The sequence below is a fragment of the Typha latifolia genome, chromosome 3, assembly GCF_019914945.1.
Source record: "Typha latifolia isolate L0001 chromosome 3, TyphaL0001v2, whole genome shotgun sequence".
In the NCBI taxonomy this organism is placed as follows: Eukaryota; Viridiplantae; Streptophyta; class Magnoliopsida; order Poales; family Typhaceae; genus Typha; species Typha latifolia.
In genome coordinates, this window is record NC_133088.1 from 15,884,308 (window position 1) to 16,431,816 (window position 547,509).

The 547,509-nt window shown below is 37.5% G+C and overlaps 83 protein-coding genes, 5 long non-coding RNA genes, 4 other non-coding genes and 1 pseudogene across 178 annotated transcripts in view; 47 read left to right on the plus strand and 46 right to left on the minus strand.

Annotated features, from left to right (window-relative positions):
• LOC140783656 (BTB/POZ domain-containing protein At1g63850) overlaps positions 1-2,258 on the plus strand; it is a 2,564-nt gene extending 306 nt beyond the window's left edge. The window contains exons 1-2 of the mRNA XM_073130605.1: positions 1-916; positions 1,001-2,258. The exon at positions 1-916 is cut by the window's left edge and continues 306 nt beyond it. Coding sequence (XP_072986706.1) covers positions 35-916; positions 1,001-2,011 — 1,893 coding nt within the window. The 5' untranslated portion in view covers positions 1-34 and the 3' untranslated portion in view covers positions 2,012-2,258. The remainder of the gene's footprint in view (positions 917-1,000) is intronic.
• Positions 2,259-4,840: 2,582 nt separating this feature from the next.
• LOC140784850 (homeobox protein BEL1 homolog) lies at positions 4,841-9,690 on the minus strand. The gene is made up of 5 exons (XM_073132439.1): positions 8,945-9,690; positions 7,928-8,789; positions 6,939-7,318; positions 6,480-6,540; positions 4,841-6,259 (listed from the first exon to the last, which is right to left on the minus strand). Exons 2-5 carry the CDS (start codon positions 8,660-8,662, stop codon positions 5,603-5,605), a joined length of 1,833 nt encoding a protein of 610 aa, XP_072988540.1. The 5' UTR covers positions 8,663-8,789; positions 8,945-9,690; the 3' UTR covers positions 4,841-5,602.
• Positions 9,691-11,510: 1,820 nt separating this feature from the next.
• LOC140784851 (uncharacterized) lies at positions 11,511-12,993 on the minus strand. The gene is made up of 3 exons (XM_073132440.1): positions 12,538-12,993; positions 12,181-12,458; positions 11,511-11,692 (listed from the first exon to the last, which is right to left on the minus strand). Exons 1-3 carry the CDS (start codon positions 12,836-12,838, stop codon positions 11,642-11,644), a joined length of 630 nt encoding a protein of 209 aa, XP_072988541.1. The 5' UTR covers positions 12,839-12,993; the 3' UTR covers positions 11,511-11,641.
• Positions 12,994-15,677: 2,684 nt separating this feature from the next.
• Positions 15,678-17,799, plus strand: LOC140784032 (putative expansin-A30). Its single transcript, XM_073131209.1, has 3 exons — positions 15,678-15,771; positions 15,930-16,245; positions 17,433-17,799. Exons 1-3 carry the CDS (start codon positions 15,678-15,680, stop codon positions 17,743-17,745), a joined length of 723 nt encoding a protein of 240 aa, XP_072987310.1. The 3' UTR covers positions 17,746-17,799.
• Positions 17,800-17,913: 114 nt separating this feature from the next.
• LOC140783901 (homeobox protein knotted-1-like 3) lies at positions 17,914-20,293 on the minus strand. The gene is made up of 6 exons (XM_073131030.1): positions 19,589-20,293; positions 19,363-19,483; positions 18,736-18,920; positions 18,487-18,618; positions 18,256-18,389; positions 17,914-18,140 (listed from the first exon to the last, which is right to left on the minus strand). Exons 1-6 carry the CDS (start codon positions 19,901-19,903, stop codon positions 18,137-18,139), a joined length of 891 nt encoding a protein of 296 aa, XP_072987131.1. The 5' UTR covers positions 19,904-20,293; the 3' UTR covers positions 17,914-18,136.
• A 4,576-nt stretch (positions 20,294-24,869) lies between these two features.
• LOC140783194 (B-type cell cycle switch protein ccs52A-like) lies at positions 24,870-32,088 on the minus strand. Its single transcript, XM_073129973.1, has 10 exons — positions 30,928-32,088; positions 30,729-30,851; positions 30,537-30,641; positions 29,812-29,991; positions 29,406-29,468; positions 29,088-29,282; positions 25,898-25,999; positions 25,722-25,784; positions 25,572-25,640; positions 24,870-25,329 (listed from the first exon to the last, which is right to left on the minus strand). The coding sequence occupies exons 1-10, from the start codon at positions 31,489-31,491 to the stop codon at positions 25,270-25,272; spliced, it is 1,524 nt and encodes a 507-aa protein (XP_072986074.1). The 5' UTR covers positions 31,492-32,088; the 3' UTR covers positions 24,870-25,269.
• A 133-nt stretch (positions 32,089-32,221) lies between these two features.
• On the minus strand, positions 32,222-34,220 carry LOC140783195 (scarecrow-like protein 8). Its single transcript, XM_073129974.1, has 2 exons — positions 34,033-34,220; positions 32,222-33,936 (listed from the first exon to the last, which is right to left on the minus strand). Exon 2 carries the CDS (start codon positions 33,872-33,874, stop codon positions 32,396-32,398), a length of 1,479 nt encoding a protein of 492 aa, XP_072986075.1. The 5' UTR covers positions 33,875-33,936; positions 34,033-34,220; the 3' UTR covers positions 32,222-32,395.
• Positions 34,018-34,737, plus strand: LOC140783198 (uncharacterized). Its single transcript, XR_012108113.1, has 2 exons — positions 34,018-34,137; positions 34,213-34,737. It is a non-coding gene; the product is annotated as an uncharacterized lncRNA (long non-coding RNA).
• Positions 34,738-35,293: 556 nt separating this feature from the next.
• On the minus strand, positions 35,294-36,661 carry LOC140783196 (uncharacterized). The gene has a single exon (XM_073129975.1). The coding sequence runs from the start codon at positions 36,349-36,351 to the stop codon at positions 35,467-35,469; it is 885 nt and encodes a 294-aa protein (XP_072986076.1). The 5' UTR covers positions 36,352-36,661; the 3' UTR covers positions 35,294-35,466.
• Positions 36,662-39,597: 2,936 nt separating this feature from the next.
• LOC140783197 (MADS-box transcription factor 6-like) lies at positions 39,598-45,944 on the plus strand. 3 transcript variants are annotated; one of them, XM_073129979.1, is made up of 9 exons: positions 39,996-40,182; positions 41,543-41,645; positions 42,334-42,412; positions 43,850-43,911; positions 44,086-44,185; positions 44,773-44,814; positions 45,180-45,221; positions 45,304-45,437; positions 45,533-45,944. In XM_073129979.1, the coding sequence occupies exons 1-9, from the start codon at positions 40,155-40,157 to the stop codon at positions 45,615-45,617; spliced, it is 675 nt and encodes a 224-aa protein (XP_072986080.1). In that variant the 5' UTR covers positions 39,996-40,154; the 3' UTR covers positions 45,618-45,944. The 3 variants fall into 3 exon arrangements, with proteins under 3 accessions (XP_072986077.1, XP_072986080.1, XP_072986078.1); XM_073129976.1 differs by lacking the exons at positions 39,996-40,182; positions 41,543-41,645 and adding an exon at positions 39,598-39,946; XM_073129977.1 differs by lacking the exons at positions 39,996-40,182; positions 44,773-44,814 and having other exon boundaries at positions 40,208-41,645.
• Positions 45,945-48,243: 2,299 nt separating this feature from the next.
• LOC140784033 (brassinosteroid-responsive RING protein 1-like) lies at positions 48,244-48,729 on the minus strand. Its single transcript, XM_073131210.1, has one exon. It carries the CDS (start codon positions 48,727-48,729, stop codon positions 48,244-48,246), a length of 486 nt encoding a protein of 161 aa, XP_072987311.1.
• Positions 48,730-50,391: 1,662 nt separating this feature from the next.
• LOC140784034 (brassinosteroid-responsive RING protein 1-like) lies at positions 50,392-50,892 on the minus strand. Its single transcript, XM_073131211.1, has one exon. The coding sequence runs from the start codon at positions 50,890-50,892 to the stop codon at positions 50,392-50,394; it is 501 nt and encodes a 166-aa protein (XP_072987312.1).
• A 2,076-nt stretch (positions 50,893-52,968) lies between these two features.
• Positions 52,969-57,620, minus strand: LOC140784175 (protein TRANSPARENT TESTA GLABRA 1). The gene is made up of 2 exons (XM_073131419.1): positions 56,353-57,620; positions 52,969-53,265 (listed from the first exon to the last, which is right to left on the minus strand). Exon 1 carries the CDS (start codon positions 57,410-57,412, stop codon positions 56,360-56,362), a length of 1,053 nt encoding a protein of 350 aa, XP_072987520.1. The 5' UTR covers positions 57,413-57,620; the 3' UTR covers positions 52,969-53,265; positions 56,353-56,359.
• A 3,000-nt stretch (positions 57,621-60,620) lies between these two features.
• Positions 60,621-67,700, plus strand: LOC140784410 (uncharacterized). Of its 2 annotated transcripts, none has more exons than XM_073131809.1 (6): positions 60,621-60,908; positions 65,123-65,233; positions 65,698-65,783; positions 65,878-65,939; positions 66,819-66,904; positions 67,352-67,700. In XM_073131809.1, exons 2-6 carry the CDS (start codon positions 65,153-65,155, stop codon positions 67,442-67,444), a joined length of 408 nt encoding a protein of 135 aa, XP_072987910.1. In that variant the 5' UTR covers positions 60,621-60,908; positions 65,123-65,152; the 3' UTR covers positions 67,445-67,700. The 2 variants fall into 2 exon arrangements, with proteins under 2 accessions (XP_072987910.1, XP_072987911.1); XM_073131810.1 differs by lacking the exon at positions 67,352-67,700 and adding an exon at positions 66,981-67,170 and having other exon boundaries at positions 60,692-60,908; positions 65,878-65,938; positions 66,818-66,904.
• Positions 67,701-68,011: 311 nt separating this feature from the next.
• LOC140784409 (protein DMR6-LIKE OXYGENASE 1-like) lies at positions 68,012-69,610 on the minus strand. Its single transcript, XM_073131807.1, has 4 exons — positions 69,324-69,610; positions 68,975-69,222; positions 68,517-68,838; positions 68,012-68,324 (listed from the first exon to the last, which is right to left on the minus strand). The coding sequence occupies exons 1-4, from the start codon at positions 69,594-69,596 to the stop codon at positions 68,076-68,078; spliced, it is 1,092 nt and encodes a 363-aa protein (XP_072987908.1). The 5' UTR covers positions 69,597-69,610; the 3' UTR covers positions 68,012-68,075.
• A 1,925-nt stretch (positions 69,611-71,535) lies between these two features.
• Positions 71,536-73,875, plus strand: LOC140784069 (protein CURVATURE THYLAKOID 1B, chloroplastic-like). The gene is made up of 6 exons (XM_073131251.1): positions 71,536-71,919; positions 72,439-72,539; positions 72,639-72,725; positions 72,808-72,870; positions 73,383-73,420; positions 73,658-73,875. The coding sequence occupies exons 1-6, from the start codon at positions 71,748-71,750 to the stop codon at positions 73,713-73,715; spliced, it is 519 nt and encodes a 172-aa protein (XP_072987352.1). The 5' UTR covers positions 71,536-71,747; the 3' UTR covers positions 73,716-73,875.
• A 123-nt stretch (positions 73,876-73,998) lies between these two features.
• LOC140784065 (probably inactive receptor-like protein kinase At2g46850) lies at positions 73,999-77,359 on the plus strand. Of its 3 annotated transcripts, none has more exons than XM_073131246.1 (3): positions 73,999-75,351; positions 75,474-75,557; positions 75,917-77,359. In XM_073131246.1, the coding sequence occupies exons 1-3, from the start codon at positions 74,574-74,576 to the stop codon at positions 76,981-76,983; spliced, it is 1,929 nt and encodes a 642-aa protein (XP_072987347.1). In that variant the 5' UTR covers positions 73,999-74,573; the 3' UTR covers positions 76,984-77,359. The 3 variants fall into 3 exon arrangements, with proteins under 3 accessions (XP_072987347.1, XP_072987348.1, XP_072987349.1); XM_073131247.1 differs by having other exon boundaries at positions 75,920-77,359; XM_073131248.1 differs by having other exon boundaries at positions 75,935-77,359.
• Positions 77,360-77,775: 416 nt separating this feature from the next.
• LOC140784068 (nascent polypeptide-associated complex subunit alpha-like protein 2) lies at positions 77,776-79,354 on the minus strand. Its single transcript, XM_073131250.1, has 4 exons — positions 79,221-79,354; positions 79,037-79,133; positions 78,580-78,713; positions 77,776-78,304 (listed from the first exon to the last, which is right to left on the minus strand). The coding sequence occupies exons 1-4, from the start codon at positions 79,290-79,292 to the stop codon at positions 77,960-77,962; spliced, it is 648 nt and encodes a 215-aa protein (XP_072987351.1). The 5' UTR covers positions 79,293-79,354; the 3' UTR covers positions 77,776-77,959.
• A 3,166-nt stretch (positions 79,355-82,520) lies between these two features.
• On the plus strand, positions 82,521-84,339 carry LOC140784066 (peroxidase 5-like). The gene is made up of 4 exons (XM_073131249.1): positions 82,521-82,742; positions 82,877-83,065; positions 83,537-83,702; positions 83,801-84,339. Exons 1-4 carry the CDS (start codon positions 82,521-82,523, stop codon positions 84,208-84,210), a joined length of 987 nt encoding a protein of 328 aa, XP_072987350.1. The 3' UTR covers positions 84,211-84,339.
• Positions 83,061-83,948, minus strand: LOC140784070 (uncharacterized). Its single transcript, XR_012108212.1, has 3 exons — positions 83,811-83,948; positions 83,555-83,727; positions 83,061-83,343 (listed from the first exon to the last, which is right to left on the minus strand). It is a non-coding gene; the product is annotated as an uncharacterized lncRNA (long non-coding RNA).
• Positions 84,340-89,599: 5,260 nt separating the features above from the next.
• Positions 89,600-91,492, minus strand: LOC140783226 (B3 domain-containing protein Os02g0683500-like). The gene has a single exon (XM_073130021.1). The coding sequence runs from the start codon at positions 90,993-90,995 to the stop codon at positions 89,895-89,897; it is 1,101 nt and encodes a 366-aa protein (XP_072986122.1). The 5' UTR covers positions 90,996-91,492; the 3' UTR covers positions 89,600-89,894.
• An 8,693-nt stretch (positions 91,493-100,185) lies between these two features.
• On the minus strand, positions 100,186-105,186 carry LOC140784812 (uncharacterized). Of its 3 annotated transcripts, none has more exons than XM_073132374.1 (3): positions 104,875-105,186; positions 104,068-104,770; positions 100,186-101,906 (listed from the first exon to the last, which is right to left on the minus strand). In XM_073132374.1, exons 2-3 carry the CDS (start codon positions 104,129-104,131, stop codon positions 100,951-100,953), a joined length of 1,020 nt encoding a protein of 339 aa, XP_072988475.1. In that variant the 5' UTR covers positions 104,132-104,770; positions 104,875-105,186; the 3' UTR covers positions 100,186-100,950. The 3 variants fall into 3 exon arrangements, with proteins under 3 accessions (XP_072988475.1, XP_072988476.1, XP_072988477.1); XM_073132375.1 differs by adding an exon at positions 102,131-102,295 and having other exon boundaries at positions 104,068-105,186; XM_073132376.1 differs by adding an exon at positions 102,131-102,295 and having other exon boundaries at positions 100,186-102,003; positions 104,068-105,186.
• Positions 105,187-105,279: 93 nt separating this feature from the next.
• Positions 105,280-105,929, plus strand: LOC140784813 (uncharacterized). Its single transcript, XM_073132377.1, has one exon. The coding sequence runs from the start codon at positions 105,492-105,494 to the stop codon at positions 105,684-105,686; it is 195 nt and encodes a 64-aa protein (XP_072988478.1). The 5' UTR covers positions 105,280-105,491; the 3' UTR covers positions 105,687-105,929.
• Positions 105,930-107,601: 1,672 nt separating this feature from the next.
• Positions 107,602-108,809, plus strand: LOC140784596 (heavy metal-associated isoprenylated plant protein 44-like). Its single transcript, XM_073132090.1, has 3 exons — positions 107,602-107,974; positions 108,103-108,178; positions 108,268-108,809. The coding sequence occupies exons 1-3, from the start codon at positions 107,810-107,812 to the stop codon at positions 108,582-108,584; spliced, it is 558 nt and encodes a 185-aa protein (XP_072988191.1). The 5' UTR covers positions 107,602-107,809; the 3' UTR covers positions 108,585-108,809.
• An 849-nt stretch (positions 108,810-109,658) lies between these two features.
• On the minus strand, positions 109,659-110,800 carry LOC140784881 (copper transport protein ATX1). Its single transcript, XM_073132481.1, has 2 exons — positions 110,531-110,800; positions 109,659-110,022 (listed from the first exon to the last, which is right to left on the minus strand). The coding sequence occupies exons 1-2, from the start codon at positions 110,652-110,654 to the stop codon at positions 109,763-109,765; spliced, it is 384 nt and encodes a 127-aa protein (XP_072988582.1). The 5' UTR covers positions 110,655-110,800; the 3' UTR covers positions 109,659-109,762.
• A 1,147-nt stretch (positions 110,801-111,947) lies between these two features.
• LOC140784595 (heavy metal-associated isoprenylated plant protein 45-like) lies at positions 111,948-112,754 on the plus strand. 2 transcript variants are annotated; one of them, XM_073132087.1, is made up of 3 exons: positions 111,948-112,006; positions 112,105-112,180; positions 112,272-112,754. In XM_073132087.1, exons 1-3 carry the CDS (start codon positions 111,959-111,961, stop codon positions 112,592-112,594), a joined length of 447 nt encoding a protein of 148 aa, XP_072988188.1. In that variant the 5' UTR covers positions 111,948-111,958; the 3' UTR covers positions 112,595-112,754. The 2 variants fall into 2 exon arrangements, with proteins under 2 accessions (XP_072988188.1, XP_072988190.1); XM_073132089.1 differs by having other exon boundaries at positions 111,950-112,006; positions 112,287-112,754.
• A 4,352-nt stretch (positions 112,755-117,106) lies between these two features.
• LOC140784917 (auxin response factor 12-like) lies at positions 117,107-125,958 on the plus strand. Of its 4 annotated transcripts, none has more exons than XM_073132535.1 (15): positions 117,107-117,501; positions 117,582-117,697; positions 117,790-117,888; positions 117,973-118,029; positions 118,120-118,272; positions 118,378-118,462; positions 119,439-119,529; positions 119,625-119,789; positions 119,867-119,989; positions 120,185-120,260; positions 120,827-120,974; positions 122,606-123,582; positions 123,653-123,843; positions 125,041-125,153; positions 125,697-125,958. In XM_073132535.1, the coding sequence occupies exons 1-14, from the start codon at positions 117,459-117,461 to the stop codon at positions 125,129-125,131; spliced, it is 2,415 nt and encodes an 804-aa protein (XP_072988636.1). In that variant the 5' UTR covers positions 117,107-117,458; the 3' UTR covers positions 125,132-125,153; positions 125,697-125,958. The 4 variants fall into 4 exon arrangements, with proteins under 4 accessions (XP_072988636.1, XP_072988635.1, XP_072988638.1 ...); XM_073132534.1 differs by having other exon boundaries at positions 117,108-117,501; positions 118,117-118,272; XM_073132537.1 differs by lacking the exons at positions 117,107-117,501; positions 117,582-117,697 and having other exon boundaries at positions 117,813-117,888; positions 117,959-118,029; positions 118,117-118,272.
• Positions 125,959-126,216: 258 nt separating this feature from the next.
• On the plus strand, positions 126,217-127,861 carry LOC140784920 (protein SLOW GREEN 1, chloroplastic). The gene has a single exon (XM_073132550.1). It carries the CDS (start codon positions 126,490-126,492, stop codon positions 127,498-127,500), a length of 1,011 nt encoding a protein of 336 aa, XP_072988651.1. The 5' UTR covers positions 126,217-126,489; the 3' UTR covers positions 127,501-127,861.
• Positions 127,862-128,099: 238 nt separating this feature from the next.
• LOC140784916 (uncharacterized) lies at positions 128,100-141,147 on the minus strand. 2 transcript variants are annotated; one of them, XM_073132533.1, is made up of 15 exons: positions 140,991-141,147; positions 139,602-140,162; positions 138,318-139,478; positions 137,785-138,109; positions 137,288-137,543; positions 136,970-137,186; positions 135,885-136,231; positions 134,557-135,090; positions 133,894-134,312; positions 133,106-133,500; positions 132,621-132,968; positions 132,287-132,524; positions 129,406-131,993; positions 129,112-129,251; positions 128,100-128,549 (listed from the first exon to the last, which is right to left on the minus strand). In XM_073132533.1, the coding sequence occupies exons 1-15, from the start codon at positions 141,102-141,104 to the stop codon at positions 128,264-128,266; spliced, it is 7,929 nt and encodes a 2,642-aa protein (XP_072988634.1). In that variant the 5' UTR covers positions 141,105-141,147; the 3' UTR covers positions 128,100-128,263. The 2 variants fall into 2 exon arrangements, with proteins under 2 accessions (XP_072988634.1, XP_072988633.1); XM_073132532.1 differs by having other exon boundaries at positions 133,106-134,312.
• A 443-nt stretch (positions 141,148-141,590) lies between these two features.
• LOC140784921 (uncharacterized) lies at positions 141,591-143,923 on the plus strand. Its single transcript, XR_012108336.1, has 2 exons — positions 141,591-141,764; positions 141,957-143,923. It is a non-coding gene; the product is annotated as an uncharacterized lncRNA (long non-coding RNA).
• On the minus strand, positions 142,890-146,402 carry LOC140784918 (uncharacterized). Of its 11 annotated transcripts, none has more exons than XM_073132543.1 (4): positions 145,914-146,402; positions 145,272-145,379; positions 143,944-144,290; positions 142,890-143,865 (listed from the first exon to the last, which is right to left on the minus strand). In XM_073132543.1, the coding sequence occupies exons 2-4, from the start codon at positions 145,369-145,371 to the stop codon at positions 143,209-143,211; spliced, it is 1,104 nt and encodes a 367-aa protein (XP_072988644.1). In that variant the 5' UTR covers positions 145,372-145,379; positions 145,914-146,402; the 3' UTR covers positions 142,890-143,208. The 11 variants fall into 11 exon arrangements, with proteins under 11 accessions (XP_072988644.1, XP_072988645.1, XP_072988649.1 ...); XM_073132544.1 differs by having other exon boundaries at positions 145,272-145,401; XM_073132548.1 differs by having other exon boundaries at positions 145,272-145,352; positions 145,914-146,401.
• Positions 146,403-147,438: 1,036 nt separating this feature from the next.
• On the plus strand, positions 147,439-147,520 carry TRNAS-AGA (transfer RNA serine (anticodon AGA)). Its single transcript has one exon. It is a non-coding gene; the product is annotated as a tRNA-Ser (tRNA).
• A 565-nt stretch (positions 147,521-148,085) lies between these two features.
• On the minus strand, positions 148,086-158,185 carry LOC140784896 (uncharacterized). 2 transcript variants are annotated; one of them, XM_073132500.1, is made up of 13 exons: positions 157,885-158,185; positions 155,991-156,530; positions 154,674-155,840; positions 154,144-154,471; positions 153,121-153,376; positions 152,830-153,046; positions 152,290-152,381; positions 151,710-151,760; positions 149,343-149,453; positions 149,080-149,196; positions 148,668-148,769; positions 148,514-148,558; positions 148,086-148,351 (listed from the first exon to the last, which is right to left on the minus strand). In XM_073132500.1, exons 1-13 carry the CDS (start codon positions 157,996-157,998, stop codon positions 148,276-148,278), a joined length of 3,216 nt encoding a protein of 1,071 aa, XP_072988601.1. In that variant the 5' UTR covers positions 157,999-158,185; the 3' UTR covers positions 148,086-148,275. The 2 variants fall into 2 exon arrangements, with proteins under 2 accessions (XP_072988601.1, XP_072988602.1); XM_073132501.1 differs by lacking the exon at positions 157,885-158,185 and adding an exon at positions 156,710-156,822.
• A 2,551-nt stretch (positions 158,186-160,736) lies between these two features.
• LOC140784504 (uncharacterized) lies at positions 160,737-166,726 on the plus strand. The gene is made up of 4 exons (XM_073131969.1): positions 160,737-161,393; positions 162,285-162,509; positions 162,629-163,012; positions 166,015-166,726. The coding sequence occupies exons 1-4, from the start codon at positions 160,848-160,850 to the stop codon at positions 166,486-166,488; spliced, it is 1,629 nt and encodes a 542-aa protein (XP_072988070.1). The 5' UTR covers positions 160,737-160,847; the 3' UTR covers positions 166,489-166,726.
• A 328-nt stretch (positions 166,727-167,054) lies between these two features.
• On the minus strand, positions 167,055-168,327 carry LOC140784505 (uncharacterized). Its single transcript, XM_073131970.1, has 2 exons — positions 167,771-168,327; positions 167,055-167,647 (listed from the first exon to the last, which is right to left on the minus strand). Exons 1-2 carry the CDS (start codon positions 168,055-168,057, stop codon positions 167,332-167,334), a joined length of 603 nt encoding a protein of 200 aa, XP_072988071.1. The 5' UTR covers positions 168,058-168,327; the 3' UTR covers positions 167,055-167,331.
• Positions 168,328-171,190: 2,863 nt separating this feature from the next.
• Positions 171,191-174,773, minus strand: LOC140783221 (uncharacterized). Of its 3 annotated transcripts, none has more exons than XM_073130014.1 (11): positions 174,430-174,771; positions 174,199-174,301; positions 173,910-173,923; positions 173,455-173,673; positions 173,240-173,311; positions 172,999-173,088; positions 172,816-172,854; positions 172,612-172,716; positions 172,098-172,263; positions 171,475-171,584; positions 171,191-171,383 (listed from the first exon to the last, which is right to left on the minus strand). In XM_073130014.1, exons 1-11 carry the CDS (start codon positions 174,673-174,675, stop codon positions 171,297-171,299), a joined length of 1,251 nt encoding a protein of 416 aa, XP_072986115.1. In that variant the 5' UTR covers positions 174,676-174,771; the 3' UTR covers positions 171,191-171,296. The 3 variants fall into 3 exon arrangements, with proteins under 3 accessions (XP_072986115.1, XP_072986117.1, XP_072986116.1); XM_073130016.1 differs by having other exon boundaries at positions 174,199-174,290; positions 174,430-174,769; XM_073130015.1 differs by lacking the exon at positions 173,240-173,311 and having other exon boundaries at positions 174,430-174,773.
• A 1,320-nt stretch (positions 174,774-176,093) lies between these two features.
• LOC140783220 (NAC domain-containing protein 54-like) lies at positions 176,094-179,757 on the minus strand. Of its 2 annotated transcripts, none has more exons than XM_073130012.1 (6): positions 179,556-179,757; positions 178,383-178,660; positions 177,938-178,273; positions 177,213-177,668; positions 177,029-177,110; positions 176,094-176,909 (listed from the first exon to the last, which is right to left on the minus strand). In XM_073130012.1, exons 1-6 carry the CDS (start codon positions 179,710-179,712, stop codon positions 176,245-176,247), a joined length of 1,974 nt encoding a protein of 657 aa, XP_072986113.1. In that variant the 5' UTR covers positions 179,713-179,757; the 3' UTR covers positions 176,094-176,244. The 2 variants fall into 2 exon arrangements, with proteins under 2 accessions (XP_072986113.1, XP_072986114.1); XM_073130013.1 differs by having other exon boundaries at positions 176,757-176,916.
• Positions 179,758-181,252: 1,495 nt separating this feature from the next.
• Positions 181,253-183,570, plus strand: LOC140784533 (expansin-A10). The gene is made up of 3 exons (XM_073132010.1): positions 181,253-181,787; positions 181,861-182,176; positions 183,063-183,570. Exons 1-3 carry the CDS (start codon positions 181,613-181,615, stop codon positions 183,370-183,372), a joined length of 801 nt encoding a protein of 266 aa, XP_072988111.1. The 5' UTR covers positions 181,253-181,612; the 3' UTR covers positions 183,373-183,570.
• Positions 183,571-183,820: 250 nt separating this feature from the next.
• On the minus strand, positions 183,821-184,405 carry LOC140784534 (histone H4). Its single transcript, XM_073132011.1, has one exon. It carries the CDS (start codon positions 184,283-184,285, stop codon positions 183,974-183,976), a length of 312 nt encoding a protein of 103 aa, XP_072988112.1. The 5' UTR covers positions 184,286-184,405; the 3' UTR covers positions 183,821-183,973.
• Positions 184,406-184,579: 174 nt separating this feature from the next.
• On the plus strand, positions 184,580-187,738 carry LOC140784532 (uncharacterized). The gene is made up of 7 exons (XM_073132009.1): positions 184,580-184,939; positions 185,032-185,130; positions 185,223-185,589; positions 185,847-185,981; positions 186,778-186,860; positions 187,108-187,213; positions 187,302-187,738. Exons 1-7 carry the CDS (start codon positions 184,797-184,799, stop codon positions 187,407-187,409), a joined length of 1,041 nt encoding a protein of 346 aa, XP_072988110.1. The 5' UTR covers positions 184,580-184,796; the 3' UTR covers positions 187,410-187,738.
• A 514-nt stretch (positions 187,739-188,252) lies between these two features.
• On the plus strand, positions 188,253-189,026 carry LOC140783231 (probable glutathione S-transferase parC). The gene is made up of 2 exons (XM_073130029.1): positions 188,253-188,602; positions 188,682-189,026. Exons 1-2 carry the CDS (start codon positions 188,282-188,284, stop codon positions 189,024-189,026), a joined length of 666 nt encoding a protein of 221 aa, XP_072986130.1. The 5' UTR covers positions 188,253-188,281.
• Positions 188,856-192,948, minus strand: LOC140783230 (putative disease resistance protein RGA3). 2 transcript variants are annotated; one of them, XR_012108121.1, is made up of 2 exons: positions 189,290-192,948; positions 188,856-189,203 (listed from the first exon to the last, which is right to left on the minus strand). XR_012108121.1 is itself a non-coding variant. In XM_073130027.1 (1 exon), the coding sequence occupies exon 1, from the start codon at positions 192,901-192,903 to the stop codon at positions 189,361-189,363; it is 3,543 nt and encodes a 1,180-aa protein (XP_072986128.1). In that variant the 5' UTR covers positions 192,904-192,948; the 3' UTR covers positions 189,214-189,360. The 2 variants fall into 2 exon arrangements, 1 of the variants encoding a protein (XP_072986128.1); XM_073130027.1 differs by lacking the exon at positions 188,856-189,203 and having other exon boundaries at positions 189,214-192,948.
• Positions 192,949-195,754: 2,806 nt separating this feature from the next.
• Positions 195,755-203,325, plus strand: LOC140784313 (PH, RCC1 and FYVE domains-containing protein 1). 3 transcript variants are annotated; one of them, XR_012108247.1, is made up of 9 exons: positions 195,755-196,187; positions 197,071-197,157; positions 197,713-197,802; positions 197,884-197,970; positions 198,098-198,292; positions 198,476-200,548; positions 201,067-201,250; positions 202,360-202,769; positions 202,874-203,325. XR_012108247.1 is itself a non-coding variant. In XM_073131634.1 (9 exons), exons 1-9 carry the CDS (start codon positions 196,137-196,139, stop codon positions 202,992-202,994), a joined length of 3,261 nt encoding a protein of 1,086 aa, XP_072987735.1. In that variant the 5' UTR covers positions 195,755-196,136; the 3' UTR covers positions 202,995-203,325. The 3 variants fall into 3 exon arrangements, 2 of the variants coding, with proteins under 2 accessions (XP_072987735.1, XP_072987736.1); XM_073131634.1 differs by having other exon boundaries at positions 201,104-201,250; XM_073131635.1 differs by lacking the exons at positions 195,755-196,187; positions 197,071-197,157; positions 197,713-197,802; positions 197,884-197,970 and having other exon boundaries at positions 198,154-198,292; positions 198,484-200,548; positions 201,104-201,250.
• A 485-nt stretch (positions 203,326-203,810) lies between these two features.
• LOC140784314 (protein REVEILLE 1-like) lies at positions 203,811-207,100 on the minus strand. 2 transcript variants are annotated; one of them, XM_073131637.1, is made up of 7 exons: positions 206,966-207,100; positions 206,393-206,632; positions 205,658-205,792; positions 205,451-205,562; positions 205,306-205,367; positions 204,713-205,129; positions 203,811-204,621 (listed from the first exon to the last, which is right to left on the minus strand). In XM_073131637.1, the coding sequence occupies exons 2-7, from the start codon at positions 206,417-206,419 to the stop codon at positions 203,920-203,922; spliced, it is 1,455 nt and encodes a 484-aa protein (XP_072987738.1). In that variant the 5' UTR covers positions 206,420-206,632; positions 206,966-207,100; the 3' UTR covers positions 203,811-203,919. The 2 variants fall into 2 exon arrangements, with proteins under 2 accessions (XP_072987738.1, XP_072987737.1); XM_073131636.1 differs by having other exon boundaries at positions 206,750-207,091.
• Positions 207,101-213,668: 6,568 nt separating this feature from the next.
• On the plus strand, positions 213,669-214,358 carry LOC140784035 (protein VACUOLELESS GAMETOPHYTES-like). The gene has a single exon (XM_073131212.1). It carries the CDS (start codon positions 213,669-213,671, stop codon positions 214,356-214,358), a length of 690 nt encoding a protein of 229 aa, XP_072987313.1.
• A 1,117-nt stretch (positions 214,359-215,475) lies between these two features.
• Positions 215,476-217,699, plus strand: LOC140785313 (probable L-type lectin-domain containing receptor kinase S.5). 2 transcript variants are annotated; one of them, XM_073133149.1, is made up of 2 exons: positions 215,476-216,101; positions 216,255-217,699. In XM_073133149.1, the coding sequence occupies exons 1-2, from the start codon at positions 215,493-215,495 to the stop codon at positions 217,587-217,589; spliced, it is 1,944 nt and encodes a 647-aa protein (XP_072989250.1). In that variant the 5' UTR covers positions 215,476-215,492; the 3' UTR covers positions 217,590-217,699. The 2 variants fall into 2 exon arrangements, with proteins under 2 accessions (XP_072989250.1, XP_072989249.1); XM_073133148.1 differs by having other exon boundaries at positions 215,476-217,699.
• On the minus strand, positions 217,692-221,028 carry LOC140785314 (uncharacterized). 2 transcript variants are annotated; one of them, XM_073133151.1, is made up of 6 exons: positions 220,650-221,028; positions 219,904-219,996; positions 219,209-219,338; positions 218,675-218,957; positions 218,463-218,517; positions 217,692-218,084 (listed from the first exon to the last, which is right to left on the minus strand). In XM_073133151.1, exons 1-6 carry the CDS (start codon positions 220,770-220,772, stop codon positions 218,010-218,012), a joined length of 759 nt encoding a protein of 252 aa, XP_072989252.1. In that variant the 5' UTR covers positions 220,773-221,028; the 3' UTR covers positions 217,692-218,009. The 2 variants fall into 2 exon arrangements, with proteins under 2 accessions (XP_072989252.1, XP_072989251.1); XM_073133150.1 differs by having other exon boundaries at positions 219,904-219,999; positions 220,650-221,010.
• Positions 221,029-221,785: 757 nt separating this feature from the next.
• On the plus strand, positions 221,786-224,106 carry LOC140784802 (ferredoxin--NADP reductase, leaf isozyme, chloroplastic-like). The gene is made up of 9 exons (XM_073132366.1): positions 221,786-222,022; positions 222,112-222,352; positions 222,463-222,596; positions 222,685-222,763; positions 222,892-222,983; positions 223,071-223,148; positions 223,352-223,414; positions 223,521-223,755; positions 223,847-224,106. Exons 1-9 carry the CDS (start codon positions 221,906-221,908, stop codon positions 223,912-223,914), a joined length of 1,107 nt encoding a protein of 368 aa, XP_072988467.1. The 5' UTR covers positions 221,786-221,905; the 3' UTR covers positions 223,915-224,106.
• Positions 224,107-224,498: 392 nt separating this feature from the next.
• LOC140784801 (probable protein phosphatase 2C 25) lies at positions 224,499-227,880 on the minus strand. Its single transcript, XM_073132365.1, has 4 exons — positions 227,288-227,880; positions 226,153-226,517; positions 225,053-225,289; positions 224,499-224,944 (listed from the first exon to the last, which is right to left on the minus strand). Exons 1-4 carry the CDS (start codon positions 227,580-227,582, stop codon positions 224,693-224,695), a joined length of 1,149 nt encoding a protein of 382 aa, XP_072988466.1. The 5' UTR covers positions 227,583-227,880; the 3' UTR covers positions 224,499-224,692.
• Positions 227,881-229,989: 2,109 nt separating this feature from the next.
• On the minus strand, positions 229,990-259,208 carry LOC140783561 (callose synthase 3-like). The gene is made up of 43 exons (XM_073130471.1): positions 258,999-259,208; positions 258,666-258,889; positions 257,330-257,430; positions 255,931-256,055; positions 255,736-255,829; positions 255,528-255,638; positions 255,320-255,436; positions 255,101-255,193; positions 254,907-254,998; positions 254,531-254,657; positions 253,364-253,501; positions 253,200-253,276; positions 253,032-253,122; positions 248,780-248,899; positions 248,580-248,694; positions 245,493-245,827; positions 245,298-245,350; positions 245,160-245,220; positions 241,747-241,828; positions 241,622-241,671; positions 241,442-241,528; positions 240,600-240,737; positions 240,375-240,472; positions 240,174-240,258; positions 239,942-240,102; positions 239,650-239,773; positions 239,464-239,561; positions 238,399-238,534; positions 238,168-238,319; positions 236,052-236,161; positions 235,831-235,956; positions 235,653-235,721; positions 235,350-235,539; positions 234,622-234,769; positions 233,734-233,853; positions 233,546-233,664; positions 233,357-233,440; positions 232,569-232,681; positions 231,976-232,205; positions 231,087-231,884; positions 230,953-231,003; positions 230,506-230,691; positions 229,990-230,409 (listed from the first exon to the last, which is right to left on the minus strand). The coding sequence occupies exons 2-43, from the start codon at positions 258,853-258,855 to the stop codon at positions 230,164-230,166; spliced, it is 5,841 nt and encodes a 1,946-aa protein (XP_072986572.1). The 5' UTR covers positions 258,856-258,889; positions 258,999-259,208; the 3' UTR covers positions 229,990-230,163.
• A 2,769-nt stretch (positions 259,209-261,977) lies between these two features.
• LOC140784825 (uncharacterized) lies at positions 261,978-268,556 on the plus strand. Its single transcript, XM_073132407.1, has 6 exons — positions 261,978-263,631; positions 264,464-265,038; positions 265,601-265,745; positions 267,180-267,428; positions 267,739-268,048; positions 268,233-268,556. Exons 1-6 carry the CDS (start codon positions 262,093-262,095, stop codon positions 268,340-268,342), a joined length of 2,928 nt encoding a protein of 975 aa, XP_072988508.1. The 5' UTR covers positions 261,978-262,092; the 3' UTR covers positions 268,343-268,556.
• Positions 268,557-269,321: 765 nt separating this feature from the next.
• LOC140783696 (calcium-dependent protein kinase 26-like) lies at positions 269,322-274,924 on the plus strand. Its single transcript, XM_073130668.1, has 7 exons — positions 269,322-270,520; positions 270,936-271,079; positions 271,164-271,316; positions 271,808-271,923; positions 272,551-272,718; positions 273,518-273,742; positions 274,639-274,924. The coding sequence occupies exons 1-7, from the start codon at positions 269,794-269,796 to the stop codon at positions 274,756-274,758; spliced, it is 1,653 nt and encodes a 550-aa protein (XP_072986769.1). The 5' UTR covers positions 269,322-269,793; the 3' UTR covers positions 274,759-274,924.
• Positions 274,925-275,737: 813 nt separating this feature from the next.
• On the minus strand, positions 275,738-278,759 carry LOC140783694 (pentatricopeptide repeat-containing protein At3g26782, mitochondrial-like). Its single transcript, XM_073130667.1, has one exon. It carries the CDS (start codon positions 278,624-278,626, stop codon positions 275,903-275,905), a length of 2,724 nt encoding a protein of 907 aa, XP_072986768.1. The 5' UTR covers positions 278,627-278,759; the 3' UTR covers positions 275,738-275,902.
• A 1,653-nt stretch (positions 278,760-280,412) lies between these two features.
• LOC140784683 (monosaccharide-sensing protein 2-like) lies at positions 280,413-283,991 on the plus strand. 2 transcript variants are annotated; one of them, XM_073132206.1, is made up of 5 exons: positions 280,413-280,491; positions 280,659-281,225; positions 281,463-282,394; positions 282,674-282,861; positions 283,016-283,991. In XM_073132206.1, the coding sequence occupies exons 1-5, from the start codon at positions 280,413-280,415 to the stop codon at positions 283,437-283,439; spliced, it is 2,190 nt and encodes a 729-aa protein (XP_072988307.1). In that variant the 3' UTR covers positions 283,440-283,991. The 2 variants fall into 2 exon arrangements, with proteins under 2 accessions (XP_072988307.1, XP_072988308.1); XM_073132207.1 differs by having other exon boundaries at positions 282,674-282,824; positions 282,979-283,991.
• Positions 283,992-284,560: 569 nt separating this feature from the next.
• LOC140784654 (RING-H2 finger protein ATL8-like) lies at positions 284,561-285,319 on the minus strand. The gene has a single exon (XM_073132174.1). The coding sequence runs from the start codon at positions 285,263-285,265 to the stop codon at positions 284,708-284,710; it is 558 nt and encodes a 185-aa protein (XP_072988275.1). The 5' UTR covers positions 285,266-285,319; the 3' UTR covers positions 284,561-284,707.
• Positions 285,320-286,646: 1,327 nt separating this feature from the next.
• On the minus strand, positions 286,647-293,361 carry LOC140783273 (MLO-like protein 9). Of its 2 annotated transcripts, XM_073130092.1 has the most exons (15): positions 293,098-293,361; positions 292,056-292,113; positions 291,630-291,856; positions 291,238-291,354; positions 291,106-291,166; positions 290,833-290,921; positions 289,964-290,038; positions 289,793-289,881; positions 289,443-289,492; positions 289,305-289,345; positions 289,055-289,228; positions 288,673-288,708; positions 288,494-288,561; positions 288,018-288,078; positions 286,647-287,222 (listed from the first exon to the last, which is right to left on the minus strand). In XM_073130092.1, the coding sequence occupies exons 1-15, from the start codon at positions 293,224-293,226 to the stop codon at positions 286,824-286,826; spliced, it is 1,674 nt and encodes a 557-aa protein (XP_072986193.1). In that variant the 5' UTR covers positions 293,227-293,361; the 3' UTR covers positions 286,647-286,823. The 2 variants fall into 2 exon arrangements, with proteins under 2 accessions (XP_072986193.1, XP_072986192.1); XM_073130091.1 differs by lacking the exon at positions 289,443-289,492 and having other exon boundaries at positions 289,305-289,416.
• A 1,558-nt stretch (positions 293,362-294,919) lies between these two features.
• On the minus strand, positions 294,920-299,522 carry LOC140785348 (protein S-acyltransferase 21-like). Its single transcript, XM_073133216.1, has 10 exons — positions 299,165-299,522; positions 298,570-298,683; positions 298,362-298,470; positions 298,068-298,267; positions 297,357-297,425; positions 297,208-297,279; positions 296,970-297,098; positions 296,399-296,479; positions 296,107-296,301; positions 294,920-296,016 (listed from the first exon to the last, which is right to left on the minus strand). The coding sequence occupies exons 1-10, from the start codon at positions 299,207-299,209 to the stop codon at positions 295,150-295,152; spliced, it is 1,881 nt and encodes a 626-aa protein (XP_072989317.1). The 5' UTR covers positions 299,210-299,522; the 3' UTR covers positions 294,920-295,149.
• A 997-nt stretch (positions 299,523-300,519) lies between these two features.
• Positions 300,520-303,762, plus strand: LOC140784985 (uncharacterized). 4 transcript variants are annotated; one of them, XM_073132659.1, is made up of 5 exons: positions 300,520-300,823; positions 301,549-301,681; positions 302,327-302,423; positions 302,749-302,835; positions 303,367-303,762. In XM_073132659.1, exons 1-5 carry the CDS (start codon positions 300,763-300,765, stop codon positions 303,499-303,501), a joined length of 513 nt encoding a protein of 170 aa, XP_072988760.1. In that variant the 5' UTR covers positions 300,520-300,762; the 3' UTR covers positions 303,502-303,762. The 4 variants fall into 4 exon arrangements, with proteins under 4 accessions (XP_072988760.1, XP_072988761.1, XP_072988762.1 ...); XM_073132660.1 differs by having other exon boundaries at positions 300,579-300,823; positions 302,324-302,423; positions 303,370-303,762; XM_073132661.1 differs by having other exon boundaries at positions 300,588-300,823; positions 303,370-303,762.
• Positions 303,763-304,459: 697 nt separating this feature from the next.
• Positions 304,460-304,864, plus strand: LOC140784986 (uncharacterized). Its single transcript, XR_012108356.1, has 3 exons — positions 304,460-304,471; positions 304,616-304,733; positions 304,821-304,864. It is a non-coding gene; the product is annotated as an uncharacterized lncRNA (long non-coding RNA).
• Positions 304,865-306,949: 2,085 nt separating this feature from the next.
• On the plus strand, positions 306,950-309,475 carry LOC140784472 (protein PIN-LIKES 7-like). Of its 2 annotated transcripts, none has more exons than XM_073131898.1 (10): positions 306,950-307,202; positions 307,305-307,384; positions 307,462-307,586; positions 307,664-307,785; positions 307,868-308,065; positions 308,259-308,390; positions 308,470-308,570; positions 308,670-308,722; positions 308,791-308,976; positions 309,063-309,475. In XM_073131898.1, exons 1-10 carry the CDS (start codon positions 307,068-307,070, stop codon positions 309,185-309,187), a joined length of 1,257 nt encoding a protein of 418 aa, XP_072987999.1. In that variant the 5' UTR covers positions 306,950-307,067; the 3' UTR covers positions 309,188-309,475. The 2 variants fall into 2 exon arrangements, with proteins under 2 accessions (XP_072987999.1, XP_072988000.1); XM_073131899.1 differs by having other exon boundaries at positions 307,664-307,740.
• Positions 309,476-310,065: 590 nt separating this feature from the next.
• LOC140784475 (uncharacterized) lies at positions 310,066-313,868 on the plus strand. 8 transcript variants are annotated; one of them, XM_073131905.1, is made up of 9 exons: positions 310,066-310,333; positions 310,504-311,111; positions 311,204-311,287; positions 311,387-311,755; positions 311,843-311,935; positions 312,472-312,561; positions 312,638-312,765; positions 312,974-313,097; positions 313,622-313,868. In XM_073131905.1, exons 2-5 carry the CDS (start codon positions 310,508-310,510, stop codon positions 311,881-311,883), a joined length of 1,098 nt encoding a protein of 365 aa, XP_072988006.1. In that variant the 5' UTR covers positions 310,066-310,333; positions 310,504-310,507; the 3' UTR covers positions 311,884-311,935; positions 312,472-312,561; positions 312,638-312,765; positions 312,974-313,097; positions 313,622-313,868. The 8 variants fall into 8 exon arrangements, with proteins under 8 accessions (XP_072988006.1, XP_072988008.1, XP_072988011.1 ...); XM_073131907.1 differs by having other exon boundaries at positions 312,984-313,097; XM_073131910.1 differs by having other exon boundaries at positions 312,641-312,765.
• A 404-nt stretch (positions 313,869-314,272) lies between these two features.
• On the plus strand, positions 314,273-316,975 carry LOC140784473 (probable protein phosphatase 2C 47). Of its 3 annotated transcripts, none has more exons than XM_073131902.1 (5): positions 314,329-314,691; positions 314,795-315,238; positions 315,324-315,518; positions 315,611-315,816; positions 316,249-316,975. In XM_073131902.1, the coding sequence occupies exons 2-5, from the start codon at positions 315,038-315,040 to the stop codon at positions 316,805-316,807; spliced, it is 1,161 nt and encodes a 386-aa protein (XP_072988003.1). In that variant the 5' UTR covers positions 314,329-314,691; positions 314,795-315,037; the 3' UTR covers positions 316,808-316,975. The 3 variants fall into 3 exon arrangements, with proteins under 3 accessions (XP_072988001.1, XP_072988003.1, XP_072988004.1); XM_073131903.1 differs by having other exon boundaries at positions 314,340-315,238; positions 315,611-315,629; positions 315,756-315,816; XM_073131900.1 differs by having other exon boundaries at positions 314,273-315,238.
• Positions 316,976-318,493: 1,518 nt separating this feature from the next.
• LOC140785383 (small nucleolar RNA Z103) lies at positions 318,494-318,597 on the minus strand. The gene has a single exon (XR_012108440.1). It is a non-coding gene; the product is annotated as a small nucleolar RNA Z103 (small nucleolar RNA).
• An 83-nt stretch (positions 318,598-318,680) lies between these two features.
• LOC140785382 (small nucleolar RNA Z103) lies at positions 318,681-318,778 on the minus strand. Its single transcript, XR_012108439.1, has one exon. It is a non-coding gene; the product is annotated as a small nucleolar RNA Z103 (small nucleolar RNA).
• Positions 318,779-318,848: 70 nt separating this feature from the next.
• LOC140785385 (small nucleolar RNA Z103) lies at positions 318,849-318,958 on the minus strand. The gene has a single exon (XR_012108442.1). It is a non-coding gene; the product is annotated as a small nucleolar RNA Z103 (small nucleolar RNA).
• Positions 318,959-320,468: 1,510 nt separating this feature from the next.
• On the minus strand, positions 320,469-321,652 carry LOC140784836 (bHLH transcription factor RHL1-like). Its single transcript, XM_073132421.1, has 2 exons — positions 320,943-321,652; positions 320,469-320,852 (listed from the first exon to the last, which is right to left on the minus strand). The coding sequence occupies exons 1-2, from the start codon at positions 321,555-321,557 to the stop codon at positions 320,652-320,654; spliced, it is 816 nt and encodes a 271-aa protein (XP_072988522.1). The 5' UTR covers positions 321,558-321,652; the 3' UTR covers positions 320,469-320,651.
• Positions 321,653-323,995: 2,343 nt separating this feature from the next.
• Positions 323,996-333,655, plus strand: LOC140784079 (protein argonaute 1B-like). Of its 3 annotated transcripts, none has more exons than XM_073131265.1 (23): positions 323,996-324,152; positions 327,341-328,032; positions 328,143-328,351; positions 328,427-328,576; positions 328,657-328,790; positions 328,910-329,019; positions 329,166-329,272; positions 329,413-329,551; positions 329,721-329,837; positions 330,296-330,403; positions 330,505-330,576; positions 330,991-331,113; positions 331,192-331,357; positions 331,453-331,574; positions 331,691-331,828; positions 331,923-332,065; positions 332,178-332,240; positions 332,310-332,373; positions 332,467-332,602; positions 332,681-332,754; positions 332,845-332,939; positions 333,023-333,054; positions 333,156-333,655. In XM_073131265.1, the coding sequence occupies exons 1-23, from the start codon at positions 324,116-324,118 to the stop codon at positions 333,368-333,370; spliced, it is 3,246 nt and encodes a 1,081-aa protein (XP_072987366.1). In that variant the 5' UTR covers positions 323,996-324,115; the 3' UTR covers positions 333,371-333,655. The 3 variants fall into 3 exon arrangements, 2 of the variants coding, with proteins under 2 accessions (XP_072987366.1, XP_072987367.1); XM_073131266.1 differs by lacking the exon at positions 323,996-324,152 and adding an exon at positions 325,813-325,955; XR_012108215.1 differs by lacking the exons at positions 332,467-332,602; positions 332,681-332,754; positions 332,845-332,939; positions 333,023-333,054; positions 333,156-333,655 and having other exon boundaries at positions 331,923-332,104.
• Positions 333,656-334,004: 349 nt separating this feature from the next.
• LOC140783328 (pentatricopeptide repeat-containing protein At3g16610) lies at positions 334,005-337,945 on the minus strand. 5 transcript variants are annotated; one of them, XM_073130188.1, is made up of 5 exons: positions 335,351-337,945; positions 335,195-335,252; positions 334,722-334,832; positions 334,556-334,604; positions 334,005-334,071 (listed from the first exon to the last, which is right to left on the minus strand). In XM_073130188.1, exon 1 carries the CDS (start codon positions 337,919-337,921, stop codon positions 335,420-335,422), a length of 2,502 nt encoding a protein of 833 aa, XP_072986289.1. In that variant the 5' UTR covers positions 337,922-337,945; the 3' UTR covers positions 334,005-334,071; positions 334,556-334,604; positions 334,722-334,832; positions 335,195-335,252; positions 335,351-335,419. The 5 variants fall into 5 exon arrangements, with proteins under 5 accessions (XP_072986289.1, XP_072986290.1, XP_072986288.1 ...); XM_073130187.1 differs by lacking the exon at positions 334,005-334,071 and adding an exon at positions 334,137-334,441; XM_073130185.1 differs by lacking the exon at positions 334,005-334,071 and having other exon boundaries at positions 334,137-334,604.
• A 763-nt stretch (positions 337,946-338,708) lies between these two features.
• Positions 338,709-342,330, minus strand: LOC140783738 (protein indeterminate-domain 4, chloroplastic-like). 9 transcript variants are annotated; one of them, XM_073130753.1, is made up of 5 exons: positions 342,044-342,251; positions 341,880-341,935; positions 341,598-341,709; positions 341,072-341,471; positions 338,709-339,944 (listed from the first exon to the last, which is right to left on the minus strand). In XM_073130753.1, exons 3-5 carry the CDS (start codon positions 341,671-341,673, stop codon positions 338,987-338,989), a joined length of 1,434 nt encoding a protein of 477 aa, XP_072986854.1. In that variant the 5' UTR covers positions 341,674-341,709; positions 341,880-341,935; positions 342,044-342,251; the 3' UTR covers positions 338,709-338,986. The 9 variants fall into 9 exon arrangements, with proteins under 9 accessions (XP_072986854.1, XP_072986858.1, XP_072986855.1 ...); XM_073130757.1 differs by having other exon boundaries at positions 341,594-341,709; positions 342,044-342,239; XM_073130754.1 differs by having other exon boundaries at positions 341,880-341,938; positions 342,044-342,239.
• Positions 342,331-346,043: 3,713 nt separating this feature from the next.
• LOC140783219 (uncharacterized) lies at positions 346,044-349,481 on the plus strand. Of its 2 annotated transcripts, none has more exons than XM_073130011.1 (2): positions 346,044-346,457; positions 349,207-349,481. In XM_073130011.1, exon 1 carries the CDS (start codon positions 346,086-346,088, stop codon positions 346,440-346,442), a length of 357 nt encoding a protein of 118 aa, XP_072986112.1. In that variant the 5' UTR covers positions 346,044-346,085; the 3' UTR covers positions 346,443-346,457; positions 349,207-349,481. The 2 variants fall into 2 exon arrangements, with proteins under 2 accessions (XP_072986112.1, XP_072986111.1); XM_073130010.1 differs by having other exon boundaries at positions 346,044-346,452.
• Positions 349,482-353,770: 4,289 nt separating this feature from the next.
• LOC140784979 (uncharacterized) lies at positions 353,771-356,500 on the plus strand. Its single transcript, XM_073132647.1, has 7 exons — positions 353,771-354,336; positions 354,472-355,120; positions 355,244-355,369; positions 355,495-355,566; positions 355,677-355,742; positions 355,934-355,972; positions 356,090-356,500. Exons 1-7 carry the CDS (start codon positions 354,089-354,091, stop codon positions 356,252-356,254), a joined length of 1,365 nt encoding a protein of 454 aa, XP_072988748.1. The 5' UTR covers positions 353,771-354,088; the 3' UTR covers positions 356,255-356,500.
• Positions 356,501-357,008: 508 nt separating this feature from the next.
• On the minus strand, positions 357,009-358,373 carry LOC140784980 (uncharacterized). The gene is made up of 3 exons (XR_012108353.1): positions 358,107-358,373; positions 357,359-357,519; positions 357,009-357,283 (listed from the first exon to the last, which is right to left on the minus strand). It is a non-coding gene; the product is annotated as an uncharacterized lncRNA (long non-coding RNA).
• Positions 358,374-359,393: 1,020 nt separating this feature from the next.
• Positions 359,394-361,763, plus strand: LOC140783349 (ras-related protein RHN1-like; annotated as a pseudogene).
• Positions 361,764-364,577: 2,814 nt separating this feature from the next.
• On the plus strand, positions 364,578-365,404 carry LOC140783778 (defensin-like protein 2). The gene is made up of 2 exons (XM_073130817.1): positions 364,578-364,733; positions 365,035-365,404. Exons 1-2 carry the CDS (start codon positions 364,673-364,675, stop codon positions 365,202-365,204), a joined length of 231 nt encoding a protein of 76 aa, XP_072986918.1. The 5' UTR covers positions 364,578-364,672; the 3' UTR covers positions 365,205-365,404.
• A 42-nt stretch (positions 365,405-365,446) lies between these two features.
• LOC140783776 (organic cation/carnitine transporter 1) lies at positions 365,447-367,720 on the minus strand. The gene is made up of 2 exons (XM_073130816.1): positions 367,301-367,720; positions 365,447-366,759 (listed from the first exon to the last, which is right to left on the minus strand). The coding sequence occupies exons 1-2, from the start codon at positions 367,692-367,694 to the stop codon at positions 365,585-365,587; spliced, it is 1,569 nt and encodes a 522-aa protein (XP_072986917.1). The 5' UTR covers positions 367,695-367,720; the 3' UTR covers positions 365,447-365,584.
• A 1,506-nt stretch (positions 367,721-369,226) lies between these two features.
• Positions 369,227-375,468, minus strand: LOC140784860 (U-box domain-containing protein 44-like). The gene is made up of 5 exons (XM_073132450.1): positions 375,285-375,468; positions 374,690-375,145; positions 372,811-373,396; positions 372,413-372,722; positions 369,227-371,195 (listed from the first exon to the last, which is right to left on the minus strand). Exons 3-5 carry the CDS (start codon positions 373,360-373,362, stop codon positions 369,616-369,618), a joined length of 2,442 nt encoding a protein of 813 aa, XP_072988551.1. The 5' UTR covers positions 373,363-373,396; positions 374,690-375,145; positions 375,285-375,468; the 3' UTR covers positions 369,227-369,615.
• Positions 375,469-377,148: 1,680 nt separating this feature from the next.
• On the plus strand, positions 377,149-380,049 carry LOC140784761 (uncharacterized). Its single transcript, XM_073132302.1, has 4 exons — positions 377,149-377,390; positions 377,926-378,705; positions 379,423-379,470; positions 379,548-380,049. The coding sequence occupies exons 1-4, from the start codon at positions 377,208-377,210 to the stop codon at positions 379,866-379,868; spliced, it is 1,332 nt and encodes a 443-aa protein (XP_072988403.1). The 5' UTR covers positions 377,149-377,207; the 3' UTR covers positions 379,869-380,049.
• A 5,566-nt stretch (positions 380,050-385,615) lies between these two features.
• Positions 385,616-386,961, plus strand: LOC140783813 (protein EXORDIUM-like 5). The gene has a single exon (XM_073130878.1). The coding sequence runs from the start codon at positions 385,808-385,810 to the stop codon at positions 386,840-386,842; it is 1,035 nt and encodes a 344-aa protein (XP_072986979.1). The 5' UTR covers positions 385,616-385,807; the 3' UTR covers positions 386,843-386,961.
• A 1,634-nt stretch (positions 386,962-388,595) lies between these two features.
• LOC140783815 (uncharacterized) lies at positions 388,596-405,842 on the plus strand. 6 transcript variants are annotated; one of them, XM_073130879.1, is made up of 24 exons: positions 388,596-388,779; positions 389,431-389,567; positions 389,693-389,777; positions 390,589-390,642; positions 391,658-391,749; positions 391,823-391,926; positions 394,446-394,518; positions 395,088-395,493; positions 396,362-396,685; positions 396,781-396,984; positions 397,121-397,216; positions 397,317-397,380; positions 398,068-398,180; positions 399,386-399,632; positions 399,772-399,917; positions 399,998-400,122; positions 401,138-401,261; positions 401,348-401,406; positions 402,544-402,637; positions 402,704-402,896; positions 402,981-403,079; positions 403,696-403,814; positions 404,320-404,379; positions 405,509-405,842. In XM_073130879.1, the coding sequence occupies exons 1-24, from the start codon at positions 388,741-388,743 to the stop codon at positions 405,605-405,607; spliced, it is 3,156 nt and encodes a 1,051-aa protein (XP_072986980.1). In that variant the 5' UTR covers positions 388,596-388,740; the 3' UTR covers positions 405,608-405,842. The 6 variants fall into 6 exon arrangements, with proteins under 6 accessions (XP_072986980.1, XP_072986982.1, XP_072986981.1 ...); XM_073130880.1 differs by having other exon boundaries at positions 388,611-388,779; positions 389,434-389,567; XM_073130881.1 differs by lacking the exons at positions 403,696-403,814; positions 404,320-404,379; positions 405,509-405,842 and having other exon boundaries at positions 402,965-403,079.
• A 725-nt stretch (positions 405,843-406,567) lies between these two features.
• On the minus strand, positions 406,568-408,255 carry LOC140784570 (high mobility group B protein 2-like). 2 transcript variants are annotated; one of them, XM_073132054.1, is made up of 8 exons: positions 408,039-408,255; positions 407,906-407,948; positions 407,679-407,798; positions 407,522-407,579; positions 407,398-407,442; positions 407,221-407,301; positions 407,047-407,142; positions 406,568-406,938 (listed from the first exon to the last, which is right to left on the minus strand). In XM_073132054.1, exons 2-8 carry the CDS (start codon positions 407,938-407,940, stop codon positions 406,918-406,920), a joined length of 456 nt encoding a protein of 151 aa, XP_072988155.1. In that variant the 5' UTR covers positions 407,941-407,948; positions 408,039-408,255; the 3' UTR covers positions 406,568-406,917. The 2 variants fall into 2 exon arrangements, with proteins under 2 accessions (XP_072988155.1, XP_072988156.1); XM_073132055.1 differs by having other exon boundaries at positions 407,906-408,202.
• Positions 408,256-408,406: 151 nt separating this feature from the next.
• Positions 408,407-412,890, minus strand: LOC140784568 (uncharacterized). Its single transcript, XM_073132053.1, has 5 exons — positions 412,730-412,890; positions 412,343-412,532; positions 410,269-410,472; positions 408,748-408,942; positions 408,407-408,657 (listed from the first exon to the last, which is right to left on the minus strand). The coding sequence occupies exons 1-5, from the start codon at positions 412,810-412,812 to the stop codon at positions 408,523-408,525; spliced, it is 807 nt and encodes a 268-aa protein (XP_072988154.1). The 5' UTR covers positions 412,813-412,890; the 3' UTR covers positions 408,407-408,522.
• A 1,128-nt stretch (positions 412,891-414,018) lies between these two features.
• On the plus strand, positions 414,019-420,481 carry LOC140784411 (uncharacterized). The gene is made up of 9 exons (XM_073131811.1): positions 414,019-414,544; positions 415,146-415,188; positions 415,277-415,355; positions 415,481-415,526; positions 415,663-415,761; positions 417,672-417,740; positions 417,855-418,212; positions 418,338-418,495; positions 419,311-420,481. Exons 1-9 carry the CDS (start codon positions 414,110-414,112, stop codon positions 420,214-420,216), a joined length of 2,193 nt encoding a protein of 730 aa, XP_072987912.1. The 5' UTR covers positions 414,019-414,109; the 3' UTR covers positions 420,217-420,481.
• Positions 420,482-425,923: 5,442 nt separating this feature from the next.
• Positions 425,924-429,580, plus strand: LOC140785332 (probable serine/threonine-protein kinase PIX13). 2 transcript variants are annotated; one of them, XM_073133181.1, is made up of 6 exons: positions 425,924-426,279; positions 426,712-427,061; positions 427,990-428,125; positions 428,422-428,564; positions 428,674-428,797; positions 428,902-429,580. In XM_073133181.1, the coding sequence occupies exons 1-6, from the start codon at positions 426,207-426,209 to the stop codon at positions 429,297-429,299; spliced, it is 1,224 nt and encodes a 407-aa protein (XP_072989282.1). In that variant the 5' UTR covers positions 425,924-426,206; the 3' UTR covers positions 429,300-429,580. The 2 variants fall into 2 exon arrangements, with proteins under 2 accessions (XP_072989282.1, XP_072989281.1); XM_073133180.1 differs by having other exon boundaries at positions 425,926-426,279; positions 428,404-428,564.
• A 955-nt stretch (positions 429,581-430,535) lies between these two features.
• LOC140785331 (probable galacturonosyltransferase 3) lies at positions 430,536-436,955 on the plus strand. 2 transcript variants are annotated; one of them, XM_073133177.1, is made up of 8 exons: positions 430,536-430,658; positions 430,761-430,862; positions 431,640-431,719; positions 432,381-432,441; positions 433,980-434,054; positions 434,126-434,460; positions 434,549-435,494; positions 436,308-436,955. In XM_073133177.1, exons 1-8 carry the CDS (start codon positions 430,596-430,598, stop codon positions 436,581-436,583), a joined length of 1,938 nt encoding a protein of 645 aa, XP_072989278.1. In that variant the 5' UTR covers positions 430,536-430,595; the 3' UTR covers positions 436,584-436,955. The 2 variants fall into 2 exon arrangements, with proteins under 2 accessions (XP_072989278.1, XP_072989279.1); XM_073133178.1 differs by lacking the exons at positions 430,536-430,658; positions 431,640-431,719 and having other exon boundaries at positions 430,766-430,862.
• Positions 436,956-445,076: 8,121 nt separating this feature from the next.
• On the plus strand, positions 445,077-478,176 carry LOC140784433 (uncharacterized). Of its 2 annotated transcripts, XM_073131847.1 has the most exons (39): positions 445,077-445,234; positions 447,121-447,173; positions 448,833-448,929; positions 449,254-449,361; positions 450,430-450,546; positions 450,845-450,995; positions 451,530-451,777; positions 454,121-454,312; positions 454,401-454,474; positions 454,557-454,674; positions 455,083-455,166; positions 455,612-455,707; positions 455,801-455,902; positions 456,647-456,715; positions 458,214-458,309; positions 458,398-458,505; positions 460,401-460,514; positions 460,647-460,730; positions 463,053-463,181; positions 464,282-464,480; positions 464,564-464,701; positions 464,822-464,865; positions 465,359-465,442; positions 466,186-466,254; positions 466,347-466,423; positions 467,050-467,119; positions 467,312-467,461; positions 469,156-469,221; positions 469,516-469,660; positions 469,775-469,839; positions 469,928-469,993; positions 470,268-470,361; positions 471,552-471,588; positions 471,700-471,757; positions 472,523-472,633; positions 476,912-476,979; positions 477,647-477,713; positions 477,805-477,873; positions 477,952-478,176. In XM_073131847.1, exons 1-39 carry the CDS (start codon positions 445,157-445,159, stop codon positions 478,054-478,056), a joined length of 3,900 nt encoding a protein of 1,299 aa, XP_072987948.1. In that variant the 5' UTR covers positions 445,077-445,156; the 3' UTR covers positions 478,057-478,176. The 2 variants fall into 2 exon arrangements, with proteins under 2 accessions (XP_072987948.1, XP_072987949.1); XM_073131848.1 differs by lacking the exons at positions 445,077-445,234; positions 447,121-447,173 and having other exon boundaries at positions 448,899-448,929; positions 449,258-449,361; positions 450,876-450,995.
• Positions 478,177-478,749: 573 nt separating this feature from the next.
• On the minus strand, positions 478,750-497,512 carry LOC140783963 (phosphoinositide phosphatase SAC7-like). 7 transcript variants are annotated; one of them, XM_073131133.1, is made up of 22 exons: positions 497,287-497,424; positions 496,971-497,042; positions 496,685-496,840; positions 496,454-496,537; positions 494,267-494,394; positions 494,092-494,183; positions 492,446-492,503; positions 491,074-491,130; positions 490,949-490,982; positions 490,700-490,780; positions 490,417-490,523; positions 489,442-489,528; positions 489,240-489,317; positions 488,587-488,657; positions 488,416-488,514; positions 487,191-487,290; positions 484,966-485,074; positions 484,803-484,875; positions 481,928-482,021; positions 481,609-481,701; positions 479,827-479,893; positions 478,750-479,192 (listed from the first exon to the last, which is right to left on the minus strand). In XM_073131133.1, exons 3-22 carry the CDS (start codon positions 496,836-496,838, stop codon positions 479,062-479,064), a joined length of 1,797 nt encoding a protein of 598 aa, XP_072987234.1. In that variant the 5' UTR covers positions 496,839-496,840; positions 496,971-497,042; positions 497,287-497,424; the 3' UTR covers positions 478,750-479,061. The 7 variants fall into 7 exon arrangements, with proteins under 7 accessions (XP_072987234.1, XP_072987233.1, XP_072987231.1 ...); XM_073131132.1 differs by having other exon boundaries at positions 496,685-496,843; XM_073131130.1 differs by having other exon boundaries at positions 496,685-496,852.
• Positions 497,513-498,963: 1,451 nt separating this feature from the next.
• On the minus strand, positions 498,964-503,548 carry LOC140783726 (catalase isozyme C). Its single transcript, XM_073130731.1, has 8 exons — positions 503,442-503,548; positions 502,788-502,884; positions 501,327-501,604; positions 500,378-501,154; positions 500,200-500,289; positions 499,831-499,898; positions 499,656-499,749; positions 498,964-499,269 (listed from the first exon to the last, which is right to left on the minus strand). The coding sequence occupies exons 1-8, from the start codon at positions 503,454-503,456 to the stop codon at positions 499,210-499,212; spliced, it is 1,479 nt and encodes a 492-aa protein (XP_072986832.1). The 5' UTR covers positions 503,457-503,548; the 3' UTR covers positions 498,964-499,209.
• A 2,388-nt stretch (positions 503,549-505,936) lies between these two features.
• Positions 505,937-510,080, minus strand: LOC140783301 (ubiquitin domain-containing protein DSK2b-like). Of its 3 annotated transcripts, none has more exons than XM_073130136.1 (8): positions 509,647-510,080; positions 507,623-508,363; positions 507,321-507,532; positions 507,134-507,247; positions 507,004-507,062; positions 506,665-506,693; positions 506,462-506,551; positions 505,937-506,366 (listed from the first exon to the last, which is right to left on the minus strand). In XM_073130136.1, the coding sequence occupies exons 1-8, from the start codon at positions 509,867-509,869 to the stop codon at positions 506,218-506,220; spliced, it is 1,617 nt and encodes a 538-aa protein (XP_072986237.1). In that variant the 5' UTR covers positions 509,870-510,080; the 3' UTR covers positions 505,937-506,217. The 3 variants fall into 3 exon arrangements, with proteins under 3 accessions (XP_072986237.1, XP_072986236.1, XP_072986238.1); XM_073130135.1 differs by having other exon boundaries at positions 506,665-506,708; XM_073130137.1 differs by lacking the exons at positions 505,937-506,366; positions 506,462-506,551 and having other exon boundaries at positions 506,669-506,742.
• A 184-nt stretch (positions 510,081-510,264) lies between these two features.
• LOC140783330 (uncharacterized) lies at positions 510,265-515,592 on the plus strand. The gene is made up of 14 exons (XM_073130193.1): positions 510,265-510,398; positions 510,524-510,602; positions 511,216-511,326; positions 511,543-511,640; positions 511,731-511,814; positions 511,915-512,051; positions 512,191-512,263; positions 512,375-512,420; positions 512,510-512,619; positions 512,820-512,927; positions 513,028-513,087; positions 513,507-513,568; positions 514,424-514,739; positions 514,952-515,592. Exons 1-14 carry the CDS (start codon positions 510,318-510,320, stop codon positions 515,210-515,212), a joined length of 1,626 nt encoding a protein of 541 aa, XP_072986294.1. The 5' UTR covers positions 510,265-510,317; the 3' UTR covers positions 515,213-515,592.
• A 1,621-nt stretch (positions 515,593-517,213) lies between these two features.
• LOC140783251 (cyclin-B2-1-like) lies at positions 517,214-521,304 on the plus strand. 3 transcript variants are annotated; one of them, XM_073130063.1, is made up of 12 exons: positions 517,214-517,530; positions 517,656-517,720; positions 517,825-517,918; positions 518,021-518,074; positions 518,156-518,201; positions 518,327-518,479; positions 518,604-518,744; positions 519,706-519,795; positions 519,900-520,121; positions 520,338-520,436; positions 520,535-520,713; positions 520,819-521,304. In XM_073130063.1, exons 2-12 carry the CDS (start codon positions 517,666-517,668, stop codon positions 520,964-520,966), a joined length of 1,281 nt encoding a protein of 426 aa, XP_072986164.1. In that variant the 5' UTR covers positions 517,214-517,530; positions 517,656-517,665; the 3' UTR covers positions 520,967-521,304. The 3 variants fall into 3 exon arrangements, with proteins under 3 accessions (XP_072986164.1, XP_072986166.1, XP_072986165.1); XM_073130064.1 differs by having other exon boundaries at positions 517,252-517,530; positions 517,664-517,720; XM_073130065.1 differs by lacking the exon at positions 520,535-520,713 and having other exon boundaries at positions 520,819-520,956.
• Positions 521,305-522,887: 1,583 nt separating this feature from the next.
• On the minus strand, positions 522,888-528,750 carry LOC140783937 (ATP phosphoribosyltransferase, chloroplastic-like). 2 transcript variants are annotated; one of them, XM_073131083.1, is made up of 12 exons: positions 528,360-528,750; positions 528,217-528,276; positions 527,846-527,959; positions 527,433-527,498; positions 527,217-527,324; positions 527,046-527,129; positions 525,561-525,662; positions 525,270-525,383; positions 525,110-525,190; positions 523,964-524,083; positions 523,452-523,581; positions 522,888-523,211 (listed from the first exon to the last, which is right to left on the minus strand). In XM_073131083.1, the coding sequence occupies exons 1-11, from the start codon at positions 528,609-528,611 to the stop codon at positions 523,486-523,488; spliced, it is 1,197 nt and encodes a 398-aa protein (XP_072987184.1). In that variant the 5' UTR covers positions 528,612-528,750; the 3' UTR covers positions 522,888-523,211; positions 523,452-523,485. The 2 variants fall into 2 exon arrangements, with proteins under 2 accessions (XP_072987184.1, XP_072987185.1); XM_073131084.1 differs by lacking the exon at positions 523,964-524,083 and having other exon boundaries at positions 528,360-528,739.
• Positions 528,751-530,658: 1,908 nt separating this feature from the next.
• Positions 530,659-537,793, plus strand: LOC140784905 (probable serine acetyltransferase 2). The gene is made up of 10 exons (XM_073132512.1): positions 530,659-531,091; positions 531,660-531,857; positions 531,983-532,042; positions 532,309-532,404; positions 532,517-532,541; positions 533,981-534,075; positions 535,286-535,452; positions 536,133-536,206; positions 536,315-536,374; positions 537,380-537,793. Exons 1-10 carry the CDS (start codon positions 530,840-530,842, stop codon positions 537,406-537,408), a joined length of 1,056 nt encoding a protein of 351 aa, XP_072988613.1. The 5' UTR covers positions 530,659-530,839; the 3' UTR covers positions 537,409-537,793.
• A 1,297-nt stretch (positions 537,794-539,090) lies between these two features.
• LOC140784117 (protein GRIP) overlaps positions 539,091-547,509 on the plus strand; it is an 18,769-nt gene continuing 10,350 nt past the window's right edge. For 2 of the 5 annotated variants that reach the window (XR_012108219.1, XM_073131327.1), the window contains exons 1-8: positions 539,091-539,236; positions 539,906-540,419; positions 541,175-541,290; positions 541,989-542,158; positions 543,660-543,753; positions 545,974-546,060; positions 546,179-546,259; positions 547,499-547,509. The exon at positions 547,499-547,509 is cut by the window's right edge and continues 115 nt beyond it. Coding sequence is in view for 4 of the 5 variants with exons in the window: in XM_073131327.1 (XP_072987428.1) it covers positions 539,927-540,419; positions 541,175-541,290; positions 541,989-542,158; positions 543,660-543,753; positions 545,974-546,060; positions 546,179-546,259; positions 547,499-547,509 (1,052 nt within the window). In the remaining variant the exon portion in view is untranslated. Of the gene's footprint in view, positions 539,237-539,311; positions 539,497-539,869; positions 540,420-541,160; positions 541,291-541,988; positions 542,159-543,659; positions 543,754-545,973; positions 546,061-546,178; positions 546,260-547,498 lie in introns of all 5 variants that reach the window. The other 3 variants (XM_073131328.1, XM_073131330.1, XM_073131329.1) reach the window with 3 other exon arrangements.

The following is a 547,509-nucleotide window of genomic DNA, read 5'->3' on the forward strand; positions in this document are numbered from 1 at the left end:
GCGAGGGGTGGGAGTTACTAAGCCCCTCTGTCCCATGGCAGCGCCCGTTCACCACAAAACCCAAATCCAAACCCATACCCAGAACCAGACCCAAACCCACTCCTCCAAATCCAAGCGCCGCGAGACCACCATCACCACCGCCTCCCCTTCCCCCACTCACGTCGTCGTCTCCGACGCTGCCTGGTGCTGCGCCCCGACTCTCGCCTCCTCCTCTTCCTCTTCCTCTTCCTCCTCCTCCTCCTCTCCTTCTACTCATCCATTTCCTCCTCCTCCATTACCTCCTCCCCACATTCCCGACCTCGAGCCTTGGGTTCCACCAGCCATGGACGCGAACCCGAATGCTTCTTTCCCAGCTTACCCAGCTTACCCCTCGAGCTATACCAAGTTCAACTCGGCACTCAATGCCGGGCTCCTCAACCCAATGTCCCCGCCTCCCCTACCCCTCGATAAGACTCGCTCTAGCCCGACGCTCTTCGACATGATGGCGAACGAGCAAGACTACCACCCTCGTGGGAACCACCCTGTTCCACCTATGCCTCCTCCACCTCCAGCTCGAACCCAAGACCGGCAACTCCTCCTCCAAGAAAGAGTCGCCGAGATCCTTGGGAGTTGTAGCCCTGGGAACCAGTTTAACGATCCGGATTCCAGCGATGTGCGCCTGACTCTCACATCCAAGGATGGGTTGACTGTTTCGCTCAACGTTCACCGCCACATCTTGGTCGCTCATAGCCGCTTCTTTGCCGCTAAGCTTTCGGATCGGTGGTCAAAGCAGCAGAGATCTCTCCCCCACCTTGTCGAGATCTCCGATTGCGATGACGTTGACGTGTATATCGAGACCCTTCGGCTCATGTATTGCAAGGATCTCCGGCGGAGACTCATGAGGGAGGATGTGTCCAAGGTTCTTGGGATCCTAAAGGTACTACCTTTACTCCGAGTCTTTTGTTGCAAAATTGACTTGTTGGGTTGTATAATGTGGACCGATTTGATCGATTTTGAGTAGGTCTCGGCCGCGATTGTGTTCGACGCTGGGGTATTGTCCTGCTTGGAGTACCTGGAGGCGGCGCCGTGGGCTGAGGACGAGGAGGAGAAGGTGGCGTCTCTTCTGACCCAGCTCCATCTCGAGAGCTCCGGAGCTGGAGAAGTGTTAAAAAGGGTCTCTCTCGAGGCCGCCCCTTCCTCCTCCATCGATGACCCAAATGAGGACCGAAATGGGAACAATGGTGGTGGAGAGGAGGTCTTGGTCCGGCTTCTTCAGGTAGTCTTGGAAGGGAAAGACGAGAAAGCACGAAGAGAAATGAAGGGCCTTGTCTCCAAGATGCTAAGAGAGAACAACGCCTCGCATTGCAGCACCGGAGGAAAGGGTGGCGGCGCCGCCGGTGGTGACCTCAGCAAAGAATCCCTCTACTCCGCCTGCGACGGCTGCCTCCGCCTCCTCCGTCACCACTTTGCCCGAGCCGCCGCATCCGACTTATCAGAAGCTGCCCAGATCGCTAGACAAGCCGACAACCTCCATTGGATTCTCGACATCCTCATCGACCGTCAAGCCGCTGACGACTTCTTAAGGACATGGGCAGCGCAGGCGGAGCTCTCGGAGCTGCACCCCAGAGTCCCGGCGATCCACCGATACGAAGTGAGCCGCGTCACCGCCCGGCTCTTCGTTGGGGTGGGCAAGGGGCAAATCCTCGTCTCCAAGGAGGCGCGCTGCCTACTTCTCCGGAATTGGCTGGAGCCGTTCTACGAAGACTTCGGGTGGATGAGAAGGGCATGTAAAGGTCTCGACCGCCATCTCATAGAGGACGGTCTCGCAAACACCATCTTGACGCTGCCATTAGCAACCCAGCAGGAGATCTTGCTGGAGTGGTTCAATAGGTTCCTCAACTCCGGCGACGATTGCCCAAACATCCAGAGGGGCTTTGAGGTCTGGTGGCGCAGGGCGTTCTGGAAGCGGAACGGCGAGCCGGAGCAGCCGCCGCAGCTCCGGATCACCGCCGTCTGCGAGAATTCATGCTAAATTGCAGTTTTTACCATTTGGGTTTTTACTAGTTACTCTTGTAACTACTGTGCTTTATCGTTCTTTTGGTTATAATGATGTTAGCTTTGTACTACTACTAGTTGTTGGTTGTTTTCTCTCTTAGTTTCTTTCATAGATTTTTGCTTGGTTAGTTTACTGGATAGACTAATTAGTGCTAGAATTTCTCCATCATCCTTAGCTGTACACAGCTATATAGTTTTAATACAAGCCGTTCTGGATTGGATTCTCTCTTCTTGCCTTCTTTGCTTTGGAATTTAAGATGATTTCTTTGTCCTGCTGCTCCAGTGCGCTTCAAATTTATTAATATATCGAGACTGCACTTGCTTCTTCTTTATCGATTACCATGCCATAGCTTGCCATGTGAAAGTGGCTAACTTTTATTAAAAGTTGGACGCTTGGAACTTTGGAAGGTTTTATGGTGGATCCGTAGAGGTTTCTTATGATTGAAGAGGCCGTGTTTAATGTAATTGGAGTTGCCTTCTGCTTGCAGTAAATTACTCAGAGGGCCTAAAAGTGTAAGTATCTAAAGAGATACCTACCTCTGCATCTCTATACACCAAACTATGAAGCTCCGGAAGGGATAGAGAGTCAAAATTACTATCCCCTTTTTAGGTTAGCTAACCAGTTAGCAATGTGGCTGGCCTCCTTGCAACAATGATCGAGTTATATGGGATCAAAAAAGAAAACAAGAGTTAAAATGTCTAATACAATATATTTGATTTGCTAAGATATTGAAATTTGCTGATGCAAGACCTTGATCAAAATTTCAAATTTAATTTCTAGTATAATGTTCTTCAAGCTTCTCATTAGCAGTGGTGAGAGTCCTTCTAACTGCCTTTGCTTAGGCCCAGAGAGGGCTTGTTGCCAAAATGTTAATAGGACTAGTTAAGAGAATGTCTTCTTCGCTAATCCTAACAACAAACTCTGCTCTTGCAAAACTAAAATGCTGTTGAAAAAAAATCCATCTGAGTTGATTTTGATAGTGTTCCCAGTTGGGACTGTCCACCTGCATTATCTTCGTTTTCTTGATTGCTCTATTGATCTTGAACACTATCTATCTATTTTTTAGAATATAAAATATAAAAATTATAATACTCTAACAGATTAAGATTTTAGAGTAATTGACGAGTTAACATAGCAAAAGAATATTTTTACTTGAACACCTCTTTATTTTATATTGGAATCTAAAAAGGTGATTGATAATTACATATTGGAATCTAAAAAGCTTTTTCCTTTGTTGGTTCACGAGTTCATGAATTTATTTTCAAACCAACTACACTGATTTCTTACAAATTAATCAGAATTCTACTTTTGATTAGGTATCCTTTTTTTTTTTTTTTTTTTTTTTTGTTGCAAGGATGCCATACTCAAAAGCATATCGGGTTAAAACTGATGATTTGGAGATTGGAAGTTTCCAATGATTGTTGTATAAAACTTTCTGTACAAGATGTACTCTTGTAATTCACATTCATATCAAAACAAGGTAATGGCAATTATGGGCCTAATTCACTACTGTATTCTACAATCCACCGGCGTCCCATTTAGCATCGTCACGGGACTCAATAGAAGTTCAAGTGAAAGCTCGCATCCCTCGTAGTCTAAACTCAATAAAAGTTCGATACTTGTACTGCCGTACTGGCCCAGGAAGATGTTGGACTTTGGCTAGACCTACATGAATAAATAGTTGTATGTTTTTCTATCCCAATCATGCTTCGGCCCACCTCATCTTCTGCTAGAGATTTCTTTTGCGTTATTAGTTATTGCAAAGGGTTTGATTCAGTACCGTTTTGATAACTAGAAAGCAAAATCATTTTTATTTATACTCTTTTTTAAAAGGGAATTGAATGTTTTCCTTTTATTGTTTTTAATAATTCCATAGATTGTAGAGTTTGCTCGTAGAGTCTAACTTTCTTAAGTGATCTATAATCTTTTAGATAAATAGATTGGATAACTTGATTTTAAAAAAAAAAAATTTATATTGATGCAATATAAATTTTTTACTAGTGGTCCGATAAGTTTTGCTATTTGTACTAGTGGTCCGATAAGTTTTGCTACTTAACATGCGCTTATATTGATGCAACGAGAAAATTTTATACACAGTTTAGTTAAGACAATTTCATGCTTGCTGCTAAGAGTTTCTTGAAAGACGTCTTAGAACACAATTCTCCTATATATATGCAGGATCTCGGAAGGAATGATATAAGCCCCTCGTGACCTTTATATATATATATATATATATATATATATATATATATTGTTATGCAAAACTCGCAGTGGAAGGAATCCAAAACACCCACACTGATCCTATGAATAGTAATGGACAAATACAATCTAATTTAGGAAAAATCGCAAATACAATACTACATAGAAAACAAATATTTTAACCACGAATATGAATCCCTGCTGCAAGTAATTATAAAGAATAAAGAAAAATATATAAGATTTACATAGTTTAGCAATATGCCGACATATATGGGTGATGCAAAGTTTCAATCCACTAATTAAATCCAATTACAAATGATTTTTCTAACTCCGATCCTGCTTAGTACAATGATGGTTATATTTCTTAGATTTTCTTGCTTAATAACCTTAAAATTCCAACTTAATTATTTATAGGAGTAACTTGATAGAGAAAAAAAAATTCTCAGGGTGGTCCCTTTGACTGGATCCAGCCCCATCGGATCTTCAATATATATATATATATATATTCGAATATCTCTTTGAAGGTGCTTTAGTCCAAGAGAGGCTCCCGTCAATACAAAAGTTGAGAGAAAATAAATAAACATAGCCCTTACGTACCCTCAAAGAGACTTTCAAATTTCAAAGAATAGCATTTAAACGTAAGGGATAAATTTTATCATGTATAGCACCAAGTAATTAACTTGCAGAGCTTCCTCAGTCACCTAATCAATTTACTATCATACAACATTACAAGTTCCTGGTGTAAGTTTCCACATGGAATAAGATTTAAAAGGATAAGAACATGACAACGGATAACTCTGTTTGCTGGATCTCGTAGCTTTTTGAAGGCAAAAAAACTGCAACTTTTAATGTGCGAAGCCAAATCCCAGCACGACAGTAACTTGGCAGTCAAGTCCCTTTCACCAAAGCCACAAGATCAACAAGCCGTAGTGGTAGTGTTACAATGCTGAGAACTGCTAGTAATTAGATCTGGGATTACGTACCCCACCCATCAAAAGAAATATGCTTGGTGTCGCTACGTATCATATGCTAGGGACGGAGAGAGAGAGAGAGAGAGAAAGAGAGTTCAAATACCTTGACAAGTATATATGGCCAGCTTGTTACTATGTATCAATCAACTTCATCAAAGCAGCTCATTTGTACGTTCCTGCACCAAACGGTGACACCACATCCGCCTATTGCATGCCACAACATTCTCTAACAAAGCACCACCTAACAGCAAAGGATCCACTACATGCAATGATATGTATACATATAAACCCTACCTTCGGCCAAAATATTATACAAAAGCCAATAGACTATACCCACCAATGTTTCTGCTCTCACGTCTCTATCCTCCTCAACCTCCGAGTTGAACCCTACCTGCTTCTACCCGGCTAAGTCATGCAGCAACTGGGCTCCCATTAGGTTTCGGTAAGGAAGGTTCTGCGCCTCCCCGTCTATAATGGAGAATTGGGCTGATGGGTTTTCTTCTATCGGCTCGCCGGAGAAGAAGAGAGAATTCTGGGTGGCGGGCGAGAACGATAGGTTCATACTTCCACCATTGTGCTGCTGCAAGCCTAGGGTTAGCGACACGCCGCCACTGCCCCCTCCGAAATTCTGGTTGCTGCATTGATTGTAAGAAGCGAAATCCATATCTACGACGCCGAAGTTGTCGGTCGACCTTGGAGTCTGTTGGTAGTGGCGAGCTCCGTGTTCGGAGGCTTTGCTGCTTATGGCGTCCCTTAAGCTTGAATGGTGGTGGCTGCTGTTTATGATGGAGGAGAGGGACCCGGATTCGTGGAGAAGATCGGCCGGCGTCGGCTTATGCTCGACGGCGTGGAGCTTGGAGGAGTTAGGGTTAGGGTTAGGGTTTTGATTTGATTCGAGTTGGCCCGGCCGGCTGGTGTTGTTGTAACTGTTGTCTTCATGGATAGTGGTTTTGTGCGAGGAATGGTTGTCCTGCTCCTTTGTCTCTTCCAAGTACATCTCTTCCACCATTGGCTTCCATAGCCTGACCCTGGCGTTTATGAACCAATTGGAGACCTACAGGTGAATTCAGGGCAGCAATTATTGAAACATTCTTTAAGATGCCTTAGGACAGTACGCATAGGATCTAGATTCCAAAATATTGCAACTATTAAAAGACGTAAGCAGATCGGATCTTGTAAGATATATACCTATAAGAAAATTAATTAGTGGGACACTTCTACGGAAAAAAAGGATTAATCAATTACTTAAGAATCTATAATACTAGGTTGCTTACTTGGCTTCTGGAGAGTCCTGTTTGCCGTGCTAATATATGCTTATCGACATCGCTAGGGTACCTGCAGTCAAAATCGTGATGTATAAGTTGAAAAAATAAAATAGTAAACTTTGAACAAAAAAAATAGTAAACTAACCGACACGTTCTAGGCTACTCTTTGTTCATTAGCATCCACATCAACAGGGTAAAATATTGGTGGTAGAAGCGTAATGAATGAATTACTATGACCAAGATAGAGCGATATAACCTATGTGACATTAAATATGGCAACGCAAGAAAACTTTTATTCCACAGCTCATCATGGCAACATCATGCATTGATGTGCACTTCTAAGCTAAAATATATTGTAAATCGTGGACAGTAATTTCACCAAGTATTGACTGTTAATTAACTAAGTGATTGATAGATCTAATTTTACATCTAGGGTAAGTGGTAAGTGAAAGAGGAGGAGGGAGTTACGGATGGAGGAAATGTTCGAACAGCCATGCGCGAAGGATCGACACCGAGCGCTCGGGAAGTCCCCTCTGCGGCCGCCATGGATGGCTCTCCAATCCACCCTGTTGAAATGCTTTCTGCTGTCGAAGACACTGGTCGAGTAGCTTCAACCTTGGAGTCTCACCTCTAGTACTCCCTGGTGCAACTGGATCCTTCTCTCCCATTGCCTTCTTTGCTGCTTGGATCTGCCCTACAATTCCATCCCTCAGACACCGGAAGTGCCTCGACATAGTCTTCGACGCCAGTGCCGAGTAGACTGCGGCGGATCCTTCGCCTGCGACCGCCTCAAATGACGACACCACAACCTTCATTTGCTCACAGTATCTTCTGTATCTCCTATCCACCTATTTCGTTCACAAAAAGAGAGGCAGTAAAATTAGATTGGCTTCTTATTTAATAAGCATGAATGTGATCCTTTGAACAAAATGATTATCCCATTTTGTTTTTGTAGCATTGCAGCTTTAATTAGTATATGATAGTTTAGTACTTGGAACTTTTCGCATAGCTACAACTTTGCTACACAAATAATGATGAATCCTTGTGTTTTAAAAGTGAACACATAAATGGAACTGGGAGTACAAAAGAGAAAGTATCCCCGTGGGTTCCATCAAGTAAGGGCCTACGGGATGGAGGGGTGATAGGCCTAGACACCTATTTAAGGGAAGGGGAATAGAGGTTTCTAAAAGTGAGTGGAATGCCCTAAAATAACTACCTGCCGCTGCCGCGTCGCAGCACCAGGTTAATGGTAAATGCCGCAGCCCGGCATAATTGAACCCAAAAAAACTCAAAGTTTCCATCCCTATCAATTCACCACTGCTCCCGTTTGCACCAAAAATAATAAATAAATAAATAAATAATAATAAAGACGAAATATTTGGACTTCTTTCTCACTCTTCTGGTAACCAAGATGCATGATGAGATAACAGTAATTAGCAAGGAAGTAGCTAGCTGACCTCCTCTAGCATGGAATAGAGCTTAGATTTTCTCTTTTGAAGCTCGAGGATGTCCAAAGAGTTGAGAGATGGATTCAAAGAAGAGGAGGAAGAAGAAGAACCGCCTTCTCCCCACTGCTTTGGTTTAGGTTGGTTGCGCTTCGAGGGACCGCTGTTTCCTCCGAGGCAACAGAACTCATTTAGTAGCTCTCGTGCTGGAATTAAGTACTTGGAACTCCTCATCTGGCGAGGTTCTTGATATATGGTTTGAATTGGAGAGAGGTTGTGATGGAAAGATGGATTAAAGGCGGCGTTGGAGGACTCGGGGTTGCACAGCGACAACGATAAGCCATGGCTGTGCTGCTGATCGCCGTCGGGAGGGAATAGACACCTCAAGGAGGAGTCGTCAACTATCATCTTATTCGAACTTTGCCATGAAATATTCATTGATGTTTGCTCGGGTGCAACCATGAGGCTGTCGTTGGAGTTTGACGTCTGCGAGTAGGCGCTCGTACCGGAGGAGTTGCCGCCTCTGGGGAAGAAGCCTCTCCACGATTCGATGCTGTTTTGTTGGGGCTTGGAGGGGATCCCGAGCATCTCCATCCCGGCTTGGAGGTTGTAAAGCTCATGGTTGGAATCGAATCCCTGCAACGTTGCGTTGCTCGTGATGAGGAAATCTGGGTAGCCGAGACCTGCCGAGATCATGGTCCCATGATGCTTCTCTTGGTGATGATGGTGAGGCGACTCATGGGCCATCCCTCTATAATAATCTAAAAATATTTAATAAAACAACTATGGATCGATGGAGGTTTCTTTGATGATGATGAGCCTTTCGAAACGAAAGAAAAAAGAAAAAACTGGATCTTGCAGCACAAATAGGAATCTGCAAAGAGAAATCCCACATCAAAAGTAAACCAAAAGGAGATAGATTAGAAAAAAGAAGAAGAAAAAAACAACTTCATCGATCTCAGACAACGTGTGATAATTACAGGAAGGCAGTGGAGACCATAAGGGAAATCTAGGTAGGCCATGGCTTACCGATTTCGGAAGAGAAGGAGAAGACTGGTTGTATCCACAGTCAGAGAGAAGAAGCGGAGTGAGACCCACTAAGCCAGCTGTGGCTTCTCTAAAGAAGATAGAACGATATCCTCAGCGCAACCACCAAAGTTGAGGAGGATATAAGTTGCAGTCCCCACCCACATAGCGAACAAAGCACCATAACAAACTAAAAGTAAGAAAAGAGGCACTCTTTTCTAATCGACCGCTCGTCCTTCCAGTGGAACAAATCAACCAACATGGCGCCGCATGGGCTTAATTGTCCCAGATCCTTCCTTGTACTCCTTTTGTTATATGGATATGGGCACATCAATATGGCTTCTCTCTTCTCTCTCTCTCTCTCTCTCTCTCTCTCTCAATTAATAGCTGCAGCACTTTAATTATTGCCTCTTTTCCTCGGCAGAAAGAGTGGCTGATCTCGGATTGGCACGAATCCCAATTGCTCCAAAGTGGCCTTCTTTTCCAGATGGCCTTCTATTGGTCCTGACCAGACCTTCTCACCAGAACATGACAGATACTTATTAAGCCTTTTGCCCTCTCTCTCCTACTACTCCCATCAAAGCAACCAAAGCAAGAGAGAAAGGAAGAAGAACAAGAAGAAGAAGTGAGAGAGAGAGAGAGGTAGAAAGGTGAGAGAAGGGAAGGATGTGTAAGAGGAGAGTAGCAGTGGAATAGATGCGCCTGGAAAATATTCCCGAAATAGGGCTGGCGCCGACCCAAAGGAGGGTGTGGTCCTCCGTTTCCAACTAATTCCCATTAAAACGCATAATTAAATTCGGGACCAGACAACTTGTGGGCCCGCATCTCCTCCCTTCTCTCTCCCCCTTTCTTCTTCCTCCCTTATACCATTCTTTAATCTTCTCCTCCCCTCGCTATTCACATTATTTTAACCCCTTGGTGGTCCTTTCATGCCTTCAGCACCTCACATCGATCATCCTCTATCTTCTCTTAATCCCACCATCTTTTTTCTTTTTCTTTTATTTTTTTATAATCTAACCTAAGATGCTAATCCTATCAATGTTGCCACGGCCTCCCTTTCATCGGCTTGACATCATTCTCGCATCGCCTTCCTTGTCATTTAGCACGTACGTACACTACACACAACATTAGAGCGTAGCTAACCCAAGTTAACAAGCATGAGCGTGGTCTCGTTTAAAGTGCATGCCACGGTGTTAGCTCTTGTTACGTTGTGATTGTAAGCTTATGGATGAGTGGCATATTGCTCTGCTGCGTGACAAGCACGTCTCTTTTGTATGCCTAGGTGGACCCACGTAGTACTGCAATGCAATTATTAGGTTAGGCTAATGTAAAGCAGCAGTAAATGTTCTAAAGATATGCGCACGGTTTGTGTTTAAGAACGTGCCAGAGAAGATTATATTAGTTAATATTACAGGGGAAGAATTAATTAACGGCCAGGTCAAATTATGACCTTTCCTGAAGCGTCATATGGGCTAGAAAAGCTAACTGCTAGAGCAGGAGAAGAGTTTGAACTGCTGATTGTTACAGCTGCTATGTGATTCCCAATGTAGCCAAGTAAATATCCACCTCCATGCTTAGCTCATCCCAACAGTCAAACTAGCTTTACTGCTTGTTATTAACTTCCATATTAAAGATGACATCCTTCGCCAGAAATGGAGGTACAGTTCACAGAAAAATGATGTTTTTATTATTAGCATTATGTCTCTAATGCGTTCATTAGGTGATGAATTAGGAAGATAAGAGACAATGCCAGCATCGTAAGAGCTTGAGAAGACGTCTTAGCTACTGCAGTACTGCTGTTATTTGGAAGCTCCACAAAGGATGGACGTTAATTGTAAGACCGTTGGCATAGGCTTATCAGGGTGGATGAAACGTCAGCCACCAACAGGACACCAAACCACCATTTTTATACCTACACGCCCTTGTACTTATACACGTGGGACCCAGATTGAATAGCAAGTGACGTGCTCCTCGGCCAACATGCTAACCATGCAATCTGTTTCATGTTTCGAACTCTCGTATATACTTCGCCCGTTATATATATTATCCACATTAATCTATGTGCAGGTGAATCTTGACGCTTTGACGTCTAATATTCAACTCACATGTTAATATTGTAAAGGGATGCGAGAGAATGCACTTCAGAAACTGTAAGAAGGAAAGGGAAGTCCCATGCAGTGGGGCAGGGCTACAGGGGGCTTGCAGCTTTTGCACACCACTGAGACCTCCATGAATGCCTTTCGCACGCATTTCATCAAGAAACGATGCCCTGAACCCGATTTTGCTCATCCGGATGCAGCCTGGCCCAAATTTAGTCCCATGGGCCTACAACTGTATCACTTTTTTATGCTTTCTTTATTGGGCCGAGTGGGCTGCTATATATATAGTTTCTTTTTAGGATGCGATAGCACTTTGGCACATCTAGAATAAATCTATATACGCATCTTATGCCAGCTATGCCTTAAAAAAGCATCATCTGATTTCAAACGACTAATGAAGGACAACTGTAAACTGGCAACAGATGCAAAGCTTTCTTGCTTGGCATATGTACAGCAAAAATTGGAGAAGATTTGTTTACAATTGAACGCTACATTTATAATTCTTTTTCCTTTTTCCCTCTTTACATTGAATGGCACGAGAAATGTTACGCCTAAGTATCATCAAGTATGTAAAGTTTAATCTACCCTTTGCCCGGGAGGCCTAACTCGCTATTTGCTTTCCTCCTTTCGCCTGCCCGCTTTTTAATTTTACCTACAAAAATGAAATGAGTTCAGTTGAAATATAAAATCACAAAATTAGAGATTGGTTATTAGGTTCCCCACTAATTTCTACAGAGCAATACTAATGATAAAAAGAGGAATGAGAGTTTATGGGATCAGCTAAGAAGAGAATAAAAAGATCCTAAATTCCATTATCGATAGTCAAAAGCAGCATAATTTTTCCAAGGCACCTTTCTCACAAAAAAAAAAGAAAGACTCTTTAAGTATCAGAAGAAAACCCTATTTGTTTTAAAATCTGGATATGATCCCGAGCTGACCTAACGTACGGATATAAATATCAAGCAAATTGAAAATTTTATTCAAGCCCACTTGTCAAAGGGCATCACGATTGATACCGATATTTTCTTTTCATAATGCGGCTTAATTTTAGGTGGCTTTAAGACATGTTTAGACTAATTATTGTGAATAAAAGATGTTCGATGATAAGCCGCAGAGAGAGGAAAGTTGAGAAATACGTACTGCTTCTATATCGATTCTGTAGATGAGCAACTTCCTTCGCTCCCTGCAACTGGTTCGATAAGCCACCACAACATGGGCCACGGCGAGAGCCACCGAGATCAAAAACAACGCTTCGATGACCACCACCACGCCGTCCTTCCCCTCGGCTAGAATTCGTCGAACACCTTCCGTCCCAGACATACTAACACCCTTCACGGAGACGTATCCAACCGACGCCAAACTGCAGATCACCGTGATCCCCAAGTACGCGCCTCGCCCATCACATACGACATAAGCACCTGCAATTAAATGGGCACCAAGAATTAAAAAAAATGACTCAAATCCACATCGATCTATGAGTGGTAAATTGGCACTCACATAGAATGAGGAGTGATCTCGCTACGGAGATGAGGGGCAAGTCGATAAGAGAAGACCGGAAGTCGAAGTTATGGAGTTGGTCACAGAGAGATGGAACAGGGGAGGTGGGGCTGTGGCGAAGAAAAGTGGAGAGGAGAGCAGGAGGGAGGAGGAGGTCGAGGACTACGATTAGTAGCGGAGGAGCGCAAACAAGGAGGAGGGAAGCTAACATAGTGAGGAGGAAGAAGAGGGTCTTGAGCCATCGCCATAACCGCGTAGATAACCGCTCCTTGTGGGAGGCTAAAAGAGGTTTCTTTTCCATTGGATTGGATGGTTATGCTCTAGATTAATGAGTTTGGATATTAAGAGATTAAGAGAGAGGGAGAGAGTGGGGACGGCTGTTGGAATGGCTGCCGCGTAAATTTTGCAAAGACGTTGCGAGGTAAGAGCCATGGTGGTGGACTCTTCAACCGCGTCGCTTCCGTGTCATGCCACGGCACCCACCATATGGAGAAGCTTCGAATGTCCAATCTAAAGAATATATATATATATATATTCACAATACTTTCTTTGGCTCTCTCAAATTATCATAAAGTTAATTTCTGATTGAACTCGAGTTGCCCATTAATCTCTTCTTCTTTTTTTTCTTTCCTTTTTATTTGTTCAAGATTTTTCTAAACAAAGGTGGCTCGTTGAATAAGGATTCCAGTTAAGCACATAGTGATCCTCAATATTCCATCACATGGTGGGGGCGGCAGCCAGCATGCATCGTGATTAACGGTAAACGGCAAATTTAATGTAATATTTTTGCCAGAAATTCCTCTCAAGTCTTCCAGAAGGACAGGAGTTTTCTTGCTGCCGTTCCTATTTTGTTAATTGTTTTCTTGCCAAATGTCCACTTGTCAAGTAGGTGGGCAGGTTGGATACGTTAAAGCCTTCTTTCTGGTCAGAAACTTAGCATGTGAACGATGCGTGTTTCTAGAAAGGATTACTCGATTCCTTCTCCAAGGCAGGAGATAATTTAATAGTGCAAACCAATTTAGTGTGGTCAATAATTGGGTGAAGAAATTTCAACTTTTCAAGTCTACTGATTTGGAGTAAGATTTTTTTGTAAAATGCTCAAAAGTTTGAAGTTTAGGGCATGAATTTTTAACAGAGAACGTATGATGATGAGAACATATTAAATGGTTTTCTAAGTCATAGAAATAGTCTCGATAGCTACTGCTTAGTAATTGGGATATGTCTATGTAACAAAAATTATTGTGGCATTTAAATTTAACCCGTACTTTTTCGTCAAGCAAGCATAACCAGTAAGTAGAGAGATCAAAATCGTCATGTTGGTTAAATTTTTCTTGAGGAAATTGATGGTCAGCAACTACATGAAAATCATGTGTATAGTTTGATAATTCACCATGAGATCATGCATGACCAGAGATGAGGATTTTTTTAAGATTGAATTTGAGCCAGGGAGGGTTATGATGATTTTATCGTTTGGAAATTGTGAGCCATAATAATCATAAGGCATTTGACATCATCAATTGCAAATTTTAGGCTCGTCACTACGTAGGTATGTGCTTTTTTTTAAATAGAGAAAGTCAAAAGAAGGATTGAAACGTCAATCAATAACTTTTAGATACATTTCACAAATCTTATACTTGACCGAACACAGAATATATTATAATAATAAGTATAGAACGATGACCCTAAAAATAAGCATCTACTTACAATGGAAGCACTGTAGAAATAGAACGCAAGAGACTCAACACAAGTCCAAAGGTTAGAAAAGTATGGACCTCCTAATTATATGGATTTAAGATTAATTGGGCCAACCTAAGTTCGAGCCCACTCGACCCACAACTCCACTGTAGGTAAGGTCCAGTCTAAAGCGAATAAAGTGTACCAAAAGTAATTAGGCGAGCTACTTATCATGATCGCTCTACCAATTACATCTTCCACTTGGGTTCCCTAATTTTAATTGCACTACGGACGAAATCTATAGGTAAATGCTAAAAATTGTTTCATGGTTTGAGGAAATCGTTTGTGGAAAACTTATATATGATCCACTAAATTCTCAGCTTGAGGTTTTAAGCTTTAACTCAAACACATAGACTGTCTGCAAATGTCTCGACTTGGTGCCGACATTCTTGTTTCAATTGTCCATAAATTAAATTAACGTTATCGTGGGAGCAGACACTTAACCAAATTAGCAGTTGGCTCTGATTGACATGCTTGATTCTGACCGACAAGTGTTGGAGAATGTTAGGCTTTTAGGATTTTTGTCGCGGCTATTCCCTTACCATTTTTCAGCAATGGCTTATGACCTTGCCTTCTTCCCTCCCGTCGTTTGCTGATAGTCGGAGCATATCTAAAATTTGTTTTAAAAAAAATTCAATGCATGTTGTCTGAGTCAACGGATGCCACGATAGAGCTGCTGAACTTTAGATCATTTGGCACCAATATTTCGACCAAGGTCGAGCATTATGGAGCTTAATGTCATGTTATTATGTGTTGTAATGTGTGTCTCCCTCTCAAGTAGCGGAAAAGTTTTATGTGTCTCCTCTGTTTTGTTTTATTATTAGGTATTAATTATGCTTGTATCTTTGAGTTTTTAGAGCTTGATATTCTTTCTTTATTATGTTGATTGTTGTTTATTAGTTTCTCTCAATATTTCTCAGTCTCCAACTTTTTGATGGTTATAAGAAACTTTTATTTCCGGCTTTCTCAAAATTAGAATAACAAAACAAAAGGACAAAAAAGAAAGCTTGCAAGGGGAGAAGCATATAAACAAACAAAGTACAGCTTAGTTTCCTGCACGACTCATTAGATTCCAACGAATTCAAAGCATTTACAAACATGCAAGCACGTTGCCGACCGTATCCCAAATGTTTTAATTGTCTGAGCTTATCGACCTCGATCTATTAGGTCAACGATTTCAATAATACTTGCTCTCCGCCCAAAAAGAAATGTTCATTAATTATTCTTTAAACGTTTACATATCATAAGACTTAGTCACGTCTCTAAATTCCCATCACTATATAGATGTATATATATGAGACTCGTGGGGCATATCGACTCATGATCATCTGAGGTTCGAGCAATAAGAAGAAATAACTATGGCTTCTTCCTTGCGGCTGTTGGTTCTCTCCATTTTCCTCACGACGATGGCGGCGAGATCTAGTGCAAGGTTCCAACCAAGCCAATGGTCTCGGGCCCATGCTACATTCTACGGCGATGAGAGTGCATCTGCCACCATGGGTAACTCACCAACGTTATTTTGTTGCGATCGATCGCCTTTGCTTCTTCTTAGTTAATTAATTTCTTAACTTTTCTCATTTGGTTGTCATCTCTTTTATATGTATGTATATATATATATATATATATATATATATATATATATATATATGTATATATAGGTGGAGCTTGTGGGTATGGGAACTTGTTCAGCAATGGCTATGGAACAGATACAGTAGCATTGAGCACCACCTTGTTCAAGAATGGCTACTCTTGCGGAGCTTGCTACCAGATCCGGTGTACTGCATCCACTGCGTGTTACGCAGGCTCGCCCATAGCCACTGTTACGGCCACCAACTTTTGCCCACCAAACTGGGCTCAGGATTCCAACAACGGTGGGTGGTGCAACCCCCCAAGAACGCATTTCGACATGGCGAAGCCTGCTTTCATGAAGATTGCTAATTGGAAGGCTGGCATCGTCCCTATCATGTACCGAAGGTATATCGCATTTCACACCCTACATTGTGTTTATTTCATTTTTTTTTCATACCCGGTCCTTTTTTCTCTCTCTCTTTTTAATTCGATCCTCCATTTTTATTTATTAAATCATAAAATGAAAAAGAAAAACATTACTAAGGGTGGTTCAGAGTGTTTCTTTTATTCGTGTGTATTTTATGAAAGATACAGTGTTCAAATTAAAACTGGTACGACCAAATGAAGTATAATTTCTTAATATTTTAGAAAAAAAAGAGAGGTTTTTAACGGATACAATCATTCTATAATAGGGTTAATTACATCTACACCTCCTAAATAATATCCAATTTTTATGGGACCCTCTAAATTTTTTTATGTTACAGTATCATTCCTAAATTTTGGAGAAATTTTAATGTCAATCTTCTGTTAGTGTACCGTTAGAAAATTTGGATGAGTTAGCTTACGTTACAGTTATATTAAAAATAATTAATTTTAAATTACCTAAATGTCATCATAATCTTTATAGTACCCATTAATTAGGATAAAAAATATTCCAATAAAAATTTAAAAATTTTATTATTATATTCAATAGTCTTCGTCCTCTCTCCTTCATCGACCGCCCTCCCTTCCTTTTCTTCTATTATCTCCCTCTCTCCCCTCTTCTCTCCCTTTTATTCTCTCCCTCCTTGAGTGAGAGCAATGATATGTTTCCACGGTGGGTGAGCTTGCTGTTGCGCGTGGGATGGAGAGGCCACGGCAAGCTTGTAGTCGTGCCACTTGGGATGGGAAGCCTCAGCGAGCTCCATTGTCGTCACCCTCCCTCTCATGCGCCGCCATCATTGTCGTCGCTCTCTCGTTCACGGGAGAGAGAAGAGTAAATTATTTACTATTTATTTAAAAATTAATAATATTGTGATATATTAATTAGGGGTATAGTTAGTCATTACATATTTTTCATCACCACCGTTATCCGTTTTATTTTGCTCTAAAAATTATAAGCGACATTGTAACATAAAAAAATTTAGAAGATCTTTGTGAAAATTAAATATAATATAGGAGTGTCAGCATAATTAACCAAACATAATAACCTTTCTAGCTTCCATACACCAATCCCAGCAAAGAAGATTGGAGTATAAATCGATCTAGTGAGCTAGTAGTCTAAAGGCTGAGTAATAATGGCCATGCGTTTTGTTTTCTGTTACGTTTGTCAGGGTGCCATGCATCAAGCGCGGTGGGCTTCGGTTCTACTTCCAAGGGAATGGATACTGGCTGCTGGTGTACGTGATGAACGTGGGAGGTGGAGGTGACATCGGCAGCATGTGGGTGAAAGGAAGCCAGACGAATTGGATCAGCATGAGCCACAACTGGGGCATCTCCTACCAAGCCTTCGCCACGCTCAGAGGCCAATCCCTCTCCTTCAAGCTCACCTCCTACACCACCCGTCAGACCATCATCGCCCTCAACGTCGCCCCGTCCAATTGGAACACCGGCTTGACGTATGGAACCAACCTTAACTTCTCTTGAATCGCATGACAACTTCTATATGTAAAAATACCTTGAAAAGTTTCTTTGTTTTAAGTTGGGAGTTGCTTCTTGCGTACGTTGTTGCTCCTTCCTAAATGGAAAGTGGGTTCGACATATGTAAATAACAAGAGCATTACTTTATGACAAATTAGATGCTCTGTTATGCCCTTTTGATGAAAATTAATTGCTTCATATATTGTCGGTCTTCACAAATCATTAAACATGTTTAAGAAATACGTAAACCTTTTACAAACTTTACACACTGACTAGTTATCAGAGTATATCAAATAGTAAATGTGAACAAGTGGTCAGACAGATCGATATCTACTTTAAGAAACTACACATGAATGTTTGATATAATTCATCCTTGCCCCCTGTTTGATTAGACGAGTCACCTGCACCGACCGAGAGATTCCATAACTCAATAACCAACAAATCTAAGAGAATCATATAGTGTACCCACACACACACACACACACACATATATATATATATATATATAATACTTACCTTTTACGCTTTGATTTCAGAGTGGTTGACTGAGAGTTATTGTGCCAGTTGCGCTTCCTTTGATTAATAAACCAGTTGTTAATTTGCTTTAGTTGCAAACCAGTCTCTTCAACAAGCTTTGCTTTATCATCTTCCTATAATTAAAACGACATAACCAATAATTTAAGTTGGACTTTTTAGTCCAAATAACTTGAGGAGGGGGTTTTTCGTTTCTTTTTTTGAAAAAGGTACCGTTGGGTATGGCCATTTCGAATGCTGTTGCCACCATTGCTTCAGCACCGAGGTCGTATCCCCAGGCAACTTTCCAGCCCTTCTCTTCCTAAGAATCTCCTCTCTGACATCCTCGATTCTTGATTTAAAACCCTAGCATATATTAATTATCAGACAAAACTATACTTAGATCTAGGAGCAATTGAAGTAATTGTCCAATAGAATATATAGACATTAATATAAATTTAGGCAGGAGAAGTGATTAATCACCTGTTTCAATTCGATCTTTAGTTCTTGCCTCACTCTCTCCATCAGGGATCGCTCAGACTCCGTTGGAAGGAGAGGCCCAAATCCCATCATGTCATGTCCATCCACGCTCATCTCTAAGGGATCCATTTGGAGCTCGTCTTCATCATCTGACATTGTTGCTCCACTGCCTTCTTCAAGAGTTGCACCTGAAACGTAAGGTTTAACTTAAATGGTGAATTTGTGTACATAATTAAATTTAATTACTATTATACTGTCGGTTTTATCTTATATAGTGCTCAAAAGAAATCCACCCGAAGCTTGTGAGTAACTCCAACAAACGAACGAAGCAAATTGGTTAAAAAGAAATTAAGATGCCGAGAAATCTGTCGTGCATTGAATGGGGACCAGAACAAGGTGACGATGCCTTCTTTTGTCGCCATCATCTCACCTAACTTAACTAACACTGTACTGTGGGCCCCACCATTCCTATCCACCACCCGATCTTTGAACTCCGATGATGCAGAAGAAGATATAAACTTACAAAAAAATTAATAAAAAAAATGCAACACGTATAAAATTATTACAACTTGATTGAAAGTTCCACGAACTAATTCTAGACACAATTAAATTGGAATCAAATTTAATTACCAGTTAAATCTTGGAGCGATTGCTCGATCTCGCGGCACGCCATGACGGCCTCCACGGCGTGGACTCGAACGTGCTGTTGGAGCTGCTCGCGGAACGAGCAAAGCAACAGCAAGTACTGGGCCTGCATGCTCGATTCAAATTAAATTTTACGAACAAATTAATTAAGATAGATAGAAGTATATATCCATTCAATTTTAATCAGAGGGAGAGAATTAAATAAGCTCACGAGGAAGGAGTCGAGGTCGTGCTTTTCGTGAGGGGAGAGGAAGGGACGGTGGCGCGCGGCGTAGGAGCGGAGGAGATGGTGGGATTGAGACAGCTGGGCGTCGATGAGGGGGAGGTGATCGATTGGAGTTGCGACGCGAAGACAGCCGATGTGAGCCCCGACGAGCTGCTCGCAGAGCGGGTGCACCGCGATCTCCGCCTTGAGGAGTTGGTTTTGCTCTTCCTCGACCAACGCCGCCGATGCCGAAGAGCAATCTCCTCCTCCTCCTCCTCCCAATCCCATCCCCATCCCTCCTTGTTGATCTCCTTGCATCATATTATCTTTTGTTACCTCCTCCTAGTGCTACTTGATAACTTCTCTATATACTTTCTTCGTTGGATAATTTTGGGAGAATGATGAACGTGTCTAAGAGGAGTTGGTGAGGAGTCTTTTCGAGGAATGATACAAAGGAGAGGAAGAGAGAGAGAGAGAGAGAGAGAGAGAGAGAGAGAGAGAGAGAGAGAGAGAGAGAATCTAATCTCGTTTCAAAGTAAAGGAGGAGATGGATGGGTCATGATAAGCTTGGTGGCTTCTTTCTTTGAAGGAGACGAGCACCGCTGGGCTAATTAATTAATTAGCTGATTAATTAGTCGTTACGGGGTCTAATTAATAGAGTTTGGTTGTATTGGTGCTACCCGTAAGCTAGTGTCCCAAGTGAGGTTGCTTGTATCGTTGTCTTGTCCTTTTCTATTTAAGTAGGGAGATTGTGATCTACTAAGTTTCACTAAAATAATACTGCGTTTACCTAATCCTTCATTCTAACTAGAAATTCTTAACGTATAATTAACGCCATCGGAATTTATTAATATGCTACTAGAGATACATGTGTAGATTAATATCTATCTTTCCATGTTTTGGGCCTTTCAGAAGAAAAGGAATAACTAGTAAGCAATCTATATATCATATCACAAGGAGGTTATGAGTTCCAATTAATTCTCTCAAACTTTGGGGATACTATGCGGTAGATTTCTCACCAAATTAACTACTATAAGCACATATTTTGAATTTATTATAATTTGTTTTCTAGAGGGTTAGCCTAATTGTTATGGCTAACCCTATTGTTTACCCTATGATTAATCTATAATATATTAAAATAATAACATCGGAGGACATCACGTATAAAGAATGTTGTAAATGGTGGAGCCTGCCATATCATCACCACTATTCACATATTACGACCCCTCAATCTTCTCTGGATAACTTAAAATTTCTGACTGATGTCATCTGTAGGTTAACACAGCATTTCATGGGATGCAACTATGCAAAGTTACACACACACACACACACACACACACATATATATATATATATATATATTAATGTCGGACCTCAAAGGTTATCCATATGTAATGTTCGATGGAATCTCGGATCTATATGAGGCATTCCGATAATTATTTAGATATAATAAATAGGAAAATTGATAAAAAAATAATATATATATATATATATATATTCATATTTTATTATTATTATTATTTATATCATATCTTAAATTGACCTTTACAATAGATTTATTCATAAAAGTATCTCTAGTTATACTTAACATGACAATAACTAACGAGAATATTATTTTTAAAAATAAAAACTATAAATATTTAAATTATCTCTTTCTTGTTTAACCCCACGCATCTTCTTCTTATCTAACCCCATTTTTTTTCTTAGCTTTTTGACTGAAGTGAGGAGAACGTAAGATAAGAATAAATATTAATAAAACCTTAGCCTTCTGAGAAAGTTTATCAATAATTAACTAATTTTTGATGAGGAGATGAGAGGTTTGAAATAGTGAGTTTTTAATATTTTTGGAGAGAAATTATTTTCGAAGAGTGCTTTACAGAAAAAAAAAAGTTATTAAAGGACATTTTAGACCTTCTACGCTTGTAGTTAAGTTAACTAATATATATAAATATATTCGTTTAAGAAAACTAACATTATAATATAGAGATCGATTGATAAATATTAATTAGGTAAGATGTCAATCATAATAAAAGTAAAAGATATGGCATTTTTTTTCTCAACTTCCCTAATGAATCAAGGACAGACCCATTGGAACAATAAAATAACATTAAAATTTAGAAGAAATGGTCGTCCAAATTTAACAAAAAGCCAAATTCTCTTATATATATATATTTTTAAAAGCAATTCTTTTATATTATGGGGAGGGTGAAAAGGTGTGTTACATTTTCCATAAAACAACACAGGTACTTTGGGATATTTGCAGCTTAAACAAGAAGAAATTAAGGGGTCATCCAATTCCATAAGGTATAAAATTAAGGACATCTCTATTTCCTAATTAATTTTGTAGGTTATTGTTCATCATTTGATATTATTTATGGGAAATTTGCACATCCTATCTTTTGACCTCATCCTCCATTTTATATATTTACAATTTATTATCAGTTATACATAGAAAAAGCTATACCCAACTTTACTCAAGCTAATTTATTTTGCTTCTCTTGCTTTGCCGGTCTTTTGCTTAAGAAAAAAAGAAACAACCTCGTACCATAAAAATAAATAAGAAGAATAAGAAAATAATAGTAATTTGTTTTCCTTTTCTTGTCTAAGAAAATATTGCAATCAATTGAACGTGTCGTCAGCCAAACTCTTGAGAGCGAATTCGGATCGGGTTGTCGGGTTAGACCGGTGGGTGGAGGAGACGAGTCAGCGACTCGTGGATCGCCCAACGCCAAGCAATGCACTAGCTGTCACTTGTCGGTAAGCTTTCATGGTCCCTCCCGAGACTTAGACCTTTTATTCATTTACTTATTTATTTGTTTTGGTCTCGTCCTTATCGGATAATTGGCTCTTTGACACGTTTATTTATTATAGTTTTTCTTTTTAACTTGTGGAGATTAGACTTTAGAGAGTATGAATGTGTTAATAACTACTGGGACAAAATAAAATAATGGCAAAGGACGAGGGAGGAGAGTTTAAAAGTCAATCAACAACCTAATCGGCTTTCTTGATAAGACGCAACGAGACGCAGAATTATATCGCTGTTTGACTTCTTCTTCTTTTTTTTCAATGTGAAAGCTTGGCATAAGAACAAAAGTGGTTCCACAAAATTAACATTGTTGGCTAATTAGTTGTGTAAATTTATATAGAAATTGGGAGTAGAATAATTTAGTTAACTTAGTATTATTAAGGAAATGTGAATGATTGACCTAATTGGACAAAAGATGAGAAAGAATTACTGGTCGGGGGGCGTCGGTGACCGAAGAAGAAGAATAAAGACGAGTTATATTAATTAAGTGAATTAGTAAGAGGGAGGGGTTAAAGTAAAGTAAAGAGGAAACTAAAAATAAGAACTAAAAAAAGAATGGAAAAGGACCAGAACGTGAGAGATGTGACTCATCAAAGTTAAAATCAAAGGGGGGGTTGTAGTTGTCGGTGGTCCCAGTCGTTTGGTCCACCTACAGGGTGTTAATATCTCCCATTTTGCTGAGTTTTAACGCCACTGCAACCAGCTTTTTCTTTTTCAACTAATCCCAATTTAAAAACATATCATTGCACATATCTTGCATAGTAATTTTAATATATATATATATATATATAGAGAGAGAGAGAGAGAGAGAGAGAGATTAATTATAATTTAACACCAATCGAATTTGAGATAATAAAAATATATCAAAAATAAATTTTTTATTTAATATATTAGTCATATTTTTATTATTCAAAATTCGATCGATATTATTTTTAGATGTATTAAAAAACTAAAAAAGTATTACGTGGAATTGAACCAACTAAAATCTAAGTTGGGATTAGACTATATTTAAGCAATTGATGTCCCCATTAATAGGCATAATTTTCTCTTAATATACTATACGGGGGCACATGTGGACCTCATTCTATATTTTTGTTTTGGGTTGGGTAGGCATTGTGTAGACGAAGCCGATCCCTTTCTTTGTTGACCAGAATTGACACCGACTCCAACCATCCTCATCTGCCCATCACTAATGGGCAGGAAAGCAACTTTTTTGCTTATTTAGAACTAATGAGGGTTTGAAAAGCATAATTTGAGTCGTAGAAGAATAATGTTTGGCAATTATAGGAGGCCTAAAAAGTAATTGGGAAAGGATCGTCCTAAATCTCGTGAAGAAGAAAGGGGATGAGTAAGCATCATGAGATTATTTAGCACTGTCCAACGAGGGTTAATAATGGGAAGTTTTTAAGGTCCTAGTGGCAAAGAAGAGGATCGCGGAATCTTGGAGCCAAAACTTTCCGAGATCTTCAAGTGGTGGGAAGGACCGAATTAAATTTTTTTAATACTTTAGCCGCCGTTTGGTCGCTGATTAGGACTTTATTATTATTTTAGATTAAGAAATATTATTCTAGATTTGTTAGTAAACATTATATTATTTATACTCTTTTAAGTTAGAAATGTTATTCCACGTATAAATCTAATTATAATATTATTCTTAATAGGACTAAACTTATTTGATCTGAATGGAATATGAAACGTGCTTCTCATGAACACTTCAAAGTTTAAAAAAAAAAAAATCCCTACTAGAGAAAGCTCTGCTACTCGCCATCAATGGCAATCTCTCATTCCTTCCTCATCTAACCAGATGGTTAGTAGAATGGAAAGACATTTTTCCTCTCTTTTCCATCTCCAAGCTACCTTCCTTTTCTATTAGCAATAGACGATAATTTCCTTGCCACTACGATCTTCGTCTCGTGCCACTACAATACAATCTTCGTCTTGTTCTCCTCCATATCTTCCAAATCTATTCCTTGTTCCATTACCCACTCCCTCTCCATTCATCTCCACCGCCTCGTCGTCGTCACTGTCGCCCTCGCCTTGGTGTACACTACATTTTGCTGCCACCCGTCGGCTATTGTCTATCATTGCCTTCTTCATCACTGTTTACTCCTGCCATTTATCCTCGTTGTCCACCACTGCTATCCAATCGATTGTTCATCGCCAGCCACCACACTGAACCACCTCTACCTCAACCGGGCCTTTTTTTTCCTTTTTGTTTTCCTTTGTTTAGTTTCTTTCTAACCTTATATAGGGATTCTAGTAGCTACACTACTTCGAAATACATGACGGTCATGACGAAGCTTCAAATAGCTCACCCGTGGGTTTAAGTGCTTGCTTTCTTTATTGTGCTAGTAGTGAGACTATTTCAACATATCTTCTATTTTCTTTGTATATCGAGCTTATACTAGTTAATTAAAATTAATACAATTATTAAATACACACTTCAAAAACCCAGAAAGCCCATTGAGAACGGTAAGCAAATTTAGACGACAATATTTAGATATCATATATATTGACAAAAAGCGTATCGTGACAAACATGACGTGCTGATTTATCGTGTTACAAGAGTGTGATAAAAGAATCCCACTCATCTCCACCATGGGATATTTACAATTATCAGCAGAAAAGAAAGATATGAGCATATGACATTCCAACAAATAAGAGATTCACAGCATCTCAGCAATGGCAACTTTGCTTCCTTTCTGGTGTCCGGTAACTCAGGTTGGTGGATCGGAAATGGGAGCAAAACCAGAATTGTGTATTGCATCTTGTTGGTGACGGTTCACAACCTTGTGCACCCACAACAGTGGATTTATAGTGTAAAAATCGATTGCTTCTCTTTACAAATAGAGCTCCGTGGTGTAGCAATCACCAAATGGATTCATCGGATATGACTTCTAACAAATGAAGTGGCTCCAATATCACTCAGTCTGTCACAATTCTGCAATCACGAAAAGTAAGTTCAGCACATTTCTTTTGCATACAACATATACTAGGTAATGACAATGAAATTAAGACGAAATGCCAATCAGTGTGCGTACTGCTGATATCAAAGTGAAACGCTAATTATGATCATATTGCAAGTTATTTTGATGCTCCTATGTTGAAAAGGAAAAAGGAAAACCTCCCAATAATAACAATGTCTACAATGACAAGTGTTGCTTCAGTTGAAAAACCAATCACCTGAAATTTAGGACTTGGAAACACATTCCAGAATCTGAGTGTTTCGTCGCCTGCACCTGTGACGATCGTCTGTTGAAATGAGATGGTAAATTTTTTAGCATGATCATAAGCTGTACATTCTATAATATTACGGAAGAACAGAGAGAGTACCTGTCCATCAGGAGAGATGGCTAGATACAAAACCCTAAATGTATGACCGGTCAGCGTTGCAAGCTGCAACAAAGCATAAATCGGAACAGAGTCAGCTTTAAGTGATGACAGTTTACTCAGATGGAAAAAAGAAAATCATAATATTAATCAACTTTTCACATTAGAAAGTGAAGTACCTTCGCCATTGTTGGGTATCGCCACACAATTATCTGGTTTTGGGAGTACCCATGGGTGCTGACAAGTTCGTTAACATTCTTTGACCAGACAAGATTGCACACCTGTATAGAAGTTGATTTAGGATAGTAAATATCTTCAATTCATAATTGATATTTCTTTAAAAAATCATATTCTTGTATTAACTACTAATTTGTTTTCAATGAGTTTGTGCATTCAATAACAAAATCTCAGTTAGTTCTAAGTTCTAACATATGGAATCTCCACTTACCCACAAAACTTATATGAGTTGTCTTTCTCAAGTACTTGAAACACAGGCCGGCACATACAGTAGCAAATAAACCAGACAACAGGAATCTCATGCTACTGCTTCTCTAATAGTGACAGGCAAATGTTCAGACAAAGAAGCAGACATCTAACTTGAATGATAGTTAGCTATCTCTGGACACACTAACCACATGCTCCAAGTCATCATTATATTACCAGTATACTGTAGTTAGCACCTAATAAGTTCTGCTTAATTCAATGAGACCAATCACAAACAATTGTCAGAGCTCAAAATCATATAATTCCACATGGAAGGTGATTATCATATACGTTCTTCTGTCAGCAGTGAAAAGCACACAAACATTAAGAGAAAACTGGAGAGTTGTTGTTATTGAGAAGATGGGACTATAACCCAATATAAATGGGTATATGAGATGGTTCCGTTGTGAGGAATGTACATGATGGAATGGTACAGGCACGATATATAAATAATGTCTCAATCATGTTGTGTATAACAGACAAAGTACAGGTACCACTGGCATTGCATACAGAAGTACTCTTATAAAAACCTAAGATTCTACGGGTATAAGCCACATGTTTCTTTTCCTTGAATTTTGATGAAAGCCTAGTTGGCTGTTCTTGATGTGATGAAAGCAGTCAGTATCTACTGGTAATCAGGGTTGTTTCACAAGTTCTTGCTGTCAGATGACCTCCAGCAAATTTTGAGTTAAGACCAAGCTTTGTCTTGGCCGTGCATTTATAGAAGGTAAACAAAAGGTCAGTAACCAGTAACATCCTTCTAGGACCTCACTTTGTCTCCGAGCAAGGACAGCATAAGCATGGAGGAAGAATTAGAGAGGTGACAGTAAGTATATAACTATATATTCCTTGTGAGCAATCTTTCGTTTTATCATTTTCAGAAGTGAAGCTAAAATTTATGTTCCTAGGTAACAGGGAGACATCAATTTCCAGATTTAGGAAATAGAATTAAAGTTCCTTTTATCTGGCCCATTTCCAAAGCCTTTATCTCCTCCAAATGTAACTACTTTCCAACTAAGTTGATACATTTCAGACAAATGTCACGGCCTATCCAAATTTTCACTCAAATCCAAATGTCTAGGGTGCACCAAGGCCTAAACTTGGTTGTGACCAAATTGCTCTTAATGGATGTCAAGTTTGGCTTGATGGGCAGCAAGGTTGGTTTGTTGGCACTCCAGTTTTGTGGGCTTGACTGTTGCTGACTTGCTGCTGCTGACCTGCACATTTCTGGACAACCCACCTTCTCTTGGGTGGTGCACAACTTATTACACATCCCTGCTTTTGTATAACTTGTAGTTCACTCAAGTCCCTTGTCTTCTAGTATAGGAATAGATTTATTTTACCTCTATACAAGGAGATGCCTGATACAACTAGAGCTGGATCAAGTTATATCGGAAGAAATAAATTTGTTTTGGAAGAAAATAAGACTTTTTGTCAGGAGGTGTTCGAACGCCTGGGACCGTGTTCGAATGCACTATGCGAACGCCTGCAAGCATTCACAAAAACAGAAAACGAGATTTGTGCATCCGAACGGCCATTCAAACGACCTCGGGTCCGTTCGAACGCCTGCACGTGTTCGCAAAGACAGAGAACGGAAATTTCGCGTTCGAATGCCCCATAGCGAGAACACTTTATTTTTAGGGCTTTATTTCTATTATTTGAGTCCAAGGGATAACCTCTAAGTATTGTGGAGTGCACCCTAGTTGGGTTATATTATGAAATCTATCTTCTTCTCTTATATCTCTCTCTCTCTCTCTCTAGCCTACCTTGGTTAGATCATTCTCCTCGTCTGTCGCGACCCTACTTCTCCTAGGAGCGACCTCTTCTTTCCCTTCGTCCTATTCCCTTCGTCCTATTCCCTTATCTAATTGCAAATATCTCTATCCACATATCATCTTCTTCCAACTTCCATCACCATCAAGAATTCCCTTCGATCCAAATACCCTACCTATCCCTCATTAGTCTAGTTCGTAACAATGTCCCTCTTATTGTAAAATCAATCTTTGTATACTATAATCTAAATAATACAAGAGAGCTTTCATTCAGTTCCTACTATTCTCTTCCCTCTTATTTACTGCTGCTGTGCTCTAGTTGTGAGGAAGGCTCGACCAATCTTGCAAATAAGGTTGAGTACCTAGTTGTGAGGAAGGCTTGCTCAACATTGCAAAGTAGGTTTGCTGCCTAGGAAAGGAATAAGCCCATGACACTAAGCTAACTTCAGTGAAATTATGCAAAACAAGCTCAGACGACCAAGAGTCATGTTGAGTTTATATTATCTTATCTAGATTCTCAAGGAAATATGCAGTCATAGACAACTAAAACATACAACGGTATCTAACTAAACACAGTGAGGATAACCTTGAGAAGATGTTGCATTTAATAACCATTGAAAATTAGGTAAGCTGAAATGAGATATGAAAATGGGATTTGAGATGAATGAGACTAAGTTTCAACCACGGAAAGCAGCAATAGATTAAATTCAAACATGGAAGGTGTGCAAAGACTAGATAGTCAGAAACTCAGAGTATATAGGCATTTATCAGAAAAGATAATAAAAATGAGGGAAAAGAAATCAAACATAATTCGCAGCCAGATGATATAGCTGGGAGGTAAATGTCATGTGCAGGCTGATAAGATCAAGTCTGATAATTAACACTAATAGTATCCTCCTTTACTTTTCAAATCAGAACTAATTCAAATCCTACTCCAATATTATATAGTTGTTAAAGCTTTAGGATCTGTAAGAATAAAGTGAGAAATGAGAAATGCACCGTCTCATTTTAACTTTGCATTGCTGAAATGTCACAGTGATGGACCTCACAATTTGTACAATGAACTAATGCAGAAAGACAAGATAAATTAGTAGATAAATCATGAGCATGATACCTGACTTCCAGTGTCCATGCAGCTCAAGTGAGTGTTAGTTGTTGTATTCCAAAAACGGATGCATCTATCTGCAGTCCCTCCACCAGATGCGAGGAGTCCATGAAGATGTGGTGACCAAGCAATAGCTTTTACAGCTGCTGTGTGCTCACAGTATTTCAGTACAGGTTGTGTTGAATGTTGATTCCACACAAAGAGCTGATCAGGAACATAACCCAAAGGGCCATGAAAGTTGGAAAGAGAATATAAGTTTCACATGAGATAGCTAACTCATGAACAAACAAAACATAAAGTAACAAAAGGGCAAGAGAGGCAACTTACTCTATTATCATTGCCACCAGATGCAAGTTCACGGTTGTCAAAAGACCATTTTAATCCACAGACCTGCATATAACTTTGAGTGTCAAGGCAAGAAAATGAAGATAACCTACAGCAAGACAACAATAAAACCTATGAGTTCTTACAGTTGCTATGGACTATATAAATAAAGCTACAGGTAGGACTAAGAAACTTAATTGGAGAGCATGGGTAGGTGTCAGTATAAAGTTTAGGTAATGTCTTTCTCAATATCTATACAAAACGCACACTAATAAAATTCACTTTAGCCGATGTTCACCTAATGGTTACAGAAGAATATCAGACAGAAAATCACTGTATAACTCAGAGAGGTATGGCACAGATTTGGCTTCCCCTATTTTATCATTCATGACTGAGTAGTAAACCTTACCTCCGACTTGTGCCCTGTGAGCTTGCTAACGAAATCTTCCTGAGCACGGATGTCACGTTGAAGAATAGTTTTGTCCCGACTCCCTGAAGATAATAGAGAAGAACTCCAAGCTAGGGCCCCAACCCGTAGGCGATGGCTCTCCATGGTTCTTATCCTTCGACATCGAGCTGCATCCCATATCTACATTAAAACATGTACAAACTTATGCTTGCATTTCACAGAGACATCTAGCAAAATATCTTTAGGAATGTGATGTTGCAGCAGAGATATTATATTACTCCATAGTGTTTTAGTACACTTATGAAACTACGAGTTAAGACAAACTCTAGGATATATGAGATTAAATTTATCAATACAACCATGAAACTGGAGTCTACTTGATGGAAGGAATAAAATCATCAAATTTGAACAATGAAAGCATATGACAGCTTAAATTTGTAGCACTCAACAGAAAAAGTACCGTCCAGGACTAAACATTACAATCTAATGTCTCTATAAAAGTGAAGAAATTAGCATCAATGAATACATTGTATGTGCATGCAAAAACAATCATGCCCCTTCATTGCCCTGTCTGATTCTTCAAGAAATTAGCATCAATTATCTCACTTAGCAGGAATCACATACCATCTAATTTCTTTATTAAAATCATTGTGTGTGATGTAGTCATGAAATCCTTCACTAGATAATTAAAATGTCATCGGTAAATACTACTACAAAAATCTTACCTGAACTTTCCCTTGGTTTGTCCCAACAGCCAGGTGAGTCCCTCGTTGCGCCCATCCAACAGAGCAAACACTATCATCCACACCCAAGTCGCAGAGCTTTGTAACCTACAGAAATTACAACCACCAAAATTATTATTTCAGTCACTTATACATCGCAGCTGCTGAAAGATCAGATTTTTATCAAAATCCCACCTTGCTACTGCAGGCATTCCAGAGATAAACGCAATTGCCCAAACCCACCGCTAGCACGTTATGAGAAGACCAATCCACAAGATTCAGATAGAAATCATCCTGCAACGCCGGCGCATCCAACACCTAGAATTACCAAATAGTCGGATATCAAAATCAAACAGCAAATTAACAATAATTACAGCAAAGTGACAACGCCGACCTTATAAGGAGATCGAGGAACCTTTCTCGGGCACTTGACCTGGCCGGGGAGGGCACCAGGAAAGGAATGCTCGACCACGACCCCACTCCTAAGCCTTGGCACCTCCGCCTTGAATCGAAAAATATTCCTGCTAGGGGTAGAAAAGGGAGAGGGCAACGAAAACGACGAGCCGGAAGAAGACGAAATCCTCCCGTCCAAAGACTGCAAGCGATCGAAATTGTCAAAGAGAACCGACCGGAGGATGATGGAGTAAGCGCCGGATCCGTCCTCCTTCCCCAAATCCGAGGACGGGGAAGACGAGGAGGAGGAAGAAGAGGGCGGGGGCGGAGGGGTGAGGTCGAAGAGAGCAAAGTTGGATCCGGTGCGGCTGGGAATGAAGCGATCGCTATAGATTATTCTCGAAGAAGAGGAGGAAGACGAGGAGGGCAAGGGGCGAGTTGGGGTTTCGAATAGGGAAGGGGATTTGGGTATGAAGGAAGGGGGTTTGGGCTTCGAGGTCGATCTAGGATTTTCGATGGAAGAAGAAGAAGACGAAGGAGGAGAAGAGAAAGAGGAGGAATCCATGGTTGTGGGTTACTGCTTCTCTTGGCCTCCTTCGATGGAGTTGGATTTACTTACCCGCCCCCGCCATCATCTCTCCTACGTCGGGGGAAGAAACATGATGATGGTAGGTATTTTGATCGGACGGCATAGATGCCTCATGCGTGAGCAGTAAGTAGGTGGGCCAGGCTGTGCTGGATCTTAGCTTGATCTGGAGATTTATTATCTATTGGAGCTAGGCCTAGGCGTCAGACAAATGACCCCAGACCCGCGCCGAGATCTATTCCTAGTCCAACCAAGAAACTTACTAGTTAGTCAACTCAACTCGATTAGTTTGGGCAGCAACATAAGCCGCTCACATATGACATATACAAGCCTATTTGGTCTTTCTGGTTCAGGTGGGGACCATGACATTTGGTCTTTCTTTGACGTCCATTAATAAAATTTGGCCCAATCTATAAGACCAAGTAACTATCCTCGTAAGACACCACCGGCTAATTTTTAGGGAATATGAACTGTGTGTGTTACATCCTCGTCCAGGAATAGGCTCTTCTTATACGTTCGCTCCCTTGCTTCTGACGCAATCTTAGCTTCATCATCTACCATTAGCATTATCATGACGATTACTCCAGGTCCACTGCCGACAAACTAAACTCGATTAGTTTTGCTGTAACAATCCTCCTTTTATAACTTCTGGCACACGAAATCAATCCATTTCTTTAACGCTCAAGAGAAATGGAAACAAGTACCATAATTACTTGAAACGCTGACAACAATAACAATAATGATTTGGATCATGATACAATTACTTCCATATGTCAATTGTTAACGATATCAACATCGCTGTGATAGCTACTGAAGGTATTGCTACCAGCTATCACTAGAAATAACTAAAAGGAAGCAAAAAAAATTAAAGATTGACCACATCCTAACGCCACGCGGAGACGTAGGTGAGGATTCGACCCATATACCCGAATCCGAGCCCACCATTCTCCTCCTTCGCCATAAACCCAGGATTGGGTCGGATCGAGTCGAGCCTAACTCGAACCGGGTCAACAACCGCTGATCCAAGAGGAACGGGTCGCAAACCAGCCATGCCCATCCGTGCCCGCCACTTACCGAACACCTCGCACCGCTCGACCCGATCCGCGCCCTCACAGGCCACCACGTTCACCGCTTTCCAGGCGAGCGCGGTCTCAATCCGGATCCGCTCCGAGCTTACCCGACCCGCTATTGCCGCCAGGGAATCCATTATTGAGCCATAGTGGCCGCACGCCTCCGCAAAGCGCAACGAGAAGGGCGAGGTGTTCACATTCATATCCTGCTCGACCAGCGCCACCACGTGCGGCGAGAGTGAGCGGACGCGGCGAAGGAGCTCGTCGCGTGGGTTCGCGGGCGAGACGGACTCATCCGCAACCCGGGAGAGCACGAAGGGTAGGTTGACCGCAAGGGCCTCGTCAGGTTCGCATCCTAGAGAGGCTCGGTCCAGCTTCACTTCCTTGCGGCTCACCATGCTGAACCGGAGACTGACCCCTACCCTGTCCGCGAGAATCTTCAGCCGCTCGCCCACCGAATTGAACGAATTGATAATGAAAGAGGAGGTGGGGTCGGCGACGGCGGTGATCTTTAGGGAGGGCACGTGGCGGTCGGCAAGGGCGTGGATTAAAGCGGCGAGCTGCGCGCCGCCGCCGAGGTCGAAGTCGATGACGTGGAGCTTCGTATGATCCCGAGCAGCTTCGAGGATGGAGAAATTGGCGGCGAGGAGGGCGAGTTTAAAACATGGGGAGATTTCGTGGAGGAGACAAGTGGCAGCGCGGTGGTCAGCACTGTAGAGATCGGCGGCTATTAATTTGCGGGTCGGCGGCTGATCAAGGCAGTAGTTCAACGCAGCGACCATTATCGCGGTCAGCCTCTGCTCCGGGTCGCCGCGTGGGTCGGCGGCGCGCTTTAGGAGGGTCAGATTAGCCTGGGCCGCCTCAAGAATCCCGTCCCCGATGGCGGCAGCGGTGTCGAGGAGGAGTTGTCTCGAAGTTTTCGTAGAAGAGGAGGAGGACGAGATCGTCTCGCCCCACTCGTTATTGGTCACAACCGAGTCGGACGCGCTGGCCTCGTCCTCCTCGTCGTCGTCGCACAGAAGTCGGCGCTCCAGCTCCAGCAGTTGGTTTCTCATGGATGAATCCTTCAAGGACGAAGGCGAGGGAGAGGAGAGATCGTTGGGCGAGAGAGGCGACATAGGAGAAGCCACGTGAGTCTTCTGCTTCACCGAACGCAGGAAGATCTCGTGCTGCCGCTCCATCTCCGCCACCAATCGCTTCGAAACCTCTCCTTCGCCTTCCGCTTGGCTCTTGATCGGGTTTTGGACTGCTGATCTGCGTCCAAAACCGTAGCCCCCGCTTGGGTCTCCCATAAACTAAAGCCGAGAAGAGAAGTGGATGCAACCGCACATCTCTCGCTACAGGTAAACCTTCTCTGGTAAAAGTATATATAAAAAATCTCTGTTTCAGAATATATTATTCGTTCTTTATTTGATTGTTGCAATAATAAACAGAGACTTCCTTGACGCACCGATTCCAGCGACAGCAGTCGGTAATCACGATTGCCTTCCTCCTCTCGTTCCTATTGATTCCAAAACTAACTTTTGCCTCGCCCGCCACTCGGGAAAATGTCCAGGTACTCCCTGCCTAAACCTCCGAGAGGACGAAAATGCCCTCCTAGAGCGCGTTAAAGCTATTTTATGTTGTGCAGATGATTGTGGGCAATCTGGTCAGATTAGGAGACGTTTCGGTGAGGTGCGTAAGCTGCCTAGGTTGCGTGTCGGGGTGCGGCGGAATCCGTTGGGAAACGGAACAAATCTAACCACAAATCCACCGCTCTTGGGAGAATCTGAGAGAAGTCTCCTCGTGCCACGCGTGAGCCCAGATGAAGCGAATGTTCTCATATATCGTCGATCACAGGCGGTAGAAAGATAAAGTGTGGACCATGGAGACTATGGAGTCGAGTTACTTGAGAGTTACGGAGTATCCAAATCCGAAGGAAGTGCTACATTCCATGTGGCGGAGAAGCGGTGCTCTGGGTGACGTGGAGCCCACGACTCCTACACCAAGTGCGGTTTCCTGGTAAGTTTTGTTACGCAAGTAGGTGGCGTTGGACGTGTCATAGAGGATTCCGTTTGGTTTAACGAGGTATTAGATTGCGGTGGGCGGCGGTCCTTTTCAGGATCGAATCCGGAACGTTTGGGTTAGACCCGCTCTGAATCGTTAATCGTAGCAAGATAGCGTCCACATAATATCCCGGGCATGATAGATCCGATTCATCTTCCCAGAAATAACGGTGTATAGCAAACTGCACGTTATGCAAACCCACAAATGCAACAATCCAACAAGGATAACGCCGAACCCGTACTCCTATCAGCAATCTGATCCGGTGCCCAGTGAAGTGATCGCGATGTTCTAAGCATCTCAGTTGTTAAAGAATCCCTTTCGTCTTGTTGGGCTGTCCCACTTTTGAGTACTTTACATAGTCGTATTTAATTCGCGTAGTAGTCAATGCATGGCAGTCAACAGAGTAACAGTCCTATACTAGACCAATGAAGAAAGAGAAGCAGCAAACTGAACAACCGAGTCTAGTTTGGGCTCGGCCCTAGTCGGACCCGTTATGGAACAGGTCTAAACTCCAATTCGGCCGGAAGGCCGAAAGATTGCCCCGAATCCAGCAAAAGGTGAAAGGCCTACTCGATAGTTCAAGTAAAGTCTTGGTATGTTTTTAACTCATATTTAGCTCCTTTATTTGAGTGGGAAAAAAAAAAAAAAAGTCTAGAACGAACGGATGAACGGAAGACCGGACAAAGCTGATTTGAATCCTTTCTCGCAACATTGCTTCAAAAGCGATCTCTTTTAAAACCAAAAAGAATGCATCAAATCTAAATCGATTCAAGAATCTAACGACTGAAAAAGAATCTAACGACACCACCTTCCCCTGTTCCATACCACCACTAGTTTGTTACAGAGCATACTCATCCTCCAGAGCCGGCGAAGTCCTCGCCGCCGCCGCCACGGGCGCCCTCAGGTGCCCGACCATCGACACCTGCAACGCCTCCTCCTCGTACGCCTTCCTCTCCATCGCCGCCATTCGAGTCCTCCTCCTCTTCACCCCCACCATCGCCACAAGCATCAGACCAAGCAGCACTGCGCCAAATGCACCGCCCACCACTTCAACCAATACGATCTTCCATCGACTAATCTTCTCCTTCTCCTCATAATTGCCTTGGAGCACAAGCGCAATGTGGCCTTGTCGCCGCGTAACGCAGACATTGCCTTGGGTTTGGTTCGTTAGGCTCACGTTGCCATCGAAGTCAAATAGCATACAGAGCGGCTTTTCTACTTCTCGAACACTTGCGGAGAAGTTTACAGTAATGGGTTTCTTGCTGACCAAGATTTGAAGGCTGGGAGATGAGGAGTAGAATAGAAGGGCTAGCACTGGAGAGACGAGCTTAAACCCAGTTACATTTCTATAGCTAAAGTATGCGGAAGAGAGATTGCCCAAGTTTTGGTACACGATCAGTAGCCTCTTGGCATGTGGGTGAGCAACAACTCCAGGTGGAACCGAGAACTCCTTGATCACAACTCCGTGCCTTCTTAGGCTTCCTCCTCTGTAACGCACTGTCTCAGCTATTACCCCAGAAAGAGTTGGCGGCAGCGTGAGGTTGTAAGCCACTGCTGTCTTCCGATGCTTCGCGTGGTAAGCTTGCATTGCGTAGTCTCTCACGATGGGGTCAATTGGAAGAGGGTCTTCCTGTGCTTGCTTCGAAGAAGTTGGAGATGTGATTAGAAAGACAAGGAGGAGGAGAAGGAGGAGGGAGAGATGATCTCTGCAAAGGAGAGGCATTGGAGTGGTAGAATTCAGACGAAGCGTTGGTAGTTGTCAAGACCCATTAAGTAAATAATTTGAGACTTGAGGATTTCCTTCTTAATTAGAAAACACCCAATAAAGTAAACAATTGATTTGGGTTCCAATTCTACAGAAATGGCTTCTAAGCAAATTAAGTATGATGGGTGTTCATCTAATCGGGTCGGTGGTGAAGAAGGGGAAGAAAGAATTGAAGATAGAAAGCATATGATGATTGGGGGGGATGGGCTCATGGGGGATCACTTTACTAAAAGGGGACGCGGGGTGTGGTGGGACACGTGATTAGGTTCTTTGGTAATTGATTAGTGTGAGGGAGAGGGGAGCATAAAAGTTGGTTAAGACAAGGGATTGTCTGATGGAAATGATGGTGGAAGAGGCATGCTTGCGAGTATATTTGAGTGTGTTGAATTAAATGGCTTAAAAAGGAGTAATGTTGTAGTTTGGTGGTCCTCTTTGCCTTCAATGTCGGGTCGGGTATGTCTTCTAATGTCTTGCAGCCATTGTTCAAAACAAAGCTACGATCATCCTCTTCCTTAGACAAATTCTGGCCAACCGTAGCTTTTCAACTCACCTCAGCAAATGAAGTTAATTCTATGTTGGGCTGGGCCACTTTTGTCGAACATTTAAAGATTTAATCAAAGTCTGGCCGGTCTAGGTCTTTTTTTTTTTTCCTTTTCTTTTTGTAGATGATATAACTATATTAAGACAATATAGTAAGCTAATAAAATGATGGGGAAATTTACATACAAATTAGTGGCTTTATAGATTTTTAGATCTTTCCCATGATATGGCCCTTTCGCAGCTCATTTACTCCTTTCTTTTTCCACTCTCTGCTCTATCCAATCGTTCCAGTAGGTGGTAGGTTTTTACGTCATATTAACTCACCCAAATTCTTTTGCTGCTTGTCTTTTGACTACCTTTTTCTCTCACTTTTTATCTTTCTCCCCTCCCCCCTTTTTGATTCCTCTTTTCTTAACTTTTTTGTTCATTTGGAAAAGTTAATTTCTTCTCTTCCACTCCATCAATTGCCCCACCACTAGCTCCTGTACCAATTTACCTCTAAGGATTGAAAATAAAGATGGATGTAACTTATGATTATAAACCGACGAATAAAAAAATAAAAAACTTATGCTTCTAATAAAAAAGTTGAAAGCTGATCGATTAGACTCATCTATAAATAAAAAACTGGGATCATATGTTTATATTAGACTCATCTATAAATAAAAAACTAGGATTATATGTTTATATTCGAAGCTAAAGAGCATGGTCGCATGCAGCTAATGTGAGAAATATGTGGCAGTGAAGGCATTGCTGCCTGAGTCTATCCTTCATTTAGGATGGTCGCTGTCTCAATAATGGAACCAACTCGAACTTTCACATCACAAGGACATGCAAAGCTTGGCCTCAACCGGTACACTACGCTTTCCAGTAGTATTAAATGAGGAGATCGAAACAATTTGGTCTATTATTTGGTACGAATTTCGATGTACGAATGGTGAAACTAACAGTAACATATGCCCAACAATAAACTATGCATTGGATCTCTACGGGTTTTGAATGATTTTTTTTAATATTTTATTTTATTTATAAAATGTCCGTCGACATATTATTCTATTATATTGATTCAAGATATAATTATAAATTTAATACATAAATAAAATGAGAGAGAGAAACTATAACAACCTCACCATCAACACACAATAGATAATAACCTCTGACCACTCAAATCAATTGAGCTTGATGCTATTGACAAGAGGTACCCCGAGCTGGGAGGAGTTACAACTCCAACCGATCGAGGCCCACGTTGCCTTACCAAGAGAGTGAATTAAAGGGATCTTGCGTCACCATATCTTACAAACCAATGAGTAAAAGAGGGGAGGAGAGGAGGAGAGAAGCTCATAGCTACTAGCTTCAACTATCAACATCGAAGGACGGGTAGCGGCGAACAAGACTAGAAAAGGGGAAGAAGGAAAATTCTAGTAAAACTGAGAGGTTAGGCCAACAAGTACCTAGGTTGAATGATACTCGACAATTTAAGGGCTTTCAGAGAATTTGTATTTAGTGCATATCAAGCATATGTAAGCTAATGTTTATATCCTGTTATCGAGTTTGCCGTGGAGATTAAATAGCCTAGTCGTAAGTTCTCTACTAGACAAGAATATAGTACGTATACACCTTATTAAAGACATTTCGACATTATAGAGTTTGATATTTTAAAACAGGTCTAATTAATTACAGTTATAAGGAGCAATTAAGCCATTTTGGTATAGAGTGTGGCCAAAGTCCTCCATTTATGACATCCCTCATATTACAAATAGTGTCTGTACCAAATCTATAGTGAAATTAAATCCAAGTTTCTGGTATGCAAATAGATTCCTCGTACTCAAAAGCCTAAGCTGGTTCTTATGCATGTCACTGTATTACATATCCAGTGTGGTCCTTCAAAGAGAAAAGGACAGGAATTGAGTGGGGGGGAAAAACGTTACCACAGGCGAGTAATTGTTGGCGCAGACTGGTGATTCCTTATATCAGCAACCATATCAATTTATACCATAATTTTATTTACACCCTCTAAATTATTATTTATTATAACCACAATCATCCTTTGTTCCTCTATATATTGAACACGATCTCTATGAAATCCTCACCAAAGCAGAGCCTATTTACTCACAAATTATACTGAAAAGAGGGGGAAACAAAGTTTGTTTACTAGGGAATGTAGTTAAAGAAGTCGTCCCCATGAGGGAATCTAAGAGGTGGTAGAGGAAAAGCTTTTTATTATTATTATTATTATTATTTTTTGACTTGGGGGCACGACAAGAACCCAACATAGGTGGGTGGGCCCATCCTGCACAGTGCTGTAGGTGTCACGATGGAGAGGTGATATAAATCGGTGCGGCCTCGTAAATGTATGTCAGGATGCGCACCGACACGTGTCAGGAGAACCAGTTTATACTGTGGCTTGAAACCATCTCACGAGTGAAATGATCCACGGATACGTGATCCTACGGCTAGGATAACCTTATCCGAGTTAACCAAGGAAAAAGGAGCAGGAAAAAGAAAAAACTCCTGCCGTTGGATGTGTCTTTTAGACATTGGATGCGGTGTTGAGCTGCCGACACGTAGCAGCGTCCCAGTCTCATCGAGGGATAGGACAGTGCGTCCTAGTTACTAGAACCTAGTAATAGCAGAAGGGCAATTCCCAGATTTTGTGGCCTGTCTTATCCATCATTTGTTCGTTTATTCCCCGTATAAGCTAAACTTATTCTTCTTTTTCAAGAATAGGGGTGGTGGTGTTCTATTCGCTCGTTTATAGTTCTCCCACCTCAACCCGTCGAAAGCAAAGAAGAGCGAGAGAAAGAGGGAAATTAAGGGGAGAGAGAGAGAGAGAGATGGGCAGAGGGCGAGTGGAGGTCAAGCGGATAGAGAACAAGATCAATCGGCAAGTAACCTTCTCGAAGCGTAGAAATGGGCTTCTCAAGAAAGCCTACGAGCTATCCATACTCTGCGACGCCGAGATCGCTCTCATCGTCTTCTCCAGCCGAGGCAAACTCTACGAGTTTGGAAGCGTTGGGTAAAACCCTATGATCCGTCTAGCTTTCGCTTTCAAGATTTGAAAAGTTTTTATTGCTTCTTTTGTCTAAACTTCTTTGATCTTTTCTTTTAGCATTCATAGCCTTGTCTAGTGTTCACTGACTCAAATTTATTCTGCTGTTCTGATGAAAAGATAGCAGCTCTCTTGCTAGCTTTTTACTCGTTTTTCTTGAGAAAGAGGAGCTAAGATGAGTTATGGAGTAGCTTTGCCTCCTTGTGCGTTCCTATTTCAGATATAGTATCATCTAGCTTCGATTTATTTACTCACAGCATCTAGGATTAGCTGCTTGTGTTGTCATTGCTAGATCGGGAATCTTTCCTTCTCCGATCGGTAAATACCAAACTTGTATTTTCTTTTATCTTCTTTGTGTACTAAAAACGAGTGGCTAGCAGCAAGCAGCTCATCTTCTATTATCTTGTGGTGGTAAGTGGTAACAAATGTGAAAGGCCCTGTAAGAAAAGAAAAAAAAAGCAGCAGATGTTCTTGCTATTCTTATATATTTTAGTGTCTTGAGTGTTCTCAGGTCATTTATGATCTCAAGGAATTTATTGACTCTTATAACGTAGATCTTGGCTTCACTTTCTTTAGTAGCCATTTTAAATATTTAAGTCAGTCTCCATAGATGGTTTGATTTGTTTACACACGCATACTTTTAGATGAGTTCTTTGTTCTTAGTTATCACTATAAGCTAGGGATATCCCACGAGTGGAAGATCAATCCTCCCTATAATTTTTCATCCGACAACAATTTCATTATTTGTTTCTTGAAGTTCATCTTTATGCCTTTTGTTTCTCCCATGTTTATTACTGAGAAAAAAGTCAACTACTATATTTGCATTTGGTTACTACATTGATTGTACTACATTGTGCCATGTATCAAATTTGCTCATTATTCTCATTTTTGTAGATGCAGTATAGATAAGATAGTTATCTGCATTACATATTATTGTCATCTCAGTTATCTATCCAGTTTTCCTTTTAATAGGATGATATTGATGCTAAAGGATCAAACTGTCTTGAAGCCTTTCACTCTTTCATTAAAATTCTTGTCAAACTGTATATTCCTGGCGAAAGTCATTTAGTATATAAAAGTGATTAAAGAGTCATTTTTATTGATAGATTCTCTGTTAAATGATAGTTAATTAGCTCATTTGTGATAGGAAGAACTAGTTGATTGATAAAATAAAAGTTCTTTGTTATTGTGCTAATTTCGCTGGTGAGGAATATTATAATGCACATATGTAATGAATCCCATATCACTGGTTTATAAAGTTCTTTTATGCAAATAATATTTCAATCTCAGAAGTAACTTTATCCTTTTCTTGGCTTCACTTTTGATCATACAGATCATAGTAACGAAATTATATTTTTCTTGTTAGATACAGTAGGAAATTTAAGTTCAAACCTAATAAAATAAATGCCTGCTTTGGTTGTTAAATTTACTCAGCATTTGTCATGCATATTTCTTTTACACTCTTAACATATAGGAGCAGATACTTTTATCTATTTGCCTTTAAAAAAGCATTTATTACCATTGGTTCTACTGCCTTACACTGGCAAGGCTTACATATTGTAGGTTCCAATGATAATCAACCTAGAATCATCATTCAAGCAATTTCTGTAAACAAATATGAAATGTTCTTAGATGGAGATCTGACATACTCAATGACAAGCTATATGTAAGCCTTGCCAGTTTAATCATTTTAAATTTCCTTTCCTTTTCACACTAATAATTTATGTAAACTCCATATGTTAGAAGGTCTTGCATTCTTCAAGGAACGTAGAAATTACTTCATATGATCTTAAAAGTTTAAAACGAGTTTTGTGGTATAAGTAGTTTTATTTGAGTTTTACCTAAATTTATTCCTTTGAAGGCACAGTATTCGAGTCATGCATTGATACACTGAAGAATTGTCTAGAACAGAAACCAGGTGAAGCTAAAAATGCTTCATTTTCATCCCTGCTTACTAATATAGTTCCTTGATTGTTGCCAATGAGATTATAGTCATATGGTTAAAACAGCTAATGTTATATGAGTATTTCTAGGTTTGAATCCCAACAGCGACACTGGTTTATTTAAGAAACTCTTAAGTTTTCACTTCACTTGAAAAAAGAAAGCGAACTTCTTTGATTGGATTATATATTTGGAGGATCAAATCATACTGTTGTGTTAGAATACACATATGGAATTACTACCTACTATGTTTAGATTAGAGTAGTAGATTAAGCAAAGCATATGTTCTAATCGTGGAGACTGAAGAATAAAATCATATGTTCTAAGAATTACTGGGGTTCTTACTTAAAGTAGTTTTGCTAAGTTTCTTATCTATGTAGGAAATCTGAAATTCACCTTAAGCTCTTTTGCAGTACAAGAAAGACATTAGAACGATACATGCGTTGCTGTTACAACTCTCAAGATTCTAGTGGTGTTGATCGTGAGTCTCAGGTTTACACACGTGACTTATTTACTGCAGTCCCATTTAACTATTTCATAATTTTCATTAAGAATGAATAACGAAGTCAAAAGATGTATGGTGCTTATTTTCATTTAAGATGTAATTCTTAAATATGTAATAAGAAGAAAAAGTAAAAGCCATCGAAATTATTGATGCCTCATGTGTAATAGTTAGTCAATAATTAGTACATTCATAATTTTTCTATCGATGCATTATTAGATTAAAACTGTTTGATCATGAAAATAAGGTAAAATCTCCAAATTTACTTTAGAGTTGACTTTATTTTTCTTCCATTCTGCAAGAAGGAAAAGTTGTCAATCTAGGAGATTTATTCTGCAGGTAGACTATCTTGTAGTCCAGTTTCGATTTTCTTGAAGACTACCATTATACCAAGTGTTATGAGTAAAATATATACAGAATTGTCGAGAATCTTGAGATGATGTACAAAGGACTAGTCATTCGACATGGAATTAGTTCTAATTGAAGTGTTAGAGGTACTTTTTATTCTCAATATTGTATCTTATACTGTTTAGACCATGATTTTAGCCCTGTGAACTGAAACTTAAGTTGCATCAAGAACCTACGGGCTTTCTCTCTCTCAAGAAAACAAAAAAAGTCGCATCAAGAGGCAAATAATTTGTTTATTGGATCTTTTATTGTTTCAATGTCTATATTTGCCTTCGTGTCTCATTCAACAGAAGGAGCCTCGGTGTCTCCTATAGCTTTTCAAGCATCTTATCTTGTTGTATGAGTTCTCTTGCAAAAGTTGTTATTAGAAATAAGCGTTAGGAGATTGCTTCTTATAATTCGGTCATATGATAATAGCAAATATTTACAACTCCATGGATTTGTCGAACAAGCTATATGACCAAAGATAATATAAATGCTTTCGAATAATCAGTTATAGTATTTATGGTTATTTTTTTCAAGAAACTAACTAGCTATATTCTAATTTAGGTATCATGATGGAGCACTAAACTGGAGTTTACTGCGAATATAAATAAAACCTTAAGTCCTTTGTAGTAGAGTAGTTTAAGAGTCGGATGATTCCTATATAATTACTCGTTCCATTATAGAATACATAGAATGCAACTGAAAAAAAAATGTCTCATAAAGGAATTGATTTCTTGTATGGCTAAATAAATCAGGATATCGTGAATTTATGAATCGGACCTTGGTTCAATCAGGTTCTCATGTTGGCTCCGTCCTCTGAAAAAGAGACTCAATTGGGTTTTCTGTTTAAGAGTTGGATGACTCCTATATAATTGCTCGTTCATCATAGAATACGTAGAATGCAACTTTAAAAAAGAAGTCTCATAAAGAAATTGATTTCTTGTATGCCTAAATAAATTAGAATATCATGAATTTCCAAATCGGACCTTGAATTGCTCTTATTTAACTTCAGTGTTATTGCTTTGATTATGCAGAGCTTGTATCAGGAAATGTGCAGGTTGAAGGCAAAGTTTGAGACCCTACAGTGCACTCAGAGGTTTTAATTCCTCAAGAAATAGATTCACTAGATATACGAAAGTATTGGCCTTTTAAGTTTACTTGAATATATAATGCATCTGGATAGACATACCACAACTCATTGACAGTTTCCTAATAGTTCAAGATTAACGCCTGTCATTTACACGACACTCACTTGCGATTAAATTTTAAGGCATTTACTTGGTGAGGACCTTGGACCGTTGAGTGTGAAGGAATTACAACAGCTGGAGCGGCAACTTGAATCTGCTCTCATACAAGCCAGACAGAGAAAGGTGCTTTCTCTCACTTCTTTGCTTCATGCCTTTCTCTTGATCTATTTAAAATTCGGAAAATACTACTTCACTGTAAGAACATGTATCGAAGAACGTAGTAATTTACTTTACTGCATATTCTTTCCTCTCGTAGAATTACCAAGATGGTTGTTTTTCAGTAATCTTTTTGCTATTTTTGGAGAACAAAATTTCAGTCAAGTTAGTGCGCTGCTGAAGTAGTTATCATCTTCCTGTTTTAAATGATACAAACTAATTGTACTCACCAGTAGCTTGGACTTAACATATATTCTGTTAATCTGATAGACATGCTGTAGAAGAGATACTGGGCGGTAGTTATAGAAAATATTAGTTTGCTCAGAAACTTTTGGACAAGATGGATATCCTCAATGTCAAGGTAGTTTAAACTTTATATGGTAGTTATTGGCCTTCTCTGAGAATATCTTAAAGGAAACATTGTTTTGTCAAAAAAAAAAAAAAAGAAAGATAAAAGGAAACAATTTGTGAACCTACAACTTTATGCAATATTTTTGCATATTTGGTACGTCTGTACTCTTCTGCTCACCTTAATGACTTGGTACTAAGTGCAGACACAGATAATGATGAACCAGATGGAGGAACTTCGCAAACAAGTAAGCAATTAATGCAACTACGTGAGCTTTGTTAAGTAGATCATGATTTGCACTACCTACGAGTTAAATCATCTTTATTATGGTGCTTGATAAAGTTGTCGTTTTGTAAATTTATCGCATTAAATAGATCCTCTTTGGTCAGTAAGGTCTGTATATACAGATATTATCCATACTTGAAGTGTTCTTCAGATGGATATATAGCAGTAATTGTATTCGTTTGGCCTTCTAAACCGAGGTTGAAGGTAAACTCTAGTGGCCTACGACTTAAAGAGAAGGTGGAAAGTACAAGATTATTGGTGGTTTTGTATACTATTTTGAACGGGTCAGTGTATACACTTAATTTCAATCTTGTGCAACACATGCAGGAACGTGAACTTGAAGAAATAAATAAGCAGCTTAAAAATAAGGTCATTTCGACAACTATTCTAGTCTTTAACGTTACTTGTTTATCCTCTTTGTGAAATTTATCTTGTTACTTTCTCAATACAGCTTGAGTTACTAGGCGGCAATTTTAGAGCCATTCAAGTTCCATGGCCTTCTGATGCCAATCTAAATAACAGTGCATTCCCTGCACAACCTTCTCACTCCAAGGCCGCGGACTGCGAACCCACTCTGCAGATAGGGTAACAATTCAGCCAACTAGTTGAGAATTATACAATATATAAGTGCCATAATTCTGAGGATTCTTTTTTCTTTTGTTTTGTTTTTTTCAATAAAGGTACCACCAATTTGTTCCTCCTGATGCATCCATTCCAAGGGACACCGGAGGGGAGAATAATTTTATGCAAGGCTGGGTTCTTTGACCCATTGGACAAACCATAAACTTATTTCTTGGAATGTTTCTGGAGAATGGCTTACCTGTACCCATGCATCCGTATTTCGTGGTGTTAAAGACTCTATTTAGACTTATCTGTGAAAAGATTATTGCTCCATGAAACTACACCTGTGATTTTATGGAACTTTCTGGGATTAGTAGATCACCATAAAACAGAATAAATGCACCCATGGATCTCCTTGAACATAACTTGATAATAACCACACTTTATGTATTCTATTATGAGAAACTTATCTCTCAAGCACTTGAAATGAGATTGGCTATTATGAAGTATCTGGTAATTTTTAATTTGTAAGTTTACCCTTTCTTTATTATCATACTATTCTCTCCGCTATGAATGGCTCTTCCAATGCCAAATAAGACAAAATTATAGACAGGTCGGTCCGGCTTCCAACTTGCAACATATACTCTGAACAATTGGATAATTGACAGATCTTTCGGCGTCTTTATTCTTTATATTTGTATTTTAGAAAAATAATTTTGAGATCGAGACAAACCTGTGGCTATAATATATTATCTTACAAATATTCTGCAGTTAACTTCGTAAATATATATTTGTGGGTGCCTCTTTATGGCTGCATTATAGATACGTGATCTAGATCAACATTGTTGCCCATTAACGGGATTAACTTTATAAGTTTAGTAATATTTGATGCGTTTTTTTATTCACATAAAAAATATTTGGTAAGCATAGCATTACACTTGAAGAGTATGTTAGTATGTTACCACATCAAAAATGTTTATAAACTATTTGTAAAGTGTCTGTAAGCATAGCATTAGTGATAAGTAATTAATCCACTTTCCACATTTTTGGTATAAGTATTTTTATATTATTATATTATCATAATAAGTAAATAATCATTTAGATATATACCAATATAGTATAATACTTATCTCTTTCTTTCACTCCTCTTTTATTTAATATATTTATATTTATCAATTACTAATTTACTTTTTAAATATATCACTTTAATCAATTTTCATTTTAATCATTCTCTTCCGGTTTCCTCTTCCTCTTCTTTCTCTTCTTCTCATTCATTATAAATATTATTTTGGTTATTTTAATTTTATAGTATTTTAAGTGTAATTATTATATATTATATTATTATACAACTAAACAGTAGAATAGTTTACACCCATATAAACTCTCTCATACTAATATAAAAAAAAAAGAATAATTATACTAGTATTACTGTTATTCTACAAACGAAATGAAACTACTAGTAAAAGAGACCGCAGATAACTCATTCAAGATTGATCATAAACTTAATTTTTTTTTTCACAACAAATGAATGGAGTAACTAAGTATTCGTGAAAACAAATAGGCAATAAATGAGTTTTGTTACGAATAAAAAATGGACTGATATAGACATAAAAAAAAAAATATGAGAATTTTATAGTGGTAACCTCATGAGTTAAGGTGTAATAATTAGTTTCACGTTAATCCGACGTCAGAATGAAAAGTTAAAAATAAAAGAGTGGAGCAAGGTCATAATGAGACAGAACGGTAAATATTCGATGTTGCGGCCGTTGGAGAGAGCTGGTGGCTAGGGTTTGAAAGATAAGAACGCTTCTACATTACGATCTATTTCTAAGAAGATAATGACGATCTAATGTGTATGAAAAGATAAAAGACGAGATAAATAAAATAACTAAACTCAATTCTCATTCCACAATTATTATCAACACATGACCACTCCTATTTATAGTAATATAATTCTAGTGGATCGAATCCACATACAAATAATATAATTTATTTAAAATTTAAATAATAAAATAAAGCTAAACTATAACTATACTTATCTTAATTATCGGATAGTAATAGATTTACACCATCAATATCTTTCGATCGACATGGTGGGCCCCATAGAAAACACATGTACATGCATGGGCCTACTTGTCTCAACTCTAATCCAAATTGATGACGCACAAATTAGGATACGTTACGTAAACGATTACTTTAACTCAGAAACTTTACATTGTATTGCTTGCTATATAAACTTTTGACTAGTTTTAATTGTTCAGTTTTTCAATCAAAGTTAACAAAACTTATGCCTTTTAATTTAAAATTTATTTACCAGTTTGATTAAAATTATTTTATCTCTTATACTTTTATTTTATATTAGTAAGCCATTATGAAATTTCTATTTAATTGAATATATATATATATATATATATTTAATATAAATTCAATTTTAATTGCCATTCATTATATTTAACTAACAAAAGGATATTTTTTTCGAAAGAGTACAATATTTCGATAGTAATTATAATGTTTTTTTTTTCAATAGCAATGTTGAGAAACGCATAATTAAAGCCCAATTTGGTAACGTTTACACAAGTCGACGGTGCGTTGCGCACCACCATCTCGTCAAAAATATTTAACGAATAGAAAAAGGAACATCTCCACCGAAAAAAATTCTATAACCAAATCATCACCTCCAGTAAAGGAAGTCCACAAACAGAAGGTTTAAAAGATCCAATTAAATGAAGCTGAAGTCAATCCTTTATCCAAACAAATTTAAAAGTACACTAAAAAAAATCACAAGGTGCTGTTAGTGTTCTCATTAAGTCATACTACCAACTAGAATTCTTCACCAAAATCTCGCCACAAAGTTTGCAATCCGACCCCTCTCCTTCTTGATCCCCTTCAATGGCAACAACTGTGATCTACAAATCGGACATCTCACCTGACCCACATCAATCCAGTGGTCGATGCAACCTCTGTGGAATGCATGCATACAGTTGCCGAGCTCTCTAACCTCGTCTCTTCTCTCCAATTCCTCCAGGCAAAACACACACGTGCCGGCATCTCCGGCGACGCTCGCGAATTCGCGTATCCGAAGCTGCTCTTTTATGGCGGAAGGCGAGGGTGGCTGCTCTTCTCCTTTAGCGACATCGTATAATTGAGCTTCGAATGATCCATAGGGCGGAGGTAGATAAGATTCCGGGAAACGGTAGAGGCCGAGGCATGCGAGGAGTATTAAGATGGAGAACCAGAGGAGGTTGAGAATTTTGAAGAAGGAAAGGAGAGGTCTCGTAGCTGCGCCGACGCAGTAGCCAAACAAAAGAAAACCCATGGGAAGGAATGGAGAGGTATAGTTTGATGGATAGATTTTTAAGAGGGAGAGAGAGAGAGAGAGTTGTTATGATGCCAACGAAAACCAGTCTTTTATCCGGCATTAATGCATTTTTATCATGAAATGGGCCAAGGGATCCATGTGTATCTGAGTCATGCTTCTAATGTCCGCTATCATCTCGAGGATAAGAACGTTCATAGGAGACTCTGGATAAGAACGGTCATAGGATCGAATGGCGACGGGGCTGGGGATGGGCCTGGGCTGAGGAATAGAGGTTCCAGGCCCAATTATAATGAATACTCGACTATATATATATATATATATATATATATATATGGAAGGGAGCGTAGGGAGCAACGTTTGTTTGGAAAATTCCGATTATTTATCTGACATAACGGGGTCTAAGGTCTTACCAAGTAGCTAGGACAGGGATAAGCTAATTCCACCGACCCAACTGGTTCAGATACACTTGGTTGAGATGGAGATGGACATTTATTACTTACAAATTAGAACTCAAAGTCTAGGTGCGATCTATTCGATGACGGCGTGGATTTCTTTAGTTAAATATCTTGTAATTTAAGGGAGAGATATATGGATCTAAAAAAAATGGCCCTAGGAGACTGCTCTACTAGGATAGGGTTTTCCTCCTCTCCTCCACCGAGAATTTTCCTCGTCAGTGACTGTCGTTGGCGTCTTTCTCCCTCTACCCTCCTCTCAATTGAGGCCGGGAGGAGGGGAGGGTTTTTTTTCCCTTCACGGCAAAGTATTTCACCCCTTATCTTTCCCTTTCTTTCTCCCCCTCCTTATTTCATTCTCTTTTTCTTCTTCCTCCCTCCTCTTCTCTATTTCTTCTTCTTTCTCCCTCCCCTCTTTATTTTGCTTGATTGGGATCATCTCTGTTAAGGCCACCGCAACTATAGTCGTCGAGGCTATAGTCATGGCGAACGAGGTCACTGCGACCATGGCCATTTAGGTCATGGTCCCTCCCTCATCCTCTTCCCCTCTTTTTCTCTCATTTTTGTTCTCTTTTTCTCCATTTTTGTACCACCTCTTCGTCATGCCGCCCCTAGCCAGTGACTCCCCTCCGTCACCTCTATCTCTGCCATCTCCAAATTTGTCACTGTTCATCGTTACAGTCGCTTTGTTGCTGCCCACTGCCTATCTTTCTCCTCCTTCGCCAGCGAGGGTGACGACCACAGTTGGTGGCCACATAGTTTCCTTGGTGATGGTTATGTGATCTATTTGCAGCTTAAAGCTATGTCGCTTTAGGTCCGTTCAATATAACAAAAAAAAGTTTAAATTAGCTTATTTGTTATGATTGAATGAGTTGAGTGTATTTTATTCAGATCTTGTGTGCCCTTAGGGCTTGATACTTATTTTTTTTCTTATAGGGTCGATAGAGGAGCTCTTCAAAAAAATCTCCCCTTTCTTTCATGTATCAAATTTGTAAAAGATGATTGATTTAAAATAGCTTAGATAGAAACACAGAAGCAACGTTCTTGTTCTTCTACTTAAAATTTTATTCTCACTGACGTGATGGTTCGTGAATTCCGCACTACCACATAGTACCATAGTTCGTACGACAAGATTAACCATTACAAGTATTAATTAGTTACAAGCTCGTTCGTTCATACTTTTTAAAGTAATGGCAATCACAGGTATTTAATTCTCCCAGAACCTTTTGAAGCCAAACAACCCCATTAACTTGCCATCCTCCCTCGCCAGCGGCAAGAGCTGCGACCGACACAGGGGGCATGTGACATGTCCCATGTCCACCCACTTGTCGATGCACACGGCATGGAAGACATGCCCGCAGTTGCCAAGCTCCCTAACCTTATCCTTCTCCTCCAATTCCCCCATGCAAACCACGCACGTCGGCTCTTCGCCGCCCGTCGAGAAGCGCTTAAACTCCACGACGGGAAGCTGAGTCTTTATCGATGTCGATATGACAGCACGGGACGTAACCGGCGGAGGCAGTTGATCCAAGGCACGTAGGTAGGCGACGTATTCTTCCCAAGGGAGCGCTAATGCGTCTGAGGATAGCTCAAAGCCGAGGAGATGGAGGACCATGGAGAAGATAAACCTTAAGCAGTCTAAGAGAAGTAGGAATATGACTAGTGGCTTAGGGAGCACCAAAGTGTAGCTCACACTAGGGAAGGCCATGGAAGAGAAAGCTAGCAGGAGATGGCTTTACAATGATCTAAATTCTTTAGGAAAAGGTAAAGGGAAGCGTTACTTCTGGGGCCTTTAAGTAGAGGAGGTTGGTACTCTAGTTAAGAAATAAAGCTAGCAGGCGACTTGCTCTAAACTGTTCCTGGAGGTTGGTGTGTAGATTTAATGCATCTTGTCACCTGCTAGCTTTAGTTGATTCTTTGACAATTCTTGTATGTATTTATAATTGAATTGCAACTGTTAGGTGCTACGTCTAAAATTGTCATCATCCCGTCTTTTTTTCCCAATTATTAGAAAACATTTATTATTTTGAATCTAACTTTATTTTGTTTCTCTATAGCTTTTGTTTGTCGTGCAATATTTTAAAAGGTTAGAAGGTACTGGAAGCAATCACCAATAGCCTCTGACACACAATACAATAGATATTCTCCTAAGATTTTTCGCGTGCTTACATGCCTTCCTTAAAAACCCAATTAATCTAGTGGACTTGAAAGAATAAAAACTAACGGCGCCCGCGTTGACTCATCGTAAACTCTCGAGTTATCGAATACCCACAAGTTATTCAAAAGAAGGTGAGCTCGTTTGAATGCCAGAACATGAATTTGAAGTGCTAGAGGTCTGCAGTAGACCCCTTCAAACGGATCTAGTTCGAATTGCTTTTCTAATAAGTCACCATAAACTTTCTCTCTCAAATCATATAGCTTTTCAACGGAATGACAATTATTTAAACAGCGATTGTAATTACAATCCCATCAAGAACTCGAAAAAGTACATAAACGCATCCATATAGTCAAGAAATTTTCGTCTATATTACGACAGGATATAGATATATATAAGGAAAAGTGGTAGTTTGTTCATTACCCGGCGGCTTAGTTCTTCTCAACTACCGCATTCTTCGCCTGCCACTCACCTGTCTATCTTTGATCACCAAACAGATACCAGCATATGTCCACAAATGTCTTGGCGTACAGGGAAGAGGTGTGCAGTTCGCGTTCGTTAGGACAAGAGCATTCCTATTCTTTTTATATTGATCTGGATCTTCTAGTCCCTTGACAAAGAACATATATATTCCTAAGCATTGCAGAGATTGGCGTTTCCTCAATCAATCAAACATCAGCTATGTCATCAGACTATTTCCTTTCTCTTGGAGACAAAATGGTTGAAGGTTAGGGACGTACTCGTGGGACCATGGTTATTGACTGACAGATGCAACCGACCCAGTTTGACATTGAGTAGGGGGGGGGGGGAAGCAAACACTAATATGTTCACTAATTAAAGACATATTTCTGCTTTACTATATGATTTTATTACGATAGATCTTAATTTACTTTTCCTTGTTCTTGATTTCGGGAGAAGGTTCCCGAAATATTAAATACTAAAGCAATCAATGTGTGCTTTTTTCATGCGATGTGCTTGAATTCATCTGCATGTGAGATAGTCATGAAGACACAATGTGATGTACGTTCCAATGATTGTGCCGTTCAATCATGGAATCCTCCTCCCTCGTCAGCGACTCGTATTTATGAAGCTGGTACTTTTAATTCTTTAATGCAACCCTAGCCCTAGGTCACTAGGGCATCCTGATTCTGTTCGGCTAAATTTTTGGATGTCTCATGTATTTTGGGGGTGACACGAGTCAAAAGTACGAAAGCCCTCCATTGGGTTTACTGGCTTGAGTTTTAACTTAGATTGGCTTAGACTTTTGGGTTGATTCAAACTCTTGGATGAAGTTAGGAGTTGAAATTTGATACGAACGTGAGCTATGCTCTTCGTGAGAGATGGGTGAGGATTTAGATAAGCTTTAAGCTTTGATTTGTGAATCAAGGCGTAATGAGTGAAAACCCTGACTGATCCATGGATAAATGGTGATTATGAGATAGAGAGAAAAATTATCAAAAGCTAATAAATTGATGCCTCATCTTGTTTGTAGAATATATAGTGTTTCTAAGCATAGCATCAAAATTCCAAATGTCCCTTTTAAGATGTAACTACAAGGCAACCTATTCTTGCATAACAATAGGAGTGTTCGAAACTAACCTCCAAGGTAAGAAAACAAATAACATAAAATTAGGCAATTATACAAATTATCTCATTATCAGTAAATGGAAGTCCTTAACATCTACACCACAAAAAGGTGAATCTTGCTTTTGACAGCTGAAAGGAATAGTGCTTTCTTTTCGAAGTTTGATAAATTAAGAAAGGAAATTATCCACATAAATAAGCAGCTTCCCCAGCTTTCACTTTGCTGCTTCTTGCTGTCTATTACATCACAACACCCTTATACCACTGGGTTATCCTAATTACAGAACGAGCCACCACACTCGTCCATTTGCCGTTGACAATCTATCAGTGGATCGAGAACACCTGAAATGAGAGAGATTCCTTCAATCAGTATTCGAAAGAATGATATGAGTACTGCGTGTAACAAGTCATACACTGGACAACTATATGGCTGTAGTAATTCACAACAATTTGATAAGAAAAGGTGGCCCTCCACCAAACATCAAGATACTGCATAAATGGTAAAAGGGGGAAACAAGGATATTTTCAGCATAGTGGGAAGTTGTGTGTAGCCCTAGAACGAACATTCAGGTGGAAAGGCACACCAAACAGGGTAAGCAATTCAGATAAAGGATTAATGGTTCAACTCAACCTGCATATTTTGGCTTTAAATAGTTAAAAGTATGAACACAGTTTATATCATACAGATGTTGCTGGTGCTTTTTGAGCAGATACAAATGCATGAACCAGTACATGACATGCAAGTACCAGAGATACTCGTATTGCATCATGTAAATTTACATCTGTTTCCTCTCTTCCAATGTGCTACTTGACCTAGAAACTTCCAGAGAAGGCTTGGTTCCACTTTAAACATGAGAATTTATGGTACAAATGCCAGAATGAAAAAGAACGTCAGGCTATTCCTTCATCCAGCTCTACTATTACTAAATTCCTAAACGTTACCCAAATTTTGAAGATATGAGTCACTTTGTCAGCCTGCTGCTGATTAAGGATCAATTCGTCAAAAGCTCAATATATAAATGTAAGACCTTTTCCAAATAGTCTAGCAAAAATAACGTCAAACTCTACAATTAAACATCAAGATGAAGAGCTTACGAAAACTACAACAAGCAGAAGCTTAGAAAGTTTGCACATGAATAACTAAGGCAATAGATTGAAATCCAATTGGCCGAGAGCCCGAGACGATAGCAAGTTACCAAGTAATCAACCACTCCCTCAGATTTGTCATTTGCAGCTGATCAAGGATAATAGTATAAACATAACACTCTTAAATACAACCTAGTTAGCTACTGACAGAAACCACTTGAATCAAACCAAACCATGGTAAGGCTCTGGCTCACAAAATGGATTATTGAAAGATGTGGAGACTCGTCTGATTCTAAAGATCTCCAAACCAGAAATCAGTTGACAATGTTGCAAATCTATGGCATTTGCTATTGCCTTGAGTTCACTAATAAGACCCAAGCAAGGTATGCATAGAACTCATAACATCGTATCAATTTCAGAATGCTGGCTATTTGTCCATCACATTGTCTTCATATATCCAATCAATGAGCAAAAAGACACTGAAAAGCTATCACAAGCACCACCATAGAACCTATATATCCATAAATAATGAACTGAGAACAGCAGATGATCAAAAAATCTATATCTCTAACAATATGCTAACCAGAAAGAATAGAAAATCTCTTGAAAGAGATTATGGAAACATAGTAGTCTCAGGATTTGTCAAGGCTCTCATAATTATGACCATTAAGACAGATCAGAAAGTTGGATAAAAAATTGAGTTTTGTCTGAGGCATTATTATCAAGCCCCATTTGTTATCCTTAATACTACTACACCAGAGATCAACAATCAAGGACCAGTTGTGGGTTATTTCAAAAGAAGAAATTGCATAAGAATAATTACAGTAGAATGATTTCCTTAATTTATTTAGTTGAGAATGAATTTCTAGGAGACCTAAAAGGAGCAGCAAGACCAACAGGTCCAACAGAAATTGGTTGGCCATTTGCGATTAGCTATTTCTCTTGGAAAGAAGAGTTACATCAGAAGAAGATTGACAAACAAAACCAGCTCTACCATTTGAACTTATTGCATTCCCACATTGTGTCGATAGTTAGTTATTCACCATGCATCTGAACAACTGCTATAGATACATATATTGCAGGAAGAAAATGTGGAAAAGGTGAATATAGTCGTTTTGGGCAAAGTGATCATTGAATATGATGGCCGACAACGTCAGCGGATATGGTCAGAGAATTATGGTTGACTTTTGGATTTTATGTTATGTAAGTTGAGAAACTTAAGAAACATTTGGCATATGATAAATGAGATTAATAGTAAAACAACCAGACAGAAACAACTTTTAACTCATAAAAGAAAAGAAAATAGCAAGAAGCATAGAATTTACAGAGCTGAGCTAGTATCTTGGCATAGAAATCAACAATCTAATGTTTCTAAAAAAAACAAATATAACACCACTACTTGATTATCCAGACAATATATCGCAGCAATCCGATAGTAGGTTTCTCTCTACCAAGTACCATTCTTGATATGTGTCCACAGCCATTATTTTGCTTATTGTTTGTCTAAAGCTGATTACACTTTCTCTGGTAAAATACTTACATGGATGGCCATCCAAAAAATAAAAACCTACCCACATAAGATATAAGATTACCTATGACTTGTATGTTTAGTCAAAGCTATTTTTCACTACATGATATGATCCATGCCTTTATCGACTCTCGGAAAGGCCTAATTTGGGGACAATTATCACTCAAGTTCAAGTAAAAGTTCTTGGTTCAGGTAGACCCACATCATAAGTCCTGCACAAAGCAAAGCTGCTAAATTGCACACAAGGAGTCAAGTCTCGTAAGCAAAATATTTCTCGGCAAGATAACCAAAGAGAATGAGGGGTAAAGTTTTTGGTTAAGGCCTCCCAAGAAAACACGTGATCAACTCTTTTGGAAATAATTGTAGATCAGGCCGTTTTTTTGTTTAGTGAGACACTGACATGGAACATAGATAAGGTGTCAATCAAAGTAGTAAAACTCCACATATTATTACAAATAACCAAAGGAACCATCAGCACTTGTAATTGATGCATCTAAAATAGCAATCTAACAGAGTCAAGCAAAAGTACCTATTAAAGAAAATACAAAGGATAATAGAGCTTATCACCAAATACCCACCGCACATATAAAAGTATATTCAAGAGACCAGTGAACAATTTCCGGAAAAGAACAATTCCCAAAAGTCCTATCTTTTGGAAAAAAAAATAATAACCTTGTGCTCGAATCTTCCAACCCTAACATTTAGTTATCTTCTTTCAACAATTAACTCCATTTCACAGAGTTAATCTTTTCCAATATCATCCTTTTTGGAGGTAACTCATAGAAAGAAGAGAAAAAGGAGATTGCAAAGCCTACCTCCTCCTCAGACCCTCAAAAGCTGGACCTTGTTGGCAAAGGCAATGCCGATCCAGTCAGGATGCACGGCAGACCACTGCAGCTGGTTGACCTCCGCCGTGACAGTATACTCAAGCACTGGATCAATCCCCTCAGACGGCACAGCAGCTCCCGCTGCAGCGGTTGCCGGCAATTCCCAAATAAGTGTCTGACCGTCATCCCCTGCTGAACATAAGTGCCGCGAAGCCTGCGGCGCCCAAGAAATTGCATTGACACAAGCCCGATGCCGCTGCAACTCCGCAACGGGCACCGCAGGCGATCGGATGTCAAGCACGACGACGCGGCTACTATCCATGAGGATCGTAGCCATGTACCTCGGATCAGCCTTGTTCCACGCGAGCCGGAGCAGAGGCGTATCGGGCCGGGGGCTTTCATATATGATGTTCGAGTGCTCCTTATCTCTGAGGTCAAAGACACGCACGGACCCATCTGCGGAGACGGAAGCGAACACGCCGGCCTCGCCCCACGCGATGTCATAGACCTCCTTGTCGTGCGCGATAAGCTGCGTCTCGACGACGCCGCGCTCGATGTCCCAGACCGTGCACGTGGTGTCGATCGACGACGTGCCGATGCGGCGGGGCTCGGCGTCGTTCCAGTCGAACGAGGTGAGCGGCGCGGAGAAGTCGCCGGACTTGGAGTTGTTGAGCACGGATCTGAGCTCGGTGGTGTTGGAATTGGGATCGCCGTGGTTTAACTGCCAAAGGCGGAGGTAGTCGCAGGAGGAGGCGAGGAGAGAGGTGGAGGAGTTGGGGAGGGGGCGGGGGTGGAACATCAGCTTGGTTGCGGGGTAGGGATGGTCGAAGGAGAGGGAGGGCTCGGGCCGGAAGGAGAGGGACTCGTCGTCGAAGGATACGATGTCGACGCGGTTAGCGTATTCCTCGAGGAAGGAGCCGAGGGCGAGGCGGGGGGAGGAAGAGGATGACGGGGAGGTGGAGAAGGCCATGGCGTAGATTGGGTGCGCGGAATCGAAGGTGAAGGCGTTGGGGTTGAGGGGGGATTCCTGGGTGGAGCTCTGCTCCATGGCGGCGGCCGCGGCGGCGATGAGGTCTTGGCGCTTTGGTTTGGGGAAGAAAGGTTTGGGGATTTAGAGATTAATAGAGAAGGGTAGATAGGAGACTGGTCCGACGGTCAAGGAGGGAGTGCCGTTCAACGCGCACGTGCGAAGGGAAAGAAGAAGAAGAAGAAGAAGAAGAAGAAATTGGGCAACGGCCAACGGGCCGGGTCGCAGTGGAGTGGGCTGTAGGGTTGAATTTTAAATTTTAATCTTCTGGACTTATTCCAAGGTTGGCAGAATGTGATTTTTTTTTTAATTTTTTTTTTGAGCGTTTAACACCAAGAACCTAGGTTAACTTTTGTTCGTCGAATAAATTCTAAAGTAATCTAAATATATTTATTTCTTAATTTTGTATAAGAAAGTTTAACTAATTTAAATTATTAAAATGTTCGGTTGTTATAAGACTCAATATAAATGAGCAAATCATGCTTGTTCCAGCTGACTCGATTTGATTTGAACTAAGCTTAAATTAAAAATATATAACTTTTTTATGTAAATAAACTGATTCTGAGCTGGAGCTGGCTTTTCTAAGCTTCACTAATTTACACCCCCTTAATTAGTAATTATATTTTATATAATATAAAAAATAAATAAATTTTAGATATATTTGGGCAAGTGACTAGAATAGTAGTTATAGTGGATGTTACAAGAAAATGATCTATGTGAGAGGAGAGAATGATTAAAGTGATGAATGCTCAATGATAAATAATAATTAGATTTTATTCGTAACTATAAGTTATTTCAGAATAAATTTTGTATTTTAAAAAACTATGTCATATCCCGAAATCCAAAATTAAATTCTGAAATAGAAAATAAAATAAATTATTTTATTTCGAATATCTTATTTCAGATTTTAGCTGTGATAAAATTTTAAAATATCTCACCAACTTATTTTTAATATAATAACTAATTTACCCTCTCCCACTTCGGTTAAATAGGGGTGTAAACGAGCCGAGCTTGAGCGAGCTGGGCCCAGCTCGGCTCGGCTCGACTGCTGGATTTTTTCAGCTCGAGCTCGATTCGAGCTGAAAAGGCTTAGCTCGACTCCACTCATCTCCAGCTCGATGGGAGGGTTTGGGGCCGGCCAAGTAGTATCCGCGCCAACCTCAGCTCAGTCTTCGCCTTCTTGTCCAACGACCTCGGAGTCCTTGATTCTTAACTTCAGGAGGGTCATCAACAAATGCCCAAGGCTTCTTACTTCGAGTGTCCCAGACTAGCTTAAGCCTGCTCTGTTCTACCTCCAAAAGCTAGGATTCAAGGACTTGTGAACTCGTTGGCGTATCATGATCCAGTGCTGCTTGTGCCCAGTGTGGAGAAGACTTTGATGCCAAAGTTGGGTTCTTGATGGGTCTTGGGCTGTCAAGAGAGGGAGGCTGTGGAAATGGTGCTGAGATGCCCTTTACTTTCAGCATTGAGAAAAACTTTAAGCCCAAGTACGACTACTTTGTACAAGAGATGTGGGGGAGCTTGGTGGAGATCAAGGAATTCAATTGCTTTCAGCTTGGAGAAGAGGATGAAGCCAAGGCATAGAGGTCGTGGAGATAAGGACGCCTCTCTCTGTGATGTTTTTTTTAAAAAAAAAAAAAAATCTCTCTGATGCTTAAGACAATAGAGGAAGAGTTTAGGGAGTTTTTTTTTAAAAAGAGTTTAGGGAGTTGATAGAGAGGTAAAGATAGGATTTTGATTTATTAATAGAAGAGCAACGGTTTTTGGGGAGGCATCATGACGTGGGTTGCAGTGGTAGTGGTGGTGGGTCACAGGCTGTCTTATATGGATTAATGTGTATATATTTATACATTGCTACGGTATTGAGCTCGGCTCTATAATATATTCAAGCCCAAAAAAGTCGGCTATGCTAGCCTTATTTAGAGCTTGAGCCGAGTCCACTAGTCTCACGAATTTACGGGCTTTTTTGATAGCCCTACTTCGGTACTATAATTAGGGCTCTCAGAAAAGCTCGTGATCTCGTGAAGCTCGTGAGCTTTACTCGAGCTCTAAATGAGCTAAGCCAAGCTAATATATTTAAGCTCAAATGTATTATCAAGTTGAGCTGAGTTGGACTTGATTAGGCTTGACACACACACACACACACAATATATATATAATAGCAGATGAATTCTAGTGACTCACATGACCTCGTCCTCTCATTTTCTCTCACCCTTTTCTCTTTTCGCTCAATTCTTCCCTATATCTATGACACTCAGTCATTGTCTTTGTCCACCTCCACGACCCCTCCCACTCACTCCTTTGTCGAGTCCTTGCCGACGGGACGCCCGTCGCCGTCCTCATCCTCGAAGCCGCTTTGTTGGTGAGATATCCCCTTCCCTTGTTGCCTCCTTTTAAGGTTAACGCTCAAAATGATGAATCGAAGCCCGAGCGAAGCCATACAGACGAGCAGCCGACGAGTAAGTCTCTTCACCTTCCTTTGGTCTCGTCTCCACCCTAAGTTCACCAACATCACCTTCGCCGCCATGTAAGGCATTGCCGACGCCACCGCCGAGGCCCTCTCCCTCAAGCTCTTTGCTTGATTCGTTTGACGAGGCCAAAATGAAGATGGGGAAGACGCTGAGGCCCTCTGTCGCTTTGCTTTTCGGCAAGCTCCCCCCTCACCACTGGCCAACTCAAACCTAGGGTTACATGGCAACATTTGCCTCGCCGACGCCGTAAGGAAGATAGGGTTCGAAAGCTACTCTGACAAAAGAGTTTTCTCCTACGACGAGGTATTGCATCAGACTTATAGTGGTGAGACGTGAGGGAAACTAATAACAACAAAAGGAGTTGAGCTGAGCCACGCTCGAGCCTCGTCAAGCTGGAGATAAGCTAAATTGAGCTAGGCTTTTCCAGCTCGAAACTAAGCTTGAGCTTGAGTAGAGCTGAATTTTTTCACCTCTTTAGCTGAGCCAAGTTGGGCCCAACTCCAACTCTTTTACAACTATAATCTAGAGAGTTTTTTTGTTGAAAATTTTAAAATGACGCCCAAATATTTTTAGTATTTTCTAATTAATATCCCATCTTTGTCGGATTTTATAATTTAATTCGTCATTTTTTTCTTCTTAATAATTTTATATAATATTTTGAGTTAACTTGATCTAACTATTTTCAAACGAAAGATTATTAACAAATAAATATTCTATTAAGATATTTTAAAATACCTAGATGACCATAGCGGTAGAGTATTATATAAAAATTATAGGGAAAAATTATGGTCGAGTTACTAAATCCTCAAACACGACACGCGTGTTAATCAGAAAACAATGAAAATGTAGGGTGTTATTTACAAATTTATTTATTTCTTTTAACCCTTCGTCCCCTGACCATCTCTACCGCCGACAACCATAACCTTCACCGATCCGGCGATCCATCGAGTTCTCCGCACGACCGACAACCCAAACCCTCCACCGATCCTATTATCTGTCAAGTTTTGCGCATTACTGATCCATCAATTTGAACGGAAATCACCACGGTACGCTTGCAATTTTAAGTGTTTGTGAACTGAAATATTTTTGTTCTTTTGTGATGAAATTGTTTTGAGCTCCGCGTCTCCCTCCCTTGTACTACTCACCTGGGGCAAGCAAACTTCCGAGATTAATATTTCCCCTTTTTTTTCTGACTTAGTTTCTTCGTGCTGCCTTTATTAACCATGGTGCTCTTGGTAAGTGATCAAAATGGTTTTTTTTAAGGCTTTCCTAGGCGAGCATTGCTTGCGGCAAATTTGATCATGAGGGTCTGCGTGATCTCAATTGGGTTTTGTTGTGTTTGACATGAATTGGAATTTTTGTGGGAAAGCTTGGATCTTGGTGGATTCTGATGGGCACTGGTAAATTGGGTCTTTAGTTTTCAGTTGTTCTGTTATTTAGAGATGTGTTTATGGATTTGAATTGAGAAGGAATAGGATATAGTCAGAGGATACCATGTCGGGATTATTTAAGAAATCAAAGCCCATAAGATGTTCGATGATTGGCCTCAGAGGCGAGTCCCTGGTATTCAAAAGTTGGTCCTAGAGATAATTGCCACTGGGGTTTGACGGAAATTTTGGGCTCAGGATGGTGAGAATACACATGCATGAGACATCATTAGTCTTCCCTCCAAGGTCCAAAATTTCCATTGCGACAGATTGAAATATTGAAATTCAGATGCCGTATGAAAAAGTTTTACTTTCACAATATTTAGATTTTCAGTTCTACTTATATGTGATTGATCTTGCTTTTGAACCCTATTCAAGTCCACAATGATCTTAGATTCTCTTGTTTAGTGCTTTGGGGCTTTCAGCTTGTGTATTCTATTTGAAAGCAATCTGATCAGCTTTTCATGTGAAATATTGAAATTCAGATGCCGTATGAGCGTTTTACTTTCAGAAAATTTAGATTTTCAGTTCAACTTAGATGTGATTGATCTTGCTTTTGAACCGTATCCAAGTCCACAATGATACTAGATTCTCTTGTTTAGTGCTTTGGGGGTTTTCCTTTCAGCTTATTGTAGTAAGTCTATTTGAAAGCAATCTGATCGTTTCCTTCTTTAATTTATTTCCTTAAGTTAAAAGTCTTCAGCTTTTCATATGGGTAGTTCAGATTTGCAGGCTCTTTTTGTCTATTAGACGTGGTGATCTGCTTGGGCTTGTAAATATTGTGGATTTAGCTGTTGTTGATCAGCACTTAGACATGGGTTTCTCATGGCATCTGCTATTTTCCTTCCTATATTTTTCTGGAACTTGTTGGTTTTTTGATAAAGTTGCCACTACTGATAGGGCTTTGTTATATACAAGTGATTGCGCAGGACTTGCAAAGAAGGGCCACGTTGGGGGTTATAATTGGTGCTTGCTTATTTCTGCCAAATGCAATTTTTAATTGTTTGCTTAATATGGTTTTTCTTGATATTATTTTTTTGTTAAAATGTTATTATCATAATCCAAGTCACAACAATGACATAATGTATATTGCCAGTAATGTATTTCTCTTCGTAATGTATTTTTTTTGTTTTTTTTGTATCATTTAAGGATTGGGTCTGTGGGGTTGTATAAGATAGGATAGGAGGAATGAAGGTGCATGCCAAGGATGAAGACGCGTGCAAATAAAACTAGTTCTTCAACAAGAAATCAAAAGTGGAATGACCAAATGGATTCATGCACGCTATAGCTCTTTAAGCTTCAAGATAATAGCGGTTATCAGAAAGGGAGGATGTTCAATGGACCAAGGTGGAAAGAAATCGTTGATGTCTTTTAAAGATAAACTGGCATTAAAGAAAAGCAGACATTTCTCTCTCACTTAAAAATAAAGCAAGGGCACTTTAGTCTAAGAATAGTATGTTTTTGTGATTCTGGAATGGAAAAAAGTACTATGTGACTATTAGATAGTTTAGCAAACATGTCATCCAGCGAGTTTGAAATTATAAGTTTTTAATATCTATACAAAGATAGACCCCCCCGCCCCACAAAGAAAAAAAAAAACTTGAATTAGTCAGAGATCCCAACACACCCAAAGATCTTCCTAGTGTATGAAAACCGAGACTCGAAGAAGAGAGATCAAAAGATCTAATAATATGTCCATTAATTGCAATTCAGTAAGATGGATTACAATTAAAAACAACACAACAATTAAACATGAACAATAAAGTGATGATCAATGAGGGTTACTTGTGAGATCGACAGTGTTCCATAAAGTTTTCTTGGATAATAGAGGTCAATTTCGGCGATGGATAGAAAGAGAAGAATCGGATCTCGGTGGTGGTAGATGCCGAAGGTGGGGTTCCTAAGGAGGAGATGGAGGATAGATGAGAGATAATAGATCTAGGGTAAAAGACACATGCATTCTTGTAAGAACGAATTTAGTGCATCTGCTTACTTGGAATCCCTTGACCTGTGGAAATTTGTTGGATGATTTGTTGCACGGTTGAAGTTGCCAAGTAAGCGACTGCAGCAAATTTCTACATCCAGGTCTGTAGATGATCTTCCTTCCATGTAAGAGGGAAGCACATTACGAACCTTAAACTGTCCGTCAAAAACAATAAACGGTTAGATTATCCTTTTTACACATACCCTTGATGAATCTCTTAATTTGCTTGAGTACCTCTCCAAGCCCGATATTTGTGTATAACGGCAGCAAGAAACAGGCGAACCGGAAGTTCATAATTAGCCCATCTCACCTTCTCTCTTCGTTGTGCCTAATAAGAAGCCGCATTATAGTCGGCTCTTTGCGTCGATTCTTCTTTGCGAGTCCAGATCTAAATCTTCACTTCATTGCTGCCTTTTATATGTAGGATCGTGATTAAGTTGGCATGCTTTTACTCTTTTCTTCGATTCAATGCAAGAACTGTTGATGGATTTGTCAATTCCAAGCTTCAGGAGAAAGATCCGATTAAATATGGACTCTACAGGATATCATTATGTTTCTTGCTTTTAATCAAGAAATCTGTTTGTTTAGTTCGTAGACTGATGTTTCCTTGTCCAAATGTTGATGTTTGTAATGCCCATTCGAGCTTAGATGGGATCATGGGTAAGAGAGAATAGAATATCAAGTGGGTTTTCTTTGAAATCATAGTTCCTCAGATGTTTGTAATTGCTGTTTCCAGTGCATGGATATCTTTGGCGCTATTGTTTCTTGAGGGTTTCCAGCTGAGGATAAAGTTTAGGGCTATTACTAATGGTCAAGGAAGAAACTTTTGGGGTGTTTGGCATTTGAAGCTGAGGTGAAAGTAGGAGGGTGAAAACAGAGTGGAAATTTAAGTGAACGGAGAGCAGGATTTTTTGTTAATACAGTCTGAAGTTATAGGTGTTTACATAGTTACCAAATTGGGATTTGCCAGAAACCAAGAATTAGGATTACTTAGCAATCTATAAATTATCTTATTTAGTTTCCTTGGTGCATTGATTTAGTTGTCCATAAGAATTTGTGATCTGATATAAAAATGAAAATGGTGAAGAAATTCAAGTTTGACTTCCTTTTCCCTTCAATTCTGACTAGATACTGCGATCTTCCAGTCCTCTAATGCAAATCATATCAAATATCCAGATGTGGACCAGAGTTCTCACCCTTGGGGGTAAAAAAGGAAACAAGGATAAGAAGAGTCCTGTATCTTGCAACTTAATTCTTCTATATCTAGGATCTTCAGTGCTTATGAACAGGAAACTGGAATGAACCAGGATTTCTAGCTACTGAAACAGCACGAGTATAGAGATTGTTTTTGTTCCTCATTTTCTGAATTATGGGCTTCCCACTTGTGTGCTTGCAGAGGAGATCTTCCTAGTGTATGAGAAACACTTTGGGGGTATGGAAACAACGTGGCTATGAAACCCCTTACTCTTGGTTTAGTATGACATAATTGGCGTAACCTCTTGGCTTACTTTGACATGTTACTTGGCAATTGGGAAAAGAGGAACTTTGTAATACATCATCAAATAGAAATGCTTCTGCGGGTTGGCAAACTTTAAACACTGTTGAGGTGTAGGCGTAGTAGTATGGTTTCGTGGGATGAGATAAGTGCTCCATTTAGTGTATTTTCTTGTGATCTAAATGATGCTTTATGGTTTAAACTGTTATGTATGTGTGAATTAGATTTGAAATCCTTAAGGAAATGCAAAGAGAGACAATGGCAATGACTAGAATTCACGAGCTAGTTTGATACTCTTATCTGATGTATCAGGTCAGCAATCGCCATGTATTGATTCTCTTCTGTGATGTTCAGGTCGGCAATTGCCAGCTTGCCTTTTAGGTCATGGCAACCACCGCATGCTTCATTATAGTCAGTAGGAATGACATTCCCATATATGAAGCTGAAGTGGCCTCTACAGTTAAGGTAGTTGTTATCTCCATATATCACACTAAGTTATTATGGTTTTGTGATTCTTTTTTCAGTCCAGCTATAGCATTTTAAGTTTTTAACATGTGAAGCATTCTCTTTTTATAATTTTTGATAAATTATCATGTAACAGACTTTGAAAGTTTGTTGAATTAATTTCAGTAACTTATCTTGCCCTGAAACAATTGAAAGTCTGTCTGATTATGCATTATCATGAAATGGTCTAATTCGTTGAATGAACTATTTGTTTGTTTTCAAAACCAAATATTTTTCTTAGGTGAACCGTACTGTTAGATGACTATATCCAAGCATCCTCTTTGCACTGTCATGAATGTAGATACTTATGCAAATGTGCTATGCGAATGAAAATATGATTGTGGTATTGTCTTAGCTATAATTGCAAGTTTGAATTTGCAGACGGTGGTTGAAGAACTTTTAGATTTTTTTTTCCCTTATGGCAGAAAGAAGAAGCTGCTCATCAACACCAATTTATTCTACATGCAGCACTGGATATTGTTCAAGACCTTGCATGGAATACAAATGCTATGTGCGGTTTTACATTTAGCTGGATTAATGCTTATGTGTTTCTTCTCCAGGCTTCATAATCTTCAAATAGTTTCTTCTAATCATAGCTCGTGCAGGTTTTTGAAATCAGTAGACCGGTTCAATGACTTGGTGGTCTCTGTTTATGTCACTGCTGGTCATATCCTCTCCAAAATACATTGATTAAAAATTCTGTGCACAGTGGTTGAATACCTGATAGTTTAGCTGCAACATTAACTATACATTTTTAGTTTCAATTTTAAGCACATAAATGGAGCATTTCAGAATTGTAGTTTTGTTTACTTGTCAGACATCTTCTAGAGCTTCTTGCTCTTAAAATTTCCTTGGCAACAACTAGTTTATATTATCTTAGATTCAAGAACATAACTTTCTTCATATTAGAAGTCAAGCAATGTATATAAGAAAACAACTCATTTATGTAGAGCATATCTTTCTTTATCATAGAAATCAAGCAAGCAATATAAGAAAAACATATCCTTGCTGTCTATGAAGATTGTTTCATTTATTATATTTGTATTAGGGATAGTTATATTTAAACTTTATGAGCTATTGCATATTTTCATAGATACTGTTTGAACTTTTAAACTTCATGAGCTATTGCATATTTTTATAGATACCCTTTGAACTTTTTTTTTATAGTATACATAGATCCTCCTAAGCTATTGGAAACCTCGGACTCCCCTGATGAATAAGTTCAAAAGACAAAAATTGCCCCTTTATTTATAATGGTATTTTGGTGTATTAATATTTTTTCTCTTCCCTCGAAAAATAAGGGTATGAAGATCACAAATTTAATTATGTGAGTCACATGATAATTTATAGATGGAAATTATAATGAAAAACTAATGGATGAGGGATTTGAGATGTTTTCAATAGTTTAGGAGATCTATATATCAAAAATGAAAAAGTTTAGGGATCTAAGTGGAATTATCCCTTTGTGTTGTTACTTCTGTTAATCGCATTAACCTTTGTGACCTCTTAAGGCTCTATTTAATTTCTTTAACTGTCCAAATCATACACACTAGATTGATGTTGCTACATGATTCTCGCAATGAGGATGGAATAAAAAGCTTTTTTCAAGAAGTCCATGAATTATATATCAAGGTAATACTGCTACTCCCCCCATTTGTCCTTTACCAGTTCAAATATTACATAATTGTTTGGTGCATAATTTTTCCAGGAATTTCTTACGCATCACTGTATAAAGATGATTTCAGATTATGGATGAAGGATACGATTTAACAAAATTGATTACTGTGTAACACTTTCAATATGGTGCAGATATTACTTTGTTTTCTGAACTCCAAGTCATTTTTAAATATGTTGCTTTGTGACAATCATCGCACTTATCCATTGTGATTCTTCCTATCGTTCTTGATTTTCACTGACTTTTGTCCGCCATACAGTTGTAACGTTCGTAAATGATGCTATTTTATTGTGAATTACATAATCCATTTACTGTGATTAGTGCCACAAGTAGCCACTCAGAAGTGGAGATGCTTCATACTAGCTTTTCCTGATCAGGGTTCATTTCTTTGTTTATTTGAACAGATTTTGATGAATCCGCTCTATTTACCTGGGTCAAGAATTACATCGTCGCACTTTGATACCAAAGTTCGAGCACTTGCAAGGAAGTACCTTTAGTCCCTATTTAAAAAGGGTTTTGTTGATACTGGATGTCTAATGCTCTTTATTTTGTGCCATTTATCACTTTATTCCCTGTCGGATTTATATTTGCCATCACAGGCATCGAATGTTCTCTCCAGTTATTTTAGATGGTAGCGTTGTATTGCTTGAGAATGGATTCCTCCAATTTTATCTTGAGAAAATTTCTCCTAGACGATATGTAATAAGGAAATCAATTTGTTTTGGAGAATTACTCTGCCAATTTTGGCTGTCAGAGCTCTACCCTGTTTTTGTGCAATCTCAAAATATATAATATTTAATAGGATAATTACACTTTGATCCCTTCACTTATAAGTGAGGATGTTCACTCCCTCAACTATTCAAAATCATCAATAAAACAATTATGCTCGGTATAATGGTGAAAGTGAAAATCCTCACTTATAAGTGAAGGGATCAAAGTGTAATCTTTCTATTAAATATTATGTACTAAATATGTGAAGTAAATGACCTACTTGATGATTTTAAATAATTAGAAAGTTAAGTTGTTGAACAAAAAAAAAAAAAAAAGGAATGAGGAGGTGAAAATAGATAATCCCCTAGAGTTGAGGGGATCAAAATATTTAATCCTAATTATATATAAGGACTCGATTTAATCATTAACTTTGAACAAATCAAGGCAGCTCGCAGATAGGAGCCCTCGGTTCCAAAACCTCTCATAGTACTCCTCATATGTGAAGCTTTTATATGCTGCAGGGTGCTCTTCATCTATGAGGGCTTCTGCTGGTTTTATTAACGCATCCGGAGATGGACAGTAGAAAGTGGGCACAGAGATCCTCTCCCTCTGGCTGTTTACTACTACTCGGTGAAGTACACTTTTATAACGACCGTTGCTAAGTACCTGTACAATTAACAATATATAAATAAGACTCAAAAAGACTTTAGCGTTTTCGTCATTTTTTATGCTACTTATTTCGAATCTAATAGATAAAATAAAGAACAAATGTCAGGACAAGTTGGTTTAGTTTTATTATTTCAAGTACTAGGTAGGCTAAGTAAATAATTAAAGATTCAGTCTTTCATAGCTAGCTACCTGCAGTTGATCACCGATGTTGATCACCAAGGAGTTTGGTACGGGGTTTATTGCCACCCATTCGTCGTCTCGGAGAACTTGCAAGCCAGAGACGCCATCTTGGAGGAGTATGGTGATGGCATTGGGATCTTTGTGACCAGGGAGTCCATACGTGAGCTCAGGTTGTGGGCATGGCGGGTAGTAGTTGATAGCCATGTGCTGTGCCTGTTTCCCTAAGGCTTTCACCATGTTATCCTTTTCCAATCCCAGGCTCTCTGCAATGGCCTCTAATAGTCTGAGTGCCAGTTCTCTTGCATGCTTAGAGTACTCTCCTACTACTTCCCTGTAAGCTCAACTCACATATCTCAGCATTGCCCACAACTTAGTTAGTTCACCTAGCTAACTAGCTCTCTCTCTCTCTCTCTCTCTCTATATATATATACACATATCGATGGTTCCTTCTGCAAAGAAGTACGTACCTGAAGTCTTGAGGATTAGCAGGCCACTCGTGGATGAAGTCCTCGAGAGGGTGGCAATGGAGTCTGAGGAAGTCCCTCCAATTGCTAACCTTCTCCGCGCGCACGTTGAAGCTCGTCGACAACCTCGTCGTCTTTTTCGGGTCGTCGGAGTAGCACTTCAGCCTCTCCGGGGCCGGCAAGTGAAAGAACTCTCTCGACACACGTAGCATGCCGTCGACGACGGTGTCGGGGATGCAGTGATTCTTCACCTGATCATAAAAAGAGAACTCATCATTCATGCATGGACGAACAGCAAAGACCTGTACATATAAAAGTTGTTAGTTTGAGATTGAGAAAAAGTTTGCCATACCATGAAAAATCCATCGTTTTGGCATGCCAAACAGATCTCTTTAACCACACGATGTCGACCAGGGCCATCAAATTCCTGAAAGTCTATGAGAGGAATATTTAAATTGGGAGATGACTCCAGATAGAGTAGGTTTGGCCGATCGCCCAGGGGCCTGATGTAGCTCGAGGGGACTTGCTTGCCGTGGGAGACGAGGTCTGTTAGGAGGAGAGACGCCATGGATAACAAGTACATGAAACCTCGGTAGGTAGTCTTCGTATTTATAGAGCAATACATGTGAAAATAAAAATGACGACGATTAGTAATGTGTGCACAGGACGGCGCCTACTAATTAAGTGTCCGTCGGCAAACGTGCGCCGTTGATTGTGATTGACTTTCTCGAAGTAAATTTGGAAGTCAATCTTTATTATGATTTCTGGGCTCGTTTATGCCATTTTTTCTTTACTTGTGCCGACGACGTTAGCTGGATGACTCAGACATCGGTTACGCATTCTCCTAAGTCAATTTCATCCATCCATGGGTTTGCCGGATGATGACGCACATCTGATGACGCGAGAACGATGACTTCATGCTATGCGTATCGCGGTGGATTCCAATATTCAAGATCAACAGGATTGCCACCAAAGGAGGAGATTTTACCAAACTATCCATTTTATATCTTATTTATCCAACTAGACACTCACCTCAAATTTAATACTAAAATATATTTGTCGCACAGTAACTAGAGATAAAATATTAATAAGTATAGTATTTTAAACGCTCAACTGTTCAGTATTTTCTGTTTAGAAAATGTTGAATTTTTATTAGAAAGAACCGAGAAAAAAAATTAAATAAAATTTGGAGAACGATCTTTTTTTTTTTTAAATCACACCTTATATTTTATCTATTTTATGATTCACACATCGTCTTTAAGAATTATATAACCTAACCATTTCTTTTTCCTTTGTAATTCTTATTTAACACTCTAAGTTAATTTAGACAATATTAAAAAATTAATATTTTATTATAATATATAAAATAATGTATAAATAACTAAATTTCTCATATCTTCTTCGTTCTATTTCTCTCTTCCCAAAAATGTAGAAGAAAAGGAGGGGGGAGGGGGGATGAGGAAGATGGTGGAGTGATAGAAAATGAGAGGAAATGGTAGAGATATTTTAGTAATTTAATCAATATTAGTTAGTCAAAATAATGTCATAGTATTAAATGAGAATTATATGAGAAAAATGAGGGGTTGGCTTTGAAAAATTACTATGTCATTTCATTTTATAGTTCTTCGTATCTCTACAACGATATATTTTTATGACTAAAATAAATAACGGAGCACAAAGTTACGACATTCTAAATCATTTTTTTATATTCTTACCTATATTATTCTTGCATAGTATTTTTTTTTAACAATAAAATATTTAATTTTTTTATCGTTTTATGTGTATCATATTTTTTTTAGTAAAACGTTAAAATAATCAGTATTTTTCTCGATAAAATACTGATTTGATCGGTGTTTTACTTTTGATCGAGTAAAACACTTTACAATTAAACATTTTATTTAGGGGTACGATCAAATAGACCATTTTTCTGTATAAAATTTTGAGGTGTAAGTTATTTGGATTAAAAAAAATTAAAAACATGTAAACTCCCAAGGGAGGCAGCTGCAGCCGAGTTTAACGTTAATTGCGTGCATGGAATCGAGTTGTACACATGGATGACTGGGTGTTAACCCTTTTTTCTGGACTCTAGTGACATAGAGTGCTACTGTGAGGGTAAGGGGACATATTAGTCGACATGCATTTGGTGAAACCTGTATGTATATTATTCTATTATTCGGTGGTTGGTTCTTTCAAGACACGTGAAATAAATAAAATAATCTTTGATTTGGAATCGAACATTACGTCGGTGAGGGGTGGAACAAGGTGCTGCCGGACTCATGCATGCCATGATAAATGGCCAAATCGTGCCATGTATATTAAAAGTTAATGTCGAAAAGAATTTTTGCACTCATGCTGTCACCGTCAAACAGGAAGACGATCATCTTATTATTACGAGGGTACAGTAGTGAGTAGTGCTCGTAGTGGGAGATGAGATGGGCCGAGCGAAAGCTCCACGTTTGTATAAAAGGGCCGTATTTTGGGCCCAATAAATTAGATAAAGCCTCGATAAGTTGAGGACCGGGCTAAATTTTGGATCAGAATATCGAACTATATTATCGATCAGAACTCCGAAGGGGATAACAAAAGAAAGGCTCCTGAGTCCTGACGCAGCTCCACCTCCTAACTACGACCTCAGCCCATCCATCCTCCCCACCACCACTAACTCCCGAGTGGTGGGCGTCTCGGCGGTTCACAATATCTGGGCATCAAGAAACATCTGCGCTATTTCTTCCAAACAGACCACCCAACAACTAAAAGGAGGAGTTGTGGAGAAGCAATGGCCTCAATCACCACAAACGCCACCTGCGGCCTCACCTCCCCCGCCATTGCCGATGGGAAGGCCCCGGCGCGTATGCAGACCCCGCATGGCGTCGGACTTCCGCCGCTGCCGCTGCCGCTGCCGCCGCCTCACGTCGCGTCACCGAGCCGACCCCAGAACGCTTCCTACTGTAGGTTCTCATTCTTTGGTTTCCTTTGCATTAGGATTTCTTAACTTGAGATATATTCGACATGGTGCTGCATAAAATTGCAATTTTTATTTGTTTTTTGTTTGTTGGTTATATATTCTATAAATGTTGTTATAAATGGTGATTGCATGCCGTGGATGGAAGCTATGAATACTTATAAATTTCCCAAATAGGTTACCAGTCGCAGATTCTGCAGTCATCTATGCTCTTGCTAAAATTTGGAACATGCCACCTATAAGGTAGTTTGAATGGTAAATGAAACACTGCGTGTATCAATTGAATCATGATTATAAAATATTACTTACCACAAGTTGAATCCCAATCTTCTGAAACTCTTTAAGGAACCTGCCTAGGAAATCTTTTTAACACCACAGCCATTAGTTGATTTAGTTATGAAGTGCCGCAATGGCCATCTGAACTTTATGGATAGTTATATGAATACACTAATTCGAGGAAAAAGTATGGACAGTTGATTCCTGCTTCTCAATTTTTCTGATTTAGGTCGTCGAATTGCAAGAAATGTTATTTCTATGGCTACTGGAGAAACACCATCTGAGGCTCAAACCGAGCTTCCAGAAATTGTGAAAACTGTACAAGCTGCGGTCAGTTTTTTCATTGATGTTTTATTTCTCTACTAGAAAAGGTAATGAGATTCTCTTAACATTCTAGCCTTATCATCTATAACTCTTCACTGTAGACAGTGGGACAAACTTGAGGATAAGTATGCCGTGACCTCCCTGGCATTCGCTGGTGTTGTTGCACTCTGGAGTACCAGTGGAATGATCTCAGTATGAACAGCATAATTTTAACACCATCTCAGCTATTATGCAGATATAAAAAGAAAATCTAACAGCCTCTTTACTTATGCAGGCAATTGATAGGCTTCCCGTAGTGCCTGGCGTTCTTGAACTCGTAGGAATTGGTTACACAGGGGTAAGTTCTTAGTTGTTACACATTGCAGCTTCTTAAAGACGCAGACTCTTAATATGATAAACAATGTTCGTCTTCTTAGTCATTTGTTCTTCACAGAATAATTAAGTTTAGCTTGTATTGGATATGTCCTACACATATGACTGCATCAAGTTATACATCTATGTATCTGTCGAAGAATATATCTTTCCTGTTAGATTTGTCTGGCAAGAGTATAATTACCTTATATTAAATAAGAAAGTCAGAAAGATTACTATATAATAGCGGTTCGCGCATAAAGAGCTTGGTGTATATTCTTTTCTGGACAATGTGGAAACATCTTTCTTTTCTGCTTCTGATACTGCATTATCAAATTTATTATTTGCTTCTATCTCATTGTGGGCGGCTAATTTCTTTGGAATTCTGATTCTTTTTTTCTGAGAGATCACTTTAAAACTCTGAACTTGACTGTTCTGTTGCTTCTTTTTTTTTCTGCCGATGTTGCATTGATTAACTGCTCCTTTCTATTGTTACAGTGGTTTGCTTATCGTAACATTATCTACAAGCCTGAAAGGTGAGCTCCAAGTCTATGTTTTCTTCTTCTTTTTTTCGAAAAAAGAAAAAGAAAATTATGTCCTGTACTATCACTGCCATTTGAGAAGAAGCATGACAACATTAATAAATCCTCACCATTGTGAGGGAAGGAAAAAATTGTGATTCTTTTATACAGTACTAACTTTGAAATTTTTCTTGACGAAAACTCTTATCGAAAATAGTTCTAATCATGGATTACGCTGTCAATGAATTGTAGAGAGGCTTTGATAGCAAAAATCAAGGGCATCTACGATGACATAATTGGGAGTAGCTAATTCATCATCCATGCGCTATGGCAACTGCACTTCACTCTCAAGCACCGGAGGAAAATACTTTTTGCAGTCTTCCCATGTTTGCAGTCCAAAATTATGGAATATAAAGTACAATCTTACCCATTATACTCTAACAGATAAATAATGCGTTCATTTGGATTTACCTTTCTCGTTATTTTTAAATGGTTTGATTTGCCCTGTAGACTGTAGATGATCTCTATTTAAAGAGACTTATTTATCCAAAGTCCATATTATAGCACTTGGGGCCTAGCAGGCCTTCACTCCAAGACTGTATGTTAACCTTCTTCTTTTTTATTGTTCAAAATAAGATCATTAGTGAGTAACAAAAAAATTTGGATGATTTCCATCGCCTAAAAAGTACGATGCCCCTCACAAGAAGGTTAGTAAATCGTGTTAAGATATCTATAAAAAATTTCCACAGCTGACATAAAATCTCGCCACTAACCCACTAGCACGTACGATCAAGTCTACTTAATCAACCTTCACGCCATACGAAGCTCCACGTGTCGACATCTTAAGACCCAAAGCTCTCCCCGCTACAATCACAACACAGCCCTCCCGCGTCTCGGCGCACCCAGCGTACGAGAAGCGCCCCCTCGTTATCACTTATCACCCCCATCGCCCGCTCCTAGAAATCTCTTCCAATTCAAAATTCGGAAAAAAAGGACCTCCCCCCCCTCCCCTACTCTTCTCTCCCAACTCCGACATGCCCCCTTCACCTCGCTCGCGCGCATCCACGCCATTACGCATCTCCATGCCTCCCAATTACAATAACACCCCTCCCCTTCCCTCAAATCTCATCATCTCATCCTTCTCCTCCTCCTCCTCCTCATCATCATCATGTCTCCTTCTCTACGCTCCCTCCTCTCCCTTCTCAGCCCTTATGTCCTCTTCTTCCTTGTTTCTCCTCAGCCCCTATTCCCCAACCGCTGCGGCGAGCGGTGCGGGCACATCCTCCTCCCATTTCCCTTCCACCTCAACTCCTCCTGCGGCCCGGAGATCGACGCCTTCCGCCTCACGTGCGCGGTCGGTTCCTCCGCTCTCTACCTCTCGATGGGATCCGCCTCTCACCGCGTCGTCGACTTCCTCTCCTCCGGATCTCTCCTCCTCGACTACTCCCCTAACTCGTCCTCCTCCTGCGATCGATGGTACGCTGACGTCACCCGGTCTCCGGTTCTTGACGGCGGCCGCTATTTCGCGGTGACGGCGGATAACGTCCTCCGGTTGTACGACTGCGAGGACTCGTCGATTTGCCGCGAGGGGTGCGATGGGATAAGGGAGGCGGCAGAGGGTTGCGATGTGGACAACCGCACAGATCTCGGATGCTGCTACCCGCTCTCGGATGGGAGCGTGTGGAAGGCGGGGGATGCGTTTGGGGTGTTTAAGGAATTCGGATGCAGGGGGTTTTCGAGTTGGGTGTTGGATAAGTCGGTGGCGAGGAGAGGGATCGAAGTGGAATGGGCGGTGCCAACGAAGGAGAATGGAGGTGGGGCTGGGGTAGGATGCGCGGAGGGGGCAATGGTGGTGAACGCCACGGCGTTGAAGGGTGGGGTGAGGTGCGCATGCGTGGCTGGGTTTGTAGGAGATGGATTCGAAGAAGGAGCTGGATGCTTTAAAGGCGGGATTTTGTTAAATAACTCTCTTTTTTATTTATGATAACGCTTACATTTTGGTCTTATTACAAAAAAAGAAGAAGAAAAAAATACCAATGTCGAGCTGACATCTTCCTTCATTCTATAGCTTGTAGCAATGATGGGCAAACAGCTGATGGTAGAGACTGCTGCAAGGGGAAATTTTGCACAAAGAGAGCAGTTGCTCTTGCCGGTATGTGGTTTTATTACGATTAACTTGAATCTTATCGTTTGTAAGTATAAAGTGTTCTCTTTTGTCCATCTAGATGTTTCAGTACTTTTCAACTTGCAATTTATTTTCCTGCGACTTCAATTTCTGAATGAATATCGACATTTTCGCAGCCATATGCAAATGCTTTATACATAGGTGCCTTATCTGAGATTTATTATTGATCAGCGTTTGTATAAATTGAGATGAATCATGATTTAGACCATTATCTATGTTCTTGCACTCATGCTTATGTGAAATTCATTTTGTTGTTCATATTTTCCCAAGAATTTTCAGTGTCAAGTTATCTTTGATATGCTATGCTTTCTTGATTCATTTTCAAGCAGGAGTATTTGTTTCAGCGTTCTTCCTGGTTGCTGCTCTTGTATTCTGCTTTCTACTGAGGCAGCCTGTCAAGCAAAACAATTGGGATCTTGACCCAGCATGCCTTCCAAAGATACTTGGAAAGGCATGTGTCGCACGGCAATTTACTTACGAAGAGCTAAATGAAGCCACAAAAGGATTTGAAGATCAGAAAGTAGTCAGCTTTGTTGATGGAGCAGTCCACACTGGAGTACTTGATGATGGGTCAGTAGTTGCTATACAGAAAGTAAACTGCGAGAGTCAAGATCACCTCAGTCAGGTTCTGCAGAGAGTGGAACTTCTCTCCCAAATTTCACACAGAAACATTGCCCGAATAATTGGATTCTGTTTCGACTCAGGTAATTCACTACTTCTAGTACATGAATACTTCTCAACCGGGACGCTGGATGAACATTTGCAGCAAAAAAGAGGCCATGGTCTTGCCTGGTACCTTAGACTCAACATTGCTACTGAAGTTGCATGTGCTCTTGCTTATCTGCAGTCTCAGGTCTCTACTCCGATCTATCTGAATGACCTCAAGTCCAGTGAAATCCTTATTGACTCTGACTATTCTGCTAAAATTGCTGGGTATAAGCTCATAAGGTCTGGATTATTGGATGTCTCCTGTTCATATGTTGTCTCCAATGATTCAGATGTTATCTCCAATGATTCAGATGTTGTCTACAACTTTGGATGTCTTTTAATGGAACTGACAACCGGCTCAAAACACGAGCATCTTCCTGAGCTATTCTTGTCTAAAGTGAAAGATAGAAGGTTTTATGAGATAGTTGACTCGTTCATCGTCTCTGGTAAGCAACTCCCGGCTCAACGCGAAGTAGAGAGGGTTGTAAAACTTGCCATCCAATGCTTATCAAGAACAGGGAACGGTGGACCATGTATGATTGGAGTTGTGAAGGAGCTTATGCATATCGTTGAAGAGAACGTAGGCAGCAGCAGTAGGATAGAGATTTCACTGGACGAGACATTTTCAAGTTCGAGCCTCCTTCAGATGATATCTATGTCTCCTGAATCTCTACGTATCCCTTAAAGTGGGTTGTGGGTTCAGTGCAGTTTGCTGCCTTTCTGACCATGATGAAGGACGACAGTGGCTATCTTTGTGAAACTATAGTAACTATCTGTTTGACTGAAATTGAAAGGAATTACCATGTTGCGTGTCTAAAATGTGTGCTTAGCTAATAAACACGAAGACTGGTGTATGCATTTGCAGTTGTATTTATTTATGGGTAAGAATTTGTTTCAGTAGTAGGGCGCCCTGGATCGGTTGAAGCTCGAGCTCAGTTTGAGCTGAATAGCTTTTTTTGTTTTTCAGTTTGATTTGAATTCCTGAGTCAGAGTCGTCTAGTTTAGACTCTGCTTGATAAACTCAGCTCAAATATAATATTTTAAATATTATATATATTAAATAGTTTTTGGCTCAGTTTAAATAATTATTAGCTCAGTTGTAGACTTGAATACGTGGACTTCGCCTCGCTTTGGCTTGAATAGTAGACTTGTGACTTAAAAATAGTCTATTTTATGTTTGGACTCAACTTTGATACGTAGCCGGCTTGCTCAGGTTCGTTGGTTTAAACTCCTCTAAGTCATGTGTATTAGTCATCGAATCGTTTGGTTTTTCTTGCAAATCAGTTTCCTCAGATGAATTCTCAACAACATGCATGATGCCCCAGATATTTGAGTTCCCAGCATTAATATCCATGTGGTATGATGCTACTACTGCAGGTAAGGCCCACTCATTCCAACGTACAAGCCTGGACTGCCATGAGCCTCAAATTTTCAACTTAAGGCACGGTTCACGAGCAAGCAATACAATCAAGAAAGATATAATAACATCGAGATGAAATTGAGAATGGCAAACCAAAAGGTCCAATACATTACTGGACTACAAACTGCTAGATAAGGTAATAACTAATAAGCATCAACGAAATGCTCACAAAAGTGTAGTGGTTTTTACCAAAGATTCAATGAGACAAAAATGACGACAAGCTTAGACAATGTTGCTCTAACTAGGCAGTGAGCTCCATGATTGCGCTGACTATGTCACCATTGTGAGTTTTGAGAGCATTGACAGCCTTAGCTCTAGACACACCAGCCTGAGTCATAACGAGGTCAATGTCTCGGGGCTCCACTCCACTGTCATCAATCTCCTCCTCATCTTCATCAGGTGGTACTGCGGTGCCAGATGCGACAGGCTTAGCCATCGCATTGCTAAGGTCTGGCATCCTGAACTGTTGAGCAGCTTGGGTCTGCAACTGAGAGCTCAAGTCCTCTATTTTTGCCTCACCAAATATGATGTATGTCTCAGAGTTTGGGCTCTTGAAAACATCAGGCTTTGAAATGAAGAACAAAATCTACAAATCGACCATCGACATATGATTTACTTTAGCAGATAAAATTCATCTATGAGATTTGCCAATGAAGAAAGTTGTTAGCTTTTGTTATCTCATTTACTTCCACACTGTTGAAATTGAAGGGGTATTTCCCCCCACCCATTGCTTCTATCCTCATTCTTTTTAGAAGATTTAAGAGCATAAATACAATGTGATCTATAGTTTAATCTTCTCGTTAAGGATACCAGTATACAGACAAACTTTTGATAATCTCAAATGCATAGAGATATACTTACATTCTTTGTCCTCTTTATGGTAACCCTACTGACTCCAGTGACAGGTTTCATTCCAAGCTTCAACATAGCCTTGCGGCTCTTCTTCTCACTCCTGCTCTGCTTAGAGATCTCGTTTGCACCTCCTCCTTGTTCACCTATATCAAAATTATAGGAAAGATTCTACATTTGAATGAGTGGAATTTAATTATGAGTAACTGCCCAATTTTGATAAGATGATTCCGTAAACTTATAATCAGAATGATATCCATAAGGTTCCAATTCACTTTCTATGGTATGGAGATATTGTTTACTATCTCCAACCTCAATGCCAAAATTAAAACTGTTAGCAATTTATTAAAGTTCAAATTCTCGCATATAACGCCCGATAGAGGGAAAACTAGATTCACATAATAGCATAGTGCATTTATCCTAAAAGCCATCAAGAACATAAATAAATCAATAAATAAATACGGAGAACCTTCGGCCTCATCGTCGTCGTCGTCGTCGTCGTCGTCGTCGTTGTCGTCATCGTTGTCGTCCTCATCCCTCACGTCTTCAACTACAGGGGCGTCGTCCTGAAGAGCAAAGAGATGAGAAGACGAAGGGAAGAAGAAAACGATGGCGAAAGAGAGAAAAGAATCGTAGTAAGAGGAGATGGCAACTTGGTGTTTCTCCTCCTTGAGGAGGGAGGAGAGCTTCTCTTCTTCTTCCCCTTGGACTACTGGAGTCGGCATCCTTTTCTCCTCGCACGCGCCGTCTGCAATGCTATTCTCCACACGGATAACGTTTTATGACTTTATCTGGTAGTAGGGATAATGATGGAGCGGATAGTATTCTCAATAACCCTATAACCGGATAACCCCGATAACCCGTTTTGTATTATTCGGCGCTGGATTCGGCTTGTTGGATCTGAGAATGAAAGGGGTAAATGGGTAATTACAGTTGGGCCAAAGAAGACCCGGCCATTCAAGTGGACGTTTCCGCTGCTCTGTAATTATTTTGTGGTTTAGTTGAGAGTGGTTGCATAAACTCTTGCCTCGTAACCTAGTAAATAATAATAAAATTATTATTATTTATACTCTATTTTATTAATATTTATCATTCTACATCTCTATTATGAATTTAATCATAAAAAATTCTATGAGTTAAATCTGATAGCACCTGGCAGAATAAAAAATATTCTGTTAATTTTAAAAATATAAAAAATATATAAATTACTTTATATCAAAACACATCATCTAGTAGAGTTGATAAATACCTTCCTCACGATTAAGAAGGTCATTATGGGTTCGACTCCAACCCCTAATAATATTGGTGGTTTGGTGATTTGGCTCGATTCAGTTGATCGGCAATGCGGTTAGCTTGGAGGACCAACTTGACAACACAACGATTTAGAGCAGATTTCGGCGGTGTTTGGTTCGAAGCATATAGTTTGAAGCCTAGACTAGACAGTTAAAAACTTGGTGGGACTTAGATGCCTCTATATATAGGGAGAGTTAGTCTTTTGGTTAGTCCATATCTAACTTTCACACTCATGAATGATATAAAAAAACACACGAGTCATGCCGTTTTTTTTTTTTTGACTCATAACAAGGGGACTTTAGTTATTTTATAATCATAATTAAATTAATAAAATATATGACTACCTTCGGTTAAACAATTTAAGGTTAGTGTGTTTTTTAATAATTAAACCCAAAATACAGAGATATGAATAATACATATCCTAAGATAGAGTGTAAATAATAATATATTTATCAATTTTCTTAATTATAAGATTTGTATTAAAACCTCTTTCACTTTGATCATTACTCTTGCATCTCTCAAACAAACAATTAGTATCAGAATTAATAATTTTATCCTCTTTATTGCCTCACCAACAATAAACAGGATTGCTTCCCGTATCGAACTAAAAAATTTTATAATTTTAAAATGTACAAAGAATAAAAATGTAATTTAGTCTTATAATTATTGCAAGTGCGTGTATATTATGATTTCATAAATGATAAACTAAAGATCACACAAGTACGAAGATATTCCCGTTATTACTTATTATAATTTGAAATCATGGCTCTTGGTCCAATAATAAATATTTGTCTGCATTCCTATTCTTATGTAAGGTGAGCTCTACTCCAAAACCGACACGAATCAAAATCAATTGGAAGGATCCATTGACACAACTAGACCACCTCCATGTCTTCTTGGTCGGCAACTTTAAGTAAATGATAAGCTTTGAGTAAAAGGCATATAAAAAGTGGGACGCTAAAAAAGAATCGCCCTTTTGTGCTTTCTGCTTTATGAACCTTTGCACCCACAATTCTCAAGTAAAAAAATTGCAAATATTCCTACAAAATTCTTTTGTTTTACATAAGTGGATCACAAAGGTCTCGCATTGTGGAAATCAAGAGACTCAATTGGCTTTTTTTATCGGCTACTCTAAAAGCTTAATATAGTAGATAATAATATTTTTTTGTACTTTATATACTTCGAAGTTAAGACATTTTAATAAATTCAAAAAGTTGACTTAATTTAAATTAGTATAAATTTTTATATTTAACACTCTCTTTGACATCTGCTCTAAAGGTTTACACTATTAAAGAATGATAATTTTTATATTTTATATTTTATACTTTTTCTCATTTCTTCTGTAGGGTTCGAAATCTTTTCTTTTTATTCCCTCTACCCTAAGAACATTCGATATTATCCGATCATGGGATTTAGGGGATTCTTCCATTCTATTCTTATCTTAGAGACAGATGCCCATTTTTGAGGCTTGATTTCTCTCTTTTGGTTTGCTCCATGAGTGACCTTGAATTCTTTTACTAACCATAAAGAAGGAAAGATCTCACTAGTTGAAACTATTTGAGTAGGTTTCTCCTTAATTATTTTATTAACTCATTAATTACTCTAACAACTTAACTTTTTGATACATTTTATAGTATCAGAGCGCAGTCTTGAGTTTAAATACCGTCACACTCATCTATCATCTAAAATATAAAACCCCGATCCATTTAAGTTAAAGTACATATTTTTGAGCCCATCAAAATATTTCAACTTAAAAGTGGGAGAGAATGTTGGAATATGAAGTATAAAAATTATTATTTTCTAACAAGTTAAAATTTTAGATTAATTAGTGAATTACACCGATTTTTACTCTGACTTATCTGGCGTTGCACCATATTTCATTTCCCTCTTCTGTTTGGTTTTCTTTGTGACACTGTTGGTTATTTGCAGACTGTTCATGACTCACCGTAGGCTTCTCATCTTGTTGAGAGATAGAGAGCTTCGTTTTACTGAAATGTCAATGAGTTTTTATATATTTTTCAACAATCCCAAGTATCATCCTCTCTCTCTCCCGTTAATTTTATCACTAGTATTTTTTGAGGGAAGGCCAACAACTCTCTTGCCTGTTGCAGATGGGTGTAAGAAAAATTGGAGCCTTCGTCGCTAAGGATTGAAGTGATCATCGTTGGATGGAGCTTGGCTGTGGACACTTGTTTTAATCGCATATTTTATGATCCATGGTTAGCCTTTTCGCGTTTGATAGTTGCTTTGGGCGGAGGTCTGTAATAGAGATTTTTGTATCAAATCTATAATTTATTTGCGCTTAAATGAATCCATAATTTTCCATAAAAAAATTAAATCACGGTCTCAAATAAACAAAAAGAATATTACGACTGTTCCAAGTCTAAACTCGTCAAGAAAAAAGAGATTAAATTTACATAGAGAGAGATAGGGAGTTATGTGCATTAGAGTAAGAAAATAATTTCCAAGTCAATGGTAGTTTATTATAAGCCGCGTCTTGTTTGTCCTAATTGCATTGCAGTGGGCAGTGGCCAGTGGGCAGTGCACATGCTTCTCTCTCTATCATATAGCTTAGCTGTCTCTTTTCTTTCCTCTGCATGCTATAAATGGGTCGCTAGGGCCGAGCAATTAATCAAGACATTGCTGAGCGAAGAGAGAAGATGGCATCTGCAAGAAGAGAGATGGTACTAATGATTACTATCACCATTGGGTTGTACTTGAGCTGTTCTAGTTCAGAAGCCCAGCTCCAGGTGGGATTCTATGACACCATTTGCCCTGCAGCTGAGATCATAGTGCGAGAGGAGGTGAACAAAGCTATGAATTCCGACCCCGGCATCGCCGCCGGCCTTCTGAGGCTTCACTTCCACGACTGCTTTGTTAGGGTCTGTTAATTCTCACTCTTCTACCCTTCAATTTATATAATATTCTTCTCAATTCTCTTCCTAATTTTTGCTATATTTCTTGATTAAACGATTTGATCGATGTGGGTGTTGTTGTTGTTGTTGTTGTTATCTAGGGGTGTGATGCATCGGTTCTCCTTGACTCGACGCCGAGCAACACGGCGGAGAAGGATGCGCCGCCGAACTTGAGCCTCCGTGGATTCGAGGTCATCGACAATGCCAAGACGAGGTTGGAGGAGGCTTGCTGGGGGATAGTTTCATGTGCAGATATACTAGCATTTGCAGCAAGAGACAGCGTTGAGCTGGTAACGAATATATTCATTCATCCGTATGCTGCCAATTAATTAATCATTTTGTTTACCTCCACGCTAAGAATCAATGCAATATGTCATAGAAGTTTCCTACTGCTACACATGACGGCCATTAAACGCTTACTTTTAGAGTCACTCTGCTTATATGTTTATAAGAAATTAAGCACGAGATTATGAGCTACTTACTTGGGGGCCAGCTGGATGTCATCTCGATGATAGGATGAATTTGCCACATGCATCCCATGCATCGTTCCCACCCATGTGAGATGTACCTGCAGAGTGATCCACATGTCATGGCATTCTGTCCCTACCATGTGATCTACTATTTTTTTTATATAGAAGATTGGATTGGTATCGTAAAGTTACTCTAATTAAATAAGTTGCCAAAGGTTAGATATATATGTTAAAATATTATTAGTAGTAATAAGATAGAGAAAATTAACCGTCTCTCTCTCATGCACTCAGGCTGGAGGTCTATCATACCCAATCCCAGGAGGAAGAAGAGATGGAAGGGTCTCAATTGCCCCGGAAACAATGGGAAATCTCCCTCCCCCATCGTTCGACGTCGACCAACTCACCCAGATCTTCGCCACCAAAGGTTTCACCCAATCTGAGATGGTCACGCTCTCAGGTAGGTACTCAAAATTAACGTACACCTAAACATTAATTTACAGTTTACAACCCTTGTTGTTATTGAATTCGTATATATATATATATATATATATATAGGAGCACATACCATTGGCGTATCCCACTGCAGCTCCTTCAGTAGCAGGCTCTATAGTTTTAGTCCCACAGCGAGTAAAGACCCGAGCATGGATCCGAGTTACGTGAGTCAGCTAATGCAGCTATGCCCACAAGGGAGTAATAACTCGGGCTCGCTTGCTCCCATGGATGCTGATACCCCAAACGTATTCGATACTCGTTATTACACCAACTTATTGGAGAATCGTGGGCTGTTCACTTCGGATCAATCGCTTCTGTCCTCAGATGTCACCGCGGGGCAAGTCGTTGAATACTCCAACAATTCGGATATCTTTATGAATGATTTTGGAGCAGCGATGCAGAAGATGGGGGAGATCGAAGTGCTCACGGGTAGCATTGGGGAGATTAGATTTAATTGTAGAGTGATCAATTAAGGATGGTCTATTTTACTATTTATCAACATTTTTTGTATCTTTTTTTAAATTCTTTTGTAACGGTTCTGCTGTAATGTGACAACAGGCCCCAATATTTTATAAAATAAATTTTAGTTATTCAGTTGATCATTCGGACCTTTCAATTCTTATCCACAATACTCACAAAGAAAAGGAAGTGACTTGGACAAATATATATATATTTTTAGATAGATTTATCAAATTATTTTTTAAAAAATATTGGACATTAGTTTTCTTAGACTTTAGTTTTGCATATTTTTCATATAAGATTTTGCTATATAAGATCGTAGTTACATTTCACATATTTTTCATGTAAGATTTTGGTATAAAAAATATTGGACATTAGTTTTGCTATATAGTCGTTATATGATTTTAGAGAGAGAGAGAGAGAGAGAGAGAGAGAGAGAGAGAGAGAGAGAGAGAGTATCCCGTAGCTACTAAGGCCCAGTCCAAGCCTTTATAGTAGGAAGATACCATTAAACCCATAATGAGGCCCACTGAAGGCCTTTATTGATATAGGCCTGAGAATAAGAAAGATTAAGCCCTTAATCTCTTGATAAATAAGGCCCACTTGAGCCCATAAACCAAATTAAACAAAATTATCAAAGCGTACTACTTCTGCAACTCTTTTATGCTTTTCTCGGTTACATTGAGATTTGAAACATCACCAAATTGATATGAAAGCTCTTGAAAGTGGGCCACTGAGACTTTCTTCCACTGGTAACTTTTGACGAACCGGAGTAGATTATTTTATCCTCACAGGACTCGGATAACCTACATGGGAGGTCATTGTAGCTTAAGCTAGATATTTCCAACTCCAAATAGCACATCGCTGTACCTTTTTCTAAGATGAGAGTGCTTTTACTATAGAAATTTGGTTGTAATTCTCACTGGTCATTCCAAATTGCTAGCACAAAGGCTTTTCCACCTAACAGAGAAAGAAAGCTACAAGGCAATCGTATGTATGGATGAAATTAGAGGTAGCAAAACTCATATATCTCCCACAATACTCCCTATTTTGGTTCCCTACAAAAGGCATTCGATGTTGAGTTGTAGATGGATGGGACTGGGACCACACCACCTCCATGAGTAGCTTTTTGGAGGTGGGATTCGAATTACAACTTTCCACTCGTATCTGCGAATCCGCCTCCTTCTCGCTGTGCTCTCGCTTTCAAATGAGAGCTAGGAGGAAAGTTTCTTATTCTCCAAAGTTAGTTATCGACATCTTTCATTAAAGCCCACCTTTAGCTTTCCACTTTACATCTCTGGCGTGGAAGCCACCATCCTGCATGAGAAGTTGCTCTCATCCGATGCCTTTCATATGGGTTTATGGGATCGGCTGCTAATTAATTTAATTCGAAATATCTACTAAAATGGCCCCTATGTTTGAGTTACTGCAGTCCAAGCAGTAAAAGCAAAAGTAGTAGTGACACAAACCACGCCAAATGCTAGTCGACAAGCGACTCATCTCTGAGATCGAGATAAGAAGGCAGTCATTTTCAATTACCCCCCGGCTAAGCCCTAGTTTCTAGCATCAGGGTCATTCTCACAAACAGGTGGTGGGCTCAAAGGAAAGGGAGATAATTAACATCTGGGGCGTGCTTGATGAAACGCCCAGGTCACATGGACTACAGCGACGTCTCCTTGGGATGGACGGCATGGGCGTGAGATATATATAATACAAACAAAGACATGTTATAGCATCTAGACTAACCCATTCCTATGTAGTACCAAAACATGGACCACCATGGCGGACATAGAAGAAGCTCTCATGCACTCTAATTCCTTCCCGTCTCTTGTTGGAGTAGAAAAATCCAATTAGTGCGTTGTTTTTGTCAACAGTGGGCGGTGTATGGAATCAACGACTTATTTATGCCACACAAAAATATTACGTGATATGACTACATGTGTGATGTCTACTCACATGGATTTTGAAAGAAAATATTTGACTCCTTGCGTTCCGTTATGCATCCTAAATAATCGCATCCATCCTACTTCTTTCTGAATGACCTAACTATTTGTCATGTGACAAAAGTATTGTCAGTTATTTTATTTTATTTTTTTCAAGATATTTTTTTATCTTGTTCTTTTAATTGAATGCTGCAATCCTTGGCCGTATTGCCATTTTGCTCCTCTATTTTCCGTATTTAATTTACATCATGGTCTTAATGCCTCCTCTATCACAACTCCCTCTTTTTTACTTTGTTTCCTGTACGCGTACTTGAAGTTTTGTATCACTTTCTATCTCCACAGTGGTCCAATTTAAGTCATTCGTACGCCACTGTCCAACGACCTCCTAAATTATGTTCATGATGCATATAGAATTATATAAAGACAAAATGGACAGTGTTAACGAAGATCCTTCACCAGACTTGCCCATTGAAATGAGATCATATGTGAAATGGTAATAAAACAATCATATCGAAGGCAGTTCTTGAGATTTAAAAAAAAAAAAAAAAAAAGAGTGAAAAAGAGAAGGAAATGTCTTTCCATCAGTCTGACATATATGACAGTCAAAAACATAGGAACGCTGCTTCCTAACAACATGAACGATTCCAACATTTTTAAAAGTTTTTGTCTCATAAAATTTCTAAATGTCTCCTTGTTAAGTGGTAGCACCTGAGTCTGAGAAAACACCTGTTGATCTCTCTAAAGATGATCATCACCCATCAATCATCATCTTTCGGATGATTAAAGCCATGGGATCCAATGCCTAACTGTTATAATTTTAGGATGCCATTGGGGTTCAGCAATAACTAAAAAGAACAACAACTAAGCCTTTTTGTCTCGAAGATTTGGGGCTAATCATATAAATAAAAATAAAAAATAAAACCTAAAACAACGGGCAAACATTCTTCTGCACAATCTGCATTATGGATAGATGAGTAAAATTTTATGCTTGAAGAACAATTACGAGCTAATCATTAGAAATGGCAGGATAAACACTTGTATCACCTTTCCATTGCCCGATGTCCAGTTAAATGCACTTGGTCATCAGACAATGAAAACAATATGGTAGTCATATTCAGCAAAATAAGTTAATGAATATCTTTGGTTGCTTCATCAATGTTGTCAGCTTTTTTAAAAAAAAGAAAGAAAGAAAGAAAGAAAGATAGTAAATAGATAAAGTTGCTAGTGATCAGTACTGATATCTTAGATGCCATAGCTAGCTTCAAGATTCAAAATTGTAAATAAGAAATGGTAAAAACTTGTTAGTCAACAAATCAGATGGATGCAAAAATGGTAAGTATATACTTGTAGCATTGCCCAACCGAACAAGCACACTTTTTTTTTATGCATGCTTCTATGTTTTACAAAATTCAGTCATTCAGAAACAAAATATGAATGAGTTAGTCAATATGAACTTGACTTCAACTTGCTTTCATCCATTGAGTTGGGTTTTCATCTGAACTCAATATAGATGTGTGTGTGTGTGTGTGTGTGTGTGTGTGTATACATGAACATGAACCTATTATATGTTTATCACTTAAAAGTTTTGTTCTCACATATTTCACAAATAAATGTAGTTTGAATAAAGTTATCAGAATGAGGAGCATGCACCTTTCGATTACCTCCCTAACTTTTCTGAATAAACTGAGACAACATGAAGCATGTTTAAGCAGCATAATTAGAGTAAGCCATGTCGGAAAGTGTAGAAAAGATGATCTCAATTGTATAGAATATATTCATGAAAAACAACTTAATATATTCTCGGCACTCCTATGTCCTACATGAAAATTGCAAAAATTGTTCATAGTCTTGCTCGTTCATGAGGCAAAGTAAGCATAAGTTATATCCTATCAAGCTTATAATGCTAACTATATATATATAAAGGAACTTCAAAGATATGTGTTGTAGGGTTCAGCCCTGCAGTCCTCTTGACAGCACTCCTCCCGAACCTTCAGTTCTTATAGTACCACTTTTCAAACCTCTCTCCTACTTTATATCTAAAGCAAGACAACATAAAGAATGGCAACCTGCAACTCTTAGTCCCACAATGGAGGAAACCAAGTGTTTGTCACCCTCTTAACACGAAGTTAAGCTCTATCATTTTCCTTTTTCTAGGCAAAAGTGGAATTAGTTTGAAAAGAAGAGAGACACTTTTACTTTTTGGTGCTACCATGCATCTTGAAAGAAGTTTAGAGTCAGACGAAAAAGAACATCGATCGTTAAATTCACATGATGGGGTCGTTGATTGATGGAGGTATTCCAACAATGGTGGAAAAATATATATTTGAGAAGAATATATAGCCCATGTCTATACTGCCAATCAAATAGGAGAAAATTTTGAACTCCAAAAGCTGGCACAATTAGATGAGCCAGCATTGGTAGAGCTTAAACATACTATTTGAGACAAGGGGCACAGAAGGGGAAAGATAATTAAAGTGCGACAAAATAAAGAAAAATAATCACCATTAGGTTCGGCTAAGGAAGAGTGACAGAGAGATTGGGGAAAAAAGCCTAGCTATTTCCTGTTCCTCTCTTTAATTCCTTTATTTCAAGCCCATTTTGAGGAACTTTGTACTAACTCCTTGAGTTACCAAGACACCCCTATAAATGAAAAATTCTCTCCTCCACATTTCTAGTTATGGAAACATATATAACTCAGACTGTGCCTGCCGCCAATGCTTCCAACCACTTAACTCAGTGTCATATATAGCTCAGTACACAGCTAAAGAACACTCAAAACCCACTCCACCACTTAAATTCTTCTACCACGTACATGAACATATGGATGGATACCTATGCTCTCTAGAAAACTCCTGGATGGTATACCATAGAGAACCCAGACAATTCGTATGACATACATACATAGGCCCACTAGAAAAGATGAATGTGGTTAATGTTCATCAGTATAGATGTAGTAATGAAGCTACCTAGCTAGCCATAAGCTATAATATTTCCTTTTTGTTTGTTTGTTAGTTAGTTAGTTTTTTTTTTTTTTTCTTTGTTGTTGTTGTTGTTGATTTGTATCCTCCTAGCTACTTCAGAAAAGCTACAACTCTACTCAGTCCTGCATGGTTGATGCCATACAAGGTGCTGGCACAGCAGGCAAAGATAACAGTACTAATAAATGAGAGATAAAAAAAATGGACGGAGAAGGATTAAGATCTGACCTTTACTGCTCCATAACTGTCTGTCCTCCATTTGAAGACTTGTCCACTGCTTTGGAGCTTTGCGGGGAGGATGAAGCTGACTCGACCTAGCAGCACAACATGAGTAGTAGTACTACAACTGATGAAAAGCCAAAGAGTAATAAACCCATGAGAGCTGCTGGCTAGCGAGCTCCATTTTGGATGCAATTAACACAGCCGCAAGGATATATGAGCAGATCTTATTGTAGGTTCTACAGATTAATTGGGGATGTACGTTATCATATGTAGCTGGCGAGGTATGTGTTATCTGAAACAATATTTACAATTGGAAATAGGAGACCTTGAAGAAGAAAAGCAGGAAGAGAAAAGGGAGAAGCCACTGGATAATTCCTTCTTTCTCCTTCTCTATCCCTTTGGAAAACCATCACAAGAAAAAAAGAAGAAGAAGAAGAAAAAAAACTTAAATCATATCTGTTGCTCCAATCAAGTAAGGATGCACAAAAGAAAAGAAATGAAAAGAATCAATCTTTGAACCTTCCTCTCACTCTTAGTAGTCAGTAGCTGCGTCTCTCACAAATCGAGATCCAATGATGAATGCCGCTCTATCCTTGGCGTCGACGATGGAGGCGAAGGCGAAGAGCGGGAGGACTCCGCTCCCCCTTGCGGCGATAAGTGGAGGAGGGGGAGCGGCGGCCTTGGCTGCCAGCTGTTGCTCATCCGGAGCGAAAGCTCACCTCCGCCGTAGGCATCGCCATCTGAATCCGGGGAGTCGAGATCGACGCCGAACAACCTGACCCGCTTCGCGGCAGCCTGGCTATCGACAACCGGCACCGAGTCCAAAGCCATCGGCAAACCCCCCACTCCCATCCCGGGTTGCACCGTGAATTGTGGCGGCGAAGCAGCCGCCGACGTTCTAAACAGCATCAACTGTCTGTTGCCAACACTCATATTCGCAGGATTGTACTCGTAAGCCTGCCGCCTCTGGTAATGCTCGTAGAGCGTCGCCGCGGGAGCAGGCGGCGGCACGAACAACCCACCTCCGCCGCCCCAGGGGTTAACTCCACGCGAGAAGGACAAATTCGGCAACGGGAGGCGAGGGAAGCGAGGGGCTTCAACGGCCTCGGGGCGTCGCTTCCAGTCTATAAAGAGGCGGTCACGTGCGCTCTCACCGACGCCTCGGCCGAAGGAGACGGTGTCGCCGGCGTCGAGTCGCTTCTCTTTCACGAATCGGCTCCACCCCTTGGTCATGACGTAGCTCTGGCTGCTGTTCCAGTAGGAGTAGCGAAACCTCCACGGCTTCCCCGTCCGGTCCTCGAAGCTTAGCAATAGACCCTTCTCGTTCGACGACGCGTCCAAGGGGAAGTACTTCTCCGCGTGCTGCTTCGGGATCACGAGCCGGTTTAGTTTCCCCACGTCACTCGGCGTCACAACCTTGTCGAACATGTGCTCTTTCTCTACATACTCCCCACCTCCTCCTTCTCCTCCTCCTCCTCCTCCTCCTCCTCCACTCCCCGATGCCGCATCGAGCCGTTGAAAAGATGAAGAAGTAGAAGGCAAAGCCGACGTCGAGGGTATGAAAGGAATCGGACGCTTGCTTGCTTCCTCATGCTCCTGAAGATGATCTTGCTCGATGTAAATTTCATCCCTTCTTGTTTCCGGCGTGACCTCCATCTTCCCTACCTGTTGACTTCAAAGTCTCCCTCCCTTGGACAGATCTTCTATGCGAGTATATCTTCCCAGATCTGTACTATGTTGTGCAGAAAAGATCGAACACGAAGTCGGTGCGTTTTTCAGCTATGACCAGAGAAAAGGAAGAGGAAGAGGAGAAAGATTAGACGGGTTCCCATTGACCCGCCCCTTCTTTGGACTTGCGTGTGGTTCTTTTTTTTCTCGTGGCTTTTCCTTGTTTCCTCCCACTGCTAACCGAGAAGATCTCAAGGAGAAGGCTGGAGGTCCTTTCGATCTTCAGCTCCTCACAATTCGAAATGGGAAGATGTCAAGAAGCTTAGTTTGAGAGAGAGAGAGATAGAGGGAGAGAGAGGGAGAGGGAGAGGGAGAGGAAAGGTGAGATGGTTGTTTTATAGAGTGAGAGAAAGAAAGGGAAGAGACGAGAGAGGAGGAGGGGGGGACCCATGAATTATCTGGTTGGGCTCATGTGAGATCGTCCTTGTCATAATATGGAGATTGGAGTTTCACATATCTATATACTTACATATATATATATATATATATATATATATATATATATATATATATATATTTATTTATATTTATATATATCATCTATGACTAGAGATAAGATCTCAAAAAGCAAGTGGTTAAATGAGCCAATGATTTGCCACCGGAAGATAATTTTTTATTCTATACACACACACACACACACACACACACACACACACACACACATGTAGCTAAGTATACGCGCATGGTACAATTATGTCGCTAATTTTCTCTCTTATTTGCTTGGATGCTTCCGTTAGCTCGATAGTATGATATCTCATCGCTGTGGTTGAGCAGTAACACAACAGTTTGGTAGGAAGGAGGGGAAGGGGGTTTAGTTTGGTAGGGGATGCTTTGACTTTTTGAAGAGCACGGGAGGGGGGGTTAGTATTAGTGCGCACCGGGCCTACGTTAGCCCAAGAGTGGAGGTGAAAATAAAACATATTCGAGATTAAATAATACTACTACTAATACTACTAATAATAATAAAAGGTAAGTAGAAGAAGCCGAAGCCAGGACCGGATCTGTCACAAATTAGGTCATCCGGTTATTAGTTTACCCCGTGATTCACCTTTAAAATATCTAAATTATATATAGTTCTAACTAATTTTTTTTTTAAAAACAACTATAAAAGCAGTAGAATTGTATGCCTTTTATTACTTTCTATTTTTAAATAATTTTTATATTTAACAGCATCAAATTTTAAAACATTGTGATTTTGCATACCAGCAACATATTAATTAAAATTTTCGAATTAAAATACTCTTAGGATAAATAATAAAATATTAAAGAGTAATTTTGTAAAAATAAGAGACTCAACTGAGTCAATCCAATAATAAAATGGAACTAACTTATTAGTGATCTGTTGATCAGTCTAACCATCGGGTCGGTGTAACTATGGAAGAAAGAGGAGATAAGATAATGTTATCTGACTATCTGAGTGCAAAAAGAGAGGAAAAGATTCCGCAAAGTTTTGTGACATGCATAATATGGACATGTGATCATTTTAGATGCTACCTCTCCAAGCCAAGAATTTATAAATACCCGTACTAAGATAAATAGAGGAGAGAGGAGCAGAGAGGAGAGGATATATAGGCACCATTGTCCAATCATGTGTACTTACTTACACACTTATCTCTTACTACTGGATTCGATTGGATTTGGAGTAGATAGTGAGGATTTCGATCTTCTCCCCGAGTCCATAACACCTTGATGAGGCCGTCTCTATCTGCCTGCTCACCTGGTAGAGGTCTTGTCATATACATGACATTGACCTAATGGAATAGGTAAAAAGTTAGGTTCTTAATTAAGACAAACGGAAGTACTTCCAAATCTATAAATTTATTATACTCATTAATTAGTATATTGTGATAATAAAAAGAATGAGTATATTGTGATAATATAAAGAATTTATTTTCATTCGCTCTCTTCCTTTTGCTAGCTAGGGTTTCATCATTTTCACTTTTATCTTATGCGCATCATCGGCATTCCTCTCTTATCTTTCGCTAGTCTCCTCGAATAGGAGGGTGTCTCTTTTATTATTTGAGTATTTTTTTTATATATATTTTGCTCTTTTTACTCCTTTTTTTTCCTAGCACTATGAATATATTCGATTTTGTCTTGAGATCCTCTCTCCTCTTTCTGTGACATTTCTTATTTAGTTATCTCTAAAATAGTATCACCGTTTTTGGTGAGGCATGGTAGTGCTCGACTGCCCCAAGCGTGACTGATTAAGATTGTGCGATGTTAGTGAGTGGTATTGAAATTTTTGTGGCTATTATGCTTGCTAAGAACATGTTTCATAGGGAGAGAGTAGTTTCAGTCGACGTCAAACCATCGTATTCTTTTATTTATCTTCTCTTTAGTTTTGTTTGGTTTGAGACTAAGTTCTGAACTCGATTAGTTAGTCTTATTTTTAGTCTTAATTTTTTTAAAATAAACTTAATTAGATATAAAAAAGATAAAAAAAAAATTTAGTTAACAAACAAGTTTAGGAACCCATAAATCAATTCAAATAAAGTCTTTAAACTCAAAGCAAACAAGGCCTTTAGTTTTATGAGCGTGCCAAAATTAGCTAAGGGCCAACTAGCTGGCCAGTTATACTCGTGTGATTTAGGTATTGTTTCATTGAGATCTTAAACACTCTAGGAACTCAATTCTGTACTTCTTCTTATCGTGTCGGTAGTGCAGCTATTTCAACCTATCTTCCATTTAATCTGTGCATCGAGCTTGTCAAATTTAATTGATATCAATAGATTTGTATGCCTACAAAAAGAGAAAAAGAAAAGGAATGTATTCTCCTGTGCTGAAAGGGACCTTAAAAGAGGATGAGCAAACTGTAAAGCAAAGAAGGTTCGACTAAGTAAGAGAGCTCATCTCACATCTTTTCTATAGGATCTATGCACTGATGGTTTGCAGAGTAAGTATTTAGTAATGCCTTGGCTGAGAGCTTGCAGAAGCTTTGATGGGGTCATCTTTTCAGGGATTGGGAAAGTATTAAAGCAGGACAAGAGCAACCAATGGAAAAGCTGCAGCTGTTAAAAGGAAACCGTACTTAAAGGTACTTAATAAAACATTTTTAAACATTGTTGCAGTAACTAAGGCGGGTAAATTAATAAGCTCACCATTATATTTTAGGATTATTTTCTTTTCCTATTTTAGATTAGAAATTTAGTATTCAAAATTAAACGAAAGAAAAAAAAAGAGGAAATATCAAGTTATCTTACTCTAAATTATAAACATTATTTATATTATTACACACAACCCAAAAAAGTTTTCCTTCAATTTCTTTATTTATTTATTCTCTCTTGCTATCTACTTTACCTTATTACATACTTACAAATATGTATTGTATACCTATAAATATGCATTGCATATTTATAATAAATAAGAACACTTTAATTTAAATTTCTATGTCAAATCAATGATAGTTGAGTCAATTTTGCACTAGTATTTTATATTTTATCTTAATTTTATATCACATCAAAAAAATAATTATCATATCACTATTCTAAATCATAAGTAAAGATTAAAATATATTTTTTTAATCTCAAAGCAAACGAGGCATGAAGTAATACACAGAACTTTTGGACCAAGATTATAATATATATATATATATATATATATATATATTATGTGACTGGAATGATAATCTAATTTGTCAGTATATATCATCATCACTAGTAGACATATTTATGGAGAAAGATGGAAAATAGGAATATCTATTAATTCTAATTAAGAATGTGATGAATTGTCCAAGGACAAAAAATTCCGTACGTGCGAACTTTGAAAATCCTTACTAAAATATTAACAAATCATGTTAGGAAATTAGAGATTCAACTCCTTGCTAATCATGTGCTTTGATTGTAATAAATTTTGATTAAAATCACAACTTCTTTTCCTGCCTAGCAAAATATGATGTTGATAGAAGAACGCATGCTAGCTAATACAATCGAGAAAAAAAAAAAGAAGAGAGTTTATCATGGCACAAATGATGAAATTGAAAAGTTCGTAAACATTTGTTTGTTTCAAATTTAATTGATTGGGATTCAAATTCAAATTCATAAATCAGCACAAAAACACACAATTAAAAATCTTTAACTAGGGCTAGCTCATCATGATGGACTACTTAACTAACAAAATAATTATTTGAAAAGCTTTTCTCAAGAAGAAAAAAGAAAAAAAGAAGTATAAGAAAAGTTTGTGCACCAAAAGAATGTGCAATTTATAAGCAGCATATGACCTTTTGTCCCTGCAATTAATCCCGGGATTTTTTAATAATAATAATTTATATTTGTGGTAATAATGAGGTGTCTCTATCAGCCAATAAGATTCAACTGGCGAGTGCTGACCTAGCTGGCTATAGATCTCAGGAACATAACTAACTCCTCTTGTCGGATTCCATTCCCCAGAATCTAAAGCCAACCCAAGTGCAAGTTTTCACCTTTCCAACAAATCGGGGTTGCAGCAAATCTTGTACGCAAACTTGAAGCTCTAATTTAGCCGCATCATTCTATTAATTATATATCCCATCTCTTCTTCCTAAATTAAATTATTCACCTTTTTTTTAAAATAAATATATATATTTTTTCTCTCCAAACTAAAGTTCATGCAGTGATATAAATTTGTTTGTCTCTTTCTGACGTTAGAGCTGGACGTTAGGGTTTATGGGATTAATCAAAGGTTGGGTAGTTTGGTTAGTTGGAAACTAGAGAAAAAGCACATGGTATTATAGAAACCACTTAGGTCCTTGATGTTTGATTAGTTTAACCCTGACTCGATTAGGAGTATACGGATTAATGCTAATCTTTGCCAAACACAAGAGCACGTGGAGGAGAAGAGGATGAGTAATGACCCCAATTAGGTAGCATTAAGAGGGGCCCTAAATGGTAGGGCTTGTTAAGCACTAAGCCACTATGCCGAGATTCTTATCTTTTCTTTTTATTATTATTTTTTTACTTCATTTAGCATGTACTACTTCTAATTGTATATTAAACGATCGACATCGTGACACGTCATGTGATATAGCTATTCATATACATAAAAAAGGCAGGGCAAGAATTAATCTCAGGAGACTTTTCGTGTTTAAAACAAAGATTTGTGACAAATATATAATTCTATTTTTTTTTTTTGAAAAAAAAAAATAGCACGTGAGAATAGTTGATGCCATGTCATTTGAAGCTACACCATAACATACATCTACGACTTAATCCACAACCATTAATTGTTAACAGAAGAGGATATATTTAAATACTATAACAATTGCAACTTGGATGATAACCATGTGAAACTTATTCCTGACGCAAAGACACGTAGGGAAAGAGGATTTCTCATATAATTAACCAATTAAAGGTGTCATTAAAGGGAGATTAAAAAATTGAAGGGTTTGCTAGGTCTCTTTTAGCGCATACTCGAATTTTGTCTATTAATCGATTTAAAAATACATAGAGAGGCAAGGTATGAGTGGACGAATTAATTATAAGCTTAAGCATGATATAAAATTCTCTATTCCAAATATATGGCCAAAGTTGAGAGAGAGAAAGAGAGTCCGAAGAAGACTCTCCAAACAAAAAGGATCAATTGGTTGCAAACTGAGCTGTACGCACTCATCTCAAGAAAGTTTTCTCGAATCATATATATGCAAGCAAAAAGTTGGTTGATAAAATAGAGTGTTCTATGTCTTCTAAACTACGTTTTAAGGAGATCATATGTCTGCTACTTTTCTCACGTTTAATTATACAAATCATATGGGAGATGCTAAACTTTGTTATTCTCAAGACGACAACAACAATCATCAATTACTTCTCATTAATGAGCTACCCCAATTGTGTTCTTTATGTGCATACATCCATATGGATTTATTTTTCATATGGGATGGTAAGTAGAGACCTTGAGACAGGTGCAATTCTAGATCTGACAAATGCCATCATGTTGCTTTACCACAAATGTTCATATATATAGTAGGATAGATATATAGATGGTGCTAAAATTTGGTTGCATATAGTTGGAAGCTGATTGAATTGAATTGAATTGAAAGCAGCAGCAGCAGCAGCAGCAATAGCTTTTTCTTTAAAAAAAAATTATATCATAGAAGCTGCAAGCAAAAGGCCACTTCCTATATATCAGAAGAATAGAATAAGAGCTTTCCATTTCCATGAATCCCAAAAGAAACATCACTTGCCCCCTCCCCCTCCCTTATGTGGTCCTTTTGAATTCCTTTCTTAAATAATCCTCATTTTGATCAAAGTCGCAGAGGCCACAGAAGCAGCCCCAGATCTCCTAAGCCATAGACAACAAATGGGAAGCTAAGGAGCTGCACCCACTGCTGCTAGATTGTGACCGGCCCTGCACCAATATGAACCGTTGGATCACGAGATGGGCATCTGATTCCTTTTGCTCCAGAGTCATCCCCGTGATGTGTGCCTCTTGAGATAGGTTGAGGATAAATTAATGGAGGGGGACCCTTGATGGAAGGTGACAAGTTGAGTGAGTTGAGCGTGAGTGAGAGAGATAAGATGTAGCAATGCATATATGGTACAGTGCACATGTTGTGTAAATAAAACGACGACATCGATTAGTGTTTACCCAATCGATGATTAATCCCTTCTATGTGAGTCCTATATACATCTCAAAAAGAGTGGGTATTACTGATCATTTAATTTGGAAGAGAGAGAGAGGATGGACCACATGTAAACTATGATCGATCAATCGATCGAGCAAAATAGGGTATGAACTCTCCACATCAATATAAGTATTAAGGTCAGTACACACAAGTGGGCATGATAAATTTGAAGTAGCTAGCTAGCTGGCTGGAGATGCTTGTATGAGATAGTGTTTAGGCATTGAAAGGGTCATGTCATGTGGGTGTGTTACCCATTGACATGAACATCTAAACGGCAGGTGTTTAAAGGTTCATGTATGTAACATCTAATCCCATTGGATGTGGCATGAGGGGGGGTGCCACTTGGAATTGCCCTAAGCTCTCCTGTAATATAAATATATAGATATATAGATATATATTTTGTGTGTGTGTGTGTGTGTGTGTGTGTGTGGTTTCCTATGCTGTAAAACTTCAGAGCCCAAGCCAGTGAAGGGCCGGGGGTTTGTTAGAAAGTGGACCTACGAAACCAGGTGGGATTGATAGCTTTTAAAGATAAAGCTGGCTAACTGGGGGACCTCTGCCTTGCTATATGTAATATATTTCCATCCCCTCCTCTCTTCACTCGCTCACTCACTCGCTCACTCTCTCTTGCATGTGTTCTGTCATCATTTATTCAGATGAGAGGGCATTGTCTTGTGTACTAGTACTACAGAGCATTATGGTGTGCTATTACGTCCATTAACTGTAAATTAATAGTCTTTGGAGTCTGGACCACCCAAAAGAAAAGAAAGAAGAAAACATAAGTTTCTATGTATATTGCACTTAATTCCCATATATAAAAGAGTAAGGTTACTATGGAATCAATTAAGATGGGTAGGAGCGGCAAAGTGGTGAGGCGTGTAGTAGTAGTAGTAGTAGTAGTAGTAGTAGTAGTAGTAGTAGTAGTAGTAGTAGTAGGAGAAGGAGGAGGAGGAGGAGGAGGAGGAGGAGTAGTAGTATGGTGTGTGGACTATGGGGGGAGGGAGGGGTTTGCAGGAGAAGGGACCAAAGCTGGCTTTGGCGGGAAACCCCAAATAATTCCTGCCCGCCTTCCCTATCCGGGCAATCCGGGCAGCTGTCCCCCCACCCCTCCCACCCTCCCTGAGAAAGCCGTTGAGCCTTCGCTGTTGGGTCGCTTTCTCCTCTCATCCCCTCCTTCTCATAGAATCTCCCCTACCTCTCTCTCTCTCTCTCTCTCTCTCTCTCTCTCTCTCTCTCTATATATATATATATATATATAAATCTCTCTCTCTCTCTCTCTCTCTCTCTCTCTCTCTCTCTCTTCTCTTAGATAGAGAAATGGGTGGTTGTGGGGACATAGAGGGAACTTTTTTACTGTTACTACAAAGAGGGAGAGGGGGAGGGGAGGAGAGGAGTATTGGGTAGAGCACAAGTCTCTTTCGAGTGGATATAGCTAAAAGGATGGTGTTAAAGTATGGAAGCGAAGCACAAAAAAAAGGAACTGGAGCAGGCGGCTGCTGCTGCTGCTGCTGCTGCTGCATGCTGTTATTGCTTGGGCTGCTACGTGCTAAGAGAAGTACTACGATCACCAGCTGTCACCATGCCACTGCCAACGCGCTTCATTTATTACTAGTAACAGTCTTTCAACTGTTTGGAGCAATATATCTGTATATTGTGCATATGTTCAAATAGCTTTATACTTTAAAACGCAAATTAAATAGCCAATAATATACTTTTTAACCCAATTATATATATATATATATATACTAAAAACGAAGTAATATATGCAACATCTTTTAGAAATAGCCCGGGGAGTTGGTTGCAAATTCCTCGGTTTAAGGCTGTCTCTTGTGGGATGAACTTTATATATGGGTGGATGTCTCACGAGTGGTGGCACCTGTGCTAAGGGCGTGGTGTGACATCTATATGGGAGGTACTGTTAAGGCCCAGAGAGTAATACAATTATCTAAGTTTTGGTTGGTTGTAAAAAGAGTTCTGACGCTGGGCGTGCACGGACTGATATGATCATGCTAATATTACTGCATCTATGACCATATATATATATATATATATATATATATATATATATGCTTATGAGCTGTGCCTTGAGGCAAAGTACATGTTGGGCCGATCCCATTTTCTCATGGGCCTCCTCCTTCGCCTAGCAGATATCATCACTTTATCCAAACGTGATTGCCCTGTGACAAAATCCAATCAAGATAACCGCTTGGTCACCCTACCGGAATTTAAATCAGCATGTTAATGCTTAAGAAGTATCAAGATAATTTTAGATGTAAATGTGGAACATTTTCCACCCGGATACAAAATTTCAACTATAATTAGAGATATCCCTGTATCAACCAATTAACTGGATATAGAGCCAATTCTGTCATGATCTCCTATCTAGCCAACTGACTAACAAAATCAACTACCCGAGCTTATTTAGAAAGTATAAAGTTATCCCTGTATCAACCAGTCTTCACACAAAGTGAGCAAAAGAACTCACCATTTAAAGTAACCTACAACTGCAAGATCCATATGTAGGGTTACGAACAAAGATTATCATTCATTTGTTGACTGACAAAGTTCTAAAATATTGTCACCTGAGAGGACATGAAAATGAAGGAAATGATTCTCAAAAGCTTATATAAACAACACTTCCGAAACGAAGTAATTATGAATTCTGTCAATGATCTCCCAGACATTTTCTTTCTACTCATGACTCAACATTTTGTGCATATTCCGGAAAGGTAGCTTGCAGGCATTCACATTGCTCATCATGGACGTTATGCATGTTCACAATATAGCATAACACATACCTGTAATAGTTTTATTTACAGGTGAATCTCCACTGAAACAAAGGCTGGACATATTTTCCAGTTACTAGCTGTTGAATGAAAAAAAGCTCCTTCTTTAGCACATACTCCCATTCCTATGACAGATTGCCAGTGATTATTGAAAACTTGTCTCCCCTGTCATATGGAAAAGTATGGTGGACCAGCTGCTGTTCATACAAGAGTTTCTCTGGCTGTTACAAATCCTGCATAGTTTGGTCAAAGTCCAGTCTTCTCTGCTGAGCCTTGTACTGAATGCTGCTCATCAGATTTCTAATTTGTAACTATTTTTTCATAATTATCATCAGCATGTGTCTGCTGGCTCTGCTGCATAATACCTAGGTCGGCAAGCTTTGGTGTACCTTAGACCATTATCATTTTTACTGCCTGAATAAAGGCTGGACTCAATTTTCTTTTGACCTCAAATGGCCTCCAACATGTGAAAATTTCAGAAGCTCTGGTTGCTCTCTGCTTAACCAGATTTTGAATAATCTCTTCTTTCCTTAAGAACTTCTAATCTAGCCATAGTAGAAGCATCAACATCATGTTCCCCATTCATGTTCACTTCATGCCGTTGTTTGTGGCTGCAATCGGCCAAATAATTTGTAGCATCTAGCTGTCTTTTCAGAGCAGTGAACCCAGCTATGGTAATATCATCTATAACATCTACCATCATTGTGTTTCCTTCAACATATTGCCTATTACTGCTGTCACCTCCAACATCTGAAAAATGCACAAGCTCTGGTTGCCCTGCATAACCAGAATTTGAATAATCTCTTCTTCCTTTAAGGACTTCTAATTTAGCCATGGTAAAAGCATCAACCTCATCTTTCTGGTTCATGTTCACTTCATGTCGTTGCTTGTGGCTGCACTCACCCAAATAATTTGTAGTATCAAGCCGTCTTTTCAGAATATTGTAACTAGCCATGGTAATATCAACTGTAGCATCCACCATCCTTGCGTTTCCTTCATCATATTGCTTATTACTGCTGTCACCTCCACCAACACACATTTGCTGGTTCTGCCACATAATACCCAAGTCAGCAAGCTCTACTGGCTCGTACTTCTGTCCCACATCATTTCTGCTACCTGGAAGACAGCTGCATACTGTCTCATTTGTCCCTGAGTGACCTCCAACTTCTGCCAAATGCAAATGCTCTGGATATTCCTTTGCACTATCAGAATCTAAATTCTCAATTCGCCCTTTAAGAACTCTTAATCTAGCCATTACAGAGGCATCAATCTCATGTGGCCTAATTATTTTCACTTCATAAGGGTGCTCATAGCTGCTGTTACCCAAATGATCTATAGTATCAAGCCGCTCCTTTAAAACTCTGAATCTAGCCATGACAGAAGGATCTACCACATCTCCCTTATTTGTCTTTCCATCACGAGGTTGCTTGCTACTGCTTTCACCTCCATCAGATCCTAGTTTTGGAAGTAAAGCATAAGCTTTTATTAACCTTGTTTGAAGAGAGGAAGCATCAAGTGGCTTTTATAATTTACAGAAATTAGTCTCGTTAACCTAAGAAAATAACATCATCTTATGAGTTACTAGGATTTGCTGTAATTGACAAGCAAGATCTCAAAATGATGGAACCAATTCCAATATTCAAAAGTAACAAAAGAAGCCTTAATACAAAGTTACAAACCTTTCTTCCGACGCTCATGGTTTTCCATATTGAGCTTCAATTGACACATTGATGTTCACATTCATGGAACATAATGCAACTTCTACCTAAACCAATGCACTCTTGTACTTTATTGTGACTATCACCTCCTAATAAAAGAGCTACCTTTGGAAGCTTTTTAAGGGCCTGCAGATGGGTAAATAGAAGGAATAATTTCTGAAAATAAAGAAGTTGCATGGTTTACAGAAGCTAACTGAAAAATCTGAGCACTACTTAGACAATAATATGCTGAGAATCAAATGCACTACCAGCATTGCGTTTCCTAAAAATTGTATCAACAACCTTGGGAACAACAAAATAAGGCTCATCATCATTCATCAGTATCCAAGTATAATTCATTTTTCATCTTCATCTTAACTCCGTAATACGGATATCACTGACACATCACACATGCACATGTACCAGTGCTATCTCTCCTTCAGGGATTTAATCTTGAGTCATTTTTTTATTATATATTTGCTTATTTTTAGTGTTTATGATAGTATTTATTTTTTACAGTTGTTTAGAATGTTATTTACTTATTATCATTATAAGGTCTATATGTAAACCAACTTTTTACTCAGTTAGGATTAATAAAGATTTTAGAGACTTGTTTCTATCCTGAGTTTTGGGTGTGAAAATCTAATTTGAGAATAAAGGTGTAAAATCTCATTCTTTTTTTCTTCTTAGCCATCATCTTTCCTAGAACCCTAATGATTCTGTTGTTTTCCATCAGTCCCTTAGAGTTTCTATAACTCTATTTGTTGCTTGCTTTCCTCAAGTCTTCATTCTTCAATCTTAGTTTAGAAATGAAACATGATAAGAGGAGCAGGAAGATAAAATCAGTCAGATTATGTATAAGGGTTAGACACTAGGACACCACATTCAAGGACCATAATTTATCCTCACCACATGTAAACAGTGCGCAGAGCTACGGTACGCAACATCAAGGAAAAAATCATTTTCTTGGCAGCAAGAAATTTCACTTGTAAATTGATTATAAAAATACTGACAAGACGGATCATATAACAATGTACATATATAAAAAATTCTTCTGAAACAACATCAGATTGGCTATTTCCTTTTACAACTTAAGTCAATTTAAGATTATCCTTATAGTATGAAGGGCTCCATTCAATTCTAACAAATAACTCTTGCAGGCCAATATAACAAGGTCTTATATTGATCCATAATCATGAAGTTTCATGATATATATTTATTAAATCATGGCCCTAGTAACAAACATTTACTTAAATAGAACCCTGTCTGACAGTAAATACTACCTCTATGACTATGTAGATTGCACATTCCTTTTTTCTTACTCTTGCAAAAACTGTATTATGAATACTTGACTGATTTATAAGCTAGCACCAGTACAGTAAGGTTGTTGCATGTTTTTACCTTGCGTCTAGCTAAGAAACCCCATAACTAACAACTTAATTCTTAATCTGCTAACCCATATTAACACAAGCACTTGTGAACTACGCCAGTTGTTCTGGCATTTTATTACCCACCAAAAGTGCTAATATGTACTTGGCAAAGCGATCGTTTAAGTCCATTTTTAGAAGGTTTTTCATATTTCTCTCTCACTAGCACCCTAAAGAATACCCTGGTGGCCAAGCTCAGAAGATGAGAGAAAAGAATCAATTATTAAACTTATAAGACCACGGCCATTCTCATGGAGTAGAAGCTGAAATAGATTTCTGTGATAGTAATCGAAGCAAAACTATTATCTTGTTGAATCACATGATGTTCTCAATGTTGAGTTTTAAGCTTTTAGTTTTGGCCGAGAATTCATACGCAAGAGTTTCAAGCTTTGAACCACATGATGTTCTCATGGAGTAGAAGCTTTCTTGTCGACAAAACTACAAATCCGAACAAGAATTCGCATCAAAGAATGGTGAACGGAATGCCTTTACCTGATGGAGAAACCTCGCAGCTCAAAGAGGGGTCCATCCGAGAAAAGATCTCACCCACATCCATCTTCTGGAAGAGGCTGTGGAGTCGATCGTGGCGTCTAAGCAGATGATGGCGACGAGAATACGAGGGTTTTTATCAAACAGCAAGATCCCGGGTCAACTAGGATTCGGTCCAAACTCCGGTTACCTGAAAATAGAGGACTAGCCCAAGATCGGCCCACTAAAATTGGGCTCCAGCTTGGGATAGCATGGGCCTAAATTAACAGGTTTAAATCTTTTATTTTATTTTTTCTTAATTCTTTTTCAAATTTTATGGAGACAAAAAGAAAATTGGATAAAATATCTTTTTTTTTTCATGAATTGTGGAGATGTTACTGGAAAGAAAGCTTCATATGCAGTTCGGTGACAGAGACAAGTGACCTAATCCATAATAGCCAGTAAGCTTCTGCTTCAATTAAAGTACTACTACCGATTAGAAATTAAAGAGGAAGAGACACACCCTGGCCATCTCCGGATGCATCTTCTTGGATAGAGGCAATAAAAGCTTAAGAAGAAGACCCCACGAGAACCTACCTTTGTTGCAAGTGTGCTAAATGATTCAAAGATGCTTCCAGAGAGAGAGAAGCACATATCACCATCACTTGTTATTGTTCACGAAGCTTTCGGGATGGAATAATTTGGTGCTAATTCTACCTCTCACTGTCTGCATTTAAATCTAACGCACTTTTAGTTAATATAAAAGAGATTTAAATTTACTTCCTAATCTACCCTTCCAACGAAGTTAAAACGATAAACAAAGACGCAAACCATTTCTCCAACCCACGGCCGTCAGTGGGAACATAAAACCACAGACCCCGAACTCCAATAATAGAAAACCGCGGCCCCCTCACTGCCGACTCTCTTTTTAAAAAAAAACTTTTGGAAATTTGCATACCACGCCCTACCTTTAAGATTAATTTTATTAAGGCTTTATATGAAAATTTCCTCAAAAAATTCTAAACTTATCCCCACCCAGTGCTGGCGTCACCGATCACGGACCTCAGTAGCAACTCGTGAACTCCATTTGCTTTCTAAAACCCAGGTACAGGGTCAGAGGGTAAGGGGACCCGCATCGAGCGGATAAGGCTCAACCTGCCGACACGTGTTCAAAGCTTCCAATAATCCAAACGCCGCTTTTGGCTTCTACCGTCTCCTCGCCATCGCCCAAACCGCTCCGAAACCCCCCCAATCCCAGCAGCAGAGCACACCGGACCGAACAATAACTACCCCCACCCCATACCATCTATCCCTTCCTTGTTAATCGTACCCCTCTCTTTTTATTATTTATATCCCGACAGGCGATTGATCTAACTTCAAGTCAAACGTTTACGATCAATCGAATCCAAGCTTGGAGAAAGAAGAAGAAAAAAAAAAGGCGAGTAGAGATGATACTGGTGGCGATCGTGGCGGAGCTATTGGAGGAGTACACGGTGCTGGTGGCGCGAGTCTTGGAGCAGCTGCTCAACGACGCGCCGTTCCCACGGCGGATGCGGTTCTTGATGCTGCGGAGCTTGCCGTTCGCTTCGCCGCCGCGGCCGCTCCCGCCGCCGCCGTACGCCCTCCGCGTCATCACGCGTTGAGTTCGGAGCGGTTCTCCGAGTACTACCACTCCTCCTCCTCCTCCTCGTCCTCCCTAGGGTTTAGGTTTTGCTTGATCCTCTTACTGCGGTGTTAGATTCGGTGTACAGGAGCAGTCGATCGCTTCTCATGTTAGTTTTCGGTTTCTTGGTTTCTTATCTTCAGGTTTTTTTTGGTAAAGTGGAAGTGTTGTTGTACAATCTTCTTAATTTGTTGATGGATTGAAGAAGAATTTTTTTTAGGAATTGGGAAATTTGTGCAGCAATTAGCAATTGGAGGTAAAGTCGGGGTTGGAATTGCGTACATATTCTAAAAATCCTTGAAATTACTACATTGCCGCTTACCCAGAATAGTAGAGACTATGGAAGACGGGTTAAAAAATAAAATAAAATAAAAATTCGAACTCACTAATAACGACATTCTAGTTGGATGGAAGCCAATGGTTGTTGGGTTAACTAATATACAAGATATTTTGCATCTAAATATCCTAATTGGACCGCTTGCTCATTATTGAGACAGAAACATCAATTAAGCCTAGACATCAGTCATATGATCGTATCTAACCTCGAGCTTTTCTTGTCCACAGTTGAGATACTCTTCAATCTTCTTGAACCTACTATCTCTATATCCAAAATGTGGGTCCAATTGCGTCAGAGGTTGGGCTCCACCTTCTATGCAAATATCGGGTTTTTGACTATACTGATCTATTTTTATTAGATCAGTATCAATGTTATTAATCTGATAGTAAAATGTTGAATTGGTTAATACTTATTTATAAGGTAAACAGCTTATAAGTTCACTATTTTCATATCATTTAAAATGTTGATTCTAGTATATTGAGAAAAATACTGATAAGATCAACAACTTAATATATAAATAAAATATTGAACTCGTTAACTGTTTATCTTATAAGTGAGACACCCGGCGTTTTTATTGACATGATAAAACTAATCTTTTTTTAGTATTAAATTTGGGGTGGATTTTACTTCTGTATACAAAGATCAGAGGAGGGCTAGCTTGGTCAAGAATTCTAAAGGGCGATAGCGTTCCTCCTTTTGATATCGTTCGATCTTCTTCTTGAATAGATTAAGACAAAAATATCTTGGCTTAATATTTTAAGAGTTATATAGTATTGTGTGAATGCTTGTGTGCAAGTTGGTAAACGACTTGCAGAAAAAAAAAAATCTGGAAGGACGAGAGTGCGACGATGAGTCCAATATTAGGTGCACGTCCTCTGTATGCAAAGACAAGGAATAGGATGATAGTGACACACTAAATCTAATAACCAGTTAATCTAGGTTATTAGGTATACTAATTGGATAAATCTCAACGAAAATAAATGGTTCTCCACTCCTAAAACTTAATATAGACTACAGATGGGCCTAAAGCCCACCATGGCGAGGGCCTGGCCCCAAAAATTTATTACATTGTCATTATCATGGGAAGATTTATTTATCATCAACTGGGCAGCCCGTTGTGGATTCACCCAATGGACTGATCGCATTGAGTGATGGATATGATGATGCTTAGTGCTGACTAAGGATGACCATCTATTTAGAATATCTTTTAGCATGAAGGGAGACAGCCTTAGTGATAGCAATATCTTATTGTTGTATTCATCTTGATGGTTTTTGCCTTTAAGGTAAGCTTTGCATCTCCTGTATATATTGCTTTCAATATTATCTGGATCACCAACAGAGAAACTAGGTTCATGTAAGCGTGCGCAAATCAAGGACCATTTAAAAAGTATGAGGAAAAGAGGCAGGAGATTTTAGAATAATTATCCCTTTGCATACTATTCCTCCTCCCCCTTGTAATAATAAAACCTAAGATGCATATTCTCTTTGAGTGCCCTCCATGTCTTCATGTGGGGTCTCTTGAGTCTTGACCTACATTTCAAGCATTACTAAGTTTTTTGTTTTTGATGTCTTTGAGATACCATTGCCAAGCTAAGTACCAAAAGAGGCTAGCTTCAAGGAGTAACTAAGGAGACCAGAAAGATGCATGAGAACAGTAAGTAAACTACAAAAGGGAATCGATGCCTTGGCGGGAATATCTTGAGCTGCTCGCCTTCTCAAGTCTCTCACCACACCCATTCCTTTCTTAGCAATCGATGTGATCAACCATGGCCACTACTGTTGGGAGAGTTATAGACTCCATCTTCGCTAATATCTACAACTCCTTCCATCATCGCAGCAACCGTCGCCGGACAAGAAGCAACGCTTATTTTTATAGCAGCAATCACAGTTTTGAAACAAGGATGGGGAAGGGAAGGCCTCTTTCTTTGCAGGTTTATTTTTACTTACGTACTACAACGTCTCAAGATTAACACTATTGACCACCCAATCTGAATGACCCTAGCTTCTGCTAGTAATTATATTTTTAGTTTTTCCGATCCATCTCCTCTTGTACGTGTAGACGGTGGAGCTTAAAGTGAGGATGTGTTGCACGGGCTGTGAAAGAGTTGTTAAACATGCTCTCTTAAAGCTTAGAGGTAATTAATCAAACCATCCTCATCAACATGTATACAAGCCTATGCTTTGGAATCTATATAATAACAACTTGTGGTATATTGTATCATAGGCGTTGACTCGGCGGAGGTTGACTTGGCGATGGAGAAGGTAACGGTGACCGGATACGTTGACCGGAACAGGGTGCTGAAGGAGGTTCGGCGGACCGGGAAGAAGGCCGAGTTCTGGCCCAATCCCGACCTCCCCCTCCACTTCACCTCCGCTAAGAACTACTTCCGGGATGAGGAGTCCTTCCGCGATAGCTACAACTACTGGAGGCACGGCTACAACGGCGACAAGCACGGACACGTGCCAGTCCCCCAGCGAGGGGACGACCGGGTCAGCAACATGTTCAACGACGACGACGTCAACGCATGCCGCGTCATGTGATGACCTTGCATGGTTGCTGCATGCATGCTGGGCATGGTGTGGTTTGTGTTTGATGAAATGGGTGTACTACGTACCTACTGTTCATGTTCACTAATCAATTATATGTAGTATAATGTTGTCCGTAGAAAATAACTAATAAATGTACAGCCACTCCTCTGTCCAATCATCTTTTCATGGTCAATAAATAATAAAATAGTATTATTCCTGTAAACTTTACAAAATAAAGTTTCATGTAAACCAATTGGCTGTTGTTCTTTCTTTTTTTTGTTTAATATGTGCTTGACTATAACAATTTCTATGTGATAGGTTATTTTCCGAAAAATAATAGGAGTAAAATTAATACCAACTTTTATGTAATTTTCATAAGACTAAAGCAACAAGATAGAAATATAAATAATCATTATAATTAGACAATAAATTATAATGTGATTTCCTAAAAAAAATAATTTAATGTGTATATAAAGTTGAAATAATCACCTAATTAAATCATTTGATTGTCGTTGCTACTCACACTGATGATTTAATTATTTATCAAAACTCTACTATTATTATTTTTATTTATAATTGATGAGGAGAACTATGGTTCTTTGTTTTTAGAAATAACATGAACTTAATGATGTTCAAGTTAAATCAGTGCCGCTAAAATTTAAAGTTAGGTACTAATTTTAACCATTTAAGTATCATCTTATTGGTGGCTCATTTTTTGTTCTTTTTTTTCACTTGTTAGCATCTGTTATGAATATAATTTAGATATTTTGTTATATTAGGGTGAGATATGTGCAGCCTCCTTTGCCTTCGCAAAGAAATATTAATCGTAAAGCGGTGAGAATAATGAGGCACGTGGATAGATGAAGTGTGGTGATTAAGCTTTAGTGGAACAATTAATCAATATCGTTCCCACGCGGAGAACATCTTTTAGCAGCATCGAGTGCAAGAGTTAGTCCTCCAGCGAAAAGTAAGCAGCAAATCAAGGATAAAAATTTAATCCAACATCCAAGGGGGTTTGAGTACGTACCAGGATAATATCTTGATCAGGGCCCAACAAATATAATTAGATTTTGAAACATATATATATAGAGAGAGAGAGAGAGAGAGAAAGAAAGAGTCACACGTATATTTATTGAATGTTACTATATATACATGTACTAAAATCCATTCGTAGTTTGATATAACATTTGCTAGTAGAGGAGTAGAGGAAACAATTTCTTCCAGGATTTCTTGAACTTATGAGGACTGCTCAAAGTTTCAAACTTTGACGTCGAGTTGTCTCGCTCGGCTTCGTCATGGGAGAAGGCTTCGTTGATCTCCGATTCGGGTTGGTCCCAGAAACGAGCTTCTCTTCTCTTCTTTCTGATGGTGGCAAGCACGTCATCCTTGTTGCAGATCCCCCAAACTGTGACCTTTTGGAGGTGGTAATCTACGTGCACTGAGTGTATGCCTGTTAATAGATATGAGAATTAGCCTCCTCATATATATATATATATCCAATTCATGCGTGTATATATATAAATATTATGCACGCTTAATTTCAAAAGCTCTAAATCATGTTCAGGAGACTTATTTTAGAATTAAACAAAAAAATTGGCTTTGAATGCAATGCTCTATGTTTAAATTATGAAATCACGATCTTATAATTGGGCCGAGCTAGACACAACTGCAGGACATAATTAATAATATTATTGTATTTGGGCATATTGGGTTATAATTCTTTTGATGGGTTGAGCTAGAGTCCTGCTACAATTACAGAGAGCCAGGCTGAGCTTAGATTCAGGTCCTCTTAATAGCCTGAGAGGCTCCGGACTCCTGCAGCTCACTCTGATCCCATACGTCATACCATCATATGAAGATGGGAACAATTAGCAGCAATTAACAATGGGTTCGAGAGGAACTTAGTAATCTTACAACAATATCCATTTACTCTTTTTTTGTGGGAGATCTAGATGTACCTCTCAGATGCGACAATGCCTTCTTAACTTTCTTCTCACATCCATAGGAGTAGAGTGGCACCTTCATCTCCACATACTGGGCTTCCACTTTCTTGTTTGCCGGAACTATCTGCAAGTTAGCCATTCTCTATATCTGGGTCTCTTCCGACAATCTATCTATATATATATATATAACTCAAATCATAAGTGGATTCCTTAGTAGCCCAGTAAGTGGATTGCTTGTGGATCCATTCACTTTTCTCCCTCCCCTTTAATTGTTTTGCTTTGCTTTCTTCTTTTGATTTCTCTTTTAGATTGCTTTGTTCTTCATGGGGGTTTTTAGATATGGTAGTTTGGATTTGTTGGTTACATTAGATTCCTCCTTGTGTACATGTGTGTGTGAGAGAGAGAGAGTAGAAGGTGGGTTAGTGGAGATAGAGTATGTGTCATGGGTTGCTATTTTTGATGTTCTTATTAGGGTTTGCTGAGTGGATAAGGGTTTAGGTTCCCATGTGGGATGTGGTGTAAAGTGAGTCTTGCCCTAAAAAGTTAGGGAAGCACAAATTAAAGCATGTGATAATGGTTTGATTCCCAAGCATCATTTGTTAGGTGGCCCAACCAAAGTGTCTTTTTTGACATTAATTTATTTATGCCAAGTTTTAGAGCTCTTAAATTTCTTATATAAACTGGATTAAAAGTATAGGGGAAGAATAGGAGGAGGAGGAGGAGCCCAGTCACTCCATTGGGCTAATTTAAGCTATGTATCTCCATTTATATAGTCTGGATTTTGGCCCATCTAATCTGGGCTTCGCCTAGGTGATTAAGATGTTACCTTGTTTTGATTTAGAGTATCTAAATCACGTATAGATGTAATTTTAAGTTGTTCGATGATGATTACATGATCATTATTTCATAGAAAAAAGAATAAGAATTGGCTTCCTATTAACATGCTCAGAGACCTTCAATTAGCTTAAAATTTAACAATATGGGAACACTAATATTTGTTCTTCTCTCCCAGTTGGCCATCCATCAACCAAGTGGGATAAGACTTGAGAGGAAGCTAATGGAAGAAAAAGAATGAAGAAAAAAAAAAAGGGCTCGAATTTGCATACAAATTGGCGTCTAAAAAACGCCAACAGACCTCGATCTGCAAGTCGTTACCACAAATATTCTCTTCCAGTACGCCCACCCCCCCAAGAATTAAAAAGTGAAATTGAATTAAAGAATACGAAAATATCATACTACTAACAATCTCCACATAACCCAATTAGTATCAATTATACAAGCATTAATTTGGAGCTAGCATAGCAATCTTCCTTTTGCGAAAAAGGTAATGCAGGTGGATTCTTACCTCATGGGATCAAATGCCACTCCTTGCATCATGTACACTTTTCCTCGCTCTTTATATATAAGGCCACTACTACTAGCATTCAAGGCTATGCATCAAAGATGTTTCGCTTCTGGGCGCAGAAGACTTCGATTTCTAATGCAATATCCGTAAGTATACAGATATCTTGCAACAATAACAATGTATACTTTCAAAGTTCAAACATTATTCGTTCTTACTCTATATTAATCGTCTATCTTATTCTCAGACTGTGGAGCTTAGCGTTCACATGGACTGTGAAGGCTGCGAGAGAAGAGTCCGAAAGGCAATCTCCAAGCTCGATGGTGTTCAAACTTCAAACTTAAACCTTTGCATATCTATCTATCTATCTAGATTCATATAATGTAAAACAAAGTAAAGTTTTAATAAATGCAGGGGTGGATACCGTAGACATCGACATGGACAAGCAAAAGGTGACGGTCACTGGATACGTCGATGACCGGAAGGTTCTAAAGGCGGTGAGGCGCACCGGGAGGAAAGCTGAGTTCTGGCCATCGCCATACGATTCTCAATACTATCCTTTCGCACTTCAATACCTGGAGGACTCCACGTACTCTTCGACGCACAATTACTACCGGCATGGTTACACCTCGACGCTGCATGGATATTTCCCTGATCCAGCTTACTCTATCATAGTTGACGATCAAACTGCTGAACTGTTCAATGATGACAATGTTCATGCATGCATGATCATGTGAAAAGAGATGGCTGAAGAAGAATGTCAACGTATAAGTCGAATAAATTAATGAGCGGTTTGTAGCTATTGCAGCTGATCAGGAGTAATATGTGTATGTAGCACTTCCTACTCCATTAAGCAAAGATAAAAATAAAAATTCCAAAGTCTTATTAGTTTCAAAAGTATTATATCTCACTGTAACGCATGCATCAACCAATTTGTGAGTAGTGCTTTGCCTTTTATACGCAATAAGGTGAGTTATTGATAACCCAAGTTGGATATAAGAGCATAATGGAATTTATACCTACTTCTTTGATCAAATTGAGGGCATATCCTGCAGCTTTAACCAAACTGTCAAGCAAATAGTTCGCATTAACATCAAGCAGTGTATCCTGTCTTCAAACATTGTTATTCTTCCACTTTTAAGTAGTGGTGTCATGTGGGATTTGAGGGCACCGAAGGATGCCTTCCAATGCCATGGGGAAGGTAGTGAGAGAGCCATGACCAAGAAAGATTATCTGGTGATAGTTTCCAAAGGGTGGTGAAGAATGAAATGGGTCTCTTAGATAAAGGCATGTATATATGCTGAAATGGTTCTTTTTATCCCAAATCTGATCTAATGATCAATAGGACTAATAGTATTGAAGAAGTGTTATTCTCTTGGTCATTTGAGAAGTGATATTTCCTGCCAAGTGTTCGTATGTAAACGATAAGAATCTAACAGCGTCAAGAATAACATCCTTTCAATTAACACTAGCGATATGCTAAGCAAGAGTAAAAGAATAAATTTTCTGCACAAATTGAGTGGCAGAAGGTGAGCCTACTTAACCTTTTCATCCATGAAGTTTCAAAGAATAGCAGAAGATTGTAAGATCGAATCTGAGGAACCCTATCATTACCAAAGTATAAATCGCCCCTCATTTATTAGTCTACAAAGATTAGAACACAAACTCATCAGTTTTGGGGGAATTGAGTATTTTCTTCCCCTCTTACCTATGCTTTGTAACCAAACGTCTTTACTAGCCTGATGTTCTTGAAATATGGTAAGCCTTATCTCTCCTCAGATGATGTGACAGACGTTCCAGAACTAATAATATTTTAATTATATTTAGAATGTAAGAATAATTTTTTACTTGTTCCAAAATAACAGTAAAACACTACAATTATCTAATTCTAATTATAAAATATAAATATTATTTATCAAAATTACGTTTTATATTACACACTAACTCAATTACTAATTTACTGTTGATATCTATTACATCAATTTATTATAATTTTATAAAAAAATAAAAAAAATATTTGTTTAATCTTTTTTATTTACTTTATATGATATTAAAGCTAATTATTACATTCTTATTTTAATATACAAATAAATACAATAATAGTTATTCCTGAAATAAATATTATATTATAAAAATAACAAATATATATATATATATATATATATATTATATAATGGACCTTATTCCTGAAGTATACAAAGACATTTCATACTTAAAAACCGGAGTTGCATATCTAAACATACATACTTAGAAATAGATATTGCATATAATTCATCCGTCCCCTATAAAAGATATTTATATTAATTTACATAAAATAACCTTCATTAATACTTCTTATTCTTAATTTTATGAATGTCCTATCAAAAGAAACGACCAAAATCAATTAAACATACAAATATTAAAGCATAAAAGAAAAGGGATATTGTCAAAGGGCCTTGGAGGTATATTTATAACTGGGCCGGATATGGGCCCAATTAGATCAGAGTACAAAGTTTGCTCAGCGACTCCGGCCCGGCCCATTTCTATGAACCTTATGAGCAATTAGAAGATATTTTTCTAAGTAGAGGTCCAATAAATTCAATGATTAAAAGATTTAGAGACCTTTGGTTATTAAATTCAGTTCGATTATTAATTTGTTAATTTCTTAGTGCGATATCATGATTGCAACGCAAGGTGGCCGCATGCCAGGAGACAAAGGTAGTCGTACTTATAATTTTCATAGAGACAACTTAGGAATATTTTAGAATTGAAACGAGGAAAACAAAAGAATTATGATAAGATCTCCATTAATTTTTTTTAAATTTTTTTTTGATGAATACCACTATTTAATGGCCCATGTAATGTTGCGATAAAATCTCTTTTAACAGGAATCTAACAAGGCCAAAATTTGGGCAATTATTAAGCTAATCATGTTGCTCTTGGAATCCTATGCACCATGATAGAGGCATCTAGCTTTTTTGGATCGAACTCTTTGTGTTCCAGTTATCCTTATAATTTATTTTAAAATTAATAAATAACATCGTCCATTTTAATTATATTATACATAATTCATCTATTTTTATTCATCATGAATTGAGCAGCACTCTAAGTTAAATTAAATTTAATAACTATATTATGTTATATCTATTTATCAAATGATAGACAGTGTCTTGGTTATTTTTATTATAAGACGAGAGTTTTATTTTATAAACGGCTAATTATATTTTGATCCCTTTACTATTAATTTTTTTTATTATTTTTATCACCTCATGAGAAAAAAATAGACATATATATATTTCTTGAATTATTTAGTTTTATTATTAAGATATTTTTTATCAAAATTTATATTAAAAAACATTAAAAATTAATTAAGTAACTAGACGGTAATATATATCCATACTCTATGTATCTCTATTTCTTGTTTGAAATTTCTTTTTCACATCTTTGCATCATCGCTTCTTTTATTAGAGAAAGATTATAAATGAATTTTAAAAGAATTAAAAAAATATCAAGTTATAATTTAATATTCAGATAAGTTATCCCAGGAAAAGAAGAGAAAGAATATTTTTATCTATCCATTAGATATTTAAGTAGTTTATGAGAAGTTCTTAAGAAAGTGAGAGTGATATTAACCAAACAGTTGGCATACTAAAATATAATTAATTAATTTATAGATATCAGGAAAGAGGGTCTTATTTATAATATAGTAAGGTAGTTATTTGTAATCATATTTGATTTTAATGCTGGGGTTCTCATGTCAGGGTTCCCAACACTCGTAAGCCCAATCCATATCTTCTTGTACCACTTCTCCGTGGGGTCACATCGACATCCAGCTTTTAGTTGAATGGGGATGGGGTGGAGCCTCTCTACTAGTTTGGAGATTATACAACAACTAAGGAATCATAGGGTGGTCATTAATCTACAATATGGTGGGGCCATGAGAGAGCTCCCCTTCTTAACTTAGATTTGCTACATCTTCTTAGTGGGGGCAACTTAGGTAAGGATCTCATCATTATAACCCAAGGTTTTTTTTTTTTTTTTTTTTCTCTTTTCTTTTCTTTTTCCTGACACGAACCCACTATGCTTTCCTTTCTCACTTTCTTACCCCTAATTATTAGACACTAATAAGTAATTACTGGATGTGATTAAGATAATTTAGGATTTTATTTGAGGGTAAACTGGCGGACAAGAAAAACCAAGTGTGCATGCTCCTGCGGCCAATCGGGATACTGCCAAAGTGGGATGTGTACAGTAAGTGCAAATTGTTGATACTTTGACTGCCAAATTCCTCCTCCCTCCCAGCGCCACCTAAAAATCCCCACAAACATAGGAACAGTAGTCGTATATTCTAACTCATAAATTAATACAGACGACAGCAGCAGCAGCAGCAGCCACCAGCAGTAGCAGTTGGCCATCTTTAAACCTACTAAACCTATGGAATAATCTAAGTCGGATCTCGGATCTCCATCCTTAAACCTCGTCTTAAAAGCTAAAGCGAGCGTAATTAATTAAGTGGGAAGAGGGGGGACACGAGTACGGCGAGGTGGGGGTGGGGAGCAGGGGGTCTGACTCGCTTGTTCGCCACCACCGGCTCAGCTGACCCAGTCCTCACGTGAACCGGGTTCAGAGTTCCCAGAGATTCCGTACTCCGCCTCGAACCGCCAGTTTTTACGAGCTGAGCTGAGACGGAGGTCGGAGGGGCACGCGTGGCCCGCTCAGCAGTCATTGGGAGGCGCGCCCTCCCTCAACTTGCGCTCCTCCGCCGGTAACCTCACACTCCTGACTGCTGGCCCACTCTGGACTCTGGTCCCCCGGTTCGAGTCTCATGTAGTGATATAGATACTAATTCTGGGTTGGGGGCGGGGGGGGGGGGTGGAGGGTATTACGGTAAATCCAGCTTCCTTTCAGTTGGAACTTGGAATTGTAACGAGTAAATAGTACCCCGAAAGCAGGAGTTTATTAAATTAATCCTCGTAAAGGTAGGAGAGGCCAAAGGGGGTGAAGGAAGGAGAACGACCGGGGTCTTTTCGCCAGTCGATGCCCGTACGACCCCAGTGACTGACAGCGACCATTTTAAAAGGGCGCACATGCCTCCGGTCACATCAACCACACTACGGACGGCTGCGATCTCTGATACGATAGCTCGGACGGTCGCGATCGGAGACGGCCAAAATCCACAATCTTTCCCCTTTTCCCTATCCCTCCCCTGTTTTTTTTCCTCGTTTTAGAAATAAATTATTGTTAATTTCTTCCTCCCTTTCTCTTTTTTTTTTTTAACGACGAGTGGTTCTCTTCTTGGCGTTCTCTCACACACACTCTCTCTCCTGCTTCTGCGTCTCTCTCATCTTTTTCGCTACTTTTCACCCTGTCGACTTCCTTGGAGCTTGAGCTGCCCCCCATGGCGATCTCTAGGAACGAGAGCTTCTCCGAGCTCGGATGATGCCTTCCCACGCCCAAGCGCGCTCGGTTCCAGTGGGGTCTCGTCGTTCTTGATAGCAATTGAAGTGAATCTTTCTTGTCTTTACGGAGTTCTGCCGAGTTCTTGGAGCTTAGGGTTGTGGTTTGTTGATCGAATACTTTGAAGCTCGAAACCTTCGATTGAGCAAGCTCGTTGCGCAGACGATGAATCTTTCTACGGTTGGTTTTAATCAGCTAGGGGAAGAAGGTACGAATTTGACGGTTCTTTCATCTACTAGAGACTGCTTACAACTTCTTGAGCGAAATCACTTTGGAAATTTGCAACAGGGGAGGAGAAGAGATGCTTGAACTCGGAGCTCTGGCACGCGTGCGCGGGGCCGCTTGTTTGCTTACCGACGATTGGGACCCGGGTCGTCTACTTTCCTCAGGGTCACAGTGAGCAGGTAACTGGTCGAACGCCATTCTCGTGCGAGGCTCCTGCGAAAGTTGGAATTATAGGTAGCAAATTAAGTCATGCTTATTTTCCTTAAATCAGATCGCTGCGTCGACGAATAAGGAAATCGAAGGGCAGATTCCTAATTATCCAAGCTTGCCGCCGCAGCTGATTTGCCAGCTCCACAATGTCACAATGCACGTGAGTTTCTGGTCCCTTTAATTCATCTGGGGCTTTGTGTGATGGATTATGGATCTAGAATGTTGGATAGCTTTTATGTTGCAGGCAGATGTCGAAACAGATGAAGTCTATGCACAGATGACACTGCAACCTTTGAGCTCTGTAAGTTCAATATTAGGTCGTTCTTGATTACTTGAGACGTCGTCTTTAATATTGCACGAATTTGAGAATAGCTGCTAATTTGTGCAGCAGGAGCTAAAAGATAGTTACTTACCTATGGAGATGGGTGTCATGAGCAAGCAGCCGACGAATTACTTCTGCAAAACTTTGACAGCTAGTGACACGAGTACTCATGGAGGGTTTTCTGTGCCTCGGCGTGCAGCTGAGAAAGTGTTTCCGCCTTTGGTGCGTTGAGAACTTGGAAGCTGTGTGATAACTCTTCTCAAAGTTTGGTTGCCAGAAACATGTAGTATAAGCTAACATGAAAGTGATGCTTCCACTTCGTTTTAGGATTTCACTCAGCAGCCACCAGCGCAGGAGCTTATTGCACGGGACCTTCATGATGTTGAATGGAAGTTTAGACATATATTCCGAGGTAAGGAAAAGGTGGGCAAATAGAAATCCTTCTTTACAGCGCTTGAGGTCTTGGGATAGAATAACCGGCTCTGAGTAGAAAGGTTCCGACATTCAGCAATGTGCTATAATAGGTTGGTTGCATATGCCTGAGAGAAAAGTCTGGAGATTTGATATTACTTATACATGCTATGTAAGATGGATAAAACCATCAGATTGGAGAACTTGAGATAAAAATTGGTGACCTTTGATCACATATATTTGCTAGACATGATGGACCCTCAGTAAGAAGTTTGAGGGGAGTATGATATGGCATTTGGACTCATGACAAAAGTGTTCATATTTGGATGGGACTAGGATTTGGAGAAGCTGCAACCATGTTCCCAATTCGCAATCCAATAGTGAATAATCTGGAGGATCAATTTAGATGGCCTATAGATTTCAGAGCATGCCCCAGTTATTTATGCCCTGGGAAAATCAAAACCTTGTCTATATATATATATCCATTATGTTTTATGGTATATGGTCTATTGATCATCCATTCTTTTGTTCTAAAATGGCATTATGAGCAATAGTGGTCTTAACCTCTACCTGTAATTGGAGTTTTGATTAAATTGTTGCCCCTTTATATTTGTCCTTCCTGTTTACATACTCTGACCTCGAATCTTCTATGAGGAATTGATATAATATTGCCTACAAGAATCAGTTGGAAAGGGAGCCTTGAGGTATATGAAGCTCTTTTATTCAAATCTGAGTGATGCCTTTGTAGACCTTTTCAGATATGTTCTCAATGTCGACCTTGTTCCTGGTTATGAGCTGCACATGCCGACAATGTGTCTCAATGCCTAGTGGATAGGTCAGCGTAGGTTGCCTATGATAAAAGAACAGGCCATGTTCCTTGTCCGCTTACTATCTTACATGCTTATGTAACAAAAGAAAGAGATGGCATGACGTTTGTTTATATTTTTGGTAATTCTGCTGTATCTTTCTTATTGCAGGTCAACCCAAGCGGCATCTTCTCACGACCGGCTGGAGTGTATTCGTCAGTGCCAAGCGACTTGTTGCTGGGGATTCTGTACTTTTCATATGGTCTGATGTCTTTCAACCGTATATTCTATAATGGTCATGGGGCATAAGGATAGAATATATTTTTATAACACCAATATGTTTGACCTATGTTGTAGGAATGAGAAGAACCAGCTGTTATTGGGAATCCGACGGGCTAATCGTCCACAGACTGTAATGCCATCATCTGTGTTATCAAGTGATAGCATGCATATAGGACTTCTAGCTGCAGCAGCTCATGCTGCTGCAACAAATAGTCGCTTCACTATTTTTTACAATCCAAGGTTACAACCAGTTGGAATCCTTTTGATGTTTCTTCTTTTCTGGAGGAAAGATATTTTCTGAGGCAATCCTTTTGCAGGGCGAGTCCATCGGAGTTTGTTATACCACTTTCTAGATATATTAAAGCAGTATTTCATACTCGCATATCTGTTGGGATGCGATTTCGCATGCTTTTTGAGACTGAGGAATCGAGCGTTCGAAGGTAATGTGGCATATCGGGCCAGAACCATTTAGTTTGCTTAGGACTCTTTTTCAGTTGTAAGATTACATGCTCAATTGCTACTTAACTTATGTGACCACTTTGAGGAACCAATAACATTAGTGGTTTTGTACTTTACTGCTTATAAATAACTATTGCCAAGAACATATCGTAATGTATGTTTCATGCTTAATCAAGGTACATGGGCACAATTACTGGTATAAGTGATTTGGATCCCTTGCATTGGCCGAATTCTCACTGGAGGTCAGTCAAGGTACATATTTTCTTGCACTGTTATAGATAATTTTGAATTGTGTGTTAGTATACATTTTCTCTGGGAGAAGCTTTGCCCATAAGAGCTAAGTTTCTCGAAGAAAAATCAATAGGATAATTTTATAGTGTTACGTGACCTGTACACTTGTTTGGTATAAGTTCTAATAATATTTTTCTCTGCATAGAATTATCATCTGATAAGTTGGGTAACTCTTTTTAAAAATATTATGCAAACCTCCCCTCTGAAATGCCCCTTTCACTATTCATCCCTCTGATAAAATACTGCTTTCTGCAGCATTACACAATCCAAGAATTATTTCTGTAAAATCCATAGCAATCAGTTCATGTGTTGATGTTAATTTATTAAGTTTGTCATTGTTGCTGTCTTTGTTTGTCCTATATTTGTTGACTTCACATAAACATTAGGTGGCTACCAATTATATTTCAACTTTCTAGACGTCTTGTGGTGGCTTTATTTGAAGTTTTAAGATTTTATCATGGTCTTCTTGTAACTTATCAAGATATTATGCTTATTTTTGAGCTAATATCACATGTAGTACAATGCAGGTAGGTTGGGATGAATCTATGGCAGGTGAGAGGCAACCCAGGGTGTCCCTTTGGGAGATTGAGCCATTAACAACGTTTCCCATGTATCCATCACTGTTCCCTCTTAGGCTTAAACGTCCTTGGCAGCCTGGATCACCATTTCTTCAAGGTCCTTTGTTGAACTCTAGCTTCCCTTACTTTTGCTTTGGGTTCTTTGTATGACATACTTCTATCTTAATCTTTGATTTCTTTTTTTTTTGTTCTTTCTTTTCTTCAACATCAACTGGTGGTTAATATTTTAAGAAACCCCATTCACACCATCCACTGTACTTATAAGCGTCTCATCTTAAATGAAGAAAACAAGATTCTCAAATTTGTAGACAAGCCCTGGCCTCTAATCTTTTGTTTAGGTAACATATTGAAGCAAATATTTTGAATATTGATATGTTACGTTGCTGAGACGAGCTGTATTTCATGGTCATTTGATATCATTATACATAAAAGGTGTTCCAATATGGCACATTATTATTGGTGACAATAGACTTTTATGATTTTAAGTTTATATAACCTGTTGTTACAGGGTTATATCCTTATGAGGATATGTACCCTCTTTACATTATTTAATCGTTGGTGTTTCCAGTATTATGTATGGTCTGCCAAATTTCCAATGTAGTAGGGCTAAATTTTCGTTACTCAGCAGAGTTGTTGACAAATAAGATTAAACAATTTTGGAAGCTACCATTTAGCTCCTCCTGTGAGTTTTAAGGAGAGACCAGTTTTTGGAGGTATTGGTGGTGGCTTAGTGTGATAGAATCATAGCTAGATTCTCAACCAGGAAAAATAGCACGCAATAGAAGCATCCTCTAAGCTAGATAGTAGATAGATTGCTTATGTGAATCACCTCCCGAGTAGGTCAACCCTTGTACGAGGCTCACTATCTTGGTCAAACGAGTATAGGGATCAAAATAGGATAGATCACAATTAGTAAGAAAAAAGTCACAAGGATGTTAGTACACTTGTCTCTGAATCTAATAACTGATGAGCCCAAAATTTCTCCTTTTGTTTCCTTCTCTTTTCCATCTCTTCTCTTCTCTTCTCTTTACTCTTTCTTTTCTGTTTTCTTGGTTCTTCGCTCTCTTCAATGTCTCTTTTGAAACAACATGAGCTGCTATAAATATCTCGTCCACCTGTCTCTCTCCTGGAGTCCTGGTTCACTTAGATGTTACGTGAGAGGTGGCCATGTACTGGTGGGCTTCTCTTGAGGTGGCTCCCACATTGCTCTTCAATAAATTTAGATTTCCTTCTCTCATACAAATAGAGGAATATATCAACAAAATATGCTTCTTCGTTGGATGCTATATGGTAAAATATGGAAAGGAAAATCTACATGCAAAATCATGTGGTTCACAAATATTTAATTGAGCTGCACATTGAATTCATAGCAGTTTTAGCTGAATGTAGTCAAGTTAGGCTGAAACCGACGAACTGGTGGACTCTTGGATCAGTAGTTCATAACAGATCTGTTGGCCTGAAATCTTGATTTTTTGTTTTACTGCAGCTTTCTGGTTTTCCATTAAATCACCGGTAACTTTTAGTGTGACTATTTGTTCCATTGGACTCATTCGATGTTCCCAGGTTACAACTTATAACTCCAAAAGCAAATTGTTTGATCTTTAGTTTGCATGTCAGTTATGGCTGTTTTGAGTCTTCCTTGAACGTTTCCATATGGAGTTATTTAATGAAAAAAAATATCAGGAACAAGTTTCAGCAGATTCATACTTTCTCATCTTTATCTCATAGACAGTAAAGAAGATGAGAGCAATTCTCCTGTATGGCTGAAAGTAGGTGCTGGAGAGCGTGGCATTATCCAATCTTTAGGTTTGAGCCCCTGGATTAAGCAGATGGCGGAACCATTATTAATGGGGAATGAGCTTAGTCAATACCAAGCCATGTCTACTGCAGCTTTTCAGGATATACGCAGTGGGAATGCTCATGCTCTGAAGCAGCAACTGGTACACCATCAACAACCCTTTCTGTTTCCCCAAGAATCTGGTAGATTTGGTGTCCCAATGCATCAACAAATTGCTCAACAGAATCCTCGACATCTTATCGTTCGTGATCAGACACACTATGCATCAGAGAACCACTTGCATTCTGTTTCAGAACAGCAAGTGCCTAACACACATAATGAACAGCAATTGCAGCTTGTTCAGCAACCACAAACTTATGCAGAGACATTTCACATTCCCGGTTATCATATAAAGCAGCACCAATCATCTTTCCCTTCTCAATTGTATGACAAATCGGTCTTTCATCATTCAAGCTTAAACTTTTCATCAGCTCCTGTACCTAGTTGTGCCCAGGGTCTGTTGGGACCCCACTACACTGAAGGAAACAACATATCGAACATTTCAAGACTCGGTGAATCCATGATTAGCCAACAGAACCAGCAGCTCTGGGAGCCAAATGTCACAACATCACAAGTCACTCCTTTTGGTAGCACAGTTCTTCCTTCATTTTCTGGGAAGGAGAGCTCTTTGGAAACTGATCGTCCAGATCCGCATAATCTTACAATGTTTGGTGTTAGCAAAGATCCACCCGCTATTCTCCCTTATACAGTACCTAACCTGAGTATGAATGCCCCTGGCAATGATGCTTCTGTGGTGCCATATGCTGGTACTACTTTTCAGAATTCTTTGTATGAGCACTTGGAAGCTTCCTCTGGATTCCTGCAAAATGCAGGTGATGCTGATTCCCAAATCCGGACATTTGTTAAGGTAAGGACAGAAATAAGGTGCTTTGTGATACTGAGATGTAATAAACTAAAATTATATTTCGCTTATGCAGGTTTATAAGTCGGGATCAGTTGGGAGGTCCCTGGACATTTCTCCATTCAGCAACTACAATGAGTTACGTGAGGAGCTGGGTCAGATGTTTGGTATTGAGGGTCTTTTGGATGATCCTCTTAGATCAGGCTGGCAGCTTGTATTTGTCGACAGGGAGAATGATGTGCTTCTCCTTGGCGACGACCCTTGGGAGTAAGAAACCATTTAAAGTGCTTTACTTAGATATATAATTCTTTCATTGGTGTGCTTTAGCGGCAGCAGAATGTGCATGTTATGAAATATCTGCTTTCTTTTCTAACAACTGTTTTCAACTACTATTTCATTGTAGACCTCTGTTGGTTTAAACTTTAAACTAGCTATGTGGATGTTTTGGAGCCTCTTGTTAAGAAAATTGTTTTAACAGATTCTCGATAAGCTAGGATATATCACGGGAATATGGAGTGAGGTGCATATAATTATTTCATGAAGTCCAAAGCAAAAGGAGGTCCACTAGGATAAGTAAATATTGTAGAGATGAAAGGTAAAACACCACAGAATGAGGATTACTTTGTGCATCATAACTTTCCTCTTCCTCAGACTGAGTTTGGTTGGTCAGGGGTATAACCCTAACTGCTGAAGAGTATTTATTTAGAGTTAGAACTCTCTTTCTGCTCGGATTAATTAACATAATACTCTTTCAGATATATATCAATAATTTTATTTGTATTCTATGTAACTTGCCTTTTAAGTAAATATGTATGCTAAAATATGGTTGCAAAGCATACTATTACCACAACGTAATTCCTTGCAACTTCTCATGCGCACAACTTAAGCATCATGAGTCTTGTTTCTTGAAGTCCTTTGAAAAGCTTTTAAGTGCTTCATGTCCTCAACTGTTGCTAATCTCTTTATTGACAGAAGGTCATGGAAATTTTAATAGACATGGAGACATAAGACAAAACATTTGACTTTATCTTTTCTGCTCAAAATTCCTCATGAAAAATTATGACGTACAGTGGAAAATAATATATTTTGAGTGAGGTCTTAGAACTTTGTAAAGCAGAAGTTCTATGACCATGTTACATGAAGTATCAGAATGCCAGTGTAACGGGAAAAGGCCTTAACTCGTTTCCTTTGATTGAATTACTGTACACATTGCTCAGTCAATCGAATGGCCATTGCCCCAGCAGACTAAGCTGAATTTTAAACTGCATTGTGGTTTCAGAATCAATTATTTTTTTCCTTGAATAGAGCTGGTATGTGTACCGGATTCACTTATTCCTGACTAGTGTAATTTTGATTCTTTGTGCACTTTGGATATACTCACCTTTTATTTTATTTAAGATCTAGATGTCATATAGCTAGTTTACTAACTACCATGCATTTTCTTGCTTTTGGATCTTAATACAGGTCATTTGTGAATAATGTGTGGTACATTAAGATACTATCTCCTGAGGATGTGCAGAAAATGGGAAAGCAGGGTTTTGAAACCTTCTGTTGATCTCAATTCGGTACTGTGATTGGTATGCTAGATAAATAATAAAAGAGTGAAGATTATTGCATCTTATATGAAGTCATCAAGGCTCGAGTTATATTCTTCTGTTTATTAAATTCCCTTTTGCTTTTTTACATGGTAATCAGTAATCTATGATCTACAAAATACCAATTATACATTGATACGGGTAGCATGATTATACATTTCAACTTTCAATTAAGTACTGAGAGATCAGGAAATGGTACTGCATTTGACAATAATTTGACAGATTTCTATTCTCATACTTTGATTAAATTATGCCTAGATACAGACTATCACGTGTACTTTTAGTTGGAGGTCTCTCATTTTGGTTGTCTGGGAAGTTAATCTAGAATTGGACTGGTGAGTTCCCTAAAGTATGATATGGAGTGCCGGTTCCTGGAATTGGTTTCCATTTTATCTAATAATCTAGAATCAAGACTTGTTAATTTTGTTGCAAATTGTTGTTTGCTTGTTACGGATTTATTGAGCTTAAAAATATTTGGTGCTCATTTCACGTGTCTGATGATTTATTCATTCGTTGCTTTTGCAGGTTTAGATGCAATCTCATGAATCTTGGCGCACTTTTCTGAATTTGCTAGTTTAGGACAATGCCGTTCTTGAAGATTCACTTGTGTATTACATGAGTGAAACATTTTAGACTGATGAAACTGCCATGTCTTTGAATACTAGAGTAATGTTTTGTTATGTTGCCAACTAATCCTCCGTGGTACCTGGGAAATTGCTCTTTAATTTCCTGTAGTAACTATTTAGATTCAGCAAGTATCTACTACTGGGATCCCTCTCTATAGTAATTCTTTGTTGCATTATGCTCCAGGCAGCTAGAACTTTTGTGCTGTCCTGGTGATTTTAGTTATATTAGAATATAAAATATAAAAAATATTGTTCTCTATCAACTTAAAAGTTTGGTGAGTTCTTATAGTATCAGATCTCTCGGAATCTCTTAAGCTCAGAAATGAGTGAGTAGTGTGAGAATATAAAATATAGAGTTAATCATTTTTAGAGTTAGTATTTGTTCTTTTTTGAGATCATTTACTCTTTAGACCTCAATCAATGCTCTGTGTGGGTAGGAGTTCTCCATCCACCAGCTCTATGTTTTGTTGGGAGATCAACTACCTACTCTCCAGTTGGAATTGTTCACGGTATCTTTTGGCACGAGGTTGACCAATGCATGAGAGTTGATACACTCAATTTCCCTCGTGATAAACGATATCGAAGCTATACTTTGAAATTCCGCAAAGATCCCTCATTTGCCCATTCTCGTAACGCCCAGAATACTCCGCGCTCTCAACCCTAGAAGACTACCTTCCCCTGAAGCCCTATCCATGGATTCCCTCACCGGAGCCGCTCCCGTCCTCACCGAGCGTCTCTTCCTCTCTCCCTTCCGTCCCGTAGTCAAACACTCCTCTCCTCCCAAAACCCTTCGATTGGCAGTTCCACTTCCTTCCAAACCACTGAGAGTTTCTGTTTCGACGATTAGGGCTTCCTCCACCTCCAACCAGTCGAACCCTTTTCTCCGCACCCTCCGATCCACCGCCTCGGGAGCCCTAATCCTCGCCGCCACCTTCGCCGCTGTGCTCTCCGGTAAGTTTTCCCCGCCACCGGCGAGGGCCGAACCCTCCGCTTCCTCGCAGGCGACGGAGGAAAGGCTCGATTCTTCGGACGAGGCCGAAATTAAGACGAACTCGGACGATTCTCCCCTCTCCCGTCTCCTCGACTCCAACCCCGAGAACACCGACGCCCTCCGGTCCCTCGTCTACGCGAAACTCGAGGCCGGGGACGATGCCGAGGCCCTCTCTCTCCTCCGCCGCCTCATCGACGCCCGGCCGCCGGAGACCGAGTGGAAGCTCCTCGCCGCTCGTCTCCTCAACGAAATGGGCGACACCGCCGAGTCCAGGAGACTCTTCGAGGAAGTCCTGGCCACCGATCCCTTATCTTTCGAGGTCCTTTTCGAGAACGCTGTCCTCATGGATCGGTGCGGCGAGGGCGGCGCCGCTCTGGAGCGGCTCGAGAGCGCGCTGGAGCTCGCGAGGGACGGGGGCAACGAGAAGGCGGCGCGAGACGTCCGCCTCATCATTGCTCAGATGCAATTCTTGCAGAAGAATGTGGAGGATGCGCTTACGAGCTACGAGGAGTTGGCCAAGGAAGATCCAAAGGACTACCGGCCTTACTTTTGCCAGGGAGTGATATATAGCTTGTTGGATCGGAACAAGGAGGCGAGGGAGAAGTTCTTGAAGTACCACGAGTTGTCGCCTAAGAAGTTTGAGGTTGATGCTTACTTGCAGACGCCATTGTCGAGGATGAGGCTTTTCGGGACCGATGACTCCAAGGTTTGATCGAAGTTGGCGTCTTTCTTTCCAATTCAGGAACTGGAATAAAATGACAGTAGGTAAGATTGCAAACTTGATGCCTCTGGTTTTAAAATTTTTGTAGGGAGAAAGCCCATAATTAGGGGGGGGAATAATAGCATGTTGGAATGTTGTTTAAACCTTTGTCCTGCATCTTGAGAAGGAGATATTTTACATGTTACGAACCACACACACACACATTTAGTTCAAGATATTTGTTTGCAAGTGGAATCTGTTGGACTGGCTAAGGAAAAGCTCCGAAGTACTAACCAGGTTTTGCTCGAATGTTTTGCCTCAGTATATGAGATGGTTCTACTCTTGTTTTGAATTTAGACTTTTGACAAACTTACGACATGTTTGTTGTGATCTCTTTGGTTAACTGTTAGCTATTTGTGGAGAGTTCTAACTTCTAAGCCTTCTATTGGTAATGACGAGGTTGGAAGAAACCTCTCCTAACCACTATAAGCTAATCCCAGTATGCTACCAAGGCCTTGTGGGAAAAGTAAAAAAAATCCTGATCATAGCGTTGCACATTAGAGTTGATTCAATGAGAATGGATGTAGTACTTTCAATCACAACAAGAGAACTTGCAACAGGTAATGCTAATGTTACCAATCTGATATTTGCAAAACATACAGGGGTGTGACATTCTAGTTAAACAACCATATCTCAGAGAGCAACTTAGAAGATCTTTATATACATACAGATAATGACCGGCTCTGTTTTCATACAAACTCACAAGAGTCTGGCACTACTTTTTCTTGCCTTTGCCTTTGCCTTTGCCTTTGTTCTTTTTCCTCGATTTTTTGTTGCTCTTCTCCTTGTCAACCTTTGCCTCAGCTTCCTTGGCACTTTCAGACGGTGCATTTTCTGGAGTGTCGGGGCTCTCTTCATCACTTTTTGAAGCCTCTTCACCGATTTCTTTGTTCTGTGAAGATGAGGAATGTTCTTCATTCCGTGGAGATGAATTCATGGCGAGCTGCAACCTTTGCCTCAAATCTTTCCACCTTAACTTTAGGTCCCCTGCAGCCCCTTGCCTGGTAGAAACATGTTGTTGCTATAGTTAGACTACAAAAAACTGTAGAAATCTTTTGAAGAAGATTCTGACACTTTTCTATTTGACCTTTTGGACATTTTGCTATGCATGGCTTACAATTTACATATGATGGTACAGGGCTATTTATGTCTGCCTCCTGGAAATTCTACCTTTTGTTTTGTGTTAAATTGTATTGTCGTATTTTAATCAAACCTGAGATCTTGCACTTAAATTTCCACCGACCTGATATGCTCAAAATGTAATCGTGGATACAGCGATATAATATACTTAGGTGTCCACATCACATTGTTCCAACTCAATTTGATGCCCATATGCAAAGTATACGACACCCTCCACGGAATCACAGTTGGGAATCTTAACCACGTAATAAAGATAGCAAATGCTTGCCAATTGAGTTCAAGAACCAAGACAATATAAAAGATAGGAAAACAGACAAGGATATAAATAGACAACATAAAAAAAAAAGAAAATTTTGATCAAGCTTATTTTCCATATTTGCTGCTGAGATGTTAAAACAAATAACACTGTAATATTTAACATACCTTTGAGTGAGTAGTCTAAATTCATCACAGGCACTCCTCATTTCCTCAATTAAATGTGGGTCGAAGTCTTGTAGAACTTGGCCTTGCTTTAACTGTGATAGCGCAGTTTGAAGAAAATTGACAACTTCCTCTGCATCCCACTTGAAAACCAAAAGGTTAAATAAATTAGATAGCAAATTCATTTAAGGTTAATTGTCTGCGAATAAAAAAGCTAACATATGAAAAAAGAAAAAAAAGATCTAATAAATTCCTGATGCAGCTGGTGAATATCTCATATGGTGCTTTATTATTTACCTCATCATGGGTAAGAAATGCTTCAAGCTCCGACGAGTGCTTGTAGTTTTCATGATCTTTATGTTTACCTCTATTTCCGGTCTCCATTTCCTGAATTTTCTTCACTGGACTACTAGTTGCAACTATTTCAGAATTCGTCACCTCAACTTCAGTACTAGGAGAAGGGTTTAAGCTCCGTTCTGGTGGTTTTTGCGAAGACCATTGGCCCTGAACATTTCCTGGATTCTTGGGAAATAGCATCGCAATAATTTTGTCTCTATTCCTTATCTCATCACAGGTGGTGATGACAGCATTTGCCACTACTGGACGAGTTCCTGTGGAAGTAATCACCACTAGAGGGTTTCCAACTCTTTTCAGTGCATCAGCAAATGCTTCTGAAAAGTGAGGTCTATTATTTCTACTGGAAAGCATAGATTGATGGATCTTCTGAGAGAATTGTGGAGGTAAATCATGAAGTATTTCACGGTAAATGAGAAGGTTTTTAACTGCAGAAGTATCCAATCCAGTGTTCAGATATGTCAGATAGAGTATGGTGACTAGTTTCAGTACCAATTGAGGATAATAAGCTGTCGGCATTGAGGAATTCTTTATCCACCGGCGGAGCTCAAATTTGTTAGATAGAAGCCTCTTAACAATCACAATTATGAATTCCAGCGATCTCTGGACAGGAATATCTAATGGTGTATCACGGATTGCTATCAAACAGCCATCCAAATAGCCTTTACAACCATGGCACCTAAGCATTTCGACCAGTAAGGATTTTGTGCAATATAAATATCCTCCAGATCCTTGGCACGATGAGGCAAAAAATAGAAGGCACTCAACAAGATATATGAAGCAACCTGGAGATATGTAATCAAACTCATGTATCCAATCTGTGGTGAATGTTACTTCTAATGCTTCATGAAAGTTTGAGATTAAGGAAATTCTTGCAAAGCCAAAGCCTAGAAAAGTCTTAAAATGATCCAGAAACTCTCTCCATTGTGGCATTTTGTTCAAGCACACCTTGATTCTATCAAATAACTCATCAGTTAACCCTCCAGTAAGAAGGAGCTGCATGACCACTCTACCTATCTGCCCATGGCTCAAGTTATCATTTCTTGGTTTGAGGTTTCTATCAAGGAGATCTTTAAGCAACTGCTTAGCAACCCCATAGTCATGCATAAATAATATACTCTGTGATGTTCCATCTCTACAGTTTTCTGTGAATATTATGTCTGAGAAACTATCTTGGCACCAGATAAAGAGCTTGTCTATCCTTCCACCATATTTTGACGGAGATCCTAAGTCTCTGATAAACTTTGCAATTTCATATATATAAAGGACGACTCTCCCTCTTGAGTATGGAGATATTACCTGTTTTGTGGAAAATCTAACTAGCAACTCCAATCTCTCCAGTACCATGATACCAACAGAAGATAGTTCTTCAATCCAATAAATTTTAGCGCGTGAAGTATATTGATGAACATTCATTGAAACTTGTTTTGCATCACTCTGCAAAGCAACTTTGCCAATATTTCCAGTCCAACTTGCTTCCTTCTTTAGCACAGTATAGAAGTAGTTATCCTCTTTTCTGACTCCCAAGAATTCAAGACAGAACTCCTTGAATTTTCTAAAGTCATCTCCCTCGGTTGATTCAGCTTGATCAAGAGATGATAGAATTTCTACCACAACAGCTCTCCACAAGTTCCAGCTATACACCAATGTTTCAATAGAGACACGGTTTTCATACATCATCTTATTTACATGTGCCTCCACATCAATGATTGCTTCTGATTCAAGGAAATATTTAGAGGGTTCTGACTGGAGATGGACATCAAGTATAGTACGGGAAGCGAAAAATTCCACCCGAATATCGCAACATTTACGTGCTTTGATCAAGTGGATCGACATGCCCATGAGAGTTTTAGGCATGTCTCCTAATATTTCTGCAACTGAACACACAGAATTATAGAAATCAATTGATACCTCTTTAGCTAGCAGTTTTGCTTTGGCCAGGAGGTCCTCCTTTTCCATGAATTTTTTGAGGGGCCACCCTTTACTTCCGGCATCCCACAGTGAGTTCATAACCACATGAAATATGATCAACTGCACAGCCTCCTCCAAGAAACCAGCCTTCTCAAGCATCTCCGCCTCTAATAGAGTATTTCCTTCACTTCTTGAAATGTTGGCAGCTTCTAAAAAGTTACCCATTTCAGCCTCCACTGTCAGCAGTTCGTTTAGAAGTTTCCTGGGCTTCAAGAAAGACCGAATCAGATCCATAGATCCGAAGGCCCTAACGAATGACATCATACATTTAATGTCTCCAAGTTCATAGTAGTGGAGGGCACAATTCTCCAAATATGAAGATCTAACTTTGTCCAGATCTCCCTCATTCTGCTCATTGAAATGTACTTCTTCCTTCCATTGTTCTAAATATTTCAAACCAATGTCAAAAAGTTCTCCCTTAGTGCAAACGGCTATACACTTCGACAAACACTTTGCTTTAAAATATACATCAGCAGCAAGTGACCAGCATTTCGCCAGAGCAAAGCAGTCTCCAGAATCTTCAAGCTTTGATGTGCCACATTTCTCCAAATAAATGGTGCCTGATATGATACCAAAAAAAGAATCTAACGTTTATGTACCATTCTAACAATTCACTCAAAGTAATGAAACTAGTTCTTATGGAAGGAAGTACTTAATTATAGTATTACCCTTGTAGGTGGACAGAACTCCAAAAAAAATTTAACCTAGAACGGGTCTCCTAGTCAGCTTAAACAATAAACAATCCAAACAAATCTTTCATACTTCACCAAGCATTGCGTTGAGAAGATGCATAATAAATCATGCCAGAAGCTTCACATGTTTACAGAATTAGATTAAAAGAAATATGAGTTACCTGCTTTCCTGAAGTCCTTCAATTTAAAATAACAAGTAGCAGTTTTCTCAGGCTTGCCAATTGCCTCGTAGATTTCAGCAGCGTTAACAAGTAGAGTCTCACCCATATTTGAGTTTGTAGAAATCACACGGTCAGCAGTCGCTACAAGGCCAGCTGCTCTAGCCCACTTCTCTCTATACTCATCTCCAGCCTTTCCAAAGCACATACTGGCCATCTCATAATGCTTTTCATTAAACAACTGAAGAAACAAAGCCAAAACCATAGTCCTCAAGAAATTAGGATAAGAATACGACTGGACTGATACTAATAAAACAGAAATGAATATGCAACAAACCTTGATACCGCGTGACCTCCAATCCTCTGGACTGCTTGCTGCCCGCATGCCCTGCACAACAGATGAGTCCAAGTGTCTTGCTTCAACAAGACATAACTTCTTCCAATAATCAAACATGGGTTTACAATATTCATCACTATTCTCACAGATCCACAGCCTTTGTCTCGCACGAGTAATAGCAACATACAATTGCTTCAATTCTGAACAAAGAAGATAGTGCTTGGCGTCATCGAAATGGGGAAAGGCCATACAGGGCTCAAGAATATCATGATTTTTCATATGCTCGTATACAACTCTCCATTTATTTTTCAGAGGGGATGCCCCAAAGAAATTATATAACAGAACATCCTGCATATACAACGATCATGTAAGGCATGTGATAAAGTTAGCAAGACATATCTTAAGTGATTTTCTCTTCTGACTAATTAGGGAATTAGACAGTTGAGATGGTACGGGAAATATAGTTATATGTATTGGAAAATCACCTGGAATTCGAGGCCCTTGCATTCAACTATTGTAAGAACAAGAGCTTGCTTTCCGATAAGTTCCAGAATTTGCCTTTTTGCACAATCATCACGTACCAGTATGACTTGTTCAGCTCCAAATCCATTCAGATTACCATGTTCAGCTTTGCTTTCTCCAAAAATAGTTATGATAGCATTCTCATCACTACTGGATTCAAGCAATATAGGAGCTTCTCCATATATTGAGCTGGTTTCTGGAAACATTTTGTCAACATATAAGGGGAAAAAATTGTATAGAAGGTCCATTATACTCTGTGCCAAATTCAGAATACCACAATGTGTTCGGAAGTTCCGAGTTAATTGGAAAATATCTGTGATGCGGAATTTCTTTTCCTGCTTGTCCTCTTGATCATGACCTGTAATTTGTGAAAGGAACTCTATATGAAAAAGAGAACGGATATCTTCAAACCTGAAATCAATTCCCCTAGCAATAGTCTGGGCTGTGTCCCCAGCAAAAGTGAAACCTTCTGTAAAGTTCTCACAAACATATTTTAGAAGTGCTATCTGTCTCATGGTGAGGTCCTGAACCTCATCAATATAAAAAAAATCCAACTTATTACCCAGAAAACCATCACAACTAAGTTGTTTGTGAAGGTTATTGACAAAATCTGACATATCAAATTCTCCATTCATTCGTTTTTCATTCTCATAATCCATGAAAATATCATATATTCTCTCTCTAATTTCACTGTTCAATGATGAAAATCTTTTATCAGATAGCATGATATACTCCTCTCTTCCAAGTTTACCTTCATGACACTGGCCTGCTTGGATTCCACCCTTTATGTGAGAAATTATCTGGGTAAAAACAGTTGATGGATCAAGTTTTTTTGTGAGTTGTGCATTAAAATGAGGCCAATAGGACTGAACAAACTTTTCAAAATCAACTTCCTTACTTCCGATAAAAGCTTGCAGTGCGAGAGACTTTGAGACTCCAGTTCCAGATGAAGGAACTCCCCATACACCATAAAATTTATCAAAAAATGAAAACCTTGTGGTTCCATCAAGCATCATCAAGAATTTTCGGAACGTAATAACCAAGGGATAGTGTTTCTTTGATAAGCTGTGAAAACTATCAGGAATATCAGAAAACTCTTCCAGCTTATCACTGATATCATGCATATCAAGAGAATTCACAGTTCCAGAAAAGTCATCACCAGTAACAAAGCTGATGGAAAACAAAAAAAGTGAAAATAATTATAGATGGAAAAAGATAGATAAATAAATAATTTGTACTGGACAGTCAGAAATCCTATCACTAGAAAGGCTATTTCCATGCTCCACACAAGTCACCAGGTCTCATGGAATTTACAAGATTTGGCATCACATGTAAGCCATATAACAAAGTTTATTAATATTTCTATATCATAAATTCAAGGCCTCAATAAGTAACTTAAATGGAATCAACAGACCTTCTAAGACGGCATATGTGGCTCCTTATGGCTGAACAGAGTTTTGAACTAACAGTAACAAAAATCTGCTTCAGGAATTTTCCTTCCGTCATGTCCATATCCATCCTTTGTACAACGTCCACGAATGCAGCCTTAGAAAGGCCAAGATTCCCAAAATCGAGTCCTTTTGATCCTACAAAATACTGTTGTTCCTTCTGTATCAGTTTCATTGTCAAAATAGTAGTTTTCCCAGTCCCAGACCTACCCAGTATAAATGTACTAAACGGAAACCGAATTACGTCCTCTTCCTGATCAGTCAACTCAAAGGGGACATCCAACTCTGATCCATCAGAAGCTGTCAGCAAGTGTTTCACTATGCCTGATGATAAAGAATAGAATTTCATCAACAGCAGACTATCACTGACTTTCGAATTTTCCATTACATTCAGGGTTTCCAAGTTGCTATCATCTGCCACATTTGATCCAAGTTTGGGAAGTCGTTTATACTGCAAGATATCATGTCCAGCTTTCCAACTTGCAGGTACCTCAATGTTCCTGTCATACATTATAACACAATTATGCCAGTTGTCAGAGTTGCAGAATCTTAGACTTCTCATATCACCATCAATTAATCTCATCCGTGGCCAAAGAAATTCATTATTTAAAATCTGGTACCAGCTAAGAACAAAAAAAATATACAACTTAAAGTAGGGGTTCTAAAATCATAATTCTCAGAAATATTAAGATTAAGCAACAAAAAAGGAGAGGTAAACTCAAACCCCAGTGGTGAGGTTCAACCTTTCATACTTGTTAAATATAAAATAAAAAAACTACAATTCTCTTAACTGCTTAAGATTTTCGAATAGTTGGTAAGTTAACATGGTACTAGAACAGAGGTCTTGAATTTAAATCCTATCAAACCCATTTGTTATTCAAAATATAAAAATCTCCACTAATTCAAATTAAGTCTTCTCAAGCTTATGAAAATGCCTCAACTCAAAAGTGGGGAGTGTTAAATATAAAATAGAAAAGCTATCGTTCTTTAACGGTTTAAGTTTTTAGAATAGCTAGCAAGTAAACATTTATAGCTAAGAAATTGAGATGCTCCTTGGATTCACTTTACCTACATGACCACATCCATAGCAGGATTAGTACTTGTCTATAAGATTTTTGAAACCATCAATAACTCATTAATTGAAGCAAATAATGGTACCACCTTGCAGAGAGCAGCTTGTACAAAAGATGATGCCAAATAGGTATAACTTGTTCAAGGGTAAAAAGATTGAACTAATAAAGCAAAAGTTAGAGAGGCAAATTAATTCATACAAAAAACCCAACTTACAACTTACCCCTCAATGCATACTGTTCTGCAGTGGCCCACATAGTCATCGGTGTACATTGAAAATACATGATCAAGACGTTTAACAAGTTTTTCAATCTGTGCTAGAGGTAGAATGTCCCAAACCCTTATAACCTGCATATATTTTTCATGTTTCACTATGTCAATACTCCATATAAGATGAAGCGCTCCGACCTTGTATATTCTTGCAAGCTGAAAAGAATCTGCAAAATTACGATTATGTCTTCTCGACCGGCAGCCGCTTGCAAGTCTACAAAGCATTTGAATGACTTCTCTTCTGAGTTGTATTGATTTCAGTCTAGTAAAGGACTTTCTAAACTCATTACTGAAAAGTACCTGCTCATTCCATTACAATATTGGTCACAAACATTTAACTGGAAAATAATGTACACAAAGGAAATGAAAAGAAAGAAAAAATGATCTAGTGATGGGAACTTTCTTGGTAATGTAGTGCATAATAAAAAAGTTAGGGTAGATTTATTGTACTATAGTGCAATTCACACAAAGCGATACAGTCAATTATTATGGTGGGATTTTGCTTAGTTTGACACCTTTATATGCACCCTAATATAAAGAGTTGAACATTTACAGGTAGGAGTTCTTTGCAATTGTTCTGTTTCCATTTACTACACAATATGGACTGGACAATTTCGTGAGAGATGATTTTGATACTAATTTGTCAAAGATATGTTCATTTCTGTACACGTGCATAACTATGGCAAGACTCTATTTAGAATGATATCTAAAACTGTATTCCAGAATATTAGCTGTTCGAAATGTACCTCACTAAATTTAAATAAAAGCTTTCACAAATGATAATTTCCTAAATGCTAACATGCACAATTTCACACAAAATTTAAAATTTCCAAGTTTTCCATTGTCTATCTTTATGATATCTCATCAAATTCAAAGACCGATGCCTTTTACACCTATTATTTTACTCTATCTGCATCAGTCTCTATGCTGAGAGCATTAAGGTCTTAAACAAACAGCGGGTCTGAAAAGCATTACTCAAATTTATCGATTGCTTGAATCACTCAGTATTAAATACTACAATGCCCTTTCATTGCATACCTTCCATCTAGCATTGCTTAGAAGCATGGAATCTGAATTGAGCAAATCATCAAGTTGATCAAGTTCATGCTTTACATGTAGTATTGTTTTCACCAAGCCTGTGTCATCACTGGCATTGAATAAACACTTACGGTTCTGTGCGTCAAGAATGAGGTCTTCCCATATTGTTCCACTTCTGGACAATGTACTAGCATTTCCCAAAATCCAGAGACAGTGTCTACAGGAAATAAAATTATTTGACACAGAGAACTTATGAGGAAAGATGATCAATCATAATAAAGTGACATTTATATACTACAATCATGAATAGGAGCATACTTAGCCCTTGTCAAAGCAACATTTGTTCTTTGGTTGTCAGCAAGAAACCCAATATTTCCTTTGCTGTTGGACCTGACGGTTGAAAGTATAATCACATCATCCTCCTCGCCTTGGAATCCATCAACAGACTTAACCCGTACAACAAAACCATCATAGGAGTCGTACTTGCCTCCCAGTTTTTCCTTAATTTCATTAACTTGGGAAGCATATGGAGATACCACACCGATACTAAGCTTATGACGTATATTATCCCAAGCTGTAAAGAGTCAATAAAAGTAAAACACTAATGAGAGTATACATTGATGTATAAGCTGTTTGAATTGTAACTAACTAAATATGCAAACATCATATTAAACTATGTGGGTTTGCAAATGGTGATCAACTATAAATAAGTGGTATGCAAATTCTTTGCCAGCATCATGGTATTTTGAATAAGAAACACAAGGGCAAGAAGAACAAGTGAGAATATAAGGTATTAACTTAAAGGACAGCCATACATTTGAAGAGGATTCTGACTAAATACAATACGATAGCAACTTCAACCATGTTTTTCCGGCTATGTCCAATATCATCTGATTCTTCTCTTCCATCAGTGATGTTTATGAAAGAATAAGGACCAAATATGAAGTCCAGAAAATGATTATTGTAACAAGAATCTTTGACATTTGGGCCATCTAAAATTTTCTTCTCATAAATCATGGTATTTGGAAATAAGCTGATATCAGGGTGCATGCGGTATTGCATATCAAGAAGATGCTTAACAAAACCAAGTGAGACCAATCTTTCAAACAGACTGATTCCGAAACCAGCTTCTTTACAGACCTAGAAAAAGAAGCATACAAAAGAGAGTTAGGGACACCAACATAAACGATGAGGAACTAGCCTTTGTTACAATTATTAAATTATATAAGAAATTATGTGTAGATAAATGTTTCAAATAACAACCGTCGGTCTAAGTGGGATATCCGGAAATGAGAAATATCCAATATGCCGTAGCTGTATGCATGTCAACAAGTTAAAATAAACTAACCTGACTTTTTACCATAGAGCGCAATTGACGTTCATCCCCCACTAGAACAGCATGCTTTAACAGATTAAGACGTAGTGGAATTAACAGCTCACACTCCTTAAGTTGGGCAGCTTCATCAAGAACTAAAACATCCAGAGGATCCATCTCCACATGATGCAACAGAGAAGAACTCGACACAGTACAGAAAATAATAGATGCACGTTGAATGCAATAATTACGGATCGAACTTTTATCAGTAGCATGGGGAACCAAAAGGGTGCTTTGAAGAACTTTTAATAATTGAAGGCATTTAACTCTTGCTTCATCCAATGCTTTCCCTACAGAAGATATAATCTTAGTAGAGCTAGATCCACTCTCAGGTGGTAAATGCTTGGATTCTGAGGTCCCCAGTGAAAAGATTATTTCCACTTCTTCATTAGTCAGATCTGTATTAGATAGCAGACCACTGAATGTTTCAAGCAAATCAATAAGGGAAAGCATGTTACTAGCATTCTGATGAGAGAAATAGCGTCTAGGAAGATGAATCATCAAGTTCCTTAAGCAATTTTGAAGACACGGAACAATTGCATTGAATTGTTTTCTCCAAAAATCTAAAAAACTCATATTGTCTTCCATGGTACTTCCATCAAGAAGCACATCATACTGAGTTCTGCAATCCTCAAGTATGCCAATCATTGAAGCTATCCTATTTCTCCATCCAGTTGATGGAGCAAAGCACTCAACAAGCTGATCGACACGATTATCCAAGAAGACATCATGAAGTTCATCATCAATTTCCATGCGATCCCTGTTTCCAAATAGCACAACATCTGCCAACGAATGATAACCATTTGAACTACTATGTTCATGAAAATGTTTCAGCAATTGAAGCAGCCGACGGCAAACTCCAACTACAGCGATATTTGTTGGAGCACATGAAAGAGCTCTGCATTTCATATGCATGAAAGCCCATAGTATAGCACTTATAGTCTTTGTCTTCCCTGTCCCAGGTGGACCCCATATAAGCTTCACTTCATTTGAATGCTGGCATCCAATAGTTGAAATCACATCTTGCAAAGCATCTGTTTGCGACTTGTTAAGATTCATCATCTGTAACTTGTCTGAAGAAATAATAAACTCATAACCACTTTTCTGAATGCAGATATTACATTTATGATCAACCTGCCATGAAATAGAAATATCAACTCATTAACATAGCAAAGAAGCCATATCATATAAATCTACCGATGGAACAAAAAGATACAATAGTTTATCAGTGAATAGACAACATTTGGTCATCAATACCTTGTTTGGCGAGTTCAAAACCGATTTGATTATACCAAAATTGCTATTCATGCCTGTATTAAAATGAAGTGCTCTCCATATCCTTATATTTGTCATAATATTAGTAAGAAAAATTGCAAATGTATACTTATTAACATCATTTTCCACATCAATAAATTTTGAAACTTTCACTTTGTACCCTTTCAGAAAACTGTCATCCATAGAAACCTCAGTGACCATTGCCATACAATACGTAACACCATATCTGTCAAACTCTTCAGGAGATTCAGGTTTGATAGATGACAGTATGAAAATGTCTCCATTCCTTGTCTTGTATGTTTCACAACCAGAAGCAGATTCATTATCCCAAAAGTCAACATCAACGAAATAAAACAATTTTGGCAGCGATTTTTCTATTGATGATGGCTTTGCCTCCTCTATACACTGTATCTTAGAATGAGGGGCTTCAGAGATGGACTCCAAGCAAGAGCACAACTCTGAGCGTGTTTCTTCTATTAGAGGAGCTACATATGATTCGAAGTAGCTCTCGATAGATAGAAACGTATTAGGTATCTTTTCCACCTGCAATGTAACAAAGAAGAACCACAACTTATTAGATCAGGCGATAACAGATGATACAAAGTCTATTAAGACAATAAATAGCGTATAGATACTAACTACAATAAATAGATTAGCTAAAAGCATCATGATAAAATCGACTAACAAGAAATTTTAACAGAATGTGCACTCATTATAATCAACATAACAAAAATAGTAAAATAGAGTCCAACATGGAATTTGGCAGTCAATAAGTAGATCAGAATACAATAATGCAATGTTTTTTTTTCCTTTTTAAAGGAAAAAAGGAAATAGCAAATTGACATTCAATGCCGATGTAAATGATGCCTGCCTGCCGCCAATTTTAAAAAAACTCATATCTAACTCCATATCTCTTTTCTTTAATATCAATTACTGTGAAGCTTTTGGCAACCCTAGCAGCATCAAACTTATAGGCAGAGTAAGAACGCAAGGAGACGAATGATTATGAAGAAGTCAATAAGAAAGAGTCATGCACCCTTAGATAATTTGAATTGGTTAGGTAATTGATTCAGCCAAATATAACGTATGATATTAAGCAACCGTGATGAAGCTTGTTCACTTCTCAAGCAAAACTTGCAGAATTATCACTCAAGTCTTAACCCAAGAACAATAATAATAATAATAATAATAAGGAATAGTGAATAATGCAGCACGGCAAGATGACTGGCGGGTGATTGGAAAAAAAAAAAAAGAAACCGCGTTCCAACTTGGGTTTGGAAGGCTCTTGAGGTTCTTCGTAAATACTTGAAGTACTTCTTGCTGCTTTGTTTACGCTTATAGTAAATAGTAGAAGCTTTATATTACTGTAACCTTGTGCTTGTAGAGGCCATCGTCAAGAATGGATTCAGTCGACCATGAAAGCACCACATCCCCCAAATCCCACCCTGAGATTCTATCATCTTCATCAACTCCTCTCCCTCTCATCTTTCACTTCTCATCAGACTGTTACTCCAACTGCTATTTCTTGTCTCTTGTCTCTGCTGCGCGCTTTAATAGAATTTGCGGTTGACCACTTTGGAGTGTGTAATAGAAAAAGGTATTAAAGAGGATTTACTTGCCCTGGAAGCAACTAATAAAGAAAACAAGGTGCCCTTAGCTTTCCACGATGGGAGATGAGATGATGCATCTTTGGGAAAATGCAATGCACTCGATGGTTAGATGAGATGATGCATCTTTGGGAAAATGCAATGCACTCGATGGTTAGATGAGATGATGCATCTTTGGGAAAATGCAATGCACTCGATGGTTAGATTTTGGCGTCCTTTTAGGCTCTTTTTTTTTAACCTGGTAATGGAAAAAAAATCTAACTCAGGAACGTACACGGCTGCACTAAAGTTGGGTTTAAAGAAGGGTAATAAAGCGTAAAAGGATTCATGGCAGTTTAGAGCTCTCGCCAAATTATACCAAGAAGTTTGGACTTGGAGAGTATTTATCTTCATAAACAGATATCATTTAGTTTATGCTGACTCAAAAGTAACTACTTTCCTATGGAAGTTGTACAAAGAGGATTCCTTTGGTCTGATCAATTACTAGGACAAAAGAAGACACTCGAGGATCTCATCAAAGGGATCCTTTGCGACCAAGGTATTTGATTTTATATACAATTTAATTTTAATTTTATATATAGGTATATTTTAATTGGTAAATTTGGACAGTGATTAGATTCATATTTTATTATATTTGAAGATAAATATATATATAGTCAAAGCACACACACTTAGATATATTCATATAAACAAATGTTGAGAATAAAATGTTCATTTAATTACTTTGTAGAAGTTAATAAACCCTTTGGTGTTAATTCATGATTGACTCTCTGAGAACAAAAAGCCTTTTGTTGGAAATTGAAATCACACCTAACCTCTTCGAGAAAGACCACCAGATCGAGCCTCCACCTCTCTTCCTCTCTCTTCTCGACGAGATCTCCATGAACAGCAACACCGTAGTCGGCGTCAGAGGAATCGGGGGAGACGATTTGTCTCCAGTGGTCCGGTATGCGAACAGGGTGTTCACCGTCTTACTCTTCGCGTCCCTTTACATCCTCTTGAGGCGGCGGAAGGAGAAGTCTCTCCTCGCCTCCTCCCCCGCCGATATCGCCGCCGCCATCTCCATCGCCGCCTCCGTGATCTGGCTCTACCTCCTTCCCGTCTTTGGAATCGGCAGGATCGATAGAAACCGTAGATGAGATGGAATGAGTCCTGCGTGCTGTATCTTTTCAGGAAATTTTTGTAAAACATTTATCAAAATTTTAGACACTATAATTTGCGTTTGAGACTTTTTTTTTTTAATAAATCTTCTTCTTTAAGGAGCATCCCATTGATTTGAAACTTAAAAATTGTGCTCTTTAACATCTAATCTGAAACAAAAAGGGTAAATACTAATTTGAAACCATTTCAACTTCTGAAAATTTTAAAACCTTAAGTTGAAGAGAGCAAGGAGTAATTTGTACAATATAAGTAGCAAAACCAAGTTGAAACAAGCTAATTTCCCTGTATTCACCTCATCCATATAATCTGAGCCAAAAATAACAAAGTATTTAGACTCAAGCAGCTTACTTTCTAATCAGCACAAAGTTCTGAAACATCCATTAACGTCAACGACATTCTACCATCAGTTGACCACAACATTTGATCTCCTATTAGCATAAGTAGTGATCACCAAATCCTGTAGTTAGCACGAGGTCTTCATACATGAAATAAGACCAAGGTGTTACATTTGAAATCATGATGTCTATGCATACCTTTATACAAATTCAACATCAAAAAGAAGTCTTTCATTACACATTCTCCACAAAGATATTGATATTCACAGTGGAAGTTCAGCAAAAAAGAAAGTCCTGAAATATAATTACATTGATGCATGATATCCCAATGACAAGAGAAACAATACTCTATTTCTCAAAAAAAGAAAAAGAAAATTAGCATGTCAATAAAGTACAATGAGAAGTTAAACAAAGTTTTTTTTTTCCAGTTGAAACTGTCTGGCGATCTGCTGTAGTTATGGCTACTAAATGAACCGCAAGTCATTGTCAAGAAAAGTCAATCTCCTCAGGAGGAGGGCAAGGAGCAGCAAGCGGATTATCGGAACGTAACTGCTGTAATGGTTGTATTGGTTGTTGATAAATGGAGTGCACCACAAGCTTCCGTTCAAGCCAAGCATGTAGAACAGATCCTTTGAGGTGCATGAAAATGCACCTTTCATGCTTATCCCGGAAAGCCTCACAAGCAGCAAGAATAGCTTCTGATGATATGTTCCGCACTGTTCTCAATTTGGACATGCACTGCTCAACTGAATAGGGCTTTGACCTGTCAGAAACCTCATGGTTGAGGAGTTCTTTAGCAATCTCTTGTTGCCGTCTCCCAAGCTCCAAAAGCTCTTCCAAAGCTTTTGAAATAACAAAGGTCCTCCCGCTGAGACTTGAACTAGAGATGTCATCAGATGCAGAAGCACCGTCATCATCTTTATTACTTGCACCTGGAGCTGGTTTATCCCTTTCCTTCTCAGTAGATGCATTTTTCTCGGACAACTTAAGGGAAGAAGAGCTATCATCCTCATTGTCACTAACATCTAGTGCGTCTGCATCCACTTCTTCTTCATTAGATGTATCTCCATAGAATAATTTAAGGATTGCATAAGCAGGGAAAGGCTTGTCCCTAAACTTGGCATACTGTGGATTTGCCTGTACCTTTGTATGTAAGTACTAAAGGGATCCATGAATCTAAACATAATAATGATATATTTCACTCGTAAATTATATACTTACTGCTACTATGCGCTCCAAATTGGAAGGGTCGACAACTGTCGGCACATTTCTGTCTGGATCCCATTGGCATCCACTCATGGTAGCAAGATTGTGGTACAACTTGAACATGCCCTTTAAAACCTTCAGGCGATTCTGAAGATGACCCTTGTTGAGGTTCAACTTTGTTTTAGAATTGAAGTCGCCGACTATCCGGATCCACGCGCCCTTTGTAAATAGCCCCCCTATAAAATTTCCTTGCAAATACTCATGCTTCAGTATTCGCAAGAAAGCTGCATCAAGGGCTCGCGTCCAATTAGCAGTTCGCACTCTCCTCCCTGATAGTCCAGTAACTTTCTTCCTTGGCATGTCTGAAAGATTAATGTAAACACCTACAATAAGAATAATCAAATCAAATAATAAGAAAAGGTGTGTGTTTGAGACTTGAGAAGTCCATAGAAATGAAAATGTCTAAAAGAAACACAGAAATACATTGTCAGGTATCAACATATAGAGAGACATGAGAATTGAATAGTCTGGCCAGCCTTTCTCCAGCAAAGAAGAGCAAACAAAAATCGATAGCACAAACCTTTTTACTTGCTTCATGTGCTTCTGTAGTTTGGGTAGGGGGCAAAAGATACAAAATTATGTGGAGGAAATGAAGCAACCAAAAGTAAGATATATCCTATTTTATTTCCATTGAAACTAGAAAGAATCATCGCTTCATTTAATCGGTAACAAATCTTGCTAACTACGCCTAATATAAATAGGGATTCAAGATCCAGCAGTAACAAGGGTGACATCATTACCACATGAATTCTGGCCACAACAATTGCTAAGCAATATGCTCTAACTTGCAACCTAATACCTAGAGAAACAACACCATTTCCACTTTCCATCAAAGATTAAAAAAAAAATAAAGACCACCACATTGAATTCTATAGGGTAACTAGAAAGATTAGAACAGCCTAATTCTAGAAACATGTACAGCTCCATATAACCTTGTCCCTGGATAATGTAGTAGAGAAACGTATTTCTAGAATTCCAACTATACCTGTACACTTGTTTCATGCAGTTTTTCAAGCAGCTACTTATAGTTTGTAAATAGCATAACAAATGCAATCCTTGATATTAGCCAACAATGATACACTAATATGTGACCAATATATATATATATATATATATATATTGGTTGCATCGGAGTACTGGACTATTGTAAATGATGTTCATGTCCATCCTGGATATTTGGATAACACAAGTGCACGTATGGTGCAAAATATTACACATTACGAAAACTATATGACCAATCACATATATATTTGTGAAAGAGATGAAAAGAAAATGAACAGTACCTCTCTTCACCCAAACAATCTCTCTTATTCTCCTCCTTGCCTCTGCCTCTTCTCTTTTTCTTCTCTCTGCCTTGATTGCAGCTGATGCCTCAATCATCATAGAATGCCCTTTAATGATCCATTATGAGCACTAATTTCAAAATTAAGTGACAAAAAAGGAAAATAAACAAATGAAAATCTCAACCTCTCTAGCTCAGCCATGAATTTTGAAAATTCCAACAATGAATAAAGGGAATAGAAGAGAGAAAATACTACTTTATCTCCACTTTGTACAGGAGAAAAATTCATCCATCTTCTATTTAATCTGAGGAGGCATCATTTGATCATTATTATTTCAGATAATACTTATATAATTGAGTGGAACACAGATCAGAGATAAAATAAGACATAATTATCTTCATGAAAGTCCAATCCTAGAGGGTTTATTAGCAACTAAAAAGTATCTCCTCTCAGTTCCTCTCGACTATCACATAGACCTACTTCTCTCCGTTTCCCCTGCTCAAATTTCAATCTTAGTTCAAAAGATACTATCGGAACATCTCGTAATTATATTTCTTCTCTCTATTCTCTCGTCCAAACAGTGAAATGGAAAAAGAACTATTAAAAAAATTAGAGAAAAGGGAAGCAAGAAGCAAGAAAAACCTTATCAGGGCTGGAAACTGTCGACACCGGAGCCCAATGCCAGAGCTGCCGCTGAAATGCTCGCAATGAGCGACAATTCGAACGAACAAGAATAAGATATTCACAGATTATCCTCTCCGAAGAGGAGCAGAAAGGGATAGAAGGTGGATTACGGCTCCTCCCGGCGATAGGAGGCGGCCATGGGGGAAGACGAAGTGGATTAGGGCATCGGAATAAGGTAAAGGCGAAGAAGGAATGGTTAGTTGGAATAAAGTTATCGCACGGTCTATTCTTATGCTAACGTAAGATAAGGCCACTCCTTTCGTCCACCACTCCATCCCCGTGGGATTGTTATTCCAGGAACCGGATGCGCTATCCCTCCAATTCGCCTCGAGATTGGCTTATTCGTGGATAAGAAGGCTTTCCCATCGTTGGCCATCTCGTTGCGGAATAAGCCCAAATTCCACTTCAGAGGCGTTCACGAGTATACGGTTCTCTTGTTTGCCTTACCGCCTCGTTTTTGAACCAAAACTTTGATATAACTTAGAAAAACGGATCCGGGCCGGATAATACGCCCAAACCCGGCCCAACTTTTAACCCTGGTAGCTTTACTACGGCCCTTACCCCTACTGTAAAGAAAATTCCACTGCGGTTTCAGTTGGGCCTCAAGTTTTGAGTCGGAATAAGCTCATCGCAGAATGCGTACCGATGCATCATATAGTAATAAATTAATAATAATTAAATGAACTCACCGGAACACACTTTTCTTCCTACAACCGAGCTTATGATCTTAAATCCACTCTATTATGGGTGATCAATTGACCCAACCAGCCCAGGCTCGGCTTGAGCCCCAATAGGCGATGGGTGGCAAAGGCCAGGCTTTTGCCTGCCCGAAAGCCCAACCCGTGAGCTTGACTCGTGAGCCCAGCTCAGCTTAGCCCGATCAGTTTCTTCAAAAAATTTCTCGATCTTCCATTCGACCATTCTTCCTCTACTCAGAGTAAGGGTCATGCAAGTCAGCCTTGAAGACAATGAACAACAGCAAACTTGGAGAAAGAAACCCCTTTGCTTCTCTATCCATTGGCCAAACTCCACTAGCGTTTCCCCTTCTCCTCCCCAAGTTTCCTACTCCTCCATCTTCCAATCTTTAATGGCAGCAAGAAAGTTGGCTTCTTAGCTCGAAAAGGCTTCAACTTGTCGATCAAAGATGCGATACACACTTCTCCATTTCGTCTCCATCCTCTTATTCTGCTCTCGCCCAGTGAAATCAAGGGGACATATATACTAGTCTCTTTAGCTCTCTCTTACCGTTGCCCCTCTTCTCCTCTCTCGATAGAGCACCCATTTGGAGAAATCAGGGAAAATGAACCCAATGGAGCTCAATTCGCCAGTTAAGCTCGGCTCAAGCCCAACCTGCTCTTTCACGCATTAGTGGGCTATAGCTGGCTAGACTATTCGAATGGGTCTGTTTGGCGAAAAAAAGTTATTTTCATTTTATTTTGATAGAAAAAAAGTTAAAATCTCTATTTTGAGACAATTTCCACAAGTGGACGTGCCGGAGTGGTTATCGGGCATGACTAGAAATCATGTGGGCTCTGCCCGCGCAGGTTCGAATCCTGCCGTTCACGTTCGTTTTTTCACTTCACTAGAATCCCTCAATTTTATCATATATAATATATTGCCTTGTCATCCATTCTTGTTCTTTTTACGTTCATTCTTCCTGCTAATGGCTATCAACAAGTCCACTGCTTCCCTTGCTATCATGGCGGCTTTGGTAATCCTAGCTCTCCCGGCAACCGCCGGGTAGCTATGGAGGAAGCGGCCCGAGGAGCTGCATGATGCCGGCGAGCAACCCAGTGAACGTTAACGCTTGTGGGTGCAACGTGTTCAACTACAGGGGCGATGGATGGCACGGCACTATTCAACTTGCCGGAGTGCACCGGCTCCGCCGTGGTTCAGCTCCCACGGACAGCCTAGTTGCTGCACAAATTTTGGATGGCCTACTGACTTTATCCGATGCAATGGAGCTAAATGGAAAAAAAAAAAAAAAAAAAGCATATTAGGATCTGGCTGTGTTCTTGAGAGGTTGTTTTTTAGTTGTCTTCGTCTTTAATTTGATGTGTTTTGAGTGAGAAATGAAAATTTCAACGCTTCATGATTATAGAAACATTAACTGCAATTTGCAACAAAGAATTAGATTGAGCTCCAGATAGAGTCAAATGATATATAAACCCCTTTGTACAGTTTAGGCATACAAATAAAGAGTTTGTAAGTTGTAACGGAACTACCACAATAAAGTAGAGTTGCCCACTTGGTATATAAATCCTTTGTTAACAATACAATAGAGCAAATCGTTGATGAAGAGCCCCTTTTTTCTAACTAATCACTTGGAGGATGACTCCCCAAACAATGAAGAAACAAATCTCAACAATTTATGGATACTAAAATATCCAGATTTCCTGCAATGAAAGGAAATGTAGTTAGAAGCCTAATTGTGTTCACCCGACCTCCTGAGAGAGAAAGAAGGTGATAGGAATAGAAAGAAACAAAGGGAAAATAGACTTCCATGAAACTTCAGAAGAAAAAAAAATGAAAGCAGCAATAATTTTAGACAAGCCTACTCCTCATCGTCGTTCGTTGTCTTCTTGCTTGGTTCGATGATTAGCCTGCCAAGAAAGAAATAGAAGATGTTCCGAAAATTCAGACAATGGACTCCCTATATAGGCTGAAATACATAAATAGCCAAATATACAAAAACTTCAAATAAAAACATACCCTTCATTTGGTACTGATATACTGTCTTCTTTCCGTTCTTTGAAAGAAGGTGCATGTCCTAATGATTCGTCCTTCATCTTAGTACTAATTGGAGGCACCGAACTTAGAGAAATATCAAAACATTAAAAGCATTAGAATTCCATTCAAATCAGGAATCACGGTTAACAAAGGTGCATTAAAAGTCCAGTCTTTGGATGTTCAGAGAATATTGGTTTAAGGTTTCATGTAAGACAGAATAATACTGGCCAAACTGATTGGAAGTTAAAGCCAGAAGTAGTTGTTCAAAGACAAAACCAACAACATTTCTAGCTCTGACCTTGGTTGCAGACCACTATCGGCTGAAACCGATCCATTTTGGCCGAAGCTTTAAACCAATTAGAATAGTAAAACATTAGAAAAGTTTCTCACATACCTCAGGCTTGCACTACCAGCACTCTTTCCCTTACTGAATGAAGAAGTTTTTTGTGAGAATTGATCTTTGATTTCATATGTGCAGAGCTTCGTAGACAAATCTGAAGCCTCTATGATACTACAAGAAAACAAAACAATCTGAAAATTAGATTAATTCAACTAAATTTCCTTGTCCAAAGCATATATGTTCTACTAAATGAAGTAAACTACACACACAGAGATATATTATTTAATAAGTATGATAAATGAAGTACCAAACTTAACTCAGTTCTTGAAAAATCCTTGATGAAGCTACACAGCATTTTTTGTTCATGTTGCCTTTCAACCAAAGCAGCACCTTCACTGACGACGTCAATCTTAAGGGATTTCAACTTCCTAATATATCAACAAACAGCATGATACTTTAGCACTGATAAGGAAAACAAGGCATTAAAAGAGCTCATCCAAACATTGCATAGCTCTCAATATGCTGGAGATAATTGATTAATCATTGGCACATCTGAAATTAGTGCAGCTAGAGTTAGCTGATTGATCATTGATCTCAGAATTTGGAATATTTAGTACTTATTTCTATTAGGCTGCATCACCATAATTATAGAATGTGGTTTACCAACACCTTGATGAAATTTATTGCCCCTTCCCTAGTGCCTCAACTGGAGTAAAATTGCAATGTTTGAGAGAAACAATGATAGAAACTCCAAACATATTACTTTGACTGTAAATTTTACTTCAGCGGGACACAAGGAAAAAGACATTTTTTATTATCCTATGATAAAAGGATAAAGATGATGAATTAATTCCAAGTTAGTTCAGAGGCATAAAAATAAAAACTTGATTATTAAACTATGAAGATTTTTCTATCAAGAAATAATTTAAAAGAATTTGTCTTTGATAACACCTAATATGTGCTGAATATTCTCATAACCAAGAAAATGGGAAAACAATTTCTTCTGAAGTAATAGCCATATGATATCAATAGCTACTTAAGTATTGCTTAACATTCATTGAATAATGGGGAAGCATATTAACCCTAATCTCAGAGAAATCTTGCTGACAATTATAATTCAATAATTTATAGCAAGTATGGCTGTACCGACTGACACTTGCATGCCAATAGTGGCATGGCCATGTGCTGGTTATTATACCCATGTGGAGTCTTTTTTTTTTAAAAATTCTATTTTCATCAATCATCATCAAATCAATTTTAATCATATTTTAACAAACATGATATGACATGTAAAGCTATTTAACTTCTTTTTTTCATCAATCATTAATTAACTACTAGTCAAGCTGGATCTTCGCAACTGGTTACTAGTCGAGTTAGATCATCTTCAAGATCAATTGATCCCTTAAAAGGCTTAGATAAAATTGATGATGATGAAACTAGAAATGATAATGGTGATGATGGTGATGGTGGTGGTTATAATGGCTAGACTCAGTTTGGTGGCAGTGATGATGAAGGTTGAGATATGCATCACTGCTACATAACCTTCTTAAAAAGATATTATTTCTACAAAGGAGAAATTTTATAGATGCCACCCAAGATCAAGACCACGGGGCCTAACCTAGACAACCACAAGGCAGAATTTATCAAAGATAAAAGAAAAAAAATGGATCATCTCAAACTCAATATGATTACAATCAATTGAGCAAAAGACTTGAGTCTGTAGATAGCAGAACATAATAATATGAGTTCATCATCATTATCATCATATCAATCACAATTACCAAAGCCACAACACCCTTTTTATACTTCATATCCACAATCTGCATATGCTTATAGTGTGCATGTGTGGGTGCCGGTTGTTCTGGTGCATGTTCACTATCCATATTATACCATATGAAGACTATAAAATTTCTCTTTTTATGAAAACTATGTGAGACGTTACAAACTTACAGTGAGCAATATTATCAGTGGATGAGTTTTGAAGATTGACAATATTTAATACAATATTCACGTGTTATTCTTGTATTAGCAAATAAAGTATTTGATCAAATTCGTCATTCTACATTCAACTAGATATTAGCTTTAGTTATTGAACCATTATCAATTAATATTATGTGTTTAATGATATTATAGACTATTCAATTATATTATGGAGTGTTTAATCATTGATATTAGTTTTAATGAATGTATTCAATTATATTATGTGTTGGATAATATTTATATTTAACTGTTGCTTTATCTTTAATAACATAAGTCATTTACAAAAATAATCTGAAGACAAAACACTAATGTAGGTTTTAATACATATATTTAAACTAAAAACTAAAAATTGACATTTTGAATACCCAAAAACATCTCTAAATATCCTAAAAAATTTATTAAAAATATTATAAAAGCGTATCGTACCAATGGTAGCATGGCACGACACGACCATCGTTGATTCAGAGTAAGTGTCGATTTTAGTCTAACGCTATTCAATGACATCCTCAAATACTTCCGATTCTTTCAATGTTAAGTGGACTGTGTTAATGCTTCCCCTGATTTCTACTAATAAGAATCTTGACATTTGAGTATCAATCATGATTTACGCTCATCTTCCCTTAGACCCAAAGAGTAAAAAAAGAATTCTTATTCTTGCATGCTATCTAGAATAGAGGGTGACATAGGTTTGAAGTGCCACTTACCCTTTCACATTCCACTTCTGGTTCTGAGTCTTCCGATTTTCTGAAGTTTTACTGTCTCAGTGAAACATAAATAATACATTGTTAGTTTTATCGTATAGAAAAATTAATACATGAAAGACATGCCAAGTTCCGATCAGGGGACAATCAACTGAAACGTAGATAAACACAAATATTACATTACAGCAGATAAAACTGAAAAATATACCACTTTCTAATGATGATTGCTGTAATTCCTGAATTCCATGGGCTGCAGATTAAATATGAACTGACTAGCTGAGCACCTCTTTACATCATTGCAATGTAAAAGAGATAATTAATTGAATATTTGCAATCTATTGCACTTCCAAAGCAACAAAAGAGCCAACTTTTAGGGTATGCATTCAGCAAAACATTAACTATTTACACTCAAAAAATAGTTATAGACTGATAGGTTTCCTAGTTGGGAGTAACCTCCACTGTTTTCACGCTATTTTCTTCCCAGTATATAACTCTGATAACTACAAATATTCTAACAATGTAAAAAAAAATGAAAACACTTCTGTGAAAAGACATAAGTTATGATGCCTCAAGATATGGTTACCTTATTTCGGGTTTGGAATCTTCAAAACTTTTCCCAGAACGAAGAAGAATAGACTGGTTGGAGGTTTCAATAGCATTGTAATTTCCAGAAAGCTTCAAGGAAACAAGAAGCAAATCAGGAATTTTGTGCGTTTAATACACTGTAAATTGGAAGGATCTATTAGTTGAAAAAAAGTACTGATCAGTTATCAAGAGCACTAGTGACATGATAAATAGTTCAGAACTCGTTTAATTTAGGCGTATGATAAATTTAACAGAAGTCTACCTAGAGGACAAGATGAACTGCTTAACATAACACTAAAAATTAGTAAGTTGTTAAAGTAGTAACCAATGCCTTAAGATAGTTTGTCTTTAATATATTGAGTTATATTTCCTCATAACAATGTAGGAAAGGTCTTTCTTATCATCCAATGCCTCAAAGCTACAATGTAACCAACACCTCAAAGATGATTGTTATATTTTGTATTCAAACGACTTCATTGAATGTGAGGAACCAGGAAACTTTAGCAAATGAAAGAGAGAGAATAAAAGGCATACGTACATTCTTCCCTCCTTTCCCAATATGTGAGGAACTTAATTTTGCCATACATTTGACTTGGCCCAATTTGCTGCAGCAGTTTCTGATCGCAGCAGCAATGGTCTTGTCCTCATTTGCACGAAAGAAGCATTGACGATCTTTTGCATCTTGAACTAACTGTTCCCAAATAGAAGAACTTTTACCTAAGGTTGCCCCATTTCCGATAATCCAAAGGCAATACCTGTAACAAAAGAGTGATATCATCATCGACAGTGTACGAGAAAGCACTACCATTAGATAAGTAATGAAAGATACCTTGCTCTGGTCAAAGCCACATTTGTGCGCTGAACATTAGAAAGGAAACCAATCGATCCATTACTGTTGGATCTCACAGTTGATAAAATGATAATATCTTCCTCACTACCCTGAAACCCATCAACAGAATTCACCTTCACAGAGACCACTGGATTCATGTTGTATGTCTTCCCCAGTTTTTCTTGAATTGCTAGAACTTGAGCAGTGTATGGGCATATAATACCAACACTAACTCTATTATTCATTCTAAAACAGGCTAGTTGGTAAAAGAAAATAATTAGCATTAAATATGCACCTTAGACCTCAAGGAAATAAGAAATGCATAGAGAAATAAATACTGGAATATTTGTGGACTAGAGGTGGTGATTTAGTAGAATCGTACACATTTGTGACTCATTCCTTATATGACTCTTGTGTTCAGAAGAATAACAGAACGTTCATAGAGTAATACCTTTGAAATTCAGAAAATAGAATATCAGATTCATATGAAATTTACAGGTGAATAATTACATGTAATGGAGCTCAATATTACGACAACCAGCATATGTTACTGACTAAATAGTGAATACAAATTTGTAAAGCAAGTAGCTCTTAAATATGAATTTTATAACCAGCATATGTTACTGACTAAATATTGAATACAAATAAGTAAAACAAGTAGTTTTTAGAAAAAGATCTTATAGGATTACAATATATCATTTGCCAGACATTTGGGCAGTACCCTACATGCTTGCAGCAGACACAATTAACATAACAAACTTATTGAAAAAACTTGTGGTGCGCAATGATCTTTTTTTTTTGTCTCATGATTGATTATTTGGGAAAAATATTTATCAGAGTTAAATAAAGGTCGCTAATTTAAGATAAAACCTAACCAATAGTTCCGGATCAAGATTCATTTGTAAAAACATTTACTAAATTTAACAAATGCAAAATTATACACATAATGGATCGCAAATACTAACTATATCAAACTTCATATACTAATTACTAAACAGGCAACCAAAGAATTATAAAATTCACCTTCTCGCAACCTATTCAATATTTGCAAGATGACAGCTACTTCGACCGTATTTTTTTTGCTATGACCAAGGTGATCAGACTCCTCCTTTCCAGATTCAATATCTATAAATGAGTAGTGGCTATACATTGGACCTGAAAGATACTCCCTTGCATGTTCCTTGTGCATGACATTTGGAGCATCTAAAATTTGGTTGTGATAAAATCTGGCATTGGGAAAGATGCTTATGGAAGGATGCATCCTGTACTGCATATTGAGCAGGTGCTTTTTATGTCCCAGTGAACTCAACCTTTCAAATAAGCTCCTACCAAATAATGCATTGTCGGAAACCTACAGAAAAGAAAAGTATTACATAGAGGAAACCAAATATAATGATACCAAATAGAAAACGAAAGGAAATTTAGGGAACAGATCGATTCAGCAGTATGTAAACAGAGTTCATGTCAAGGGAGAGTGCGAGGGAGTATCTGGTCTTTTTAAAAAGAGAGATACATAATATGATATGATAAGAAATGGATAATTTAAACTAGACCTTGCTTTTCACCATTGCAGGCAATTGGCACTCATCACCAATAAGAACAGCACTTTTTAAGCAAGAAAGCTGTAAGGGAATCAATGATTCACATTCTTTCAACTGGCCAGCCTCATCAATGACTAGCAACTCCAGTGGTTTGCCCTTCTTCACCTTGTACAACTTGGCCGAGCTACAAGCAGTACAGAAAAGGAGGGACGCATTGCTCAAACAGAATAAAGAGATTTGATATTTGGAAGAAGTTGAAGGAAGATCTATGGATTTTTTCAGATTCTTTAAGACTCTACAACTGTCAGATCTAATTCTGCACATAATCGATTTTGTTTTGCAATAATTTGCACTGCAACTTGTCGAGCTGTCAAACTTTGTGGAATCGTTTCCTTCGTCTGTTGATGTGAAAACATCCTCTATGTAATTCTTAACATCCTTCTGGAGCTGAATTTTGAATTTTTTTAGCAAATCAAGAAGCCAAATAATGTTTTTGGAGATCAGTTCTGAAATGCAAGATTTTGGAACATGAAGTAGGATATCGTTGAAGCATTTACTCAACTCCATATAGATAGTATCATATCTTTTCCTCGCAAAACCCAGGAAAGTTATTTTTCCGGTCTCCAATGCATCATTATCAGTATTTTCATTTTCCAAATATAGATGATACCAAGAGGGACATTCCTCAAAAAATTCAATCATTGAAGTCAAGTGATGTTCCCATCCAGTCATGGGTGAAAAACATTTTATAAGCCTCTTAACACGAAAATCCAAAAATATATCCTGGAGCTCATTGCCAATGCCCATTCGTTCTTTGTTACCAAAAATTAGCACATCCCCGAGACAATTTCCATCTGCAGGAAGCTCTTTGATTAATTTCAGGAGACGTGAAGCAACCTGTTTGACAGCAGTATTTGTAGGTGCACATGTAAGTGTTCTGCATTTGACTTCTCTCATTAACCACAACAATGCACCGATTGTTTTTGTTTTTCCTGTGCCAGGTGGTCCCCATATAAGGTTTATTGAGTTTCTGTCCTTGCGTTGCTTTGCTGAAATGCAACTCCTGATGGCATCTTCCTGAGACTTGTTTAAATTTAATGCAGACAGCTTGCTCCAAAAATTAATGTCATTTATGCTATCAACTTTTGCAAGACAAGAAGTATCGCAAACTCCATTTACCTGGCAGGAAAGAATAAACTAACTAGATATCCATTTACTCCAAGTAAATACAAACAGGAAAAACATATCTAATAAGAAGACTGAACTGGTGATTAGAAAATAATAGATAATAGAGCCATTGCCAAATTACACATTAAAGAATTTACATACCGATGAATTGTTGATCGCCTCATTTACAAGGCCCAGATTTCTTTGGGTTGGCATTTTATAATCCAGAGATTCCCATATACGATTGTATGTCGTTATATTCATCAAATAAGCAGCAAAAAGTGAGTCATTCTTTTTGTTATATTCAGCGACATCTATTTTGCAGGATGCCTTGATGTCATAAATACTTGATGGCTCATCTTCCGATCCACCACAAGTGACCATGGCAATACGATATGATCGTTTATTCTGAGTGAGATCAGATACGAGATTTGGCCTCACATCTGACAGAAGAAAAATATCACCATTCTTCGGAATGTAAGTTCTACTTTCGCTAATTGATGTAGTATCTGCATCTTGAAGAACAATACGATATGCAAAGCAATCTGATCCTTTTAGGTCGGAAACTGATACTACTTTTGCAAATGGCGCGAGTGCTTCCAAACCGGAAGAAAGATCGGCACGTACTTCCTCAATCAACGGGGAAGTAAACGATGCAAAGTAGCTCTTTGCAGAATCAAATGTAGTAGGTATCTTCAACACCTGTACATTTGTCAATTTCTTCTAAATTAGTATAGATAGCAAGAGGAAGAGATTATAATGAACCCATAAGGAAATCAGATTGAAATTTCTAACAAGATACGAGTTGTTGGAGAAAGAAAACATAATTAGAAAATGTACGAAGTTTATCCGAACTTAACATCAGAGAAATTAGTTCGTACTTTCAATAGGCGGTTTGAATATATACATTAGAACATCAGTGAAGAAAGGGAAAGAGAAGAGAATGGCGGATAAGAATCTCGTCCTTCTCTTCTCGCTTTCTTCTTTTTCTCCAGGTCGATCCGGTAGGAGAGGGGTTTATAAGGCTTCGTGATTTTATGAATCATATCGTATTGCCCAACTTTTTTTTTTTTTTCAGTAACAATTTTTTACTTTGTTGTCAAACTCAAATACGGATTTTTCTTTAAATCACAGCCTATCTATTTTTTATTCACACATTTTTTTTCAGTGTTTTTTTTTGTAACTTGATTCCTCGTTTCCTTTATTATTTTTATTTTAATATTTTAATATTATTTTGACTAAGTAACGCTGGATTAAGTTACCTAATTTTTATATCATGTAACTATCTTTTTCATTTATCTCCTTCACTTTCGTTAGTCGCTGTCTTTCCTCGTCTTCTTTCCCTTCTCATTCTTCTCATTTTCTTATTTAAAAAAAAATTAAAAAAAATTTATTTATAAATTAGTTTATATATTATAATAGAGTATTATTTTTTTAATATCATCTAAAGTTAACGTAGGGTGTTAAATAAGAATTATTTTAAAATAAAGGAGTCTGACTATAAAATCTTCTAAACCGGTGTGAATCGTAAAATAGTTAAATTTATAAGGTGAGATTCTTAAAAAAAAACCATATATAATATAGCTGGGCGCAAATCGTAAATTTCTAAAAATACCGGGTGGTGGATGCAAATTTGAAATTTCCCATTATTTTCCAAAAGAATACAGAGCGTGGGCCCGGCCCAAGTAGAATGGGGACGTCATTTTTGTGGGCTAGCGAGAGAACACGCCGCCCGTTTCACATCAACGAGGTGTTCCAAAAAACAAGATTTTTTTTTTCTTCAAATCTTCGATTATATTATTCGGCGCCATACGTAAACATAGAGGAACAAGAATCTGGCCCTGTTTAACGTCAGGGTTCGAAGCAGTTAATCCCCACCCAGGCCAAAACATACCGTTACTAATTAATCTTATCACTCCTTACAATATCCCTACGATCAACGTATGAAGTACAAGTCTGTTCACAGATATAAATTTATTGGTCAAAATAAGATCGCTATATATATATATATATATAGAGAGAGAGAGAGAGAGAGAGAGAGAGAGAGAGAGAGGACCTTGTCTTTGAACAGATCCTCGTTTAATATATCTTTGAAGGACCAAGAGAAGACGAAGTCGACAAGGTAATCTTTCTTCTCTCTTCTCCTTGCGTCGTTACTTTCCCTTGCCATATCGATGCCCTCCTATGAAGTTGATATCGTCCGATGCTTTCACCGCATCCAGTTATTTATACGACCAAAAGCAAGACTTAGCGGAGTAAGCAAAGCCGAAATCTTTTAGGAAAGTATGGGAAAACGAATGATGAGATCTCCTCTTCTCTCCGGTTCCTCTTTCCTGTTTCCTCTCCTCCAGTTTATCAACGATTCTAAGCAAGACTTAGGGGAGTCATAAAGGGGAAGTCTTTTGGAGAGAACAAAAGAAAAGTATAGGCGGCCACCCACCACCCCCTACGAATGCATTACTTTAAACTTTTTTTTATTATTATAAGTATTACTTCAAATTGACTGAGGAGCAAGTTGCCCCTTGCGTCGAAAAAGATTCTGCCACGTGTATTCGTATGCGTGGCTGCAGCGACTGATCATCCGGTTGGACAGGAGACGGTAGGTGGAAGGAGTAATTCACTAACCAACTATATTAAAGTTAATAACTACTTTCCCCATGACTAAGAGATTATAGTTTTAAAACTCTAATTCTAAATAATATTATGAAGAAGTATAATTTAGTGACTTAACTCGATTAGATTGATAGTTTGGCAATACGATTAACTTGGAGGAATAGTTCGACAGTGCAATAGTGTAGAACAGATCTCGACGTTATTTGATTCGGAATAACTGTTTAATGATGCATATGGCTTGAAATCTAGACTATGCAATAAAAAAATTGGTAGGGTGTAAGTATTTCTGTGTCGAGAGAGGGTTGGCCTTTTGTTCAGCATATATATGATCTTTAAGCTCATAGATGATAAAAAATTAAAAATAAAAAATAAGCGGACTTGTGGCACTGCTTACTATTATAGTCATGACGTATGCACGCAACCACGTCACCGTCTCGCTGGGGAAAAGTAGCTTCGGTGCTCGAATATTAATACATGGAGGAGACGAATGATTGAGTTTAATTGTAAAACGATAATAAAATCCCAGCCTGCAATGATAACTTGATACCATAATTTCACCTTTAAACAAAAATAAATTTAGTTTAATCTTATCTAGGTTTTAAACGGTTATTCTCATCAAAAAAATTAGAGTTGCAGTGATTTCTCACAGCCAATTATGCTACAAATTGTACAAAAAAAGAAGATAAATATCTCTTTTAGATTTTAGTTTAATATCTTCTAGTTTTTTTCAACATTTTCTAAAAAGTGAGACATTGAACAAATTATACTTTATATAAGACACTTTTTGTCTCCTTTATCTCAAAATAAAACACCGATAAATTCAACATTTTATTTGATAGCCATAATAAAACAATGATAATAGAACCATTTTTATATGAAGTTTGAAATGTGGTTCATTTTAGTAAATAAAATTTGAGACGAGACGAGACTAGTCTAGTAAAAAATTCATACTTCTTTGTTGGGCAGGTATAAAGAGTGGATGTGATGAAAGGACTCATAAAAGGCCGCTCGATAGAGCTGATCATTGGACCCGAGCTCGAGATGCTAATGAGTGTCATGTGCCATGGGCTAGATCTTTGCATGCCCTTCGTTCCGCTATGTTTGATTGTAGCTTAGCTTGTTACACTCTCCTATTCCCATAATTTTTAATTCATATATCTAATAAATTAGACACATACATAAGTTTGTTCATATGAAAGCTAATTCAAATATTTTTATAAAGACCTATTATACTCAGCCCGATAAAATATAATAATTTTTAAATTAAGCTTGTTACGTCAACTTCTAAATTAAACTCGACCCGGCCTGACTAATTAGTGATTGGGCTATAAATAAATACTCAATAATAACTTTGAATTAGTTAATGATTAAAATCATGATTAGTTTATCAACATTTGCAAAATTTAGTATTTGATCTGGCATAAAATAATAATTGTTTTTGGATAAGAAAATGATGCTGTCTATTTTCTACATCAATTACTATATTGCCCTATGAGATGTATTACTTTCTAAAATATATTTAATATAACTAAACAAATAATATCAATATATACAATATAAGTACTAAATATCATATGATAACATTAAAAAATTGTTTTCACAACTGTTATCATGAAATATACTTTATATAATAATATTTTGTGCTGAAAAATGTTTAAGAGGTTATTTTGGTACAGGATTATTATTCTTTATTTATATTTATAATAAATATTTATAGGTTTATAGTAAGATATCATACTTATTATTTTATAAGTATATATTTGTTATTCTGAATAGTGAGAGGAGTAACTCGGTAGCTCTCTCTTAATACTTATTTGCATTCTCTTATCGCACTTTTATTAATTAAGAAAAACTTAATTCCTGACTAAATACCCTTGTACACTAACCAAATGCAAGTGTTCTTAAACTAATACATTTTATTCCTGTATACTTATGCCTAAATTTATTTTATTTTTTATAATTTAAAAAGTTTTAAACCAGCCCCTATATTTATGATTAAAATAAGATCGTTAATTTTTCTATTAAATTTAACCGAGTATTATGACTAGTTTAATAATTTTACTGTATTATATTAAAATCTGCATGTCTTCTCTAACAAATATAATAGAGATATTTTTGATATTAATATATTATTTAATTAAATTTAATAAAAATTAATAATTTTATTTTTATTATAAGTATATAGACTGATTTAAAATTATTTAAATAACATGGAGTAAAATAATTTTTGACATTAACTTTTACTTTTTTTTTCATACATAGGCTAAATCTCTATCATCTTGTTTCTAGCGCTTCATCCCTAATTTCGCGTATTATTCCCGCCCTCCCCTATAAAATCACAGTCCAAAGACCTCAAAAACCCAACAAAACCCTTTCTTCTCTCTCCCTCCACTCCCAAATCCGCCCATGTCGTCCTTCCCTTCTTCTTCCCCTCACGATGTAGTCAAGAATCGATGGCTAGGGTTTCTGATTTGGCAATCCATCGCCTCCACCTCCATCTACCTCTTCTCCTCCTCCCTCCTTCTCCACCGCCACCCTTCCTCTCTCCTCTCCCTCCTCTCCTTCATTTCGTTCCACCTCTCTCTCGTTCTCCTCTCCCTCTCCCTCTTTCTCCTCTCCTCGCCCCATCCGGAGCCCTCCGCTTCACTCCCCGAGCTCACCGCCGCCTTCCTCAAAGTTTCACTCCGATCCCTCATCGGCGGCTTCTCGAATCCGTCATTCGCGGCCGATTCGCGCCTGCGAGTGCGGAGGGCGTTGGCGTCTGCCCTCTTCTTGGTCATCTGCGGCGTCTCGGGGTTTCTCTCGGTGGGGGCGGTGTGTGGGGACTCGTCGGAGCTCGTGGATGGGATAGGGCTGGTGGGATTGGGACTGAAAGGGGCGGTTTTTGGATTGGTGTTTGGGATCCATTATCTTTATAGGAAGAGATGGGTCTTGAAGTTTCCAATCGTTCAGGTAAGTGAAACGAAAAGCTTACCATTTTGTTGCTTTCATTGCTCGAGGAGATTCGATTTAGATACTGGATAGTAGAAGGTAGGTTTTATGAGAAATTGTTGCTTATTAGATTATGCGAAATAGAAAAGCGACTGAATCACATAATACCCTGAAGGATGAGGTGTTTCTTGTCGTTGTATCAGAAATTGCAGTGAAAAGGAAGCACTTCTTACTTGTGAAATCCAAATTTTGCTGTAAAAGCAATATTTTTTACAGGAAGATGTTTTAGTAAAATATTTGATAGCTTAGAGGATGATTAACTAAGAGAATTGGTTTAGTGCAAATTTCAACTGCAAATATTTACTGTTTTAAATTATTTATGGTTGGATTTAGTGTGATTAGGATATTAATGTTGTGTGCTTTGATAAATTTGTTCGACTCTTGCTAGTAGCTTAAAACTGTAAGGACTCTCATATGGATTGTCCATTTATATTAAGAGTACTGACCTTTATATCTTTTTATTTTTTATTTTTTGTCTCTCTTATCCCAGTGTCCAATTTATCTTACTTTCTATGATATTAAAGAAAAAAAGTGAACTCGTTGGACAGTTTTCTTGTAGGTCAAAATTTTCTTCCACAGCAAATATGCTAATCCAGTACTCATGGTTCTTTGTTCTTTGTTCTTTGTAGACATGCTTTTCTTCACGTACTAATATTTGTCTGAAGTTTGAACTTTGATGAAGAAAAGTTATCCATTAATTCAGATTTATTTGATCATATTTGGAAAGTGAGATTTTACTACTTTTTGTTCAGCTGGGGATGCGTATACTTGTTGTATTTTCTGCATTTTTCTCACCAAACATGTATAAGTTCAGAGTATTTATCATTTTCTTTTAACTGGTTGCGTCTGCAGCGTCCTCTTTTCTACAGCTTTAAAATGGGGCTTCCATCGTCGTCCAAAAGAGCTCTGAAGATGTCAATCCAGGCTTTTGTCTGCTCCTTCTTGTTTATGCTGTTTCTTCCAGAGCAGTTCAAGAACAAGAGAACATTAGGAAGACATATTATTCAGCAGTTTAGATTTTTTATTGGGATGTATACTGTTTCTCTCTGTTGGGAAATATGTTATCACTTACTGCAGGTTGGCTTCTCCTTTTTTTCCTGCTGTTTTGTATATCATCAGCTCCAATTTCCCCATGTATGGTTTAATTTGTACTTTGTACTTGTGGTTTGATATTTGTTTATGTAATGATTTTCTAGGTGGTACATACAAGGAGGAGCATTTTTGCACCACCACAGGGATCAGCTGCTGCAGAAACAAATCCTAGCGAAATTCTCCTTGAGACCTTAGAACAAAGTACTCCAAAATCTCTTCTCCAGTACCTTGCGTACCTAGATTTATGTATGGTTTCTGAGAGCAACATGGAACCCTGGCGACGAGCTGCTTTTTTTGAGGAAACTGGTGAAACTTACAGAAGAGTAATTAATGTTTGCTTGAGGCCTCTAGAACAGTTTGCCTCAAAGATTGCTGAGGGTTTGGAAGGATTTTCTGGTGATAAGTCAGATTTCTTGGCCCAGCAATTAAGTCCACCTATGGATATTCAAGTTCAGTCAAGGCTTTTTGAAGCCTTTAATGATTTTCAGGTACTAGGCCTAATATCATTATACTAATAATTTATGCCATCTTCATTTTCTCTTGTTGTTGCCTAATCTGAACTTCTTTCATGTATTTTAATAGTTGAATAGCTAAAGCTCTTTCTTTGATTAATATACTAGTGATAAAAAAAAAAATTCCAGTAATCATCCTTACACAAGTTTTGTTAAGTTATGAACCGGTTGACTGGTAGTTGAATTTCTAAGTCAACAGGAGTGTGGAATCATGTTTTCATTATTTAGAATATTGAATATGCTCGCGGTCAAAACGCCTGCGTGCATACACATATTTATGTAAGTACTAAACATCTGTGCATTTCTAATGTTGGCATGAAAAAAGGTACTGCCTTCAGTGTATTTTCATGCACTGTTAAGACATAAGGAATTTGGGTTTCTCCAACTAAACAAACAAGCTAATTAACCTTTGTTTCTCCATGAGCTTCTAGCCTGCTAGGATCCTCATGTCAGGAGCAAACATTGGTATCATACTTTTGGTTGGTTATTTTCACGGGCTTTTTCATCTTCCACTTGGATACTCTATTGTCATATAAGCTTGGTTGTGACAAAGTCGTACCTACTATTTCTTATGGTGCCATTTTATCTGGCTCGCTTCCATCTGTCCTGTCATTGCTCTCTTCTTCTCTGATATTAGTCGGGGACCAATTTGCAACATTGGATGGAGTCCATTGACTTTCTTCAAATACAAGTTGGCTTCAACTAAAGAATTTGCGAGTTAGTTTTATTGTAGAAACTCCCAAATAATCTCGCCTTTGTCCATATGAGACACATCTGTTTTTGCTGCCCTATTGCTAATACCAATCTTTGTCCTTATGGGCTATATTGTTTTTGCTTCCCTATTTCAACTTGCTACCTTGACTCCCTTTAATTGCAAAATCAATGAGTGTATCTGATCTTTTGGTGGTATAAACTTGTAATGTTTTTAGTTTACTATCTTTACTGTAATATCAAGTAGAAGGCCTGAATCAAATTTGCCTGCACTCTGTGGGACAAGTTACAATTTCTTTCCTCTTTTTATTAGTTTCCTTTCATCTAAGCGTTTCTCCACATTTTACACTATCTAATAGATGGTCGGATCATACTCTTATGGATATGAATTTCCACTGTGAGTTGACTTCCTGATTATGAAAGTGGTCTGTTATCTCAAAAGATACACAAGTAGTCATGAAGTATGTTAATTTTGTGGCACTACAGCTGCATTAATTCAATTGATGAATGTTGGATTAATTTATTTGATGAATCAGATGATTATGCTTCTATCAATGAATGGAATGCCAGCATGGGACTGAAAGCAGGTCCTTTACTGGATTTCTGTTCTTATATTTTTCCCATCACTATGTGCATCAATATGATTAGACATGCAGTCGTGAATAAGCTGTTTCTAGAATATTGCTTGTTATACCTTTCATATTGTTATTTGTCATTTTGTGCTGACTGTCTCTACCCATCTTGATGATTAGTCAGTCTAAGTAGATATCACTATACTTTGAGCTATACATTTTTTGTTAGTTGTAGCAACATCTATCTTTAATTAAGATTTTTCAATAAGACCAGTATGAGGCAGTAAACCTACGGTCCCATAGTTACAGAGGCCAGTAAGGGGGCAAATCAGTTTGAAGGACATGGCCAATGGGAAGTTTTCCTTGAGGTTGTCTACTTAAGTACATTTGTTAACTTGACATTCGGAAAGATACTCATAGTGAAGATTTTGGCTGCTTCTTGGAATTTGCTATTATATCATATGTACTGCCATCTTATTAGCTGTCAGAAGTTTAAGTAAAACATTGTTTAATTTTTAGGTTTGTATTCAACTTCAATATAGCCAGCTTTTATTGTTAGCCAGGTGAGGGAGATCTTTTATGCCGAACGTTTACAACTTTTAATAGTTGGCTGGCTTTTATTTATCTGGGTATCTACAGTTATATTTACAGTGCTTGTAATTTGTAGTTACTATATGATTGTTTAAGCGACAGTTAGATGTGAAGGCGAATTCCTGATAATTTGCTGGTTCTCGTGCCTAAACTCACTAGGACAAAGTAAGGATGGCTCTTCATATTATCTTGGAGAAAGAGATGGGATGACTATACCTACCATTGCAGGGTCTGAAAAGGCAGTGACTGCACTGGTATTGTTAAGTAGAGTGGAATGAGTGGTGGCTTCTTATACACTGTAAATAGTAACTGAAGTACTGGTTCTGGTTGTCTATTATTATCTGCAGGATATGCTGCATCAACCCTAAAGTTGTATCCTATCCTTTTTCTCCCTGATTAATGCTACCTTGGGCGAAATTTGAAGGTTTCAGAACTTTCTGCTCTTTCAGTCATTTTTATCTTCCAACTCTTGGTTGTAGTTTCATGGACATTCAGGTCTTACTTATCTGGAAGAATCTCTGTTGGAAATGTATAGGAGCAGGATGCACTTTGGACATGTTAGATGATCTTCACAATTTTCAACTTAGAGAGTTGAACTCTTCAATGATAGTCCAACCTTTCTTCTGCCACTAGACCCACTAGTACACCTCTAAACATCTATCAAACAATTCATGAGATGAAAGAGTGGATCAACAACAATGAGTATTTAGCAAAAGCAAAATAGTTGTCAAATACAAATGAAAGATTTAATGAAAAGGATGGCTCAAGTGATAGGTCCTAAACTGAACATTCAGTTCAATGCAGTGATAGATCAGCTTCTTCTTCTTCTTCTTCTTCTTTTTTCCTTTTCGGGAAAACATAGCATATACTTTTTTCTTTAATATCCTTATGACGACTGGAAGAATTTTCTGATAGCTAAGTTGTCAAATGTGTCAGACAATACCTAAAGTTCATTGGTATGCCACAATCAGCTGAAGTGGGATAAGAACATCTGAACATGACATGTTTTTCTTTTGTGAGAACCATTAAAGTTCAATTTCCTTGATTACTGCTTTACATTAAACCTCTCTGCATTGTTAATGTTTTTCTTTGCTCTATTCACAGTTATATGCATGGTGTGCAAGGATTCTAGCAGCATTGACTGCACGCTCACACTGGGAGGATCGGTATGGAATTGCTCAGCTAACTGGTTGCAATGTTGCTGCAGTTTCAACATTGTTGTCCTCCCTACTAGCGGTTGAGGCTTGTTTAGGGAAGAGGACCAACCCACAGTCTGCACACTTGCTTGGTCCTGCAAGTATCAAATGGGCTACTCTTAGCTCTGGGAGAAAAGATAATGTTCCTGCAATCACTAGTAAAAAGAGAGGAGTTATACTGCACAGTAAAGCTTATGCAATGGCTGATGTTCTTAGAACATCAATTTATCAAATAGTATCAACTTTCCAAGCTGATATGCAGGCAAATGCAAAAGCATCAACCCTAGAGAAGAATTGGATTGGTGAAGGAAAGCCTTTGTTTGGTACACGTGCCATTCTTGTACAGAAGCTGTGCCTTTTTCTGGAGTACCATGCAGTTTGATTTTGATTTTTTATTTTTTCCTTTTGATGAATTACTGTTTCGAATGTCAGCACAAGTGAAGCAAATTTGGCATAGAGTGGTTCCTATTATTGATGAAGGAATGAAAGTGTAAGCACTCATCCTTAAATTGGGGAGAACATAATGTAACAGGTTTTTTGTTCTATTCCAGTTTCTTCGGATATTGACTGTATATTTGGAAGAACAAGAGCGCAAGAAAGTTAATGTTCATTAACCGAGATATGGGCCTTTTCAGGTGTTGTGGGCTCTGATCATTATTATTATTTTGTTTACTTTTATAAATTTGGAGTTGATTAAATTTTTCTGTCGCATTCATGTGTCATCTTATCTGTATATCTTCACGGATTTGTTATCTTGGGTCAGTTGGGTATTGAAGTTTAGGCATCATGCCGAGATGCTTCTGCCTCGTACCCCTGCATTTCCTCAATAATATATACTGGTAATGGTTCTTTTCTTTTAATCTAAACAACACACTTCTTTCATATCAGTTCTTAAATCTTATTAATAGCATGAGGTTCATATACACTACAAATTCTCGTTGCTCATCCTTTATGGACAGAGAAAAGCATTCATTGAAGAGTCTAAAAGTAGAAACAAAGGTTCCCCTTGTTGATCACTTGGTGGGACTACAAACTACACAGCCACATTGTCGAACAGGTGAGGTGATACACAAACTGATCTAGAAACACTAGATCAGAAAACACACATTTCCTCTATAACCTACTAAAGATGTTAATGCCGCCAGATTAAAACCTCTGGCATACAGAAACACACACAAAAGCCAATCAAGGCGGTCGATTAGTTCCTAAGACTTGCAAGGCTTCCTCAAGCAAACAGAAGATTTTGGCTAGAGAGACTTCCAGATCTCTGCGGAGGCACAGGAGGTTTGCTACCCATGAAGCTATGCCTCCTCCCACCAAGTGAAGAAAAAGAGCCCCTTAATGTCTTCTTTGCTATTGTCTTGGAGCCATGCTTAGGAGACAGTGGGTTATGGTTGTCCAATCCACCAGCATAGCTCTTAGATGACTTGAGCTTCTTCTTGATTGGCCTCTCTGGCTTGATGAGATCCTCCAAACTCATCACATTGGACAAAGATGTGAAAGATTGAGACTTCCCTTGGTAGTGCTTTGAAAGCCCTCTCCTGCAATCCCAGAGGCAAAAAAGATCAATTAACTCAAATTGACTACATTTTCCTAATTCATCTACATAGATTATTATAAAGTTTTTTTTTTAAAAAAAATCGTAAGTTGAAGGTCTAACTTACTTGAAAGGAAGCTCTGCGACAAGAGAGGACATCTCAAAGAGAGGCCCCTCCTCAGACATCTCGTTCACCGACGAAGACGGCGGAAACGACGACGACGACGACGAATTCGAAGAAGTCGCATCCTCCGTGAATTCCGAGGAGGACGAAGCCAATGAATTACTCGAATCCCCATCCTCCTCAGAGAAAGATGACAACGACCCAAGATCCTCCTCCTCCTCCTCCTCCTCCTCCTCCCTTTGAACCATTATCCCAAGGCTGCTGCCTTGCGAAACGAAAGAAACCTCCATTCCTAACTAGAAAATGTACGCCTTGGCCTTAAGCTTCCCCTCCAATAGACCATGCGATTGGGCCTAACGAATTGAACGATTAGAATGGAAACTTCCCATTGCTCTCTCAATAATCGAAACCTTCTAGCCTTGGAAGAGAAAAATAACAAGCTAAGTGGTGGGTCATACGGAGGTGGGAAAGGGGTGGTGATGAGGATAAGCATGGGAGGAGAGTTTGGTGTTTTGAGAACTAAATAGATTCGAAGTTATCCAGTCGTGCTTTCACTGTCCCCCCCCCCCCTCCCTTTCGTACTAGGGAAGGGAGACCAGTGGATAAGGCCTCCACATCGCTATGCCATACGGCCACGTCCATTTGTGGCTAAAATTTCACCCAACTTATTAATATGTCCATCTGTTTTTCTTTCTTGTGATTTTTTTTTTCTTTTCATTCCACACCTTTATCTTCAAATAATCCGTGGTTGTGCTCTAAAATCATACTAATCTTTACTTTTTTATTTATTTAATGAGTTTTTTACTATTCACATCCTATATTTTAATTATTTTAATAATCTCATTTTATCTTTAAAATTTTATAATCTGAGCTATCATTTTCTCCTATAATTTTTATTTTAATATCTTTGGTTAACTTAGAAAAAGATATTTTGTTATAATATACATAATAATTTATAAATACTTAAATTAGTTTTTCCTTCTTCATCTTATTTTTTCTCTTTCCAAAAATGAAAAAAAAAGAAGAAAATAAGAAGAAAATGAGGAGAAGGAGGAGAAAGGGGAGTGGCAAAGATGAGAAAATGTGGCCGCAAAGAGGATAATAATGGTAGATGAGAAAGATGATAAAGAGATATAGAAAATGAGAGGAAATGATATGGGTATTTTAGACTTTTAGTAGCCTGGTCAACGTTAGTTAGTCAAAGTAATGTCGTCTGAATGTTAAATAAGAATTATAAGAAAAAATTAGAGAGGTAAGATTATAAAATTATCAAATTAGGGTGTCAATCATAATATATATTGATTTATAAAATTTTATTTGTTTATATCATTTTATCTTTTCCATATTTGAGATAATAGAGACTCAACTTTTATATTCATCATAATAATCTCATTTTATCTTTAAGATTTTATAATCTGAGCTATCATTTTCTCCTATAATTTGTATTTTAATATCTTTGATTAACTTAGACGGTATTAGAAAAAGATATTTTGTTATAATATACATAATAATTTATAAATACTTAAATTAGTTTTTCCTTCTTCATCTTATTTTTCTCTTTTTAAAAATAAAAAAAGAAGAAAATAAGAAGAAAATGAGGAGAAGGAGGAGAAAGGGGAGTGGCAAAGAGAGGATGATAATGGTAGATGAGAAAGATGATAAAGAGATATAGAAAATGAGAGAAAATAATATGGGTATTTTAGACTTTTAGTAGCCTGGTCAACGTTAGTAAGTCAAAGTAACGTCGTCTGAATGTTAAGTGAGAATTATAAAAAAAAAATAGAGAGGTAAGATTATAAAATTATCAAATTAGGGTGTCAATCATAATATATATTGATTTATAAAATTTTATTTGTTTATATCATTTTATCTTTTCTATATTTGAGATAATAGAGAATGTATAATTAATCTTATTGTTTAAGTAAATATAAATCCTCTACTCATTTTTAGATGATTAATAAGATAGAAAAGTTTAAATATATATTTTATTTTAAATTTAAAAATTTAAATTATAACTAAATTTAGTGGAAGGAGAAGAGACTCAACTTTTTTATATTCATTATTATTATGATGGGAAAATTCCAACTAATAAAATTTATATCATTTCTCTATTACAATTGGATAGAAAAGTGCTACATAGTTCTATGCAAAAGTTGTAATTTTACCCTATCATATATTTATTTTGATCTTTAAAAACTTACTCAAGTTATAATTTAACTCATTTCATATATTATAAAGGTGGTTTGAGGTGTTTGGGTGGTATTCTCGAAAAAATATAGGGGTTGAATTAAATTAATAGAAAAGATAGGGTGTGAAATAATTTTGATCTTTTTTATTATTTGTCTCCTCTGTCTTCGTTGTCCTCCCAATCTTGTGGATAGGGTTGGTTCCGTACATATAATTCATGGCTTTTATCCTATGAGGCCCCACGTCACCAAATTAATCTTTAATTATTATCCAGTAATTAATTATTATTGTACTAAACAAACTCAAGAAGGATTGGATTGTTTAGTCCGTGAGAAAAAAAAGTAATAATTTTTTATAGTGTATATAGATTGAGAAAGTAGAAGGAGAAACGAGTTCATTCAACTTTCCTATTTCATTTTCTATTCTAAACAGATAGAATTACACTTCCACCTTTATATATTATATGCTATCATTAATTATAATAATTATTTATTTTCAATTTTTTATCAAACACAAATAAGTAACTTTACTAGAAACTCTTATTAATTATTTTGGGTCAAAAAATCTAAAACTATTAATTTTTCGGTCAAAATGATTAAAATATATTTATCGGTGTTAGGTTAGATGAGATTGAATATTTTTGAGATATTATCTCTAAATTACTATAACTATGATGCTTAGTTAAATTTAATAAAAAAATTAATAATCCTGCTTTAGTCTACACGGTCTGATTTGAGACTTTTTAAAATACAGATGAGTAAAATAATTTTGAGCATGGTTAAAATATATTTTACTCTTTATTTTTATTTTTATTTCAATTTTGCTGCTCGTCAACTAAAAACATCTAGAAGAGAGATAAGCATTGAAAGATTAGTCAGCAGCGTTGTGAACTGATTACCGTCCAATCCTTATCGGCCGATACGGTGTTTGAAATCTTAGGCGGATTTAATGGGAGATTGCTGTAATATTATGTCTCTATCGATTACGGCTTTCCCATGTCAGGTTTCAAAACTCCATTGGCTTAAGACAGATGGCATCGCACGAAATAGAGATTAATTCATTGGCAGCTCGTACTCTCCCCCGTCTTATCCGCCCACAGGAATTATTATTCCGCCATTTTTGTCATAACGTTCTTATCCTTGCATTATTGCCGGACGCAATCCGGCTTGTACTAACTACGTTCCTGGTTATCTAGATCACTATTTGCTACCATTCGTTGGTTATCTTCCATTAAAGTTTCAGAGAGGATGAATGGATTCATCAGCAATAGTACATCAATCCTGTGCTTGTTTGTATCTGAGGTTCAATACAACAATTTAGTAGAGATGAAGGAAGTGTGTCATCACTGACACGGCACAATTGTAGGATCCATAGGTGTGGAGATGCTCCTATCACACATCTCAGGGCCTATTGTTGTCACCCCTTCTTCCTGGTTAAGATTAAGAATTCGGAAGTTAGGAAATGTCTCAGGAGAGTTACTGAGATTTTTGACATGGAAGAGAATGGAGATTGCAACACACCTTCGCGAGGTTTCTGAAGTAAGTCGTCGTGTAGTTTCCGGTCGGGAAGAAGGCCTCGATTAAATCTGCTAAGACTAGCTGGGGCTGGGAGATTGCTCCATCATACCAATCTGTGAGAAAGAAAATGAAATAATAATAATAATTTGTGTTTCAGTACTAGCACTTATAAAGCTGAAAACTGCCTTATAATGAATATTAGAAGGCAATTAACCTGGCAACTAGAGTAGTAATGTGATGTATATGCTCAAGATGTTGAACTTTTATAAATTCAGTGTGTTCAGGTATTCTGCAGATATCTCAACACCATAAAAATGATGCTTGAATAGGATTTTGGAAGGAAAATTGGTGAAATGGTACTGTTTGAAAACTTTCAGCTCTAGTTTACAGTATCAGGGAGTTGGGTCCTTAGAGCAATCCAGCAATGCTTGAATAAGCTGTTCAATATGCCCTGGTTATCACACAACTTCAGAAAGATTTCTAACCCAAAACCTGAGACAATAATTCTGTTCAAAGTGTGCTCAAATTCAACAGCTCATTTAGGTGAACAGAATGCAGCAGTAGACCTACATAGTTTAGTTTGATAAATGGAGTTAAATCTTTGAAAAGAGGAAATCATTCATTACCGAGTGTTGCCGAATCGTGAAGCCTCTTGTCGTATCTCCATACACTCCGATTAGTGAGGAAAGCAAAACAGGAATTGTCTTCTACCTCAATGTTGTCCAAAAATGATGATAGTGCGTACTCTGCAGGCTCTGAAGCATATGTCTGATCAATCACCACATCCACTGTCTGACAGCAAGCAAATTCGATCAGTCTTCCATGTGCTTGTTCTTCTTAACTTTCTTTCCAAGATCAATTATAGTAAACATTATATACTTGCTCTATTGTCCACTAGATTCAACTTGTCAGGTAGTGATCAACTATTTTGAATAAGTTTTTGAACAGTTCAAGCTGACTTTCGTGGAATCTTTAACTCTAAGTTAGGATGACAATGTGAAGGATTGAATCCATGTGAGTGAACAGCCAGTAAAAAGCTCATACTGAAGCTATTATATCATGTTCCACCTATCTAATTTCCATAGAAAAAAAAAATTTAAATATTTTTCCCGGAGCGAAGAATGATCGCGAGAAACTTACATAAAGGATGGCATGGAAATTGTCCATATCCTCTGGGTCTGAAACATTGTAGCTATTATTGGTGATAGAATCATCCAAGTTCTCCCCTCCCGCATCAGTCACATACTGCTCATTAAGACAAGATCCCTTTAAAATGTAAGAATTTGTTCAACAATCTTAGCTTTTATATACTGTAAGAAAAAAAAAAAAAAAGAGAGATCCTACTTGCAGCTTGTAATCTTCTTTAGCAAAAGACCATATTCCCTACAAAACAGGCGGATGAAATTGAAATAAGTATATACACATCAAATTCTAAAGCCACACACTTGATTTCATTAAGTGAACCACATCACTTTTTACTCCATGAAGCCAAAAGCATTTCACAGAATGTACATAACAAGGGCAAACCTGCTTGTACTCCACCCAAGCTACAATAGGTTTGAACCGGGTTTTAAGATTCGCAGCCCCTTTGCTTAGGCACATATAGTTTGATTTAACCTGCATAGCCAAATCTATAAGAGAAACAGATAATGCTCAACCTAAATCGGCTTCTTTTGTTTCCCTAGGAAAAGGACTAAATAACTCTATCTGCATCTTTTATTTGATCCAAATTAAGAAGAAAAAAGAAATGATAGAAGCTGGACTTAACTGCATCATAGACTGAATTGGCTCTTACTTCTGAGTTTGTGAAAGTTGCCAAATACTTGATCCACTCTGCCCTCTTAAGAGAGCCATCCAGAAAAGGAGAAAGAAGGATTTAACTACTGAGCAGTAACTTAGCTTATAATTCTACAAAATATGCATGACATATATATAAGATCAAGTATCTATTAGGAAAACATATAGGAAGTAATAAGAGTATACCTGCAGAGGAGTCCTCTCATCCAGAGGCACAAAGGCCGCAAAATTGCAGGATTGTTCGTCATCTACATTGCTGATAAAGTTTGCCATGAATTGCGAGAGTTGCTGCACATTTGTCTTACCCACAAGCTGGATATTACCACTTGAATAAGATTGAAGTATACATTCTGAAGTAACTCTGTCAGATGTTATCCCCTTCAAGCTCTCTAGCACACCCAGTAACTGCACATCTTTCAATATAAATAATAAACATGCAATTGAACAGAATCTCTAGAGAATCTGGTAGAAATTTTATAGTCAAGTTTAAATAAAACAAGTCATTGTAGGGAGCCAAAGTCCAATATATTTACAGAAACCTACTAGATACATAGCGGAATGATGATTAAAACCTCTTTGGCAAACCAAACTCCAATACATGAAAGAGAAATCTACTTTATCTCAGCAGCATTAACGCTCACCTCGAAGAATGACACTGCAAAATAATGACAAGAAACAAAGAATTAGTATCACTTTCCTGAGCAAGCAAAAGCATTTCTCCAAACACTTCGAGTGCCAAAGCTTAATTATTATAGTTCTAAGGTATCCAATTACGGATCCGAACCCGTATCCGTTAAAATTGTTTATGGTCCATCAGAAAATACTAATATTTTGCACATAAAACATTTATATATCATTACAATGCGAATAGATTACGCATGCAATATACCATACTTGAGAAAGAAATCAATGGAAAAAATGGGTACATACCAGGGAAAGCTACGGTGTCGACCGAGTAATTGGAGAGGGGAATGATGAAGGACTTGATCCTCCCGGTGCAATACTTCGTCTTTGATGCCATCCTAGAATTACTCTAATGATAATCCCCATCGCCATAAAAAAAAAAAGGGGGAGAAAAAAAAAAAAAGAATGTTAATCTACACATATATTCATGGTAGTACTTATGTAACATAGATCATGGGAAATAAGAAGATAAGATACCTGCATGAGAAGATAGCTCTTCCCATCAACGCTGTTCTTGATGACCTTGAAGCTTTGACCATAGTAAATCTGGAACAACTGTGCATCGCCAACTTTGGAGATGTTTCCCACCACTGGAGGAGCCTTAGATGCTCCTCCTTTCACTTGCACTGCAGAGTAGTACAATGACAAGAGTAACAAAACCAAGGGCGAAAGCTTCTTCTGGTCATCACGCTGAGGCTTATAAGAAGACGCCATAGATCTCATTGCTAGATCTTCTCACTCCTTCCAAACTATGGTAAGTGACATATGAGGAGAAGATATTGGTATGGGAAAAAGTACAAAGGCTACGGAATGATGCATGCCATGCCAGTGCCCGTGACCACCTCTGTTTTGTTTCCTTTTGTCTTCGTATCCCTTTAGTTGGGATTCTATTCTGGATCTTATACTGGGAAGCAGATCATCTGCAATTCCGGGTGCACGAGTTATTTTGATGTTCGGACAATTGGCAGTATGTCTTCCTGCGGCTAGTTATGTAGGCGATCCTGTTAGATACGGACGTCTGTTTCCTGTTAATCTAATTTAGATTTTCAAAAGAAAATTAAGATTCGAAGAAGTAAAAAATCAAAATAAAATTCCCGACGGTGGCACATGTAGCATTTATTTATTCATCTTCATTGTTTTCATATGGTAGCAAGTTGCTGCTGGGTTGTCACGGCTCAAGTGCGGCTCGTTAAGATGATCATCTGGTCGGATTGGATTGGATTGGATCTCAAGCTAGGGTCGAGCGTATCAAAATATTTTAGTAATAAATACTATACTATCAAAATATTTTAATTACTTTTAATAGGGAAATACTAATAATCACGAGCTTACTCATGGATGGTCTCAACGAGTGAGCTGTGAGCGGGCTAGTCGAGCAAGCAAAGGTCTGACTTGTATCATCTATTACTAAATCAGGTTAGGGCCTAGTCGGGCTTGGGCAGACTTAGCTCGTTCATTTTGGGCAAGTTCAGGTCAAACTTGGCCACTTGAGTGAGCGTGGCCATCTAATCACCTCTAAAGGCTTGATCAAGCCGACTGAAAATTGAACTGATTCAAGCTTAAGAAATTGAACCGGACTCAAAATTAATATCCAACCGAGCTTGATCATGAGTTGTTTGATCAACTTAGCTAAACAAAGCTAAAAAATAAGATTATGATATTTAAAGATTATATAATATATAATTAATATAAACTTTTATATCAAGATTTGAAAACTAATAATATTGTTACTCTAGGGTTGTATTTAATATTTAGCTATTTTATGACTGTAATTGAAGGAAATATTAGTCCAAGTGCACATTTAATCATATTTTTATTAGTTTAGGTTTTCATAATATCTATGTTTTCGTAGTTTAAATTATTTGTATACATTGTCAAATCAATTTGATTCAATACAAGCTTAATTAAGGCTCAATTTAGGTTTAATTAAATAAGCTTAAATATGTAGTACTAAAAATCAGCTCAAATTAAAATTAAATTAGTTCAAACTTAATTTTAAATTCAAGCTTGAAATTAATTTCGAATTAAACTTGATCAGAGCTCGGCTCGACTATATTCCTATTTGCTGCCAGCTGGGAAAGAATTAAACAATTATGATTAAGAAAAGGTAATAAATAATACTACTTAAGAAAAACGTTCTCTACTTAAGCCAACTGTTTCCTTAAACTGTTAAGAAAAGCAGCACTTACATACATTTTGCCATGATTACAATATGATTACAGCTTCAATAAAATGTAAAATTAACTAATCATAATTAATGGTAGATGAATGAGACTAAGAGTAAATTAAAGGCTAGAAATGGTTGAATCCTGAAGCATAAAGAGCCAAAGGAGCTACTAAGAAGGCCCATTTCCAATTTAAAAGCATTCTGGAAATCCCTCTTCCTCTCACTTTGGGGAACCAGACGTTCTTCTCATCATCCATCCACTTATTAGATTTCTTCTCAGGCTTCATTTCATTGGAAATGGCTTCTCCTGATACCTCCCCAAGATATACACATGAGGTTAACATAACCATAACTATTTGTATCATCCCGTTCACTGTTGCATTGCCTAACATACTCCTCGTGCATGGCTTCATAGATATATAATTTCCACTGAGAGCCTTCAACTTGCTAAGTATTGGAAGTCGAAGCCTCTCAATTACCAAACCTTCTCTTGCTATTGGATTCAAATGGAGGCTAACCTTCTTGGGAAGCTCAACTCGATGAAAGAAAGTTTGGGCCACACCACCTCTTGATACAAAGAAGCCCTGCTTGACATCAACCTTCTCGTAGTCGTCGAAACTTGGATTGGTTTCATAGGCATCACAGCGGTGATCATCATGAGCTTGGTGAGCTCCGAGAGGATTAATATCGAAGAAACCAGCAGCGAAGTTATCAGGTTGAGATTGCGAGAAGATGGGGTCGCCGTCGACGTAATCTACGTCAGTTGAATTGGCCAGGCGATCGGCTTCTCCTGCAATCTAGCTTTGAGTTAACCAAAACGAACTCAAAGTATATATTTACTTTTGAAGCGATAAAAAAGAAATGTAGGAGTCGGGACATAAATTAATATTTTGCAGTTCGAATATGTACCTTTAGTACTGTCACCAGTTTCTCCTAAAGGGTAATTTGTGATGCTTTCTTTTGCACTGCTTTCCCCTCCTTCCAATATTATCTGGTTGACAAAAGAAAGAGATCTAAGTATCTTATCTGAAATAAGCCAGTTTATTGAGATTTAATATCTATTGACTTAGGCAAATATATTAATTAATATTACCTCAGCCATGTCATTGTACAACATCTTGACCCCTCTCAGATTCTCCACTCTCTTCTTCTCTTCCTTAAACTCCTCTTCCAAATCACTTATCTCTATCAACCTCAAAGGATCCATGTGAGAGAATTGCATTGACGCGTTGCTTTTGTTGAGCTCCAGTAGAGATTGGAAGTCATGATCAGTAAAGTGTGCGCTACTACTTCCAGGCCATATGTGATCGGGGTAGTTGGAGTTGTTGATAAGCTCTTGAGAGGCAGATGCTACGCTTAGGATCTCTTGCAAGATATCCACTTCGTTATTGTTATTGTTGTTGTTGATGTTGTTGTTGTTGTCGTGATGAAAAAATTCGGTGTGGAGGGAATTCGAGTTGCTGAAATTGACTTGCGGGAAGTCCTCCACTTCCAAGGGGGGCAAGGAGAGCCTGTGTTGAAGCCTCGCACATTCCAATGCCACATCGACCTGCATTATTTAGATGGTCAATTTGGATTCTCAAAATTTGCTATCCATATAAAGTTACTAATTATCTATTATTGGAGCTAAAACTGATAAAGCTTTAGAATATATTGACAATTAATATATTACCTCTTGCTTGTAATTAGGTTTAATTCTAAAGCATAGATAGAATAATAACCATCATCAGCCTTTAATTACGATGTAATAGATAGAATATGCAACAAAATATAACAAAGATTTAAGCGGTACGTGTTCCAATAATTAATATAACATACCTTTGATGGCAAGAAAGAGAAGCCAGTAGGATCACAGAAGGAGGTTGTAGCGTTAAACGCTTCTTCCGTCAAGAACTGCATCCACTTGTTGCCATCCACTGCCGGCGAACTCTGCGACGCTCCCCGCGTCATCTCCGACGAGCAAGTCTCCGGGATGAAGGAGAAGCCACAGCTCTCCAACTCCTGATCTCCTCTTCCATCCGAAGTTATCTCCAAAGTTGGCGAACGATCACTATTTATCCATTGAGATTGCTCCTCATAAGGAGCTCCATAATGCTCTATTATCTTAGGTCCTGGTGCACTCTTCTTAAATACACGACATAGAGCATATGCATCCTAGTGCATACATATATAAACGCATTAAAGGTGATGCAATCAAATATTACATGAAATGTTCAAACCATTGGAAGGAACTAGAATGTACAGGTTTATAAGCTAACTGCACCTGTAAACCGGTGGCGATCTCGCATTCCTTCTCGTCGAGGCGGTATTCGTGCATGACCCAATCGGTTCGAGATCCATGAGGTGCTCGGCCGCGATAATAGACCAGGGTTTTCTTCGTGCCGACCGCCCGCCGCTGGGAGTTCACCTTCCGGTCCTTCCCGGTCGCCTTCCAGTAGCCGGCCTGCGTTGCCCGGTTCGTCCTCGAGCCGTTCGGATACTTACGATCTCTAGGGCTAAAGAAGTACCACTCAAGATCCTTGCTAGGTAAAAAGGATTTCTCTGGTACAATTCAGATTAAGTTGGCAAATTCATTAGTATCACTAATATCGCATGCATATATAGCCCCCATCTAGCTCTTTGAGAAATTCAAATAAAGAGAAATTAAAGTTCCATAAGAAGTTGCTACTTTTGATGATTAATGGAGACAAAATATAAATTCATGCCACACTAAACCCTAGATATGCTTTAGAATAATGCATGGGAAAAGGAGTGGAGGACCACATTAACTATGTAGTAACTCTCTTTCTCTTTGAGGAGTCTTGGAGACCATGCACCTTTTCTTTTGCAACTTTCTTGACTTGGGTCGATCTCCATTTGTATTTCCTGTCTTGGAAACTCTGGTCACGTTTTGGCCTACGTACTTAACGAGCTTCGAGTTTTAAAAGCGACAAGGAGATTCCAGTTGAAGGTGATAGCAGAACAAAGAAGTAGGCAGTAAAGCAAAAAAGCATGAGAGGATAGAGAGAATAGAGAGGATCCTACTTATATTATATCACCTACTCTTTAGTAGAGGGATTGCCATATAGCTTAACTGTAGCTGAATTTTGCATTAAATTCAGTATAAAATGGGACTCTAGCTAGGATGGATAAAGTGTCACCGAAGCGAAGTCGAGTCTTGGAAATTCCTTCTATAGCAGAACCTTAGAAACCATTACTTTATCATATATTCTATACAAAATTATACTTGCCTTAGAAACCAACCAAGGATTGCAACCTAGAACGGATTCTCCTCAAGCAATGCGATCGATCTTTATATTCGGCATGGATTTTAATGTCAATATTGTTTGTTTGCTTAGTGCTCGAATATTTCGAATATTTAGTAATCCTATATGTAAACATGTTGCTCCAGTAATTTAAACTACGAGATCTCTCAAAGGAAACAATTCGATAGTACCTGGCAAATCCCATGGCTCGCATTTGTAAAGATCAACCTCGGGGATGATTTCCAACTCAATCTTACGCCCATTAATCTTCCTGTTGAGATAGTACGCCACAAGCTCCTCATCTGTGGGATGGAATCTGAAACCAGGAGGCAGGCTCATAGGCGCCATATTTTTCTCTTCCCCCTATTTACCACCTTCTAATCCTCCAATGTACAAAATTATATATCCTGAGAGAAAGCCAAACTAATGGATTGGAGAAAGGAGGAAGAGGAAGAGGGAGAGAGAGAAAGGGGAGGGAGGGCAGCCATTCTCTATGGCTTTATAATGAGCTCTAAGGAGTCTTTTTTTGTGTCAATTGAGAATGGATTCTCGCCATCGTTTAGAAGAAGCTCTTAGCTTTGGCTTTTGCTTTCGCTCTAGGGGGGAGGGGGGGGTGTTCCTTTACATCAATGGCTAGAAATATCCCAAGCTTCTATTCTTGTCTTTTGCCGCTAAAGGGCTGCGAAGCCAACGTGGCGAACCCCCATTGGGTGCCATGTAGGTCCACAACCAGATGTCTAGTCAGCTCTTATCGTAAAAGGGTCGAGGCCTTGGGTTACGCTGGATTCTGGCGGCTTTGAGGCATCGACGCCACGTTCACACGCAACTCCCGACGACGAGTTGGATCGCCGACGAGCTCCCTCCCCATGTGCTCACCACCACCGACAATTCCCATCGGGATTGATGAACAGGTCAATAATTAATTGCAGTTAAATCCCTATCGTCTATTTTCATTTAATTAAATTGTCGTTCTTTTAGCCTTAACTAACTAAACTGGAGTAAGAAAAAAATATTAATCTTATCTTTTCTTCCTTGAAATAAGATAGTAAACAAGGGATACTTTAGAAGGTTAAGATATAAATAAACTCTTTAATATAAGATATAAGTAAACGAGATTTGCCCAAAAACTCGGCGCGGCAGAACGGAGCACTACGGCTGGAAACGTCTAGCTGACCTTACTATCCAACGGACTTTTGACACGTGCTACAAAATCTCCATGTGGCAGTACAGGGATCACTTAGGCTGGCCCCCCACCACCAGCCCACCTCTACCTCCTTTCGATCGCCAACTTGTCCACCCCTACTTTTCCTTTTCATCAATCCATCTTTGGGTGCCTTTCTCTTTTCCCAGTTTATGCTTCTCCCTCCACCTTCTCCTACTGTACCAATACACGTAGCATCACTAATACTCTAATACTAATACTTCGTTTCTTGTAGTTATTTGATTAATTTATCTCGTACGTACGTAACACGACTAGAAAGAGGTAGCCCATAGCCCGGACGAGAGACTGAATACATAAGAAAGTACATCGTGTTGTAAATTTCGGTGGTATTGGGATCGATCCTTCACGGCTGGCGTCTGGAAACGGCAACCACAAGTTCTCATGTGACTTGCCATGGGAGGTAAATAGAATAGGTTTCGGATTAATTTCAACTTACAAGTTTTGATGCACTTTTTAAGGTATCTTTGGGTTTTAAATATCAGAGCACAGGAATCAATATAACCGAAAGATCAACTTTTGCAAGTGCATATGAATCCCGTGGCTTAAATGTATCTTATGCATTACATTTGGCAAAGGAGTGTGCATCAATAGTCCTTTTCTCTTTTTCTGCACTGGGCTCAGGTAAAACAATTACTTTGGCCCAAACTAATGATGGGCTGGGCCTTCGGCCACTTGTTCCTGGGTTTAGGCCCATGACTATGTCCCCATTCGACTGGCCCAACTTGAAAAAATAGCGATGCATTTTGAAGACTTTCCATTCCAAATAAAAATAATAATAAAAAATGATGAAGTTTTACTGGAAACAGAACAAAAAACAAAAACAAAAACAAAGACAACAAAAGAAGCAGATGCTTTAAAATAGACGTGTTTCAAGGAAAATAGGAAGACCCCAGAAGCAGAAGGCCCCAAAAGTTTCCACTGCCTCTCTTCACTCCTTTCTCCACTCTCTTGCTCGCTTCACTCAAGCAATCTAACAAACACTAGTCGGAACCAAAACGCCGCCCCCAAACAAAAGAAGAGGAGACGATGCCGCCACAACCGCCATCAAATATCGCCGTCTCCCTCCTCCTCCTCCTCCTCCTCCTCGTCTCGACAGCCGTAGAAGCACATCAGCGACCATCTTCCTCCGGGTCCTCCGCCCTCACCGAGTGGCGATCCGCCCATGCCTCCTACTACGCCGCCGACCCCGAGGACTCCATCGGTAAAGCTCCTCAGACCCCCATAACCATCTTCTCGATCATACTCTTAATACTTCTTCCTCAAATCTCGAGCAGGAGGAGCTTGTGGGTTCGGCGATCTGGGCCGGAATGGGTACGGCATGGCGACGGCGGGGCTGAGCGAGTCGCTGTTCGAGAAGGGAGCGGCGTGCGGCGGATGCTACGAGGTGCGGTGCGTGGAGGAGCTCAAGTACTGCCTCCCCGGCACATCGATCCTCGTTACGGCCACCAACTTCTGCGCCCCGAACTACGGGCTGCCGTCCGACGCTGGCGGGGTCTGCAACCCCCCGAATCATCATTTCTTGATGCCGATCCAGGCCTTCGAGAAGATCGCGATCTGGAAGGCCGGCGTCATGCCCATCCAGTACCGAAGGTAAGACTTCTATCTCCCTTAGATCTGGTTTAAAGATAGGGTTTTGAATTAAAGGTCTAGCTTTTACATCTAGATCGGAAGAAACGTTCAAAAATTTGTTGTCAAAATGCCATTGTGGATTTCCAAAACCTGGCTGAGAAAAGAAAGGAGAAGAAAGTAGGGTCCTATAATGGCGGTGAGAGTTTGTCCTGCTAGATTCTGGACCATCATGGGTTGCTTTCCAATTAGGATGTATGGGGCTGGGCGAAGAGCATCTATCAGATGTTTGAATTAATGCGAGGCCTTTGTCATCAAGAGATCGAGACAAACGTTTGTTAGGCATTATACACACATTCTATAATCTCTCACACTATTGAGACGATGGTGAGGGGGTGGCTCCCTCGTTGCCAATGTCGTATCTTGTGCGATATACTGGGCTTATATCGGTCTCTCACTCCATTTCCTTTACCTGATCTCGGCTCTACTTCACCTACTACTTATTTCTACTAGTAATGTAGCCAAATTTGAGGAAGGTGGTGGGGTAAAAGCCTCTGCACATCTTGCCCTTTCCAGAATCACATGTATATATTTGGTCATTACTACATGCATTTTTACCATAAATTAATGTCACGAATTGGACTGACGCATACGGCTAAGAGTCACATGTATGAAGTATCTCAGTAACTAATTGTCAGGAGAGTTTACACCACACACACACACACACATATACTTTAACACAACTATTTTGGCAAGCGGGCTTCTTATCTTGACATAGAGCTACAGTTCTGAATTTGATATTTATGGATCTTCATGGATACACACTTCAGTATGAGCAAGTGCTCTAATTGTTACTGTGGGCAGTGGATACATGATTGTAAATTGAATCTAGGAACTTTTGTCCATGCAGAGTCAAGTGCGTACGGGAAGGCGGCGTTAGGTTTACTATAGATGGACGGGGCTTCTTCGTAACGGTGCTCATCAGCAATGTGGCAGGGGCCGGAGACGTGACGGCGGTGAAGATAAAGGGCAGTAACACCGGTTGGCTCCCCATGGGCCGCAACTGGGGCCAAAACTGGCACATAAGCACTGACCTCAACGGGCAGGCCCTCTCTTTTGAGCTCACATCGAGCGACGGCGTCACACTGACCTCGTATAATGTCGCCCCAAAGGACTGGTCATTCGGCAAAACCTTCTCCGGCAAGCAGTTTCCTTTCTAAAGAGTGCAGAAAGCTCATTTTTATTAATTTATTTTTGGTTGTATTGTCATGTATCAATGTTATGTATATTCATTCAGGGAAGTAGCGAATCATTTCCAGATAAGAGGTAAATATCCGCCTAATGTGGGTGGAGAGCATCTTTTTGCATGTCTAAGTCCTACAATCTTTTATCATACAGCAATTTATTTGTCGAGAAAACTGTGGTTGGAAAATTTGTATGCGATGTACTCCTTTCTTGTGTTGGTTGCTTATCTTGATTGCTTTAGTTTGATCATGTGGACTTAAAAAAGGACTGATTGCTACTGCAAAGAGGCATCTTCTGGACTAGCAAGTTTATTCTCTATGGTACAAGAATTGAAACCTAAGGTTGGAAGCATACATTCTCCAATCATCACAAACCATCACAAAATGAAAAAAGTTTAACATGAGTTGCAAAACAAAGCTAACGTGCAACCAATGATACCCAAATTTCCCTTCATATTTGAACCAATCACCAGATTAAGACCAACTTTTGTTCTTCAAAATCAGAACATAACAACAAACTCTACACCCCCTAAACCAAGGTAGACTAGTGCATTGGATTTTACAAACGACAAGTCAATCAACCCCCGAATCCATAGAGGGTCCGGCCCTGGCGCTTGAGCGCGTAGACGACGTCCATGGCGGTGACGGTCTTCCGGCGGGCGTGCTCAGTGTACGTGACGGCGTCGCGGATCACGTTCTCGAGGAAGATCTTGAGCACGCCACGGGTCTCCTCATAGATGAGTCCGCTGATGCGCTTCACCCCTCCCCTCCTCGCCAGCCGCCGAATCGCCGGCTTCGTGATCCCCTGAATGTTGTCGCGGAGCACCTTGCGGTGGCGCTTAGCCCCGCCCTTTCCCAAACCCTTGCCTCCCTTGCCTCGCCCCGACATCGCTAAGGTGGAATTGGGAAATTTGGGAGAAATAATAACGAGATTTGAGAGGAATGGGGAACCTGGAGGGATTTATATAGATTGACAGAAAGAGCAGGCTGGATCCGCGGTAGGAACTCTTCTGGCAGTTGGATTGATTTCAAGGGTTGAGATGGTTTACATTGCTTTAGTCGCGGATCGATGACGTGGAAGAGAAAGGCATATAATTTATTTCGATTTGTAAATAACGAAAATACATGAGCGGAAGCGCAAAAATTGCTTAATAGGGTGTAATCTGAAATTTTCCCTACAAACAAATCTATTTGCTTGTTGGACATTAAAAAGTTGTTCGGCGGCGACTCCTCTCTTCCCTGATTCCTCTTGCGCTCCTCCGCTGGCGAAGTTTTTGGCTTTGCCTTCCAATGCCCTCAAGATTCCATCGCTGTGGACTAGTGGAAATCCGCACCGCATAATTTCCATCAATTTCCGTGCTTATTCTTCTTTTTCCTCTCATCTAAACCCATCTTATCCCATGAGCGCTCTCAAGAAATCGGCGGTTCTTTACCACTATCCGTGCCCCGATGGAGCTTTTGCGGCGCTCGCGGCTCACCTCTACTTCTCCGCCGCGTCACTCCCCGTTCTCTTCTTCCCCAACACCGTTTACGATCCCATCAAGTACCCATTTTTTTTACCCTAACCTGATGATTCTTATCAAAGTGGACGCGTGAAGCTCATGTAGATTGTTCATGTCACTTGTTTTCTTCCAGGAGTGATTCCCTCCCACTCGACGAAATCGATGCTGTCTACCTCCTGGATTTTGTGGGACCCCCTGGTTTTGTTGCTGACTTATCGTCCAAAGTTGACAGGTATTTAAATGTAAATTGTTCTCATCTCAGTACATGTTGCAATTTGATCAGAAAGTTTGTCTTCTGTTTACCCTTTTTTTTCTTCTTTTCAGTGTGACTATTTTAGATCATCACAAGACTGCATTAGAAACTTTATGTGGGAATGCTGTGATTGGAAAGAATGTGACCAAGATTATAGATATGAAGAGGAGTGGTGCCACAATTGCATTTGGCTTCTTCAGGCAGAAGCTCTTGGAAAGAGCTAATGCTTCTGAAAGTCATGTAGTCGCCAGTAGTTCTGCATCTGAAGTAAAGTTTCTTCCGGACAGCAAGCTTGAAAGGGTGAATAATCTTTTCAAGTTTATCGAAGATGGTGATCTTTGGAGATGGGCACTTCCGCATAGCAAGGCCTTCAGCAGTGGCCTGAAAGATATGGAGATAGAATATAATGTTAATGTAAATTCAATGCTATTTCATCAGGTAAGAAACTGTACTTGTAGTTCGCTTTTTAGATGCAGTGAGTATATGACCCATGAAATGCATCGATATCCGTCTATACTGCTTCTGCTAAATTAGGTAGGAAACTGTACTTGTAGTTCGCATTTTAGATGCAGTGAGTATGACCCAAGAAATGCATCAGTTTTCGTCTATACTGCTTCTGCTAACTTGTTTTGTAGTGCTATCATTTCTAAAATTATTACCATGCTCTCACTTCTAAAGAGTTTGGAGTAGTGCAGCTACTAGCATTGGATCCCGAGCAGGTCATTTCTCATGGTAAAGAGACACTAGCGCATAAGCAACGATTAATAGATGAAGCTCTACAGCAGTCCTACGAGATTGAACTAGGTTCTGCACAATTTGGACACTGCTTGGTAAGACATTATTGTCCTACTCTCTTTCATTATTTTTTTCTTAAAGGCTTTTCTGTTCATTGCTTCTATGAGCTTTATGTTTTCCTTGAGTTCGCATCAACATTGTTTGGAGGCTCTATGTGATATGTTTCTTTCTTGGAACGTGTCAATTATCATCTGCTTTCTTCTTTCACCAGCAGCATTTTGGCTCAAGTTCTAAAACAATCTCCTGTTGCAATAAGTTTTATTTGTTTTCTAATCTGTCATAACTTTTTATTTTCAAACTAGACTTTATTAAGACCAACTTTTGTTTTACGCTTTAGGAAATTATCTGTTGTTCATGTTCAGAAGAATGATTTCAAGTGCTTAAAAGTAAGGTTTGTCACTTTAGCATCTTGATATGCTACAGATATTATAATGGTGGTATAGAAAAATATTCAAGAGCTGTATTTTGTTGGCATCTTCTGATGTAGCAAATAGTAATTAGGATATCTCAATACCTATTAAATATAAAATATAATATCACCATTATCTAATATCTTAGGCTTTTATGTAGTTGGTGAGTTAGCAGGGTACTAGAGCAGAAGACCTGAGTTCAAATTTTGTCGGGCTCTTTCATTTAAAAAAGATATAAAAACCTCCATTCATTTAAATTAAGTCTACTTTTTAGGTCTATCTATCTCTTCTCTGAAATGAGAAGTAGCATTAAATATAAATTATCGTTCTCTAACAGTTTAAGTTTTTAGAGTAGTTGATAAGTTAACAATGTCATTGGTATAAAATTATAATTTCTCCTTATGATTTGTATTATGTTTAGGCTGTTGATGCTGATTCTATTTCGAATCTGAGAAGTGAGCTTGGTCACCAACTAGCTAATAAGAGCCGGAATCTACAATTGAGGTCAACTTCTTACTCTTTCTTTCCTTATCTTCAATCTGATCAGTCCTCTCTGAGCATTATTCTTTTACATAGAGATTATAGAGAAGTAGAGCATTTTTACCTTGTCCTTAATTACTTGTTATATAGTTGGTACGTAGTCCCTTGAATTCCTTTAAAGATTTATTGTGATCATGGAAACTTTAGTATTCATATCATGCACTGTGCTCTATTACATCGTTGTTATCACTTCTGCTGCTCCAATTTTCAGGGGAATTGGTGCAGTGGTCTATAAAGTTCCCGAGCTTAACAATGAGCAGATGTTAAAAGTAAGCCTTAGGAGTGTCGATTTAGAAGACACAACATCCATCTCACAGGTCATTCTCATACCTGTTTTCAACTTTGTATAAGGCACATCATCTCTATTTTTGTTAGGAAAATCATGTTGTTTCATTTTGTATACAGAAATATGGTGGTGGTGGACATCACAATGCAAGTTCTTTCATGATAAGTATTGGCGATTTTGAGAGGTGGAAAGTGAGATCAAAACCTTCTAAAGGGGCAACTGAATAAGTTTCTACTAAGTGGTCACTTGGTTAACTTCAATGGAAGGCCTGCGTCTCTTCATCATATTAATCCTTTCTGATTATTATTATTCAGTAGGACAAGGACTCTCTACTATCGATGATCAAACTGCATAAGCTATTCTCTTGTGGCCAAACTCGTCATGAGGCAGCAGTTGGTGGGTCCCGCATAGAACTATTTTTTCAACTTTGTTCTTAGTAATTCACTAATTTGTACCAGTTTCTTTTCCGTTGTAACAGAGAGAGCAGACAAGAACAAATAAAACAGTTGCATCTTTATTTTATTGATCTAAATAAAAATGTGAAGTCAAATTTTCATTTCTTGTTTCCTTTGTTGCTTTGTCGGGTAATTTGAATTAGTTATGATATTTGATTCGTGTTATTGATGTAAGAATTGCGGGTCACTTCCATAATCCCAATTTTGCCTGGACTCTGGGGCATAGGCATGACTGCTCTCAAATTGGGTATTTAGGTGATCCATTGGCATCTGGAAGTTGGAAGTTGTATACTTGGATTTATAGTACCAATCGAAATAACACGTAAGTCAAGAAATGAAACTGAGATATAATTCGCTTTTTTGCGACTTTGATTGTCTTGTTTATCTTATCTTAGATTGACGGACAATCCACTGGTGATGGATTATTGGGTTATTCGTCAGCATCAAAGCATATCAAACACCACGAAAAGAGACAAGCATGAAGTAACGAGGAGAAAAAGATAATTGCCTAGAATTTAACGGCTTAACGCACTCTGCAGTATCGTCAATCAATTGGCTTTACGTGTATTTAATGATCCTTCTCCGCATATTAAGCAGAACCATCCTTATGTGCGCTTACCAGCAAAGAAGGAGAGCAACAATAGATGATGTCTGCAGACAAAGTTGTGCTCTTGGACTTCTGGGTGAGTCCATTCTCCATGAGGGTAAAGATTGCACTATTGGAGAAAAATATCGAGTTTGAGGTAATGCACGAAGACTTGCTAGGCAACAAGAGTGAGCTACTTCTCCGCTCAAATCCGATACATAAGAAGGTTCCCGTCTTGCTGCATGACAACAAGCCAATTTGCGAGTCTCTCATCATCATGAACTACATTGAAGAGAAGTGGCTATCACCGGCATTGCTCCCGAAATGCCCCTACGAGCGATCTGTGATCAGATTCTGGGCAGATTTCGTAGACAAGAAGGTCGTTGTTTTATTCTCTTTTGTTAAAACTAATATGTTCCCGTATTTTTGTCGTGACGAATTTTATTTGAATGATACAGCTATTCGAAGGGGGCCGAAGTACATGGATGACCAAAGGAGAGGCCTTGGAGACAGCGAAGATAGAGTTCATTGAGATTCTGAAGCAGTTGGAGGGATTTCTAGGAGAGAGAAACTTCTTCAATGGTGACAGTTTTGGTTTCCTGGACATTGTGATCATCCCCATGACCTCTTGGTTTCCCGCTTACGAGCAATGTGGAGGCTTCAAGGTAGACGCTGAATGCCCCAAATTGGCTGCTTGGATTAACAGATGCATGGAAAGGGAGTCTGTTTCTAAGGTACTTCCAGACCCAGTTAAGGTTTATGAGTTTGTGAGCATGATGAGGAAGATGCATGGACTTGAGTAGCATCCTACCACAGCTAGTTCATCTACCTCTTGCTCATGTCTTTCTTTCCGTTGCCTTTGCTTTTCTTTTCATATGTTTGAAAAGAAAAGAGAAATAAATTCTGCACTTCTTCGCAATGATAATAAGTAGAGGGATTTGAAATCAGAGATGTTTGATCTCTCCATTATGGTGCGCATCCTGACAAAGATTAATGGAAATTATTGAAGTACTCATATAATTTAGCTTGTACACTGACATGTTATTTTGATAACTTTTACCATGACCTCACACAATCTGGAAACAGATTACTGATACATAATTTTCTCTGAACCAAATAGTCACGATCGTCTTCGCTTCATTCATCTCTCAAAAGATTAGCAGATCCAATTCCGATTGTTCCAACACGTGATATAAGTTCCCAGTCCTCACCAGCATCTCTTTGGCACCTTCTTTCCAACTGAGGACATCCTTGGATCCACAAACCTTGCAGCACACTGAGGCCTTGTATGCTCCTTGGCAGCGAAGCTAATTCATGGCAGTTGCGTATTGACAGAAACCGTAGCGACTTGATATCTCCCAGTGACTCTGGCAAGGCTACTAGGCCCAAAAAGTTATCGATTGTTATATCTTCTAGCAAGATAGCATTTTCTAGTCCCTCCATCAAGGAGACCAATTCAGCACAGCAGCAAATTCTCAAGTAGTTCCCTGCAAACAACTCATCTGATACAGGACGTAGTGAGTGCCCACCGTGAAGAATTAATGTCTGTAGGGTGGTGAGATGTCGAAGCCATCCTGACAAATCTGATCTGTCATGACAAACCTCTATCTTGAACTCATGCAACAAACTCAAGCCTTCGATTGCTGTTTTTGACCATGATGTTACATTACGGCATCCGAGTATCTTCAAAGATCTAAGAGAGCTCAGGTTGGTTAACCTCGTCGGCAACGAGACCAAGCTGTTGCAATAGCGGAGATTCAAACATTGAAGAGAGGTAAGTTCATCTGTATTTAAAGAAAAAGAAGTTAAGTCCTTACAACCAACTATATCTATGTATTGAAGATCTTTGAGATTCTGCATATCATCTAATGGTAAACACTGCAGCTCAATGCAGTCGGTGATGTTCAACTTTTTCAAAGAAGAAAAGCTTCGAATTGACCCTTCTGGTAAAGATGTCAAACGTGGTATTTTTCCTAGGAGAAGAGATGAGAGGGTTGTTAGATTTGCTAATGACAATAGTATTGCTGCGTTGCTGCTGAAGATCTGTAAATGCTGAATGCTTGGAAGATATGGAATTGATGTCAAACTAGGACACATTTCAATTGTTAATGTGTCCAAGCATGGAAATAGATTACATCCTTCCAGGCCTGACCATTCCACTAGGTTTCGCATATTGTAGAAGGAGAGCTTTTGCAAGGAGGGGAAGCCTTTCACAACTCCTGTGCCATAAAACTCTCTGTTGATGTGTCTCAACCCTTCCATTCCAATTACTTGGAGATCCTTAAGAGTCTGGATGCTTCCAAATGAGGGAAGATACTGACAACTTCTGCAGCTCACTAGCTTAATCTCAACAAGGTTTGGTGGTGGTGAATTTGCTAACCATGTTGGAAATCTGAGACCACCAAAGTTGTCAACATGCAGCCGCCTCAAACTGGCGTGAGGATGAAGATCCTCGAGCAGTTCTTCGATTTCATCATTTGCGGTAGAAGTGGTAATTCCTTTCCATGTTAGTCTCAATGTATGAAGGTGCTCTTTGTCAGCCAAGATTGCTTGTCTAGTGCTAGATGTTCTTTTCACATTCTCAAGGTTCCAGATAAATAGCTCACCATAGAGATTCAACTCTTTCAGTTCTCCTAAGACACAGCCATGCTCTTTTCCTATGACAAAGTCTGTTAATGTTTGGAGACAAGTAAGTTTTCCCAATCCAATGGGCATGTGAGTCAGAGATGCACATCCCCTGATATCAAGATGCCTGAGTCTCTGCAAGTTCCTCAAACTTTGCGGTAATTCTCTCAGCTTACTTGATCTGAACTTTAGCACTTGCAGATTTTGGAGATAGCCTATGGATTTGGGCAAAGTTTGGATTGAAGTCTTAGACAAATTTAGGTATCTTAAATGCTTCAAGTAGCCTAACTTCTTTGGCAACTTTTTGATATCAGTGGTGCTTATGTCCAACGCCCGTAGGAACTTCAACTTTGAGAAGATGCTGTTAAGTACATGGACTTCAGTTGTATGATTCTGTAATAGAAGTAACGTGCGCAATGAACTGGCTCTCTGCAAGGCCTTCAATAGGGTTGACGACAAGCTACCGCGAATTGATACGTGATGAACTCTTTTATCAATGCTTTCTGTGATATCTGAAGTGACTATGAAGCAACTGTTTCCTGCAACAGATCGAGCAAGATCATGCATTAGATCATGCATCTTGCAATTCATTACTTGGCCATCAGTGCCCTTCTTTCCTTCAGAAAAGAATGATCTGCACATTAGATCATCGAAAACTTCATGGCCGTTTCGCTCCGACTCTACTCCACCATTTGAGGTGATGAAGCCATTAGCCATCCATAGCTGGATTAGGCTCTCCTTCTCTATTTCATGACCCCTAGGAAATATGGAACAAAATGCAAAGCATTGCTTTGATTGCATGGAGAGGTGAGCATAGCTCAATCTAAGTGCAGGTATAATCCCGAGTTCATCATCTGAGAGCTTCCATATTTCACTTTCCAATACCAACTTCCAGTCAACTTCATTACGTTTGAAGCGCATTAGACTTCCAAGTGCTTGTGCAGCGAGTGGCACACCGCCGCATTTCTTGACAATTTCTTTGCCAATCTCTTCCAAGTGACCTTGATCGTGTCTCCCCTTATCGAAGGCAAATTCTCGGAACAAAGACCAGCAGTGATCATCAGACAAAGGATTCAATTGGTAAAGTTTCCACGATCCCATGATTGATGAAACCTTCAGGCTACGAGTTGTCACAACAACTCTGCTTCCTTGAGCTCCACATTTGAGCAACATCTTTAGTTCCTCCCACCTCCTCTGGTTCTCATCCCATACATCATCTAGCACTAGTAGAAATCTCCTTGGAGCTAGTGCTTCTCGCATCTTAAGTTGCAAATGGTCCAATTCTAGTATCCTGCACTCACTTTCGGTAACCAATTCGATAATAGATTTCATAAGCCTCGCCAAATCAAAATCATCAGAGACACAGATCCACACTTTAAGATCGAAATGAGCATTTACCCTGTCATCGTCGTACATAAACTTAGCAAGCGTCGTCTTCCCCATTCCACCCATGCCAACAATCGCAATAACTGAGAAAACCTCATTGCAATTATCTGTTATCAACATCTCAATAAGCTTTTTTTTGTCATCCTCTCTTCCAATAACTTCAGATTCAATAACAAAGGAGTGAGTTTGACGTTGACCCAAATTCCCTGAGGGACCAACTCTAGCACCCAGATGGAATTTAGACCTCTCCTCTGCAATTGAATCCAATGCCCCTCTAACTTTCTTTATTTTGTGTGCCATGACATATCTAAACTTCAACTGGTTACGAGAAGATAAGAAATCACATACCTTGCTCATTGAACAAGATGTAGCCTCCATTTTACGCCGTATGACTTCTGAATTGAACTCATCCACTACATCTTCAGCATGGCAGGCTACATCTTTAAGCTTTTCTAACCAGTCCCTTATTGCTTTCTCCTTCCATTGTCGCGCCTCGGCGTCCTCTAGCACGCTTTCGATCGTCGAAAGAGTACTCTGCAACTTCTCCAGCTCATCCTCGAATCCCGATAGCAATTGATACTCCTCGCGAAGAAGCGAGGTCAATGTATCCAAAACGAATCTGAACGCAGTTGACACTAGAACTGAATTCATAGCTTGCGTCTCGTTCATCTGCAGAGCAAGAATCGCAGTTAGATCTACGATCTTAAAGTTTGAAGCTCTTGACCCGAAGAGGACCACCACCCTGTGTATTGTCTTGTAGTGTAGGGCTATTTCCGATACAGAATTCACCACTTGGATACTGCTGTACCATTCATTAACACCAACTGTGAGTTCGGATACATTTGGGAAAGCCCAGCCGCCAAACCAGTAACTACTAAATCTAAATGGCTACTTACTTGTTAGAGTCCGGTTTTCTTGCTATCTGGGCCGAAACCACTTCAATCTCATTTCCTTGTTGGGCTTGGTCGTTCCTAAAACCCAACCAAGTGTGCCTTCGTTTTTCGTGCTCATCAAATCGTACTTCTTTGTCAAGTCTACTATATAAAACCTATTCAAAAATAAGAAGACTATAAAGGGTTAATGGATGTACAGTGCAATGGGCTCGAGGACTTAGGAATAGGGAAAATAAAGCTCACATCCGATGATACATACATATAAATGGCATGACAGGGGAAGGCGTCATGACTCATGAGTCATTGCCTCTCTTTTCTTTTCTTTTTTTCTTTTCTTTTCCAAAGTAACAGTTGGACTCAACAAATTAGTTCATGTCAGCGTTTGCTTGCTTTCTTCTCCATCATCCTTCATGTCCCACGTGGATGTGCCCATGAGGGGGGAGACCATTACATGACTAATGGTCATCATGCTGCTGGTCTTCTCAGCTCTCACGCTTCTCAAAACCCACTTATCTCTCTCTCCTTTTCTAGTTGTACATGTAGTTAGCCAAACATAATTTAAGGGTTACTTTTTGCACCTTTGATGTCATGGCCCAAAAAGGAGGCAGTTTTGATCAGGCTCGCATGCTTGTGTTTCATTGCTGATGAGTATTTGTAACCGATTTTTACTTACACTATTTATATATTAAATTTAAATAATTTAACGATTACAATTTGGTGTGAACCACACAGAAGAAGAATTATATACTTAAGTTTAGAATATAAGAGTATAGATTAAAATGAGAAGAACTATAGAAGTTAAACAATAACGTGCCCTCAAAAATAGTAGTGCACGTGCACAATTATGTCACGACTTTTGATCAGGATTAAACTTGCTACGAGTAATAAATTTGCACATCATGCAAATTTAATATCTAATTAACCCATGAACGCTGTGCACTCATGAACTGCTACTCTGCTACCAAACTTTAGGGCCATTAGATCACACTTTTGCTAATTAAAACCCAAATAATAGGACATAACACAAAGTATATAAGGACCCTACTTAAGCTTAAAGGCTGACCTTCATGTGCAGCAGCACTTAGTTAATTATGGTGCAAAAGCCTAAGTACTATTTTGTCAAATTATCGAAACGAATACGAAAACAATCTAGCTCCGCAGCACATGGTCTACTCCTAGTTAACCACAATTATTTGAGCATATGACTAATGTTATGTTATGTTATATATATATATATATATACATACCCCACAAATCAATGATCTAGAAGTTATTTTAGCTACCTACTAGATAACACTTCACATGCATTCCAGCTTGGAATGATACGATTAAATGACTTACTAGTCTTCGTGTCTAAATGCGACAAGTGTGTCATATCCAAGGAGGAATTAATCATAAGATTTGGCCATCAGCTAATTACTACTCATGGATTTGGTCTTAATTCGGGATTGCAAGCTAAAGTAAAGAGTTTGGATTGATGTACTTTGAATCCTAATCCAAGACAAAGATTCGAGTTTAAGTTTGCTCACCAAATGCGAGCAAGAGAGAGAGAGTTTGATTTGGTTGATATCCTTTCATGATAGATTAGAAACCACACGTGACAAACTTTTTAAAATCTTATTTGACCACACACACACAGCTAACTCACTTTGTCCTGTGCCTATTTGACAGGTTGGAGTGCTGGAGAAATTGACCCACATTTAAACTTGCCCAAATTGGGGGGGTTAAAAACCTAATTTGATCTCAATCGAATGAATGAATGAATGAATGATGTGAAATGCCGACATTGGTTGTTGAATTGAAATGCTGTCCATTTTATCTTTTTAACCTTTTGCCCCCTTTACCTTGGCAAATAAGTTTTTGCTCACTTGAGACAAAGAAACATAAAAGGAACCGTAAATAATCTATGCCTTCTTTCTACGAAGCATGATGACCGGGAGGGTTGAAACCATTTTTTATTTATTTTTACGTGGTCCCAATTTGATGTCACACATCTGAGTAAAGCCTGTGTTGATTTAAAGGTTGTGTCACCCTTAGAAGCTTTGAAATAAAATTAATTATTTTTTTTTAAAAAAAATACCCTCTCTAAAAATTATGTCATCCTTCGCTTTCCCTATCACAGAACAGATATAAAAGTATAATTTGTCGTATCAAATAAATTTTATATTATCATTTAATTAAATTTAAGGATAAAAGGCAGCAGTGCTAGGCTATGTATAGTACTATAAATATTATTTTTTTAACGGAGTTATTTTTACCAAACCGCCTAAAAGTTACAAATAGATCCCCCAATCTCTAATTTATGGGAAGTGGGCCCTCCTCTCTTTCTGCAACCAAGCCCAACGCTACACATCGACACCCATGCCCATCGCAAAGTAGCGGAAACGACATCATTTCCCGAACCCAAACAGGCCCGGATGGAAACGGAACGGCTTCCGACGCACACGTGCTCCTCCTCCACTAACGTTCTTCTCTGTCAATCCCTCTGCTAAATTTTCACATAACCCCCTTAACTTAAGTGATTTTTGTGGTGATACCCGAGAAATCACAAATAGCGGATAAATGTAGGGTGCGAAGTGGAAAATATTTCCCATTTCTTTGTTGAGCTCCTCACACCTTGCACCCATACCGAGGAGAACTGAGGCTAGTTGTTTATATTGGCCGAAAGCTTGCAGCGGGGGAGAAAGAGAGAAGGGGAAAAAGATAACAGAGGACTGCTGCTACTATGCAGCAGAGCTTGGAATCCTCTCTCTACTGCTCGCTTTCTTTAGATAAAGCACAAGCGTAGTACTCTTGAGAAGAGAACCAGTGACATTGTTTCCTCTGTTGGGGTTCTTTAACCACAGACCCCCTGTCTCCTTTAGAGTGGAAAAAAAAATCCCGACTTGTACATCCTACAATCTTCTAAGCCCCACTTTTGCTTTTGCTTTCCATGGTCACTTCGTCTTCTTTGCTTTCGCCTCCCTCTTGAACGGGTACAGGAGCTCTAAGAAGTGGGTCTTCACGGAAATGGCTGGAAGTTTTGAAGGAAGAACACCCAGAGATCGAGGAATCGAGCAGGCACGAGCTTTCTATTGGCTTCTTGCATTTTTTACACAATACCCAATTGTTGGTTTGCTATATTTCCTTAGATGAATCGGTTTTTGGGGTCCTCCTCTTACCCTTTGCTCTTGTTGGTTTCGGTGTATTTAGGATACCTGCTGTAGTTTGCATCACTTGTTTCCTTGATTTAGTGAGGATTTTCGGATGTGTTTTCGTCAAATCTGGCAAAAAGTTTGTTCTTTTCCTCCGCACTTTAATGCGATTGATTCGTGTTGTTCTAATTCTTTTATTTAGAATTTCGAAACTGGTGTATATAATGCATGCATGTGTTTGCATGATAAATTCTAACTTTTATTGGATTATTTTTGTTAGTTAAATCTATTTCTTCTACCATCATGGTGGGGATCTTATCTCGATTTATTTATATAAAGCACCTTCGCTTTTATATTGAAGCCCGTGATAATCTATGCACTAATCCTTCCTCCTAATTTCATTTGTTTTCTTTTTTTTATACTTGACGAAGATCTTGTTTGAAATATATTTTGGGACTTTTGGTGGTTTTCCTGGTACATTAGTTCTTTAGTAGAGCTTAACCAAATTGCGGAAAATGCAGCTCCGGAAAAATATGATCCATGGGCCCATGGCGCCTAATGCTAAAGACTAAGAATTTTTATACTTCGACTGAATTGTGGAATGTAGCTATATGAGAGACACGAATCATGAGTTACAACGTTCTTTGGCTGATTTTTGATAACTTCATTTCCTCTTCTGCATTTGTTGTATGGTCTCCTATATAATCAATATTGGGCTTTTCTACTTTGGAATTTGTTTAACCGAAACTTATCTATCATTTCCTATATGTGCATACTGAGCTGAGCTATTTTTTATTACCTTTGCAAAGGCTATCGTAGCTCTGAAGAAGGGTGCACATCTTCTCAAATGTGGAAAGAGAGGGAAGCCAAAGTTTTGTCCTTTCAGGCTAGCTCCGGTGAGTATTTATGAAATAGTGCATTTGACATTTCGCAAAAGCTCAACTTTTGTTATGCAGGTGGATAAGAATATGTAAGATTGAGGGTTAGGAACAGCAATTACATATATAATGCAACATGAGTATACACCGCACCAAGAAGAATTTGATGGCTCTAGTGATTCTTTGTTTAAACTTTCGATTGGTATAAGCCTGCAATTTTTATCTGATTTCAGATGTCCATTATGGAACATCAAGAGAAAACGAATTATCAGAATACATGACACCACTGATGGTGCCCATCTCTGAAGTCTGAACTCTCACATCTTTTCTGACATCACAATTTCTTTTCTAGAGGAACTAATGCAGACTAAAGTTTTTGGTTCCTAATCAAATTTTGTTGTGTCGCCGGTTTCAAATATAGTACTTGATTTTAGAAGCTGTGATAGCATTCTCATTGTAGAAAGTATGGTAAACAAATTTCCTTTTTGTAGCACTTAGCTAAGTGATCTACACATTATTTCTGGAATCAGAGTTTTGAGATCTGAGCTATATATACATTCTTATGGATGTCAGGATGAGAAAATGCTAATCTGGTACTCAGAAGAGAAGGAAAAGCACCTGAGATTAAATACTGTATCTAATGTTGTTCTTGGACAGAAGACTGTACGTATTCTTGATTCATTGCAGTACCTTTTTCCCTGATTCTCTAAAATGATCCAAATGTGAGGGACTCATATTCTGCAGGTAAATTTTCTGCGGCAACGTCAGGCGGAAAAGGAATCTCAGTCACTTTCACTAATTTATCAAGACGGTGAACGCTCACTTGACTTGGTATTGTAGATTTTGGATATCCTTTCATAAGTTGCATTCTTTAAATTGTTAAACTAGTAGCTCATCTTTTGTTGACTTGTTTCATGCTGTTTGCTCTTTGCACTTGTGTACGTTGTCCTTGACTTAGATCTGCAAGGATAAGGAGCAAGCTGAATCTTGGTTTCTAGGCTTGACAGCCTTGATATCAACTTCTCATCACACCAGACCATTGTCTGACCTAAGACATAATCAGTGGACAAGTAGCTGTGCTAATAGCCCTGCTGGGTTTATGAGAAGAAGGAATAAACTAGGAATTCTGCAGGAACCATTGAAATTTTCACAGGTTAGTAACAAGTACAGTTTTTAGAATTTAAACAAAGTTGGCATGGTTGTAATTAAAGTCGGCATCATTGCAAGGTTATTTATTTAAATGCAAGTGTTCAACTTCATTTATTTATTTTTTCCTGTATTTTTTTTTTCCATCAGTCATAGCTGATAATGTCTCAATTGAATGTTCCTTCCGAAGGTGCGCAGTTTATATGGAAGTCCTCCTCGGCCTCTACAAGACAGGCTCTTCTCAGGAAGCATGTTGGATTCTTCTGAAGTATTCTTTTCTCCAAGACAGAGAACCCTATCAGATGTGCAGTCATACTTGGATAGAATTCTTCCCCGTGTACCATATGTGGTAACAAATAATTTTAAGGATATGGAAGGTTCTAATAAAATTAAGGAGGGGAGAATGTCTCAGACTCCTAAAACTAGATCATCTGGCCATGGATCTCCAGTGATAGATGGAACTGATGCTTTAAAGGATGTCTTTATGTGGGGAAAAGGACTAGGAGGTATCTCAGACAGTGGAATAAAGGTCGATTTTTCACTTCCGAGGTTATTGGACTCCACCCAAATGCTTGATGTGTGGAACATTGCTTGTGGTGAGAAACATGCTGCTTTAGTCACTAAACAGGGTGAGGTCTTTTGCTGGGGTGAGGAGAATGGAGGGAGATTGGGGCACAAAGTCAATTTAGATGTGTCTTATCCCAAAGTTATTGAATCACTGACTAGTATATGTGTACAGACGATTTCTTTTGGAGCACAGCACACATGCGCGGTTACCAGTTCTGGTGAACTTTATGAATGGGGTGACAGTAGTCATGGATATGGGCTTTCATTTGAAGGGAACAAAAGAAGCCAGTGGTTTCCTCACAGATTATGTGGTCCTTTGGATGGAATATGTGTATCAAAAGTTGCATGCGGTGAGTGGCATACGGCTGTCATATCATCATCTGGCCAGTTATTTACATATGGAGATGGAACATTTGGTGTCCTTGGACATGGGAATCTGCAAAGTGTTTCTCGACCAAAGGAAGTTGAGTCTTTAAAAGGGTTGAGAGTAAAGTCTGTTGCTTGTGGACCATGGCACACCGCTGCTGTTGTGGAAATAGTGGTTGGTAATTTTAAGAGTAATACTCCTGGTGGCAAGCTGTTCACCTGGGGAGACAGTGATAGAGGGAGACTCGGTCATGCGGAAAAGGAGAGAAAGCTAATCCCAACATGCGTTGCATCGCTTGTTGATTGTGATTTTATTCAGGTATCATGTGGAACAGTGCTTACTGTTGCACTTACAGTCACTGGTGTAGTATTTACCATGGGAAGCTCAGTACATGGACAATTAGGGAAGCCGCAAGCCAGTGATGCATCAATTGCAACAGTTGAGGGATTACTTAAAACTGAGTTTGTTAAAGAAATATCTGCGGGTTCTTTCCATGTGGCAATTTTGACAACAAAGGGAAAGGTATTTACTTGGGGAAAAGGGGCAGATGGCCAACTTGGATTAGGTGACTATATAGACAGAAACTCTCCAGCCCTGGTGGAAGCCTTAGAAGATAGGCATGCAGAAAGTATAGCCTGTGGATCCAATTTCACAGCTGCAATTTGTTTACATAAATCTATGTCGAGCAAAGACCAATCTGTCTGCAGTGGATGCAGAATGATTTTTGGGTTTACAAGAAAGAAACATAATTGCTATAACTGTGGTTCTGTATTTTGCCACTCCTGTAGCAGCAAGAAATCTACAAAGGCTGCTCTAGCACCGGACAGAAGCAAAAGACATCGTGTTTGTGATCCATGCTTTACTCAACTGAACATGCTTACTGATCCTGGCATCATTAAGGATGTTTCAGGTCCAAGACCACTGTCATTGATGTGCAAGGAGAACTCGGGCATGAATGTCAACTCAGAGGAAACAGTTTCTTGTGAAACAAAAGTATATACTCCTAGAGTATCACAAGCTTTTAAGGAAACAAACCTAGTTGAAGGAAAGTTGTTGTCCAACCGGCAAAATCAAGATTCATCTCTGCCAATTCTAGGAGGAGCTCAGAGATGGGGGCAGGTTGCATGCCCTGTGCAATTCAGAGAGCATGCAGGAGAGAGTACAACATTTCTCCCAACATCTAAGAAACAGATATCTGCTTCTCCTTTTCAAGCGATACAGTATCCATTTGCATCGAAGTCGATACCCCCCAGTGCTTCTAGACTAAAACAAGATTTGCATTTGATTGATAAAATACTCTTGGACGAAGTTAAGCGACTGCATGAAGAGGTGAATTATGTATTCATTTATAATATAAAAGTTAAAATTGGAAAAATAAGAGAATATTAGAGCAAAAATTAAATGATAGTTTTCCTAGAGTCATGTCTCCAGCTTAAGGTTACGGTTATTTGCATATATTGTTTTAGTAGTTTAAGGTAAGCAGTTAATGCTCAATGTAAGTAAAGTGTACAGAATAAGTATGGCGCCATCTGAAGCATAGAAGGTAAAATTATTAGGTAGGAAATAGCGACATGTGAAATAATGGTGGTTAGTTTTTTATCCATGCTCCTGATGAAATTGACTAGCAGTAAGTTAGTTGTTCTTAAGTACAAGCTTTGGCTAGTTGTTCTTAAGGACAGCCATTTCAGGTAGTAAATGTTGAAGCTATGATAAGTTTATCTAGTTTTCTTTGTTTGATTTAACTTGACAAAGGTGACTCTCAAAATAATATTTTATTTTTGTCCCTATCATCTGATATAATTTTTTTATATCATATCCATTAATGCATATTTTTATATGTATGGCAGGGAATCACTGCAATAATAACTTATTTCATTGTTGTAGGCAAGTATGCTTGCAGAACAATGTCAACTTAAAAGTCAGAAACTCCAACAGTATAAACGCAAAATTGAGGAAACTTGGTCACTGGCAAGGGATGAAGCTGCAAAATGCAAAGCAGCAAAAGAGGTTATTAAAGTTCTCACCAATCAGGTATGAACCTGTAAGCCAACTTACTACTAAGCTTGCTATATTTTAGAACACCTTTTGTCACTAAAGATAAAGATTAGTGAATGATTTGTAATGTCTATATCACTGAGCAAGTAGGGTATAATGATTCTTCACATTGTTACTCATAGATCATATTCAGCAATAACACATGTATGAGAGGATAGAATTATAATTAGCATGAAGGACTACTTTAAATAAGGACCTTAACTTTATGAAGTGTGAAAGTAGCAATCTGACTCAATGTTCAGTGAAGGCTGTTCTTTGAGAATAATTTTGGAGGGAATAGTTTATTTGAGCCTATAGCCCTATACTACTGGAAAACAAGGTGTATCCTCTATTTTTCATGTCAAAGGACAGGGCGAGTGGTAGAAATTTCTGGTGCATTTCAGATGTCAAAGGATCCTAGCTTGAATAGTTCTAGTTGTATATGACATCTGGCTAACTCAGTGTTTTTTGAGAAAAACAATCCTAACTAGACCAGACTAGGTTAGATGTGCTCTACACGCAAGACTGGCTTGAAAGGCAACTCGGTTTACCACCATCTGACCAACTGAAGTTGCATGCTGGCAAGATCTCCTTATGCAATAACTCAAACCCATCACTGTTCTTGTGCCGAAATTGCTATGAATTGACCTGACATAATCAACTACAAATGATGAAAGTAAAATATGAGAGCAGAAAGAGAGCATTGGCAAAAATGAATTCAGCTTACAAAGAAAGTGCAAAGGGCAACGCATACTTTCTCGCAACATTGTGTTAAGAAAAACATAAAACACAAGAAGCAACTATTGAGTTTTACTTGTCATCTCTCTCATATGAATTGCCTAATACGTGTAAGGATTATTGAGGAGAACTCAAGGGAAAGTAGACAAGTGATGTCAATTTATACTAGAACTCATACTTATAGAACTCCATGCATGTCGTAGCCAAATAATTCTATGACGGCAACTCCACAATCATCTGTCTTAGTTGGGAAGTTTTTTTTTTGGTGAAGAAATTGGTGCTCTTTAGGTCTTAGCATGCATTATCTTAGCATGTTTTTGTCTGACATTTATTTATATTGATCTCTGACCTGAGTTCATTTGGTACAGATGAATGCCTTGTCAGAAAAATATACAGCAGGAAGACAGACAGATAGTATGAAATCCATGCTCAATGATTTCTGCACACGACAGCCTGCACGGACAGAATTATCAGATCTTCTTAACAAAAAGTTGGTCTCTGGTGGCGTGCATCAGTTTAACGATGTTCAAATTCTGAAGGACAGGCAAATTAAGATTGAAGCTATGCTGTTACCAAATGCTGCAACTGCTCAAAATGGATCATTTAAGCATCACAATGGCACAAGATCTTTGAACAAGGATCATAACACAGAATCTGATGCTGGACATGTTTTTCCAAAACAATCAGATGAAGTGGTTGAGCAAGTTGAGCGCGGTGTATATGTAACCTTCACTATTTTGCCTGGTGGAGAGAAAGGCCTCAAGCGTGTTCGATTCAGGTGAGCTGTGATTCTAGCAACTAGAAACTGAACTCCAACATTCCTGCACAGGAATGGCTGAACATTTATTTATTTTTATTAATGTTTTTGGTCGTATTGTGCAGCCGGAAGCACTTTAGTGAGAAGGAAGCACAGAGGTGGTGGGAGGAGAATCAAAGTAGAGTATTCATGAAGTACAAAATCGAACAAATGATGCCTTCAACCACAAACAAAATAGAAATCTGACTTCCTTCTTATTCACTAGTTATACAAAATCAACCGAGGACCTTGGTACAGGACAGATGAGCCGAACATCAAATTACATTTTTCATTAGCAAGAGCACACTTAGAAAGGCCATAGAACAGCGAATGCAGCAGGAAAAAGGGAGTTAAAGTCTTCCTATTCCTTTCGTAAGAGATTATGATGCTTCCCTGCATTGGAGAAGCTTATTGCAGTCATCCTTGTTTCCTGTTTATCAGCAGTCTTGGATTTGTAATGCTTTGGCCTTGTATTTAGTTGTACAGAATAGCTCAAACTAAATGAAAAAAATTTGGAAAAGCCCTCTTTACCCCCTCATTGCCTCCCTCCTTTTCTTTTCTCCGTATATGTGCTTGGTGGTTACTCAACTAGATGTTCTTCCACATATGTCACTGAAGCCAATTCAGGCATCAGATACTGTTTGACTGTTTGTTGCATCACATTTGAAATCAATCATAGAACTCACACCTGTATATATTACTATCTGACAGGTTTTGAGCCGCAAATGCGAGATCTATCCTTAAATCTCAGTCATGGAAACAAATTTCAAGATAACCAAGAAAAAACGACGGTGGCAAGCTCCTATTATGATAGCTAGAGCTCCTTAATCCACCAAATTGTTAACATTCTTTTACAAACAAAATTTCAACAGAAAGAACAACCGATAATTCACTAACAAACCACAGGTTTAAGTATTCCAATTTTGAAATTAGTGTTAGCTCTCCCATTGTTAATACTTAATACCCATTTGACTGCCTGTTTCCTTATTGTAAACAGGTTAAACCACTACAAACAAAAGCGGATGAACAAGAACGATTCTCCAGTCATCAATTAGTTGGTAAAAAAAATCATCTGCACATAAATTAAGAAAAGGATGTAAGAGTGGCATTTAACAAGGGAGAAGACTGCTCACTACAAACACAGCCGTGTCCCCTCACCCTCATCGTCTTCCATCCTCGTAGCCTTTGAATGGTGCATCTCGCATTCAACTGCGCATCTCTTGTATGGAACAAAACCTCTAGGAGACTTATCGCTGGAGCCTTTTCTATCGCTTAGATTCAACCTCATAGAATCAGGGGCATCAGCATTCAGATCAACTTTTCTTGCCCCACTGATTGAGGCAGTGTTAGATCCAGTCCAAGAACCTTCCCTCCGAATCTCCTTATTATCTGGAACTTCTAAAGATTGAGGATTCTGTTCCTTAGAAGTTATCTGTGGATGAACAAATGGATAAGGCAAACTTCCATGAAAGGCCCACCATGGCACAGGTTCTGCAGTAGGCACCATGAAGTTATCTCCATGAAGAGGCACATAACAAAACAATGGCATCATGCTGCTAGGCCATGGATTCCATGAACTATCATCAGGAACTCCACATCTAATGCTCTGGGTGGATCGCTCTGCTGTGGCATCCAGATCCATATTTGCGCTTTCTTTGTGGCTTTCAATGTCAGCACTAGATGCTATTTTGGAACACTTGGGCATGTTTCTAATGTTAGACAGAGGCTCGCTCAGCAGAACTGCCTTGCCGAAAAGTTTAAAGATTGGAGCTTGAGACTCTGTTGATGAAGTTTCTTCTGCAGTCACATTGTCGCCAAGGTGCTGAACAGATTCCTGTACATATAGTTGAATGATCTTAGTATGTTGAAAAGGAAATCAAACTCTGTAGAGATCCAAGATATATCTGATTTCTGATAACAATTACCATGGCAGGTAGGATTTCTACATTCAACTCAGCGGTTGCTATCCCTTGTGAATGGCAACTACTATCTCCATCGACTGATGTGTTTGGTGATTGGCCTCCATTATCCTGTTCGTCTGATCCAGAGGCAGAGGGAACCGGAGATCTACAACTGCTTGGGGTATTCAAGAACCCTGAACCCAAGGTTTCTGATCCAAAAATAGATAAAACAGATGTAGGTGATCTATTCTCTTGTTCACATACAGATGAGGTTTGCATCGAAGGCTTTTCTAGCTGCTTCAAAAAGGGGATCACTGTGTTGGACGAATTGCCCAATTTACGTGGGTAAGGATGCACTGGTTTCCTCTTTGGTCGAGGAGGAGGAATCTCAATTGGCGATGAAGTGCCTGCGCTACTATTGCCGGATGACTCCCGCACCACCTGCAGTGTTACAAAATAATTGTACTTAAGAGTATTAAAAGCATGCCAGAGACTCCACGCAGAAATAACTTCTGTGTTCATCTCCATGAATGAATGACTTACTTCATCAGTTAAGTAAGACCATCCAAGGACATATAATGGTAGACAAAACTTTTACAGTAGGAAGAGCAGTAGACCTTAGAGAAAAACTTCTGAGCATGGCTTCGAATTTGAACTGCAGTCTTGGTGCCTATATACTCTGAGAGTAGATATTATAGTCAGAGAAGAGGATCAAAATTAGATGAATCAACTAATATATTACTATTGAATCTGTTGTCATACCTTCAATGCGACGCCATGCACGGCCATACAATTGCACAGCCTCCAGAAACTTCTTGTGCTCCTCTTCGGACCATCTCTCCCGCTGCTTTGTTATTGTGTAAGCCTTTCTCACCTGATTTAGGGATTAGGGAGAAAAAAATATAAATAAAAAGAAGAAGTGAAGAACAAATTCAATCTAGTTTCTAGCAGTTTAGATATAGAAGCTACCTTCGGGACAGGTTCAACCCCAGATAAATCCATATCACTCGACAGAAGGCATGCTGTAGATGAAGATTTACCATCCACGCAAATTTGATTGACTGGATGGGTAACAACTTTTGGAGTTGTGTTCACGCTTTTCTCCTAAAGATTGTGCAACGATTTGTTAAGAATAGCCAAATCCCCCAATAGTTCGAACAGTATGATCTTAAAAATATAACCGAACCAATTTATGACTGCTACTCCGATTACAACCTTCTATAATTAAGCAATTTATTGGGCTTTTTTTTCTTTTCCCCCATTTCATGCTATCCAGGATTTCAAACCTTGTCGTGCTTACATATATAGAATGTTCAAATGGTAGTTAAAGAAACAAAATTACAAACCCAAATTCAATCATCTGAAAGATAAAGTGGTTCTCCGAATCTCGTTAGAGATTTCAATATCTAAAAAAAAAAAAAAAATAGATTAAGTTCTTCCGTATATACCAACTCCTGGAAAAACTCAAAAGAAGGCTTATCCATGTTGGATAGAATGATATTTGACAAGGATAAAGGGAAATATCAACAATCCTTTTGCTACTATTGGTACTGATTACTAAATCTAAAGGCAATCCAATACTACGCCACAAATTAAATTGAAAACACTAAATATAGGATCCAGACAACACATTACCGAGTCTTTACCCACTCAAAATAGATTTGAAGCAGAAGAAGTAAAGAAACAGAAGGAACAATCAAGTACCTCAACATCCATTGCCGCTAAAACCATCGATCTCTACCAGTCACAGCCAGCCAAGTGCTACCAAACCTTTGATCTCCTCTTTCAAGCAAGCAAGAGCTTACCGAGCTCCCAAGTTCCAAGCCTACTCTTCGATCAACTCCAAAGGAGCTCCTTTTCTCAAAGCGAACGACTCGCACACAGCTGAAACCAAACCACTTCAGATCAAGAAGCCAACCATGGGTTCCGCTGAAGCCTACCGAACTGAAAACAGGAAACAAGGAAAAAAAATTTAATAACCAGTAGCAACCACTAGAACGCCAAAGAATAATCAAAGAAAATTACAAATCTGGAGATGTAAATCTTTAGAACAGTAACTACCTCTTCTCTTGATCTCTACTCTAACATCGAATCCATCTTACGGATCCAAAGAAGGAAAATAAATAAATAAATAAATAAATAAAGGAGCTTAGCAGAGATGGAAAAGAGAAACGAAGAGCTTCGAAGCGAAGAAGCATTTGGGAAGAAGGGAAGAGCGGAGCGAGAGGAAAAGAAAAGGGCAGGGCGAAGGGTGCCACGTCGGAACGGAATTCCCACCCTTTTCTTTATTTTCCTCCAGCGGGAAATTCCAGAAGCCGCTCGATTCTTGTGGCTGCCGATTGACGGAGCTTGGACACGTGGCCACCGGGTCGCACTCCCCAACCCCGCTTTTTGATCCCCCCCGCCTTCTTGTTTTCGCTGTCCGAGGGTTAAGCCCACTAATCTCAATTTACATACCTACCCTTTCCGTACGACGCCCTCGCATTTGTTTCTTTGGCGACATTATTCTTTTACCCCTTGAAAAAAATAAATTAATTAACAACGAGTCAAAAAGCAAGAATAAAAATAAAATATCACAAAGAGTTATAATCCGGAAAATTTATACGACGGAGAGATAAAAGGGGCATATTGGGGAAGTGAGGAAAAATATCCGGAGCCGCTAAAACTGGGGGCCCGGCGGAGGGCCAGGAGTTTGTTTGCGAAGGGGGATCACGGGCTCGAGTCTAAAAGAGGAGGAGGGGGGTGGTGGCGGGCAGTGCACGGGTGAACTTTAGCTGCGCTTTATTACACGTCAGCGCCACTGGCCGTCGTGAGTGTACAGTAGCGACACGCGTCACTCCAAGTGGGCGGAGTGGAACGTCTCTCCACCGCACATTAATTTGGGTGGCTTTAAAAAAAGATGTGTCTCGGAAAATAGTATTGACCACGCGTTCGTCTTCCCTTTAAATAAATCCCCGTACGTTTGTTTTCATGGATACGGTGGGAGTACGATATGCGTGGTTATCGGCGAGTTTAGAGCAAATGCAAGAAAGAATCAAGACCGTCGTTGAGGAAGGGGGGAGGATTTTATGATTTAACACCCTATATTTTGGTAATTTTATAATTAGCAGCAAAAGAGAAATATCTAGCGCAGCTTGACTTGGGAAACGACATGAGAGAAAACGAGGAGAGATTAAAAAAAAAAAAAAAAAGAGGTTACGGACGGTTCGTGGTGGACCATGCGTTACAGCTATAGTTCTGGTTGAATTCATTCAATTGCTCGCTACTTTTGGATCGCAATTCTGATCATTAAGTACAAAGTTAGGGATTTAGACACTTTGGGAAAAACATAGCACCTTTGGCTTTGGCATGTGAAAATTTGGTATCAATAGATATTTAACTCCTTCAAACACGTGTCTCCTTCTCTTTTACTTGCTTGCCAATTAAATGCATAATTAGGTTATTATTGTTAGGTTTTAGTGCACCTAAGTATAGCTTATTTTTAAGAAACCTCTCTTGTTTACTTTTTTTGTAAAAGACCTTGTATCCCATTGAAGTTGTTAACCAAAAAAATGTCAAATAATCATCTTACTTATAATTTCTTCGTTTTTTTCCCTCCAAAATAAGGTTTAAATAATCCGAAGAGAGCCTAAAATGGATCGTCATGCTTTATTATTCTTGTTATGAATACGTTTAGTATTATCCATATATTATATATTGTTGAGTTTTAGATTTGAAAATCTTGCCTTACAAATCATGATTTTTTATTGGTTTTTAGATGGATTCATCGGTTAGATTAAAATTTTAAGCTCAGAAAACTCTATTAACAAATTTCAATTAGATTTAAGTTTTTCCTATGAAGTTTTACCTCGTTTTACTTTATTTATTTTTCTTTAGAGTTTCATTATTTGACTCGGTGTTGTTGATTATATCAATTTTTTTAAAATTTTAAAATTTAAAAGTTATTGTTAAGGCTGCTCTGTGTATCTCAAGATTTACTGAAGCACATGGTTTTTTATTATTTTAATTTCTGAGTCATGACATAGAGGGCCTACAATAGGCCAAATGATAGTCACCTAATATTTTTTTAATAATAAATCTGATCGATAATTAATAAAAGGAAACGTTGCAGAGTTTGTACATTTTATATAGTTAAAAAAGTTAATATGTTATAAAAACTAAAATAATGATGTTTATATAAAAGTGAGCAATAATTTAGGAGGTGATTATGTTATGGAGATAAGAGAGTCACAAATATTTGAACCCAATATAACTTAAAAATTTAAGTTATTAGGTAAAGGCTCAAGTAACTATATAGATTCTTACACGTTTTTCTCTCTTTTCATTATGCTCAATAGATTATCTCTTATTATTATAATTATTATCATATTTTGAGAAGGTGCTGCATTAATCATAATCATAATCAATCAAGGGTAGGCTGTTAATTCGGGCTAACCCTACTCGGTATCGTCCAGGGCCCACTTAAAAAGTTATAACTTATACGACTCTCCTTGTCCATCTAGGTATATCAGCAAGCAATTAGTATTAAATTTATATTAAGAGTTATATAGCTACTAATAGGAACTTAAATGCCATTAAAGAACCCTTTTAAGTTGACTAGGCCAAAACTCAAAAGCCATAACCAAAGTGGGGCCAGGCCGTGCAATATCCGCGCTGTTCATTTTTCTGGCCACTGTCCTGTGGACACCTGGCAAGTGTCGAACGGACACCAAACAGCCAGACACGTGTCGGTGAACACCCTTTTATCCAAAAAGATATCCAAGCACTTACTCTGAAGGGAATCTACTTTCTTTCTTTCTTGCTTAAGTGGGGTTAGGTCTGTTCTGCTGCTCTTCCCATGTGGCTGAGAAGATTTGGGCCCTTGAACTCTCAGAGCTCTGCAATCAATTCCAATTACCTAAATGGAGTTCGCCCAACATGCTCCTCCTTTTCCATGATGCGATATCCAAATCATATCTTTTGAGAACTAACTTTTTCTCTCTTCTTTTTTATTATTTAGATTAAAAAAAATCCTTAGGAATAGACTAATTTCATTCATTTATAAAGTTGGTATGACATAAATTAAGTAGGGAGATAGGGTGCCGATCATTTGACACAAGTCCCCAAGTTGACTATAACCGTAAGTATCACAATAAAGGAAAATCAAATATCAAGCACAAAGGCTTGAAGAACATGCACCGAGAAACATTGTCGTGATAAATACACAGACGCAAATGACCTAAGATAAACTTGTGGCTTTGTCACGATCTAGTAGTTGAAGGTACTCAGCTCTGTGAAATATTGGGAGGTGAAGAAGAATCTCTAACCTAAAGAATTAGCCAAAGAGACACGAAAAAAGAAAATGCGCCCAAAGGCCTCAATGGTTATTAGGAATGACATTGCACAGGATTAGGCGGCGACTACAACCTAGCAACGATGGCGAATGAAAATGATGTTGACTACAGAGGAGACGGGCGAGCAGATAGGGACAAAGAAGCGACATCACAACCAACATCAACGGCGAAGACACCCTCATCTAAGGAGGAGATCACCACGGTACCTGAAAGTCGAAGCCCACTTTGGTTTCCAAGCATCAAGTGATGAACCTCTTGACCATGGAAAGTAGTGAAAAGTGTCGAGTTAGGTTCGTTGGAGAGGACAAAGATGGAGTGGGTTCTACTAGGAAATCAACAAGAAAGGTGAATGAGTAGATCGTAAAAGGGGTTCACAAGGGGGAGATCCACATATACGACATATAAAGATGAGGAGGCGACTACAATGAAGACGACGAATAGGGGTGGAAGATGGGAAAAATAAAAGGAGAAAGAGAAAAAAAAATTCTATTGAGAGAGGTAGGAAAACCCTCCCCTCCCCTAGCTACTCGGTTTAGGAGAGGGGAGAGGGAGAGATCGCCGGTGACGACAAGAGAAGACTCTCGCTAGATAACATAAGAAGAATATGTCGAACTCTAGCAGTGTCATTTCATTCTAACTTTTCTTATTTTAATCTATAAGGTCTTGTTTGCTTTGAGTTTAAGAACACCCCTTAACTGATTCATGGATCTCTAACCTAGTTCAGTAACTAAATATCTTTTTATCTTTTTTTATATCTAACCAAATTTAATTTAAAAAAAATTAAAACTAAGAAATGAGACTAACTAATCAACTTCAGACCTAGCCTCAAACCAAACAAAGCCTAATGACTTGGAACAAGAATTTGTCAAATGGGCCCCTTGGATTTTGGCATATTGCATACAATTGGGAAAAACTTGATCCAAAGCTATTTAGTAGCCTGATCTGCACCCCAGAAGCCCAAAAGGTGAAATTATTTGATCTAACATAGTCGGAGCAGCCTGATCTGCACCCCGGAAGCCCAAAAGGTAGAAATGATTTGATCTAACATAGTCGGCCCATATCCAACATCCATTTAGATATAAGAGGAAATGACGAAAAAAATATCTTAAATCATTTGTATATATTTGCCAAGAGGAGATGGCCTTTTGATTTGCCAAAGGGCATGGCCTTCTTGCAGACATGGAGAACAACTAATTTTATTGACCTTAATAACGTGCACGTATAACATGGGTTGGCTACGGGCGGCACCCTCTAGCTATACATGACATTATGGAAGAATAGTACGACTTCGGGTTGGGCATAGGGGTGTAAACAATCCGAGCCTGAGCGAGACGGCTCCGGCTCAGGCTCGACTCTAAATGAATTTTGCGCCCTAGAATTACACTCATGCTCAGCTCAACTCAAGCTGAGCCCGAGCCGGGCCAGACCGAGCCCGAACCGAGCTCGAGCCTAAAATGAGCCTATTGTCAAGCCAAGCTGGATCGAGCCAAATTGAGCCCAAGCCGAGCATCGCGGCAGCTTGAGGAGTCTGTGCCCATAGGAGAAGGATGGAGGTCCGACAATGAAGGCCTTAGATGGCCATTGTAAGCCAGTGGGTTCGTAGCAAACAGTCGATCTCTCGGGCTCTTCTCTTCACTTGAGCACGTACTTGTTCTTCTTAGAGGAGGAGGGGAGCTTGGCAAATTTTGTTTCGTTAGGTTGCAACTGATGTAATGAGACCCGACAGCCCAAACTGGGCTATTTAGTGCTGCTGTGGTCTGGGGCTAACGAAGAGGCGGCGGAGCTGGAGCATGGAGTTGACAGCGACCGCCTCCCCCTACCCGACGTGGAGCATCTAGGGGCGCACGTCGTCAAGGTGGGTCACCGCGACCCCCGGAAGGCGAAGCACACGTGCACAGAGCACGCAAACTTAGCTAGCTTGATCTCGATCTCACAGAGCTCGTCCTGACTGTTGGAAGAGGGAGGCCCGATTTCAATGATGCAGAGGAAGGGAGGGCAAGGGCTTGGATCAAGGTCGGCCAGTAGAGGTCGTGCATCAGGCATTCAGGTTGAAGTATGACATTGAAAATTAAAAGCCTCGACTGTAACGCCTTAGAAAAGTGACGGATAAAGAATAAAAGGAAAAGATGGCTTTCTAGTTAGCCCACCAATTGAGGCATCTCTCAATCTCTCATCTATTAATTATTAAAAAAAATACGAATTGATGAAATGTCACCACCCTACTCCACTAGACCAAAAAAAAAATTACTACGACCTATCGAGCCTAACGAGCCGAGCATGAGTGAGTTGGTTCTAGCTCAGGCTCAACTTCAAATTAATTTCAAATCGATTTCAATAGCTCGGGCTCGGCTCATCTCTAAGTGAGCCTAGTCAAACTCAAGCTTCACTCATTTATTTTGACAGGCCTAGAGGACATGGTTGTATCTCTGCAAAGGTTGTGATTATGGTGGACACATCAACTGCTTCGCTCTGCCGACGGAGTCGACAACGACGGCGGACTTCAATGCGAGCGACCGATTCGAGCAAGCAAATAGACTGAATGAGTTGCGTCTTTTGCAGCAGCAGCGGGAACAGCTGATGGCAGTCAGAATGATGGCGCAGTTTGAGGCACGTGGTAGAAGGGCTGCTCTGGAACTTTTGGACGATAATCCCAAGTACATATATATATATATATATATCTTCTTTGTGCTTACGTACTTAAAAATCTTTTAAATTTTGTTATATTACTCTCGGGCTATATTGATCTAAGGGGTATTGAATAGGACGAAAGTTGTGATCACACGGTCGCGCTGAAATGCGGATGATCTCATTTAACCATCACCATCACGTCGACCAGAGATTGTTTGCCAGCTAATGTAGTATTTGCTCAAATTAGAGACGATAATAAAAGTTATTTGTGCTTAATTTGCATTGTTGTTACAGCAAAGGATCACGCATGGGATCGAAATGGAAACAGTCTCTGGTTAAGTTAGTGGTTTGTTAAGTAACAATTTGCATTTGTAAATTGTAACATGTCTGTCGTAACTCTCTTTTATGTAATAAATCTGTGGGGTTTTCTAAGAGATGTCTATTTATTTTAATTTTAATTTTAGTTTTTTTGTTTCCTTTATAACAAGGGAGAGCTTCTTAAATTTGTATTACTGGGTCAACCTAAATACTTATTCTCTTGCATGTTATACATCCTAGAAATCCGGCAACTTATCAGGTCAAAGTCAGTTGACTTGCATGTTCTTATAATAATTAGTTCGCCAGCGGAAATTGGGGTATCCATGGCTGCATCACAAATACATGTGGTAATATATATATATATATATATTTGACGGCTTCGTCCATAGTTTTAGCCATATAACCTTCCCTAGTTTTAGACTCATGGTTATGCTTATCCTAAAATAAGCTTTAGTCTCCGGTTTTGTAATTTTGTAAAACACGACTTGGGATATGATATTGATTAATTGGATAAAAAAGACTCAAGTCTTAGCAACGTGGCCCTCCACTCATGCTTTTGTACGAAGAAAATGGAGTTTATATGATCTGAGCCATCTAAAATGTAGAGTTCTCAAACTCTCAGCTACAAAGACGTATCGATCGAGAGAGAGAGAGAGAGAGAGAGAGAGAGAGAGAGAGAGAGAGAGAGTAGTACTAAAGAGATGGAGAGAGTGAACAAAGAAGAGGAAACTGTGATCCACATTAGTCACCTCCATCCCTTACACCTCACCGACCTCGACGACGGCGAGAACAAAGAGACATGCCACGGCTGCCATCTGCCCTGCACCGGCTCGACGTACCGATGCGCTCCATGCCACTACTTCCTCCATTCCTCCTGCGCACTCTTCCCGCGAACCATCAACCACCACTCCCACCCCTCCCACCTCCTCACCCTCCTCCTCACTCCGGCCTACCGAGGCGCGACGTTCTCCTGCAACGCCTGCAAGCAAGACGGCGCCGCCTTCTCCTTCCACTGCTCCGGCTGCCTGTTCGACCTCCACCTCCCTTGCGCCGCCCTCCCAAAAACCCTAAACCATCCGTCTCACCCCCACCCTATGATCCTCGTCTGCGGGTACCCCCAAGATGGCTGTACATGTGATCTTTGTGAAGCGGAAGTGGATGTCTCGCGATGGCTTTATCTATGCGAGGGTTGTGATTATGGTGGCCACGTAGGCTGCTTTGCCTCGGAGACGCGGGCGAAGGAGGAGTACGAGTTTCATGAGCAAGCGGATCAGAACTTGAAGCAGCCAGCGAACCCGATGGTTGCGCTTCTCGCGAAACAGCAGGAGTTGAGGACAAGCATGATTATGGCGGATTCACTAACGAGATTCTTTAGAGAGACTCGTATGTAGCGAGGTCTTAGCAACTCTGGTGCCGATGATGGTGGTGGTGCTAGGTGGCGCCGCCGCCGCCGACGACGACGAGGGAGAAGTACAACGCTCAGATCATTAATTAACTTATTCCATTTGGCTTATTTGGTTTTATCTCGATAATGATGTATCCGGTAAACACGTGATTAATTGGTTGTATTTCGTAATACTATTAAAATATTATAATTATTTAAGTTTTGATGAATTCTTTTTAAGAACATGTAACACATCGTACTAACAAGATAAGATTGCAAAATAAAACAACTATAAATTTCTCTAGATATTCGAGACTATTAATATGAATCATTACAAACACAATAAAACTGTAAACTCAAATAAAATCATAATCAACTTTCTAATAAAAAAAAAAGAAAGAAAGAAAAAATCTTCAGTTAATTAGTTGAAGAAAATAGATTCTCACGACTCATGTTCTCTTTTTAAAATAAAATCTTAAAATTGCCATTGGCCATGCAAGCTCTATTCTCGCAACTCATGTCGTGTTTCTAATGAATTCCTTAAGTATGACTACCTCAAAGCTGAAAAATGCAGATGAACCAAAACCAAACGACAAGGACATGACCCGGTGAATAAATAAGTTTTAAAAAATAAGTTTAATTTAAAAAAAATATATTATATTATCTGATAATAAATAATGAAAAATAGAGCCCGGATGTTTGCACTCGGCTCTAAAATGTAAAATTTGCTCCATATTTGAAATCTTTGGGCTTTAAATATTGAGCTATCAATTGGAGATAAGATAGTGATGCTAATTTTGTTTAATTTTAACTAGCTAAATTTAATGATATAGATATGGCGTGAACATGATATCGTCTCCAATGTCGGCTGCAACAACGGTGTCAGAAAGTTTACTCAGAACTGCCCGAGATTGCCTTTTGACTCATCTTTCCTTCTTCGCAAAGGCCCATCCTGCTCAGATTTTTCTTCTCTCTTCGAATTGTCAACCATCTTTAATATTCGATTTGTTATGTTTTAGTCTGTTTTTCCCAATAACACCTAACCAGATAGTGACTGGAATCCTACAATTAATGTGAATGTGGTTCACATCGTCTTAGCTGACGAAGATGACCGTTGACTTGGAGAACATTCCCAAGTTATATGCAGTTCTCTCCAGCCATTTCCCTTGTAATCGGAGTTACAGATAAGATGAGCAAGAGAGTTATCACCATGATTTATTCCGATGCCTTCTATTGCTCTTTGCTTCTAGCTTTGGCAATTCTCGCATGCCTAGGTGAAGTTTGCTGCATCCAATTCAATTATTCATCGTTTAGTGCAAACAGTTCGAGTGATTTCAACTTTACAACCAGTTCAAGCATCGCCAATGGAGTTCTACAGATCACACCCACCTCAGGAAATGTGACCAACCAATCTGGCAGAGTCTTCTACAAGGAACCCTTCAAGCTATGGCATGGCAATAGTTCAATTCTCACATCATTCAACGCTACCTTCGTGCTCAACATTAATCCCTTAACGCGACCAGGAGGAGAAGGCATGGCTTGGATCCTAACGAGCAATCCAGCACTTCCAAGCAACAGCAGTGGGCAGTGGCTTGGTATAGCTAACAATCAAACAAGTGGGTCGTCTGTAAACCGCGTCGTGGCGATCGAATTCGACACTAGGAAGAGCTACCCAGAAGACCTTGATGATAACCATGTGGGATTGGATCTCAACTCCATCAAGTCTACGAAACAATTTTCGTTTAGTAATGTACTCATCGATCTCTCAAGTGGGTCGGATGTAACAGTTAGCATTCAATACTATGGCTTGTTAAAAGTGTTGGCAATATATGCTACTCAGACCAATGAAACATCGCAGGAAGCTTACATCTTTACTTACGGTTGGCCTCTTGATCTCTCGCAGCACTTAATGGAGGATGTCTATGTGGGGTTCTCTGCTTCTACCAGCAATTTTACTCAACTGAACCAGATTAAGTCATGGAGCTTTACTACCAGTGAAGACGCAGTGAGAGCAAAAAGGATCAAATCTAACGAGAGATTGATGTGGTTGCTTACAATTTTGATTATATTGCCTTTTTGTCTTGGTTTCATATATTGTATCAGGAGAAGTAGCAAACTCAGATACCATGAGAAACTTGTGAGTCAGAACATTGAGCTAATGATTGATGGTGGTGCCAGAGGTCCGGTGAAGTTCCGGCTTAAAGATCTAAAGTCCGCGACGGCGAACTTTGATTCTAGTCGCAAGCTCGGGGAAGGCGGCTTCGGAACAGTTTACAGGGGCCACCTGAGAGACAAGAGCAGAGAAGTAGCAGTTAAGAGGGTCTCAGGGAATTCACATCGAGGAGAGCAAGAATTCGTATCGGAAGTGAACATAATAAGCCAGCTCTCGCACCGCAACCTCGTAAAATTAATTGGATGGTGCCATGAGAAAGGTGAGCTTATCCTAGTGTATGAATTCATGCCTATGGGAAGCTTAGACAAGCTTTTATTCCCAAAAGGAAGAGGCACGCAGTTGCCTTCCCCTGTGCTCAACTGGGAGAGAAGGTACAAGATAATATGTGGGGTGGCTTCGGCTTTGGATTACTTACACTATGGAAGCAACAAAAGGGTGCTTCACAGGGATGTCAAGAGTAGCAATGTGATGCTTGATGAGGACTACAATGGTAGATTAGGTGACTTCGGCCTAGCCCGGGTTGTTCCGCATGATGGAATGACTCACCACTCAACGGCGGCGCTCGCCGGTACTCGAGGTTACATAGCTCCCGAGTGTTACTTCACCGGTCGGGCGAGCCCCGAGACCGACGTGTATGGCTTCGGAGTCTTTGTCATGGAGGTCGCATGTGGGAGGAGGCCAGGGAAAAACGTTACACACTACGAAGGAGAAGAAGACATAACAAGTGATCAAAAGTACATTGTGGATTGGCTATGGGAGTTGTATGGGAAGGGGAAGGAGTTGGATGCAGCAGATGTGAGACTGGAAGGGGAGTATGATGAGGTGCAGATGAGCTGTGTGTTGAAGTTGGCATTGGTGTGTTGCCATCCAAGCCCAAGAAAGAGGCCTTCAGTAAGGATGGTTGTGCAGGTGTTGGTTGATGGAGCTCCAACTCCTCATGTCCAACCTGAGAAGCCTGCCTTTGTTTGGCCAGAAATGAACACAGGGAAGGATGTTGAACTGCCTACTGTGGGGTTGTTGTTTGGTAGTGGGCAGATGAGTTTTACTTCTGTCAGAGGAAGATGAGTTTGGTGAATTGTCTGATTCTGTAGTGTTCTCACAATTGATTTGCACTCTCCCTTGTATATTATGTGACCTTTACAAAGTTCAAAATACCAATAAACACAATTGCGAATTAAGCATTACCTTTGCTGTATTGAATGTGATCCTAGAACAATAATTTCCCCCTAAAGCAACATCACACATACACGATAAAGATACCAAATACATTAGCAATTAGCCTCAATACATAACCTGAAGGAAACAAAAGAAGCATAGACCAATGTTTTATTCGATTATATACAATATGCTCCCTACTAAAGACTAAACCTCCTATAATTAGTTCATGTTTGGGCTTTTCTCTATGATTCCACTGATACAACAGGTTTCGCCATCAGTTTTATTGATCAATTGTTTGAAGTAACTCCAGATTTTACTACCTTCCGCTTAGCTCATTGCTAATCTATCACATAATGTCTTGTATGCAGCGCTGCAATGCTTGAACTTCTCCTCTGCTTCTATCTGCTCATGCATCAAAAAAGTTACTTTGCACTTTCAGCTACAACAGAAAAATGAACTATTAAGAATGCAAAAGCATATATGTTTGGGGCAAGCTACATCTAGAAGTTGAAAACAAAAGCATTATAATCATCTTGTATCAAGTAATATATGCAGCCTTTCAAGGTGTGTTGATTGTGTCTCCTACAATCATTTCTTGCTCTATATTTTCCAGTAGCCATCACTCTCCTGCCTCATTCTCATCTCGACAACACATCCTCATGTGTAGTCTTTCTATCTAGTGGAAAACCCCATTCTTTATCAAGCTTAGAACTAGCACTGGTTTGCCTACAAAAAATATCAGGAAAGAACAGAAAAGGAAGCAAATCTATTGAGGCTTACTTTTGAAGAACCATTGTGACGATCTGGATGCCATCTCAAAGCACAGACACGATATCTGGTAAAAACACCAAAAAGACAAATGATATCACAACTCCTCCATTTAAATTCCAATCATCTTATTTCAGAAGCTTCTATCAGCAATAAAGAGGAATATCATGATCTTAATGTCAACAGTAAATAACTGCAACAAAAAAGAAGGTTTGAATATTTACGCGCTTTTAACATCATCAAGTTTTAGGGGCCCGGAGACACTCAACCCAAGAGCTTGCCTTTCAGAAGTTAATTCAGACTGACTCCGTGTATCAGTTTCCTCATCTGTTTCATATCTCCAATTGCTGGAACTTTTGCTATAAGCATGGCTAGAGGAGGTTCTCCATCGAAATTTTTCAGAACTACTGAAAGACCAATAAGAGAATCGTTCCCCACCAAATGCAGACCTAAAGATGGTCTCGACTTCATCATCATCACTTATACAAAATTCAAACCCTCCTTTCTCTATAGAAGTTAAAAATAGTTTGTAGTTAATACTTCAGTTGGCATTCTCAAAGGAAATAATTAAATAATCTACAACAGGATCACTTGGTAAGTATTCAATTTTATAGACAACATATTTCTAAGGAAAAAATTAAATAAAAGTACGACAAATAACGTCATATTTTATTATACATGTATGCAGAGAATGTGTCACAAATGTGCCCTTTTCATGTTAAAGGAAATAAATATGTAAATGTGAATGATGTTCGTACCTTTGTTCCTGTAATTTCCTGAGTGAGATTCCCACGAGTCAAAGCCATTTTTCTTTGTTTCCCTGACCCAGCAATGTCCTCTAAACCATGAGGGTCCATGCAATGTATTTTGTTCTTCATCTCGCCAGCTCTAAACTTTCAGAAAAATTTAGAAGGCAAATAGAACAAGAAAAAAGTTAACTTACGATAAGCCAATGATCTACATAGTCCGATCTAAAATATGGCAAGTAATGAATTACCAATTGACCTTCATGTATATTCAAAATAGATATGTGAAATCTCACCTTCTATTCAATTACATAGCTAGTTTTAGCTTCAACTGTGAATGGAAGGAGCAGAAGAGGCATGTGAAAACTACATGTAGACCTACTATGTTCTACTTTCCTACTTTTTGATGGCCAAGAAACACAATTATATGTGCCAGTCATCATGATCATTTTTATCAGGATATATCAAAAGATCTTATTCATTCAGTTACCCAACAACTGAGCTACATCTATGTCTTCCACTATGGGGTGATTGGCTTACAAAATTGCAAAGTGCACAACCATTTGTCAACCTGACAACAACCACCTCGAAATTGGTGTCAGTTCCCGGAAAGTAAGAAAACAAGCTTGGAATTACAGAATTGTGAACAAAATGGGCAAATGAAAAGAAGCTAACAAAAACTTGAGAGTTTTATTTTTCTTACCAACCTGAAAGAGGTACTCTGCATAGTCAGAGATATTGCGATGCGGTGTCTTTTTTGATTCTTTATTCCTCCTTTGTTTTCCATAATAATTGAATCTCTGCTAATAAGTTGCAAAAGAGGAAAAAATGGTCCTTTGAGTGATAGCAAATTCAATGCAACAAAAAAAGCTTTTCAGCATGTGCACGCAGGAAAGTATGACAACTTCAAAATGTTTTGGTTATTATAGTTTGCACCCTACATTTTCAACCTGTCTATTTCAGGCAATACGTCTTCAATTTATAAATCAAAAGGCACCTTGGTGAATAAAAAACATAAATAAGAGATTCTGCCAGAGGAGGTACAATTTAAGCAAGAACAATTAATTGACACAATAGTAACTGAAAGACTCGGTCTATCTTGCTCTCATGTAGATGAACTTGACAAGAATTCTTGGATGCTTAACAGAAAAGCTAGCGATTGATAGGTCTTGACTGGAAGACTGTCACATGCCTCTCAATGTTCTAACGCTTTACAGTAAGCACAACTTAATCATCAATTATGGTCAGAAATCAACGTCTGTGGATTTTAAGCGGAACAGTCCAACTACTAATACTACAACTTTCTGTCTACGTCCACACACATGATACAAATTAGATCTCCTCACAGTCAATTCATCAAACACTTGACGAGCATTTCCCATACCACGCAAAGAGGACAAGAAATCAAACAAACCAAGTGGAATGGAAGAAAGAAAAGAAAAGTAGGAACTACATAATGCCATTGCGTTCTTCTTTTGCGCTCCAAGACGGGAGTGGAATGGAAGGAGGCGGCCGTCGTTAAAGAAGGAGAAGCGATTCGAGGCCCAACAAACGCGGATTTTATCGCACGATTCATGACTCGGGCAGGAGGAAGAATCGATCTGGGTTTCCGATGGTCTCTCTCACTGTCTCTGATGCCAAATTGCCAAAAGCTCAAAGCTCAAGGTTGGTGCAAGATGTCCATAGGCGGCAAAATTAGACATCCCACGCCGACCTACTCTTTTTATTTATTTGAATCCATGGGCTAAGTTGGTTAGGCGTGGGTTGATGAATACGGACAAGTCGCAACACACTAGAATTTTTTTTATATATTTTTTTATTCTAAGTCAAGTAGGCGAGGAAACTACATTTTTACCCCTATATGGTTATGCTTAAATTTACTTTACTCTCCTATAATTTTATTTGTGCTATTTTATCTTTTTATAATTATATTTAAACTAAAATTATTATTATTTTCATTATATTTGATCAATTTATATGCTAAAATTTAAAAATATTTATTAGAGATAAAGTTATAAATAATTCAATAAACTTAATGCATATAAAATAATGTTAATTGAATTTTAGATGAGAAACATATTAACTAAATATTGTAATATTAATATTCTGAATATGTAAGTTAGAGAATTAAGCCAATTTTATAAAATTTAAACTATACTCACGTAGCATTTTAATAATTAAAATTATCAAATCTTAACTTAATATAAGAGAAATCTAACTTATAATATCAACTCACATAAGTTGATACCACGATAGTAGTACTTAATTAGTGAGCTATAGTGGTGATAATTTAAAACTAATATTAGTGCAAGAATGAATTTTTTTAAAAGAAAATGAAGGCAAACTCACCCTAATTTGGATGCACCGTTGCCGTGATTGGTTGCAACTTGCAAGAAGAATCTCACATAAAAACAGGAACAAAATAAAAGAAAAGCAAAGAAAAAGAAAACAATTAAAACTAAGGGGGAAAATAAAATCCAAAGATTCCATAAAGGGCCGTGATCCACATATTACTTCCAAGTCTACGACCCACCTCACTAAAATCTCACCCCACTCTGTGATCCTCGTCCAAGTATACAACGACCACCTCATCCCCATCACCACTCTCCTCCACTCATCCAAAATCCTCACCAATCCTTTCCCACCTTTTTCCTCACCACCTCCCCTTCCACACCTCTTCTGCTCCCTTTCATCTCTCCTCCTCCAAAGATGGCTTCAGCCGCCGCCGTGACTGCCGCTGTCTCCCTCCCTTCCTCCAAATCCTCCTCCCATGGCATCCCCACCACCACAACTCTCCTCTCCTCATCCTCCTCCTCTTTCCACAAGGTAAGCTTCCATTTCGAACAGAACACACGCCATCTATAGCTACAAATAATCCAATAAATGGGTCTTCTTTGTTTCTTTCTTGTGCGCAGACATGCTTGCTTTATCCCAGGAGCATCTCCATAGTTACAAATGCAAGAGTTGTGCCCATAAGAGCCCAAGTGACCACAGTCCCAGCCAAGGTGCAGAAGGTGTCAAAGAAGCAGGATGAAGGAGTGGTCACAAACAAGTACAGGCCCAAGGAGCCATACATTGGTAGATGCCTCCTTAACACCAAGATCACCGGCGACGATGCACCCGGAGAGACCTGGCACATGGTCTTCAGCACAGAGGGTATTCTACTTCTTATCTATCACTTGAGAGTGTTGGTTGATGGATTTGGATTGATATCTATCTAAAGTTTGTCTTCTTTTTCTTTCTTTCTTTCTTTTTTATTTTGGCAGGGGAGGTTCCATACAGAGAGGGGCAGTCCATTGGTGTGATACCAGATGGGATTGATAAGAATGGGAAGCCTCACAAGTTGAGATTATACTCCATCGCCAGTAGCGCTCTTGGAGACTTTGGTGATTCCAAAACCGTGAGTTGGATCTTTACCCTGTTTTCTATACGTCTTTAACTTTTCGGATTCTCTCATACATAAGCATGGGGTGTATATGTTTCTGTAGGTTTCTCTCTGTGTAAAGCGACTTGTTTATACCAATGATCAAGGGGAGGTAGTCAAAGGAGTCTGCTCAAATTTCTTGTGTAAGGAATTCAACTGATTTACTTCTCTGAGTTGACCAAGTTCGTTTCATCCAATCATGCTCAAAATCCTATGCATGTGTGAAGCTTTTCTTTTTTAATGCTTTTCTTGTTCTGTCTTTGTTCTCCAGGCGACTTGAAGCCTGGTTCTGATGTGAAGATTACAGGCCCAGTTGGGAAAGAAATGCTTATGCCAAAAGATCCTAATGCGACTATCATTATGGTAAGCATGATTTCCAATGTTTTGTTTTGCCAAAAGATTCTACTAGTAAATATTGGAAAGCTCACTGCCATTTTTTGGTCCTTGCAGCTTGCGACAGGAACTGGAATTGCTCCTTTCAGGTCATTCTTGTGGAAAATGTTCTTTGAGAAGTATGAGGACTACAAGGTAACTGCTTTTTGGCATGCCACTATTATGTTCAATCCCATTAATGAAGGATGCTTGAATTTATATTATTATCAGCTCCCTAGTGGCGATTAGGTCTACAATTGTCATTTTACTTGCCTACCTCAGTATTTTCTTCTCTCTGTCTTGCTCTGCTATAAGTTATCGATCCGTAAGCAAGCTTGGCTGTTGAAATTCTTATGCAGTTCAATGGACTCGCATGGCTCTTCTTGGGAGTACCTACAAGCAGCTCTTTGCTCTACAAAGAGGTGGGCGTATTATAATTTCTATAGGATTCTTTACAAATAAAAGTACAAACTTTTGTTGCTATTACATCTTTATCTTAAGTAAACTTGGCTGTATTGTGACCATCAGGAGTTTGAGAAGATGAAGGAGAAGGCACCAGAAAACTTCCGGCTAGACTTCGCCGTGAGCAGAGAGCAAGCTAACGCCAAGGGGGAGAAGATGTACATCCAGACTCGCATGGCCGAGTATGCTGAGGAGCTGTGGGAGCTACTCAAGAAGGACAACACCTATGTATATATGTGTGGGTTGAAGGGAATGGAGAAGGGTATTGATGACATTATGTTGTCTTTGGCTGCCAAAGATGGTAAGATACTTTATTTTGCTGTTGAATATAGAATGTAGTTTCGTATAAGTATCTTGAACATTGATGTGGAGAACTTATGCTACAATCACAGGTATTGACTGGATGACTTACAAGAAGGAACTCAAGAAAGGAGAACAATGGAATGTGGAAGTATACTGATTCTTCCAATATCGTGTTAAATTGTATATCTCTTGTCCAGGGAGATCAGCATTCTGAAGTATATTGCTACTCTTTATGTAGATAGGTAATCTTTTCTTTCGTGCTTGAGATTTCCATCCTGCAATACAGTTATCTACAGTCCGATCCTAAGTTTTATCAAGAGAAATAATATATGAATTGTAATGCCAAAAATATCTTGCAATTAATTCTCACTAGGTTTGTGGGTAATGAACTTTTCGTATTAGGAATTATGGCCAACAAACAGAACAAGTTCTTTCCCTGATCATTTAGGTTTTGCTTAACTATAAGTTTGGGCGAACCTGTTAAAGAGAATGTAATACTAAGACATCTCCAATTTTCGAGAACAGGATCCAACTATATCCATAATATGTTAATGAAAAAAAAAAAATCCATCTAGCGTCACCTCCACCATTTTCAAGCACTAACACATTAAACTAGAGAGAGTTGCTCGATTTTGGCATGCAGCGTGCCGAAAACACACCACGGGAGGAAAAAGAACGTTAGAGCATTTACTCATCCAGACAAGTAAGGAACTTAGAAATAGAAAGAAACTTAGAACAAAGTTTTAACTCGAAGAAGAATAAGACCGACAATGCATATTAGAGGGTACGGAGATTGAAAATTACAGAAGCAAAACATGGAACAGAGAAGAAAAAGAGCAGCCAAATTTTGAATCAAGAAGACTACAAAAGGCAGGGAAATGTGAAATTTGGGTGAAATTAAAATATAATGTAACATCAGATACTGGTGTAACATGCTATATAATACCATCTAACACTGAAAACTTGGAGGGCCCAACTGAATCAATAAAACCACGCACTGATAGTCCTGGAATAGAAGCATTTCTCTCCTGCAGTAATTCGTGATCGATGTAGATGACAACAACTGTAATGTCATCATGGAAGAAGCGACGGAGTCCCTTCTCCACCTGCTTGAGATCTGCATACCTCATTTCCCTCTTCCGTGCGGCTTCTTGCAGAGCTGTTCTGACCAGTCTCCTTGCAATTCCCTATTGTGAACAGAAAAAGGACCGGTTAGGCGTAACAAAATTATGAGGGGAGTTGATTAGTTGGATTATTAAGAAAAGAAAAACAGGGAGATGGAAGGTTAGGCGTACTGCTCTTGGGTAATTATGAACAATTTCAACTGCTTCTTGATTTGTCATGTGCTCCCACAGCCCATCGGTAGCAAATATCACAAACTTATCTTGTGGACGAAGCACATGTGTGTATACGGATGGCTCCGCTGTAAGGACAGGCCGGCGAAGAGGTCCAGGGAGCTGAAAACGAGGCACAGATGGACCTATGGAGAATTCTGGCCTCTTCAAGTATGCATCACCTATTGTCCTTGAAACCTGAGCATGAATCAAAATTGGGGTGTTTACATAAAGGAATTTCAGTATTTAAAAATAATCCAAGGAAACTACTGGAAAATTACACACATGTTTCCTGCTTCCATTGATATGATATGAAACAGTAATCAACTCGTTCTACATGTACGCAGGCAAAAGGAAGGATTGACATTCCTCACAATAACAGTTCAAGTGACAGCTACCAATCTAAAGTCTATACAGAACCTAGTCTTCTCTCCAGAAAACAATAAAAATGCACAGTTCTACATAGATTCCTATGATGCCCTCTCCTAGCTTACGGATGACTTTCATATGATGCTGGAAATGATGCATTCAGTTTGTATGCTTTCAATACCAATTCATGCATTTCTCATGCCAGAGTATGCTAACAAGGTACAGGTAAGGTGGAAAAATCAAGCACCTGTATTCTGTGCCCACCTCCGACGTGAATTTGCAAGGTACAAATTGCACTGCCCATTTAAATTGCACTGCGCATTATTAGCATGTAATAGCACAAGTACAGGAAGTATATTCGATCTAATAACTCCTATTTTTAAAGGCTTTTATGAATGTCAAATTAAAGTGCTTGACGAGAAAAGGATACATTATTATTAGTTTAAGCATGCCTGCGAATTTTATCATTAGTGGATAGGCAGTGTTATTATCCAAAATTTATAACTATGTCTCAATTACTAGCTAAAATTTGAAAATATTAATGGAATAGCAATTTCAAGCATCCACATTTGAAATTACACAAAACAGAATACAAAAGAAAAAGACCTATACATATTCACCAACTAAATGGACTTAGGAACAATCTAAGAGTTCAGGTGTACAACACAAGCACAAGCATAAGGATGGCTCACCTGAATAATTCCTTTGATACGCCACACCCCATGCTTAAGAACCACAATATGTGAATCATCAGGATGAAGAGATCTAAGTTCTTGCCTCACTTCCTCCAAGCTTGCATTATGATCTCTTGTTAGTTGCTCAGCAACGATTTTGTCTGACCTACCTAAGCAACCGATAACAGCTCGTGAATCTCCAAGGTTAGCTACAAATAATGTTCCTCTCCATATAACACCAACCAAACAGCAAGATCCAATTGCAGCAATTAAAGGTTTTATTTGATGCACTCTCCGCACATGTGCCAGGAAACCATCCTCAGTTGAAGAAAAAGCATTTCTAACGACATCCTCAGAAATCATTCCACTTTCTTGAACATGCCCTGTGCAATGGAAGAACATCAGATACGGAAGACAGAATATTGGATAGTAAAGGAGCAATGTAATGGTAAAGAGATTCAGTTTGCTGGCATAACTTGATATTCAATGAAAATGAGAAATCATCAAAGATTGCTTTTGTGTGCAACCAGACATAAATAAAACTTAACAAACAACTCTTATTTCATTCTACAGGAAAAGCTCTTACACTAAAAAGTAATTTCTATTCTGATACCGACTTCAAGCTAGGAACTCCATTTCCAAACAACATAATAGCTATACCTGAAACGTAAAAGTGTTGCTTAAGAGGATTCCAGTACCAACCTTTAACATCTTAAATCATTCATATCTTATTTTTCTAACAGCCGTTATAACTATGCCAATCCACTTTAATTTTGTAATCTCACTGCTTCTTCCAGATCATAACATCCTCTCTGACATAGTTGTAACTTAGTAGCTATAAAATAGCCAAGAATTCGTTATCACGGCAACCACCCATACAGCACCGCTAGCGGTCTGATAGGTCATGCTGGACAAACCAAATGGCCACACAGATTGCCTAAAGTAGACATGATTAATAAATGTTCTCCTCCAATTCAACTATTCAATATCTCTTGATAATAAGAGAAAAGTCAAAAGCAATATTTATCTAAACTGCTGCGAATTCCAACAACCATGACGACAAAAGATGAACAAACAAAAACCAAGATTACTGGCAGAATACTAATAAAACACAGCAAGGAACGGATATCACATCCACATCAAGAACACTTACTGACGAGGTGTTGGAAGAGGTGGTCGCAGATAAATCGTGATGCGTCAGCCCCGCCGTGCCCATCGTAAACCCCGACGAAGGTGGCCGAGGTCCCGGTTTCGACTTGGCTGTGGTCCTCGATGACCTCGTTGGCCTGCACCACCGCGAACGAGTATTCCCCCGCCGCGTGCCGCTCGATGTCCCGCGACCACAGCAGCGCGTCGCCGCCGCCCTCGTCCTCATCCTTGCTCATACGCGCGTACCTCCGGACCGGGCCCCAACACGCCGACACAGTCCTCCCCAGCCATGAGAACATCCCTCATTTCCTCTTCAAAGAAACCCTAGGTTTCTTCTCCTCCCGGATCAAGCCGGAACGCCCCTACCTGCCCACCACCCTATCCGGACCTCGCGATGGCGCAAAAGTAGCAAGATTTCCCGGGGTAATCACGGCTCCGCGAATAATTCGAGGTCACGAGATCAAATTATAAGGTTAGGGTTTCGATCGAAGAGCGCAGAGAGCTCTTTGGGAGTTTCTCAGAGGAGCGGAAGGCAGCGGTTTCGGTAGGGATCGGAGGAAATGTAGGGGAAGGGAAGGGCAAAGTGGGAAAAGAGGTAAGAAGCAAATAGGAGTCGATATATTTATAGAGTTGGAAGGTATCAGTAAATGCCAATGTAGTTGGCTAAATATACGATACTGCCACCAAGCTAAAAGCGAAAAGCGATAAAGGAAAAAGGTTAAAAAGGGCAAAAGTGCATATCGTGACAAGGGAGGTCGAGCTCAAAAGACCGTGACTAATTAGGAGGTTTTGACTTCGACTCTTTTAATGTGAATTATGTGACATTAACCCTCAAAAAGTATTTATTCCCCCTAAAAATATGTAAATTTTTTTTTAAACTCTTGGATTTCAAAAATGGATATTATTGCTCTCTTAAAATGCATATCCTTGCTCTTGAAAACAGTTTTTATTTTTATTTTTTCAAATTTATATAAGTAAAAAATCTATTTTTTAAAATAAAAAATAAAATAAAAAGGTGGAAGGGATCAGATAGGTGAGTAGCTAGTGCTTGGATCAGTCAGCCGTTGAGAGCATTCAGAACCTGTGATCCTCCTTACCCACAAGAAATAAAGCCTGGGGGGTTGGGTCTATTTCAGAAGTGGCAAAGGGTCAAGAGGGGTAGGAGTTTGGTGCTATTAATGCAAACAAGGAGACGAGCAGCCATGAGAAGATATGGCCTTTTTTTTTTTGGATTAATATTGATCTCATGCATGCTAAGCAACCATCTTAAAGCTTCATGGCTCTCATCTTGCTTGTGTGGATGCAAATTTTTTTGCTTCATGGCTTCTATGTTTCCTCATCATGCCGTATACTTTGACCGGCAGACCAGGATGGATCCTTCTCCATGATTTCCGTGAATTCAGGAATTCTTATTTCATGCTAATCATTAAAAATAAAAATTAAGTATTTGAGTAGAAGAAATTAAAATGTGTATTCTTTGCATCATTTCATATCGAGAAAGGATACTTAGATGTTTCAAGATTAAGGATGTGCCAATTAACTTTTAAGGGTAAATGGGTGGCTTAGAAGCCAAACGGGTTGACCTTTTTATCATAACCTTTCGCCTTTTCCAGCAGCCACAATTGTCTTGTCGAAAACTTTTTCATTTATAGCAGACAGTACTACGATATTTCATCCCAAATTTTTTTTTTAAAAAGTACTACGATAAGTGAGCAAAACATGGGATCTCGTGAGTGAAGACTGACATGTACCAACTAAAGGCTTCTGGAGGAAACTTGGATAGGCTCTATCTATCTCTACTTTTTGATCAATGGATCTTCTTTTCTTCGAGGCATGAGAAGGTATCTATGATAAGCACAATCATTTTGACCCTCATCACACTTTTCATAAAATTTTGAAAAATTGATCATAGACACTTAAATTTTACTTTGTTTTCTTAACCATCAATTACCATATAGATTAATTAAAATAACTATAAATACATAATACTCTAAATACCCTTCAACAATTGTTTTAGATTAAGATAAAAATAAATGAAAAACTAAGACAAACGACAAATATTTTACATTTTTTTATTTTTTATTTTCAGAGAAATGAAATATATTTTATTCTGTATACTAAGGGTAAAATCAGCGGCATTTGAACAACAAAACTTCTTAATTTTTAAAATAGCAGAAACAAACCCTTCAGCGTAATTATAGCGTACTTGTAAGTATCTTGTGTAAATTATAAGCATTTCATTAAAAAAATATATATATACGTTTAGTATAAAAACTGAATACATTCAGTTTTAAGAATTAATCTTACTAATTTTAAAAACTAAGGACTTTTTTTTTAAACAAATAGCCCGATAAAATTGACTCAATATATTTTTAAAAGCATTAAAAGCAAACTATTAAGTATCAGAATGAATATACCATATAATGTGTGAAAAATAATAAAAGCAAAAGATAGTATTTTTATAAATTTCCCTAAAATGTTATGTCCCTTATAAAAAGAAGAAACAAGCAGCGTAAAAAATCTAGAAGGCTTATCTAATACCTAAAGAAAGTAGCATATAACCTCTGGGCCAATTCTCACATAGCTAGCTCCCTGTATTATGTTACCATTACTTGATTCAAAATATATAACTTTCCGGTGTTAAAACTATTGCGCTGCATCATCACATTCAAGAGGTTAAAAATATGTGCTAAATGCCAAACGTCATCAGCATCAAAGGCCTGTGGGTTGTACCAAATTTCATTGTCCTAGTCATGAATCCATTCTCTCTCCAAAGGGGAAGGTGCCACCTATTTCTAGCATATGATACAATAAGTGATATATGTTAATTTCATTTAATCCTGACAATTTAGAATAATTATGGCCAACAAGAACACCACTTTACTCCTTGGCCTTAGATGAACGGTCCTTGTGCACACCGAGAATGCGAGAAATTTGCAGACCCCTACTGAAGGCTTGATTAAATAGCATGCGCGTTTGGAACTCCGAAACAAATGGGAACCAAGCTAAAAAGGCAACTGGGGTGAACAGGAGCAGGCCTATAATGATTTCATAACCTCGTGCTAGAGCGCGTATCGAGCCCCATAACCCAGCCCATTTTACAAGAGGCTTGCAAGCTTGCGCAATCTGAAATAGAAACAAGCGAGCACATTATGAAGGATATCTAGCAGCAGCAGCAGCAAACCAAAATTAGCAGCAACAGTTAGAGGATTGAGAACGAACCAAAAGTAGTCCCCATCCAGTAGGCATGAAAGCTAGGAAGCACACAAGGATATCTTGCATTGTCATGTGAGGAAGGGCAATTAAAGTGATCAAGATGGAAGCAAATGTTACAAAGATCAGAAATTTGATTAGACGAAATACTAGCTGAAAATTCGCACTGAATCTCCGTCTCCCAACTGATACAGTCTGCAAAAAGGAAAAAAGAAAGGAAGAAATCCCAAGACAATGTAAGTGCCAAAAAGCAACACTAAAAAGAATTATAAAGCAGAAGGCCAAAAGTAAGGTGTTTCTATATACTTCAAGGAAATCGGTTGACACTCCGTTAGACGCTAATACTTCAGATAGTTATAAATAATAATAATAATAATGATAATCAACAAGTAACTAGAGAATACCCAGGCTTTCCCGGTCTAGAATTTTCTTTTAAAAACAAAAGGTACTTCTTACCTTCATGACCAAAAGAACAACCAAGATTACAAGCCACGAAATGCCGTAAACCTGAAAAAGTTCATGCAGCCATCTTATAATATACAGCATAAATGCAATGATATAAGACATAAAGACAAAGAATGTGAGAATACCAGGACACTTTTAGTCTTTTTCGTTATATTTAAGTGATAGACAAGGCCGTACTGATAGATGAAAAATCGTAGTGCTAGCACTATCTCCATCAAAATCCCCCGCTTTCCTGAATATTTCAGATGTTCTTGTTCCTTGTCCCACCATGATTCCCAGCTTCTTTCTGCTGGTACACCAATTCCCCCACGGTTGCCAATCCACTTGTTCCAATCAGTCCAATCATCAACAATTTTTTGCCATTCAAAACCCGATGGATTAAACAGGAACGGAGCAAAAAGCCATGTGCCCACCATAAACCACATCGAGATTGTAATGAAAATGTATGCAATTGCTGATCTATAGGATTGACCAAAAATTTGGTACACAACCAGCAAAATCAACAGTTCAATGCCCTTGACGAAATGACTGCGAGAATAGAGCCTGTAATTGTCTGCAAATTTAGCATGGAAGACCACAAACCCACGACCAGTACCTCTGTATTCAGCACCTCCGTGGAGCAATGTCCTTCCATAATAATGAGTTTTAGTCCCAAGAGAGAATGTAAAGAACACAGAAGCTAATTGTAACTGCATCAGTATGAATTCACTTAGTGCTGTCCGGAATCCTTTTTCTAGACCAATTTCCATCATCATTGGCAGAGCCATCAGAAATCCGAGCTGCACGAAGGATTGGGAGGCTAGAGCAACCTGAAGTGACTCGTTATGGATAAATCTTCTACCAGTTGTAAGGCCTTCTTCAAGTCCACTAAGAACAAGATAGAGCCGTCCATAAAGGAAGACGTAAACTGTAAGGACGGTCACCTGCTAGTACAGAACAATATAAAAAACACTGGACAACACGGACATATAAATGAACAATTAAATGAAGGATTCAGAATGAAGAAATTCATACCAGAGTACTGAAGTAAAAACCCACAGTGGTAAAATAACATGACAACATCCTAAAGAAATCAAAACGGTGCCCAAGCCTATATAAGTCACGGCTCAGCGTCTGCTCTCCATTTCCATTAGCTATCTTTGCCTCAAATAGTGATATCTGGTTTAATCCAACATCTCTTCCCTTGCCAACTTGCATGTATTCATGATGTGTAACATTACCTTCCCGAAGAGTTGAGTTGAAACCTGCAATACAGTAGCTAAATTGAATGGTATCTGGTAACAAAATGGGAACCCAGAAACATACTTGATTTTTGAATTTAATCTCCAGTTGTTCACCCTTGTTATCCACATAGATTAACCTCACCATGGAATGGTGGTGCTACGTAGTGGAAATAAACACAGAAGCAGATATCACTTTCTGTATCAGTTACTAGCTACTGCTATTATTTTCAGTGCACATTAATAGACAGATTGAATCAACTGTAGATTGTTAGAATATAAAATCACAATTGTCTAATAACTTGCGCTTTTAGGATAGTTGGTGAGTTAACAAAGATTATCTAGCCTCTTTGGATATGTCATAAGACTACAAAATTGGAAACATGCCTGCAAATATGTCTTCGCTTAAGTTGATAATTTTGGACGCTTTACTTATGCCACCCCTCGTCAGATGGAATAGTCTATCAAATACATCTGGATGACCGTAGTGAAAGCGAACCCTAGCAAGAGGAAATTCAAACAATAAGTTGGTAAAAGCTCAATTTATGGTCAGTTAATGTAACATCTCAATGGATATTGCTTATGTATAAAAAAGAGAGGAAAACATAGAGCAACATAAGGAACAATTGGCAATCACGCATAGTATTCAAATATCGTCATGTTCAGACATGGATAACATATTTAAAGATTACTCAGGTACTGGCTCATAGCAAATGATTCAGGTAGAAGTTATAACTACTCAAGTCAAGTTAGTTGCTACATTAGATGAATCAACACACCACTGGCGATGATCTCAGTGCAGGAAAAACTGCTTGCTTAGGCCAAGAACCATAGGGAATTTCATCTTTCACACACTGAAAAGATGTTTCAATCAAATTCCACTTGCCGAACAAAGTAGATGAATATTTGATAGACAATAATCAAGTTACAACCTATTAAGAAAGGTCTAAGGATAAAGTAAACCATTCCCCATTCCTAACATTTCTTTCCAAAAAAGACAAACACAAGAAAAGGAAGAATAACAATGCTAAAATCTGTAAACAAGAAAAGTTGCTAGTACAGAGGGCTCACAATTATCAAGCATTACAAAAGTAAAATTAACTTCTCCATTAACGATCAATGGTATCAGGAAACTGATACCAAAATAACCAAACCTCTGAAAACAAAACACTCACTTTAAAGGGTTTGCAAGCAACCGTTGCCCAATAGTCACAAAACTAGTCTCTTGATTTGACATAAACCATGCAAGAGAAGAAACACTGCACAGAGAACCAGAAAGAATATCATATGTTTCCTGCATAACACATCAAAAGAAAACTAATTGTAAGCTTGGTTGCTCTTCAATACTAAGATAAAATACTAACCTGCCAGTAAATATATGCTCCCTGACTCCAAGTATTGATGGATTCCTCACCCCATCATGTTTTTCCAGGAATTCTTGCAGCAGATTTCTCATTTTGAGTGCCTCTTCCATGTAGTTATCCTACAGAATAGAGATCATGAGCTGCAGTTCTGCATAATGTAATTAGAAAGTAAGCAAGCTGCAAACTACCTGGTTCATATCTATGGTCTGTAAACCTTCACCGCGTGTAAAAATGATCGCATGATTCTGGTTTTCAGGCTTTCCTTCACCCAAGATTGCACGGCCAGGAAGCTTTATCCGGTAAATGACCTGTCAAGCGAAAATGAAGTAAGCAGAAATATTCTTTTCCAAGATTTAGATATAAATCAAAATAAAATACTAGAAAGGCTCCTCTATAGATACAAAATATACCAAGTAAAGGAAAGATGAATACAGGAAATAGATCACTGGCCAACATATCATGTTATGCATCGGACCAAATCCTAGGTTTAACTCATTCAGATGCTCCACATATCAGTCAAGAGAGTAAAATAGCAAGCAGAGGGAGTAATTTTCTTGCTCATGATTGTCCAATCTAATTTGGCTAAGGTTATTTCCCCATCCTTCCAAAAGTATCTCGATTATTTTTCCTTTTATCACTATCTACTAAATTAAATATAGTTCGAATTTTGGGTTTCAGTTTTGGCTTTGATTAAAAAATTTAAATATTTTGATCGGTTTGACTTCTTTTGATAAATAGTCTTCTTTATCTTATTTTTCAAGATCACACAAAATCTAATAGCATTTAAGTAATGAGGTTGATATTGAGTTACGTACAAGTTGAATTCAATTCAAATCTAGCTTTTAATTTAAAACATACATTAAAAATAATAATTATATGATTATTTCAGTTGAATGCTAGTTTCAGGGGGCCAATTTCAGATCAGACAGGAGTACAGGACTAAAACGTGAATCGCTTAGCAAAAAGTCCAAGTTTCGGACAAAACTTCAAACCAATTCTACTAAACATATAAATAGTTTGTGCAAACTATCACAAAGTTGGCAATCGGATTTTGGTTCAGAAACATGAGGTATTACCTGGTCCAGATTTTGAACTTGCTCAGCAGGATTGTCAGTATTGGGTAAAGCAACCTTTACCAAAGCAGAGTAGTAAACTTTCTCTATTTTCTTGTCCTTAGTAGGTTCTTCAACTTCATCGATGTATGTTACACGGAGTGATGGATACCTGTCAAATAAAAGTAACTTCAACATGTTTGCTGATTAATAATTAGTGATACTATGAGTAGCCTTTTAATTTCACGTAGTACGAAGTAGATGAATATACAACAGACATATCACTGAGAACAAAGAAGAAGGAAACCAGCAAAAGTTAATGGTTAACATCATAGTAAGAGTTAGAAGCAAGAAATCTTGCCATAAATGAAATAATTTAACTATCAGTAGGATAACTCATATATACACCTTCATACTGTATATATGTAACATAATTAATTAATTATACCCTGAAAAGCAAGATCATATAATTTGTCCCTTAATTTTCTAAAACATAAAATCCTGCACCAATGATATATTGGTCAGTGAGCAAAAGGAATATGATACATGAACAGATCCCTAAAAGAAGATTCTATGGAAAACCTCTCGTCAGTCAGGGCAGAGTACCAGATAGTTTCAGACAGTTCATGTGGCAAATTGCAACTTTTATTCTATAGGGGCTTAGTTTCATAACTGGTCATACTTCAGACGGTGAAAAACATAACTTAACCTATCATTTTTATGTCTAGCACTTAAATTTCATTTCTACATACTTTGCCATGAGCTTAAGAATATCTTGTGCACGAGGATCCCCGGATCGCTTCTGAATCCCGTACTGTTGGCACGAGACTACGTAGGTGAACTTCATATCTGCAACAGCTTGGCATTGTGCCCACAAGGATCTTTCTAGTTTTGAGTGTTCCTCAGACATTAACTCAGCTGCTTTATAACCTTCCATAAGATCTGGAGAGATGGAGAGTTCAACAGGATCCAAAAGATAACAAATTACATATCATTTATTTAAGAAGATTGTATAAAGATCTTATAAGCACAAAAAGAACATGCTATTAGAGTACCTTCATCTTTAGCCATGTCTAGGAATGCCTGAAGTTCCAAAGCTTTCCGATAGTACATCATACCTCTAACTGTAAATATAACCCAACAGTAGGAGACAAGGATAAAAATATATACGTGCCTTGTAAAGAAAATCTAATGACCCCATAGGAAAAAGCATGAAAACAAGTGATACTACACCTGTTCGGGTCAATGTCTGGCCTCTGTATGACGCCCATAGACGAAGCTCCTCTTCCAGTCCGTCATTTCCACGAAGTTCTTCTTCTGATTTACACTCAACTCGCTCAAGGAAGTTGGTCCATTCATCTAGAAATGACATAAATTAGGATAATTTTTACAGCTGTGTATTGCATTAGCAAACATAAACTTGCAAATTTATACAGCAGGAACTACTCATGAACCTGGGAAAATTTTCTGCAAGTAGAAAAGGATAAAAACTCCATCTTCATTTGGTTCTTCAAGGTCATGTAAAGAGAAAAGAACATCCTCATTGTAATAGGGTGTCAACACTCTGCAGAGATGTTACCTTGTTAAAGACATGAGTGGTCTAATTTATTCAACATTTCAACAGGAACCACAATTCAAAATATTTTTGGACTGGCAGTGGGTGTTATACTTTAACTTACAAGTGCTTTCAAAAATGTTAATAGCAAATACAATTCTTACTCGACGGCAATTGCCATTGTTATACTCAATTTGACAGTCTCATGCTTTCTATAGTGTCACTTCGTAAGAATGAATTACTCTATTTGGTTTCTCATAAGGCCACTTAGGGGACAGCAATATAGCTAATAAAAGCAACTCCCATCACACTGAGCCCAAGCCATAGATAAAGTGAGATATCTTGGAGTTCCAGAATTTTCTATACTCTACAGCAATTTCTGAACCAAATATGGTTCCTCAAATTACTGGGTAAAGAAAAGAAAAATCATATCTAGGCTGAATGGGTCTCCCTTTGCTGCAACTTTTTTAGGCAAAATAGATGCAGTTGGAAAGCTTCTATCAAAGAGTTTCCATTGATGCAAATAAAGGGGTGTTCTTGAAGGAATGTTTCAAGGTTTCTAAAGGACAGGTGCTTTGTTTAGCAGTTCATACTTCAAGCAACTGTTGATCAAAATGAAGGAACTAATACATACTAAGCCGAAGATGTTCATAACATCCCTCACACTTCTTAAACCAAGTATTTACAATCAAGAACAGATTTTCACACTTAAGGATCATTTTCTTCACATTCTTTGAGATATTGTCTCTGAGAAACCAATTTGCTTTGCAGAAGGTATATGAGAGACAAAATTGTTCTAGTAAAGTTTGGGAGAGAGATAGAGAAGCTGGAGGCCATGGCTTCACGAAGTGTCAGCAAATAAATGTGCCAATAAATTAGGAGATATGGGTAGAAAAGGCATAGTCTTATGGTTCATAGTAAGTATGGAGGCATTTTGTGGGTGACCCAAAACTATTATCACTCTAAAGTTAAAATATGTAGTCTTAAGGAACAACTATTCCACAGAATAGTATATCATCTCCACACCAATATTACATGTTTATTTGGGCCAAACCTAGAAACTCAAACTAAAATTGCATAAGCCGAAGTGAGTGCTTTTCAAAATCTCTGCAAACATAATCTGTTCCAATTTTCCAAACATGCCATGGTTCCATTCTTCTAAGTAAAAAAACAATGAAGTGAAATCCTTTTTTTCTCTTTATCAGATAATAAGTACCGAATAAAAGTATGAAAAAAGTGACCCCATTTCTTATTTAGCATTCATATTAACATCTTATTCAATAAATTGTATAAACAGTAGAATACATACGATAAAATCATCGTCCCATATATAATGAACATTTGTTTTTATGACATTTTGAGAACCACTTGAATAATACCGCAATTCAAACGGTTCTAAAAAAAGTAGAGATGCATCTAATTACAACTCTTATTCACTTTAAAAGCAAATTTCATCACACAGTACAGCAAACTTAGCAAATAGAAACACTCTTGAGTTGAGAGGTCGAACTAAAAATAACTGAAAAAAGCAGAAAGAAGAAAATTTTGGCAGACAACATTCATAGGAACAAACATAAATCCAAGGAGCCAACAATGCAACAAAACAAAAAAATAATCCTAAGAATTTCCTTGGCAGCCTCATTGTTATTGAATTCTAAATCATTAACTACTTTAACATGAAGAGAAATCTATCACTTTATATTATATTCTAGGCAATCAAGTAACTGAATAAAACGAGCTCAAAATTTGCAAAGACTGTTTGGCTGCTTTATAAATTCAAGTTAAGTCTGTATCATGCTTAAATTTGATATCTAGTTGAAGGAGATCTAGATAAACAAACATCATGCACAACAATAGCAATTACATAGAAATAGTGTGACATTGCTGCTAAAGACAAGAAATTCTTAAATCCAGCTAACAAAAGAACAGAATTGACAACCAATGTAAATAGCAGGCCGCTAGAGATTTTCAAATCAAATGCCAGATCTGGCTGGACAGACTCTGAAGGAACTTACGAAAATGATAGCATGTTACGAACTTTAGGTGCATCAGGCATATCCATAAATAAAGAATTGCTGAAGAAAGAAATACGTCTTCGTGCTTCTAGGTTAGATGGTACATCCATAGCAGACTCCTTCACAGTGAGTAGCAGATAAAGCCTTTTTATCTGGGGGCCAGCATAAAAACCCTTTAGCTTTAGATAAATTCTAGGATATATGATACACTAACCAATAAGGACGTACTACCTTCTCTGTCCAAGCATCAGTTACTTGTAAAGGAAATATAAAAGCTCCAGCTGATGCAAATAACTGATACTGTTGGTCCAAAGGCGCCATACCCTCAGGCCTTCCATATGAACCTCCATGACTAGACTCCAAAAGGCTGCAATTGAAAGGAAGAAAATATAAAAGAGAAAACAATAGCATTAAGAACCCTACCAAGGTTTATTTGGGTGCTGGATTTTGAAAGTGAAAAATTCAAGAACATGATTCAGTTGCTTGTACAACTGCGGTTTGGTGCTTCAAGGAACCACAAGCATATTTATCATAAAACAGAAAGTATGGCTTGATCTAACTATAACATGAATACGAGTTTTGTGTCATTCTTAATTAGTGCAGCATCTTTTATTATCTAATGATTCCTCAAAGCTTTGTTTACCGGTTTATCCATAGTATTAATACAGTAGCTCAGTTTGGATCAGGAAAAAATTAAGTTGGGATCAAATACCTTTTAATCATTGAATGATTCCTGATTTTTTCAAGGGCATTAGGTCAGTCAGCTCAAGTTAAATTTGGCTACTAAAAACTAACAATAGTTGTAATGGTTATAGTGAAGATAGTTTAAGTTTTCTTTAATCATATACTATTAACATGAATATGTTAACTCATTAATTACTCTAAAAACTTAAGCTATTAGAGAATACTAGTTTTTTATATTTATATCCTTACACTCATTACTTACAGGCTAGAAGGGGTTTTCTAGGCATATCCCTACTGTCTAGCCATGAAGCACCAATGGTGCGCCAAATATTTCAATTTGACAATAGCCAACTAGTTTTTGTACACTACTGTAATGACAAAAAGAAATTTGTCAAATGGAAAAGCTAAAGACAATTTAGTTGCAGCGGCCAACAACTTTAATTATAGAGTTCTATCATGGTAAGCCCATTATAGACTTCCGTTGGATGAACCTTGTTGAGCATGTTTTAACAGATTGGGGGTGTGCAATAAACAACCCCATGGAACAAACTGACTTACAGACAACAACAAGATGACTTGGCTCATACAGAGGAGTGAAATAACATTTGATACCTGGAGAGTTGCTCTTCCATCAGATCCCTTGTTACGACCTCTAGCATGTCTTGGAAAAGAATAACGACCTGTCCCCTGTCTTCTGGTTTGTTATCCATCTGCAATGTCAAGAACGGGTATGTGATTTAAAAACAAGAGTTGGCCAAAAAGATATGAAAGGGAATCTTTTCGGTTGACATTACATACTAAATACTTGATTAACTTCACAAACTGTTCATAGAGAGCAGGCAGAGCGCTCATCTTCAGATCTGATATGAGTTTATCATTTTCTATGTGGATATCAACTTGATTAAATATAATATCTATAACCCTGCAAATAGCAAATAGCAAGACAATATGGGTCAGCACATACCCGTTTTTACCTAAGTATGGATAAAACAAAATGAACAACTCTACAGAGAGAAGCTCAAATATGCTAGAGCAAAATATTAAAAAAGCACAAGAATGTTAATAAACAACGAGTTAACCAAGTACTCACTTAGTCTCGGGTTTACCCTTAACTACATAGTAAATGATATTCTTAAATGATGCATAGCATTCACGAACTGCGCAAGACATATAATCATCAGCATCTAATCTCTTTTTCAGATCGCGGTCTTTGCCATTGCTATCTTTAGCCATGTCTAGTGCTATAGGAATCTAAACATCCAAAGGAAGTTCAGTTAGCATATAGATCCAACTCAGATGTTCAACAACATGGGCACACAAACCTTGCTGGCAAGCAAGAATGGAGGCCACTGTATAAGGTTGAGATCACGATCTGCACAATATGGGACAAGCAACAAGTCCATTTCCCTGCATTTCATTTACATCAGCACTTGTGACATACTTTTTGTGCACCTGATAAGTATTAAAAGACATCCCCGTAAATTGTGCTATGATTGTGCTAAAACCTTCAAACTCCAAACTACCTATTGCTTATGAGATCTTCTTTCCGGAAGCTAGTGATTATTTTATTCCATATCTGTGCAAATCTTGCTGCTTGCTTCTCCTTATCATCATCGGCCGTCTAGAAAAGTAGAACTATCATTACTGTCTCAGACAGAAAATTGAGCGTGGAAATCCAAAGAAATAGATAAAGGACAAAGAAAAGAAATTAAGTTAATACATCAAGTTCAAAAATATCAGGGACACACCTGAGCAAATCTGCGGGATAAAGAAGCTCTTAAACCCTTCTTTTGTTTTCCATCAGGCTTTTCCACCGGAATAAGACGAGCATTAAATGCACCAGGTAAAGACTGAAATCGGGACCTAAGCATTCCTAAAGTTCGAATCTGATCCATCCAGGAATTAGATCGAGGGAAAGAAGATAGGCCATGTAATTAACTCTTTTAGAAAATAATACCATCACAAGGATAAACAACAAATTAGCTCATAATTATACCAGAGAATTTAAGATCCGAAGGAAGCATACAACATATAACCCATTTTATTTAATTGACGCTCGCCCAGCAGTAGATCCTAGGCCAACGTCCCTCCAAAATGTGTGTGTGTGTGTGTGTGTGTGTGTGTGTGTGTGTGTGAGAGAGAGAGAGAGAGAGAGAGCTAGTACCAAATGAAGCAAAATTTTAGCAGATCAGTTTAGATACAATGAAAGTATTATCATGCCCAGTACCTCAAAAATATAAAGCAAGCTGACCAGATTAATTTTTTTGATTTAGATATAAGTAGAAGTCTTTAAACGAAAGACTAGCAAAAGATCTAATCTCTTTCATGGTTGAATCAAGCTTGAATCATGCTAAGTTAACATGGTATCAGAATAAAGGTTCTAAGTTTGAATGATGCTAAGTTCTTTTGTTGTTTAAAATATAAAACATTTATTCATTTAAGTCAAATCCACTTCTTGGGTTTCTTAATAATATTTCAGCTCAAAACTAAGGTGGTAGAAAATAAAATATTAAAATCTACTGTTCTTTAACAGCTTAAAAAAACTCTCCCTTTACCAACTGAACATATGGACAATACATGAATTACCAACCTCTCCAAGACGACGGCATGCACCATAAGCTCCACCAACAAATGTGGAGAAAATTGCATACCAGATCTGCATATCCATAAAATAAACCTGGAAAGCACTCGGATATTTAAGTTAATGATCAAAAATTATAGATAATAAGGTACTAGAAAAGAAAAGGTGATAAAGACTAAAGAGGCATACAAGAATGATTGGAGCCCAAAGAGCAACCACGACACCAATATTGTTCCTCGCTGCATATGAAAAGTCAATACTTTATAGACTTATAACATGGGAAACAATAAAAAGAAGACAATGTTATTTGTCACCTCTGGGGAAAAACTCATGCCACTGGAAAGTAGTAATCGGGATCCTCATAATATCTTGAGTGGGACCAACAAGAGGTTTGATCTGCAGTGGGTATATAACGATGTTATTAATGAAGGTGGCTGAATAGAAACATGTTTATGGCTTGCAAACCTGAGGTAATTTCTCAGTTATGATCAAATAGATCATAAGTTCACAAAAGACCTTTTTTGCCATTATATTATATGTTATATACAGTTTTATTGGATACAAAGGACATAATATTTATTTTTTGTAAGCAATTACCAAGTACTCCAACTTTTCTCTTCATCACCTTGAAGGTCTCGTTAGATTATCCATAGTACAGTAGGTCTCTTTAATGGAGAAATCTTTTAGATACATTACAATATAAAATATAAAAACTACTATTCTCTAACAGCCAAAGCTTTTTTAAGTAGTTTTATATGGTATCAAAACGAAGGTCCTGAGTTTGAATCATGCTAAGCCTTCCTATTATTTAACATATAAAACCTTTACTCGTTGACAATGTCTCAGCCCAAAAGTGATAAGTGTAAGAACTAAATTTTTTTATAAAAAAACTCTCTTTGGAGCCCTCATGGCTCCGGTCGCCATCGGCCATGGATGGAGACCTCTTTGCCGGTCGCCATAGCTGGTCTTTTCTCCTCTTTCAAGTCGTCGAGGTCGTGAGGAAGATGCAGGCACGGCTTTCGGACCGCTGGCAAAATGTGACCGTCGACGTCTCTCTCTCTCTCTCTCTCTCTCTCTCTCTCTCTCTCTCTCTCTCTCTCTCTCTCTCTCTCTCTCTCTCTCTCCGATCTATTTTCGGGATGAAGAAGGCAGACTCGAGCAAACCGAGTCGCAACCCGAGTCTGGCCTTCTTCCTTTAAGTTATTGGATTCAGGTCGGGTTGGATTCGAATCCAAGGGACCCGACCCGATTCAATTAACTTAATTGGACTGAGCCATTAGCCCAATCCATTTAAGTGAGTGGTTGGGTGAGTTGCAAGCCAACTGCAGCCCAGCTCAACCGATTAGACTTGTTTTGGCTCAAATAGGTAATACTTTTAGTTTTTAAATTTTAGAATCTTAATATCATTTAATTTAAAATGTTATTGTTATTTATTATTAAAGGTGGTGATTTTTAGCACGTGGACTAGAGATTAGAGATTCCAATTGTTTTACCTAGACTCAGGTGAATGGGTTCACTTACATATTTACTCATACTACACCTCGTATCTTTTATCTGACCACATACTTTTCTTTGTGCAAATTAATTATTATATTTTCTGTGCACAATTTAAATTTTTATAATTTTATGCGCAAAATATAAAATTCAATGCATTCCTATACTTTGTGCAAATTCCTAAAATTAAGTCAAAAAAATATGACTGGTATTTGGTATGACTTAGAAAACAATTCTGGTATATATCACTTGTTACTTTTCGTGATGACTCAAGTCTATCTAGAAATAGAGAGAAAAGTCTAATTTTAGATCACTATGGTGACTTTCTTAAGTGGCTCTAGCTGGGTTAGGGAACAATCTCATGATAGACCAAAAGACTTCCTGAGGTGACTCTAATCTCTCTCAACAGTTACTAAAAGAGACAGGATCCGTTTATCACATGGTGATACCTCCTGATAACCCCAACTGAATCATTTATGAGAAAAAGACTCGAACATTATCATTAGATGACTTCTAATTAATGTGGATCCACAGAGTATAGACCCAATTGAGATAAATGACATTATTATTATTGAGAAAATTTTGATACATTGAAATTGAGCATGTTACGAGTTATGACTTTTTGTTATTATTATTGTCGTTATTATTGTTATTCTAAGAACATGCTTCGCAGAATTGTTATTTTATATCGCTGAATTTAGATTTTATTTAACGCTAAAAATCCTAGATTTATTTAACTTTCAAATGGATTCCACTCACTGAGCTATAGTTGTTGGCTCATGAATTTTTCTTTTTCTATATTTCAGGTAATGATCAGCATAGTGACTGAGCGAGATGCACCGGAATTCTACCTCCACTTAGGATCTACCCATTTACCGTTTCGTTCCTTTGGTCTTATGTTTTAGACTATTTGTTAATTTAATTTGTTTAGAGGCATATTTATGACATTGGTTATTTTCATTACAATTACCTTAAATTATATAAATCAAATTATTTTCTTTTATTTATTCTTGTCATTATGTACTTAGAAAGTATTAATAAGGTTTTGTGTATCTCAAGCGTATTGAGGTCCGGTCATGATTCCGATTTCAAGTCATGACAATAACTATTAGAAAAAATATAGTAAACTCCCATTCTTTAACAGCTTAAGCTTTTAAAATAATTAGTATGTTAATAAGATAGAAGCATCCTTTATTTTACACCCCTGTGATTAGGTTAAAAATCCAAAGTATTTTTCTAAACTTTCATTTGTATCACTTAAACTCTTTATAGTTCTAATATATATGCAACTATCTAACAAATATCAATTTCAATACGAAAAGACCAAAATGGCATTCTTGTTTTACAACTAATTAAAAAAATTATTTTTTGTAAAAAATCTTTTTGTCTTATGCTTCTTTTATCTCAATATTTCTCACTTTTATATTTCAGACATTGAAAATATTACAAAGAGAGAATATAAAAGAAAAAATGGTCAAAACTTTAATAGTTTTAACTGAAAATTAGAATCACGAGAGGACATAAATTACATCCACAAAATGGGGTTGGGTGACATAAAAGCTAGGGAGGCACTTTAGAATTTGGCCTAACAGCAAGAGGGATAAAATGCATTTCCCTTTAGTTTATCTACAGGTATAAAGTATGAAACTAGGAACCTTTGAAAGAAGGCACATGGCTCTACAGTCTAGATATGTGGGGATTAGAGACCTTGCTCAATCCCTTACCACATGGCATAGGCTTTAGGGCCCAGTGCAAGGGGTTTAGAGCTTCGCATCACTATAGCCTCATACGAAGGGCTCAGATGTTCGTCGCATCGCCCTCTTCCCCATGTCTGCCCATCTATATGAAGAACGCTAACTCGCTTCGCCCCCAATTTCGATCCATAGCACTTTTGAGCGATGAGGAATTTGATGACCACTTACAAGGAAAGCCTTTCCCCAATCGCGAACGAGGCCACATCTGCCCGTCGCATATAGATGCATCTCTTAAAAAATCACATTTAGATCCTGTACAGTTTTCTGTATTACTAGTTTAGAAACTCTGATGCGTACAGTTTTATCGAGTATAAATAATCAAAGTTGCCCACAACAACTATGATGTGATAAAATCTCTTTGCTAAGAACTTGCATAGCTTCAACAAATTATGACATGAATTCAGAAAATGCCCAAGAACGACTGAATGAGTACTATATTAGCATCAAGCATCAGTAATGAGAAACAACAAACAACTTACCTCCACATAGTAACTGAATGCCAACTTTGTCAATATGAGAACCACCCAGAATATTGTGTACCTGACAATAAAATGCTTCTGAATGTGAAAATTCTCCATGGGAACACGATTACATAAAGAACATTGAACATAACTTACATGAACAGTGAGAAAGAGCTTTCATGCATTCCCCTTCCAACGTAGAGACGGGGCTGTACATTTCACCAAAGCCAAGTCAAATGAAATAGAAAAGTTAGTTATGTGGTTTGGCGTGCTTCCTAGATATGTATGAAAATATCTAGTGCAAGTGACTAAGATGCAAGAACTAATAATGGAAGTACCAACTCAGAGTACCTGAGACCACCACATCATGAGCATTATTATTCTGTAGTGTGATCTTTCAAGGAACCTCCTAAGGAACGGAAAGAGAAACAACAGAGCAGCAAGCATATTCGGTGACAAGTATATGACAACTGCCAAGATATATAGTGAAGGTTGATTCCGGCCACTTCCGACCCAGCTTTTAATAGTCTTTGCTATTCCGGTTGGGTTCTCCCAAGTATAGGCATACGCAACTGGTAATACTATGACCCATACAGCGGCTGAAACAACCTTCAGAATATACCTCAGCTTAACTGCAGAAGACATACTTCTTCTTGCCTTCCAGCTAAGGATTATATCGAGAAAAGCTGAAAAATAATACTACTAACAATTAAGATCAGTAATTTCTAGGTAAACAACGATAACAAGATAAGTTTGCCTTAGCAAATATAGCTATCCAATGAGGTAATTAATATCTTAAAGAGTTGGGCAACACAATTACAATAATAATCAATAGATATGTATATATTCCCTAGATGCGTTATTTTTATAGAGCTGAACAGAAAAGAAACTTTCATTGTCACAATCCAAAATAAGAATCATTACCAGCTGTACCCCAATAGGCTTGAGATACACGAAACCTTGACAGTAATTATCTAACAATAATTATCTAACTTTATTTAATATATTTTATTAAAAAATAAAAAAAAACTTTCAAAGACATAAAATACTTATATTATACAATCATTGCCTTCTAAATATCACTAAATCAATATTTAAATTTTCAATTTAAAACTAAAAACCACTACTATAATTGAAGATGAAAAAAAATCAAAATCCTAAATAAAGGTAGAGTCCCGGTGCTCATGTTCATTCATCACGCTGACAAACATCTAAAATATAAAAAAATAATGAGCTAATAATTTTAGGATAGTGAGTAAATCCACCCAAAAGCAAGAAAGAGAGAAAAATAAAATCAAAATTTATAATAAAATAATCATGTGATGTTTTTTTAACAAGAAAAAAAAAAAAGAGGGTGCAGATATAGATAATAGTTGAAGGGCCTTAATCTAATTATCTCTACTTTTTATTTTATTCATTGTGCTGTAGCTTGTAGTACACAATATCTAGCTAGATGAGGCATAATTTATAATAATATTTAGAGAATTATATACGAATAATATGACTGAACTTTAATGTTACAAATAAAACCTCTACTTTGACTATATTACAAATAACTACTATAACTATCAGGTTTTTATATATCCATTTATTATTTACATATAGAGTTCTATATTTGCTAGCAAATACTAAGCCAGGCACAACCTACGATGAGTACATATAATTTAATTTGAACCATCAGGTAAACTTAACCATAGAATCAAATTAAACCTTCAAAACAACTTGAAACAAATCAGAAACTAATTTCTAACAAAATATAACCAAATTATCCAATATGAACTCAATAATTAATAATAATAGCCAGCATACTTATAACATAAATAATAACCACAAATAATGATAGTACAATTAATAAGCCAATGACATGTTCAATTTCATTCTATAAGTTTTCTCAATCTCATATATTGCCAACTGTCTTAGTTGGGATTGTGCCTGTGAATTCACACCAACTAAAAATCACCTCAAGATGGCTCTCAGGTCTTCCTTCATAGTTGATCCGATTAGGGTCACCATGAGGTGTCACATTGTGAAAAAAACTTGTCTTTTTCACTAACCGTAGAGAGATATTAGAATCACTTCAGACACAGTGATAATCTGAGATTGTGGGCAATATTGAAATTGAGATAACTTGCAAAATAAATTAAGCATGTTATTAGCTTAACATATTATCATTACTTATGCTTATTATCCATGTTATGAGCATATTGGCTATTGTTATTAATTATAGAGCTTTGCTTAAAATTTCATATTAAATAAAGTACAATTTTTTTCTAACTTTTGGGTGGATTCATTCACTGTGCTAAAATAATTAGTTCATTATATTTTAATATTTTAGATGTTGGTCAGCGTAGCGAATGAACGTGAACACTGAGACTCTACCTCCACTTAAGATTTTGATTTTTTACACATTCAATTATAGTAATTTTTAATTTCAAATTGAAAAGCTAAATATTGATTTAGTGATATTTAGAAGATATTGATTATATAATTTAAGTATTTTATGCCTTTGAAAGATTTTCTTTTAATTGGAGTTATTAAATGAATTTTAAGTTTCATTATATTATAGAGTTAGATAATTACACTTAAGGCTTCGTGTCTCTTAAGCTTATTGAGATATATGGCTAGTCATAATTTCTATTTCGAGTCATGACTATTCATAATTCACTTTAATCAAATAGAAACATTTCACAATACTTAATATCATTTAAATAAAAGATATGTGCAACTATATATGCACAAAAAAAGCATAAATTATCTAGAAGATCAAGCACACCATAATGCCCACCACAACAAAAACTTTAACTCAGTGAACCACAATACCAAGCGGTGGTCCAAGTTCCACAGCTCCACTAACAGGCACGCTTTCATGTGCCCTCATTCTACAACAATCTTTCTAGTTACGAAATAAAGGTGTGATAAGTAGTTTAACCCATGACTTCTTGCCACCAACTCAAGAAAATTGCCCCGGAAAAGCTTTCAATGCCATTTCTACGAGTGTAAGTTTGCAATAATTTATTCCCCCATTTCATCATAAGAATGATATTCCAGCATTTAGCCCTGGTTTGCACTTTACTTCCAAACATCGTTGATTGATCAGGTCTTGTCGGCTCCCCTCTTAATGTATCCATACAACAGAATTGTGTGCTTTACAATTTAAAAATCATATTTACGTAGTGCAATATAATAGTGTATTAGTGTGTGATACATTATAGTAACTTTTGTCATTTGTACCAGACTACCAGTACTATATATTGTTACATAAAATCATAACATATGCAAGAAACACAAGATTAAACTATTATGCTAGCTGTTACAGCAGCTATATACTAATGGATAACAATAAATTGCTAAATTTTAGTATATATATATCATTCCAACAAAAAGGACAGAAATGAAAAGCAAGAAAGACGATATCACAGGCAGACAAGCATGTCTTACCTTGTCCTAGCTTTAGTATAGCAGCCGTAATGAAGATGCTTAAGACCTTATTAAAAACACTTGGGTCAAATATATCACTGGGTGAACCACCATACCAAGCCAGAATGATCATGACCTATTATAGTTATTAGAGGATCAAAATGGAAAAGTCACTAAGATGTTAAGTAAACAAAAACAAAAGAACAAGGTAATGGAATTACCTGTAGTGCTAGGATGAAGAAGCTCCACATTCTATCAAAACTTCGAAAAACATGCCAAAATGAGCGAATCTCAACAAAATTGACCTTCCCCATCCATCCATCGACTCTAGGTTTGTTCTCCTACAAATGATCCAAATACCTTAAGAATTATGCTGAATTTTAGACAAGAAAAGGAGGAAAAATAGACACATTTTTATAAATTACTCATGATATGAAAAAGAAAATCTCCAAGGCCACCATGCAGCAAAGCATAGCACTGCCGCACCACTTGTAGGGGCAATTCTCCATGGATCTGGTCACTTTAGTGACAATTGGCTCAATGAGAGCCAATCAGCGGCAGTAGCAGATTACCTAAGCATAACACACACCAGCAGACAGGATAGTGCTACATTCTGATGGATAGCTTATGACAAACATAAAATCAATTGTTTGGGATGATCACAGAATAGAAAATATAACTCTTAAATGTAAAATAGTGCAAAATCTAAAGTGTCGTCATTTTTTGCCATTTGCAAAAAATGGCAAATGAGAGAACTTTTCTAGGACTTCAACAAATGCTATTTCAAAGTGATCACAATATGGGACTTAACTTCCTATTATGTCCAAATAAACACGTCTAGAGTTATCAAATCCGTCATTAAGAAAAGTTAGAAAAACCAACAATGGCCGTACCAACCGACACGAGGCGTGTCGATTGGCATTTATTGTACCAACAGTGTACCAGTATGTGGCACGAGGGGTTCTGCACGACACCTCTCCTAACAACTTTGTCACTAATCATCGATCTCACAAATGACCTTGTCGTCAAGTTTGTCGTCGCCCCTCGATTTCCAAGCATTGCTCGCACATGCATTGGGATCCATAACTTTAAAACTAACCCGACCCAACCTTCAAGGACCCAGAAAAAAAAATATTGCGCTGCACGTGCAAACCCCTCCCCCTCTCCCTCTCCGACACGCAACGAGGCGCTGTGGAGATCTCGCCGAATCCGAATCAAATTATATTTGAATTCTTAATCTAAAAATTAAACCTTAATTCTCTCTCTCTCTCTTCAACCCCCCAGCCTCCTTTTCCCTTTCTTCTTCTTCTCCTCCTTCGTTTTCTTCTTTCTCACCATCGGAGTCACGTCGTGGAATCAGCATACCGAAGTGTTGTCGGAGCCATCAGAGACCACCATGTAACTCCTTGGTAAGCCCTCTTCCACCCCGCAATCTTAATTTCAGTTTAATAGGTTAAAATAGAAATATCTAATTTGTGAGATTTCGGGTTCGCCGGTGAGTCACGCCGGCCGGCGACTTCGGGTCGTTGCCTCTCCACCACTGGAAGCCTCTTGTTGGTGGCCTCGTGTCGTGGGTGCTCGCCTTTGGAGCCCTCATAGCTCCAGTCACCGTCGGCTATTGAGTCGATCGTCTACTGTGGAGTGGGTTCTCCTCCACCTCGTGAGGACGGTGACGTCGCGGGAGAGAGAGTCGAGGAGCTTGAGTGGTCGTTGAACCGTCGCCGGCGGACACTCTCTCCCTCTATTCTTCTCTTCCTCGCGTCCGTCGCGAGAGGGGAAGGATTTGGTTGGGCTCGAGTTTAACCTAAGCCAACCCTTTTTCTTATGAATTCCGGGTTCGGGGTCTAGATTTCGGATCCAAAGACCCGAACCGAACCACTTAAATAGGGTGGGCTGCGGGTTAGCCCGTAGCCCAGTCCATTGTTTTTGGCTAGGCCTTGGCCCAGCCTGATTAGTTTATTGGAGTGGAATGATCCAATGGGTAATTTAAACCATTTTAGTTCTTTTTAGTTTTAAATTTTAAAAATATTGATATTATTCAAATTTAAAAAATTATTATTATTTATTATTAAAGGTGGTGATTTTTAGCACGTGAGCTAGAGATTTGATATTTCAATTGTCTTGCCTAGACTCAGGTGATTGGGTTCACTCACATATTTATTTTTATTATACTTTGTACCTTTGTCAAACTATATAATTTACTGTGTGCAAATTATTTATTTCATTCTTACGTGCAAATTTAATTGTTACATTTTCTATGTGCATTTAATCATTACACTCAGTGCATTGTCATACCTTGTGTAAATATTAAAATTTTAGTGAAAAGAAAAATGAAATTAGTATTGTACGAATTAGAGAACAGTCCCGGTATAGATCGTTTGCGGTTTTCCGTTGTGACTCAAGTCTATCTGAAAGTCCAGGGGAAAGTCTTATATCAGATCACTGCGGTGACTTTCTTACGTGACTTTAGAGGGTTAGGAAACAATCCTAGGATGAATGAGAAATTTTTTAGGTGACTAACATCTCTCAACGGTTAGTGAAAAAAATAAGGTGTGTTGATCACATAGTGATACCATCTGATGATCCTAACCGAATCAGCTATGAGGAAAAGTCCCGAGCGTCATCTCGAGATGACTTCTAGTTGATGTGGATCCATAGGGTATAAACTCATTGAGACAAATGACAGTATACATATTGAAAAGATGTTAATATGTTAAAACTGTGCAAGGCTATAAGTTATGACTCTCTATTGTTATCATTGTTATTATTTAAAAACATGCTTATTGCAAATTATTATGTATATCGTTGATTTTAGATTTTATTTAACACTATAAAATTTTAGAATTCATTTGGTTTTCGAGTGGATTCTACTCACTAAGCTATAGTTGTTGGCTCATGGATTTCTTTTTCTTCTTTTTTTATTTATCTCAGGTAATAGTCAACGTGGCGACTGAGCGAGACGCACCCGGATCCCACCTCCACTTAGGACCTACCTATTTACTTGTCCGCTATTTTGGATTTTATGTTTTAGATTAAATGTTAACTTTATTTCGTTTAGAGACTCAAACAATAACATTGTTTATGTTCATTGCAATTAGTTTAAATTTAATAAAGCAGATCTTCTTCGTTTATTTATTCTTGCCATTGGACACTTAAGAAGAGTTAGTAAGGCTTCGTGTATCTCAAGCATATTGAGGTGCATGGCCGGTCATTATTCCGATCTCGAGTCATGACACAACCCGTTAGCATTTTTTTCCTTCTCAGGCTAGGGCACCCGACGCGAGTGTGAGCGATGCCTTGAGCTCGAGGAGCGACGAGGTCGACAGCGAGCGCGAAAGGTAAAGGTGAATAGTTTTCCTCATCTTTTTCTCTCCCACTCTTACAGGCACGAGTCGTGCCGATGCCACGACCATCCTTGAGAAAACCATTCCCTTATAATGGCAATTGTTACAACTCTCACATAATTACAAAGCTAATTAAATTGGCATGTGAAGAATAGTGAAACAATCTTACAATCAGTCTCACAAAAGTTGAAAGCAATGACAATAACGTATAAAAAGGGCCCAAAAATCTCCTAAAAATTCCTAAAGCCAAACAAAGTTGTTTCTAGCAAAAACAAAACATCACTTTCTACATATAGTATAAAGATATAAAAAAATCCTAGATAGATCAATGGAGAGTGTAAGTTTTTTTTATAGTAATATGCAATGCCTATCATAATTCTAGGATGAACAGGCATTAGGTAGATAATTGCAATAGCTAAAGGTCAGATCTGAATTGACGCAAATGGAGCATGACATTACTTGTTGGGTGTGACAATTCACCAATTATTCTAAAAGCTTAAGCTGTTAGATAAAGATATTTTTTATATTTTATATTCGGACACTCTCACTCACCTGTTTAAGACATGTGATAAGTTTAAGAAATAGATTTGACTTAAATGGATGGACTGTTTTTGTAATTTTGAATTACCCTGTAGGATTCAACCCTAGGACTTATAACTCACCAACTTTTCTAGACGCTTAAGCTGTTAGAAAATAATAATTTTTATATTTTATATTCTAAAATGGTGAAAACCCAGATACACTATATTGGTCACTAGATATTTGTACTAAATATTATCATTGGATTCAACAAGAATAAAAATACCCGTTCCACCAATCTCTCTTTGATTTCATATTCCCGCTAGAATTGCTTTACCATACTTTTCAGCAATTAGCATTTAACAAGAGTAACTTCTGGTTTATAGTTTATACAATTCCAACGATTTTCAAACAGTACAAAAGTATTCTTTGAAAGAAATGTACTATAATTTTAGAAGGCGAGAAACCTCCACTCATCAAAGAGACAGACAAACCTATTCAGAGGTGATCAAAGTCATACACATAAATTTTCAATAGCAAATAAAAGCTCAACAAAACAAAAAAAGGGCAAAACTAACATCTATACCACAAAAGACACTAACTAACTTACTCCATTTTTCTCCTTTTGTGAATTTAATGGTTGACAAAAGAAATCGGCATCAGCTCGCATTGGCCAACCCAAATGGAAACAGTCAACCGACCTGCCCGGAAGATGAATAAGTGAAAACTAGCAAATAGTGAAAAGATTAAGAAGGATAAAGTCATCTCAATTTTGTACCAAAAATACTCATTAAGATCATCATAATTTCTCCACTGAGAATGCTTTGATTTTTCTCTTTTGCTCCTTTCAGCTTCCTAACAGTGACAGGTACATCAAAGTGATACAAGAATAATATTTAAATAATTCAGCTAAGAAAATTGAAATGATCGCATTGGCAGCACCTTCGCTATTGTATCATATATTGGAGTTACAACTTTCTTTAGAAAGGCTTCCTCATCACCACCATAGGCAGGCTTTATATATTCACCTGTCATGGGGCTAACATTCCCAGCTAGCATGCCATAGAGTTCAAATGCCATCTAGAAAAGGAAAATAAAATAAAATAAAATGGGTATTCATTGCCAATACACCATCAAAAAGAAACATAGATAGATGACAGACAGACAGACCTAAGCATGAACAACATACATATGAATCTACTGAAGTACCCATACATAACATCTACCTCGGAAAATTTCTGGTTCCTAATTTATTATAACTGAAGTACTCTAACTATTAAACATTAGGCACAAAACTAATTAAAGGGATACCACAATAGGAACACAAAAGCAAAAAAGTTTGCCATCGTGGGGCACCGTGATAGCAAGATACTAGTCACCACCAACTGTTGCAACAGCATGTTACACGCTATATAACTATCAAACTAGATAGTGCAGTTCAAGCACCAGATTCCAGAAGAAGCACACAATTCAAATACTTTAAACTAATGATCAATTTGCTCATAAAACTTAAACTTTTGATAACATTCTACTTTTTGCTTCACCACATCAGAAGCTACAGTCTACACATGCCATATGTTGCTCCTTGACCAGTGAAAAAACCTTTCAACATCAGAAAGCTTTTTCTTGAGAAAAACAAAACCTAAGGTGGACAAGCATTGATGCTTAAACTAGGGCATTTTATTGCACAAAACTCGTGTTAATGAAGGTTCTGGATAAGAATTTGAAGACAATATCTCTATACAAAAATTGAGAAGGCCACAACAATCCTCAAAAACATTGCTTTTGCATCAAGACTCATGATAAACCAATGGGAGACAGTTTCCAGCAACAACAATTTAAAGTTCTAAAATCCTGAGTGTTTCAGTTATTCAGTGTACATGAGAAAAAGGAAAGGCCAGTCAAAACTGAAAGTCTTTGCATCATGAGATGACAAATGTTTAATATTGATAAGTTATTCAAATAAATTAAACAGAGCATGTCATCTCAGCGAGTATTCTTTATGAACATAGTTTTGCTACTTAGACCAAGTGAAATCTGCACAAAATAGAAAGGGTATTAATTGGAAGGAGAGCATTAGTAACTAGTATCCACTAGTAAATGACATACATGATGATAAATGTAGCAAAGACATTCTGGCATGAATCGCAAGTTTGCAGCTTCGCCCCATATAAGAAGATACAAGCCCATATATAGCAGCTTACGTTGTTGCACCTCCTGCTGGATAGTTGGTAACCTGAAATTATTTGAGAAGCAAAAACTAAATATGCCAACTCGAGAATGAATGGTGATAAATTATTGGAATTTTCAGTTGCATATGGCATTAGAGAAAAGAACAATGGATATTTATGTAGATAGAGATGTATTAGTGTATATGCATATGTATGGATTGCACAAATGTGAAGATGCAACAAAAATTTATTGCTAACCAGAAAAAAGAACCACTGCAAGATGTAGTGATACAGGAAATTTCTAAGACACTCACCAGAGGCTACTTTTGCGATCTAGGTATCTGCACCATTTCTTGTAATTCTTAAATAACTTTTTCATCACATCATTTAGTGCATGTTCATCCAACTATAAACAATACACCGCAAGTATTAAGTCCAAAATCAAGGGGAATACAGAGCACATCATGAACTTCACATTATAGCTCAAAGAAGAGGAGAAAAAAAGAACCTTAGGTTGCTGGTCGGGCTTTGGAAATTGGCGTATGTGGACATTCGCAAGTAACAAAATCAAATGTTCCCTTTGATTAGACACATTATCCTTCTGCACATTTTAGAATGTCACAGACAATGTCGATATATATTGGAAGAGAAGGAATAAAACTGATCATACTATTACTAGATAAGCACACATACAAAGAAGAGGATATTTCAGTTAACTATCTTATACCTGAAAACCAAACATAGCTTGGAGCCAGTCAAGAAGGTCCTCATCAACCTTATGTGTGTGATTCTTAGGCCATGGTAGGCCCCTTGTATTACGAAGAGCACTAACAGAAGCTTGAATCTGAAACATTCCATAAAAATACCAGGATGGTTCTTAAGGAGGATCATGCCTAGTTTAAGGAATCAAATGAATAACAAGATCAGGAATAAACCTCTGGATACCGCATGATAGCCTGGTTTGCACTATCAGGATCAAGAGGGAGGATATTGTACGGCACATAAATCTTTGACTTTTCCTCAACCTTATTGTGTGCTTCCAATATCTAAGATAAAGTCAATTAGTGAAACAACCAATGCAATTTTAGAAAATAACATTTCCTCAAAACGCAAACAAGCACATAGAACATAATTGACATATACCTCAAGATCAACTTCAACAGATTGAGTGACATTGACTGCTTTTAAAACCTCAAACAGAACAGCAGCAGTTTGGTATGCTTTGGTAAGTTGTGCACTGGAAAGCAAAGAAATTATCTATCTAAAATAACAAAACATCCACAGTATTGTTGTTCAAAAAAAATTAACACAACCAACCTACAAAGTTATGGAGCTTACCGATCAGCTTTATCAGCAGCATTTTGGAGTGCCTGAATATACTTCTTATAGTACTGCTGATAGAAGCTCTGCATTTCTCGTGCATCACTCTTTTTAATCCTTCCCATCAAGGTGGGATCATTCTCCTAATACAGTAACTATAATGATTATGAAGACTCACATTTTATAAAAAGAACTTATGAGGCATCAGGTCTCCATGAAAAATTCTATTAATCAAATAATTGATATCATATATTCATTACAAAGAAAGAAGAGCCATTGGGTCTTCATGTCTCCCACTTCATATTTTAATTAGATAACTAACATATCTACCAACATATATAAATAAAGAATGCACAATCTTCCAAGCAAAAAGCACAATCAACAAAAGTCAGATGTAATGCATGCTGCTACATAGTGATACTTCAATTATAATAACTATTAAGTGAAAAGGACATGTTGACAGAAAACATCTATGTGACATCATCCTTTTGAAGCCTAAGAAGATCACTTGCATCCTTTACATGATGAATCATATAAATACTTGTCAATATTTAAAATTATATAAATTAGGACACAAGGAGTTTATTCACATCATTCACTGTTGCAGTTGTGTGGTCACATACATAGAGTTCAAATAGGCATTCACCATCACTATGTCCAGTTACCAATGTCTTTCTACTGCAATGAAAAAATACCAGTAAGGATAAATCTAGTTGGTTTGTGAGCTTGACAGATTACAATAGCTAACATTCATGTCCCGTAGCATAAATTTATGCTAGTTTCTCAGGTCCTTTAGTACTCGACCCAACAATTAAAAAAATGGTGGAAAACAAAAGCTTCTAGTGGTGGAATACTGGAATAAACTTAAATCTGCAGATAATTTGGAAAAGTGGGCAACATAAAACAGAATAAAAAATAATAGCTGGCATATAAAGGACTCTCTATATATAAGACAATTAGGAGAAATGTAATTACTGTGCTACTCCGAGCAGGTTCTCGAATAAATATTCTCGACTTAAGAAGCTGCTAAAGAATCTTCATTGTTGGTTTTTCATTAACAAAAAATCTTATGGGAAATATATACTAGAATTCAACATCAAATTCACACAATACTTTTCAAGTGAGTAAGAGATTTGATTATTTAATGCTAGACAGCTGTAAAAGGGTAAATTATATAGAAGGTTAAATATGTACATATAGTACTGAAATTTTATTAACATAGACACCAAAATTCTGAACAAAAAGGATCAAATTAAAACACAAGTAAAATTGTAAGCTATAAATGCAGGCAAATATTTCTCATTGACAGAAAACAAAACTAAATCATCTCCAAAACATCCAACTTTCATGTATAAAAATATCTTGTAATTGTGTCATATGCAGAGATAACATAACACAATAAGAGAGGAAAACGCACCGTTTCTAACCGTTGCAGAAGTGCTGTCTTGAATTGGCGAACACCACGCCCACTTGAATTTGGATCCAATCTATGAGCTTTTTCAAATGCATAGAATCGACCTATCCACTCACATTTAATACATTATAGCAATTGAAACTGATGTGCATACAGCATATATATTCAAGAATATCAAACAGGGAGAATAGCACACAACTTGTACCAACAAATAGTCAAAATCACCTAATTTCAATTATACTTACAAAAGAGCAACATAGAGAATGAAAGATGTATTGATGCTAATAAGGAGTTGGAGTAATTTCTAGATATAAAATTGATGAAATAATATTATATAGTAAATTATACAAAAATAAAGCAACATATTACAGAACGAGAACAAGTTGCAAAGAAGAACTTGGCACAATTATGTTCTGTACAATTTGACAAAATATCAGAGGATAAGTTAGGAAGAATGGCATACTGTGTTAGGAGAGAATTACAGCATAGAAAATGTGTCCGTATGACAGTAGCAGGAGATGACCAGGCAAACAATATAAATGTAGTTTATTAGTAGCAAGTTTGGCAGACTAATATCCTTTCAAGTGGCTGTCACATAGTGAGAAGAATCTAGAATTTTGTCTTGAATATGCATTATTCTCTAAGGATATAAGACCAGTCAACCTATATATGTTCAAAGCATTAAAATTTTATAAAAAGGTAAAATAAAAAAATATGCAAGATAAGTGAAGGTCCATCTTCATTTGTTGAAGCACAGATAGCTAAAAATTTCTGAAAATTATTAAATAGTTACCATTTCTCATTCTTCCGTTTCACTCTCAGCAAGCTGCTTTAGCACGAGATCAGGATGCTCCTAAGTCCTAACAACCAATGAATGGCAAATGCTTTTCATAATGCCCTGAATAGACTAAATGACTAAACTACTCAAGTTGAGGTATCTGGCCAGGAAGAAGAGTGGCCCTTGAGGAAGTGTAGCCACATCTAGTACTACCAAGTCGACAATTGCTACATCCTGAATATAAGCAGAGTTGCCAACTAAAGCAGAGGTAGCACTCGCTTGAAAAGATAGGAAAGAGTCAGCACAGATATCTAATAAAAGTGAATCAGGATACTAAATATTGGACAAATCACCAAACGGCCATGCCTAATATACACTAGAAACAAGAAAATGCATAATGCCATGAACAGATCTCGCATTATTCAATCACCCAGCCAATTAATTATTGTCAGGCTAAAATAAGTAGGATTTTCGAATGTCCAAAATATTCTCATGTAAAATCTAATGTACAGTCTACAAGAACCAGAATACAAAGTCGAGCAACCCGGTTAAAGAGCTTACATAGATAAGCGACCCTAAGATTAATGGATTCCACCTCATTGGCCACACGAAGGATGGGAGCGATCTCGACCAGCGACGACGGTACGATCTCACTGTCAAAGGTCGTCTCTCCCAAGTTCCCCGCCGTCTGGGTCCGAAGCATCCGCCTCTGAGGAGGCTGCGCTGCCCCTCCTCGGGACGACGACGACATCGAAGCTTCTAGCTCCTACGCGAAAGAACCGTTCCTTTCGACGAGAAATCATCGTGAGACCAACGCAACGTCAGGGAGAACCCTTAATGAAAGGACCTAGAGCTTGTAAACGAGATCGGGATAAAGAAAACATAAGAGGTTACCTTCTGCTTCTTGAGCGAGATGAGGTTAGATCTAAGAGGCCGGCATGGAAGGAGGATCAAAGGAGAGAGGAGGAGAGCGGAGCAGGGCATGCGAAACCCTAGTTCGGGTTGAAGGAGTACAATGGAGGGTGGTGTGGGATGAGAGATAAAAAAGAAGTCTGTGCTGCTACTTTAAGCAAAAGCTTTGGAGGAGTCTGGAGAAGAGAAAACAGATGACTGGGCAGACATGAAAAATAGTAGTTAAGAGTAGGATCTTTTGGCCTCTTTGGGTAGTGGAGTTTAAAGCTTTATAAAAAGGATCGGCATTTTAGTTTATTACAAAAAATGCCACGGGTATTTGAATTTTGGGTCCGGTAACCGGCGCCGACACGTAAAAACGCGACGAGTAACACGATGCCTTCGCGACGCTCCAATGAAATTATTATTAACCTAGATATAAAAGTCTGGCTCAAATTAACCAAAGGATGGATTTATATGCACTCACTTCATGCAATAGATTTTAAGTCCATATAGAAAGGCTACTTAGATTATAATCTTACCAGTGTCGGTGAAAAGATAGGTTGCCAAGGTAATGATGGTCTCTGCCAATCCTCCAAAATGATACCTTAATAATAGTCTACCCAAATGCAGTAGGACAGAAAAACATGATGTTGATCTCAATCTCCATCGTCGTTTGGAAATCAATAGTCGAAGAGTTGATTTGGACATGCTAACGAAAAAGATAGTTATCTATCAAAGTCATGCAACGTCTTATATTTAATTGTTATATTGGAAAAATCACTATCGCAGTCGTCTTCGTAGGGGAGCTCTTGTCTTTACTGGAAGCGATAAAACAGCTTTAGAGTATCCTGATTCAAAAGGTAAACCCAACAAAGTGACGGACTTCCTCTCCGATTCTGGGAGAGGGGGACACAAAGATCAGGAGAGCAATGCGGATATTTCGACGAAGTATAGGGCCATTTATTGGAACAATTTAAAGCGTGGGACCTCGTGCATGGGGTACGGTGTAGCTTTTGATGCGGTTCCCACGCCATAAGCGAACCAAAAACAGTGGTCGCATCTCCGAGCACCAACTTATGACGTGGCATTTTTTTTTTTAATTTATATAAATTATAATTTATATTTTAACTAACTAACATTGACTAAGTTACTAAAATAGTTCTACTATTATCTCTCATTTATTGTTGTCATCGCACCAACCATCTTCCTCCTCTTTCTCCTTATTTTCTTTTTTTTTTTTACTCTTCTTCGATTTTAGAAGAAAAAAATAACAGAATAAAACATAAGTAAATTTAAATATTAATAAATTATTTTATATATTATAATAAAATATTAATTTTTTTAATACCAGACGACTCGTACGGTGTTAATTAATTATGCGTATTAAAAGCAAACTCTTTTATTAATTACCCATCATTTTATGCAATCAGGAAATAATGCTTACATTCGGTCAATCTCTCAAATGATACCGTTGCGATCAGGAATAAAACTATACTTTTATCCTTGTTGTCTGTCTCTCTTCTTCTTAGCATTGCGAATAGGTAGTTAACTCAACCAACATGCAAAACAAAATTAAATAAAAGCCAACTGGGATCTTCCCGGCAACTAACTGCTCGTAACTACTGCTGTCCCACAATGCTTTCATATTAAACCTTCTAATTTATGTTCTAGCTTAGGATCATATACTAGAAAGTGTAGAAGATTCGCTGTAATTATTGCAATGGATCCTTATTCGCAAGCCCTGGAGTGATCAAAATATGCTGGTGGTAAGTATAAATTACTAGGTGCTTCCTTGATTTATTAGTTCACTGGTATCGTACTAATTAAAGAGCTTTCTAATAGGGGAGAAAGATGGAGAATAATAAGATGCCATTAAAAGAGCCTTTAAATCTCTGTGTTCTTGTCGTACTAGGTCATTAGGTGGCAGGTATTGGATTCCTAATTTCCTATGGGTTTAAGTAAATCTAACACCATCCACCAAATCACCCTTCTTAATCACCACGTCAATCTCGAGTGCTCAAGCCCACATTTTATTGGAATGTTTACATAATTTTTATAATTGCCACCAAAATTATTGTATTGTTTCAAAAATGTCATTTGAAATAGTTCGATTCAAATACAACTTAAATTAAAAAACTATGCTGTCTTTATATAAATTAATTTAAATAGTTTAAAAACTATGTAATATTTTATCCTACAGTACAATATAAAACATTTTTTTATGTGATATCAATATTGTTGATAATTCTTTATATATTATGAAGTAAAAAAATATTTTACTCTTTACATTTTTTAAATAACTTTAGTGAAAATTAGTTAGGAATATTTTCTTAAAAACTAACAATAATGATAATTTTGAAAGCGTAGGCTTTTGTGATAATTAGGATATTTTAAATAATAGCAATTATGATAAATTTTAATAATATTTTCAAAAACACACAATGGGATTTTTATGATTCAAATAATATCTTATTGTTTTTTTTTCTAAAAACACTCTTATCTCTTACCAAAAATATTTAAAAAAGCTCTTGACTTAACTTAAACTCATATTAGCTTAAGATAATAAAAATATATTAATTTAAATATTTTAAGGGCTATCGTCGATAGTCTTAAATAAGACCAAGAAAGTAACTTCAGAATTTAAAAAACAATAATTTAAGTACAAAATGTTTCTGTTTATTAGGCCAATACGAGTTTAAGTTAGCTCAGAGTATTTTTTAAATATCTTTGGTAAAAGGTAGGAGCTTTTTAAAAAACGATAAGGTAGGGGTAGAACTATAAAGAGCTTGAATGTAGGGGCTTGTTTGAAAAGTTTCCCATGTTCAAAAGTTTCAGTGGCAATTATGTAAACAAAACCCTTTTATATTTCGCGGTTCTTGAGTCCTTCCCGCGTATAAATTAGCCCGGCCGGCGAGAGAGCTAGAGTTCCGTCTTCTTCCTCCACTTGTCTCTCTCCCCCTCCCCTCTCTTTCTCGTCGTCTTCTTTGTCTTCATCCTTTTTGCCAATGGCCTCTCGGTATCCCGTATCTCCCGGCGCGTTCTCCTTTCCCTCGCAAACCCTAAAATTTGTCCCGTCTCTCTACTGCTGTGAGCCATGGCTTCGCTGGAGGAGCTTCTCGCCGACGAAGGGTTCAAGAAGGGGAGCCAGAAGCAGCGTCCAAGGGAGTCGGCGGCGGCATCGAGAGCTGTAAGTATGCCCCTTCGTTCTGATCGCGAACAGAACCATTTGCTTCCTACCATGAAGTCTAGGTTCCAGAGGGCGAGGGCTGGGTCTGATGTACTTTCTCGTGGATCGCGATCCAATTGGTCAGATAAGGGAAGGGGTAGGGGTGCGAGTAAGGAGGAATCGCTAGAGATGGAAGGTTTTGAAACGAGTGGGTCGAATTGTTCTCTGGAAGATGGGGGATTCGGTGGGAGGTTGTGGAACCCTCGTTCTAATAGCGTTGATGAGTCGAGGATGCGTGGAGGTCGTGAAATTAAAGAAACCAAGGGAATGATAGGTAGATACAAGATAATTTACAATAACGATATGAATGATAATCAGGAGCTTCAAAGAGGAAATATCAGAAAGTTTCAGATGCAACCGAGCTTTAATGATGGCATCCAGTGTAGAAGGGATGATGCAACTGAAAGTTTTAGTTCTGAGTTGAAGCTTGATGAAGTTGCAATCCATGCTGTTGTTTCAATATCGACAAGTTATGTCAGACAATTCTTTAAAGATGAAAACTTTCGTGCATCTATTGGACATAGCTGTGCTACTTGCCTAGGTATTGACGGAGCTACTGAGAAAAATAAAGAGAATGATACACTGGTTGCCAATTTTAAAGAAGCAATACAAATTGTTGAAAATGTGGTTAAACAAGGTCTGGATTCAAAAGGATTGAAGAAAGCTTCTTTAAAATTGACATTAATCACAGGGTTGAATTCAAAGGATATGCATGATGGACTCACTTCTGGAATTCCCAATTCATACCTGGCAGCATGTTCCCACCTCTACCTTAGTATAATATATAAGCATCAGAAGAAAGACAAAATTTCAGCTAGACATATTTTTCAGGTTTTCTCTAGTTCACCATCTCAGGCACGAAGTAATCTACTGCCAGGCTTGTGGGACCGTCTATTCCTCCCAAATTTATCTCATTTAAGGTCGTGGTATGACCAGGAAGTGCAGTTTATAGCACAAATATCCACTACAGAGAGGAAAATGAAGCTCCTAGACAAAATGTACAATGATGCACTGGATAAGGGTACTCATAATTTTGCAGCTTATTATAAAGAATGGCTCATGGAGGAGACTAAAGCTCCTGCGCTTCCGTTTATTCATCCCCCTTCTTCTGCATCTTATCAGGGCATTTCACGAGATTCCTTTAAATCAATTAAATCAATTGGTTCAGATGTAGTTTGTCATTCCACCAGTTCTATTTCCTCCCAACTACTGGTCGGTAAAAGATTGTATCAGTCGATTTTCAGTCAATCAGGAAAAATGGATGTAGTTGATGAAATGGAAGGTAGAAAGGAGGAGGAGGAGGAATCCAGGAATTACTCTCCCAAGTCCAGAATTCAGAAACATATAGCAGAACATTCACAAGAATATCATAGTCCTTTCTCGCAGGAACTAAATTCATCTGCTTATGTACGTGTTTTCTTTAAATTATATATATATACATTCTTTCCAACTTAGTTGTATGATTGTATCTTATTTCTAGACTATTTCATATATTGAGATACATGGATCTTCTTTCTCTCCAACTTCATTGCTTTTTATTACCCATAGTCTTTCAGAAAATTGTAAGTTTGGAGAACATAAGAATTATAACAGATCTCATGGAACTGTTGTTTTTAGAAGTGATCCAACTGTAGGACTAGACTTTGTCTGCTTTTACTTTGCTGGTTGGATTTCTAGTACCCAAATTCTTATATCCACCTTTTCTGCTAAGTAGAGGTCATTCATTGGAAGGAATTCAGTATAGTTGGAAGTTAAAATAATTGAACTGCTGAATATATGTTGAAAAACTTATGCTCATGTTCTCTATCAAGTTAGATTATTAAAAATTAATATTAGCCAAATATTGTATGTTATGTTACTTCCTCTCCTCTTTCTAAATAGTAAATAGAGTAATCATCTTTTGACTTAAGTATTCATCTCATTTGCAGAGGCATGAAATGACAATAAAGGGATCATAATTCATAATTACTCAATTTCTTAACATGATATTTTTCTCTTCATTTGTTATGAAGGCAAAAGAAAATGAGCTTACCCTTAAAAAGTTAGCAAAAGCAGTATTCAAAGTTTCGAACCACAGGTGACCTTTTAATTTTTTTAACAATAATGATTCTGATGATAGGTACCATGAGAATTTTCCAACATAGTGTAGCAAATGATGGAAATGTTTTCAGATTTTAAAATCAGTTATTATACTGTAAACTTGCTGATTCTGGCCAGTGAAACCTTCATTCTATTGCAGCTTAGCAGCATAGAGTACCTGGAACCTGTGACACTAGAGACTGGGCATACCTTTGAGCGAGTGGCTATAAAAGAATGGTTTGATCAAAGCAATAAAACATGTCCTGTTAGTGGACCCGATCAGGAGTGTTTAATTGTATCGGATAGTAATTTTGTGGTGAAGCATTTGATTGATAGCTGGAAGTCAGAACATTGTAAAAATCTGTCACTTTTTACCCCTCGAGTAGCTAGGAGCATGATAAAGCAAGACCGTAAATCTAAAGATGAGTCAGCATTATCTGTAACGAAGAACCTTCTTATGGGTTTTATAATGGAAGAACAGTTAAAAAATGCAAGACACCTGGTTGCTCTTGGTGGATTAGATTTCCTTTTATGTCGCTTTGAATTAGGAAACTTGGAGGAAAAAGTGCACATAGTTGAACTTATGTTGTGCTGCATCAGAGCAGATGGCTGTTACAGGAACTACTTGGCAGCAAAACTAAATAGCTCGTGTATCCTTGAGCTTCTTCACAGTAAGCAAGTTGGTGCAAGAGCCAACACAGTGTTACTGCTGATAGAATTACTTTGTCTAAAGAGGTTAGTTCTTTTTTCCTTTTTTAATGCCTCAATGTCTTCCCCGGTTCATATATAAGACTGTTATTCCTTTCATTTTCTTGCAGCATTAATGATAATTAATTAATTATTCTCCTAGTGTTATAGGTTTTTGTTCTCCTAATCCAATAGTTTATATTGAATTACTCACCAGCCTATGAAATAGTTTGCATCTGTAACTTTCTTGAGGAATATGTATCTGAAAATCCTTTACAATCTCCTTGTGGGTGTTCTATTATCTCCAAATATGTATTCGAGGAAGAATTTGCCTAATAAACTCCAATGTAGGTTCTGTCTATTATTGATCTCTTAACTTTCAAACTGATAAATTATTTAAGTGCTTTTGTCCTGTTGCTTTAAATAAATGGATTGCTCAAAGATACTCTCATCTTGACGATGTCATTTCCTTTTGGAAGTGTTTTATTGGTCAAGATCAATTGTCTTATTTCAGTCTGGTTATGAAGTCAGGAGCATTAATTTTTCAAGTTGCAATATAGCATTTTATTGTAACCTCCTTATATTTTTCTTCTTGTTTTCTATGCTGCAGAAGGACAACACTCTCATTGTTCTTGAAAGGTTTCCACACGGAGGCAATCACGAGCACAATGCATGTCCTGCTCGTGTATCTTCAAAGCTCAGGAATAGAAGAAAGAGCCTTGGCTGCCATTCTCCTTTTACACTTTGATCTGATGGTATGCTTCAAAATTTGTCTCTTCTACCGTATTTCATTTCTCCTGACCTGCATCTAATTATTTATTTCAGAATAGCAAGTCCTTTGCAGAAGGGTATCTTTCTGATATTATTTAATTAAATCTCTTATTCTTTCCTTTAATTTTGCACCGGTTATTATCTCCAGGCTGCTTTTAATGTTGGCTAATTTAGTTGCTTATCTGAAAAGTGGTAAGTTCATTTTGGAGTTATAGCTCACGGTATCAAACAAACTACAATTACCAACAAGTCCAATTCGCTTTTGAGTAGGTTGATAGGATCTACTAAAGAAGTGGTGACATTTTTTATTTCATTATTCTATGTTTTCTTTAAATCCTGTCTCGAGACACCTGCTTGGGAATTAGAATCCATATATCCTATTTCTTGCAGCAGCCACAATTGTTCTGATCATAGTTCTTAGTTTCGGTTGATATCCGATCCGTTTTGGACGGGATCGGCCGTATCGACGGATCCTGCCTGAAATTGGCGGGAACAACGGTATTGGACCCCACCCCTCCACATGCCTCTCTTCTCTCTCTCTCTCTCTCTCTCTCTCTCTCTCTCTTTCTCTCTTTCTCTTTCTCCTTTTCTTTTCTTTCTCACTTTCACCGGCGACCAAATAGATCTCCGACGACATTCTCTAACGAAGATCCAACAACCTCGACCTCCGGCGACCTCGGATGAGTTTTTTATTATTTTTTTCAGTTTATAATTCCTTTTATTCTCTCTCTTTCTCTTCCTGCACCAAGTAGATTCGATGATCTTTACTGTTGCTGTTGCGGTGAAGCAGCAGCACCAGTTGCAGAGAGCATGAGAGAGGAGGGAGAAGTAAAGAAAAAATGAGAACTTTGTCTATATGAGTCATTTTTAAGTAAGTTTTAAATTTCAGAGGGAAAAGGAAAAGAGAGAGCTCGATATTCATTAAAATTTTGAATTTTAAGTAAGTTAATATATTTTTTAAGTTTTTAGGCTTTATATGTGAGTATTTTTTATTTTCTTACTTTCCTCTCATTTTTTTTATTTTTTTTTTATTTTTCTGTATTTTTAAATAATATTTAAAATTTTACATAATTAAAAAATAATTCAATTCGATGCGAGCAATCGATACATATTATTTTTTTGGATGGTCGATATCGATCCCGATACATCTTGGTTCTGATAAGTAAAGTATGTCAGAGGGATTTTAATGGCTATCGATGCTCATTCTAGTCTCCATGTGGGCTTCGGGGATCAAACATTCCTTATTCGTATCCACTTCCCTCTATTGCAGTGCCCCTGAGCAACAAGCCCCACGGTTATTAGACATCACTTTGCCTTCAAAATACTAATAAAAGCTTGTCTTGTGTAGAAAATAGTTTGGCACTTTATCATTCTGAGATCTTTACTAGTTATTCTGACTTCTGATTCATTTGTGGCAGGTAGAGCCCTCCAAGTGTAGCATATACAGAGAGGAAGCCATCAGCAGCATTGTTCTAGCTCTTAATTTCTGCTTATCTGACAAGAACATCGTACCTAATTCTAGGAAAGCTCTCCTAATGTTGGGGGGTCACTTTTCTTTTTCTGGGGATCTGCTAATCGAGATATGGATGTTGCAACAAGCAGGATACTTTGGTGGTTGTGCTATTGCATCCACTGATGATGATGACAAGAGTGATGAAAATGCACAGGTATACTCCATTTCTACCTGTTGCTCATTTTACTCTTCTTATCCCTACTTCCAGCTTTTATTCCCTCTGATTAGAAATTGCCAAGATTAGGTAGCTTCGGAGATACTCATCAGGTGATCTTTGAAGTGTTTTTCCTCATACTGATATGTGATGGTAACAACTATAACATCATGAAGGAACTTGGTTTGCATGCATCGTTCCATCCTGCGTGTCTTAGACTTTGTCTATTTAAGAAATTTATTGGCAACCTCTCCTTGATCATCATTCTTTGAGGTTGAAACTTTTTGTTTTGCAAATTGGCTGGTACTAGGACAAAGAAACAACAGAACAGAAAAACTGGTTAATGGCTGTGACTTTAGCGCTTCTTGGTAATGGAAGGAGATCATTCCTTGAGGCTCTATGCAAGTGCTTAGATTCTTGTAACGCGGAGCTAGTAAGGTCATGCCTGACAACAGTTGCATGGCTAAGCCATTCACTTGTATCACTTTCTACTGCTGAAATTCAGCTGACAGCATTCTCAGCTCTCATTCCTCGACTGAGGAGAAGTTTAGAGAACAATGAGCAGATTCAGGACAGAGTACTAGCTTCGGCATCTTTGCTGAACTTTAGCAAGATCCCAGGTAAGCAAGTTTGGTATTTTCAGATCTCTTCAAAAATAAGCAGTATAGGTCCTCCCTTATCTATGTACTATTTTCCTAACCTATGGCATCTAAAAAGAGAACTCTTATTGATCTAAGGTGTCATGCCATCAGATACTTTGATTCTAAAAAACTGAGATTTTGCCTTTCCTCCTTATGACTGCAGAATGCAGGGTCCTACTCATGTCGTTTGCAGACGAGATAGGTGATCTTCTGAAAGAGCTTTTCGAAGTAACTTGGACAGCAAAGCAGCTTTATGCTACAATTGATGGATAATATCCAAAGTCTAGATGTGACAAAACCACTGGCTGATTACTGCGGATGGAAGGCGTCGAAAGTTTTGCCTAAGATAGTCATCCTAAATGGAGCCCTATTAAGACATTCAAATTCATGCTTTCTAGAGTATGGATCAACATATATAAGGCATTTGAAATCAATTTTGGCTGCAAAAAAATGACAAATGATTGGTCTTTGATGCAGGCTACCATAATTCAATAGGGAAAACAAAAACTAAGAGAACAATGTATGGATTATATATATATAAGTGGGGCACATCGACAACTAAGCCAACGACCAAAGAAAAGAGCAGGAAAAAACACCACCAGCCATAATGGTGCGGCGGGCCATCTGCAGCAGGCCGGCAGCTAACCTGCTCTCATCTGCTTTAGTTTTGGCAGTAGCTTCTGCGTTAGGAGTGTTTGTTTATGAAGTAAAAGCTTAATAAGTGCATCACTATATCATAGATAAGTTTCCTTCTTCCTGAGGCACACGGCGTTATACCTCGAGTATACACACTCTTCACCCTTTAGTAACCAATAACGAAGAAAGATACGAGTTATGGAAAGGTTTACTTTCTCATCTAAGCATAAACAACTCTTTAATCCAGCCAACAAAAAAAAAAAATCTAAGCAAAACAATTCCATTTGTTAGAAAAGAAGTGGCCAGATCACAACTCTTGGACAGTTGGATTGGACCATTGTCCTTTTCGATAGGTCAACTCTTTAGCCATGTGCGAGTGTTCTTATTATACACCTAATTCAGTAATATAACCACGAAGAACGGTCATGATCGGAGTGATAAGGTGTGATCCCCTCCGCAAACTAAACTCTAAATAGTGGAATCGTACCTAATCCGCCGCCCACGTAGCTTTCGATCTCACGCACCAAAATTTCCTGGAAAGCGCGACATAATTTAAACTTTAAAAGAGACGAAAGCCATTTCACACCTTCTATTTAAATAAAAAAAAATCTTTTGAGAAAAGAAAAAAAGAAAAGAAAAGAAAAGAAACGAGAAATATAACCCGTCACTCTGTCCAAAGGGAGATCGAGAAGTCGGCATGAAGGCTCCTTCGTTTCTCCCTTTATAAATCCGCCTTCGATTCGGCCGCCGCCTCGAATTCCTTCCGGTTTCCGTTACTCTCCTTCCCTTCTCGATCCCTTCTCTCCTCCACGTCTAAGTGCGAACCCTAGCACTCGATCTCAGTTTAGGTTCCAGCTCGATCGGTCGAAGAAGTATCACTATTCACTGAGGGCTTGATGAGTTCGTGATCTAATTTGCTACTGGAATATCTGAAATCGAGTATTTCCAGTGGGAGGAAGCCAAGCGAGTGGAATTTAGCTCAAAAGATCTTCCTTCTAGTTCCTTTTTATCCTTCTAGATTTCGTGATTTCTCTTCGATTTCGTTGAGGTTTTGATGCTATATTCTTGAGGGATATATCCTCCCTTTAATGGGCAACACATGCCGCGGATCTTTTGGAAGCAAGTACCACCAAGGCATCTTGGAGCCCACGGAGCGATCCACCTCTAATCGCAATCACTCCTCCGACGGCTCCTACTCCCCCCAAAAAGCCAAGGACACAGAGGTCAACGCCGTCGTCAGCCCCAAGCCGAGGACCAAACCCATGTCCGCTGCCGCTGCCATAAGACGGGGCTTTGACCCCAACACCAACAACGTTCTCGGCCACAGAACCCCAAACATTCGGGACCTCTACATTCTCGGCCGGAAGCTAGGGCAAGGACAATTCGGCACAACATACCTTTGCACCGAGATCGCCACTGGCGTCGACTATGCCTGCAAGTCCATCGCAAAGCGTAAGCTCATATCAAAAGAGGACGTCGAGGACGTTCGCAGGGAGATCCAGATCATGCACCACCTCGCGGGGCATAAAAATGTTGTCAAAATCAAGGGTGCGTACGAGGATACGCTCTGTGTGCACATTGTGATGGAGCTCTGTGCCGGAGGGGAACTCTTTGATCGAATTATTCAGAGGGGGCATTACAGTGAGCGCAAGGCAGCTGAGCTTACGAGGATTATTGTTGGTGTTGTAGAGGCATGCCACTCACTTGGTGTCATGCATCGGGACCTCAAGCCGGAAAATTTCTTGCTGGTTAATAAGGAAGATGATTCGTCACTTAAGGCTATTGATTTCGGGCTCTCGGTGTTCTTTAAGCCGGGTAAGGAGCAAATGGAACCAATTCTAACCATGAAATTCTGACTGCTGCCACAAGACTTGATTCCTTCTGCAAATTATTAGACAATCCCATCTGAGAATATTAGACAATACGGCTTGATAAATATCATAAATCCACCATATAATATCTTGTTTCTATTGTAGTCATAACAATTGAGTTATTTTTGTCACTGGCAATTGAGTTATTTTTGTCACAGGCTGTTTCTGACTACTTTCTTATTTATATTAAACTAATTTTCTCTTGTTATTCTGTATCTTTAATCCTTAATTTCCACGTCATAAATTAACTTTGGTGTGGTAACCTCTTTGTATAGAGTATTAGAACCAAATGCATATGCTCTGGTGTCACTTTCTATGCGTACTGGACTTAATTTTTATTTGGATCCGTGCAACTTCAGGTCAGGTGTTCACCGATGTGGTTGGCAGCCCATACTATGTCGCTCCGGAGGTACTACGCAAGCATTATGGACCAGAAGCTGATGTCTGGACAGCTGGTGTTATTCTTTACATCTTGCTGAGTGGTGTACCACCATTTTGGGCGGGTATAACTCACTGCTCACTGCATCATCTTTTTAATGTCGATAGAATTAGTAAAACTGATTATTTTCCTCCTTATCTCTTTCCAGAAACACAACAAGGAATATTTGATGCAGTTCTGAAGGGGTTCATTGATTTTGATTCGGAACCATGGCCTTTCATATCTGATAGTGCAAAAGATCTTATAAGGAGAATGCTCTGTCCTCATCCTTCACAGCGCTTGACAGCTCATGAAGTTCTATGTTAGTCTTCTTGAACTCTTACTTTATAAACTCATCTCCTTTCTTGATTGTAATATATTGATAATGTCCTCTGGGAGTAGCCAAAAGGTGTTATTATTTGTCCTCTGAATTGTCTACCAAATTTGTTGCTTGGGATGACTTCTTTGTTGCAATCCAGAGCCATATAAATAATTTGTTCAATCATAAGTACAAGTGAAAAATGCTTTTATAGTCCATAGAGTTAAGGAAAGTACTTGTTGCATCTAGTCTTTTATGAGAAAAGCAAATATTTATTGAATGAGGAGCTATTGCATAGCCTTTGCAATATGGCAATTTGCATCGACAAAATGCTGCCTTGTGTTTATAAGCAAAAGTTTATGAACATAATGCTTTTCCCTAGGAAGGAGTAGATAGTATGATTTATTGAGCTTATGGACGCTGTTCATTGTTTATACTTCACCTTGAAAAATATATAAATGTTTCCACAAATTATAGTCTTCACTTGCAAGCAGGTCATCCCTGGATATGTGAGAATGGAGTTGCTCCTGATCGGGCTCTAGATCCAGCTGTCCTCTCTCGCCTCAAACAATTTTCTGCAATGAATAAGCTAAAGAAGATGGCTTTGCGAGTGAGTGCATTTAATTTTCTTTAAATAGTTATAACGAAACTCAAACTATTTGGAAGGTTTGTTTGCAATGATGAACTGTTAGCATGTTAAGATGACTTTGGTCTGCTTTTTATCTTATCTTTTGACAAATTCTCTTGTTAGTCCTGAATGTCCTTTACAATAAGGAAAACTAGTTAATTTTGATACTGCTGCCTCTGTGTATAAAAGTTCATTGTTCATTTTTTTTTTTCTTTGAAATTGTCTGCTTGTAAGCAATTCTGTTGATATGTTACAGAACTTTGGTACTAAAGTACTCTACATGATAACACAATCATGACCATAGAACCTTTAGGAAAATTATTGGTAGACAATTTTCTGTGGGTATTTGTAAGAAAATGAGTGATCTATAAAATCTATCATGCTCATCTTGCTATCTTTGGTTTGAAATTATTAATTGGGTTACCATTACTCATTAATTGCCGAGTCTCCTAGGACTTATACTGAGAATTTCTAGTCCTTTTGTGGTTTGTGCCAGGAGAAATTTATGATGATAATTATAGTCTTCTTATTATGTGCCTTTATTATCATCATAGTTGGCACATCACTATGGTCATCACAAACTAAAAGAGTTGTTTTACATTTTACCAGGTAATAGCTGAAAGCCTTTCAGAAGAAGAGATTGCTGGATTAAAAGAAATGTTCAAGGCAATGGATACTGACAACAGTGGTGCAATCACATTCGATGAGCTCAAAGCAGGTCTAAGAAGATATGGCTCTACACTGAAGGATACAGAAATCCGTGATCTTATGGAAGCCGTAAGTTCGTTATCCCATCAAATTTGCAGTTTGTCAAATGGCTGCATCACACTGGATGATTGAAACATAGAACAGAGCAAGTGATTTAATAATTGCACATGCATCTAGAGTATCGGTCTTATTGTCTGTGTCTTCTCTTAAAAACAAAAGTTCTTTCAAGAACTTTGGGAATTGATCTCATAGTAAATGCTTCAACTTGAAAAATTAGCTAATTTGTGACAAAAGATAGATAGATTCATTAATTGTAGTGAGAGCATCAATTGGCTCTGATGAGGTATCCAGTCTGTTCTCCAGTTTTCCAACTTCCTTTCCACTGGCCTCTAGGACTTCCAGAGATTGGTAAAGTACCAGCTTGTAGAGGATGGAAAGTTCAATCACTTGGATGCTGAAACATAATTGGCTAACCCTTCAGAAAGTGGTTTATACCATACTTCTCCCTGGTGCATTCAAGAATTCTATTTACATGGTCTACTTTCTTGGGCCATGAGTTGGATAGACTGCTAGAACTCTTTCCTTGGAAATTGCTTTATACTCCAGAACTAATATGGATGGCATATTATATGTATACTGACTTTTCCACATATAGCCATATAAGTTTTAGTTGATTTAATCTTTCCTCTTGTTATGAATTGCGTTTTAATCTTTCCTCTTGTTTTGAATTGCGTTGGCTTGACATTTGATGTTGAATACAATTATTGTTCTGTTCTTTGAAGATTCTTTTGGTTACTTGAGATTGATAAATTTGTTGCTAGAATAATTTCATATGCCGGGATTGTCTCACTGGTTATCATCATTATAGGCTGATATAGACAACAGTGGTACCATTGATTACAAAGAATTCATTGCTGCAACAGTGCATCTGAACAAATTAGAACGTGAAGAACATCTTGTGGCAGCCTTTTCATATTTTGACAAAGATGGAAGTGGTTATATTACGGTCGACGAACTCCAGCAAGCTTGTAAAGAGCATAACATGCCAGATGTTTTTCTTGAAGATATCATTAAAGAAGTGGATCAAGATAATGTAAGTTCCATCATGTACTAAAATGTCAATATAATCTTTTATTTCTAAAACTTGCATGGCATAAATGGTCTTAACTAGAGCAATCTTCATGAGTAGCATGTCAGTAGAACATATATTAGTACGTGTTTCTTTTAAAATGATAGAACATTGTTGGAATGTTAAAACATCATATACATAAGTGGACCTAGCAAAACAATTCTTGAATCTGAACTTTCCTTTTCTTTGAGGATCCTAAAGTGTTTTGCTGTGGTTAAAGTTATCTTGGCTTTGAGGAACTTGACACCATTCCTCTCTAATATGGATATCTATGTTGGCTTGAAGCTGCCTACAGAAATTCTGCTTCATACAAATTTAGGAACTTTATCTCTATGGTCAAATTAGTAACAGCAACTTTTTTTTATTTGGTAACAACAACAATAGCATTTTTTCCTTTGTTTCCAGCTCGAGATTATCTTACTTTTGTGTGATCAACCAATTGGTGTTTAACATAAATGCTCAGAACCTGGATGATTTAAGCATGCCTATTTGCACTCTTATGGTTTGAGAAAATGGTCACATAGATCTCTTGGAGGTCTTATTACCCTATACACCTTTAACTTTTGAAGTCTCCTGCTGGAAAAATATCACTAACACAATATCGTAAAACTTTAGAAAGGCACATCATATACTTCATACAACTACATCTTGTATTTTTGTGAAAAGCTAGATGTCGTGGATTGCCTTCATATAGCCAAAGAACTTTGGAATTGATGCTAAACAAGGTCTATTTTTAATTTTGTCCAAATCTTCATGTTGCTGACTAGCTGCATATTTTTGCCAACAAAGATGATAAACAAATTTTTATAAGCTGGTATACCTCTTTGTTGGGACTCTCATGCTTCTTCTGTTTGTTTCAGGATGGCCGAATTGACTACGGTGAGTTTGTTGCTATGATGCAAAAGGGCAACATGGGAGTTGGAAGACGGACAATGAGAAATAGTTTGAATATTAGTATGAGGGACGTACCTGGGGCTTAATGAAGTGTTAGACTTGTATATGTTTTGTTGTATCCTCTGTTCTTACAGATCCTTTTTGTATTTCAGTTTAAAATGTACTTGAAAAGAAGTGGCACTTCTGAAGAATTTGGTTAATTACCACGATTTATTTGATGAAGTACAAAATCCACTAACTCGTGAATGATTATGTACTCGTACATCTTAAAACTTAGCTATGGGGCACTGTTAGTAAACATTCTTCTTTTGTACTTCATCCACTGGAAACTTTGTTGTATGAGAATCGCAACCATTTCTTAATTACAGTAAAAAAAAAAGCATCAAATTATTGAGTAATTCTCGAGCAAGTCTGGAGATTCAATTGATCGATGACTCTTAGTTTTTCTTGTTCATAAGTGAATTTCTGAACTATTTATGTATGCTGTTATGCTTTGTATCCTTCTACAATTATTGTTTTAATATTAATTCGGAAGCTTCTTGGATTCAAAAAAATTTCTTGCCCTAAATAAGAATAAATTCTTGGCATTTCAGTTTCAAGTTCATTCAGCAGATACCCTCCCCAACCTTTTTGCAGGATTACTATGCCATGCATAAGATTCTAGAAGACAGAGAGCCCCTTTGTGTGACTCGGAAGTACTCGCTCTTTGTTTCTATTGTTAAGTCTTTGTCTGTCCAAATGTAGCCATGGAAACAAAATTTCATCCCAGACGCCAGGCCCAGCCCGGGTCGGAGAAAAGCACGATTTGTGGACAAATAGACCATTAGCTTCATCACGGAATCCAGGCCCAACCGGGTTGCTGCAATCTCGACGACGATTGCGGATTGCTCGATCACACACAGCAACCACTGACGCATTCCACTGTGGATTCCACGAGAAAGTTGAAGGGAATTTGGAGAGGTCTTCCTTCCAAAAACTTGAAAGTCGTTGAGGTAAGAGTCGGGATATAGGATCAAGTACAGTATTAGTTGGATGCCAAAGAGGAGATCATGAAAGGAGACCGACTTCAAATATTTGAGATAGAAGATTTATAATCAGCTGAAACAAGATCTATACCGATTGCCTGGTGTGCAACTTAACAAACAAATCAATTTGATCTATTCAAGTCCGGGTAGAACTTCTCTTTTGTTGTTGTGAAGGTTGCGTTTCATGAGACAAATAATCTCTATATCACCAGTAGTCCCCACAAGAGCAATCCCCTTCTTTGAAATGGTGAAAGCGGACGGCATCTCTAACCACCACCTCCCTAGCAGTTACCAATGATATTAACTTGATTGTAGTGTGACAATCACTGCAGATGCGAAGATTCTTCATAATATGGATGGGCATCCAAGGAGGCAAGCTTATCAATGCAAAAGCTACAGCTAGCTTCTCACTGTGCTGGCTCTGCGATTGTGAAGTTGCCATCTTTACGTAACCGAGAGGCTCAATTTTTTCAACCAGTTCATCTAGCTTTCTCCGAATGGTCACTATTTGTGGATGGTTTGCATCATCAGCTGTAAAAATGTGAACTTTATTATCCACTTCGGTCCAACTATAGCCAGGATTCTTTCTTATCCCTTTGTCTCTCATTAGTTTTCTTACTCCTGCAGAATCATCCGACTTCCCTGCATCAGCATATATCTTTGACAGAAGCATATAGCTTCCGGAATCTTGCGAATCTAATTCAAATAGATGTTTCGCAGCAATTTCTGCAAGTTCTGCATTGCGATATGTCTTACAAGCTCCAAGGAGAGCTCCCCAAACTTCAGCACTTGGTTGGATCGGCATGTTATGTATCAAGTTCTTTGCTTCTTCCAGAAAACCTGCTCGGCTGAGAAGATCTACCATGCAAGAAAAATGCTCTAGACCTGGAGATATGTTATGAACTCTGGTCATGTAATCAAAATAAAATTTTCCTTCCTGCACGAGTCCAGAGTGACTACATCCTGATAAAACTGCAACATAGCTTATGTAATCCGGTTTTATTCCCTTATCCAACATGCCCTCAAAGATATCTATAGCTTTCTTCCCATCACCATTCTGTGCATATCCTGTGATCATGGCATTCCAAGTAACCAAATCCTTATTGACAACAGAATTGAAGAACTCTCGAGCTTCTACTATCTTTCCACATTTGGAGTACATAGTGATGATCGCATTAGCCACTGAAATGTCCAGATTAAGCCCCACTCTGACGGTGTGAGCCACAATCTGATTACTGAGTCTAACTGCTGCTATATCAGCACAGGCTCTAAACAGCATCACAAATGTAACCCAATCTGGACTTACATTATTTTCCCTTCGCATGGTGGCATACAATTTGAGGCCTTGTTCCTCATTCCCATGCTGTATATATGCACCTAACATCGCGTTCCAAGTAACTACATTCCTGGTGGTCATATTATAAAAGAACTCACTAGCTTTATTAACATTCCCCATCTGAGAATATGCAGTAATCATGCTAGTCCATGATATGACATCTCTTGTGACCATCGAACCAAAGATGGACTCAGCAGTCTTTACATCACCACACTTTGCATACATTGTAATGAGCGCATTGGACACAGGAACAGCTAAAATATAGCCACTCTTCAAAGAAAGTGAATGTAACTGACTCCCAAGAGATATACTCATCCTGCTGCAACAAGCACTTATTAAAGATGCTAGTGTAAACTGGTCAGAGGTAAGCAATTTTGCTCTCATCTGATTAAATAACTCCGTAGATTCTTTCACACACCCGCATAGAGCAAATCCGCCAATAAGAGCTGTCCATGCCACAATGTTACGTTCAGGTAAAGAGTCAAATGTTCTCTTTGCTACCTCCAGATGGCCACATTTGGCATAAAAGTTGACCAGGGCACTCCCAACAAATGCATCAATACTCAGTTGGTTCCTAATAATATGAGCATGAAGATGCTTTCCCCATTCCAAATTAGATATATTAGCACATGCAGTAAGAATGCTAGTGTAAGTCATAGAATTAAGTTCTAGACCTTCATTACGCATATCTATGATCATGGAAAGGGCTTCTTCCCCTCGCCCATTTTGGGACAACATTGATACCATCATATTCCATGATACGACATCCCGTTCAGGCATCTTATTAAACAATTCAAGAGCACATCCTGCACCATAAGACTTCGAGTAACCCCACAGCATACTGTTCCAAGAGAAAAGATCTGGACTTGCCACCTGATCAAATAATTTAGCAGCTAAATCAGTGGCATCACACTTAACATACATGTCAATTAGAGCCCCCTCAACTTGTGGGTCTCCTCCAAAGTCGAATTTTTCAGCAAGACCATGCAACTGAAGGCCCAATTCACGATTCTGAATAGCACCACAAGCTTTCATCGCACATGTAAAAGTAAATATATTCGCCTCACAATTTGCACAGCGGCGCATCAAAACAAACACCTCCGCTATTTCCAAAAATTTTCCGTTGCGGAAGTACCCAGACATAAGTGTATTCCAAGAGGAAGCATCTCTAACGGGCATTTCATCGAACATTTTGACCGCGTCACCTAATCTACCAAACTTCGAATACCCGTTAATCATCATGTTGTAAGAGATCACATTTGGATCGGATATTCCTTCAAACACATGTCGGGCATCATCGAGAGCGCCGCAATTGAAGTAAGCGTTGACGAGATTGTTCTGGAGGAAGACGGAGGAGGTGAGGCCGAGAGAGAAGAGACGGGCATGGAGCTTCTGGGCCTCGGAAATTGAGGACAGGGATTTCATGGAGTCGTAGAGCTCTTGGGTCAAAACCATATAGGAGTCGCCGAGGGAAGGAGAGGTTAGTGGGGTTATAGAATTGGTGGGTTTGGGTCGAGAGGACAACGGGAAGGCGAGGAACTCGGGAAGAGAGGAAGAAGAAGGCTTCAGGCGAGGCCATGAGAGCTTGACCATCCAAAGTTAGAGGTTTTCTTCGTGTAGTGGTTATCTCATTTAACTAAAGTTCTTCCAAAGTTTTGACAGATAACTTTCTCATGACTAAAGAGTTTATGAATTTAGTCTAATTTTAAATTACTATTGTATAGAAAATTATTTGATAGTTTGGCTTAACTATGCGACTCCATTCATAATTCTGCTGTGCAATTGGCTTGAAAGAGCAATACGATTCCGGCTCCGTTTTCCTCTGCTTCGTCAGCCAACTTCTTCCATGGTAAGGTGTCGTCGTCATTGCACATGACACGAGAAATTTGACTCCACGGTCTAATATCAATCGTTTACTCTTCGTAACGCTTCGGCATCTCGTTCTGGCAATGTTCTTCTTCTCAATGAATTATGTTAACTTGAAGCAAGTGATAATATTTAATTCAGAGTAATTTTGATGATACACATGACTTAAAGTCTAGATTATATAACTAACTAAGCCTAAATACCTCTATATTTTAAAAAGGTTGCCATTTTGTCCAATCCATATAATGATAAAAAAAGTCTAGTGAATAAAGGCAAATACATAGGAAACTTAATGAAATTTATAAATAACACCCTAAAACTGTTTTTGGACATTTTGTTTTTCTTAAAAAGAAAATCTTGTTATTTTTTATTAGAATAATTATATTTAGTCCTCTGAATAATAATAATTATTTTTATGTACATTATCTAAAAATTTAAATTATCCATATAAATTTTCTGAACTAAATACATATTCACATAAATTACTTAATTGAAAAAAAAAAGTTAATTACATGAACTCTGAATTTTTTTGGGTGAAAAGGTCCAAGTGGTAAGGAAAAAAATTGGTGATTTCAATTAACCATTTTTTACATTCAAATAGAGAACTGTTTCAGAAAAGAGAATATGGTAACGTAGTATCTCTGTATCTGTCTACAAATATCTCGGATCTAGGGGTGCAAACAGCAAAATATTTTCAACGTAAAGTTTTATATGCAGATTTTTCTGTTACTACGTTTAAAGTAGTTTCTTATCATTTCCAGATCAGATAAAAGATAGATTTGAATTAGATAGGAGCTATTTGAATCTAATCTCTTATTAAATAATAATAATTATTATTTAAATTTAGAAAAAAGGTGTTTCAGAAAAGAGAAATTCGTAAGTAACTACTTGATAACTTTAGAATATGATATCATAGATCTGGATTTAACTGCAAAATCTCTTCAATGTAAGGTCTTATATACAAAATTATCAGTTAATCCGTTTAAGAAGAGCCGAGGAATGCGTAACTAGATCAGAGAGGACGTTCCTCTTCCGCTGGCTTCGGCTATCGCTTCTTTCTCTCCTTCTTCCTCTTCTTCCTCTTCTTCCTCTTCCTGAGAAGAACAGCGCGAGATATAGCAAAGATTTTTTTTTTATAGATTCCTCTACTCCAAAGAAGTTCTTAGATAAAATACTACCCGAGAGCAGCGAGTAAACCATTCGTTTGATCTTTCCCTTGCAGTGGATTTGTGATTTTTTCGCTTTTTTATTTCTTAGATTTTAGACGTATATATAGTTTGGGGAAGTACAGGGAGCTGTATCTCGCGCTTGCTCGTGTTTGCGGTCTTCCTCGAGAGGTATGAGAGTTAATCTGAAATCCTTTTGTTTGATCTTATTCTAGTTTCGTTGTTAAAATTTGTACCTTATATTGTGATTACTCCGGCGGCAAATTCGTATATGTCTCTCTTTATTAGATAATTTATTCCTGAATAATTCGTCCGTTTTATAAATTTTTCTTTCATTATTATAAAAGATGGCAGGAGCTCTTCTTGTTGCTGTTGCTGCTTCTATTGGTAATTTGTTGCAGGGATGGGACAATGCTACTGTTGCAGGTAAATTTCTGATTGCAAGTTGCTTGTCATATTTTTGGGCCTATGCAAATTACTTAGTCGTTAGTGTTTACTTTGGAAGTATCCGGTAAATTTTATGCTGATAAAGTTCTGTTTGTTTCTTATAGTATTTGATTAGCTTTCAATAATTTTTATTTTATTTTATCTAGGGGCTGTTCTCTATATAAAGGAAGAATTTAAATTAGAGAGTGATCCCACTGTCGAGGGGCTAATTTTAGCGATGTCGCTTATCGGGGCCACAATAACTACGACATTCTCTGGAGCAGTATCAGACAGGGTTGGTAGGCGCCCATTGCTAATTATCTCATCGATCATCTACTTTGTTAGCGGGCTTATAATGCTGTGGTCTCCCAATATCTATGTCTTACTCTTGGCAAGGCTTATAGATGGATTTGGTATCGGTTTGGCTGTTACACTTGTTCCTGTATATATTTCTGAGACGGCTCCATCGGAGGTAAGGGGGTCGTTGAATACTCTTCCTCAATTCAGTGGCTGTGGAGGATTGTTTCTGTCCTACTGTGTGCTCTTTAGGATGTCCTTGATGCCGAAGCCAGACTGGAGACTAATGCTTGGAGTTCTCTCTATTCCTTCGCTATTCTACTTCTTGCTGACAATTTTCTATTTGCCGGAATCTCCAAGGTGGCTTGTAAGTAAAGGGCGAATGGTAGAGGCCAAACAGGTTTTGCAAAGATTGCGCGGAAGGGAAGATGTCTCAGGTTTGTCGTGCCACAGATTCTATGGTTCATTTCAGAATAGATATGTTTAGTTTTGTTAGTACTGAATAACTAAATATCTGTATCTCTCAGTGTTGAATAAAATTTTATTTATTGATGGAATGCTATTTTAGCAATCTATTAATGAATCTTATGTTCTTCCACTGAAGTATTGTTATTTCCTCTATGTTGCTCGATCATGTTAAACGTGAAAAGTTGAATTTTCTTTTATCTGTACAGGAGAAATGGCCCTTCTTGTTGAAGGCTTGGGTGTAAGGGGAGATACATCTATTGAAGAGTACATTATTGGCCCTGCTAATGAGCTAATTGATGATCAGGGAGCATCTTCTCATAAGGAACAGATGACCTTGTATGGGCCTGGAGAGGACCTTTCTTGGATTGCCCAGCCTGTTAAGGGACAAAGTGCCCTTGGAAGTGCTCTTGCTCCTGTCTCTCACCATGGCACTGTGGAGAACCAGAGTGTACCTCTCATCGACCCCTTGGTCACTCTTTTTGGAAGTGTGCATGAGAAGCTGCCTGAGATGGGAAGTGCTAGAAGTACACGATTTCCCAATTTTGGCAGCATGTTCAGTGTAGCGGAGCAGCATCCAAAAACTGAGGAATGGGATGAAGAAAGTCTTCAAAGGGGCAACGAAAACTATGAATCTGATGGCATTGGTAGTGATTCTGATAACCTGCAAAGTCCATTGCTTTCTCACCAAACAAGCATGGAAGAAATGGAGATTGCCCCACGACAGAGTGTCTTAGATATGAGAAGAAGTAGCAGTCTCATGCTGCAGGGGTATGGTGGGGAGGCAGTCAGTAGTTTGGGTATTGGTGGAGGATGGCAACTTGCTTGGGAATGGTCTGAGAGAAATGGGACGGATGGGAAGAAGGAAAGAGGTTTAAAAAGAATTTATTTGCATCAAGAGGGTGTGTCTGGGTCACTTCCAGGAGGTGAAGTTCCTGAAGAGGGTCAATATATCCACGCTGCAGCATTGGTCAGTGATCCTGCTCTATACTCTAAGCATAAGATGAACTGGCATACCATTGGTCCCGCAATGGTTCATCCATCAGAGGCAGCTGCTAAAGGTCCAAAGTGGAAAGATCTTTTTGAACCCGGAGTAAGGCACGCGCTGTTAATTGGAATCGGGATTCAAATCCTTCAGCAGGTAAAAATGTTGGGTTTAGAACAATTAGCAACTGGAGCATTAACCCGTGGGAAAGGGAGTAGCGTAGCGCTGTAGCGGCCACTGGGTGGCATGCACTTTACATTACTTTGATTAAGCACAAACCCTTAAGAAGCAACAAAGAATTTAAATTCTAAAAGAACTGTGTCATGTCTTTCTAATATGCAGTTTCCAAATAAACTTGTTAGCTTTCACTGGACTGCTTCTGTAGCATCCTTTCTTTACGCCATATTTATCTTTGCACCTTCTGTATATCTGCAGTTTGCTGGCATAAATGGTGTTTTATACTACACCCCTCAGATACTCAAGCAAGCTGGGGTTGAAGTTCTTCTTGCAAATATTGGCGTTAGTTCAGACTCTGCATCTATCCTTATCAGTGGCGTCACAACACTGTTGATGCTTCCTGCTATTGGTGTTGCCATGAGACTCATGGATATATCTGGAAGAAGGTTGCTGCTCTTTCTTTACCGATAATTCTTGTCCAGTTTCTTAATTTACTTAGCAAATACATTTCTCATATCAATTTCTTGCATTTTAAGACACTTTGATCTTAGTATGAAGAGAAGTAATAATCATTGTGCCCCCTATTTTTCCTTCACCCAGATCCCTACTTCTGTTCACGATTCCCATCTTGATTGCATCCTTGATTGTCTTGGTTGTGGCCAACCTGGTGGACATGGGTATGATGGTCCATGCTGTGCTCTCCACTATCAGCGTCATCATTTACTTCTGCTTCTTCGTCATGGGATTCGGCCCAGTTCCAAATATTCTTTGCGCGGAAATCTTCCCAACTCAGGTTCGTGGCATGTGCATTGCCATCTGTGCTCTAACATTCTGGTTTGGAGATATCATCGTCACCTATAGTCTTCCCTTGATGCTGAACTCATTTGGGCTTGCTGGTGTGTTCGGAATTTATGCAATTGTGTGCATAATAGCTTTCCTATTTGTGTTTCTGGAAGTCCCTGAAACTAAGGGCATGCCTCTTGAGGTTATTGCCGAATTCTTCGCAGTTGGCTCAAAGGAGTAGTTAGAAAACGAAACCTTTATATCATCCCCATCGCAGTTGCAGTCCTATCCCCGGGCATGTACTTAACTTGCATAACTCATTCACCTTGACTGACTACCAATCATGTAATCCTTTGGAAGGACGAAGTTATGAGGAGAATGAAGAAGAAGGGGATCAGCATGAAGAAGCGCTCGACAAAGTGAGGTGGATGACTGGTAAATTGGTACTTCTATCTGGCAAAAGGCATTTTAAAGCAGGAAATTCTAAAAGCTCTTATCCTCTCTTTTTTTGTGCTGTTTAGGTGCATTTCATTCTCTTTTGTTGCAATGACTATTGCTAACCATTACCATGTTCTTGGATTATTAGAAACTTAGAATCCGTCAATTTATGCCCTGATCTGTTGTGCCACATGCAGTACTTGAGTTAACTACCACATATTACTAAGTTTTCAGCTGCACCCTTTTCATTGAGATGGTATTCGAACTCTGTATTAAATGGGATCACTGAATCTATTATTAGCATGGAATGGTGAAAAGCATGCAGGAGTGTGCTATTTCTTTTTCTTTTTCTTTTTTAACTATCTATCTACTTCACATGCTTTTATTTTCTATTGTCGATTAATCGAACTGTTTGACTCGTGAATTCCATTGATTTGCATCATAGATTAGATTCTCTTAGAGAATTGCAAGCCTCTTGACAAATCACACCAGTGGGCTCTAGAGGAATGACAAGTAGGATACCAGGATTACCAGAGTGGAGCACAATAAACATTTGATGTTACTTCCCTACGAAATTTCCATTCTGGATTCAAATTTGAATCCGGAGTTGTTCTACGAGAATGTTAAAGTATTATTATCATAATTATCACCATTATTGTTATTAATGATTATAATAACAATAGCTAGAATTAAATGGCAGTTCTTGTGTTAACCTATTCCCTACTACGGATGCCACACTGTCAACTTGACACTCTCAAGTCACGAGCTTTCTATGATCCCTAACCGTCACATCCATTCCTCTTAACAAACTACCACAAGCCAACAACCCCCTCGCTTCCGAGGGCTAAACAGTAATTAAACTTCGTTTATTATTATTATTTTTTCATTTGCCCCTCCTCATTCTTATCCACTGAAGAACAAAGAGAAGAAAAGGAGATACGTGCAAAATTTGTATAACTTATAAATCCTATCCTTTTTTCATATATTTTATATGTGTATATATATATATATCAAAGCTAAGAGAATTGAAATTTATGCAATTCCCTGGTAAGATTCGAGATGCTAATACTACTATGGAAGGAACCTATTGGAGTAGCCGTCCTCCCTAGCCTTCGCCCCCTCCTCCACCTCCGCCGCCGCCGACGACGTGGCGCACCTCCGACACGGCGGCAGCGGCGCCGCCACGACGAGGACCCGGCGACAAGAGGGGCACGACGCGCGGGAGCGGAGCCACGTGTCCACGCATCCGACGTGGAATCTGTGCCCGCACTGCGGCAGGATCCGGATCTCCTCCCCCTCCACGAACTCCGCGAGGCAGATCGCGCACTCCGCCGCCATCTCTCCCCCATCGCCGCCATACGACGCCGTAGGCAGCGACTGGAGGGCCTTCTTCTTGATTCCCTTGTTTGCGGGCGCGAGCTGCGGAGACCCGCCGCCGCCGCCACCTGCCACGGAGGAGGATCGCCAAGCCCAGGCGCAGCGCGCCACTAGGGCGAGGCCGACGACGCAGACGAGGGCGCAGAGCAGCGCTGCCAGGAAAAACACCGCGTCGGAGTCCATGGAGTCCGGCGGCGGAGCTGCCGGAGTTTGGGAGGAATTCGTTTGAAGAATTCTCGACGCGGGAGGCATGAGAGAAAGAGAGTAGAAGAGCAGAGGAGGGAAGGTGAGCTTTCGAGATTGAGGCTTTCCATTTTATACAGAGTGGAATTGGGGATCTATTAAATTTGAAGAAATAATATGCAGAGAAACCCTCTCTTTTGTTCCAAATTACGACAAATTTCTCATAAAGGAGGTGTAGATCGCAAAAAGGATGCACACGTGTCAAAAATCCAGGATTCAACGTGGGTCTGCACACGAGATGCTTTCATGTGATCGCAGACGCCAACGGCTGGTGATGCTCTGATGACACGATGCTTTATGTAAAGATGAAGTTGGATTTTGGTAGTTTGCAATAATGCAGTAATAATTCAGTATTGAGGTTCGAATATGACAACAGTAATTGGCACTTTATTCATTACTGCAGGTAGTAGGTCATCTATCTTTGGCATTCCTCCAAATGTACCACTCCCTTGTCTCAGCTTTGCTTGCCCAAAAGACACTGGATAGTAGCCAGATAAGAATTGCCAATTTTATTCAGCACATGTATGGAATTCTTACTCTATCCAATATGGATAGCTTCAGGCCCAAGTTATCTGCGTATATACTGTAATTATTCCAACCATGCACTTTCAAATAGAGGCAAGAATTGTGAACTGCTAAAACTCACATACAATGCTCAAGCCTGCATTTAGTATCTGGGAATGGGATGGGTCCTGCTCCTCTCATTTAAAGCCCCAGTTGCCTCTACTTTGGCTCTTTCAAGTGACCAGCTATTTCAACAACTGCATCACTTGGGGAGCCAAAACAAATACTTAAAACTCAAAGAGGTAGTAGTACATTATAGCAACATTTGATGCTACTAGAAAAGATGGAGGTTATACTCGAAAAAGATACTTTCCAGAATAATATTTGGTTGTATATTTCCACACAGAAGTTGGTTCTGAGGAGGCAATTTTGCAACTATAATTCAAAGACATCGACTATTGACACAGACTTGATGGGAACTCAGTGCCTCCACACACTGCACTTCTGAAGCATAGCATGTGATCACTTATCTTCTTTCTTCCAGATACCCTTTAGTTCAATTTGTCATGATGGAGTACTTTGAACTGTATGCTGCCAACTTAGGAACCTCATCTTAAAGTGGACAAGTTGATGAATGAAACAAATTCAAAGTGAAGCAATGACTGCACATAAACAGTTTTTTTTTATTGAGAGCCCCTAATTGAAATATGACCTGATTACTCAAAACACATACATAGAACATAATCGAATTATTCTTTCGGAGAATCCTGTAGCTGCAGTGTAATGAAACAAGTTAATGTTCTTAAATAAATATGTCTGCAATTTTCTTTTTGCACTTTTGCTGCAATGATCTAAGCCCAATTGAAAATTACCTGCTACTCGAGAATAAACCACTAAAGTCCTTTCACCATTAGAAAGGAGAGGAATGAAGTATTAGAGCATGAGTGATGATCCTTGATAACAAGTATCACTAAACACGCATTGATTTAAAGACATTTACATTCCTATTTTGTGCACCAACAAGTCAAAGCTTGAGCTATTTTACATGTATCCTGTCACGACATCATGATTGGCTCTCAGTTTGAGAAGGTTTTGAAAATGAGAAGTTATTTGGATCAATGCGATTTTCTTCTACGTCTAACCGATGTTCTGTTTGTGCAATGGCCATGCTGTTCGGTGCAGTTGTCGATGATAATGGGGTCTCCATTTCAGTATCTGAATTCTCCACATCAGAGAAGGATCTCGTAGGAGTTGACGTTGCACCTGTGTGTCCAATAGTTTTGTAGCGATAGAGTTGGTGAAGAGGGGATGCATTTGGGCTTGCTCCAGGGCTTGTACCTGGGGTCCTTGATGAATGATGTGAAGATCCTTCGCGACGTTTTTTCTTCACAGATTCGTGCCATTTCTTGAGAGCCTTGGTTGTATGATAATCGAATATGGACTTCTTCAAATGTGTTCCCATCTGAAGAAGAAACCCTTGTGTCATTAGTCAGAAAAACAATAATTATACATAACAACACAATTAATTTACAGAGGTAAAATGAAAGCACAATATCTATCATATTTACAGTATAGAGTAACACTAGGAAGCCTCATGAAATTAAATCACACGATATGTTCTGAGGGGCCAACACATTCCCTTATTTCAGACATCTAATACATCTTGTGATTTGGTGTCCTGCAACAGAGATGACTGATCAATGTGGTCATATATTTACTGAGAGATTCTTAGGTGGTTGTATGCCATACTTGATATCAAAAGGGAGAGAGATTTTCTGATGGTTTACTATTATGAATTTCTTATGGTGTAAGTAGATGCAACTCACCATCTTAGACGGTTTGCTTGATTAACATGTTAAATTAAATTAGCTAAAGGAAGTCGTAACGGAAAGCTAATGTTCCGGTTTAGATCCTCAGGAGGGAGCTTCAACACCTGAAGCCCAACATCTCAGGTTTGAGTTTGGTTTCCATCCGAGAAGTAGTTCTGCTTCAAATCTCACACAGATCCAACCAAAATCTGACTGATTTCTGCCACAAGCATATTTTAGTATCTTTATAAGATGAATAAAACTATCAACTTATCATTAATTAGCATAACTAGTATGTTAAACATCCATATTCTCCAAATACTCAAACGATATTATCACTTTCTACAACTAATGCATGTTAAAATAGTTAACACAAATCTATTACTCTTCTTTAAGGTTAGATATATAGTTGCAAAGGACCTTCTTAAGCAATAAGAAACTATATTTACCTGAGATACAAGAGCATAAAGTGGAAGAGTGATGTAGCTGCATAAGATTTGGACCCCCACTCTAGAAATACAAACAAAACAATGCTGAGTAATTAAACCATAAAGTAACCTATAAAAACCCAGATCCATCAGCAAAAGAAGAAGCAAACAATTGGTTTCTCAATATTGTACCCCACATACAAAAGAAAAAAAAAAAAAAATTGAAGAATCATGTCATCCATTAAAGAAGCTTCTTTATCTGTTGTTTTGTGCCTTGCTTCTCACTTTCTGATGTTAGGGACTTAACTTTTGGAGTTCCGTTGAGGGTATCACTTCAATGGATTACACTAAGAGGTTGAGCTATCACAAGATTTGCCAAATTTTGAAGCATCATACTAGAGGATAATTTATTTTTATCATTTCTGATACTTGTAGTAGGAAAACGTAATTGCCTCGTAAATGTACTTGTCCAACAAGGAAAGATTATTGTAGCTTACCCAAGACACACTCTTATAATGATAAGATTAAAGTTCTCGTGGAAGCAAGACCTCAAGCCAAAATCATACTGTACAAGGGGAAAAAACAGAGGATCAGCTTAAATGCAGAAAAGGTAAAGATAGTTATTATATAAATAAAGGCAATAAAGGTGCTTGGAAACTGGAAGGAGAAACCTCACCCATATCCAAAAGAAATATATAAGTTGAAATGCATTCTGCATAAAAGGTTGGAAAATATTTGTTAGACTTGGACTTAAGGTTTATAACCAGATTAACAAAAACTCCATTCTGACCATACAGAAATAAGAGTATGTGATAACTTCAAAACAGGAGCATACAATAATTATAAACTCAAGGCTAAAGATGCTTATGCTAGTAGTGGAATGGTTAATTCTATAGTTTCCTTCTAGCAACAATATGTAGTGGAATGGTTAATTCAACACAAGACGTGAAAGAAGTAATAATAATGATATCTGCAGGGTGTCCAGATCAAAATCACATGCCAACGAGGTGATTTGGAGGATTTCATATTACGTAACCAACAGAAAAGATATTGCAAACCTGGAACAAAGTGAAATGGATGAGGAACAGAACTAACTGCGGACGTCCAAACCAAAAATGATGGTCACTAAGGTTAACCAGTGGAATGCCTTGAATCACTGAATGTTTCTCTTGTATATCAATAGCCATCTTTGTGATAATAGCCTGAAGCTTTGTTCCAACTACCAAGATTATCTGAACAATCAGAAGAAAATTCAGGATCGACAATAAGCCAAAGGTCATTGAATAACTCAACAAAGTTCTGACTTACAATTGGGGGAGCTAATGAAACCCAGAACAACCCTTGCCATCCTAAATAAGAAGAGCTTGTTAAATCTCCAAAATAAGGCTGCCAATACTTTAGAATTGTAGGTGCAGCTTCTCTACAAAATATAACAGAATAACTCACCATTAACGCCAAGAAGCAAATTGATCAGTGCACATGCCCATAAAAGAGGACTGGTCAAACAAGAGATAGAAAAAAGATTATAAGAATCATATAAAAGGCTAATCTTTATATCATATTATTATATTTCAGTAAATCTAAGTCTCTCAAGGTTTGACTCAGAAAGTTTATCTTTGATATATTAAGTTGTGCTTGTATATGTTTACAATGAGTCTCATTTCTTTTCTGCCAAGTAGTACGTTTGATAAGTGACAGTGGGATGGCAAATGGAGGTAATAGTAATAAGTAACTACCAAGTACCAACAACTGTAAAATTATTATTGACAAATACGTGAACTCACAAATTAAAGTACCTGATTCCAACAACAACTTTAAAATCATCCTCCAAGGATCTTTTTATGTACTTTTGGAAGTTAAACTTACTCCCTGGAGCTAAATGAACCTATACAGAAGTAAAGGTCACTAATAAATGCTTATTTGGCTATTGATATATATATATATCATTAGCCACTAGAGAAACCTACATTGATGAATCCGTGGCGCATTGTCAAGTAATCTGTCTTACGTACAGACCTGAAGAATTGCCGAAAGAAGCTTACCTACAATAAATGAGTTGAGAAATGAGAAGAAGTTAACATTATATGAGAACACGTAATATGATGCTCTTAATTGAACTAGTACTAAGTCAATAAAGCAAGTATGACATTAGCAGTTCCTGTAATTTCTTCGAAAGAAAATGAGATCCAAATGGAATGACAGACTCCTTTCGTGTGCATAGAAGTACATATTTATCAGTCAATACAAAATACTCAGTCAGATTAAGAGAAAATGTGCTTATTTTGATTATATTTTCATGAATTAATTATGACGCCCAAAAGCACATGCACACTCCTGGTAACCATGCTTGAGTCCATGAAGCAAAGATGACGGGACGATGCATCTTAAGTTAGGCATCTGACTATGCTGCATTTCAGTTTGTAAATATGCAAAATTGTCTAAAACTTGATACTGGAAATATGAAGTCAATATTATACTTGGAGGACAAATCCAATAAAAGGGATTTCCTTTTCTTTCTCTTTATGTGCATTGAACATTACATCACATGATCACATAGTGGAGTGGACCTTTTCTTCCAAAGAACTGTAGACAAATTCATCATATATGTGGTAAAAAATTGAGTCAAAATAGGTAGGTGTTGTATATTCAAAATTCAGGTAATGATTTCCACAATAGGAACAACTGTTGTGGTCTATGATAGAGGGATAGGGGTGTTCATCCATCCTGACCCCAACCTGGGTTGGAATGAACTGGGCTCTGCAAGGTGACTTCTGTACAGAAGATAGTCGATAACATGTTCTTTTATATAGACAAGTGAATTTGCAATTTTACTTACTATATAAAGCAAACTCGTGGCTCTGTTCCAAAAACTTGTGTGTTGTTTCACAAAAGATACGTCTTCCGCAAATCTAAATCGCGAAGGATCTGCAAATTTTGAGGATGTCTGGTTCAGATATGATAAAATAGTGTAATTAGATGCAGAGTGAAATAGTTGAATGAGGATCAAAAGCACATCAGGTGAGTACGAGATCTGCAGCTTACAAAAGATCTCGACTTCGATACTAGTTCTCAAAGTAGACAAGACACAGAAATTAGGAATTAGAAGTACCAGTTGAGAATTCGTAAACAGGGGATGAAGTCTCCTTTTCCCACTCCTTCCATTTACGAATCTGCATGGAAAAGATAGTTAACACTCAATTGCACCACTATTGTCAAATATTAATGTCAAATGTGTACCTACCTTTGCTCCTCCCAAGGCCATAGTGATAGCACTATATGCTACATGAAAGACGGCCAAGAAGAATATGAAAATGTGTAACTGATGTATTCCATTTAGCGAAATAAGTGGCACCTTCCCCTATTGATAGAAATGCAGAAATGAAGGTAAAGAAAACGTCCATAGTTACAATATGAAGATATGGAGGTTGAAACTAAACAAACTGAAAATAGACAGTCAGAAAAGAAGAAAATAACTACAAATAGTATCATAACAGTGATCTTTTTATGTCGAGAGATAAGTTCTCCTGTGAATATGAACTTATATCAAAAGATGCACAAAATGGTGCTTGCGGAGATATACAACTATAGGACAAGAAAACTGTTTGTCAAAAGCACAAGAGCAGATTTACTAACACTGTCACATGAAGAAACAGTTGTTTCTGAAGCCAAGATCCTATGCTTTGGATGTAAATTTATCACTCCATTCCATAAAAGTCTACGGCGATGATCTCCATTCTCGCTATCATCAGGGATTCTGCATGGCAGCATTGTCTCTGCAGCTTTCTCAGGTATGCATATTTTAACAATGAACCTCTGTCCAAAAGTCAGCAGTAAGGAAATAAACCCAAGAATCATCAACTCTGCAAAATCAACAAAAGAATAGAATTTCAGAAACAAAATACTCAGCTGAAGAAAGAAAAACATGACAAGAGTTAAAGAAAGTCATTGCAGTACCAAATTGTCTGTAACGAGTAATGAATACATTTAGAGTGACGACAATTATCCAAGTATTAGAGCACACATTCATGTAATGACAAGTAAAAACTTCATTTTCCATACCAGTCTGAATCTTCTCAAGAGCTTCAAACATAGCCTTCTTGCGCTTTTCAGTAAACCACTGAAATCGAAATTCATGTTAACTTTTGATACAAGCTTTTCAACCTACTAAGTATAATCTAAGAAGCAAAAGCAATTACTGGCCTCAGATTTATACTGAGAATAAATAGAAGCCAAAAGGAAAAGAATGACAGAGAGGCAATACTGAAGCAAATTTATAGTTTCTTCTTCTATGTTTTTAAAGAAAGAATGAGAAAAGCTGAAAGCTGAAAGGAATCTGAATCCATAAATATTAGACAATATCATATTCTATAAGAACAGAAAACAAAGAATTCCCAATCATCACAGGAACTAATAAATGAACTCAAGCATTAAGAACAAATTAACTATGATGATGACCAAATAATTACCATAAAAATAAATAAAGGATATAGTAACAACAAAATATAATTGAATGACATAAACACAAGAAAGAACTCTGAAAACATAGATATTGACTTTGAGAACTATGAAAATCAAGTAAAGCAAGAAGAAAAATTTCAACATGCATAGGAGGATACAGAACTTATTCTTTCAGCTACTTTTTCAAGTGATATCTCCAAGAAATTCCCTGATTTAGGTAAAACCCTTAGCGCAGAGAGAGAAATAGTTAGAACTACCCTTATCGTAAATAACCAGAAGAGTATTCGCACAAAAAGAATAGTGAGAAAAATTAAATAAAAAAGTAAGATCTAAACATTCAAACTTCTTCTTGTTCTGTTTTGGGGTATTAAATTTAGTACAGAAAAGTTAAAACCTACATACCAAAGTATGATCTTTCGAAGGATTATTCCTCCCAAAATATCATCTTTCAAGCACTTCAATAATCCAAGACCCAAAATTTCTTAATAGAACTATATTAAAAAGAAAAACAATACTCTACCCGAATAAAACCAACTCTTGATCCAAGAATTCCGTAAATATCTCAAGAAACAAATCTCGCAGAAGGCCAAGAAGAAACCCACGTCAAAGAGCCGAAAAGTATCATCTTGGTCAGTTGGGGTACCTCTCCAAGGTGATGAAGACCCTTCTCGAGCAAGATAGATACAATAATAATAACAGCACACACAACTGCGACGGCCCACGTCGGGGTTTGATCGAGCTGCCTCGAGTTACCATCTCCTCCACCCGCCATTGCTTGCTATGTAGGAAAAAGGAAAGATCACGGAAGCTTTAGAGGCTAATCCTCCTTATATAATTTCCCGGGGATCATAAAAGGAACTGCGACTACTTCGTTACAAGAAAAAAGAAACAACTTAGGATTGGGAAGAGAGACGAAAGAAAAAGAATAACATGAAAAGGTCTTCAGTTTAGACTTTGTAGCAGAGCTTCGGTGCTTTGGATTATAGTAACGGTTGAGGAAGGAGACCGCGCCTTTTATTAATGCGCAGAGTTGGAAATATAAAAACTTTTTCAGGGTTGTTTTTGAGATTTGCAAATAACCCCCTAATAAATTTCACTAACCCACGTGGTCCACAGTGACTCATCCACTGACATGATGCCACGTCCTCAAATTTGGAGACGAATACATAAATGCACACGTTGACCCACGTAAGAGAGAGCAAGTTTGGGAGTACAATCAAGTAGTATTCAAAATTTTAATTCAATTCCTCATGTTACTACCGCAAAAGAGAGTTTACTTTTTCGCACGTCTTTTTCAACTTTTTCAATGGTCGATCCCAGACAAAGTTGACAAGAGAGGCATTTTTTTTTTGTCATATTAAAAAGATTATAGATGACGAACGCCACACTGTTTGACTATATTACAAGTAAAGCGTTCTCTCTTTCTTTTTATTATTTATAAATAGAACATCTTATTTGCCAAAGTTATCGAAGTTTAAATTAACAAACGCTTGACTGAAGGTTCAAATGATTTTTTTTTATTTTTAAAAAAATATTTTTATCTCACTCTTGTAATATGCTCTTTGAGATTAAAGTATAGTAGTTTTTTTAGATGCGATTTTTGTGTTTTAGACGCTTAATTAAGTTAGCGGTTACTTTAAAAGTCAAGTTAAATTATATTTATCTATTAGTCTCAAGTTGGATTCCAATTCACTTCTCAAATTTGGGATGTGTTTGCCAATGATATCGTGCTTAAATTAGTCAAAGGGATTCATATTGTGTGAATATTTTTGAATTTAAAATACCAGAGGTGTAGGTACAATTGGGACACCATTAGATTTTCCCTTATCTTAATCATAAAATAAAAGAAAAACTTGATGGTGTGCTTACTTCAAAAGAGTGCAATATTTTTGTATACAGATTGAGTCATTTTCTGAAGAAAAAAAAAATGGATAGTTGGAAAAAATCCAGGTTCATGTTTCAATTTGGTTGGTTTCTCGTGTAATAAATCCTAAAGTGTTCTTGTTTGATGTGTTCTTGCTGACTTTATTCGTGGAATAAATCCAGGTCCACACTTTAATAGTCAATCTTTGTATGACGAGGATCCACGCTGCTGAAATTTTCACAGGGTGAGGATGATGAGATAGCTAGAAAAGTTACAAAAATTAAACAAAATAAAATTGTCCATATTATTGCAGAAGAGTATGATGACTGTAATGACTACAAAGCTAAATGTGCTAAATGTGAGTAATTACAAGTCAAATATAATGAGAAGAGATGCATAGAAAATATTTATGATTCTTAGACTCTAATAAAGTACTTGAGACATATCTCTATCTGGATCAGCTATTCAAAGGGAAAGAAAATATCTGAGCTGAACATATAAATATAAATCCACATCTAGCAGACATATAGAAGTCCAAAGAGAACATAATTTAGAGCACTAATTAATTTCTTCATTTGTTCTGGCCTATTGCCATTATGTCTTAACTTCAAAGAAGAAATCTTTATTGCCAATGCTGGTTCTTGTCAAGTATCAGTGAGCAGCAGAGTTCATGAGAAGTAGGTTGAATTACTGATGAAGGTATGAAACTATGGTTAAAGGACACTAATGAGTTTTGCTTCAAACATGGAAATATACATGAAATCTGCAAGTGGGAAATGTCAAAAATGCTCTACTAGGTTCCCCAACTGCTGGAAGGCACACACACTCTTTTCATGGAAACCTAGAGGACTGGTCTTTCTGAAGATCACTGGGAACAAACACAGGAAGTTGGTTAGCACCCCTTCCCCTCTCTGTCCTGCCTTGCCTTTGACTAGAAACACCTGCATCTCTAAAGCTCCTTGTCGACGATTCATTTATAAGAGGGCCGCCGAAGAATATCGACTGCCCTGTATACAACATTTCAGCATGCCCCATATGAGAAGATGATCCTGGAGTACAGTAAGAGGATACAAAACGACCAGCTTCCTGATCCCAGTAAACCGAGGATCTAGATCTTCCTTTAGCAATCATACTGCTTTTTCTTGTAATCCCATGTTCTGGATTGTTAGTAGCCACTCTTTCATTCCTGTCATTGGATTTTGCAGATAGTGGAGATCTATTTGGTGATGACTGGTAGATCGGATTAATATGCTTGCTATTTGACGGGTGTTGTTCCAAAGAGTTATTTATGTGAGGGCTACTAAAACTGTTTGGTGTTTGAGGGCAAGTATCAAGGTCTTCCCTGCTTGCTCTGCTAGGTGCATAAGAAGACTTCAGTGGTGAAGACCTGACAGTACCTGCTCGACTGTCTCTGTGAAGACTAATATCAGCACTTACAGCACTACTTCTGCTGCTAACATTTCCGCTTGAGTATCGATCAGTATCATATTGGATGCGGGAACTGATTGGTTTTAAAACAGATGAAGAGGCTCTGGCTTTTGCAGCAGCTCTCATAGCCTCATTTGAATCAAGCTTAGCAAGCTTCCAGGCACTGATTCGGACTGGTCGTTTAGGTGGTCTTTTCCCTCCGTGATTCATAGCATCAGGATCAACTGTTGATGGAACTCGGCCAGGTTCTAAATGTGGTATAACTTCATCCTGATATTGCATGAAGCATCATTTAGTGAGCCATAAGATAAACTTTGAGACCTAAAGAATAAAAGGTTTCATGCTCTGTAAGGAAATAACCTGCTGGTCCACAAAGATTCTTGGAGGAGTGCACCATGCACCTCGGTACTGCAAACTGAGGGAATTTCCGCTGATGGCAGTTGGTGCAGAACTCATTGGTGAAGATGGTAGACTTTGCGGATCTTCATTGACAGATGGCCCAGGTGGTTCACTCTGCGTTCTCATTGCCACTACGTATTCATATGTTGTAATACCCTGAAAAAGGGTATCATCCTCAATAATATCAAGTTGGCTCAGGATTCTTTTTGTAAAGCTGAAGGCTAAGAATGGAAGCAATGAGAAAAGATCAAACCTTTCGAATCAATATCATATGGAAAAAGAAAAGTTCCCCCAGAGGCACAGAAGCCAGCAGAGAAAGAGCTGTACATAGTGCCTAAATATTTAGGTAGAAAAAGAAAACATTGAGCAGTCAACATTTTTACAATTAGGGCCTCAAATAAGAGTGCTACATAACCACCAGATCACAAATATATAGAGATTCCCCATCTTTAATAAAACAGAATTTGAGTACAATTAAGACAATGGAAACTTTTGCCCAAGTCAATTTTACTCTCTCTCTCTCTCTCTCTCACTATTCAATGAGATCACCTTTTCTTAAATGCATTTTGCAGTCTTCTTTGCATACATGAGAACTAACTTCAATCAATTATAATGCAACTTATGACCTACGTGTGCTTTCTTTAACTTGTGCCATACACTCATTTCTTGTTCAACATTGTGATATAACACAGAATATCAACCGTGGGTTCTGAAATTAGCCAAGGTGCTATATTGTTCATTCAGAAATCTGACATGTTAACTTGACACCAGTTGCTGTAATAAACAGATCAGAGAAGATGAAAAAGTAGTACATAGCCACATACCACTATTGTAGCAAATGGAGCTTGGGAGAAACCATCTCCTAGCCTTTCAACTATCTGAACTTCAGTTGCCTTTTTATCAGTGAAGCATCGAACAAGAACAGCAATACCGACCCCACATTCAACGGCAAGCTTAAATATGAAAATTGAAAAGAATGAATTCAATAAAAAAAAGGAAATCTCATAAATGCAGACTACAAACAGATATAAGAGCCAACTCTCTTCACCTTTTGCTACTTACCCAAGCAAGGCTCACACCCATAAGGCACAAAAAGGTGATATAGTTCTTTCTTCCAACACAATTGTTTAACCACTGCAGGACAAGACAAGCATTCTAAGGAATCCCACCACACATGAAAGAAAGTGAACCTAGATGACTAGATGACATACCCGGCAGTGATGATCAAATCCATCTACACATTTGTCACAACTTCTACAGTGTTTGCTAGATGTGTGCACCTAGCAAAGAGGTCACAACTGTTAGATGGCAAAAATGTCATAGCCAATCACTCATGAAACTGAAATAGTCTCATTAACAGAAAATTGTGAATTTGGAGTCAAAATAAGTCAGCACTCATCTAATAAATATTCTCATTTTATATCATGCAGAATTAGTTAGACTAGTTCTCTTAACTAAAACAAGAAGCTACTATCTGTGAAAGGAAGTATCATACTAGCCTGTTGCCGCCACAAACATGTTATGCAATATCCTAACCTTGAATAATTAAGATGACAAAGCATCGTTACTTCTATTTCCATTATAAATGCATTTCATATTCTTTGCTGTCAGGTGTCAATAAAGTGGCTTTTAAATTTATTATTTTGCACAATCATTTCCTCAATTCATTCCCACCCAAGAAAAGTTCCATTGCAATATCTTTTAAAATTCTGTACAAAAGAATAAAATAGCAACTAGAGAAGAACACTCCAGAGACATTATAGCATGGAACAAGTGCGATAGAGATGTCAATAACCAATGATGATAGACATAAAAGTTGTGGCACCATGGTATAATGCTGACATCCAGCAAGAATAAATCAATTTACTAATGTAAGAAAGAATTATTTTATGCTAGGTTGAATAAGAATGAGGCTGAAGTACCTCAGCATTGCACAGTGTGCAAAACAGTGCCTCATCACCGCTATCTTGTTGCTGGCCAACATCCTCATCTGTGCGGCAATCTTCTTTAACAAAAATAGCACAACAGAAACAAGAAAAATCTGAGCAGGTTTTATGCTTCGGAATACTATCTTCAGTTCTCAACACTATCTTGCTGGGTTCCTCTAGAGATCCTCCATCCCCTTTACAGAAACAAGAAACAAGAAGTACATGAGAAGTTCATCTCTCATAGATGTGAAGATTGCAAGTAAAATGACTATGCTATTGGGAACATACTTTGTGATTTTTGAGCCAGAGCCAACGACTCATCAAAGCCAATCATGATTCCAGGATCAGCAGGATCTATGGCAGTGCATCGAACATAGAATATAAGTACAGACAGTGCCTGAAATAACAGTTAAAGATGTTAAGAGGCAGGATTAATCTTATCAACATAGGATGCTCCTTATCGCAGATATTGGTAACATGAAAGAAGAATACTTACCAAAAAACTATAAACACCTGCGGCGACGTACTCATATAAGTCCTTTCCAAGAAATGGCGCAAAAAAAGCATAGAATGCAATAGAAAGCAAGAAGAACACAGTTATAGCCACTACCTGTCAAAGAAGAAAAAAAGAACTTTTATAACTGAAATGAAATTACACAAAAGGAATGAGTCTTTATCTATGGTCCATGAATGCAACCAAGAAGTTTTCTTAAAGCAATTACTTGGTTTCTATAGAGATCCTATCCCATTTTTTGTTCAACAATTTATCTTTTACAATAGCAAATCACTTTATATTACAAGGGCGTATACCGCTTTATCCACTCATAAAGAACCTTACTTTTCTCATTGTATAACTTTTGGAATTCAAGTTCGAAAATATATAGAGATTAAAAGTTCTAAAATACATAGGGGGAGAAAAAAGAAGCGCATGAAGAACAAGTCAGGCCACATTACACGAACTTCTCACAACATCCCAAAAGATCTCATTCAAGAGATCAAACAGAGTCAACAACAAAGAATTCCAGGGAATTTAAAGAGGAAACAAAAAAAAAATTAAAAAAAAAAGAAGAAGAAGAGAGATTCCTTTAAACCTGGAAAGTATGGGCTGGAAGCTGCCACCCGTGACGCCTCGCCATTTCCACCAAATTCAGATCGGCAAAATACCAACAGCATTACATGCCAAAATCGATGGCTTACATCGACCCAAATGCCACAAAATCCACTGCTGCTATGCTTCAACCGAACACTGGTAGTGAAAACTAGCAGGGCTTTCCTTCTAAACTCCCTTGGTTTCGATCTTTACTCCTAAACCTCTCGATTTGACTTCGCCGCCCGAGGAGTTTGGGGGGGGCAGTTTGTTTGAACGTATCGTCCACGGCGTAGGCCGCGGAATTTGGAAGGAAGGTGAAGGGTTTTTCTCTACGCATTTACCGAGGAGTTTCCCCTCCCGTTTCCGAAGTGATAGCTCATACCTCTATTGCCGGCTGTCATTTTACTATTTACTCCTCGTTTAATCGTTTATTTACAGAAAACGCCTTGGAATTTTTAAGTCCTTTCTTTTGGCTCTCCTCTAAATCAATATCTTTTTCCCCCAAATTTTGAGCTAGAATCTGGATCATTTTCTTCATTGATTTTAAATCCAAGGTAGATCATGACAATGATAGCTTGATGCAAATATATGTCTTTAATCATCCTATCCACCATATCTCATCAATGAGAACCAAATCCAAAGAGAGGAGTAGGTGACCCTCCAAGCAACAATTATTCAAATAGGATGCTCCTAATTATCTATACTACTTTATTCCCAATTGGCAATTGCCTTGACTCTTTCTCACTGATAAAAATTGGATATTATAGTGTCATTCCAATCTCTTCCATGTGTCAATTGATAGAAATCACGCTCAGATCAACATTAATTTACATTTTGCTCTATTATTATTTGGATTGATCCTAATTTTTCAGGCAAGATTCCAATCCGTGCACCACCTCCTTAGTTAAACAAAGGGGTGGTTATGACAATCACCGCCAACTTCCATGAATCTAGCGGCCATTTGCAAATAAATAAATAAAAAGTGGTGTTTTTTTTAGCATATCTGCTCTTCTAAAATCTCTTATTTGCATCTACTTCTAGTTCTAGATATATTAGTCTACAGGGAAAATTATATTTTACCCCATTATTCTTTTCAGTTGGACCTCTGTTTCTACAGATTATTATCTAAAAAAATACCTTGTGTAATATTCAAGTATTCAACACATTGCAAAAGTATCAAATAAATGTGGAGTGATCACAGTTTGTTTAACTCAAGACTATAAATATAAGGGTTTGATTTGGAATTGCCAAAAACTCAGGGTTCGAGTCATAAATAATTTAAGAAAAGGGGTTAATAGAAAGTTTCTTTTAGTCTATAATAAATACCGAGAGAAAGCAATGGGGGCCAACCATTTTGCCATAATTTCGGCCTTATTTTCAATTCCTTTGGGCTAAATTTGGGCCCAGAATTGCCTATCGATCTCATCGGTGGCTCCGATCAAAACAAAAACAGGAGATCGCCACGTAGAGTTTGAGGCGATATTTCCGAGGAGCTTTTCTTCCCTTTTCCTTGATATTTTTCCGTTTCTCTTCCGATTGGTAGTTTTTTTTCAATTATTTGTTTCTTGAGAGACGGAGGGAGGGAGGTAAAAGACCGCCATGGCCGCTCTCGCCAACTCGCGCATCGCCGCCGGAGATTTGCGGCTCCCATCTTCTCCTCGTAGGTCCTCCTCCTTTCCAGCTCGGATCTATTGAATCCGTATCCATGGATATCCCTAGGCTGATTAGTGCGTTTATAAATGAATTAGGTTAAATTTTTGGAAGATTTGTAGAGTTTTTGTTTGATTTATGGTGGAACTTGATTCTCTCTTCCAGCTACCAACTTGGATTGTATTAGCTGTGTCGTCCTGATCTTCTCACTGTAGATTTACCGTTTACTTTTATATACGTGGTTCTGAGATAAATAGTTAGTGATGAGATATCTCAATCTTTGGTAAGGACTTTTATATATGTTGTAGTTGTATCACCCTATTCTATGGACGAAGTTGTTCTTGAAATGAGATTGATCTTGAGGAGGTGAAAATGCCATGGTATACGTAGAAAACTTCATTATAACCATCGAGTGATAGTGATGCTGACTGGATGGTGCATTATAGTTTTATTAGTTGTTACCAAGATACTAATTAATTTTGATCATCTACATTTTTCCCAAACTACTACTTTCCATGATATTCTGGAGCAAAGAAGCTTTTACTTCTTTTTCCCCCTTTTTAAGGTACCAGAATAAGATATGCAACATAGAATACAGTCATTTGATCGTTTGAAGTGCATGTATCACTAATTTTATATACATTGGGAGACATCAAACCATGTTGTAGTTAATCTTATTGACATCCTTTTGGGTTGATAACATCTATCCTCACCCACGTTGTTTTGTTTCTGAAGGTGGAGCGGTAAAGCCATTGAGGAAACATCTTTCAATCGTAAGCCCTTCAAACTTTTCGTTCATTCCCATCCGCCAGTTGAAAACCAAATCAGCAACTTCCAGGAGATCAAGAGTTGTTCATGCTGGCCTTAGGTACTGTAATTTGTTGACCTAGAGGCCATTAGATGATTATTCTACTGGAATAGCTGGTAATAAAAAAATTGTAGGTCTTGTACTTTGTTTCTGTTTATTTACCTTTCTGTCATCAATAATTTCCTAAGTCTTACTGAAGACTTAAAGATGTCTAATTTGTTTGTGACTAATGTTTACAAATGTTTGCACACTAAACAGACTATAATGTGTATCATGTGAAATCTTATAAGTTCTTTATTTAAAAAACTTCACTTTTATTTGCTTAAATTTCTTTTTCAAAAGGCATAGTTCCAAGAAAGGCTTCAAAAACACTGTAGCACTTTTTATTCTTTCAATTTCTGTCTCAGACTCTCGAGTAAGTGAGATCAAGATAAATTTGAAAGGGCTTTGATTTCAGATGCAAGTGTCCAAGAGAAGAGGTATACTGGAAAAGAACTTACCTGGATGTAGTTAAAGGGAAATTACAATGAATGGCTGGAAATGGCTCTAAGTAGAGCTAAATGAGCATAGGATGATTCATGACATTAACATCAGAGAGTTTCAAGTTTCAAATTTGAATTTCCTTACCTATTGTTCTTCATTTGAAAGTCACTCACAGAATGGAAGTTTGATCTGATAAAGATTTCTTTATAAAATTTGAAGCAGGGAAGGCGGAAGACCAAGTAGTGCAAGTATCTTTGTTGGGGGCTTTGTTCTTGGAGGCATTATAGTGGGAACTCTTGGTTGTGTCTATGCACCTCAGGTTTTGTTTCTTGAGTTATCTATACTTTTTCATTCAAGTTAAGCAATTTGAAGTTCATTTGATGAACCCAAACTTTTCAGTTTCGGAACTTTGAAACTCCTAATCTGGTCAGCATTCTTCAGCTGAGAAGCATGCGTAGCCATTTTTTATTCTTCAAACACATTGCTACCTTATAAGTGCTGGTTGTTGATATAGTTTGTGATAATGAAGAAGGATATGCAAGTGTACTTTGTTTTAGTAATACCGATTTTGTTAGTTCTATATGATGAAAAGTATGATTTCATCCTGACCTCATTGAACTAGATGGTCAAATATTTCACTTCAGATAAGCAAAACGCTGGCTGGTGCTGACAGGAAAGATTTGATGAGGAAGTTGCCAAAATTCATATATGATGAGGAAAAGGCATTGGAGGTGAGTTGATCTTCAATATATGTCCTATCAACTTTAGGCTCACCCTTTAGGGATGAATCTGACCTATAATTCTCCTTTACAAATGCATTATTTTCTATTTCCACTGCCGCCTTCTCATGTTTAATGGGTGACTGGGTGTGATGGGAAAAGGTATATGTCACTAGTTACTCCGTTTATTACTTATTGGCAAATAATTTGCTGATTAAAAATGCCTTTTCTAAACGAAGGATAATGTTGAAAGCTCATCAGGCAGTTCAATGTTTGACATTCATCTCTCGATTGATGGTTAACTTTTGCTTTATAGGTTAAAGTCGATGTTCAACTTGTGAAAGATGTATAAATTTTAATCTCTATAAGCAGACTTCATTTTTTTTTAAATTATTTGTCATGAAGGATATCTGATCTAAACACCTTTATCTTGTTAATGCAAGTTTCTCCTCTTCTTGAATCTTTAAGGCATGTATAATTATATAATCTAAGCTGATCTGCTTCAAGCTACGCTGCTAATTAAGTGGCTACTGACTGTTACAGAAGACAAGGAAGATATTGACGGAGAAGATTGCGCAACTGAATTCAGCCATTGATGGTGTTTCCTCTCAGCTCCGAGAAGACGATGAACCAAATGGAGCTGCTGTAGAATCTGATGAAATTGAAGCTGCAATGTAGAATTTGCCTGCATGACTCGGATATGCTGTCCGGATGGAACTTGATCTTTTCTTTTGCCAATGTCAGAGAAAATCTATTTGGATCTTAGTCCTCATCTTGTTTGTATATGGGGCAAATTATGATCATCAAGATATTTGAGTAGTTAGTTGTTGCATTCTCTATCCTGTTACAATTTGGACATCTAACTGTCGTTATGCTGTCGATTAAAATATACGATAGACCATACACTGCAAGGAAATAGAAACATCTTGGAATGGTAAATATAGAGGTAAACAAGTATATCTCTATACAGGTTGAGTTGGGAATGTAGTGTGATATGTGAAATTTGATCATTTGTACGTTGCTTATCCTACGAAGGATGAATATAACGCAAATGCATACGTCGTCAAGTAACGAGATAATGATATTTTTATTAAAATGGTTTTATTTAACCATATATTTGTTTGTATCAGTAATAATTTATCGTGTTGTACTAGTGTTTTCGGTGTATAAAAAAAAAAAAAAAACCTGCCGTGCGTCTCACTCCATTCAATTTCTTTAAAGGGCTTCTCATTAAACTTATTCTTTTGTCTGTCTATCCTACTCCAGGTTATTTACTCATTCTGGGTGCTAGTCCCTTTGAAGAAACCAGCAGTTGCAAGTCCCATGGAATCTCGTATGTCTCCGTTATGTATGGCAGTAAAATTACATCGGCTTCTCTTGAAATTAATGTTATAGCAATCTTTCTCTTATTCATACAGCTCGGGTATATCTTCATATGGACAGATACGTATTATCGTATGAAGAAACTGCTATTATACATGAGAAACTTCACAATGACAATGGTTTATCGACCCGTTCAGAGTCAAGCGAGGAGACTTGCATTCACACTAGAAGAAACGAATAATGGCATAATGTCATAATGATCGTGAGGCTTTGCTTCTGCCTGTCGACTGAATCTATTGATGGGAATGCAGGACGACTATTGCAAGTATTAATTCTCATTGATATGAAAAGGAACAAGCTAATTTTTAGGTGTAGACAACTGCAAGATAACTACTGGTACTTGTAATCTAGTAGTAGAACAATTCCACTTAATGAGATCTAAAGTACTTGTAATCTACTGGCAAAGCAGATCGTTTCCGGGTCATCTGCAAAAAAAAATCGCAGAAGCTATGTGTTCAACTATTGGAAGAATTCGGAAAATGACGACAGTGTACACCTTCTAAGTCTGATCGAGAGCTACAGTGATAGTTACAAGTCTCCCAGTTATCTTCTGCATATTTACTTTATCTTTTGAGCAGTGCTTCAAGCGTTTACTTAATCTTTATTTGCCACAGCTTCAGAGAGCCCACCATCGATGGAGTAGATGAACCTCCAGTACCAAGTTCGCCTAGTGGCTGCCAAAAGAAAGTACAACCCGACAACGAGAAATCGACAACAACCTACCGAGTTTGGGATTGAAATTTAAAGGTGGTTTATGCCAAGTAACAATTGACACAGAAATTTGCAAGTCTTTATAATGTAGAACAATTCCGCTGATCAAACTTGGCTTTCTGCCACCATCTCCTCTCTATCATTTTTGTGCTACCGATACAATTTGCTCTCCCGCCACTGGTATTCAATTCTATTCCTGCTACGAATTTTCAAATGATATTTCTCGATCCGTTGCTACTATGCAGTATGCAGTTACTATGTCAATATAAGTATTACGAATGCAACGCAGGTAAATTATCTCTACTGTTTTAATGTAGGAGAAGAGTGCTCTGTCATCTTCCTCTGGACCTACTTGGTTTACAGCTTCATATGAAACTTATTCTTCTGCCAGTCAAATCGGTCATGAACTCAATGTGCTTCTCTCATTTCTATAATCGATTTGAAACTTGAGCTAAATTTTGCAGAAAAAAGAATCTACCGTTCTTTATCTTATGGTGCATCCCAGAACTGGAGGAATTATTCTCCTATGCTTTCCTTTTCTTCAACTTAAACTTTTCCTTTTGGATTCCTTTGTTCCCAGAAGAAAGATAATTATGTGATATATACGTCAGAAGTTGGCTGCTAAGATCTGCAGATTTAACCACTTTGTTTAAAGAAATTCTTATGATATCATAAAGTGCTTGCATGGTACCTGCATGCATTAACATTCCACTAATTACTACATAATCTCCTATAAACATCTCAAGAGTGGTTGAGCCCCCATGTATGTAACTTGTCTGCTTGTATTAATTAACTACCCATGACCAACCAAATCCACTAACACAAAGCGAGAACCTCTTTTTGCATAATGATCTCTCTTAAGAATGAAGATAAAGCACTTTCTTGCAAATATGTCAAGAAATAAGATCAAAATGTAGGTGGTTATGAGCCAAAAAAAATAAATAAATAAGGCAACATTTTTTCTTTTCTTTTCATTTCACTAATTTTGAAACATAGTCGTGCAAAGATTGGAAAGATCCATTGACTAAAGACGAGGAATCAAACAAGAGAGAAAGAAAACAGAAAGTAATCAATACAATAATAACAGAAAAGGACTTAATACCCACAGATTTCGTACTACTCCATTGCATCTGCTGCTTTCTATGCACGGTGTAATCTTTAGATACTCGATTTATTCCTACTGCACTAAAGATTGCAGGAGATACTTATGACGGAGTGGATCGCACTCCTTAGATTGAGACAAGAATATGAAACAGTTTATCCAAGTGCGATACGCGGTGGCAAGTTGCTGTATGGATAACTATCAAGTTTAAGCTTTAAACACACTTAAAATTATTATTAGAACTCGATGCCGGAGCTAGCAGAATTGGTCCTACCCAATTGCTTTTGTTTACTTTTTTTTTTCCTTCTCCCTTTTCTGTCTTTCTCTCTCTCTCTCTCTCTTCTGGGATTAATCATTCAAATGGATTATGGACCACTGCAGCAGACATGGGGCTCTTTTTGGTCAGAAGAGTTTATTAATTTGTTTAAGGAAATTTACATTTAAGATCCCATCTTTTCAGCTATTTGTAGTTTACACCTTAATATTTATAAATTGAGACCTATCTTTTAACTAATATTTATAAGAAACACTAGCTCTGCTAAGTGAACTTAATCAAACTCTTAGATTAGACTAACCACACTATGAAAATTAACACAATACCCTCAGTTAACCTAAAATATCTTACCTAACAATAAAATGATACATTTTGAAATGGAGGAGAAAGAAGGCTAAAAGACAAGGACTAACTTTCAATTTTAAAATGAACAGATTATTTTTTTATCTTATGCTACCTGTTCAAGCCTTATTAGTATTAATCTAATTCATAGTATTTTCTAGGAATATTTTATGAAAATAGAAGGCTTAATTTTTAAATCTTAAAAATATAGTGGTGTAAGGAGCAAATATGTGAGAAGGCAGTTCTTTTTTTTCTTTTTTCTAAGTGGACTTGTTCTGGTTGTAAAAAGAATCTAAATACCAACTGACCCAGATGAGACTTACATAATTTAATTTTGCTGCAAGAAGTTATTATTAAGGATGGCCTTTTTATTTCTGAAGATATATATTTAGGAGCTTGACTGAGGAACTGAGCCTAGAAGAGGAGGAGGAGATGGATTTCTTCTCTCTTTTTGCTGTAGCATCAGCTCCAGTGCTGCAGATCCTGCTCTTAGGACTACTTGGCGCTTTTCTTGCATCTAAATACTGCAACATACTGTCAGCTGAAGCTAGGAAGTACATAAACAAGGTAAAAATTAGCATGATCTGCTCCAGATTCGTGTTGCCAATCTCCTCCATGAAAATGCTTGTATCTTTCTTTCAAGTTTTTAACTTTTGTTTGCACCTTCAGATTGTCTTTGTGGTCTTTGCTCCAGCTCTTGTATTTGCAAGCCTTGCAGAGACAGTTACTTTACAAGACATCATTTCTTGGTAAGCATCAAGCTTTCTTCTAATTCTCAAGTGATCGGAGGTTTTCAAAAATGACTACATATTCTCTAAATTGTAAGGTGGTTTATGCCCGTTAACATTGCGATTACGTTCTTTATCGGGGGCATTCTAGGGTGGATAGCAGTTAAGATCTTAAAACCTGAACACTACCTTGAAGGCATAATCATAGCTAGCTGCTCCGCAGGTAAGGCGATCATCGGAATCTCTTTTAAGAAATTTTGATGGTCGATAAAACTTTGATCAATTTCTAATTCTCTTCAGGTAATTTGGGCAATTTGCCCTTGATTGTTATCCCAGCTATCTGCAATGAGGATGGCAGTCCATTTGGGGAACCCAAAGTATGCAATTCTCATGGACTTTCTTATGTATCTTTCTCTATGGCAGTAAGACAATCCCTCTCTACTTGCATTAGAGTCTTGTGTCTCTCTAGATCTTTTTCTGTACATCCTTCTCTTGTTCATGCAGCTTGGTGGTATCTTCATATGGACACATGCATATCGTCTTGTAAGGAAATCAGCTCTTCTATATGGTGAGATCCACAATGGCAATGAACATTCTGAGGAAAGCGCGAAAGCTCATCGAGAAAGAGAAGAAGGCTGCAATTATCAGGAGGATTTACTTCTTTCTTCAACTAAACCTGTGGAAGATTTGGAACACCAAATAGTATGCGCAATCAAATCTTTTAGTCCTCTTCATATGAGATCTCAAATGCCATCTGAACTGTCTTGCCTTATAATTGATTCTCAGAATTGATTTCTTACAATTACACCAACCTTAGTTCAATATTCAAATAAGAAAGAGTAAGAGCTCTGAGATTGGATTGGATTAACTTGATACACATGTTTGAAGAATACAGGTTGTGCCATTTTTGTCGAAAAGAATTCTCAGAAGTAACGCATCACACTTTTGGGGAAGACTTAAAGGACTTCTAAAAGATGGTGTCCATCGGATAGCAGAAGAATTAATAACTCCACCTACAATCGCAGCGGTATTACTTATGAATGCAACATGTACTAGTAGATTTACACGAGCAGTGTCATACGAAAACTGCCTTTGCTATGTTTCAGGTACTTGGCTTTGTTTTCGGTGCAACTCCTTGGTTAAAATCACTTCTCATAGGAGATGCTGCCCCACTTAGGGTAATCAAAAGCACAATTACAATACTAGGGTAATAAGTTCCTCTATCTCATCTAGTTTAAATTGTTCCCAAGATACATTGCTGTAGTTCTGATACTGATTCTATAACTCTCTGCAAATATGGACGCAGAGGTGGAACGATACCTTGCGTTACTCTTATCCTAGGAGGCAATCTAACTCGAGGTACAGCTCCTTTTTATTATAATTCATTAAGTTTCTCCCTGAACTATGCTTTGCATTTCCATGTCCAGGATTCCACAAGTCAGTGATAAAGCCTTCAGTGATTTCAGCAATCATCGCTGTGCGTTACGCAATCCTTCCACTCTTTGGCATTGCTGTAGTAAAATTAGCCAGTCAGCTTGGCTTTCTTCCACCATCTCCACTATATCATTTTGTGCTACTGATTCAATTCACTCTACCTCCAGCCATGAGTATAGGTATGGAAGTTTGCTGTCTTATTACTGTTACATTATGTTCTCTAGCTATTGGTTGAATGCCTAAAACAAGGAAAACATCAATGTAGGTACAATGGCTCAATTGTTTGATGTAGGTCAGGAAGAATGCTCTGTCATCTTCCTCTGGACCTACTTGATCGCCGCCATCGCCCTCGCATTTTGGTCGACAATCTTCATGTCGATCTTAGTCTGAACTTATTAGAAGTTCTAGCATTTGCTTGTAGGACTTCACTGTGCAAGATGTTCAGAGTTCAGATTGTAGAACTCAAAAAGAGCAAAGGCCTAGAAGTTAATTTTTCCTCTATCTTTGTTGCTCTCTTGTCCACAAAGATTTCTCCCTGTTAATGAGGGTATCAGATAGCAGAATATTTGTTTCAAAAGATCGAAAATTTTGAGCGGCAAAATCCTCTATGAAAGTAATGTAATGTTAAATCTTCCAGCAAGATGCAAGTGAATAAATGGTATCGTTTAGGTCCAAAAAGCAAAAGGAAATGACTATAATAGCATAAATATTTAGCATTGAATGTCCACGTTTGTTTATCGTGCTTTAATTATTTTGGCAGGAGAAAAACTAATGAAACTCCTCTAAATCATAGTAATTAATTACTCATATCCAGGCATATTGGTATTAGGAGGGTGACATGATTTCATAGAGGATTTGGTACCAAAATGAGAGAAAACTTAGACCTCTTAAACTGTTGCATATTTTTATATATACCCTCTAAATTTTTTATTTTTTTAAATATATATTACTCCTAAATTATTTAAAAATTTTGAATCGAAAAGGCTGATAAGATAGAATTGCTGCTTTACATTAACATTTATTGTTTTAAAAAATAAGGATATAAATGTTATAAATTTACTAATACGTGAGTCACATGATAATTTAATATAAAGAAGTCAAATTTAAGATATAATTTACGAGATCTAAGTTGAATTATTTATTATTTCAAAATTTTACGTGTAGTTATAGGATTTGTAGTTTTGGTGTGCGCTGTCTTGTGTCCGACTGCAATCATTAGCTGCAGGCTGTTCTGAGACTACTAGCAAATCCTCGAGTAGCGAGGTGATGCCGTGATGGTATTCGTTGCTCGGGGCCGGGGACTTCGTCTCCATCTCCGTTCGCGGCGGCGGCCACTTCTCTCCCCGAAACTCCAATCTCTCAGCTCTTTGGATTAGAAAACCCTAGGTTGGTCAACCTTAATCCTTTGCTTTCTAGCATTATGGATTCTCTCCTCCGATTTGTTCTCGATCCTTGATCAGGCGAGAGATGCAGCAAATCATGCATATGTGCATTACACCCGTTTGACGATTTGACTGACAGAAAAGAAGAGAAAAGGTGACTTCTTTAATACCCATTTAAATCTTCTGTGTCTTCTTCATGATTCTTTCTTCACTAATGTTTCGAATTGAATCACTAATTAGTAGTCATAAACAAGATCTAATTTTTGCGTTGGGGGCAATTACAAATCCCTCTCCTCACATACTGATATGCTAGAATATTAATAGTGTAATGGAGGATAACTCTTGCAAGGATCAACTCCAAGAAACTCAAACGCCCAGAGCATTGACTAGTGACCAGAGAGAGCAAAGGCGCCAGTATCAAAGAGAACGAAGAGCTCAGATGACAGCCGAACAACTGGTTGAGCGAAGAAAGCAGCAGAGGGAATACCATACGTATCGACGGCAATTCATGACGGAGGATGAGAGAGAAAGGCGACGGCAACGTGAAAGAGCAAGGAGAGCTTCAATGACAGATGAACAAAAAGAGCATCAAAGGCAGCACAGAAGAATGCGAGCAGCTAAAATGACAGAGGAGCAGTTGATAATGCAAAGGGAGAAGCGTCGACAACAAAGAAAACAACGGATACAGCAAAATCTCAATGACAATAGTGCTCATTTGGAGAAAATAATAGAGAAAAGAGAGCAGCGTAGGCAACTTGAGAGAAATAGATTAGCTCAAATGAACGAAGAACAACTAATTAGGCATCGAGAACGACGAAAACTGAGGGAGAGAGAACGCCGTCAGAGAAAAAGAGATAGGTCCCTTCAACAAAGAGCAGCACAGGATTTTCAAATCGAACCTCTGTTGGAGATAACCCAAGGAGGTTCTCAAGGTCTATTTTTCTTCTTCTATTTTATCTCTTTTATTTTATTTTTATTTTTTTGCATGTGCACTTACTTTTGGGTCACGCTAAATTTACTACAGATAAATATCTTACACATCCAGATGTTAGAGGGAGTGAAACAGCTAGCAAAATTGATCAACATATTGTGGCATTTCCAGCTGAAGGTATGTAAAATCTGGAGAGAATATATTTTCTTGTTCAATGAAGACATTGTAGTGATCCAGTCTAGTGATTGTCCACCATAATGATGGAAACACAACCAGATATGCATAAGGAGAAAAGCCAACGAGGGGAAGAACACCAAGAATGCAAGCATGAAAATGATGTTCATGTGGAAATTGAAGAAGGTGCACTTGACAGGGAACAAGAAAACCTATTATCTCAGAGTAAAGAACAAATGGGGGAGCAGAGAGAACAAGAGCAATGTGAAACTGCTGAGAAACAATTAATTAAGCGTAGAGAACAAAGAAGATATTCTGAGAGAAATCACTTGGCTCAGTTATCGGAAGAGCAATTAGCTGAGCGTAGGGAACGGCGTAAACAAAATGCAAGAGAACGCCGTCAACGAGAAAGAGAGAGACGACTTCAGCAAAACCAAGTGGAACAGCAACAGTCAGAGATGCCCCAAACAGGTTTAAGAAAGATTCCTTTGTGATCGGATTCTTAAGTTTTTTAATGGTACTGAGGTACATTTATTATTGTTTTTCGTGCATGTTAAGATAATATTAATCAGCATCATGTGCAAACAAATGGGAAATAAAGTGAGACTGCTGGTGAGAATGCTCAAATTAGAGATTTGGTCACACTTGAAGGTATGGCAAATCATTCTCCTATATGTTGGCTGTTCTAATGAAAAAGGTTAATATAGTTGACTTGTCCAGTAAATAACGAAAACATTTTAGTAGGACATGTTTGGCACTGTTTCTTTTTATTTTTCTCAGAATCACAATAATTGAAACTGAAATTACGATAAGTTTCACATAATGTCAGACAGATTTTGCACAGCATAAAACAAAAGCATCAGAAATTCGTACTCTTGATAGAAAGAAACAAAAGAAATGATCAAAGTAATGTCAAATACATCCTAAATGTTCAAACAAGTCTGTTGTAATTCTTGGTCTCTATATAAACCTAAATTATATGAGTTTTGATAAGATGAGGCAATGATCATACTTCTCACTATTCTAGTTCCAACCACTAGAAAATGAAGTTTTGTCTCACCAAATGATGTCAATACAAGACTACTAGTGTAGCATCACATAGTTATCATGCTCTGACTTGTCATTCAATTTTAATATTGTTGCATCTTTTGCTTATATGTATAGAACATGCAAATTGCCTATCGCAGGTTGCTTGTCTCTTGGGGAGGATCAGACGAATTGATTCTGAAGCATTTCTGTTGAGTATCCTAACACAAGGGCTTTGACAGAGAGTCAAGGTAAAGTGGTCTCTGATTTTCTTTTTCTCTCTTTTTCTCTTTTTCTTCTGCTGATGATTTTTCTTATTGTTTCAAGAAGTCAAATCGGTTGAAGAGTTCATTTTCATGTCAGATACCTTTGAAACAAACATTTTGAGATATATGTTCAGTCAAGCTTTTGCAAGGGCTCACTATGTGGGAATGAAATGCACTGAAGTCAACATGGTGGTTTGCCCTTCTCTTCCTTTTTTTGAGCAACTTGCTGCTAATGCAATTATTGTTCCATAATTTAGATTGTTGTCCTTCACTATTCTGTCAATCATGCCATAAAGATAATTGTTTTTGAGGATGCGATCCAGTTGAATATGCTTATGAAACTAGCAGGATATGATGTTCATTTGTTTTCTTTTTCTTTTTGGTGATCTCGTTCCAGTCTTTGTCAGATAGATCAAGTTCAACTGGCTAAGAAAACTTTACTGCTGAAACTTGCATTGAGTCTGTGACCCCAAGTTGGCCCATTTATCTCTCATGGAGCAAACCAATACTACATCTCAAAAGTAATGTCATCTGCAACACACAATATCCTCATTTAATTTTGTATTTAGTGTCCTTGGACGCTAGTTTTTCTTACTACGTTGTACAGTTCTGGGTGGTAGCATGTTAAACGTAATACTGCTGTCAGGAGACCTGCTGAAGATCTTATCTTAAATTTTACCCACACGTCTGCTCTGTAAGCTGGATCTTTTGCATGAGCTTATACTGAGTTCTCTGGCTGCCATTGAATGACCTTTGTAAAGACACCAAGATTTCTTCGGCAGCCTGTGCTCTATCTATAAAGAACCACCTAAGGCATTTGTTGTATCACAAATGATAGGTATGGTCTGGATTGTGGAGCACTTGTATCGATTATTTAGCTATATAAATTATCTTGGTAGAAAGTAGGAATAGTAGCTAGTTTTGCTAGAAACCTATACAAAGTACAAACCTTTTGATGAGATAGTGTCATACCTCATGCATCTTAAATTTGTCATTTGCTTTGGATGTCTTTTATGCTTATATTGCTCCTCTTCTTGGTGACCAGGTTTCGAGCAGTCAAAATAGGTGTTTTAATCTGATGGCAAAGTTGAATCGTTCTCATCCTTGCTCTGCGATTGGCTTTATCGGACAAATGCCCAACCAGCCATTGCTCTAGCTCGCGTTTTCTTGTGAGCATGAAGAAGATCATTTGGCCTTGTTAAAGCTTTTTCTCTTTGTTTATCCGAAGAAAAATACTGCACTTGGTTTGCATTCTAGTTTATATGTGGAACTTTGCTGCTGTGGCTTCTTTATATCTTCACTAGTATTCGAAAACAGCCTCTTCTTCTTCTTCTTCTTCTTCTTCTTCTTCTTGTTATTAAATGTGACCATTAACGAATAACTCGACAATAATAAACCTCATCTGTAGCCATAAATTAAAATATTACTAATAAGCCATTACTTTTATAACTAATCTCAGGCCAAAACAAACAAGCTACGTATCGCCACGAGCTATAAGAGGGGAAATCTCAATCGTCCAAAACTCCCTACAAGGCGCGAATCGAACGGGTGGGAATCGCCATCACCAGGCATATTTGGAGGACCCACAACTGTGGCCCAGTCAACAGCCCATAAAGCCTCTATGCGTCGACACGTGTCGCAGTTTTTGTTTCCCGCCACCGGATAACTTCCGATCGCCAGTCGCCGCGTTTTCCGTACATACAGAGAACGAGTTCCTCTCTCTCTCCCCCCCCTTTGCAACCCCCTCCTTTCACTGATGGCTTGTGAGAATTTTTTTGTTTCGATTCTTTTTTCTCCTAGAAACTCGAAGGAGTGGGCAATGTATATTGCTGCAAATTGATGAATTATGGAAGTGTCCTTTTCTTCTTTTTTTGTCATATGAATGAAGAATAAAACCAATTTTGAATATATTTTCTGTAAATTTTCTTCCGGGAATTTGATCTGTTCTAGGGTTTCCTCTGTCATCGTTTAGATTGGAGTGGTTAGCATACAACCTTCTAGATTGTATCGAAAAGCTGAGGTTTTGGTGTTATTTTTTCGCGATTGATGCTGAATAAGAGCATTGTTATCTTGGGCTCTTGGTAGGTAATCGCGAATGGCCTCTGGGTGATCCGAGTAAGTTGGACGTCCTTGTAGATCGCTCCATTTTGTTGGTTATTCTAGATATTTATCTTGTGCTTTTGGAGATCTACTTAAGAGATTTTGTTATCATTTGTAGATCATTGTAGTTTGGAGGCCATATCTGAGAGGGGAGAACAAATTGTCTATCAAATTAGGCGTCAATTGTTCTAATTTGGCAATCGCTGTAGTGTATTGGTGATCTGAGGAAATCTAGGATTTCAAATTGATGTAGTTGGGATCGGTAGACAGGACGAGTGTGTGGAGGAGTAAAGAATTGAGCATTGAAGCAGAAAAAATCATTCTTTTTTCCTCTAGAAAACTTCATGTTTTGCAATGGGAGATGGTTGCAGGTGCTGAATTCTCTCCTCCTCTCACAATGTTAGACAGCCCGTATGGACATGAAGAGAATGGATCCTCCCCTGGTTGCAAAGATCGTGAGAGTGTTGATAAAAAGAAGGAGATGAAAGTTGGGAAGCCCCCTCGGCACCTTCCACACGTTCACCGCGCAAGCACCGTTCGCTTCGCTGGCTCAACTGATTTTGTATGTCTCTTTGACTCTGAAATCTGGTGCTCGTACTGATTCTTCCTGTGCAATAATTATTGTGTCGCAATCACTGTCTCGTTAGGACTTCGAGTTTGGGAGCCTGGACTTGACGTCGCCCCAGGAAGGGCAATCTGGGTTCTTGCCGGTGTTTCGGTCTGGAAGCTGCTCGGAGATCGGGCCGAAAAAGTACATGGAAGATGAGCACATTTGCGTAGATAATTTAGTTGAGTATCTCGGAGGGCCTAAAGATTTTCCGGCACCCGGTGCTTTCTACGGCGTGAGTCTGCTCTCCGTTGGAACCATTATGGATTTGAATGGTTATGGCTGGTGGTAATTTGAAAGAGTGATGAGTTCTATCTATTTGTGTAGGTATTTGATGGCCATGGTGGTAAAGATGCTGCATCTTTCGTTAGAATGAACATTGTCAAATTTATATCTGAGGATTCTCATTTTCCTAGTAGCATGGAGAAAGCCATGAAAAGTGCATTCACAAAAGCTGACCATGCGCTTGCAGATTCCCGTTCTCTTGACCGCTCTTCCGGAACGACGGCATTGGTCGCCCTCATCTTTGGAAGGTATGTTTCGATGCCAATTGTCCATTCCATCTAAGAGACTAATTGCACAGTTTACACTACCAAATTCTCTCTGCATTACAATCACTTCAGACCTTATTATGACTATCAACCAAATTGGGATCCATGCATTCTACGGAGATTAAAGATGTTAAATCTCATTACTCCTTTATTTTCTGCCTTCCGTTCCATCTCATTATTCATGCCTACTAGGCTAGTCCATATATCTAATATCTACAAAATAATGACACTGCTGCTTTTCCTGTCCATTGTCATCATACTGGACCTCAGCATATCATTGTTGGTCCATGCCAGTCATATCAATCAGCATGCAAGTCCATGCAAGATAGATTCACATCATATTGCTATGCTTGTTGCTAGTTACTTAGTAAATTACCATGTCTCTGCCTTATTAAGCCCAGCTCCACCGTGCAGGACTATGCTAATCGCCAACGCAGGCGACTGCCGGGCTGTCTTAGGGAAGCGTGGTCGAGCCATTGAACTCTCCAGGGACCATAAACCCAACTGCAAGGGTGAAAAGCTTAGAATTGAGAAGCTAGGGGGTTTCGTCTACGACGGTTATCTGAATGGTCAGCTATCAGTATCGAGAGCCCTCGGCGATTGGCATTTGAAGGGCACAAAAGGTTGTCTCTCTCCTTTGAGCAGTGAACCCGACCTGCATGAGACTTTACTCACTGAGGAAGCTGAGTTTCTAGTAATTGGCTGTGACGGCCTTTGGGATGTGATGAGCAGTCAATGTGCGGTGACGATGGTCAGGAAGGAGCTCATGATCCACAATGATCCTGAGAGGTGCTCGAGAGCGCTAGTTCAGGAGGCGCTTAAGCGAAACACCTGCGATAACTTGACCGTCGTGGTGGTTTGTTTCTCGTCCGATCCACCGCCTCGAATCGAAATTCCTACATCGCGAGTTCGAAGGAGCATTTCTCTAGAGGGGCTGCATCTTCTCAAGGGGGCTCTAGACAGCAATGTCTGACCTGAATTATAACTTCAAATTTTATTTTATTTTATTTTTCTAATTTCATGTGTCGCTGAATTGAGCTGAGTTGGCTCCTTCAGGAAATAAGACATGAATTTTGTCAGGGATGTAGGCTAAAGCTTGTACATTTGAGATCAATTATTATATTAGAATGCTCTCAATAAATTTTCTTCTTGTTTGCATTATTATAGAAATTTCATTATTAAATTATAAGCATCTCGCAGATCGAATCATCTTTTCATAAGCTTTTTTCGGCTCTAATTAAGCTTGAATTGAAATTAATTTCGAAACCTTTTTTATGATCAAACATGAATTAAAATAATTTCAAAACCAATTTTAAACTCGAGTTAATTTTAATCTTAAACGAGATTAGAAAACTACAAAGAACTAAAATATAAATTATAAGTAATAAAAATAATTATATTAAAAAATTATAAACAATTAAAATATTAAAAAATAATGGATAAAATTCTGAATGAATAAAAAAAATTTAATCTGATGATTCATATTAGTTTAATATTACTCATATTATATATATATATATATATATTCGATTCTTATGATCAAACTTGGCTCAAATTTAATTTTAAATCTAACTTTAATAATCAAGCTCAGCTCAGCCGAACTTAATTGAGCATTATCGAGCCAACTCGATTATTTTGACAGCCCTAGTCTGCACATACATTTTCCTGTTAAGTCAGCCACATACTTCATTACGGTTTCACCTGAAACTATTTGTAAGTGGAATTCAGTTAATTTCATCAGGGAATGAACTCTTTGAGTTTTGTGATTTAAAAGACTTGAGCAAATGAATTTATTTAGAAATGAATGTGTTATTCTGAGATATGAAATTAATTTAATTGGCCAATGAAATCTATCCAAAGAACTTCGCTCCACAGTGAACAGCAGACCGAAGTCCTACCTCAAATCTCACGACTCCATGATTCCCAAAATCAATTGAAGTCGGGGCTTAACAAAATGGCAAAGATATGTTTATATTATTGTGGTTCATCAAAACAGAATGGCGAAAATGTGGTAAAGGAAATTGTTTTGTTTCAGAGCTGCAGCCTCAGCTAAGTATAGTTACCGAACTCTAAGCCAGCGAACACTAAGAATAATTGACTTTTTATTTATTCTAATACAATCATTCTCATTTCTCTCATCTCCATACCACCAAATTAATAATAAAAAATTATATATTTACTCCTGAATGGATAACACTCAAATCAACTATCATTTCATATTTAGTCTCTCTTTCAAACATTACTTCAGATTCAACTATATCTCTCCATCTCCACAATTTAATACAGGATGTGCTTGTGACAACAAATGCACAAACTCAAAATCTTAGATTACTAACAATGTTGCGAAAGAGTTTACATTCTGAATAATTCTACTTCAATCCAATCTCCCGTATAATTATCCTGTTCTGATTAGTAACTAAGAGGTTCTCCCAAAATAGAAAAACAAAGTTAAGCAACTCTGTTTAAAAAATTACAAAGTATCATTTCGTGATTTACTATTGCAAACTTCCTTATTTGCAACCAACCAACGAACGCACTTCAGATCTTCACATCTGAGTATAATAGTGCTATGCCATAAAATGACGATCGATAAAATTTCCCTATCTATAAGAACAGGATAATTATATATATAAACATATTTACTAGTTGATTTTTCATGACGGATCAGAAACCTGGCTTGATCTCCTCTTCAACGAAGAGGACGACAAATAGCGCACATTATAATCATAGTCGATAATGTGGGGAAAGGATCATCATATCCATCCATGGAACCAATCAACTACTGCAGCTTTATTTCCAAAAAAACAAAAGGCAATTAAAAACCAAAAGATTTTAGGACGAAGTAAGAGGATCAGAATCCTGGCTTGGTTTCTCCGAAGAGAAATACAAAAAGCGCACATTATGTTCATCTTCGATCATCTGGGGAAAGGATCATCATATCCTCTTGAGTTAACAAAAATAACTTAAAATTTGACCCAAAAAATTTGCTGATCTAACGGTGGAAATAAGGGAAAAAGGATCAGAATTACTGGCTTGGTTCCTCCTGCTTCAAAGAAGAAGAGAAAAACAAAAGCGCACAGTGTGATCATAGTCGATCATGTGGGGAAAGGATCATCACCTCCCTCAATTCCCTATTGTTTAATCCAACAACTATCCCACTTCCTAACCTCCTACAAATCAACCAAAACAAAATACGACGAAAAAAATAAAGGTATAAATATCTCCAGATCTGCTAATGGCCGCAATGGCCAAAAAGAGATGATTAAAAGCAGACGATGGAGAAGAGATGAGTTTAGCGTCGACTCATACGAGGCGGCTACGAAAGATCCGCTTGTAATCAGTTCTACGACGCAAGAAAACCCTAACAAAACCTGGAAATGGAGGAAGAAACCCTAGTTCTAGTGGAGAAAGGGGAAGAACCAATAACTCTTAGGGTGGGTTTGGCGGAAGGACAACGAAAGAGATGTAGACTTGGGCTGCAATAGCGAGTATATGTAGGGAGAGGGGAGAAGCGATAAGGAAACCCTAGCGAACATCTTGAGGAGATCAACGGTGATTAAGGCGCCACGTAGATATTAAAGAGAGCGGACGTCGAGAACCTTCCGTCGTCTAATTGTTAGCGTGCTTTTGGGTGGGATTAAGTCATGTGTTCAAGTATGGCTAAAAAAAGTGAAGTCTAACGAGAAGAGTGTGTATAAGTATGCCTCGATATTTTAGTGAAGCGATTTTTTTTAATATAAAAAAATAAGTAAATATGTTTTTTATAAGTAAGAAAATAATTTTTTTAATTTATTTGTTAATTCAATATTAAAAGTAAAAAAGTTTTTGAAAATAGTACTTTTTTATTTGATTCTAAAATTAGTTTGGCGGTCATCAGGCCAATTTTCCTCTTGTTTACTTTTTTTTCATTGTTTTTTCTATGTGGCCATATAGCTAGACTCAAATGGCCCAGTTCGCCCGTGCCCGACCCGACCCAGCCCGGTTTGGACGGGGCTAAGCCCGGCCCGAACCCGGTTTAGGCCCAGCCCGGCCCGAGCCCGAACTACCCATGGGCGGCACGGGCCAGCTCTTTGCCCGCCCGACCCGGCCCGAAAGCCCGCCCGTCTGCTACAGTACTTTGCCCTTCTGCTATAGTGATTTACCACTGCTACAGTAAAAAATTTTGGTATTATACCATTTTGCATTATTTTAAGCACACATTTAAAAAAAATTTAATTTAGGAGGAATATAAATATATATTTTTTAAAATAAGCTAATAGTTAAAAAATTCTAAAAATAGTTAAAATATGGGTTGGGCAAGTGATTGGTGGGTCAGGCCGGCCCGGCCCGACCGGTTAGCCCGATCTCTCACGGGCCAACGGACGGTAACAGGCTAGACTATTCTAGCCCGGCCCGGCCCGCCCGATGATCATATCTAGCTAGACCGTTTCAAGATTTACAATTAGATAACCAATTGTTTTATTTTGATCTTATATTTTTTTTCTTGCGTTGTTTCAACATATCCCTATTTTCTTATGCGTAGAAATCTTATAAAATCTGTTTTGATTTTAAATAAATGTATTTGCGTACGATTTTTCATAAAATGAAATTAACGAATAAAAAATAGCTTTTTGGATTATTTATTAGACGAGGAATAAAAATGTGGTAATTGATAATGATTTAGACATCTGAGAGTAACATCCCAGAGATTCAACGAGGGTTAACATGTAATTACACACATATGCATAAAAACGGAAAGGAAAATAAAAATAAATAACCATCTAATCTAGATGGATTACACAACTACACGAGGAAAAACTCATTTATCACAGCAACAATCATAAGCTAACTGACTCGATGAACCGATCGAGATCTCTAGAGATCAAGGGGTTGGATTTGATATCCTGGTCCTTCGCCGATGTCTCAACCAGTTCCTTCGGGACCAAACACTTCCCTTCGCCATACAACTTCTCCTGCACGTTGGTAGATCCAAGTAGCAATCCAAGCTGTTCCTCCCCGTGATACGCAGCCTTGTTTTCCTGCCCATGAGACAAAAGTACGCCATGCATCTCACGACTAGTTTTTGATTCCTTAATATAACTAAACGCTCAAAAATATATTATATATACCTGAACATTAGAGCCCATGAGCCCAAGGATTCCAACCTGGGCTTGCAAGAACTTGACATACTTGAACGCGGCCTGGAACATCTCAGCAGTGTTCATCTTATTCCCTCCTGGAATAAGCTTTCCAAGCTCTTGGGTCTTCTCGCTAATCCTCTTCCTCCTCTCCCTCGCCGCCATGCTCTGAGCCGACAAGCACCCGCCGTTTGCCTTCTTCCCCGGCTGTGAAGCTACAAACTCGGGCAATAACTCCGGGGTAGTCCCGGTGACCGGGCCGGCGTATGAATTGGCCTCAAACATGAGATCACAAGGGTCGTAAAGATCGCCGCAGCTCCTAGGACGCTTCGGGCATCGGTAGACGTCGAAGTCTTGGCACGGCTGATGTGAGCTGTGTGGTAGGGACAGCATGGAAGGGGCCGAGAGAGAAGAGTGGTTGAGGGTGGAGGTCGTGTCTGGTTGTGACTCAAATAATGAGTCAATTAAGAGGTTAGAGGAGTCAAATGGGTCGGAGAAGAAGCCGGCGAGTGCATCGGCTACTTCCGACTGGTGTTCGTGGAGGGGGTCTATCTCTGCGTTTAGATGGCAGAGGGGATCCCAAGTGGAGTGAAAGCTTAACGCCATGGATCGAGTCTTGAGCCTGCACAAAGAATCGAATCAACTGAATATAAACTCTAATTTGCCAATTATTGCTACAGGGATGCAGAATCTAGGCTTACTATTCCAAACTTCAGGCTGCTGTACTCTACCATAAGCTTAAAACCAATACCAAATACCAAACAAAACCGAAGCTTAGCATCAAAACAGAGCATGCCAACTATTACCGCAATAGCAGTGAAAATCTACTTCAATGCAGAACTGAACAGAGTCAAGAGTAACTAAAAGAGTACGATTTAAAGCACGGTGGGAGAAAGAGAGAGAGAACAAGAAGACAAGACAAACATGTGTTAGAAAGAGATACTTACTCGCACAAGATTGCTCCGAATGTTACTAACAGTATTCAACAGTCTCTCTCTCTCTCTCTCTAAAAACAGAGGGAATCCCAAAGAAGGCCCCAGTTTACATAAACCGGCAACCGCCGTTTTACAAACCTCTAACGCATGGGCGTACGTGGCGAAGATCCACCAGCTCGTACTAAGAGTGTACACAGGTGGACGGTGGATCGCGGCTGTGGCTAATGGCGCATCCATGAGCTCTTCGTAACGACCCCCCCGATTGCTGCGCCTCCCACTTCTCCCTCTTCCTCTAACGGCCACGACGCGCGTTTTTTTTTATCTCTTCTTCTCTCTCTCCTCCGCCCATAACCGCCACTTCCTCTCTCTCCAACCCATGACGATGGCGGCGCCTTAGCCTAGACCGTACGAAATTGGAATGAGTAGTTAGGTACTTAAATTTGATACCAATTAGGAGGTTGATGCTAATGCGAATGCCCAATAGCAAAGTTGCTTGACAAGAGCACGTGGGCATTAGATCCATGCCAAATACAATGCACCCAGGTCCCAGCCCATGATTGACTGGGCTTTGGGTCGGCAGTCTGTCGCAGACTATTCCCAGTGTATTCTTCGCGTTATGTAATTGTTATATACTTCTATACTTATGAACCGTCTCTTTGTGTTATTTTCATATGATTTTTTTTAACATAACTATATGTGCATTTCTTAAATGCAAATTAAGTATTTCTATAATTTTATTGCTTAATTGTAAACATTAATAAAACTGTGATGATTGCCTGTATATAAAATGCGAATTTGTGTGGTCAATAATGTTATTTTAAGATGAAAGGCCTAAAATACTCTCATACAAATAGTGTGAAATTGAATGACAAATGTAATTAAAATAAATAGCTACAATTTGCTCATGCTTTTTAACAATAAATAGTTATAATTACAGCACTAGTTTTTATAGTTCAGGGATTTTTTTTGCAGGACAAAAAAAGTTTTCTTGGATAGGCTAAGTGTAATTATTTCTTATTTTTGTTAGTCATTTTTGATAGATCATAAGTATTTTAGACTAAAACTAATTGTGCGACCACAAAATCAAGCAATTTGTAGGAGGCAACAGTACTTGAATGAAGAAAATAGAAAGTGAAAATGGATTAGGCGTAAAAGAGGGTATTTTGGTCATTATTGTTAATATAGGCATTTATACATAATTTGTAAGGTAACTTATCTCATACAAAGTTTGACAAAAAAATATATAATTAAAAAAAGAGTAAGTAATGTTTATTTATATATGAAATATTTTCTATGCCACCTTAGTTTTTTTCTTCTAATATATAACCTTGCAAAGCATCAGATAGCGGAAGGTTTGGCACCTCGACGTCGGCTCTTCACCACCTGGGCTAGCGAAATATTTTGCTGAAAGTACTGCTACCCTCTCCATCGAAACAAATGAAATCGTTGCTTTTGTTAACGGATGCTCTACTGTTTACCAACCAATCCGTTAGTTTTTGCACTGTGTAACTCAAGAACAACGCACTAATAAATTACTACAGGCACGTGAATAACCTAAACGAGGATCAAGGAATGTACTCTCTGATGGTATACTCAAGAGATTATTTAATGAGTATAATCACTTGAAACCAGTAGCCATGACCATAAGCTAATCAGCATCACAGCACAAACAGAAGCATTTATAAACAATATATGCTACCCATGATGTGACTAAAAGTCAAATCATTCTTCCAAATAATAAAAGAGACTATTAGTAAGCAATACATGCACCGAAGGATTGGATAAGCTTGCACGTGCTTCAAGGTTATTATAGACATCAATTATTGACTATCTCAATGTCCTTTCATGATCATTAAAAAAAAAATCTTCTGCTTCTCTTCTTATATTGTATATAATTGCAACAATCTTCTCCTAGTCTCAGCTAAGACACCGTAGGCAGTATAACTGCGTGAAGACAAGCCTCCACTTCTATCTACAGTTCGCTACAGTAGTATTTACCATTACCAACAACAATAATTTGGGGCTTTTCCACAATATATAAATATTCCATAGGACCCACCAATGCCACCCTACCTCAAAACTTATCTATAAGAGCACCTCCCTCCTCATCTCAGCTTTCCCTGATTTCTTCTCTCTCACCTCGTAAAGCTCTTCCGACCTCCTCCTCCTCCTCCTCTTCTCCACTTTATCTCTCTCTCTAGTGTGTTGATCTGCTGCTGCTCCTTTATCATGGCCTTTGTCTTGGAAAATGGACACTCTCACCAAGGTATGCCTTCCTTTCTCTCTCTCTCTCTCTCTGCTTAAATGTCCTTGTTACTGGCTGTTGACAGCCGTCTGATCTTTATCCTACGGCCACTGAGTCGTCCCACTGCCATAGTACACCATGGCTGTGTTTTGCTATTAGTAACCTAATGGTAAGGTCATTATGGTATTAAAAAAGGAGATCGTAGAAGGCTCTCGTGGCCACTTAGATTGGTTTTTTTCACAAGTGCTAACTCCACCCACCGAGTCCAGGTCAGCTTGGTTGGCCGTCTCATAGTGGCAACCAACTTGGAGACGATGAGCCATTCATTAGGTAATGGAGTTGGTCAAGGGTAAAGTAGTCCATGAGTTATAGTTATATTACGTGCCCAAAACTCTATCACGTGGGCCCCGAATCTTAAGGGATGAGGTGTAGTTTTGCCAAGTGCAGAGTTTAGGAAAGGGATCGGCGTGTATTTTATAGGACACGTTTCGAGCGTCGGATGGCTTTGCAAGCGGCGTTCATGAAAATGTATTAATCCATTATTCCATTTAACATATCACGAGGGTTGCAACTGTGTCTTGGTCCACGTATTATTTTTGCCGAGACAGCTATCAGAAGGAACGGTCATATCTATGGCTGACACGGGGAAGTGGGCCCCACCTGTTCTCCCAACCCCTCAGTTCGACTTGCTCTAAACTGCTGCATAGGTATGTCCGCATATACGCTTGTATGGGGGTGAACAGATAATTCTGTCCCTTGGCCTCTCTCGAGGATCGTTTACCGCCAGAGCTAATTGCTCGCATAGTATAGTTTATGAGATTTGTCGAGGAGAGCTGCTCGAGGCGGAGACTGGAGGCGGTGGTTGTGGGGCCCACGTGACAGCGGAGCTTTGTTCTTTTCTACCTGCACCGTCGGATCGACCAGCTGCTATCGCCGACCCTACAAGTGACGTATCCTTCAGTGGTCACTCACAGACCCTTCAGAACAATCGCAGCCGTCCATATCCTCAACACAACTTTAGGCAATTTATTCCTTTTTATTGATATTTTCAATAGAAATAATTTAAATTATGAGCCACAAAGTTAAACACACATAATATAATTTACTTTAAAAAAATAAAATAAAAAATAGTATGTTCACAAGCACTCGAATATGCGGGTAGATGATTCCACCGCACCGTCCTTCGTTAGTGATAGATTGACTACTGATTTCTTCATTAAGCTCTTTAGATGCACGAGATGTGGGTCCCATGCAACCGCATTTAAATTAAAAAAATGCCCATTGTATTTATCCGCCTTAAATAGTAAAAGTAAAACCTTGGACCGAAACGTCCAATTAATAAACGTAATCTCGTCGTTACCTAACAACAGAAGCCGTCGTAAGAGGCTTCATTACAATTGCACTAACTGCGAGCCACGTCCAATTCTTAGCTTGGCTCGAAGCGAGTAATTTACGAGATAAATTGTAGCAGATCGCTATCAGTCAGATTCGCGCGTATCGAGAACGAGCGTGACCAATTATGATCGACCGCAATAATTAAAATTGGCAATAATAAAAGGTAGGACCCAACTCCGAGTTGAGTTGTAGGACTCGTCCGAGTCGGGCCGGCGGTGAGTCGATCACTCTGTCTTTTTCGAAGCCCCCACCTTACTCTAAAGCAGCGAGTTGGACGCCGTCGAGCCTTATTTCTTTGGCATGTTGGTGAGCCGTACTCTACTCTTCCTCTTGTAGAAGAGAGATAAGAGAGAGAAATAGAGAGGTGAGAGAGAGGTTTTCTAGTGAATAGAATCGCTCGCTGATCTCCATTTCCGGATTTTGATCACGGTAATGAGCATTTCAGAGCCCTCTTCATCGTTTATTTCTATCATTTGTTGTGTTTAGATTGCAGTTCTTCATCATTTCCTTGGTTCTCATCTCTCTCTGGGGATTTCTTTGCTTTTGTCCCAAGTTTATCTGACGAGCTGATTTTTCTGAAGGAATGTACATCCCTTGGATTCGATCTACATTTTAGGTGGATATTTTAAATTCTTCGAACAAAATCTAGGGTTTCTGTCCGTCGATGAGTGCGATCTTGCTGCTTGATGTTTTGAGGAAGTGCGTCTGATGGAGATTTGATTATTTATTTTTTGCTTTCCCTTTTTTTTGCTTAGATGTGTTTAGATCTAGCGCAAAGGGTGTCGATCTCTTCCTTCTTTGTTACTTTTATTTATTTTGTATGCATTAGAAGATCTTAGCTTGTTCTGGTTGCTTCTGTGACGATCGAATGTGGAATATTACCTTTCCTTCCTGTCCAGTTTATTTGGGGCTTTAGGAAGGCTTTTGCTTGCAAGCTCGTCTACTGCCATCTACGTTTCTAAATTTGCCCTGCAAGTTATCCCTTCTCTTGCGTGATGCTGTTCATGTGCTTCTACATTGCACAATGTTGATCACAATAGTTTAAATTCCTGCAAAAATTATCCTACTGTTGATGAATGCAGGTTATTATTAATTCACATTGTAACTTCCCAATGCCAACGAGGCTTTTAGAGCTCCTCCAGTATCTAGACAGTTTTGTTTTGTTACAATTATATTCCCGAAGTGTAAACTAGATGTTTGTCTTTAGCAGTATTGGCATGCTATATACACTTGACATACATATACATGAAATTTTACCTTTGCCATTGCATCACGGTTTCTCATTTGTCATACCCCTTTATTGAGTAGTAGTGATTATTTCTCATTTGGCAGATAGTTAACCTAACGGAGTCTATCATAATTCAGCGGTTGTAATTCCTTCTAAGTGTGCATATCTTCTACCTTTTCCCAGTAGTTTTAGATTAGTTGATGATTATGTAACTCTGATGGAAGCAGTATATTGCCTTCCTTTTGCTCGCTATAAGACAAACGAAGGATGCTACAGCTACTTGCATGTAGGGAAATATCTCTTATGCAGTGTGGAAAATATATTGGCAAGAATTTTCCTTATTTTCTGGTAGTATCTGTGGCTTCCTTCTCCATGTTTGCATTTGGTCGTGCTATTCATGGTGGTTTATGCTATCTCTTTTGAAGTCATGACTAATATTCTATTACTAAAGCCTGTAAAACTCGAGCCGTCCTCTAGATCCTGTGTTCCTGTCCCTTTCTATGTGATCTGGCCTATTCATATACTATCAAACAATCACTGCCTGCTTTAATGATTGACAGTTGTTATCCCTTCCATTATCCTGCAGCTGTGCCTATGGTGAGGAAGAAAAGAACTGGATTTCCTGGTGGCCCAGATTGTTCCGAGCCTGCTGAGGCTAGTAGCTTTGCTGGACATGGCATGCCACAGCACCCTGAGAGGGCTCCAATGCTGCAGCAACATGGCGGGGGACGAGGACGTGGTTGGGCTCCAACCAATGCTCAGAGCTCCCAGCAAGGAGGCCGTGGTGGTGGACAGTACCAAAGTCGGGGTGGACAATACCAGAGTCGTAGTGGCCCATCTTCCGAGTACCAGGGTCGCGGTGGTCCTCAGCCACGAGGTGGAGTGCCTCAGCAGCAGTATTACGGTGGCCGCAGGGGTGGTAGTGGCATGGTGGGTGGACGTGGGGATTCCGTCACTGCTGGTCCATCAAGGACAGCTCCCGAGCTGCACCAAGCAACCCAGGTTTATCGCCAAGCCACTCAGGCAACACCATTCCCATCAGAACCCAGCTCCTCACAGTCTGCAGAGGTGGTCTATGCTCAACTGGAACAGCAGGTTCAGCATCTTGCTATCCAGGGCCAGGGTTCCACTAGCCAGGCAATTCAACCAGTGGGATCCTCTAGCAAATCGTTGAGATTTCCACTGCGCCCGGGCAAAGGTAGTTTTGGAGATAAGTGCATTGTGAAGGCTAACCATTTCTTTGCAGAATTGCCTGATAAAGACCTGCACCAGTATGATGTATGTCTCTCCTCCCTTACATTAATTAGTTTGGTAACCTATATATGAAATTTCTGAAAATAATAATCAGGTTTCTCATTGCTTCCTTATTGTTAATTTCATTTAATCAGGTATCTATTACACCTGAAGTTACCTCCCGTGGTGTCAATCGTGCTGTCATGGCGGAGCTAGTAACTTTATATAGAGAGTCTCATCTAGGTAGTCGCCTTCCAGCTTATGATGGCAGGAAGAGCCTTTATACTGCTGGACCACTGCCATTCTCCTCAAAGAATTTTGAAATTACACTATATGATGAGGAAGATGGTTTAGGTGGCCAGAGGTACTTTGCTGAAACTCTACTTGTATTCAATCTATACTGAACATTGTGATTTCTGATTTTTGCATTGTCTTGAAGGCGAGAAAGGCTGTTCAAAGTGGTGATCAAGTTTGCAGCTCGTGCTGATCTTCATCATTTAGCCATGTTTCTAGCTGGAAGGCAGGCTGATGCACCCCAAGAAGCCCTCCAAGTACTTGATATTGTTCTACGTGAATTGCCTACTGCGAGGTTATTGTTGTGTAGTTAATATGCTTTATTTTATTTTTATTATTCGAAATGCCAATGCATTCTACATTTTATGGTTGCAGATATTCACCAGTTGGCAGATCTTTTTATTCACCTAATTTAGGAAGACGTCAGCAACTTGGTGAGGGGTTGGAAAGTTGGCGTGGCTTCTACCAGAGTATACGCCCTACTCAGATGGGACTGTCGCTAAACATTGGTTTGGCCAACTACTCGCTTTTATATTATTTTATTAATTCCATTGAAATAGAGAATTGGTTTATAAACTTTTTATATCCAAATTAGGTATTTTTAGATCATGAAATGTTTTTTCTGCAGATATGTCCTCGACTGCTTTCATTGAACCTTTGCCAGTAATAGACTTTGTAGCACAACTCCTGAATAAAGATATCTCAGCTAGACCATTATCTGATGCTGATCGTGTGAAGGTGTCCTTTTGTTTGTTATTCTGCTTAGATTTCAGTTGTTTATTTTCTGAAAGAAATTTTTAGATGTATTGGAAACTTTGGTAGAATGTGTTATTAATTATGGCACCTTATTTCAGTTGTTCTCATGAGTCTCTGTTATTTTGTAGATCAAGAAGGCCTTAAGAGGTGTGAAGGTTGAGGTTACTCATAGAGGCAACATGCGTAGAAAATATCGTATATCTGGTCTAACATCACAGGCCACTAGGGAGTTGACGTATGGAAGTTTTCTTTTTTTACAATAGGAGTTCTTTCATTTTGGCCATCCTGTTCATATCCTCTTTGCGTCAATGTACAGACTGCTGTTATGATTTATTTTATTAACCTAATTTCTTATTGGAATACATGGATTATCAGGTTCCCCGTGGATGACCGTGGTACAATGAAGTCTGTGGTCCAATATTTTCAGGAGACCTATGGTTTTAATATTCAGCATACCACTTTACCTTGTTTGCAAGTTGGTAATCAGCAGAGACCAAATTATCTTCCCATGGAGGTCTGATGTAGATCAACTGTTACATTGTTTATTTTCAACAAACAAACATACGATTTTAGCTCATTTTGTATTTGTTTATACACAAATATTTTGAGTTGCTATGATCATCCTGGCTTTTCCTATCAAATTGCTTAAATTTTTTTTCGTTAAATCAATGGTCAACTTTCAGGTTTGTAAGATAGTTGAAGGTCAAAGGTACTCAAAGAGGTTGAATGAGAAACAGATTACTGCTCTTCTAAAGGTGACATGTCAACGTCCCCAAGAGCGGGAACTTGACATTTTGCAGGTGATTATTTTGTTTGCCTTCTTGAGTCATTAGCAATAGGATTGATAATCAAAGACTTAAGTGCGGGGAGATATTGTGTATTCCGTGCTTGTCTTAACCAGGTCCAGACATAAGATTTACGGGTGTTTCTGTACCCTGTCGAAAGTGAGGGAGGGGGAGAGAGAAATAAAGGCCAATACCAGGAAGTTGTTTATGTGTGCAATGAGGACTTGGGGGCTGTTGCATCATAAGTTTGTGTGAATTATTTCATGACTTTCACTTATCAGCACAATTCTTTATGCCACAATTCATAGTTAGAACATTTAAATATTTACCAGAATTTGATTATTATATCAATTTATCATCCATATGTTTCTGCAGGATTTTGGTTTTCCTGTTGTAATGATTGTTATTGTCGTTGCTGTTACTGAAAGATTTTCTTTGAATTGTTGTTGATTGGATGTCTTCTCTGTGATCAGACTGTTCATCACAATGCATACTATGAAGACCCTTATGCACAGGAGTTTGGCATAAGAATTGATGAGAGACTTGCTTCAGTAGAGGCTCGAATTTTGCCTGCACCATGGGTGGGTCTCTCTTCTTTCTGTCGTAAAATCTTTATAGCATTTTTTTATTTTATTACATAGACAGTTCTGATGATTGGGTTTCCTTCTGGTTTATTCTTTAGCTTAAATACCATGATACTGGTAGGGAGAAGGATTGCTTGCCAAGAGTTGGCCAGTGGAACATGATGAATAAGGTATGATTTGAGGATGATGTCTATTTTGAGACTTGAAAGTTTGATGTTGAGTTTTATATGAATCGAATTGCGTCTATCAGTTCGTCTAATTACTTTATCTTTTCTCCACTCTAGTAATTTCAGTTTAAAATGTATCTCCTTAACTGTGCAAGCCTGAAAATATTTTGCTTCTATTTATGCTTGCCGGTTAGACAACCAAATTTTTTTTGATGTGCAAATTGTCCAATTAAAATTTTGATTTCCTTTGTGGATAAAATTCTGTTTAAATTTTCGCTTGCTTATTTCATTAATTTTGTTTCTATTGTATATTTTAAAGGATCTTTCATCTAATATTCTTCTAACAAAGAATTCCTACATTTCATGTTTGTGTTTCTTTATGCTATTCATTTTCTATTGTCTCTTTTTGTTATGTAGAAAATGGTCAATGGTGGAAGGGTGAGTAATTGGACAAGCATTAATTTTTCGCGAAGTGTCCAAGATAGTGCTGCGAGGGGATTCTGTCATGAGCTGGCTGTGATGTGCCAAGTTTCTGGAATGGTATGTTTAACTTTACACACTTTAGATGGGTCCTACTGTATGCATTTCTTGTTCTTATATTGGCTTTTCTTTGTTTAGGACTTTGCTTTAGATCCTGTCCTTCCTCCATTAACTGCTCGACCTGAACATGTTGAGAGAGCACTCAAAGCACGCTACCATGATGCCATGAACATACTTAAACCACAGGGCAAAGAACTTGATTTGCTGATTGTAATACTGCCTGATAACAATGGTTCTCTATATGGTGTGTTTTCTATGAGATTGCTTGAATTTTTGTTCCACTCTTGCTTCATATGTATCATGATATTTCGGTTTACCATTTTTCTTTTCTTCTTTCAGGGGATCTGAAAAGAATTTGTGAGACGGATCTTGGATTAGTCTCACAATGTTGTTTGACAAAGCATGTGTTTAAGATGAGCAAGCAGTATCTTGCAAATGTTGCTCTTAAGATTAATGTCAAGGTAGGTCTCTCCCCTCCACCACCACCGCCCCCCCAAACACACACACACGCACACACACACACACAGACTTTCCTTCTCTAGAAGGTTATAGCCTTATAGTACCTTAATGTGTATAGGTTGGGGGAAGAAATACAGTACTGATGGATGCCTTGACAAGGAGGATACCTTTGGTTAGTGACAGACCAACAATTATATTTGGTGCTGATGTAACTCATCCTCATCCTGGAGAGGACTTGAGTCCTTCAATTGCAGCTGTAAGACCAACTTGGAGGATAATGCTAAAATTCTGTCCTTGAAGAAAATTAAGTAAAAGGGCTTCACTCTCATTTGGATGGCAATGTTCTGCAGGTGGTTGCTTCTCAAGATTGGCCAGAGGTCACAAAGTATGCTGGATTGGTTAGTGCACAAGCCCATCGCCAAGAGCTGATTCAGGATCTTTTTAAAGTCTGGCACGATCCCCAGCGAGGAACTGTCACTGGTGGCATGATTAAGTATTTTTCTGATTTCTGTGGACAACAAACTTTCTGAATGTGAATATTGTTATTGCTTTCGAAACATTAACTTTAATGGGATACCTCTAAATGATGGCATTAAATCTGGCAGGGAGCTTCTCATTTCTTTCAAAAGAGCAACTGGGCAGAAACCTCAGCGCATTATATTTTACAGGTATCATTCTCTACTCTCGTATTCATCTTGATAGTACTACAAAGATTTTGATGATACCCTCTGATTCAGAGATGGTGTAAGCGAGGGCCAGTTTTATCAAGTGTTATTGTATGAACTTGATGCCATCCGTAAGGTAATACTAATTTTGAATTTTCTGAAGGCATTTCCCGTCAAGTCCTTCCTTTTCTAGCTAAAATACTAACTGCCTTTTTTCCCTCTGAATTAGGCTTGTGCCTCGTTAGAGCCTAATTATCAGCCACCTGTAACTTTTGTGGTGGTCCAGAAGCGACATCACACACGTCTGTTTGCTAACAACCATAATGATCAGCGGAGTGTTGATAGGAGTGGAAATATATTGCCTGGTTAGATATTTAGACATTGATTTATTCTTTCATCCTCGCAGTTTTTTATTGTAACTTTGCTGTTGGTTTTAATCTCAGGCACAGTGGTTGATTCCAAGATTTGTCATCCGACCGAGTTTGATTTCTATCTCTGTAGCCATGCAGGCATTCAAGTATTGACATCATTGCCAATAATTCTATATTGCTTCCTTTGCTTGCTTAATTTAGTTTGCTAATTGCCATTGAAACTTTGAACCTTTCAGGGTACAAGCCGTCCTGCTCACTACCACGTCTTGTGGGATGAAAATAAATTCACTGCTGATGCACTGCAATCCCTTACTAACAACCTGTGCTACACGTATTGTCTCACTTTTCTTATCGTTTTTCCTATAATTACTGATCAAGTGGTTCTTTTATGTAACATCGGATTCTATTTTGCAGCTATGCACGATGCACTCGCTCCGTGTCAATTGGTGAGTCTCTTCTATCCTTTTGACATTTGCTGGCTTTAATTAACTTTTCTAACATACTTGGATATGCCCTGATATTGCCACTCGTGGATTCTCGATTTCAGTGCCTCCTGCATACTACGCTCATCTGGCTGCGTTCCGTGCTCGGTTCTACATGGAGCCGGACAACTCGGACAGTGGATCAATGGTCAGTGGTCCAACTGCTGGGCGGGGGGCCCCCTCATCGGGCCCACGCAGTACTAGGGCCCAAGGAAATGTTGCTGTTAGGCCCCTGCCTGCTTTGAAGGAAAACGTCAAGAGGGTCATGTTTTATTGTTGAGAGTTCCCCAATAGAGACCTCGCTGCAGTTGTCACGAGATCCTCTTTTGACGGTTCTACGCTGGGTACTTCCTGCGGATTGCTTGCTTTTTTCCCCATGTTCGGGGGGGATTGTACGGTTGTTTTATTTTTGTGCTGCAGACTTGTTTGCAGATAATTATGCGACACGTTAATTTTTGTTATTGTGATGTTTCTGGGGAGACCTTAGATCTTGGCGCCAGGGAAGCCCACTTTATTCGAACTTGATTTTATTTTGTGTTGGGGCTGTCGCCTCATTTGATTCTAATATCGGTGGTTGTGATTTAATTAGGGCCTGGATTCTGGACCATGACCGCATGATCCAGTATCGCACGAATCGGATATTTCTGCATGTTTTGATTTAATGCTCGTGATGGTCGATTTGTTTAGGCTGCGTGGTACTTAGCACGAAGGTCGTGTATTCGTTAGTAAGCTAGCCTAGTAATCTGAAAGGAAACAGGTGACGTCGACCTCCAAACAAACACGACCTGCGTGCGAAGCCAATCCCGAACTCTACAAAATTAACTCTCCAAATTCAAGAGCTTGGAAGAATTCGTCCAACACCAAGAAGTTCGAGTATTACTCTGATTGCCCTTTCAATATATCCTGCAGCCATTCCAGTAGATGAACTATTTTAGCTACAGCAAGAGTGTCAGAAAACTCATCCAGCAGGTGTACATGAATCTGCAGAAAAAGGAGAAAAAGGAAAAGATCACGCAATTCTTGATGACAAATTATGAGACAGGTGGTAGAAACTGCATATGAATTCTTTAACGATATCTGATAACTGAGGGGTTATATTGCAAACGTAAGTTTATTCCTGGAGCTAAACTATCACTTGTAAAATCAGCAAACAACAGCCATTATTTCTTCAAAACTGCTTCTTCCAACATGTTATCAATTGCACTCATGCAGAGCTCATATTTAGTTACTCCATGACATGCACGCGAGAGTTGCAAAGTGCTGCTCTTCCACTTAATCGATCTCATCCACTTGAAAATTCTTGTAAAGTTTGGTCATTCGACTTTCTAGTGGAGCCGTATTAACCGACTTTCTGCTAACCAAATTTATGAGAATTGCTTTAAGAGTTATATTCCTCCAGAGAACTGCTATATAGATTATAGTGGATAGCCAGTTTAAGTTTATGCCTACAAGAAGGTGTTGTCACCTCATTGCTCAAATCTTCTGTAGACGTCAATGTTCTTTCACAGACCAACCTGCATCAACCCAATCGAGAAGTTGAAAAAAATTCAAAATTTCCACTCTTAAATCAAGTATCTTCATATGTTGGTCTCGATTTCCAAGAGGAAGAGGAAACAATATCATAACATTACCCATATCTTGAGTCATCATAAATCAACCTTCTGTTTCTTCTGATGATTTTGTATTCCCTATAATTCAAGCATTGGATGTTATTTTGCGACCATGAGTGGGGACAGCTTTTCCTACAAGAAACTGAAGTTCATCATTTCTGAACTACCAGATATGATGAGACAGAGGAGGTCAAGAAAAGTTAAAAAATGGAGATATACGTAATATAATGTAGCCTGGTTTTAGATTACGAAAAGATAATGAACATCATATGCTACCATGCCTAAAAATAAAGGGACACAAAGCAATTAGAAAGGAGCTTCTATTTTTTTTCCTAATCTCTTTGTACGAAAAAAACTATGTCCAGAACTGTAACATTAAACCCTTGCGATCTTCTATTCTCATCCAGGTTTGAATTTTAACAATATTTATAATATTTAATGTTATCATATTTATCAAAGTTGATGTGGGAGTTCTAGATCAGTTGTTCACCAACCTTCTCTACAATTATATTTGACCAAGAAGGAAGAAGTCAGGAACAGCGAAAATCTTTCCTGTGTTTCCAATTAAGAAAAACAAATAAATAAATCATCAATCTTGAGTTAAATTTGTTTAATGAGAACTACAGAGTTTCTGTTCCCTATGAACGTACCTTGCTAGGCTGATTAAAATTAAATGAGTTGAATGTCTTTATTTGCTATTGGAAGCGTAACTCACATCATCACCAAAAGTCTCCACAGCTGCATATCCCGTTCTGGAAATGATGAAACCTATTTGAATCTCGCACAATGATAGATCTACTTGTAGCCAAGGTTGTGAACTTTATGGCAGTGTGGCAGTCTCCACAAACACGAAGGTTTTTGGTAATAAAAATGGTCTGATCCTTTCTCAGACTAAGAATTCCAAATGCTATTGCTAACTTCTCACTATGGTAAAGAAGAGCATGTTCTTTCTCTTCTTTTTCCACATCATGCAGAGCAAAACTTGTATCAGCCTGGTAACCCAATTTTCTGATATCAACTAACAGATTTTCTAACTCATGATAAATAATTGATGATTGTGGATGTGATCTATCCCCACCAACAAAAGCATGGAGAGAACCCTTAATCTCAATCCAGCTACATCCTGGACTCTTTTTAAAGCCCTTCACCCTCTGCATTATTCTAACTTGTGCTGCTTCATCAAACTTCCCAGCAGCACTGTATATATTTGACAAGAGAACAAAGTTTCCGGTACCCTCGGGTCCAAGCATTTGGATCATTTTTGACACTTTTTCTCCAAGTTCAATGTTCTTATGAACTCGACAGGCTCCAAGCAAGGCACCCCATACACGAACATCAGGCTTGAATGGCATATTGCAAATAAAATCATGGGCTTCATTCAGGAAACCTCCGCGTCCCAAAAGATCAACCATGCAGATATAGTGCTCCATCCTTGGCTTGATACCATAGATCCGTGTCATTACGTGAAAACAGTGTTTTCCATCATTGACAAGCCCTGAATGACTGCAAGCAGATATAAGGCATATAAATGTGATGTCATCCGGAATAACACCTGCACTCTCCATGGATGAAAACACTGAAATGGATTCACTACCCAGTCCATGAATTCCATACCCAGCAATCACAGCATTCCAAGACACTACGTCCCTATTCATCATCTTATTGAAAACTATTCTGGCAAGGTCGATTCTCCCACACTTTGCATACATGTCAATCAGAGCATTGCATATTGATGTATCCGAAGTAAGCCCACGAACTATCACATAACCATGACTGCACTTCCCATGCTGTAGGGCAGCCAAATGGGAACAAGCTGGTATAACTCCTACCATTGTTGCAGCGTCTGGCTCTGTGCTGGATAATTGCATCTTTCTGAAGACAAGAAAAGCTTCTTCGGCATTCCCATTTTGCACACACCCTGATATAAGTGCACTATAAGAGACAGTATCCTTTGCATCCATTTCATTGAAAAACTTAACAGCATCGTCAATACTTCCAGCCTTAGCATACATTGAAAGAAGAGAATTTGCTGCTGTTATATCAGAGAGAAACCCAGATTTAATCAGAAAAGTATGCATCTCTTGACCTCTATCCAGATCACCCAATCTTGCACATGCCCGAAGAACACTTGCAACAGAGGTTGGGGACACAGTGGAGGATCCTTCGAGCATCATCTGATTGAACAGCTTCAAGGCTTCTTCCATCTTGTCGATAAGAACATATCCTCCAATCAGTGCACTCCAAGTCACCTCATTCCTCACAGTCATTTCATCAAATATTCTGCAAGCATAACCCAAATGGTCACATTTTGCATACATATCCAACAGAGCGGTGCTCAGCAAAACATCTTTGCCATCAAAGCACCTCCTCACAGAAAACCCATGAATGCTTTTACCTTGTCTAAGAGACTTCTGTTGTCCAACAACCGGCAGAATTGCCACCAAAGTTGAAGGATTCGGAGTCTTGCCCTCTCTTTGCATTTCTAAAACAAAATTGATTGTGTCCTCATAAATTCCATAAAGCGCAAAGCCAGCAATCATGGCATTCCAAGCGACGACATCCCTCGTCGGCATTTCGCAGAATAGTTTGTATGAATCATCTAAACATCGACATTTCATATACATATCTATCAAAGCTGTGGAGACGAACAGATCAGTGTCCAGCCCGAGTCTTCTCGCATGGTTATGAATCTCAATTCCCTCCTCTAAAGCTACTAAACTCGAACACGCCTTAAGAACGAATGGAAACGTAAATTTATTCGATTCGACTCCCGAATCCACCATCTTATGATATAGATCAATCGCCCGACCGTAGGGACCATTCCAAGAATAAGCTCTGATCATGGCATTCCATAGAAAGGTAGTTGGCTGCAGAATTTTGTCGAACACATCACGGGCGAGTCCGATCTCACCACAGGCGACGTACACGCGAGCAATCTTCTCCAGCAAACGCGAACTGATGATGTGGGCATTGCTCCTAAGGATTCTTTGGTGGATTTTCTTACCTTCGGCAAGCGATTTCGATCGAATGCAAGACTCCAGAAGATCGCAGTAGGCGTCGACTTCATCTTGCTTATCTCGGAACCCAATGTTGGATGCTTTCGTGAGAATGAGATGGTTTGGTTTGGATTTCGTGTGTAGATTGGAGAAGTAATGCAACGAAGAGTACAAAGATTTACAATAAGCGACCAGGAGGAAACCATTCGATGGGAGTACTCTCATTAGAATAGGCTTAAGACGCGGAAACCATTTTGCTAATTTATATTTTATCTAGGGGTCTAGACGTAAATATATCGGATTCGGACAAAGGCTCTTAATTGGATAATCCGATAACATATGCATGCAAACCAATAACCATGCTTGAGTAACCCTTTTTGGCACAGTTAAAAACAAGATAAATCTCCTTTTTTTTACTTAAAAATTTATGACAAATACGAGATAACTAAATAGAATAACAAAATAAAATAAGTGGGTTTTATTTGAATATCTTTATTCTCCCTTCTAGCTAGGATAAAATTTTGAAATATTCGACCAAGATTTCTTTTCTGTGGTAAAAGTCCACAGTCATCCGACTAAGCTATTATAAAATGTAAATAAATAATTTGTTCTCTCCAATAATACATTAAAAATATATTACCGAATTATAATATAATTTTTAAATTATTGAATTGTAACATGACTGTACTATAATATAAGAATATATTGATACATTTGATATGAAATATTTATTTGTGATAGTATTTGTGTAAACTTGGTGAATTAAGTTAAATTATTTTTTAATAATAAAATAATTATAATGTGATAATATAATAATTGTAAATAAAATTAATAATTTTCATATAATTTTAAATCTTAAAAACGAGATAATTATTTATATTAAATTAGAAAATTGCAATAAAATTAATTTAATTATTTCTAATCACTTATCCTAAACCAAACACCATCTTACTCAATATTTTTATTCCAGCATTTATGTATCTTTTTCTAACCAAATATCAAACAAAAAAAATTAGACGGAGAAATTTCCTTTATCCGGAATAATTAAGTTTATCACAATCCTAAATTTTCCTCATGCCGCAACCAAACATGCAAGGAAATTTATCTATCTATAATTCCAAATAGTAAAAGAAAAGAAATGATAATAGTATCCCTCTGCATTAAATACAGGTATTAATACACTAAATATACTAATTAAACAACAACTTGAGAGTAACCACAATTGCTTCCTCCATCGATAAAGTTAACCAAGTTAAGTAGTTAAGTTTCATAATCAACTTCCTGTCTTTTTTATTGCAGATTACCTCCAGCAAATGATCTACTCGATTTCACATCTGGATCCAATTGCAAACAGCTCATATCAATTCCATGCTGTTGCTCTCTTTGAGACAATCCATTTGCCATGCTCCTCCTCATCACACCACCAACACCAAGAAAGTCTCTAGTTAGTTGATCAGATCCACGAATATTTCGATTTTGAAGCTTGAATCCATCCATACCATATGAGCCTAGATCGAACCGATCAAGCCCAGCCATGTCTTCTTCACTGCGATCACCAGTGCTGGTGCAACTACTCCTTCCATATATCCCAGAGTTGCCATTTGATAGCAAATACATCAACTCTTGCAGATGGCTGTCATTCTCCATGGCACTCTTACTGCTGGTGGTTGCTGCACTCATCTGAGTAGCCCTCTGGAGTAATTGGGTGGTTGACATCTGCGGCGCCGGGTTGATTACTGAGCCATTGTGCATCGACGTGTCAATGTTCAGAGACTTCGGTACATCTCCGGCGAACCTACAATCGTTAAACTGCGCCGGCATCACCATCTGGCTGTTCTGGTTGCCGACGTTAGTACTGCCGTTGAAGAAGAAATCTAGACCGAAGAGATTGGAAGCGGAGGAAGGAGTGGCGTTGCTCTGAAGTTGGAGGTTTGGCAATTGCATTAACCCATTGAAGGGCTTGCTTTGAAGCAAGGAATGATCATTGAAGTCTTGGTTTGAGACATTGCTGGGGAAGGTGGAGGTGTTTGATGGAGAGATGAGATGATCGAACTGAGAGCTGCCGCCGCCGCCTAGTCGGAGGAGGTCGGTTGATGAGTAGCTTTGGTTGTGAAGTGTTGCAATTTGAGAATTTGGTTGAGAGAGATTGAAAGCAATGCTGGTATTGCCTATTAGGGTAGATGAAACCCTTGAGCTCTCTTGTGCTAGAGCATCACAGAAGGCTCTATGAGTGACGAAGCTATCACGCCTACACACGACCTTGAAGAAATTAATTTTACGAACTTAAGTCACTTCCAAATCATGTATATATAAGAAGAATAAGGTTGAAGTCAGTGCATGCAAGAAGTAATTAACAATAATCTAAAATTCTTAAAGGTTAAACCAGTAGATCATGAAAACTCATTATTATTTCATATCAACTTAAACATTATCCAACTTTTTCTCTTATTCAATGTGCATGGAAATAACTTTATCTGTCACTCCCAACAACTACACTAATATTTCCTTAATGAAAATTTTCTTACTCTTCCTGTAATATTTGAAGAGATCTGAGGAAAAGGAAGCACGAGATACCAAAGAGGTCATATAAACATCGAAAGGAGAGAAATATAAAGGACCTGTGCCTATTTATACTCGAGTAAAAAGTGTTTTAACTGTGTCAATCCATGCATGCCGTGGGAAAGTCCTATTTTTAGGGCTCGAACTTCAATAACCGAATGCAAATATAGAACTTCTGCTGTTAGGATGAGACCATTCCATCGGTACACCTCTCCTTCCCTTGTCACTAGTTCCAAATCCCATTAACTCTTCGATATATATCCTTCCAATTAACCCTAAACTACATCAAGAGAACGCTAGAATTTCTACTATTCTATATCAAAACTTGGGAATGTACGATATCCAGTACCCAGATTAAAAGCACAGCTGAATCGATTGCACGATAGAGAGAAGGATTTTCCTAGCAATTCCAAACCAAAATTAACTATCTCGTGAAGAGTCGTGGACCTGCCCACATATAGCCAACCCACATGAGAACAAACCTGCAATGCCACTTCCGAGTTCCGAGGCACCACGTGAATAGGAGAGAGAGAGAGAGAGAGAGAGAGAGAGAGAGAGAGAGAGAGCGAGAGAGATGACATTTTTCTTTCGTTCTCTATGTTTATGTTCCTAAATTGAAACTTGAAGCCCTAACCCTAATAAACTGAGCCAAGACGCGGAAACCTATGTTGATTCGATCGAAATGATGCCTTAATGATAGACAGACACATACATATATACGAATAATTAACAACGCAGTAGTAGTTGTAGTAGTAATAGTAGTAGTACAATTAGTATAATAGAATGGAGAAGAAGAAGAAGAAGAAGAAGTAATACCTAGAGAAGAGGGTGCCGCAATCGCAGCGGTACTCTCGGGTGCCGCAGGTCTTGGAATGGGCCTTCCAGTCCGACTGCACGGCGTAGCGTTTCGAGCACTTGTCGCATTTCCATCTCTTCTCGCCGTGCTTGCGGCAAAAGTGCTTCTTGATGCCGGTGAGATCCCCTAGGGCCCGCGACGGGTGGTGGTGGACGCACGTCGGCTCCGGGCAGAGGTAGACCCGCCGCCGTGGAGCCTCCGTGCTGCTCTTCTGCCTTAGTTTCCACGGTAAGTTGTGCCCTCGCCGGTGGAGCTGCAGGTTCTGCTCTCGGGGAAACCCTTTGTTGCACACCTCGCAGACGAACCGGTTCGTCGCCATTAGAGTCCTCGGCGACAGCGCTATCACCTCCGCATCTGGATCTGCACTTGGTGCAATGAAATTTACTTGTGTTATAATATGGATTGCATAATCTTTGCTATCAGGAACATGCATGGAAGTAATTAATTATATATATTATATATATTTATATGCATGTGGATACTTGCTTGGGTTTCCTGGGAGGTTCCTCTTCTTCTTCACTGGAGCTGCGGTGGTCGCCGCCGCCGCCGAAGCCGATGCCATCTCCCAACGCCCACCTTCCTTTGTCTCTGGTAAGATCTAGACCAAAAGAAAAAATTAACTTAAATTAAGTATAAAAAAATTTCCACTAGCTAGCTAACATGCAACTGTGAACTCCCTCTTTTTTCTATACATTTCCATCTTTGTTTCTATCTGTAGATCATCCAAAAAAACAAAAGAATCAAACTAAGGAAGAAGGAAGTGAGAACCTTAGCAAAAGGACAAAGGGGAGAGCTATAAATCAAACAAATGGTTGCACCCAGAACTGCTGGCAAAAGGAGGGAGAATTAAGAAGAGAACAGAAGAGAAAGAGGGGTTTAAAGAAAAAGCACAAACCGATCGGTTCAAAGACAAGTAGTTTTGTTTCTTCTACCTCTTCTTCTTGCTATCTTCTGCTACTCGATCCTCTCTGGTTTCGAATAATTAATTGGAGGTAGAGACTGGAAGATAAAGGTAGCTGTTTGAGTTTTCAATTCCTTGTCATACTTTTCCTTCTCTAGTCTTCTTCCACACTTCTGCAGTTTATAATATTTCTCGTATTATCTTCCTTTTCCTCGCCTATTTGCGCCACAAACAATCATACCATTAGAGAACTTATATACATATAAATATTGAAGAGAAATGCAGTTGGGGTAGATAGATAAATGTTTTCCTTTGAAATAAAGGAACGCAAAAAATAAAAGAGAGAAAAATAAAGTGCTTATTTACATTTCCACCCTTGAATTGTTTCCTTGTTTAACCTGGATGAGTCGTATAGATCTCTTCAAATCTTTGTTTAATATTTTAATGGTATAGCATGCATTATTAATTCGTTAGCTAATAGTAAATTTTTAGCTCAATTTGACAATTAATTATAGTATCTATCAGATTCATTCAATATGGACTCAAGGTAGAAGGGGATGTAATAAAGTTTTGTCCTTTAAACAAAAAGAGGAAATAGGGATTCAATCCCAATTAAATAATACTAATAATAATAAAGTTTATTCATAAAATAGCAAAACTTTAAGAAGATACTTACGTGCTCAAGTGTAGATAGAAAGATTAATCATTTTAATTAAGCAAAAGAAAAAAACAAAAAACAAAAGAGAGATATAAAGATTAATGAGAACGAGAGAGACGATAAAGTCTCAAACATTGTCGTTATGTGGCTAAAAATTGGGCCCACTAGAGTAGTGTAGGACTTACCTTCTCCCCCCCCCATCCCCTCTTTTATATATATATATATATATATCATATTAACTTCAATTCATATCAGGACAAACTCTACCCCTTGTTTAATGCAAATTAATTAAAATATATACTTCCTACTAATCTTTGTAGTATGAAAATATAATGTACACCCCTGTGCTAAAATTCAAAAGTGCCTCTCTGAACTTATATTTATGCCATTTAAACCCCTATTTGGATGGTGTTAATTTTAATATAGAAAGACGATATCTTTTTTTTGTCATGCACCAACTAATTAGAAAAGTAATTTTTTTTATCTTATGCTTCTTCGATCTCAATCTATCTCATTTTTACATTTTTGCACATTGCAAAATTCAAAAGTAATTAAAATAAAGAATAAAACAGTCAAAAGGTTAATAATTTTATCATAAAATTAACTCTATAAATAATTTTGACGAAAAAAATCAACGGTTGCATACAAAGTAGAACTTTAAGAAGATTAAGATATACAAATGAAAGTTTGAGAAGACACTATACGATTTGAACTTAAGGAGGTAAACTGTATTTTCCCTTTTATATATACGACAGAAGGGAAAACTCAACCACTATTGAACCTAGCATGCTATAATGGTAACTGTTCTTATCTATACAGTAGAAAAACCATTGCACATTTGTTTACTTATCTCAACATATAAAGCTAGATTTACCTAATCCTTTATCCATCTCTCTCTCTCTCTCTCTCTCTCTCTCTCTCTCTCTCTCTCTCTCTATATATATATATATATAGCTTTAATTTTAGCACCAACATATGACTAACTTTATTAGGTAATTAGCCTTACGTAAGACCTTGCAAGCTTTCAAAAATAATCCCCAGGTGGCCAAGAACTATACTAAATAGTTCGAGTTGAACATTAGGTAAAGAGGAATTCCGTGCATTCATGTGGACGTTGGCTTGCCCTGCCGACAAAGATTATAGAGTACAGCGTGCATCTAATTAACAACCTCTTAAAAAGAGAGAAAATATTATACAAATATAAGTGCTTATTTAACTCGTAAAACGTACAACATTAAGCATCAAAGTTTCTTATATCTCATTTAATTCATATATATATATATATATATATATATGTACGTGATTCTTTTGTAAGCTAGTGAGGCACTCCGTGACACAGCATTATGCTATTGTATGATGGCCTAGGATTCTCCATCCTCGTTACTTTCTCGGTAGGACCTATGACAAATATAATGCATGATGGTGAGTTTTTGCATGTGATATGCACGTGCCTGAAGCGTGACTTGTTATACACCATTTAGTTATTCTTGGCTATTCTTGGTTTATACGTTCCATATATAAAAATCTCGACAGGGAATAAGAGGAGAATAAGACCTTTTTGTTTCCACTTACGGGTTAGCAGCTGGACGTCACGACTTATTCTATCGGTATATTTGATATATACCATCGTGTTTTGGATTCATACCTTGGTATTCAGCTAGATTTCCATCCATCCATCCGTTTCTAGACAAACACCTCGATGTAATACGTGCTTGGATTAATTAGACGTCAAAAATTGCACTTTCTCTCTCTCTCTCTCTCTCTCTCTCTCTCTCTCTCTCTCTCTATCTCTATAATATCTTCTTTTGACTTTGAATATTACGTCGTCAATTAGAGAAGTAATTAAGTTTAAAAAAAAATATATAATGGAGAATAACCACGAGTACGATATCTTAGACTCGGATAAAATTATCCGAGAAGGGTCGGATAAGTGAAGAGAAGCGAGCCCATTCGAGTTTTGTCGTTTAGCGTTCGGAGCCATGCGGCTTCCATTAGATTCCCTTCGCTCGGCGCTGACGTGGCGTGGGACCCGCCCTAATTAAAAAAGGACGGCTTGGACTTCATTGGGCCCCACCGCGCCTGGGAATGGGGGTTGGACGAGCCCTGCCGGATCCGAGCAGCATCTCGACACGACAAAAGACAAAACCCGTAATAATAATAATAATAATAATAATAATATATCGCTCGAGGTATGTAAATTATTAATATCGTACCGAAATTTCTGTTACGTTTTAGTTGGTCTTACTGGTTAACATTAGAAGGATGTGATAGAATAAGATGGAGTAACCCTCTACCTAATCCAACTTATGATTACACTATATATATATATATGACATAGTTAAATTGAGTAGGTTATAACAAATATCTTACTGCCCTTCTCTTGGCCGGACATGTGGATGCCATAAAACTGGGACCCAGTTCGACCATTAAGAAAAACAAACAATAACTAATGACCATGTTCACTATTGGCGGATGCATGTGTAAATGTTTTGCAAGGATAAAACATGTGAAAGATGGATGAATGATCTGCTAATTGACGGAGACGTGGCAGGAACTCGCAGCAGCTTCCTATAGAGTATGTGACGAGAGAAAAAAGAAATTAGTGAGAGATGCCTCATGCCTAGCAACATTACACGTCCTTTGTTTCTATAGATGAGATGCGAGGAGAGGCAAAATATGACTATATTTGTTGGATACGTGGAGGATAAGGATGCAAAGACAAAAGAGAAAGGTTCACGGGCAACTTCCCATACGCTGCCCTACAACTCCACAACGTAAAGATTCCCATAAGCAGTTATAGAGAGAGAAGAAAGAAGAGATGTATCCTTTCACCGACCAGACACTTATCATTATCAAACGTGACATGTCAACTAACACACCTTTTTAGTTTCACTCTCCATGTACTGCAACGTCATACGTGTATATACTATATAATACTACTTAGTTAGAGTACACGCATATACACGCACTAAACTGGCCATTTATGCATGCCTTGCGTAGACATGCAGCTATACATAAGCATTGCTGATTCCAAATCCAACGTTGTATATACATCATAGATTCATATATAGTTCACTGAGAGAGCCAAACCTGAGAGAGAGAGAGAGAGAGAGAGATGTGGGCCAATGAAGAAACATTTGCCGGCAGTGATGGACAGGTCATCAAATCCATGCACGTGACTAAGGACCCTTGTCTGTAGTGAGTGTATACATATGGGTAGAAAGCCCATGGCTTGAATCGAGCCCAACAATGGATAGCCTATCTAGAACATAAAGCCCAACCCAATTAAACGGATTCAAATTATAGGGATTCGAATCCGAAGTAGAAAGATCCGAACTCAAGCGGATTCATAACTCACAAGTATAGCTGTATAGGTGGAACAAATAAACCAGAATAGCAAGCCCGGGCGAGTAACATGTCGGACCCGTACAAGAAGGCGAAGGCCGGTCGGCTCACCTTCAAGGGCGGCGACGCCGCCACCCTGGAGAAGAAGAAGAAGAGAAAGAAGAAGAAGGTGGCTGAAACGGCGGCGGAGGATGAGATCAACCCTTCCGAGGGCGTCGCCGCTGCGTCTGATGCCGACGACGCGGCCGCCGGAGGAGATGTGTACACGATCGATGCGGCGAAGCGGATGAAGTACGAGGAGCTGTTCCCCGTTGAGACCAAGAAGTTTGGATACGACCCTGCGAATAAGTCCCGGGTTGCTGCCCGATCCGTCGAGGAGGCGCTTGACGATAGGGTTCGGAAGAAGGCCGATCGCTACTGCAAATGATGGGTTCGAGGTAAGGTTAGGGTTTCAATTTCTTGACGCTTTACATCAGAATTCATTGGGAGAGAATATCTTGATATGAATTCTTCGGTTATGCCGTTCTGGTTGATGTGTTCTTTGCAATCTTCGATGCCAGATTGGTTGAATCACGATAATCTTTTGTCCTGTACTTAACTAGGTTGAATTCTTTAAATGTTCTTTTGAGCTCTGTTAGGGTAAGTAGTTTACTAGCAATAGCTTCTATTATCAATCATAGGGCAGGATAATTAGACAATGATGCCGTTCTATTGACGATGTAATAGGTTTCTTGGCAAGAATTATGTAGGTTCTCTTAGAAAATATCTCGACTATAAAAAGAATTATCCAATCTTAGATGGTTCTGAACCTTAGAAGTAGCAATTTTGAACTTAATGGTGGTGTTTTACAGGTTAGACTTTTGGAGTTTGTGTAGCAAACTGTATTATTCTTCTTTATTTTTTCACGGGTTGCTTTACTAATTCTGGTGCTTAACATTAGGAATTAGAAATTGATTTTTATTTTATGTATCTTAGCTAGAGAGGGCATCACTTATCGTGGCAATGCTAGTAAGCATACCTCCATATTGTTAGGGCCTCTTTGTTCGCAATGTTGGCCCTATTGTATTTTTATGTTTTGAGTATGTAATTGGGTGCCGGCCTTATGTTCTTTGGTTATTTTTGAGTGTGTTTTATTTTCTTCAAGAGGTCCATGTGAAGTTGCCTTAGGATTGCAACATTAGTGCTGTTGCAACGGTAGTTTGGAATTTACCCAGCATCTACCAAGTCATGCCAATTCGGGCCATGGGTTAAAACTCAAATGGGGCTTACTTTTAAAACGTAAGGCTCCACAACACCTTTGAACCCATTGGATCACATATTTATGGATGTTCATACTTAGTTGTATAAGAGAACTATTGAAATTTATTAAGTCGGCTGGTTTCGCAAAATCGAAGTGCCACTGGTTCTATGATGTTCATTTTGTCCTTGATGATTATTTTGCTTCTTTAATTTTCTTGTCGTTGATATGTTTTGTAACTTCTTTTTCAATATAAAGAATCATAATAGTTTTGCCAATTGTGTATTTTGCTTGTCTATTGTCTTGTTGTCATTCAACAGGAGCTGCACTTACGAAGTGAACAAGCAAACTTTACTTTGCAAATAGAAAGTCGAGTGCCGCACATTCAAGGCATAGGAAAAATTGCTTCACCCATTATTGCTAGAAATTTCATGCACATGTGTACATCATGTTCTCCTGGCATCTATTGATTTGGGCTTCATGCACTTAGAAGCTTTCACTTTAATGGAAGAAGACTAGATTGCAAGATGTATTTTCTTCTTTTCCATAAGATCCAACAAAATGTTCCTGTCTCTCTTATCATATGTTGGCTTTTGATCCATTCTAACTAAACATCCAATTGAGATAGAACCACAGCTATGCCTTCGGTTACATCTACATTGACATATCAATTGTAAGTTGTGGAAGACTTCTTTACATGGCAACCATAGAAGAATTGTTGATATTCTGGAAATATGGTCATTTTGAGAGAATAAATCTGGGTATTATTATTCCATGTTGGCTATGATTGTAAGCTTTTGTTACCCTTCTTTTGTCTGATATCTCCTGCCAGTCTTTTGATCCTCAAATCTATTATTTTGCCCAGTCAACCTTGCTAAATCTATTGGTTTTGCATTTTGAACCTTGGTGTCGCCTTATTGTCTACATACTAGACTTCTTATTTATATGTTCTATAATTGCTTCAGCTAATTTTTGGAGGTTCCTTTGATTATTGGCAGGCGAAGTTTTTACTTCTGCTTTCACATATATGCACTATATTACTGTTTTTAGTCAATACACATTTTGTCACCATTTCTCTGTCAATCACACCAAAACTTGGCTTGTTGCTTTAGTCTGAAACACTTGAAGAGTAGAGGGGCTGGTTCTGAATTTGAAGACACAAACTTCTAGGATTTGAGAACTTCATCATTTAATTTATCATCATTTTTTTGAATTCCCTCATCAACATTTCTCCAAAAAAATATATCGTCAGCTAGGGCACGAGACTAAGCTGTCATGGCTGATGGAAGGGCTAAGTCAATTCAGTTGACCTGATGTGACTCTGGAAAAATATTACACAGTGCACTCTTTTGTTTGACCAGATTAAATTAGGCAATGGGAAGTATAACTTGTAAGTGGAGGGCATGCTTATGGATGTCATTGTCTGCTCATGTTTGTAGATGTTATTACCTGTATTGGACGGCACAAGTAAAGATATTATTTAGTTTTATGGATGACATGGATATAGATGATTATAGTCTTTGTAGATGCTAGGGCACAAGAAGCTGTTTTCATATATTTCTTTGAAATTGTGCAATTTCAGCGTCTTTGGTAGAACAGCTTTTAGCAATTAGCTACTCTTGCTTGATAATCGCTTATATCTCATGCATACCCGTAATTGCTATACTCTCGTAGTAACAGTGTCAGACTACCAAGTCACCAACAGACATCAGTAGGTGAATAAAAAGGAATATAGTCAATATACTCATCCTGCTACCACCCCGTGCTAATTTTGTTATCAAATTGAGAGATTTACTCAAGTGTTTTGTCTATGACCATTAAATAAGCTGTGAAAGTTGGTGTGATGTAAATGCTTCTGTTCCAAGTTCCTTTCCAATCCAGAATCTAGGTTAATGCTTGGAAATCATTACTTGAATATTTGTTCTAATTTGTTCTTGTTTTCTATGTTTTGCAGCTCTTGGCCTCCGTTCTGTATGCTTGTTTTGGGAACTTGATGTGCTAGTAATTAGCAAGAGTTGCAGCCAAAAGGTTACATGCAACAGTATCCATGTTCTGGTTTGTAAAGAGAATGTATCTTTTGGCAAATTTTTAGGCACCTTGAATGGTATATTACCTGATAATTTCCTGCTGTAAATTGTAAATTTGAGGATCTGATGTACTCTTGATGACAAATCCTTTTCATAAACTAGTTAATTATTCAGTGGGACATAAACAATCCTACAATACTCATATCTCATTTTTTTTTCTGGTTTAGTCTTAGCTCATTTTGTTTATTTCTGATGTCTGAGGAGAGAGATGCCCATCAATCATTGATCTCTCCTTTTCTTAGTCTGTTAGATCCTGAAATTATATTTTGAACAGCGAAATATTTTTCTTGATCTCATTGTTGATGTTAGCCTGGATGTTTATTCAGGTGAATGTGATAAAATATGTGTACTTTGTCTGATATCATTTGGAAACTTCAAATTTCACGAGGATTAGCATTCTTTGCGCGTGTTCTATAATAAGCGTTGTGATTTTATTGCTTTTACAACTTGGTGGCTCTCTGATTTTTAGGGCTTTTCATCATCAAAGAGTTGAGAAAGGATGTTGGCTTGAGATGTCACTTTTCTTGCTTTTTGTGCTTTCAAATGGGAATTATTAGATGGCAATATTCATCAACAGATGAGCTTACTTCAAGTATTCATTTATAAGAAATATGTATATATTTTTTCTTTTCTCATAGTTATCATATACCATTTGCATCACCAAAATATGGTTGCTTACATCAGGTATGAACGTTCGATTGCTTTCTTTACATAGTTTGTATTCTTTCGATAGGTATTGTAATTTAATTCGTTTTACTACACCACAGTATTTGATGACTCTTTTTATGAAAAAAGAAGAAGAAGATTAGTTGCTTAGCATACACATCACTTGCTTTTTCTTTGGACTTAAAAGCTATCGCACGTATATGGTTTGAGTATTATCATTTCTTCAGCCACCCATATGAAACATGCTCCCAAAATTAGAGAAGCAATCCTCAAAACTGTTCTGGCTTTGGATTCTTTCAAGAAAAATATCCTCACCTCACCTCACCTCCCCTCCCCTCCTAGTGTTTGTACACTTCCAAGTCCAACAACATCAAAAATAAGTCTCCATTTGCATCGCCAACCATTTGAATTTTGTAACCCCCTTCCACAAAGACATGACTGACCTTTTGACCCCTCGCCTTCAAAAGATCCAATCCCGTTGACATCGCCAAAAGTCTTCCCTCACCTCACCTGGTATTCTACCCCTCATCATCTTCCCCCACAGTGGAAACCCTCCCCTCCTCTCCCCTCCCCCCGCCTAAGATCCCAATCCATTCCAAAGTCCACCAAGATGCGCATACATTCCCTTCTCCTCATCTACATCCATCCCTGTCACCCATCACCCCTCCTGTTTGGGTCCACTCCCACCAACCTTAGTGGGTTGTGGGCAGACCTTTCATCTCAACTTGGCTTTGTCTTTAAAACGATATAAAGATTAAAGGGAGAGAGAGAGAAGATGAAGATGAGGAGACTATTATTCTAGTAGTAGATTAGAAATTTTATAAGTTATAATGCCCCCCTTAACTTTGTGATTGACATCGAAACGGGGTCAACTTGGATTTAATTAAAAGGTTGCCGGTAATTAAGTAAACAAAAGCCTCGCGTGCTTTGTTGCTCGATCGACTCCTCCTTTGTCTCTTCCTCCTCCAAAGGAGGTGGGTCCCGCCTTCCCCTCCCTTGGACACTTGTTCACCTCTGGTTGCTCTGCTCCTCTCGGAGCTTTCGTAGCTATAACTACACGACAGGTGGTTCCACTAATGCAGATTAGCGCTCTCATTAGTCTTCTAGGTTAGGCTTGATGAAGGATTAGTGTGAACCTTAAGATATGCTAATCATACTTTTCATTCTAAGCCTAATTATCGCTCCGTGGTGATTCGTGCCGTACGTGACTGTCTTTTGGTTTACTATCAAAGAAGTTTGTTTTGAACTCTAGAAAATTAATGAATAAACAATAAATTGAGCCGTATTAAAATTTGATTGCCGTCCATGTCACAACATTCCTTTTGTTTGTGGAATGTCTTTCTTAGACCTAATTAAAGGTGACCCATCTCATTCTCATCCCTTGGACTTCATTAAGTTAAATGTAATCTATTAGAGCACGCCCTTTAATTCTTTTATTTTTCTATTTATATTTCTCTCTCTCTCTCTCTCTCTCTCTCTCTCTCTCTCCCCCCTTTTCAAGTGCTTTAAAAGGTATCCCAGGAGAGGGAAAGAAAGAGCCCTTGCAAGTGCCCTTAAAGCAAAACTCTAGTGGAAGTAGATGTCACATAACCCTAAGGTTTGAGGTGGGGGGAGCCACCACCCATCTTTTCTTATCAGTAACAAAAGATCATGGACTTATTATTAACAAAAGATCATGCTAACTTCGTCGTCGGAATCGTCGGTTAAGCAACAATCTCGATGTTCTGACAAGTGTACTCATGATTACTACTGCTAAAGCTTCATGAACCACATTCAAAGCTAACTCTAGTAAAACTTAGAATTCATCTTCTTCTTCTTCTTCTTCTTCTTTTTTCTTTTATTTTCTTTTTTGTGGCAGGGTGATTTGATCTTTATGAGGACATGTCTATGATCAATTAGGAAGGAAGACTAGAATGGCACGCGTGTTCCTAGACGAGGGGACATGGGGTTAAGCTCATTTGACACATAGTCCCAGCTTTGTATCCCAAAATGTCACTGCCATGGACCCAAAGAGAGGAGAAGGCCGGCAACTCCCCCATGCACTAAGTTTTGCTCCCTTGAATGGTTTCCTCTTGCTTACTAAGAATCTCTCTATGAGAAGGAGAGCTTAACTTAGATCCCGTACCACTAGCTGCATCTCACGTGTGCTCGTCCTGTTGCGATAGAAGGAACGATCGAGAGTAGACATTGAATAGACTCCATGACATCGATCTATCTATAGATTTGCACACACACACACACACGCACACAGTCTTGTTCTAAATCTCTTTGATTATGATTTGGGATATTGCTGCTTAGTGCATAGACCTTGAATAAATTCTCTCTTTCTTTTTCTAAGTCTACTTCACTGCAGTACTATATATATATAGTTTCGAATATTTCTCTCTCTGTATAGTGTAGTTCTGACTCCTATATTTCATCGATCCTTTGACGCTATCATGTCATTTTCATACTAGCTAGCTATATTGTTGAGATGAGACATTAGAGTATGAGAGGCCTTTTTTTTTTTTTTCCTTTACCTATTCATATAGATCTGTGTTCACACCTTAGTTGACAAAGTTATACAGTACGCAGGAGGAGAAGTAGATAGAAATAATCGATTGCTTCCTTGAATAAATAGCCCACCTACACCACCAACACCAAAGCTTGTCCTCACTGCTTTTGCTTTTGGTTTTATTAGAGAGTTACAAGTTTCTAGCTTAGGGTTATCGGCCGACCAGTAAAAATAGCGTTTATATACTTTTATCTCTTTAACAACGAGTAGTAAAATGTTAATTATTATGATGACCCATATAGCACTACTCCTTTAATCAGAATATATATCGATCACATCAGGGTTAATGGAGGAGGAGTAATGGAATAAAGTCAAATTACTGTGTTACGATAAGAATATTCCTTCCTTTTTATTTGGCAATTACCTCAATATGATACCTTGCTACATTGAGCAATGATGTATGAGACATGGCACGGATTCCCATATATACGCAAGCACAGGCATGCACAGTTTGTCGTAGAATCATCTTCGGTATCAGCGCAACAACGAACTCTTTATTTTTTTCTTCTAAATAAATAGCAGTAAAAAAGAAAAGAAAAGAAAAGAAAGGAAACTAAGATCCGACTAATTTAATTAAAGATGTTATAATGGAAGAAGTCACTAATCAAAAGTAGCTTAAATACATAAAGCGATCAGCTAATTCTCTTTCCTATTCTTGTCTTCATTCAAGAGCTTTAGCTATAAACAATGACCTGCTGCAAATAATGCTGGATAGAACCAAACTAAACTAAGTTTAATTATGATGATAATGGGAGAAGTCACTAGTCCAAATTGTAAAGCCTTAGCTTGAGGTCCTACTAGCTTAGGAGCCTTTGATAAAGAGAGAGTTAATTCTCTCTGCCATCCTTGTCTTCATTCATCCAAAAGATTTAGCTATAAAGAATATGATGGATTGCAATAATGTTGGACTGAAACAACTAAAACTAAAACGAAAAGAAGACCCACCACCTTCAACTACAAAGTCCATAGCCTAACAAACTCTTCAAAATGGACCCAGATCCGCCCTATAATAATTGCCCACAACCTCAGTGGAAAGAACACAAGGCTGAGCACACTTTGCTGTCCCCTCCCCCTCTCCTCTATTCTAGCTTTTTTTGCAAAATACTCCCCCCCCCCCCTCCCTTCGTGCTAACGTCATGCAAACGGATATATCCTCCTCCCTCGCTCGCTTGGACTTTCTTTTTTTAAGACTAAATTACGAATAACGCATTACGTTTGGACTATATTGCATATAAAAATCTCTCTTTCTTATTTTTATTTTTCTTAAAGTTGAGCTCTGTTTGACTCAACAAACTCTGTTACATAAACCAGATGTCTATCAGACGGTAAGGTATGGACTCAATATATAATTTTTAGCAAAAAGAGGGTTCTATTTGTAAATAACAAAAAGAGACGGAGCTATTTATCATATACATAAAATGTAGGGTGTTGAATGTAATTTTCTCTAGATTTATTAAAGACCCTCAGGCCCAAGGAAAATTAAGCAACAACAAGGAGGGCTCCTTCTGGATAGATAAGCTACCGATCCCATGCAGTACATGGCTCAAGACGGGTCGGAGGCCTCGGTGGCGAGCTCTTCTAGTGGGCCAAACTGGCCGTGGGAGATGCATCCATGGAGCAGCACGATGAGCAGCAGCAGCCGATCATGGCAACCTCACAACCCCACGTCCCACTCCTCTTGCGACGACCAAGATCTCTCCATCTCCAACCATTCCGGCCTCAGCATGGACTCCTCCCCGGCCGCCGTCGACACCCACCTATGGAACCAGGTTCTCTTGTGAGTGCACAAAAGAATCTTGCTACTATTTGAAAAGAAAGAAAGAAAGAAAGAGATCACATCGATCGTGCATAAAAGATCGAGATTCTTTAGCTAGATTTCACGCGATACGGATGTCTTGTCTTTTTTTTCTAGGAACGCGGGAGGCATGCGGCACGAGGACGACGACGGCGGCGGCGGCGGCGGCGGGGGCGGCGGCGAGAACTTCCTCGAAGCACTGAACGCGAAGAGCTTGACCTCGGAGATGTACGACCCGGCGTGCGACTACCTGAAGAAGATGGATCACAGCAGCTGGGAATTCGCAAACAACCCCTCGCCTACTGGCTACGGGAGGATGACGGCCAATCTATCGGATCTGGTCAGCAACTGGTCCATCGCCCCGCCCGACCCCCACCTGGCGCCATCGGCCGCGTGCGACGCCGCCATGGCTGCCCACTACTCGGCTTCCGCCATCTCCCACGTCAAGCATGAGATCCCTCACTCACCATCGTACAGACTCGTGGATGGAAGTGGAAGTACGGCTGGTTGCATCCCTTACTATGATCAGTTTAACGCTACTGACGGAGTTGGTTACCAGATTGGTCTCAATAACTCGGTTATAGGACTCAGCAATAAGCTTATGAACGACGTACCTTGGTCTAATACGAGGAACTTATCGGATCTTATTTCCTTTAGTAGCTCTTTCAGTAAGCCAGCCGTGGAAGTAAGAGCCTCCAAGCCTTACGTCAAAAGCTTAGAGATTCACTCTGATACTTCTAAGAAACAAGGATGCGAAATCTCATCAGTAAGCAATTCGATATATATATATATATATATATATATATATATATATATATACATACATACATTTTTTTTTCTTCTTTGCATGGGTATACGTTATGACTGGTAATTAATTGATTTCTTGTAGACAAGAGTCGTGAGTAGTAGGAGCAGTGGAGCAACAAGTGAGGGGAAGAAGAAAAGATCTGAAGACAGTTCAGAAACACTTCTAAAGAAGTCTAAACATGAGAGCTCTACTACCTCATCTCTCAAGGTGAGCTTAGTTCTTACTTGGCCATTAGAATGTGGTTGCAATTTTTTGACGTGGAATGTACCAAAAATAGTGCAATTTAAAAGAGGGAACTTTGTTTTCCTTTTCTTTTCTTTTCTGGGGAACAGTTGCAGGTACCTAAAGTTAAGATAGCAGATAAGATCACCGCATTGCAGCAAATTGTGTCACCTTTTGGAAAGGTAAATAATTAGAATAATATGCTCGATCGTCTTCATTTGCAGGAGGACAAAAAGAAAAACAAAAGAGTACTATAAGATCTTTCTAATTATTCTCTTGTGGTTGATGTTAGACGGATACTGCATCGGTTCTACTGGAAGCTATCAAGTATATTAGATTTTTGCATGAGCAAGTACAGGTAATTAATTAACACCATTGCTTTTATCTAGTGGGGCCATCATTTCTATGAACATTGTTCCTTATAAAATTTCATCATGTGATCGATCTTGCTATGATCAATTAAAATAAACAAGCTTTGGAATTAATTCTAAGTCACATTCCTATCTTTCAGATTGACTAATCTAACTATTGTGCTACTCTTGCATGCAGTTACTTAGTGACCCATACATGAAGTCAAGTGTGAGTAAGGTAATATATTTATATAAAACTAATCCAAAGTTCATACCTTTAAAATACTCCGAGTAAAGATTGCATGCAATTAATGAAGAAATACTGATGAAGTATTAATTGGTTTATTAATTTCAGGATCAAAATGCATGGGGATTAGGAAAGGAGAAGGGAGACCCAAAGGTCGAATTGAGGAATAGAGGGCTATGCTTAGTTCCTATCTCTTGCACTCCTCAAGTCTATCGAGATAACAGCGGGCCAGATTACTGGACTCCACCGTATAGCAGTTGTCTCTATCGATGAGCTAAGATTTATAACCTTTCTGACCACCATCTCACTTCAATGTGGTGGATGCCAAGAAATCTCTTAAAAGTTTTATAGGACTAAATTAAGCCTTCTAATTCTGTAAGCAAAAAGGATGTGTCTACTAGTTGCATTTGTTGTTTGGTGAACTGATCATCAGAGATCCTGCTGTGAATCTTTGTGTATCTAAAATATACACTTTAAGTTATCTTTAGTTTAATATATATATATATTATTAAGCATAAATGGGGCTATGAATAATTACGATCTCATGCTTATGCATAAGCTGTTAGAGAACCATCATTTTAATACGTTTTGTGCTCTAATGTTGCATGATAATAATATTGGGTACGTACTCGTGATTCAAAATCAGGGTCTAATTAACTTAAGTTGTAAATCTATTACACCACATTGCTTATAAAGAAAAAAGAATTTAGAAGTGGATAAATGAGTTTTGAGAGAGAGAAAAAAAAGTAAAAACTGAAAATGCTTGGTAATCATAGAATAATTATATGTAGGAATCAAATAGATAATTTTTTGGATACAGATAGTAAATTTAATTACTCTATATACAAATCGAATATCGAATACGTATTTATTTTATGAATATATTCTCTATGATATATGATTGAAATCTATATTTATACCACAATTAGTGCACATACAGGAAAAGTAAATGAGAGATTCATATAAAAATACAAATATTTTATAAATACCACAATTTTTGTTGCTTGCTTCTTATAAGGTACTTACTCACTGAGCAAGTGAGCAGTATACTGTCTATACATATATATACAGGCAAAATTAGATGCTTGCCGTCAGAATAAATGGCTGTCGATAAACTTGCAGATTCTATCGTCTTCTCTTCTGGAAATATTAATTATCCCTTTGAAATAAACATTCGAGACTGCAGACTCACTCTGCTATATTCTGTTACCTTGTGCAGCTGAATCGTAATAATACATGATCAGAAAGAAAACTGTGGTTTTCTCCTTCCACCATTTGAGAAGAGCAGAAAGACCATAGAAACTGCAGTCACAAAGCAGAGTAGTTTACAAAGCCAAAGACTAAGAAATCTGTGCAAGAACTGAACGAGAGTTCCACCTTTATAGGATCGTTGCGATGAAATTCCCTCTCTAGTGTCGTTCTCGTCAGGGAGACGAATTCTTAGTCTAACTAGAAGTTCGATGTCTTCATCCTTGGGTTCTCCCTTGGAAGAGGAAGATACCTAGACGTCGTCTTCAACCTAGTTTCTGCATCTCTATCTGAAACAAAATCAACATTAACAATTTAAACAAGTTGCCATTCAAGACTTTAGGAAATAAAAGAGCTAAGAAGCAAATGGAGATTTCAAAAATAAATCACAAGATTTGAGATGTTAAACTGGATAAGAATTGCTAGGAATGGTACTGGTGCAAGACAATTACACTAAATCAGGGGGAAGAGAAGACTTTCGACAAACCATTGTAAGAGACAGTGAAACATAGAAATACAAAGATCATATGGTCACAAAGATTTGCAGATAAGTAGGTAAAAACATTAAAGCTGATTACGTTTAGAGTTGATGAAAGTTTCTTGAATAGGCTCTTAGCTATGGTTACAAATGAAGATAAAAGTGCATACATAATCACCAAAAGGAATTGATGGAACATAAGTTATACAATGTTCTTAGGTAGACGCTTAAGTCCTCGTAGACATTTAAAGTTTTCGATAGTCTCCAAAATGCAAGGGTGAAGAACAAATATGACAATTTGCTGATTCAATAAAAGCAAAGTAACAGGTGGTGGTAGTGCATAGATAAGCTGTATATTTTATTGCTACGCTAAGAAAAACCGGAGTATATTCAACATACCTCTTGAACTTCCTGCAGCAGTCTCAACTTTGTTGCATGGATGCTTAGGGAAAAGATGATCATAAAGCGACTTTGGCCTTCCAGATATAAATGATGCAAATGCTATATAAATGTAGTCTCCACCAAAAGATATGCACACATTTAGCATATTATTCCATCAACTATTAGCTTGAGATAGCAAGGACTTAGTAGCTCCTACAAATGATGCAGGAGAGAATATAACAGCAACTATGAAGAAAGAAAATTATACTCTCTTTCCTAACAGGATTTAGTTTAAATATTCACTTTAGGACTCATTTAGTTTGATTCCAAGTACTTGCAGCAATAAAGGTTATCCTCCTATTTAAAACTAGAACAAGGACCCCCTGCTTTCACAGGCATTACATATGGCTTTTAAGCATACCCCTGGAAAGAATGGTATTCAGACTACATCAGAGGATTGTTAGATAATCCAAAATGATCAATTGAAAATCAATAGGAAATAACAAGGCGCAATGCCAGGGAACAGAAATAGCAAAATGAAGCATTTATTACATTTCGATGCGAAAAAAAAAGAGAGAGAAATATGTAGTGAAGCTTCTGATACATCTGAAGGACAAATCTGCCAAAGGAAGCATGCTTTCATTAATATTTCAATGAACAGAGATTGCTGTGCAATTGGATAATATTATGTAGTTCACCATTGATTGGCAAGTTTGTATACTAATGTATTTTTTAGAAGAGTTTTATGTATTCATCTGTTATTGGCTTTTTATCCATCAAGCTGGTAGGCTACAAGGATTATCCTCCCTAATATATAAAGTAGAAAGACCACTACAAATATAGATTATGTGCAAATAGTGTTACAATAAAATAATTATCAAATATTCATCCTAATGGCTATAAGGAGAATCAAATTTATGAGTCTAGTGGCTTAATCTATTACTTGTTGATGATGAAAATGTCTATACTGTATCTGTGATATTGTTCTTTTTAATCGGCAAGAGTGAGTTTTCTATAGTCAAATAGATATTTTATTATTAAAAAATATACATAATGGGATTTAATTATCACCAATCGAAAAATAAAATGTAAGTCAACTTTAGCTTTTTCTCTCACCCAAATTGCTTTCTTTTCTTTTTTGAATCTCTAGATGCGATTTAACGGGCAATAAAATGTTATTTTAACCATAAATCTGTCACCATAGTAATGATTGGAAATTATTATTAAACTTAGCAACTAACCGACATGCTTACGTGTACTAAAATCCACGTTTGTCATCAAACGAATATAATGGAGCAATCCATCGATCCCTCTTCCGAATTCCGCTTCCTCGTGCTCTGCTTTCAGCGCTTTTGTTTCTCTGATCATCAAACGAAAACCTAGCGAAGAATTCCTAGCGGAAACGAATAATCTCTAAATCGAATCCCTAATCGCCTCGCCTTCGTCTCCAATGGCGACCGTAGGCAAAGCTAACCTCAGCGCCAAGCTCGTAAGTCTCCTCCTCTCCCTCCTTTCCCTCCTCTTCCTTTTCTCTGCTTCTCGTCCTTTGAAACCACCCTTCTATCTTTGTGACCTCAGGTCTTGTTGGGCGACATGGGAGCCGGGAAATCCAGCCTCGTCCTTCGCTTCGTCAAAGGCCAATTCCTCGAATTCCAGGTACGTTTCCTGATCTTGGTCTCGTTTGTGAGATTAGGGTTATGTACCTGTTATATATGCGGGGAATTCATGTGCAGGAATCCACGATCGGTGCGGCTTTCTTCTCGCAGCCGCTTGCGGTGAGTGATGCCACTGTAAAGTTCGAGATTTGGGACACGGCGGGGCAGGAGAGGTACCAACGCTTGGCTCCCATGTACTACCGGGGAGCTGCGGCGGCCATCGTCGTCTATGATATCACTAGGATGGTGCGATCGTAGGCAATTTAGTTTTTGTCCTTTATGCATTAGATGAGCTCTTTTTAGGAAAATAAACTAAAGGCTGAATTTGATCCTGATATCTTGTCTCTTTCTATGGACTTTTAGGAGTCATTTGAGAGAGCTTAGAAGTGGGTCCAGGAGCTACAGAAACAAGGTCAATTTAATTATGTAGCTTTGCTTAGGAGATTCTTAGTTGGAATTTTGCTTACCATGGAGCTTAGCCTAATGTGGGTACTGGGTTTAGGTAATACAAACATGGTGACAGCACTTGCAGGAAATAAGTGCGATCTGGAAGAGAAAAGAATGGTTGCAACTGAGGTGAGTAAAATTTCTTTAGCTTGTTGTAATGATAAGCTATCCCTTGTCTATATGATCAACTATTGTCTAGTAGTTTCAACTTTCAATGTCATATAAAAACTATGAAATACTACTATCTCAAAAGTATAGTTGATAACCAATTCGCAAATGCATTATATCGATTACTACCTCAATAAGCAATTGAAGACTACTACCTAGATCTGAATCCATGTTAAATGCTGGTTTACAGGGTCAAACTCTTGGCTTTTGCACTGTATTTAAGTGTGTGTACTTCCATCTTTAGTTGCCTATGTCTGAAAGATTGGATTTTAAATCGATGTAGTTTATGACATGCGGGAGGCACGCACGTATGCGGACGAGAATGGTCTTCTCTTCATGGAAAGCTCTGCTAAGACAGCATTAAATGTGAACGATTTCTTCTACGAAATAGGTTTTTTTTATCTATTGATCGAATATTTTTGAGTAAATGGATATATGCGTCGAAAATTCTCTTTCAATAGCTGGATTTGCTTGTAGTGATATGTTGCATTGGGTAACTCTAAATCCGACAATAGCTACCAGAGATAGGAACTTAGCATTGGTTGGTTTTCTATTGAATTTGGTGGTGAATTTATTATTTCTCTGCATACAGCAAGAAGGCTACCTCGTGCGCAGCCAGCTCAGCAGCCAGCAGGGATGGTTCTTGCAGATAGACCAGCTGAGCGGTCACAGATTTCTGCATGCTGTTCTTAGGTACTTAAAAGAGAATCTATGTGTATTTCAGGTATTGGAGATACAAAGGTCCCTTGTTCACTACTTTGTAGTAAAGATAGAGTAACCCTTTCTTTTGGACATCCTAGTGTGTAGAAATTAACAGTAGCAAATATTGGAAGCTGAGGAAACTTTCCCATAGGATAGTCATTGTTTGCATGCAGTGATCTTCTTCTGATCTTGCCCAAATAGACACACCTCTGTGGAGAAGTATCATTGTTTACCATATTGATGACTCGCTTTTTCTTATTTGGCAGGTTCTATATAGACTAAAGGAACTCAACAGCAGTTTTATTAACTTAATTTAACTCTATGGATGTGGCATCAAATATAAGTCATCAACCAAGCAGAAGATATATGAGGTTGTGAATTACTTAGATCTGCCTGGTACCTGAATTTGCGAAAGCTGCATTTCAGATGTAAGTGAATCCTGTTTCTGGACCTTGTGAGAGCATCCTACTAATCATTGTCATGTTCTTGTTGTCGTATCCAGTATCCAGTAAAGTGTACATTGTAATGTAATTAGGTGGGTTTTGGTTGCGGAATAATTTCTAAATTAGTTTAGCTATACTCATTTTCATAAGAAAATTTATACTGGTTTAAACAATTGTGGTTTTTAATTGTAAACCAGTATAGTGGTGTAAATATTATATTTGATGCGGTACAAAGTTATAAACTAAAGTTGAGAAGAACAGTGAAATTGTTTTAGAAATTGATCAGATATTAAACCAGTTGATCAAAATACCCTTTAATGGATGGATAAAGTACTAATACATATTATTAATTAAATTAACTTTTACTTGTGCTTAATTTTTATGAGAAAAGTGTCCACTAACCTGATTTTAACATTTAATACAAATGTAGTTACCTAATATTAACATCTATTTTGTTCGATAAAATAATTATTTTATTCTTTTAACTTCTGAATGAAATGTTATATCTGTTTTTTCTAAGATATGGTTAAGATATATTAACACCTGTTCTGACTCGTAAAATTATCACATAATTTTACCGTTTTAACCCTATGAATGATACGTTATAGTTCTTTTTCCTAAAGCATAACTAAAACATATTACTACCACTTTTGACTGGTAAAAATATTATTTGATCTTTTAACCTGTGAATTATATATTATACCCATTTTTCTTAAAACATGATTAAACAATATTAACATTCCTTTTGATCGGTAAAATTACTAATTTGCTCTTTTAACTTGTGAATGACGTGTATCTATTCTACTAAAATATGGTTCAAAAATAATAACACTCATTTTGATAGCTGAAATTATTATTTTACACTTTTATCTATGAATGGTATATATACCCGTTCTTTTCTAATACATGATTAAGAAATATTGACACTCATCACTAAAATTTACTATTTACCATTTAAATCTAATTTTCATATGTTATATCTATTTCTCATAAAACATGATTATCAAATATTAATATCCATTTTGAGTGCTAAAATTACTATTTGCCACTTTAAACTTAATTTTGACATCTAATACTCATTTTCACCTAAAACATGAATAAATAATAATGATTGGCTTAATATTTTTTTTTGTAGTGCGGATCAATACGAATACATAGTGCATATATGTCTGCACTCTACACTTTAAGTTTAGGCTTTGTTTGATTTGAGTTTAGGGACCACTAAACTTGTTCACTAAGAAAATATTTTTTTAATTTTTTTATATCTAATCAAATTTATTTTTAAAAAAATTAAAATTAAAAAAATAAGATTAACTAATCGAGTTTGAAGCTTAACCGCAATCCGTACAAGGTCTTATATATCTGCATTGCATGCTTAATTTTACATAAAAAAATGGCACTATTTTCTAGAATAAGAGGGTTTAGCAAAAGCTTTATTAAAAACTTGTGCCTAGGAAGTGAGAGATAATTGAAATAATAGTTCGATTAAAGTGGTGTATTTCAATTAAATTAACTTCTTTTTAAGAGCAAACTGATAATTTTATTCCTTTTAAATTAAAATAATTTTAAGAAGAAATAGATTTTACTAAATTAGTATTAAAATAAGCTATTATTTGATTATTAAACTAGTATAGAGGCTTGTTGGAGTAAAACTAATGTACACGTAGAAATGAGCTGATAAAATCCTCTGTTTCTAGCTGTCAATATTCAAAGTATCGTTGAGCTATCCATATCAGTCAGAGAGACACAAATATTAATATAGATACGACTTTGAGTTGAAAAATCCTCTGTTTCTAGCTTATAATATTCAAGTATCCATTTAGCTATCCGCATCAGTCAAAGAAATGAATGTACACTCTTTTGCCATTTTATTTCCTATTACCAAAACATACAAAGCCATATAACTCAAGAGTCAAATTTCCTATATAACTTTTAGATAAAGTCAAGTGGTAAACAGCTGGTGCTCTCATTTTCCAGGTCTTCCACGTTTTAAGCCATTAGCTTTTGACAGGTGGTGTCTTTTAGGCCATCAGCTTTCTTTTTCTTCTTCTTCTTCTTCTCCTTCTTTCTTTTTCCTCATGCATACAGCTGGGCTTTGAGTAGGCATGTCTCAAGAATGCTCTGGGAGATTGTAGATCCCATGATAAAAGTTTATTAATGGATGAGCACTAACACCTGTCCTTCTGATCTTTCTACATTTCTTGACCTTTCTACCACATTATGCTTGAAAGAACTAAGTACATAGATATGCTTTGACGTGTAATGCAAAAGAAAAGACCACTTGCTAATAAGATTTCGCCTCTTGCTCATTCATTCTATTGTTTTTTCCCCATCTTGATTCTTAAACTTATCTCATTTGTTTGTGGAATGAGTATAAAGTATAAACTCATTCGATCCTCTTTCTCTTTCACTTATATATCATTTCAATCATTCTCTCTTCTCCTAATCTATCACTTGTTAAAATATCTCCTAAATTTATTATTTTTATGTCATATTAAGTGTAATTATTACACCACTATACTGATTTTTACAATCAAATATTATAATAATCTAAAACATAACTATAGTTGAATTAGTTTAGTTTTGAAGTTATATCACAACTAAATGCCACTGTAGTGCACTGGTAATTTAAGAGCCTTTTCTAGAAACAAATGAAAACAATCAAGGGCTGACTGATTGATCTCTGTTAATAAAGTTTGTTCAAATTTATAATCCATAATACTCTTCCTCTTATTAGGCAAGCAAACTTCACAGCAGGGAGAAGCATTTGAATGTTAAGAAGAGTCCATTTATTTTCTGCATTTCTGCATCAAGTACAGAGCAATTTTAACATTTAGTATCCATCTGATCCCTTTGCAGATCTGTGTGCAATGCATGTTTACTTCCTACAGGAGGAATCCTTTATAAAAGAGAAGGAAAAAAAAAAGAGCCAGTTTTCCACATGTGGAAATCCTTGTGCCATAAAAGAAAGTAGAATTTATAAAGTGACTTTTTCTCTCGAATTCAAAAGGAAGAAATTGAGCCATTTTTGGCAAATAAAGAAGTCACTTTTATAATGAAATATTTAAAGTAGAGAAGTTTTTAGAAGTAATTCTTTTTTCTTAGTCTATATAAGGCCAATGTGTTTGCATCCTTCTCCTATACTTTCAACTCCCTCCTCTCTCTAGAAATGGCGAGCCTGCGGACGATCTCAGCTTTCTTCTTCCTCATGCTACTGCTTATTGCCTCTAGTAATTCTCTTCTTCCTTCTCTTCATTGTCTTTCCATGCATTCAGCTTGAGCTATAATGTTTGTCATGATCAAGGAAAAGAACACTCTTTTGGCATCACTGAAACTGACAAATAAACATTAGAAAAACAAAAGAATAGAGTTATATATTTACTACGCTTTGGGGTTATCCAATCAAACTAGAAGTTAGATGGCATTGGCCTATTTGTTGGTCTGCTTACAGTGTTTCATTCAAAAAATATATATCAATCTCATTTCGTCTCATCCTTCTTCATGAAAAGCTTCCAAATCCTTTGTTGACAGGCATGGCGCCCGCTGCGGTGGAGGCGAGGACTTGCGAGACGCAGAGCCACAAGTTTAAGGGGCCATGCGTGAGGGCCAGCAACTGCGCAAACGTGTGCAAGACCGAGGGCTTCCATGGCGGCGTCTGCCGAGGCTTGCGGCGGAGATGCTTCTGCACCAAGAATTGCTGATGAAGGATAGCTAGTGATGGTGACGATATGTTTCGTTTTCAGGCTGTGTGTTCGTTAAGAATAAAAAGTTTTCTGGCCTCCTGGTCTGTGTTATGCTTGGTAGAGCATGGTGTATGTCGTTGATGTTCATGTTGGTTGTTAGTATGTTTGGATTGCGAATTTGAATGCTAATAAAGTTCAAAGATGTCATTTGATCGCTTTGTCTTGAGTAATAACAATCTTGGTTGTTAGTGTTTCTATTGTTTTATTTGCATAATAATAAATTTTTTATTTCCATCTGATGAAGATCTCCTTGGAGATATGTACAACAGGAGATCTATATGTACCGATAAACACCATCATCTTATCACACACTAAAGACTGGAGGAGATCTTCTTCTTTCAATTGCTACCGACTAGCTCTGTCTCGCCGCCGACATTCCCAGAGCTCAGTTTCTCCTCTTTCTCCTGCTGCTCCAGCGTCTCGTGCAGCGGCGCATTCCTCGTCTCTGGCAGCCAGAAAGTAATAACACCACTGAATATAGAAAGACCCCCAAAGATGAGGAAGGAGATGGATGGATTGAGGCGGCCCAAGACCACCAAATTTGGCGCTATCGCGGCGCCTAACATGAGCGCCTGCCGCAGCATCGACACGGCGAAGTTTCTCACGTTGGTGGGGAACAGCTCGACGCAGTAGATGTACAGAACGTCGAAGGCTAACGAAGCTGCCATGAAACCAATCGCTTCCACACTTAGCTGCGGCCAGCTATGTTTGGACTTCCTCTTCCCAGAGAAAAGAATGCAGAGGATGCACAAGATTCCAGCTAGAAATGCCGACGACGAGAAGAGTATCCGCCGATTTGTGAAGCTGAGAAGTACGCTGCCCAAAAACACGGCAGGGATCTCCATCAAAGCATTGACTGCGACGGTGAAGTAGAGGTTGAAGCTAAGGTTCTCTACATTCAATTGGACGCCGTAGTAGACGAACCCAATGCCAATGCCGGCGACCATGAGGGTGCATACCCTTTTGAGCGCCCATTTAGCCGACCACAAGCTCTTACTTCTGCCACTGTCTTCAGCGATTACTGGATTCGAGATTGATAAGTTGGTCGGTAGTGTCCTCCCGTTGAGCTTTGCCATCTTGGTTAGAACATTCATTGCTTCTCTTCTTCTTCCTTTGACTGCGAGCCACCTTGGTGACTCTGAAATGAAGGGAAGGATTAGAACGGCGTAGGCGAGGGGGAGAATGGAGATGATTTTGTATAAGTTCCTCCATGACTTCCTCGCCGGGTAGGCAATCACCGGAAGGGAGAGGAAGCCGACTGTGAAGAAGAAGAAGCCATATTGGCCAACTTGGCCTCGCCATTTCCGGCCGACGGCTTCCGTGGAGAGCACGAGGCAGCAGATGCCGATGCCGGACCGAGAGAAGCCGTTGGAGAAGCGGAGTAGAGCGTAGACCCATACGTTTGGGGAGAAGGAGGTGGCAAAGGAAGTAATGGCAGTCAAGAGGCAGGAGAGGAGGATGGTTTTCTTCCTACCGAGGTATGAATCAGCTAACCGGCCATGAGCTGCAGAGCCTGTCCCAAAGAGGTCTCCAGATCAAGCAAGCCATTGCTATGAAGTCTTAATAGAATGTTATTTTTTAGTTTTGATGCTATATCTTTGTTAGTTTAAGAGATCATTTGATCCAAGAAAGTAGAATGTTCAGATATGTACCAATTCATTTATTACTGATTCCAAAATCTTGTACCAGAGGTCTGAATATTTGTTTTCAAAAACAATTTACAGGTTGAGCAAAGTTTGAATGTCTGCATGAGTTGTAGGATATATTTATTTCTATGTTTTCTGTGCTGATTACTATTTTCTATGATTATTAGCATTAGCCATAATCTAAAATACACTATTATAATTTAGAGCTAATTATAATTAAAAAAATGTCAACTATCAACTTAACATCATATTAAATTTCTCTTTCTCCTTCCCTTCAAAACATAAGGTTAAATATATATAAATCACATAGTCGCTCACTTATTATGGATGAACAAAAGGAACAGAAATTTAATGGAAGTGATGTTCAGAAACAAACATCACGTTTTGTGATATTGCAGTAAATCATACCAATGAGTGAGCCAACGAAGAACAAGGATGCAGGAATTCCAGCTCTAAACTTTTTGTCACAGATGAGCCCCCATTCTGCTATTGTGGAGCTCTTGTCTCCTCCGACCCACTCCCAAGCTCCCCTATCAAGCCCACACATTGAACTAGACGGGCATGAAGAGCCCTTGCACTTCCACTGCGGCTGCGCGTCGCTGAAGATGGTGATCAGCGTATTCTGCGAATCAAATATCCACGCGAGCGAGACGAAGAACACCTGCAGAAGCTGAGAGCACCCGAAAGACCCCACATGCTCTTCGATGATCTCGTCGATCGTAAGCTCCACCTTTTGAGCCGCATTGTCTTCTCCTCCTCCGTCCCCACCGTCGTGGACCACTAGCTCTTGGAGCTCAGCCATGGAAAGTTCTATGATTAGTTTTGGTGTTAAATGTCTTCTTAAGAGTTTAAGAGAGTATTTAAGGAGGAAAAGTAGATGAAACTGTTTCCCTTTGAGTGTTTGCCACCTTGGTTGTTTGCCTTTAGTTTCCATTACGTTACGTTTTGGTGGTTTGGGCTGCATTGGCCACCTTTTGCTTATCTAAAGGGAACGAGTGACTCGTGACGTTTAGTGGCACTAAATTTTGTTGGTTTAGCTGCGTCTTTGTACTCTCTACAGTAGGAATTGTGAAGTTGAGATCCAAATCACTTCCCACTGGCTTCTTTTTTTTTTTTTTTTTCCTATCTCTCTCTCAACAGTAATCTCCTCTGATGCAGGGCATCTCTGTCTTCGTAGCTATCAATTAATCGTAGTGGAGAAGAGTACTATCACTTTTATCTTTGTGGCTCTACTTGTAGATGGATCTCTTAATCTTCTTGCAAGAAAAAAAAAATCAGACGTTTGATGGGTCTCCAAGTTATTGGTGTGTTGACATTGTAATCCCTGCTTATGATTGAAAGAGCCAGAGCAGATCGTAAGCAGGCTAGGCAAAAATCATAGTAATTGAAAGTGAAAGATAACAAAAGTTCATTAATTTGGAGCCAATCGCAACCTTGCCTCTTTGAGATGGTCTTGCACTACCCACTAGATTAAACTTTTAAACTTGTTAAAGTTGTCTCAGTTTTGGTAGGCGAAGTAGCAAATAGTGCAGACTATGATTCTTCTATTCGGATCGACCTTTTTCCTGCACTTCTCGTTTTGCCTAATCCGGTTGCTCTTTTTTTTTCTTCTTCTTCTTATCTAAGTATTCTAGGTATCAAGAAGAAACATTAGTATACTAGGTATCAACTATCTAAGTGCTTGTTTAGAAGCTCACATCAACGCCACTTGGAATAGAAGTATCCATTAAAATATGAAGATTTTGATTATTGGTGTAGCATTACTAGATATATAATAAGTGAAAGAAAGAGAATTCGAGTGCTTTTTTGAGGATCAACCGAGAGTATATTCTCTTGCATCCTGCCTCAGGCTCTGCATGCAAGCAAATAAGTAACAAAAAAGTGAGAATTTTGAAATGGATGCTTGCCTTGTCAGCAAATAATCTATGCCAGATTTTCTACACTTGTGAAAACAACTTGGGAGCAAAGTGCCGGCTTCTAGAATCATTATCCAACCAGTGTGCTTTTGAACCGTTTCTGATCATTAATCACATGAGAAAATTCTTTGCATGGGCCAAAATGACTACGCTAATTATAGAGTTTAAAAACTTATAGACGGAAATTAAGGAAACGATAATATACTTTAAAGAGACGTGGTAGGTCACAACTCCCAAGACATCATCTTGATTTAGAACTCGACCTACTTGCCGAGCTGGCTAATAATGGCCGGAGAATATAAGCACTACATGCAAAGCGCTTAAGGTAGAAATTTACCTGAGACTTGTTGGATCCACGGTTGATGATAAAAAGCATAGAAAATTTGACCTTATCCAATGTTGTTTCAAGGAATTCTAATGAAGAGCAATCAAGTCACACTCGTAATTATTTTACTATTTTCTTTTCAAGAATAACACTCACTCTAACTACAGGATCTCAAACGTAGTCTGCTTAATATACAAAATAATCTCAAATTCCCAAGAGGGGCCATGGAAAAGAGGAACACAAGAACAGGGTTTTGTATGTATGGTTACATTCTCTAGACAACATGCTCCATTTCTCCTGCACCCGTTGCTCCATTCTCACCCAGCAATCTGCATTCCTGAAAACCACAGGCTTAACAAGCATCCATGTCATCCTCACAAATTAATTCTGCCCCACTTTTTAGTCTTCCAAGTATACATGATATCACACGGGAATCACTTCTTGGTAGACAACACTAAAGATAAGACCACCTCTTGCACTCATCATCCCCCTATGTTGGTAAATATTCCAGAGAAATTTGGCAACTTGTCGACATGCTTTAAAGCTCGCTCAGCGATCTGCCGTGTCTTGTTATCCCCATGCCTGAAAGCTTCAACTAGTGCTGTTCCCACATTTTGATCCCCTGAAATCTCGTATGCTATTTCCTCGATCCTCAAAATCCTCTCAGCAGCCCAAACTGCTCGTTGCCTTAATATCTCAGTCCGGTTCTCGCGCAACACCTCAAGAATCGGTTTTATCCCCTCAGCTTCACATAAAATTATCACGCCTTGCTCAATATCGACATCATCATCCAATAGAGTGCACAATGCTGCTAAAGCAGCTTCCACTACCTTCTCATTTGGATGGTCCAAGCAAGCTACCAACTTCTCAACTGCTTTTCCTTCGACAAGACAGAAGCTTTCCCTCACTGAACAGAATCCATGGTGGATTCGGCAGAGCCCAGTTATAACTGGCTGCTTACTGAGACAGGGAAATATAGAACAGCAAAACCCTGGCTGTGGGGCAACTGGAATGTTTGTTAGGTGTTTAGAATGTTCTGAAAGATTCCGCAATGCCATAGCAGAGACCATCTGGACCTTGTCAACCCCATTCATCTGAAGTAAATCAGTGAAAACTGCAGCAAGATTGTACTCTCGAGCAAGGCTAACAATTTCAGGCTCATCTTCCAATATATATGTGAGCCTTGAGAGAATCCTAACAAGCCCTTCAAGAAAATGGTTGACAAAACGGCTTCCCCGAGTCTCTCCATGCCGGATTCTCATAACCTTGGAAATAACTATGCTGAAAGCCCCTTCTTCAAGAAGCCGCCTAGTGAGGCCTGAGTCCCTCTCAGGAAGGTCACCTAGGATTCCAGCAGCAGCTGCTTGCTCTTCAGAGATCCCATTATCCTCTGCAATGACTTTAACCAAACTGCTGAGCTGACCAGCAGGAGCACGAAGAGCATCAGAGATCTCTTGATCCATGTGAGGTGAGATATTGTATAGGAGCTTTACAGAAGCCATACGAAGATCCCTTTGTGGGGCTTCAACAAACTGAATTAGACTAATTGTAGCACCAGAGCTCTTAATGGCAGCAACAATGTTTGAAACAGTTGTGGAGGAACTTGTAAGCCCAACAAGGACCTGAAGGAGCTTGCACTCGATTGCAGGACCAGTGTTACTGATGAGATGGAGTAGATTGTGAACAATATCTTCTGATACCAATGTCTGCCGATCATGACCAAGTGGAATAGACTCAATATGAGCACCTGACGTCACAACATTGGCGAGAACTGTTGCAGAAACCTCTTTCAGTCTCATGGGAAGTTGGTTCGTGCCAACAGTAAAGAGGTCCTTGACAAGAGGGGGAAGGATGCCTGCTTGGATTAGTATCTTGGCGCTTGTTTCAAAGGATGAAATTTGGTTCAATGCCTTGAGAGCTGCTTCTCTGGCTTCCTTGTTTGCACTTTTCATAATATCAACCAGAGCTGAACCAGCTACGGTGGCAACAAATACTTTTACATCATTGCTCAAAACAAGTTCTCCAAGATATGCAGCCATGGACAGCTGTGTTTCAAGTGAAGCTGCATATTTTGCATGGTAAAGGATGAAGTGAAACCTTGTGGCACTATGATCAAGCGCTATATCTATATGATGTGCATAAGAAAAAAGGTGTCCCCAATGCACTTGGCTCTCACCAACATGAAGCATGCAGAGGGCAAGATGTACGTAGTCTTATCTTCATTACTAAAAGAGGTTATTTCCATTGAACCCAAGACTACTTGGATACAAAGTGAAAACTTACCATGAAACTAACTATCACACAGTCGCACACTTATAGCTCTCTAAAATGACTAGAACCTTCTGTTTGATGCTACACAAGTATGTTAGCATGCTAGTTCTGCAATTTATTCAATCTTAGCATAAGAAGCATATGCTAACCGCTTTAAGGATATCCAGAGCAATAGGACCCAAGAACAGATACTTTCTGTTACACATGACATTTTATGTAAAGAGGTTGCAAATGTATTATATCTACAGTATGCAATATGAACAAAAGTTAAACTAGGTCTAACTCAAAATTGTATTACTTTTGCTTCATTGGCTTACTGTTTCTTAAAGGTTGTCAAGAAAATTCGTGAGAATCACTGCCTTGCTCATGATCTAACACCTTGAAAAATTATGACCGTAAGATCCTTGCCTAAGGGTTCCTTATTAAGATTGTTATATGTGAATGTACGAAATCACACATGCTTGCAGTTATACACACATAAACACTTACTGTGCATATGGTTTGCCTCTTTCAAACTATACAACTTTTCTTTTCTGAATTAAGTGAAAATTGCAGCAGCATAGTGAATTCTCTTCTATCCGATTTACAGCTCGTGCAAAAAAACATCTAGCAACATGTAGTATCAATAATCGTGTCTTAAATGAGGCTGAACTATAACTATTGCAGCCTTTGTTGCCATGCCCTTTCTTGCTAAGAGTCAATTTATCACAGCGAAGTATTTGCAGGATAGAAATGCTGATCCTTCAAGTTCTTGGAGGTTAGAACTTATCATAATAGAGGGACAATTAAGTTTATCATCACAAATACATACAAATGAGGCATACGTGATTCATGAGGCAAAGAAAAAGCACTTGAAAGAGAGATTAAATAGAAAAAGGAAAGAAATAGCAACCAAAAGATAAAATTTTGCACATTTGGACAAGGAAAAAAAAAAGTAGTTTAATCTTTGTTAACAAGAAGTAACAAACAGAGCAAGCCGGCGCAGGATTTAGAAAAAGCAGAAGATACCTTCAAGGAGTAATGTAAGAAGGGGCTGCAATCTACCATTTTCAGCCATTTGCCTCACATTTGATTCACATTTTTCAAGATTCTTTAGTGTCCTTTCAGCTTTCTCAATGGCCAAAATATTTTCTGACTTACTACTTGCCATCCCAACAAGAATGAGAATGGCTCCATTAACAGCACCAATCTTCTCACAAAGAGCTTCGGATTTTGAAAGTTCATACAATAGAGACACAGCTTCCTCTCTTTCTTGGGAATGCCCATGAGATAGGAATTTCACAGTTGTGCGTATAGTGTCTCCTGCAGCTACACATTCCTGCATCAAGTATTACAAGTTTATCATCAGAAATCACAAAAATCCAAGAGGATGCAGTTTCTGAAGGAAAAAAAGATAATAAGACAACCTTGTTCTCATCATCATCTTCAGCTACAATACGAAGAGTTTGTAGTGCTTTACATCGGACTCTTGTGATGCTACTCTTCAACATATCAGCAATCAACGGTATCAACTCAACATTCCGCACAACATGCCTGTTTGACTGGCTTTTCTGAAATATATTTATCACATACTCAAGAGCCTGTAAATTATCATCTTCTGAGTTTCCAGGAGTCAGAGACCTATGTGCTAGATCAAGCTGAGCAGCCTCATTTCTTTGGCTCCATTCTTGAATTGTATTCTTTAGAGCTATACTAGGATTCAGATCAGTGCTATTCAGCTCTTTCAATGTCAAGGGGCAGATTGGTCTCCGTCCACTATCAATGCATTCCTTGAACCACTTCTCAATTGCTTCTCGTTCAAAAGTCTGTCCATTCTCTAAGGTGACAGGATCACACATAATTTTTTTGGTAAGTGGACAAAGAAAGGCCTCATAAATAGGCTCAATGTGGAATTTTTCATGATAAATCGCATCCGAAAGACCTGCACTATCACAATGTCCTTCCCAACTATCTGCCATCTCCTCAAGAAAGTCTACTGCAACAAGTCAAGATCTGTAATATATCCAGGCATTAATGGCCATAAATTATAACCAATTCTAAAGTAAGAGCGAAATGCAACTTGAGAAAACAGATGATTACTGGGTTCTAAATACTCATTTAATGTCACTCTACTCACTAGAGATAGTTGAAATCTAAAAAAATTAAAGCTGACGATACTGTTCCACATTAAATCTTGAAGTAATAACTGACAAGGTTATATATCTATCCAACCCAAGTTTGGAAACAAAAGAAAAGGATTAAAAAGAAATCCTTGCTCAAACAAAAAATGAGAGGCTGAGAGCATTTGCACAAAAACCAGATCTTCCCAAATCTAAGATGTATATACATGAAGATCAAGCATTATACATGCAAAAGGAACCCACCTTAAACATCAGAATCCATACTTGTGTCATATACAGAATAACAAATCCTAGTCTTATCATAAGTATGTGAAATTGCATCTAAGCGTAAAATCAGACAAAATTATATGTTATAGAGATTTACATAAAATGTACTCAGTCGACAAAGAAATATAAAGTTCATTAGTCTCATCAAAAAGGCAAATCTGATTCTGTATTCCTCTACCCATTGGGAGTTACTTCAACACAAAATAATAATGGCTTGGTAATTTACTAATGGCAACATTGGTTTCTTAAAATTGGATGACGAACTCTAGATACATGCTTCCTTCAACGTTGGCTCTTTGACATGCATTGCGTTGCAAACTTATATATGAAATGACATTATATCTGGAGATGTGAAAAGTGTGATTGATAGAAACCAAGGAGAAGAGACCATTTTATGGTGATGGTGATTAGCCAACCTCACTTTGGTATTCTAGCATATGCAAATATTTTAGTACCATCTTTAAAATCATAGAGATCATCTAACTGGTCTTGCAACCTACGACCTTTGTGATCTTCTAACAATTGGGGAGAAAAGAATTCTATCTAGTGAGCCTAGTAGCAGTCAAATTGGTTCTTCATTGTTCCTCTGGCATCCGAAATCAGAGACAAAGACCATTTCCTTGAGCATAAGTTGGAGAGGGCAAAGTGGTATTAAAAGGAAGAATCTTCTCGCAGATGGGTTATCTAAACAATTTGCTTTTAGGAATAAGGAAATCCATAAATTGTACACCGAGAATTCTAATAAAAAAATCTTGGTAGAATACTCTCGCCTCATGAAAGATTTGCGGGAACAAGGATCCCCTCCTCCTCCCCCCCGCCAAATAAAGCCTTTCCATTTGTACGGAGGAAACAAGAAACAAGTATAGACCAAAACAGGAAAGAGATTCGGATCGCATACCTTCTTCCTCTTCTCCGTCCTCCTTGCTCTCGGGGCCTCTCCACTCAACGCTCCCTCCGAAACCCTAACCCGTCCATGCTCGATTCCGTTGGTTTACTTCCGAGAGCTCCTCGAAGGAAAGAAAAAAGGGCAGATGAATCGAATAAGGATTAAATCAAAGGGAGAGGTTAGAGTTTTGGTTGGCGTGCGAGGCGAAGCGGGGAGGGGAGAGAGAGAGAGAGAGAGAGAGAGAGAGAGATTGGTCTTGACTCATCGTGGGAAAGGGGATGCAAGTCGCAAGAGAAGAATAGAGACTCGAGAGTGTTACTAGAAAGAGAGTATTTTCCACGCAAAAGCCGACAAAGATTGGGTTATCGCCAGTAAAATTTACCGCCGTTTCTAGCCGCCGTGTTAACCGCCGAAAAATTAACCTGGCGTGAGGCAAAGACTAGTGCGATAATTCTGGACCCAGTCTCTCTGTAAAATACTCCAGGTTAATCACTAGCAGCAGCATATCCCCATTGAAGAATATTCAGAGAGGAAAGCTTTAAAAAATGGATAGTTGAATAAAGAACTAGTCCATTTCAACTTCCTTGAACCATATCAAAAATCGTACCAAGTTTTAAGCGGTCTCCTCCTCAAAACGACAGCAGCTTGTTTCCTTTTCAGAATGTATGTCAGCCAGCCGTACTCCCCTCCGACAACGACGGTCGTTTAGTCGACCACCTAGCACTTGGATCATTGCTAATCTCTAACCTCCAGTCAGCGCATAACGTCTCTGGCAGTCCAGGTCAACACCTGCCACAAGGCAATGTCAAAACCTACCATTACCAACCTCTGTAATCTGAATCATTCTTAGCGTCGTCGGCCTTGATCCAGTCCACTGGAATGCTTGGCCAACAAAAGATTTCTCTTTACTGGTCACAACGAATGCAAAAAGTACATAACAAATGCTTATTTCCCATGATTATATAAAAACTGCATAACAATTTGCAAGAATTCAAGAGATGTCATGCATACTAAAGATAAAAATGCCATTAAGAAAAAATTTGCATCATTTCATGATCTCATTTTGACCAGAAACTACCTTGCAGCAGAAATATTCCATTATTTTCACCAATTTGAGTCAATACTATTGTAAAGGCCGATTAGTAACCACATATCTACAGTGGAAAAAAAAAACATATGATGATAACTAAAAGAGGCGTGAATAGAATGGATATTTGCAAATCAAACAGAGATAGATACTAAAGGCAGAGAATAATCTAACGATAGACAGATAGAAGTTTAAAATTCTTCCCCATGGCGTCGAGCCCGATCTGGAGACTAGAAAGAGAAGGAAGTGGGAGACTCTTCTTCTGTTTTCCCTGTACGTATGCACTATTCGAATTACGGAATTGCCATCGCAGGGTTGTGACCGGCATGCACATCGATGTTATTAGTGTCTAATCAAGGGGAAGAGATTTTAATAGTACCAGTGGGTGGCACCTTTAATTTAATTTGACTTTATCCTAAAAAGTAAACTATAACTGAAATATATATATATATATATATATATATATATATATATATCAAATAGAGAGTTTTTACCGAACTTATTTATACTGCAGTCCAATCTTAATACTGAATCAATATATTTACTATAGCTATTAATTAAAATACTTACTTTTAGATCAATCTAGTATTTTATCTTTTAAATAAAATATCAATATTGTTAGTGTTTTTATTAAAGAAAAAGTGCTGAGAAATTCAGCTACATAAAATGTTGACTAATTAAGTATCTTATTATTAAAAAATTTAAACTCTTCAACAATATATTAAAAAACTATATTATTCAGTTTCGTGGGTCATAAATTTTTAACCGATAGTTAATTTTGGATAACATATGATATGTTGTTAAAAATATAAAGAAAAAAATTTAGAGTATAGTAACTTTGTATTCTATTATCTATTTTAGTTATAAAATATATTCTAACTCTTCTAAATATTAGTTTTAAATTCAGTTATTTTCTGATAAAATTCTGAATAATTTAGCGTTTTCTAAAAAATTATACGCCGAATAATTTAGCATTTTTCTATAATAAAAAAAATTGGCACTTCTATCTAAAATGAAAACGTGAATAAATTTAGCATTTTACTGAAATTTTTTATTTATTTTAGTATTAAGTTTAAAGTGCAGTTTATTTCGGTAAATAAAGTTTGGGAGAGTACTCGGTCAAAAATTCTCAAATTGATTAATTTAACTTCTTTCTACGCTAATGAATGTTTACTCTTACCTTTATCGATGTGGGCAAATGCCAAAGGAAAACGGTCCTGGAATCCAGAAAACTATACGAGTTTAATTAAACCATCGCACAAAATCTTAACTGTCACAATAAACTTATTCTATTCTCTATTCCACCCCCCTTATTCCAAAACCGACGAATAAAGGAGCATCGCAGCACGTAGACTTATCGCCTTGTCTCTCCTCAAATGATGGTTCGATCCTTCGGAGCGACCAAAAGTTAAACGCAAGGTAGAGAGGGAAAGCTGAGAGGTGATGTCGTGCTCTTCGTCGTCTGGGTCGGAGGAGGAAGACGAGGGCTTCGACGCCTACCGGAAGGGAGGATACCACGCAGTGAGAATAGGCGATCGCTTCGCCGGAGGGCGTTACGTCGCCCAGAGGAAGCTTGGCTGGGGTCAGTTCTCCACCGTTTGGCTCGCCTACGACACCTTATGCCAAGTATTTGACCTCCCAATTAATTATTCCACATTCTTTATTCGTAATCCCGTCTCTAGTGTAGTTGTTCTTCTTATCTAATATGGTTTTGGTTCTTCTCACTTGATTTATCCGGAATTTTTTATCCAAAGGTTTCACCTTTGCTGATTAGACTCCCCTTTGGCATCTGGGTTTTGGTTGGGTTGCTTGGATATAAATGCAATTGATCTTGCGAAGAATGCGTAATGCCTTTGATGCACATCTCATGCATTTGATCTATCCTTTGAATTCTTTTATCATTACCCTTCTCAGTAATTCTCAACTTTGATGAAATGATCTCACGTCCTCTATGAAAATCTTGTATTTCTGTTTCATTTCTTATTACTCACAGGATCTCTTCTACTCTAAATACTTTTGGAGGCTTTGGTGTTATTTGCTTTGAATTACCAATGCACTAATCTTCTTGCTTATTTTCTTTCTTTTTTAAATTGCACTTACTTCATGCTATTGTGTTTTTTAACTGTGTCATAATCTCACGAAAAATATTTTTGGTTTGCAGAGATTTGTAGCTCTTAAAATTCAAAAAAGTGCACCAGAGTTTGCCCAAGCTGCTCTTCATGAGATCGAGTTACTCTCAGCAATCACAAGACGAGGCCACTTAAATTCCAACTGCATAGTTCAGCTGCTGGACAACTTTAAGCATTCTGGCCCAAATGGACAGCATCTTTGCCTTGTGTTTGAATTCCTTGGAGACAGCCTACTCCGATTAATACAGTACAACCACTATAAGGGCATTGGTCTGAACAAGGTTAGAGATATATGCAGATCGATCTTGTTGGGCCTTGACTACTTGCACAGAGAACTTGGTATCATACACACAGATTTGAAACTAGAGAACATCCTTCTGGTTTCGACCATTGATCCTGCCAAAGACCCTCTACGCTCTGGTTTTTCCCCTATTCTCGAGAGGCCTGAGAGCAACCATAATGGAGGAGCTGCTGTTGATATGATTGCAAAGAAACTGAAGAAGAAGGCAAGGAGAGCACTTTCAAGGATCTCTGAGAGAAGACCATCAGTTGTAGGAGAGTCACTGCGGGAAAGGAGCTTGGAGGGGATTGACTTAGGATGTAAGATCGTAGATTTTGGCAATGCTTGTTGGGTCGATAAGCAATTTACTGATACTATTCAAACAAGGCAATACAGGTCCCCCGAGGTCATTCTTGGTGCCGGATACTCATCGTCTGCGGATATCTGGTCTTTTGCTTGCATTGCGTATGAGCTTGCCACTGGTGAAATGATGTTTGCACCTAAGGAAGGCTTAAGATTTAGTGAAGATGAGGTAATTGTACTCTTGCCATCTTTGTTCTGATTCGTAAACTACACAACGTTGCCCTCATTTATTCCTTCTGAAGATTAAGTATCATGGTATGATCCCTAGAATGAGTAAGGTGACAAAGTTCCACACACTGACTACTGCACATGATGTCTGGTAATTTGATTGTTTGAATGTCCTAATATGAAATTGGAAGGCAGAGAAGGCTATTCCTTTTTGTTCTGCCAGTGTTTTATGATATGAAACAACATCTTACACTAAATGGCAGAAAGATTATTTTTTGTGTGTTTCATGCAATCTCCTAAATGATTCTTGGGGTTAGGATGAACATTTATTGTAATAAGCTCTTTCTGAATCTTCTGACTATTATGACTAATTGATTGATATTTGAGCGAGACTCTGTTTAATTTTCATTTATCTTTTGCAGTGTATATCTGCAACCCATTTTAAGTTTTTATCTGCCATTATGCACTAGCTAGCAGTTTGCATTACATTTTGGGGGCAATTCTAATATATCCATCTTGTCTTGTTGAACACTTCAATGAACATTTGCCTTTAGAATTTGATTGCATTAATTCTCCTTTCATATGATTCCTGAGGTAGTTATTGTTTAAGGCCTTCAAAACCTTCATTGCTAACTGAAACAAGTTCTTATAATACTCAAATGCTTATACTTAAGGAACTTCTTTTCACTGTTAATTACCTAGAACTCTTGTTCTTCAGGATCATTTGGCTCTAATGATGGAGCTCCTCGGGAAGATGCATCGAAAGGTGAGATCTACTTATCATTCAGTCAATCTTCCTACACCCAATCATACCAACATACTTAATTTGCCTCATGAACTCAGATTGCAACTACGGGATCTCGATCGAAGGAGTTCTTTGATCGTCATGGAGACTTGAAGAGGATCAGGAGACTTCGATTCCGGCCGCTGGGCCAGCTTCTAATCGAGAAACACAGATTTGCTGAATCTGATGCACTTGAATTTTCTGAGTTTCTATTGCCTTTACTTGATTTTTCCTCTAACAAACGGCCAACAGCAGCACAGTGCCTACAACACCCATGGCTTCAGAACAGAGATGCAAAACTTAGTGATGAAAATAATGCGGTCAGTTTGGAGAAGCTGGAGATGGGCATAAACAAGGTAAGGTTGGAGTGGGGCAGGTGAGAATGCTCTCATTCATGCCATGGCTTCACGCACTGCTAGTTGAATCATTTGTCCAAAGTTTTTGCTTTGCATTCAGTGTATGGACTATTGGGAGGAAGCAGCTACCCCAGTGGCCTGTTTTTGCATTCAGTGCAGGGACAAGGAGCTAATCTGCAACTAAGCTTTACATGCTAATCTTGTACATGACACAGCCTGTTTTTGTTCTTCTTCTATGACTCTCTTTACAATCTTGAGCATTTTGGAGGATTCTCCATGTTGGGAGTTGTGTGAGTTGTATTACTACATACATGATCATTGAAATATTTCTTTCTTTCTTTCTTTCTTTCTGTGTGTCAGTGTGTGCAAGTTGATGTTGGTGTATTCTTTTCAATAAGGAACTTCATAGTTGTAATATTCTTTTGAGCAAAGATGTGTGGTATGAAACTTCAATTACAATTTGCTTATGGTAATAGGTTATACATTTTCTCTCTTTTTCTCTTTTCTTTCTCTTTTTTTCTTTTGCGAGTTTTATTGACCAAAGTTGGAGCTTTTTGGTACTTTAGTTGTATTTAAATTTTTAATTATAATAACAAAATTTTAGTGTATACTGTATATATAAATTAAGTACACTTTATTATAATAATATATGTATCGAATATAAAAAATATATACACTTAATTTTATATACTAACTTAAAATATTAAATACAATACAATTAAATTACAAAATTCATCTCTTAATTGAAAAAATAAAAGATTGGAATCTCCTACAAACTATTTACCTACTTAGGTACGACCATAATATTTTGTTGGCATGCTTATTTTAGATTAAAAAAAATTCATTTATATTTTTTTTTGGGGGGGGGAGGGGGTGAATACTTGGGTAATAGTAAGGGGTCAGCGTTGACTAGCTTGGGATTAGCATTTACTCGTTAAAGACGACAAAGTAATTAAACCTGCAACTATGTGGGAAGACAACGTGCTCTGCACGTGCCTCACATGCAATGAGAAAACCGAAGCGGAGAACCAAAAGCCTCCTTTTATTTGAATATAGTGTTTGTCGGCGGTTATAACCTTTAAATTCTGTTAAAATTTAAATAATTTAGATATGAAAAATATCTTATTCTAGTTTCTAGTTTTTAGTTTTTATACATTTATTTTTTATATCTCATTTTCTATTCAATTATTAAGACCTATTCTTATACTTATCTAAAAGTAATTAGAAGGGTAAAGTAAAAAAAAATTATTTATTTTTATTTTTGAAAAAAGTGAGTTAAGCCGAGTTATATTTATAGTCGAAAAAGATAAAAAAAATATAAGAAGAAGAAGAGAAAACAAATAGAATGTCTCTTCCTTGAAATTATTCCAAAAGCACGACTAATAAGTATAATTATTAACTTTAGAAAGATATACATGCAAATAATAATTATTTTTTTAATAAAATTAATTTTTACATAGCAAATTTTGTAAAAATTATGAAACAAGGGGTCCAAATAAAAAATTTAAACTACTGTTTAAATAACACAACAAAAAAAAAAAAACTGTCCAGTAAATTCCAATTCCCTTTTCTTAAGGAGCATACAAGCAAAAACCCAGTTTATTATAATCCGATGTCGTTGACGAATGTTAGAAACTTTCCAAAGGCTGCCAAAGGGACCACCGACTTTAGTCACCATCGTCCAAGATTAAGGAGGAGATTTTGAGCTAAAAGTTGAAAGAAAGAAAGAAAGAAAGAAAGAAGAGCTTATGAAGAAGATATGTTTGCATGTGCAAACCTGCAGACGAACCACCGACTTTGGCCTCAATCTCACGTAGATCTTTACACTAAGATTTTATATATATAAATCTTCTTAAACTCTTTCCTAATTGGCGTTTGAGTTCATGCATGCTAACTTAGCAATTTCCGTAATTAAATATAGTATGAGTACAACATCTTTCTCCCTTTAGCTAGGAAAATAGAGGCTAGCTACCTAAAGGTAAATAGATCACGGGTGGAAGACAACGAGCATCAACTATAACTACGCTCAAATTTTCTTTCGTCGTTATCGTATCAGATTCCAACTCTCGTTGTCTTGCATGTTGGTCGGTTGGTTGGTTGGTTGATTACAGCATATGATTTGAAATCTAAAGCTATTGGATTATGCTGTGATTAATCTAATTTAGTTATCACGGTGTATATTAGTTTAGAAATAGTTATACTTAAATCTTCTTGAAAAAAAGAAGAAGAAAATCTATATATATATATATGAAAGCGTGACGTGTTCACATGATACATGCCATTTAATAGTGAATAGTTAGTTATTCATGAAGCCCATCCATAGGTATTAATAGTCTTGGACAAGATATATGAATGTAATAATAAATGGATCGATCACAAGTTGGTTGAATATACCTAGTCTCTTTTATATTGACGGTGGCTGATTTAATTGCAAGAAATATTGCTTCCAACTACCGAGCCTTAGATGCTTAGATCCATTAAATTTTAATTACTACAAAGTAATTGAGGACCTTTTCCCTCTAATAATTAAGATAGTATCTAATCTTTTTGAACACATTATAAAAGCACAAGAATAAAACACATGCCAACTCTACGAATATCCCTTAGTAAGCTAATCCATAGCAATGATTAGAGGATCTATTCTCCATAGATAATATGCAATAAAACAACTCTATAATTATCTACAATGATTAGGGAACATAATCACGACTTATAGAGTCTATAGAGAGGCAGCATATTAGGCTAGGATATTAGAAACGAAAAAAATGATAGGGACAATGACTTAATATCAATTTAGATTCTCACTTGTTGACTCTTACCCTCTCACGGGAGAGATTATGAGAAGGATTGTTGATAAGATATATAAATAATTTGTAGCGAATTTTCTAGGGGAGCAACATATATGCATGATTTAAATTTTGGCGTATTATGATATATTTTTTTTGGAAGGATTGAATTAATTGTGCGTCCTATAAGTTAGGGAGGATTAGCTGCTTAGTCTAGTCTACAATTATTTTAATAGCTTGTGATCTAAGTTAATCCAATACTATTGGTATATAAATATAAGGAAAATGTTATAGTGTCATAATTAAAATATAAATTGCTACGAAGGGAGTTGAACTAATTTCTCTCAAACTACTTCCAATTTCTGTGCAAATAAATGAATGTCTTAACCACTGAAATATTTTTTAAAACTATATTTTACTATCTCATACTCATATGTAAAATTATTATACACTCTTATATCAAATTAATTCTCCATACTTACGGTTAGAGTTTCCACCTAAATTAATAGAGTCTGTCCAAATTATTAAAGTATATTTATTACAAAATATTATTAAAATATATTTAATTCCACTGTATTTTTCAACCAAACTAATAGTACAAATAATAAAACTACCCGTACCATCATTGCATTATTATTTTCTATCACAAGCAAATAGCTAAATTACTAAACTATTCGTACTAATTTGAACTTAAACTCTATTTTTATATAGAAATTAAGTTTTTTTTTAAAAAAAATCCCATTGACGGTTGATTAATAATTATAATTTAGACTTAATTAATTCACTTTAATATATACAGGGATAAGTTGTAAATTGCCCTATTTCTTTCCTTGGATAAGTGAGAGTCTGTGACAGGACAAAATAGTGACATGTCATTGGTTGACGCCACCTCATCACCAGCCAACTGCCCTTCTCATTGGCCCATCTTAGATTACGTCACTATGCTAACCTCTACCTTAGTACCAACCATACAAAATTATTATTATACCAAAGTGAATCCCAAAACTTATTTACAAATTTTGATAGCATTTATATATAAATATAAAATTTGTACACGTATATGTATGAGTTAGCAATTTTACTTAGAAATAATTTTGCGAATAAGTTTATATAAATTGTTAGATAAATAATTTATCATTTTTTAAATATTTTTCTACGACTCTAAATCACGTAATCTTATTTATTTTAAATATAATACTTATCTTTGATAAGGAGGCATAGTTTGATTAAAAGAAATAATTCTACGGATAAAGCCGATCAAACTCTATTTATTACAGGCACCACTGTTTCCAACTCAGCCATTAGGATCACTGTGGGCCACTTCAGCCGTCCTCGTCAGCTTGAACTGGCTTCGTCATCGTCACGTCAGCACGTCTTTGATCCTCGACACCTAGCACTTTTAAACCCCCTAAGGCGTAGGACGTGTACCCACACGAATGATGGAATTATTGCACTAGCCGTCGATTCATCACTGGACGGCTCTGATGGTGGGGCAGGGCGATGCCTACGTTTGCCCTCGCGTGTGTCCATCCTGTGACAGTTGGTGTTCATAAGCAACCCCGACAAGCGGCCGGATAACTAGTTTTTGACGGAATACCAACGAGTGACTTATATTTAAAATTTTCATATAAATCGTTCATCTAATTAGTAATTCAGTTATTTATATTTAAAATTTATTGGAAGTAAAACAATTTATATATATATATAAGTTGTAATGTCAGATAAGGGAAGGAAAGCATGAGGGCCGCAGAAAAATATCTATTTCGAGTTATCCAAACCACTGCTATGTTATCCGACGACTTATTCACTATCCGACATTAACCGCCGGATAGCTTTACCTAATTGCTGGCCCCACCGATAGGGCCCGATGTTGGGTACGTCCAAACTGGACGCATAGGATTTCATATGCGGCTATGCTATGCCAGCTTGATCAGGATTTCAAGGATCCATTTATAAATTTATGATACCGTACGAAGATGGAACTTATTAATAAGAATACCTAGTGAAAAGCTATTAAAAATAAAAAGAATACTAGTGAAAATAAAAAAACATACTGAAAATAGTGTGTTAGTTCTAAAATAGAGTTTTTTTTTTGTAAAAAAATATCATTAGAATATCTTGGTCGACAGCGTGATAAGATAGAATTCGAACTGAAACAGACCTATTAAGGTACAGGGTCTATTTGCACATTTCCCCTAAAAGCAACAAAGGAGAAGAACAAAGCATGCATTATTTACGCAAAAGAACGGTCATCTCCGGTTGCGTTATAGTCTTATTACCGAACAACCTTTTCCTTTTAACAGGCTATATCAAGTAGACTCGATCCTTTCTTTTTAGGTGACAACTTGGAGAACAAAGTTTTCCATTGCGTTGGTAAAAGAGAAGCCTAACTCATCTTAAATCCATCCTCTTAAGGCAGGCAATGTTAATAGAACGTTTGTAAATTGTTTGTGAGCAATGCATGACTCATGCTATGAGTGTGCAGTGGTTGCCATTATAACCGTTCATTTCAGGCACCCAACTCCTTAACATTTCCCTCAAAAAAGAAAACAATAATTTAAATAAAAAAACTCCTGAACACGAGTTATATATTATATTATTCAAAGAAAAATTGTAATTATATAACAACACAGCCACTTGTCTACTGTATCATAGTAACTAAAGGAGGTCTTGTCTGGTGTACAAAGTCGATGTCTCATAAAATTATCTCACGCTCCCTTGCTCTTCACTATTCCAGTCTTCCTACAGAGCAGTGAGCGGATCGTCTCCAAACCTAATTGCAAAAGTGAATATAAAATTTGTGCAAATGGCCATCCACACCCACATCCACATTTTGCATGTGGTTCGGAGGTAATTCAAGTACCCTGACTGACTGACTGACTGCAGCAAATTCTCACATTCTCGGTCTGTAAAGGATCTTCCTCCCCGTTTCATTCAAAAACTCAATTTATTCTTTCCCAAAAGATAGAAATGAGTGCCCCCACACAGCAGCTGTCTCCAGCTTCCTCCAATCCTCCCCCCTGCCAGCCCATTATGCTTCCTTCTCCTCACTCCTCACTCCTCTGCCCCTCTTTCTCTCTCTTCTCAGTCTAATCTCTCTCTCTCTATATATTTCTTCCCCATTCCATTCGATTCCATCTTATCTAAAATACAAAACCAACTTTAATTAAAACCCCAATGTCTACTCCAAAACCCCTCCATCTCCTTCCTCTCCTCCTCTTCTTCTCCTTCCCCACTCTCCTCTTCGCTGCCACTCCATTCCCTCACAACACCACTAATCTAAATATCTTCTCCTCTTCGTCTTCGTCATCGTCTCCTCTCTCCTCCTCGAAGCGCTTCGAGGGCTCCTCCGACCTGATCCACCTCCGCTACCACATGGGCCCCGTCCTCTCCTCCCCGATCCGCCTCTACCTCATCTGGTACGGCCGCTGGCCCCAAGCCCTAAAATCCCCCCTCCGCGACTTCCTACTCTCCCTCTCCGACCCCGCCGTCCCCTCCCCCTCCGCCGCCCAGTGGTGGTCCACCGTCTCGCTCTACTCCGACCAGACCGGATCGAACGTCTCCCGCTCCCTCTCCCTCGCCGCCGAGTTCTCCAACCCCTCCCTCTCCCGCGGCCGCCTCCTCTCCCGCCTCGACATCCAGCTCATCATCGCCGACGCCATCGCCGCCGGGAACCTCCCAGTCGACCACCGCCGCGGCGTCTACCTCGTCCTCACCGCCCCCGACGTCGCCGTCCAGGACTTCTGCCGCGCCGTCTGCGGCTTCCACTATTTCACCTTCCCCTCCCTCGTCGGCCACACGCTGCCGTACGCCTGGGTGGGCCACAGCGGCACCCAGTGCCCTGAGGTCTGCGCCTACCCATTCGCCGTGCCGAGCTACATGGTCGGGGTGGGGCCCATGGCGCCGCCCAATGGGGACGTCGGGGTGGATGGGATGGTGAGCGTGATGGCGCACGAGCTGGCGGAGATGGCGACAGACGCGCTCATCAACGCGTGGTACGCCGGGGAGGACCCCACCGCGCCGACCGAGATCGCCGATTTATGCGAAGGAGTATACGGGAGTGGTGGCGGAGGAGGGTATACTGGGGAAGTGAGTAAAGATGGGACGGGGAGAAGTTTCAATGTTAATGGCAGGAACGGGAGGAGGTTTCTTGTGCAGTGGGTGTGGAGCCCAGTTGCCAAGGCTTGTGTGGGCCCAAATGCCATTGACTAGATCTAGATTTTTCTCTTTTTTTTTCTATTTTCGTTTTTCATTGTTGTTTTTTTTTTCTTTCTGAGCCTTTTGGGCTCATTGCATGATTAAATTAGTTATATATAAATATATATTATACACGTTAATGTGTAGTAGCATAATAAACTGTAGTACCTAATAGCAGCATTTTTAATATGGGCCAAGTTGGGCCGTTCAGGAGGCTGGGCTTGGGAGAAATTAATTCATCTGGGCCAAGAACCAATAGAACAGAGGTAGAGACACGTGTGATGCATGTGGCTCCATGCAAAGGAGCTCGATCCACGAGGTACCACGCGTCGGTACGAGGTGACATTTTGATCTCCTTAAGAACCCCCTCCTCAGTCTCACTATATCGAAAGCCATGGCGGATGTTCGTGAGCGCTGTGACCATAGGTGTGGGTGTACCGTCCCTTGCCCCGGTGGGGTAGCTTGCAGGTCCTTGGATCTCATCACCATCGTCCGTTTACTCCCGAAGATGATTATAATTAGATATTTTCTCATTTCGCATTCGGTATTTTTGCTTAATTTCGCAGTCAGCATTTCAATTAATATTGAAACGATAGCTTAGAAAAGGTGCAAAGTCGTAATAGACACATAAAGTGCGGTTCTAAATGAAAAATTCCCCTTCTTTGAAGACTAATGAACTCGGTACCGTGGCAGGTGCACTGTGGTCGCCGCCAGTACGGCGACCGGGGCGGAGACCCGGCACTCGACGTGCACGTGCGGGGAGCACTGCAGATGTAACCCCTGCACGTGCGGAAGGGCCGGGACGGCTACTGGCGTTGGCACTCATACGTGCACGTGCGGCCCTTCTTGCACGTGCTCCACTTGTGCAGCGTGAGGCGTCCACTCGAATGTGCTTCCAAGCTTATCACTAGTATAGTTTCTGTTTGGCCAAACATAGGATATATATATATATATATATATATATATATATATATATATATATATATATATAATGTAAGGAGATAGAAAAAAGAAAAGGAAAATTATGTGTGGTAATGAGGAAGGTGGATAATTATGTGTATAGAGATAAAAGATCCGAGTAGTACGTGTATGGACTATGGTATGGTTTGTTGTATGATATGGTATCGTACTTGAAAAATCTAAGTTACCTGAGTGTTATAACATTTGACTACGAATTTTCCAAATCTAATCTTTATTACTTTTATACATCATGTATTTTTAATACAAATTTTCTAAATATTTATTGAAGTTGATATACCGATCACGTCGGACATTTTAATAAGCAAAGCTAACATCCAAAATTTCTCGCTATATGGTGTAACGCTATACATGCTCAAAATACTCTACATTAAATATTATACAAACATTAGTTTCGAGAAATTTCGCATGTATAACTGCAAAAGGTAAAAGTAAATAAATCTTGCGTAACCCAAATTTTAACAGAATTAATTTTCCTTTCTGTCTTCCCCTTCGATCATCTTGTCTCATCTAACTTTGCCTCGGTTCCATGGAATTCTCCCTCTTCCGGAGGTCAGGGCGGCGCCAAGTTCCTGGGCTATATCCTATATAAGCATTCATCACTTTTACCTTCTTCCCTGTCATATCGTCTAACTAACTTCAAGCGTCGGTCATCGTGGACTCTTTTCGAGTCCAAACATCGAAGACTCCACACTTGACACTCCTACTCCACGATCCCAACTTCCCATTGGCCCACGTTTCATCTCCCTCTGTTTCTCTATAAAACCCCGAACTAAATCCAAACTGCCCTCCTCCAAAAACTCCTCCTACGCTTTCCCTTTTCCTTCGGTTACAAGATAGCGTCGATAGCATCCCTCTTCCCTCTTCCCTCTTCCCTATTCCAAAACCACGAAGAATAAGTACCACGAATAGCATCGGATCCGGATAAAGAAGCCATGTTCGTGAAGAAGCTAGTGGAGAAGGCTTCGAGGAAGGTTAGTCTTCATCTCCTCGACTCATTTGATCTGTATACCCGGGGATCCTGCGATCTCCATTTTCCCTTTTGGAATATTGATGATATCTCGTAGAGTTATTCAATTTTAATCGTATTGGTAACGTCGTACTTTGGATCCTTGTGCTCTCGTTAATATTAATTACGGTTTCTATGCTTTGGGGCAAGATAAGTATTTTAATCTGCAATTTAGAGTTGCATCAATACAATACTTTTGCTGCAAGCCCCGCTGCCACGTATGCAGATGCAGTGAATTCCTGCAGTTGGGCATGTTAGACTCCCCGATGCCGGTGACAAGAACCTAGGCATACGTGGTGCTTAGACTAATAAACTTGTTTAATTATGGCCGGTCGGTGGGCCCACATGATCAACTCATGCCACGTGGTGGCCACTAGAGATTTATTCTGCTGACGTACATCGTCGACCGTATAAGCCTCTATTTAAAAAATTTAGATTTTAATTATTGGAAGATTAATCGCCAATTAAATCATATTATATAGATTCCCTGAAAGCTCTCGGCGAGGATCGAACTCGCGTCCTTTCGCTTACGAAGTGAACGCACTACCACTATGCTATTAGTCGTAAGTGTTTTCAAATTTGATTTTTTTTTTCTCGTTTCTTCTTCTTCTTCCAGCAGCATACGAAAGCCGGCATCAATGGTCTTCGCCCGGAGGACGTGAACCCTCGTCTCGTCTTTCACTATGGCCTCCCGCCTGAATCATCCGCCATGGGTTACGATCCTATCCACCGCATCCTCGCCGTGGCCACCAGGTAAAACCTCTTCCAACTCCTAAATCTCCGCCGCTTTGTTCTTGAAACGGAGTTCTTCCGTCTTTTAGAGAAAAAGAGAGAGAAAGAGAAAGAATTGACGCTGGTTTCTCCATTCTTGCTTCCAGGAACGGGCAGATCAAGCTCTTCGGGAGGGATAACACCCAAGCCCTGCTCCAGTCGGATGCGGCCCTCCCCACTAAGTTCTTGCAGGTCTCCCGTTGAGTTCGGCTAACTACTTGCTCTGTCTGTGATTTCTTGAATCTACGGAAAAAAGAACTTGAAGATAGAGTTCTCTTTCCATCTTGAAGTAGTGATGGAAAGATTCCATTAATTTTATTCTTTGTCAAGCTTTTGGATTAATCCCACGTACGTTGTTGAGTGGTATTTTCGCAGGATTTTTGGATTCTTTGGGTTATTACCTGTGCATTCACCAATATAAGAATATGCGCAGGTCTCATTGATTATTCAGTCAATGTTGTTGGGTTCTTTCTTGACTTGGATTAGAGTATAGGTTTGTTTCCTCTGAGGTTAGGGTTTCCAAAAATATTTTCACTGATGTATTAGTTACATTACGGAACTGCTTCTTGAATTGTTGTCATCTAAGTTTATGTGCTTCGTTGCACTGTTGATTTTGGCGACACTGAGCCAGTAGAATATGGAATCTTCTACTGCATATCTTATGAATTCAGATGTGGACATTTTACATTGTTGAGAACAATCTGAGAGATGATTGGGTTGAGTTGTTGCTTTATCTGCTTAATGGACATATAGCTGGATGGGTACTTCATTTTTATATTGGATAGTTAACTTGGTAAAAATTGAATAAGTCATAGTATGATTTTTTTTTCCAATGAGTATTTACTTAAAACATTGTATCCACTGGCTAATGGTGATATAATGATACTAGAGCGGACAATGAATCATGGTCAAGGCGTCATCTCTTAATTTATTGTCACATAGTCTAGCATTTTTTCCTTGGAGATAGGAGTGATTACTTACCTATTTATCTGTCTTATTACAGTTCATGGACAATCAAGGAATCCTTTTCAATGTAACTACTCAGAATCATATTGAGGTATTTGTTTTTTTTTCTTTCTATCATATGAACTTAAATTGCCTTTAGTTTTAGAGAAATTTGCCTATAACACCCTGTTTTTTAACGAAATTATGATTTACACCTTATATTTTCACTATTTGTAAATCTGAGCTCTATGATTTAGTAAATATGTGTAGAAAACATTCTGAGTTAAATTTGAACTAATGCTGTGAGGATATTTTGCTAAGTAGAGATACTTTATTTCTAAAATAATTAAAATGCCCCTATTTTAAAAATGACTAAAATACTCTTAGTATGTGACTTGGTTAAGAGTATTTCCGTAATATTTTTAGTATAATAAATTTAACCCAGAAGTTTGGTTAAGTTTAGTTAACAAATTTAACAACAAAATTCTTTCTGTACATATTCGCTAAATTATAGTACTCAATTTGTAAATAGTAAAGATATAGGGTGTAAATTATAATTTTGTTAAAAGTCAGGGTGTTATATGCAAATTTTCTTTAGTTTTATCTGCGTGAAATATTAGAAGAATCATGGACTAGCATAATCTAGAGTTTCACTAGTATGGGGAGGTAGTTTATTTTATATTTAAGCATGTGATTATCAAGAATTAGTTATATTTTCTAAAGCATTTCCTTTGCCAATTTTTTAAGAAGTTTGTAACTTTGTGTTGCATTGAATCACTTTTATTATTTTTTTGGTTAGTCATGCTTTTGTGATCTTCATGCAGTAATATGTAGTTTGGTAATTACCATATGATAGGAGAACTATATTTCTTGTACGTACACTTAAAAAATTGAAGTTTTAATCCAAAAAAAAAAAACACTTAAAAATAGAAATTCCTGGAGACATCTCATCATTTCCTTCATTGTGGTTGGCTTGTTATCTAAGTTCCTCGTAGTTATTATTTTTTCGTTACGCAATATAATGCTTGAATGTTTGATTGGTTCAAATAACCTTAGGTTTTCGATAAGTCATTAAATTTAGTAGAGAAAATTAGTTATCTTACAGATGCAGAGTCAACATGTTCTAGGTTTGGGACATTGATGTACAAAGGCTATGTTATGTGCACATTTTCAATGATGAGATCACCTCATTTACTGTACTGCAACAAAGTTTGTACATGTAAGTACCTTTTCACTTTTCAGTACAACCTTACTGGTGCTGTTTTAAAATGTCATAAATATTTTCTGAACAGTTATGCTGGTGATTGCTCTGGAAATATTTCTTTGTTGAAGCTTGACCATGAGCAAAAGCATTTAATAACCATGCCATATAAAATTCCTTTTTCTGAATCTTATGGTAAGGTTATCCTCTGAATTATTTTCATTATCTTTTTCAATTAATCCAATGTGTCAATAGTTGTTTATTCCCATATGTAAGAGATGAAATGTTAAATTACTATTGTATATTGATCAATGCATGCTTATCTTTTTAAGAGCAGTAACTAAGTATTGTTTCTTTGCACATGTAGAAATTTACTGTGAAGCACTGAAGTTCTGAGGAAATATTTCAAATACTAAATGAAATAAAGTAGATCTATCACTTTTAGGAGTAATAGTATGTAGTCAAATATGTTATGGTTTTAGGACCTGGTAATATATATATATATATATATATATATATATAATTGATATGTTTGAAGAAATCATTTATCTAACTTATAATATAAATACACATAATGCATAAACTATTTATGAGAGAAAAACAAAGTATGCACAATACCACAAAGATATCACAACAAGTCAAAAGTGATAATGCCAATATGTGACAGTACAATACTTAACTACAATGGACGGAATAGGAGAATCTGTGATTTTTGCACTAATTTGTGCTAATATTAATTTTCTTTGATGCACAAATTTGTGATTACTGCATAACATTTATGTTGCATATGCAGGAAATGTATACAATAGATAGTTTCTATTATAAACTTTTGTAGTATATGATAAATCTTTCATCCATTTTGAGAGGTCGAGAGTATCCAAGGAGTGCTTTATTATAAATTTTTTATATATCGAATACTTCTTAGAATTGTATGACATGTGTCTAACGAGTGTTGGACATGGACACAACATGTTATTTGAAGTAACGATGGCCGTGCCAACTGGCATAAGCCACGAGGGGTGCCGCATGATACCCCTTCGAGTAGCTTCGTCGCTTGCAATCGTCCTCGCCATTGCTGATAGACCTCGCACCCATTAAGCTCTCATCCGGATTCGCAACTTAAGTTTTTATTTAACCCAACTCGACCCGCCAAGCGAAAAGGTGAAGGTAAGTAGTTTTTCTCACTCTTGCGGCACGTGCCGTGCTGTGCCATGCCTGCCGGTGGTTGGCACAGGTCGTGCTTGTGGCACCACCATCCTTGATTTGAAGTGTCCGTGGTTCTAAGGCTGGGCTGTTATTCATGACTTACATATCTAGATTTATGTGTGTAATTGCAATATTTTGTATGGTAAATTCATGGATAAACTCACATGTACTTGATTTGTACAAACTAGATTCAAATATATGACAGAATTATATATCTTATGGAAGATTAGATCATGCGAAGAAATTAAGACATTTGAAGCAGAGACAGACCAAAAACATCTATCCATTTAAGAATCCCTTACCTAAAGGTGCTTCAACTTTCTATCGTATGTGATGAATTATTTGAGTTTGAATGCTAGTCAAATACCGACTATATCTTGTAGCATATCAGCGGAACTTAATCAGAGGTTAGAGAGAGGATATATCCAAGTGAGAACTTAGAATTTCTAGTATCATCTTAGAGAGTTCTCTAGTTTCCTCACGAAGCATATTTTTCATTAAAGTTTGATGAGAGCTTCATCATATTTCTGAGTACTTGAGCTTTAATTGAGAATGATCTCGAAGCATCATTGAAGTTGAATCATTCATCTACCATTAGCGTATTGTGTTTGAGGAGTTGATCCATAGCCCAGGTGCTTACCAAAAGGGAACCTTCTACTTCACAATAATAGTTTCAGACAGTTTTTGATTAAGAAGTTATTAAACACTATAACATTGGAGAGTCCAGAAGAGTTGTAAATAAACTTTTTTTTTTATTTGCTCAGTGAAATAGATCGATCGACTCTTAGCGAGTTTGTGGTTTTTTTTTTTTTTTCATACGAGAGAGGTTTTCCACGTTAATGAAACATGTTGTGGTGTGTTTGCCGTGTTTACTTTTTCTATTTGGTCAGCTTTTAGTTTCCTACTCTTACTTGATTTTTCACTCACCGACTTGAGTTCAATTTTCTTAGTTTGAGTAGCACTCTAATTTTTTTTTTTCTTACTTGGTTTTGGTTTTCAAAATACGATTCTAAATCAGTTTTTTTAACTTAGAAAAATTCGGTTTTCCTAAACCAAATAGGTTTTGGTTTTGGACATTGGCTTGGACTTTTAATTTCATATCTCTAAACTTAGTCAAACTAAAAATCTTATCTCCCCCGAAATTGCAATGTGCATAGTTCTTGATGAACTTAATGACAAGCTGTGATTTAACCTAAATATGTGCATAATTGAGTAATGATGCCCAATATTTACTCTGTTTTCTATATTTATGATCTAGAAGCATTCTCTTTTGTTTACATCACTATTGTTGGATGGAATGTGGTTTTAGAGTCAATGGACTAATGATAGAGATTTTCCGATAGTTATCGAACATGTAAAAGATCAAAGAGCATTCTTGCCGGATGTGTTACATATTGTGAAAAAAATTGTTTAATAGTCCAATGCTGGATATTGTCGTCAAGTTTTCTATTTCCATAGATCTCGAGTTATTCAGTAATGTGGGTGGCTAATGCAAAAGTTTCTCTTAGGTATGATAACTGCAGCAGGCCACGGAACCGCAGTGATTTGTGCACTTCCACAGCCTATGGCAGAGAACAAGAGGTTTTTAAAGCTTACACCTGTTAAAGCTTAATGTTGAGGCATTTTAAGCTTCTGAAAGCTCACTAGCTTACTCTTTGTCAAACCCATATGATTTCTGCTTTAAACCTTACTATCTTAACATCAGAAATCGTGTAATTTTGGAGGTAAATTTGAGTAGGATGGAAGGGCACATACTTTGTAGGTTTTGGGGTGAAGACTGAAGGATCCAGTCTAAGAATAGATTTGCAAATGGTATTTTTTTTAAAGGAGAAACTGGTTGGGTAGACAACATGGTTTTTGCTTCTCTCTTCAGAATATCCCTAGCATTTTTCATTTGAGAACCCTACACAAGATATGAAAGGTTCATGCATCTTCTTTACAAACAGTATCTTATTGTTTTTCACAATTCTTCCTTAATTTTGCCCAATCCTCGCATGTAATTAAAGGTGACAAATGCATGTTGCCATGGCAAACTATTGGTTTCTTATCCCATTTTACTATAGCTGCAGTTTTGAAGTTGTAGAGAAACAAGAAAGCCAAGCAGAACATTTCTGTATACTGACTCAATGATACTGCTTCCTTGATGATAGGGTTCTGATTATCTTCATGGATGGGCTTATAAGCTTATGGGATATTCAAACAAGTACAACGGTATTTGTTTGTGGTAGAAGCATGCAGAATTCATCACAACATGATCCCAAAACTGTAGTATCAGCATGTTGGGCATGTGCTCATGGAAGTAAAGTTGTTCTGGGTTATAGTAGCGGTGACATTTTTGTTTGGTCTATACCAGTGATTTCAGATGGAAAAAGCAGCACAGTGACAGACAAAAAAGAGTTAAATGTTGCTCAAAATGTTCCTCTTCTCAAGCTTAATCTTGGATACAAGATGGACAAGGTCCCTATAGTTTCTTTAAGGTGCGTCATTGGTGATGGAAGGACAAGTCGTCTATATATAAATGGGTTCTCTGACCATGAATCTTCTTGTTCATTTCAGGTATAAAGATCTACATCTTTATTGAGTACATCTATATATATAAGTAATTTGAACAATTCACTGAGACTTACCAAATCAATATTGCAGAGGATCTATTTGCATCCTTTATCTTGTTGATGTTGATATATACAAATCTGCTCTGCTCAATGTAAATCTCATGAGCATTACCATTTCTTTTTTACTGCTATACTTTTATGCACCGGAGGAACTATTAACTTTAGGTGTATACTTTGTTAGTCAGAAAAGCATTGTAATTTTTTCTTTTCCAGAGTATTTTCAAATGTTATGTGCCTCAGAATATGTAGGATTTCATTTTGAATCTTGTATGGAAGATTAGTGACATTTTTTTCGTTCTTATGATCTTACTATGATAATATAAACAGGCCTATAAATTGGGCACATAATTATCTTTTGGTTGAGTAGTACTACATTGTGGTCTATAAACGGTTTTGTTTATTCATTATCGCATGAAAACTTCCACGGCTCTCACTACTACTCTTTGGAAAACTGAAAAGTCATATTGCTAATCAAATGCAAACAGGAAACTTTAGAAGTACAATAAAAGGTATCATAGATTTTTGAGGGGCACAAATAATATCAACAAAATAAACCAAGTAGTTTCTACAATCTAACACTCAATTTCCCTATTTCATTAATTACACAATGGAAAATATTAGAGCACTCATAAATAATTTATACTCTTTGGAGCACTAATTATTTTGTGAACATAGGCTTGGCTTCATTATCGTTCTCGTGAAGTTTCCCCTTACTGCCTCTTGTAGTAAATCAATATTATTGCATCAATACTGTGAAGGATTGTAGTATCTCACTTGGAATTTTTTTCTTTCCATTTGACATCTGAATGTAGGTCTTAATTCTCAATGAAACATCTGAATCTCGTACAATCAAGTTTGTACTACCTTTGACTGAAGCTTGTTTGGCAATGGAACTCATTACATGCTTCAGTGAGGAGAACAAACACAAGCAAAATGCCCTTGTTCTTCTATTAAAATCAGGTCGCCTATGTCTTTATGATGATTCAGAAATTGAACGTTATCTGATACGCTGCCAATCCAAGTCACCTCCAACACTCCCAAACCAGTTAATGATGAGGCTGCCTTTTGGCGAGTCGGGCATCACTGCTGCAAATCTGTATACAAGCAACTCTGCACAATCAAGTGCAATAGATGAGGTAATACCAGCAGTATCATTTCCTCTCTTGATTGTACCAATTAGACAACTGTGAACTCCGTCATTATATACTTGCACTAATATTTTCCTTTGCAGGACTATATTTCATTGGCCAACAAATATTCTTACTTCCTTTCAGTCAATACAAAGGAAAAGAACAAAAATTGTTTAAGCTCTACAAATTTTAGTCAAGTCTCCAAGACCAAAAGCCTTTATATAACTGGGCACCATGATGGAGCTATAAACTTTTGGGATGCATCATGCCCCCTTTTGCTCCTGATTTTATCCATAAAGCAACAGGTATCATTTATGATGCCCCTAGTGAATGTAAACAATTTAATAGTATATGCTGAATTAGCAATGCTTCCTTATATATGACAATGCCATTTATTAGGATACCAGTTTTTTGCCTAAAATTAATCTGAAATTTTAACAGAATGAAGATAGTACTTCTCCAAGCGGTTGTCCTGTAACATCATTGCATTTTGATAGCTCTTCCAAAGTTCTGGTTGCAGGAGATCAGAGTGGGCAAGTAAGCTGGTCTTATTGTTCTCCACATAGAAAGTGAAGTCCTTTTTGTCGTTAGTCAGTTTAATACATTTTCAACATGGTAAACTTATTTACTATTTCAGATTCGCATCATCACTTTTAAAAAGGAGCATCTGGCATCAGATTGCATTTTTTCCTTTCTACAAGGTATGTCGGTGAGGAGTAAATGATTGCCTTTTGATTTCTTGAGAATTTCTAACTACAAGTGATTCTATTTTCTATTGTATAAATAAAAAAAAGGTTATTGGTTCCAAAAATTCTTGGTGACAGTAATTCTTTCTAGAGTTTACTTCTTAGGCGAATGAGAAATGACAAGCTTCCTGGAGACCGCTCTGTAATGTTAATCAGTTACAAAATAGGTAATGCATCTACTAGGATTTTAATTATTCTAGAATGTTAGCTAAGGAAGACCTCCAAATACTGCAAGTAAAACATTAGTGGTATGAAAGTAAAAAATTAGGATTTTATTACCCTGTGAGGGCTCTAGCATGATGATAAGGTCTACCTCTTACATCCAAGAGGTCATGTTTTTAAGTCTTGGAAACAACCTCTTAAAAAATAAAAGTAAGGCCGCATACTGCATGTTCATGACACTGTTTTGCAGAATATTGGCTTTTCATTACCTTGTTCAAAAACTTCTACTTATACTCAGAAAGACAACTTCTGTGCTTCTACTTGTACTCAGAATATCTGATCTTGCATTTATAAAGGATGCAGTGTGACTGTGTAATTCATTTGGTGAAGAACTATTGTTTCCTAGATTTTTCTGTTTTCTCTTGTTTACTTTCCTTTTTTTAGTGTTTAACACTGTGCACCCACCTTTATATCCATCAGGAAAACCAGGGCAAAATTACTCGGTTTGTAGCATCAAACTTAAAGGAGCTATAGTATCCACATCAGTCAATCCTGATTCCAAGCATCTTGCCGTTGGAACGGATAAAGGATTTGTAAGTTTTGCTCTTTATTTTCTTTGTTGCTATGCTAAATTAGTTAACACGGGGTTAGAAAACTAATGACAGAAGGTAAGTGCTGGTTTTAACAGTTTAAACTAGACCTTCTTAGCCGTTCAAATTGACAGAATTTCTTGACTAGGTGTTGAAGGAGTATTGTATAGACGTGATCAAACGGCCCAGCCCGAACTACTCATGGGCCGGGCCGGGTTTGGACCGGGCTAAGCCTGGCCCGGACCCGGTTTAGGCCCGGTCCGATCCGAGCCCGAACTACCTATGGGCGGCACGGGCCAGCCCTTTGCCCGCCCGACCCGGCCTGAAAGCTCGCCCGTTTGGCCTGCAACTAAGCTTGCCCGTTTAGCCCGCAACTAGGCTCGCCCGTTCTGCTATAGTATTTACCCATTCTGCTACAGTAAAAACCAACTAAAATTTTGGAACTATACCATTTTACATTTTTTTTAAGCACATATTTAAATTTTTTTAAATAGAGGAATATAAATAATTTTAAAAAAAGAAGCTAATAGTAAAAAAAATTCTAAAAATAGCTAAAATGTGGGTTGGGCCAAATGATTGATGGGTCGGGCCGGCCCGGCTCGACTGGCTAGCCCGATCTCTCACGGGCCGATGAGTGGTAACGGGCTAGACTATTCTAGCCCGGCCCGAATCCGGCCCGGCTCGCTCGATGATCATGTCTAGTATTGTGTAACAATTGCTAGATTCTTATGTTAGAATGTTGCACTAGACCTGTAACAGATGGCAATTATTAGTTATTTATTCCTAGCAAATAAAGTAGCCTCTAATCTTGTGTCACACAGCTGCCCTCCCATGTTCTCTTTCATGAATAGTTCTTCTGAGAGAGGACTATTTATTCAACTAAACTTGGACTATAAGTGCAGTTACAGCATGGATGCTCCATTCTTCAACTGAACCTGGTATATGAGGGTAGTGACAACATTGATGCTCCATTAGCTTTTTTTTTCAGCATGATTTTAATCATAGGATAAATGGATAATCATCATGCTTGGTATATGTGGGGGTGGTTTGGCAAGCAGAGATCTGAGATTTATTTTAGAGAAAGAACTTTTTTAGATTATATATTATTCAGGTTAGTTATAGGGGTAGCTTAAGTTTGTTTTGCAGCTCTTTACAGAATCTATTTTTAAGAAAATAAAATAAAATCTCCATCATCATGCACTTTTCAGGTAGCAGTTATCAACATAGAAGAGGGGACTATTTTATATCAAAAGCAGTGCCAGAGTCGAATATATAGTGGTGTCGTCTCTTTGCAATTTGAAACTTATGCCCAAGATGGCTTTGACAAGAATGTCTTGTTGGTAGCAATGGAAGATTCATCAGTTTTGGCTCTTGAAGTGGATACAGGAAATCAATTGAGTACGAGTCTAGTTTGTACAAAGAAACCCTCTAGAGCTTTATTGATGCAGATACTAGGTGAGTAAGATCCCCTTTTTTCCTTCTTCATGGAACTTTTGACTGTTCATTATGTGTTTGTTCATGTTGGTGAAAAGACAAGGAATTGTCTGAATGACTTATTGATCTTCTATCTGAGATCTCATTATAAATGAACCAGATGTATCATCAGAGGCAGCATGGGCATCAGATTGCCAGGATATAAACAAAGAGAATTCCTTTGGTGAAAGAGCATCAAAGCATTCTCTTTTATTGCTTTGTTCTGAAAATGCTGTGCGCCTATATTCCTTAAGTCATGCAATTCAGGTAGTTGTTTTTCCTGTGATTTCTGTTTTAACAGGTTGTTCTACTGATGAAAATTCTGTGACTCTCATTTACATCATCAGGGGATCAAGAGACTGGTCGGTAAGAAAAAGATAAGCAGCAATTGTTGTTATACCTCCGTTGTCAATGGCCCCTCTTCTGATGTTGGACTTGTACTTCTCTTTAGCAGTGGCAAAATTGAGATAAGGTTGAGTTTCTTTTCTGTTGTTTTGTTATCACAAGATGCCATGTTTTGCACTACATATCTGAATGTAGAATTGTATAATATACTATAGTAGTCTAGTATACTGATGGATTAGATTGTTCTGTGAAAATTGCAAAGTATATATTACATTTATGTCTTTGGAATTGTATCCGATGTCTAAGAAGGTTGTAAGTTTCATTTTTGGTCCTCAAGTAGACATTCCCATTTGGGGTTTTTCATACAGGATTGAATATTTTGTTGCATCATTCCTCCTTGAGTGTCATCTAAGAAAACCTACTACAGGGTCTGGGCACCCAGCCACAATTCTAGAGAGGTTGCAGAGGTGGTTAGTGGTTACCACCTCTAAAGTGGTCGACCAATTCTGCAGATGGTCTTCATCACTGGCAACCAACATTTCTCTTGAAAGAACAATAAAAAAGAGGGGAGAGGAGAGAAAATGAGAATAAGGAAGAGAGAGAGAGGGAGATAGAGGACATTTCTCTTGAAAGAACAATAAAAAAAGAGGGGAGAGGAGAGAAAATGAGAAGAAAGAAGAGAGAGAGGGAGATAGAGGATGCCAGCTCAGGGAGGATTGGAGTGTTTCTCTTGATTACTGAATCTAGCGGGTCATATTGGGTCAGATTCTGGTCAAAACCTGATCTGAACCTGGGTCCATTTTACTTAAAATTTTAGAAGGCTTATTCTGGTGGAAAGGACTGCAATTTTTGAAACGATGGTGTATAATTTACTAGCTATATCTTTAGATTACTAGGTTTACAATATTTTTCAAAGAATAGACTATATATAAGTGCAAATTACAAGGAGCTTATTTGCAGCATTTTTTTAAGTTTTGCAGCATGGTGTGAAGATCCAACAGAATTTATCTTATTATTTATTTACTATATATTTGTTTCTCTTTATCCATACATTATGTCAAATTTACTTGACGCGACTGAGTTTTTTGGCCTGCTTTCCTTTTGGGTTCTTTCACCTGAACATCGTACTCGTTAAATTTTAGATCTTTCCCTGATCTAACTCTCCTGAAAGAGGCTTCATTGAGAGGTTTTACATGTTCAAAACAAAACTCAAGCTCAGCTTCTTTGGGTGCATTATCCGCTTCAACTGATGGAGAACTTGTCATGGTAATATCGTAATACTAAATGGACAGTTGCTGTTAATGTAACCTTAAATGAATTTTAGATGATGAATAATCCATGTAATGATATAGGTCAAGGGAGATCAAGAAATTCTCTTTTTCTCAATTCTATCTCGGAATGATATCTACAGGTATGTTGACATGGTTAGCTCTTGAAATAAAGTTCTTAAGTGTATTAAGTTTGTATTTCTCAATATTATCTTGCTTCTTCAATATTTCCATCTCTAAGAAACTTTCATGTGATTCAAAAGGGAAACCTTTATTTGAGTAAAATGGCAAATTTATCCTACTTTTGTCGAGGATGAAGTAGTTTTTCATATGAAATCTACCCCCACTCGAGCCCTCAAAATCAATACATAGAATACTCGAGACCCCTCCGGAAGATCCAACCTATATGCCATTGGTCCAGGTCGCCCTAGTATGCGAAAATGCACAAAATAGCGGTGTGCTAGCTTTTGGTTGTGTATCGGTCTCAGCATTATCTACCGATATGGTTGAACATGCACGAATACAAGATCGCCGACTGCAAACTCTTGATCACAATATCGGCAGTTGTAGATTTGTTTCATGTCGTTTTGTGCCACTTGTGTGTCCTCAATCTTCGCAAAGTGGTATCGTGATCTGTCAGCTTGAGGTCCCAAAAACATTTAATAACATATATTCCTACCTTTTTTTTATGTTGATTATGGACCTAGAATAGTGTTGTAGTCCATTAAAAAATTGGTGCTAAATTCATTATTCATTATGTTTAAGAGAAGAGCTTGAATCAACGAATGACTTGCTAGTTAGGTACTTAGGTGATAGGTAGAATGAATATTTGTGCCGAGTACCACGAAGGCTTGTCAATCGGCACTTATCTTTCAATAAACCCTCCTGACCCCCTTCATATCAAGTGGATTGATGATGAAATGCATTAACCCCACCTCCTCTTGTGAAGGCAAACTGACTCAGATTGGTGAGTAAAACTCACCTCCTCTCACTTCTCCTTCCTCACAACCCCATCTGTCTTCTCTTGGTCCCACAGTGCTATCCTAGTTTTTTAGATTCATTACAGTCATGCATGCCAACTGTTCATGTGTCATGGCTCCAAAACCCTTCATAGACAGGTTCATACTGACATTGTCGTACTAAAAGGGTCCTAAACCTGTCAAATTGATCAAACAATCTTATAGTCTTATATGAGGAAGAACTGAAAGGAATAATAATTTTTGAAATAAGAGTATAAACCTCTATCTAATGCATTGCAAACTGCTGTCTTTGCTGGACAGGCATTTAGAATATATTAACCTGGTATACAAGAAGGATTTGGCCCTACAAGAAGAATCTTCCTATGTAATGAATGCTTCTAAAGAAAAGAAGAAGGTACCAATTTGAGCTTGCTAGTGATCCTAGAATCGTAGTTATAATCTGACACTGAATTCTATCCAGGGAATATTTGGCATGGTTGTAAAAGATCAAAAAGGAAGCAAGCAGAAACAGAGCCAAGAAATGGGCCCTGAAGATTCCACTGCAATTAATTCTAAAGAACTGTTTGCCATCTTTTCAATAGCCAATTCTCCTCCAGATTCTGGGGGAGGCATCAACACAATAGAAGATGATGGCCATGCTGAGCTGGATATAGGTATTTATGTTGATTTTTTTTTTATATCTGTGATCTGAAGTTTAGACATGCTCATGTCTCAGTCTCAGCTCTTTCTATTGTAAGATGATATCGACCTTGAAGATAGTAAACGGAAACATAAAGGACCAAACTTTGCAGCTGTAAGTAGAAAGAAGTTAGGCAAGGGACTTCTGGCTCTGAAAGGTCAGTACAGAAATCCTATAAGCTTTTACTCTGTTACAGTTACCTTTCACCTTTTGGATGTCTTCCTTTCACTAATTACCTTTTCTTATCTGATTAATGTTGATTTTGTGCATGCCTCCTTTTTGTCTATTCCATATACAGAATATATATTTGAGTTGTAAATGAGTAGGTTTACATTTTTCTCAAGCTCTAAAAGTTGATTTGCCAATGTATTGGCTCAATGACCTATTGGATTAGAAAATCTAATTGGCCACCTATATACCAAAGGCCTGAAATCCCAACCTCAATAACCAATTTGAACCTTCTTAGCAGATAGTATATACATTATAGTATGTACAATTATACAAGATACTGCACATCTATAAATTAATGTATATACTGGTACTTTATTAGATATCAATATATATTGACTGGGTCATTGTAGATTGGATTGTAGTTGTCTATATTGTAAAGCAAGCATCACTCTGGCATTGATTTGGATTGGCTTCTTGTTTTTATCAAGTATCTCTAATCATTCCAGAAATCAATATCATTTGGGCCAGGTTGCAAAATCCACCAATCAGATATGGCTCCTAATCTTGCTTCTTTATAGGTTGAACTAATTTTTTTAACACAGGTAAATTGATGGCCAAGACAGAAGAAAATGTGAACTCAGGGAAGAACGAGTCTGGAGATGAAATTGTCATGGGCTCAGTTGATCAGATTAAGATGAAATATGGATATGCGGTAAACAATGTAAGTGCACAAAAAAAGCTTGTTTATACATTTTATTCTAGGGTCCATGTTGGTCTTAGATTTCTCATAAGCCATACAACTTCATGCAGTTTTATTATATTATTGGTACTTTCTAATGTCTGGAGACTGAAGTTTTGAAATAATCTTTGTTAGTATTCTTTTCCTCATTTCTCCAGACTGTGCTCTCTCTGAAGCTGTCCTCTTGTCTTCTTTGAATTGCTATATATGAATTGGTTTCCCTGCATCTGGCATTCTTTTCCCAGCGAAATAGGATTATTAATTGTGCTCTCTTGATATGAAAACCATTGGTTTCTTATTCAGTTCCCACATGCATAGACTTTTTGTTCAGAACTGCCATGCTTTCTTCTAAGACATAAATATCCTTTTATCTTGCAGTTGTACAGTTTTTAGCAATAAATAAACCTATTCAATCAACATTTTATTGAAATTAATTGCCACATCATTCTTCCATGACTTTTTGCATGTATGTCTTATCTATAAGCAGGATTCAAGTGCTGCCAAAATAGCCAGGGACAAGCTAAAGGAGAATGCCAGAAAGTTGGAGGTAAAGTAAACCCCACTATGTTGTTAACTATCTTTTAATTTCTTGGGACCAAGAATGTAGAGCAAGACTATGATAGCAAATCAAGAAACTTAGTGATACCAAGCAGATGGTATTCATTTTTGTAGATGTCAATATTGAATTCATTCCGTAGAAAATGATCAGGTTCTTGGTCAAAGAAAATCTAAGATATATCTGCTCTAAGATGCATCTTCATCTTTATCTAAGGGGTGTGCATATTTGTTAAAGTCAAAATTTTATCAATTGAATTTAATTAATTTAAAACTTTAGATGCTTATCTCTATATCTTATTATTTGCCAGAACTTTCACAACTTATACATCTTATTTTTTTTATTGATAATAATGAGCTCTAGTGCATATATAATAATGTGTACTCTATTATAAAAAAAATGTGCATCGACTATATAAAATATATGGACTCAGTTTTCAAAAACCTAATCTTGCCAATTTAAAAAATAATTGTAATTATATTGTAGAAGCCCCCCTCTTTGCCTAGGCTAAGTTATGGACCTGTTATAAGTATGAACTATGTGCATGTGATTGTAGTACTGTGATATCTATCTTCTTTGAAGTGTTTTCTCAATAAGCTCTAAAAAAATAACTGTAATTAAATTGCAAAAGCCCCTCTCTTTGCCCTGTCTAATATATGAACCTCTTATAAGTATGAACTATGTGCCCGTAATTGTAGTACTGTGACATCTATGTCATTGGAAGTGTTTTCTCAATAAGCTTTCAAGTTCTGCAATCATCTTCCCCAATATGTTGATTTTTTTCTAACTCCAGACGACTATAAATAAGCATGCTGTTTTCTGTTTCCTTCTATTTAGAGAATTTCAGATGTAGTATAACGTCCTAAAAATACTAAAGAACATAGAGCTACATGATAATAGCATTATATGAAACTCGAAGTCTCACCAGATGTTCCTTTCCAATTCGGCAATACCTGTGTATTTCTGCAATAGTACACACCCCTATGTGTATCCATTGTTAGCACTAGGAATAACTGGGCGGCATAGTAAATTTGAAAAATTAAATGGCAAATCCTAGAGAGCACTTTTCATGGTCATACTGAATTCATATGGACTTGTAATAATTGTCTGTCTTCATCAGGCCACCAGCATGCGTACATCAGAGATGGAGAATAATGCCCAGACCTTCTCATCATTGGCAAAAGACCTGCTAAGGACTGTAAAGAATGGAACGGATTGATTTTGTTTTTCTCCTGTTTTCCATTCTATCTTTTTGTAAAGCTTCTTCCTGTTTGTTATTATTTTGTTGGAGCTTCTTCCTCTGTTTCAGTCGCTGGTTCTTGTTCCTCCAGCCTGCAGTGTCGCTTGCCTACGCAATGTTGTTTTTGTTGTGTTTGGTTTGCATAATTTTAAGCTAAGTGGGACCTTTGGTTTGCATAAATTTTAAGCTAAGTGAAACCTTTGATTTGCATAAATTTTAAGCTAAGTGAGACCTTAGTATTTCACTAATTATATGAATGAGGTGTTGGGACAAGCGAACTCCATCGAAATTGCTCCTTGATATTTTCCACTCAGTTCACCGAACAAACAATCAAAAGGCAGGCACAAAAGAGAAGGTGAAACAATTCAAATTATATGAATGAAATAAACCGCAAGTGTCGTGTATAGACAAAGTAAAGCATCTCCCTGTCTGTTAGCAAAACCACATAGGGGGTCCGTGTCAAGTCTCTGTCAGACCATGCAAACCATTGAAGTTTCACGGAAGTGCTACGCTTATGTGGCATCATTCTGACCATTAATATTGGTTACGAGATGAAAAGAGAAATTACATTAACATTAATTATGAGATGAAGAGAAATTATCAATGATCAGGAATATGCCATAAATGTTTTGTTTCGCGTAGAATTACTCAAAGTTATACATTTGACATCAAGACCTAATCTTGCAATTGCAGTGTATAGAATTTACAGTTTTCTCATGTTTACATTCACCAAGATTTTTTATATTCAATCCGCCAGCTTAGAAATGGCATATCATCAACATTACATGATCACAAGAATGAAAGCAGCCTGCTTAGAAATGCTCTATGTTTGGCACCTAACTTCTAAATCAACGGAAAGCAAGCATATGATCCTTTCATACAAACATGACTGATTATGAAAACAATACCTCTTGAGCATAAACATTTACACAACACAAATAGCAAAGTGAGAATCATTAATTGAACTGAATAATAGCAACCTACTTTTCAACTGTAGAACAAGCATCAAACTGAGGTAATATTTTTTGAGACAATTAGATTGCTGAACAAGCAAGGCTGCTGCATATACTTCTAAGCATAGCAGTGAACAGAGACAATGAAAACAAGGATCTCCATAAAGTGGGGTTAGCATAAAAGGAAGTAAGCGGTGAGCTGTTTTCTACAACAACTAGTTGTCATATCTTAAGTTTTTTTTGTCATTCTTAGGACAAACTACAAAAGAAAGCAACCTAAGCAGTTCTAATACCATTTTACTGCCCCTCTATTCTCCTTCACTTCCCATTTACTCCTCAGTCCTCATCCTCTTCTTCCTGCAAGAAAAATTGCAAAGAAAAATATTAAGTAGGAAGATATCAGCTCATCTACATCAGAAATTAAGGCCTTTGAAGAAATAGAACAAAATCGTATATATATTTCACCTCTCCGCTTCCTTCGTCATCCTCTACCTCAGATTTGGACTTGTCAGACCCTTCTCCTCCCTCCTCAGCACTAGCATTTCCTCCACTGCTCTCAGACTGTTCCCCAGAAAATAAAATTGTTAAATTTACAATTTTCAAAGTTATAAACAATAATGTGCTGAATAAAATGAACACCTTCTTTTTATCATATGCAGCCATGCTCTTAAAGTACTCAGCTTTTCGCTTCTCTGCTTTGGCTTGATAAGGTGCTTTGTCCTACAATATTTTTACAATATAAGATAGAATAAATTTCACCTCAGATACTGAATTAATTTTTGTAATAATTAATTTAGCACAGAAAGGGCTACTCACAGACTCAGACATGGATTTCCACCGGTCTCCACCAGCTTTACTGACCTAAATTTGCAAAGAATAAATTACATATGCATACAAAATATCTGGTAAATTCTAGATATGCGAAGGAGAAGTAGCTTACGACGGAGACGAGCTTGTTATTAGGGTTCTTCTCCTGGAATTCCTTCCTAAACTCCTCCCTTTAGATCGAAAGCAAACCAAACAAAAAAAAAAACCTTAGAATGAACGAACGAGGAGATCTAAACCATTATTAAAAATTAACTAAAAAGAGGGTTCACATGAAGACGAAGAATGCACTGGCAGGCCTCTTGGGCTTGTTAGGATCCTTTCCGAGCTTCTTCTCCTTCTTCCCCGGCTTCCTCCCCGCTCCACCAGCGGCCTTCCTCTTGGTCGAGGAACTTCGAGAAAGACCACAAAAAGGAAGAAAAAAAAGAGAGAGCATTAGATCCTTGAAACCCTAGATTCAAAATCACTACCGATCTAAAGAATGAGATAGATAACTCACTTCGCGTCGGACGCACCGGCCTTCGACCCTTTCATGGCGGAAACTGCGTAAAGATCACACGGATCAATGAGAGAAAAAGTGTGGCTATCGATGGAAAATCTAAAGGGGAGAGGAAGACGAGGGGGTTTATTACCTTAGATTTGCAGTTAGGGTTAGGGTTAGGGTCAGGGGTTAGGGTCAGAGATAGAGCGAGAGAAAAGTGGGGAAGGTGGGGGAGATCACGAGGTCACGATGAGGCGGGCGTAGTAGTCGAGTCACCGAGTCGAAAAACTTAGTGGAGTGGACGAGCACCAAACCGCGGGTTTAGGCGGGATTCGAAATTTTTACCGAACTTTTTTCGCGCGTTAGACATCCCCACTTTTCCCGCCAATTCTCTCCTAAATGCTAAACGTGTCATCCGACCCGACTGGGATGGGAATCCTCAACGTCTAGAATTGGCCATGATTTGATTTGAGCTCGAACCAGTTTCGATCACACCACTTGCAGTAAAAAACGAATCCATACTCGAGAGCACTATCACATTAGCTTAATAAAACTATCATTTACTGTTTTCAAAATACACCACTGAGTCCACAGAAGACCTGATTCAATGACAGGTGATAGGAGGATTTCTTCATCTATAGCACCTTTTCTATGCCAAACTGGATGAGGTGCTCTTTCCACATGCAGCTTTCTATATACCTCTCATGGAAACTCACCTCGCCGCATTGTTTAACTGAGATCGCCGCAATGCTTCTAGTTCCATATCGCCCCTGAGATATCAATATAGGGTATTTCAAGTGCCTTCGTTACGGCATTTAGTGGTTCCAAATTCTGTAGGTGGTGAGAGACTACTACATTACCAGCTTTGTGTCGATGTCGACAAATATAGGGGATAACTCATACTCCCAATCTGGATTGCAACCAGTGTCTGGCAATAGAGCTCTATCGGCTTTGTCACTGTTAGTCATAAGCTCTTGAACCATCAGCTCCAAGGGGATTTCCCCCTCCCCATGTCTCCTAAGAAACTCGCCGAAATTCTTATCGAGGCGTTGCACCTACAAAAGGAATTGCTGGCATCAATAAGAAGCAGATGCTTGCTGATGCTGAAACAGATCAGGAATTCGACTGGAAACTTCATTAATGCAAAAATTGGTGCAATTCACATAAAAGCATTGCTTAACAATCCTGAGTTAAAACATAATAAGAGCATATCAACGTAAAATACATTGAACAACATCACATGTAGTGCATCGCATGAACTACGATAGAAGTACTCTCGAAAGTGTCTTTTCTTAGTGGATCGATGACATCTGACAAGCATTATCAGGAAATGTAAGCAGATTCTGCCTGCATGTTTGTGGAGTGCTTTGCTTTTCCAATTGATATATGGCAAAGATAGATTCAAAGGGAACATATTGTTACACAAGTAATGTAGATTCTATCCTAAGAATAAAGGTGAGATTACTTTGAAATGAGCTCCTTCCTGACTATGCTAGCACATGATGCTCAAGAAGAAAACCAATTTATTACTCATTTATCACTTGTTGAAAATACATAAACTACCTGATATGTGAAGTGCAACTTTGTATAAGCCATAAAGCTGAAAAAATGATGTAACATTACACTGCAAACCAAGATCTTTCTGAATTATCACATTAAAAAATTCCCCTTCCTCTGTAGTCTTGTGAACAGCAACCTGCATTGCTGAGGCCAGACTACTACCAGTCTACCACAATCCATGAAACAGTCAGTCTTCTAATCTTCCAACATATTCAGTGCTATTAGATGTTCAGTTAGTCTTCTAATCTTCCAACACTCTCTGGGTTATTCAATGTTCAGTTCTTGAGAAGAGATTCAAAATGATAAAGCTGGTAAAAAAAATTAACTAAGAAAATAAGCCTAAGGCAAATAGCAAAATATTTGGGGTTTTCCCTGGCGATGCACACTTGTTGAGGAATGATAGACAGGTATTTAATTTGAGATTGTTAAAACAATCGAACAGCTGATAAGAAGCCAAATTAGGTATCACATCATAGATATGGAAGAATTGTATAAATCAATAACAGTACGAGGTCGACCTGAAAATTTGTTTATAATCAATCATATGCACCAAATCAACTATCCAACAATGTCCACAAATTCGATTAGCCAACATACTTTAGTTAGTAGGATATTATATTATTAATGACAGATTAAAATTATGAGAAAACATAATACTACAGAGACTATAAAATGTAGTCGTGGAAACCAATTTTGCAATTGGAATATATACCAAAAAATTGCTCAATAAAAAGGTATGAGAAGTACAAGAAAAGCATCTTAACATAATGAGGACATTCCTTAAATTAGCATCAATGGAAAATCTTATGTGGCCTGCATACCTTAGGCCAAGGAGCATCCAACTTTGCGTTTGAAAGCACATGAAGACCAGGGGGGACAATTTGAATCACAGGCTCTCCTTTTGGCCTATTGGATATGTAAACCATGGATTTTGAGCAAAGATCAGTCAATACTAGGTTAAATCCATTGTACTTATCTGCTTCCTTAGCTATTTCAGTTGCACATGCCAAGGGAGACTGTTTATTCTGATTCAAACCAAGTGAAGGAACATATACTATAGTCAGAAGAAACCAGGAAACAAAAATGTGGCATAAATATCACAGACTAAGACAAAATAAGGACCTAAGCAAGTGAACAAAAGATATACTCTGTGAAAAACGAACAGACACAACATAGCATGCCATTGAGTGTGAAGGAAATAGATTTTAGAATAATTATCCACTTCCAGTGAATGCCAAAAATGGTGAATTTTCTGCTTGAAACTAACGATGGTTGTGCCAGGAGCGTACAAGCACGTGACATTAGAGGTGCCGCACGGCACTTTCCTAACAGCCATCTACTCGCTGTCACCGTCACTACTCGCCGTTCCCTTTGGCCGCTCGCCGTCGACTTTGTTGTCACCCGTCACTTGTGTGCCTCAGCTCGACAAAGAAGGCGTTGTTCCTGTCAGGTGTCCTTAGACATGATCATTAGGCCCGACCCGCCCAAACCCGGCCCGAACTCGCCCGGTTTTAACCGGGCTAAGCCCGGCCCGAGCCTGATTTAGGCCCGGCCCGACCTAAGCCCGATATGGTAATGGGCGGCATGGGCTAAGCCTTTGCCCGCCCGACCCAGTACGAAAGTCCGATCCACTACTCTCATCTATAGCCCAACCCATAATGTATACATATTTATATAATTATTTTAGTCCCACATTGGATATTTAGTAAATTATATACTAATATATATGTATGTTTCAATGAAAGATAACTAAAATATCTTCATATAAGCCCATTAAACTGAGCCCAAAAAAATATAATAATTTTTATATTGAACGCATTATGTTAGAGCCATTATACTCAATCCAAGCCCAATATGTAATGGGCTAGAATATTCTAGCCCAGCCTGAACCCGAACCCGACCCGACCCGAGTGATTGGTGGGTCGGGCCGTGAATAAATATTTAAGCTCGGTTGGCCCGAAAAGCCCGGTCCGAACCCAACCCAGCCCGCCCGATGATCAGTCTAGGTGTCCTAGCTCGAGGAAGAAGAAGGAGATGGTCAGGTCTGGTTTGAATAAAAACTTAATTAGCAAATCCATCATTGAGTAATGGGTGACGACGACATCGACGGCGAGCGGTGACAACAAGCTCGATGGTGAGTGACAAAGGGCGAAAGCGAGTGGTCTCCCTCATTTTTTTCTCTCCTTCTCATATGGTACATATCATGCCATGCCATGCCGACCAGTAGTCGGCAAGGGCCATGCCACAAGCACGACCATCCTTGCTTCAAATAACTAGCAATATATGGCTGCACTTAAAGAAGTTGAAAAGGTCTGAAGCTAGAGAAGAGATATGCCACAAGCATGACCATCCTTGCTTCAAATAACAAGCAATATATGGCTGCACTTAAAGAAGTTGAAAAGGTCTGAAACTAGAGAAGAGATATGTCAAAATGATGAATCATTGAATCCCGAAAAGATTCTGTAAAACCTACATCAACATTACCTAAGCTCTTGTCCACTTATTTAAAATTAAGACATGAGCATATGCTGCATGAATCTCAACTGATCTTTCTGGACGTGTATACCACCTCAATCTGCTCTTCATCACTTGGGATTTAAAGAAATATGATACTGTACTTTCTCTACTATACTACCTTTTAACACTCTTTTAACATACAGTCATCTTGCTTTGATAAATCTTTTCAATTTGACATTGTGAGCCACAAAGATTTCCAGAGTTGATGTGGGAAGAAGGAATTGTTGATTAAAACTTATATAAGGTTCCTACAACATAAATTTCTACAACCAATACAAAAGTTTAAAAAAAAAACTAGATTCATGTAAAACAAATAACAACATAAGATTTTAGATCACAATCGACTAAGAGGGAGGAATCCTGAGTCCCATAACATACCTCCAAAAACCTAAGTGGCAACTCCCCTCTAGATTTGGCATTGGGATGAGGGCTAGCTTCCCTCACATTAGTCAGAAAAGCCAATCTCCCATCTCTTGTGCAACCCAACCATGTACCTCCAGCCAACTCATCCCTTCCTCCCAATATATTCTCCTCTCCCTCTCCCCACCATTCCACTGGTTTTGTGGGCCTTCGATTCCATACACCAAACACCAACAACAACACAAATCCATCAAGAAGCAGATAACCCAATGTCAAAATAACAACTTTATGCAAGATATCTACTCAAATTACAATATAAATGAAGCCCAATTCAATTTTATAAGAATCGACAAGAAAATGGGGGAAAAAGGAACCAGCGTATAATTGAACTGGTTTTGGGCATGCCTGCTATGGTATTCGTCTCTATTCAAGAGGAGAAGAAGTTGGTAGACGGGGTGAGATTGCCAAATCCATGCAGCTATACACATCTCTCCCCCCCTTCTCTATCGTCTGAGATCTTTCTGTGGGACTTAAGAAATAGAAAATTAATCAAACCTTGCGTTTATTATTTGGGTTCCCAATAACATATGGTTACTTTTTATTAGCACATGTGATTAATCTACAGTTGCGTTATTATAGATAGGTCAAGGCCTCAAGGGATTATGATCTTCGGAAAGTGAAAAATTATATATATAATTTTGCATTTCAACTACAAGATTTCTACATAATTGTCAGCAAACACTGTTTAAATATCATAATTGCTAAATGAGTCTGAGAGTAAATGTAGTGATTGCGTAGGATATTTATTTGAAATCCAATGCTCTTATTATCTTTATCCAAAAAAACAAAGAAAAAATTCTTACCTATCTTTAATTTATCTAAAATAATTACAAATATATATTAATACCGCACTCGGATTAAGTTGTAACTCAATAGATCTAATCAACTTAGTTAAACTTCCATCTGCACGTTATGATTTTTGGACTTATGAAAGCCTTTTTCTTAAGAATATTAGCTCAATTATCTGAACTCAGAGAGTGCTAATTTTTTTCATTTAATTTATAACATATGAGCTCCATATATAAGAAATAAAAAATTATGTAAAATAATTTGATCATTTTAATTATAATATTTTAAAGAATGCAAGGCAAAGTTTGGATAAAAGGTCATTAAAAATGATCACTTGAATACTTGATGCCAAAAACTTTACTCGCTTTATTACAGAAAAGACTAGCCATTCGCTGTCCGTTGCGTCGGAGTCAGACCACTTATCCCGGAAACTTCTTACAGACACGTACTAACAAATGGGACCCGCCTACCTCCTCGTTAACCCTCACGTATTAAAAGCAACGTTCGATTTCGTGCATCACATCAATTGGACGCTCATATCGAGTTGCAAAAAAAAAACTGATTCCAATTTTTTTTTACTTTTATTATTTATATTCTGCTGGAAATATAGAGTTAATGAAATCTTTTTAATAAGGTTTGGTTACTTGGCTAACCACAGATGTAGTGTGCTTAATTTTGTCTATCGAATAAAACTAGCTGTTAGGGTTGTCCAGTAAAACCCAAAAAGATAGGGTTTGATTTACAAATAGTGACAACCCAGGGTGTTGATTTAATATCTTTGTAGTGCAGGGTGGGGAATACAATTTTCCCAAAATAATAATTCCAAAAATATCGACCACTCTTTCTAGAGAGAGAGAGAGAGAGAGAGAGAGAGAGAGAGAGAGAGGAGAGAGGAGAGAGAAGAGAGAGAGAGAGAGGGTTAGGGGTCCGACCTCAATGGGCAACACCAAGCTAGTGGAGAAGAAGAGGAAGAAGAAAGGTCGACCCTCTCTCCTCGATCTCCAAAAGCGTAGCCTTCGCCTCCAAAAGCAAGAGCAGCTTCAACGAAGCCCTAACCCTAATCCTAACCATAGCTCCAACTCCAATCCGTACCTCCGGTTCCCGGCACCATCCTCCGGCCGCCGGATCACTCGCCGGAACCCAAATCCGGAACCATCCGAAGCAGCGGAGCCGGCCGCCTCGGACGATGACGACGAGGAGGAAGAGGGATCCAATGGCAAACGGCGCGAGAAGAAGCTAAAGCTCGTCCTCCGCCTCCCCACCCGCTCCTCCGCTAATTCCGCCGCATCCGGATCCGATTCTGATTCTGGCGATGGCGGCGGGAGATCCCTCCGGAAGCGTAAGATCGCCAGTGATGGAGATCGGGATAAGGTTCGAGAAAAAATGTCTGCATTAATTGGCCAATTAATACTTCTCTTTCTTTAATTGGACTCTGTTTCCTTTCGATTTTGGGGGACGCGGAGATCCGGGGGCGTAGTTGATCCAGTGTTATTTTCTTTTGCTGGTTTAAAAATTCTGCGTCTTGTACGGTTCCGTCTACGGATCGGGAATCTACACCCGTGTCTGTTGCGGTTGCTCCTTGGATTCCGTTCTTTCGTTGCGTCTTTCCTCGTGGATTTCGAAGTCTGGGATAAATGTTTGAGATTTGACCAGGTCAACGCTTCTTAATCTTTTCTTGAAAGTCGAAGTGCGATTTCCTTGGTGTTGAACTCTTTCCTAGTTTATAATTACCTGGATTGGGCTCCTTTAGGGGTTTGTTTAGGAGATAAAAAGTCTGGCTGCTGTTTTGAGGAAAAAGTTCTTACTTGTGTTCTTTCCAGTTCCTTCCTCTCTTATCTTCCTCCTCTCTCCTTTGATATTTTCCCAGTTACTATGCGGTATATATGTGCATTCTTTTGACAAATTTCTCTTCGAGTTGCTTTTTCTTCTTTATTCACTGGTTTTGAACACTCATTGCTATTTTATATTTCAGACAGAAAGGCACAATTCCTCGAAAGCGATGGATTCTCAGCAAGGTTAGTGCATTTTGTTTTAGAAGCAGTGGCGGAGTAAATATGTTCATTTATTAGGTAGAGATATCTGATTTGCATGTGTTATGAACAGAGGATCCATCAGATTCCGGGCCCACAACACCTTTGCCAGACAAAAAGTTGTTGGAGTTCATTCTTGATAGGCTCCAGAAGTGAGTTCTATGTTCTCTTTGTCAGGGATTTACTTACGTTGGGTCTTTTTTTTTAAGGTTCCAGTTTTAATGTTGTTTTTGTTTTGTTGGCTTCTTGATTTTGATTACATCTGGTTTCTTTTCAGGAAAGATACATACAAAGTCTTCGCAGAGCCTGTGGATCCTGATGAGGTACTTAGTTATACATCTACATCTTATTGTTCAATCTCTCATTTCCTTTTTATTATACTTCAGATTAACTTCATGTTGTTAAAAATCTATTTTATCTTCTATTCTGTTCAAGTTTTGACACACAATTTGTCTGCAGCTTCCAGATTACCATGAAATTATTAAACATCCGATGGACTTTGGGACAGTACGGAAGAAGCTTTCAAGTGGAGCTTATGCCAGCTTGGAACAGTTTGAGGTTAGTTTAGAATGCTTTGTAGTTGTGTGAAAATCCTGATTTCTTGTTTAGGGGTATCCACTTTTTTTTGTCTATCTCTGCAAACAATGTTATGGAAATGCACAATATTGCTTGCAGATTGGTTATGTTTTTCGATTCAAAGATAATCTTGTCATGCTCTTGACACACAGTCTTTCTCTCTGTTCTTACTGTCATCGTGTTTCTTCAGAGATAATTTATATTTCATTTATCTCTTATTTCATTAAGCCACATCCTTTTACCAGCGGGCCTTCATTCAGTTGCTTTCCAAAGCTAACTTGGAGCTCATATATTGCTACTGACATCAAGATATTCTTGGCTTTTGTTAGCATACAAAAATAAAAGAGATTTGGGTATCTGCCAAGAGAGGCAGTGGAGTCATACTTGTGCGAAGGCTAAACATGATAGTGTCTATTATATGAAGCTGTCAGTTGTTTCTTATGTCAAATATTAGTCCATATGGTATCAGCAATTCAGCATGAGTCTATATCTTTCTAGTCTGTCTTTTTCATTCAATATGTTATTTGCTGCTGCCAATAAGGCCATATAAGAATAGGAAGACTGCTCCTCTGATAATGTTTTAACTTAGAACAATAGGGATTTTACAAAATAAACCTGGTTTTATTTATAGGTAGTCTCATGAAAGCAGGGAAATCTCTTGGATGCATGCCTTATAACCTTTGAGGTTCCAATTTATAGGCTATTTGGACATCCGCATGCTATTACAGATTTACAACTTTGTACTACTGTAAATTTGCACATTAGTTTCAAATCTGGTTGGAACTTATGATCTGTTTTCTTCATTTTGCCCTTTTTTACCTGTTCTAGTTGGATATAGGGTTTTGATTGGCTAGTCTCTATGTATCTCAAAAAGATTCTGTAATATGTTGCTTTACCTAATGTAAATTCTTTTATGCTTTTTGACGTTCCCCAATTTGTGATGGTTGCTTTTTTTATTTTTGAGTTTTCTCCATTAGTGCTCTGAAAATTTCTATAGTTACAAGAGATGATGCTATGTGATTTGCATTGTGGGGGAGATATATGGGAATCAGTGGTGCTAAACGTGGTTACTTCCTAGAGAGTTCATTTGGAGCAGTGGGTGATGTTGTCTGAGTAGTTTCCTGTTTCAGGTTAAATTCGTGAATCAACATCGAGGAGGACGATCTAATTTGGGGATATCTGACTGTTTTTTTTACTCGTTTAAGTCTCATGAAAATACTATCTGTTAACATGCAAATATGCAATATGTTAATCATTAGATGAATTTGTTTGAATTTTAGGAGTAGTAGTATGGAATGGTAAATCTTTTATCTCTGTGGTGCTAGACAAACAGTGCAATAGAAGATAATTGATGACAATAGGATTTTACTTTTGAGAGAGGTCTTGTTTGCTCACAGGGAATGTATACTGAGATGGCGTGCAATATCCAGACAGTCTTTTTATTTCTGTTTGGATGCTTTATTTGTGTGAATGCATGATTTCTGAAAACTTCCTTTGCCTTCGCCATGTTTATGTACGTGCTACAAGCTTCTAGAGGAAGCCAAATCACATGAGAACACAATTATAGCATCACAGGGTTAACCATGACATGTGGGAGAAAGTAGTTTAACAGGGAGAGCAAAGTACAGAGGTGCTTAAAAAAACAACTTGCTATTAATATTATATTTTTCATGTATTGTTGTCCAGTGAAATTTTCTCTTGGCATATTTATGATGTTTGAGGTCGAAAAGGTGGGGAAATAATGAAGTTTGTTGTTATACTTCTTTGTAATAACACAATACAAATTATCTGTTTTGACTTTTGAGCCATCTATATTAAGATCCAGACTAAAGTTTCTTTTGGTAGACATCTTAGGGTTTTTTATATTTGTTTTCTGGTTTATATGTTTGCAGAAGGATGTCTTTCTAATCAGCTGGAATGCTATGCGCTACAATGCACCAGATACCATTTACTTTCGGCAGGTATTCCTATGTTGGATCATTAGTTGTCTTACTTACTTTATGCTGCATGCTAGTAATTTATCAGCTAGCAATTACTGACATTTTCAATTTTGGTGTTATGGTTAATCTGCTCAGGCACGAGCTATACAAGAACTTGCAAAAAAGAACTTTGAGAACTTGAGGCAAGAAAGTGATGATAATGAACCAGAACACAAGACAGTGGTAAGAAGAGGTAGACCACCCAATAAGAACAAGAAATCACATGGCAAACCTTCTGAGCTTGCTGCTTTGGAATTCTCCTCTGATGCAACACGTGCTAATTCTGTGAACAATAGTCAGTGGTGTTCCTTGAACTATGATGTGTTGAGAAAAGGATTTATGGCAGACAAGGCTGGAAGCACAGATATATCTAGAATGGCTTCTGGTCTTCCCAATGCTGAGGGATCTAGTTGGCTTAGTGAGCAGAAGATGGATAGAAATGAAGAGTATCTAGGTTTGTGGGTGTAATATTTTGCATTTGTATTAGACTCCAACGACTAATAAAGATGAAAGTGCGGTTCTTGCTTCAGTTTTCATACTTCATTCCTTTAGGATTAACTAGGTTCTGTTGTTCCGCAGGCTCTGCAATGAGAGGGATGTCAATGAAAAATAGCAAGAAATCTACAGTTATTGATGAAAATCGTCGCAACACATATAGGCAACCCCAACTGTCAGCCTATGCATATGAGCTTCCTGTATTGGCTGCCTTTGATGGGGAAAAGAAGCAGCTTGTGCCAGTAAGTATTCACTGGATCAGTTCAATTTTTCAAAGCCTTGTATCCTTCCATTACTTGGAGAAGTTGATTATTTATTTACCTAAAGTCATGGTTCTCTTTGAATAAATTTTAATCTAATCAAAAGCATGGTGGTTATATAACTTTATTTTTGTTTGCCAACTTGTGAATTGTCATTTGACTTAAGAAGTTCCATCTTTTTTCATGTTTGGTTATCAATTGTTTTGTACCTTTAAGACAGTCACTAGTATGCTGTGGAGTTGATATTGGCCCTGACAAATTCAATTGAGATTAACTGATATCGTCTGAGACATTAGCTGATACATGTTTACTATTTGAAGTACCTTTTATTATCCAACGGTGTACTACATAATATCCCAGTGATAGTTATTTGTACTCTTCTTATATTCCAGTTTTATGATATGTTGGCGAGCATATGGTGGGTGAGAAATCTGAGTCATCTTATTAGTAGGCTATTTCATATCAATTTATTGCTAGTATTTCTTATTCTGGATACCTTGTTATCATGATTCTCGCAGAAGATATAGGGGTTAACTTACAATATTATGGTTGGGTTTTATTCTGATTTTTTTGTTTAATAAATCAAGATATATTTCCCACCCTTGTAATTGATTAGTTGTGCATACATATTTAGCTGATATCATTCAATGTTTTGGTTTACTCTGGCGTCCATCTTACCAATATTGCAACTTTGGTAGTAAAAGGAACATTCGAGTTCAAATATACCTCATTACATCATTTTAATTTATTCTAGTTTGGAACTCATTTGTGATGCCTATTGTCATAAAAAAAAACAGGTGGGTCTTCAGTTGGAATATGCATATGCAAGGAGTTTGGCTCGATTTGCTGCTAATTTTGGCCCCATTGGATGGTCTATTGCTTCAAAGAGAATAGAACGAGTATTACCTCCTGGGACAAAGTTTGGTCCTGGATGGGTCGGGGATGGTGAATCTCAACAGCAATCTCAGCCGCTGTTATCAACATCTCCGCACCCCTCACCTCAACTTAAAATCTCACCATGCACCACATTAACCAGAAGTGAGAAGCTTCTTCAACTGCGGGATGCATCCTCAAATGAGAGTGTCATCAGAGAAGGGCACTTGAGCAGAACTCTGCCAGCTGCTTCCACATCTGCTACCCCAGATGGATCCTCTGATTCTGTGGAGGGTGCTGAGGCTGTCAGATTCTCTAATTATGAGAATGGAGTTAGCATCTCAAGTGGTGGTGATGGTGGTGGTGACGATAGTGGACCCAAGGCTCCGTTTCAGCTACATCGGAACTCAGGAATGCATCCCACTGTCAATGGCATCAAGACCTCCTTCAATTTCAGTGTTCCTCAACAACTTGGGCAGGTGGGCAGACCTGCAAGGCCACCAGCGCCCTTTGGTTCAGAGTCACGGATGACGCATGCTCAAGCACTTGGCATGGTTTCCAGAAGCAATAGCAGCAGCAACAGCCTCATTCATCAGAAACATATGCAGCAGTTGGATGCTGAGAGAGCAGAGATATTAGGAAATCCAATGAAGATAAATTCTGTTAGACGCTTGCCAGATGGCGCACATGGGCCATGGCGGGGTTCTGTGCTGCAACCGAGGTCGGAGTCTGTTCCTCCTGATCTGAATGTTGGATTCCAGTCCCCAGGATCACCAGCTTCAGGTTTGGTAGTTGATTCGCAGCAGCCCGATTTGGCCTTGCAGCTTTGAGTTTCTAATCTTGTTCTTCAAATTCAGTCGATTACTAGGAGAGACCCATGGTGCTGGAATCACTCATTTGTATTTGGTCGATGAAGAATTAGGGCAACGAGGATCCCGATTAATTTGACACCAGCATTATGTTGTAATAGAGCAGGAGGCGATTGTACAGATTAATTGATGTATTACTGATTATAATCTTCGGATGAAGAAGCTGAGTCCCATTTGTAACATTCAAGTTCCATGGCTTATTAGAGAGAAGAATTTTCCTTGTGTAGATGAGCTACCCACCCCTTTGATGGATTTAGCCTGCTAAATATGAATTGTAGTAATCTAAAGTCCTTGTGATTTGTAGTAATTCTTTAGCTCCAGCGGCGACAGTCTTATCTTCTAGTTGTCTTGACAATATTGTGCGCTAGAGCACAGTGTTATAACTCAACATTTTTTAGTATTTTGGCAAGTCCGCTATGTAATTCAATTGTTTCGTATAAGATGAAAGTAAGTATTAAACTAAAGTCAGAAATAAAAATTATTTACTAATATTTAAAAATGAATTATTTTAATAAAGTCTTACCTTTTTTTTTTTACTTCAATTTTAGATAAAATATAAGTAGGGAGTTCGAACCTTTTATATAGTTAAAAAAATTTAGTACTTTTTCTTATCTATCTTAGTAATGGAAAAAAATTGAGTTGCTTAATTACCGTAGTATCTCTCGGGTCTAGCTATAGTAATTTTCGAAATCAGCTTAACGATTTGTATTAGTAATGACTTTGGCACTTCTACAGTGACCCAAACTTCGATGGAGCTTCATACCAGGCAGTCTTCCCCCACAAACAGTGACACTTAAATGTCCAGCTGTATATTTGTGGTACGTCTGGAGCTAGGTGTACGTATGAACTCAGCGTAAATTTTTGTCAACATTTGATAGGTCTTCTCGTGAAAAGTAGTCGAGTTTATTGTAACGCAATTTCCCACCACTCATGCTGGTAAAGATTTCGTCACATTTATACGTACTTACCGTAGCTTTATTTATGCTCTGACTAGTCAATTTACAGACAATTCCAAGTCTCTATCTGGAGTTCCCATTAATAAGATGACATTTATAAGTCTCTAATTGGAGTTCCCACTAATAAGATGACATTTATAACGCTGACCCCGATCTTTTTCTTTTCTTTTCTTTTCTTTGAGAACGCTGTGGAAAATATGCAATTATAATTTAATATATAAAAATAAGAGAAAATATGTAACCTCGACACAAGTTTCAAACTTGACTAAACACAGCTAAACGATAATATAATGTGATTTCGTTGTTTTTTGCTTCATCTACTGGTCTCTAATGTTAATAGGCATTTTCGCAACTGTTGTACTTGATTTATAATAATAAAAGAAAGAATTTCTTTTGCCTAAAAAATAAAAATAAAAATAAAAATAAAAATAAAAATAAAAATAAAAATAAAAATAAAGGGAGAGGGCGAGAAGAATTCAACCAACTAATATAGTGAATTGAATTCAGACTATCAGCTTATCTTCGTTTTCAGGAACAAGTGTGTGTGTGTGATATCATCCATGCAATGAATTACGAATAGTTTAATAACTTTCGTAGACTCACAACCTGCGACCTTTTCTTAATTTTGAGGTCAAAACCGACCCAGCTTTGCTGAATCCATTGGATTTTCTTGATGTCTTACGCACTTGCTTCAACACAGAGAACAGAAAAAATATATATATATTATGTTTTGGACGGGTGTGGGTTGAAAAAATTGAGCAACGTTGGTTCAATGGAACTGTACAATTTGACAAATTCGTGGCAATGAAATTAAAGGAAAGGTGATGAACAAAGTAACGCCCAATGCTTCGATAATGTTATCTTCTACATTCCACTATATAAATATTCAATATAACAGCACCTATGAGCCCCTTATTTTGGACTATAAATAGTGGACGCCAATGTCTCCTCCTCTCCCTTTCCTAATATAAGGCTTACGTATGCACATTCGTTTTCGTATTAAATTTCGGGTGTGATTTATTTTGTTAAATAAAATATAGTGGAAGTACGAGTTTAGTCAACATTAAACTGTCTTGTTGCTTGTCGCGTAAACAGCTGGCAGGAAATTTGGGGCACGGTCCGATTAGTTGGTCAGAAGTAGAACATCTTCGTCAACTCTTTCACATCGGTTGGGGTTTCATTTGTACACACTTGTCACAAGGTCTGCCTGGCCATTTAACACCCTGATCAATCATTGGATTAGATCGAACAGAGCAAATAAACGAGAATATTGGTCGGTGAGATACTTAGAGAGTTTCTGTAGGTGTCCTTCTTCTTTGACTACGGTATTCATATTATAGATAATAACTCTAAATAATTATTAAGAAAAAAAAATTTAATGACTTGACTCGGTTAATAGTTTAGCGGTGCAGGTAGTTTGGATAAACAGTTCGACAGCACGACGACTCTAAGTAAATCTCGACAGCATTTAGTGGCAATTATTTGGTGATACATATAATTTTTTTTTAAAATTTAAAAAGGAGCATTTAACTTGGCTAGTATTTATTACACTTTCTAACTTTGAAAAATCGTCGCTCCGAAATATTAAAATCAATGTTACAAGTCAATGTTTATAAATAAAAATAAAAGTATAAAAGTTAAAATAAGATATTAGTTTTCTATACTAAAAACCTAAATTTTTCGATTCACCACCATGGCTTCTCACGACGATTGATAGCTTCAAGAAGAGCTTTATAATCGCTTTCACCAATGACCCCTACGTAGCCAGCCCACCATTAGCAGCAAAAGTTAAGGCGGTGTGAAAGATCTATGCATGGACTTCTAGCAGAAGAAGAAGAAGAAGAAGAAGAGAGTTGGCCAAATATCAAGACCAAATATAACATACAAATTTTGTAAGCGTGTACATTAAGAATCACAAAAGGAGTTCAGTATTAATAATGTAATGAGAATAAGATTAAAAGAAATTGATGTGGGAAACAAAACCTAGTGTAGTTTGACTTGGACTCCTTACTAGTTGCAATGTGAAATAGTTCCTTGATTTAGTCGATGCAAGCCAAATCAACTCAAGGAAAAAAAAATGGTACGAAGTATACTTTGTGATCCATCCCAAGGTTTATTATATACGAATCCAATATTCAAATATTAGATTTCATGTACTTGTTCAGAAAAACGTGTAGGGAAGTAGTAATTGCATTGACTCAAACAAAGTAATATCATCCCCTTACGTGAAAAAGAGGCTTAACCCACTCATTTAGTCAGTATATATTTATTTAGTTTATTTAGATTTTTTTTATATGTAAAATATATATAAATAATAATAATAATAATAATAATAATAATAATTTAGGAGATCTAAATATAAATTTATAAAGTTTGATTAAATAACTCGTCAAGTCTTGTCATATTCCTTCTAGAAAGATAATTAAATATCAAAAGCTATAGTATCTTATCCTTATTCTTTGTTAACGCGTGAGTAAATCGAAAGGTCCTTTTCCTCTCCATGCGTGAGTAGGATTAATTAAAGCTGCTGGGTTCTTTTAATCCGGCTTAGTCTTTCTAATGAAGAACCTTTATATAATTAACCCTGATGCTTAACTAAGAAGGAAGCAGATCGTCTGTAACCTCGATTGCAGGAGTTTGCTGCAAGTGGAGGTATTCGGCACTTAGTAAAGGCGGCCGACTACTTCTCCACTTGCGACTGAGAACGATAGAAACCTTCCATTAGTGAGTTTTTGTGCAAATAACCACCTATATTTGATCTTATTGCAAAAGAGCACACGTCTTGTATCAAATTCTCTTATCCAAGCTCTTTTTTTTTTTTCCTTATAGATATATCATTTTTCCTTGCAAATAGAAAGGGCTACTTGCACCCCAAAAAAGAAATCTTAGATTTTAGTAATAGCAAGATTAGGCTCTTGAAATTGATTACATATATATTTTTATAATAAAAAATATATAATTTATATAAGAGATGGATACAGAAGTTCATTTGTTAAAAAAAAAAAATTATGCAAATGCCCGGAAAGAGGGGTTGATTTTGCAAATATCCAACACGGAGGGGTTTCTTAAGAAAAATGCCAAGGAATAATTTGGGATAGGATAAACTAAAAAAGGCACTACTAAGAAGTGGGGTTAGGCTGGCAGCCAGATAAGTCTTATCTGGGTGGTGGGCTCAAATTACGATATAACAGCGTATCAACGTAGTCTTGCTTTTTAGTAGTCTAAAAGAGAAGTCTTGCTTTAAGTTGATAATTATATTATACTTTAAGTCTATTAAATAATTAAATCTCAACAATTAGCTCGCTTTCTCTGGTTCACATTTGGGTTGGGACCACATAGTCAAGTGCGTGAAGCCGTGAATCGAACGGCTTTTTGCCGTTTTGCAAATATTCCAACATTATATCTAGAAACATTAGTTCTTGTCGGTTTAGTTTTTCTCTTTAGTTTATCTGTTGCTCTTCCAAACCAATTACACTGTCGAATGATTAACTAAATCGAGTCGTTGAGGTAAGTTATTAAATCACTGAACAATTTTCACTATAATAATTGTTTAAGATTGGAGCCGATTTTATAATCTTGGTAGTCTTGTCGGTTGAGTTGCTAGATAAGAAAAAATTAAACTTAAAATAAAATAAAGATTTATTTAGGGATAAAGAAATTTTTTATCATAATTTTTATTGGATCTTTAATTGAAAGAAGAATTAATATGAGGGAAGAATGGTATTTATTTATGAAAATTAGAGTAAAATAGGTTGAAATTAGATCAATCTACATCGAAGAGAAGTATCAAGCAAGTGACAAAGAAAAAACATCCATGTAAAAAAAACATAGGAAGTATGATGATGTCTCTAGAAACAGCCTCTTTTTGGCGAATATCGGTAGCATTATCAAAAAGTATAGGAAGAGACTTAAACGGATAAAATGAAGTCTATTTGGTTGCTAGAATATGAATTTAAATGAAGTGTCTCACTTCGTTGAAGTAACTTTTTTCTTTTAGAAAGAGAGTTAAAAAAAATAAAATTATTTTTAATAGATAAAAAATTTACTTTTTAAATTTATTTTTTAAAATTAAATATTAAAAGTAAAGAAGTTCTTAAAAGTTATTTCTTTTTTTTTTAAGTAACCAAACACCCTCTTAGTATTAGTATATAGGACAAGAGAAAAAAGAGAAGCCCTTGAGGACGGTGAAGAAAAGAAATCTTAGAACTCTAGTAGAGCGAGTCTTCTTGTCCGGACTATTAAATCCTTTAAGGTGAATCCACGGGTTTGTCCTTCCAAAAAAGAAGAAAAAAGAGCAGTGCAATCCTTGTCTGCAAGCTAGTGAGTAGCTCTACCATCAAGAAATGTGCACGAACGAAAGGTCGGTAAAAGGAAGATCTCCAGGGTCCCAATGTCCTCGAGGGTTGATCGAATTGGCCAAGGTTGATCCCGGATTCCAGAGATAGGATTGACTAAGACGAGGAATCCATCTACAGGATTACGTGCTGCAGGCCCTCCTCTTTTGTGTTGTGCTGACTCATATTTACAGTTCGTCAGACAGTAGCGTTTCTTGTCGGAAAGGTGGAAAAGGTTCATGCTGTTATCAAAATATTCATTGGTAGTACCACGTGTAACAAAACGATGAATTGAGGTAAGAACGATGATGTAATTAGTGCCCGTCCTAAGCTAGCAGCAATAAGTTTAGACTTTCGTCTTTGGATTGATAGTCACATCACATAGAGAGAAGAAAACGCACAGAAGATTATTACTAGAGCGCATAATACCAACTATAACCTCTTCTGGCGCCGCCCCCCTCCTCTCTTCTCTCGCTTTCCTTTAGCCTTCTCTCTCTCTCTCTCTCTCTCTCTCTCTCTCTCTCCTCCTCCTCCTCCTCCTCAGTCAATTTCTCTCCATATAAATAAATATATATATATATACTCGTTTCTCTATTGAGAGATTAGTGGTGAAATTAGAGCAGGACGTAAGAGAGAGAGAGAGAGAGAACGCCGCGTGGACATGGGCAACTGCCTTCGGCTGCCTGCAGCAAGGAAATCGTTAAGCCCAGCAAACGCCACACCACTCAGCCCAGGTATTGCTCAAAAGAGAAGATATCTTTACGTTTTCCTTTGCATATTTTGCTTGTAATATGTTTCTGAGTTGCTCTCCAGATGCTTTATTCCTTTTCTGCATAAGGGCACTTTTTTTTTGTGAGCGAAAGAGAGAATCAAAAGGGTACTTGTTAATTCAAATATATTTTTTTCTCTGCTAATTTCTGCAATTTGGATAATACCCATTTGAGATCACAACTCCCTCATTGTGATCAGAGGTTTTTTAAAAAAAAAGACTTTCTGATTTCGTTTCATCTGGGGTTCTAGATGCTTACCAACTAGAAAAAAAATTGGATCTTTTTTCCAAGTTTTTTTATACAAAAGTCTAGTTCAAGGAAAGTAGCAACAAGAATAGGAAAGAAGTTTTCCTCCTGTTATTTCTATTCCATCATCTTTCTCCCTTTCTATCGCAGGATCCTCAAAGACGAAGCTGCCCAGTACCGCACCCTCCACCAGAAAGATATCGAGCATAAGCGGAAGCACATATGAGGGATCCACGGGGAGCGGCGTGGACGCCGACGAGGCGTGCCCTGAGGGCCAAATCCTCGAGTCGCCAAACCTCCGAGTGTTCACATTCGCGGAGCTGAGGAGTGCCACCAAGAACTTCAAGGCTGATACTATTCTTGGGGAAGGAGGATTTGGGAGGGTGTACAAGGGATGGATCGATGAGAAGACTCTGAATCCTACCAAGACCGGGGTGGGAATGGTGGTCGCCGTCAAGAAGCTCAACTCCGAGAGCATGCAAGGGTTAGAGGAGTGGCAGGTGATTAATAGATTCGTCCCCATCTAATGCGATCTTATTCGTTCATGAAATTATGATTCTAGATCTTCTTTTTTTTATCGTTTTGAATCACTTTATTGGTCTCTATTTTTCTTGTTTTTAGTTTACTTATTTGCTGGGGTCTCCCTCCTAGTTTGTTATGTTCTTCTTTTGATTTCCCATTCTTTCGTACATGAAACTTTATTTTTCTCAATCACGTACGGCCGTTTCCCTTTGTTATTATTATGCCTTCTACCACCGGATTATACTTTGCCTTATTATAGTTTCAAAATTATGGAGAAATTTACATTTAGCACCCTGTTTTTATCTATTTATAATTATGTATTTTCAATTTTTAAAAATCGAGTCCTCTATTTCATCAGATATATGCACAACACAAGCTGCCGTTAATTTTTTATTTAACTAAATTTAATCAAACTTAACTAACGCTAACGAAAAAAATCTATACCAACCCAAACTACTTTATTGAACTCAAAATACCAAACCTAATATAACATACCCTTCCGAAATATCTTACTAAGAAAACTTTTACCTAAAATAAGATATTAGAGAATGTTGGAGGAGAAGAATTTACTTTAGTTTTTGGTTAGATCTAAATTGCTCCCCTCCCTCTTGCTGTAAATGTTAACCTAACCCAGGTGTTTTATAGACATATTTGATAAATATAGGGTTGGATTTACAAATACTTAAAAACATGGCATGGCCTTAAATGCAAAATTCCCTGTATTATAATATCGCGACGGGTTCCATCCTATTTGTTCCGAAAACGTGACTCGTTTGTTTGGCTTTAATGTTTCGTCCGGAAGACGAAACAAATTAAGAACGATGTCGTTCACATTAAATATTGTTTTCTTCTGGCATTGCCTGCCAATTGATGCATGAATCTTATATTTATCTCTTGGAACTGCAGTCTGAAGTGAATTTTTTAGGGAGGCTTTCACATCCCAACCTTGTTAAGCTCTTGGGCTATTGCTGGGAGGAAAAGGAGCTCCTCTTAGTCTATGAATACATGGCAAGGGGGAGCTTAGAAAATCACCTCTTCAGAAGTGAGTCTTGCAACAAATATTCTTTTATTTTATTTCAGTTTTTATTTTTATTTTCTCTGCGGTGAAATCCAGTATGGTGCCCTTTATCTTGCTATCAAGGACAAACTAATCTCCTGACGTAGTGGGAAATGAGCCCAAGGGCGTCGTAGATAGAATTTAGTTCCCAGAGCATGCTTAAGATAATGAGATTCGCTTGTTTTTATTAGTCTATTCAAAGTTGGAGTTATATATCTGCTTTCCATTGAATTAGTGATGCATAAAGAATGTAAAAATTGTAGTAAATTGTTCTCGAGCAGGAGGTGCAAATTTCCAGCCACTCTCATGGAGCCTAAGGCTGAGGATAGCCATAGGTGCTGCTCATGGTCTTGCATTCTTACACGCATCAGAGAAACAAATAATATACAGGGACTTCAAGGCGTCCAACATCCTTCTCGACTCTGTAAGTTACCCTTCTGGACCTCTTAAATAATAGTAAAAAGAAATCCTATAAGTGATCTCCAGTTGGCACATTAATCTATAGGTCAAATTAATCACGAATTACTGTACAGAATTATGATCCAAAGCTCTCTGACTTCGGGCTGGCAAAGGATGGGCCAACTGGTGAACAGTCCCATATCACCACACGAATAATAGGAACCTATGGATATGCCGCTCCAGAATACGTTGCTACTGGTACGTATCATGCACTGTTGGGCAGTTAGTTGTTCACGATATCTTCTAATATATGTCTTTCGAACTTACTGAACATTGAACCTTACAATCAACTATTAAACCAGGCCATCTTTATGTGAAGAGTGACGTCTATGGATTTGGAGTAGTGTTGCTTGAAATACTGTCTGGCATGCGGGCACTGGACACTAGTCGCCCCAGCGAGCAACAAAACTTGGTAGAGTGGGCTAAGCCATACTTATCTGACCGCCGAAAGCTGCCTCGGTTGATGGACCAGCGGTTTGAGGGGAGGTATCCCTCGAAAGGTGCTCTTCGGGCTGCTCAGCTGACCCTACGGTGCCTCGCTGGTGATCCTAGAAAACGTCCGTCCATGAAGGAAGTCCTGGCAACTCTCATAGAGATCCAGTCCATCAAAACCACATCAAAGGAGTCGAGGGATTCGTCCCCACGGCCAGCTCGCATAAATGGCACCACTACTCCTCCTCTGCAACACCGTCCTCATTAGAGGCGCGATGGAGTAGCAGTTGCTAGCGCTCAGTTCCTGAGAGAAAAATGACCCTGGCATTGGAACCTATGGTTGACTTTGTCCAATATTATTGCAAATCAATCCTTTTCTTTTCTTTTCTGTTAAAACAATTCGTCTTCTTCTTCTTCTTCTTCTTCTTCTTCTTCTTCTTCTTCTTCTTCTTCTTCTTCTTCTTCCACGCAGTTACATGTTGTAGTATAAGTTGTATTCATAACTATTAACATAATCTGACTACAGGTGAAAAATAACTTTAAACTTTATATTGGTATTTCTGATGGCATGGCATTGTATGAATGTAAGATATCTACCATACTACGTACTGATATGATAGTTTTAATGGCTGCAGCAGTACATGAAGGCATCTTCTGTTTGCCTACCCAGGCTTTGTATTTCTATCTGAAAGCTAGATCTGTAGCCTGAATTTGGAAGTAGATGATGTCCAAGGTCTTATATAGGAGAAGTGAAGTTAATAATTTCAGGGAGCCATGCATTTATATTCCATTTTGTTCCAAAAGAGTACCCGACTGCATGTCTTACGACCATTATATGTTGAATGATACACGCAATTTTGCTCTCAGAGTGAAGAAATTGTAACCATGCTAAATGACTCTTGAGCTTGATGCTAAACTATACCCCACATCTCTCTAAATCTTCTCCAAGTAAACCTAATACCTTTGGGCTTTGGTATTGCAGAATAATCCAGACTAAATGCCATGAAGAGCGTAAGGTGTAAACAATTTTGAATGACATTTAGTACGAATATTCCTTTATGAATGAATATGAGGGGATTTTTTGTGAATATAAATGAAAAAAAGGAGTTGGTTGGATAGCTTAGAATTCTTTAATTAATCAAACTATTTATTGAAAACAATCTATTAATTAGCATGACCACAGTATAAGTAATAATATTGATTTGACTTTAGTAAGTTTTAATAAGCTAATTAGTATTACTATTTGGAAAGGCATGATATAACGACATAAGATTTTGGATAACATTACAACAGAATTATCTTAGCTAACCATCAGGATAACTTAGTAAATAGTTTTAAGACTGTTTCTAATGAGCACTGCGTAAATATTAAGCTTATACTATCTGAGATCTGGACCGTCCATCAAATCGTACGCCTTCTGTTACGGTGATTCCCGCCAACATTTCACACCCCAAGAGCTACATTGAAGTGAAGCAGCGAGTATAAATATCCGAAACCAATCGCCTCCTCTTCCTCCCTTCTTATTTCTTCTCCTCCTCTTTCTCTCTCGTTCATCTCTACGCTAATGGCGTCCGCTTGTAGAAACTTCTCTGGAAGCAGCTTTCTTCTACTCGTCATCTCGTTGCAGGTGAGGACTCTTCTTCTTCTCTGCTTCTCGTTCGAGACCTCTTCCAATCACGATACTCTTCTCCCCTGCTTTCGCGTTTCTTGATCGCAAGATTGTATGCAGGACGACGTATTTGCCTCGGTTTTCTTTGTTCTTTATCTATGTTCTGAAGCGCATTGCGAGGAGGTGCACTTGATTTGGTGTCCGGATCGGCGATCGTTTACTGTATGTGGGGTTTCTCTTGATTTCGGTTCTTGTTTGGAGTTATTTTAGGGTTTGAACAAGGATGCGGCATCTTGGGTTTTAAATGTTTTCCGATCTTGATGTTTCGATATGACCGGAAGAATCTTTCGTGAGGTGCCCGTGGAGATCTTTCTTACCTTTTGGTTTCCTCGTTGTCTTTGTCTGTTTCTTGGTGATCGGAAGTGAAATTGGCGCGGATGATGATCTTGAAGTAGTTTTCATCTCTTTGATTCTTTGTAAGAATTTGTGGGTGGAGTATTTGTTATTATAGTTCTTAAGATGTGGATTGTTTTCTTGGAATCCTGTTTCTTCTTTTTATTTCTTTCATCCAATCAGAAACCGTAAAAAATCAATTTCACTTTTAACTGTTTCTGGTCAGACTAGCTTAGCCAATATAAAGCATGCATGGAATATTAGAATGTGTTGTGGTTTGTAATCTATGCGAACCCGGACAGTGTATTTCAAATTACTATGCAGCAGACAAGGTTCTGCGTGAGAGGGAATTAAATATATGGTTAGAAGGCTGTGCTTGCAACTTTAGTAGGACCTTGATCTCCCAATTTTCCTGATGCATGTTAACCCCGTTTTGCAACTTCAATGTTTGCAGTACTTGCCATTCATTCGCCTGCACATCATATTTCAACTTTAGTAGTCTGATATGTTGTGGCCAGTTTACACTAATAGGTGTTCGTATGAAAAATTGAGAAATCAAATGATATCATTAGTCTGTATTTAATGGATGATATGCTATCTATACAGCTCTGGATCCTTGCATGCTCAGTCAGGCCAGAGATATTAGATACAATTCCATCAAAGATAGCACTTGGTGCTGCGACAAGGTAGACACAAAGATTTAAAACACAAAGGTTACGAACTTTAAATTGATTATGTGTTTGATTTTTATTAGATTGATCCCTAATTCTCGTAGTTTATCCTTTTCATGTCTGAGGCATGCCATGAACAGAGCTTTTCATGCAATTATTTTCATATCTCTCCCTTTTTGACTTAGTTCAACATTAGGTTGCTATATCTCAGTTTGATTTCCCTTGGATGATTCTGATTGGGCTAAGAAAACATAATTATACATGGTTATTGAGATAATCGTTGGCTGAGGTATCCGCAATTTCATTTATTTCCTGAACTCTTTGAGTTTCTTGGGATAAGTGCAGTCAGAACATGCTTTTTGATGTCTTAAACAAATCTCCTGTTTTGTAGTTCCATCTTACTTTGACATATAATTTTGAAAATCGACAAGATTATGAGAGGGGTTTTACTTCTTTTATTAAGATCATTTTATTTTATCTGCTGATTATGGCTTATGTCTTACTTTGCTTGCTTTAATCTAGAGATGGGCTCTCTTACATTTGAAAAGCCTTCAAATTTCCACACAAATATGTATGCTGGCATTGGTTTGCATAGGCAATATGATTAGTAATTTATTATTGGTATACAAGTAATCTTGTTTATCCATATTCATTCTAAGCATACCACATGTTACAGTCAAAAAGATGTCAACGGTTATAGACAAATGCCAAATTGTCCGGGATGTGGAGACGGGAAGGTATCGTTTTTTCATTCTTTGTGATAATCGTTGAGTCCTTTCTATTTTATATTGCATCATGGTTCTATTATTTATGTTCCTACTGCTCTGATTTCATAAGACATGCTAACTCGTTCTAAGCTTTTCTTTCAAACCTTGAGATGGATAACTTGCAGTCTCTTTAATCTTGGTTGGATAACCAATATTATACACTGCATAAGGACAGATAATAAATAAGTATAGCCCCTCACCACATAAGGACAAATGTAGGCTATTGAGGATTGAATTCGTGTCCTCCAAAATAACTGGATATGGTATCATATTAGATAGCCAATTGATTAAAAGCTGAAGTTGTTGGGTAACAAAAATAACAATGTATATCGTGCCTTTAACAACCTCTAATATAAGCTTTTACTTGGATCATTTATTCAAGGTTTGATCATTGACTTGTTGTGGTGGCAAATTTTTTTTTATAACAGTTATGTTTCCGAACCTTGCAAACATAGGAAAAAGTATTCTGTCAAGTGAATCCAATTTCTCCAAGGTTATATTGGATATTCTACCTCCAACACCAACTCTTGGGCCCCAATTATTTGGTTCTGCTCGACATGTAAATCATTGGTTTCATATTATACTAGAATCATTCTTAGAATATCTTATTTTTTGAAATTCAAAAGAACGGGAAACATATGTTGTGAGAAGCTTGTCTGAAATCATATGCTGAACATTTTGAGCAATTTAACATCCTCATGCTTTTTGTTGATGGGCTAGATATTTTGGACTTCTTGATGTATTGTTAGTAGAAATCACTGGTGAGCTAATCTGCTATATCTTATGTGATGCAACGATAGTAAAGTCACAATGGGTAACAAACATTGAAGCCTACTTTTGTTTAGCGTGTTTATACCTGTAAAGAACTGGCATTTATGTTTTTAGCTTTACAATTGGCTGTGTTATCTTTTTCTATTAGTGAGCAGTCATATGGAAGACAGTCATCTAAAGTTAGAACGTGGTTAAATTACATAGCGATGGCTATTTTGCTGCTAGAGAGACTTTAGTTGTCAAAGTTGATAACTATACATATGTATTGTGCCAATCTGGCTGAATTTACAACACCTCCTGTGTCAACTGATACAAATGATTTTAAAGCCTAAAACAGCTTATAATCTTGGAGTTACCTTTCAAGATTATAAACCATTGAAATCAAGTGCAGATGAGGATTTTAAGGTTTGAATTTTAGGTAAATTTGTCATTTCCTAATCTTTAACCAAAATGATTTTTTTTTGAAAAAAGGAGCACTTAAACAAGTGAAACAGTAATTGGAGGGTGGATTATCCGATCATGTACATTTTCTTCTTTACTGGATCATCTTATATAACTTCCCCCCAAATTCAGTGAGATTTTGGGTCAAATAAGAGAAGTGAATTCTGATTAAGGGAATGTAGGTTGTTGGCTTCTTCTCTTAGCTTGCACTCTGTTCTGCTTCGTTTTAATGAGACCAGCTCTATCTCAGTAAATAATCCCTAACTACATCTACCTTACTTTATACAAAATTATAGGGTAGGGAAGAATTATCGGAACCCGGACTTGAATCACAAGAAGAGATAATTAGTCGCAAGAAGCTTCAGAGACTGGTAATTTTCTTAATTTCAATTATTTACACTACTTTTAGTTGGATATGTTGTCATTTACCTTTTTCCTGCAGAAACTACGCCAAGTGAGGAGAAAAGAGCGAGCTTTGAAGCTTATCCAAATGTCTGAGAATGCTGAAGTTCAGATGAGAGAAGCTGCAATTGAATGGTCAAATAATTTCAACAGTAGCATTAGGCCGCAATATAGCATATGGAGAAGAGAACATGATAATTTTCGTGCAGATTCAACTCTGAAACTCATGAATGATCAGATCATAATGGCTAAAGTATATGCTAGTATTGCTCGTTCCAGAAAATTGCCTGATCTTGCTGATCACCTGATGAAACAAATTAAAGAAAGTGAAAGTGTCATCAAGGAAGCAAACTCTGATTCTGAACTACAACAAGGGTATACCATCTCTTTGTTATCTAGTAGGCTAGTAAAACATTCTTTGTTTCCTAAAGTTCTGTACTGATGATGTAATTATGCCATCCAGCGCTCTTCAATGTGCAAAAGCAATGGGCCAAGCTTTATCCATGGCAAAAGACAAGCTATATGATTGTGTTGTAATTGCAAGAAAATTGCGTGCCATGGTTCAATCTGCCGAAGAAACTATAACTGCACAAAAGAAGAAAAGCATGTTTTTGATGCAGTATGCCTCAAAGACGATCCCTAAGCCACTGCACTGTCTTCCTTTGCTGCTTACAACTGATTACTTCTTGCAAGGTCATAGTAGTAAAGCATTAGCAGACAAGAGAAAGCTTGAAGATCCTTCCTTTTACCACTATGCAATTTTCTCTGATAACGTACTTGCAACGTCAGTTGTGGTCAACTCTACTATAGTAAATGCCAAGAAGCCAGAGAAACATGTATTTCATATCGTGACAGACAGACTGAACTTTGCAGCTATGAAGATGTGGTTCATTGTCCATTCCCCACCAAATACTACTATTGATGTGCAGAATGTTGATGACTTTAAGTGGCTTAATGCTTCTTATTGTCCAGTTCTTAGTCAAACAGATTCTGCTAATCTCAAGGACTACTACTTTGCAGTAAATCATCCATCTACAGTTTCAATTGGTGATGAGCATCTGAAGTATAGGAACCCCAAATACCTGTCTTTGCTTAATCATCTCAGATTCTACATGCCAGAACTGTATCCAAAGCTGGATAAGATACTTTTTCTTGATGATGATATTGTTGTTCAACGGGATTTGACTCCACTGTGGTCTATAAACTTGAAAGGGATGGTGAATGGAGCTGTAGAGACTTGTGGGAAGACTTTTCATCGGTTCCATACATATCTCAACTTCTCAGACCCAATTATCTCTGATAATTTTGATCCAGAAGGTTGTGCATGGGCATTTGGGATGAACCTCTTTGACTTGAAGGAATGGAAGAAGAAAAATATAACTAGTATATACCATTATTGGCAAGAACAGGTGAAGACTTGAGTTTCCTTGTATTTCAGTTTTCAGCTTCTTTAACGCCGAGTTATAAGCACCTCCGGTATATATACATATATATATACATATACATATATATATATATATATATATTTGGGTTCTCATTTAATCAGTAATCAGACTTGAGCTTCTCAATATTAAGACGGTAAGCTACTATAAGTATCAAGGTGTGGCTTTATTAACATCTATTAATGTGCATGGTGGGTGTGAAATATATAAAGACATAGAATATGACACACCATGCATTAAAGGAGCTGCATGGGTAGGTATTGTACTTTTATTCCATTAACCACCTTAAACAAATAGCTTGAAGTGGTTGAAGGAATAAAAATGTGGCCAAATGCAAGTGGTATGGAAACAAGGTGAATTTCCTCTAGTTTGATATGCATTAAAGATGTTTAAGACAGCTTGTATGCTCCCATCATGTGTGGTTTGTGGAGATTAGATTCTGCAGAAATGTATGCTTGCTTCTGTTTTTATTATTCATAGTGAACATATCTAGGATGTTATTGTATGCTAGACTTCTCATTATTAAGATGTTATTGCAATGCGAATTTGCTGGAACAACTTGAAAAGTAAAAACAGATTATTAGAACGTTATGTTTCTTTTTTATTTTTACATAATTTGCTCTGATTCTTTTATGAGCATTTATTCGACATAACTCGTGAATTTGCAGAAGTTACTACTGCATTAGTTTTCTTTGTAGTTTGAAGTTTTGAGCAAGTGCATTATCTTTTAAATTTTATCAAGTAGGATCCCCTGTAATGAGATTTTTCTTGATTATGTAGAACAAAGATCGGAAGCTCTGGAAGCTTGGGTCGCTGCCTGCAGGTTTGCTTGCATTTTACAACCTCACTTATGCACTTGATCGCCACTGGCATGTCCTGGCCCTGGGTTACAAGCCTAAAATCAGACTTTCTGAGATTGAAAAGGCTGCGGTCATTCACTACAATGGAAACTATAAGCCTTGGCTGGACTTGGCTATCATGGAATACAAGGGATATTGGTCGAAATATGTTAAGTTTGATAGCCCATACTTCCATACTTGCAATATTCACCTATGACCGTAGACTTGGATAGCAACACATTTGCAACACCAAATGCCTTTAGCATCGAAGGACTTTTCTGCTTTATATGATACAGATCATAACTTTCTGTACATATCTTAAGATTAGAATACCTCTAATCTTAAGATCTTTCTGGAGATATGTCATTTAGGTAAGAAATGTCATCTAAGGATTTCCATGTTTACACTAACCTTGCACTAACCTTGCACATTGGCCAACCTATCATCATCATCATCTGTAGATGGTCAATATTGAGCACCGGGAGATCTCCTTGAGTAAGATAAATGTATTTGGATGAATAACCTTCGGATAAATGTATTTGCACATTGGCCAACCTATAGCAGTTTTCTTTTTTAAAAATATGAATAATCAAGCTTTTGGGTTCTCAATTGTTGGCTGCATTTTCGTCGTACTAGTTTTTCTTGTGTTTCCTAATTTGTGGCTGTGACGGTCTACGTGCTACTTATATTACCTTGCATTAGACTTTGTATTTTGATTACCTTGTGATGCATCATCCACATAAACACAATCTACTCAGCAACTGAATTTTGATATTTGTGAAACAATTAGTTAGCTTGATATGATCTAGTCCACGAAGGGGAAGAATAATAAACTAGTGTTAGTACTGTTAATTCCTGTGTATCTCTTTATATTGCTCACCCACATGAATAAGCTGAGGATCGCAATGGAGCAGTCCACAAGCTCTTGGAACTTGCTGCCAACGGGCAGAGTCCCCTCCAGAAGAAGTATTCTTCTCATGTCTCTCAGCGAAGATTTCTTGATACTGAGAGCTTCTTCAAGGCTTTCCGATCACCTTTGGGCCACAGTGGGTATGCGAATCTTAGATTCAAATCTGGAAAATGGAAAGGAGCCACAGGAAAGTGCGTTCAATTCTTGAGGTTAATGGAAATTTATTAGGAGGCAATAACTAAAGAGATCCAAGTTAATGGACAGGTTGTGACCACTTGGGGCAAGAGCCCTTTGTATCAGTTCAACCTGCATTATTCTCCTTTTTATTGAGTATCTCTGTGTTTGTAAACAATAATAATAACAAAAATGATGTTTTTTTCTTTTAGTTTTTGGTTGGCCTCATTAATGGTTGGCCATCTTCTAGGTTACATATCCAAAGAAATGATAGAGCTCACGTAACCCACTTTGTATTGCGGAGCTTACTTAAGAACGCTATTTGTTACATGTGATATTACATTACACACTGGTTATAGTAAATTAGGTCTGTAAGAGCTCTAATTTGAAATTTCTCCCAGCCCTCGCTTTGTGCCAGATCGGCCTTGTGAATCTTGGGAGCAAGCATGTCGGCAATCTATGTGGGTCTGCTTCCGTTGGGTTTCTTCTGGAGTACTCTTCAGAGACGGACATGAGAGATCGAGATCGAGTGGAGTCCACATAATTCCATCGACTTCTTTGTCGTGCTATAGATATGAAGTAGATCCAATTAGTGAAGTACAGATAAGAGCACTATCGACTATTGAGCAATCTCACAGCTACCCGCGGATGTTTTTTAAGCTCGTAGATTAAATTTTTCTCTCATCTCGGTTAAAAAATGTTATAAATTTAACATAATATGAAATAAGTATAAATTAAAAAGATAGAAGGTCTCTAACTCTAAGACTTCAAAACTCCTAAAATATATATACCGAATCGGTGAAGGCTATAGAAAACACAGGAAAATATAAATAAATTAGAATGCGATGGAAATGGAGTCCAAAGAAAAAGAAAAAAAAGAAAAACTCAAATCGTCTTTTTGGGTATAACAACCAAAGAAGATTAGATGAGCCTCAAATCTCATGGACTTGTGAGGTATTAGATCAACCTTGATTTGGCGCATGCAAAACAACAAATAGAACCGTCCATGTTTTCGTGGAAAACTGAGCACTTCATTTACTGGTACCACGTAAAATTGTAAAGAAAAAAATAAATCTTTGGTAGGAATAGTCTTTAAGAGTAACACCACGCTTATAAACATCCTACAGACACTTTTAAAATGACATCAACATGATCATTGATAGTTACGTTTTATTTTTATCTTTCTCCCAACCGTTTCTGTTTCTATTTTATGGTCAGAATGATACCACGCGGTCTTAGTTCTAGAATGTTTATAAAGTGTTTATAAGCATAACTTTATTTACACATAAATACATAAGAAAGACAATACATAATAGTCCGTAGATATTGAATTAGGCCAAATATATTATCGTGCATTTTAAGAGAATCACACAAATTATTAATGACTAAATTAATAACTAAATGTTCTTACTATGTGAGAGGTCACAAATTTAAATTTCACTCACTGCCGAGTGGATTGTATCATGTGCACTGAATTTAACTCATCATAATTTATACTAGTGGGTTCGCTTAGATATTTAATTTATATATCATAAAAAGAGCTGACTTCTCTATCTAATCTATTAATTAGCCAAAAAAAACTCATAATTAAATAAAAATAAAACTACCTAAATAATAATATTGTTCAAATTTTATTATTACTAACAAAAAAAAAAAAAACTATTGTATCCGTCCATAAACACACAAGACTCACTTAGTCACTTCGGCTTCCTTGAAGGCTAAAACGATATCACAGTTTCAGTATATAAAAGGAACCTTGGAACTTGGGGCATTTTTAAATTAAGGGACCCCCAACCCCCCAAAACCATTTGTTATAAAGTATAGGTAATAGGTGGGCCTCAAATCTCGCCATCAAATGCATTCAATTCTCGAAGCTAACAATAGCCGTAGCTTCCAACTCCTCCGAGCTGGACGTACTGCTGGCCGAAAGCACCAACACCACTAATCTTCTTAGGCCCAGTTTGACATCTTAATTACTGTTAATTTCTTTCCCACTTACGGACGCCGTGTGTGCATTTTATAGACAAAGTTAATTATACTTAATTTATCTCTCCCCTTTCTAATCCAAAGTGTAGGCAAAAAAAATATATTAAATGATTATTTTCTTCTCAGCTACTCGCTCTTTCTTTTCTTTAAATAAAAATAAAAAATGGCCAGTACTACCAGATATAATCTATGAATAATTAGTGTTTTTAAAACTCATTACAGATAGATCTTAATTAAGCTGCCACATTCAAAAAGCAACGGAATCAAACGACGGCATTGTTATGTTTAATTTATTAAAAAGGTGATGTTATTATAATACCTGTCAATCCGCTCAAGAATCACTAAGGATAATTATGACATAAAGCTCCTCACTGTCCTTCATCTCATCATTCCTTCTCCTCTGACTACTAGGATTACTATTCCTCTTACTTTTACTCCCCAGGCTCACTTAATTGCGTTCAGATTGATGAAAAGGACTCTCTTTTGGAATAAAAAGGAAGACCCTTTACGAAGGTTTTTTTTTCCCCTCCTAAAGGTGCTTATTTGCTTGCAGAATATATATATATATATATATATATATATATATATAAATATAATATACACAAATATCAACTTTATAACGATATATATATATATATACATTTAAAAAAAAAATCCTTTCCCTCATTATTCTTAAAAATTAAGCTAGTTTTTGAGGAGGAAGGTGCCATGGAGCATAATCTTTACGTCAGTGTAAAAATACTCCCCCCCTTTTTTTTTTCTTTACTTTTCTTTTCTTTTTTAATGGCGATGTTGGAGTGCACACTCTCTAAAGCGTGGCATGGCATGGGGGTCATGATGCCACTGATGGCCAGCAAACTTGGCGCCCAGCTATTGGGCCAGGTTTATGGATTGCGTTCAAACTGGGCCCCACGTAGAAAACGTGGTTCCTTGGGGCCCACCATCGGTCTTGATGATTGGTGCCATAATCCTCATCGTTACCATCATTCTTATGTAATGACTAATCTGCCCTCGGGTATTATGGCCTTGCCTCATGGGAAGTGGAGAGAGGAGTGGGTGGGGTTCTGGTTGCGGTGATTGTTAATGTCAAATAGAGATGATGATAATTGATAAGTGACTTTTCTGATTGAAATTTCTATCTCAATCTTTTTAAAATTTTAAATTAAGCATATAAAATTTAGTTGCATATCATCTAGAATGTCCTCTTCCCTAGGATTGATACTGACTGATTCAATCACACTTAAAAACAAAATGCATATAAAATATGGTAGGATTTAAGATAGAAAATGTTATTAATACGTTGACATACATCTAATCTAATGACATATTTAGACCGAAACAACCCATCCGAGTTTGGGTTCAATTTTATCACAGTGTGAATTTTTATGGAGCTTACGTTACAAATATCAACAGGACGAGGCTAAAATCAATGCATCATCAAAAGCCCAGATTGAAAACTTCTTCCAGCTTTACATCTTAAGCCTTCCTGTAACTCTAATAAGTCTTACTTTGGTTAGACAAACAAGACAACCAACTAGCTGCACCAGAAATTGGCACAAAGGAGATTAAAATCGTAGGAATGGTAATGGGAGCCTTGGAATGCAAAGATTTGGTCCTTAATTAAAGATGAGGGCTTGTTTGGCAACTTGACTTTGAGCTCATTAGGAAGGAATAAAGACAGCAGTCAAGTAGCCAACTAGCATTCCAACATGGATTTATATGGATCATTTAACAAATTTAGGATGTACGTGCATTAGAAGGCTAATTTGGGGATTAGAATCCACAAATCTCATGTGGCATGAGGGGGCAACTCTGGAATTAAAGGATGATCTGGAGGTCAATTATTCAGACCTAGTTTTATTTTATTTTATTTTATTTTATTTTTTAAATAGAGTAGATCGAATTTCGAGGGATAATTAGACACCTTGAACATTTTACATAAACGTCCATAATTTACACTTTTTATTTTTAATTGGTAAGTTTGGGCTTTTTAAAAACCTAAGCAAAATAAACTTTTTTGCAAATTGCCTATCTTGCACTATAGTATCGTAATCATTTCAGTAAATGAAGCGTCGGTAACCTTACCAATAAACAGTTGTTCCGTATACTGATTTGTCCGCATGACATAACGTTTCAATAGGTCAAAGCATTCCGTAAATTATAATTGAATATAGGATTGGCTCTTTTATTGTAGTCCATAGTGAGGAACAAATAAAACACTAAGCACTATAGTAACTTTCACTACTATAGACTATAGGAATTTTAGTTTTGTTATATATCCAACATAATTACTATGAAGTGTGACTCTAGATATATCTAGTTTATAATGAATCATTTTTAAATTATTAAAGTAAAGAAACATATTATTTCTTATGAAAGTTACGACGATTGTAGTAAATATAATGGAAAAAATTAGATATGACTAAGTGTTCTTAGTGATCTGGGGTCAATTTAGCCAAATTTAAAAAAAAAGAAAAGAAAAGTAGAAGCTTAATAATGTCTTAGTTAATTGAGACTTGACTTGAAAAAATAATTATAATAAATTATTTTTTTAAGGTATACACACAAAAATATGCTTAAATAAGTGTTGTTTTCGTTTTTTTTTTCTTTGGCGCCGATCCTAGCGCTCTACTAAGGTTTGGCTATTATTTTCTCTCTTTCACACGAGGGACCTTCTCATCAGTCTCTTTTCTCTTATAACCGAGTGTTATGAGAGTTTTTTTTTCTCCCCATTTTTTCTCTCCCTTTTTATTGGGGTGATAGTGCCGAGCCGCCTAGGCTAGACTTGCCACCCCTTCGTTCTCTAACTCTGCCCCTCTTGCATGTCTACCTCTTCGGTTTCTCACTCCATCTCACCCTTGCCCTATCTTTGTCGAGACCTCGCTCCACCCTCCATCGTCGAAATCTCATTTCCTCTTAGTGGTGTAGTGTCAGTTCTTATCGTTTCCCCTCAAAGCACAACTAATGGCAATCATTTGGCCTTTCCAGTCATTTTATTTGGCTTCCCACTCCATTGCCGCCATCTCCTCTCATGCCAAGGAGGTAGCAGGCTTCTCCAACCCTCCCCTTCACTTGGAGCTACCCTGGCTGGGCCTCCGTTGCTATGACTGTTGTAGGGTGGTGGATTGGTTATGGCTGTTTGGATTGGCTATGGCTGTTTGGTTGGTGTGCTATCTTACCTTCTAGTTATAGTCCATATGTCATGCTCGACGTCGTTTAATAGGATAGTATTAGGGTTTCTTTTGTGGCTAGGTCGATTATGTTTTAGTGTTATGTTTAGTTGGTTTCATTGGGTTAGTTGGTCGTGTTGGATCTATTTTGGTCGAGAAGAGCTATAGGACATCAGCACTTTTGATGAAAAGCACTTCGAGTCTAAATCTCTTACAATTATTTCTTCTTTACTATGCTACCTTAGTAGGCTAAGAGGGGGACTTATTCTATGACTAATGTCTTATCCCTCCAGTATTCTTATCTGCGTGAGTATTTGTTTGTTATAAGATACCCTGGGATTAAATGTTCATCAGTTTGTTTTTTAGCTAAAAATAGAGCTTTTTATAGGATTTTATCTTATCACCCCCTTATTTATTTGTGTATCATACTCTGAAATCTATTTGAAGCTTAATAATAAATATCTGTAACATCTATTCACATTTTTCCAATAGAACAAAAGGCTTAAATTTAATGAAAGCAATTGATAACCACTTCAATTCCTCTCAACGGCCTTCTACTGGTAGACCTGTCCAAATAAATATACTCAACTAACCAAAACCGTCCCATTGACAAGGTTCGACAACTAACAGGATCTTCCTACTCCAAAATTAGCACGATAACAACGTGTACGTGGAGATGAAACCAATTGTTTTTTTCCTCCTAAACTATCACTTCCAGGCAGACTTATTAATAACCACATAATTAAAATTGTCATTAAACTCATGATTTATTTTAGGTACTATATAAACTATAACATTAGCGTTACAGCTTCCAATGAAAACAAGAAGAAATTAATTTATTGCATACTATTTTTATCTATCGTTTCCAACTACTATATATTCCATTTTTTTTAATTAATTTTGCTAGAAAAACGATTTTTATTTTGTTGTTGAATTTAGGTAAGGAGGTTGATCTAATACGAGCTGGTCTTTCCTGTCTAAATCTAAAGATAGCAGCTATAAATTATTAATTTGTTTAATTTGCTAGTGGCATTTAATCCTTTAAACTACTTGCAAGCACACAAAGACACAACTATATTTTAACCACCAAGCATAGAATTATAGGAGATTATTGCTTTCAAAATGCTATTTGGAATTTGGAATATTTTCATACCCAGCCTTAAAATATCGTTCTAAAACTTATATATATATATATATATATATATATATATATATATATATATATTATTTAGATCCCATGATCCCACATTTTTTTTTTGTTGAGAATACATGATCTAATATTCTTGTTTCCAACACTGTAGCTCTTGAATTATATTATCAAACTAATAAATGCGTGTATAGAGACAATTAGTTAATACTTATATTATTAAACTAACTTATATTAAGTGAGTGTTGTCTGAGTTTAAATTTTATTATTGAGACACTATACAATTTTACTTCTCTCTCAAATAAAAAATACATACATATAGAATCTCCCATGGATAATATATAAAGTGTTTGCTGGCATTTTTATTAAAATATATAGTAAATTGGCTTCGTTTAAAATTTTTAGAATGATAGGATATTTTCTCTAAATAGATATCCTTTGGATGAAAAATTTTAAATTACGTTTCATTAGAATTTTTTTTTTCCAAAGGCTTTATTTCGTTTGAGACTAAGTTTTGAACTAGATTAGATGTCTCATTTCTTAATCTTAATTTTTAAAAAATAAATTTAGTTAGATATAAAAAAAATATTTAATTACTTGACTAGATTAAATATTTTTGAATCTTTTCAAAGGGAGGACCTTGAACGCAAATAAAAAATATTCTCTCTCATAATTTTTTTAAGAAACTATATTTTGTTCCTATAATATGTTAGTCATAAATATACTTCAACCTATAATTTTATTTGTGTTATTTTATTATTTTTTATTCAAACTAAGAATATTAATTTTTTATTATATTTGATTAACTTATTTGTCAAATTTAAAAATAATTATTAGATATAAAATCGTGTAACATTTGATTTGATAAGCTTTCCAATATATCTAAAAATTTTATATATTAAATTTTAGATAATAAAAAATATATTAACCAAATATAGTTTCTCACTCTTCTGTTATACTCTCTCCTCCTCCTGTCACTCTCTCTCAAATTTTTATTACCACAAGAAAATTTTCATATAATCTTTTAATTTTAATTTCAGTTTTTGAATTTTCTATAAATATCAAATTTAATATTTATGAGGGTCTCAAAGTGCCTCGGGTTCCACGTACACGGGAGGTGACCGGATGCCAATACCCGCCACTCCGTCCGTAATACCCAAAATGCCCTCCGGCAATACGAAGTGGGCCCCGCGGAAGACCAAAAATATTCATGCTAAAAATATCGGATCCGATAAATCCCTAAGCTGGCGTCACCAAGCGACTCGCCTTTTGTATAGCAACGCTCCGTATAAGCTTCTTTTTGGCTTCTTTTATTCTCCCTCCCCTTTGTCTCCCCCTAGCTGTCCCTGGGGAGCGAGAGTTATAGAGAGAGAGAGAGAGAGAGAGAGAGAGAGAGAGAGATAATGGAGCTCTCGAATCGAGTAGGGCTCCGCCGCTTAGAATGGAGGAGATCCCCCATCGCAGTGGCTTCTTTGATACTAGTAAGAGAGACGTTTTCGATTAGTTATGTTTACTTGATCTTGAGGTTCGATGAGGTGTTGTTCTTGGACGGCTTTGGTTGTCGATGCCGCTTATATTTTTAACTCTCGAATGCGCTTTCTCGACGGTGAATTATGCGAGAGGGCCGCGTTTTTTATTTGTTTCCTATTTTAGAAATTTCATGCGATCTAATGACGTTTGACAGTAGCCTTCTATTTTGGTTTCGAATTTTCGTTTTCTGGTGATCTTTTTTCTTCAAGGTGGCGAGTGATGTGACGGTTGTTAGATTGAGTTGTGCTTATGGGAATGAGGAGTTATATTCTTCTTTTAGTAGTTTTTTTAGTTGTTGGTAACATAGCATCCCCATTGCGGGGTCTTTAAGCTTCAAGCTTCTATGAAAAGAAATAAAGTAAGAATTTAGGTAGCTTATATGCCACATATATAAATTCATACTTTATACGAGGTCATTTTAGTTATACTTTATAAGAGATAGACTAATGTCTGGTGAGAAGGATCATTATTGCGATGCTATCAAGCTTCTCTGTTGTTGTTTGAATCCTGATTCACAAGTCGTGGTCTCTTCGGATATGGAATTCTCCAATTAAAATTTAAATATGATATATAAGGTTTCCTTTTCATTTCCCTCATAATATCTGCTAAGTTGCAGTTTGTTGCTCTGACATTCTAGTAGCTCTGCTTCTTTAGAGGATTAGACTGATTATCTCAACACGTACGGATAGACTATGGTGACTTATACATTCTTAGAGGTATGTAGGATATGGCATCTGTCACTTTAGACATTCAATTGCTAACTGGAGCGATAATTTATTGAGTATGCTTGCCGACATAAGCAAAATGTCTCTGGCACATTTTTCTTATGGCTGATTGAAAACTGATAGAGAGGGTAGCAAGATGATCCATTTTTCCATCAACATATTTTTTTCCCTTTCAACTCTCATAGAGTCATAAGCTCATATTCATTATTATTGGACTTACTACTTACTAGTGGATATGTAGATTCTAATACGTGGAATGCTATATACTCTATCATTCAGATAATCTTCTAGTTGAGTATAATCATACATTAGAATTGTTTATGTCATAATGCATTGGTTTTCTTCTACTGTGTGGTTTATATAGGATATGATTGGGATGACATAGATATGATTATTTGGAATTTCAAAGCATAGTATGAAGAATTAGGCTTGACAACACGACCTTGAGGAATTAGCAGGGAGATCAATGTTTTTCCTTTTTGTTTTCCCGATGGAGGAGGGAAATGGGGGCTGCACATTGCATTTATGGAAACAAATACCTGTAAAATTTCAATGTACCATGATAAACTTCTCACAGCCCAAACCTGAAACGATTTGAACTTCAAGATTTGGCAACTAGCAACTATAGCTTGTCAGTTGGTATAAAATAAACATGAAATTCAATAATCTTTAGTTAAACCACAATTTCATTCAAAATAAAATTTTCAGAAATATATAAACTTGAGACTGATCAGTACATTTTCAGATATCACCATAATCTGGTGTAAACATTCACTAAAAGGATTTGAAAAGTTAAAAGAATCCTATATAGAACTTGTCGCTTCTTAGTGAACATTAACCTAAAAATTAAAATGCTTCAGAGCACTTTCTTCTCCAAAGATACAAGTAAATAAGGACCAATGCTCGTTTGTGTTTAAAATTTATTACCAATGACACAAAATTACACCATTCAGATTTTTAGCATTTGCATTATTGTTCCTTTGTTTGCCCTCATGTTGTACCAGCATTAAATTGCCTTGAATCCTGGATTATTGCGGAAGCATATTTATGTATAAAATCAAGTGAAATACTAGGCTTCCTCATATGCATCTATCTTTTATTTCAACGTGCAGGTCATTCTTCTCTTTTTTCCAGCAAATGGGCAACAATCCAATGGAACATCAGGGTAAGGCTCTATTTTGTTTTGAGTCTTAATTTATGGTCTTATTCAGAAATGATGAGAAAAATTTCTCTTCAAATATTTCAACTTTTCTTGTTATTCAATTTTAATCAAAAAAGTTGTCTTTCATAAGCATGGTATTTACTAACTTTCACATCCTTGGTTCATATCTTTTACCAAGTGGCAGATGATATTCTTGGATTCTGTTTCTCCCATATCTTTTTCTGATAATTTGACTCACTACATGACACTGTTTGTTGATTTGGATGATTAAAGAATGAAGATTCTTGCTCAAGGATATCACATATGAGTTCCAGCTATATCATGAAGGATGCAATGATCTATGGAGTTCAGACGAACTATGGTTATGGCATTTGGGTTTACACAACATAAGATATTTTTTCATGAGAAAATTGAAGGAATTGTGTCGTCCTGCTTCATCATTGGAAGCATGATTAATTTAGCGTGCTGTTTTGCAACAAAAGTTGATACACTCAAGAAGAAAATTAGCTTTCAGATACTAAAGTATAACCAGAAACAACATATATGAGGAACTTTCATCTATTTTATCAGAAGGATGTAGAGGATCCAGAGCTGTAGGATAAGAAGTCATGAAACCCGGCTGGTCCTTGTCCTTAGAACCTCTTTTCCTTAAATCAGGGAGTTGTATCCATGGAGCACTCACTCTAGATCTGGCTACTGTATGATACAATGTGCTCTAAAAGATACCAAGGTAGCATGATTCTTCAGCAGATATTTTCCGTTTAACCTACCTGTAAATGTATGCACACTATGATACTAGGCATCTTTGACATAATGAAAAAAATAGGGTGTCCATAAGTGACAAAGTTAAAGGTGCAAAAACAAAATTGGCAATTTGTAATGAAGCACTGTGGTTAGTAAATAAGCATGCTTTTACGAAAATAACAAGCAAGAATAAAGCCGTCTCTGCAGAGTGAGACTTACATGAAGTTCAAGTTCTGCTGAGTAGTAAATTTTTTTTTTTTTTTCATGGATCTCTTTCAGCTTGTAATATTTGATAAGGGCTGTGGAATTGAACATGCCTGCTATTGCTTATTTGAGTGGGTAGCATGATGATAGAAGAGGAGGTAAGATGAGTAGTGAGTATGCTATGATATAGGTTGGAAAGTAACGCAGAGAGGTGATTTCAGCTTGGAAGAGATGGAACATATTGCCATGTAAACAATGCTGTACATCTAGGTGGGGCTGCAAGACAATAAAGAATTTAATGATACCTAGTTGAGATTCTTAATGAGTTTCAAGCATGTAGGTCCAAAATATTACCTATTGGCAGGTTGTTGGACCCCATGGAAGGCAAGCAGTAGTCTGTGCTATCTTGAGTTCTTTGACAACCAAACATTTGCATGTTTCCCATGGAGAATTGACAAGTAGTACCTAGCACAGAGACTCTTAATATTTCTTGGGGCAAGAAATCTTAAAAAGGAACAGAAAGCAATTTATAAGAAGGAAGTTTGATAGTATTATTCATGATTATAAATGGTGAATAAGAAATTGATGAAGAGGTTATGAATTAGCAAAGTTTTCTTGTTTTAACTGATGCCTTTTCTTTTCTTTGAACGAACTACTAAAATGTGCCATTTTGATCACTTATTGCATTTTAAAAGTGCCATTTTGCTTTCTCAGAAGAGTTTCTGAAGGATATTGCTCAATGTATGGAATTTGTGCGCAGCGTACTGATGGAAAAGTCCTGAATTGTGTAAATGCAACTCATTCTGTCAAGGTGATGTATCATTTCTTTCTTTTAGTTTCAATTTTCTGCAGAAATAAAATCTGTTATTTGTCTGCCATGTACATTTCAGTTAATATGAGGTAAGCAAAGCAATTTAAAAATTTTGATAGTATTTTTTTCTGGTATTTTATTAATCACCATTTCATCATTAAAATATGTTAAGCAATCAATTCAATGATCTTTTCGTGTTCATCCATTCTATGGGCACTACATGCCAGCAAGCGGTCCAGTGGGGTTTCAGTTTGGAATTACTCGAGATAAGACTAAATGTGTTGCAAGAATGGTATTAATTAAGTTATATTTTGGACTCCTCAGCCAGATGACTTGCTTTCTTCGAAGATTCAGAGTTTGTGCCCAACAATCACTGGCAATGTTTGTTGTTCTTCATATCAGTTTGACATACTCCACGAGCAGGTCCAACAAGTAAGATTTGTGGCTTTGGTCAAAATTCGAAATTCACTAGCATAAGTGTTTGATTATGGGATATTTTCTCCATTGTTCTTGCTCTTTGACAGTGAGGTTCTGTGCAATGAGAATTGCTTGTTATTTTTTTCATATATTATTCTTGAGATAGCCTCCTATGCTCAATAAATTACTTGTTACAGGTTCCTCTATATTTTCCACTTCAGTTTTGTTTCATTTTCTTGGCTTCATAGATATGCTATATTTGTACTCGATGAACGAAACACTGCAGGGAAGCTATACCTTAGGGAGCAAATGGTGGTGTGTGATTTAGCTTCCGGGGCCTTAGATTTGCTTATTTTCATATCAACACTACCTTACCTGACATGCTTTCATATGAAAATTTATACACTTGTAAGATATGCACTTGTATAGAATTTTACTGTAGTCCATTATATAAGAGAATTGATGGGACACTTCTTATGACATTTTGAATTAGTATATGTGCAAACAGACATTAGAGAATCAAATTTCATAGTTTATTCTAATATTTTATTTTGTTACTTCATTGTAGTTTTGTAACCTATTTGCGAGAGAATGCCAAGAAAAAAATTTGGGAAATGTAAAATGATTTTGGAACCATGATAGTATTGTTAGGTATTTTTGCTACTAATTTTATCAGTTTCTTTTATGGTAATAAGAATTATATTGCTATTCCTGCTTTTTTCTGTATACAAACAATTAACTGTATCATTTATGGATATTATCATAAAATAGTTATGCAGAACTCTATGAATAAAGAAGTATTTTGGATCAACTTCGATTGTCTTTACAAAGTTAAGCTGATCTGAGCTGTTTCATCTTGATCATATATGTTTTGTCCAACTGGATAGACTGAAAATGCCAGAGCTGGCCCATTTACTCTAAATTAGCAAAATCCTTATTATTATTTTTCACAACAGAGATATTATAATTCTGTGAGTTTTGTCATGGATGTTTCAACATATTCCGTGCATGTTATTTGTCTTCTTACATATGAGTTGTTCACTTTATTTAACCACCCTCCTTTTCTTATGTCATATTTTTCAGGCAATTCCTTTTCTTGTGGGATGTCCAGCTTGCTTAAGGAACTTCTTGAATCTTTTCTGTGAGCTCGCTTGCTCTCCAGATCAGAGCCTTTTTATCAATGTGACATCTGTCAACAAGGTCCTAATCTTCCCTTTTGACTGAATTTACTGCTATAGAATAAAAAAATTTAAGGTTAATGGGCATTTTTCTTTATGAAATATCTAAATATAAAGATCTATCTATTCTTTTAAATATGAATCCTTAGTCTTTTTAAAATAAAAATAAAAAAATTCACATGCTTCTCCTTTTCATTCATTTCTTTTCATGATTTTACCTAAATTAAATGCTAGTTATATTTCATATCATCATGGAACACAGATAGACGATTGTAGCTGCTGTGGTATTTTACATATTTCACCTTTCCTATTGACTGTAGGTAAATAATACATTGACTGTTGATGGCATAGATTTTTATGTAACCAGTGGGTATGGGGAAGAACTGTATAACTCATGCAAGGATGTGAAATTTGGGACAATGAACACTCGTGCAATGGATTTTATAGGTGCAGGTGCTCAAAGTTACAAAGGTCAGTGTTGCCTTTTTCTTTTTATGTCAAAAGTATATGGAACTGGTAAATATCGTTCACCTGCTTATCATTCTTGTAGTGTGAGAATTTTAATCTAAGTCAGAGATAAGGATTTCAAGATTTCTCATTTGTGGTAATGTTTAAAAGATCAATTGTACTATTACGAAGATAAAAGATTGAGGAGACAGTGATGTGTATATTTCGAAATTGTTAGTACATGTAATTCGATAACATCTATGCTTATCCATTTGGAGATGGTAAGTTTATAAAAACCGCTCTTACACGGTTTTACCTACTAATCTGTAGCTGTTCTTCATGCTTATACCTACTAAACTTTGCTATTTTATTGCTACAATACTAACCGACATTATTTCCTCCGTATTGGAAATTTGTAATTTTAATAGAGACTAGAAGATATCAACAGTAAAATCGGCAATATTTCGTTTTATGTAATTTTATCCACACTAATAAACTTGTTTTTTCTTCTATTTTTATGTTCTATTTTTCTTATTGGCTCCTGACTTTTTTTTGCAGAATGGCTTGCATTTTTTGGTCGTAAAGCAAACCTTAATGAGATTGGATCACCTTATGAGATAACATTTAGATCTAATATTAGTGATTCATCTGGGATCAAGCCTCTAAATACAACAGTTTATTCTTGTGGGGACCCTTCTCTTGGCTGTTCATGTGGTGATTGTCCTTCTTCTTCTGCATGCACGGATTCTTCGTCGGCAGTTAAACGTGCAAAAAAATCCTGTTCGATTAAGATCGGCTCTCTAAAGGTAACAATTTCTGGATTGTTATGCTCTTAGATGCAATAGAAGCAAAAAAATTTATCACTTTTTAGTCATTGTAATTTATATAACCGGTACACTATATCAAGATGATTGTGTTGATCCTTGGGCGACATGGGTGTGCCTATTGGCAATGTGTGCCAATCACGCATTGGCGCATTTTTAACATGGCTGTAATAAAATTTAGGCTATTTAGAGATGTTTTTGGTGTCCTAACCAATGATTGGCGTGCCACAGGCACGGACCGTGCCGACCACCACCCGGCACGGCACGTGCGGCGGCACTTGCCGGCCGTGCCGTAAGAGGAGAGAAAAGAATAGATACTCACCTTCACCGTCGTCGCTCGCCGATTGCCAATCGCCGTCGCCGCTTGCCGCTCTCTGATCACCGTCGCCGCCGCCGACGGCGATTAGCGACGGCGATCGGCAACGAGGTCGACGGCGAGCGGCGGAACTATTAGAAGGAGTGCCATGCGGCACCCCTCGTGCCATGTGCCGGTACGCCACCAGCACGGCCATCCATGGTCCTAACATGATAATCCTTAATATTTTTTATTTAAGTATTTGTACTAAAGCCTATATTATAATCTTGTATCATTAGATTATTTTTGTAAATGACATATCTTGATAAAAATATAGCGATAGTCAAGTAAAAACATTATTCAACACATAATATGATTGAATACATTTATTACTTGATAATGATTTAATAATAAAAATCAATATCTGGTTGCACATACTTAATCTAATATGTTCTATATCAATTTTGACCAAATTTGAATGAATTTGACACAATTAATTTAGATTTTTGAAAATGTATGGAAAGTTTAATTATAATGAAATTTTAGCTAAAAATTATAAAATTTAGATTCAAATCAACTTATATGAAGTTAATCTAATATGTTATTATACCAATTTTGATCCAACTTGAATGTATTTGATATCCATGAGATCATTTATAAACCTACGCTCTGATACCATTGTAATTGCCAACCCTCTACCCGGTCATAGCAACCACATGCCTATATGACATACATGATGCACGTGATAGCCACGGTTGATATTAACCTATTAACAAATTTGTACTCATAATAATTCATTCCATAAGTAAGTTATACCATCACACATAAACATTCCCAACATAAATATATATACATATATTTAAAATTTGGGAGAATTTGTGTGAAATTAAAATTTCCTTTTGATTTCTATATATTAAAGAGTATTTTTCATAGTTTTAGCACCAAATTCTAGATCTATATAGAAAGAGCTAGATCTATTATATTATTATATGTGCACTCTATATTACTTTTTAAAATAAAAAATAAAAAAATTGGTGCCAATCGACATGGGTTGATATAAGGCCATGTAGGTTCAGGATGCACTTATGCTAACGAATATAGTTCAGTACATCATGGCATGGGGACATGCTATTAGCCAACGATGGCCGTGCCGATCATCGGCCGGCACGGCACGACATGGCACGTGCCGCAGCACTTGCCGGCCGTGCCGTAAGAGAGAAAAAAAATAGATACTCATGCAACCTTAGGTTTTGAATAAAGTGAGAAGTTTTTGTTCATTATGATTTTCCATTCTTATATTGCTCCTTTTAGCACTTGAGTTTCTGAACTCCACTTCCATTAGTGATCTTGTGACTGTCACCTTTTCCAGTGTCATGTTGAATATGTGTCACGATGCCATAGATTTCACATTTTCACTCATGACTAATCTTGAATAGCATGCACTGCTATACACAAGAAAGGTCTCCAAATTTGATGCTGTATTAAAAATTAATCTTTTCTGTTGTTTTTTTGACATTCTATTTTATTTTGAAATTTTCCACGAGCTATAAGAGAACAGAGGAACCCAAATTTGGAAATTCAGCAGTAGAGTTTACTGTATTGTAATGAAATTTGCTGTCTAATCGACTATGTTAATCCTGATAATCAGGTTCTTAATTCTGATTGTTGTCTTTGGAAAAAACATACAAGCGAGAAAAAGATAGAACCATAGAATCCAATGAAACATAAAGTAGCCGGCTATTTGCAGAAATCTGACTGCAAACAAGGTAAACTAGTCCACTTTCATGAGGAGATAACTGGAGGCTGATGAATCTATCTCACATGTCAGTACACTTATGCTACTATGCACTTGGACGTATTATGGAACTGCAGTTCAATCATATTCTTCTCATCCATCGCATAACTTCATAGGATTCATGGTGCAACATAATTCTGTTTACATCTCAGTTCTCTTATTAGAAGTTTTTTCTGTTCTCAAGGCTTTACAACTATCCTTTCTGATATATCATTATTTGTGTTAATGTGCACAGGTCAAATGCTTGGAATTTTCACTAGCAGTTGTGTACCTTGTCTTACTTCCTGCATTTTTAGCATGGGGTTTACTAAATAGAAAAGGAAAAAGAATAGGCCTCTCTTCCAAGACAGAATCACTGCAGAATGTTCAGGATCAAAATCAATTGCATTCCCTTAGCAAGCAAGAACTTCCTAATTCCAGGACACAGGTGTTATTTATGTTTTAACTTTTGCTGATTCATATTTAAATGGATTATTTTATGTTTAAGACATAAAACTTTCATATCTTAATTTCAGTTATCTGAAGTTCCTTCTGTTACAAAAACAAAACGACCTTCTACTGCTCAAAGATATATGTCAAATTTCTTCAGGTTGTTCTATGATCTCTCTAATTGCATTCATAATGGTCTATTCTAGGTATTATATTTAATGTATCAATTTCCTTATATGCAGGAAGTATGGGGTATTCGTCACTAGACGTCCAATGTTTGTCTTGTCTGTATCTTTGGCTGTTCCTCTTCTCCTCTGCATAGGGCTTATCACTTTCAAAGTGGAGACACGACCTGAGAAGGTACTTTTCTAATGTTGTAGATATTCCAACTATCAATCTGAATCGTTGTTGAGTCCTGGTAATAGGGAAATGATGTAATACTGCAGTTACATTTGAATAGGCTAATAAGCCGTTTTAGGTTAATTCTTGTATCATCATCAATCTAGGTTCATGAGACCACAGACTGATGGTCTGTTGTATTTTCTCGTACATGATTTATGTAAACTGTTATGAAAAATTTTCAAACTTTTTAAGGAACATCATGTCAGTTCAAGCTTGATAGTATTACATATTTTTTAGGCTGATACTATCTAATAGGATACAGGACATTACCTCTATTTCCTGTATCTAAAGTTTTAAATGTTGCTTTCTGTATGGTAGAATGCTATTTTTTTCTTGCTAGATTTTAAAACTTTCGCCTTTTTGAAGCTGTGGGTTGGCCCTGGAAGTAAAGCTGCTGAAGAGAAACAATATTTTGACACCAATCTTGCCCCCTTTTATAGGATTGAACAGGTACTTCTTTTGATTTCATCTTTAGCTCTGTTATATTATAACTTATAAGAAGTTCACATAATCTCCCATTTCTATGCTACTGTTATTAGATTTGTTAAAATATAAAATATAAAAATCATCATTCTTTGACAGCTTAAGGTTTTGGAGTATGATGTCAATATCAAAGTAGAAGTTCCTGCAATCAAATCTTGCCAGGCTCATCTGCTATTTAAATATAAAACCTCTAGTCATTTAAGTCAAGTCTATTTCTAAAACATTCAAAACGTCTCAAGCCTAGAAGTAAAGAAGAATGTTATAATTTGAAATATACAAACCACCGTTCTCTAATAGAGTAAGCTTTTAGAGCACTTAATAAGATTAAAAATCTGTTCTTTCTTTGACGGTAAGTTTTTTTGGCTCCATTATGGTTAACTTCATATTTATTGATTGATCGTGCAAACTGCAGCTTATGTTAGCAACTGTTCCTGTTTCTAGCAGTGGTGATTCATCCTCTATTGTGACAGACAAAAATGTGAAGTTACTATTTGAAATACAGAAGAAGGTACTGGATCTACATGGCATGTTGTTTTCAACTTTCGAGTTTCGTACTTTGCAGAAAACAGAATTGTTATTTTCTGTTTCTTCATCTTGATAGGTTGATGGTCTACATGCAAACTATTCTGGAAATATGATATCACTTACTGATATTTGCTTGAAACCACTCGGTGCAGATTGTGCCACTCAAAGTATTTTACAGGTGCATTTCTAATTGTTTTCCTTTCAACTTTTCATAATGTAGGTATTTGCTATATTATTAACTTAAAAGAGTATGGTTTTCCATTCATTATCAAGCATGACAACTGCACTGCACTGATGCTTTAAATGAATTATGATAACTTTGGACTCAATTAAAAAATAACAGATCTTTGGAAGTTCAAATCAACTCGTGTAAAGTTAGTCTAACATCTTGTACATCAATTTTGACCTAATTTAAAAGAATTAGATGTAAATTTTATTTTTTTTTGAGGGAAAATTTGGGGGAAATCAAATTTCTTTTTTGATTCATATATGAAAAGTATTTTACATAGATCTAGTATCAAATTGGTAGATTCTTACTAGCTCACTAGCACGCTTACTAGCACACCTTTAATATATTTTGTAGTGACTTATTCTAGATTTTAATAATTGTATTGAAGTCTACATTAGAATTTATTTCTAGATATTATTGTACATGGCTTAGTTTAGGCCATTTCTAGTTATGCTAAAATTTTAGCTTAAATATAAACTTTGGGTTCAAATCAACTCATATAGAATTAATCTAACATTACGACCTTTGCTTATCTCAAAATTAAATATTGAGCGATTGAAGTGATAATCTATTCTTAGACTTGAAAGTATCTCTCATATAATTTTTAAAATTTAAATATTTCTTCTTCTTTATGCTTATTTTGTTGAAGGTATGATCCACTTGATTAAGAAAATAAACTTTTCCTATTTTCAGTATTTCAAAATGGATCCTCAAAAATATGATGACTATGGGGGTATAGACCATGCCAAGTACTGTTTCCAGGTAATTATGTGTTATTTCTGATTAAGTTTTTAAAAAATCTAAAGAAAATCCACAGTCTAATCTTTTCTATCATTTATGATGACTTATTGTCATTTAACGTTCATATTCGTTTTTTACTTGTGAAGTTCTTTGCTAAATCCTTATACTTTTTTAATTGCTATATTATTTTCGTCATTTGAGTTATTCATTTACTAGAATTATGGTACTTCAAAATTTCTCATATCAGGTAATAGAAGTATAGAATTTATATAAACCTAGGTTGCGTTCACTTATGGAATAAGGGTGGAATAAGCATAACCATTCTAATTTTTAATACTAGAAGAAAAGAGCTAATACTACTATAAGTTATTCTAATGTTTAGTTTAATACTAGTATAAAGAGTAATAGTTATATTTCATATGACATAAAGTTGATATGAAAGTATTGGGAATTGGTGATGTTTTAACAAAATGATAAAAACACCCTTGAGCCAATGGGAAACAATATTTTAAAAGAAATTCTGCATTATGCGAGTACGAGGAGTTATAGTTCCGCATTGCGTGGGTATATGGGGTTATAACCCCGCACTCAGGTGTATGGGGTTATAACCTTGCACTTTGATGTGTGGATATGCAGGGTTTCCTTTGGAGAGGAAAAAGAGAAGATAATAATTGTAGCTGATATGACTAATAATTATGTGTTGTCATCTCAAAGGGTAAAATTGTAATGATAATCTTGGGTTATTAATAAATAATTTTTAGAAAGTTGTATGGAATAAGATAGAGAGAATATTAAAATAATATATTAAAATAAGGTAAGATGCTGTTTAGTTACTAAACTAAAATAAGGAGGTTTATTTTAGAATAAACGTATTCCTATTCCATAAGTTAACGGGAGCTTAGACAACTTTCTCATATAAGGTTTACTAATATTTGAATTTTAAAATAAAAAAATCACCGTTCTTTAATAGCTTGAAGTTTTAGAGTAGTTGGTGAGTTAGCATGAGCTAAAACAGAGGTCCAAAATTTTGTTAAGCTCATCTGTCATTTAAAATATAAAATATGTACCCATTTAAATCAAGTCCATTACTTAAGTCCATTAAAATGTCTCAGCCCAGAAATGAGGGGGAGTGTTAGAATATAAAAATTACGTTCTCTAACAGCTTAAAGTTTTAGAGCAATTGGTGAGTTAGTATGATATTAAAACAGAGGTATGGAATCTTGTGAGGCTCATTTGTCATTTAAAATATAAAATCTCTACCCATTCAAATCAAATCCACTTCTTAGGTCCATTAAAATGTATCAGCTTAGAAACGAGAAAGAGTTTTAGAATATAAAATATAAAAATTATTATTCTCTAACAGCTTAAGCTTTTAAAGTAGTTGGTGAATTAACACTAATTTTATTATCTATGTGCTGATGTTACCAGTACTTGTTACTAATATATATATTACAATGCATTATCAGCTAAATTCTACTATAAATTTGGGTACAACTTAACCATTGCAACTGTATATCAGCATTTCTCTTCTGAAGAGACATGCTTGAGCGCATTTGAGGCACCCGTAGATCCAAGTACAACATTAGGGGGATTCTCAGGAAGTAACTACTCCGAGGTACTGTTGCTGCCCTCAATCAATATTTATTACATGTCTTTGTAAACAAGTACTTTAAGTTAATAGCAGTGAACTTTTTATTTTTTAGGCTTCTGCATTCGTAGTAACATATCCTGTGAACAATAAAGTTGACAAAACAGGCGAAGAAAATGGAAAGGCTGTATCTTGGGAAAAGGCTTTCATTCGTCTTGTGAAGGTTTATTTTCTCTCATTGTTCTTTTTTCCTGGTAAAATGTTGTTTCATATCTTAAAACAATATTTCATAAGGTTTCATTTTGATAGCAAGTTATCAATCCACACTATCAATGTATCAAGATACCAGATCGCTGAAATTTGTTATGTAAACAAAGATAATAGGTTTCTCATTTTGATATAATTTCCTTTATTTAACGATTAAAACTGTTATCTACAAATTAAAGTGAATATGTCAAGGGGAAGTTTCTATCAGCTCAGACGAAACCAAACCTAAGGAGTCTGGGGTAACATTGCCCTTGTTTGATTTGAGTTAGGGTGGGTCTATGACTAAGTTTGAGGACCACTAGCCATGTTTCGTAACCAGACACCTTTTTATTCTTAACCAAGTTTGCTCCACAATAGAGATAGAAAATAAAAAAACATTTCCAATTTGAATTCAAGTAGATTCCAAGTTTTACCTTTGAAGTGACTTATATCTATCATTTTCATATTTTGTCAATGTTCCCTCTCCTCTCTCTTCTAAAAAAACATATTTTTTTAATTTAAAAATTCGTACACATTGGTGGAAGAATTAAAATTTAATTATTTAATATAATTTACTGATAGGTTTAACATGACTGACTTGCATTTATATTTTATATAATAATAATATTTTAGTACTATTTGCATGACACATACTCAATTTCTCTAAAAAATAAATATTTTTACTTTTCATGTCATATCAAAGTAATAATTACATTTGATTTCAAATCTTCTCTCATCTATTCTAATTTTTCTTTCAAAATAAATAAATTTTTCTTTAAAAAGAATTTAAAACTTATTACATCCACAATAAATTATAGAATAGAAGTGGGCTTGTGAGCTTTTGAGCCCACAATAACTTAATTTCTTTTTTGTAATAAAGTTTGCAATACAAAGAACTTCTTAAAGAATATTAAAATTAATTCTATAAAAAATATTTAAAAATAATATAATCTTACACATAGACTTATAACCAAAAAACAAAAGAAAAATAAAAAGAGTAACCTCATGTTATTAATAAAAAACAACATTAACCTTACGTAATATTAGAATTTAAAAAAAAATTAATATGTAAGCCCATTTAAAAAAGCTTGATAAAAAAATAATATTTATAAATTTTATCATCAAAAGGATATTTTGGTCTATTAATTTTATATATCTATTTTTTCCTTCAAAACTAACACATTTTTCACTTTTTCACATCACATTAAAAGTAATACACTTTAGCCTAGTTCAAGGTACGTAAATTGTGACTAAGAAATGTGGTCAACTACCTACATTTAAGACTTAGACTCAAACCAAATAGGCCTATAAAGATTCAAAAACTTCCATAAGAAGAAATGAAATCTGAACTTGTCATACAAGATTTATCAATTAAATATCTACTTAAATTGAATAAATTTTTGGGTCTATAACTTGTGTTATAATAATCAAGTCACAAGAAGTAAGATATTTCAAGATTCTTTTAGCCTATGATTAGAGAAGTTTTTACCTTTAAGCAATCTATGCACAGTAGCGGCTCTTTTCAAGGTTAATATGGTCAAGATTCATATTTGATACCCTCCATATTGTAATGTGGCTGATTGCTATACTAAGGGTCATGTCTCGCTGAGGTTTTGATGAGTTCATCAAATCTTTACATTCATGTAGTATGAGTTCAGTAACAACTTGGATAAGGACCACAAGACCATGCCAAATACTATATCGCGGACTGATTGCTTTTTTCCCTTTTTATCTATGTACGTTCAAACAGTTGACATATAATGCATTCTGTCAAATTGGTTCATTTTGGGATGATATTTTTATCCAGCTTCAATTATGTTTGTTCTTAGAAACAAGTATAACTAAGTTCTATTTATGGCTTATATATTGCAGGAAGAGCTAGTGCCGATGGCTCAGAAGCAAAACCTAACTCTCTCTTTTTCATCAGAAAGTTCTATCCAAGAAGAACTGAAAAGAGAGAGTACTGCTGATGCAATAACCATAGTGGTAAATTCATTGTATGCATTATTAATATTTGTTTTCTCAATGCTGTAATCTAGTTGCTTGCTCCTGTAGAGAAGCATATTTACATAATTACATTCTTGGTTGAGCTTATTAGTTATCCTTGAATTGAATCAGATAAGCTATCTTGTGATGTTTGCTTACATATCCTTCACTCTTGGGGACAATGCTCATTTCCCTTCCCTTTTCGTTTCATCTAAGGTATGAAGATCTTCATTTCATTGGTCCCATGATTATGCTATTAACATTGCTTTTGTGTTTCCTACACCAACTTTTCAATGCTTTCATGCATTTTTTGAACATATACATTGTAATTCATACATACATGCTGGAATTTGTTTCCTTGCAGCATTGGTCCTTCAATGATGGAGTCGTAGCTTATTATTATAATATTATGCTCCTTTGTTATTGCCATGAAGCAAACATGTGTCAATAATGTTCTCACGACTCGAATTCGGAATTATGACCGTCTATGTACCCAAATGGACTTGAGATACATAAAGCCTTAACAAATAAGCTTTCCAAATCCACAAAATAAAAGAATTCAATATAAATTGTTAACCCCAAGCCAATAATTAATAAAATTCCAAATCAAATTTGATAATCAATGTTGTTCCAATAAAACCAAGGAAAATGATAGTTTTCAAATGGAAACAAAAATAACTAATACCACTGAAAATAGAAGACCAAATTCTAAGTGAAGGTAGAGTTTTAGTGCTCATTCGTTGCATTGTCTAGCATATGAAATGTTAGGGAGAGATTTCATGAGTCTATCACACCAAAGTCACCTTAGAAAATCACTACAATAATCTAAAATAGGTCTATCTCCTAGATTTGTGGGTAAACTTTGAGTCACAACGAAAAATCCTAGAGCAATTTATATCGAGACTATTTTCTAGGTCATAACTATCACCAACGATGGCCGTGCCATAGACAGATCATGTTGACCACCGGCCGGCACGACATGTGCCACGGCACTTGGAGGCCGTGCAATGAGAAAGGGAGAGAAAAAGGTAAGGGACTACTCACCTTCACTCTTCATCATTCGCCGCTTACCGCTGCCCGAGCTCGTGCTGCTCACACCCCCACGGGTGCCCTAGCTTGAGGGAGGAAGAAGAAAGGTTGAGAGAAAGAGAGACAGGGTCAAGTCGGTCAATTAAAAACTTAAGTTGCAGATCTGAATCCGACGAGTGGCGATTAACGATGGTAAGCTTGACGACAAGATAGATGACGAGCAGTGAAGCTACAAGAAGGGGTGCCATGTGACACCCCTCGTGCCACGTGCCGGTACACTGAAGATAAGATGATATATATTGTACAAAGATAACATGATACATATTGCATAAAGATTACATGATAAATATTGCATGAAATACGAGGCAAATCAAAAGTTGAGTGAATCAACTCACTTGAGGTCTAAGTGTAAAATCTTTAATTCAGTGCGAGAAAAGATTGCCACTTTTAATAATAATCTAATACATATTTTAATCTAACCATAAACAAAAATTTAGAGTTTCACTAATTTAAATTCACTTAATTAGGTTAGATTGAGACTTCAGGACTTGGGCAAAAGTGATATCTCCATTTAGGTGGAACATAATTAATCACTTGACTGGGTCTTAGAGTTTTGTGGAAACACTTGTTTATCTCATATTTTGGATCTTAGCTCCATAGAACAATACGCTACCACTAAAACATGGAAGAATTGAAATCTTATATCACAACGCTATGTAAGTCCCAATTGTTTGTACTTGAGTAGGCTGAAAAAAGACATATAACCTTGGGAAGAATAACATTCTGCAAAATATATGACTCGTGCTTCTTTAGGTACAAGAAATATCAAGCCAGCCTTCATGCTAGAGATTTTCTCTCAACATCCATCATATTAGTGCCAGGCAGAAAATAGAGCATGAGAAAGCATAGGTTGCAGGGGACTTTGATGTCTGCAGGCTAATTAGCAACATGGCAATTGGCACATACAATTTGTTCAGAAGAAGAATATTTGATTAATGCCACTTGTGATAGTATGGAACAATAAGAAAATTACAAAGTGATACCCTCCATTTCGGAGAAAAGAGCAACAAATAAGGTCTGACAATGAGTTCTCTGACAAACCTTTAGGAACTTGTGCTTTGATGTTAGTACAAGGTTGTGATCGTAGTAATGTATTTTTAGTTTTGAGATAGTGACATGTGTCTCTCATTATTATCGTATTAATTTTTATTGTTGTTACAAGTGTTGCCCCATATTGACCTCTACCTACCTTGTGCAGCACCTACTGAACAACATAGACAAGTTGACATGAGGGTGTGCAATCACTGTCATCCATGCTGTTTGGCACTTATGCCTATGGCTAATTTACATACCCTGAGTCAGTTACCATGCAACTAGCATGACTGCCCTTAATTTATTCATAGATTCTGATATCATCTTTTCCTCCTTCGAAAACTGCTGCTTAATGTTTTGTTTCAACAATTATGTAACACTTACTTATTTTATGTCCAATTAATATGATGTTTCCAGGTTTTGCTTGGTCTGTCAGGTGTTTTTCTAGTTATGCTCTCTGTTCTTGGGTCAATTGGATTCTTTAGTGCCATTGGGGTGAAGTCGACACTCATCATAATGGAAGTTATTCCTTTTCTTGTCTTAGCTGTAAGTTTATTGCTTACATTTATTATTTCTGTTTTGAGACCAAAGCACAACCATGATATGCTCTTCTTAGTTATCTCTGATCATAATTGTTTAATCATCTTAAAGTGTGTTACATACTATTATTTGTCGGTTGTCAAAGACTTGTCTCTTTATGTTGAGCATGAGTTCACATCTTAGATGATCAATCATTCTAGGTTAATTCTTGTTTTCATATGTAATTTTCATTGTGTGCTACTGTTTTCACAAAAGCTTCAATGTAGATGTTTATATCCTAATATTTCCTACCTTTCATGCTGTAAATCATTATTTTGCAAATGTAAATTCTGTTGCAATTGCATTCTCTAGCGGTCAAAATTACCGGGGGATCTGAGGTGTGTATTACCATGCATCAACATGTAAATACAGTCATAACTTATAATTTACTGAAGTTCACATATTTTCTTGCGTTTTATATATATGTATCTTCACATTTACCACTTGCATACCCACTAATACTATGAATAACAATAAATAAAAAAATCACTAATTATGATGGGTTTCATAAGTATAAATAATATTTCATTGTCAACTGAAGTGACTTTTATATTGTATGGCTAAATATTTGGAGGCCTTATAATAGTTAGAATGTTGGATAAATTTATAGAATAGCCTCAATAACTCTAGGTCAAACTTTGTTGTGTCCTTGAAGAATCAACTATTTCTTGTCTGCATCCATACTTCACTTAAGATGCACAAGTACAGCATGTTTTACTTTATCTAGATGTTAACTTCTAAAGCTTAAAGGTGTTAGAGATCTCAGCAGTTTTTATCCTTTATATCCTGACAACCCCTCACTTTTGAGCTCGGAGTATTTTGATGGGCTTAAAAAGTGAACTTGACTTAAATAAATTGAGGTTTTTTTTATTTTTATTTAATTCACGAGATTGATTTGACTCTAATTATATGTTTACTCACCAATTGCTAGTACAGTGGTTTTTTCTCTTCTATATCATACACTAGAAAAATATTATTTTATTTGGTAGATGAGCATAACAATTTCTTATTTATTCCCCATATCATGTTTTGACATGTAACAAGCTGATCCTTGTGATGCATACCAGGTTGGAGTGGACAACATGTGTATCCTGGTGCATGCTGTGAAACGTCAATCATCAGAGTTGGCCTTAGAAGGACGGATAAGCAATGCACTAGTGGAAGTTGGACCATCTATTACGCTTGCTAGTTTGTCTGAATGTTTAGCTTTTGCTGTTGGTACTTTTACTCCAATGCCTGCATGCAGGATATTCTCTATGTTTGCTGGTTAGATCATTTTTCTTACCATATATGTGTTATTTTTTATCCTTGTTTGATTTGACCATCCTTACTCCCTGCTTATTTTGCAGCTTTGGCTGTCTTTCTGGACTTCCTTCTGCAAATAACAGCCTTTGTTGCACTGATTGGCTTTGACTTCTTAAGGGCTGAAGATGGTAGGGTTGATTGTGTTCCATGTGTAAAACTTCCAAATAAACCTGGCATTAAAGGTACTTTCTGAGCTTTGCTTGTATGTCTACTTAGTTATTCTTCAGTTGCTATAGCTTTGCAGAGCCTTTTCTGTGTTGTGTTTGTTTACTGATTACATCTGAACACTTTATGAACTTCAGGTAGTAGCCAACATGAGATTGGATTACTTGGACGTTATATGAAGGTAATATTGGGCTCATCCTTCATGCTTTAACCAATATATCCATATTGCAAATTACAACTTGTTGCTATAATTTAATCTTTGGCTACATAATATATAGATAGATCGATAGATTTCTCTTGCTGCTGAAGCATATTGATTATTTCTCTTTTGTAGCATTCCATCATATTTGAAGATGTTTCTTTTGTTTCTATTTCCCTTTCTGGATCCTTTAGGACCTCTTTTTGTACAGCAGATTAATATAGTAAAAATAAGCTCCATTGAAAGTTTGATACTAGTTTTAGTTTCTTGTTCTTATACATTATTTTTCCTCAACCATGTTATCTTAATTTGTTAGATTCTTGCTACTTTAGAAAATTTAAACATCTTAAACAATAAATAATTGAAGTGCTGAACTGCTGATCAATCAACTTTCAATCTACTCTATGAATTTAAGAATCACCACTATCTTGCTTAAATTTAGCAGTAAAGAACTGACGTGATTTTCCTTATGTAGGACGTCCATGCACCTATTCTTAACCTTCGAGGGGTTAAGCTTATAGTTGTTGCTGTATTTGTTGGCTTTGCTTTCATCAGCCTTGTGAGTTATACTCCTTTCATTTCTTCTTCCTAATGATAATTCTTGCTTTTTATGTATGTATTCAATTTTTTATTTCTACTGCTATAATCTTAAACTGGTACATAAATTAGCTTAGTAGTAAGTTCAGATCTGTCTATCATGTAGATTTTCCGATTATATCAGTTAGCTAATTTGGGTATGTAGCTTTTAATCGGTTACATTATGTGTTGCAGCAGTTACTTGATATTTGTACCTAGGAATCTAGAGATGATCCTTTGCAGTTGCGCAAACTTGGGACATGATGACCTAGTGATAAACGAGTTGACTGAGAGAATAATTGGCAATATATGCTGTAGGGGAATATGCTTTATATTTTGTGCATTAACCTCTCTGGTGGTATTAGTTGAACATATTAAACTGCCTGTTTGGGTAGATGTACATAATATCAGTTTCGTTTTCCTCTCCTTTTTGTTATCTCATGTAAGGGGGTAACATACTAACATATATTTGAAACTTTGAGTTCCATATCTGGACTTCTCAACAAGGAAAAGTTTACTGTAATTTGGCTTTATGCTGATTTATATGCTACTGTCAACTGTGATGGAAAATATTTAATTAGGTCGTTTGACTCTCTTGTCGCCTTATCGAATATTAGAAATAGAAAGTAATGAATATAATGTTGATACTTGATACTGTTAATTCTACTTATCATTGGTGTTAGTGGTTTCTTGTTGTGGTCACATATATCTTTTCTAATAACTCAGGCATTATGTACAAGACTTCAACCTGGTCTGGAGCAAAAAGTTGTTCTTCCTCGAGATTCTTATTTGCAGGTTTGCTTTCAATATAATTCTTAATATTATGGCTCTCCTATAATTTAAATATTCTTTGTTTCTTATGACTTGTTCAATTATATTTTCTGCAGGATTATTTTGATGATCTTGCTAAGTATCTTAGAGTTGGACCACCATTATATTTTGTGCTAAAGGATTTCAATTACAGGTATTTAGCATGACATAACTGACAGTGGTATGCTTCCAAGTTTCAGCGAACTGGCTACCTAATTATATGACAAACCAGAACTTGTTATTCAAGCAATACTTTTTGTTGGCTTTTGGTTAAAATCGGACTAAGGGTTTCCAAGTTCTAGTATTGCACTACTGCTGCCATTAATGATTTAACAACTATTATTCCTGTTGTGATTCATGAACAGCTCTTCCTGCTAGACTAATGAACTAAGAACAGTAACAGCTAATGACCCTCTTTTCTTTATAATGGAGTCTAATCATGTATTTTGTTGTTTGTAACTTTGGTATTACACTAGTATAGACCTGGGCATGCCCTATATAGGCTGGTGTATCTGTCACTGTGGATAAACTGCTGGATGCTATGCAGTAGTTTCAAAGGGCTGAAAAGATAGGTAGATTATATCATTAGGTTATTAGACCATACAAATTGATTATTTCATATAAGTCATGCATGTTAATGGATTTCTTTTGTTAATTTACATATCAGACTGTGGAAGCTATTTTAATCATTTTATCTTTAGAATATAAGACTCAATGGAAGACCAGTAATAGAATGATGTATACAAATGGGCCTCAATATTATTTGTTACTCTTTCCCAGCTTGGAGTCAAATCAAACAAACCAGATATGTTCCATCAGCCAATGTGACTCGGATTCTCTCTTGAATGAGGTAAAAAACCTTATTTACAATGGTTAGACTCTTTTGCTCAATTGCTCCATGTTTCAAAGAGTAACTGCATCAGATATGAAGCTTTTGAAAATTGAAACTGTTTTCTGATACAACTAAAGAATAAATTTGATGTGTCAAACGACTGAGTTTGTTAACCCATGCTTCTACATATAACTGTTTTTTCTTTTGCAGATAGCAAAAGCATCTTTAGTTTCTGAATCGAGTTATATTGCTAAGCCTGCTGCTTCATGGCTTGATGACTTCCTTATATGGTTGTCTCCGGAAGCATTTAGTTGCTGTAGAAAATTTGTAAATGGAAGCTACTGTCCTCCAGATGATCAGGTTGCTCTTTTCCTCCTTTCTTTTTAGATGGTGCATATCCATGGACTACAAACTTTATCTTATATTCTAGAAATTAGAAATTTACAATTAACACTTCCAAAATAAACAAAAGCTGAAATATAGGTTATTAACACTTCCAAAATAAACAAAAGCTGAAATATAGGTTATCTAACTTGAAATTATCGCCATCAATGTTTCATGTATTTGAAAATACTGTATCTACCGATATTAAGTGTAACACAACAATCAGTTGTAACTTGTAAATATATGGATCCCATGAATTGTCCTTTCCAAGGGGTAAAATGGGCTCACATGCATCATCTCGCCATCCGCTTAATGGATATCAAAACATATTATCTCAACCTTTAATGGGAAGAAAAGAGGAAAGATACAAGAATTTTGTTTACATTGTTTCGCTCATTTAATACTATAGATGTTGTATCTTGTAACACATGAAAACCAAATGCCCCTAAGATTTCAAGGCATTAGTTTCCATGAATTTTAGATAGTGTAGACCTTGATGGTTGAAGTGTAATTGAAAATGTGGGATGCATGTATTTCATGGTATTAGCATGTTCCATTTGTTTTTGTGATGGCTTGTGCATAGGGAAAATGTCTCAAGACTTTGGGGTTTTTCTTTTTCTTCTGGTTTCTTGATTATTTTGGTGCTATATATCAGGACTTGGAGTTTTGGTGGTGTATACTAGGATCTACGGTGTTGGACAGTTGAGATAGTCTACAATCTAAGAAGCACAGAGATGAATATAACACGATACAAACATGGGGATATGACAAATCTTAAAAAAACAAGACACGATACGTTTATGACATAGCAAAATAAATAAATAAAAGCATTATATATTACATCGATATGTTTAAAGAAATATTTTTCTAAATTTATAGTATAAATACACAAGCATGCGTAAATTATTCATGAGAGAAATATAAAATATACATAATACCACAAAGCCAAAAATGATAATACTAATACATGACAATACAATTCAATAAATAACTAACTACCATAACTTAACTATAGTGGATAACATAGATGAATCTGTAATTTTATAATAATTTGTATTAATATTAATTTTCTTGTATACACTAACTTGTGATTGTTGCATTATATTTCTATAGCATATGCAAAAAATTCCTAAAACAGATGATTTATATTATCAACTTTTATAGCATATGATAAATCTTATGTCTAAAACATTTCTCAAGAGTATCTAAAAGTATCTAAAGAGTCTCCAAATTTATTCTATAATTTTTTTAAATGTCTAATACATTATAGAAGTGTCCGACAAGTGTCGGATACGACATGCTATTTGAAGTTTCCGTGCTTCATAGTCTACAACTGATTATGAATCATTAACTCCTTTGAAAAGACCTGAGTACATTATGTAGTGTTAAGCCTATACAAATCATTAAACAAAGTTTTTTACATGAAGTTTCCTATTTCCCCCTTATCTTTCTCCAATAGGCTACCCTTTCTTCCATGGCAAATTCTCCTATCTTTACATGAATGATCTCATCTTAAGATGTGCAGATATTATGCTTAACCAAGCATAATTCTTAATTACAAAATGGAGGGAGTATGTGCCTTAGTGGATTTTATAGTGGATTTTAGAAGATGTTGTTTGTACTTTGTTAGCACATATTAAGTGTACTGACTTGCACTGCATGTTTTGTAGCCTCCCTGCTGTCACCCTGATCAAGGCTCGTGTGGTGTAAGCAAAATATGCAAAGACTGTACTACGGTAATTTCTCTCCAGATCTAGGTTCTGAGTACTGATTATCTTGTAGAAAACTTTGCCCTATTAAAAATGACTGTTATTTATTCTCTTATGATGTTTGAATTAGTGAATAAATCCAACTAGCGATAATCTACCCGTAGAAAAAAGCCTATGTTTTCTCAATATATAGTTATTGATTTGGAGTATTATTTCAGCTTATATTTTACTTGTAACTCAGCTCTCTACTTTCTGAAGTATATATGCATTTGTAAGTTTTAAAATTTTCATATCATGTTAATGTTATTCTGGTGTTTTCAGTGTTTCCGCTATTCAGATTTACATGAGGGCCGCCCATCGACAGTGCAATTCAAAGAAAAACTTCCATGGTTTCTCAATGCACTGCCATCTTCTGATTGTGCTAAGGGTGGAAAAGGAGCCTATAGTACTAATGTGGATCTCAGTGGTATGTATCAACCCTTGCACCTTATCCATAATAGAAGATATTCAGTATCCATAGCATTTCGCAATTATGCAGTGGCAGTTGCTGTCAAAGTTGATTAGTACGTTCATTTTTCAGGTTATGAAAGTGGTATTATCCAAGCATCAGCATTTCGAACATATCACACTCCACTTAATCAGCAAGTAATGAATAAAACCTGCAATTTAATCTAATTATTGCCACATTTTCTCTGCATTCGCGAAGTTGACTGTTTATTGGATTTTAATCCAGAGCGATTATGTAAATGCAATGAGAGCTTCACGGGATTTCAGTAAAAGAATTTCTGATTCTTTGCAGGTACGACATTCTTTTTTCCACAGCATTATGGTGTTCTCAACAGTTAAATTTCAGCATATTTCTTTAACTGGGCAGGATAGGACAATTTTGTGTTGGGAATTGTGGCTCAAGTTTAGTTAAACTGTATGCCATTTGGTTTATGTTTTCTCTATTGGAGATGTTCTGTGCTTGTAGCTCTGTTGTAGTTAGTGCTCCCTTCTTAGTTAGGAAGTGCATCATGATTGTTATTACAAGATGAAGCTTTTCATAATTATGCACATACTGTTCTATGCAGATGGAAATTTTTCCATATTCAGTTTTCTATATATTCTTCGAGCAATATCTGGATATATGGAAGACAGCACTGATCAACATATCTATTGGTCTCGGTTAGTTTTTCTTCTAATTCTGTCAATTGGGATTTGTGAAGCTGCTATGCAAGTCAGACTGCTTGTTGCAGCACTTGCTATTTTACTTTTTATTTGGCATGATTTATACTGATAGAATATATTACTGGATTCAAGCATTGACTGATTAAATGTTTAAAACAGAAGGTTATTTGGGTTCTTAATTCATCTGAATCTCTTTCCCATCCTTTTCTAGACTAATGCATGCAGAGTTTTCATGAATTAATGAGTACAACCATATTTAAAGAAATATCAGAATGCTAGTTTTTGAAAATATGTGTATTCTTTTAGCAGTAACATTATCTATAGGCTTGGACTGTGGGAGGCCCAAGTTGAATCTGTTCCAAGAGTGGAGATGGTCTGAAATTTCGGTTTTGAATCCTAGAAAGAAATGAATATTTTAGGCTGAAATAGAATGGTTTTAGCCTGTTGTGGTCCAAAAAAAATGTCAAAAACAGAAATCTTGATATTTTCAGCTTTAGTTTTCGTTAAGATTTGGCCATTATAGTTCCATTGTGGGTGAAACTTCATACCACAGAAGTAACCGAGTTTGCATTGCAACATAAGAATGCAAAATATTCAATTGAAAATTTGTTAATTAGTGTTTTAGCAAAAATAGGGGGGTTTCCCTCTTGGTATGCAGGTGCTCATGGGTTCAACCCGTTGATCCTCACAAATGATGGCAGTAAGGCTGTGCACATCTTGCCCTTATTTGACCCCACTGGCAAGATCCTTGGATGCCTTTTTCTTGTTTTATTTAATGATGTGAGTAATTTGTCCTGGTACTCCCTGTGCCATGCTGATGCCCATCATGTACCATTGGCATGGTAGCATTTGCCCTGGAATGGCCTCAGCATGCCACAACAAAAGTTATTTCATCTGTGTACCATTCAGAAAGTTTTAAGTGATTTAAATATGATATTTTCTCTAAAATGAATATAATAATACTATTCTTTTTTTTCAATTGAAGTATTAAAGTAACCTATTGTTCTTATCCCATTCTCAATCATTCACATTTGCAGTACTGTGCTAAAAAAGTTGTGCAAAATATTCTTGTTCAGTTATAACTTATAAACATTGCAAATGCTTGTAGTAGTTTGATTCGGTTTCTAAAAATTGCAAATAATTTAATTCATTTTTTTATCATGGTATTGATTTGCAATTGTGAACAGGTGCTGTATTTATTGTTTGTCTGGCAGTCACCGGCAGGTCAGTAACATTTTTAACCACAATTCCCCTTTGAAGTTATTGGGAATACTATTTATCCTTGGTAATCTGTTTTCTTATTTAGAACTAATAGTTACTTTTTAACTTTTCCAGTTTATGGGCTTCAGCAATCATTTTGGTAACAATAGGGATGATTGTTCTGGATATGATGGTATTCTCAAGAATAACTCCAACTCTTGATCTTTCTCATTAACTATGCGGTTCATGCTTTTTTTTTGGCTGGTGTTTATATTTATCAAATAGCTTTTCATATTTTTGACAATTTTACCAAGCACCTGATAGTTACTTTTTCTAAAAGCAAGCAGAAGAAGAGAGAAGATATAACCTTAAACCATAGATTCATATACTTATAGTACATGTCTACTTTCTTTGGCTTTTTTTTGGCCTGAAGGAAAAGAAAAATCTACAGAACTAGGGCTCTCATCTTTCTTCCCTATCTGGACTTCTCCCATGGCTAGAGTAACCTCCTCACATTGTCCTAGAACACCTCAGAAAATTCCAATGCAAGATGACGCTCCACTTGTTGGTTGGCTTGCGGCTTCAGTCCAAGTCCCTCCTTTGTTTGATTAGAGGAATTCTATACCAATTATAGAGGATTGGGATACCATTTGTAGCTAGTTGTAAAATATCTGCCAATTTATTGATAACATTCTCAACATTAGGTTATTTCTAATCATCACAAATAATAGGTGGAACATTTCTTTATATGAATTTCATAACTTTGTAATAAATAATGGTGGAAAATTGCCTACTTTAGCTACTATCGTACAGCATCTGCCACTTCCTTTTATGTTTCTTCATACAAGGGACTTTCTTCTATTTTTCAGTTTGTATTATTTTGGTCTGGTACTGTCATTATCTACAGTAAATTACTAGATTCTTGCTTCCCTATACTTATTTGACATATTATTTGCAGGGAATCATGGCTATCCTGGAAATTCAGTTGAATGCAATTTCTGTTGTAAACCTTGTCATGTCAATAGGAATTGCTGTTGAGTTCTGTGTTCATATCACACATACCTTCTCGGTTAGTATATTTTTATTCCCTTTGTCAACTTAGAACACCATGAAATTGAAGTTGGTAACACTTTCTGTTCCACAATAAATTCATCAACTGCTCAGATTACGCTAAGTCAGCAACCATGTTCATATAGTTATAGGCTTATAGTCATCTTTTCCATTTAAAGTCTAAACTCTTTTGGCAAAATGATCTTTAGAACCAATTGGTAGATAAGGTTTTACTTACAATCTTCTATTGTCATTGTTGGTACAATCAATATTCACTGCCGCTATCATGGAAATGATCCTTATTGTCGAAAAAAGAAGAAAAGTTTGAACTTTGATATTTTCCACGAATTTTCTGTTCCTGGGATTGATCTTTATTTCTTTGTGTGTAATTTATGCATTGGAGTCGAGGTTGTCTCCCTACTTAAGTTCCATTCTTTTTTCGATTGTTGAATTCAGCAGCAGGAATGTTTTGAAGTTCAATAGATCTGGATTTATATATCTGAAGTCAAATATTGACTTTTTGCACTTCTGAACACACATAATGTCCAAACTTGAGCAACTTGGAGAAACCCAGTAGTCTGTTACTATAACCCAGTAGTCTGTATCACATATTTACATATAGGGGGTCAATGCCAAGCCTACGTGCCTTGTCAACTCATTGATTCATACTTATAGTTCAAGTCTTTCTGGCAAGACAGATGCCATCTTATGCCTACTTGTGTTGTTCATCAGATGCCCTTTTTACTACCATAATGCAAGGATTTTGAAACAACTGAACATTATGTTCTCATTTCACCAATTGGTGTATGCAGAAATAAGTTTCTTCTTAATTGGACCATAGACATTTTTGGCCAGAACTCCATAACTAAATTCCTGCATGAAGTATGACTTTAGGTTTGTAGTTTATGTCCAACAACTACATTATATTGTTTTAATGTGTCTATTGTAGTATTGTATATGCTTTAAGTTTAGGTTCTAGGTTTCAGATAATATCAGGTTCTGGTTAAGGTCCAGAACAATTGAACTGCTGTTGCCTGTTGGGCATACTTTGAACTATATTAAATTCTTAAAAAAAAACTTTTAAGATCAGTTTCGGCGAGGATGGTTGTACTGATGGAGTATCACTAGCCGGCAGGGATTGTGCCAGTGGCATAGCCATGCGTCAGGGTGTGCCAATTAGGGTTTAACAACACATTTTTAAAATTATTTTATTTTATATTTAAAAACTAATTTAGAGTGTATAAATAATAGATCTAGTAAAATTGAGCTTGATCAATTATTTGCAAGGGTTCTACATAGATGTAGCATTTTGGTTTTAGATCTATGAAAAATACTCTTTAAAATGTAGGAATAAAAAAGAAAATTTGATTTTGTCCAATAATTCTCTAAAATCTTAAAAAAATTTAAAATTAATACATCAAATTCATTTAAATTGGGTCCAAACTGGTATAAGAATATATTAGATCAACTCCATATGAGTTGATTTAGAACCAAAATTTATAATTTAGCTAAAATCTTGGCACTGATTAGATTTCCCCTAAATTTTAAGAAATTTTAAATTAATATGTCAAAAATTTATTTAAATTGGACTATTTGGGTAAATAAGCTTCTGAGTAGGTCTAGTTTGGTCAAAAACTCCTTGTTACTATGCGGTAGAATTCAATAGAGATAGTTTGAAATTGGGTCTAGTTTGGTCAAAAACTCTTTAGTACTATGTGGTAGAACTCAGTAGAGATGGTTTGAAATTTGAAGTATCAACCAATACCAATAGTTCAATACATATCGTTATTATCTTTATTAATCTGAAAATTGGAGCCGAAATCAGTTTTTCCTTGGTTTCAGCTTAGTATCAGTCCAATATCAACTATAAACACAATATTTTGATTTTTCTTTTATGCAGACTAAACTTGAACTAAATCCAAATCTAATTGTATTAGTCCAATATCAGCTTAGTGAAATCCTCTCAAAAGCCAAATAAATTCAAACCCATAAATATAACTTGAACTAAATCCAAATCCAATGATATAAAATAATAATTTTACTAAGTATGCTTATAGTAACAATAATAATGTTAATAATAATAATAATAATGTCATTTGTCTCAATTGAGACAATATTCTATAGATCCACATCAATTAGAAGTCATCTCGAGATGATACTTGGGAATTTTTCTTATAGCTGATTTGATAATGGTCGCCAAGATGTGTCACTATGAGATAAATGCACCATGTCTCTTTTACTAACCGTTGAGAGAGATTAGGATCACCTTCGGAAGTCTTTCGATTTAATATGAGACTGCTTCCTAACCCTATCAAAGTCACATAAGAAAGTCATTGTATTGATCTAAAATAAGACTTTATCTTGAATTTTCAGGTAGATTTGAGTCATCACGAAAAATCACAAACGATCTATACTGAGACTAGTCTCTAAGTCATTCCAAATATCAGTTATGTTTTTTCACTTATATTCTTGTTTATTAAAATTGCTATTTGTATGAAGTATAGCGATGCATTGAATTTTATAATTGCATACAGAAAATATAATAACTAATTTGCACATAAAGAAATACGTGGTCTGATTAAATAAAAGCACGAAATACGATACAAATAAATATATGAGTGAACTCACTCACCTGAGTAGATAAAATAACCGAAATATCTAATCTCTAGTCCACGTGCTAAAAGTCACCACCTTCAAGTAATAAAGAAATAACTTAATTTTAATATAATCTCTAACATAATTTTTGAATTTTTAAAACTAAATAATTTGTTAAAATGAGCTAAATTAAGCCCAAAAAGTTAGGCTGAACTGTAGTTGACCCATTGCTAGTTTAGAACATTAAGTGGGTTGGGCTTATGGCCTAAAACCCATTAGCACCCAGGTTGGGCTGCGACTAGCTCACAACCCACCAAACCGAAAGGTAAATTTTAAGCCCAATCCCACAAACCTAATGAATCGGGTTGGACTCTTTGGATTCGAAATCCAAACCCAATCCGAATTCAAAATAAGAGGGGTGAGCTCGCTTTGCTCGAGTTCTCCACCCTTGACATAAAGCCCAACGAAGAAGGAAGGGAGACGAAAAGCTATCGGCGATCAACGTCGTCGGTGGTCCACCGGCCACACCACAAGCTCCCCGCCACCCTCGCGACTACGTTGACCACACAAAGTGGAGAAGTCATCGTTGTCGAATAGCTGCTCGACTCCATGGTCGACGACCATGGAATCACCTTCTACCACAGATCGAGCCACGAGGGCTCTAGAGAAGCGTGCCTATGGCATGAGGCTAACAACGCGAAGCTCCGGCACACGAGCGGCATCAATCCATAACTACCGGTTGGCTCGATTCACCAACGACGCAACTTCACCCAAAAATAGGTATTTCTATTCTAACCTATTGAACTTTAAATTGATTATGAGGGATGGGAGAGGATTGATCGATGAGTTGTTGAGTGCTCTTCGATTGCTCCAGTAGTGCTCCAACGCTCCGATTTGACAGTGGGTGCTCTGACAGGAAGGAAAGGGAGAGAGAGAACGGCGTAAGGGAAAATAATAGAGTTAGGGTTTTGATTTATAAGGTGGATTACAAATTTTTATGTGGGACCGGACTCGGATTCGAAGTGGCCGAAAATCTTGCAACCACTCTTCCTGTCGCGTAACTGCGAAGAAGGAAGGGGAGGAGGTGCATGTGCACTGGCACGTGCGACCCCTCTCTTTTCTTTTTCATTTTTCTGTTCTTACACTTTTCATTTTTGTTGCTATTTTTTTCTTTCTTCACTCTCTCCTATGTTGTGAATGTGGTTGTTAGCCTCATCAGGAGGCTTCCCACCACCTTTATTGTAGAGGTGATGATGGCGATCAACACATGTATTTATTGGATTTATTTGAAATTCAATGTTGTTCTTGGTAATTTTACTCATTATATTATGTTGTTACTATGGTATATTCGTAATCTAAATTTTCTTATCTTTGTTTTCCTAAACTTCTTAGGTTTTTCTATATTTTCTATTATTTTTTTAGAATTTATGCAATCAAAAAATAGTCTAAAACCGAATCAGCAATATAGATACTAACAGAGATAGTGACATTGTGTAGGTACTTTCCTTTTTCTTTGGTTTTGGGATGAACATATGTTTGAATTTCGTTGTGTTCATTGACGTATCTATTATCATTATTAATTGACTATATTTTATTAAGAAAATGTCACATTGTGCTTGTAAATAGGAATACTTATGTTCTATAAGGCTTAATCTATGCAAATGCTTTATTGTTATAGTTAATACAATTCTGCTGGTCACAGGTAAGCAGCGGAGATAGAGAGACTAGGGCGAAAAAGGCTTTGTGTACAATGGGCGCCTCCGTATTCAGGTCAGTTGTCATTATTCATAAGTTATATAAGTTGACAAATGATTCAATAAAAACTATTAATTTCTCTTAATTGAACTGTTGAAATTAAATAATACTAAATAAAATTAATCGGAAGTACTGGTTACTTTTCTAAATTGAAAGGAAAATTAGTCATTCTCTCTCTTATTTATAAAAGATAAAAATAACAATAAATTAGTAGAAGTTGTCACTCCTATTATTAAGGAAACGGCAATAAGAAAATACTTAAATTCTAATTTTTTATCGATTAATCTAGTCATATATGTAAAATGTCTTATATACCCTTTAATTTATCAATGGATAAAAATTATTTTTAATAACTAATTGGTTAGTATCAAATCATTGCCCATATAAGTTTGCAGAAATATCCACAAAAGGTATTGGTTGGTGATTTCTGAATAATGCTGTAAAGCTAGATCATTTAATCTATGGATCATCTGCATGGCTCAGGGTCTCCGTCTTTCATATATTACTTCGATTATTGCTCATCTGTAGTTGTGTGTAGCTATTAATGTGTACACCTTTGAAGTTGCAATTTATCAAAATTAGTATGAATAAAATTTGTGAATGTTCACATGACATTTATTTTCTTCTCCAGAATATTTTCACCTAGAAAGTTGTATGACATATTCCTCCTCCTTTTCTGCAGTGGAATCACGCTGACAAAACTAGTTGGAGTTATAGTCCTTCGTTTTGCAAGATCAGAAGTTTTTGTGGTCTCTGATCCCATCCTCGTAACTCAATTCCAGATATTTTTCTCCCTATAAATAGCAAGTTATAAACATCAGTTCCAAAATTATTTTTCAGGTTTATTATTTTCAAATGTACTTGGCACTGGTTCTCATTGGTTTCTTGCACGGACTCGTGTTCTTGCCTGTAAGTGACTGAAACCTCCTCCATTTTCCCCTCCCCGAGAGTAGAGGCTGCATCTGTAACCTTTTGGCTTGTGAGCAGGTCGTTTTGAGCATATGCGGCCCTCCTCCAAGGTCTGTACTGGTGGACAAACAAGAAACGCAACCCCCGATCTCAGCTCAGCAAACTGAGCAGCTTCATACTTGATCAAAGTAATTTCACATAGTCCATGAAATTATATATTTTTTTCCAGGGTTTGTGCAGTCTTTTTGAGGATGTACTTGTTACATATTATTGTGTATATATGCAATAGTTCTATTTTTCTCATCTTATTGTCTAATTTAGACTTTGAATTTTAAACGTAAAATAAGAAACTCTTTGCAATGAAAACAAAGGGAAGCAAAAAATTAATGCAGCTGTTTAGGGGTTCGTTCACTTCGCTGTGGACATAAATGTTGTTTTAGATATTTTCACCTACTGTCAATTTAGAAAGTAATCTTTTGACGAAATAAGAATAACGGACTGGGGAAAGTAAAGAGAACCAAAGTAATGATGTAACTGATTGTGGTAACCTGTCGACATGAAGCTGCCTATGTGCTTGTCATGAGATTCTATGTTAGTATAGCGTTTCCGCAAATACAAAGCAGGCCCCTGTGCAGAGAAATATAGAAAGTACGGGAGGATGTTGATCAGTAAGGATAAGCCATCAGAATTTCCTATTCGAATGCTTGTTAAAATTGCTCATTACTGGTTCCTGATATAGGAGAGATTACAATGCTTGTTCCATTGTACCATTTAATCATCCTGAAACATGATTTTATATGGAGAACAATTGCTCAATTAGGGTACAGCAAGTCATCCAAAGATAATAGGGTAACTGCGCAAAGAAACATGAGAATATGCTTTAAATCCTCGACTAGTAATCACCACTATACATTAATGCCAAATACACCGTAGCTATGATAAAATGAACTGTCTACGTTACATCTAAAGCGGGACCGATGAAAAAGCAAACAAAGAATAAGTCATTAAGACGCTTTTCAACAGAAAAGTACTACAACAATATTTCAGCTCACTCCAAATCGTGATTGAATGTAAGAAAAATCACGTTCTCTAGACTAAAATCACAGATCAGGTCACTCACTATCTGCAAAAAGATATGAGAGTAATACAAGATCCCTTTCTTGAACTGATACTCATGCGTGTTTCTTGTCAATGACGCGATGAGGAAAGACGGGGCCTATTGGTGAACATCCGACCATTGGCTCTCACAAATACTGCTATAGCAACACTAAGGCCAGCCCACACAAATGATATCAGTAAATGACGAACATCATTTCGGGCTGCAAAAGAAACAGAGGATTAACAACAGTCTTATATCAAAACTTTCTACATGTTCAATGAAATATAATGTATAAAACAGTCAATTTTAATTTAAGAGAACTAATTTAGTTCTAGAGCAGTGTGTGTTGGGTGGGTGGTGGGGCAAAACAACGTGGAGGAAGACATGAAGTGATGATTCAATAGATATCATTAATCTTCCATGAGCCAGACGTGAATGACCCGATATTTAAATCGTAACATGTGGTTTAAGCCGGATTGTCCCCGTCTTCTCCACACCCCTCTAAAAGTTTATTAGAGATGGTGGAGATTGTGGATCCCACGTGTCCCAATTCTCAAAGGGAGCACATTCCTCTCTTCTCTCTTGTCATCTCTCCATCCCTCTTTAGTACCTGTGCCGAAAAGAATCAGAGTGATGCTGGCACAAGACATGTGCCTGCCGTAGAGTGTCAGGCAGCATATCAATTGTTGACAGTTCATCAGTACTAACATAAGTGCATCAAACAGGGCAGGGACATAAAAGGAAAAATATGATGCAACTTATTTTGATACCAAAAGCAGTACAACTTATTATGATACTATAATCACTTTATCCTCGGCATATTTGATAGATTTAGCCTCAATAAGAAATCTCACCTTGTCGAAGTGACATCATCGCAAACATAAAACCTGCCAACACCAATGCTAAAGCCAGGCGGAAGGACTAAAAAAATGAAAGATGTCAAATTGTGAGCAGTTAATTCCACTTGATACAGAAACCAATAAGAATTGTAAATACCTTGATCTCTCAGTAATCCAAACTGACAGAAGAAGGATAGTATGCAGATGCACACAAATTGTTGAAAAAGCAGGATAATAATATCACAAAATATATAAGCTTCACAAATGCGAAAATAGACATTCAGGTTATAACAAACTTCTTCAATGTCAATCCTGACTTGCTCATTAGTACATGTAGAACTTGTGAAAGTCTTTTTTATTTTGGTAGTGCATTTGGCAAGCATCAGAACTGTCTTGACATTTGCTGGCTTCTTATGCATACTGTTTTTCTCTCATACTATTGAAGAAGTTCCAGACTTTCAATGAGGTAAAACCTATATGATAACTATCACACTAACATTTAGAAACTTTGCAGAAAGGAAGCCATTTGTTTGATGATTGATCTAGCAGAACAAAACTACGGGGCATCTAGACAAGGAAAAATATGAAAATTCACTCTAGTCGTCCTTTCCGCACACTGGCCCTCCCAGATTCCTAATATTACCAAATAACCCTAGCCCTGGATCCCTATTGCAATCTTACCTCACATCTCCTTTCACTTGGTATTAGCAAGCATAGCATGCAAATTTGTTGGGAGATATTCACACAGAAGTAATTCCATTAAGTTGCCAATAACTGTGGAATTCAGATTGGGGATGATATATAAGCATACATATAAATTAAAACAGAAGCCCTCAGTCATTTTCTATTTACTGAACAATAGGAATAATCCTTAATAGACAATGTGTCCACAGAATACGTGAGATAATACTTATTAAAGATACAAGAAAAATGATATAGAGATCATTATAATTACCACTATGCTAACTTCCAAACTTAGGCCTCCTCCAGATTCACAGGCTCAAATCATAAATTTAGGGTCAATTTCAATCAACAAACAATTCTTCACCGTTAAATAATAAACCAGCATAACGATACCTCAAAGACGAGTCTATGTGAGTTCATAGGTGCTATATTGGATTTCAATCATATTTTGGATTAGTACTCCTATTGTGATTCCCAATATAAGGGTCAGGTCTCTCTTCGATTTGACCTATTTCATATGATTCATAATGATGAACATCATAATACCCAACAAAACGAATCACTGAGGCACATCTATGAAGTTTTTACCAAGTACCATATCCAATATGGACATAACTTGTTTATCAAAATATGCAAACTTTAGAGCTGATAAAGCAGACAAATAGATTGATTCAGACAACCAATATAGAACAGCAGCGAATTTCTAAGATTAAATGAGATTCTTTCTAATCACATGCATGAAACCTATTGTTTTCACCCATTTGAAGCCATTCCTACATGGATAACAATTTTCTAGGATTAGGTATGTATTATTCAAAAAGGGAAGCCACTTGGTGTGATGGTAACGCCTCTTGTATCCAAGAGGTCATGGGTTTAAGTCTTGGAGAAAACCTCTTTAGGAATGAAGATAAAGTTGTACACATCTTAATCTCTTCAGATTCCACAATAGGCTGGCCTAATGCACTTTGAGCCCTTTTTAGCTATTTCGTGTTCAAATAATCTAAGTATAGCACAGTTAATGAAGGTAAGCACATATAGTGATTTTCCAACAAATCAACAGATGAAATTTTGAACTAGGAGATATGACTTAGATAAACAATCCATTACACCTACCGCATAAGTCTCAATAACTCCTGCTTTGGTTAAAGTAGGCATATCTCGACTGAGCGACACGATATAATGCCCTTGTAGAAGATCAATGGCATCCTTGCAACAAAAGAAAAAAAGGCAAAAATTGTAAGAATCATAATTGATATATTTCAATGGAACATGAACTGAGAAATGAAAAACTGATATGTAGCATCCCTAAATTAGATAGGATAAAAAAGACTTTTTGGTAAAAATTGATTAAGAATTCGCATCTGATTTCAATCAAAACAACAGAACTAAGTCTGGTATATAAAGATGTCATACAGTTCAACTAGTCACAGACCTGTTTGGTCCCATCCGCAAAATTGTTCAAGTAATATCTAACTAGAGCATTGTATCCATCCTTTAAAATTCCCTGAACAGTCCGTTTTCCACACCTAACCAGCATAGAAAAGTATGTGAGTCTTAGGATATTTGGTGTTTAATTTCAAAGGAAAATGATTATATCCAAAAGAAGGCAGACCAAAACAAGTATTAACTACCACGTCTTCAAAATGCGATTCACCACCATTGGTAATTACAATGGCATCTACAGCAAGTAATGCCAATAAAAAGAATATGCATAGAAAGCTCATCGGATATTACAACTAGCATTAGGAAATAGCATACTAATAATTGATATGAATAGTATCCAGAAAATCATGACACAATGATGGGTCAGTCTACACTACAGAGTTATGGTGAAATTCTCTTGAAGCATCTGACTTTACCACCCTCTGTTGAGGGTTCAAATTTCCAAAGGGAATGAAAGGACAGCTATCGGACATAGTAGCAAATTTCATCTGGCAATTGAAGGAATTGTTTTTACTGGCAACATTATCTGATTCCACTACTATCCAACATCAGGCTACAAATGGTGATGGAGGTCAAATTTGATTCACGAAGCAATTAAATGTTCGTTCATGATTTCATCGACATTACAGCCCACAGACTATTTGATAGCCCCAAGTTCCAGCGTAAGATTAGATAAGGAAACTCCATGGCTAACCAAAAGAAAAGAATTTGTGCAGAACTTCCTCTGCACTCATAACAAGAGAAGCAAAAATCAACTATTGTACGTGCCATTTTGTACAATTGCATTCCTATACAAGGAAAACCAAATGTTGGTTAACTTGGTATACATCATTTGTACTCAGTGGAATATCTTTTTATAGCACGTGTTTAAATGTTACAACTGTGGTTAGGAATCTAGCTAGTCCATTCTGTACCTCAGGACTGACTATTGTGGGCTTGAATGTCATTTTTCAAATGCCATCTAGATATGACCAATTTAATCTACAATAGCAATGCCTTTGCATGATAATATAAACACAATTTCAGCATAAACTATATGCTAGTATAGTGATACTTATCCTATGCAAGTTTGGTCGTGCAGGAAGCCACTTGCCCCGTGCCGAGCCATACCACCTCATGCCGGTCAACACGAGTGCGCGCTAAACATGCACAGCCTTGTGTCGACCTGTGGCAATTTATTTTTTTGCACTTTAGAAACTAATTTGGGATGTATAAATGATAAACCTAACTCAATTTTGCTAGATCTATTATTTGTAATGGTTATTCTACATAAATCTAACATTTTGGTTCAAGATCTATCAATTTTTTATTTCCCACACAATTTTCCTTGAAATTCAAAAGATTCAAAATTAATATGTCAAATTCATTCAAATTGAATAAAAAATTAGTATAGGAACATGTTATAATAACTCCACATAAGTTCATTTGAAAAATTTTATAGTTGTTTAACTAAAATTTCAGCATAATTACATTTACCCCAAAATTTTCCAAATTTCAAAAAAAAATCCAAAATCAATTTCAAATGCATTCAAATTCGATCAAACTTGATATAGAAACATGTTAGATTAATCATGTTCAACTAAGTTTTGGATTTAATTTATTGAACTATTATCAATTAATGAATGTATTCAATCATATTATATGTTGAATCATTTTTTTACTTGACTATTAATATATATTTAATAAATATGGTCATTTACAATATTATCAAAGGATAAAAGACTCTAATGTAGACTTTAATATATATATATATATATAAACCAAAAACTAAGATTGTGATGCTGAGGGCACCAAAGCATCTCTAGAAACCTACCTTAAATTTTTTTTATTAGAGTTGTGTCAAAGGTATGCCAATGCGTGCTAGTGGCACACAGAGGTGTGCCGTGCTGATCGGGGATCGACACGACTATCATATTAGTTACACCCACTAAAGCACAAGACCTTTATTATTTTTTATATCCACAACCTACATATTCTTAGGGTGTACTTGTGCTGGTGTCGGTCGTTCCATATTCAATATCTATATTATTTATTCATATTATACTAGAATTACAAAATTCATATTTATATGAAGAATATGTGAGATGTTACAATGAGCAAAATACTAATGTTGCATAAGTTTTAAAAACTATCGACAGTATCTTATGCAACGCTGTGTTATTTTATTACTGATAATTAAGCATTTGATTCTCCTTGATTTTCTAGTATAACTAGATATTGGTTTTTATTATTGAACTATAGTCAATTAGTGAATGTCTTCAATCATATTATGTGCTAAATAATATTTTCACTCGACTATTGCTATATCTTTAATTAGTGCCATTTGCAAAAATAATCAAAGGATAAGAGGCTCTAAAATAGGCTTTAATATATATTCAAACCAAAAACATTTCTAAATAAGCTAAAAAATATATTAGAGGTATATTAGGGGTGTGCAACTATCACGTAAGGGTGTGACAAGAGTGTGTCGGCTGAGGATCGGCGCAACACATGCCCTCGGCACGGCAATCCTTGATGCTATATATATCAATATTAGATAGTGGGTACTTTATTAGTGCATTATAGGAGCACAATGCCTAATCGACCATTATATACTACACAACTCAACACATTTCATAAGTAGCTCAACCGTATAATGAGATTAGCCTTGCAATTTTGCAGCAAAATTTGAGAGTTTTAGGAATTCTTAGCTAATATTTCATGAACATTTACACAATTGAACTATTAAGCACCAACTAAAGAAAGCATGCAATTTGTTCACAATATCTTTGGGAAAAAGGTCCTCCAAGATCTGGATACACCAAGATGGCTAGAAAATGTTTATCAAGCTAAAGCAGATATGGAATTCGTTTCACACAAATTACCTTACAAAATCTCCCTTCAAAGCAGGAGTTCCAGAATATTGTATGCTTATTTCATCTCCATGGTTAGCCCACACTGAGAAAAGAAAATACAGATTGTGTGGCATTAGTATGTAAGGTTTTCCAATAGCAAATATATAGAAACAAAAGGTTGTGGGATACTCACAAACTTTGAAATTTGCATCAAAAGATGGGTAATTGTTAATGGTTTCATCGGCACCAAGAACTCCCATCTGCTTGAGCTGCTTTTCCAGAACTTTTCTCCCAATCATACTCTGCTGACCAAAATTATAGCATGACTGACTAAAATGGTTCTACTTATATTTTTAAACTCCAGGTATATATGGAAGCTATTTGATTAAAAGGAAATAGTGGTGATGATAAAATTAAACACAAACACAGAAGAAATCAATGTTATAAAAGGTGGCCATAGTGGCCACCATAGCGGCCACCTTGGCGGGGCGGCACGCCGGCCACCCCGCCAACAAGAATGGTGGTCACCCATCGGCGATCAGGCTGCCAAGTTGCATGGTTGGCCGAGCAGCCTGCCAAATGTTTTCGTGGGTCAGCCCGCTATATCAATGGGTTTAGACTTATCGTGTCGGATTTTCATTATATGTTAACTGCTTAACTCATTAAACATTTAAACGCCAACCGATTGTTTCTCTCCTCATTCTCGATCTTACCCCGAAAAACCTTCCCCCTTTCGATCGTTTCCCTCCCTCAATTGTCTCCTTTTCTCAATCATCTCCGAGCGCAAGCGAGTACAAATAACCAATGGCGAGCGAGGTACCTTCTTCTCTTTCTTCCCTTTTTCACTTTCCTTTATTTTCTTCCCTTTTTCATTCTCGACGGTGACCTCCCAGTTTGGGCACTGAGGTGTGCCCGAGGTTTTTCTTTTTTTCTTTTTCTTCACTTTCTCCTCCTCTTTCTCCCCTTCATTGTCAGCTTTCTTGATTTCTTCTGTTTCTAGTTTCTTCACTGCTACAGTAATTAACACTTAATGACTGTAGGACTGTAGCAATTAAAGGATTTGATTAATGAAAACTTAATTTCTTCTCTTTTCTTTTCTGCTTCTTTAGTTTTCTTTCACAGTTTCACAGTCTTGATTCCTTCGTGATAATTACTTAATGAATGATGATTATTGAGCTAATTAGTTTGCTAATTGCTAGAGAAGAGAAGTCAACAATGTCAGTTTTCTAATTATAATTTAAATGTAGATTTCTTTGAATTCTTTTACTGACAGACTATCCTAGATTAATTTATTGTTAATATGTAATGTTAATATGTTATGCTAGAGAAATCAATTGCTAACTAGTTTGCTAGACAAATTAATTAATGTTATCCGTAATTCTTTCATTGTCTTGAATCTGATTCTTTAACCCTGAAATGTAAATATCTTTCACTGTTAATCTGAATCGTGATTATGTTATGTGATATTTTGGTGTAGTGCATCATTATAAATTTTACATATACTATAGTAGTACTAAAAAATAAAAATATTCATATATAACTTTTTCAATTCTTTTTTACATAAAAAATGCTAGATTGTCTTGTCACCCGCCTTCCGTCTTGACGCTAGGCGGTGAGGTGACCGGCCAACACCCGCGGCCACCTTTAAAATCATTGGATGAAACTAAGAACAAGGATAACGAGCATGCACATAATTTTCAGGTCACACAATACATAACAATAAAACAATAAAATCTAGAAGAAAGCAGCAGTAGGTAAAGTACTTATTCATACAAAGTAGACCTGTCATAAATAATGATTAATGAGTAAACTATTCGAAGCTGTACCGACCCCTACATGGTCTAGAGATGAAGATCATAAAATAAACATACGAATGATGCAAAAAGGAAAAATGTAAGTGCCCTCACAACATTGTCCAATCTTGTTTTTCATATCTAAATTGCAGATTCATTGGATATTGCTGGCTCATATAAGCAAACAAATACAAGAGGAAAAACCATCAAGAACAAGATCTTCATTGACTTGCCACATCTATCCAACCAATAACTTACAAAAACATCAATAATATCGTTTACGCTTCTCACTGGTTTATAAAAATATCCAACCAATAAATGAGTAACACATGTCGCACCTTTTGCTAAAGCTGATACTAGACTTCAACATAGTAGACTTGTCAAGAATTTTATATTGAATGACAACATACCAATACAGTAAAGATGAAAGAGAATTTTATTTCCAGTTTCAAAATAAAACATCTGCATATCTAAGGAAGGCAATATAATAGAGAAAATTGATTATTCTCCTTTTGATGAATTATGATACCATGTAACAAGCATATTGACAAGACAGTAGACACTATGCAAGGAAAAAGAGAAATTGCATCGAGCCATAGATTATATGGATAGTTTCAGATTCTACCTGAGTTACATTTGTACGATCTAAACAATCGATACAGTTTGTTCTCACAACACCAGTCTGCTCTTCAACTTTCTCACCTTTCTCATTCAGTAAGAAGTATCTAGCACATATCACCAAATATTATAGGAATAAAATTTCATGCGGACTTATAAGTGGATAATTTATGACACAGAACATGAGGAAAAAGAAATTTACCATAGTTGTACAGTACTACAGCACAAAAATTTAATAAGTTGGTAAGTAACAGAAAAATATAACATTGTGGAAATCCTCGCACAGACGAACACTTTCCACGTCCTAACTGTGAGGAAGTAGGAGATTGAAAAAACAGATAGATGTATATAACCATTTATAAACCTTGTTAAATGTTAAACCAAGAAAGCTTTTTTCCCTAATGTATAAAGGCAAGTGCCAAGTTCTACTTTCTGGCATGGTACTCCCAAAATGTTATATGAAACCAAAAAAAAGTCAACTATGGTAAATAACTTCTTATGCATCAATAAATGGTTATGCTGACTATTAACTCATCTACCCCTTCTCTCAATATCGAAAAGCAATTGTCATAAATTGGGCATACTCATAACTCTAGTATAAAAGAAAGAAAAAGACGAGATGCACCACATACATATAAGTATTACATCAAACAAGTATTCAAATCAGAAAGACGAGGATCATTGCCAAAGTGAGAGACAGATGCCTAGTAGCATGTAGTGTTCTTGTAACAGAAAAAGGACAACAATGAAACAGCAGATTGCTGACATATAGATTAAAACATAAACATAAGATTCTTGACTTCCTATAAAAGACACAAAAGAATTGCACAACAACCACTGAAAATATAAAAGAAAAAGGATACGATGAAGACATAACTGATCTAACTAACGGTATATTGGTCCAATGGATGTGGAAAGCACAATTAACATATAAAGACAAACAACTTGAGAAAGCAAAGTCGTAACATAGTATAATTGACAGGCATATCAGAATTAATGGACCTGGCTTTATTACTAGTATTACAACATCTAGTTCTTTCTGACGAGACATATTCTCAAGATTCTTGGGATTAAAATAATGCGGTGGGCGCTAATTCTGAGCACAGAATTGCTGATATCTAGGTAGCATTGATGTTACTAAATTGTGATGCTATGATTGTGGAGACAAGTACTTGCATATTTGTGGTGACCTCATGATGGCGTCCATGCATACAAAGCCCTAAAAAACATACCTATGCTTCTCGAGATAATCCTTGATTTGGTCATAAAGGAGAGAGAGACGCTCAAAATGGATATGGCCACAAATTTGATGGAAGTCGAAATGCACATATCTACAATATTTGCATCATTAGCCAGAAATAGGTATACAACAAGATTGTATTAATGTGGCAAGTTGCCTTCACCTTATATCATCACTAAGAATAGGCTGCATAGCACTTGCATATTTCATACTCAACCGTCCCTCACTACCATGCTGTAAAATGTGAGAAATGAAGGAATTAAAGGCATAAACATTTAAATTTTAAAGACTACTATTTTCTTGCACATGTCACATGGAAAAACATAAATTAGAGAACAAGGGAATGTAAACGGTAAAATGCATCCCTAACCATGGATCTTCTCAACATGCTTGACAGTAAAAGAAAATAGAAGTAGGAAAAAGTCATGAACTGAAGTACTTCCTGTCTCCTGCAACAATTTGACAAGATAAAATTTATCTGTCGATTTACTGTCATCCACCAAAACTCACAAAGCAATATCACAGGCAATTGATAAAAATGAAATACTGCATGGTAAATCGCCTATGATTATCCCATCTAAAAAAGCAGCAGTTATCTTTTTCATTAAAGGAATTTGAAGCTGTCAGTCTCATTCCTTTCCCTTAGTTTGTTAAGTAGGGCACTATAGGAGGCAAATTCCATATGATAGTCAATAAATAATCAACCATCTGACAGCATATTCACATGAAATACTTTATGTTGAAAAACAAAATTCAGAAATGCATTAATAAAAACTTAATTTAGAACAAATCAAGGAATATTGCACCAATAGTCACCTTGTTGACAAGATCAACAGCTAAAACAGATCCATATTTCTTACTTATATCCAGAAAATGGCGCTCAACTACATGAGGCTGTGGAAAATAAAAATAGAATATCAATAAGTTTGTCATCCCTTGTGACAGCAGTAGAAAACATGGTGCAGAAAAAGGTCTAAAAGCATAAATATTGTAATATTATTTTGTTGCAAGGACGTACCGTCTCTTCTTGTCTAACAATACCGAAGTTAGGCTTATATGTCAAATCAACAATTTGCTCCCACAATAGTGGTATAGAACCTCGAACCTACAAGACATTAGAGCACCTCAGTAAAACTATTGCATGATGTAAAGTTCAAATTTCACATATGTTGCCATAACCAGCTTTGAAAGGTAAGTCATTGTATCAAAGTAGAACTGTCAAAGTAAACCTAACCGCATTCATCCACAATTTAAGATTGAAAAATTGCAGGCTCTGTCAACATAGTTTGTAAGTCGCCAACCTTGGATAAATTTAAATTAGATTAATGCACACTGTTCAAGTTAACATAAAGTAGCAGAACATTATCTTTAGAGAGGGATAGCTATCCAGAATTGGAGCTCCATACATGTGGAGTTGTGGACTATGGAGAATGTAGAACACTCCAAAATAGCCCCAGATTCCATGTTATGGGACCTATGTAACAAAAGTCTCACAAGTCATCACGATATACACCCCAAAAGAGGCACCAGGTTCCATGTTAAGCAGCATATCTAACAAAATTCCTAATAAATCATAACCATTTTAATCAACTCTTGAGTTGATAAGGCACAACACATATGTTTCATCACAAGAAAAAAAAACAAAAACCTAAGAAACAACTCACATGGATAGTTCAGAATATTGCATGCACAAACACCTCAACCTAGAATATTCACTCTGAAATAATGGATAGAGTAAACAAAAAGCACAACTAAAAGAAAAATAAAAGTCAAGACTTCCACAAGCAATTAAACCATTATTATAAAAAGAAGCTCTCTATTTATTTTCCTAAAGAGTCAAAACACATGAACACTGACAAATTGAAAGGCTAATGACTCGTTACCATCACAAATCCAACATAAAATAAAGAGGATCTATTCCAAGTAGAATCACAAAATGAGATGCTTCGGCTTCACCTTAATTATGAATAAAGTGACTTATAAGGAGACTTACTTGAACAAAGGATGCGGTAAATCCATTTGACTGCACTATCTGTTCAGTTTCAACAAAGTTTGCAACATAGCCCTCTGTATCAGCTCCTCTCCTCCACATCCGAGTACCTTATGACAACAAATAGCTTCACTTGCTTATCATGCAAGTATCAAAAACTCATAAAGCTAGGGATGGCTCAGAAAATACAGTTGTAATACAGTATATCCTTACTCCACAAGTTCCATCAATCAAGAACAGAACCCATTACAAGCCAATTATTTGCATTTCCATGATAGACTCTAACCTGTCCTCCTTGTGCATCTACGTGCAATCAAGATCACATCGACATTTCTCGCCCCAACTGTTGCCTGAAAATTCTGATAACCTGATCTTCAGTTAAGTTCTCATGAATAGCCGAGCAAGACAATTAATTGGCATTACAAGGGAAGAAAGGGTAAAACAAGCAATAGCAGAAATATCATCTTCATAATCGAAGGTCTTTCCTATTGAAGATGGTGTCAGCTAGACTTTAAAGCAAACAAGTTGAGGATATTTCCTTGAATGACAGGTAACATGTATTGATCCAGCTGTCCACAAAAATGTGAGCAGTCAGTATGACTCAAGAAAATTAGGACACAAAAGTGATATAAACACAAAAAGAATTACAAGAAGTAGTACCTTGTTATCGACAAGAGGTTCCAACATGTAATTGTTCCAGAGAAATCTGGGTTCTGCCTGCAGAAGAACAATGTTCTCAGTGACGTAAACAAGAATCATCATACTGTACATCGCAATTGAGACAGTTGGCAACAAATTGACAATATAAAAGCATGTCAGCAAGTACAAAAAGATGGACTGCATAAGAGAAGACAGCAAATAGAGAATAGAAGATTTAGCATACATTGTAGCTGTGTGATATGGGATGTGAAAAATGAGAAAACATAGTTTAGTTAGGGATGTTTATATATCGGGCCTGGATCTGCCCAGCTTGACAAAGTTCAAGATTGGCTTATCTTGGGATTGATCATGCTCGAATAACTAGCCAAGTATCAGCCCCGAACAGGACCTTGACACCTAGTCCTAGGCCAAGAGAGCCAGGCTCTTCGCCAACTTGTGTCAGGTTGTTGTAGCTCGACAACTTTGTGAACTTATATTGAATGAAATTATGGCATCACATAAAAGCGAAGAGGAGGACGAACATGATGAACAGTCGGCTCCAAGACTAACTGGACCAACCCTACATAAAAACATGAAATCCCTTGTCGACTTTCCATGAAGAACTCGTTCAAAGGAAGATTTCCAAACATTTCATAACCCTAGTAACAAATAACTAAGCTGAATATGGCTGGCATAATAATTCTATGAATAACCCTATACAAGGCTGGTAATAAAAACCACAAAAGAACATCCTCCTACGCGTCCGAACATGCTGGGCTCCACTGATTTTCATAGATCATAGAGGCAATCAATTGCGTGAATCAACAAAGAGATAATTTAATAGGTTTTGGGAATGTGTTCAAGTCAGGCTTGAAACCAAACCAACCATTTGTTTTCATCCTCCTATCCCTCATCCTTGTGCAATGCCCCTTATGCCAATCTCTCTACCTACCATCATTATGCTGCCTCTCCCTCCGGTCACACTTAAATAATTATATTTGATTATAGCGAGTGACAGAAATGCCACTGGCTCAACAGCACAATCACCATACATTAACAACATGTGAATTAGGCACCTACCATGTGAAATAGGATGCATGTTGAACCAATAGTACCACATTTCTTAAGTAAGTGATTACCATTAGTGGTGTGTTCTGCTTCTGATGGCTCTTAGTAGTTAGTACTAACTACATTCAGCTTATACACGAAATCTTACATTAATACTTTATAATTAGGTCTAGCTTTAATTCAAAAATATTACTGGAACTTAAAATATTAATATAGAAGAACAAATGCACAATGTCAATAATGTGTTCATCGAAAGACACTTTGCAAAAGATTATGGCCAATAAGAGAAGCAAAAAAATAATTAAATGTAAGTTTACATACAGACCTGCCTCCAAAGTGGAAGTAGCTTTGACTCATCACCTAAATAATGTAGCCTCTGCGAACTGGTAGAAGAAATATCAAAATACATAAATGTCAAGAATGATGAAAAAGTTAAACAAAAAACAGCAGGCAAATAGAAATTAATGACATGTATGAAGATCCTAAAACAAAATAAAGTTCAGATAACTCAATGCCTCACACTAGTAAGTTGAGTTCAAACATTCATTTATCGGGTAGAAATGACGATGTTCTCTCATTTACCATGCAGTGTGCTAGACTCTTTCAAAAGCAATCAGCAGAGAGTGAGAACTCCAGAATCATATTGCATTAGCCAAAAATTCACAAAGATGGCTTCCAGAAGTCCTTGTTTTTGCACCCCTAAAATTTACTAACACAGTATCAATATCTTTAAATAATTTAGAAGATCATCCTCATTCTCCAGATCAAATGTTCCTGGAGTGCATTGTTTAGGGCTTTAGGCTATGCAGAATTTTTCGTCATTTAAAGAATGAAACCATTCAAAATCTGATGAATCGACCTATTATTAGTTGCAATGTATACAACCATTGCAATTGTTTTCTGCAGACATCTAGGAGAAACTCTGAGGGTCCTCCAAGAGTCCAAACTTCATCAATTAATAATATATAGCAACTGTTAAGGCCAACTGAAAGAAGGGGTCCATCCTCTATGAGTTCATCTTTATTAGATATACCTTGTTTATTTCAATAAGAAATAATTCTATCATTGATGTATTTGCAATTCAATATGAATAAACATTCCAAAGAACCTAGAAATCAATCATAGAAAGACAACTATGAATAGCTACTCATCTCTTCACTTCACAGTTCACACCCAACCCTTTTGAGTTCTACCACCTCATAACCATATATTTCAAATGTCAAACAACTTCAACAAGGACATGGCCACTGCCCACATGATCACTTGCACACTTATAGAAGTACATACTGCACAGTACACACTTTTATAAACAACAGTATCTGGTAATGTATAATAAGTGAACGCAAAGAATGAGGAGTGCACTCAAGCAACATGTTGCTTTGTATATTCTAGACACGATCATAATAACATAATAGAATGAACAAATGGTACCATTTTTGTATTCACCCAAGATTCAAGAAGCAAAAACTACTAGAACTTGCACTGCATGGGTTTTTGGCATCTTATTGCCGTAATAATTTAAGCATGAAAATCTGATGTAAACTAAAGACTCAAGTACCCTGGACACACACATCTCATGCTGACAAGCTGTTAGCATGATAGTGAGAGAGGAAGAGAAAGAAATAGCGGTACCAAAAAGAAGAGAAAATAGAGAATCAGAGAATTGGCGGAGGAAGGTGGACGGAGAGGTGGTCGAGTGAGGAAAGGTAATGGGAGGGCAAGAGAGGAAGAGAAAGAAAGAGGAGAGCAGTAGAGGGTGGTGGCTTGTTTTAGAGATCATGTAGTGGAAGAGGAGATAGAAAGTGGATCTCATCGATTCCGATATGCTTAAACATGCAAGGTGTATGAAACATGCAGTTAAACAAAGAAAAGAAAGATATATCTGCACACACCCGGTGGTGTATATAGTTCACCTAAATTTGTCAGGGAAAATGTAATGGAAAGTATATTAATCAGACAAAAAGTACCAACCAAAGTGTTAAGTTGATGTCATAGGAGAAGTACAGACCAGAAGTCCTCTCTGCAGCATTCAGGAGATTAGAAAACTCAGCTTCCACCCTTTTCTGTCAATATATAGTGCAGTACTGAGTTAAAAGTAGCCGGCAAATCACCAATATGAAGAAGAAGAAAACTACAGAGTACAGACCTGTTCAGTAGAAGAATTTTTCAGTGAAAGATTGCATGGGAGGATTTGTAGTGCCGATACTTTGAAAATAGGATGTCCTAAGAAAGATCCAACGCATTCACGTTCTGTTATCATCAATAGGTATGAACCTGTAGTATTCAAGAGAAGATAACTTTTTATTAAGATGGAATTCGATAATCAAATTTTCCAACAAAAGTTGTCGTAAAGCACTCAATGGTGATCCCATGACATGTACACTGAAAGATCCCACAACTGCCTCAAATGACCTAGAACAGAAAAGATTTTTATAAGTCCTATAATGTACAAAGATTCCTGTAGCCCAACATGTCAGCCAACTACTAAGATTGGAGTTGTAGGCTGTTAATATGAGGCCATCAAGACAAGACTCAAAGAAGAAAGGATGGGCATCAGGGCATCACACTATAAAGTCTAGAAAGAATCACTAGTTCACTTGCTGATTCCACAAAATAATGTCATCTGCAAAATAAATATGATTGCATGCAATTTGTGTCTGACAAGAAAATATGCCAAAATGCAGCCTACTGCAGGATTTAGATGCATGTAACTGATGAAGGAATGGAACATAAAGGTAGGACTTAGGAGCACTCAATCATTACTTATCAGAGCGGGATTTATCATTCTTGCTTTTTTTTTCTTTTTTTTTGTCATTCCATGTTCAACTTGAAACCTGGTCTACTTCTATAGATTTTGCTTATTATTGGGATTTTTCTTATTTCAAAATCAGTATTTGGATAATCGGAAAAAAAAATTTGCCAAAATAATTCCAATTATTACAAAATCAATGTTCATTAATACCTTAGAGCAAGAAAAAAGACTACTAGTAAACAAACAGAAGACTGTAGTAGGGAAAATGCTAAGTCACTACGTATATGTCTTCTTATCATCTTATAAAAATTCTTCTCAATTCCCATAAAAGTGTAACATGGTATACATAGGAGCAAAGAATTTAAGAAGCAAATGCCGCAAGAAAAAGAACTTATGTACACCACAAAAGAATAACAAACTCATATAATGTGTCAGCTGCAGCAAAAGATCACTATCTATGACACGATGGCATGTTGCGTATCACTATCTTTCCAAACCCATCATTGCAACAGAAAATTCACACCAAAATCATTAAATAGCATTAACTTGGTTCAATTCCACTAAAATGGACACTTTATCTTCCTTATGCGTAAGGAATTCTCGTGGCAACAAACACAAGACGGAGAGAAAGCATGTAACTGGATAATATTCAAGACTAAGAACATTTTTAGGACATGTGCTGTTAGAATATAAATATAAAAATTAACATTCTCTAATAGCTTAAGCTTTTAAAATAGTTAATGAGTTAATATGATATCAGAGTAAGAAGTCAGGTTTAAATCTTAATATCTTACTATGTCTATCTTTGTCTAAAAATATAAACCTCCTGCTCATTTAATTCAAATCCACTTTTTAGACCTAATAAAATATGTCAACCCAGAAATAAAAGGAAGTGTTAAAATATAATATAAAAACTATCATTTCCTAACAGCTTAAGTTTTTAGAGTAGTCGGTTAGTTAATATTAGCAAAAGTCCTATGTTCGAATCTTGTCAAGCTCATCTATTATTGAAAAATATAAAACCTCCACCCATTTAATTTAAATCTATTTATTGGACATCTTAAAATATCTCAAATTCACAAGTGAGAGAAAATATTAAAATATAAAATATGAAAGTCACTATTCTTTAATAGCTTAAATTTTTAGAGCAGTTGATGAGTTAACATAGTATTAGAGTAAAAGGTTATGATTCAAATTCTGTTATGCTCATCTTTATCTTAAAATATAAAATATCTACCTGTTTAATTCAAGTTCTACTTGTTAACCCTATAAAATGCCTCGAGTCCAATGGAAGGGGGAATGAGGGGAGTATTAAAATATAAATAGAAAAACTATCATTCTCTAATGGCTTAAACTTTTAAGATAGTTGGTGAGTTAACTTATTTCAAAACTTTCTTTATCATAAAAATAAAACCCATTTATTCAAACAAGCAAGAAAAAGATAGTCATACAAAATCTACTTGTGCGGGTCAAAAAATATGTTGCAGTCAGTGGTTTAAGAAAATCAATTAAAAGAGATGTAATATGAAAAATCAGGAAAAGTAGAAAACTAAGATCACTGTGTGCTAAGAGTCGACTTACCTACTAAAAGCTTAAGCATTCCAATCACACCAAACACAGTTCGAACTTTTGGAGACTGAACCGCGCTATGTTGTGGAAGCTCTTCTGTTTCCAGTAACATGTGTCAAAAAAGAACTGTCTAACGTCAATCTTCAGATATAATGGCCGTTACAATATATAGTGGATTCCACGGGAAAAGAAAAAGAATCTATACGAATTACCCAAAGACAACATAATGAAAGAAAAACAAACCAATTAGCTTCATTGATCCATCGGCACGACTAATTGATAGATATGAATCAGCAAGACTATCCACCGGCTCAAGAATGTATTTGTCTGGAAATTCCCATAACCTCAGCCTCGTGTGGAGTTTCTGCGAAGAACTCGCGCTCTCTTTCGAATCCATAGCTGCTGAGTACACTTAAAACAAGACCCAAAAAAAAATCACGGTCTTAAATAGCAACATGAGGGTTGCAAAGTTGCATCTCTTAACTATAAGAGAGATAAAGAACAAAAAAAAAACCAGTACTGCCCGGACCTTACGAAGAAATGTCGACAAAGAGAGAGTGAGAGATCAACTACTGGGATGCCAAGATCAAGTAACTTTAAACTGTTAGGAAACAAAACCAAAAGCATCAACTGATCACGAAATCGAATCGATCTAGGACCGAGGTCGTTTCCTATTTATCGCGTGTTATCCCAACTTATCTCGATTACAAAGTTATCGATCAGCGATCGAGAGAACCCTCCCGAAATCCAGATCAATAACAGAAACAGGAAACGAATCGTTGAGCACAGAGATCGAGATTCCACGAATAAACCCTATGACTGGATCGGAGACGATAGGAATTTACCTTCGGCGAGTGCAGGACGGGGACGGTTGCGATCGTGGGAGAGGCGAGGGATGGGAAAGGCGAGATCGAGAGACGAGGGGGTATAAATAGGGGGAGGGAGAGGACGTCGATGGAGTAGGGATCTGAGGCTCCGAGTCGTGCGGGGGAGGAGGACAGCGCAGGGCGGGAGGAGGGAGAGGGAGACCATGCGGCCCCTCCTTAATTATGTTTTTAATATTAATGATTGGTTTCGTGAATGGATTGACGGGAACATAGCTTATTAGATTTTTAATAAGTAATAGGATTGAAATATTGGGATTTTTTGCATTAATTTACCTTTAACTTTTAGTAACAATAAGATTAGACCCTTCTATGTAAATTATATTATTTTAGTTATAAAAGGAGGGTTTTTTAATGCAATGCCCTTAAGTATTGTTATTCATGATTCTCCTTTATTCTTATATTTATAGGATAAAGTGAGAACTATAACTTAGAGATAGAAAAGTTCTAACCCCAAAAGTGGGAGATTGATGCTTAATCCCCTTTTATTATATTCTTTTACTCCACAAGGACCACAGAAATAGGAAAGATCCAACACAGGTTAACCATTCTTTTTTAAGCCAATTTATATACAAATCATGCACTACTGTGGCTTAACCGGATGAGGACATGTCGTCCACGCTTCAAAATCTTTCTGCCTACCATGTTGTTTCAAGTTATCCTTTGACTTTAATAATGCGAGGATTGGTAAAGATGGTGATGCTCTTTCCGTCTAATTGTAGCAGAGAAGCAAGGATGTCCATTACAACTCTTCTCATTACTTGTAACAAAGAGATGCAAATGTCAATTATGAGAAAACTCATCCATATCATGCAGTACTTACAGATGCCCAAGTATGATATCACTCTTATGCCAATGTCAACTATGTCTCTGGAAAGCAAGGAATAGTTTGGTCCTCCTTCCTTCGCCTATGTTAATTATAGAGAGTTATTGAGTTTGGGTTTAGTTTAATTAGGTTTAAATTATAAATGAATCAATTCACCTATAAATTGTGTCCTGTTTATGACATGATAACTTTATAATATAATAACATATTTAAATAATCTGTTCTAACTCGTCTATGACTCAAAAAAAAAAAAAACTCGTTAGTAATTTAAAAAAACTTGTTTATAATCTAAAAAATTAGTTTATAATCCGGATAACTTATATCACTTCATTTATTATTTATATAGCTATCCCACTAATCCCAGCTGATTGCATATCATATCTTTGGTCTGCTGCCGTCTTCTAGGAGATTTTGTCCTCAGGAGAAGAGATGAAGGATTCACAGTGATTGTCGGTAGAAGCGACTGCTCTTCACGAAGGATAGGAGGGAATTGGAGCTTTCCAAGTTGGGAGGCACCACTACCTGATGGATTTCCAATGATTCTCAGGTGATCGTCTTGGAAAGATTCAAATTTCAACTGCTCTATTATACTGTGAATCTCATTCTTACCTTGTATCAAGTTTGGTACGAGTACGTGCAAAAACACCTTAGCTCACTCTTTAACCACTTTTTATCCAAAAATAAGATCAAAATAAATACAGATGCCAAAATATCACAAATGTGCAGCCAATGTGGATTTTGTGAGCCATTCCATGAACGGCAAAACAAGAGATCAGCGCAGAAAATAGACCAACCATCATTCATCAACAACATTAATACAATGATTTAATCATTCTTTACTCCATTCTATAAAGGTTGGATTGTATCATCAAGTATGTTATTACACTGATAATAGAGTAACATAAATACTTCCATGCATATTATTTATACCAAAAGTTCTCTCGATGAATTCAGATGTCCTTAGTATGATTAACATTGTTTACTGCAAGCACTAGGGCACCTTCTGTATAATTCTCTGTTAATCGCAAACCCTTTGGTTGTTTGCACTTTGCACCATCTTACATGCTCGGCTTGATACTAAGGCGGGTGGCGAGCTTCTGACCAAGAGACCTGTCACACTGCACGGTGCACACAGGAAAAGATATCCATCAGAAACTAAAATCGCACAAAAAGAAAAAAAGAATTTGTGGGCCAAGTAGTCCATCTAAAAGCGATATTAATTGGTAAACTTTTGAATCCATATGGAACTCGTCAATGTAGAACAAACAGCAGCCCTAAAGTCTGTACCTTTTCAAGTTCAAATCAACTGAATGAAAACATCTGTTTTTACAGGCATTCACGAATATTCTAGAAAAGAAAATTAATTCATAGAAAATTCTTAAAACATTTTAATCTATCCCTCTGCCTTTCTTCTAAAACTCCGGTGTGTACCGGATTTCTCCCTCATTCTAGCTTTGTGCAAAATAAACATAAGATATATAGTTATTGAAATTGCATGGCTAACCTGAGACCAGTAAGATATCCAAATGCTCCTGATTTCATGAGTGACCCTAGGGTCAGACAATGCCTCAACCCATCTTTGGATGAATCTATCTTGCCTGGAAAAGAGATTAAAAGAACTCTATGAAATAGATACCTATGTGCACATTATATAACATTTAAGAGCAACGATTACAGACCTGGCAGGGTCAAATGAGCGGTATCTTTCTCCAGGCTGCTTAAAGTTATTCTCCTTTGCAATTACACACTGCAATGTACAGCCATGAAAAGTAAATTTATTAGCATATGTAGAAAAACAAGTCATTAACAAAGTCATCTTATGATCATCCCTTAGAACTTATTGGTTGTACGGAGATTTAAAAGAAAATGAAATTTCCTGTCTATACAATAACAAACATCTTTTTTAGATTAAAAAAATTATTTTAGTTTGAAGGTGCTTTGGAGTTTGGACACAAACTTAAAATCATGTTGTAAATGAATTTAAAATACACATATATAATCATTGTCTCATACAAAAGGTTCATAGATTTGTCTCTATTGCAACTCACCTTCTCACGCCGTCCAGTCAGAACACGTGATGGTATGGGGAACCTCTCTGCATGTCGAGCAGGATCATATCTTGAAGGGAAATAATTCACCTGAAAAAACAACCCATCACATGAATGTAAGGTTTTAACTAGTTAAGCAAAAGTCAGCTCAGCATTAGAAAAGAGCAGAACCATGTACCTCCTCATCCCTGTGCATGAAATTCATAAACCCATCATGGTGGTTGTTGTGATGAGCACACTTGGGAGCATTTGCTGGAAGCATCAGATAGTTTGGGCCTAGACGGTGCCTCTGGGTATCGGCATAAGAGAAAACCCTGGTCTGGAGCAGCTTATCATCTGAGTAATGGATACCAGGCACCACAATAGCAGGACAGAAAGCCAGCTGTTCATTCTCAGCAAAGAAGTTGTCAATGTTCTTGTTCAAAACCAGGCGCCCAACAGGCTGGAGAGGCAAGATGTCTTCCGGCCATGTCTTGGTGACATCAAGTGGATCAAAGTCAAATCTATCTTCATGATCAGGATCAATGGTCTGAATGTAAAGCTTCCATTCTGGGTAATTTCCAGCAGCAATGGAATCATAAAGATCCTTGGTGGCATGGCTATGGTTAGTACCTCCAACAATGACGGCCTCATCATCCAGCAATGATTTCACTCCGCAAGTTGGTCGCCAATGGAACTTAACATAATGAGCTTTTCCTTCCTTGCTGATGAGTGTATAAGTGTTGACACCAGAACCGTCCATGTGCCTGTAGTCCGCTGGAATACCAACATCATCAAAGAGAAAAGTGAACATGTGCAAGCTTTCTGGGTGGTGTGAGAAGAAGTCAACAATCCTCCAGTTCTCCTGAATGTGGGATTTTGGGTTTGGTTTGAGAGCATGGACCATGTCAGGAAACTTCATCCCATCCCGGACAAAGAACACAGGGAAGTTATTTCCAACAAGATCAAAATTACCCTGAGAACATGCACAAGGTATTTGTTATTATTGACTATCTTCATTCAGTTTTAAGACCAAATGACATAAAACTATCCAAGCCAATGTGATGGCATTCAAAGATTGCATCTCCAAGAAAAGTTTGACAAACTGAGTAAGTTGAGTGCCTATGCAAACAGGCAAGAGCTTTTACCTCTCTAGTGTAAAACTTCACAGCAAAACCTCTTGGATCTCTCAAGGTTTCAGGACTTCCACGCTCATGAATAACAGTTGAAAATCTAACAATGATGGGGGTTTGAACCCCTGGAGCACGAAGAAAATCGGCACAAGTGAGGTGAGAGACATCATGAGTGACCTCAAAGAAGCCCTTGGCACTAGCTCCCCTGGCATGAACAACACGTTCTGGAATGCGCTCTCTATCAAACTGAGCAAGCTTTTCAATGAGATGGTAATCCTCGAGAAGAATAGGCCCTTTTCAATGAAAACAGTCATCATTAAACTTAAAATATCAATTGAAGAATTGAACCCACAATAATTTCTAAATTAAAGTCCAGCAATGAAGCACTGCAGTTTCAAAAAGAAAAGGATAGCTTCTACAAACTCAGTGCCCTACCAGACTCGAGTAAGAATATTATTCAAATAATTCTTAGCCATAGAAGGAATCATGTTATTGGAAATCTCAAGACATTTATGCAATATAAAATAGAACATCGCACGCACACTATGCACAGTTCACAGACAATCTAAACAAATCAGGTCACCTATATCATTATCATAACATAATGTAATTTAATAAACATGCAACATCACATGATCATAGCCTATATATGAATACGAGATTTTAATTGCAAAATATTATTTATGACCAAAGGAATGGCATATGTCAAATTGACGATACCCAACCAATTAGAACAATAAGAACATGATCCACAGAAAATGATATAAAAAAATCCATTTCCAATGATGATTAAGCATCTTGTTTATGTGTCATGAAAAATAGTAATAAACAAGAGTAAAAGAAAACAATGTTGTAACAAAGCTTGACTTATGGAAAGCATGACTGAAACATTACAAAATCTAGTAATAAACATTCAAACAGCATACACGAAATAATCATCATAGTAAAAGATAAAAAAAATTTAGCTCTCCATCAGACTCCATGACTTCAACCTATATTCATACATCAAGAAGCTCCTGCCTCCAATCCATTTATGACATCAAAGTTCCATGTTTAAAAATAGAAAATTTTCAAATCAGACCTTCTATTTTTCTTTAAAGATTTTGTAACTAGACCCCTTATTTTTTCTTATAATTTCCATGACATCCTGAGTTAAATAAACCCAACTATTTTCAAACGGAAAAGTATTAGAAATTTTCCAAGCGTAAATAGTTATTTAGTTAGTAGAGTTACATAAACTATAAATCTAAAATTAACGGTAGTAATTCAAAAATAATAGTAGGGTGTTATGTAAAAATTATTGGGAAAATAAGGAGTCTAGTTACAAAATCCTTAATAGGGTGTTAATTAGAAAATAGTGAAAATGTTGGGCATGATTCGAAAATTTCCATACCTGCGACAAATAAAAGAAGAAAGCACCAAAAAAGAAGAAAATCTAATTGTTTCATAGAAGAAAAAACATATGCCCTATATTACCTCGGGAACCAACAGTGTATGAGGAATTATTGTTCCAAACTGGGGCACCAGAATTTGTGGTCCAGAAAGGGGAACTGTAGGCACTCGAAGGGCGATGCTGCAGGCAAATCAAAATCCAATTAGAGAGTACATTAAATAACAGAAATCGCATAAGCATAAACCAACCTCAGGTTGGGCATGATAACTAATAAGACAAGCAAAACAGATAAAGAAGAAAACAAAGTGGGCCAAAATCTTCCAAAGGCGGACCTCGACATGGACAGACACAAAGCAAGATTACCAAGAGCCAAGCACAGATTAAGATAGGAAAAAAAGATAAAACCTCGTAAAATAACTAAAATCAAGAGGAAATTATCAAAATCAAAAGAGACCTAAGATCATCAAAGCAAGCAAGGCTTGCATTTCCTTTGGGATCAACATGAAAAGCCTAAGAAGAAACCGAGACTTTTACTCAGATACCAAAGGAACACAACAATTGGATGGAATAACGGACGAAAGTTTTACTCGGATTTCGAAAGAACCCAACGACCGACTAGATTAGAGAAGTGAGAGAAACAAAAACCATCACCCAACCCACATACCTAAGATTGCTAGAAACCAAAACAAAAGGCCAACTAAAAAGTAATTTGTTTACTAATTAGCAGGAGCCGGTACCTTGTATGGATCCATGGCCGCGAAATCACCGACGAGGGCAATGAGATGCTCTTCCTCGGAGATAAGAACGGGGGGAATCCTCACGCAACTACGTCCGCGAGATTTCTCGACCCGGAGGGGCATTTATAAGAGAGAGAGATTGAAGAGAGGCTTGGGCCAGTTGTATCGACCTGGGCCCCACGATGGTTTGGTGGTACGTGTCACTCGATTAGCGGGTCTATGGCGTGTTCTCATCCATTCGCTCCTCTTGTCCATCTTTAACACTACTACCGTCTCGCTCCACTCGTGAGATATACCGTACGAGATAAAGCGAATTCGGTTCAAATTAAATCGAGATAATGGTAAAAGACTATTTATGTATCTTTGAGCCCCATACTCTTTTGTTTATAACAATATAATTGTTATATGTTTGATTTGATTCAGATGAGCAAATCTAATTTCTTATCTAATATATGGCACTTCTCTTTATCATCTACTCCTACAATATAGGATCTTAGTCCGTTAAGATGAAAAGACTTAATGCATAATTTTCAAGTAATAATTACATTAATACCTTCTGTTTTCCATAATATACTCTCTCATTTTTATTTTCTTCGATACATATTGGTCCTAAAAAATTATAAAAAATCTCTAACCCTCTTATAATATTAACACAAAAAAAATAGGTAATTATTTTATTCTTAACATGACACTTATACATAGTCGAATAACCAATAGAAATAATATTTTTAGAAATTTCTCATAGTTAAATACCATAAAAAAGAGATTAAAGGTATACGTAAAATAGTATAATTATCCTTACGTAGCAAGAGACTATTATCTTGCCATGTCGACAGCCTTCGTACTATGAGATTTAATTATAACCAACTTGATCAGACAACTTGTCTGACTCACTCCAAAGCTGTGCCAGTGCCAGACTTATAACAACACTTTATTTAAAAAAATAAAATTTTATTCCATTAAGTAAACGGTGGGTCTCGGGAATCGAGAAGGCATCCGAAGATGTTCACACAGGATCCAGCACCATCGCGGCGCATCTCGCGCATCATTCGTTCCTATCGCGATAAAATCTGTGAATGATCCCAAGGAATACAAGAACTACGTTCACAAATATTTAATTTAAATTAGGCTGGCTTATCCCCTGTTCATTTTTTATGAATGCCAGGCATTGATAGCTCCTTATCCCTTTGGGCTTTTCTATAACAGAACCCATAGCCACTGGTCTCCGGATGACGTGGATTCATACTTTAAAATCCACGTCGGGCCTTTTGTTCGGTATGTGTGCTCGACTTAGATTGCTGTGGAATTGCAGCACTTCGGGGTAGGTGTGGGTCCAAAAAATAGAAGACATGGTAGTGTGGACGCCATGACTTGCACTGGCGGAGAAGCTGGGCCACAAAGGAGCGTCTCCAAGGTATACCAACGAGCTATGAAAAATAATTAGAGAGAATAAAAGGACGAATACTTTTTTAGAATGATTATATCTTGACCTTCTTAATTATCATTTTATATATTTTTTACCCTATTAAAATAAATATATCTTTTAAACTACTTAAATATATCACTAAGTTTTCTCCCTTCATATTTTATTACAAATTTCGATAAATATAAAACTTAAAGACCTTACTAGCCTAATAGCTAGACAAAATTATTTCTCTCTTCTTTAATAGCATTGCTTGTCTAATATCAAATTCTAAATTAATTTCCCTAACCAGTTTAAAATTAACTTCTAATAAAATATAGCAAACTAGTAAAAAATATTTATCTAGTGAAGAGAGTTTAATGATACTATTAAATAATTCTAAGAGATGTATATGCCCAATTTTTTCTTTAAATTGATACGAAATGACAGTATGAGGGGTCCTTAACCTAAAAATTCTGGCCGGTGGCTCCAATATATCCCAAGAGCCAAGTAACAGAGGTCACTCATAACATCCCCCAAAGGATTATTTATTTATTTATTTCTTTTTGGATTCGCATCACTTTCAACAGTCTTACCAACTGAACAAAAATATAAACAAGATACAAGCAGTTGCTCAAAGCTACTGAGACCACAGATTAACACTCGATGCCAAATAGATATTTGCCAGGTAAAGAATGGACATGGAAGAAACAACTTTATCATAGTAACCCAGTTTTCCAAACTTTCACGATTCACGGTACAATCAAAGATAGAAGATTTCGACATAGCAGAGGAATTTGTACCAGAATACTGCGACATCGAATTTGCAAGATCCAGGTTGTTATAACTATAAGTGGGTAGGGGATCAGTGAATTGGGTAACAAGTCAATTAAAAAACCCACACTGCAACTCTTGCAAGTTCTCCAGTCTCCTCCGGATAGTGGCCCATCTTTCATGTCTAAGGGACAAATTATAAATGTATCTACTGTAATCTATCTGGTAATACAACTCTCCCTCAAACACCAATTTGACTCATTTTATTATAACAATAACTGGAGAAAACGCACTCAGCACGCTGAGTAAGGATCACATGAGAGAGAACAAAAGGAGGTGCATACAGGCAATAAGATAAAAGATTTTAATATGTTTATGTACAACAATCATAGTACGGATACAGCATCCCAACTAAAAGACATAACAAAACCTCCAATGCAAGTTTAGACTCTTCCACCAATATCTCTATTTATTTCATTTTGAAAACAGAAGCTGAATCTGTGTTTTGGCATCTTCACGGCAATAAGGTGAAACTGGCTGGCCTTACAAGAGTGAACGATAAAGGCTGACATGAAATATGAAGACATAATTGGTGAATAGTTACTGACCAAGATTCCCTAGAAGTCGCTCAACCGCAGCATGAACATTACCAGCAGTAGCACTCAATGCTCGGATATTCTCCTGAGTGTCAAAGAAACCCATTTCCTGAAGCTGAGCTAGTTGAGTTGCATAAAGTTCTTCTGGTGGGACTGAACAATAAATATGAGCTCATCAATTGAACAGTTTACCAAATAATTAACTGAAAATCAAGAAAAGGAAAATCAGAGGAATTTAAAATCGGCACCATTAGAAGTATTAGGAATGCCAAGACCTCCAGCCCCAAATCCACTGAACATGTTCATTAAAAGTTCCAGTCTAGAACTGCTTGGAATACCTACATACATACATGTATAACACAATGTGACTGCTGAATACAACTAGACTAAGAAGAAAACAGCAGGAGAATGCAGAGAATATCCCAAAAATCATATAGCAAATAACAGTTACCTGTGCCACCTCCTGCCTGGGTCTGTTCCCTGAAAGAATAGTGCCTATGAGGTTTACCGAAGAAAAAAAAGGGAATGACTACAAATAAATAGCAACAAGAAAAGTTGAGATCCTCGATAATCACATGAATAAAGGAATAAAAACAAGATAGGACAAATTTATACCAAAGCATGGTAAACGTATGTAGGATTATAGACATGCTATGACTTTTTAAAAAACCCTTTCTACGGATTTAAGAGTTTGCCACCATGTTTCCATCTTACATGAGAAAAACTGAAGTTGACACTGATAAGCTAAAGAAAAATCTAATATAAGTATAGTAGATGCGCGATTACTTACTGGCTTGGCTGTTGTCGTCCAATCTGCGACAAAAATGACTGTTGAAAGGATAGTAATTCCTGCAGGAAAAGTCTGTTACTTATTGTCCAAAAATGCCCGAGTCATGTTATTCTATGAAATTCACAAATACCTGCAAGGTCTCAGGAGAAGTAAGCTGGCGAAGGAATTCTGGATTCTGGAACATCTCTCTTAGTTGAGTATTGGATTCCAGAATGCTCCGTGTACCGGGATTGAAGCTAAGCATCTAGCACAACCGACAAACTTTAAGTAAGAAAACTCATGCTAGGTTTGCAAAACATAAAACAATACAACTATACCTGGTTCATAGTCTGTGGGTCAGAAAAGAAGTTCTGCATCATCTGCAATAATGCTGGATTTTGCATAGCCTCACTTACAAGAGATGAATCTTGTGTACTGCCAACCATCCTTTCCAAGTCTGGTAAACCAAGTCCTCCCAACCCACCAGGTCCAGTAGCTCTAGCGCCACTTGCAGGGGTTGATCTAGTGTTCCCCAACTGTGAGTCTCCAGCTGTCCAATTAACTTCTCAGTTAACTATGCAGAAAATGTATAAACAAAAACACAAAACACACAAATAAGCATGGAGCAAATGAAACTTACAATTTGTGCTCCAAGGATTGGGAAGTGGATTAGCATTTGGAGCAGGAGATCCTGTTGTAGATTCTGAACCAGTAGCTGGCAAGTTTGCTGATGATGGATCATTGGTTCGGGTTGTACCCTGGTTTCCCAAAAGAGCTGCAAATGGGTTTGAACCTGCATCACGTTCCCCAGCCATCGTTGTCGCATTCAAGAAAGGCTCCTGAACAGTCTCATACATGCGTCTAAGCATGTTGAATCCTTCTGGAGAAGATTCAATGTTGCTCATAGCCCTGTCTGTGTTCCGCATCATCTCTCTCATGAGTTCAGGATTTCTTGCCGCTTCCAGAGTTTGACGAAGAATGGCTGGATCATTAAGGATGTGAGCAAGATCAGGATTGCGGTCAATGATCTCACGCATTTGGGGATTGTTCATTATTATAGTACGCATTAGATCAGGGTTACTCATAAGGCTTTGCATCGCAGGCATGTTCATAATATCCCTCATCATGTTGGGGTTCTGAGTTAGCTGTTGCTGCACTTGATCAAACCCAGGAAGTCCAGTACCTAAAAGACCCGATGCCCCATTACCAGCCAGCCCATTAACACCAAGACCTGGAAAGAGTGAGCCACCTAGACCAGCTTCTGAACTGCTATTTGTAGTTCTTGAAGCTCCGAGTACTGGGTTGGTTGTAGCTGCTGCAGCTGATGTAGTTGATGGGGCAGCACCACGAACTAAGTGAATGGTGTGATCTGACTCCACACCTGTAAAGAAAGTAAACGATCAATCAACAAAATGAAGGTTAAACTAGCACCAATATGAGATGTCTGCTGCCAACAGAAATTCTATTGGGTTCCAAATTGCAGATCAACCTCAGACAGACCACAAAGCTAGAGAACTCATTAATTCAGCAGAATGTTCCACCAAATGCTCAAAAGTCCACTGTAGATATTCAGATATACCAAAACAAGGAGTTCCATAGTTTCACAAGGGTCATGAAAATTAATGATCCAAGAAGGGAAGATGAGGAAGGGTCAATTTTAATATACATTTTGTCACCCTGACAAGAACAGACCAGCCAAAGGAGTAAGGAAATTTGCAAATAACCAAACTAGATAAAATCAGTAAAACACTAAACCGCTTAACCAAGTTTCTTAAAGTGGTCCTGGCAAAAAATGATTTTATCCAAAATGGTACCCGGTAAAGTATGTTTAACCTTTTTCTTGTAAAAAAACAAGTAAGCTAATTTTAATCATAACATTCTTCCACTTTGATTGAAGAACCTAAAGGAAAACAACAAAAGACAATTTTATCCAAAATAGCGGAACCAAAAACTGATCAAAGGAGCTTATCAATTGATTAGACAATAAAAAATAAACTGACAAGACTAAGGTGATTTATAATTTATAAAGAAGAGAGATAAAATATACTAAAATATATATGGAAAGATGTTTGTGCAATGGGCATTATATATATTATTCCAATGAGAGTTCTAAGATATATCTAGTTAAACATTCCAACTGAAAGTAAGTATCTATGACAGCATTGTTTCAGATATCATCCAACTCTTCCACAAATGTTGCTTTCAGATAATTAAACCAACAGAGAAAGCTAAGCATTCATCAAATTTCGCTCTACATCATCAAGGCAGTCGTAGCAAAATGTCACCAAAAGAAAAATTAGTAGTTAACCTTGACGATAATGAAGTGCCGATTAACTGAGATGTTGTCCAACACTAATTTTGTAGAATTCTAAGATTCTAGTTTGAGAACTACCTAAACACGATTAAATAATAAGAATATATCAGGCAGAGTCGTAAGAGTACGAGATCTAAAACTTTAACTTCTCAAAATTCTCGAATTGAGCTAATTGAAAAGAAAAGAGAACAACTTATAGCATACTACATCCTACAGAGCAACGAGCGACGCGAAAGGTAATTTATAGGCAGAATTGTTATCAGATTAGGGCAAATCAACAAGAAACAACAACGATCAAATCCAAATTTAACCCAGACTACGGCAGATTAAAAAAACAAATGGGGGCATACCATAGCTAGCGAGGGTCTGTTCATCCTTTAAGATCCGACCTTTATAGATCAAACGCTGCTGCTCTACCGGCACATCACAGCTCCCGGCGACGACGGCCTTGAAAGCCCCAACAGTAGCCTCGAGATCCGTCTGCACCGAGAACTTGGAGCCGTTCGACGACCGGATGTGGACAGTGGCGGAGGGACGGCCATCTACGTCGCCGGAATCGCCCTCGCCGCCCATGTCGCCGAACCCTAACCCTAGCCGAGGCGAATCGGATATAGATGTTATACGACTCGGGAGGAGGGGAGGAAGAGAGGAGTTGTGCGAAGCTTCGAGAACGCCGACTAATTAAAGCCCCCCGAGGAAGGGATTCGCGAGGTGCGAAACGAGGCAAGGGATCCAAACTGGCTTTATAAAATGAGGGGAAAACGAATCAGAATTTACTGTTCCTCTGGATTTAGGTGGTGCCGTGTAATAGAGGTCCTGCACGTGCAATTCATGTGAAGCTCGGTACTACCGACGGTGGTTCAATTGAGCCCATTTGGTTTTCTCATATTGGGCTTTAGTCGTGCATAAGGCCCAGTTAGTTAAATTAGGGCCGTGGATCAGTGTATGCCTATAAAATGGCACTCGCCTGGGAGCGCAGTGGCATCGGTCGAGCTAATCGCAGAATGACCTCCCCGCTCTAATGGCATTGTCCGGGCGAGGGGATTCCTTTCTCCTTCCTTCCTTCGTCTCTCGTATCCGGGTTTTGATCTTCGAACTCCAGGTTTCTCCCTCTGTGCTCTATGTTTCTCGTTAGTTTTGTTCCTCGTATGTCTATCTCATTGTGGCATTTCGTCGAATAGCTCGGTGATGTATTAGACGTCTTTCTTTTTTTCGTCTTTCTCTCAGAGGTGGAGCCATACATCGGCGAGAGGATTCGACAGCACTACTGTTGAAGATTCCGATCCTCGTTCTCTGGTGAGAAAAGGTAAAGCTTCTTCCTTTTCGTGGAGTTCTTGATCAAGCATAGGCTCACATATAAGCTTTACTTTGGATATGAACATGTGGGTGTGCTGGTTTGGGATTAATCTGTAGCCCATATATCTCATTTGAATTAAACGTACACGTTACATTCACATTTGTTATGTCAAAAAGGAAGCATATTGCAATGTCTTAAGCAATTGAAGAAATGCCAGGTTTTTATGCAAAGTTTATATCTGAAACTAGCCATAACTGTTGAACCAAAGATAGAATCGCATTATTCTCTACACATATCCCTTATTCTTATTCAGTCTATTGGTCGACTTTTTATGAATAGTTCAATGAAAAAAAGGTACTTTATTATTATACTTGATGTAAAAAAAAATAAGGGACCATAGCCACAGCATAAGTGAATGGAGAAGAACAGGAAGAGAGCTACTTGTAATGTTAACTTATTACTTGAGCTTCTGACAACAACTCAAGATTAAATATTTTGGCCAGTACTGCTAAATTAGCTGCTTGTAATCTTAACTTACTACTTTGAGCTTCTGGCAACAACTCAAGATTCATATATTTTGGCCAGTACTGCTAAATTAATTGCTTTAACATTATGATGTTAGGTCCATTTGATCCTTCATGTTGGAAGACGGTGGACTCAAGGACTGTTGGTATTAGCAGGTCAGCGATATCTTCTCCTACATGGACAGTTCTGAAAGTCCTTAAAAGAAAAGGTGCATAGTAGTTTCTGTAGAGATTCTCTCCGTAACACTTTTTTTCTAGGACTGCTTTTCAAATGTTATTTCTAATAAATATTCTAGCACAACGGGTTGAAGCTACCAAAATATATCAAAGAGTCTGCCATCAATTTTGAATCATCATAATATAATGTATGCACTACTGGCATGGTTGATAAGGGTTGTAGCTTTGTTGATAGATACTCTGTGCAGGATTTGAAGCCTATCTTGTTGGTGGGTGTGTGAGGGATTTGCTCTTGAAGAGAATACCAAAAGACTTTGATGTGGTTACGACCGCCAGTCTTAGACAGGTTTTGTAAAAATTCTGGTGTATTTGGAGATTTATTTGGATATCATCATGCTCAGTCTTTCTTACTAACATGATATTATTTCTGATGCAGATTAAGAAACAGTTTCACCGTTGTATAATTGTAGGGCGTCGTTTCCCAATATGCCAGGTTCAAGTTCTAGGCTCCATAGTTGAGGTTTGTTTAAGGTTCCAACTTATGCCCTTGTGGTCATATTCTTTTTGCTTTTTTCAATTCTGATGCCAAATCCTCATTCAGTTGCCAATTGCAAATTCAGGTATCAAGCTTTAGCACCAAGAATGAGTACACTGAAGAAAGGCAACAGTTAGTTTGTCCTGAAGTATCACATAGTTGCGAGAAGAAAGACATTCTTCGCTGGAAAAATTGCATGGGACGGGATTTTACTATTAATGGGTAATTTATTTGATGTACATTCACTAATAATGGAAAAGTTGGTTACATGCTTAGCTGTTTAGTCGTGGCCCCCTTTAAATCTATTATTGCTAGGACTTCACTTGATTTGTTCTGATGTTAGTAATTTTTTGTATAACAGGTTGTTCTTTGACCCATTTGACTGTACCATTTACGATTATGTTAACGGAATAAGTGACATAAGGACATCTAAGGTAAGTTTTCATTTATTAGTGAGCTTATTCTAGCCAAATGTCTGCACTCTGCATTAATTCAAAGATATTTCATCAACAGTGCATTCTATGTTTGTTTTTGGAATCAAGCAGGTGTCTACTGTAATTCCAGCTCATTTATCATTCAAGGAGGATTGTGGTAGGTATTTGTCTTATTAATTCCAAATCTTCTCATTTATTTTCATAATACTTGAAATTGGAGGTAAATATAAAAAAATGCAATCACAGCTAGAATTTTGCGTGGCTTGAGAATTGTTGCTCGCCTTGGTTTTCGATTTTCTAAGGAGACTGCAACTGCTATTCAAGATCTTTCCTCATCCATAATATATCTTGACAAGGTACTTGAAAGAGAATATATATGACCTTGAAGTCAATTCCAATTATATCTATTTTTTTCTCAATTATATACACTAATGCAATATTCCTCTTTTACTTTTCTAACAGCTATCTTTTTTATAACCTGTTGTTTATTCCGCTGAGACACAACATCTTTATGCCATCTTTTCTATCGTTTATCCTTTTCTTCTCTGTTGCTTAGTCAAGGCTGCTGATGGAATTGAACTTCATGCTGGCATATGGAGCAGCTGTGTCCTCTATTTATTTACTTCAAAAATATCGACTTCTTCCGATATTTCTCCCTTTTCATGTGAGTGGTAATGCTACTTGTGCTTATTTTAAAATAATATTTCAGTACTTCTCACTAAATTGTTATAAATTGTTCTTCCATAATCTGATTTGTACATTAGGCAGCATATCTGGCTGATCAGACCAAAGATGAGTCAAATGGAAGGTCTAATATGCTCATGGTGAGTAGCTGTTTTGTGATAAGATATCCATCATTTCCTTGGACATTTTTCTAATGGCTTCTTGAGTTGCTTCCTATAGATTGCATTGTTGTATAGCCTATAGCACTCCCATAGTTTTTTTGTCTCATTGGATGCATGATAACTTGAAAATCTATGATCAGCTTTTCAGTGATTTGCTCTTTTGCTCAAGAATTAACTGAGAAACTTAATAATCTAATAATCTATTTGACTGAATAAGCGTCTTCTACTTTGTCATTTTTGTAGTGGTCTGATTTGTGATATAAACATTATTGAAATAAAAATGTATCCCATAAATTTACTTGCATATTCATTTTGGCTTTGATTCTATGCTGCTTCCTATTAGATGTGACCAGTATTTATATAAAAGCTCCTTATGTGTATAATTTGTGCTTCTACAGAGGCTATTTTCCAGTGTTGATAAATTACTTGCTGCTGACCGTCCATGTGACTGCGCTTTGTGGTAAGAAACCTATATGCAAATATTATCGCCTTCATTTTGGTCACTCGTAACAAAAGGTTACATTGACTTGCATGTTTATGTTAGAAGACTATAAGTTACATTGACTTGCATGTTCATGTTAGAAGACTATGTCTACAACATGCCTCTTTTGCTTGTGACCATACCAGAAAGCTATGCAACTTGCATTGAAACTTTTGTATTTGTGTTCTAATTCTTTAAAAGGACCGTTTTTTTAATACTCAAGGTGGAGATACATCTCTCTTGTCGAACTAGCTCTCAGTTATCTGCATTACATCTCTTTATTAAGTTTTTACCAACACTGAAAGTGTCAACTTTAGTTTAATTTTTGCTAATGAGAAAAGACGTTGGTAGATAAACTGCTGCTGATTCTCTACTTGATCAACTAATGTTAACCTTTTTGTAAATATAGCTTTGTTTCATAGAAGGCACTAAGAATTGATCCATCTGTTATATAGTATGTCTTTTTTGCTTCTTGTTCTGTACATTAGGATCCGATCAGGGTTCAGGAGGCAAAGTGTTGGTTCTTCAATTTATATTTATGTCTCTAGAATTATATGCATTTTCGAAATTCAGTAATGCCACAGATTTAAACTCTTATTGTAGTTCTATTCTTTATATGCATAATTTATTCAGAAGATCTACTCTGATATTGAAAATAGTAGCTCTAGTAATTTGTTTACTTGAAACTTATCTGATTGTCATTTTGGCCATTTGATGCTCATATAATACGTCTGTTCGATTTAGTTGGTTACTCATGGACTTCGTCTGTTTACTGGCCCTGTTTATTTCGTGATTTATATTTGTCCTTTCGTTTGCTTTGCACATCTGCAACAGGCTAGGATTGTTGGCATTTCATCTAGCACTTGTTGATCACCCTCAAGATTCTCTGGTAGTTTGGGCTTTCTCCTCAATTCTGTACTACGGGACATGGACTACAGCAATACAGTTCATTAGAGAAAATGCCAAGAATTCGGTTCAATTTGTTCCTGAAACTATTGTGCCTTCTGGAACTAAATCAGATGAGCTACTCATGGAAGAAGTATCACATCTAGCATCGTTGGTTAAATCATCTGTATATGCTTTGACCAGCTTAGATGCTCTTCATCGATTTTTGGCTAGATATCAAGAGCCTTCTTCGTGTTTAGGACTGGTATGTATATACAAGTGTCTGTTCTTCTTATCTTTTTCTAGCCTGGACACTATGGCTTGTTATTTCATTATGTTGCTGAATTTTGGTCAGACTCTTGTTGATGCTTTACTTATTCTCTTCCTTTTTTCTTTTTTTCTCCCCTCATAGTTGAGGAATTGATGGATATTTACTTGGCAGTTGCTGAGAGCAGTTTGTGAAAATTTTGATTTCAGGTGTTTGTATCAGAGAAGATGGGGAAGAATGTGTCCAAACTTTTTGATGTCCTGGACACTGACATAGCATCTTATCAGAAGAAAAGAGAGAGATATGACATTAACTACAATCTACTCAAGAAAGGGGATCCTGATGAAACCAGATTTGCCATTGGAAAAATCATCATGGATGCAATGAATGATGAGCTAAGTTATAGGCAGACTCAGAGTGTCACTCTAAAGCAGACTAGTCATCCTCCACTTTCTTCATTATTCAAATAGTTTAATATAGGGAAATTGCCATGGAAGCAGTTGGTGTGCTGACATTCACAGATGATTCATTGTAGGTTTCTCTGGCTAGTCCAAATATGTTTGAACTTTGATTCTCTGAGAATAAAGACATCATGCAAGGTCTCATCAAGGAGTCTTTGCATCCACTTTTAGCATCAAAGCATCAGATATAAACTGTAATGAGTAACAGAGTAAGCATTCTTCTTGTTGTATACTACACCCCTGTAGTCAACTTCTATTATGCTGTACGTCATGTTGTAATTTTGAGCTCCATTTTTGTTAAATTTAGTACTGGAGCATGTATAATTAGAATAATTGTGTTGAGTTAAAGATAATATGCCTATCAAAATTCTTCAGAGTTTCTTGATTAATACATGCAGTTTAATTTATTCTTTAAGTGACAGAAATAAATATAACTCGTCTGTAAAAGAGCTAAACATATTTTAAACTGGAGATTCATATAGGAGGGAAGTAATCTCGCTGCTTCAAACTCATGTCAAAACAGTATGCAATGTGATGTTTTACCATCACTATGAATGAGTGTCCTTGAAGTTAAATTGCAACAGTATACAATCCTTTGTTCAAATTTTGAACTTCTACTCTGCAGATGCCTATATGCCTGCATAATTAAAGAGAGAAAAAAAAAAAAGCTTTTTAACATCTATGTCTAGTGCTATTCTCCGTCGTGATTTTGAAATTTACTTCTCTTAATCAAATGTGGAACAAGTGGTCCCTCTCTAACTCACTTGATCTCTTGCATGTTCAAGAAAGAGAGTGTGTGTGTGAGAGAGAGAGAGAGAAAGAAGATTGTTATGTGGACCTGTTCGCACTTAAGTCTTTCATCCATTCTTTGTTTATGTTTTGATTATTCAACTCAGCTCTTCCTGCTGTGGCACCCTTCTCGAGGTGAGACCATTTTTTTTTTTTGATTCATTTTTCATCAGGGCAGGAGGACTCATGCTATAGACATCTAAGTATATAGATGATGCAAAGAAATGCAATTTGATAAATTACGTCATGATTGCTTGACGTATCTATCACCTGCAACTGCATTTATAATATATATTCTATCGTGGATGATTAGCTCAATTAATAGAAACAAATGAAATGTGATTTAAGTATAAGGTCAAGCTTGATTAAATTTAAAACAAATCTTTGTTCAAGCCGTACTTGACTTGATTGGCATCCAACTTGATAACGCCAAGAATTGAGACAAGATTGATATTATATCCATGTCTCGAGCAATTCAAATTGCCAGCCAGCCTTATAATTTGAAAGAAAAAAAAGGAGAAGAAATATTTGGATAATATTGCCACAAATTAATCAATGAGTTATTGCATTCATTACCTATCTGCAGTCTTTGCCCCTTATGGGGAAAGTTCCTCATTTATTTAGTTAATTAATTTAACTCTCCTCACGTCTTCTACGTTAAAGCCGTCCAAATCAAACCAAGAATCTCTCTGTGCCATGCCAATGCTCAAATTCCAGACTAAGTGCCAGTTTCATGTCTAGAATTAAACGTGGGACCCACCAACAACAGTTTTGGCTTCTAGTCTAATTCTTTGGTTCTTTATTCGAGTATTTCGAAGCACCCCGACACGCTCAAATCAACCGTCCCCATTGCTGTCAGAACGGATCGAAACCTTGGGGTTAAGGCCCTTAACCAGGACCGGCGAATCGGAGCCGTCCGATGAGGGAAAGGGAATGACGTGACCGACACGCGTCGAGCGAAAAGTCGCGACCTCTCAAGAAAACGAATTAAAGAGAGAACTGGAGACCGGAAACTAAGACCTAAACATTACATCCACCGACGAGGAGAAGGATTCAAAGGAAGCGAGAGACGTACGGAGACTCAAAATTTTGAAAGCACATGGGGGAGGTGACCGTTGAGACCACGCGAACCAAACCCTACTGCTCCCTTTTCCAGCTTAGATCCAACGGCTCGTAATCACTAGCCGTTGGTTTTAAATTTGGGGAAACAAACGCATCTAAGGACATTTATCCGTTCTTTACGTCCTCCCCTTCCTGCTACGAATAGACTTAAAAAAAATTAATAATCTTTCTTTTTTCTCGGAGCGCTTAATTTCCTCTCTCTCTCCCAAATCCCAAAGAGAGAGAGAGAGAGAGAGAGAGAGAGAGAGAGAGAGAGAGAGAGAGTTAGATAAAACGAGGGTAATAAATTCCCATCGAAGGATCACTAGATGGGGTTCTGACCTCTTCAGCTCACCTCTCCTCTCGTTTGGAAAAGAATTGGACGATCTTGGGATCTCGAGGGGGGAGGAGGATTGAATTGGAGCGAGACGGTGAAGGTTGTGATCGATTTTCTCGTCTGGGTCTTTCTTGGATCTTGGATTTTGAGTTCCTTTCTTGTGGGGCTATATATCACAGGTCTTTTCAAATATATGTGTTTGAATTGTGTGTTATTTTGTGGAAGGTACTTAGAGATGGATAGAGTTGATGAGAACAATCGAGTTATGGCAAAAAACACCAGTTTCAGAGGTAATCTTTGTTGTTTCTCTTGTTTGATCACTCCAAGAATTTGATCTTGGTGTGTGATACCTCGTCTAATATATCCTAACTCTCTCTCTCTCTCTCTCTTACAGCGGAGATGGGGAATCGCAGAGCTTTGAGGGATATAAGGAATTTGGCAGGCGTTCCTCCCTATCCTTGTGCGGTGAATAAGAGACCATTAACCGAGTAATCTATTTGATCTTTTAATTTTATCTATAAAACGAATAAGAACTTGTGTATCATAAGATAGTTCCTACTCCTAATTCTTGGATCTTTATTCATTTCCAGAAAGAATAGTATTGGTGAGCATAAACCAGCCATAACCCGCCGCCCTATGACAAGGTTCGGAGAAACAATTTTTATTGTTCCTATTTCTTGTTAGGTTCTGTCTGGTTAAAGTATTTGCTGATGAATTGGTTTTAGGAAATTTGCTGCTTCCTTAGCAAGCAAACCACAATCTTGTCATCAGGTAATTCCCCAAAGATAGATTGCAAAAAAAATTAAAAAAAAAAAAAATATATATATATATATATATATATATCATCTATTTTGCTTTCGAGGAACATTTTGATGTTGTACAATATTTTGGCATAGGAAACTAATTTGAAGAATGAGCAATCGGAGCTCGGCCGGAGTAGGAAACCACCTATTCCATCTGTTTCGAGTTCATGCAGTTTGAGTAGTTCTAGTGCCATTGTTATGGATGATGATTTACCATTGCCTATGGTTGAGGAAATTGAAGAAATGGTAGGTGTTATGCTATTATTTTCCACTCTTTTTTGTAAAATTTTGGGTCTTGCCAAGGTTTTCAGTTTCTGAAATGAGTATATACTTCATGGATGCATCACTTCACTTGTATTCTATATTATAGGATCACTCTGAGTTCAAGGAGGTTGAAATGGAGGATGTTATTATGGAGTCTACTCTGGATATTGACAGATCTGATTCTAATAATCCACTTGCAGTTGTTGACTATGTTGAAGAGATATACAGATTTTACAGACAAACTGAGGTGGATTTTCCAATCTTGATTCTACCATTACTTTTTTCTTCAGTCTACCTTAATTACTCTGATCAATTTGTTCCAGATATTTCTTTAAACACAATAAATTTGTGTAATTAGTCTGATTGGCTTTTCATAAACAGCAATAAAGAGAAGGCAAAACTGGGGTAAAAAGTCATCTCCCTAGTTTATTATTTCCTAATAGACTAAAACTATGCTAGGTTCTTTGAGAAAGAAATGGATGGGGAGAAACCACCCCAAATTCAAATAAAATCAAGGAGAAGAAAGAAGGGAAATAGAATAATAAACATCTTGGGTCCAGTAAAGACCCTTCCACAGTTCCACTGCAAAAGATAGGTAAGAAAAGCACTTTATAAATTGTCCAACACTAGATAATAAGAGTTTGTACCTAGAAAACTATGGTGTGTCTCCTGTCTATATGTAAAAGGATAATATAATTTAATTAAAAAGAATAATATTATCTAAATTAAGTCATTAGAAATGTCAGATAAATCAAAGTGGAGATATTCATATTACAGCAGCATAAGCTCAACATGACAAGATAAATTTGTCATCACTTATAAAATCGTCTGCTCAGATTCCCCATTTTCTGATCATCCTCTTATATGATTTTGCTTTTACGAAACTCAACTAGGATTTCCAACAACTTATGGGCATAAAGAGACACAAAAGAGTTCCTGTATGTACCTGAAATAGACCCGAGGACAAAGATATTTTATTCTTTGTTGTATTTAAATACATAGGAATCATTCAAAAAGATTCCTTCAACTCAATGTAGACTCGACCCGAGCACTCATAGAAAAAAGGAAAGATATATGAACAACTTATACTTGATAAGAAAACAGAAGAACTGTTTCTGATCTGCTTGATGGACAAAATGCCTAACTATGCAATTTACGTTCATTAGCAAGGTGATCGGAGTCGAGTTAAAGTAATTGACCGTATGCAGGTTACTGGCTGTGTCCACCCTGACTACATGTCCAACCAGTTTGACATCAATGAAAAGATGCGAGCTATTCTCATTGACTGGCTCATAGAGGTACTTGCTAACAATTGTTCATATTTCAAAAGCAAAAATTTCTTCTTTTCTCATCATTCGATTCAAAAACTTATGGATGAGAAATTCCTGTGTTTCTTCCGCAGGTGCATTATAAATTTGAGCTAATGGATGAGACTCTATTTCTCACTGTGAATATCATAGACAGATTCTTAGCAAAGCAGACGGTTGTAAGGAAGAAGCTCCAGTTGGTGGGAATTACAGCCATGCTTCTCGCTTGCAAGTATGAGGAAGTATCTGTCCCAGTTGTTGAGGATCTAATCCTAATTTCCGACAGAGCTTACACGAGACAAGAAGTTCTTGAAATGGTAATGACTATGAAAGAAGTGCATTAAACCACTGTTTTATGCTTAAAGACTAACTTCACTGCTTTGTTATTCTGGCTCATTACTGTTAATCAGTTGCTGGATGAGTAGGACAGGTAGAAAATAATAGGAAGCCACCACCAATGAATATTAACCGTGGATTTATGACAAATTATCTTGTGGTCTATGTCATCTACTTTACCTGATTTACTTGAGCAGGAAAGATTGATCGTCAACACCTTGCAATTCAACATGTCTGTGCCAACTCCTTATGTTTTTATGAGAAGGTTTCTTAAGGCGGCTCAGTCCGATAGACAGGTATACAACACTCTGGTTAAAGGTTGTTGGTGGAAGAAATTAAATTTTCTATGAAACAGCAATTTCATATGTATCTCTTGTTTATGATATGAGAATAGATGGAGCTCCTTTCATTTTTCATCATCGAGCTTTGTCTGGTTGAGTACCAAATGCTTAAGTTCTATCCTTCACTGCTCGCTGCTGCTGCTATCTACACTGCTCAGTGTTCTCTCAAAGGTTTCAAGAGTTGGACTAAGACTAGTGAGCTATATACTAGCTATTCAGAGGAGCAGCTTCTGTTGAGTTCTTTATGATCTTTATGCCCATTAGTACTACAAACTGTAACAACTTTGAAACTCATAATCTCTTTTGTTCCCTTTCTTGGCTCTTCTCTCTTTTGTAGTGAGTGCTCTCGCTTGATGGTAGATTTCCACCAGAAGGCTGGAACTGGCAAGCTCACTGGGGTGCACAGGAAATATAGTACCTTTAAATATGGATGTGCAGCGAAATCTCAACCAGCTCTCTTTGTACTGGAAGCAACAACACTTTAGCACTACCTCGGGTTAACCAAATACATTTTACTGGAAGCAACAACAACACTCTAACTCAAGGAGTACATATGAGATGGTTCCACAATCATTGGTTGCAACAGAAGTTGCAGAAGTTGTGATCAGTGCTTTGGTGTGTCTTCTTTTTTTTTTTCTCTCTTAATCTGATATTATGCTTCTCTGATCTTAACTTTGATATTATACCAGTTGATTAACTTTGTTTTGGAAGTGGCATAATTGGTTTATTTGGATTATAATGTTGAGGTTTTTGTAAAGAAACCATTGCCCAAGTGTGCAAATAATAATTTAAATGGAAATTTGCATTTGCATTTGCCTTGTCATCTGTTTGCGGTTTATGTTCTGCATTTTTAATACTTACAAATTGAGCCCTCTATTTTATCAAGTAATGTTAAAAACACTTCAATGTTAACTTAGCTACATAAAAGAATTATCAAACTTCTCTTATTCGATCAAAAATACCATACCCAACCTAAAATACTCTTACCAAAATATTTTACCCAAGCAGCTATGAGGCTAGATGAGAAATAATTAATGTTGGAATAGATGGAGCTCCTTTCTTACTTTTGAGATTGAGATTAAGGTTGGGGAGAAGATGAAACTCATTCTAACCTAGAAGCAAAAAGAAATGAGAACTTATTTTAAAAAATAATAACTTGTAACAGATAAAATATTCTTGTATGATCAAAGTGTGTTAATGTTAATATTATTCATAATATTTTTTGCACATATTTAATAAAAAAATTTGATTTATAAATATTATAAATATGTGAAAAGTCAGGTAGGTTAATTCCAGGTATTTGAACTTCAGGATGGAATATTTATCGAGGAAGATATGTTAGTTTTTTTTTGAAGAATATTTGTTAGGAAAGATGATTTCATCAATAAGATTTTGCTAACATATTAGTCTTCTTTCACTTGTGGAATAAGAGAATAAGTGAACTCTCGCTAAAATAGAAAATAGGGATAAGCTTATGCTTGATTAGAAACATTAAGTCTACTTAGAATAGTATAGTAACTAAACAACTACTTAAACATCTTGGGATATACTAATCTATAAATTTTCTCTCTTCTTATTCCATACATTTTGAATAAATTAATTTAATATTAATTTGCAATTACTACTCTGCCCCTTGATTAGATAATACCTATTTATTAGTCCCTTCCTCTACAGTTAGATTCTCTTTCTTCTCTCAAAAAGCAGCCATGAGTGAACAATCCCTCTTCTCCGGTAAGATTTGAGTAAACTCTTTGCATACAGTCACATCTCTCCCATATCTCCAAACAAACAAGAGGATTATTCTTTCCAATCAACGAGCATACGACGAGCGAAGCATCAGAGGTTGACATACTCCCACTCGTCTTTTATACTATCCACTAATTTTATTCTATCCCAGCAATAGATCTGCTATCGCAACCTCCCAGCAACAAAGTAATATTCGTTTCCGATATGAGCTCATCATCTAAATCGTGCTTATTCTTTCCCCTCTATTTTTCATGTACGAGAGCATCATTTTTATGAGATACGTATGCGAACATTTTTTTTCTAGTTCTGCATATTGCTAGGATAGATGCCTACAAAAGTCATCCAACAAGGGCATTCTAAAGGTCAATAGAATGCTGAAGTTCTTGGAGAAATATTCTACAAACCACGAGAACGAAGAATTAGTCAACGGTTAACTAAAGATCTGGTGTCTTTATGATTTGTCAGTGATGGCAGAAGGAAACAATAATGGCTCTTGATTTAAGTGTGCTCATGTTCTAAACAATCAATATCTACTATCTGAGTAGTGGTTTGGGTTGAAGAAAGGAAACATTGATGGCCTAGAACAACAGCTAATTAGGATAGCAGGGGAAAAGATTATGTTTGTAAACATATTTAGAAGGACCTATTAGGTGGAACAGATTTCATCAATGAACCACTTGATCATCTCACTTTTAAGACAGAACATACATTATTACCTCCCAAAGGTTTCATTCTTGCACATTACGACTAAAGTACAACAAGGGAAATAGTTCATAATCACGTTAACAACATACATGACTGTTTTGATTTTAGCAAGGTGGGCAATAAGTTAGCAAACTTGCAAACGACCACTGCAAGAATTGCATATAAACTGGAGGTTCTCACATGATGGTGGGGACTGCTCTGAAAACTCTCATCATCTACTAGCAAGCCTACTTGTGTTCCAAGATTTGGAGACGAACAAGCTCTGAGGAAACACACCACCTGCACATTGGTAAATGATTTTTAACATAAAAAAACAAACTCAATTTCACATTTAGACAGAAGCTGCTTTTGTTGCTTAACTATTCAAGCCCCAAGATAATAGCAGATATGAAGGCACAGATAGGAAACATAATAAATTCCATTACCACTAGTTACACCCAGATAAAAACAGCACTACCAAGAAATTTCCCCTCATGATGCATGATCCAATCAAGTTGACTTTGTGCAGAACAAACTCACCAAGATAATTCTTGTGGCAAAAATCAACCAAGAATCACAACCCGAGTTGTGAGAGAAGTTTCCGCCATCTAGGAGTCTCTTCATCAAAAATATAAGTCATCTTAGATACCAGGACTCCACTACCACCAATCTGCAGAGTGGAAATTGCAGTAGGATGAACAAATTAACTTTTGGAATTCCAAGTTTTCATGAAATGAATTATGCATACACATCTCAATGATATTCTATAGCAATTAGTAGATCAGATTCTTCTGGTTTTTCTGACTGGTAGGACTATAGGAATACAACTTTTTAAGTAGAAATAATGGCCATGTGTTCAAGCAAGTTAGACAGAAGTCCGAGCGTAGGAAGTTGACAGGTGGCTGTCTGGGAAGAAATAACAGAATTTAGGCATTACTCATGGGTCCCCACACTAAGATCTTTAAGTAGAAAGTCACTCAGCATCATGCAACACCTTACAAAGGAACTCAACAGAAGGACTGCATTTGCAAAAGTTCAAGTAGATATCTTACAGATCTCAGTTGCTGAATAGACTTGTAAAGTTCCTTATGGGGAACACAAATGTTAATTGCATAGTAGTCCACCATGACCTTGCCATTACGTAAGCAGAAAACGGGACTCACAGTAGGACCCTGTTTTCCATGAACCATAAATCATGTCAATGATAATAGTTAATATTCTAGGAGATTCTGTAATCCAAGCTCTCACAGATTCACAAACAGGTTTACATGCAACATAACCAGGAACAAGGACCATAATCATTAGGCTGACCACACCCATTAAGCTCAAAACTAAGTGAAATTTTTTAATCAAAAAATGTGCAGCAAAAGAGTAATTCCAATTTCATACATCAGTCCAAAGCAACTGTAAAAATAATCAAACAGTCATTTTCAAACCATTGACTTAATGAATGATTGGACCTGAATTTTGCCCACTTATTGGGTGATTGATGCAGCATGAAAAATGATTCATGTAAATATGGGAAACCATAATATGCCTTTGATATAGCATACTTCAACATCTTTTCACCTATCAATTCCAGTCGGTGGTCCACTTCGATCCTCAATCGCTAATTAATTCTTCCAAATTACAACCTTGTGTACCAACTACCAAATTGAAGAACTCATTTGTTATTGCATATTACAGTCAGCTTTATAAACCTAACATGACAACTTGATCCGATGTTTTCACAGAAGGCAAGTGGAGAGAGCACATTAATTTCAAGTGGCCATAGGTTGAGCCATGGAAATAGCCTCTTTAGTAGTGGGATTGAAGTTTTGTACTTTCTATTCCCCTCAGGCTAAATATTAGTGGGAGCCTGGTGCAGAGGAGAATGACCTTTCTTGTACTGATTAAGAAACTACAAGAAGGTGTTAAATATTTCAAATGAAAGGATTCATGGTCCAAAAACCAACAATGTTGAAATGTCACAAGTTGGAATCAGATTCTAAATTAAGGTATAATACTCCAAATCTTGAGGCCAACATAAGAGTGTAATAGGGCCAGATAAGTCAAAAATCTATCAAGTAAAATTCTGATTTTATCAAAGGGAAAATACTATGGCAATGGAAATTGTTTACAGTATGTAACAATAACTGAAAATTCTTCCCACCAAGAAAAGCTGATTTTTATTTATTGTGTAACATCTGATAGCTTACCTGCAAACCAGACAATGATGTTTGACTAAGAACTCTCTCTGCAATTTCCTCTGCACTGTTTCCCCTCATGTTTGCTGTGACCTTACAGTTTGGAAAAGATAATTCAAAACAACTACTGAACAAACAGGTAACATTTTTGTTGGATGAATTTCAATTTTACCATAATTTCGCCGGTTGCCCTCAGGTGAGCCTCTAGCCTTTCAAGCATCTCATGAGTAATCTCTAATACACCCTTCCGTGTGTTCAAGGATCTCCTACTAGCAACAAGAACAGCCTGCGATATATCAGATAAATTGCAATAAGGTATAAATTTATATGTATAAAGTTGTCCTGGTTCCTAGGGAAAAAAATCCAAATATAATTGCTTTATTCATTTGGACCCAGAAGCATTCATGATAGTGTTCTTGGTCTATATAAAATTGCTTGTGAGCAGAAAGCATACAGAACTTACTTGGCTTTCTAAAACAATCCCACCTTCAATTTCTTTCAAGTTATTTTCACGCAAAGTTGTTCCACTGCTCACCAGATCAAGGATAGCATCAGCAGTGCCCATCTGAAGTGCCAGAAAACATCATAGGCAAAGTTAGAGCTCATGGTTTTATTGTAAGAGAACAATATCATGCCCAACTAAGGAAAACATTTATGAATCTATAACTTTTCTCCTCGCCTTGGGGATAAAAAGTTCACTGATGATGTAGCTACTTCCATCGAGTATTAAACTAGAAAAAGCTTCAGACGGTGACAAACACATAGTGATGCACTCCAAATAGTGTGATGATCAATTTTTATTTTATTTTGAGGGAAAGCCCCTAGGCATGATCAACTTGGACTAAGCAAGTAATTAAATTGCAAATGAGCAAAATATTCCATTTTGCCATCTCCATTGAAGATCTAACAATCAATTTCAGTTTAACTGTTGGAATGATTAAATCCCAAGAATACCCAATGCAGTTGATCCAAGGTATAATTAAGCAAGTCAAATTTCAAAGAGTGTAAGTTGCTCATGTTTGTTCCTTGTGAAGAACAGCAACTAATGAATCGACTGGAGCAGATGGACCAATGCACAGCACCCTTAGAAGCCAATGCATCAATATTCTCCTACCTAAATGTAGGGAAAAGAAGAAGGAAGCCATTAAAAAAAAATTCACGAAAACAAAATGAAAGCATAACAGACATTTACAAATTACTACATTATTTTCTAGCCCCTACATACATTAAGGGTACCAGATAATAATAATAACAGTGAAAAACTAATGTAGGAATTTATCAACATTGGTTTTAAAAGTTCAAAAGGCTGAGCTCTCTGAAATCAAAGATCAACATGTATGCCCTTAGAAGGGTAATGATGAGAAAGATTCCCAATACTAGAGGACCAAAAGCCTCAGGGTAGAGCGAAAGATTAATAGGAAAGATCAGACTAACAAAACAGTATCTCAAGAGAAAGGGAAGACAAAATAACAGAAGAAACACGAAAAAAGGAGAGATATTGTGACATTGTGTTGACTCTGGAAAATGTCATTTGATATTCTAGACTAATACCTCCAGAAATGTTTAGGCCAGTCCTGATGCACAGACATTCAACAATTTTAGTTGGCTGGAATAATTTTTTAAGGAAACTATTCTGTACATAGTAAAGAAAAATTGCAAATAATTAAGCAATTGATCCCGAAATCCAACACATATCAAATTCTTCCAAGCAGCCAATTGTCATGCCTGAAGAAATATGGATTACTATCCTCTTAGAGGACAAGGAAATGCAGACTGAAACAGTATGTCATAGAGCTAGTGATAATGCTAAGTTGCTGACATTACTAGGGATACAAGCATCAAAGTGAAGAAGTATAAGGATTAATACTATTAGCAAATATACGAGTATATAACGGAAAAAAATCTCAATAACAAAAATATGTGAACAAATTGTGGAAGATATTATCACCGCAGGATAAGACTCAAGTGCTCCATCAGCAGTCGAAAAAGTGACATGCTTCAGACCCTTTTCTTTCAAAATTTTGGTGCCTAGCTGTGTCAAAAAATTAAAATTATCCAATATTTAAGAACCCAAGTCAAATAATAACAGCTTTGAAACAAATATGGGCAGTGAACTTACGTATGAGAATCCAGTAACAATCCGTAATGGCCGTTCCTTTGTCCATTTAGCCATTCGTGCTAATTCATCTAGGGAATTTATGTTTTCAAATATGCCTTCTTTAGGAATCTGTATAGTTAAACATAGCATCTCTTAGATGTACAGACACACCTTTCTGGATTTAGAAGCAAGTCAAAATGTTAACTCCAAATGACTGCATTAAAACAATATAGATACCGCAAGTGACAGACGGCAAGCTCCATACTCAAGGGCATCGTGAACTATAACCAAGTCCTCATTTCCCTGTGTTCAAACCTCTTTATCACTATATGCTAGCACATAAAAGTTTAATGACGAAAAGTCTGAAATATATATTCTTAAATCTAGTTGAGAGACAAAACACAACTCTTGCAGATACATATTAAAACAGCATAATAAATTAGAAAAAAAATGGAAAACTGTAATCAGTTTGCTAATTTCTACCCATCATCAAAACTCGTGGTAAAAAAACAGCACAAATAGAACCTTATACAACAGGTTCTGCAATGACCAGACTAAGGATAAAAGGTTCTACTTGTAACCTTAACCTCCTGAACCTCCGTAATCACCAAGAGTATCAACTTGTATAACATGAACTTGTAGATGCATACCTGTCCATGCTCACTGACTGTGTCAAGACCCACAATACCAAGGTCAAGATCCCCCGATTGCAGTTTACGAACTATATCTTTAGGTCGCTGAAACCAAACCTCCAAATTCGGGAGCTGCATGTGAGCACATCTATAAGATATGATATTTAGAACATGGTGTTTCTTAGAATTGAGAGCCAGGTTTACAGAGATACGCATTATAAGATACGAAGAGAAAGATGGACGGCAAACGTTACACAGAGATCCATGAATTACTATATGATCCACTCGGACAGACCAACACATGCCTCAAATTACGCAAATCTAACCCCTCGATGAAAAGATTCCGTTATCCCAAAAAATCTGATTGACTCAATAGAAAAGGAAATCACCTGTGGGATGTCGGCGGTGTACTGCCGGGGATTCACTTTCCTAACAGACAGCTGGCAGCTCTGATTCCAAATCACCGGAGACAAACATCAGGTAAGGCGAGCCAAATCGAATGCGAGAGAGATGGGAGAGAGGGGGAAAGAACCTTGAGGAGATTGAGGGTTTCTTCAGACATGCGACCCTTGCTCGGGAGCCCGAGGCGGACGACGGTGCGCTCCACCGACGCCGGGGCCGGCGGCGCCTCGTCGGCGACGAGCACGACGGCTGAGTAGGGGGAGGCAATCGAGCTGCATGTGATGAGATAACGAGACGGCCTCGAGAAGGAGGGCCCGGCGGTGGAGAAGGATAAGGAGGGAGAGGAGAGGCGGAAGGAGGAGAGATTTAAAGAGGCGGCCATCTCTTGCTTTTGCTATTTTACCTGCCAAAGAAGAGAGTACTAAAAAGTAGGTTAAGCAGCTCTGCTCTCTTTCGTTTTGCCGCGTAGTTGGTGATTGCTGCAGCCAAAAAACGAGGCGCTGTGAAGCCGTCGGCGCCCAGATCCATGGAAAATGTGGAATAATTCGTCTCTCTCACTCCTTAGTTGTCACGTGCGCCGCATGTGACCTCGGGCTAATGTTGGCCCGGCCCGGCCCAACCCAGCCCAAATTATTAATTTTTTTTATCAGTCACGAGCCCAAAGACTATATATGAGCCGGACAAAGAGCAAACCCTCTTTAGATACAGAGATATTTAGATTCTATCGAGCTTTTTAGCTGTCTAGTCTAGATTTCAAGTCACATGTGTTGTCGAACAAGTGTTCTGAACCAAATACCCATCGATATTTGCTCCGAACTGTTGCACTGCTGAGCTATTCCTCCAAACTAATCGCACTACCGAGTCATCAACTGAATCGAGCCAAACCACTAAAACACCAAATAATTTTTTCATAATATTATTTGAGATTAGAGTTGAACTCATGTCCTCCTACCAACTCTACTAGAGTTGAGTGTAGCCCAAGTTATTTTACTAATACCTTGTTAATATTCTATGGATGATCCCATATTTGATAATATAGCCTCTTTCCTTCCTTTATTTTTTATTTTATTTTATATTAGCCTGTTAAAAAATACACATTCTATATATATATATATATACGAAGAGCGTTTTGTAGCTTTCTATAAGTAGGAATGAACAATCCCGCATTTGCTGCTAAATCCACTCGATGTGATTAGCCTCGCACTGTTTGGGACAGACGTGACGAATCTAATTGTTGAATGGATGTCGGCACTTTATCCTGCCTAGGCCCAACTACGATTTGGCCTTTTCCTCTAATGCCTGGTCCACTTGGTAATTCTTAATTACAATCAAATTGCTAATCCAAAGTTTTCATTACGAATTTTACTCAGTTTGACTGCACTATTCACTTCCAAACCCATCTGGGGTTTCTTTGTAGATCTAAACGAAAAAAACCCAACCTAAAAAATATAATATATAATTCAATCTTCCCTTATTTTCCTTGTCATCAAAAGTTTGTGTTCAAATTTTAATTAATTAGTGGATGTTAAGATGCTGCGTATGCCATTATCTTGTCACTTAGGAAGATTATGTGTATGATATCTATAAATTAAAAGTTAATCTTTATGTATATGTAACTAAATGTTTCTTCGACATTCTGAAGAGTGTTACACAAAATTTCCAGATGCACTTACTGTATTTGATAATATATTAGTATTAGCGATAACAATCTTATTTCAAAGAGTTCTAAAAAAATCAGATCGTTAATATATATAAAAAAATTAAATAAACTTATAGATTACAAAATATAAAATTATCTATAGTTGAGTTTAATGTTGGACATTATTTCTTTCAAATTAATTCACCTCCACCGATTGCTTTTAAAACGGTGGACGTTGGCCTCCCAAGATACAACGACTGTCTTACACTCGAAAGGAATCAGCTATTCGAATACCTTGTCGAACTTAAACAGTGCTGTTAATTGGTTGAATATGAAATAGTGCATCTCTTCACAATATAACTGTTAATTGGAATGTTAATATAGTTATTTATTTATATTTATTAACTTTAATAATAATTCTTAGGAATAATCTATTAATATCAATCATAATAATATTTCTGAAGGAGCACATTATGTAAAAATTATGAAAAAATATGTGTCATTGTTGAACAGAATTAATTGGCATAAACAAAAGTTTAAGAGAACATTATGAATGGGAGAGATGAAAGGGTCATATCTATAAAAAGCTTTTTGGCTTTTTGCATGAGATCCCAGCCAACCACGGATGCGACCTATCAATTGATGATTTCTTTCTATTGAGTAGTCAACAAGAGTCCACTACTCGGACGGCCGTCGGACCCATCGGGACTCGGGAGGGATAGAATCGTAGTTATCTCTATCTTCGGGGGCTCTATTGTAAGAGTAGGCGTTTTCAGTTTCCCGCAGCCGCTCTTTTTTATTGTCAGTTGTCCCGAGGGCTGAGCCGCGAGGAGAGGCGACGATTCGACCTCGTCAGTGCCCTTCTCCTCCGCCTCTCCTTTCAATCCCTAGGATTTAGGAAGAGGAAAGGAAACCCTAACCTTAATTTCGAATTCTTTTTCTCGTTACCCGGTGGGAGATTTGTTGTTTGTATGATGTCTTGCGGATGCGTTGTTATCCATGAGATGGAGGAAGGGGAGGAGGTGAAATCTAAGCACTCTGTCGGGGATGATGCTACTAAGAGTAGCGGTAGTTGGTGTTCGAGGCCACGGAAGTGCCGCTCCGAGAGCATCTTTCCCATCTACGTGATGGAAAATTCGAAGCCAAATTCGATGTCAAGGACGATCCTTGATTCGGTTGGAGATCCTATTTGGGAGGCCGTGAAGGAGGAAGCGAAGTCCGAGGTCGAAATTACTCCTTTCTTCATGCCTTGGCTCTTTGCTTTTTTTTCTTATATCCAGTAGAACAAAGAGCAAAAAATCCTAACAGGAAGCTGTCGAGTGAAATTGTTAAAATTTTGATTTTAGGGCTAGCCGGCTAGGAAGTTATTTTGCATGTAAAAGAACTACTTTGACCTGGTCGAGAAGGTTGCTGAGTTTCTTTTTGCAAGTCAAGTGATAAAAGTTCAACAATAGGTGAAACTAAAGGGCTGGACTTTATTAGGTCTGTGGTGGGGCATTAAATTCTGGATACTTTGTGCATCATTAAAAAGCCCTATGATTATTGGAAGAGTTACCTGGGACCAGTGTTTACTGTTTAGTGTCCTCTCAATTTTATTTTCCGTGAACTTTCCTTTTATCTAAGAGAAATTCACAAAGTATATAGCGAAAAATGGGATTCTACTAAATTTTATATTTCTTGACTCCTTGCTCATGATTCCTACAACTGGGAGGTGTCCTGCTATAGTGCTATATTATAAAATTTTCTTTCCTATCGACTTGTTCCTCATCAACATATATGCGTGTCATGCAGGCTGAGAAGGAGCCAGTTTTGAGTAGCTTCTTATATGCCAGTGTATTATCTCATGACTGTTTGGAGCGGGCATTGGGTTTTGTACTAGCCAATAGGCTCCAGAATCCAACATTGTTAGCAACTCAACTTATGGACATCTTTGATGATGTTATGATGAATAACAGGGGTATTCAACGCTCAATTCGCCTAGATGCTCAGGTGATTCCATCACCATACTTCCAAGGCATCTGAGATTCACCTTTGGCTATTTATATATTAGTAAAAGACCATGCAACTCTTGAAGGGATTTATTTAAAGCTTGGTAATTTGATTTTCTGATGTAGGCCTTCAAGGACAGGGATCCTGCTTGTGCACAGTATAGTTGGGCATTGTTGTACCTGAAGGTATGTGCCGGAAGATTAGATGAATCCCCATATTTAGTTATCTAGAGTCTGGTGATATTCCTAGCATACTTGGATATCTTTTGTTTGTACTTTTTAGTTCATGCCCTTTTAGGTTTTCTCCATTGGCTGGGGGATAAGGCATATACTGTTATCCCTTCATCTATATTATCAGGGGCATTTTCTGCTGCTGGTTCTGCTGATGTATCTCTATTTTGTTTATTTTAATTTAGTATAATGAGATTGAATGCTGTGTGGAATTCTTTCAGGGTTACCATTCTTTGCAGTCTTATCGAATAGCGCATGTATTATGGAATCAAGGACGTAAAGTTTTAGCCTTGGCACTGCAAAGTCGAATTAGCGAGGTGATATTGGTTTCACAATTGTTAGTTTTCTTCAATAAGCTGTATGTTTAGCAAATATCATCTCTCCTATAATTTTTAATGACAACCATTTTATCTATATTCCCATTCTTAGGTTTTTGCTGTGGATATACACCCAGGTATCGACCCTCACCTAATTTTATGCATTTCTGAAGGAGTTCTCTCTCGACTGTGTTCCTTTTTTTTCCTTTCGATTTTCAGTAATATCTTGTGTTCTGAAATTGCTGTTATCAAATATTGGGAACTCTTAGGTTTGAATAAAGAGACTATCTATAAGTCTGCAGCACCTGATGGGCAAGATCATAGTAACTTATTACAGAGCATAAAATGTCGGATGCAAAACTGTCAGCTTCTGGAATTCATTTTGAGGCTTCTAATTTTATTTTGCACAGCTGTTCTTCTCTGAACCAGATGCTGTTTTTACATGTGGTGAAAATTTCAATCATCAATATTGTTTGTGTATTCATCTGTGGCACACTACAAATAAGTAAACTTTGTCTATACTCATTCAAGCATTTTAGGTTGTTGCTTGTATCTATTTGCTTGAATATTTCTTCCGCAAAATACTTCAACTGGTTATTGGTTAGGTCATTAGGTGGCTAACATCAAGGATTGTCGTGCTGGTCAGCTTGAAAACTTGACATCATATTGAGTATTCAAATATGGTGATATTCAAAATTGATTTGTATGTTTTACATGAATTGTTGAAAGCATTTGTCCTTGTTCAATGTTTGGGTAGTTGTTATTAGTGCTCTGTGAAGTCATTTGTAGAATATATTGAAAATTAAATGATTGCATGTAACACCTGCCATGTTACATCATCTTGATCTATATTATACTTGTCCAAAGATATCTGACTTGCATTTTTGCCATAAAATGTTCTGCATCTACGTGTGCCATGCTCTCCTAGGTGTATAATAGTATACTTTAAAGACCAAGGAGGTCAACCAACATTAAAAAACAGATAGCAGACAGTTGAAGATTGAAGATTCATAATACACAGATATTATCCATGATCTGTAGAAGACTGCAAAGTCAGGTGGCGCCTACCTGGGAAAGCACCAAAGAAAGGAGATAGATAGATCTGGAGGAAAGCTACTCCTACCTAATAATGAGATAGAAGTCTTAGCTTAATCTAGATGAAAGATGAAGTGAGCTAGTTATTGTCTTGTATAGAGTTCTTGTAGGCATTTAAAGGATTTATTGAGGAGTAGTGGCATGGGTCCAATGCTTGACATTAATTTCATGGTATTTGAATGTATGATAATTATGAGGAGCAAGATATAATATATATTCACTAACATACCTAATACCTCATGTCGTGAGATAGGCCCACTGTTGCACACCTTGCAAATCTCACTCGATAAGGAGAGATAATAACAAGGGCTTATAATCACATCCTGTTAATTAGCTTTAGGAACAGGATGCCAATTTCTTTATTCTATTGCTATTCCTGTTGTTGTTAAGCTTTTGTTGTTTTACATGCTTAGTCGTAAGGTCTGATGCTGTACTATATGCATAGATCAATGCTTATGCTCTTCTGTTATAATATTGACAGCTGCAAGCATAGGAGAGGGCATATTATTGGACCATGGGACAGGTTTAGTGATTGGTGAAACTGCTGTTGTTGGAAACTGGGTCTCTCTTATGCAGGCAAGTGTAGACATATCATTTTTCACAGTTTATATTTTTGTCATTTCATTTTCTATCTTCAAGCTCTTTCACTTTGCAGCAGATGATGCTCTTCTTGTTGTCTGTTGGTAGGGACTGAGCAAATTTACTCCATCAGTTAGTTTTATATCACTAAGAATTTGGAATTCTACATTTCTATCTGCATGGGAAACAATAGAACTATCATAATGGCTGGAAAGTTAAGCTCTTATTTATATATAGTTACCAATAGTGCAGGCTGTTTGCCAAATTGCTTCAGTACAAAATATATTGCAACTTTTGGGATTCTTTATTTCCCTCTGCAGTACTTAGATAATTTCATTTCACCTTTTCAGAGTGAATACTTTATTTGTCCAAGGGATTTAGACAATTTCCGATGACTCATTATGTTTATTCGAACAACAATTCTTTTCTTCTAATGCAGCTAGTTCCACTAACTTCTACAAAGGGAATAGAGCAACTGTTTGTAAAGATTCCTAGCATGGATTGCCTCTACTAGGCATGTCAATGGGTACACCTGTCATGTATTGTGTAAGGACCTTCTTGGGAATGATGCAGATGCCAGAAAGTGTTGTGATACTCTCTTGTGCCACCTCTAGCTGCCCATTGTCGTCCAGGTGCCAACTGGTGTGGCTCTTTGTCAACCCCTTGCCTACAAGTCTACAACTTTATGTTTTCTAAAATATCCCATCGTTGTTCACATGATTGCGGTCCTCTATGGGCATTTGCCAAATCTCAATATACAGAGAAACTTAAATTATAGTGGGCCATTGAGAGGCTGTTTTAAGATTCACAGTTGAAAATATTTTAAGTGGGATATCAGTTCATCAGCACCTCCACCAAGGAGGGTGATCTGGTGGATGTGAGGGCCCATGGCAGGGAGTGTGTTTACCTACAGTTTGAGATAAAGATGGACAGTATGTGATGCTTCAGATATCAAGTTAACATCCTCCCAATGACACCGAGATACGAGAGAGAGTTTTATCTAAGTTACACATCTAGCTGGTGACGATTTACATTACATGCGTTCTTAGTATTATGTACTATTCTCCTAATTATCTCTTTTTTTAAAAAAATTGTATTTGAACATTGGTCATGTATTTATTCATTTAAAGGACATTGAATTTCATAGATGCCTTACCTTGTCAATAACAAAGACCATCATTTTACAAGTATAAAAATTTGTTCACAGGGTGTTACTCTAGGAGGCACAGGAAAGGAACATGGAGATCGCCACCCTAAAATAGGTCAAGGTGCTCTTATTGGAGCTGGTGCAACAATACTTGGTAACATAGTTGTAGGTGAAGGTGCTATGATTGCTGCTGGTTCCCTAGTACTAAAGGATGTACCTCCTCACAGGTTGGAACTTAGAAGTACTCAATTTTAGTACCTTCCACTTTAAATTGCTCTTGTTGGCTTATTTATCATGAATTATTTTTAAGCCCCTAGAAGTTGTTTTCTGTTGCATTTTAATGAAAAAAGAACAGTGGTGACGTGACTTAAAATAAGATGGTCATGCAAGGAATGATAATACTTATTGGCAGGCCTGGCAAGGTTTAGAATTTAATAACATGATCTTTTTCATGGTCTACAGTGAGTATTCAACTTCAGTAGCACTTTTTCATTCCCATCTATCCATTTCAGCAATGCTGATAAAAAGGGAGTTTTAGGTGTTGGAATACTTTTAAAGTAGATTCTTAGTTTCTCCTTGAGAAAGAAGATTGCTGAAAGGAGGTTCTTTGAAAATTCGTTTGGTTTTAAATCCTAAAGCAAGATTTATTTCTAAAATAAATTTTGTTGGCCATATTTTGATTCCATGTTCCACAATTATTAATGTTTGGTCCTCAGTTTAACGGAATATATTGAATTTACAATTTTTACGGAAATGACCGAGACTGAAGCATTGCGTGCTTAACTGCACTCTTCCCTTTGTCATGATAAGCAAGTGTTGGAATATTATTGCTCCTTTTATTCTGTGATGAGCATCATGAGTGGTGTAGCATTAATTATCTGATTGATTTTCTTTTTGTAATTTATAGCATGGCCATGGGAAATCCAGCCAAAGTAGTTGGATTTGTAGAAGATGAGGAGCCCTCTTTAACAATGAAGCACGGTAAGTAAAATGTGTAGATGTTGATCAAATTCTGGGATCTACTTGAAATGTTATTAGCTCGGTTATAATTTTTTAATATAATGGTTATTTTTTTCCAATTGATTACAGATGCTAATAAAGATTATTTTGAGCATATAGCTATCAGTTTCACAGATGAGAGGTCTAATGGTAAGTATTTCCTTCCTGCATCGAAAATTCTGGAGGATCTATAGTTAGTTTTAACCACTTTTTGGTGCTGTTCATTTTATCTTGTTTATGCAACTTTTCTTGTGACGTGGTATTTATGAAAAATTAATTAAGAAATTTAGAGGAGAATCTAGTCTTTTGAATTTTTTTTTCAGTGAATTTTTTGTAATGAAAAACAAATTAAAAAGAGATAAGGAACTAACGGCCAGAGGTCTGTAGGAGGCTTTTATTTATCATTTTCTTCCATTTTTTGGAGATAAAATGAGAAATGGCAAGAGCTCGAGATAATCAACTTCAAAGCTATTAGTTGATATCCCAACAAGCCACCTAGAAGATTTTCTAAGGTTGATTCCGTAAGTCCTTAGTTCTAGATCTGCAGTAGAAATCTGGTAAACCTCATCTGTGTCACAAAGTAAACCATTGGAGAAAGATATTTTTTTATCTATGTTAGGAAAATCATGGGCACAGCTTTTTCTGCTAAATATATGACCTTTCTTGTTGTTCTACCATTTTTCAATGGAATGGAATAGATATGAACCCTTCCTTTTTTTTGAGAAATAGGGATGGACCCTTAAATTATACAAATAGAAGGAAAAAGTTTACAAGAGGGAAGAGATTTTAGAGATTGTACAGCTGATTAACTTCATGAAAAGGAAGAGAGAATTTTGAGGGGAAAAACATCCCTGCTCTTCCAAAGTTAAATAAATTTAATTGAAAATCCTGTCGTTGTCGAGGCTTGTTTCTTGAAGATCCTTGCATTCCTTGTAGATATTTGATTTTACGACTACTTTTTGGTAGATTATTCTTCAGCTGTAATTCCATGCTGATCATATACATTGCACTTAAAATTTTTTCTTATTCAGATAATTGGTAATATTGGTATTGTTCATATGTTAAATTAGAGAATTAAGCTATGAAGTAGAAGTATGAGTATATGCTTGACTAGTATCTGCTATATCAAATGAATATCAGTAATTGATATTGCAGGGTGTGGTTATGCTGAAAAGAGATGTTAAGTTGGAGTAAAAATGAAGTTGGCAGAGCTCGCTTCTGAGAAGATCAACTTGTCTACTTCTCAGCTACATATTACTGCTTAAATCACAGACGGAGATTGTTCTGGAATAGCTTAATGTCAGCAGCTGCTCGTCGATAAGATTTGGGCTCCCTATACTTAAATGGGATAATTGGGGCTGCTTTCTTGTCTCCTTATTGGTGCTTGTTTTTGTGCCTACCAAATAATTCAATTATTTATGTTCTCGATTAATCAATGTTGTTGTTGATAGAAATGTTGGAACACCGTATTATGTCTATTTAAATCCTGAGATGGGACGAATGGCTCCTTTTTGTACCCATTGCAAAAATTAGTGTAATTATACATATCTAGTAGATCTTTTGGTTGCATATGATTGTATTACAGTTTATGGTTCTTGTTGTTACTGTTAATTATTAAGTTCTGAGTTCTGATATATGAATGCAGTTACATAATTACTGAGCTTTCTTGCTGGATATCATCCTTCACAAAGATGCAAGCAGGTCAACTATATTACATCCTTGTTACTAAAAGTTTAAAAAATAATATATACAAATAGTCTGCTATTTGCAACATATATATATATATATATATATATATATATATATCAGGTTTTACTATTAATAAATTTAGGCGCTTGAAACTGAATGTATTCATTTTTATAATACATACATATTTTTTTATAATAAAATTCACATAAATTTACTCAACAGATGCACATCAATATGCGCAAAAGTCTTTATTATTTTAATCTTTTTTTTAGTGCCATCGAATATCCCCCTTGTTTCCTGACGAAGCTTTTGTCATTAATCCTACATCTTTTACTGTGGGTCAGGGAGAAATAGGACGCGTCGTAAACAAGGTCAACCTTCTTTCTTAAGCCAGTCACGTGGGACGCTGTTGACTATTTTGTACTTCCAATGCTAGATGAGCTCGGGATCAATTTTGTTAGCTGTTATTAAAAGTTAATTTTAGCATGACGAGGTCATTGAAAGATGGCAAGCAATCCTTCGATCTCCAAGCTTTAAAACTCACTCTTGCCAGAAACCATTGACGCATTAGTCAAAGTATCTTCAAAAATAATGTTCCTTAGTACCATTTTTTAATAGAAAATACTTTATATAAGCTAATTAATATTAGCTTTAACAGAGAAAGTTCTAAGATTCTCGTTTAATGTAAGTTTATCATTTAAAAAAAAAGAAATTTAAATCATCTACTTTTCTGTATATTTGTATTTAAATGTTAAAATAATTATACTTAACTAACACTCTTACATTTTTTTTATGACACACAGATCTCGTAAATTTAAAAAAATATTTTTAAATATCTTTTTTAGATTTATGCTATATTTTCTAACTATAATTTATCTTGTGAATAGTTATATGATATATTTACTCTAATTATAAATCGAGTGGTATTTTGGTCTTTATCATCTTTTTCGTCCATGAGTCGCAACAAAAAATTCAGAAGAGTTATTTGAAAAGAAGTGGTGTTCCGGAATCTAATAATTGTAACTATCCCAATCGTAAGTGGATTGTCTCACTTGGTCAATTCGTTAATGGATATCACAGTAGCTGATCCGTGTTTCTTTTTTGTGTACAGACTAAAATACCCCTATCATTTTATCCAATTGCCAAATCTTCACCCTTATGAAAAAACCTACAGGCTACAGCCCAGTCGTTCTTACCTCCTCTTTAAGACTACCCAAAGGGTGAAGTGCCAAGAAATAACAGCGAGTTTTTCTTGTCTCTTGTTTCTTCCTTTTCAATTCTTGATTTCTGGCACACCAATACTTCATTGTTTATTTCGATCAGGTACGCCCTTCTCTTAGATCTCTGTTCCAGTCCTTTCTCGATTCCGTCTTTACGATCGGTGCATGTTCTTGCTAGAGATTTATACGATCCGGGTTTTGGATCTGAAGGCTAATTGCATTTGGAAGTCCGCGATTCAACTGGCATTTATAAGGGAATATTGATCTTTGTTCTTGGTTCTAATGGCGGGTGGGGTTCGTTCTTCTTGATTTGTGTCTGGATTTTTCCCAATTTGGATAATATGATGTAGGAGGTGCTTCAAGGTTGGTGAATTGGGAGATGGGGCTAGTTTTTCCATATTCTTGATATTCGAAATAAGCAGATTAGGGCTAGCTTTCTGCACGAGCTCTTTATTTCTAACCTTATCCTAATTGATGTTTTCCCACACGTTAATTCTTGAATTCTTGCTGATACTTTTTTTTGACGTCATTGTGCAGTCATTGATGTAGAATCTTGTGGTTTAGATTAGTTATTTGAATTCTTGTTTAACAGTCCACAATTGCTGATGTGAATTCCAATCGCCTTTCTATTTGCTTTTGCTTTTTCGTGACAAGATTAGATGATGCATTTTCCTTCTTGCTTTGTTATCTTTGCCTTTGATATGGGTGTGATGATTCTAATTATAGTTACTATTAGGTCCTTGATAGGATGGTGGTTTACGTCCTTTTGTAGGTCTAGATTTTCATTGTTGATATGGCTACTGAAGAAGACGCGTCATTGGTGAGTCAAGACGAGAGGAGTGATGAAACATCTGAAGTCCATAAAGAGGATGCTGCAAAAATGTTTGAGAAATTAGTCGTTGCGAACCATGACAATGGTTCTATAGTAAATATTAGCATGGAAAATGGTGATCGTGACAATCTTGCTAGTCCAGATGAAGATCATGATCAACTCATGGCTATGGAGCTAAGCTTACAAAATGAGTACTTGAAGTCTCAATTCGGAGATTTATTATCTGAACATGTAAGATCAAAAGGTGTTCCAGTGAAAGATAGTGAAATCAGACGAGAAGAAGAAGCTTCTGAACTAGTGAACAACTTATATGAACAGATAAAGAATTTGAATGAGAAAATTCAGGAGCAGAAAGAAACACAAAAGGCAGCAGAGGTGGCTTTGGAGCATCTCAGGATTGCATATTCCGATGCTGATGGGAAGGTTCAGGAGCTTTCTGTGAAGCTTGTTGAAGGTTAGTTGCTATGTTCTGTGTAGTGCATTTGTCTGATGCATAAATTGTTTACTTTACTCTTTTAGAAACATTTAGTTTTCTGCTATGTAACATATTCAAGCAGAAAATAAATTGGAATACTATCTACAACTAATGGTTGTTTCTGAACTGGAATACTACATCTGCAAGTTTTACGTAAATATGGGATAGATTACTACTTTAAGTACTGCATCTGAGGATTACTTTGGGAAAAATGCTTCGAGTCTTGATATATTGTAGACCTACTACCTTAAGTCAGCCATATTAACTACATCTACGATCCCTACATAAATATGAGATTGAATATCTTAACCTCTACTGTTATCTCAAATGGACACATTAGCAAAGTTGCAAATTACTTATTATTGAACCTCTTGAATGGATTTACTTGCAGTATGGAATATATACATTTTTTTTTCTCTTTCTCTGAGCCTAAGAATGTTGCTACATGTGCTCCTTTTAGGTATCACTAGGATCTTATGGTAGCGCAACCATTTGGATGTGATTTGGGGCTAAAGATTCTCAACATAATTTTGGCAATAATAGAGAGTCATTGTCTTTTTCCATCTATCATTCTTGTTAGAAAAAAAAATCTATCTTCACTTTATTAGATTTTGTAAATGTATTTTGTTACATTTCTTTATAACTTGTAATATTATGTAAATGGCATTTTATGTGGTTCTCCCTCAAGCTTTTCTTTTGAAAACTTGATTTATTTTATAGTTTTACCTGTATAGCTCAACATAAAATGGAACAAGAAATAAAGGAACGTGATGACAAGTATGTTGAGCTGGATACTAAATTTGGGAGGCTTCACAAACGTGCAAAGCAACGCATACAAGAGTTGCAAAAGGTAGCATTTTAAAAAATTGTCATTTCTGCTTGTTCCTAGTGATGTGCAATCTCTTTTTGTTTTCTGTTTATGCTTTTGCATTGAGACATTCCTATAACTGATGAAAACATGCCAATGCTCCAGCTTATTGTCTGCCATTAGGCTAAGAAATATATGAAAGTATAAAATAAGCAGAACATTTCTGATCTGCAATGATTTCTATGTAAAGCATTGTGGTTTTAGATCTGAATAAGAACATTGGTAGGTCTCAAGTACTGAAAATTGCATATCTTCTGTTATCTGAGAGGTCAACTCTGTCAATAGTATGCAGATACTTTGCCAAGAGATAAAGAAGATGCAAAACTGAGGAAGGGAAAAGTTTTGCATTTGTCTAGTTGTAACAGAATGAAACTTTGTTTTTTTATAATTTCTCATCAATCAGACTTGAGTTTTAGCGACACGGTGAAATAAAGATTAAAGACAAACTTTTTTTGGAGGATTACTCATGATAGGAGGAGATAATATGAGCTCCTTAGTAATTAGGTTGTACTAGTTGATTCCCTATAATTGGAATTACTTGTATGCATCTTGCATATCCTTTCTCTTGTGTTTACATCTCTCTTGACGCTCATGTGATGTTGTTTACTAGTGGTTCTGAGCAGCTACCTTTTAACTGATTTTTTTTTGGTAATATTTGATTCAATTGCTCAAATTTCCAGGAAAAAGATGATTTGGAAGCTCGTTTTAATGATGTAAATGGGAAGGTTGAACAAGCTTCATCACAGCAAGTTTTAGCGCAACAGGAACTGGATCGCACTCGTCAACAAGCCAATGAAGCATTACGATCAATGGATGTTGAAAGACAACAGTTACGGGCAGCAAACAACAAGTAATCTCTCCTCTCGAGTATCTACTTGCTATTCAGTTGTAAATAACTATTCTTTAATAAAGTAGCTTTTGACAATTTATATCGTTGGGTTAATACTTGATACCACATGGTTCTAACTGGGTCCAAGCTGTGTTCTTGTACTTCATGTGTAAAAGTTTGATACTTGTGCATAGAAGCTAGTTTGAAGTAGTAAAGAAGATGTTCTCTACAGTAGGAACTGAAACTTTGGAAGTTTGAGACTGATAAATTCATTATCTGTCAACAATCCATTAGAACATATTTGCTTCATCCATCTGTCCTGCAGTTTTTTACTCCAGGAAAGTTTCCAATTTGGAGTTGTATGATCAGTAAGATACACATGCTGCACTTTAGAATAAACATGCTTTTGATTCCTGCTCCACTTTAACTTAAAACATCAGGATTCTTATCGTGCAACTTTAGCGCTACTGCTTCTGGCCTATTTAATTTGATCGTGAACTGAAGTACATTACAACTGAAGTACATTACAACTTTTAGGTTTACTGCTTTGTCCATCGAGCCTTATTTCTTTACTAAATTTTTTACACTCATGTTTTCGTCATGTAATTTTTGTGCTGCCCATATCATCATATACAGGCCATCATAATGTTTTGGAGAAAGCTTTATGGTGATCCTGACATAGAAAAAAAAGGCTACTCTGCAATTGACATTAGAACTTTAATATATAACCATAAGAGTGGATGAGCAAAAATCAAGTGTTTCACAATACCTTGTGATCCCGAAGGGAAGTTTCAATCCTAGATCCGTCTCATGCCTTATAAACTGGGAAGTGGCTGTTGCCAATAGGCTAGCAGTAAGCTTGGCTACAGCGAAGCGCTTACCAAGCATGAAGGGATGTAGTTTGGATTGTTTTTTCAGCAAAATAGAAAACATTCTCCTCGAGCGAACTAGCATACCGTCTACTATGTATGTGACTTATGTGTTGGTTGGATGCAGAGACATTTGGTTGTGAATTCCAACGTGGCAGATAAAATCATATATCTGCATGGACTACCAATTCAATCTCCAGAACTGAATGAAAAAGTCAGAGTTCTAATAAGCATATGTATACCTATAGTATACCACCTAAACATCTCATTCCCTCTATGAGGGAAAAAAAGAAAGCCAATTCTACAGCACTGGGACTCGACAGGGAGCACTGCTGCCTGCTGGGAAGCTTGGTGTCTTTTCCTTAAGGTTCCCTCCCCATTTTGAAGCACACAGTCTCCACATCTCAGCATAACGAGCAGCAGTAGTCCAGTTCACGAGGTTCTACAACTGCTTGGCCCAGTCATAGTCAAGATCTGACTTTGATCTTGGCTCAAAAGAAACACTACTTGTAATGTGTACTTTAACAGTTAGTTGATGGATACTTATATTGTTGTCTTATTATAGGTCATCCACTTAGTCTATTTGAATCCCTTGTCATATTCAATGAATTATCATATGCATTGTTAATCATATTGATGCAAATAATGTTTAGACTTCGAGATAGCATTGATGAGATGCGTCGTTCTTTGGAAGCCAAGGAGAATGCCCTAGAGGGATTACAAAAGTCTATTCTTGAGAAAGAACAGGTATTTACCAGTTAGGTTATTGTTAATTGTACTTTTCTTGGCTTGTAAGCTCTGCAACATATTCTTTTGATTGCCCTTGTTTATCACTTTGTTCTACAAGATATATACTCAATAATAATAATTTTTACTTATTAATGCTTCTTCATGAGTTTTTCTAATTTAGCTAAACAAATCAGAGAAATTATACTTCTCTGGTTTGGCCTCAAATATCATCAAAATTTAGAGACGTCTATTAAAGAACTAGTTCAAGACATGTTTTAAGTCTGTTTCTAATTTTGAAGAAAAATAAACCATAGAAATCCACCTTTTACTTTCAATTGTTCTGAAATTGAATTCCAAATTGAGAGAACATGTTTGTAATGACCAATTAAAGGTTAAACCTTCATTCTTCACTTTTTTTTTTGGTATTTTCTTTAAGTTTTTGCATGCCTTCCAAAATTGGAGAAATATATTTTGAGGTTCTACCTCAATTTTTGGTCTTTTTCTCCTCTCCCATAAACTCGGTGGTTATGAGCTTGTGAGGTCATAAGCTGCTCCAAGATTATTTAGGATCCATGTTTCCCTCGAGATGATGGATATTATGGATACCTACATATCAGTGTTTATATTGGGTTGGCATGAGGCAGTGTGGAAGTATTCACCTGATCGGTGAAAAATTAAATAACAAAGAAAGTTGGTTGATCATTTTAATGCAGTCAACTCACATCACTAGTATAACCTTTTATGAACTAGAATTGTATCTTAATTCAAGGTTTGGAACAGTATCGGGATTGGAATCAGCCATTAAAAAAAATGATACGTATTGGCCATATCGGCTGTATTGGTCGTATTGACCGTCTGTATCGAGTCGGACTATTTTTAATTACGTAAAATTCTAAATATTATTAAGAATGCAAAAGTTTTTCTAAAAATATATAAAAATAATAAAAATTTAAGAAAATAAAAATTAGTCACATATGAAGTCTAAAAACTATAAAAAAAATCGCTCAAGATTATAATGAATTCCTGTTATGAACCAAATCTGGAATGATATGGATGTAAGAAAATTGTGAAATTTATATGGAGGTATCCTTGGAAGTTAGGGTTCTAATGAATCTAGTTTCACAAGAATCCGATATCTCGATGAAAAGTTATAAATGAAATAGTGAAGGAAGGTCGAAATAGGGCAGAATAGTAAATATCCGATGTTGCGGCAGTCGTCGGAGGGTAGTAGACGACCAAGGGTGGTGGTGGACGGTCGTAAGGTAGTGTTGCTACTAGTGGAGAAAAGTGGCTAGGGTTTAGAAGATTGAAATGCTTCCACAGCTATAATATACTCCTAGAAAGATAAAGACGATCTAACAGCTACAGTAAAAGAAAATGATGAAAATATTAACTAGGCTAAATTCAAATTCTTTTAATGTTAATTATCAATACATGTTCACTCTTATTTATAGAAGTAAAAAATTCTAGCGGATCGGATCCATATGCGGATTATCCGATTTATTTGAAATTTAAAACAATAAGATAAAGCTAACTAACTAACTTGACTCGACTTAACCATATGGTCAGTTCGTAACAATTTCTTTAAACTTAATAAAATTTTATACTTGTAAATGACTACTGTAGAACAACAGTGAAGAGAGATCTAGCAAGAAAAAAAGAGGAGTTAAAAAGTGGGTGAGGAAAAAGAAAATGAGAAATGAGAATTTTTTTTTTCCCGAATTCACCAAAGTGTGGAGTATAGCCGGAGGGCTCATCGGATTAGTCGTGGAATGAATTTGTGAAATGTGAGGGCGTAAGGAGAGTGTGCGACAAAAAGAGTGTTAAACTTTTAAAAAAGACAGTTAAGGATATCAATTACTAATATCTTCTAAGTTTATATACATTTTTAGATTCAACGTGCATGTTAAAAATATTTAGTTTCAGTCAATATTGTTGAGTTTCGGTTTCGGCCGATCATAGATTGAAACCAGTCACTAGACTAGCTTCAGGTTCGGATCGGCTGATTTTAGTAATCATGCCTAATTCTTAATAGGCATGTGTAGTCAGAGCTAGCATACAGTGATTACTGTAGAAATGTGTCATTGAATGAAGTCAACAAACCATATATGTAATAGTTTACGCTATTTGCTGATTTGCTTGTACTCTGCCTCTTAAGCTACATTTCTACAAGTTTTACCACTATCCTTTTCTCAATTTAGAGAAATTATAGGACAAAGTCTTCTGATGCTTTTACAGATGCTAGAGCAAATTCAAAGTTCGTTCCAATCTGCAGATGAGAAAAGACAAGCATCAATTATGGAGCTTTCTGCTAAGCATCAGAAGGTTACATTTTTTATTTAAGTACCAATTACTGACTACTTGATTTAATTATTAGCAGAAATAATTACCTTACACAATGTTTTCATTCCTTAATTTTGTATCCTGCTGCCTTGATATTTAGCAATTAGAAAGTTTGGAGTCTCAACTCGCTGATGCTTTAGCAGAGAGAAGCAAAGCAACTGAAACGATATCTTCTCTGCAGGTAACCCATACTATCGCAGTTCTTAAAGGTCTTTGATATTGTATTATTTTCAAATGGTGGAACTCCGTTTTGGTTGTTCTGGTAGATTTTTGAGTGGTATGGCTGAGGGAGTTTTGGCTCATTTTCTTTTGTCAAAGTGGCAAGCACAGCCTTGAGGTTTTGGGGTGGATAACTCTTTCATTTAAAGATGTGGCTTAGTTAACGTTGGTGGTAGAACAATCCTTATGCAGATTCAAGCAGTAGTGCTCCTTCTGACCCATTTAGAATTGGCAAACCTTATTATGGAAAAAGCTGGTTATATATCCAACATAGTATCCTAGTTGATCAGATTCAACCTCTAGGTGCCAGATATAATCTTAGACATGAAGCTTCTTCTTTGTAAAATTGACCTTTTCCTACATATTTGAGGTATTAGGAGCATCTATGACATGTGGTCCTTCTCTTCATGCAATTATTGAGAAACTATAGGTAAGGGCATACTGTCACTTGTGGCAACTAGATAGATGATGTGACTGCTTCATAACTTCAAGTATCGTTACAGATTAGGTTTGTTTGTAGTTCTCTAGATCCTGAACAATACGTGAGTTCTTAGATGAGACCTATGTGCACAGATATTCAACATAACTGTGCAGAAATTTATGCATATTTATATGTGCTTCTTTTTATCCAATACTGCCATAAAAAGGTTGAACATCTTTCGAAAACCCTACTACTTCAACGGACACAGTTCATGGTGCAGAATGCTTAATTGGCCTTTAAAATGTCTTAGTATCCTGCTTTAAGCTCAAAATAAAGTTCATTTTGGCACGAAATAGAATTGTCAAATGCCATTAGCATCATGGAGACTGAAAGATGTTTAAATTTGTCTTTGTTGGTAAATTGTCTTTATCGTCCTTCACAACTTCAAGACCGTCAAGCTCACACTCATCTAGCATCTTGCATGCTTTAGGAAAATAAAGTCTATAAGCGGTATAATTGATAGTTGATACAATCAACTTCTCCCTGAACTTTCTCATAGCATGTACTAGTACAAACTTTATTTTGATGCCATGGTTTTAGTTTACTATCTTGATTAAAGGGCAGGGTCAACTGTTTCTTGGTTTTCATTCATTATAACTTATTCTCTTTATTTTTATTTCTTTTTGTATATCTTGTCCTAGACAATGGAAAGGAGAAAATAAAGTTGACGATTATTGTGAACGACATGATTTCTGATATTATGTTCTTAACTTTTACCAGATGCTGCTAGC

Coding starts and splice junctions, on each gene's coding strand:
- LOC140784761 (XM_073132302.1), top strand. CDS start 377,208: ATGTCGTGCTCTTCGTCGTCTGGGTCGGAGGAGGAAGACGAGGGCTTC. Junction 378,706..379,422: donor TAAGATTTAGTGAAGATGAG/GTAATTGTACTC, acceptor CTTGTTCTTCAG/GATCATTTGGCTCTAATGAT. Junction 379,471..379,547: donor TCGGGAAGATGCATCGAAAG/GTGAGATCTACT, acceptor TCATGAACTCAG/ATTGCAACTACGGGATCTCG.
- LOC140784920 (XM_073132550.1), top strand. CDS start 126,490: ATGGATTCCCTCACCGGAGCCGCTCCCGTCCTCACCGAGCGTCTCTTC.
- LOC140785348 (XM_073133216.1), bottom strand. CDS start 299,209: ATGGCGAGGCGTCACGGGTGGCAGCTTCCAGCCCATACTTTCCAG. Junction 298,684..299,164: donor TTCCAGCCCATACTTTCCAG/GTTTAAAGGAAT, acceptor CTTCTTTGACAG/GTAGTGGCTATAACTGTGTT. Junction 296,302..296,398: donor ATATGATATTGATTCGAAAG/GTTTGATCTTTT, acceptor ACCCTTTTTCAG/GGTATTACAACATATGAATA.
- LOC140785331 (XM_073133177.1), top strand. CDS start 430,596: ATGGCGTCCGCTTGTAGAAACTTCTCTGGAAGCAGCTTTCTTCTACTC. Junction 430,659..430,760: donor TACTCGTCATCTCGTTGCAG/GTGAGGACTCTT, acceptor GATTGTATGCAG/GACGACGTATTTGCCTCGGT. Junction 432,442..433,979: donor CGGGATGTGGAGACGGGAAG/GTATCGTTTTTT, acceptor ACAAAATTATAG/GGTAGGGAAGAATTATCGGA.
- LOC140784504 (XM_073131969.1), top strand. CDS start 160,848: ATGTCGTCCTTCCCTTCTTCTTCCCCTCACGATGTAGTCAAGAATCGA. Junction 162,510..162,628: donor TATGTTATCACTTACTGCAG/GTTGGCTTCTCC, acceptor ATGATTTTCTAG/GTGGTACATACAAGGAGGAG. Junction 163,013..166,014: donor AAGCCTTTAATGATTTTCAG/GTACTAGGCCTA, acceptor CTCTATTCACAG/TTATATGCATGGTGTGCAAG.
- LOC140784066 (XM_073131249.1), top strand. CDS start 82,521: ATGGCATCTGCAAGAAGAGAGATGGTACTAATGATTACTATCACCATT. Junction 82,743..82,876: donor TCCACGACTGCTTTGTTAGG/GTCTGTTAATTC, acceptor GTTGTTATCTAG/GGGTGTGATGCATCGGTTCT. Junction 83,066..83,536: donor CAAGAGACAGCGTTGAGCTG/GTAACGAATATA, acceptor TCATGCACTCAG/GCTGGAGGTCTATCATACCC.
- LOC140783231 (XM_073130029.1), top strand. CDS start 188,282: ATGATGTCTGCAGACAAAGTTGTGCTCTTGGACTTCTGGGTGAGTCCA. Junction 188,603..188,681: donor CAGATTTCGTAGACAAGAAG/GTCGTTGTTTTA, acceptor TGAATGATACAG/CTATTCGAAGGGGGCCGAAG.
- LOC140784851 (XM_073132440.1), bottom strand. CDS start 12,838: ATGGAAAAGAAACCTCTTTTAGCCTCCCACAAGGAGCGGTTATCTACG. Junction 12,459..12,537: donor GAGATCACTCCTCATTCTAT/GTGAGTGCCAAT, acceptor ATTTAATTGCAG/GTGCTTATGTCGTATGTGAT. Junction 11,693..12,180: donor ACAGAATCGATATAGAAGCA/GTACGTATTTCT, acceptor TCATTTTTGTAG/GTAAAATTAAAAAGCGGGCA.
- LOC140785314 (XM_073133150.1), bottom strand. CDS start 220,772: ATGAATCGTGCGATAAAATCCGCGTTTGTTGGGCCTCGAATCGCTTCT. Junction 220,000..220,649: donor GAAGAACGCAATGGCATTAT/GTAGTTCCTACT, acceptor GCAACTTATTAG/CAGAGATTCAATTATTATGG. Junction 218,958..219,208: donor AGGAAATTACAGGAACAAAG/GTACGAACATCA, acceptor TAACTTCTATAG/AGAAAGGAGGGTTTGAATTT.
- LOC140784079 (XM_073131265.1), top strand. CDS start 324,116: ATGGCCTTTGTCTTGGAAAATGGACACTCTCACCAAG. Junction 332,066..332,177: donor GTCACTGGTGGCATGATTAA/GTATTTTTCTGA, acceptor TAAATCTGGCAG/GGAGCTTCTCATTTCTTTCA. Junction 332,940..333,022: donor ACTAACAACCTGTGCTACAC/GTATTGTCTCAC, acceptor TCTATTTTGCAG/CTATGCACGATGCACTCGCT.
- LOC140784596 (XM_073132090.1), top strand. CDS start 107,810: ATGGCCACTACTGTTGGGAGAGTTATAGACTCCATCTTCGCTAATATC. Junction 107,975..108,102: donor GAAGGCCTCTTTCTTTGCAG/GTTTATTTTTAC, acceptor TTGTACGTGTAG/ACGGTGGAGCTTAAAGTGAG. Junction 108,179..108,267: donor TGCTCTCTTAAAGCTTAGAG/GTAATTAATCAA, acceptor ATTGTATCATAG/GCGTTGACTCGGCGGAGGTT.
- LOC140783561 (XM_073130471.1), bottom strand. CDS start 258,855: ATGTCGTCGTCGTCCCGAGGAGGGGCAGCGCAGCCTCCTCAGAGGCGG. Junction 255,437..255,527: donor CTATCATGCGGTATCCAGAG/GTTTATTCCTGA, acceptor GGAATGTTTCAG/ATTCAAGCTTCTGTTAGTGC. Junction 235,957..236,051: donor CTTGCAGAAAATTTTCCCAG/GTTCATGAGTAG, acceptor TGTCATTTCTAG/ATGAATGGACCAACTTCCTT.
- LOC140784433 (XM_073131847.1), top strand. CDS start 445,157: ATGGAGCTCTCGAATCGAGTAGGGCTCCGCCGCTTAGAATGGAGGAGA. Junction 445,235..447,120: donor CAGTGGCTTCTTTGATACTA/GTAAGAGAGACG, acceptor TTCAACGTGCAG/GTCATTCTTCTCTTTTTTCC. Junction 455,167..455,611: donor CCTTTTATAGGATTGAACAG/GTACTTCTTTTG, acceptor TGCAAACTGCAG/CTTATGTTAGCAACTGTTCC.
- LOC140784410 (XM_073131809.1), top strand. CDS start 65,153: ATGGCAACCACCGCATGCTTCATTATAGTCAGTAGGAATGACATTCCC. Junction 65,940..66,818: donor TGTTTATGTCACTGCTGGTC/ATATCCTCTCCA, acceptor TCCAAATCATAC/ACACTAGATTGATGTTGCTA. Junction 66,905..67,351: donor TCCATGAATTATATATCAAG/GTAATACTGCTA, acceptor TTATTTGAACAG/ATTTTGATGAATCCGCTCTA.
- LOC140783196 (XM_073129975.1), bottom strand. CDS start 36,351: ATGCCTCTCCTTTGCAGAGATCATCTCTCCCTCCTCCTTCTCCTCCTC.
- LOC140784916 (XM_073132532.1), bottom strand. CDS start 141,104: ATGAGAGGGAGAGGAGTTGATGAAGATGATAGAATCTCAGGGTGGGAT. Junction 136,232..136,969: donor TAAGCAATGCTAGATGGAAG/GTATGCAATGAA, acceptor TGGAATGAGCAG/GTACTTTTCAGTAATGAGTT. Junction 135,091..135,884: donor AGAACAGTATGCATTGAGGG/GTAAGTTGTAAG, acceptor AATGTATGACAG/GAACATTGAGGTACCTGCAA.
- LOC140783328 (XM_073130188.1), bottom strand. CDS start 337,921: ATGAGAGTACTCCCATCGAATGGTTTCCTCCTGGTCGCTTATTGTAAA.
- LOC140783937 (XM_073131083.1), bottom strand. CDS start 528,611: ATGGCCGCCTCTTTAAATCTCTCCTCCTTCCGCCTCTCCTCTCCCTCC. Junction 527,960..528,216: donor ACACCGCCGACATCCCACAG/GTGATTTCCTTT, acceptor GCTCACATGCAG/CTCCCGAATTTGGAGGTTTG. Junction 523,582..523,963: donor CTATTCAGCAACTGAGATCT/GTAAGATATCTA, acceptor TCCACTCTGCAG/ATTGGTGGTAGTGGAGTCCT.
- LOC140784654 (XM_073132174.1), bottom strand. CDS start 285,265: ATGCCTCCCGCGTCGAGAATTCTTCAAACGAATTCCTCCCAAACTCCG.
- LOC140784896 (XM_073132500.1), bottom strand. CDS start 157,998: ATGGCAAGGGAAAGTAACGACGCAAGGAGAAGAGAGAAGAAAGATTAC. Junction 152,382..152,829: donor TTGGGAAAGGAGGGAAGAAT/GTACGTATGCCT, acceptor GTTTCCTTGAAG/CTTTCTGGAAATTACAATGC. Junction 148,559..148,667: donor ATATCAGTACCAAATGAAGG/GTATGTTTTTAT, acceptor CTTTCTTGGCAG/GCTAATCATCGAACCAAGCA.
- LOC140784812 (XM_073132374.1), bottom strand. CDS start 104,131: ATGGATGTGGGTGAGATCTTTTCTCGGATGGACCCCTCTTTGAGCTGC. Junction 101,907..104,067: donor CTGCGAGGTTTCTCCATCAG/GTAAAGGCATTC, acceptor TTCCAAAACTAG/GATCTGATGGAGGTGAAAGC.
- LOC140784473 (XM_073131900.1), top strand. CDS start 315,038: ATGGTTGCAGGTGCTGAATTCTCTCCTCCTCTCACAATGTTAGACAGC. Junction 315,239..315,323: donor TCGCTGGCTCAACTGATTTT/GTATGTCTCTTT, acceptor CTGTCTCGTTAG/GACTTCGAGTTTGGGAGCCT. Junction 315,817..316,248: donor GTCGCCCTCATCTTTGGAAG/GTATGTTTCGAT, acceptor TCCACCGTGCAG/GACTATGCTAATCGCCAACG.
- LOC140783330 (XM_073130193.1), top strand. CDS start 510,318: ATGGCATTGTCCGGGCGAGGGGATTCCTTTCTCCTTCCTTCCTTCGTC. Junction 511,641..511,730: donor CGACCGCCAGTCTTAGACAG/GTTTTGTAAAAA, acceptor TTTCTGATGCAG/ATTAAGAAACAGTTTCACCG. Junction 512,421..512,509: donor ATCATTCAAGGAGGATTGTG/GTAGGTATTTGT, acceptor ATGCAATCACAG/CTAGAATTTTGCGTGGCTTG.
- LOC140783226 (XM_073130021.1), bottom strand. CDS start 90,995: ATGGAGGTCACGCCGGAAACAAGAAGGGATGAAATTTACATCGAGCAA.
- LOC140783230 (XM_073130027.1), bottom strand. CDS start 192,903: ATGAACGAGACGCAAGCTATGAATTCAGTTCTAGTGTCAACTGCGTTC.
- LOC140784985 (XM_073132658.1), top strand. CDS start 300,763: ATGGCCGCTCTCGCCAACTCGCGCATCGCCGCCGGAGATTTGCGGCTC. Junction 300,824..301,548: donor GCGGCTCCCATCTTCTCCTC/GTAGGTCCTCCT, acceptor TTGTTTCTGAAG/GTGGAGCGGTAAAGCCATTG. Junction 302,424..302,748: donor GTTGTGTCTATGCACCTCAG/GTTTTGTTTCTT, acceptor ATTTCACTTCAG/ATAAGCAAAACGCTGGCTGG.
- LOC140783195 (XM_073129974.1), bottom strand. CDS start 33,874: ATGGGAGACCCAAGCGGGGGCTACGGTTTTGGACGCAGATCAGCAGTC.
- LOC140784570 (XM_073132054.1), bottom strand. CDS start 407,940: ATGAAAGGGTCGAAGGCCGGTGCGTCCGACGCGAA. Junction 407,799..407,905: donor GCCGGTGCGTCCGACGCGAA/GTGAGTTATCTA, acceptor TCTTTCTCGAAG/TTCCTCGACCAAGAGGAAGG. Junction 407,443..407,521: donor ATAACAAGCTCGTCTCCGTC/GTAAGCTACTTC, acceptor TTGCAAATTTAG/GTCAGTAAAGCTGGTGGAGA.
- LOC140784069 (XM_073131251.1), top strand. CDS start 71,748: ATGGCCTCAATCACCACAAACGCCACCTGCGGCCTCACCTCCCCCGCC. Junction 72,540..72,638: donor TGAAAACTGTACAAGCTGCG/GTCAGTTTTTTC, acceptor CACTGTAGACAG/TGGGACAAACTTGAGGATAA. Junction 72,871..73,382: donor TAGGAATTGGTTACACAGGG/GTAAGTTCTTAG, acceptor CTATTGTTACAG/TGGTTTGCTTATCGTAACAT.
- LOC140784065 (XM_073131246.1), top strand. CDS start 74,574: ATGTCTCCTTCTCTACGCTCCCTCCTCTCCCTTCTCAGCCCTTATGTC. Junction 75,352..75,473: donor AGGAGCTGGATGCTTTAAAG/GCGGGATTTTGT, acceptor TTCATTCTATAG/CTTGTAGCAATGATGGGCAA. Junction 75,558..75,916: donor GAGAGCAGTTGCTCTTGCCG/GTATGTGGTTTT, acceptor TTCATTTTCAAG/CAGGAGTATTTGTTTCAGCG.
- LOC140783901 (XM_073131030.1), bottom strand. CDS start 19,903: ATGATGCAAGGAGATCAACAAGGAGGGATGGGGATGGGATTGGGAGGA. Junction 19,484..19,588: donor ACGACCTCGACTCCTTCCTC/GTGAGCTTATTT, acceptor TCGAGCATGCAG/GCCCAGTACTTGCTGTTGCT. Junction 18,921..19,362: donor ATCGCTCCAAGATTTAACTG/GTAATTAAATTT, acceptor CTTACGTTTCAG/GTGCAACTCTTGAAGAAGGC.
- LOC140783696 (XM_073130668.1), top strand. CDS start 269,794: ATGGGCAACACATGCCGCGGATCTTTTGGAAGCAAGTACCACCAAGGC. Junction 271,924..272,550: donor TAAAGAAGATGGCTTTGCGA/GTGAGTGCATTT, acceptor ACATTTTACCAG/GTAATAGCTGAAAGCCTTTC. Junction 272,719..273,517: donor TCCGTGATCTTATGGAAGCC/GTAAGTTCGTTA, acceptor TCATCATTATAG/GCTGATATAGACAACAGTGG.
- LOC140784505 (XM_073131970.1), bottom strand. CDS start 168,057: ATGGAGGTTTCTTTCGTTTCGCAAGGCAGCAGCCTTGGGATAATGGTT. Junction 167,648..167,770: donor GTCGCAGAGCTTCCTTTCAA/GTAAGTTAGACC, acceptor CTGGGATTGCAG/GAGAGGGCTTTCAAAGCACT.
- LOC140784032 (XM_073131209.1), top strand. CDS start 15,678: ATGGCGGCGAGATCTAGTGCAAGGTTCCAACCAAGCCAATGGTCTCGG. Junction 15,772..15,929: donor GAGTGCATCTGCCACCATGG/GTAACTCACCAA, acceptor ATGTATATATAG/GTGGAGCTTGTGGGTATGGG. Junction 16,246..17,432: donor GTCCCTATCATGTACCGAAG/GTATATCGCATT, acceptor TACGTTTGTCAG/GGTGCCATGCATCAAGCGCG.
- LOC140784860 (XM_073132450.1), bottom strand. CDS start 373,362: ATGGCAGATAGTTGGGAAGGACATTGTGATAGTGCAGGTCTTTCGGAT. Junction 372,723..372,810: donor AAGATGATGATGAGAACAAG/GTTGTCTTATTA, acceptor TACTTGATGCAG/GAATGTGTAGCTGCAGGAGA. Junction 371,196..372,412: donor TCTTACATTACTCCTTGAAG/GTATCTTCTGCT, acceptor CAAAATATGCAG/CTTCACTTGAAACACAGCTG.
- LOC140784534 (XM_073132011.1), bottom strand. CDS start 184,285: ATGTCGGGGCGAGGCAAGGGAGGCAAGGGTTTGGGAAAGGGCGGGGCT.
- LOC140783815 (XM_073130879.1), top strand. CDS start 388,741: ATGTTCGTGAAGAAGCTAGTGGAGAAGGCTTCGAGGAAG. Junction 388,780..389,430: donor TGGAGAAGGCTTCGAGGAAG/GTTAGTCTTCAT, acceptor TTCTTCTTCCAG/CAGCATACGAAAGCCGGCAT. Junction 401,262..401,347: donor CTGATGGAGAACTTGTCATG/GTAATATCGTAA, acceptor GTAATGATATAG/GTCAAGGGAGATCAAGAAAT.
- LOC140784313 (XM_073131634.1), top strand. CDS start 196,137: ATGGCTGGAAGTTTTGAAGGAAGAACACCCAGAGATCGAGGAATCGAG. Junction 197,803..197,883: donor TTGTTCTTGGACAGAAGACT/GTACGTATTCTT, acceptor CATATTCTGCAG/GTAAATTTTCTGCGGCAACG. Junction 197,971..198,097: donor GTGAACGCTCACTTGACTTG/GTATTGTAGATT, acceptor TCCTTGACTTAG/ATCTGCAAGGATAAGGAGCA.
- LOC140783301 (XM_073130135.1), bottom strand. CDS start 509,869: ATGGGCGGCGAGGGCGATTCCGGCGACGTAGATGGCCGTCCCTCCGCC. Junction 506,552..506,664: donor CCAGGCAGGAGGTGGCACAG/GTAACTGTTATT, acceptor GTATGTATGTAG/GTATTCCAAGCAGTTCTAGA. Junction 506,367..506,461: donor CATTCCTAATACTTCTAATG/GTGCCGATTTTA, acceptor TTTATTGTTCAG/TCCCACCAGAAGAACTTTAT.
- LOC140783813 (XM_073130878.1), top strand. CDS start 385,808: ATGTCTACTCCAAAACCCCTCCATCTCCTTCCTCTCCTCCTCTTCTTC.
- LOC140784035 (XM_073131212.1), top strand. CDS start 213,669: ATGGAGAGAGTGAACAAAGAAGAGGAAACTGTGATCCACATTAGTCAC.
- LOC140785313 (XM_073133148.1), top strand. CDS start 215,493: ATGCAGTTCTCTCCAGCCATTTCCCTTGTAATCGGAGTTACAGATAAG.
- LOC140784568 (XM_073132053.1), bottom strand. CDS start 412,812: ATGTGTATAGCTGCATGGATTTGGCAATCTCACCCCGTCTACCAACTT. Junction 412,533..412,729: donor AGAGACGAATACCATAGCAG/GCATGCCCAAAA, acceptor ATGGAATCGAAG/GCCCACAAAACCAGTGGAAT. Junction 408,943..410,268: donor TGGATGCTCCTTGGCCTAAG/GTATGCAGGCCA, acceptor TTCCTTTTGTAG/GTGCAACGCCTCGATAAGAA.
- LOC140784917 (XM_073132534.1), top strand. CDS start 117,459: ATGAATCTTTCTACGGTTGGTTTTAATCAGCTAGGGGAAGAAG. Junction 119,530..119,624: donor GATTCTGTACTTTTCATATG/GTCTGATGTCTT, acceptor CCTATGTTGTAG/GAATGAGAAGAACCAGCTGT. Junction 120,975..122,605: donor TGGATCACCATTTCTTCAAG/GTCCTTTGTTGA, acceptor TTTATCTCATAG/ACAGTAAAGAAGATGAGAGC.
- LOC140784802 (XM_073132366.1), top strand. CDS start 221,906: ATGGCTTCAGCCGCCGCCGTGACTGCCGCTGTCTCCCTCCCTTCCTCC. Junction 222,597..222,684: donor ACTTTGGTGATTCCAAAACC/GTGAGTTGGATC, acceptor ATGTTTCTGTAG/GTTTCTCTCTGTGTAAAGCG. Junction 223,415..223,520: donor GCTCTTTGCTCTACAAAGAG/GTGGGCGTATTA, acceptor TGTGACCATCAG/GAGTTTGAGAAGATGAAGGA.
- LOC140784825 (XM_073132407.1), top strand. CDS start 262,093: ATGGCTTCGCTGGAGGAGCTTCTCGCCGACGAAGGGTTCAAGAAGGGG. Junction 265,039..265,600: donor GAATTACTTTGTCTAAAGAG/GTTAGTTCTTTT, acceptor TCTATGCTGCAG/AAGGACAACACTCTCATTGT. Junction 268,049..268,232: donor GAACTTTAGCAAGATCCCAG/GTAAGCAAGTTT, acceptor TTATGACTGCAG/AATGCAGGGTCCTACTCATG.
- LOC140783726 (XM_073130731.1), bottom strand. Junction 501,155..501,326: donor TGAAGTTTTACACTAGAGAG/GTAAAAGCTCTT, acceptor GCATGTTCTCAG/GGTAATTTTGATCTTGTTGG. Junction 499,270..499,655: donor GGATATCTTACTGGTCTCAG/GTTAGCCATGCA, acceptor TGCACCGTGCAG/TGTGACAGGTCTCTTGGTCA.
- LOC140784409 (XM_073131807.1), bottom strand. CDS start 69,596: ATGTATTGCTCTATAAATACGAAGACTACCTACCGAGGTTTCATGTAC. Junction 68,839..68,974: donor GCTAATCCTCAAGACTTCAG/GTACGTACTTCT, acceptor TTGAGCTTACAG/GGAAGTAGTAGGAGAGTACT. Junction 68,325..68,516: donor ACATCGGTGATCAACTGCAG/GTAGCTAGCTAT, acceptor TTAATTGTACAG/GTACTTAGCAACGGTCGTTA.
- LOC140784813 (XM_073132377.1), top strand. CDS start 105,492: ATGATACTGGTGGCGATCGTGGCGGAGCTATTGGAGGAGTACACGGTG.
- LOC140784475 (XM_073131905.1), top strand. CDS start 310,508: ATGGAGGATAACTCTTGCAAGGATCAACTCCAAGAAACTCAAACGCCC. Junction 311,112..311,203: donor AACCCAAGGAGGTTCTCAAG/GTCTATTTTTCT, acceptor AATTTACTACAG/ATAAATATCTTACACATCCA. Junction 311,288..311,386: donor TGTGGCATTTCCAGCTGAAG/GTATGTAAAATC, acceptor AAACACAACCAG/ATATGCATAAGGAGAAAAGC.
- LOC140784918 (XM_073132540.1), bottom strand. CDS start 145,371: ATGATGATTGAGGCATCAGCTGCAATCAAGGCAGAGAGAAGAAAAAGA. Junction 144,312..145,271: donor GATTGTTTGGGTGAAGAGAG/GTACTGTTCATT, acceptor TTCTTATTGTAG/GTGTTTACATTAATCTTTCA. Junction 143,866..143,943: donor ATTTGGAGCGCATAGTAGCA/GTAAGTATATAA, acceptor TTACATACAAAG/GTACAGGCAAATCCACAGTA.
- LOC140784532 (XM_073132009.1), top strand. CDS start 184,797: ATGAGCGCTCTCAAGAAATCGGCGGTTCTTTACCACTATCCGTGCCCC. Junction 185,131..185,222: donor TTATCGTCCAAAGTTGACAG/GTATTTAAATGT, acceptor TCTTCTTTTCAG/TGTGACTATTTTAGATCATC. Junction 186,861..187,107: donor AGCCGGAATCTACAATTGAG/GTCAACTTCTTA, acceptor TCCAATTTTCAG/GGGAATTGGTGCAGTGGTCT.
- LOC140785332 (XM_073133180.1), top strand. CDS start 426,207: ATGGGCAACTGCCTTCGGCTGCCTGCAGCAAGGAAATCGTTAAGCCCA. Junction 426,280..426,711: donor CGCCACACCACTCAGCCCAG/GTATTGCTCAAA, acceptor TTTCTATCGCAG/GATCCTCAAAGACGAAGCTG. Junction 428,565..428,673: donor CCAACATCCTTCTCGACTCT/GTAAGTTACCCT, acceptor ATTACTGTACAG/AATTATGATCCAAAGCTCTC.
- LOC140783273 (XM_073130091.1), bottom strand. CDS start 293,226: ATGGCGGGTGGAGGAGATGGTAACTCGAGGCAGCTCGATCAAACCCCG. Junction 291,355..291,629: donor CTGTTTCTTCATGTGACAGT/GTTAGTAAATCT, acceptor TTCTATCAATAG/GGGAAGGTGCCACTTATTTC. Junction 289,882..289,963: donor TGCGCCACGGATTCATCAAT/GTAGGTTTCTCT, acceptor ACTTCTGTATAG/GTTCATTTAGCTCCAGGGAG.
- LOC140784836 (XM_073132421.1), bottom strand. CDS start 321,557: ATGGCGTTAAGCTTTCACTCCACTTGGGATCCCCTCTGCCATCTAAAC. Junction 320,853..320,942: donor TCATGGGCTCTAATGTTCAG/GTATATATAATA, acceptor TCTCATGGGCAG/GAAAACAAGGCTGCGTATCA.
- LOC140784175 (XM_073131419.1), bottom strand. CDS start 57,412: ATGGAGCAGAGCTCCACCCAGGAATCCCCCCTCAACCCCAACGCCTTC.
- LOC140783194 (XM_073129973.1), bottom strand. CDS start 31,491: ATGGATTCCTCCTCTTTCTCTTCTCCTCCTTCGTCTTCTTCTTCTTCC. Junction 25,785..25,897: donor GATACCCAACAATGGCGAAG/GTACTTCACTTT, acceptor GCTTTGTTGCAG/CTTGCAACGCTGACCGGTCA. Junction 25,330..25,571: donor TTCCAAGTCCTAAATTTCAG/GTGATTGGTTTT, acceptor TCGTGATTGCAG/AATTGTGACAGACTGAGTGA.
- LOC140783776 (XM_073130816.1), bottom strand. CDS start 367,694: ATGGCTGAGCTCCAAGAGCTAGTGGTCCACGACGGTGGGGACGGAGGA. Junction 366,760..367,300: donor CTTCGTTGGCTCACTCATTG/GTATGATTTACT, acceptor TCTTTGGGACAG/GCTCTGCAGCTCATGGCCGG.
- LOC140783778 (XM_073130817.1), top strand. CDS start 364,673: ATGGCGAGCCTGCGGACGATCTCAGCTTTCTTCTTCCTCATGCTACTG. Junction 364,734..365,034: donor GCTACTGCTTATTGCCTCTA/GTAATTCTCTTC, acceptor CTTTGTTGACAG/GCATGGCGCCCGCTGCGGTG.
- LOC140783220 (XM_073130012.1), bottom strand. CDS start 179,712: ATGGCGCCTATGAGCCTGCCTCCTGGTTTCAGATTCCATCCCACAGAT. Junction 177,669..177,937: donor TCTCTTTCTTGCCATCAAAG/GTATGTTATATT, acceptor TAAATAATGCAG/GTCGATGTGGCATTGGAATG. Junction 177,111..177,212: donor TGTACAATGACATGGCTGAG/GTAATATTAATT, acceptor TTTGTCAACCAG/ATAATATTGGAAGGAGGGGA.
- LOC140784472 (XM_073131898.1), top strand. CDS start 307,068: ATGGATTTCTTCTCTCTTTTTGCTGTAGCATCAGCTCCAGTGCTGCAG. Junction 307,203..307,304: donor CTAGGAAGTACATAAACAAG/GTAAAAATTAGC, acceptor TTGCACCTTCAG/ATTGTCTTTGTGGTCTTTGC. Junction 308,571..308,669: donor AGCACAATTACAATACTAGG/GTAATAAGTTCC, acceptor ATATGGACGCAG/AGGTGGAACGATACCTTGCG.
- LOC140784979 (XM_073132647.1), top strand. CDS start 354,089: ATGCAGTACATGGCTCAAGACGGGTCGGAGGCCTCGGTGGCGAGCTCT. Junction 355,121..355,243: donor AAGGATGCGAAATCTCATCA/GTAAGCAATTCG, acceptor GATTTCTTGTAG/ACAAGAGTCGTGAGTAGTAG. Junction 355,370..355,494: donor CTACTACCTCATCTCTCAAG/GTGAGCTTAGTT, acceptor TCTGGGGAACAG/TTGCAGGTACCTAAAGTTAA.
- LOC140784033 (XM_073131210.1), bottom strand. CDS start 48,729: ATGGGTTTTCTTTTGTTTGGCTACTGCGTCGGCGCAGCTACGAGACCT.
- LOC140784683 (XM_073132206.1), top strand. CDS start 280,413: ATGGCAGGAGCTCTTCTTGTTGCTGTTGCTGCTTCTATTGGTAATTTG. Junction 280,492..280,658: donor GGACAATGCTACTGTTGCAG/GTAAATTTCTGA, acceptor TATTTTATCTAG/GGGCTGTTCTCTATATAAAG. Junction 282,862..283,015: donor ATGGATATATCTGGAAGAAG/GTTGCTGCTCTT, acceptor TCCTTCACCCAG/ATCCCTACTTCTGTTCACGA.
- LOC140784314 (XM_073131637.1), bottom strand. CDS start 206,419: ATGGTTTTAGCGGCAATGGATGTTGAG. Junction 205,130..205,305: donor CTCAGAAGTTTTTCTCTAAG/GTCTACTGCTCT, acceptor GTAACACTGCAG/GTGGTGCGGGAGTCATCCGG. Junction 204,622..204,712: donor TAGAAATCCTACCTGCCATG/GTAATTGTTATC, acceptor CTATATGTACAG/GAATCTGTTCAGCACCTTGG.
- LOC140783251 (XM_073130063.1), top strand. CDS start 517,666: ATGGATAGAGTTGATGAGAACAATCGAGTTATGGCAAAAAACACCAGT. Junction 518,745..519,705: donor GATTTTACAGACAAACTGAG/GTGGATTTTCCA, acceptor GACCGTATGCAG/GTTACTGGCTGTGTCCACCC. Junction 520,437..520,534: donor CGGCTCAGTCCGATAGACAG/GTATACAACACT, acceptor ATATGAGAATAG/ATGGAGCTCCTTTCATTTTT.
- LOC140784533 (XM_073132010.1), top strand. CDS start 181,613: ATGCCGCCACAACCGCCATCAAATATCGCCGTCTCCCTCCTCCTCCTC. Junction 181,788..181,860: donor CGACCCCGAGGACTCCATCG/GTAAAGCTCCTC, acceptor AATCTCGAGCAG/GAGGAGCTTGTGGGTTCGGC. Junction 182,177..183,062: donor ATGCCCATCCAGTACCGAAG/GTAAGACTTCTA, acceptor TTGTCCATGCAG/AGTCAAGTGCGTACGGGAAG.
- LOC140783197 (XM_073129976.1), top strand. CDS start 39,765: ATGGGCAGAGGGCGAGTGGAGGTCAAGCGGATAGAGAACAAGATCAAT. Junction 43,912..44,085: donor ACCCTACAGTGCACTCAGAG/GTTTTAATTCCT, acceptor TTAAATTTTAAG/GCATTTACTTGGTGAGGACC. Junction 45,438..45,532: donor GAACCCACTCTGCAGATAGG/GTAACAATTCAG, acceptor TTTTCAATAAAG/GTACCACCAATTTGTTCCTC.
- LOC140783694 (XM_073130667.1), bottom strand. CDS start 278,626: ATGGTCAAGCTCTCATGGCCTCGCCTGAAGCCTTCTTCTTCCTCTCTT.
- LOC140784881 (XM_073132481.1), bottom strand. CDS start 110,654: ATGGCTAACTTGCAGATAGTTCCGGCAAACAAGAAAGTGGAAGCCCAG. Junction 110,023..110,530: donor GGCATTGTCGCATCTGAGAG/GTACATCTAGAT, acceptor ATCTATTAACAG/GCATACACTCAGTGCACGTA.
- LOC140783221 (XM_073130014.1), bottom strand. CDS start 174,675: ATGAGATCTATGGCGTCTTCTTATAAGCCTCAGCGTGATGACCAGAAG. Junction 174,302..174,429: donor AGAGCTATCTTCTCATGCAG/GTATCTTATCTT, acceptor GATTATCATTAG/AGTAATTCTAGGATGGCATC. Junction 172,855..172,998: donor CTTGGGTGGAGTACAAGCAG/GTTTGCCCTTGT, acceptor CCTGTTTTGTAG/GGAATATGGTCTTTTGCTAA.
- LOC140784905 (XM_073132512.1), top strand. CDS start 530,840: ATGATGTCTTGCGGATGCGTTGTTATCCATGAGATGGAGGAAGGGGAG. Junction 532,043..532,308: donor GGGCATTGTTGTACCTGAAG/GTATGTGCCGGA, acceptor GAATTCTTTCAG/GGTTACCATTCTTTGCAGTC. Junction 532,405..532,516: donor TGCAAAGTCGAATTAGCGAG/GTGATATTGGTT, acceptor TCCCATTCTTAG/GTTTTTGCTGTGGATATACA.
- LOC140783963 (XM_073131127.1), bottom strand. CDS start 497,473: ATGGTCTCCCTCTCCCTCCTCCCGCCCTGCGCTGTCCTCCTCCCCCGC. Junction 496,538..496,684: donor TGGATCAATGAAGCTAATTG/GTTTGTTTTTCT, acceptor TACTGGAAACAG/AAGAGCTTCCACAACATAGC. Junction 485,075..487,190: donor ATCGTACAAATGTAACTCAG/GTAGAATCTGAA, acceptor TTTGGTCAGCAG/AGTATGATTGGGAGAAAAGT.
- LOC140784850 (XM_073132439.1), bottom strand. CDS start 8,662: ATGGCCCATGAGTCGCCTCACCATCATCACCAAGAGAAGCATCATGGG. Junction 7,319..7,927: donor TCTATTCCATGCTAGAGGAG/GTCAGCTAGCTA, acceptor TGAACGAAATAG/GTGGATAGGAGATACAGAAG. Junction 6,260..6,479: donor CAGGACTCTCCAGAAGCCAA/GTAAGCAACCTA, acceptor ATTCACCTGTAG/GTCTCCAATTGGTTCATAAA.
- LOC140784068 (XM_073131250.1), bottom strand. CDS start 79,292: ATGCCGACTCCAGTAGTCCAAGGGGAAGAAGAAGAGAAGCTCTCCTCC. Junction 79,134..79,220: donor TCAAGGAGGAGAAACACCAA/GTTGCCATCTCC, acceptor TTTGCTCTTCAG/GACGACGCCCCTGTAGTTGA. Junction 78,305..78,579: donor CCATAAAGAGGACAAAGAAT/GTAAGTATATCT, acceptor GTCGATTTGTAG/ATTTTGTTCTTCATTTCAAA.
- LOC140783219 (XM_073130011.1), top strand. CDS start 346,086: ATGTCGGACCCGTACAAGAAGGCGAAGGCCGGTCGGCTCACCTTCAAG.
- LOC140783738 (XM_073130752.1), bottom strand. CDS start 341,673: ATGGCATCGGCTTCGGCGGCGGCGGCGACCACCGCAGCTCCAGTGAAG. Junction 341,472..341,597: donor GAACCTCCCAGGAAACCCAA/GCAAGTATCCAC, acceptor CACCAAGTGCAG/ATCCAGATGCGGAGGTGATA. Junction 339,945..341,071: donor TGCGGCACCCTCTTCTCTAG/GTATTACTTCTT, acceptor GGTCGTGTGTAG/GCGTGATAGCTTCGTCACTC.
- LOC140784801 (XM_073132365.1), bottom strand. CDS start 227,582: ATGTTCTCATGGCTGGGGAGGACTGTGTCGGCGTGTTGGGGCCCGGTC. Junction 226,518..227,287: donor CCTCTTCCAACACCTCGTCA/GTAAGTGTTCTT, acceptor TCCATTGCACAG/GGCATGTTCAAGAAAGTGGA. Junction 225,290..226,152: donor GTATCAAAGGAATTATTCAG/GTGAGCCATCCT, acceptor ATTCATGCTCAG/GTTTCAAGGACAATAGGTGA.
- LOC140784034 (XM_073131211.1), bottom strand. CDS start 50,892: ATGGCCTTCCCTAGTGTGAGCTACACTTTGGTGCTCCCTAAGCCACTA.
- LOC140784595 (XM_073132087.1), top strand. CDS start 111,959: ATGTTTCGCTTCTGGGCGCAGAAGACTTCGATTTCTAATGCAATATCC. Junction 112,007..112,104: donor CGATTTCTAATGCAATATCC/GTAAGTATACAG, acceptor TCTTATTCTCAG/ACTGTGGAGCTTAGCGTTCA. Junction 112,181..112,271: donor GGCAATCTCCAAGCTCGATG/GTGTTCAAACTT, acceptor TAATAAATGCAG/GGGTGGATACCGTAGACATC.
- LOC140784411 (XM_073131811.1), top strand. CDS start 414,110: ATGGGCAACACCAAGCTAGTGGAGAAGAAGAGGAAGAAGAAAGGTCGA. Junction 418,213..418,337: donor TAGAAATGAAGAGTATCTAG/GTTTGTGGGTGT, acceptor GTTGTTCCGCAG/GCTCTGCAATGAGAGGGATG. Junction 418,496..419,310: donor AAAAGAAGCAGCTTGTGCCA/GTAAGTATTCAC, acceptor AAAAAAAAACAG/GTGGGTCTTCAGTTGGAATA.